The sequence below is a fragment of the Semicossyphus pulcher genome, unplaced genomic scaffold, assembly GCF_022749685.1.
Source record: "Semicossyphus pulcher isolate SPU_LCO1_2020_fin unplaced genomic scaffold, fSemPul1.0.p SCAF_6, whole genome shotgun sequence".
Classification (NCBI taxonomy): Eukaryota; Metazoa; Chordata; class Actinopteri; order Labriformes; family Labridae; genus Semicossyphus; species Semicossyphus pulcher.
The window spans coordinates 28,986,766-29,558,596 of record NW_027211737.1 but is presented as its reverse complement, the minus strand read 5'-3'; the positions used below and the strand labels follow the sequence as shown (position 1 = coordinate 29,558,596).

Genomic DNA, 571,831 nt, shown 5'->3' with positions numbered 1-571,831 from the left:
CTTGAACTGGCAGTGTAAAGAAGGCTGCCGTCTTGACTCACGACCTCCTTGTATAAACTACTCGTGCCACTCACAGTTAATGATCACATGAATAACAAAGGTTTTATCAACGCCAAAAAAAGCAGGCTCTTCAACGAGATGAACACATTCCACATCAGAGGCTAGACTGAAGCAGACGCTAGCACCTCAGTCCTCACAGCCTCTGCTTGTCACACCAGTCAGTGCAGAGTCAAGATTCGCACCTCCTCATTCACACAAAGTGTGTTGCTTCGCACAGTTTATTTTGGAGTGGAGCTATAACATCAGACCACTGTGCTGTGAATACAGCAGCTCCTTGTTCTAGCAGGGGAGCTCTCTGCAAAGAGAGGAAGCTTGGTTACCTTCGGTTCTCAAAAAGGTTTTCTACACCTCGGGTAGAGAAAACCTGGCTTAACAAGACGTCTCTCCCAAGACGATACTCGAAGTGAAACACCTGATTGAAAACACAGGCAGGTGTGTGGTTGCAGTTTAAAGGCTCTCCCAGAAGAGGTGATGGGGAGAAGAAAAACAACAAAGCAAAAACTCTGAACTGTGTGTGCGTGCGTGTGTGTGTGTGTGCGCGTGTGCAAGCTGATTAAAAAAGCCAACTCTATCTCTACTATTAGTTTCTTAGAATCCAGTATGAAAGACTCTGACGACCACTCACAGCGCTTCACACTACCTGCCACATTCACACAAATATTTACACTTGCCAAAGGACACTGTGGAGCGCAAACAGAAGGGATCAAACCTGTGTCAGAATAACACCTGTCCCCTCAGCTGTCTGTAACCCGCTCCCCCTTGTCAGACACATATCACTATGTCGTGACCTCATTGCCAGGCACCATCTCTAGTTACCTTCTCTATTCTTGCACCTGGCAGGAACGCACACTCTGTGTCTTAATGTGATTTGGCTTGTTTACATTTAAACCTGACAAATGTGCCTCCAGTTCGCGCACACATTTCCACATTTTATGTTGCTGTTGCTCGAGTGTTATTCAGTTACTCGAGAGGCGTGTTGATATCAGGTTTAAAGGGCTTGCTAGGAGCTGCAGACTGTTAGCTGGAGCCCTCTGATGTGCAGTGATGTGCCTTGCTGAGTAGCATAATGTCTGTAAAAGGGCGAAGGAAGCAAAGACACAGCTCACTCTGCTGGGGTCCAGGAAAAGGAAGGTTAGGTAGCAGGAGCTATGGAAGCCCACTGGGACAAACGGTCTTAACCTCCCACAGCGGTAAACACACACACATTCATACACACAGAAACATATAAACCACTGTGAGAAATATCAAGCTCGGTATTGGATTTACTACATGTCACATTCCCCCATTCACACACACATTCATACGCTGTCAATCAGTTATCACATTCATACCCGTTGGCTACGCCACCGGGAGCAACCTACAAGTACTTCAGTGGCAAACAGTATTTTATCATAAACTGATATTCACTATATTCTCTTGTGACAAGTGTGGAAGATTTCATTCAAAGTTTTATTTGATAATTTCTCAAAGGAACAGGCCGGTATATTTTACAGAAAACATCCTGCAGTGAGCTTATTCACTAAATCCTTAAAATGCACACTCTGTTTATACCCAGCAGGGAAGTTGAGCTTTATCAGACACTGACAGTAAAGACAGTATCCAATGACACAAGGTTAACCATTGTCCACAACTCAGATATGATCATGTGTCAAGATGGATATTCTTTTGTGTATGCATGTATATGTGTGCATACCAATAACTGTATGTAAAGATGGATGACGCGTCTCCATCTGCTCCCATTGTACGAAAGTGATGCCAAAATAGCCCCCATGATAGGCGCTACCATCTTGCGATGGTGACGTCATTTGGAGCCAGAGACTGCGCAGTAGAGATCTGGGGTTGGCGCCGCCGTAGCCGCTTCCGCTAACCAAAACACACAGCAAGGATCCCGCACGCCGGCGGGTTTAACAGCTTCTCTGTGTTGGTCTGAGGTTAACGTTCACAGGTATGGAAACTTCAATGACTGGAGTCATTGTTTCTCGCGGATCGTCCTCCACTCTGCTAATTAGGAACTGATCAGCTGCAGGAGCCGAATTTGTCAACAGAGCTGTCAATCATCATTTTGACAGCATCAAATAACTAATTAAAAATAAACTTGTCAGAAAAATTAACACTTGGACGTGAATCAGCATGATAATAACTAACTATAATGACAGAAACCATGTTTGAGAAAAATGTATAGGCCGTGTATTTTGATTTTATAGTTTGACTCATGTCCCATCTGTTAACATGGAGGAGGCGGGCTTTATGAGCTATACTGCAGCCAGTCAGCAGGGGGCGCCCGAAATGTTTTGGCTTCACTTTTAGGGAGCTGTCATGTCGTCCATCTTTTCATACAGTCTATAGTGCATACACAACACATGCAGAGAATGATCACCTGTTGAAACCCATCACACACACACACACACACACACACATACCAAAGTCCGTCTCCACGCAACATATCTATTCTCAGCACACATAAGCTTCTGTGATAAATTCCAGAGTCAGCTGACGTGAAACAACAAAAAGCAACATGACTCCATTGGAATCACAGTCAGCCTCACTTCAGAGCACAAGAACAAACCAAACCAAACTTTTGTCTCGCAGTGACATGAAATGTGTTTCATCAAAGAACAAACATTTGCAGGGAAAACAGGAGGTCACATTCAAAGCAACAAGAAAATGCAGGACATCTAAGAGACGTTACAGCTTCCTATAAAGCTTTCACTATCTGCCAACAAATATAAAGGTTATGTTTGGTGCAAAATGAGCTTTGGTTACCATTAACATAAATGGGCTATTAGCCCAAAAACAATGAGGTGATATACACCGATCAGCCATTATATTATGACCACTGACAGGTGACCTGAAAAACGTTGTTTATCTTGTTACAATGGCACCTGTCAGCGGGTGGGATATGTTAGGCAGCAAGGGAACACTTTGTCCTCAATGTTGACGTGTTGGAAGCAGGGAAAATGGGCAAGCGTGAGGATGTGAGCGACTTTGACAAGGAACAAATCGTGACGGCTAGACGATTGGGTCAGAGCATCTCCAAAACAACAGCTCTTGCGGGGTGTTTGCTGTCTGCTGTGGTCTGCACCAAAAGCAGTCCAAGCAAGAAAAACTGGTGGACCGGCGACAGCTTCATGGGCCGCCAAGGCTCAGTGATGCGTGTGGGGCGCGGAGGCCAGACCGTGTATTCCGATCCGACAGAAGAGCTACTGTAGTTTAAATTGCTGAAAAAAGTTAATGCTGGTTCTGATACAAAGGCGTCAGTGCATCAGATTGTTGCCCACGCTGAACCCTGTCCACCACCGAAAGCATAGGCCTGTGAGCATCAGAACTGCACCATGGAGCAATAGAAGAAGATGACCTGGTCCGATCAATAGTTTTCTTTCACATCACGTGGACGGCCGGGTGCATATGCGTCGCTTACCTGGGAACGACATGGGACCTGGATGCACTATGGGAAGAAGGCGAGCCGGTGGAGGCAGTGTTGCTTTGAGTCCTGCCAGTCATGTACTTTGACACATACCACCTACCTAAACATTGTTGTGCACCAAGCACACCCCTTCATGGAAACAGTGTTCCCTAATGGCAGTGGCCTCCTTCAGCATTATAATGCACCCTGCCACACTGCAAAAATAGTTCAGGAATAGTTTGAGGACACAACGAGTTCAAGGTGTTGACTCGGCCTCCAAATTCTCCAGATCTCAATCCAGTGGAGCGTCTGTGGGATGTGCTGGACAAACAAGTCCGCACCATGGAGGCCCCACCTCGCAGCTTACAGGACTGAAAGGATCTGCTGCTCACGTCTTGGTACCAAGACGTGAGCAGCAATCCTTCAGGGGTCTGGTGAAGTCCATGCCTTGACAGGTCAGGGCTGTTTTGGCAGCAAAAGGGGGACCTACACAATATTAGGCAGGTGGTCATAATTTTATGGCTGATTAGTGTAGATTGATGTTGTCTACTATGAGTGCAATACCTTCAAAATTACAAATCCAACCTCCCTGCGACACTTATTTCAGTGTTGTGTTTAGTGGGTGTGGGCTTTTTGGACGCTGACACAGACATTCACAGTATCTGATTGGTTATCAGTCACAACATTCTGTTCCATGATTTGTCGCACCCCTGTCATGTCGTGCTTTTTCACAAGAATTCAGCTTACGAAAAAATGTCACGTGATATGCATTTCAAGCCTGTTAGTGTGGATAGAGAAAAGTTCTGTAACTGTGCTTAAATCGTTTTCTTGACGGAAATTGTTTTAGTTTAAATAAGCTTTTTCAAAATATAAGTGTATTAGTGTGGACCAATGACTGTATATATAGATGGACGACGCGTCTCCATCTGCTCCCATTGTACGAAATTGATGCCAACATAGCCCCCCTGATAGGCGCTGCCATCTTGCGATGGTGACGTCATATGGAGCCAGAGACTGCGCAGTAGAGATCGGCGAGTGAAGCAGCCGTAGCCACTTCCGCTAACCCAAACACACACTTAACTTACCGAAAAAACAGCAAGGATCCCGCACGCCGGTGTGTTTAACAGCAGAACAGCTTCTCTGTGTCGGTCTGAGGTTAACGTTCACAGGTATGGAAACTTCAATGACTGTAGTGATTGTTTTAGTTACGATTCCACTCGCGGATCGTCCTCCGCTCTGCTCACCCGGAACTGATCGGCTGCAGGAGCTGAATTTGTCAACAGAGCTGTCAATCATCATTTTGACAGCATCAAATAACTAATTAAAAATAAACTTGTCAGAAAAATGAACACTTGGACGTGAATCAGCATGATAACAACTAGCTATAATGACAGAAACCATGTCCATGGGGCGTGTATTTACATTTTATAGTTTGACTCATGTCCCACCTGTTAACATGGAGGAGGCGGGCTTTATGACCTATACTGCAGCCGGTCAGCAGGGGGCAATAGAGAGGGTTTGGCTTCACTTTTAGGGAGCTGTCATGTCGTCCATCTTTTTATGCAGTCTAATGTGGACGTAGCCTTTGAGTAATAATGTATGCTCACAGTTGATTAGATTGCTTGACAGTGGCCTGGCAACAAAAGCAAACAAGCCACAGCTCTCATCAGGTGAATATATGTAGAAGTGAGTACCTTCTAATGTCCTTTCCATTTGGGATTTCTGAGCGGAGGTAATCAGATGAGATGCAAATAAGGGTAAATGTTGTATAACTATAAAAAAAGCTTTCTGCAGGGTTGGTGTAGGGGCAGAGAAGGAGAGGCAGCAGACCTACTCAGTATCATTGCATCGCCCCAAAAGAGTGATCCGAAGACAACAGGAGCATTATGCTTGATGTCATTAGAACATAGTTATCTGATTACTGTATAAACGAGACCTGCTCCCTCGGTGCCTCCTGCTCTGATACGATGATTTGGAGTCAGCGAGCTGGATAGGAAGATGGTCCTCGTCTGCTTGTACTCCTGCAAGTGAATTAGCTTATACAGTAATTGTTCCCGAGTGCAAATGGGTTTGTTAGTGGTTATGTTTCCTTATGAGGACTAACAGACATCTCCAGGATACAGTTAAAGAATGGCTTCACCGCCACGCTCAGCCTCAAACCATTTAAATACACTGCACCGGCATGTCATTGGTGTTACACATTCATCACTCGTTAATCAAGGCCGTGCAAATCAGAACAGCCGTGTGCCGTGTCCACAGTCTCGTAAAAGCTACAACCACAGCTGAAGTCAGTCAGAAAATGACCACATTCCTACAAAGCCAACTGCACAGCTTGTGTAGTGTTAACATAAAAAAAATGTAATTCACTGTTGTCTAACGGGTTAAAGGTTGGATTTCTCTCGTGGTCTTCACCAGAGAAGTGATGGACGGTCCTCAAAAGGATAGTAATACTTGTATTGCTACCTTTTTCAGTATTTGTGTTTTATATGTAAGTTTAAAGCAACAGCTTCCTCTAAAAGTATGGACAGGGGCTGTTAGCCACACAGAGAGGTTTAGTGACATGATTGTTTACTTGATTTGTCAGTGCAAGGTTTGTCACATTTAATTATACAGGCAAATGACAGGCCTATCATTGTATAACTCTAACAGTGGCGGCTGGCCAATAGAGGGCGCTAGGGCGCCGCCCTCCCTAGTGGAGAGTGTGTTTTTATTTTTATTTATTTTATTTTAAAAAACGAATATTTACAAAATTACTTATTTAAATATGTAATATATATATATATATATATATATATTTATATATGTGTATATATACAAAAAAATATATACAGTAATTAATGTTGATTGGAAACGTGGGAAACAAGCGTTTGGCGAGTAGCCAATCAGGGACTGTTCTTGGGGCAAGATAAGTGCATATCAACGTGAATTTGGCCAATCAGCGTCGTAGAAAATAATGATTCTGAAATCGCCCTTCGGGTATATTCGGTTAGTCTTGGTGGTTGAAGTCTGATCAGTCTATAAGTAATGGAAATGACAATGATGGACGCTGACACCGCAAACAACTCTGTACGCTCTCTTCTTCAAAATCCTTTCGAGAGGAGAAGTTTAAGTGAAAAATTACAGATTAAAGAAACTGGACCGGATCAGCCAGATGTTAAAATCAACCAACAAGCGAGTGAAAAGGTAAAACCTACACCAGAGGATTTTCTCGCAACTGGTACATCAGAAAGGCTTGGCTAGCTGGATGTAGCCGTGTAAATGCACTATTTTGCTTCCTGTGTTTACTTTTTAAAATTGTCGTAGTGGGATGGTTGTTAAAAAGTATGGCACAGCACAGCCCCACCTAGAATATTTTTCACCAGCCGCCACTGAACTCTAATATATAACATTTAAGAGAATGTACAAATCCATTAATGTGTCCAAGCCAAGGAGCAGAGTGGAAAGAGTACCATGAATGTAAACTCCAAAAACCCATCTTATAATTGCAGAATATGTTTTTTTATTTGACTGCCTGACAGGAGTTACCAACACCCCGTGTCTGTAGTATGTTCCCTCATCTGCCCCGTCACCGGACGGGTCAAGTGGAGCGAGTAAACGAGAGGCTGGGCCTTAAACGAATGCATAATCAACTTTGTTCAATGAGTGCTCCTTAAAATGAGCATATGGCAGTCTGTCTCTCTTTCTCTCTCTACCTCCTAACACAAACACACACACAAACACTCATGCTAAGACACACACTCACAGCCATAGCTGATGAGATCTGTTGCGATGGAGACAAAAGATGCCAGCTCGTTGCTGAGGAGAGGCGCTAAGCAGGCTACACAGCAGGGTGAATAGCCTCATCAGCACCAGCTCTTCCTGCGTTTCAATCCATCTCTCGCTCTCCAATCATGCTAATTGCAGCGGAGGAGTGTAGAGGGCAACCGGCTGAAAACACAGCAACACACACACACACACACATTTTTGTGCTTGCAGGTCTCATCATTAAAACGGGATGTAAATATTAAGATTAACAGCTATGACACAAGTGCATTGTTTGTGTATGTTTGTGTGCGTGAGTGTGTTGGTGTACTTATCTGCTGTGATGACCGAGGAAGAGTGTGACACACCAACATGTCCCTGCGTTCACTGATGCCTCCCTTACAGCGGACTTCATCGAGAAAAATGTGTAGGTGACATATAATGGTACAGGATGCTTCGTCCGGTGTTATCAACATGCATGGTTCAGTATATGGAGAAAAAGTACCCCGCAAATATATATATATATATATATACTGTTTGTTTTTTTTACACTGCAGTGAACAAGTGAACATCCCCTGCAATATATTATCATTGTAAAGGATTGTGTTGATTCAGGCTCAGTCGTGTTGCTTTGTGGATAATATCTTAATCTCTGGTTTCTTCATCTTAAACGAAGCTTTCTCGTCGTCTCTCTCTCTGTGCTTTTGAATGTAACATTTTGATCGTGAGCTTAAAAGAGAACTTGAAATCTGAAATTGAAATACATGTATCTGTGTTGTGCTGTATCGATAATTATTCCAAGGATAGATTTACTGTACAGTATCACAAGACGCAGAGCCGTGTTCGTCCTTGGAGGAGACGGATTGGGCTCGGAGGAAAGATGGCCGCCCTGTGCCATGAAAAGACTCACTGCATTACTAGTGCCTGTTCAAATACAAATTGTCATATACCTCCCGGTCACTATGCTGTTGGCAGGACCTGAAATCACTGTTTGAACTAAACCTGCCACATTCGCTTGTAAATGTAATCTTTTTATTTGTCTTTATGTTTGTGTGTTAACTTTGTAGTTTTGTAACTGTGTTTTGTATTTGTTGCTGCCTGTCTTGGCCAGGACTCCCTTGAAAAAGAGGTTCTTAATTTCAATGGGATTTCTCCTGCATAAATAAAGGTTAAATAAATAATTTAAAAAAAATTTTTTTAAAAGGGCCCGAGGCAGGCTGTGAAACACGAGGCGCACTGCACTGCCTTTTTTGTGGAAGTAACCACCCGATCAGACAGAGCGCGTTTTAGCAGCCAGGGGCCAACTGTTGTTAAGGCAACCACCGACTCATTAGCTGTCATCGACCTAACCGTTATATTGTAAACTGACAGAAGGCCCGCCTCTCCTTTCATCCGATTGGACAATGAGAAAAAAACGGCTATGACGTCGGGCACTTTTCTGCTTTGAGTTTTTTCAACTTGAGGCGCTCGGAGCGTTTCCTCAAAAACGTGAGCCGCAAAAAGCCTCTCATTGAAAACAATGACAAAAATGCCGCCAGCTGCTAAAACGCGTTCTGTCTGATCGGGCCCTGATCAGGCCCTAAGGGACATTCTTTAAAGGTAAGCCTCTTTCATTAGTTTCTTTGCATTCAAATAAACGAGCCTTACTTTACCTTAGTACTGTGGCATCTGGCAGAACATGAATACTTGAATACTCGAGCTCTCATGACATCTGTGTCCTGATTTTAATCTGATTTTGTGTCCGTACCTGTTACAATTTTGCTCTGGACCTGCTCTCCTGCGTATTCAGTTCTAAATAAAACTATAAGATAAAGGATGAGGCCAGCTAACAATTCTAAATGTGATAAATACACAGAAGTCACCTTACAGCCTAACATTGTTCCTGGAGGCTTACCAGTCACATGATGTCCCCTGTGTGCTGCTTTTTGATGTGACAGTCCAACTTTTTCTCTGGTAGGAAACTGTCATGGGCAAATATCAATTCTGAACGTTAAAAACAAATCAGAGACGTGGGTCACAATTCAGAGGTTAAAATCGAGGTCGATATTGTGCATCTATTTGACAATATAGGCCAAAAAAAATACAGAAAACCAGTTTCTTTGTATTCTTATATCAAAATCCGATCATTTTTTCTTCCGGTAAAACTAAATGTAAGCTAGCACTAAACAATTTCAACCAATCAATCTGCAACATTTAGCCGCAGAGCACCAAGAACGCTCGGTCAGTTAGCTAGCTACTGCGCTGTGGAGAACGTCTGTCTACGCCCACTTCTCAACAATCAAATCAAATCCCTCTAATGATATGTCCCGCCTGCACGTCCCGTTTCACTCGGAAATATGTCACAATACGGAAGCTGGATACTCTCGAAATGTCGTTTCAGCTCGACTTTAAGATCCAAAACCAGCAATGAATTAAAAAAAATACAATTTTTATTATTTACAAGATCTGAAGATTTTAAATAATACATCTGAGTGCCCCAGGATAAGGAAGTGAAAGTATTGCAAAAGGAAGTCATGCCTTAATGAATTTGGTCTCACCACCACATTATCCTCTCTGAATGGTGACTCACAGCTTTATTTGAGGGCGCTCACATCCATCAGTGGCGTCCAACTTGGAGCCCTTTGAGTACGTACTCCTCGAGGGTATAAGGCTTCGATTCCTGCTGTTACCCAAAGATTACTTTTTTAATTCATCAATACCCTTCAAGCTGAACGTCAGCACTTTACCCTCACAGTGAGTGTTTTCTGTTTAGTCCAATATGCTGGAGTATAAAACGTGCAGTGTGTTTCTAAAGATGTATGTTACTGAAGCATGTACATATTTCTAAGAGATATAATGAGGATATACTTGGTAGCTTTTTCCTGATGTAGCCATGTGAACCAGTCTAAATCCTATGCTGTATTGATGTTCAGCTTGTTTATGCTTCTTATCTTTTAACAGCTGTTTGTCTAATTCACCGCTTTAGCCATTAAACGGGGGAAAGTAGTTAACCTTGATGTTTCCTGCTGTAAGATGTGCTGTTGTGTGCCAAATGTATGTGCCACTTGTGGAGTCAAATATCTGTACAGTGTGTATTTTTATCCGTGCACTATATGGCAGCATCAATTAAAATATCTTCTATTAAAGAAAAAGAGTAATTACACCTTTGCTCACCATCAGGTGTGTGTTTATTCTAAGCAAACAAAGTTTTGAGTGTTTGGACTGTTTTTCCCTCCACATCAAACGACACTTGTGACTTAGAGAAGGAAACATCTGGCGCAGAGAGTGCCCTACAGCTCCAGTACAGTTCAGAGAGTGAAAAAAACAGAACCACAATTTACTTTGTAGATGCCCCGGCTCACTCTCTGCCCGTCCCTTTGAGTCCTGACCTGCTGTAGGGGTGCTCGCGGATAAGAGACGAAGCAGAAGCAGCGAGACAGGAGGCTCAGCGTGTGTGTGTGTGTGTGTGTGTGTGTGTGTGGTTTAAGAGGCAACAAACAACAACAGAGGGCGAGTGTGTCGTGAGTGTCAGATAAAAAGGTGTGCTGTACATGACCTCCAAATAGAATTGCACACAAACCAACACCTGAGCTGCCTTTGGGGCACGACAACAAAGTCAAAGATCACATTTTATATTGTTCCTTATATATTTCATTAGAAAATCAGCAGTTACATGATTACATGACCACCTGTAGATTATAAACCAATGTCAATGTTTCATTTGTCACACTGACCAAATAATATTATCAGTTAAGCTAACATTTTGCATTTTTATGTAGCGTGACACGAATCAGTGTCTCTGAAGGGTTAGAAAAGAGGATTGATAGCACTCTTGTACAACTTTTGGCACCACTCTTTGACACTGAACATGAAGCCGAAAGACACCTTAGCTTAGCATAAACACTGGAGGATGGTTATATTAGCTCGCCTGGCTCCAGTGGCGGCTGGCCAATAGAGGGTGCTAGGGCGCCGCACTCCCTAGTGGAGAGTGTGTTTTTATTTTTATTTATTGTATTTTAAAAAACTAATATTAACAAAATTACTTATTTAAATATGTAATATATATATATATATGTATATATACAAACAAATATATACATAAATTAATGTTGATTGGAAATGTGGGAAACAAGCGTTAGGCTACTCGTCTCTGCTTTAGGGGCGCTGGAAAAAGCGCCCGTGAAGCAGAGACGAGTAGCCAATCAGGGACTGTTGCTGGGGCAAGATACGCGCATAGCAACGTGAATTTGGCCAATCAGTGTCGTAGAAAATAAGAAAGGCTTGGCTAGCTGGATGTAGCCATGTAAATGCACTATTTTGCTTCCCGTGTTTACTTTTTAAAACTGTCGTAGTGGGATGGTTGTTAAAAACTCAGTATGGCACAGCACAGCCCCGCCTAGAATATTTTTCACCAGCCGCCTCTGCCTGGCTCTGTCCAAAGTCACTGCACCCGTGCACCTGTTTTATTTTTGTACATATTGTTTTGTACAGATTTAACAAACATAATACTGATGAGCTACATATGTTAATATTGGAGTTTTTGATGTGTTAGTAAGTGGACTTCTTACCTTTGGATAGATGAGGGCTGTCTGCTGGCTCTAGCTGTGCTCAATGTGATAATGATTTTCACATCTACTGTAATTCTTGGCAAGAAAGCCAATATGTCAGAAATATATATTTTTTTGCAAATCATTTTTTTAATAGTTCTGTGAAGCCTTTTACTTCTCAGTATAAAATATTAATAACTAGATCTGGACAGAGCCAGGCTTGCTGTTAAACAGTCTTTTTGCTAAACTTACCAGCTGTCGGCTTCAGCTAAAATTGAGTTCAGACCACCTTGGGACGGTAAATGTCTCCACTGAGAGCTCGCAGCTCAATAAAGCAATAACAGATGTTTCATTGTAGGAATAATGGACTGGAAAAATGGGCAGCCACAAAATACAGAAATACCGTCACCTCCAAGCCGACGAGGGATACCGCGCAGTAAATGTATGATTTCTGATAAAAGGTCATAATGAGGTCTGCTGTCAGCCGAGCCGTGCACTGCATCTGGCTCCAGTCATTTTCCAAACCAGTGGAGGCAGATTCAGCAAGCGAACGCCTGAAAGCTGTCAAAAGGAAGCACATCCTCCAGGTACCATCTGTGCTGCTTTTCATGTCATCCTTGGATTTTAAAACTCGGTAGGCTTGGGTTGTTGGGAGGACAGGTACAAAACTCAATGTGTGATTGTTTTACATCAAGGTTCTACGGTGGCCCTGAAGTGCAAATCACAACGGCAACACAGAGAACACAATAAGTGGTATAGCTAACGGATGGATGGACAGATTAGAGTTTGACAGGTTTCTTTTCTTCCAAGTGAGAAGTGTAAGCTCTGTGACCTCGACTGCATGAGGTAGCTGACGTGCCTCTCATAAATGACAATACTTAGACTCATCACAAAATACTGTACCATAGATTATGCATGCTTGTCCAGTGAAATAGGCCAACCTCAACTGAAATGGTGGAAGAAGTCTTTCAGTCTGACATTGAGAGTAAAAAGATAATGGCTAACTTTTTAATCGACTTACCTTTTAATTTATAAACACAATGCCGTCTCTGTTATTCAGTTATTTTGAGTTCTTTCATTGACTTAGATATTGATTAGCATTTAGGCTGAAACTCGATTGCTGTGCTGGGCTATCAGCCAGAGCAGCAGTAAGGGACAATGAAAGTATACAGGATTTAATAAAAGAAGAGCAGGAGGACAAGGTGAGTGCAGGAAACTGACTCAACCTATTAATGACAACATGAAAGTCTAAACTAGATTGAAGGACAAAGATCAGAACAGACGATGGAGGAGGAGATGTAAAGGAGCCTGGAAACGACTCAAGAAAAACAAAGGGAGGCAAATACAGCTGTTGCTGGGAGGGGACACAATTTCCAAGTTTGGGATCAATAAAGTCGATCCATCCATCCATCCGTCCATCTAAATGCTGCTGGGAGCTGGAGAGAAAAAGTGCCACAAAAGTGAGAATATTAGCTCAGAGAGCGAGGAGCAAATTCACAAACAACAGACTGCAGCCGCTGATATCACCATGATTTGTGTATATATTTCTGCAGCTATGTGCCTCTTGTTAAAAAGGGGATATTATGCTGTTTCACATTTTAAGATCAGATAAGATAATCCTTTATTGATCCCCAGGGGGGGGAAATTCGGGATGACATATGTTACAGTGTTGGAAATCTGTATGCAAACGTATGTTCGAGTAATCCCCTTCTTAAAAAGTCTCAGGCTGCTGTGAACTCTTGCATTTAGCCATCTCCAGATGCTTCACTTTGTGATGTCACAAAGTGGAGGAACTCTATAACTGGGCATCTGCCCGAGACACAGCAGAACTTCCCGCTCCTGGCACAATGCAAGACACGCCCACCCAGCAGCTCACTCTGCCTTGGAAATTTGTTTCACTCCACCGCTCCACTCAACGGCTCTGCTCGTCAAGTTGGTAACGAATGTCTTGGAAAGTGTTTCAAATCCAAAAAGTGAAGTTTACGCTTTGCCGACAACTCAGCCACAGGGTTAGGAGGCGTGCCTCAAACACTGAGTCCTGCCCCTGGGCAGGCTTCTGAGCAACACACCTGCCTGCAGGCGCACCGGGCTCTTAAAGGGCATGGCAGCTAACACTCTGATTGGTTTGATTCATGTTATGCTGAAAACACGCCACATGAACAGGAAGCGATTTGTAGGGAGGGGAGATACCACCCCTCTTGTTGGCAAAATGACCAAAAAGCATCCCTTTTGTTAAAGGGATAGTTTGGTTTGTTGGAAGTGGGGTTGTATGAGATACTTATCAATAGTAAGTGTACTACATACAGCGGATGCCGGTCAGCACGGCCCCGGTGTTTAGAAACTGGCTGGAGTGCCGGCACTGAAGCTGGGCTATGCGTAGCTGCAGATGGGGTCAATTCCACACGTAATTTATCCACTTATAAGGACGTTTCGCCTAAAAATGAGGCAAAACCAATGCCGAATGATCCATCCGGACTCTTGCTTGCTCTTCACAGTGGAGACTAGAGGATACTTTGATGAACCAGAGAACACAGAGGAGATACTTTTACAGATGAGACTGGGCGACAGAGAGACAGGGGAAACTGATGGTTCGGTACACTATTGCTTTTCAGCTGGATCATTCGGCATTCCTTTTGCATTAATCGTCTTCAGAAAAATGATGACGTGGGGCTGTCTCAGTGTTGCGCCTGGTGTGGTGAATGTTTACATTTAGCAGAGCAGCAGCCACCACTCTCTAACACCGTGATCACTCAGCAGAACTCGGTGTAATCCATAAAGTAATCAGGACGCTCGTTTGTTTCAACAGTGCGGGAATAAAACAATCAAGCACACACGGTGATATCTTCAGAAGAGTGAAGTTTGATTTTAGTCTGTGCCAGCCGCTGCACTTTCTGACTCAAACAGCTGACATATGGTATAAAACCCTTCACGACATGAGTTTTTTGACTTTACCTAACTTTCTCCTTCTGTTTTGAACAATGCTTATTGTGTGTCCTGCAACTTCAAATGCCCTGTTTGTAGAGAAACATAATAAACCTTGCCTGGACACACTCAGTCCACACTGCATAAACTTTAAAGGTGTATTTACTCATTACTTTAATACACAGTTAAAAAGACAATTGTAGTAACCTGAGAAGGAAGATAACTGGATAAAATGAAATTGTGGTTGAGGCGGCCTGCAACAATGTCCTTTGGGAGGTGTACATTTTGCGTGTGGGGGCAGGGGGTTTCTCCCATTGGACCGTCCCCCTTATTAAAAATCAACAGATCACCTACAGCCTGTGAATTATCCAGGGACTTAAGACAACCTTTTTGCACCTTGCGCTTCGGTTTGCACCTAGAGTGTGCGCCGTGGAACCAGCAAAAGTCAGTCGGATAGCATCATTATCCGTTCATCTTTCCACGCTGATGTTCATATGTGTAAGTACAGCCTCTCAGAGTCACTAGCATAGCTGCAGACTTTTTATTTACATGTCATTCATCAGCTGATTGCTAGGATCTGTCTGGTTCACGGTTATGCTTCAATTGCCTTACAGCTCATCAGACTGTGGTAGGTATTGTTACTTGCAGAAGTGCGTTAATATCCATGAGTGAGGGAGAATGGGGGATTGTGTGTTCTGTCTTGTGAAATGTGCGTGTGCATGATTGGAGTGAGTGTGATTGAGAGCGGAGGCAGGTGGTGGAGAGCTGAGCGGAGTCTTGAATCCTGGGAGGACACCCTCCAGAGACAAGCTAAAGGACTATCATTTCACTGTCATCAGCATTGCTGCCTCCACATCAAGGATATAATCAACAGCTAAGTGCCCCACCAACACTCCACACTCTCCAATCCTCTGTCTCGCACACACACACGCATTCAAACACTTAAACCCCTTTCCCACCCATATTAGCGCATTGACGCAGATTTTTCAGACCCGGGAAGACCCGCTTATAGATGCCGATTGTCTCTTTTCCCATTGCCAGTGAAGTATACTCCTGTTGGTCTCTTTTCTGCTGTGTCACCGTCTGACGTCACAAATGCGCCTGAAATAGTGAAGTAAACAGTGAAGCTGTTACGGTGGTTAGGTCTTTATTGTATCTATTACTCATTCAGTCTGTGTATCAAACTCAGCAGCGACAAATTTGGAACGATGTTCGAGCTCAGATGAAGGATTATTGTGCCGGAAAGGGAGCAGAGATTAGCGCGTCGACACGGGTTTCATGTTCCCATCAATGCCGATCGGAGCCGAGGCGATAATAACCCGGGTCTACTGTAGAGTCTTCTGACCCGAGTCTGAATGCCGATTGTAACTTGTCCCACTAAGCAAAAAAGGCGGCTGTTAGTGGGTTTTTTGACTAGTGGGAAAGAGCTTTACAGTCTCTGGTCAAAGCCTGGGAGGGTCACAATATATATATACTCAAATTTTGGTGCAGCTGTGGCAAAGTGGTTGAGTCGGTTGTCTCTCAGTCAGAATGTTGGGGGTACATCTCTATTAAGTTTCTCGTTACTCACCATTTTTGCTCTGAAGTCAGCTGATGAATTTTCTTTTCTAAAACCCAAAACCCAATTAACAGTGTTCGTGTAGTTCTGCGTGTGGTTTGTCTAAGTGGTGTTGCCGTACCTGTACCTTGCATGTCTCTGTGGTTGAACGTGGAGCAAACGCAGAGCAGACGCCACTCAGATCAGGCGGTTCATTTAGTGGTGGTAATAATGGCTACGGCTGACATTTTCCCAGGTCATCAGGTATTTTTGGTTGTTTCGATTATTATTTTGGAGCAAATGTGGAAATCTGTAGCATGTGAGTTTAAACATAAATAATGTTCTCTAAATAAACATAACATAGCAGAATGTGCACCCATGTATTCTTGACTGCGCTTTGAATACTTAAGTATTTTTTAAAGTTCTCCTGTACTGTAACATGTAATAATTAGAGCAACTTTCACTTGGAGTAATATTTGGAGGAGTATCTATACTTTGATTCAAGTAATGAGGTTTGACTGGATAATGTCAGGCAGACTTTTGTCCACCTGCAGGAGGTGTAGAATCTAAACTATACTCACCCGACACACTCCCTGCAGCTGCAACGTTCTTAAATGCTCAAGGTGTCACTTGGTGAAGACACCAACGATCATCAATCCATTTCAAAACGATCATCATTGCAAAGCCAGAGAGCTGCATCGCTCACACCCTAGATTTGCCTTTCCGGAATTAACAGATGTTATAGTCCAAGTCGACCTGTCAGATATGAAGCTGGATGTCAGATGTGCTATATGTTATGGATCCAGGTGTGATGGAGGCCGAGTGAACCCTCATCACAACATCCACGGACACAGATCGAGTATGTTATCCCTCCTTCGAGAGAGGTGTGAAAGGTTACTGTGGTGGTGAAGAGTGTCAGCACATGCATCAGACCTAATAGAGTCTCTTCAGGAGGGCTACTCTGGATGACTCTTTAAGAGAGAAGTGTTTGTCCTCCAGTGCACCGGCCTCACAGTGCATCCTCCCAGGAGATCACCAGAGATAGGGGGACTTTTAATAACATAACTGCCCTCGATGCTATCAGCCCGGAGTTCAGTACCACCATTTGGAATCTCAGAGCACATCTTCCCTCAAAATGATGCAGAAAAACTCGTCCATGCCTTTTCTACTTCTCGGTTGGATTATTGCCATTCCTTATTATCAGGCTGCTCTAATAAGTCTCTAAAGACTCTGCAGCCGGTCAGAAATGCTGTGGCCCGTGACTGAAAAGAGATCATATTTCTGCTAAATTAACTTCTGTGCTCTGCTCCCTGCAATCTAGAATAGAAGTCCAAAATCCTTCTTCTTAGGCAGCCGCGAAATGAGATGCAATGTAACTAAACGGGGCACCGCGTACACGCCAATATACAGCCACTAAAAGCGCTTGTTTTTGCTCCTGACAGGCTCAGATTGTTATAATAAGTGTCTGACAACACTGTGGCAGCCATGCTACTTTACCTTATGCTCTCTGTTGTTGTCTGTAACCAAGTCTCGCTCATGGAGAACTCTCGCGCGAGACCATAGTTGTTGCAGGAAGAAGGAGAGAGGAGTGAGAGAAGACGAAGAGGGACAGGGAGAGAGGATCTTCAGCCATGACAATCTTTTAAAGTCGAGGTGAAATGAAAAATGTAATTTTAATCCTTTTAGATCACATCCCCGGTGTCTGTAACCAAGTCTCTACACTAGTCACTTACTCACAAACACGTGGTGAAAATAGGGTCTAGGTTGAAAAAGCCAGAAGTTATCCTTTAAGTGTATTTGTCGTAAAGGCCCATTTTTAAAAAAGAGATTTGGCTGGGGATAGATCTCATTTTACCATACTAGACGAAAAAGCGAATGTACCCAAACAATAAGGTAGTTCATCATGTTCTGTTCAGCATTTTTAGCCGACCTTCATTTTATCTTTCAGTTTACTAACAAAAATAAACCGCAACAACAAAACAGAAAAAATACTTGTTCTAGAATGTTTTTATGGTTTTGACTGTTATATATCCTCGTAGTGCAACTGTTGTATCGTCTGATAAAACGTGTTATTTTTCATATTGTCAGACTCAAATAAATAATTGCGTCCTTTGTGTTTGGGCTTGCTGTATTCTTCTCCTCCTACAATTTCAACCTTCAGATTCAGCGTGATGCTGGGCGCACACTGCAACCCCTTCAGAGGAGCTTTTTCACACACACTGTAACACACTGCAATTTGTTTTACTTCATGGGTGTGAATTGATGCATACCTACTTATGGTTCAATATTCTGCACCACTACTTTGTACTGAACAGGCTCTTGCTTCATATGCCCCATTCATATATTGATGTCACCTGAATGAAGAACATTTGTCATCCTACCCAGAACCAGCATTGACATTCATCCTGAAAGGGACACAAACGCAAGCCATGAGAAGGTGCGACGCAAGAAGAGCGGGAAGATGGTCAGAAGGAAGGCAGACATGTCTGCTCATTCATCGAGGAACTCAGTGACTTCAAGTGGGACTAGAATGATCTTTCACACGCATGCACGCAACACAACCATCCACTGAGTTAATGTTTAAGGTCTAGATTTTGTTTGTGTTGCACTGGTGACATATTTTAATATTTGAAAAGGAACTGCACAATGAATATTGTCGCTGTCATTTCCCCATTCTTCTTATTAGTAGTAGTCATCTAAAATAAAATAAAAAATAAAATAAAGCAAGGAACTGTAAAAAACTTTGCAGGTGAAGCTGCTGCCTGTGAAAAGTTTCCCGTGTACGTTTTAGGTCAAAGATTTTAAATTTCATCTTTTAATTGTTACAATAAAGAATAATTTCAGCTCGACGTTTAGCTCAGAATTTCCAGGGGTGCAAGTCCCCCGGTGGTGTTGCTGGTTAAACTTCCATCTGTCACAGAAACCCTCCCTTTGCCACATTAACATGCTCTGTTAAGAAACAGTGGACTAATGTTCTGACAGGCTAACAGATTCATCACGATGTGAACTGGTGAAACCAAAAAAAGCAGACTCTCAAAATTACAGCCGCTCAGACCGACGACCACAAACTACCACACATACACACCGGCATTGCTTGGCCTGTTTTTCCAGCGTAAGGCTCAAAGGCTCGATGGAGACGCAAAACAAGAAGAAAAAAATAGCACAGCACAGCAGTACCAGCCATTCACAGCATAGTAGTAAATTAGGCAGAACTCTATTGGGAACAAAACATGGCTTAATTTATTTTGCATAATACCATGACAGTGATATTGTCTCATTTAACCCTTAGTAAGAAACTTGTTTCGTTATGCCAAACTTCTTTTAAATTCAGCTCTTGGCTTTTGCACTCTTATAATAATAATAATAACTTTATTTATATAGCACCTTTAAAAACAAGAGTTTACAAAGTGCTTTGACAGCCAAGCAAACAAAGTAAAGCAGATCATAAAACCAGCAATTCACACAACAAGCAAAGCACAAAACCCAATACCAAATAGGCAGCAGGAGAACCCACACAACCAAGACCAAGGTGACGCAGCAGGAAGAAGTAGAAAGAGTAAATAAAATGAAATAAAAGAAAATACCTAGACGAGATAAAAGAAAGGAAATAATGGAAAAGAAATAAAAGCTGTAAAAGCAATAGGAGAGATAGAAACCAGTAAAAGGCAATAAAAACAATAAAAGAGCTAAAAGCAATAGAAGCAATAAAAAGGAATCAAATCAGTAAAGCAACGAAAGCAATAAAAGCAATAAAGGAGATAAAGGATCAATAAAAACAATGAAAGAAGGAAAAGGTGAAATAACATTTTAAAAACATAAATAAGAGCCAATAAGAAGACGATAAGAAGACGACATCACATAAAAGCAAGTCTATAAAAGTGAGTTTAAGGAAGAGATTTGTTGATGCGAGGAGCACTGTACCTCCCAACGATCTGGTTATTACCCATAAAACCTTATTAAATACCTAATTTAGAAAACAACTGCCTACATTAAAGCATCAGTGATAACGGCTGGTAAAGAAACGAAGGAACAGCAGCTGCCCCCTTGATAAAATGATGAATTCATAAAAAGTGCAATGACTGAAGCCGAGCAAATTACGTTAATCAAAAGCTTTCAGTGGGTTTATGGAAATGCACCCCGCCTGCTGACAGTTACCTCTGTGACTAATGCGACACAGCACTTAACTGTGCTGCCTGAGAGGAGCCATCTCCTGCTGCTGTCACACGAAGACCGCGGGGTCTCATATTTTGGCAATGCTTTCATTTGCATTGTAATTCTAGGGATTACATGGTGCTTGATGGGCTGAGACTATTGCACAGGCTTGGGGTTGTAAAATCAATTGCAGATATAAGGCACTCTGTAGAAGCACCTCCTTAAGTATCAGGCCCTCTGATTGGCTTGTACACTTGTATGTGCTTGGGAGAGCAGTGGTACAGCAGGATGTAAAGGTCTGCTCTGCTGCTTTGCAATAGCGGCCCCGCTCATAAATGTATTTTGTGTAAAGATTAGAAGAGGGGAACACGATCTCTGAAGTGACGATGGCAGTATACAATGTAAAAACACTATCACAAGTAACAGTCCTGTTTTCATATATTAATGCAGCTGTCTGGTCGAGCAGATTCTGAGTTGAAAAAAAATCACTTGTAAATAACTGAAGCTCATGAATTATCTCTCGCACTCGGAAGCACTCATTTCAAGTATTTTGAGGACATTTCCAGGTGGAAGCCATCGGCACAAAATAACATGCATGGGGCCTGTTCATTGTGAAGTGGTCACAATATTATTTGTGCATTTTAGTTTAAAGGGTTTAATGAAGCAGAATAATGTCAATACATTTGTATTGGCATTATTGTCAGTGTGATGGATGAAATGTAGCTCGCTTATCAGGAAAATCCCATGTCATACAACTAATAGTGCTCGGGACAATTTACCAAAGCCAAATTTAAGCACCTGTAGGTTTGGAGTTATTTAAATGCTCAACTTCATGTCAGCAATAGTTTGTAGAATCGTCACGGTTTGGATTTTAAACAAGAAGGTTGAGGACCCAGATGCAGACTTTGATATGATTTAATAAACAAAAGGCAAAACAATGCAAAAACAAAATCTAAAATCCAACAAAAGACAAAAAAGGAAAATCAAAAGGCAGAGAAAAAAACTTACAACAAAACCAGGTAACAGGTAATCCAAGGGAACACGAGGAGTCAGGGGAAACACGAAGAATATCCAGGGTAGAAACACAAGGAACAAAGTACGGGTCACGGACGTAGACTAAACTCCACAGGAAGGACGACAATGAACTGGCACAGACGGGTAGGAACACAGAGACTAAATACACACAGGGTAATCAGGGACAGGTGAGACTAATTAACACAGGTGAACACAATCTGAAAGGCGGGAAACAGAACAAAGGAGGGAAGTAAGACAAGACATGACACACAAGGGGCAAGAACTACAAAATAAAACAGGAAACACTAGAAACCAAAGGCAGGACTACAAAATAAAACAGGAAATTCTCTAAATGAAAAGCAACTAAACCAAGACAGGAACACAATACACAAACTAAATAACAAGAACTCAAAACAACGAGAGACAAAGTGACCGAGGAAAACAGGAAATAATATCAAAACACCAAAATACAAATCAACAACAACACTAAACTAGAATGACTCATGACAAGAAGAGGATTTGTTTTATTAATCTTTGGAAAAGTTTATTTTATATGTACTTTCTTTACAGTACGAAGTAGAAAATAGTCCATTGAAGTAAAAGTCAACTGCCTCAAGTGCTGTAGCTGAATTACTTTCCCCAAGTGACTAATGTCACTGACTAACACCTTGTGAACACTGCAGTCTGAGCAGCAGGTGTGCGTTTCTGTCCGGCACATGATAACAGGTTAGACAGCCACATGGTGTGCCGCTCGGTCATATAATAGGGCCACTGCAGGTGAGGCGTACAGCTTGATTTTTTTCATCAGCCACTTGCAGTTCTTGGCAAAAATAGGCTGCGGAAAAGATCTTTGATACTTCACAGGTAATGTACTTTTTCCTACAGTATAATGTTATCTATATCTGAAGGACATGATGCCACTGACATGAAAAAGAACATTTCTACTTAAAGGTTTTTGCAACCGTTTCAGATTTATTTCTAAACTAAATATGAACACAACAATAAGATAATCTAAAATAAAAATTATAATCATTTAGATTCTTTTATTGCAACATAATGAAACTTCTGCTTCTTTGTGGTCAAACGTAGGTAACTGTAACGTGTCTGTGTGGATACACTGCAAACCTTTTACTCAGAGATTTCAGTATCTTCAGACTACACAGACTTCATGACGAGCATATAGAAAATAAGAGATACCTTCTGACGTATATCCACACTGATGAGGCGACTGAAAACACAGAAGCACACAGGTCTGTTTTTAGCCAATAATCTGTTGTTGGCAACAATATCAAGCATATATCTGACTTTCTAGCGATGCAGAAAATGTCATCTGTTCAGAGGAATAACTATCATTAGTTGGCTTATTTCCAAATAAAATTAGCATGCAATTTAATATTTTATTCACACTTTAGGGACGCTGTGCAAGTATCATTGCTATTTTCCACCGGACACAGTTGTCATTTTCACGCCCAGCGCCCACGTTGTGTAAAAAGCAAGTGATCTTGCGCCCACGTTACTATTTTGAATACTGTGCCATAGACCAACAAAAACATAGTCTAAAGTCTGTGGCGCAGTCTGCTGAAGGGCACATACATCGGCGAGTTCACAACACGCGAGTCTCTGCTTGTTACACACACAGGGACGCATCGCAGTGTTTCTGTTTCATTGTATTATTTCCAGCTTGACCTCTGAAATCACATGGACTCGTGACATCCACTTAAAGGATGAGAGGAAGGGGAAGGTTACCGCTGCACCTCCCTTATAGTATACATAGCATATTGAAAACTTTGGGACTGTGTGAGCTCTCATCAGATTGGCTGTTCCAATATCAAGTGGGCCGCGGCTGGCAGGTACATTTTTGGCCCACCTGTCTGGCCTTTGCCAGAATTGCCAGATCGCCAGTCCCCGCCTGTGTGCACTATGGAAAAGCTACATGAGTCTATGCAAGAGTGGTAATGCATCTGTAGATATCCAAGAAGAGCTTGTTCATTTTAACAGTTTAGTTACAACAGTAGCAGTTTAGTTAGCTAGCTAATTAACAACTATCCATATAAATGAGTAATTTATATAGACGACGAGCGTGACAAACGTTTGATCCTGTTCAGGGGCTCTAAGTCCCTGCTTTCTCACCCAAAAGATAATTGTGTGGTCTAACCGATCAGGGATGCACCGATTCTGCCCATCATGTATACAACATGTCCTGACATGTGTGAGCGGTGCTGCTATTCTTTTTCACTGTATTGAGTCCCTGGGATCTACAGGTGGTCTTTCACGTGGGTCCCAAATTATATACTTTGTGTTTTTTGACTATCTTTGTTAAACTAGTGTTTGTTACATATTTAGAATGATTCATTAGGAAATTAATTTATGTTAAAAACACATCATGGCCATTTGAGTTTATTGACCAAAGCCACGTTTGAAGTCTTGAGTGTTGAAATGATATCTGTAAAGTGAGGATCGGTGTTGTTGCAGCATCTCTTTTATGATGATGAGACTTTGAACCCTGCATCTCATTTGTGCTGGAGAGATGCACAGACACTGAGAGTCCAGTCTGATCCTTTTACAGCATTTATTTTGTGCATTTCTAACAAAGATTTGTTGTTCACAATGCATCATTATCAGGAACAAAACAGGGTACATCCCTTGGATGCATCAACAGTGAGTTAACTGTTTATATTACTATAAAGTTGAGTTATAAATCAGCTGCACCAGGCTGTATTTCAGAGTTTCCTTTGGTCGAAAGAGCAGACGGGCACAATGAAAGTGCAGGTCATTTACCATTACATTTACTTACATTACATGTACATGTACAATGCGTCAGAAATGCACCAAGTACTAGAATGCTTAAAATTGCACATCTACAGTCACAAAACTGTGTACATGCCAGTTTGTTATAGCATACACATTATAATATGTAAATAGCTGTATGTAACACCTTGTAAGTCATGCACATAAACGTCAGCAGCATGAACAGTGATGGTATAGATGCAGCTTGAAAGCAATCCAATGGAAAACATAAGAGCTATGGCTTTTTTATTATTAGCATTGTTTACATGGAGATAAATTCAATACCTAATCTAAATGTAACCTAACAGAGTACGTGTCAGTCCACTTGTATACTGACATAATTAACAAAGTTTAAATATAACTTAGAAGCTTTTCAAGGCACAAACAGAAAACAAAGGGAAGAATCAGATGGCCGGTGCTGCAAGCTAACTGTGGCAACGACAGCCTTTACTGATTCTCTGAACTATGATTTAGCTGTGTCACATTACTAAATCAAACGATGAGAATTGATGAGAAACAATAATTAAATGCTCCCAAATGGCCAGAGGTGGGAAAAAACACAAAGTAAAGATGCAAGATCCTGCAGTTTCTAACACACCCTGACTGGTATTGATAACCACCATCTGAATAACGACGTCTGAATAATAGAGGGGGAACTAAATTCTGTTTCCTCTGCACTCTGAAGACCGAGTCTAAGAATGGCTGAGATTTTGTCTACTTAAGTTACATCCGTCTGACTTCTCTATAATAGTCAGGTAAGGTCTTTGCATCAAGAGCCACTGGCCACGTGTTCTGCTTCGTCTGGTTAGCTTCTAGCAGGACCACGTCACCTGTCTTGACGTAGGTTGAATATCCTGGAGTAGCTTCCTGTACCCATGCTGACATTGGGCTCTTTGGGATCAGTGAGATGCGTTATGCAGCTCCTTGCAGACATCTGTAAAGTTAGTTCCACACTCGACAGATTTGCTGAGGACCTTGCAAAGCAAAGAATCATTATGTGTTTAAGGTCGCTCTTATACTGAGGAGAAGCATGAAGAAATGTAGGAATTATAAATTGAGTAAAAGTATGTAAAATATTTGAATTTTATATATACAGAATAAGTTAATATGTTAATTATATACTGTGGATTAAGTAAACATTTAATGGAACACAGTTGAAAAATAAGTCGGAGGGAGGAGTTTAAGAGTTTGATGGCCACAGACAGGAATGACTTCCTGTGCCGTTCCTTGGTGCATCTTGGGGGAATGAGTCTTTCGCTGAATGTGCTCCTCTGCTTAAGCAGCACATCATGGAGTGGGTGGAGGACATCGTCCAAGATAACGCCTAATTTGGACAGCATTCTCCTCTCAGACACCACCGTCGGAGAGTTCAGCTCAACCCCCAACAGGAAAGCGCAAGCCACCACAGACTCATCATCGTCCTGCAGATGTTAATGGACCTCGGCCTCCTCTGGCCCAGTCCAGTTTATTGTCTAAGTAGACTACCAAGTACTTATTGTCCTTCACAATGTTCACAATGTCCACAATGACCCCCTGGATGGAAACAGGGGTTCTGCTCACACCATGTGACAAATCAGGTGCCTGATTGGCAGCCCAGCCCAGACAATCCGGAACAGACTGCACGCAGCCAACCTCCGGTCTCATAGGGCTGCCAGGAGGCCTGCCATGACTGCCCTTCACCGTCAGGCCCGTTTGCACTGGTGTCGGCAACACGTGCGTTGGAACCTGAACATGTGGAGGAACGTTATGTTCAGCGATGAGTCCAGATTCTGCCTACGTCAGTTGGATCGTAGGGCGAAAGTATGGAGAAGACGCGGAGAAAACTATGCTGATTGCTGCACCGATAGAGTAACATCTTTTGGTGGAGGCAGTGTGATGGTGTGGGCGGCATCTCCCTCAATGGAAAAACGAGGCTTGTCATCATTGGAGGCTATCTCAATGCAGAAAGATATCGAGATGAGATTCTGCAACCAGTGGCAATCCCATATCTCCACAGTCTGGGAAGCAGGGGTTCTGCTCACACCATGTGACAAAGTTACCTACCACAGACACAGAGGGTGGGATTATCATCTTCTGTTCAGCAGTTCTCCCTCGCTTGTTTTTTTTTACATACAACACATTTGTGGAGAATACTGTTGATGCATTTGTTGGTCCCAATGATCCGCAGACACAGCTTTGGTGCTTGACCTTTTTGTGGTAATAAATCACAAAGCTGCAGCCAGGTATGATGAAAGGGAACTTTTCTCTTGTGTCTGGTGCCATCTACTCTCAAATTGCCCTCTTTACTCACCCAGCAAAGCACACGAAATCTTTGCTGTAAGTCTCCTTCTGCACACACCAGGTGATGAGTTTCTACCAGGGACAGTTCTTCTGCAGTTCCTCAATGCCAGCCCCTACGGATCTTGGCTTTGGTTGCACGTCTTTGGGACTGAACGATGTTCCATAGGGAGGTTTTGATGAGCACAAGGGACTTTTCAAAACCAACTAAGGAGCAGGCAGTGCAGGCAGGGAGCTGGCTGACTTGAAAAATGTCCTGAGCATGAGGAAAAAAAACTCTGGGAAAGCAGAGAGGCACACAGGACACCTGAACAAAGGAAAAACACAGCTAAGTACAAAATAGCAACTAGAAATCCACAGAAAGTACAGAGAGCACTACCGAGGAACATGGAATTATCTGGCAGAAGACCAGGCTTATATAGGCAGGTAGATGCCACTGCAGATCAAGGTGCATGATCCACTGGTTTCTTCCACTGGTGCAGACGTAGTGCCAACGCTCAGGTTTGGCAAACTTCCTTATCCGCTGTATTTTGTTTTAAACATACAAAAAAAAAGCAGCCAGTGGTCAAGTTTCACCTTTCACAGGACAAATCCTACTCGACACTCTCCGACACTGTTGATCACCTTAAGGTAAGCTACTGCGGTGAAAGAGTGGTAGCAGTGTATGTTATTGGTATCTTGAGCCTACGCAGGTCTCGTACGGAGTCTTTCCACATCCTCAACTCTGCTTTCCCCTCATGAGTTAGAGAGCAATCCCAGTCAAGGACCTCACTGCTAATGATTTCCTGCCCTGACAGATCATTAGTATGACAAGTCAGAGAGGTTCTGACATTAACATAAGTCAAGCCCTGCAAAGGGTTTGACATTCATGCTATTGCTCCATGATGTGCGGTGCCACATTTGGCTTTTGCCTTTGACAGGCTGTTGAAGAACAAAAGGACTTTCATCCTGTAATCAACAATCTCCTCGCCTCGTTTGTTTACCTTAGAACCAACGGAACCAAAGTTCAGAGTAGGCTGTTAAATCCAGGTCAGTGAGTAACATATGGTTTAGTGAGAGGCCTTGATGCTGAGCGTTGGAGTAAAAGAAAACTCTAACATTGTTTGGCTTTTGAGCGTTCCAAGGCACGTTCAGAGAAATCAAAGAATAAGGTGGCTGGAGGTGCAAACTCAACACGTGATCCTAGAGACTTGGCTGTTTCACATGGCTGACTCTCAGGTGTCAGAAAACCAGAACCCTCTGGTGCAGCCAGCAAGTGTCAATGCATTGAACACACTTGGGTACTTGGATAAAGCAAAAGTTTATGGTGAAGCCATTGTAGTTAAATTGGTTTCCTGAGGTAGATTTCCACTACCTGTCCCTTCCCTGCCAACATTACTCTGCTCCTTGAAGCTTTTATGAAATTACATCATTAACTTTGCGGTGTCTTCACCCCTTCTTTTTTTCCAACAGAGCAGTCTTGAAATTTAAGTGGTAGATGTTTGGCACTGAAGATGTCTGGCCACAGCCCCGCTTTACGACTTGGTGAGCTGCATTTGGTCGAGCCATTTCATTTGGGAAGCTTGGTCCTCTTTGAGGAGATAGTGGAGCAAAACAGTGCATCAGTGATTAAACGGGTGAGTAAAGCGACTCCCCTTCTATGATCTTGATAGTCTGCAATGGTAAAAACTTTCTTCTGAACAGTAATTTTTGCAGTCAGAAACCTGGAATGTACTAAACTGGTGAAGCATAAAGTTCCTCCAGTGGAATAATCCCTAAGGTAGCAGAACTATTGCAAGCTCCCACCATCACTGTATGAACAAGTCAAAGCCCATATTTAGATGCTATCGGACTGAGGTCTTGTGCCTCCAAGCTTTATAACATAGGCTTCTTCATTTATGGAATAACAGGGATATGTGTAGACTACAGTTTGCTAAGTGGCGAGACAAGGCATGATTCTTCTCCCCTGCCTTGAGGAGTTTTTGGATGCCTTAACAGGTGTTTAGTGATTTCAAGTTCAAGTGATGTCAACTTCCCATCGTGGAGACGAAGCAAAGACAGCTTTTTGTGCAGCCTTCGGATTTTTAACGTCAATTCCAATCGAATGTGTTTGGGCCACCTACTGCTCCTTGTACCATTTCAAAGTTTATGGAGCGGTTCTTTGTAGATCAGAGCTTTTTTTACTGTTTCTAGAAATTGTTGTCAAAAATAAGAATAATTCTGTACGTCTCCATCTCTCTCTCTCACTCTTTGTCTCTCCCTTTCTCTCTCTCACCCAATTTCTCTACCCAGCTGGTCTGGGCTGATCCCTCCTGATTCTGGTTCTGCTTTTAAAGAACGTTTTTTCTTGCCACTGTTGCCTCCTGCTTGGTGATTTGTGGATCGAGACTAACAATAATACAAGTATGTTCTCGACCTGCTCTATATGTAAACAATCATGATCACGAACTTTATTTGTTATATCTTTCTTTTCTTTTTAAACGTAGGATCCAACTTTTTTCTGCCTGTACTGTGCTAATCCACCTTTATGCCCGTGTGGACGTATTCTCAATTTGTGATAATGAGTGCAGTAATATTCTGCCTCTTGGACCCTATTGTTTCCCTAATGCGTGTGTTACTGTCCTGAAATATTCCACCAGCCTTTAAAGTACTTCCTGTGGATCTTTTATATAAAGTGATGGCAGCATTGTCATGAAATTGTTGCTGTGAGGCTTCGACGCCCCTGCTTTTTGTTCTTGACGTGTACCTGTGTACAGAGAGCCACATTGGGGAGTAACAATTAAATCCCTTTACACAGTTTGCACCTGCTAGCTGTCTTCTTCTTCCCTGCCTTTGTTGACATATTATAGCATTTCCCGGCATTTAACCACCATCTGTTGATGAGTTGTGATGATTCATTTCATTGTGTTGCAGAAGAAAGGAAGTTACAGACGTTTACAGAGTTCTCCCCAGTGAGTGACCTTTTTCATCCAAGCACATGAATGTTTAGCAGAGAAGCAACAGATATGCAATATTCAGCGCTATGACATGTGTTAATTTATGGAGTCATCCAGCCCTCCTGCTGCTACCAGCCGACCCTCTTTATGTACCCATGAGTAAGCTGAACATGGCCGAACCGTGAGAATCTAACATGAACAGAGATTGATTCCATGAAATGGCTGGGATTATTTCAATTGATTTTGAATTATATGTGAAGGTTGGTCTAATGTTGGGACCGCAGTAGCTGGAGACCAACGAGGATAGCAGTTTAAAAGGTGTTTCATTCTTTGTGCAGGCAAAAAAATTATCCAACAAAAAGTAAAAGTCCAAAAAAGGGCAAAACCAAAATGAGCCAGGTGGCAGCTGGAGGCTGGCTGACCACTGACGGCGGTGAGGCAAGAGCAGAGGCGCAAAAAGTGGGTATGCACTATATGCGGCGCATAGGGGCGCTGCGCTAGAGGGGGCGCCAAAGCGATGGGGGGGGAATTATTTCGAGTCGGCATTTTCTGTACATAACAGCTGCTTGTGCATGTGTTAATGATATGATCAATAACAGAGGCACGTCACTGATTAGGCGCCCGCTCCTTCACCTCCCCTCCTCTCGCTGTTGTGATGTATCTGATAAGTCTAATCGGATGCAGCGTCCAATCAGTAACTGATCACCTGCTGTGATATGTAACTTAAAATAAAGGTCTGTAATGAAAGTCGTATATTTTATAAGTCCATGAATAAATAAGATTTATACACGTAAACATTAAAAAACAAGAAAATAATCAGGCCGGGGGGGTGCGCCTGTAATGTGTCTGCATACCCCTCACAAAGTAGGTAGTTGCGCCCCTGGGCAAGAGGGCAGGTGATCAGAAGTCTGACGTGGCAGCAGGGCACACACACTGAAAAAACACAAAAGGGAAAAAAAGCTGTTAGCTACAGCAACAGTTAGGCCAAAAGCTAAAGCTAAAGGTAGCAGGAAGAAAACATAAACTGGCAAAAACACTGAAGAACTCTAGAAGCAAAGGTACATCAGCGTCAGCACTACCGAACGAGACAGAATTATCTGGCAGAGTGGTGGAGTCTCGGCCAGTCTTTTATGGAGCAGGTGATTGCTGGAAGATTGAGAACAGGTGTGCCTCTGCTGCAGCTCCAGAGGAGAGTGAATCAGCCATGCCTCCTGCCACACACACACACCGGGGGAAAAGGTAACAAAAGGAGGAGAGAAAAACAGAGCCACAAGAAAAAACAACACAAGAAAACTTCAGACCCAAACATTAAAGACAGTGTTCAATTCTAAATACAAGGAACTTCATTTGTGTAAAAGCATAAACAAAGACGCTCTCCACATGTCGCCCTCACAGCGCCACCTCGAGAAGTGATTTCCAGTCATTTTGCACACACGAGATACAAGCAAAGATTAGAAACCATCCTCTCACTGAGCTTACAAAACCATACGAGACAGCTGTAGTGTGACGGATGGATGGGCTGTTTCAAGTCTCACCCGCACCTCATCTTCTCTGCCAGGAAATCTATTCAATAGATTCAAGAATAGCAACTAATCAGTAGGTGTTAAGCAGCAATTTATTAAGACAATTAAAGTGTTTTCTGAAAAGGTATTGAGTGGCTTCTCTTCATTTGATGCCTGATTTTCATCATTTCAAACAATTAAATTATAGAAAAAATCTTTCCTCAGTCATAAACATTTTCATTAAGCTAAATGAGAAGTAAAGTTTTAGATGTGCAGCGAGGGAGGCATCTCCTCAACGTTGTCTTCTTCCAAGTTTGTCTCTGTGCATCATTACATGTATGTTTGTGTGACTGTGTGTCTCTTTCTTACATTCTGATAATCACAAACTCAACAAGCGACAAGCTGCAAACAAAGGACTGTTGCTCGTTTCCGCCCACTGCGGTTGTCATTTTCACGCCGTCATTTACTTGCGCCCACCTGTTCGCACAGGGGAGTGTTGAGGCAGCAGGAAGCGCCTGCACTATTCACCAACATAAACCTGGTCTAGGTTCATGGCACAGTATTTTCCTGTTATTTAAAGAACACATTATTAAGATAATAACATGCGCATACATAGGCGAGTTCACAGCGCATTTACTTATGCTTGGTGGACACACAGGGGTGCATACAGTCAAAGGGAGAATTTGAAGGGACTTGGAAATAGCAAGCTTTTCTTTCCCCAGTCTACTGGCTTCATTATTCTCCTTTCGGCATGAGGCCGATCTGGTGGTGCCAGAAGAAACTGACACTCTCCGCTTACTTCTCCCTCACCTGCTTCACCTCAGGGAGAGATTCCTGCTCCTGTGCATCAACGTTTTTTCCTGTGTGTATAATGCACGTTTAGGGGCTAAGGAAGCCCTGCTCCTTACTTATTGCCCAGATTGTGCTCTGTTTAACTAGCAAAGGTAGTCCGACATGCCCTCACAGACCTTGCACCCTGCTCTTTAGACTGTGCACGTTAGATATTTTGCCTTTTATAAATAATAAATCTATTAATTAATTTCACTTATAGCAAAAATCAATACATTAATATAAAATAAATGTATTAAGTTAGGAATGTAAATGCATATCACTTCACTTTGAGTGAAGAAGGCAGCGAGTTGGAGCGCACACAGAGCCTGATGAAGAGATCATGAGGTAACCATCATCATGATGGGAGCGAACGTGGGCTCAGGGGCGACACGTGCTGCAGTGTAATATATGGCCCTTATTGTTCAGTAATATATATGTATATAATAATGTATATGTATATGGTATGTATATATATGGAAAAATACTACTGTATAGCTTAAAATAAAGATGCAACAGAAGAGAGTTCATCAAGACAAGCCAAGAGTGGCTCTTGCTGATTGATCGTGACCTTTGTAAACTGAAAATGCCTCTAGAAGTTTGAAATTTCAACAGCCCCTGATGGCTTAATTAGTATTTCATTACAATGATTGCTGATTACAAAACCAGCCTGCTATCACACAAAAGTCTTCTCTGATTTCCTGTCAGACAGCTCGGCGTCATTTGTTCAATATCCTCCATGAAATTCTCAATGAACTCGCACATTAAGAGTCAGTTGACAGATTCAGCAGTTGAACACACTTGAAATCTTAAACAGCTTTACTCGTCAATCAAAGAAAGACCTTTTCATTGGCTGATATGGTATGTATGACGTTATTGTTCTCAAACTCTGAACTCTGTATGTAACTCAAACAAACATTATCACCATGTCCTAGACTTAATTGCCTTCAGAGGTCAGGAAGGACAGCAAGTTCCTGCTGATCACATAATCATCAGAATTATGCCAAGAAGAACAATAACAATATTGTTTTAGAGCCTCTTTGAAAAGGCCTGCTGTACACTTACATGTTAGTTTAGTCCATGTGATCCGCAAACAACTGTCCTGGTTTAAGATTAGTGAACTTTAGTCAGTCAATAAGAGATATGCAGAATATAAAATAATTTAAAAACTGAACCAGAATTTGTCCTCATGCGTGCAAGTGTCTGGGTAAAGAAGGTTGGCTGTAGTTCCCTCAACGGCCGACCGTGTCTCTAGGAATGAGGATTTATCTGAAAGTTACATACAGCACGTTTAATAATAACTTCACCAGGGAGTGTTGATACATTGACCTTAAAACAAACTACGATTACAAGTACTGAGCAACCATTCTCACACCCATCAGCTATTGTCTGATGACGGTTCAACATCTGAGAGCGTCTGCCGATATTTCAGGGATTCTGATGTAGCCACCAGATATCTGGATAACTGATAGAGGATGTCTGATCCACGACTCACCCTTTGTCAGAAGCCCATCACCGACAGTACGACAAACATCTTGGGACGCATCTATGACCGTTTTTTTTTTCTGCACTCGTGCACATATCTGATGACAGATAAATTAGATTCTGCAAAACAATCCCGAATCTGTTGGCGCAGGAGCAGATTTTAGTTTGTAGCATCTTAACAGACTTTACGTTATAACCGTGCTTGTGTGGACGGGGTTTAACTAATAGAACCAAGAGTATGGTCTAGACCTGCTCTCCATCTCTCCATGAGCAGGCACTTGGCAACTGTTGGAAGAAAAAACATCTTTTTGACAGGCAGAAACCTTGTAGACCCTGACTCATTGTGGAACAGCCATCTGCTGCGAGTGGATGGGCCAAAAGTGGGATTGAGGGAGAGACAGACAGAAATTTATAGAGACAAAAAAAACTGAATGAAAATAATAATATAATAGAAACTAGTGCTGTTGCCTCACAGCTAGAAGCTCACTGGTTCAAACCCTAGTTTGGACAAAGCTGGCCTTTCTGCGTGGAGTTTGCATGTTCTCCCCGTGCATGTGTGGGTTCTCTCCGGGGTCTCCGGCTTCCTCCCACAGTCCAAAGACATGCTTGTTAGGTTCATTGGTGACTCTAAATTGCCCAGCGCGAAAGGTAGTCCGTCTCTACGTGTCAGCCCTGTGATTGACTGGCGACCAGTCCAGGGTGTACCCTGCCTTTCGCCCAATGAGGATAGGCTCCAGCCCCCCGCGACCCTGAACAGGATAAGCCATAGATAATGGATGGATAATAGAAACGTATAGTAGTAATGCCAATAATAATAATAATAGCCTAAATGTGAATATTATTAATAATAATAACCATATTAAACATATATTAAACATATTTGTGTCAAGCAGGTCCGACAACGACAATGGGACCTGCGAGACGAGGTAGCACAAAAAATATGGGAAATGTGTGGAAAGAGGCGTTTTGTTCGATCACATAGCATGCTCTGTGTTGCATAAAATCAGTGAACAATTAAGGTACTTAATTTCATAACTATTCTGAGTTACATAATGCTAACCATGCCCCATATGGACGTGAACCTTTATTATTACATTACATTTTTTGCACGGTCACCGTGTAAGCCCTTGCCTGGTTGTAGCTGTTCTGCACCTTGCAAAACCTCAGCATTTGAACGTTTACATTTAGAACACGTATCGGAATGCTGAATGTCACCTCTCTAGAAATCCTGAGTCATCTAATGGCCGTCTAATTGCAATAACATCCTTGAGACCAACCAAAACTCCTTCTCCATAGCCACCAACAGGGCTGCAGCCCTCCTGGCCTCCATGATATCGCTTAAAACATAATCCTCCTGTTGACAATGAGCACTACAGATGACAGCGTTTTCGGTCCCGTCACTTCACCTGCACAAAACGCATCCAGGCACGAAAGCTAGCTCCGTTCCTCTTCCTGTCAGGAGAACGGTGGGCTCAGTGTCCTGTTAAGCTAGAATTTGTGCAACTGGCAGAAACTAAATAAATAACCATCATAAGAAAATGCAATGTTAGACTAGCGAAATAATGTCTACACAATATGATACGACCGCTCAGACTCACTACCACCTACTACTGCGCGCTGAGCTAAGGCAGAGTCGGACACCACGTGTTTTAGCAGCTTTACTGAAAACTTTTCCTCTAAATTTGTGCCCTTATGTCTTGTCAATCATATAAAATCAAGAATTAACTTTTCCACAGCCATTTTCAGACTTGATTGAGTATTAATGTGGTTTAAAAAAGCCAAGCCAATATGAAGTAGTTATATTTTGCTGGTCCAAACTCCATCATCCTCACCTACATTCCCCAACTTAACGGGAGTCCGCCTATGTGGGCATACTAGACACTTGTCCCCTCAGCTGTTGTGTTGTGCCCATGTGATAAGAGCACTACCTACTATGTTGAACCATCACCTTTAATACCTTGTACTCTCAGCCAGGAGGATCGTTGTGGACAAATTGAAAAGGTGTAATTTATCTTTGATTTATTAGGCCCAGTATCCTCTGCCAACCTCATTTCCTGGCAGTAGTGACCAACAGCTGCACTTTCATGATGAAATTCATGCAAATGTGCCACCGATCACCGCAAGGGCAAACAAGTGTGAAAGCAGAGCAGCTGTGAGCGGGGGGGGAGGGGGACAATGAGACTCGGTTTCATCATTGATATGAGTCCCATCCAGAGTGCATTCATGTGTCATATTTCTCCCACCTACCCATTCAAAATACACGTAACATTACCATATAATACGTAACAGTTACAAATCATCAGCCTCAGAGGAATAGCCAACTTAAGACAGGGCAGACCATGGGACATGAGCTCAAGATAAAAGCACGGCATTGAAAGAGGGGACGTTTGTGTATTACAAAAGATTTTAATCGTTATATATATTTAAGTGAATGACAAGAGATTTCATTGTAGCTATCTCTGCAGCCTGGGAACATGCTGACAGATCAGTAGAAGTCATTGAGCAGTACTGTGCTGATGAAATACAGCTTGAGAAAACATGTCTTTAACACTTTAGCGTCTTTGCAGTGTTCACGGTGCATGCTGCTACATCCAGTGAGCAACCTTAGAACCTTCCCCCGTTTCCTATTCACCTCCGTCTCTCCTGAGTCCTCCGTCTAAGAGACTATTAAACACTTGTTTTCTTCTCGTTTGCAGTCTGATTTTTTTTTTATGCCTGTACAGGTCATTTTCACTTCTTTCTCTCAGTTTACCTGGCACCATAGAAATTCTTTTTCTTCAATTCTCCACTTTTGGCTATAGGATCACTGTTTACATTATACCACCCACTGTCCATCACTCTACCAGTCCCATGTGTCCCAGACCTACTTCCTCCTTTTTTGTTTTCATTTGATCTGACGGAGAAATCTGTCTCTCTCTCATTTCAGTTAAAATAATGATGCTGTAAAAATGATGATTGACAGCTCTGTTGACAAATTCAGCTCCTGCAGCCGATCAGTTCCGGGTGAGCAGAGCGGAGGAAGATCCGCGAGTGGAAACGTAACTAAAACAATCACTACAGTCATTGAAGTTTTCATACCTGTGAACGTTAACCTCAGACCGACACAGAGAAGCTGTTCTGCTGTTAAACACGCCGGCGTGCTGTTTTTTCGGTAAGTTAAGTGTGTGTTTGGGTTAGCGGAAGTGGCTACGGCCGCTTCACTCACCGATCTCTACTGCGCAGTCTCTGGCTCCGTATGACGTCACCATCGCAAGATGGCAGCGCCTATCACAGGGGATATTTTGGCATCAATTTCGTACAATGGGAGCAGATGGAGACGCGTCGTCCATCTATAAATACAGTCATTGGTCTGGATCCGCAACTTTATTGAAAAGAAGAAGCACCACCTTGTCGTCTGGTACGCAACTCCTTAAAGCGTACATGACTGAGACCGACCTCCTGTAATCTAACAATGGCATATGACTTTAGTAACAGACACCATGGGGAATGTCTTACATCCATCTCCTCCCCATGGATCACGTTATAATGACCCTAGAAGTCCAGTGGTGTAACATTGTGTAGCAGCTAACAGAAAACCCAAACCTTGCCTCCGAGCTTACAGCCCTGCAGGACAGGTCACGTTTATTTAAACTCAGTTCTGCAGGGCAAAACAGCCTCTTTATTTCTCATCAGCGGTGAGGAAGAAAGCACCATGCTGTGACACACCGCATAACTAGCACCTGCAGCGATGTTACTATGGTGGGGTTTACTCGCTGTGGCATTGAATGCACTAGTCATTATGACTCCAAAGGGCTGCTAGTTAATGTATTATGGAGAGCATTGGACAGTGAGAGAGCACACGCAGACCCCCCCACCCACAGAGATGTCACCAAAGCGCTACCAGTCATTATCAGTCAGCATGCTGAAGTTAATTGTCACAGCTCTGCAGGCGTCTTCTTAATGAGAGGAGGCTCTGCGGGCCCACATGTAGAGCCAGGTCAGCTGACCCGGTGGAGGTGTCTCCATTTAAACACTGATGGGGACGACAGGGTGGTGGCTTGTGCCTTTTTTTACAGATACACTGTGCATGTTGCATTATTCACAGTGGCTCACAGACAACACTGACACAGCCGTGTGTTAGAATATTGCTTTGATATGTATTCCGTGTGTGTGTGCTCGGGAGGGAGATCATATGGGTGCAACCTGGGGCTTCGCTCTCATCACCGAGCATGGCATTTTATTCTAAGAGTGACTTGCTGCAATCTGGGGACCAGGCAGTTTGACAAAGCTGAAGAAATATATTAAGGTGAAACTGTACGTGGTCCGTATGGTTAACAGATGGAAGAGTGTGTGTGAATGAGAATGTTGCATGTTAAAAACGTCCGGTGGTTAGATATGACCACGTGATGGATCCTCTCTGAAAACGTATTGATTTTATTTTTTTTAAAGTCGAGGTGAAATGAAAAATGTCATTTTAATCCTTTTAGATCACATCCCCGGTAATATTGTGCATCTATTTGACAATATAGGCCAAAAAAAATACAGAAAATCCACTTCTTCGTATTCTTATATCAAAATTCGATCATTTTTTCTTCCGGTAAAACTAAATTTCACGCGTGCTTACGTAAGTTAGCACCAAACAATTTCAACCAATCAATCTGCAACATTTAGCCGCACAGCACCAAGAACGCTCGGTCAGTTAGCTAGCTACTGCGCTGTAGAGAACGTCTGTCTACGCCCACTTCTCAACGATCAAATCAAATCCCTCTCATGATATGTCCCGCCTGCACGTCCTGTTTCACTCGGAAATACGTCACGATACGGAAGCTAGATACTCTCGAAATGTCGTTTCAGCTCCACTTTAAAGAACTCTCTTAGGAGGAGATCAGTATAAGCTGATTTTCCACTCACAAACTACGTTTCATGTTCAAGGAATTCCTTCTGACTTTAAGAGTCAGTAAACGGGTTCCTCTGACCGTGTGACCGGCTCAGATTAAGATATCACTTCTCGTGGCTGAAGAGAAAAACAACAGGAAACAGAAAAGAGCTACAAATTGTTTTGATAAGATGACAACTGAAGTACATGAGAGAAAAACAACAAATATTTACTTCTTGCCATTTAGTGGGATTATTTGTACAAGAAAAGGAAGGTAAGGCGAGCTACACAACAACATTTTGAGTTTGACTTGCTGAAATCTTTAAGCTGGTTACAGGCATTTTGTGTGCTTGGGTGTCGCTTACAGAGCATTACACCTCGAGCGCTGTCTCTACAGTAACTTGGGGTTGTTTGTCTTGCGACTTGAATAATCTCCATTATTTACTCTTTTAGCCTTTTTTGGTCTCAACCACTTCCTGAGGCACAGCTCCAGGACCGTATCACTACACTGAATGAGGATGCTAGATAATTCAGGAAAACCTTCCTTTTATTAACGACAGCATGTTAGCATTGTCATTATGAGCCAGATATCATGTTGACATTAACATTTAGCTCAAAGCATGTTTTATTCATTTGGTTTGGTTGCATTTATGTTCAATTTCATCATTTTCCTCTTAGTATATATTGACATATTTCAGTTTAAAAACAAAATCATCTGTATTCACTTTTCATCTCATCAAGAGGTGCACACTGTTCAGTGCATTTCTCAAAAGGGGGTCGCATAGGCCATGAAATGAAGTGCTTGTTTGTAACATCTTGAGGTCGAGTGGCCAACGTGAGTGATGAAGAGTCAGACCAGGAGCTTATCCAAAAAACGGCAGAGAAATGCAGCAGCATAAAGCCTGACATCACCTGGGCCTTGTTGACTGGGGAGGGATTTGGTTGTCGAGTCTGTGGGTTGATACGATGTGCTGTGCATCCCTGCAAGTCATTTAGTGCAGTTCAAAGGAAACGGGATCAACGGTGGGACACAGAACTCAAAAAAAAGGAAACTGAAAGCCTTCTTACATGTGGGATTGTACTACATTTAAATGTAACAAAAGTATGTTGTTATGAGTTTAATCTAGTGTAATGTTCTTGTTACAAATACCTGAGGTGAAACACAGAGATCATGACATGAAAATGATTCTCACATCAGTCGGCATGATTCGAGCTGAAACGTACCTGATCGTCTGCTGCGTCTGTTCATGCTTATGTTTCATGTGTAGGACTGCCCCTGATCTGTACTTCCTGTAAAGTCACAAGACTGTCAATGAACTGGACTGATGGATCAATATTTTCTTTCTTGGACGTTGTTGCTTTGGGAGGAGCAGCACAAGGCTGTACTGCTGTCAAGGACAGATTCAACACAGTTAATTAAAACTTTACATCTACCCTTGTTCACTGGACGCACAATTACGCATGCCAAAGAACGGGTGAAATCAAATACTCTGGTCAAATTAGTTTTAGGGGTTTAACCGTCCATACAGCGATATCATGAGTTCTCATCATTTAATTTTGTATTTAGTTTATTCTGTGTTCAGGTCACAATTTAGTCTTGTTTAGTTTAGTATTTCACTTGTGTCTCTTTGGTTAGATAATTTCCTGTTTTACTTTTGCTGTGTCCGAAACTGCATACTAACGTACTGCCTACTAATGTACTGCCTACTACATACTCAAACAGTATGTGCTGCATACTGCCTACTAACCTGACTATTAGGATGCCGTTCACATCATACTCAGAGCCGTCTTCTCCGTATCACGTGACTTAATCGTTTACGTATGTCCGGTCTGATCTCCGGTCCATCTCTGCCATAGTAGAAGCTGAATAGCCGCAATGCATTTTGGGGCGGTTGAGTACAACCAGTGAGCTCCCGTCTCATACTCAAACATCCGGGCCGATCTAGTACACATCTGGGCATCTCTCGCATACACAAAATTGCATACTATGAGATGGGAACGCATGACATACTCAATTTTATGTCACGGTTAGTATGATTAGTGTGATAGTATGTGGTTTTGGACACACCGTTTGACACCTTGTCTCCTCCACTTCCCGCCTTTGTGTGTTTCCTGCTTGTTTGATTGTGTGCCCTGCCCGGATTGTTTTCACCTGCCCTTGATCGTCTCACCTGTGTCTGATTAGCCTCACCTCCTAAGTTTATCTAGTCTTTGTGCTCCCCTGTCTTCTATTTTGATCCCTGTGTTTGCCTGTGTATTATTTTGGACTTTGGATCACCCGGCTCCTTGTGTTTCCGCCTGTTCTTGTTGGATCTTCAGTTGGACTTTTGTTTAATTAAATCATATATATATATATATATATCTGAGTCTGCATCTGGGTCCTCACCTTTTTGTGAACAGTGAATCGTGAACGCTATGCTAGCTGCAAACAGCTATGTTAGCAACATTTGTATGAAAAATACATTTTGTCTTTCTTTCACTCAAACCAGATCATCGTTACCACATGAGGCAGGCTCAGGGGAACAAAGTCTTCTTTTGATTTTGTCCGCTGAGGCTCCCAGAATATACACAAAATGAAAGTTACTTCTGGATGCATTAAAAACACACTGTTCAGTTATTTCCATTTAATCACCGACACATATGAAATGAGCATCTCTCTGCAGTTTCTTGCAGGTTTTTACAGGATTTTTAATAGAATGTCGCACCAGATTATCTAAATAATCAATCGTCTATAGTAGATAAGCTTTAATGCTCTTGTAAGGATCAATGAACAAGTGTAGAGACACAATTATATGATGCTCCATCATACGAGACACAAGTCGGCTCCGTCATTTCATGGTGAGGGGCCAGTATCTCGCCTATTACTCAGTCAGAGGACGTGATGTGACTGCACACCAAAGACTTCCACAAAAAAATAACACTCTGACAGATTAAGGCAGTGAAATGCTCTCACGGTGTTAAGGAGAGGCTCTGTTACAAGGAAGGGGGGGAGACACCTTGATTGATAATGATTTTACCATCACAAAGCAAGTGTAAATGTCAAAAGGGAGGAGTGCAATAGTCTCCTATTAATAACAGGAGCACAATGTGTATCTGAAAAACACTGATAAATGAGAGCACACGAGCCCACGCAAAGCAGTCAAACACAAGGAGGATGAGGAAGAAGAAGAAGAAGAAGAAGAAGAAGGTAAGAAAATATCAACAATTCACAGTAATTCACAGTCAGACGTACTCAGAGGACTTTTTATTTCTTTTAAAGCACTTTTGCAGGGGGAGAGAGAGGATTAACACGTCTCACACCAGGGAGCTTTCAAGAGCAGCTCCACTGGAGCAACAAGGTAGTCCGTGCACCTTGGTTGCATTTTTAGCAGCAGCTGATGAGAAGAGGAGAGTGTCTGTGGTTCACTTCAGTCTCAGTCTATCGCTGCTCCACCATAAATCTTGACATGACATCTGTGCAGCATGTCCAGGAGACAATCCGCACTCCCCAGTGTGGCAAATGAAACGTGTTATTTGTAATGATACGACCTCATAATGTTTGCTCCAAAAACCAGTGGTCACTGCTTTTATGATGCAGCTTGATTATATTTTGTTTAGCAAAAGACTTTTCTTCCTTTTCAAAGGCATCAACAACATTTCAGAATTCTTATTACAACAGACTTTGGGGCTCTTCAAAGTCAGAGCTGTTTAATGCAGCATACTTATTACTCTTATCTGTGTCGAGTTTAAGAGAAAATCATGATTTGACTTTTACAGGTATTAACTTATTATTTCATGCACATTCCAGAAAGAGGCAGCTGGTCAGCTGGTCCCAGGTAAGTTGGTGCTCTGTTATCCGAGCCATGTCGCCACGTGTTTCCGTTTAAAGACGAATAAAAAAAAGTTAAAGGAGGATAAGGGCTTTCAAATATAGCTAGCGCTCCTCATTAACTACAGTATGCATTTAAATCAGTGATGTCAGGCACAGAGTAAGGATTCAACCGTGGAGACAGGTGATAGTTCCTAAATCGTGGTCTTTATTCTAGCTAGGTCCAATATACAAAAGTCAAGAAGCGAAGGCAAAGGTACAGAGATCTGACAGGCTAAAAACAGGAACGAGGTAAGGAAAAAACTGGTCAAACACGAGGGTCTTGGATAACTAATTAAGAGAGCTGGATGTATCTACTGCAAAGGCTAGTGATAATCTGGCAGGGAAGTGAGGGAACACCAGGGCTAAAGAAGGAAAAGGGCGTGAATGAAACAAGACACAGGTGCAACACATTAGGGAGGGACCTGGTGATCAACGGTGAGGGAGACAGCTTGACAGGAACTGAAAAAGATGATAGACAAGGGTTAACAAAATAAAACAGGAAATGCCGAAATAATAAATTAACTTGACAGGTCTGACAAGTGATGTTCTTTCGCAAAGCCTGATGAAGAGAAACAATATTAGTATTAGAGAACAAATTGCTCTAAAACACTTTTATTTCATGTGGACATGACTAAGGAAAAGTCAGCCTGTGTATCTGAAACATCATAGCATTATTAGCCTAAACGAGCCAGACGATGTGATACACAGATAAGATAAAAGGGCCTATCTGTTCTGCAAATCCTAATTTTCCATGGGAGACAACACGTAAAACATGCATTCTGTTTTATTGCTTTTTTTAAACACTGTAACAACCTCCTCTGACTGCCGACTTTTCACAGACAGCGCTTGACTTGGTTTGAGGCTCACTGCCCTCCTGAGCCTCCAACCCCGAAGGTAAGCTAACCATCCTGAACCAGCATGTTCACTGGATGCAACTGATATCATCCCTCTCTCCTATTCTTTGTAAAACAGCAAACACTCCAACCTCCCAAACATCCATAATCCAATCCATCCAATAATAGACAAAATATGAATGACTACTACTGCAATACAGTCTATGACATTGTTTATGAGAGCCGTGTCATACCCGTAATACAGCATACAAATATTCACACCTGCTTCCCACATTCTGACTCAGGTGTGAGGTAGAAAATGTGTCCTGTTTTAGGTTTTAGGAATCTTAGGAACAGGCAAGGGTTGACTTCTTATATATATCATCACTATCAGCACCAAAGTATTATTTTCTGTGAAATAGAGCACCAGATCTGTGCTGATTTTAAAAAAGAAACAGAAAAGGATTAAGCCTTGACCTTTGACCTCACTGCTGCAGATTTGCTTTAAATATTTAGGTGCACCTAACCTGACTGGCAGACAGTAAATCTGCTGCATTGTCTGGATGCCTGTTAAAATAACCTTCATCTGGTCCCTTGGTTATCCACTTAACAATATGTTACGAAGAGTTCTGCCCAAAAGGGAAATATAACAAAGATCATGCACTCACTGTTGTGACTCTTCTTGTCTCAGCAGCAGCGCTGTTCTGTTCTTGATTTCTTCATGATACTAGTGGGAGGGCCTGCTTGACAGGTCATGATGTTTTCATCTATTAATGAGCCTCACAATCAATGGGGAATGAATGATTGACACAAATTGCATCCTGATTCTAGCTGTCAGAACGAGAGATGCATAGCAATTTCCCTCCCATAGTTCATTCCCCAAATCCTTCACTTAGTCCTGCATGTAGCATAGTGTAATTATCAACCCTAGTTTAAACACAGAGCACATTCAGAGTGTGTGTTTTTATGAAAGAAGACCTGGGAGTCACTCATTACATCGGCTAGGATACAATGGATGTTCCATGAAAAGGAAACAATTAAACCGAGTGGGATGGCATTTAAATCTCTGACCTCCGACCCTGCATTAGTTTGAAACTATGAAATGGTTGGATGATAATTATAACTGATTGTTCAGAGCCCGTCGCAGACAGCAAACAACTCAGAACAGCATAATGATCTGTAAATATGTATGAAGCCGATCTTCAGCTGACAAATGACCTTCTGTTGACTGTTGTTCTCTTGATTTATGGAAGCTGAGATTTGCAAATACTGTCTGAGCCGAGTCTGGCTGCTGCAAGATCTGAGCTGAACATAATAACACACTTAACCAAATGTTCGCTTTTTGTGTCAATTTGAAAATGATTTGCTTGCATAGGAATGTTTATTTAAAAAATCTGTGCTCTAATCGTGTTCGTATCAAATTAAGTTTTACTACAGGACAACAGCTCCTGCCGTTCTCGTAGGAGGTAGGAATAGTTTTAGAAAATTCTTGCTGAGGGTTAAACAAGAAGATTGATTTCCACTTTCTATCCTGTAAATATTTATTTTTTGTAAACATATGTTTATTGGTTTTTGCATTGACAAATTATGTATAAAATGTTTTCAGGATATAAAATCAAATAACAAATCCATCTCTAACCGAACATATGACAGTGTACAAAAAAAACAAAAAACATAAATAAAATGAAAAAAAAATGCATATAAACACGCACATACTTGCAGATAAAACGTGTGCCTAAATTGAGAGGATATAGACGATTAAATTGGCTACAGGCATAATTTACAGTCTTCAATATGACTAAAAAATAATTACAAAATAATTAAAATAAAACATAAATATATAGACAACTTGACATTTTCTCACACTGACAAACTTGTTTATGTTAGCATCTTTTGTTTAGCCTCACAAAGCTTCCTCAATATCACCATTTTTGAGGAAGTCCAAAAATGTCTCCCAAATATTAGCAAACTCTGCGGGCTTCTTTCTCACTATATAGGTCCATTTTTCAAGAGCTAAACTTGCTGTTAATTCCTTCAACCAGCGGCCAAGAGAGGGGCCACATACTTTAGCTGGTTTTAATAGAAGGTTAGTGGATACCTGAGCAAAAAACTGGACACGGATGTATGCGAGAAGACCACTTACAGCTGAAGCAGGAATCCACCAAAGCTGAGACAGGATGGGAGGAGTTAGCGGCTAGTCCATCTTATGGATCACTAGAGCGACGCCTCAGTGCAAACAGCTCTAACATGATATCAGGAGACGTGTCCCTGTGTGTGTAACATCCCTGCTGGGTTCACAACAAGCTGCATGTCGTGAAAATACCAATTAAGCTACATTTTACTGTGTTAATGTTGTTCTCTTAACCTCATATGTGCAACTCTGTCTCCTCCTGATTCAGTGTGTGGGTGTGTATATGTGAGAATGTGTCAGTGGGCGTGTCTAGGTGGGATGCTGCGACAGGTGCTGATTTTCATTGGTCGGGGTTGAAGCGGCTGCTGCTGCGGGATTGGACAACCAGTTTTTAAATTCCAGCTGACTACAGCCTCCTGGGTCCTCGTCTCCTTCCATTCCCAACTGCCAGCATTAGCGGTGTTCTGAGCGACAAATTGTGTATATAGCCGTGAGAAGGCCTGTAATCTAGGTAGTGTGATTCTGATTGAGTGAGAAGCCCTTTTGATTTGTGCATTTTTATCTCATGTTTTATAGGTAGGAGTTCAGGTAAGCAACTTGTCCTTTGTTTTCTGTTGGGTAAGAGTAGGGCTAACTGAGCTGATTTGTGTTTGTCATGTTGGGCAATGCTCATTCTGAAGAAAATTAAACTGCTGTTAGAATTGTAATTGCTGTGCTGCTGGTATTTCTTGGGAATGGGAAGAGTGGGGGTCGCTCATCATGTTGTGTCTAGGTTTCCCCAAGACCGGGGACATAACAACTGTCTTAATAATTTCCCTTCATATAGTGGCAAAATACTGACCATTGTTGCTTAATTTGTTTATTAAATGTGGACAACTCCGAAGAATAGTAGGCATCATGTAGTACGATGTTCAAGTGATCAGATGTCCTGGTGTGAAGCCAAAGACTGCTGCAGTGCTGAATGCACTCTCACTTTTAACAGGGTTACTTGATTGCTGCATGGCAGTGCCTACAAATAAAGTGCACACACATATATGTTCTTTGCTATATGTTTTTCACATTTTCTGCAATCACTGACTGAAACTCACTGGTAAAGGCAGACTGCGACCACATGGCTTCAACACTTCCTGATACGCTCTTGTACTTCCCTGTACTGATTTATGGTCAGATGATAAGTGCATTACAAGCATTCACCGCACCTGATTGCCATCTTTGCTTCGCTGATTTACCTCATTTTATTTATTTTCATTTTACTCACATGGCTGTTGTCCCCTGTCACTCGCCCTCTCTTTCCTCTGCTTTTTCTCCGCTCTATCCTGCCTGCAGGAAAATGCCTGCCGTGTCTACCCTCCACAAAGGACAGAAGATTAGCAACCCACAACAATGAGGGGAAGAGCATCCTGAAAGATGCTGTCTCATCTGTACGATTTAATGCTCACTTGTCTTAATCAGCAGACCGTACAGTTTAATGGTGATGTGGTCAACAGGCCTAAATTAAAAGGACTGCACTGCAGGGATGCTTTTTTTTCTCCTCAGGGACAAATCACGTAGCAGAGACTAAATGGTAGACTGGTCCTAAACAGCCTCCTGTGGTGAGGGGCTGCACACAAACCCCTTGAGTTGCTATGTTTCCCTCTCCTCCCCTCCCTCCCTCTCTCTCTGCACCATTATGTCCAAGACAGATGCTCTTTATCTCCCTCTTTCCCCCTCTGATGTGAAAATGTAGGTGCATATCCCACGTACATGGAAGTGGGGTGGCTTTTATTCATCTTACCTTGTTGCCTGGGAACAAAAATTTCCCTGTTACTGGCTACATTGAGGGAACACCTTTATCACAGAACATATTTTTATTTAATTGATTTTATTTTATGCATGAGGCATTTTTATATATATCCTTTTTTTAATAAATAATAGGTAACTGCAAAAAACAGAACAAGCCTTTTTCCGTGGATAAAAAGCACAAGCACAGATGAAGGTATTCACTATTGTATATGTAGCATGTATTGTTGTCAAATACCTCTGAAAAAGACAAATGATATAATCAATATATTCCAGGTAACCTCGCAGATACCAAAAGTTTGACCACAGACATAGAAGCGTCACAGATTCTAACTGCATTCCTGTCAGAAAAATCAACAGTGCTTACAGGTGTTCCGTTTGATCTGCCATGAAGCATTCAATCTTGGGTTGACATTAAATGTGCTCACGTCAGTCTTGCTAATAAGAACCCCTTTACTAGATCGAGCAGGCAAATCAATGTTTGGATTGCCACCACCTGCTTTCCTGTTATGAGCCATTAGTATTCATGGCATCACTTTGGGGTTATTAAGGTGTAGGTGATGCGTCTGTATGGGGCCATCACAGAGTGTGACCAATTTATCTTCAACTTTCCCTCGGTGTAGAGCAAAACATTTTAAAGGATGTTGTTAGTGTGGCGGAAGTAATTTATTTTTTATGGATTAAGGCTGCTCCAAGTAAACACGATATGACAATATATTGCACATTGAGGGTTTGCTCGCATCTGTACTTTGTGTGTTCGTGTGCATGTGTCAGCGCACACCTGTCTGTTTCTGTGAGAGTGCATGCATGCAAGAGCGAGACAGAGAGACAGACATGTTGCATGAAGAAAAGGAATTTTCTCTATGACGCATGTTTCCATTACTCCAGGTCAATGAACCCTTCTCAGCTGGCCATTTTACAGTCCCAGCCCTGAGATGTTTCAGGTGAAAAGATGACAGACACGGCGGGTGGTGTGTGTGTGTGTGTGTGTGTGTGTGTGTCAGGGAATTACTGTAGCACCTCTCTCCAGCCAGCAGCTTTCCCAGGCGAATTAGCAGCCTCTTGGATAAGTACAATACACCACAACATTAGGAACCATCACAATAGGTGTGTACTTCAAAGACATCATGTGAAATTGTGTTTGCATTTAGTTTGTTAAAGACATCCTGTCATTATTAGACGTTGCCACTTGGAGAAGCAGAAACAGGTTGTGAACGCAACACTAACATTTTCATACATTTGGATTCATTTGTTTCTGGCAACCGTTTGAATATCTAATCTTCTATCTATCTATCTATCTATCTGGCTCTTCAGCTGCTAATACTACACAAGCTCGCCTTAAACCTCAAACGAGCAGGTAGCCGTCAGCTGCATAAAAAAATGTTTCATTCAGCCACTCTGGTTTGAGTGGCTTGTCGAATTAAATCCCACCTACCAGGGTATGAATATTTTAACTTCAATCTCAGAACCCAGCGGCTATTGTCTGACAACTATATAGCCTCTTGGAGCAATGGTCAATTTTTCCTAGCTTCCAGTGCAGCCTGCGGTTAGCAGTACTGTTCATTCTTTACAGCCGGACTAGCAATGAGAAAGTTGTAACTAAGAGACATCCCAGTGTGGCTTGCTCGCTGCACTTGCACCAATATGTGTGTTTATTAGGCATGTTAACGATGCTCAACTCATGATACAATTCACTGGGTTCGCAATACAAGCGTTTTTTTAAAGGAAAGAGGTTGAAGTCAAATTATGAATGAATATGATTCTTTAATTCAACTATCAGGTAAATATATTTTCTCTTTTCTCCATAAAATGAAGGAACCCTTTTTTATTTTGAGGTTGTGTACATTTTTTGTCATAAGTGAAGCTGAAAATAACATAAAAAAAATAATAATAACATTTTATAGAAATGTTAAATCAAATCAAATAAATGTGTCGTACAAATAAGGAAAATCTTGTTGAATAAACAAAGCTGCAGTCTGTGTTCCTGGCTTGGATTTTTATAGTATTTCTTTTAAAAGGAAAATCAACAGCACATCTGAGTTTTAACCCATTCAGTTCCCACAGAATGATGGTTTACCTGTGCCATGTGTGGAGGCTCACCTGCTAATGACGTAGCGTATCAACAGGATCCAAAACTAAGAGTTCAGAACAACATAATCACTAACCAGCTGCACAAAATAATTTAAACAGTGGCATAAAAAGGACCATATTTAACATGAGACACTGCACCCCGATCAAAACAAACAGGAGGGACATACCAGAGGACACCACTCTTACACACTCTTGTTACCTGCAGAGCAGGTGTGAAGACATTACGACAGGTACGCGAGGAGTAGAGTTAGATCATCCCCTAGTTTATCGATAGTGGATGGTGATCTTATCCAGATAAAAAAGAAAAAACGTGAACGTGAACATGAACGTGCCGGGCAGTAAGTGATAAACGACTTCCCGTCAAGAATTATTTTTGCGCGTGATCACCAATGGATTCCGGGATTGCATTATGCACGATTGCCTTCCACCTCTTTTGCTCTCCACATGGACTGTTTTCCTACATACAGGCAAAGCCCGCTGAAACACAAATGGAAATTGATGCCAAAATAGCCCCCATGATAGGCATTGCCATCTTACGATGGTGACGGCATTTGGAGCCAGAGTTGCACAGTAGAGATCGGCGGGTGGAACCGCCATTGTCACAAAACACACACTTAAATTACCAAGAAAAAAGACACGTTTTCCCAAAGATCAGAACAGCTTCTTGTGTTGGTCTAAAGCAGATGTTCACAGGTATGGAAACTTCAATGACTGTAGTGATTGTTTTAGTTATGTTTCCTCTCCCCGTTCCTCCTCTACTCTGCTAATCAAGAACAGATCGGCTGCAGGAGCCGTATTTGTCAACAGAGCTGTCAATCATCATTTTTACAGCATCAAATAACCAATTAAAAATAAACTTGTCAGAAAAATGAACACATGGACGTAAATCAGACTGATGAGAACTAACTAATGACAGAGAAAAAAAATTGTTGACGTGTATTTTGATTTTAAATTTGGACTCATGTCCCAACATGGAGTAGGCAGGTTTTAGGACCTATACTGCAGCAAGTCAGCAGGGGGCGCTCGAAATGTTTTGGCTTCACTTTAGGGAGCTGTCATGTCGTCCATCATTATACAGTCTATGGTGCAGAATCTGTAAATAGAGCGTAGGCAGAGTTTAACATTGTTTTCACAGTTTTTCTTTTGATGGCCTTTTGCTTGCTTCCATCAGCAGGCCCTTCTTGCACTGCATATTTTTTCAATGCCCTAAAAAGTGTCCAACTAACCATTTAGTGCATAAATTCTGTGTTGATACAGAGCAAGCCTGTGCTTGTGTGAAAAAGGAAATAAACTAAAATTAATAACAAGAGCAAGGTTAATTGTTTACAATAACTGCAGACAAGAAATTGTTGGGGGTTTTTTATCGAAAAGACAAGCTATGAATAAAGACAAGCTATGAATAAAGACAAGGGGAAAGGGCAGAGGGAGATTGAGTCACTAAATAATCTTCATCTCCCATCAATGTGCTAGACAGGGAAAATCTATCAAATGGATGATTAAATAAGCTGAGGTCGCTGCTAAAGAAATGAATGCTTTTCATTTGTGAGGCACTGCTGCATGTTGACATAAATATGTATCTACGTATGTGTGTGTGCGCGTGTTATGTTTATGTTAATGTGGTTTAGTGCATACAAATGTTACTCACGCATAGTCTCAATTTAAATAATTTATCTCACAGGCAGACATACATCTCTTTTGGTCTCACACACATGTCCACAGACAGACAGACACACACACACACACACACACACACACACACACACACACACACACACACACTGGAGGTTGACCTGTGTCATATGGTTAGAAGCATGACCAGGACTAAATACTACTAAATGTTCTACCATGTCAATTATAGATTTCGAAAATGCAAGGCATTTGTTTCTGCTCTTGCTGGTCAGAATGTATACACAGGATAGTTTACAATAGTGGCTGACAATATACAGTGTTAGGCTTTGTTTATAGTCCAACATATGCATATTTCCCAAGAGCTTCCAGAATAAATAGTCCAGTCGAAGGACGAAGAGGGCAGACAGTGTTTAAATTCCACACCACTGATATAGTAGAACACACTTTAACTTGCCAAAACTGGATCCTTATTTTTTACTGCCATCTAGTGACCAACATATTCCAGTAAACTGGGAGTTGTCAGCAGAAACATAAAACAGATGAAATAGGAGGTGATATATTTATTATTATACAAACATATCAACATTGTTCCACAGTCCATTATTTCATTCGATTGTGTCTCTAATTAACAAGACAAATTAGGGCTTTACACGTCATTATGGTCAGTAATCTTTTCCTTTTTTAAAATAGCTGAAATCTGAATGTATGTTGTTAGAGGAACAAGGAAATACTGGGACATTGGGTGACCCAGTGGTTAGGCGTAAATTATGTGTATGTATAAACACAAAACCTTGATACCTCAGTTTGACCTTTTTAAAATGACATTGATGGGCCAAAGGGGCACTCCAATGTTTGTTTATATGTCTGTGTTGACAGTTTTAGTTATTAAAGCAGGAATGATGCATGTGGAAGTGATACGCGTTTTGTTCTAATGCGATATCAACAGTTGCAAAAGTTACGAATCCATGAAAATGTATTGCAATTATACCTTTCAGCCATACCAATAAATGTACTGGGCTCTGTCTCTTCACGTCCTAGAAGTGGGCGTTATTTAACGTCATGACGTATGAGGGTAATACGTAAACCGTTCGGCGCAAAATTCAAACCCAACAGGGAAACTACAGCTGTATCGGCTGTATCTGTTTCTTGTATGCCATACTACAAACTATAACCAGTTGGGAGAAAGCCACATAGGATTTGAACCGCTTCAAGGTATGTTGAATGAAACAAGCAAGTTTTGTGGTATACTCGTGTATGCCTGTAAGCCTGTAAACAAAACAATGAGAACACGTTCATATTAGCCGATGCTATGCTGCTATGCTAACGTTAGGTTACACGTAAAGTTAGCGTAGGTACCCGCAACTTGAAATGGGGCAACATTTGTCTTTGGTTTTTAGCTTGGACAATATGCTGTGGTTTCAATTTCATTCTTTTAGCGTCAATCTCAGTCATTTTTATCAGACCTAAATTTCAGCTAACTTCCAGCTGTATTGCTTTTGTTTATATGCGAGTTTTCGTGCTAATTCCGACCAGAGGATCTACTTAAATGTGGGCTTCGCAGACCTTCGCAAACGGCACATATTCAAGCAAAAATGTTTTTAAGAGATGATTAGCATTACTTGGCATTTAATGTAAGTGGATTGGGGTTCAAGGCGACGTTATTCTTTCACGATAACTCTACAGTATAAGTCTGTATACACAGGCGGATACCAAAGGAAAACCGACATATCAATGTCACCATGGAAATGTATTCTTACGGTTTTTTAACAGTGTTTAGATGATGGAGGTGGGGGTTGCTGTTCAGCAAGCATGTCTAAAATCTGCTGTAAAGCCCATAGGAAATAATTAAAGCTACTGTTCGGAACTTTAATTTTCTGTTTACTTTTTATTGATGAACTGGATTGGTGAACATTCCCTCCAAGGGGACAAGTTGACCCAAACAAGTTAGCAAAACACAGCATATATAGACACACACACAAAGTTTACACTTTTGTAAGACTGGTGTTTCCTCACCATGTTATGTGCACATTCCAGATACTGTTCATTCTTCTTGTAAAAAATATTTCTTTCTAATTGCATGTTTAATTGTTAACATCACTTGAAATTCCGTATATTAAGAAATTTAATAGAGGCTTTAAGAGACTATAATTTCCTCAAGGAAATTTGTCTTGGACTTATATAGTATCTGCTGGTAATAAAAAAGAACACAAAATTTACATGGAGAATACACAGCACAAACAAATAGGCCTACTTTCGCTGATCCAATATGCAAACACTCCAAAGCACTCACAAGAAGAGCCATCAACCAACAAATTGCACACTGATTAATGTGACACACCAGTCAGTTTGAATAAGAAAAAAGGCTATTGAAGAAAATTGTAATGAACATTTAATCAGCTTTTTTTCATGTATAAGCATACGGTAAAAATAAATACAGCTTGTTAACATTCTGCTACCAACTTTGTTTTGATCATTCAAAACATAAAACATCATCCCAGCTATTATTTTAGGTGAATGTCCGAGCTGTCATGTAGCCTCTGTGATTGTATGTGTGTCTGTCTTCAGCAAAGATGAGTGCAGCCTCCACACCTGTCTCTCGGATACGTTCGGGATGGACGTCGTCCTCTTTGAAAAATAAGGGTCTCTCCCCCGCAGCCTGCAGCACCCCACTGCTGGCAGCCTTCCCCGGCAATGATGACGAGCAAGAACGACGTCAGCGCAGAAGGTCACGAGTCATTGACCTTCAAGCTGCAACTGACTCCTCCTTCAATGACTCTGCAACTCATAGGTAAGCTGTAGAGGAAAAGCTTTGGCAAACCATACTTATGCCTTTGTTTTGAGCATGACTTTCGTGACAGTCTGTCATGTTGAATTGAAATGTCCGTTGATTTTGATGTATTAAAACGTTTATCTCTTTTTTGTATGCAGTGCTGCAGGGACTCCTGCTGCCGTGCCCAAGTTGTCAAATGCACAGATCTCAGAACATTACTCGACCTGCATAAAACTCTCCACTGAAAATGTAAGTGTGTGCGCTGTGTGTATGCATATTTAGCGTCTGGATCACAGAGGCATCATTCAGTGCTTCGTACTATTGGGAATGTACAACAGCACAGTTAATGTAATGTTTTTCTTTTTGTCTCTTACATTATTTCTTGTGTTAAAGATCTATTACTTTTAAAATAGTGAGTGTTTAATGCTTCAAACACTAATGCTTTTTTCCTTTTATGGCAGAAAATCACCACCAAAAATGCCTTTGGTCTGCATCTGATTGATTACATGGCTGACATTCTCAAACAGAAGGATTCTGAGCTCACTAATTTCAAGGTGTGAGGTCTTTTTTTTTTATCTACTTTATGCTTTATATCTTTGAGCTACTGATCATTTTATTAAAGATGAATCAAACATAATTGTATTTTACCTGCTAATTTTCTTTGACCGAAGAAACAGTGATGCAAATGAATGGCCTGGCTGAAAAAAGTTGTTTCAGTTCAGTTGATTAAGCTTTCTAGGGTGGTGTATTGTCTGATGAGAAATCAGTCCACTCAACAGCACCCAGAGTAAAGCTAATGAAACACGTTGTTATAAATGTCTGAGGGATCGCTGTAATAATTTAAAATATATGAACCATGTTATTTGAGCTAATTGCCATGAAATAATTGGCAAAAGATTTACAAATTACAGACTTAAGTGATGCTTAATTTATTTAAGACACATGGCAATAACATGCATGAATTGATGCTGAATGTATCATATTGCACCTGTTGCTCACCATTAACAAAGGATCAAGATGCTGTGACTTTGTTTGATTAGTTCAGAGTTAACAGATGGTCTTCAAATAAATGCTTAGTAACAATTACGGTCCCTCATACATTAGTTATTATACTGAGCTCTTGACAAGCTAACAGTGTCAAAAAAATGTATGTAATTTTATTTTAGTTTATCTTTAATATATAATTGTTTATATCAGACAGGAAAACAAAGCTTCATTATTCACTGACAACAGATACCGTTCTGCTTTCAGAAAGGCTGAGCTAATGAGTCTGAAAAAATACAATTAATGCATAAAGTAAATATGAATTAAGCTTCCTTAAATTATGTTCTATTGACTATAAATGTTTTAAAAAGTCAAAGTATCTTGAATATTTGTTAAATTATTCATAGATTAAATCATCATGAGTCATGCTTTAGCTTACCGTTAATCTAGTATATGATTTGAACCCACTGTCTGATTATATCACATGCTTATTACACAAGCAGTGTGTATAATGTATCTGTTCCTTGTCTGTATTTGCTTGTCTAAAGGTGGCAGCTGGCACTTTGGATGCCAGTACAAAGATCTACGCTGTGAGGGTGGATGCTGTTCATGCTGATGCCTACAGGGTGCTGGGTGGCCTGGGGGCAGAGACCAAACCTGGAGAGGGTAACCAACGTGATTTTTTGTTAACTTTCATATGTCTTCATATAAATTTACAGTTAATTTAAAAACATTATCTGAGGTTTCCTGCTTTGAACTTTTTTTCTGCTTATACAGATCATGGTCTGAAAGACGAGGACGGGGATGAAGGAGTTGAAGTGGCTGCTAAGCAGCCAAAGAAAAAGAGGCCTCCAAAGAGGACAGTAGAGCAGAACTTGAGCAACATCAACAGCGCTGAGTCTGAGAGGAAGTGTGAGGTACTGTGCCATCCTTACATAGCGATATACACTGATCATAACATCATGACCACCTGTCCAATATTGTGTAGGTCCCCATTTTGCTGCCAAAACCCCGCAACCGTCGAGGTACGGACCCCACTAGATGTAGTGGTATCTGGTACTAAGGCGTTAGCAGATCCTTTAAGTCCTGTAAGATGCGTGGTGGGGCCTCTGTGGATCAGACTTGTTAGTCCAGCACATCCTACAGATGCTCGATCGTATTGAGATCTGGGGGGCCAAGTCAACACCTTGACCTTGTTGTCGTGTTCCTCAAACCATCCGTGAACCATGTTTGCAGTGTGGCAGGGCACATCATCCTGCTGAAAGAGGTCACTGCATTTAGGGAATACCGTTTCCATAAAGGTGTGTACTTGGGCTGCAACAATGTTTAGGTAGGTGGTAAGTGTCAACGTAGCATCCACATGAATGGCAGGACCCAAGGTTTCCCAGCACACTTTGCCCAAAGCATCACACTGCCTCCACCGGCTTACCTACTTTCCATAGTGCATCCTGGTGCCATGTCTCCCCAGGTCTGATGCTCACGGGCCCATTGAAGGCGCTTTCGGTGGTGCATAGGGGCGTATGCACCACTGATCAGCCCCGTATGCAACAAACCGCCATGCACTGTGTTCTGGCATGTTGCATCAGAGCCCGCCTTCACTCACCACACGCACCAGTAAGCCTTGGCCGCCCACGGCCCTTTTGCCACTTCACCAGTTTTCCTTCCTTGGGCCACTTTTGGTAGGTACAGACCACTGTAGACCGGGGACACCCCACAAGAGCTGCTGTTTTCAAGATGCTCTGACCCCGTCACCATTTTTCCTGCTTCCAACACATCAACATCGAGGATCACATCACAGTCAATGTTATTCACTTCACCTGTCAGTGGTGTCAGTAATGTAATGGCTTGAAGTTCAAATTGCATCCACCCAAGTTGTAAAAGAATGATAGTTAGGCTGTTGGACAGTAAGAAGACTTCTTCACGTAGTATTGCTATTTCATATCTTCTGGTTCTCGAGTAAAAACAGGTTTAATAGCTTTAAAGCTTCTCCATCCACATGAACCATTTGGACCAGTTACTATATTTAGTTCCTGTATGATGGTTCATTTCATCATAGTTACACGACGGGAATTGTCATCAACAACAGGATGACTCTGTTTCCCCTTTTAATCAACATTGAAGACGACAGCATCTTTCTTTAATCCATCATCAACCTCATTTGCCTAATTTCCACAGTTCTTCAGATGTGGAGACAAATAATGCATAAACAGGTTTCTGTAGATCCATCGGCCCTGGAGACCTTTTTTTTTTTTTTTAAGGTTGGAAAAAAAACAAAAGGGGTGCTTCTCTTGCTCATACACAGTTTTGAACTGTATCTATCTGTTTTATTGGTTGCTTGTAAATTTGGAGCCCTTAGAAATGTACTTATTCAATGCACTAAGTCTTATTGTCATCAACATAGTACATCACCCTGTCCTAACTGTTTAGCTCTACCAGTTGCATTGCAATTGAGTGTTTACTCAGTCAATGGTTACTTTGCCTGACTGAACAACTAAACTGGCATCACTGAATTTACTGCCTCTAAGATCTCATGAATGGACAGATTAAGGGAAAATTATAGCCCGTATTTTAGATGTCCTAGTCTGACCCCAATTAAGGTTGCTAAATGTATAAAATGAGGTTATATCTGTGTGTTGAAGTGTATATTTTTGTCATTTAATAACAATTACCTTTGTATTAATTAAATTCATTTTCATATTTTGTTTTTAAACATTTGATCTTAAGTATTTGTACTTTCTAGAATCTTTTAATTTATTTCTTACCATACCTGCAGATTTTTCCTGAGGCCCTATTTTTTCTTAGATTTATTTGCTCTTGTGTAAAAAAGTCATTTAACTTAAGGGAAAGCCAAAGTCATCATTTAATCATTGATTAAAACTTCATTATTACCTTCTACTGTATCAACCAAATGTCTGACAGATGACTGATCTTGTCCCAGAAGGAGCACTGGGATATTTTGGCAGATTTATTTCTGACTGTCACATTTCAATTCCTCTCTGACCCCTATGCTCCAATAGCAGTAAGACATTCATTACAAGAACATTTTAAGATTGTTTCAGTAAACTGCAAGTATTTCTTATCCAAGCTCTGTATTTATATGGCTGTGTACATGATCAACTCTTCTCTTTACCTCCCAGGTGGACCCCATGTTTCACAGAATGGCCGCATCCTTCGATGAGAGCAGCACAGCAGGCGTCTTCCTGTCAGTTCTCTTCAGTGAGAACAGTCGCTGCGAGCTGCTTTTCCCCTCCTACATGACCCTCCTGCAGTCCAGACCCTCTTATTCTCCTCCATCTCCCCAGGGAGTCTCTTCATCTCCATTCAAGGGTAAAAAAAAACATTTATCACGCCCAAAAAAGTGTTATGTTTCATTTACGTGAATAAAGAGGCAGCCATTAAACACTGTCTCAGTAAGTGATTTGCTCATCTTTTAAGCTGTTCCTCCGATGACATGCTAAACCACCATCTTTCTGTGCTGTGTTTTTGCAAGCCGGACTTCAGCGTTCCCAAGAGAAAAGCTCCATTTGCCCATCCCTGCAGGATTTCTCATTCACAAGCTGGAACCCTGAGCAGGTCAGAAAACCCATATAACCAATAAACCATGTATTGAGATAATTGATCCAGCCTTGGTCCGACCCCCTTTGGCTCTGTGTTCCAATAACAGTTGAACAAGCAGAGGAGCCATGGTCAACTTTCCCCTTTCTTGTTATACTCAGCCAAATGTGCTATATGGGGTCAAATTAGGTTTGCCTATGTTGAAAGGACCCACTTAGCTAAATGGAGCCAGCACTGTCATTGTTCCTTTTTGTCCAGCTACTCTGAACCACCAACAGTAACTAAGGAGAGTGGGATTGGGAAAGCCCGCTTTTAATGGGGTTGTTTTATGTTTCTTTGACTACATAGCAGTAGAACCAGGAATATAATCAATTTCTCTCAAATTACCACATTTAAAAGTTAATAACACAACCATCAAATATGCTGTTGCAAAGCATACTCTGTTAATGTTACAGTTCTCAGCAGTGTGTGACCATCTCAGTACTGACCTGGGGTCATATTGTGTGCAGTAGCAAGAAAATGTGCCACATGCAGGCGTAGTCAGCTTGTTGTCCCATGGTTTGGGGAATAGGAGAGTTGTTCTTGGACATAAAGGTTTAACGTTAGGGCACTTTACGTTTAAGTTCACCATGCACTCTGATGTGGTGACAGAGCCTTCATCCTGCGGGTCTGAATAAGCTATTTGTTACATCGGCTGTATTTTCAGATTTTGCTCTCCACTTAATGCTGAAGATGTTAAATAGAAATGTGAATTAAGTGATTTTACGCCTGTCTATTTGCACATCTTGAAAAGCAAATTGTTTCCCCAAAAAGGCCAGTGGTAGGCCAGAGTATAAAAATGCATCAACAAAAGTTTTTTTGCCCTTGACTGCCACATTTTGCATTTTGTGGAAGTGTTTTTGTTGCTACAGGGCGGGATTATGGTTTATGATATGGGTTGTAACCCTCATCCTCAGTTGATTTTATTTATTTTTTCTTCTTTTGAGAATTCTGGGGAAATACAGAGATCTTTACTCGCAGCCTAGTTCAACCAGTTCATTTGATCTCGTCTTAAGGACAATGTTGTAACTGTCCTGGCCGTAGAAACTTCTCTAACAGAATCAATGGGTCGTTTAATATCTTGTGTCAAACTGCGCACTGAGTCTTATTTATATGAGACTGTCAGATCCATCTGTCTGACCATGCAGCTTCTTTCAGACTATGAATCAGCTCTTGGAGAAGATGAAGCAGGGCGAACACGTGTTTGACGTGAACGCTGAGCCTGGGCCTGAAGAAGATGACTGCCCTGACTTTGATGCAGACTACGAGGAAGGAATAGGTGACTGTGAGGAGAGATCCAAGGAGCACAAGGAGGGCTGTGAAGCCTCTGGCTCTGGCAAAGGAAGGTAAGACGGTGGATAACACAGATCTTCTTTGACCTTTAACTTTTGTGCACTTTTAGGGGGGGCTTTACTAAGAATGGATTGCAGGTACAGATAGAACTAAACATTGCGGATCATTTGCCCCCGCTCTCTGCTCCATATCAAGGTCCGATTCACAAAGCAAATTGCGCTAATGATATTCAAGCAAAACGGGCCTATAAAGTTCTGAAGGTCTGTGCAGTTTGCTCTTATTTTGCATCTGATTGTTGAGAGAAGCCGTCTGCACCTCTGGTCTCTGCTGCGCTGAGCTGCATTCTCCTGCATTACCTGAGCTCCACACTGACGTAGCTCAGCTCTATCCACAGATCGATGATGAGCAGGGGAGAGGAGAGGGCAGTCCAGTCCAGACTTGTTTTACTATTTCTGTTTCACTTTCTGTAACTCAGCTTCATTTCTTGAGCGAGCCTGCGATGAGAAAGCTCGTCCAGATATAATAATCCCCTCCTGTTTAACAGCTCCAGACAGTTTTCACACATGTGGACCAGTTGATCTTCTGAATTTTTAATAATAATGGCAAATATTTACAGATTGTATTTACAGAAAATGCTTTTTTGGTCACACAAAAGGTGCAATTGTTGTCATGACCAGTGGAAAGTCCATTATAATACTGCAGCGTTTGTAAAATAAAACGTTTTTTGCCATGAGGTTCATTTGCATAGAAAGGGGCCAAACTGACCCATATTGTCTGCACAATGACTCATTTAAATACTCCTTAATGCCTCATTAAGCCTTAAGTGTGACATGCATTACTTACTGTAATTATTGTAATCATGTCTGTTAACTTAATGCATTGCCTCAGTGGAAATTTCATTCTTTTAAACACACTGAAAAAATCAAACTCTTCCAGGGATGTGATTCCCATCGGAGAGGGCGACATTGCCACCATGTGTCTGCAGCTGTCCTCACAGCCCCGGGAGTATTCATACTTCAGTCCCAGGACCATGGCCACGTGGGCCGGACCCGGCTACTGGCAGTTCAAGCCAAAGCACAAGTGTGAGTGAAAGTCTAAATGAATGTAATATAATGTACGCACTTCTTTGTGTCTTTTTGGAGAATATTTGAATAAATTAGCCTTCACGTTTTCTCTAACAGCAGAGACTATTTTGATTTGATTTATTGGTGACCGCCCTGCTAAATGTTTTTATGTGCTTTATATCCTATAGTGGACCATCTGCCTGACAAGGAGACACGTAAAAGGAAGCCCAAGAAAACCTTTGAAATAGACTTCAGTGACGATGTCAACTTTGATACCTACTTCCGCACCACAAGAGTAAGAACTCCCGTTTGGTTACTCTACAACATGTTCACTTTCGTCTGTTTCTATGCATTTATATGCCCATATTACTCATGGAGAAATATTTGCTCACATACCAAAAGGTAGAAGATAAAATTGATGTCTTTAAAGTAGATATTTAGCTTGAGCCAGTGGGCTTAGCTGAGGATAAAAACTGGGAACAGTTGACCTTTCCAAAAGTAACATGAGATTGGTACCAATCTTCTCATCTTAATCCCAAAATTATTTTTAAATATGATTTCATCTTGCGTATTGCGACATTTTTACCTTCAACATTTTGAATTGATCTGTCATGAACATGTCAGAACATAACAGCTGAATTTGCTGACAGGAACACAGGCCCTTGGGTCATACTTTTGCTCATATCTTCACGGTATAAAGGTCACAGAAACCTGACACAGAATCTGCAAATAATATCTTTAGATTAGAGGTGACATCAGTGCCTGTAGGGATTTTAGATCCTTACCAAGTCTTAGTATCTAGTTAAAATGAAGCTTGTAAGGAGAACATGTGTTGGAAACCTAATAATGTTAACTGGATCTGAACCTGTCTGCTTTCCCTTTTTAGGCTGCCACTACCACCAACAAGTCTGCTCTCAGTGCCAGCAATAAGAAAACAACTCTACCTGCTGACTTCCAGTTTCCCCCAGAGACGCTTTCCCAGCTCAACTTCAAACCTTCCAGTTCGGTGAGTTTTCACTGCTCCTGTCAGCTGATAGGGCTGCAGGAAGGAGCTAAATGTAGTGACCCACAAGCATGCTTTTTGTGAGTGAAATCAGAGCCTCAGTGGTCCATTACTCTGCAGACCAGTCGAACACTAAAGTTAGTTTGGGGTAATTGAATGCTTAATGATCATTTGCAAGTTAAATGTAGATATATGCGGTCAGCTTCTGGTATCAAAGAGTCAGTTTTTGGCTATGCAACATATAGTTCATTACCTTTTCTACTAAATGAGTTGTGCTACAGTTGCCTTATGATGTACTATGAGAAGACATTATTAAATAAGACAATTTGCTTTGAGATAAGAGAGCTGTATGTGTGTTTTTGTCCTGCAGTTGAGTAAAGAAGGCCAGAGGAGGCTGTCTGGAGAGCTTGGAGAAGGCATTGGTGACTATGACTACAACAACGCAAACGACACAGCCAACTTCTGTCCAGGTCTTCAGGTCTGAACCTCTCTGTCTCTTTGTTTGAATTTGATCTGACTGTATTTAAAGACATAATCTATATATGTATCTGAAGAGGCTTAACCCGAGATCTTTAACAACCTGAGCCACAATCTAGTGATTCTCCCGAGGAACCAGAGATACATGACGGTCACCAAACGTTAACAACACTGATCACGAGCAGCACCTCAAATTTGTTTATAAATCTTCCTTTTCAGGGTGGCGACAGTGATGATGATGTCGAAGGGTTCCCCATTTCAGAGGATACACAGCCTTCAAGTGACAGTATACCACCGCCCTCACAAGATCTAGAGGGCATCTCAACCTATGGGGAGGATGATCTGGTCCCTGAACCACACCGGGTGAGTAACATGAGATTTTCTCTATGCTTAAAAGTTGATGTAATAATTAAGACACATTAAACTACTTCACAAAGTAATGGCTGTGACTAAAACATTTTTATGACAGTTGAAATGTTCTTCCTAACAGTCTAAATCTTGTACCTGACATAAATTAGAAACGCTGGCTTTAGACACATTTTCACACAGAATCTACTCTCATTACTGGACAAATTATAGTTGATATTTTGGCTTTGCAGGTGAACAAGATTGAGATCAACTACGCTAAGATGGCAAAAAAAATGGACATGAAGAGACTCAAGAACAGCATGTGGACTCTTCTGACTGAAAGCCCAGAAAAACCCACAGAGGTGAGCTGGACTAAGAAAAGAGCAATGCATTAGCTTCTTTGTCTGCCGGTGTATACAACAGTAATTTAATGACTTTTAGGTTTTAAACTCTAGTCTTGTCATTGCTCAAATTAGCCTTGTAGCCAGTCACAAAATGTGAATTTCTGTTTGTAGTGTATTAAATGCATCATGGCTTAATCTTTCCCACAGGAGGTGGCAACTGTGGAGAAGCCAGAGGTGCCCGGGGAGAAAGTTTTCAGTCAGACCACAAAGACGTTGCTACAAAGGTACCAGCAGACCTCCTACCAAGCCTGCCATGGCTGTGCACGTATGAGGAATAATAATGACCAACCTGAGCATACCGACAGAGCATTTCATGCAAATGTATCTGTTTATATTTTGATATGGAGGTGTAGATTTAAACCCAGCGTCTTCTCAAACATGTTTTTATTCTTATGTGGAGCTGTGAGCTCATGTAGTAGCATGTGGACCCTGTCATGTCTGAACCAAAACACTTGCGTAGACGGGCTTGTTTTTGCCAGTTAGTCGGGCAGGTGGGCCTCATTTTCAGAACTGAAATCTACTGAAATCTGATTAATCATTGTCCTTATCTCTGTTTTTGTGGCGGTCTAGATTGCCCACCACAATGGCTCAGAACCTGTCCGTGCCCCTGGCATTTGTGGCTCTGCTTCATCTTGCCAATGAAAAGGTGAGTTTTCTTTTAACTTTTAAACATTACGGCTGGGTGTTTATCACCAACACAGGAAGTGCATGGTTGTATTGTTCAAAGACCTGTAAAAGTTTAGAGGACACAATACACAGAAACTTAGCAGGTTAATAGTTGGACATTTTGGGAATGACCTATAGGCCTATTCACTTTGTTATGGCTTTTTCTTCTTGTGGACACATCATCAAATACCTAAAAGTAACTGTGTAACTACAATAAGTTTGTAGCTGAGATTAGGAACCACTTTGGAAAGTTCTTATTTAGTGAATTCTTCTTTGTCTTTAACAGAACTTGGAGCTGGTGAAGGTCGATGACATGTCAGACATCATCATCAAACAAGGCCATTAAGGAGAAATGAATTACGGGTTGTTGTATGGAGAGTCGCTGCCACTTTTTTCTCTCCTTTTTTATCCCTTTATGTTGTATGATATCTGATGCATCTCTGTGACCCTCTGTTTGTTCCATTTTATGATGTTATACGTTTTCTGGCAAATACATTATGTCTTCAAGAAATGTTTCTCTTTTGTTTTTTGTTTTTTTCTTAAAATCACAACAGCTCTTTCCTTTTTACATGTTCTTATTGATGCTTGTCTTCTGTCTCAGCCATGAGAAAAATGTATATTGTCACAACAAATAAAAGCCTTTTTCTAAAACACGCTGTAGATGATAATTACCAAACACGCACACATATTATTTTAGCTCACTAGCTTGACAGGCACATGGACATAATGGTTTGAATTATTTTTAGTCGCTTGTGATTCAGAGCAGCCTGCAGCAATGGTCTGACATGACAGCCGGTAGAACCGGTTGGTCAGGGCTGGTGCTGCTGGCTAGGTGGGACTTGTTATGACATCAGTCATAAAGGAGCAGGGAGGAGCCACATGTTCAGCTGAGAAAGACGCCACAGTCTTTGGCAGACTTACATTTTACAGTGATTGATTTATTTTTAAAATTAATTGCACTGGCCAAGGGTAATTCCACAGCCTCACCACTACCAGCTCCTAATTTGGATACTTTTCTGGCACTCTGATACAACATCTACATCTGATCAAATGACATGGAACATTGCTGCTGATGTGGAGAAACGGAGTTATTATGTGAAGGAATTAGGTGCATGTGTCTATCTGCCATATTAGCCAGCTGCCATCAGCAATAAAGCTTAATCAATGAGTGGACTCTTCTAAAGTACATCAAGAAATTAGAGACGTTTGAATCGGTGGACAGAAACCTTTCAGCCTGAGGGTGCAGCACGAACCAAGTGGAAAGTTTCCCACTGCTGCTTGAAAGTAAGAAACGTACGCCCCATGTATAGAGGTTACAGTCCTTGACGCACTGATGGCAGGTTTAATGATAACTTTATTTTTTAATTTTATATAGCACCTTTAAAAACAAGAGTTTACAAAGTGCTTTGACAATGAAGCAAAGCAAAACAGGAAAACCAGCAGATCACAAGAACAAGCAAAGCACAGAGAACCAACAACTGGAGAACCCACACAGCACGGCCAGGCACGAGGCCGAGGGGACAAGCAGGAAGAAGTAGAAACAATAAATAGGAATAAAATAGCTGGCTTTGAGTCCCGGTGTGCTGATCATTTGGTGCATGTTATCCCCCACTCTCTACTCCCCACATATTCTGTCTCTCTTCAGCTGTCCTATATTATAAAGGCAATAACAAAAACAGTACAGTATGAGTTTAAACAGCGCCCTTGGAAAACATTGAACTCGCTGTTTGTAGGTGATTTCTGACAATATGGAAGAATTGATAAAGCATCATTGGTTTCCCTTAGAAACACTGAAACATACTAGGAAAACAAAACTGGTGTCTCGCAGGTATGGCAGTATAAAGAATCAGATGTTAACAAGTACACAGAGTCAACCCAGTCATTTATGAATTATTGCACTGAGCCGTGAGCTAGTTTCATACTGTAAGTGTAATTTCACATTCACTATTTATGTAAAATTGAGATCTTTAAATGAAACTGATATGCCATAGTAGAAAACATATCAAGTAGTTTAAAACATAATTACAATAAATACTTATTAGATGCTACTGTGACCAAAAGGCTGTCAATTCAACTGCAAGTGTATAAAATAAATTCCTTCCTGTAACCAATTTAATAACTACCTTTTTTATTCCATGATTATTGATATTGTGTATTTAAGTTTAATGTGTAATTAGCACCAAACAATACTAGGGATACACATATATAAGTGTAAATTGGTATGTTATTATTGAGCTTGCTTTCTTAGCAACCCTCCACCCCTTCCCTCGGTCCTTTGATTTGATCATAAAAACAAAAGGTGAAATAACACCTGGCTTGTGCTTCCGGGCTCTTCGTCCAGTCATGAACGATTCAAAATGTTACGAATGATTCTGTGATATGGTACCGTCTATGGTCATGTCATAATGGGAACACCTTGGTCTGACAACATCACTTGGATACAATGAGGAGAGCACGTCAAGTTGTGTATTACAGCCTACAACAAGAAACAAAATGGGCTTCAAAATAAAAGCACGTCACTATAAAGTAAATGTGCAAGGTGGAAAACAGATTCCTTAAAATCATCACATTTATCTTTTTGTTCAATCATTACATTTGAAGTGAGAATTATAAAGACTGGGCCTATAAATAATACAAATACACACGATAATAAAAACGTGTTGGATAAAATAAAAACATGTTTCTTTGCTTAATCAATATGTTTCAGAGGTGTCATTCATCAGACAATCTTTCGTTAAAATGCTTTTTGTCATTGATTTTTTTCCGATATATTTTGATGTGACTAACTATGTTTAGATATGGCTATAATGTGGGATAAATTCAGTACAACCTTTGTCTTTTAGAGTAAAATCTTCACTTCTGCATAACTAAGGTAACATCTGACCCATCACTTCTACGTTCTCTAAAAAAGAAAAGTTAGGATACGTGCTTCATTTTAAAACATGGTCAGGAAGTTGTGTTCGCGTTGAGGGCTACTTGACACCTGAGACGAAGGAATTCCGTTCGAAGGAAAAAAAACAACCAGGAAGTTAAACAGAAGGAAACGTATTGGCTTTGGCGGAGTATCAAACTGAAGTCTTTTACAGGTTTGGGAAAGTGTTTTAAACAACACCGTCACCTTAAACAAAGTTGATACATTGGGTTGCGGACAAAGGGAATTATCTCCAACAAGATGGACAATGATCCGGTAGGTGATTATGTTTGAAGCTTGTGTTTTTGTTGTATAAAAAAACCCTCTCCGCCGTCATCATGTTTAACGTCAGAACAATCATGCAACAGGTGATTTTAAGATAGAATAAGATACATTTGACTTTGATTTGACCAAGACTGAAAATGTGTTAAGGAAGCGTAAAAAGTCTCCCAAGTATTTTTGTTTGGAGTTTGGGCTCTTTGAAAAGAGCCGGATCTTATGGCTCCGTTTCTTTCCAAGGACCTCCTGGATCCTTTTCTCGGAAAGGACTTGAGCCATAACATCCGAGGTGAGAGAGTGGTCAGACTCGCGAACGTGCCTGCACGATGTTTCCACATGTCAAGACGCACGCTTTTAAAATGTAAAAGGAAAATAGCAGGATTACGAAGGAGCGGTTCCCGACGTTCCCACAAAAGAGCCGTTCAAAAGAGTCGGATCGTTCGCGAACGTCACACCACTACAAAGTATCCAAACAAAATGGCTCAACTACACCCGCTGCTGAAATCATACAGTCCAAGGTGGAACAGTGTTCCTACATAAACTTAAACTTTTTAAACAATTTATTTTTTAGATTTTTCACTCGTTTTCTTCAATTTAATTTAAGGTTTGAGGGATTTTCCATACCAGTCACAAACTAACGCAAACACATTTGTTTTCCGCATATTTGAAAATGTACTTCACTGTCGGCTGAGCCTTTACCTAAGCCAAACCTCATTTAAAAATGCAGCAAGTTCATGTTAACATACCTCGCCTCCTGATAGTGATAAAACCCCGGTGCTGTAGCACTCATGGCATTTCATAAGACCCACATTGTCTCTCATAAGACAGTCTAACGAACTCAACATAGATTTGATCTTTGCCTGCTGTGCAAGACTTCATTAAGTTCAACTTCTAAGTAAAAGCCTGAGCTCACTGCTTGCTAACATCTATTTTGTAAGACAGTTTGAGAGGCACACACATTTTGTCTTAGCATAACTGTGCAAAAGAGAGTCTTGTTATTGAATTAAGTCTTGTTCATGCACATACATAATCATAAAAAGAAGCAGGCTTCTAAAAGATATTTTATAAGATGGTTTAAAGTTGTTTACCTTTGTTGAGTTTGAACATTTTTGACATTTTATTTAACTCCTGTCTGACACAAATCGTCTCAGACAGACGTCAGTAAAAAGAACAAAATAAAGACTTGTACAGTGAGGGTCAGATTATTTCTTTGTGAGGCTATTACGCGTTGGTGAATAAGTTGTGCCGGCGAGAGCCTCTAAACCAACACACAATATTTTCCTGAGGCCTGCAGCATTTATGATGTCGCTTTTACATCAGAATTATGTTGCTTTGATAACAATAAAAATCGCATTGCCTCGCTGGTGTTTGCATGTGGTCTATTCAAACTTACACTTACAGATTAGTAATGTCGCATTTGACTAGATTAGGATGTAAGCAGGGACTATTTTATGTGTCCTATCAGGACAAATGAAATCCGTCTTTGCATTAACAGCCACACTCACACAGATTTTTAGTGTATTTTAAATGTACTATACAGAAAGCACTTCCTTATGAATCATCTTTATGTCTTATGTGTCAGCTGCATATTTACAAGTTGTCCGATCTGTGGGCCTTTTGTTTGAGATATCAAGTTTTACAGGAAGTCACTTTCCATGAAAGGCAGAGGAACACATTTCTGCATGAATGTCTGTACAAGGCTTGAATAATATTCTTATTGTAACTGTATGAACAAGATGTTTTTGTATGTTTCTGTCTCTCCTCTGGGAATGCTGTTACTTAATAGCTGTCAGCCATTTGGTGCGCCTCACTGAACAACAGAACACTGGTATGGGTAAAGGAGAGAGCATAAACCTGGCAAGTCGAGTTAAACAGGACTCGCCACAAAGGATGTGATGAGAATGTGAATATATATGGATATAATGGGGAGGTAAGGAACAGGAAAATGGTTTAAAAGAAGTGCAACAGTAACAAACGCATTGTACACAATTCAAAGCAGGTCTGTAGAGGTAATTAGAGCTCCAACGGAAGAAGAAGGAAGGAAGGAGTAATATTAAAAGAGCAAAGCAGAGAACAGTGAAGGAAGGGAGATGATGGGTCAAAAGAGAGAAAAAGAAGGAAGAAAGGGATAATGAAGAGAGAGAGAAGGAGGGCAGGCGGGAGAGAGGGCAGGCGGAAGGTGACGCAGCAAAACCTGCCCTTGTTTCCTAGACACGGTTTTGTTTACACTCTGGTGCTGGCTCACGGGACATGGAAGTCACTGTATGCAGATCTGCACATACATTCACCCCACCGCTTACAACATTTCTGCTTTGAAGTCGCACCATCAACTACGTAACTTATCGGCATGTTGTGGCAGGCGATGCCAGGGATGTGAGAAGGCTGCGCTGTTACATGCAGCAGCTCAAGGACTGAAAGGACTCTCAAAGCCACCGCCAGTTGTCATGCATGTTAAATCATATCGCTCCAGCCGTCCTGGGCATTAAAAGGTTTTTTTTTAAGTTCAAAAAGACATATTTGCTGGAGCCAGACCTTAAAGGGTCCCTGTGGCAATTCTGTATTCCACAGATTTAGGGAACTCATAAGAGATAAAGATAAATGCAAAGTATTAGAGCATAAATTATCCTCTTTTTTTTACTCAGTTACATTCCAAAAACACTAGATCTACATTTTCCAAAGTGCAACCTAGTAGCATTTTTAATTTGACCCTCCGTGCCGGTGTGTGTATGTGCAGATAAAGTTTAGACTTGGATTCCTGCAGACATGTGTAAAGTCACTTTCCCACTGGTCAAGAAACCCGCTAACACCCGGCCTTTTTGCTTAGTGGGACAGGCTACAATCTGCATTCAGACCCGGGTCAAAGGACTCTGCAGTAGACCCGGGTAATTATCGCCTCGGCTCCGATCGGCAATGATGGGAACACCACACACCACTATCATCTCAGCTACAAATTCAACCCGTCTCCGTCCGAGCAGCGCTCGAACATGGTTCCAACTTTGTCTGCGCCGAGTTCGATAAACAGACTGAATGAGTCATAGATACATAAAGACCTAACCACTGTAACATCTTCCCTGGTCTCCATGCTGCTTGCCAAAGAGTATAATGTAACTTCTTTGTGCGTACTATTGTTTACTAACCGTGTTTCTTGTGGGTTGTGACGTTAGATGGTGCCGCAGCAGAAAAGAGACCGAAATACTCCACTGGCAGTGGGAACAGAGACAATCTGTGTTTATTGGCAGGTCCTCCCGGGTCATCAGCGTGCTAACTTTGATGGGAGGGGGGTATGTTCTGTTTCAAGCTCATGTTCTTAAATTACCTTTCTCTGTCTTATCCCAGGAGCGGGGAGGTGTGGCGCCAGAGCCCGAGTCGCAGGATAAAGTGCAGACCTTGAGGGATCAGGTAGATGGAGTGAAAAACATCATGACACAGAATGTCGACCGGATCCTGGCCCGAGGAGAGAGACTGGATGAGCTCATGGACAAGTCAGAGGACCTGCAAGCAGGGGTCAGTCACACCACAGGAGCGTACCTTTTACTTTATATACTGTATGAATACTATGTATATGTGCCAAAGCATCTTTGGAGTGCTATGAATTTAGCGATATCGAAGAGGTTGGTAAGACTTCAGTGATAATCAAGTAACAAGAAGTCAGTAGAGGCCGACTCACAGACGAGGTGTGGCCTTTTCTTCTCCTTCTTTCCTGTGCAGGAAATGTTGTGTTTCATGGTATGATCACAGTAACTTAATTATGTGAAGCACATTAAACCTCCTACTGTTTCTCTAACAACAGACATTTTTACTTATCATTGCTCTATCTAATAGCATTAACAATGGCTCTGTTCCATTTAGCTGTGCCACTAAGCCAAGCCAGCAAAGCAACATGCATAATACCAGGCATGAACAAAGGCGCATTAATCAATGACACCTACCCAGACACAAAAAGTAGCCACTGTTGGGTTATGTGTGTATCTAATTTGTAAAGGAAGTGTTATTTAAGTCATGTATTTTGTTATGTGTATATATATTTAACTGCAAGCGTCACCCTTGCCTAGCAACAGTGTTCACACAACACTAAAGCGACCGCCTATCGGCAGTCTCGTCCACACACTTCAATGCTCGAGCAAGAGGAAAGCATTTAAACTCTTTGTGCACTGTGTTAGTATTTCTTGTCTATTTCCCCATCAACACTGATGCATATGATTGATACGTAAGTCTTTCAAATGTTTACACGTGACAACATGCCATGGGAAACAACACAAAGCCAGATCGTGAAATATTGAATTGCCCATTTCTATCTATATTTTATTTATTATATTCTCCCTTTATGAGGCATCATGCTCACATTTAATGTGCTCACTGTCAAAAACTCGAGTTGAGATGTAAATAAATACTTCTAGCAGTTCTGACCTTTAAGTTCCATACTTGCATTTCATTTCAAAATAATAATAATCTCATCCGTTAAGTTTGTACTGGTGTGAAACAGCTAATAGTTGCTGTGTTGGCAGGTAGACTTTGTTACATTTGGACTCGAGGTTCAGATTAATGGGCCAACTTATTTTCACAGAAAGGACATTTTACTAACTTTACTTTTATCTGCAGAACTGGAACTTCGAGGCTCCATGCAAGCGGCCTGGGTAATGTCATGTTACCCGTGTCATGTCAGGTTGTTTACTATCGAATGTTGTTCTTGTTGCATTAGACTAAAGATCACTGCTGCTCTGCAGGAAGCATGCTTTCTCTGCTCTGTGAGCAAGCGTGTTGGTCAAACCTGTGAGCCACAGAAAATATCTGTGTGCATGTGATTAACTCCTGATTATAATCTGGCACTCTTACTTCGTAGATTTTAATGAGACATGGAGAAGGCGGCTGCAGTGGCTCTCTTTATCCTAGTGCAGCAGTAAATGCACAACAGACTGAACTACGATATTCACCGTAGATTACATCAGAAATGATTCTTTTAAGTAAGTTATATCTGACCTGGTTTCAGTTTTATTCTCACCACAAACGTTATCACTCGAATACATAACACCATCAACTCTCTGTCTACTATAAAAGGCAGGCAGGCAGGGAGGAAAGAAACCATTAAATCGCTAGTGTATGTATCAATTTGGCGAGCTCTCTCACCCTGCCACACGAACTATCCATTCATGAAAGGGACTCGCACACTTTATGATACTCCTCAGTCCTCACCTCAAGATTATATAGGAATAGAACCTACAGTACGTTCGCAGCACGAATATCCAGGCGTAGTTTCGGGTGTTTGTTTTAAATGTTTCTGTGGGTTGGTCATAACAGGAAACATTAGAAACGGGACCTTTATTAACACACAGCGGGAACCTCACAGACCCTGACCTCATAATCAAAGATGGCTGCTCCGTGCATCAGCAGTAAATGAAAGCTGCAGTATTAAATGTTTGTCATTAAATCAGTCATACACACAGTACGGTCCAGTTTCTATCTGTGGACGTGTTGTGGACCTCATATTTGTTCTGTGGTTGTCTGTATCCAAGAGAGCAAGCACAATCACTGTTTTACTGGAGGGGTCTGTATCTTGTTTTTCTGACTTCTTGTACTGGAACGCGGACAACTCGGGTGTCACTACCGCAGCTTCCATGTCAAATGAATATGAATTCACTGGGATGGGTTCATCTCTTTATACTGTTCGGTTAGAGTAAATAATATAAGATCCCTCCTTACAAGGAATTCTGCACAAAGTGGCTTCAACAAGGAATTGAAAGAAAGCGGGATGTGTTGTTTGAATGGCTTGTCTCCTCTTCCTCCCTGCTCAGGCTCAGCACTTCAAGCAGACCTCTCAGAAGGTGGCTCGCACCTACTGGTGGAAGAACGTCAAGCTGATTGTGGTCATCGTGGTGGTCATCGTCATAATCGTCCTCATCATCATCCTGCTGGCAACCGGAGTGATTCCTGTCAGCGGCCCGTTGCCTCCCATAGTAAAACCCACCGACAAGCCATAAACACACACTAACAGATGCTGAACATATATAGATAATAATAAATGAAAAACAAACTGATTGCACATTATACAAAGTAAATTAAAAATCATTGCTGTCTGGGGAAACCTTTCTTACTTCATAGTTTCTACTGGTATCTTTCATGCTTACGATGTCGTTTAAGGACTTTTTGGTTTAAGTAACTTTAATAATGCAGAACTTCTTAAACACTTTAACAATGAGAGATGAAACAAAAACACTGTTACTGTTCTCCGAGGGCGCCTCGTGCCACCGCCATCAGTCCTTATTACTGACCTGCTTCACCAACGGTCATTTCATCCAGACAGACGGGAACTTGCTTTGTGCGCTTGGAACCGACGAACAGGGATTTCTCAGGCCTCATTCCGGATGTTTTTTGAGGGTCATCACTTATGTGCACCTTAACAAAGGACAGTCGGTGTTGTTTAAAAGACTAAAGTGCAGTTTCTTAAAGAAAATAGGCAACTTCAAATCTGTTACAAGTGAAGTTCCCGGTGTATTGAAGGACAGGCTCGGGTTTGTATGTTACCGTTTATGGGCTCATTCTTTTCAAAGTTCTTTCTGTGACTTTGTCGTTAGACCATAAAAGATGTATCCATCCCATTGATACTCAAATTTGAATTTGTCATGGATTTTTTTTTTTAGCACGTCTGTAGTTTCGTTGATCAAGCAGGGAGAGCCCCGCCCCCTTGAATGTCAAATCAAAAGTCCCCCAAAGTTACAGTTTCAAACTAAAAAAACTTTCTATATTTCTATGAAATTCAAGTCTGGTCCAAAGATGTTGTTTATTTCTCTCCCCACCTCTCTGATGTTACGGTACCAGATTAGCTTCACATAGTTAGGTCAAAGTAACTCCCATAATGAAGTGTAAATAGTTAACATATCCTCCCCTTTGTGTATATTTGCCGAAGCCTTTAATCGACGTGTTAATTAAATTATCTGTTCTTTTAGAGGCTATTTATTTAATGCTTTATATCATTCGTGTTCCGTCTGTTCATCACAAATGAAGCTCTTTGTGACGTCTGTATAAACAGGTAATCAAAGCTGATTATTTAGAAAAAGGTTTAATAACTCTGCTGATGATTATTGTCTACATGTATATACAATAAGGCTGTGCTGACACAGAGTCTCATACAGCTCTAGGGTTCTTTCTCCTGTTACTCTCATACTGACGCTCACGTCCCTCCACATACAGGCTCCAGCTACACGTCTGTCAGTGTGTTAAAGGACTTTTCCATCGTCTTGTCATGTTGCTCAAAACAGATGAAATGTGATGTATCTGAATGTTTGATTAGCAGTGTCTTATTCTACTGACTTATGGTATTCATTTGGTTTTAAAGGTCTGATATGAAATAAAAAGTATTTACAGCTGCTGTCATGTAATGGTTTTCCCTTCTCTGTTCAAGTGTCTAAAGTTAATCTGCATCTAGTTCTACCACCCTTTATTTAATTCCCCTCAGCCTGTCATATTGCAAACCAGCATAAATCACATGGAGGCCACTTGTAGAGCAGAGGGGACGTGGGACACGAGAGGAGGGGAAGTCGTGGAACATCTATTCTTGCTCGCCACCAGCCCAAACTATCATGGACTGACTGCCTGTTATAGGCTTTGCACCATGTGGAATAAATGCTCAATCAGCCGTCCATATGTTCTGTCAAAACCTTCTCATGTGGCTCAGTGGTAGAGTCGATCGTCTTTCAATCGGAAGGTCGGAGGTTCGATCCCCAGCTCCCTCAGGCTACATGTCGAAGTGTCCTTGGGCAAGACCGGTGATAACTGATTGACTTTACATAGCAGCCTCTGCCATCAGTGTGTGAATGTGACATGTAGTGTAAAAGCAGCTTTGAGTGGTCGCAAAGACTAGAAAAGCGCTGTTTAAGTACAGTCCATTTACTCTTCTCAGTAGTCCCCCGTGGTGGAACAAGCTACCAAACTCCATCCGGTCCGCAGAGTCACCTTTCAGAAGAAGCTAAACACCCAGCTCTTTCAGGAACACCTCTGACCTTAATGATATTGATGCTGTTGATGATTTGATGATGACGTAGAGGATGTTGTTTATGTTGATTAGGATATTCATGATGATGACGATGATGATGACTATATTAATCTTGTTGATGCTGATGCTGATGATGTTGACCGATCACAATTGAAGCCGTTTGTTGGCACTTAATGCTGACGATGTCTTCCACTGTCCATAGATGAAGATCACTTGAATGGATCTAAAACAAAGACGTCACAGCCCAAATTGTTTTTAGCAGTGGAGCTCATGACTGGTAAATGAGAGCAACTTTGTCAGCTCAGCTGGAATTTATCTTAATGTTATTGTTAAATATTGTCAGCTAGTTTTCTACTGAATTAAATGGTACAGCTTGAACTAGCATCTGAGTGAACATGCCACTGGCCTGAAGAAAGTCTTTATTAGTCCATTCAGCTGTATGAGTTATATCTCATTTTTGATGTACATACTGAACGATGATGCAGTCTCTTAGCTAGGGTGCAATGTGAATGAAGCTGCAAGGTGGTGGGTTAGTGCCGTTGCCTCACGGCTAAAAGGTTTCTGGTTTGTACCCGGTTCAGACGAAGTGGGCCTTTCTGTCTGGAGTGTGCATGTTCTCCTCGTGCATTCGTGGGTTCCCTCCAGGTACTCTGGCTTCCTCCCACAGTCCAAACAAATGTCCTCAATGTACTAAAACTACTCGTTATGCAGAATGGCCCTGGTCAGAGTGATATATCATTATAAAATGTTTAGTTAACATGTAAGCTGCGTGTAGACTGCTTTGAACACATGAGCTGACATGTTTTACTTCTCTAACACTTCAAACACTTGTGTCTGTCTGCTCTTCAGCTCACAGTTCGCCTGTTTCCAGCTCTGACTCAGGTTTGTTCAGCTAATGTGCATGTTTACATACAAACTGAAGTCATCTGCCTGGGGGGCTAACTAAAGTTTCAACAGCTTTCAGCTCTTACACTTCAGACTCTCAGTGCTCCAGCTTTTAAGTTACACATCAACTGCTTTTAGTGGTTTAACTTAAACTGATCATGTGACATCAGAGCGGCTGTGGCTCAGAGGTACAGTGGGTTGTCTTCCAGTCAGTAGTTGTTTCATCCCAGTCGAGGTTACCTTGGTAAGACACTGAACCCCTGAAAAGTTCTTTTCATGTTTCAACACAGAAAATATTTGTATTCACACCTTTCAAGTCAGGCCTTTGAACATGCACCTTGACAGCCTTGAATCCGTGTGGATCATTCTTGTTCAGCTTTTCGCAAGCGGTGCTGAAATTTTACCCCACTCTGAAAAACTGCTTCACCTTGGTCAGATTGCTAGGACATCGTAAATAAACAGCTTTTTTTCACACCTGTGGCTCAGTGGTCGAGTTGGTTGTCTTTCAATCGAAGGGCTGGCAGTTCGATACTCGACTGCTGCAGTCAACATGTCGAAGTGTGCTCGGGTAACCCAGCTAGCAGGGAACGTTCCCATAACATTTCCTAACATTACCTACAAGTTCTAATTACGTTTGAAAGAAAATGTTTAATCTAATATTGAAAGAACATTTTGAGGATGTTTATCATTTCAAATAAAGTTCTGGTAACGTTAAAACTAAGACAAAACTATCCGACTGCAACATTCTGAAGATATTTTCAGGATGTTATTGAGGCCTGGGACGTCAGAACGCCTTTTATAAAACATCTGCTCAATGTCACATAAAAACAAAGGTAGAACATGCTCACTGCAACATGCTGAGGATCTTTCAGGATGTTAGTACGGTCTGATCTATCACAACGGGATTTATAAATCGTTCCTGAAATGGGATTTGAACATTCTCACTGCAACTTTCTGAACATGTTTTCAGAGAACGTTCTCCTGTTATTAAAAGGAACATTCTGGGACCCTTCTTGCTCAAAACATTACCAGAACATCGCACTTAACATTCTCAGAAAGTTTTAGGACAAAACATTTCCAGCTGGGAGACACCAAACTCCAAATTGCTCCTGAAAGCACAGCCATGTGTGTGTGTGCGTGTGTGTGTGTGTGTGTGTGTGTGTGTGTGTGTGTGTGTGAGTGTGTGTGTGTGTGTGTGTGTGTGTGTGTGTGTGTGTGTGTGTGTGTGTGTGTGTGTGTGTGTGTGTGTGTGAGTGTGAGTGTGTGTGTGTGTGTGTGTGTGTGTGTGTGTGTGTGTGTGTGTGTGTGTGTGAGTGTGTGAGTGTGTGAATGGTTAGCATCTGTTTAAAGATTGGCACTTTGCATAGCAGCTTCTGCCATTAGTGTATAAATGTGTGTGTGAAAGGTTGAATGTAGCATGTAGTGTAAAAGCTCTTTGAGTGGTCGGATGAGTGCGATATAGATGTAAATGGACTGTATTTAAATAACGCTTTTCTAGTCTTGCGACCACTCAAAGCAGCTTTTACACTAAATGTCACATTTAGCCATTCACACACTGATGGCAGAGGCTGCTACGTGACGTGCCCAACTGTCAGTCAGTCATCACATTCATTCATCTCGGGGGAACTGTATCAGGCTCACCAGGCATAGTCTGTCCTCCTTTCTCAGTCTCCTCACCTGAGTCTGCGTCTCCCTGGTCATCCCTCTCATTCTCTCCGCTCACAACCTCACACTCTGGTTCCCCATCATCAACCTCAGCTGCAACAGCACCCTTATTCCACTCACTTAAAAGCATCAGACAGGTCACCTAGCGACTGGTCTTCTGCTTCCTGCTTTGCCTCAACCCCCTCAACTGCTTCCTTGGCTTGAGAACGAGCGACCACACAAGCAATGAAGACTTCAGGGAGCTCTATCTCCACCGGTTGATCATGCACCACTGGAGTAACTTTAACTCCAGCCACATGATCAGGTCTATGGATTTAGAGGGAAGATCTGGTGCCTCTGCCACGTTTACACATCCTGTCACTAACTCTGACCTCAAATACAGCTGATGTAGAGGCAGAATCTCGTAGCTTCCTCCTACTCCTTATACTAAACTGTCCTGTGAAACTGGAGCAAGGTAGTTCCACCACACCTTTCCTGATCAGGGTCTGCTTTGCATCAGTGTCTCTCAAGATAGTGACTGGCACACCTAAACCTTCACTGGAGTCAGACAGGGTTCCCCAAATCCCTCATAACCCTCCAGTTCATCCAAAGACTCCTGTTCCACTGACACAAGGCCTACTGACTGAGCAGGATGGCGCTTGTAAGCTAAGCTTGGGCACTGATTTTTCTTGAGGTCCAGTTTATGGCAACAATAACAGCCGAGTTCTGACTCCTGTTTGGAACCTGAGCTGGTCCTCCAGGGCGAGTTTGCCTCGGCGCAAATCTCTTCTCCGTCACAGGAGGGCGCCAGATCTCTGACAGCAATATTAACATCTCTTCCTGTAGTAAAAGGCGTGGAGAGTAAAGTAGGTTAACATTTCCATTGTTGTTGTTGTTGTTGTTTTTTTACTTTTGAATGAATGTAAGAATATTAATAATAAAGAGGTTGTTAAACCGGGTCCTCAGTGGTCTTTATCATCAGGTAAACTAGTACAAGGCTGTTAGAGCACACATGTACCTGACTACCTGTGGCCTCTCCCTTCCTCTGACCTGAACTTTGAAGTTCCAGCTGCAGCTTTTTTTGTTTGCGCTTCAATGCATCACTGCCCAGGATGTATTGCTCATCATAGTCTTCCTTTCTTCACTCCCGTTTTCTCATTACAGGAAATGTGTCTCTTTCTGTTAATTAAGGAACCATGTGACGATATGCAGAGCGCCTTCCTGCTGTTCACGGCTCACATTTTCAATCGTCGTAGCAGGAAAAGCAATGCTGTGATATAATAACAGTCAGTGGTATTCCCTTTAGCTGCACCAGCACCATGCACCAGTATGCATAGAGCAAGGAATGAATGGAATGCAGCAACTAGAAATGTTATCAGTTACCTGTGTTTGACAAATGACCCACGTGTTGATGCTTCTGTTGCTCTGTCAGAAGAGACAGAGCTGGTCTCAGTACATGTTATTCAGGTGTGGTTAGAGGACGGAGCTACAGATTTGTCAGGGATGCACAGGTAAGTTTGAAGTCTGTGTGTCAGAACTACACATCCTTTCATCTCCTTCCCTGCTCAGGCTCAGGACTTCTCAAAAACAACTCAGAGAGTGGCTCACTCTTACTGGTGGAAGACTGTAAAGCTGATGGTGGTCCTGATGGTGGCCATCCTCCTCCTCATCATCATTCTCATCATGTTCCTGCTGACCCACCGAGTCTTCCCCGTCAGTGCCCCCATGCCTCCTATTGTTTGTCCTGTCTCGGAGCTCACACTAACATCCACATAGAAAGAACTAAATGAACACACCACAGTACTTCAGGAGAGATTTCACAATATACATTTCAAGCATTTTAAGTTTACGGCCCCTGTCGTGGACCAAACAGTCAAGGCACAAAGGAACACAGGTTTGAAGCATAAAAATAAGGATTTTTTTTCAAAAAGGGGTTTAACAAAAACAATATTGCTTAAACACGCAAATTAAAAGAGGTCAACAGATCAAAACTCAACTGAAAAATAACTAAACTAGATGTGAACGCAACCAACAGACCTGACGAAATGAGACCTGAGGGGGACATTTATACAAGCTGACCAAACCAAGACTAAATGTGCAGGGGAGGACAACATACAAGATAACTAAACCTGAATACAACGAAACCCTATCCCCCCCATGCTGCTGCGCACTTGGTATGGTCCTCCTCCATAAAGCCGGACTCCACCCACAGACACATCTTTGGGCCAAACCAGGAAGGAGACCCAGCAGCCAGGTAACTCAAAGAAAGGAGAAATGAATTAGTTTAACTTAATCAAACCGATGACAAAGCTCTGTACATTTAGTGTTTACTTGATAAAGAAACCATGTACTATATAGAGTGCTATTAACTAAATTCTAAACCAAATAATTTGAGGGTGTTTTATGTGTAACTGACTGCAAATGAAAATAAAGATCAAGTTAACATGTGATAATGAAGTGCGTGTATGACAACCTTTCACTGTGGAGCTGTGGCCATCACAGCCCCAAAATGACTATTTAAGTCTTCTGAAAACTTAGTGTCAATGAAATACATATATACAAGTACAAATACAAATAAAATGCATACTCGGCACCTATACCAGGACAAATATGTTACAGGGGAAGTAGGCAAGCAGGTCCCTGTTGTACGAAGGAGTGTTAGGGCCACACTAAGGAAAAAAGAGAGTCAAGTCGAAATGTGGAGAATAAAGTCAACTCCTCGGGTCCATCAGATATCTGATAGCTAAGTTTTATTTCATGGGATCATCATGCTTGCATTAATGCGACGAAACTCTGGACATTGATTGATCAGGTTCATCAGATATCTGATGGATTTATTAGAGATTTCTGATGGATTTATTGGACTTTATTTTTTATTTTGACTTTAAAATGACTTTACAATCTCGTAATTTCATATTGAATTTTAATTTTAATTTCGAAATGCAAAAAAAAGAAAAAACTCCCTCCCCTTTTTTTCCCGTCGTACTCTTGAACAGTAATCTCACTGAGAACATGTGTCTCAGTGACCTGTCTAAATTAAGGTAAAATAAAATTGTGTAAAATATTTAAAGACTTTGAAATGAGTGTTTTTTAGATCACTGAATACTGTTCATTTAATGATCAAAGGGTCATATATATTTTTTGTCAGGTAGAAAAACATGAACAAAATGTTGATGTTACAATGAATGAAACATTGATTGTTTTGTACTATTGAAAATACAGAACACAGCCCAGCTTTGATCTCATCTGTCATCAGAAAGCAATCAGTTTTTATTGGTGCCACAATAACCAATATAATAAAAATGGAGTGCAGCAATAATGACCTTCTTGTATCGAGGTGTGACTTGTCATCGAGGTTTAAAGTCTCTTTTGCTGCCTGTACCAAGCATCACGATTGCATAGCTTCAGACATAATAATCTGGAAGGACACTGGAATGTTATTGAACACAACTACGTTCAGTATCCTGAAATATCCAGGAGAAAAACTGCATTTTCAGACTCCCTTCATTCAGCTCGGAGCGTTCCTGCAGCTGTGAGGTTTTTGTGAAGCAGCAGAGGTCACTCAAGAGTCAATTTGGGCCACTAGAAGAAAACAAGCACAGATCTCAGCACTTTAACATATGGCTTTGGTGCTTTGATTCAATAAACACACCAGCAGGGTCAGCTGTTACAGGTCGGTTTTCAGTCCCATGTCTGGTCGTACACTCGTGAGCAGCTGAGGGAGATCGCTTACAGCCCCTCCGTGGTTCCCCCTGCCAGGTCCATGTCAATGGATAGGCCCCCTACAGTCTGAGAAGTGGAGAGTTCAACTCCAAAACATTGTCATTTTTTCTGCAAATATCATACGTGTTACCCGCCACTTCTCCCTGCTCTTTCAGTTCAGCATCAAGAAGGTCTAAATACATCCCATTTGGACTGCTTCAACGCTTTATTCATGTGCTTTATTGGATAAATAAAAGCTTTGTATGATGTCTGAATAAACAGATAATTATTTTATTAATTTTTAAATGGTTCTGGAGCACAGTAGTTATCCACGCTCTGTGAAGCAAACATTGATTTGTGTTTGTGCCGGCTCGAGCTACAGCAGGGTTCAACAAAATTCACAAGGGTCTTTTTTATAAGATGTATGTTGATTTATTTTAATGCTCTGGTGTATATTTAATAGTAAAGCATGTTAGTCCTTGTTTGTTTGTTGAAAGCCACAACATGGTGACAGAGTCAGGCTGAGCTGAGCCTTAAGGAAGTAGATATAAGTGGCTTCCCCCGCAGTACGTCAGATAGTGGCTCAGATCAGCTCTTTATGGTTTCTGTTTAATCAAATTAAGGAAACATAAGTAAACATCAGGAAAAACCCAAAAAATATGTCTGGGGAGAATTTGAAATACTGTTTTCACCTCACTGAAAAAGACATTAAGCTTTGGAAAATATTAAAACGAAAGTGGGTCAAAGAAGTTTTTGTACTCAGAGAGAAAAAATGCGGAAAGAAAAAAACAGGAGGCAAAATACAAATCAGGCCCAGCTGGTTCGGCTAGTAGCCTGAATGCCTTCCCTGTTGCACATCTGTTTCCAAAACAACGAATATGAAACTGTAAGGTCTATTTACTGACATGTCTGTTCTGATCTTTTATCAAATATATCTTTTTGTAGTTTAAAGAGACTATGTGCCTTTGGGTAAGGGCAACAAAGGGACCAGAATGAAGGGAAATCATCCCTTTCATTTATTTTTTTCTGAATCTTTCAAGATCAAAAGTAAAAGACTCAAAATATTGTCACAAAACGATGTCGGATATGAACAACTGCATTAAAACCAACCAATCTGTGAAGAACTCCCAGGCAGGGCAAAACCAAAAATCTGGCAGACTGTTGAACAAGTCATTACAGGCCACCTTTCTGTTGAGTCAACAGTAGCTCACCTCAGTCCCAGAAGTTTTTATCCCTCTGACAAAATGCCTGATTAGTTTTGAGTACAACAGCCTCTTAGACGAGCACAAACAAAAAGAAATCACTGAAAGCCCATTTGTTACTGACGGGAAACCAGCCCGGACTCAGACAGTTTGTAGTCATGTGGATGTGAGTCTGCCATCTATGAATGAGTGTTGGACAATGATGTGGAGGGAGGGTGGTCAGCATGCTGAATACGGCCTTTGTGCTTGAGCTGCTTTTCACAGAAGAAGCCTTTTGTTGGCCCGGTCTCTGACCCCAACAGCTCTGACCTGACAAGATCTCATGTGCTGCCTCTGTTAGAAAAATGCTAAACACTCTGGTGTATCATGTGATCATGTTGATGATGCAACAGTACAATTATGTGGAGGTATTTTAGCGGCTGATGCACGTAGAGAAGGTAGAGTTTAATTCCCACCAATGCCTCTAGTTATTTCCCGTTTCCCTTCCCCGTATGTCATCTTTGCTCACCTTCCTGCCTGTCTGTGTTTGTGTTTGTCTGTGACGTGGGAGAGCGATCTGTCAGCTACCTGACTGCTGTGCATCCTACATCCTTCCTCTTGTGTTAGCTTTCTGTTGCCATCTCTTATGTTAACGGGTCGGTTTTGACCCGTGTCGTAAACCAGCTGTGAAATGCACTAAAAACAATTAGTTGTTTCTCATCTCTTGGTTACCTTGTTAGGCTTCCTTATCTATGAAAATATTGGTTTTAATACCTTTGGTGAGGCCCCTGGGCCTTTTTTTTCAGTATACCCCTCGATTTCAATTTTTAAAAAATGTTAAAATGAACCTCAAGAGAATCATTTAAAGGTTGTTGTGATACCTGACTATCACTGAGGGGTATTAGAACACATCTCTAAATACATTGTATGTTGGCTGACAGTGCACGTTTTGGCTCTAATTATTGCTTTATATTCTTATTATTATAACTGGGTCCCGACCCTAACAACACAAAGGTCATAATTTTAACCAGAGCGTTTTATAATTTAGTGAAATTTTTTTTTATCGTTTTATTTTCTTGAAATAGAGGATCCTGACAAAGTGAAAAAGCCTTGATGAAATAAACAAATGTATGTGTTTTTTTTATGCATTTAAAACCTAAAAACGTTGGTGCCGACCCGAACACAATAGGAAGGATATAGCAGTACGATTGTCTGTGTAGTGTGGTATAATGCAGTACTATCTGTACCTACAACTGTACTATACTTTATTATACTACTGTATGCTATGCTGTTGGACTATTACAAAAGTATAACCATATTATACATTCAACAAATATACGATTGTCCAATCATAAGATACTATAACACTAAAGTATTGTATCACATTATTCTTGTATGATATAACACAGTTTAGTAAACCTCTGCACAACATCTCACTACATTACCACACTATACCTGACTATGCCATATCATAAGTTGATTCTATTATGGTATAGATTGATTTAAGTATTCAACTAGACTACACTATGTAACACTACAGTGCTGCCATTTGAGTGCTATAGTGTACTAGTCTAACTAAAACATTAATACTTGATATGATAGAATGGAAACTTACTACAGACCTGCTTTGAAATGATATAACATTATTGGATTAAATATTGTACTCTACTATTTAACTGTACTAAAATCTGTTAGTAGAAGTATTGAAAGTGCACCGGCTCCTCAATATAGAGTAATGTACTGCAAAGTACACAATAGTAGCATTGCTTCGATGACACGCCACAGAAAACAAGTGAGGCCGCTCCAAACCAGAGCGACTTATGGAGTTTCTTTTAAATCACAACTGTGGCTCAGGCTCATACTATCAAATATAGAAGCAGCTACTAGACCGGGCTGCTTCCTGTTTTACCTTCAATGAAGAATGAACTGTAATTTTTTTCAGGCTTTTGTATTAATTTAAAAAACACAAACACTTTTAACCAAATAATTAAAGGGAAAATCCATCACACATCAGCATCACATAATTTTCCCGAGGCATTTGTCCTGTAACCATAGTTCTGCATTTAGTTTCACATCCCTACAGGGCTCTGTTCTCTGTGATTCCAGGGGCATGGCTGTGTTCTGGCTGATCACAGGGACTCCAGTTATTTGCTGCTCAGTATCTCAGAGCCCCATAAGGGGGAGAAGTTGTGCACATAAGCGGAGAGATGTTAATACGAGGATATTTGAGCCAATAATTCATATTTACAGGGCTTCAACAATAGACGCACATGAAACTACTATTTTAATTCAGCGAACTAAATTAAACTTAGGGGGTTTTAGACACAAATTTCAGATGAAGAAGAAAAATGTACCACATCAGGTTTTAGGAAGAAACGTGTGAATTACCCTACTTCCTGTTTCTGATATTTCACTTTCCAGCCTCTGTGACCTTTTGTAGCAATTTGTTCACGTCCTCTTTTTGATACAGGGTGTAATATCGTTGTTAGTTACTATCTAACTAGGTCTTGGTATCTCACTTATATGGACCTTATCTATAATGGTGGTAATGGGGCCTGTCTGATGTTGCTTTGTTTAACCTGTAACTGTCTCTGAATGAACTGAAGACTGTTTGAAAGAACTTTAATGAGTGGTATGAGTGACGCAGTTGAACTACAATGTAGTTGTGTTGTCTGCCTGTCAGCTCCTTATCAGAAGTGTAAAATTAACATCACACACACACACACACACACACACGCACGCACGCACGCACAGCTGCAGTCATGATTGAGAGCCTTTGTAGTCCCCAGTGCCACCCAGTTTTACATGCTGATGACGAACTGTTCTGCAGCCATCCTGCTTCAAAAAACCCACTTAAGTCCAAACTACCGTGTTTATGAGCTATAAAGAAGTGTGTTGCAAGACAAAGACAATAACTATTGTTTAGGAATACTCTACGATCTATATACTATAGGTAAACAATGGCATATGACATTATATGAAGTCCTATGGAAGGAAACAACTATAACGTGCAATAAGGTCAATATAAATGTTAGTCCCTGTGGGGATATCATATGAATATTACTCATATTTCTCATTATGGTGGACCAGCAGTCGCCCTCTTTAAACCTTGCACAGCCCTTAAGCAGGCGACACCCATCAAAGACCAAACAGAGCAAAGTGTTCTGTAGTGGGCTCGCCCTGACGAGGCCTGCCGGAAATGCCGGCCTGCTGGTTGAACATTTATGAAAGGGAGGACACTGCCAGTCTCTCACTTAACAGACGACAAAACAGGGTAAAAGCACATCAGCATGTTGATGGTATTGATGTTGTCGGTCTTCCTCTGAGAAGAAGTACAATGTGGCAGTCTGCAGAAAGGGAGCATTACTAATTCAACACTTGAGAGACATTTAGATTTGCTGTCAGCTATGGTTTGTAGCCATAGAAATGTTTGTTGATGAGCAAGCTGGTTGCCCTTTTTTGAACATTACACTTTTTGCTAAAAAATACTGTTATAGCTTATTAACAGATAGATGAGAGAAGTAGCAGCAACACATAGCTCCAAATCCTAAACAGTATCTTTCTGCATTGTAGCAGCAATCAAAGCAAACAAGGAGAACTCCGGCACTCAAAGATAAATACACTTCTTATATATTGTTGGCAAAAACAACCTATCTTCAGCATAGAACTGATTAGGCTGATTGGTTGTTTGTGCCACAGAGTGCTACATACTACATTTTTCCAAAAGCACTTGTCCTGATCCTGCCCCTTTGTGCCGAACAATAGCTTTAAAAAGAGTTTATTGGAGAGTATGCAGCAACTAGAGGTTCTCCTACACAGTTGAAAAAATGGAAGGGTTGGGTAACAGTTGTCAGTTGGTTCTGTTGGCAATGTGCAAACTTACCACTGGATTTCACTAAACCCTACACATTTCTTCTTTGAGTTCAAGAAGAAATGGCCTTTACACTTCACACATTGTTTCTGCTTGTTTTAGTCTGCTGGTTCTTTATGTGAAACTGATATGCTGCTGTCTTGGCCACGACTCACTTGTAAAAGAGATTTTGTATCTCAATGGGGTTATTCCTGTTAAATAACAGTTATTCAATAAATAACTAAAGTGTCTTGGTAAGCACGGTCCCCTCACAGTAAGAAGGTTCTTAATGTTCTAAGTGTATGCCCTGTATTTGACTGGCGACTACAGGGTGGCTCGCTCCAACCCCCTCTAAGGATATGAAGTATAAATGGGTTAATGGATAGCTGATTTTAAATATCATTGGATTATATAATATTATACATTTATATATGAGGATGAATTAACATTTAAGCAATATCTTTGTTGAGCCCAAATTTCCATCACTTCACATAGATGTACTGCTAAATGCTATCTATCTATCTATCTATCTATCTATCTATCTATCTATCTATCGAGTATATAGATTTACCACCGTTGTATTAGTGGACTAGCTATGTCAGTTAAAGATGTTCAGGTAGTGCCCACATTGTCTCTGTGAAGTACCAATAAAGCCACAATGAGTCACATCTTGATAAGTCCGGGACTTTACCGAGTCGGCATGTGGTCACATGACCAACTATGGTAATTTTAACTTTTCCTGCACTGCCATGAACGCATCATAAACAGACAGTACAAAGTCCAACGGCTAGATAAGACTGCTGCAGCTCGGGGGAAGTGAAAGCAACAGGGGAAAGCTCACATTAAAAAAAAGACACGAATCGAAAGTAAATCAAGAAAACCGCAAGACGTTGCCTAAGCTTCTTTCACTACGCAAGGTGACACACTTAGGTGGCTTTAAAACTCCAGAACTGGTTTGTTGTGTTTCCTGTTTCTGAAGTTGACTGGAGTCGCACTATAAATGCATTCGATCCGGTGACGGCTTCAACACAAACACTGCACGAGACGCGACAGAAATGGTAAGTCCATTTTAATCTTTCAGAGGTCAAATTACAAACGACTAACAGCTTTCACAAGAAGAGATGGAAGAGACAGGACTCTTCGTTTTGGCACACTGCTTTGGAAAGCTCAGTCCCTTTATATCATAGTTGGCAGATATGATACTGTAGTTCATGTCATACGTGACGTCTTCCATTTTAAACGTTTTATTCAGAAAACCACAAATGTTAAAATCAAAATAGGCTACTTTTTTAACGTAGTTAATTATTGTTGTATTATTAAGTAAATTTGACGTCAGGTCGAAATTCCTTTAGATGGATCTTAAATTGTGAATAAAGTTGAATTAATACAAAAATAATAGAACGATGTATATCTCTATAGTTAATATATTAAAGTGACCATATCCAGGTCGATAATCAAAATTAAAAGGCGCACCAGGTGTCATAAAAGATGATCTCTTGGTCAATTCATGAAGTCATGAATAAAGATGGGATTTTTTAGCAGTCAACAACACAAAAATAACCTTTCTGAGTGAATAAAACAAAAAAAACCTGAATGTACTTCGATAGGTTTATTGAAAACACAAGGTTGTTATTATCAGCTAAGAACACACAGGTTGTTTCGATTTAGAATAATGTTCCACACTAGCCGATTATGAACATGCTATAACATGCTGCAGGTTTTTCTCCCCTGGATAATGCCAGGTACATGAATGTAGGCAGGCAGGAGGGAGGGAGTGAGGAGAGGAAGGAAACAAGGAGGGGAACTGGAATGGGCAGCAGTTCCTGTGTAAAGACGTCGCCAGCTGAATTTTAAATACAGACTTTTGTTCAACTACTTTTTTTTCAACAATTAGATAACTGGGCCTTCTGGGCTTCCATTAATCATTTCCTCATTGATATAAAGTCTACCCTTCCTAGCCTACTGTGAACTCGTCTGCAGTATACAGTACGTTTAAACAGGAAGTGAGAATGAATTATGAGCCAGTTCAAGGTGCTGAGAGTGTACGTGTTTTGTTCTATCTGTTGGTTTCCTGTTCCTGTCAACATCTGAGATGGAGGCTTCCTATCATTACTCACAATCCACTTCTTCAAAGTTTTCTTCAGTATCTGGGAAATCCTCTCATACTTCATTTAAATTTCTTGGTTCATATCTTGCTCCTCTCTGTACTTATAGTTTGTCCGATAATATGCTTTTGATATAATTCTTTTATCTAAAAAGTTACACATGAATGTACTCTTGCTTCTGTCTGCTTGCAAAACCTGTCACAGCCTGACTTGAGTTAACATTCACTGCAGGTTTGTTGCTGTGTTTATAAAGCAAACACAAATCCAGTCTGATGTGTATCAAGCAGGCAGGTTGGTTTGTTTTAGATGTCAACCTGTCTGGACAACCAGATTTAAGATCGATATTTTACTTCCCATTTGGAAAAAGTGCAAATGTGCTTCAGGAATTATACATTTGAAACTGATGCACTGAAGTATTTAAAAAAGCACTTATGTTGACCACCTTTATTTTATTGGAAAGTGCAGACCTTAAGGGGACTCCCAAGAGACAGAAAATAATGGTTCACATCAAAGAAGCAGGGGCCAAGATATCAAAACTTTTCTGTCCTCAAGGTTATCCATTCATTTAATTTCCCCAATGCCCGTTTGTAACACAGATCTTCTGTTAAACATCTGCAGTCTACAGACCTAGGCTGAGGCAGCCAAGGTCGTTTTCTCAGACTCGACAAAACCCCCTTCAGAGCTGGAGAACTAGAACAGACTGACTGAGGGATTCTCCCTATGAGTTGGCTGAGCTTTATTCTTTAAATTGTTTAAAGTGGGCAGGAAACCTTTTCTAAAGCTCAGGAGGACCAAAATCTTGCTGCGTCATCACATCACATGCATTCCAAAGCGACCTACGATAAGTGCATTTTTAGTCAAAATGAGCTCGAGCGAGGTTGCAAGTTGTAATCAAACCCTTGGTTGGAAGTAACAGTTAGCATGGGGTATCTGATTCTGTGTCCAGTTATTTACTGAATGCCTCTATTCTGCATGTGGCACCGACAGTAAGGCACTTCCTCATATTTTGTTATTGACTTACCGTTTAACATGCTGAGTGCACACCTCTGGGTATTTCTGTACCACACAATTCCGACATTTTTTCCATGGTGGCATGCTAACTGTCCATGCTTATGGATGTCTTAATGTCTTCCAAAATGTACTGCATATACCATGGGAAAGTTCAATCACCATGCTGTGTGTGTTGATTGAACAGGAGAATGGGAAGAGCCGCCTGCAGAAGGCCCAGGACGATGTGGAGGAGGTGAAGGTCATCATGCTGGACAACCTGAACAAGGCTGATGAGAGATCTGGCAAACTAGAAGACCTGGAGGGTAGAGCAGATGACCTGCTGGAAAAGGTAGGGGGCTTAGAAAAGCTGTACAAGTAGAAAAATGAATTGTATGAATAAGGCGAATGACTTGAGAATATATCGTACACAGACTCCCTTTCCTTAGGCGCCTGGGGATAAAAACTAGGAAATGTCATATTGATGTCTAAAAATACACCTTAGGTGGAGCTGGAGAGGAAAACAAATGTACAATTTACATCCTGATTGTGTTTTATGGGGCTATTTTTAGAGAGGTATTTCCTATTGTTTCCTAAGATGAATGAAGCAAGCTAGTCTCCCTGGGTACGACAAAGTTAGTCCAGGACATGCCACGAGGCAAATGTCCATCCGGGGGTCAACAAGTAGGTCACAATATTCCCACATTGCCCTGTTTGCCTGAGTTACATCACACTGTGTTGACACATTTGGCTGTGTAATAAAAGGATTTAACCATAACTATTAGTTCCTTTTTATCTATTATGAGTGCCCCACAAAGCTCTTTCATAAGGCTACATGTTTTTATACTTAACGCTGGCACGCAGCAGACAAACACAGATGGCCGGACACTCAGTTGTTTTCAGCCGGCTACATTTTAGGTTACATTCCTGTCGTTTCTTACGATGTCATTTAACCTTATGATCTGCATCTGGATCTTGATTAGAGAAAAAAGCTGAGCTAGCGTTAGTAGCATCCGGCCTCACGGTCCTGGAAACATATAATAATTTTGACATTTTAAGATAATTTGGCTTCAGGTGGAAACTTCATTCACAATGATTAATTGTAAGAGTCACAGCCTCTTAGCTCTGCTTTACTTTGAGCTTTCTCCTGAGGCCAAAAATGAGGCTGATGAAAGAAGTGACTGATAAGACAGTAAATTGTAGTTTGAAAACGATAGGCTGAAAAAAGCTAAAACACTCGTGTGTTATGTGATAGTGTTCGTTAGTAGTGTTAATTTGTACCATAGACTGTATAAAAAGATGGACGACATGACAGCTCCCTAAAAGTGAAGCCAAAACATTTCGAGTGCCCCCAGCAGGCTGGCTGCCGTACTGGTATTTGATTCTGTAAAAATGATGATTGACAGCTTTGTTGACAAATACGGCTCCCAAACAGTTCCGGATTAGCAGAGTAGACGAATAATAGAGGAGGAAACGTAACTAAAACTATCACGACGGTCATTGTAGTTTCCATATCTGTTTTGGTAAGTGGAAGAGGCTCGACGTTATTACTGCGGCTCCACCCGCCAACCTCACCGGAGGTATTTTAGCTTCAGATAAGTACAATGAGAGGTGGTGGAGATGCCTCATCCATCTTTTTATACAGCCTATGATTTGCACAGCTTTAAGTCTTCTGAGAGGTACTCTTCTAGTGTGTTAGTTCCTCATCCATAACATCACAAAGTGTATCCAATTTCTGCTTGAACTTATTATTACTTAATATTTCAGTTGTCAGTTGTTTTTAGGTCTCTCTTCATCAGTGCCATGTAACACAAGCCGAGTGTGCAATGTGGGAACAGTGTGACCTTTTTGACCCCCAGGAAGACTGTAGTAGTCATGTGATCATGTTGACTTTAGCCTCTTTAAAAAATGGAAAGAAGGGGAACAACTGAAAAGTTAATGTCATATAGAGCTCCTGTAATGAAAACACACTCACAAAGAAGTCTATGAAATTCACTCTTGTTTATTACAGAAAATGATTGTCGATGTTGAGGGATGTAATTTATGAATGGGAAATGTTTTCTTAGAGGGACAATCTGACATTTAAAGAGTAGTTTGGTTACATAACAATATAATAAAACATCTTCTACTTGTGTGTCCCCCCGCCAGAGTAAAGCTTTTGAAAAGACGGCCAATCAGGTGAAGCAAAAGAAACGATGGGAAAACAAGAAGATGAAAGTGGTGTTCATCGGCATCGGAGTGACAGCCGCGCTCATTATTGTTGGACTTATAATCTTTGCCATTGTTGATGGCTCAGGGGGACAGTAACTCCTTGACGATGAAAACAAAATAAGCTGTCAGAACTGAGCGACGTGATGTGGGCGAAGGGAGGAGGTCCAGGACAGGAGGAGTACAAACTGTGGAACTGTCTGATCTGAACTGCTCAGTATGTGAAAGTTCTTTGTTTATAGCTATTTAGGGGAAGTATCATCCCCACTCTTCATTAGTGTGAGTCTTCAGTTGATATGGTACCATTGCTTGCTAGGCTGCTTTGCTGTATTATTCATGTCTTTGTTAGAAGACATTAGAAAGAGACACAACACATCATGAAGATCTCAATGAAAACCGCTCGGGTATTACCCCCACCCATTTAAGCAAATGAATGAATTGTAATATTTGTAACCAAAAATCACGAGGTTGCTACTTCTGTACTATTACAAGGTACATAGTGGTTCCTTATCAACAAACTCGCTCAGACTTTGCCATGACTTGTTGCAAAAATGAAGACAGAATCCATTTCACTGGTGATTCAGTTGATAATTTAGTAAGACTCAGCTGTCTCCAGTCCAAGACGACAGAGTGGATAACAGAAATCTCTGTGAATGTAAGCATCTTCAGAAAGGTTCACATTGGATCAAGAATCGAGTGATGTTCTGTCACGTCAATTCTTAATGTCTCAAAATGTGTACAAAATGTTCTGTATCATTAAAGTGTATTTAAAGCTGTGTTAAAGAGTCTATACGTGTCTATGTTCTTCACATCTGTACGTAAGATAATAAATGTCATAAAATGTTCATGCGCATGTTTGGTGGTGTTTTTGTCAAATGTCCAATCGAACACACGATGCATGAACATTTGGTTGAAACAAATTAGTACACAAACAACTAACAAATGTGTTTCAGTTAAGCTATAGGCACAATCCAATTACAGCTCGTAAATAGAGTCCAGACTTTTACAAAGGAATCCTTTCCATCACTTATAACCCCCGACGAGTTATTTCGCTGTGCAGGACAATTCAAGGTGTCAGACAGCACGAACATCTATGAATGTAAAGTGTTGTGGCTGTTGATGTGTGCTTTAAAGACCTTCAAACAATCAGAATATGTTCCTCAGATTAACTGCTTTCCTTCTGAAACTATAACTGCAAGTTATAACATTTCTATTTAATCGTAGTCAATCTGGATTTTGAATAAGAAATACACACAGTGCCCATTGCCACAAAGGTTATTACTACTTTTAAAATGAAATCAGCAGAGAGAGGAAACGTCTCAGCAAGAAGTTCTTTTGTATATTAAAAAGTTGATTTCTGTGCAATCACTTATTCAATCTGTTTAATAACCATGGGCACTTTATTGTGTTCATAAAGGTTGTAGAGCTGAATAAACCATTTACAGACTTCGTTTTCTTTTTGCCTTTGAATCATAACTTAGTTTATTTATTTATCTGAGATTTGGAAACAAAAATAACTCTTTTTGAACTTTTTTAGATAAGACATGCCTTATAAAATGTCAGGACACATTTTTTGATGGTTAAAAATAAAATGAAAATAAGACGGGTCAATAGTTTTTGTTAATGTCCACCTGGCAAAGCTTGCAGTGTAGTTTTATCATGAGAAGAATGAAGGAAGAGAACCTGTAAAGAAATAAAAATACCCATGAAAACGTCTTTGACATTTTCTGTGGAACAGGTTCTGGGTTCTTCTGCTCAGATAAGCTTTCACTTCCGTTTCACATCTGCTCTCATGAGGGCATTCCTGTATGTGCTTGTTGTGGTTCATCCATTAAGAATGGCAGCAGTGGATTTCTCCTCTGAGTTTGAGGTAATATGAAACATTTCACTCCCCACATACACACACGTGCATGTTTGTATAAACTCATTCTCCATAGGACAGGTGTAACCCTATGCTATATTCTGCCTCTGCTACTTCCATTCTTATGTCATGGTGCTTTGTCCTGCTTCGCCCTCAGCTGGTGGAGGACTGCTACAGCACCCTGAAAAAAGTAGAGCCTCTGCTTCGTCCACAGAGGGTCAATATTTTTATTAAAATAAAGGTGAGTTAATTATAAGTATGTAATAAAGCATTATTGATCAAAATAATCCACACATAGCCATATTTGGTTTGAGACTGGACAGCAACAGCTAGCTATACAACATAAATGTACATATAGCTTTATAACACAATATCCCAGTTTGAGATCAATGAAATCTGTCCATCTATCTATCTTTCCCCCATTTCATATTATAACCATACATATAAATCTTGATCAAGATCAAGAAATCTTTATTGTCCCCCAAGGGGCAAATTCTTGTGCAGCCGGCAGAAGTGCAACAATAAATACAAAAAAAAACAAAAAAAAACATCATAAATAAGTAATATTTTAAAATGAGTTTAAATCATTTAAATCTCTTAGTCCTACATTTTGGCTGAATGTATCTGTGACCCGAAGGAAGCAGACAGAACCCACTGTGGTGTGGCTGGCTCAGGTCTGGGCCTTCTTAAAAGACCTCACTTTATAGAAGTAAGGACGGTCCCTCAGTCCTACGCCAGTAATTTTGCTGCACACCTTAACAATAGGCTACCCAGCAGCCTGTTCTTATTTTTAAGGGACAGTGACCCAAACCAACAGACCAGGGAAAAGGTGAGCACTGACTCAATGTGCTGGTGGGCCTTTTTGCACACAGCGTCAGCATGAGACAAAATGTTCTTCTTATCATTACTGCTTAATATTAATATATGTTTCTAGTGCCTTTTTCTTACTCATAAAGTATTGGTCTTATTATAAAGTACTCCATCTATCTATCTATCTATCTATCTATCTATCTATCATCTTGAAAAACCTGAACAAAATTATGAATTTATGTTAAAAATAGGAATTGCCAGTATATTAAAGGAAAAGGAAATAGGTTACGCTACTCTTCTTTTGATCTTTTATGTCCCGTTGCTCCGAAAGTCAAAATTGTATCTGCAATCTATCCTGTAAACGATTTTTTACATAAAAGATTTAAATTTGATGTGGATCCTTGCATCTTCCATTGAACATCCATTTTTTTACTGTTCATATTGTTTTAGTCTAATGTCCATAGCTGGTTTAAGAATTGGTAACATACCCTGGTTTACATGTAATGATATTATATATTGTATGAATAATTTGAATACAAACATTTCTGATATTGTTAATTTTATAATTATTTTAGGAAAATATCATATTCACACAAATTGTAACCCCTCTTTTTCAGTGTTCTTAAATTATTTTGCCAACTACTGTACGTTTTAACCGTTTTCACCTTGCCCTTTTGTGCTCTCGCCTGTTTACCCCGATGTTGTTTTTGTTTTATGTCTTCTATGTTTTGTAATAGATATTTGTATTAATTAACACACTGTATACATTTGTGCTGATCGTCCCTAATTTGTTTTGTAAATTTCTGTGTTGTGTTTAATAAAAAAAATTAAAAAAAATTAAAAAAACAGGAAATAGGTGACGTAGCGGTTTTGACCCGGAACTGACACATGGGAAGTCTTTCCTGCAACAAGACCGGCAAGATGGCAGCGGACACGCAGGTTTGTGTGGCTGTTTTTTAAAAGTAGAGTACACGTTTATCGAAAGTAACACAAGTGCGGCACTAAACGAATTCGTGCTGTATCGAGTACAGCTTTACAAACACATTGATATGTGTTGGTATTCAACAAGAAACTGGTGCTAAAATAAAAAATAGCTACCGAGCAGGCTACTCGCTCAGTGCTACGTAGCCCCACTGTGACTTCATTACACTGAACTGCATCCGCAGCTAACGATAGCCACCATATACTGAAAAACACTGGGCTTTGGCCACAGTGGAGGCCGAGCTTTAGCTTCATTTGGCTAGTACCTACTTGTTTACCAAGTCATGTGAGGTTTTCACTTTGTCATTAGTAGCTCTGAACTCTGAGTTCAGCAGAAAATCAGTGTACGTGATGATGAGTTAAGCCACACCTTCCATGAGTAGTAAAAAGTCCTCCTTTAATTGTTATTAAATTAAATGCACAATATATAAATCACCGTGGTAGACGCAGACACAATTATAGTATTTCCTCAGCTGAGAATATCTTACTTATTGGGCATTAAATAAACAACAAACTGCTGTGCAAAGAAACAATTACATTTTCTTGATGTCGCTTTAAGATTATTTTTTCCCCAGTTGTATCAGAGCCAAATTAATAACCGTCACAACTACATGTAATCCATCCTCATATGATTAAAGTCCTGTAATGAAGATCCTAAAGATTATCAACAGGTATATAACTAGATCCCAAAACAGACAGAATAACAATATTCACATTCCCTGTCCGATATAATCGCAAGTATCTTGTGTTCCTTGACTGTACGCAGACTGAGAAGATTACTTTACTTCACTGAAGTAATTCAACCAATCCCGTTACTAAAGGTGGCTATTATTTCAGGTTTCAGACACACTGAAGAAGTTTGCTGTCAAGGTGACAACAGCCAGTGTGAAAGAGCGGAAGGAGATATTCAAAGAGCTCAAACAGTGTATTAAGGGCAAAGGTGAGTTTGTGTGATTTGATTTTATTCTCTATTTGTAAATATGTTTCGACAACCAACACTAATGTTTCTACATAAAACTGTGTTTCTCAGAGTTACCAGAGCCTGCCATCAAAGGACTATGCAAGCTCTTCTGTCTCACTCCACACAGATATCGGTGGGTACATGTAATGTCTTTAATGTTTCGGCAAGTTAAGTCTGGCAAGGAAATCTACTTTCATAATTTTCAGTTTTTGTTTAAACCATTTAGATTCAACTGTATGGTTTCATAGGCTGTAGTTCGTGCTGCTTTTGAACCGTGTTGTATTTTAAAGATAGCTGTTGCTGTTGTTGGTATAGATGGGGTCAATTAAGTCAAAGAAAGACCAGTGATTGTATATGTTTTTGTGTTTAAATCAGGGATGCTGCATCACGCAGAGAGCTCCTCTCTGTCATTGCCCAGCTGGCTGAGAGTCAGCCTAACATCCTGGTCACCAGCCTCCTCCACTGCCTTCTGAATAGTGGAGTCATCAGCAAAAGTGGCGAGCCAAGGTACTGCTCTGAACATCATGTTGCATCCTTTATCTTTATCTATTTTGATAAAGTTGTGTTGCTGCACAACTTAATAAATTCCTACATTTACAGATGCGATCCAATGCATCACCACAGCTTTGTCAATAAAGGACAATACATTTCCCGTTGTTTTACAGGCAGGGTGCTCGCAACACAATAAACTACATAAATACACTATAACAAGTTTGCGCTGTATATTATTAAATAAGTAATAGGTTTATTAATTGAAACAAATATATATGGTTGTATGAGTAACGTCTTAAGGTTGCATATCTTTCTGGTTTTCTTTGCTCCTCTTTAATGCTCGCTTTTATTGTGTATGCAGCAAAAGCGCAGGTTCCGCCGCCTTCATCGGCTTGTCTTGGACCTGTCTTTTAGTCCCCAGTGTTTTTTCTGCCCAAGAGAAAAGAGAAGGACCCGTCTGGAAGAAAATGGTCAGTGAATTGCTTTGTTTGAAATGAAAAATGTATTTAAATGTGATTCTGTAATCACAGTTTATACCTGGTCATACAGTTCTTACTGAGCTGTTCATGTGGTGCTGTCTTGGTTACCTGATGAAGGGGCAAACCAGGGCCAGTGTTTTACTTTGGATGTTGGTGTTATTATTGTGGTCTGTTATCCTCTCATCTGTAGGTAGAGATTCAGAGTCTTCTTGTGGCTGAAGTGGTAGGTGGAGCCAAGACCACCGCTCAGAAATCAAGCCTCAAGAATCTCAGTCACCTCTGGGTCGAAGTAAGTGCAGAACACTGTATGCCCTATACACTGGCAGTATCAGAATCGGGGATTATTTCCAAGTAGGTTTTGGTGCAGAACAATTAACACAGAACTAGAATAAAAATCAGTAAAAGACTTAAATTGAATAAGATAAAAAACAGGCAATAAGAATAAAAATATGAAAAGCAATATGTATAAAACAAAATATATACAACAGGTGTGATTAAAAACTGTACAGATGTGCAGGATATTAGTGAGTGCAAAAAGCTTACAGTACAAAATAAAAATAGCGCAGTGTACAGACAACATAAAAGTGCAGTGTAATGTAACGCACATCTGAATTAGAGTCTGAACCTTTGTGAAGTGTTGAGTGACTGAGGGGCTGGATGAGAGTCTGTGTCACGTGCGGGCCTTGTTGATGAGGGAGGCAGCAGAGAGGAAGAAACTGCTCCTCTGTCGGGAGGTTTTGGTCCTGATGGAGCGCAGCCTCCTGCCAGAGGGGAGGGACTGTAAAAGACACGTGTTGATCTTGACGGAAGGGATAATCTCAAGCAATGATGAGACTGTGTTGCCTTTTTTTAAACCACCGACTTATCACTAAACAAACCAAAGACAGAGTTTCAAGTAATCCCAAGTTATAAACAGTTTTTTGGGCAGATGTGCTATTCCTTTTGTCTAATCTGGGGATAGACATGACATGGAGTTGTATTTACTGTCACTGATGTTTATCAGCTATGTGCACAGTGTGACCAGTTAGTTAGAATTTTCAAGAATAAAGAATTTTGTTATTGTAATACCACACTTTAACATTGGGTAACATCATGCCCTGAAATGAAGGAGAAAATAAAGCCATGTACGACCAAGAGCCCACGAGCTTATTAAATGGGTTGTCGTGATGTTACGTCAATGCTGGTTTCTCTTATGTGTATCTTGAATGAATTTACTGTTGAATGCTGCAAGCCCTCAGTAAGAGAAACGTAAGACGTTTTGGAAATGTTCTTTTTTGTTAACAATTAAATTACAGTTTAACAAGTAATTATAGGTGAATAATAGTAGTGATAAATAGATTGAACCTGATAGAGACCACAAAGATTTGCTTCAAATGATTAGCTGTTACAGAACAGTTCTTGTAAGTCACCAGTGGCTTTAGTCATGGTAAAGGAGGGGAAGGCTGATGTTTGAAGAGCTCAGGTGGGATCAAAACTCATGAATGCTGTGGGTCTGTAAAATGTAATGAACCTAACTGTATGAGACACACGGATCCTGGATGCGACTGACATATTTTGTTGTGTTAAACAGAACCCTGGACTGGTTGATGAATACATCAGCACACTGTTGAGTTTGGAACAGAGCCCCACCACTCTGGCTATACTCGGGGTGTGTTTAGACTTCTGCACTGCCCAGAAAGACAGAGCTACAATAGAAAAGCACAAGGTAGATATTTTATTTTTTTGTTGTTAACCATGGATAAGATTGTGCTTTCATACTTTACACTCATATTTTCTTGGAATCTGAGATACAGAAACATGTCTTGTGTCTTTTTCAGAGTGCCCTGTTGGACCTGTACATAAAATCAGTCCTCATGAGCAAGACAAAACCACGACAGCACATTCTGGAAAAGAGCGTCTCTTTGCTGCGTCACGTGTCCCATTCAGAGTTCAAAGAGCTGCTCCTCCCGACGCTGCAGAAGACGATGCTCCGCAGCCCAGAGAACGCCATGCAGAGTGAGAAGCCTTCAGCTTCTTATGACAGCGTGTTGTCGACTTAGGCAGCTTTCATACAGTAAATTTGACTGCTCTCTCTTTTTTTAGCCGTTTCCTGCCTTCTGTCGGCCGTAACCCTGGACCTCAGTCAGTATGCCATGGATATCGGAAAAGCTATTGCGAGTAAGGCCTTAAGAGATGCTCATTTATTTAGCTGTCACTGTCAGACGGGTATGATTTGTCACGTGGAAAATAATAAGTGAAAGACAGGAAACTTATTTGTATTAAATTACTGCTGTGCGTTTCAGGCCAGCTGAAAGCCAATAATGCCCAGCTGATGGAGGAGGCGATCCAGGCCATGCACAACCTGGCTCAGCAGTGTAGCGACCCCACGTCTGTGCAGGACATTGTCACACACCTCTTTAAGATCCTCGGAGGTAAACTTGGCATCAACTTTTAGATTTAACATTCCCTTTGTTGTTTCTGCTCGTCTAATTGATGTCTTTGCAGGGTCTGAGGGAAAGCTCACAGTTGTGGCACAGAAGATGAGTGTGTTGTCAGGTAAGAGGCCTTTCACGCCTTTATTATCCATGAGCAGGAACCGCAAACAGACATTTTATTAACCTGAGAATGTTTATGTTCTTGTGGTAGGGATTTCAAGCTGCAGCCATCACGCTGTGTCAGGAACCTCCAGCCAGACTCTCAGCTCAGCAGTCACCGTGATGTTCATCCCTTATTTACAACAAGAAGGTATCGTTACTTTTCTTTGTCTCCTTCCTACTCCACAGATTATCAGATCTAACCTTTGGCAGCAGAGCAGTGATTGAGTCTGGTCCTTAATTTGCTTGTGTTTTGTTCAGTTCACGAGGGCACCTTGGTGCACGCGGTGTCCGTGCTCACCCAGTGGAGCAGTCGTCTCACAGTGGAAGTCCCAACTGCTCTGCTGGATTGGTTAAAGAAGGCTTTCACCCTCAAGACGTCCACCTCTCTGGTTCGACACGCCTACCTTCAGGCAATGCTGGGGGCCTTCAGAGGTCAGTCACACAAGAGATGAAATATACACGTCCCTAACTTCAATTTAATGCTTTGTAAATGGTAAATGGGCTGCACTTAGTCAGACTAGATATGTTGTTGCTCTCGTTGCCTGTCTCCATCCTGCATCCCCCTATATCCCATTTTTCGGCCCGTCCAGTTTTTCCTTGTTTTATCAATTGATTGGTAAAGTGCCAAGCTACCCCTCAGGAACCAATCTTATCTCATTCGCACACATTCATACACTGATTGATGTGCCGATGGAGCACTTGGATCAGTATCAAGCCTAAGGACATTTGACATGTGGACTGTAAGAGCCAGGAGTCAAACCCAACTTACCAATAGAAGATGACCCGTTCTCCCTCTGAGCCATAGCTGCCTCTCTCTTGTCTTGGTCCTTATTACCTTCTCCTTTTGTTTACAGGTGACACGCTGGCTCAAGCCTCAGACTTTATGCCCTTGCTCCTCCAAACAGTGGAGAAGGCAGTGGCACAAAACTCCCAGCATGCTCTTCTTGCAGAAGGTGTGTCAGCTTCTGTACTTTTGAGTCGACTGGCCATGTTGGAGACACAGTCAGGTGAGGCTGGCATTTCTTCATCCAAACGTATGAAGCCTGTAGAAGAACTCATAGCGTTGGTGCGTTGAAGGTGACGGTGGTTGTTTGTCTTTATGTCTCTGCAGAGGCAAAGTTTTCTGGCTTTTGGAACCTGATCCTGGATGAGAAGAAGCCACTTTTCACCACAGAGAAGTTCCTCTCCCAGGCCAACGATGAAAGTATGTCAATTCAGCCGACTGCCTTAAAAGCTTTTGAGCCTTTTACAGTATTGAAACATTAAATAATTGCTTGTTTGTTCTTTCTTTAGCTCTGCTCACGGTGCTCCTGCTCTGTGAAAGGCTCTTCTTGGACCATGCTCAAAGGCTTAACACCAGCAAATCACAGTAAATCAGTGCTTTTTACATGCAGAGAACTTTTGACCTTAGACCGCTTAAGTTAAACAATGCGCCAAGCAGCATTCAAGACGTGAGAGGCATTGTTTATATATTTTATACATCGTGTGTACCCTTGGGAATTCCAGAACACATCATTGCTGGCAAACACCAATATGTTCCTTGAACGTCAACTTAGCTAAACACTGTCTGCTGACTCGTGTGTAATGCATCATTTTATAACCTCCAAATCTTAGATCAAACACAGGGTATCCATTATGCACACGTAAAGTTGAAATATAAGTGGTGGCAGGGTTAAGCAGTAATACCTGGCGCTTGTTTTTTAGTGTATGAATGTTCTGTTGTCTGCGACTGTTCTGCAGGATGTATCATCAGGCTACTGTTGGGGTTCTGCTGTCTCGGAGCTGGCGTGTGAGGAAGCGGGCTAAGCAGACGGTCAGAAAGCTGCTCTCCTCTCTGGGTGGATCAAGTCTTGCCCATGGCCTTTTGGGAGAGCTGCATGTGGCCATCAACAAGCACACGGTAGGGACTGCTTATATCCCTAGACATCAAAAACGTAGAACTACCTGGGCCCTTTGCTGCATCAGCTGTAACTGTCAGATAAAGGCTAATGCCCCAATAAACTCTGCTATCTATCTATCTCTACCTCATTAATTACTGTGTGCTTAAAAACTTTTAGATTTTGCCACAAGACCTCCTGGTATCAGAGTCGGGAGAGCTGACTGAGCTGGGTCGCAGCTATGTTCCCCCTCGTGTCCTGCTGGATGCGCTGTGTGTCGTTTGCTCCTCTGCCAGCCAATGGGGCGATCCCGCCGAAGCAGAGAACTTGGCCATGGAGACCCTGATAGTCACACATCACCCTTCCATTGGTATGAGAATTGAGTTGCCCTGGACAGTGAATATGTTGCCCAGTCATTAACCACAGTAACTATTAGCTGTTATGGATGTCTTTTGGGGGTTGTGGGGATACTGTATCGGCGCCCCGTCTCCTCTTAGACATCTCTCGTCCACTCTCTTTCAGTCGAAGCTCGCCGCGGTCTCTGGCCTGTTCTGCTCCTCTCCATGAACCTAAAAGCTGAAGAATTTATCGAAAAAAATCTGGAGGCTATTCTGCCGCGTCTACTGGAGGTCGACGCTGACAACAAGGTCTGAAATAGACACACATCTCTTTAATCTGCAAATAAGAATACTGCACGTATGTGTACTAAACTGACTCCTGTGGAAAAAACAACAGTTTATAACATTCTGCATGTAGCAGGAAGATTTGTGTTCGACACTTATATATTTTACACGCTACCAGGATATTAAGAGGTCAAGTTTTTCTCCTCAGGCGGTGAAAAATGCGGTCGGTGCCCTGTGTGGCCTCTCCCCCAACAAGCTATTACCTCGGGTAATCATTCATATCACAGAGGGGCTCTCCAGACCCGCTCTCCTCCAGGTTACCAGGGAGGAATATGCCATCATGCTCACACCTGAAGGAGATCTGTACGACAACAGCATCATCCAAAGGTAACGCACAGCTCTCCTGTCACTTTGAATTTCTTATATCAACGCCAATCAGGAGGACTACTGTTGTGTAATCTGTCTTCCTTTGCTTGTTGTAGTGCCCAGAAGGAAAGCACCAAGAAAGCCAACATGAAGAGAGAGAACAAGGCCTACTCCTACAAGGAACAAATCATTGAACTGGAGTTACAAGAGGTAAAGTGCTCTTGCTCTCTCTTGCTTTAGATTTTTTTTTGGTGGTGTTACGTCTGAAACACATTCTTATTTGTTTTTATACGACAGGAGATAAAGAAGAAAAAAGGCATCAAAGAGGAACTGCAGCTGACCAGCAAACAGAAGGAAATGATGCAAAATCAGCTGGAAAAGGAGGCTGCTATTCGCAAGAGACTCCAAGAGGTATGGAGCCAAGTGACGAGAGTGATTTCTCTTAAACTTAGAATCTGAAATTTTTCCTTAATGAGCCAATTTCTAATTTTCCTTGTCATCAGCTGGATGTGGAGTTGCAGAGTGTGGTGGGATTACTGGAAGCCACGCTGAAAGAGGGACCAGCTCTGATCACCAGGGAGCTCCCTGCTGTCCTCCAGGTCTTAATGCCTCTGCTGCAGTCCCCTCTGGCTGCCCCGAGCATCCAGCAGGTCTTCTTGGACATAGGAGTGTGCCTCATGCCAAAACACCTTCATCATCTAGGTACATGGCTTATCTTTGCATTGTATTGTATTTACAGACATAACCACAGCCTCCGGAGACCATGTTACTTCTTTCCCTTCTAGCCATGCTCGTGGGACATGTGACGTTACGGTTGCTGAAGCCAGAGTGTGATCTGGACGAGGCTTGGGAACAGGAGAACCTGGACACAGCAGCCCAACGCACAGTACTGCTACTGCACAACCACACAGTCCCACAGAGAGATGCCAAGACTGCTGGTGAGCACAGCCACTGACACTTTTAAAGTTTTGAGACTGGAGATATAGAGTAATCGAAGCAGTAATCACTGTAGCAAGAAACTAAGTGAGTAAACTATTTTGTGTTGTTTTTTTTCTTCAGACGGGGCTCAGCTGTCCGCCCCTGCCTTCTCCTTTTGCTTCCCTCTTCTCAACGTTATGCTCAGGGACTCTTCTGGCAGCACTGAGGAGACGGAGAACTTGATGGCCAGAGCCTTACAAGTCATCACTGAACACTCCCAGCTTCGGGCTGCCACAGAAATGGATGACATTGCTATAGATGAGGTAGATAGATCTTCTTAGAAACATTCTTTGTTTGAAGAGCAAAAAGCAATCAGTGCAGACAACTTAAAATGAATGTTTATGCATGTATTTTCTCTCTAGTCGTACAGTGTCCTTTGTGCTTGAATGCAGTGTTCATAGTTGCTTTGCTGACAGAGCAATACGTTTGTTAAAATAAATGGCGTTGCAGTTTGAGAACACGTTTCATCGATCTGTCCTTACGTTGTTTTTTCTTGACTCAGAATGGCCCGGAGCTGCTGCCGCGTGTCAACATGCTGCTGCTGCTAACAAGAGTCATTTCCACAGCCACCCCACGACTGCAGGTAAACACAGGATTTAACAGAGTTTAATTCATTTTAGGTTAAATTCTGTTTTTTCTGAATCTGTCCACTGTTTGTTTTTAATTCTATGTGACGAGTCTGCTTTAGTTTTTTTTTGTTAAATTAAATTATTCTGTGTCCTGTTTAACAACCTTTTTTAATTGTAAGACAAAAGACAAGAAAGACAAGAAGCGCGTTATTTCTCCTTTTACATTTCGTATGGATTAATGTATGTTTGTTTTGACAGATGGATGGGTGTTTCTGTTTCTGTTTGTGCCTTTGTGTGTGTGTTTGTTTGGTTGTATCTTTGTTTGTGTCTGTTTGTTTGTCATTTGTGTGTTTATTTGCATCTTTGTTTGTTTGTTTGTTTGTTTGTTTATTTGCATATTTGTGTCTTGCCTCATTTGTTTAATTTTTAGCTGTTTGTCTTTATTTTGTGTTGTTGTGTGTCTGTTTGTGTCGCTCTTTTTTTTTATGTTGTATGTTATTTATTTATTTTCTTTGTGCCATTGTTTGTTTGTGTTTCACATGGCTTTGTTTGTTTGTGTCTTTGTTTGTTTTCTCTCTTTCTTTGTGTTTCTGAGTTTGTTCTGTTTTCCTTAGTTTTTTGTGTTATGGCTTATGTCTGTTTGTTTATTAATTGATTTGATTTAGTTTTTTTGTTTATTTATTTGTTTCTTATGTATTGCTTTTGTTTGTTTTTTGTCATGGCTTTAGGTCTGTTTGTTTATTCTTTTTGTCTGTTTTGTTGTAAGTTTATTTGTTTTTCTTTCTTTAGTTTCTTATAGTTTCAGTTGGAAATAAAATAACAGGATGCAATAGAGATAGTTTACCTGTCTAGGGTGTACCCCACCTTTTACCCAGTGTCAGGTGGGATTAGCGATCAGAGATCAGCTGGGATGATTGGTATGATTGGTTAATGTACCTCTTAACTAATAATAGTGCGTATGCTTTAGATACACTTGTGCCATGCACTTTGGACCATGAACTACAGATCATTTAAATAGAGCTACCCATCTGTGTTTCAGGTGTTGGCTGCTCAGTGCCTGACTGCGCTGTGTGCCAGTGCTGGAGGAGGAGATGGCTGCACTGTGGCGGAGCAGCCAGAGATAGATGTCCTGCTCAGCGCTCTGCTGTCACCCTGCTTCTCTGTCCGGGACGCTGCCCTCAGGGTGAGCTTTGCATTAGTTAGATATTTGATAAAGATTGGCCTATCCCCCGGTAGAGCAAACGGATGCGATGTAGATGATTTATATATGAAGTACTGCCTACTCAGATTTAGTGTTAATCTTGGTGAAGTGACAAATTATAAAGCCTCACGCGTGTCGCTGTTAGATAGGCTGTTAACACATTGTCTCTCTTTGCTCAGGGGTTGTTGGAGATGGAGTTCGCTCTGCCCACGGACAGTTCAGATATCACAGGGCTTAGTTTGCTGCGCAGGCTTTGGGTTGCCCGGTTTGATGTTGAGGAGGAGGGCCGAGCCTTGGCTGAAAAGTATGTATTATTCTTTTTCTATACACTATAACTTATTCTGGGTCCCTCCCTACAAAACAAGTTTAATATTTTCCAGCAGCAGTCTCTGTGTTTGAAATGTTTTTGCTTTCCACATTTAATTCCCGTCCCAATTCTGGGCTTGTCCTTCCTCCTCAGGCTCTGGGAGTCTCTCGATCTGGAGCTGGTACCTGAGATCTGCTCTCTGCTGATTGGAGACGTCACCCACCACGAAGAAGCTGTCCGTTCTGCCGCCGCCGAAGCTTTATCAAACGCTGTTTCCCAGTACAGAGACCAGTCTGCCACAGTACTCGGCCAGCTTACCGAGCTATACCATCAGAAACTCTATGTGAGACCCTGCCCCGTTATAAAAACAGGCTATTACTGTATCTAGTGGAACGATGGGAGTGTGATACATTTGTTCTTTATTGTTTTTAAAGAGACCCCCTCCTGTGCTCGATGCCCTGGGCAGAGTCATCTCTGAAGCTCCACCTGACCAGTGGGAGGCCAGGTAAAGCTTACATTCTGTTTTGTTTGAAGTTGTGTGCTTGGGAAATTGAAATTCTGTATTTTTCAGGCACCCAAGCACATGAACGCACGATTCAACACTCTAATATTTGCATTAGCTTCTGGAAGTTAAGGCAGAAACATTTGTTCCAACAGGAAGAGATAAGATACCAAACAGTAATGTTCATGACTGAATGTTCTGACAGATTATACCCTTTTCCGTAGTCTCGGAGGATTTCTCATTAATGTATTGCTGTGGTAGTTATATCTTAGATTTTAAGATAAAAGATAATCCCATTGTAACAGAGAGCTCTTGAATCAGTATGATCATAACTGCTTCGTGTCTTGCACTAACGGCTTTTGTCACACACACTCTTCTTTGTCAGGTGTGGAATCGCTCTGGCTCTGAACAAGCTGTCCCAGTATTTGGATGAATCTCAGGTCACCCCTCTCTTCCTCTTCTTCGTTCCCGACGCACTGAACGACCGCCACACTGAGGTGCGGCGCTGCATGCTGGATGCTGCTCTCTCGGCTCTGAACACTCATGGAAAGGTACTGCTAACAGCTTTTATTCTACATTACACAGCCCAAATCGAAGATGCTTTCAGTAGCCCTTTTGACACTGCCAGTTCAAGGCAGGATTATTAAGCCTCTGTTACGTTCCATCTTCTATGTGGGGCGAAGTCATTCCTCCTCTGAGCCAGCATCAGAGGGAGTAACAGAGGTGAAACAGCATAGCCAATTTAGAATGACAAAGGTGGCACGAGGACAGAGCTTCGTTACGGCGCTGAGGCAGAACCGCAGTGTAAAAGGGGCTAATTATGTATGTTTTATGTTTAATAATAATTTGACCCTTAACCCCTTGCACTGTGCCTTCTCTCTGTGACTCATCCAACAGGACAACGTGAGCTGCCTGCTACCAGTGTTTGAGGAGTTTCTAAAAAACGCCCCTCAGGACGCCAGCTATGACTCTGTCCGTCAGAGCGTGGTTATTCTCATGGGCTCCTTGGCAAAACATCTGGACAAGAACGACCCCAAGGTCAAACCCATCGTGGCCAAGCTCATCACTGCACTCTCTACACCTTCACAGCAGGTAAACATTCGCTTCTTTATTTTTGCTCACGTGTTGTTCAGCATCCTTAAATTACTGTAGTTAATTGTAGCCACACGCCCTTAAAATTCTCTCATGTGGTTTGTCATCCCTCATCAGGTCCAGGAGTCTGTGGCCAGCTGTTTGCCTCCTTTAGTCCCTGCCATCAAGGAAGATGCTGCAGGGATTGTAAGGAACCTGCTGCAGCTGCTGCTGGAGAGCGACAAATACGCAGAGAGGAAGGGAGCAGCGTACGGACTGGCCGGCCTGGTCAAAGGACTCGGGATCCTGGCACTCAAACAGCAGGAGATTATGACCACGCTGACCGACGCCATCCAGGACAAGAAAAACTTCAGACGGAGGGAAGGTCGGTGAAGTATCTAACCACTGAGCTGTTTGGTTTCTTTTCTGCAATCAAATGAAACACAAAAACACTCACCCGTGGTTTTTCTCTGTCTAGGAGCGCTGTTTGCATTTGAGATGCTGTGTAACATGTTGGGAAAGCTGTTTGAGCCGTATGTGGTCCATGTGCTGCCACACCTCCTGCTCTGCTTCGGAGACGGAAACCAGTATGTCAGAGAGGTGAGCAGGCCGATCATATCTCCAAGTCCTTCGTCTCTTGTGCATTAATATCTCACATTTGAGAAGTCTTGCAAGGTGTTACAATACTTGTTTTAGAAGCAGTTTCGTCAAACCTGTCCTGAATGTATCATGAAAATATCTTCCTATGAGTTATGATGTCTTTCCGTACCTTCCAAGGTAACATGTAATCAATATTTCTTTCACTTACTCAGACATTTGTGTATTGACCCCTGGTTTCTCTTGCACCAGGCTGCAGATGACTGTGCCAAAGCTGTGATGAGGAACCTGAGCGCCCATGGAGTGAAACTGGTCCTTCCCTCCCTGCTGGTGGCCCTGGAGGAGGAGTCCTGGAGAACTAAAGCAGGTGAGGAGGAGCCTCTGCATGCACTGGATGTCTTCAGAGGATGGGAAATTATTAGGCCAGTTTTTCACACACATTCCCTTTGATATAAACGTACATATGCACTGCCTTGTCACACATAATGAGGAACAGTTTTCACTTGTAGCCGTTTAGGTCATTATTATCGTTGAGTTCATGATCAGTGTGATGGTGTGTGAGTGCTCATTCAAAGAGTGCTCTTTGTGAACAACTTTCCTCTTTCCTCCAGGCTCTGTGGAGTTGCTTGGTGCCATGGCTTTCTGTGCACCCAAGCAGTTGTCCTCTTGCCTGCCCAGCATCGTGCCCAAGCTGACCGAGGTGCTGACTGACTCCCATGTGAAGGTGCAGAAGGCTGGGCAGCAGGCCCTCCGACAGATTGGCTCTGTAATCCGTAACCCTGAAATCCTGGGTAAGTGACGTAAACTTTAACACTTTTGATCATGCTCTAAACATAGACTGTGTTCTCTAGTTCACTGACCCGCTAGCTCAGGTCATCCGAAGCAAGCTCAAGAGATGCTAGGCGTTGGCCGTGGTCCTCCAGACCACCTGATGTAATAATATAAGAGAAGTAGGGGCGCTGGTGTAGCTCGGTTGGTAGAGCCCATGTCTGGAGGCCGTAGTCCTCGGCCCACTGATCGCAGGTTAGACTCCCAGTCCATCCATCCAGCTTAACCTGTTCAGGATTGCTGGGGGCTGGAGCCTATCCCAGCTGTCAGTGGGCAAAGGGCAGGGTACACCCTGGACTGGTCGCCAGCCAATCACAGGGCTGACACACACAGAGACAGACAACCTTTCGCATTCACACCTATGGGCAATTTAGAGTCACAAATTAATCATCACCACCCTATCTGCATTGGTTGCTGTGCAGGCATCAGTAGCAACTTCAGCTGGTTTGCAGCTTTTTTTTTGCTGGGTTACACACTTTAAAAGAAACATCTGTACAACTTCATGTAGGGCAGGAGAGAAGCCGCTTTAGCTGCTATATGCATTAAACAATGCATTCAGAAACAGTGCCAGTCAGAAAAATTAGTTTAGACATCCCCAGGCTTAAATTATGGTACAGAATATTATGGTCAATGCAATTTCGTAAGATTTATCAAACTAGTATTTTGATACCATGTCATCCGTCTTCTTTCAGCAATTACCCCCATCCTGCTGGACGCTCTCACTGACCCCTCCAGGAGAACCCAGACGTGTCTGCAGACGCTGCTTGACACAAAGTTTGTACACTTCATCGACGCCCCTTCCCTGGCCCTCATCATGCCGATTGTCCAGAGAGCCTTCCAGGATCGTTCCACTGACACTCGCAAGATGGCCGCTCAGATCATTGGCAACATGTACTCCCTCACTGACCAGAAGGTACGCAGTATTTACTTAATATTTTAATGAACTGAGTCCTTCCAAACCGCTGCACTGTAAAGTAAACTTGTGATGATGTGATACGTGTTCTTTGCAGGATCTGTCACCCTACCTGCCTAGTGTTATTCCTGGACTGAAGGCGTCTCTGTTGGACCCGGTGCCTGAGGTGAGTTTAGTTACAGAAACAGTGCTTCAGTAATACATGCTCCGTGTCTTCGAAGTTGTGACTGCAGCTACTCTTCTTCTTTTCCTCTCCAGGTGCGCACAGTCTCAGCCAAAGCCCTCGGTGCCATGGTGAAGGGGATGGGTGAATCCTGCTTTGACGACCTGTTGCCGTGGCTCATGGAGACACTGGCCTCTGAACAGAGCTCTGTAGATCGTTCTGGAGCGGCACAAGGTCGGTTCTTTTAAGCTCTGTCCCTTGTGTTTCTGAGTTTCTCTGTGTATCAATAATTGAATAACCTGACTGAGTGTTTGAATGTGTGTCGGTGTCTTTAGGTCTGGCTGAGGTGATGGCTGGACTGGGGGTGGAGAAGCTGGACAAGCTGATGCCAGATGTGGTGCAAACAGCCAGCAAGATAGACATCGCTTCCCATGTCAGAGACGGCTACATCATGATGTTCATCTACCTGCCGCTCACCTTCGGAGACAAGTTTACTCCCTACGTCGGGCCTATCATCCCCTGCATTCTGAAGGTATTTTAACAAATGTTTTAGTAAGTAATTGCCTAACAGAAGCTGACCCAGTTACATTACAGAAATGTAATGTCAATCATATAAGTGACGACAGTTCTGGGAGGCTTTAAGATTTATACATTTGAACAGTTTTTGTTGAGAGTTACAATATATTATATTATAGGCTATTCAGTCTCTGCTCTTCCCCTCTCTGTGTCGTCCAACAGGCTCTTGCTGATGAGAACGAATATGTCAGAGACACAGCGCTTCGTGCAGGCCAGCGGATAATCAGCATGTATGCTGAGACCGCCATCGCACTGCTGCTTCCTGAGCTGGAACAGGGCCTGTTCGATGACCTGTGGAGAATCAGGTCAAAATGAAATACACGTTAGAACGTCAGAGACTCAGTAAATGTGACTCTTTCATTGACCAGACGTGTGTACGTGTTGTTGTTCGTCTGCAGGTTCAGCTCTGTGCAACTACTTGGAGATCTGTTGTTCCATATCTCCGGAGTGACAGGAAAGATGACCACAGAGACGGCGTCAGAGGACGACAACTTTGGAACAGCTGCATCCAATAAAGTATGAGTACTGTACATTTCTACAAAATAAACCTTTACAGAGCTGCCCAGTTGATAAAGGGAGGAAAAGTGTTTATATTGCAAGTACAGCAGTGTGTTGTTCTCCTTTGTGTGAAGTATTTATACTTTATTTGTGGAGGAACTGACCTCTAACCTTTTCTGTCCCAGGCTATCATTGGGGCTCTGGGTGCTGAGCGTCGTAACCGTGTCCTGTCTGGTCTCTATATGGGCCGCTCAGACACTCAGCTGGTAGTTCGACAGGCTTCCCTCCACGTGTGGAAGATTGTGGTGTCCAACACCCCCAGAACCCTTCGAGAGATCCTCCCAACCCTTTTTACTCTCTTGCTTGGCTTCTTGGCTTCGACCTGTCCTGACAAGAGAACGGTATTTCTTGGCAACTATCTACCGTGTTGTTGTCTTTTTCCCTATCTCTGTGTAAGTCTTAAGAGCTCTGTGTGTTTCTTGGATTTAGATAGCGGCTCGGACGCTGGGTGACCTGGTCCGGAAGCTGGGAGAGAAGATTCTCCCTGAGATTATTCCTATACTGGAGGAGGGACTCCGGTCTGACAAGAGTGATGAGAGGCAGGGAGTCTGCATCGGCCTCAGTGAGATCATGAAGTCCACCAGCAAGGATGCGGTGAGTCGAGGAGATGTGACTCACAAATTCTCACTTCCCCACTCGTTTTATTGACCTGATTTTTAGCAGTTTTTCAATCATCAAAAGAAAACCCTTGAAAGGTACCTATTATATAAAGGTTTGTCACAAGGTCTCGAAGGTTAGAAGTTATAAGACGAGCTTGGTAAACCATCTCTGGTTTGAATCGGGAGAGCGACCTGTTGCGTGTCCATCTCTCCTTAGTGTCTCTAAGTTTTTCTTTACTGTCAATCAAAAGTGAAACTACAATAAAACATGAACCTGATGGTGTTGTGCTGTAGGTGCTCGTCTTCTCGGAGTCGCTGGTCCCCACCGTGAGGAAAGCTCTCTGTGATCCTCTGGAGGAGGTCCGAGAGGCTGCAGCCAAAACCTTTGAGCAGCTTCATGCAACCATCGGTCACCAGGCGCTGGACGACATCCTGCCCACCCTGCTCAAACAGCTGGTGAGGGAACACGAACATAGCTCAGGCAGCACAGAGTTTTTCATCTGGATTTAAAAACTTAACGCTCCGTGTCTTTTCTCAGGATGATGAGGACACCGCTGAGTTTGCTCTGGATGGCCTGAAGCAAGTTATGGCGGTGAAGAGTCGTTCTGTGCTACCTTACTTGGTTCCAAAGGTAAAGTGTCTCAGTCAAGATCTCCTTTTTTAGGCTTTATTATCGTCTTCATGTATCTGACTAAAGCGGATGTCCTTTCCGGCGATAACAGCTGACTGCTCCTCCTGTGAACACCCGTGTGTTGGCGTTCCTGTCCGCTGTGGCCGGTGATGCTCTGACTCGCCACCTGGGAGTCATCTTGCCTGCTATACTTTCCTCCCTCAAAGAAAAGCTAGGAGCAGAAGATGAAGCGCAGGTAACAATGGCGTATCTACTGCTGCTATTGTGTTAGAGCCTTTATTTCTTTGATAATTAACTAACCAGAATCCATAAATGTTTGTTTCCTACAGGAGCTGTGCAGCTGTCAAACAGTCATCCTCTCTGTGGAGGATGAAGTGGGCCAGCGGATCATCATAGAAGACCTGCTTGAGGCCACACGAGGCGCTGACCCCGGCCTCAGACAGGCGTCCGTCACCATCCTCCATGCCTACTTTGCCCGCACTCGCCTAGACTACAGTGCCCATACTCGCACCCTGCTGTCAGGGCTCATCCGCCTTCTCAATGACTCCAACCCAGAGGTCCTGTCTCAGAGCTGGGACACCATCAACTCCATAACCAAGGTGTGTGGATGACATGAATATAAAAGTGGTTTAGATCAGTACTGTAATCATTTTTTAACTGTTCTGATTGTGTTGTTCGCATGTATAGAAACTGGACGCAAGCAGCCAGCTGGCCCTGATTGATGACCTGCATCGAGACATTAGATCAGCAGCTGCAGACGTTAGGGGTCAGCACCTGCCTGGCTTCTGTCTGCCCAAGAAGGTAGGAAGGCTCCTTCTGACAAACCGAACAACTCCCACATCTGAAATTGAATTTAGGTGGTTTAATACTGCTGACTCTGCTTACAGGGTTTCTCATCAACACATCATATTTTCTCTCCGTGTCTCCTTCCGCAGGGTGTGACCTGTATCCTGCCCGTCCTCAGGGAAGGTGTCCTCACTGGGAGCCCTGAGCAGAAAGAAGAGGCTGCTAAAGCCTTGGGAGGGGTGATCAAACTGACCTCCCCTGAGGCACTGCGGCCCTCTGTTGTCAACATCACTGGACCACTTATTCGAATCTTGGGAGATAGATTTGCCTGGACGGTGAAGACGGCTCTGCTGGAGACTCTTACCTTGCTGCTGGCAAAGGTCTGTATGCGTTCCTGCTCATGGGAAACGGCCACAGATGATCAAGTACTTATTCTAACCACTGGACTGTATTCCTCCTCCAGGTGGGCATCGCCCTGAAGCCCTTCCTGCCTCAGCTGCAGACCACTTTCCTGAAGGCTCTGCAGGACTCGAGCCGTGCTGTGAGGCTGAGGGCTGCTGAGGCTCTAGGCCAACTGGTTTCCATCCACACTAAGGTGGACCCGCTCTTCACTGAGCAGCTTTCTGCCATCCGCAATGCTGAGGACTCAGGAGTCAGGTGAGCACCAATCTCGGACAACCGTGAACATGCCAAGCGTGTAGCCAGCAGTGGTGATAAACGACTTCCAGTCAAGACTTCCTTTCTGCGCGCTGCATTTCTTTCTTGTGATTTGCTGACGATGCAGGTTTGTAAAAAGTAAAAATGATGCTTTGTCAGGTGTGTCCTCAAAAGGAGAAGCAAACAACTTTAAAATGTTCGTTTGTTGAACGGCGGTCGGATCGATCATTTCTGATGCATTCAAAGAAGTCGGGAAATCTGAACACTGAACGGCTTTTTCGTGACACACAGTCGAGATAATTTATCTCAGAATTTTAGATCTAGAGCGGATTGTTAGCTGAACTTGCTGCAGATGTCTGTTTATAGAGATTAACAAGCTGTGAGATAGCCGCTGATGGGAGCCGGGTGTCATTACGGCGCATTACGTTCCACCTGCTTTTGCTCTCTTCGTGGACTGTTATTCCTGCATACGCCGCAGCCTGCTGATACGTGATTGGTCAATATTACTCGGACTACAAGCGTAGTACAAACGGAAACCAGAACACTTACCGTCCCTGAAATCCACGTCCCTGTAAATCGAGAATAGGTGAGCACTAATGCAGCAGATTAACACTTAAGTTGGAAGAGACTTAACCAGGTTGGTTGTCAGCTAAAGCTCTAATTGAACTATTTTTGGGAATAGATTGATTAAGAGAAATAATATCACAGGCGCCGAGAACACAGATTTAATTACATGTGGGATGTTTTTAGTTGTTACTTTAGTAAGACATCATGGTGGACGACTGAATCTTAAAATCAGAACACACTAATTGTTTCCATGTACAGAAATTATCGTGAACATTTTTCATTTCGCTGGAAATCCACGAGCCAATTAGACCCACGTTTCAGAATCAGCGGTCTGGGGGAGTTGGCCCCAAGATGATGACCGGAACAAGAAAGAAAAATCGATTTCCATTACTCAGATTTATTTAGTTATTTTTGAAACATTGTTTACAAGTGGAGCTCTTTGAAGAGGACATCTACTCTTTGGTGAAATTATAAAAACACAAAGAGTCAGTATTTGATAGCTAACAAGACATGTCCGCACAGAATTGCCAAAATATACTTTTTTGCTGTTATTTAAAAATAGTGTCACCATTACAATGTTTGTCCATCAGAGGGCACTGCTGAGTTCAACCAGGAATTGTCCCACGCAGTAGATATCTTTGTAGCAGTTTTTTAATCGCCAAATTTAAGGAACCAAACATGTTTTATTTTCATCTATTTTTATGTAAAGAGTTCTGTTGCTATCAGATTTCTTAAACATCAATATTTGTATTCCTTCAAAAGTCAGAATTGAGCCAGGGTGTAATCTCAAAGCTGGAGAAGTATTCACAAACTTTAAAAAATGAATGAAAACAAATTAACTTTGGATTTACCAGTGGTATGGTTCATGTCTTTAAAAAGTTTTTATATATTTACCATGCTCATTTTTTGTTCTAATTTCTCACAGAGAGACCATGCTCCAAGCCTTAAGGTTTGTCATCCAGGGGGCCGGGTCAAAGGTGGACCCAGCCATCCGCAAGAACATCACCACCACATTACTGGGCATGCTGGGGCATGATGAGGTATGACTGGAACCACAAATGTCCTCTAGCAGCAACTAGAGCTTATTTTAATCTGTGGCAGCATGTCTGTTTTTTCCAACCCAGGGTCCTAATTGCTGCTGATTGCATTAATAATGATCAATACATGCTAAAATATAAGCACAATGGAGGGATGTTACAGTGAGTTGTTCAGTGGTGTAGTTTCCTCTGTGATCACAGCAGAAAAACGGAAGCCAGGCTGAGAGGATGTGGTTTTTATAAAAGGGTTTTGAGCCTTCGTGTCTGTGTGAGAATAAATGACACTCTGTGTCTGTCTGGCTGTCTGAATGCGTGCGTGTAGGATGCAACACGTATGGCGTCAGCCGGCTGTGTCGGTGAGCTGTGTGCCTTCCTGTCAGAAGAGGAGCTGAAGACTTTGTTACTTCAGCACGTCTTGGGTTGGTATTAATATACAGTTATTGTCACATAACATATCACATTATGTTTATCATCTGGGGTTTATTTCATCAGTTAACTTGGTGCACATACTGATATGATTAAAGTGACTCACAGACATTGTTTTCTTGTAATACTCTGCTTTGACTGTGAGTAATGTTTTTTTCCCGCCCTTCAGCGGACGTGTCTGGTGTTGATTGGATGGTGCGTCACGGTCGAAGCTTGGCCCTGGCCATAGCCATCAAGTCTGCTCCTGAGAAGCTGAGTGAGAAAGAATACTGTGATACCGTGACGGAGACAATTCTGGCCAACGCCACAGCTGACAGGGTGAGGAGAAAGTCTGAGAAACACGGTTATTTAACCCTCTGATGCATGAATTATGAAAGCCTTGGTCAAGATTTTTCACTCAAGAAGTGTTTTCATTCTTCTCAGGACATGAAAAAAAACAATTCAACTTTTTTTTCCCAAAAATATGATTTTCATAAAGTTACAGACATGTCCAATCCAGTGGACTACATGCGCCTGAGCACTCAACATAAAACATTGTGACTCAATGTTCGGCCTGAATAAGAAAACCAATGACACTCATAGCTGTGAATCTTACACCTGAATGTGTCAAACCATCTCCGACAGGAGAAACATTATTGAGTCTCCACGGCTCTATAAGGATGCAGGACTGGTATTAGCATGCCCTTACACTAGCATGTTGTTTTCCCACATGGTTAATCTTAATTTTCTACATATTGGAAATAAAAATTTCAGATTCCAAACGGATAATATCAGAATACGGAAAATAACTTTTTAGTAGCTGTCCGGCTATCCAGAGGGTTAAAAATCTATATCTGTCATAAACATATAAACCTGGTTGTGATGAATATCCTGTGAAAGTCATTTATTTTGATATTTTGACTAATATGGTAATTATAGACTTGTGGTTTTGATTTTCTGACACCTGCTGTAACACTTGCTTGGTTGGGGTCTTGTTGTTACCACAAGACTGCCAGGCAGCATCCAGGAGACTCTTTTATTTTACTTCTACTACTAGCCGAGAAATAGTCTGGGTCAGGGGTGTCACACTCATATTAGGCAGGGGGCCGGATTTGTTCAGATGAGACCTCAAAGGTGCTGACATCACGATGTCTGAACACATGGATATATTGGCCAACACAGTTTTATCATTTGAAATCATTCAATAAGAGCCAACAGATGCTTTTACCAATCATTGAGCATTTCATGTTGTTGCATAAACAACAAAAAATGGAAGAAAGCATCGTGCGGTCCTCGCGACAAATTTGAATGTCTTTGTCATTCACTGATGATGCATTTGAAAGAATGTAGGTTACAGCTATAAAGCTCGCAAGTTGCATGTTAGTTCATGAAAATAATATTAGTACATAATGATACAGTACAGTCGAAGTATAATATCAAGTGATATAGGAAACTTTTTCCTATTTTCTAAACAACAGTCCATTTAGTGTTTAAATCTCTTTGTAGTTCATTAATTATTCATTTGAAATATTGACGGTTCAGGCTGTAAAACAGCCGCCTATTGTCCGGAAAGTCCGACCTGATGTCGGGGTTACACCAGCTGCGTTTGTGGCCGGTAGGTTGTGAAAGTGACGGTGGTCAGGGCCTGAGACTTTTTGCCTGTCTGTCGTAGTTTCAGAGCTGTGGGGATTTTCATTACGTCACTCAGATGTCCGTGCGTCAACCGACTGTGCTGTTTAGACTTCATCACTCATTTTAATACCTGCTCGCATAAATATGTTCGCATGAGTATGTCCCAATCATACAGACTATCTCTGATGCGAATGCTGTCTTTGATAAAGTAACGTCAAACGATCAGATGTAGTGCGTAATCCCTCTCCAGCTGAGTGAAGACAGTAAATCGACTTTTAAACTCGAGCATGAGCCGCTGCGTCTGCCACAGAACCAATTTCTTTTGTCGTAGTACTCTGTGACGAGTTTGTTGCGGCCCTGCATGTTAGCGTTCATCACATTCAAATGTTCTGTAATGCCCACTGAAAAATCAAGACCTGTAACCCTGTCTGGCTTATCTTACTCTGCCACTCGCTTTCCTCTCTGTGCCATGAACTGAGCGATCTCTGTGCGTAATTGAAAGAAGCGTTAGAGCACCGCTCCTCGGCTCAACCAGCGGACCTCAGTGTGAGGGCAGCCTGTGTGTAAGATCGTGATCAGATAAAGAGCGTCAAAGTGGCGGTCTCTCTCTCTCTATATATATCGATAAAAATCTCGTATAAATAGGTTTGTTTTTTTTTTCCTTCCTGTCCCCCAAAATGTCTCGCATCTTTTTGTTGACATGTTTTTACACTAATTAAACCAACGAAATACAAAGTGTTGCTGCTGAGCTTTAGAGTTACTGGCAGGCAATGTTTGGTTAGTGTACCATGCTCTGTCCAAAGGTATTTCCCTCATCAGGTCATGCTGTAGCTTCATTATCACAGCAGGCATGAAAGTTGACTCAACTTTCTTCCCCAAATTTTTCCTAACATGTAAAACTACTGATTTAAGTTGAAGATGAAGTTTCATCCATGACTGAACAAAGAAACAGACTGTAGCCTAGTTACATATTAACCTGTCTGTTTGAACACTCTGACGTTCAGCAAACTACTGCTGCACATGGCGAAAAAATCTCTTCTTTCAGTATTAAAAAGAACTTTATGTTACTTAATTAGTCTAGCTGTAAATCTTGTGTCCTCTTCTGTTTCCTGACTTACATTCTTGTTTCCTCGTATGAGTCGGCTGACATTGTGATTCTTCTCTCCCTACAGATTCCGATTGCAACCAGTGGGATCAGAGCGGTGGGATACCTGATGAGGCATCATCTCAGAACTGAGGGAGGCGGTAGTGTTTCCCAGCGCACCGTCACACAATTTGTCAAGGTAGAGTAGCAGGAACGGTTTCATTCAACTGATGAGCAAAGGCTGTTTACTTCCCTTCACTGTATTCTTATAAGTGAGGAAGCGGGTCCCCATAAGTGACTGAAAGGTTTTTCACCCTATTGGTTCTGGTTTTGTTTAAATTTTATAGTGTTGGAAAATTACTTACTATTTTCAATAGTTGTTTTTTAGATAAACAAATGACCGTATTTCTACTGCAGCCATTTTCTTATTTTGTGCCATATTTCAAGTTTAAACAGTTGTTACTTTAAAGTATGGCTTGATGTCCGTCCTGGTTTTCACTATCAATTGTCTTATTAGTTGCTCATCAGTCGAGAAGTGGTAAAATGATAACTATTACCATACACCCCACATTTATACCGCTTACAACCTGGAATGTACAACATTACAACAAGGTGGGAAGCTCAAATTCTGAGTGTGACAACAGGAAAATGACCCCTGTGTGAATGTGTAAGCTGTCGCTTGTAGTTAAAACCCTACAGATAAGTATCCCTCAACTCTGCAGTTCCCCTCATTGTTCTGGTTTTATAGACCCAAATTTGCTCCATGTTTGCTGGTCTTAAAAATGCCCTGCTTCCTCTTGCCTTGCCACAAAACATCCATGAATGCTGCTTTGAAATATATCTAATTTAATTCATTAAGTCATTGCCTAAGCATGACTTAATGTAGAACATCATTTTCTTTCTTTAATATTTTGCCAACTGTAATTTTCTCTTATTACAAGCCTAGTATTGATATTGTACTAGAAGTATGAAAAATTTTGAGTAGTCAACTAAAGAAGTGTAGAATTTAATACATTATGATTGTAATAAACTCCAGCTGCCAAGGCCAGTCCATTAAAGTAAGCTTAATCCATTTTTCTCTGAATACCAGGGAACTGAGTCTTTTATCATTTGTCAGAAATGATTCATATTATTTTACAAATTACTAAGTAACACACTGAAATCTCATAATGAAAGCTAATGCAAAAAATAGTATTAGGGCCATAACCGTGTTTGACATCTGTCGTCTGTTTGACCACGCAGTGTCTTCAGAATCAGTCCAGTGACATCAGACTGGTCACCGAGCGGGTGCTGTGGTGGGTTTTCAAAGATCCTGCAACACCCTCCATGGAGGCCAATCTCATCAAGCCCCTACTCAAGACTCTGCTGGACAACACCAAAGACAAGAACACCAGCGTCAGAGCTCAGAGTGAACACACCATCGTCAACCTGCTGCGACTCCGCCAGGGAGAAGAAACCATGCAGGTCAGACTGCTATAAACTAAACTAATACTATAAACAAATGTATATAACATGAGATAAAACTCTTATTTTGCTTTTCGCTATTTCTACTATTCAGAGTATTACTGCCATTCTGGACTCTGCAAGCAACGACCTGCTGTCAGAGTGTCATCGCCGGTCCTTGAAGAAAATCGCCAGCCAGCAAGACTCCAATGAAGAGATAGACGACACCATCCTAACATGATGGAGCAGGACTAAGAAATGAAATGACCTCTGTGTACAATCCCCAAAACACTCATCACACATGCCCATGTTGCCTTTAATGGACCAAGGGTGAGATGGGTTTTCCCGCATATTCCCCAACAAATACCTTTTTTTTCTTTCTTTCTTTGATTCAGTGTTTTAGAAGACTTTAAACCCAATTTAAACCTTTTATTTTTATTTGATCTCATAATGGCCAGGTTATACTCCTGTACCTAACTACATAAGGCCAATTCTGTTTTGATGTTTCAGTGTTTTCCTGCTCATCACCAAACAAGTTCAAATGTTTCAATTGCTGCTGTAATGAAAAAACACACCCCTTTTTTTTTTAACCCTTATTTGGACTTCTGTGTCAGAGTCATTTGGGGGAAATGCAACCTCTTATAAGAGAAACATCATTCTTATGTCTGTGATATGGTTGTAAAAAGGCAATACAAAATAAAAAACGATCTTGATTTCATGCTGTAGTGGTTGTAGTTGGTTGTCTCACCCAGCTTGTTTGGGGCTCATCAACAGGAATTAAAGAGAAAGTTCCAATTTTATTTTATTGTGCTTGGGTATAGTAAGCACTTTATGAGATGGCATTACTCAAATGTGTGTTAAAGGGATGGGGTGGATTAACTATATCCCATGGTGGTAATTAGTGTGTTTATAGTATGATTTATGTTGTCTAGACTAATTTTTAATAATTGAACAGAGACCACAAAAAAAGTGGAAAACGTTTTTTTATAACAGGTTAAGCTATAAACTCATTTCCATCTGTGGTCTCTGGGCAGGTGATTTATTTTAGATGTTGTGAATCAACGTGTTGGTACGGGTCTGCTGCCCTTCCTGTAGCATGAGTCTTGTGTTCATCAATGGGCTGGGACAGCTCTGGTGTAGCAGGAGCCTGCGCAGTAAGGCCGGGTTAGAGTTGGGTGCAGCTCCACCAGAGAAGGAAGCGGAGTTTCCGGCTGTTTGCAGCGGAGGGAGAGGATTGCTGACGCCGCGAAACCCCGAGATAAACGCCGCCGGCTCGGGGGGGCTAACTATTTCTAGTACTGTTAGTGGTCGTTTTCTTTCATACCGGGGGATTTGGGGGCCGGTGATTATTTTGCGAGTCAAAGGGGTCGGACAGCAAACCGAGCAAAGAAGCGGCACAAGGCGGGGGTGAGCCACCAGTTACCGGCATGGCCAGGGACTACGATTACCTCTTCAAGCTGCTCATCATCGGTGACAGCGGTAAGGCGACGCCGGGGATGCGGGACGGGAAGTGGGCCTTGTCGTGTTTTTTACAAGCAGAAGAAGAAGAAATATAGCTACGTGTTCGCAGTGTGGTTCTACAACGGGTTCTACTTGTGATTTTGTGTTTTATGCACGGAAATGGTTGGTGACTTGTACACATCCGCCATGTATTTGTGGCGTTGACAGGGCGGAGGTTGTGTGTCCGGGCTGTGCATGTCAGTCGATCAGGCCGGATATCGCCTCCAGATCTTCACGGTTTGTAACGGAAGAATTTCTGGTCTATTTGTATATTAGCTAATATGTTTATCTTAGCACTACAACAAAACACACCCTGTGACCCCTATAACTGCACAAGGGATCCCATACTCCTCTAATTTGGCCTAAGTTTGTATCTCCTGTTAGCTGTGTTAGCTAGTTGTAAATTAGCATTCTACTGTCAGGATTGCTTATGTAGCTACCTAACGTTTCATATTAGCGGAAGGTAGTTAGTAGCAGTTAAGGTCTGTTTACATGAGCCAAGGATATCTTCTTATGCTTGCTTCATGGAGGTAAGCCACCTGAGTGAAGTTATTGAAATGCATTCTGTTATTTAGCTGGATAGCATGACAGTGCTAGCTGCTAAATAGTGGAGGAATGCTGCACTGCAGTCTACTGTTTGCCTCCAGCTAGGCAAAGTATATTGACTTGGGATTAAGAAAATGGGTAGTATCGACTGTCAGTTATTAAGTGCATCTTTTCGCAAAGCCATTTAGGGTCAAACACTACTGCCTGCGTGGATACCTTGTTTTTGTTTTTGTTCTTTATAAAGTTGAAACCCATGGCAGACAATCAGTCACAGGTAGGTAATAGATGTAAAGTTGTGCACAACTGATAATAATAAGGGGTGGGAATCGCAAGGTAACTCACCATACAATAAGCGGCCCACGATATCGATAATATCACGATAAAGCGATTCTGCGATAATTGATATATTGCAAGACAATCATATCATGATACATCATAATCTGATTAACTGAACAATACAAAATGCACTCTAAAAAGGTGAAGGGAGATCTGTTTAGAGCACTAATTGTTTAAAATTAAAATATCGATATTTGGCACCAGCGATATGATAATTGTATCACACCAGCTGGACCGTCGATAGATTGTCCCACTCCTGACACCAACTCTTAATGCATCACTCCATCAAGAGGAAAGAATACCCTTTAAATGACGTCCCGCCCTCAGTAGTAGTATGTACTCCTCTCTTTGTAGGCAATGATCTTTTTATTGACAGCCCTGATACTGGTACTACACTATCAGATGGCTGCTCGCACTGAAGGGCAAGGCATCACAGCAGGCTCTTCACTGTTGCTCACACACAGTAGCCAGTGTCCCCTCGGCTGAAGCGTGGAAGTCCTGTACTGTCAGTCGTGCAACACAGAGATAATTTAGGAAAGATGCTCTGACATCTGCCCCTTCCCAGCTGCATGTGGCAAGATCTGCTGCTGAGAATAAGACAGTGTATAATAGATCCCTAAGGCACACTGAGGCTGAGTTTTAATATTCAGCTGCAGTTGTAGCACCTGGCCTGTCACAGTAGGACATGCACATGAGCATAGCGAGATCATAATTTGACTGAAGGCCAGTTGTTTAACATAAAATTCATTTATAAGGTCCAGGTCTGCAAACGTTAAGAATGGGAAAGTCATGGAAGGTTTTATCACTGACCCCTGGAGGAATATATATTAGTGAGATGGTGTTTTTTGTCCGGACAGCAGGAAGGCATAGACTATTAATTCTTCAAAAGTACCAAAAGATGATGATCTTCTCTTCTCCTTTGAAGCTTTAGTTAATGTTTGTCTGAACAAAAAAATCTGTAGCGTGGAGCCCAGAGGAACCTGAGAGCTTTCATGTTGGGACAAATCAGGCACGAGATGACAATAGCACAATAGAAAGTAACAGGGCTGTAGGTCGAGTCCCACCCCAGGCTGGGCAGCAGAGTCACTTCCTTACTTCAGCTGTAACCTGACAGCTGATCAGTTGAAGCCACCGTAGTGATCCCTCTCCTCTGTCTTCTTTTATCCTCTCACTCTACTTCCTCAGCTTTCTGTCACTTGGCTGTTATTTCTTCTTGAAACCTATTTATTATCAATGATAACTTTAGGAGCCCAGATATATTTGCTCTATTTTACCAGAGTAAAACGCCTCTGTAGCTTTAATGCAAGCCGTCACAACAGTTTGTTCTGCTGTTGTATTAAAGAAGCTTCTGTTGGAACAAGTGTCATGAAAATGCTTCAGATGTACGTGTGAGTAGGGTGCAGCCTTGCTTACCTACACTGTTTTACCCAGCACACTGCGTCTGTGTCCATGTAACTAAATCTTTAAGTACACAAAATGCTGTAATTACAACAACTGCTCTGGTTGATGTCTTTTTTTATTGTTCTGCAGCTCTTTCGTGGTGTTACTCTTTGGTAATTAGAGTAGGATGTGAAAAAGTAAAACTCTACAGAAAGTTGGCCTCTGGTGATGCACAAAACCTCCCACAAAATCACCATGTTTGAATGTTGGCTTTTAAACAAAGTACAATTGTCTGAGGACAAATACCATAAAGAATGTATTTTGTATATTGGAAACCTCTTGTATTGTTTATTTGCATCCCTGTTAGCTCCGACACAGCAACAGCTACTTTTCCCGGGGCCTTACTCTAAACTCTGTTCTTGTGTTTCCTCCTCAGGAGTGGGAAAGAGCAGTCTCCTCCTGCGATTTGCAGACAACACATTTTCAGGTGTGTGGTTCTACCTCAGACACTGCCGCATCATTTCAGGACTGTGTATTTTGTTGCTGTAGGTCGTGAACTTGATTGTGTATTTGTGCGTTTGCAGGTAGCTACATCACCACAATTGGTGTTGACTTTAAGATCCGAACAGTTGAGATCAACGGGGAGAAAGTGAAGCTACAGATCTGGGATACAGCAGGGCAGGAGCGCTTCCGCACAATCACCTCCACGTAAGTACATCCACACGCTCGCATGCTCACACGTTCTCCGGGCTTCCGGGTGAAGCGCTTCATTTTCATTACAGCTGTAGAATTTGAAACCAAGAAATGCTCTTTGTGGTCTTCAGATTAGTTATTATTTGGGGAAGCAGTTTGCAGACTACTAGAATGAGTTGGTCCTGCTCTATGAAACTGGGTGGAATTCCCCACAGAGTAATTACAGACGTGAGAGGGAGGCCCTTGGTCTCATACTGTAATGCTACATGGCTGCAAGGGCTGGGCGTCTTAACCTTCTTTAGCTTGCAGTGTGCCACACTGCTGTCCATCCATGTACCTCTTGGTTAAAAGTGGTGTAAAAAAGATTGATGACACGGGCACCATGATATATCTTTTTACTATCAACGGTTTACCTGCACGGGGATTTTGTATCTGCAAATAGTTTCGTCCGTACAGGTGAATTCTGAACACACATGATGAAGAACAAGGGGATCCCCACTTGTAGAATACGAGATGTCAAACATGAGTTCAAGGCAGTGACCGCAGTCTGACGACCAAGTTATTGTTTTACTATCTTGTTTTTTTCTTGAGCTGAGTCACAACACAAAGCAAGCACCTAACTGCTAACAGCTCCTGAAGGTAAACGCTTTTAAAACGCCAAAACACACAGCATCATTTGCCTTGACTCATCATCATGAGAGAGCTCATGAAAAAACTAGATTATAGCTCATTATTCTAAGGTTTCAACCGTCTACTACTACTAACAATAATATTACTATTAATATTACCTATAAATAGAGAAAGGTCAGAGAAGAGACGGTGTACTGAGAGTCATTTTTTAATTTCGTATTGAGTTTCATGACTGCCCTTCCCCTGCCCGTGCTTAGACTGTTCACTGAAATGGGACAAGTAAATGTGAGCCCCCCATGGCCATCAAGTGTTATCCCCATACTATCTTTTCTGTCCAACTTAATGCAGCCATTCAGCAGCTCTGTCAAAAATAAGCCAGACACGTTTCCAGTGGAGCACTGAGGACAGAGAAACGCACTGAGGCATATCTGGTGAAATCATAATCATTGACGGGAGTTTTCGCGATGAGCTCTTGTAATTGCATCGGAGCTGCAACACGTCTCGTATGTGTTTGGTGTTTAGCAGGTTGTTTACAGTTGATTTCAGCTTTATTCTGCTCGTGGTAACAGCACTTATGAGAGGAGTAAAAGTAAACCAGAAACAGTAATGTTTCTGGAAGTTAATCAAACATGGTCTTTTGGTCCATTTTTAATCTGAAAATATTTGTTTACTATCCGTTTCAAAGTAGTCTTTCTGTAAACAGCTAATAAGTATGATGTCTCCTGTGTCAGATGTCCTCTTACTGCAGTGTCCTTTACTGTGTCTGACAGCCAAGCACTCGTGTTCAGTGTCTGCTCTTACTGTATGATAAGACAGACAGCATCTGACTGGCTCTGGTAGGAACAGCCTTGATGTGCTCAAACTGCAGTCATCTTGCTTATGCAATCATTTCTGACTTTGACTGAAGGAAACATACGCTGCAGTTAAGAAATATTAAATGTCTCAGTCCAAACCAAGTGAGTTTTCCTCAACAAGCCCAGGAGAGCATGTTTGATAGTTGTTATCTACCAGCCCTGCTGCAGCAAGGACAGTCAGGACACCACATTCATCTAGGAAGCTTGAAACTCCCTGCAGGGCTGCAGCTTCAGCTCCTGTGGAGTATGACCATCGTACCTCAGAAGCATCGCTGCCAGTTGTTCTGCAGGAATCCCTCCACTGAGCCAGTGGCCTATTTAGGCTCATTGTTCACTGTGCTGAGGTAAAGTGGCGTGGTGCCTCATTAGGTCCTGAACACATTTCACTGTGGAGATGGATCATGGGCGGAGACACGGTTGGCCTGGTGGCAGCCATATGTCAATCTGTTGGTCTGTGTGCCCGAGGCTGACCCACCAAGGTCAGCCCAAATCAAGACTTTAAAATTCCAAGATAACATACAGCTTCCAAAACCTTTTAAAAGCACATTCATGCTTTTTACATGTACGTAATAAAAATTAGATGAAAGAGAGAAGGGCTTTGACACGCATATGTGTCCCCAGTATGACTCATACCAGGGGCTTGTGATCACATGGGTGGTGCCTTTAATCTCTAAGTTAGAGGTCTAAAGGTGAAGTCCTGTTAATCAAATTTTATGACCCTGTTTGTGCAGTTTGAATTGCTGTCTGGTGGCACTTTGCTGATAGGCATTGGAGACTATGGAGAGGACTATATAGGATTTTATAGCTGAAGAAAAACACTCGAGATGAGTCGAATGTTTCCAATTTGACTTTGAAATGCTGTGCAGCTCAATAATGTCCAAAATGATCTGTTATGTGTGCAGTGTATCTTATGGTTTATGAACAGAGTTTGTTTGAATGATTAATTTTCGATAGTTTTTTACTAAAGTGGATGTCCACTTATTAAAAGGTGATATCTGTGATGCAGTAAACAAACTGTAAAGTTAAGTAACTCCAGTATGTTGTAGCATTTTCAGCGTGCTTTGATGATGATGGAGATAATATTGTGAATCACAATTATTCTGGCACGGATGATCGTGACATGAATAGTCCCATGCCTTTTTGGGGACATGTTCAGTCAACACCAAATCCCCACATTGTCACGGGAGCACAAAACACTGACACACATACACACAAGTTCGCCTGACAGAAAGGCTCTTTGTGTCTGTTTGGCGAGTGCAGCTACACTGGGGATGCTCCCGCTCTGTAGGCCGAGTGCACCATTTGAAGGTTGGCTGCAGATTTACCGTCGAACTGTCCGGCTGTCCCGCTCCAGTTTACATGCTTGTGTGGGACAGACGCTGTTTTCAGTTGTGTGGGCTTCCCTTCTTTGCTCATGCAGTAACACACTCTGTCCTCATGTTATGTCACGTTATTTTAGTGCTCATTCAAAGCGATACTTCTGATTACACACACGAGAATACACACAAGGAGACATGCCTTTTTTAAATGACTAAAATACGTGTTTCTAAGGACTCATATTGTGCATAGCTTAGCTTCCATGGTGGTATTTCATAATACAGCATAGGGCCGGGCAATATATCACGATATAGGATTTTAATAATAGTTGTAAGTAAGGTTTTTGTTTACTTTTGTATTAAGTGTGTTGTAAAAAGCTGCGTCTCTCCCTTCTCAAAATCAATACCAGTTATTTTAAGCCTCGCTGATCCACATCTCATGTTCCAAGTGAGTTCATTTGTATCTATTTTAATATGGACATCATTTACCAATCGATGAATGACTTGAAGCTACCTGTTAGCCTTTATTCCATTACCTTTACCTAAACATTAACTATGTATCCATTCCTTTTTGCTGTTGCTATGGCAACAAATTAATATAGAAGTCCTCTCAGGGCTTTTTTCACTGAGAGCAGGTCTGTTGTTTTTATATGACGTACATTCCCAAAATTAAATCTTCATATTTCAATAAAGAGGTTTTTTTCCCACCGTATTGGATGTTATTTATTAAAACCTGCAGAGCTGTTCACTGTAGATTTAAATGCTTCAGCAGGTTTAGAGCCAGACTTGGCCGTAGCTTACCTTAACTTTCCTCTCCTTCCCAACAGGACGAACTATCACAAAAACACAACCCAGATTGGATAACTTTTTGTTTGCTGGGCTTGAGAGCACAGAGTCTATACTTTGATCTTAGGAGGTAGTCTTTGGGACATTATAGATATGGATCAAACCACGGCAGCTGCAGTTTTTATTCTGACAAAAAAAAGAGTCTGAAAGGCTTCAGAAAGAACAACCACTCTCCAGACCCTTTCAAACACACACTATTGTCCTGAACTTTAAAATCACCAGGAGGAGCTGCATGAGAGAAGGAAAATGTCTGAATAGCTTTAACCGGACGTTAAACAGACGTAACCCCCGGCAGCTCCTTAGCACAAATCTGTAGAACGTCTGACTGAGCTGACGTTTGAACCGAGCACTCTCAGTGACGTTGAAGTACAGGGGCTGGTCCTATTTCCTACTCTTGCTGCCCGCCTGTTTATTGCTTTCAGAGATTTAATGCAACAATAATCCTCCTTGTCCTGCTTGCTGACTGTGTCTCTCCCCATCTGCCTGTTCAGATACTACAGGGGAACGCATGGGGTGATCGTGGTATACGATGTCACGAGTGCAGAGTCCTTTGTCAACGTCAAACGATGGCTACATGAAATCAACCAGAACTGTGATGATGTGTGCCGAATATTAGGTGGGTATGCACATTTAAGCATGCTGGAACCATCCAGAGTTGCTGCTAGCTCTTCCTCCTGTCGACTCACCATCGCAACGTGTTCTGTTTTCAGTGGGAAACAAAAACGACGACCCCAACTCCAAGGTGGTCGAGACGACTGACGCGCAGAAGTTTGCTGAGCAGATGGGAATCAACCTGTTTGAGACGAGTGCAAAAGAGAACATCAATGTTGAAGAGGCAAGTTGTTAGCAGATTTATGAGTAACTTGCCTTGTATGCAGAACAGATCTATCTATCTTTGTGTGTCTCAGAGGCTTTTTGTACCAAACCCTCTCCACCGCTGAAAACAGGTTATTTGTAGTGTCGCCCTGTGCAAAGGCAAAAAAGCTGCCTAACGCCAAAGCTCTCTATGCTCCTGTTTCTCCTGTCTCATGAGCTGACAGGCCAGCACTGCGGAAGTTAGAAAGTCACTCCTCTTGACCAAGAAGAAGTCTGGCTCATAACCCTCAGTGAAACCTCAAATTGGATTTTGCGTGCATTTAACTGAAGACATAACTGAGTTATTAGCAAACTGTGGAGTTTGTTAATTGTCTCTCAGCTGTTTTATTTGCATTTGGACTTTTTTTTTACTCTCCCAGTTAAGGCTGAGCCAGTGGTTCTCAAACTTTTTCTGTCATGCCCCCCTTTGGAGAAAGGAAAGTTTCCAGGCTCCCCCGCCCCAACAAAATGTCACAAATGGGTCAAGTTTAACTTCTATTGAAAGAAAGTCAAGAAAAAAAAACTATTTGAATTGCTCCATCAGACTTTTTCGAATAGATATATAATAAAATGTGCAATAACTTTTTCAGAACAATAACAATAAAGTTCAATCTGTGCTAAGAAAAACAACAAACAGATTTTTGCTGCAGCTGCCAGACTTTTCAGACATAAAACACAGACAGGTCTCTCTTCATCTCCGACCACATTCGCTGTAAATCCAAGAGCAAGAAAAGCGTCGTCATATTCTCTTGACTTCTTGGATTTTGGCAGTTGGTCAGCTAAGGTCTGTTAACGTCGGCCGACGTCGTCTTGTTGGTATCTGACACGTCAGCTGTTTTTCGTTTCGCCCCTGTTATATATTTGTACATTGGCAATGCTAGACTTTTTCTCTCTGTGTGTGTCTGAATGTGAAATCTGTCATGGAAATCACCAGGGCAACGTGTTTGTGTACTGTGCCACCCGAAAATGAGTCCGGGTTGTCCGACGTCAAAACATAGTTCCGCCTGCTACATTTTCCAAACGAAAAAAAACACACAGGAGCGGTGACGCGCCCCCCCTGTCATGCCGCCGTGCGCGCCCCATAGTTTGAGAATCACTGGGCTAAGCTAAGCTAAATCACTGCTGGCTTTAGGTCTGTGTCCAACAGGCGCAGTATTGACCTGTTCATCCAACTCTCAGCAAGAATAAACATACTTCCATAATTGTCTAACTGTATTTGTGATGCTGTGGAAGTGTTGGAACAGTTTGACCCCTGATGTGAAAAATCCAAACCCTGACATATTTCAGCCACATTTGTTTTTCAAGCACTGAGGCGGTCCATTTCTTCAGTCTAAAACACGAATGTGATTCTTTTCATACACTGCTGTGTTGTTGATCGACGTGTTGGTTTGTGCCTCTCCTGCAGATGTTCAACTGCATCACAGAGCTAGTGCTAAGAGCCAAGAAGGAGGTGCTAGCCAAACAGCAGCAGCAGCAACAGAACGACGTGGTCAAACTCACCCGGAACAGTAAACGAAAGAAAAAGTGTTGCTAGCAAACTCCAAGCCATCCCTCGAAAGGCCAGTGGCGTCTTTTCTTCACACAAGAATACACACAAGATGGGACTCAGAGCATCTAAATTAAAGAGCAGATAAAGATTTAATAAATATACAGTGTAAGATAAAAATAAATGGAAAAAACGTCCCCTTTGGACGAGAAATCATGAAGACTTAAAAAAAATGTACAGATTTTATTAGACGTCAGATCAAGTTTTATTCGGAATTCAGCAGATGGGCACTATTGACCTGAGGTCCTCCTTTCTTAACGGATCTGCAAGCTGACAACCAACCGCCATAACGGTCCAATTTATATCCACATAATTCCCATATTGTCCCATCAGAATCTCATCTCTCCTTCTCATTCCACTGCACACGGGACATTCAGAGTTGAGTCAGACTCTGCGCCTGAGGAGAAGGAGGGCTCACCTTTTTCTGGATTTCTTTGTTTCTTTACTTTTTTGGGAGGGGGAGGGGGAGGGGGAGGTTTGGTTTGCAGGAGTTTTTGTTTTTTTTAAACCAATGTACGAGTGAAAGTGAGGTTTATACTACCTCTCCACAGCTCCGACATTTCAGACGCCTGTGTTACCACAGCTTATGCCAAGACATCATGAACTTTTAGGTTTTGTTTTATTTGACTTGACGGGGGGAAAAAATCACACAGATTCTGATGATGATGATGATTGGTAGACGACCTTTAACAACCGATGCGATGGACAGACCTGATGTTTTTCTTTGTATTTTTGCCAAGCTTTGCACCCTCTCCCTTCTAACCTCCAGTAGTGCTGAGCCACGTTAATTAATATTCCTCTTCTCTGTCTTTTTATTTTTTTAAGTGCATGAGGGCAGTCGAACCACTCCTGGAGCTCTGAAAGCACTGTTCACTGCAGTCTTACTTTCTTTTCAGAGTTTGCTTTTTAAATCTTTCCTCCTACTTTTTTTAAAATAATGACACTGCCAATATCCCCCCCACCCCCAGCCCCTGAAAAAATCAAGAGCTCAGTGGCGTATCTTATTGGACTGTTGCCATAGTGGCCCCAGATTCTCCGAGAGGCGGGGAGAATCAGGCTCTAATGGGACCCTGTTGAGTCCTCAGGAAGCGCTCAGGGCTGCTCTCCTTCTCCTCTCCCTGTTCCTCTGTATCTCCGCAGCCACTAGCCTTCTGTCCCCTCGATGCCCACATATCCGCACCTCTCATGGACTCGATGGACTCACCTTTTCGCGGCATCACACTCATTCGGTCCATCAAGGAGCACGAGGAGGCTCGCTCTAAAAGCTCATCTTTGCAGTGACCACCATAGCGGACTGTGGTGTCTGCCCTTGTTCTTGAGCATGTAGCACTGTGTGTGGAGGGGTGTGTACGGAGTCATGCTTGACATGCGTTTAAGAATTTCAAGGATTTACTGTAATTTCTCAGCCTGCAGAATCTTTGTAACAGTTAACTAACGTCTGATGTCATGTTACCTGTTGCTTCTCTGTGTTACGACCCCCCTGCATACCGGTCAGCTACAAGTGTTACTGGACGGTGTTTTTGGCATCCTTGATGAGAGTGCGGCAGACAGCGGGACGGTTAATTTAAGAACAAATGGGGATGAAGTACAACGCTGGATCCCAGTATTCAGGCCACAGCTCCTTTTCCTATCCATGTGCAGGGTTTGTCACAGATGCCGAAACATTGTACAATGTTTATTACTGACAGTTTATTTCTTTATGTTGAATTGGGAGAGTAATAAATGGAGGGAGCTGTAAGTGTCGGCGAAGCTTCTGTTGGAAACATTTCAGCCTCCTGACACACGACCTCCAGAGCCTAGGAATGGTATAAAATCTCACACATTATGATTTCTATTCATTACGTGTATGTATATATAAATATATTTGTGTGTTTATATTCAATATAGAACATGCACACATAATTAGCACACCAAACTGTGCATGTATGAACATGCCTGTGTGCTATGGTTGAAACACACCTGTCAGCTGTGGTTTGCTGTACACTGGAGAAAAAGAGATGTACTATTCATTTTCCCTACATGAATTTAATCAGTAATAAACATTTTAAAGGAATAAATATTTGACACATAACGACCTATCCCATGTGTCAGTGCTTTGAGGCTTGGTCTTAACTTTGTTTTAAACCTGTGTCTTTTAAGTTTTTTGATTTCTGTGAATAAAATTGTACGGGAGGAAGTGTGCACTGTCTTTAGTTTCACATAGAGAGGTGATCGTGCTTTATGAGAGGAAGTTAATTTATTTCAGCAGAGAGGGTTAAAAAGGAACTTTTCTTCTTTGCTATCATTTATTTACTATCAGGGGAGCAAATGCAGACTTATCACTTTTGATTTCATACGTGGTTTGTTAGTCGGGACCAGGGAAGGACAAAGCTTTTACACGGACCTGGACCAAAAAAAAATCCTTTTGAATCTCTAGTTTTGGCAGAATGAGCCTGCTGTGAGCGGGGGCTCATACGACCCAGGGGGAAAAAGTCTAGAGGCTCTGAGCTTGACATTTTGACATGTTAAACGCAGCCTGTGACTAACTGCATTTGTTCCTGCTTTGCATGGCAGCACAATATCAGTTCCACGTATGGTTTCCCTCCTTTGAAAAACCAAAACCAGAAGTATGTATGATCCCTTTTGGAACGAGAAAGAGACAATAGACAAAAGAAACCAGGCTTCACCGTGATGTTACTTCACCTATTGAAACTGCGCTTTGCTTCTTTTAGAAATATTTTTTATGCTTTTTGTTTTGTTCTCATGTTTTTCACAACTCAGACTTTAGACAGGTGTAAAGATAGAAACATTTCTTTGCATCATGAAGTATCCGGTCAAAACGATATGCAATAGCTAACTGATGTTGGATACGCAGCTGCTCTGAGTCTGAGGCCACAACGTTTCTGTGCTTGCAGCCCTTTGCTTTTAAAAAGAACATTATTAACACTAAGCTTCTACAGCCATGCCAGCAGCTGTGTTTGAAGTGAGTTATTGTCACCAGCACATAAACAATGCTGACAGTGACATGTACATGGTATTAAAGGGAAGTGGATCACAGAAGTGATTTTAATTCATCCTGCTGGTCATGTGAGTCTCTACACGGTAAATTAAACAACATTTGTCAACCTCATCGGGGGCTAAAAGAAAAGTGCAGGGATCATAAAGTCGTTCGGATTCATCTCCTGAAAATCATTTATTCCTTTATTAAATTCTAGCCAATCTATTGATCGATTGAGCACACTCATTTCACCCAAACAGATTTGTTTTTTGGAATGAATTCCTTCCGATTGCAGATAGACATCATGACAGGTTTGCCCACTGTGTGATATGACTGGCTTTAGTATTTACCTGAAACCGCTCACTCAGTTTGCTCTTGTTTTTGGTCCTCGTCGTGCAGGTGTGGACACGTTTTCTACTCCTATAAAAAGAAGTCGGGTCCTTTCCACTCGCTGTTTTGGAATCTTTGTAGATAACGCGTTTCAGCAGAAAGAAAGACAAGCTTAACCGTGACAACCACAGAGGAAAAGCATCTGTATTTTCAAGGCCACGTCATGGGAGACAAGCAGATTGTAAAGTTTTTATTTGTACAAAAAAATCCCCAAAATGCTAAGAAAATTGCATGATAAATATTTTGAATAGTTTGAAGCATTCTGTAACTAAAACAGTGCCGTTAGTCAGTGATGAATGGAAGCACTCACATGAAGCACAATGAGCCAACGGAAAGCACTAAATTCCAAAACAACATCCGACCAAGTGGAGACAAGCAACAGAACACATCCTCAATGACATGTCTGTCTGTCACTGCGACACGAACTGGACCCACAGCGGCAGCATCAGGATGTCGACCACGGAAACACGCAACATTTAAAAAGTCAGTACATACACAAATCATCTAGAAAAGAAACGTGGATATTTCAAACAAAAATCGGACATGATGTGAGACAAGTTGTTGTCTGGGTGTGGCAGAAGCAACTCGTATTTAATCCAAGCTTGCTGCAGGCAGCTGTGGTTCTTTCCCCCACTGTCTATCAGCAGGCGGAAGGGGAACCAAACACTTTGAAAGGTAACGTTTTGGAACCCAGCCACATTCACACTCCGCTTATTTCTGCTTGGCAGGTTGTGGTTGGACACGAGCAGTTACAGAACTTTCTGCTTCTGCATGTTTTTGATGGCTGTACTACTGATGGTAAACATCAGACACGTTTGCTTTGAACCGTTTGCAGTTAAATCTACTGTGTGTGTCACATTGTGATTTTAAATCATGGCCACAGAAACTGGACACTTCCCCTTCTGGCTGCTGATGTGTTGAGATTTTTAGAGTCTCGATGTGTTTGTCTCATTACTGAACTGTTTGAGATTGGTCTCAGTTATTCTACAATCATGACTTTGGTGTTGCTTAAAGGAGCCTTTTAGGTTTATTCCAGGACACCTGTATTGCATTTCAGTTCAATTATGATATGGACTATTTTATATTGTTACTATCAAATATATTCTTAACACATTTTGGGTTTCAAAGTTCTGAAAATCTATAAACTTTTGATTTGTGTTTGTTTCTCTTTTGCCAATCCATCGTTTGACCTCTGACCTTGTGAAAATGGGCTGCAGAGCATCCATCTATTATCTACACAGGGTCGCAGGGGGCTGGAGCCTATCCCAGCTGTCATTGGGCGAAGGGCGGGGTACACCCTGGACTGGAGACAGACAACCTTTCGCACTCACACCTATGGGCAATTTAGAGTCACCAATTAACCTTACAAGCATGTCTTTGGACTGTGGGAGGAAGCTGGAGACCCAGGAGGGAACCAACGCATGTACGAGGAGAACATGCAAACTCCGCACAGAAAGGCCCACCTTGCCCAAACCGGGGTTTGAACCAGTGACCTTCTAGCTGTGAGGCAACAGCGCTAACCACTGCACCACCGTGCAAATTATTAATGTATTTACAAATGTCTGCGGCAATCTTGGATTAATAACGTAAGAAGTATTCATGAATGTCATGCCAGCTTTGCGTCATGTCACACCCAAACAGTGAAATCAACTGAAGCGTGAGTGATGATGTCCAACACACCGGTGGGATTCCCTCTCTTATGAGGACACATGAAAAAACAACCTAGAATCAAAAACATACAGATATATTTCTGTCTAAAAAAAGATTTTCATTCAAAATGTATGCATTGGTTCTTATAAATATATCGATTTCATTCAAACCTATTTATAAAAAATCATTCTTTGGGTTGATCCTTCCCAACAACCAGCTGAGATGACAAGAAGACATCTGCATAGGTTCACACAGCTGCGTTAGACATGAGAACACAAACGGGACATGAGACATCACTGTGCCACACCGCAAGTCATTCATGCTTGGACATTCAGGTCAACACATACTGTATTACAAATGGAGTCACGGATATGTCACCTAATACGGAAGCCCGGCAGCTCAGAGATCCAAGTGCCCATGAAGTATCGTAGCGATGAAATGGAGGTAGACCTTTTCTGTTAGTGTTAAACCAAAGTAGCTCAGATGTTTCCACTACAGAGGAAGTTTAGTGTCTGAACACAGAAATGCCATTTAACGAAGGATCAGACGGCTATCGTTGAGCTGGATGATCGACTCGGAGCTTCTCAAGCTAATGTAAACATTGTAAAAGTTTGGTCAATTAGGAAGATGATTGACATCATGAGGACAATGTTGGACAGTGGCTTTTTTGATCAAATGGTTAAATACGCTGAAAATAGAAACGATGTCACTAACTTCTGTCACCCAAAGGTTTATTCAGATGTCAGAGATAAACATAAAGGCTCGTGTAGTTCACCGCAGACCGGCCCAACTCAAAAGTGCTGGTTTTCATACATTCACAATCCGCTTCATCTTCTTTGACTTTGATATGATTATTAGAACTTTAGTTATATCTACATAAACTCCATATCTATATTAATTTAAGGAACACTGATTGTTATTTGCGGGCGCGGTAGCTAAAAAGTAGCCGTAGCAAAGATTAGCAAACAATTGTTCTCATTTCTCGGAGCACTGTTCTTATCTCCGTCCGACTCCCGTGAGGAATGTCTGAATCTTCAGCTGCAAAATTTTCTTTTTCTCTTTTTTCTTCAGGCTCGCATAGTTTGAGCGTGTACAACTGGTTAATCAGAACTTTTTACTAAAGTCGCTGCAAGCTGCTGAAAACAGGGTTCATGAGATCAGCATCCTTTAAAAAGAAAGGCTAAAACGCTGCATAGAGCTGAGGGAACTTTCCAGGTAGGTGATACTTCTGTGGGTTTGATTATGAGTCACCCTTTTTACATTACTCATGTTATGAAAGTGCATTTTCAGTTCATGTGAAAAAGGTCTTGTTGTTTTTTTGATTGGGAGCGTGGGCCCGGGGCGGTGAACTATAAAACTGCAGTCAATAACAAAATAAGCACTCTTTCTCATATGTAGGCCATTCATACAGCACACTCGGGTCCTCATACATAAAGCTGTTGCCTCATGTTGTGAACATCCCCTGAACAAATGAATAAACCTGAGAGCTCACACGTGGGCTCGCTGCGGCTCTTTACCCGGAGGAGTCACCCTGCGATGTCTCCTCGTATTCTGGCACACAGCTCTGAGCTCGGTCCTAGCCTCATCGTTTCCCACAACCTTGCAATGTCCCGTAATCCACCTGGTTTCCCCAGACTCTTTGGCCTGATAACTGGGATGCATACAGTAACAGTTTGTACATAGCGTTCCCTCTCTACATTGTTGGCAGTGGGCTAGTAGAGACGGTTGTAGGCACTACAAGGAAACCTTCCTCTTTGGAGGTAAATTTTGTGACCCTGTTCATGTTCTGTAAGACCGATAGCTTTCTATAAGAGGAGCTGAAGCCAAAGCCTCTGGGGAAGTTCTTTTCTTATGTCTATCTCTCATTGTCAGCCATCACCGATTAATCGGCAAAAAGAAGAGTAATGGGACAGATAAAGTGCAATATGACCCCCCCGAACCTCAGTGTGTGTTTCACTGCCCGTCTTTGGCTGTGTTGTTACCCCTGTACTGTGTTGTCACTCCCTCCTTGTCCCTCGCCTCGTCTGTCTCCGTCTGTCTGCTGTGCTCAGGCCAGTCCAGTGGGGCTCAGCTCTTTTTGAAAAAAGAGAAAAGTCTCTTGTCTCGATCTGAGATGCGGTGAGCTCGCCTGGAGGACTGACCGCCAAGGGCCCTTGATGATGACCCTGACAGGGTAGAAGGGGCGGCGCGCCACTCGTCCTGGTACTTGTCCATCAACTGCTGGTCAATCACTCTGTGCATATCGTCCTAAAGCAAAGGACAAAGACGCAAATGAGAGAAAGACAGGAGGGGAATGTCACACAGTGAAGCTAGATGGTAAGGTCTAACAGGAGGTTCAGGAACAGGAAGCCCAGTCAGGCAGTTAAGTATATTATTGGCACTCAATATGATCACTACCAGATGAACTAACTGAGGCACACCAGGGCAAATGTTTTAGTTGCTAGGCCTGTTAATCTCTGCTCAGGCCATTATGATGTTCAGAAGTTAGTTTCCTTTGTGAGCACTTTAAATGAAGTGACATCTATTTATGGCTACGAGTTAGCCATCAAGTTATTTTTCCTATCAGACTTTCAGACAACTTTCAGAAGCCTGAGGAGATAACAGCATTTAGTCACTGTGTTTGGCCCCCTGCAAGTGAACCCAAATAGCACGAAACACCTCAAATTATAAACACACGTGTAAAGTTTCCAGGTTTGTTGTTGCCTGTTCTTGAGCGATACGGCCACCAGGGGGCTCCAGTGTTCAAGCTGCTGAATCAAGGTGCCAACAATTGTGATAAAAGTCTAAAAACTAGTTCTTAGTGTATGAATAAAGAGTTTTTGTTTGTGAACATTTTGATCTAAACTGATAAGGCTCAACTCTGAACAGGAAAGCTCACCAGTGGGCACATATTTTAAAAACATTTTGTACGAAATTACAGGCGTGTGAAGAGAGGAGACAGCACAGGTGGAGAGAGAGAGAGAGGGTGGCTGGGATGGGTCTCAGTGGTGGTTGATGGTTTTGGAGAGAGGGGGAGCTGCGATGGGCGTTTATCCTGAGTTCAGATAACAGAAGCATGGAATGGCTCAGCGTGGCGTTATCTGATTAGTGCAGGGTGAAACAGCGGGATGGCGCAGCTCGGGCTCACCTCTAAGGCAGGAGGGGGGGTACCACAGGGGAGAAAGGGTGGTACGGAAGCTGAGAAAGGCCACTAGATCAGAAACCACAAGAGCCAAACAGTAAAGAGCCCTGAGGAGGCAAACTGTGGGCAGGGAGAAGAGAGAGGAAAGAGCTGCTAGTTACAGATAAGGGAGGGGAGGGAGGGAATATACACGCATCCACACACACACAAACATATATAGACACACACAGTGTACTCAGGCTACATACAGAAAATGTATGACAAGCAACTGACATACACTGTAAAGTTAATTGAGTGGTTTAGTGTATTACAGGTTAAAATCGACAGGAAACAAATTATCAGTAAGGGAGGAAAATGGACAAACTGTACTAGAAGTTATTGTCATGCCCTTCTTGTCTTTCTTCAAGTTGTATGAAGACCATTAATCCAAAGCAGCTTTATTTAAAGTTTATAACAACCTTAGCTTTCCACATTACTATAAAAGGACTATTTGGCTTTTACTCATAGATCGCTTGTGACCTTTGACCAACCTGCCAAGCTTCCAGCTGCTGCGACAGGTTAAGCTTCTGCTGGATGGCGTCCAGGAGCTGGCTATTCAGAGACATGATGTCTATTTTACACTTGGCCAGCTCCATCTCCACCGCTTTCTTCCTGCAAGACACACATACGGGGTAAATAGTGAATTGACTTGAATTTATTTTCCTTGATAGAGACGATGCAATTTAAAATAGTCCCAGTACAGAGCACAAAACCGATATGAGCATTTGTAGCTCATTCAGCTCATTTCAACTCTTGTCCCGAGTTGGGCCTTTACATAAACAATGTGATCAGAAATAAAGCAGTCAGTATCATAAAACAGTACAGTTAAAAATATATGCCATACTATAACAACACACATCACTTATCTTATTAGTTCTGTACATATTTTTTAGGATACACTTGTTTACTTATTTTTATATGCCTTTTATTGTAATGTTGCACTATCCACTTTGCTGCTGTAACACTGTAAATTTCCCCGTTGTGGGACGAATAAAGCATGATCTTATCTTATCACACAAATACTATACAATGATACAAATAAGTCATTTAAAAAAGCTAAAAATTACTACAGCTCTGGTTCGCTTTGAGGCAGCATTTAACCTTTGTTGAGAAGGATTTTATATCGGGGATTAATTTGATGTCAATTGGTAATGTGTTCCAGAGTTGACGGCTCTTTGTGGAGACGGCTGATTGTCATAATTTAGATCTTCGAAGTTGTATTTTACCCTTTACCATTTATGCTCCTGTTTACTCTCTTACTGTCCTTTCTTTGGGTATGCCTGGTGAGAGGTTTAGCGGCCATATTGTTTATACATTTGAAAATTAATCTGAGGAAACGTAAATACATGACGCTCTCAAAGTGATACCCCGCTAGCATGACGAAGAAGCTTTGCTTCACCTTCGTAAAATAACTTACGTAAAATCACGACACAATAGTTCAGTATTTTTATAAATACCATTGTTCTATTTCTTGCAGACAGGTTGAATTGTTACCTCTTTTATATAAATATAAATATTAGATTACAGTCAGCAGCCAGTTAGCTGGAAACAGGTGAGAACAGTTAGCCTGGCTCTGTCTGTATAATAAGCCAACCGGACCCAATGAAATGCGGACTAATTAACGTTAAAGTCACAATAAGAAACAGAACAAAATACGTAAGTCACAAAAAGTTGTTCTGACTTTTTAAAGGAATGTAATAAATAAGACACGACATGTGAAAGAGTGGTCTGAAGCAGTGCGGGTAGATGTACTTTGTTACCTTTCTATAGAGTTTCCCATCTCGATGCTAAGCTAAGGTACCCAGGTGCTAACTAGCTAACTCTAAGCCAGAAAAGAAGCATATTAATCATAAAAGAAATATTCTTATAAGCAAGAGAGGGCATCACAGCAGGCGATCTATAATCTGTATTTATCTAATCCTCGATTAAAAGTGATGAAGTGGCTAATTTAAAGGAGAACTCTGGTTCATTACAACCCCTGTATTCGTTTTTTATATTCTTGTAGTTTTTGCAAGCATTTATATCAGTTATGAAAATACTATGCTAATAATCGTAAGTTATGATAACGCAGCAACATTCCTTTTAATGAAGTCAGACAGGACAAAACACGAAAGTGGTCAAAAGATTTGGCAGGTTGTAGAGACGCCAAAAGTTAAATCACATTAAATAAACCATTAGCAGGACACTTTGATGTTTACATCAACTTGGACAGTTTGGATGATTTTCCTTTGTTTTCTCTTACAAATAAGTTTGATAAACATTGAGGTTTACTTCAGTTAAAACTCATCTTATAACATGACGACATTACTAATAGAAATAATTGCCAAAACCATCAGAACAAGTGTTTTGATGGACTTGAATTAAACTTTTCACTTGACGTTAATGGTGAAGAAACTTCAGTTCCCTGCAATTTATACATCTGCACTTTCACGGAGAACCTACTTGGCTATGGCGTCGTCTCTGTCTCTGATAGCACTCTGGAGCTGCTCGTTTGGTTCTCGGATTTCAGCCATCGTCTTTATCCGCTCGTTCTCCTCCCGGAGAGAGCACGTTTCTACAGAGAGCAGCGCCATCTGCAGGTGACATGGGAAAACAACACGGATGCGTGAGACACAGGCCTCATAAATTCAACATTTCATCTTTCTCTAATGTCTGCGTTACACCAATGCTGTTTATGAATAAGAAATGTAATTAGGTGACAAAGTTCCACATGAAAATAACTGGTGTGTGTAGCTTATTTTGTGTAACTCAGGATGGCATATCATACTAGGAAAGTGAACGTCAAACTATCTAATTATTACAAACTATCGCCGACCACATCTGGAGCACAGGGTCATGTCATGAGCTTTATAAAATGTTATAGCAGCAAAGCCTCTTCCTGCTGCTGTTTCTCTTTGTATCACCTGATCTGATCTCCTGTGTTTGTGTGAGCACATGCCAGGACCTGATTGTGTAGCTGTAGGGTCTCCTCTTCGTTGCTGCGCGTTTTGTCCTGCTCGGCTTCGTACAGCTCCCTGACTTCCCTCAGCTCTTCTCCCAGCTTCCTCACCTGCTCCTCCAGAGCCTCCTCATCACTTCGCCTTGAGCCCTTTAAACATACAGCAAACATAATACAAAATTCAGTTTGTTCCAGGGAAAGTATGAGGAGCTACTGGCCCTAATAAGTCACCAGCGTGTTGTTTATTACCGTTGACTCGTTGCCATCCAGCAGATTCTGTGTTAACCTCCGTAGCTCTAGCAGGCTGGTGTGAAGGCTCCCAGTAGGCACATCCTTGGCTGAGGACGTCTCGGAGGACTCGTCCATGGAAGAGTCAGTTGACAGCGCCGAGTCTGTGACGTCGTTTCCCCGGAGATGGGAGCACAGCGATCGAACTTCACAGTAGGCTTCCCATAGCTGGAGCCGCATCTGAACGGACAAGCAGGGGGAAGAGTGTTTGCAGAAAGCCAGTTAAGTATTTGACAATGATCTCAGTGACCTTTACACGCAACACACTTAACGCAGCCTCGCTTCGACTACCTGCTCTCTCTCCTGTTCCTGCTCCTCCTGCTCCATGCTCTGTTCTATCTCACACAGCAGGCTGGACGGGTGTGGGGTGAGGCTTTGGAGGCTGTGTTCGTCTGTCAACTCCTCTAGCCGAGAAGTCAGCTGTCTGTGGGACACCTGCACCTCCTGGAGCTCCAGCTGGCTCTGCCTTAACTGAACTCAACAGAGAAGGTGATCTTAACAGTGCAAAGTATACAGTTGGTCCCTGTAGCGGTCAGAAGACTATTAGAAAAAAAGTTGGATGATTAAAAAGGCTTTGTAAAGTGTAATTTACTCACAGTATGTCCAGAAGTAGAAGCAATATCTGAAAGATTTGAGATTAAAAAGTCTGTACCTGTAGGTCCTTCTCGTGACACTGCCTCTCCAACACAAGCGTCCTCTCTCTGAGGTCGTCCACTGTATTCTGCAGCAGTTCGTTCTCCTCCAGCATGGCGTGCACCCGATGTTCTAGCTCCATCTTCCTCTCCGACAGCATCTTAATCTAACATGCCAAACAGCTTCAGTTAGTTACCGCGCTCTAGAAAACAGGTATTCATTGGAGGAACTGAGGATTGCTCAGCTTTAGTGGTCAGTAGCAGATAGATGGGCAGCTATGTACCTGATTAAAGGCTACATTTTGTTGTTTTCCTTTCCTTGAGGCAAGCTGAGCTCTTACACAAGATTAAAAAGTACTCCCACTGGCCTTAAGAATGTTCGTTGCCTAGCATTGGTGTAGGCGTTAGTTGCCACCCTCGTCTTGAGGAATGTCTTGGTGATATGCGAGTGTCTCCACAGAGCTTGACATCAACTTACTCTTTACCATGCATCTGTAACGGCCTTCTACTTGAGGCTAGCGTTGCTGCAATACCGCAAGTCATTTCCCCATGAATTATTTTCCCTTTCTACTGCCTGAGCAGCTTTACCCATTAAACAAACATTAGTTCATTTTTATCCCTCCTGCTTTTGACCTACATCTGGTAACCTACTTCACAGTGCAGGAGCTTACATGGTGAGCGGTTGTTTTTATACATATGAGCATCCACATCGCCCGGTTCTGGGTATTTTTGGGCTGCTACAGTCTCTGTTGGCAAAAAGCCATTAGTCATCAGCACATGTCACATAAAGGCAAAGCGTTGGAAAAGTGGGAGCACCCAGACATTGCAGTATCCTCAGCTAAATATAGAGCGGTAGCCTTTTCTCCCAATTATAGCACAGCCTCTGCAGTCTGGGTGTTTTCTGCCTGGCTTTGAAGAGAAGCTACAGGAACATCGTATTTGTTGATATGCTTTAGCAGCAGCTTTTTACGTTGCATATCTGCCTGATAGCATACATGACACAACGGACATCACAACACATCTCATGCTCCGATAACAAGGCATGTTTTTCATGCCCAGTCTCAGGAAACAGGGATTGCCATAAGGATGTGGAAATGTCAAATCGGGATTGTTTTGTATTTGTTAATCTAATAAATAAATATTGGTCTTAAATCCCTTTAATACTTGGTGCTGAGTTGCTTTCACATAGCACAATAATTACCGTATAATACTAAGGTATTAAGGTTGTATAAAGTCAGATTCAGTAATCTACTCTCTGGAACAATAGCACTTCGCCCTGTGATTAACCCATTTAGACATAAAGAAGCAACAGCAAATCCTCAGGTAAATAATAATGCAATCCTTGTTTCTTTAATTTTACAAGGCGTCACATGCAGCATGCAGTTTGGCTGACAGATAGCTCTCGGTGACCACTCACTTCTAGCCCTTGCTGCTCCAACCAAGAGGGAAGGAGAGTGTGAGATGAACGAGGAACGGGTGAGGACAGAGATAAAGATAGGAAACAGAGAAAGGAAGTTTGAGAGAATGTCCAATCCTCCACTGACAAACAGGACACTTGTTGAAATCAGTGTCTCAGCACAGCCTTTGCATTGGATTCATCGTACCAGAGACTCAACCTTTAAAACAGGACTGTGTGTTTTCTTAACCTGACTGAGAGCGAGTGGAGTGGGAACAAGGGCTGAACACTACGTTTTCTCTGGTACGCTGCATTTATATCTTGTTTTACCATTTGAATTTAATTGAATTTTTTTGAATTTTGAAAGTTTATTTTGAACCAAAAAAAAGAAAAGAAAACAACAACAACACAGACAACAAAAAGTTTGTTCAAAAGGGAGTGGGAAGAAGTCGAAACTTATCTAATCCCACCCCTTGTCCTTGCACGATGATTTATAAATCTATAAATCTATCCTTCCTTAGAAATATTAGTTATAAATAACTATTAACAACAACAACAACAACAACAATAATAATAATGAACATGATTTATACAAAATATACACCAATATATCATCTACATTTATAGAAAAAGACTAAGACAAAAGGACCTAACAATAACAAAACACAACATAAAAGAAAAGAACCGACTAATAATGACAAGTATAAAAAACAATAATTAAAGAAATAATAATCAATAACAGTATCCTGTGCACACCTAGTGACTGTCACACCCCCACTTCATCTCTGTATCCCGTGCAAACATTTTCTTTATATTTTGTTTTAAAACTGTTGCATGTTTGGACATTGCTTGATCTCCTCACCTATACTGTTCCACAGTCTCACCCCACAGAATGAAATGCAAAATCTTTTTCTATTTTTACGGATTTTGTTAATTTTGAAGTTGTATTTTCCTCTTAACTGATATCCCCCTTCTCGATTCTTAAATGTAAAATGCAAAAAGGTAAATCAACAGTAACACAAGTAGAGAAGAGTCATAAAGAAGCTAACTGACAGCGGGTCAGGTCAATAACAGACGCATCCAAGAGGATGCTACTGGCTTTGTTGAGTCAGGAGGAAGGGCCAACTTTGATTTGTTTTTGAAAATCAAAAGTAACAAGCTGTTTCTGATTTTTTTTACCCCTTTGTTTAGTTTTTTTCTTCTTTTAGGTTTTGCTGGGGGATTGCTGAAGCTCTTTGCACTCTAAAAAGAACAATTCAATTAACCGTACAGTTGGTATAAATAGATGTATAACGGTAAGATATTTCTGATAGCTGCTTACCTCAGCCTGTAGAGTCTCAAGCCGTGTCATGTGCTGGCTTGTAGACATACTCTTCTCCCTGAAGTCGTCCCGTAATGAATGGACCTGAGTGGACAGCTGCCTCTCCACCTCTGCAGCCTGGATGTAAACGGACAGACAAACAGGACAGAGAGAAAAATGGTTTGTCTTTAATTATTGTTCGTGGCAGTCTTGAGGTAACACATTGTTAAAGTTAGTTGTGTTCCCTTACTAAGGTACTGAGGTGACTTACTGGATCTGATTGCGAAGGTAAGCACGCACGCACGCTCGCTTGCTAACAAGCGAACGTTCACTAAGTAATGTCCATAGTCACCAAAATGTCACGGCCCTTTTTAAAAGCCTGAAACAGTCCTCTGCTCAGTATTTGTGCAGTCCACCCAGCAGAGTGCATCAGTCCAGCTAATTGAGCAGGTAGGATCAGGCCACAAAGAGCCCGGCTGGGCTTCATTAGCATAGAGCTGCACTCAGGAAGCTACCGTTAGCATTATCATTACTGCCATGGCAACAGCAGAGTCCTAAAAAAACGGCTCAGCTCACTGAGGAGACTAAAAATATGGTTAATGTGGCAAAAGCCACTTTAAGAACGGGAGCAACTGATCATCACACCTTTACATTTTAATTGTCCCTTTTATTTTCTGGTTTGTCTTTCAATCACTTGATGCTGCTGATAAATTGAGAAACTTTATGTCAATCTAAATTTCAGCCTCTAGGTGGCACTAAACACTGCTGCACCTTCTCAAGAAGCTCACAGAGACGTAAGGAGGCTTAAAAGCCGGTCATGTACAGTAGACGCATCAGCCCACTTGAGTTCACTTCTGTCCTAAGGCAACACGGGTGTTCTGTGTCTGTGTTCTGCTGGGAGTGTCTGGGAGCTGCCAGGATGGTTCTGTTTTAGCTCCGTCGTTCTGGGGCTCCTCTCTGAACAGTAGCTGAACTTGAAATGCTGCCCTCTGGAAGCAGTGACGTCTCTGTTGTAACCCTGTGTGATCTTTATAATACTAATAATAATAATATAATTGTGGTAACACTGAAATCATGGTATGTCAACAGGCATTCACAAAATCTGCTCCTCATATTAAATGTTTCTAAAACAAGGGTGTAATTAATGTATGTGCAACGTTTGGATGAATAAATCAGGTATCCACCTCCAAGAGCAATTTTATTCCAGAAAGACTATTCCTACACCTGATGTATTCCAGAGGAACAAAGCACTGAAACAAAACAAAAACATGTCAATAACATAATAATGTTATAATAATATTATATAACACACTGAAAAATTAAATCGGCTCTATGTCTACCCATCAGTTCAAACAACTTTCACTTTGAAATATTTGAAACATTTTGAACATTTGATGCGTGGAGTCATTATGAAGTTAAAAGAGGCAGCTCAGTGTGTACACCTGGTCGCTGAAGCAGGTTAAACAAAGGCTCAGGTATCACTGCTGTATGATGAATTATACTCATAGATGGGAATTATATGAACTTCCAGGACCTCCAGTTCACACATGGTCGGGAATTCTAAGTAGCCATAAAATAGATCCCATTTCAACAATGTTATGAGCCGCCAGGGAAACTTTGAGAAATGAGCAATAGATTGATATCGTTAAGTTTAGATTGACATGTATACTAATGTTAATGTAATAATGTAATAATAATAATGTTTACCATCTTTTGAGAGTTTAAGGAAAAAAATTTTGAAAGAAATTTATGAGACACAATGCTGATAATCATAAATAAAAGTTGATAAATGCACATTGAATGTATACTGTATACTGTAAGAATTAGAAGTCTATGAAAACTATAAAATCTATGTTTTATTTTTGCAACTTTTACATCTTGTTCCGTTTATATAATAATTGACTATACAGAATATGAATTCATGCAATTTTCTACAATTTTTCTCAGGCCTTAAATCCCCGTGTTATATTGCTATGAGCTAATGCCTCTAAGCCAGTGGTGTTCAGTTAGAGCAGCCAGATGTGGGTTACATGTGACTGCTACTATGTGCCTTCTTCCCTGTGTGGGAAACAGATGTGCGGTCAGTGGAGGCCAGTGGAGCAGCAGGTCACAGTAATGTGACCCACTGGCCTAACACACTGACAGATTGAGATCATGTTGAAAAACCACATAGCTGACGGCAGACCACCTGATTCGAGGTGGCTCACTTAATCTGCACAGAGATTCCTCAGACCCCAGATCAAGCACGACAGGACAAACAGGAAGTAGGGCTCAGCAGAGAAACGCGCTCATTTACCACCTCTTCACTCTGACATCAACCAGAGCCGATGCTTTACATTCATCTTCCATGGGAGGGTGGAATCATAAAGCATAGACACTGTTGTCCTCCTGTTGATTCAGCTGCTATCGGCTGCGGTGGGGCATGACGTAACAGGTATGACGGCAGGTCCGTTACAGGTCTTTGGTGACACAACCTAGCATCAAACTATCTGTACCCTTGTGCCTTTCTGTAGAGCACATTCCCATGGTAACAACACATGGGGCTTCAATTTGCATGTCAATCTGGTTGTCATAGCAACCTGGGAGAAGTGGGATTGGTGGAGCCGCGGCTCGTGGTCTAAATGCTTCTGGTATTTTCCTTAGTCACTTTCACAGAACGCTTCCTTGTCTAGACTTATGGAGGATGGGCAACCCCAACGTTCAAACGGTTACATAACCAATGCTCAGCGTGACAATACTCGCCAGTCAGAGAGCTGATCCCGAGAGCATCGGCTACCTCGGGCTGCTGGAGGGCAGGTGTTATGTGCTTCAGTGGCTGGATGGGATTGAACACACGGTGGCGTGTTCAATACAGGCTGGCGGTTGTGAAAGGAGGCGTGAAACTCTGTGCAGATCTGGATACACTGTATGTCCATATTATGTCCACATTGCATGTTAAATTGCTGTATATTTTGTTTTGGGAATTATTCCTTCCCTATATCCTGAAATAAACTGTTTGGATGAGTCACTGGCTGCTGTCAATATTTAATTAAGTACATTCTAGAGGTTGAGGGAAGCAGAATTGACTATTGCCATAAAACATGCTGACACTTATGCTGGAGTCACTGTATCCCCAGCCGTCTTTGAGCCTGTGTGTTAATGTAATTACAGAAAGGTTCTCTTCCTTCACTCTGATCAGATTAGGCCTGACGAGAAGGCTGTCCTCACATTCAAGACCCAAGCAGACAAGCACACACCTCATGGGCTCTACTCCTAGATCAATGAGGACCTATTATCTCTGGGTGTAAATAACATCATGCGTAGTTCTACCACTCGCACACGCACACACCCACACCTGAAAGAGGAATAGCCACAGGGGGTGTTTTGGTCAGCCCAGAATAAGATCTGATGGCAGCGCCGGAGACTAACTTTGAGACCTTCTTTGTCCAAATATCTACCTGCTGTTATTAATTAAGTAAAGTATGGACTGAAGTTGTTGTGGGTCCTGACTGAATGCATATGGCAAGGCTATTAGCTCGGATTATAGCCTAATCCCCTTAGTGCTGTATTTTACTCCATGGCTTACATCACTTCCTGTGGAGTGCCCTGCCTTCTCAAGGTCGTCCCACGGCAGCCAACTGAAGGACCTGTTAGGAACCGACTGCTTGGCTGTTAGTTGGGCCCTACACTGTTTTGGTTAATGTCATCTTTGACTACAAGGTTTGTTTTAGAAATGACGCTCTGAAATGCTTGCAGTTACGTGTCGAGGTTAAAAAGTCACGTACTCAATAAAAGAAGAAACAATAGCCGAATAAAACACATTTTGAACCAAAAAAAAATATTAAGGAATTATTTTATAAACAAATAAGATCTGAATTTGAAACAAGAAAAATTTAATAAATACAAAAAATGATGGGGATTAATTGTTAAGTATATATTTCTAATTAATTTCTGTATTTCTACAGTTCTACCTTTTTTTAATCTTTTAATGATGGTTCATTTAGTAATGTATTAATCCTTTCTACTTAGATATAGAAATGGCTGCCACAAGCTGGTCTGTCGGCTCCTCTTGTTTGTGCTTCATTTCACACCCAGCGGCTGTGAATGTGGTGGCTCTGTCAATTAGGGGCCTGGTTCTCAATAGATGTGTCTACTGTCCAGTCCCCACTCTCAGCAGGCACACCAACAACAGGCTCATAATCACCGGCCCAGTGCATATAGGAACATGTGCTACTCCACTGTTTTGTATCTAGATCATAATAAGACTGTTACCATTAAAGAGTTAACTATTATGAGAATCAGGGACAGCAGATGAAAATAGCAGGCCTCCAGTGGCCTCACTACTGCAGTTACCTCGGGGTAGTTTTACATTCCCTCCATTCACTCAGAGCTATAAACAGTTAACATTACTTAGTCACAGCCCATTGCTTTGTAATGAACACAGACAGAGAGAGAGGGAGGGAGGAAGAGAAGAAAGGAAGAAGGATGAAACCAGAGAGAAAGCAAGAACTAAGGCTGACCTTATTTATTATATTACACAGCAGGTCTCCCTCTGTCGGCCCGATTCCCTGAATCATGCGCTTTGGATCAATGCAGTCAATTACTTCTCATAAATTTCAATAAGTCACAAAGACCACCAGATATGCTCGCCCATAACATAATCCAGACCACTTTGAGTGAATATCTTTATAGATTCCCACACCAAGGTTTCAATTAAATTAAATGCAGTTTAATTATACTAAGTGCCGACTCCTGCTTCAATCCATAGCAACTGACCGGTCCAGATTAGAACAGTCCTTGATTGCAATGTGACAAGATGGGGCAAAAGGTTTAATCTGATCAAGATGAGAGGGAGAGCTCCTCTGCAGAGCAGCAGCCACACAGAGCCTCTCCTCCCTGAGCAGCATGTGCCTGGCAGCAGGTGATATCTTCTCCCAGGAAGGAAAACAACACACAAATGTGAGCGTTGCCATGGACAGAACTGCTGACGGGGGTTATCAAAGCATCTGCGCTGGCTTGTCAACCTCAGTATACAAAGCTCTAGGGCATTACATCTGGAAATGTAGCCTTGGCATCCACTGCCAGCCTACCTGGCAGCTGACATCGCTCTGATGCCTCTGTTTAGGGCCCTTTAGTTGTGGCAATTGTCTTAAAGGGGATTTTACTGTGAATCAACCTGATATGGTAGGCAACATGATGTAGTTTGGCTCTTCAAAAGCAAGCTCATTGCTGTAACACATCATGAGTGTTGCACTCAGTATGGAATTAATGTCAGGTAAACTTTAAAACCCTCCTGACTTTTCATCAGAAACTCCCATTCTCATTGCTCTCCCCAGTTTTCCTCTCGGCGGGGGTCTTAATTCTCCCACATTTCTTTAACTTCCTGTCAGTATCACAACATGTTTATGACACTGTACAGTGTGTCTCAGCCCACTGAGTCTAAGACATCTACAGTTTCCCACTGGACAAATATACAGCTACACCATTTCAAAATTCATTGATTCATTGAATACACATGACCCTGAGAGGAGCTGCTGGCACTTTGTTCTCAGTGAGTAAGAACCTGAGAGAGAGAGATGAAGAGTAATAATTTGTGTGTGGCACCAGAGGGCACTGAGGGGCAGGGGGGGAGAGAATGAATGGATGATAATTTTATACCAGGGATTCACACATGTTCACAGAGGGTTGAATTATTCTGTAAACTTCCCTGATATTTAAAAGGACCGAATGAGGACCCCACGCTTCCAATCTGCTTTTCAAATCTTCCAGATTTATGTGATATCAAGGTTGGTCAATAAGGACTGAGGTGTTGTCCTGAGCGCCTTAGCAGGGCTTAATTAGCTGTAGCGCTAAAGTCCATCTATCTGCATCTACTGCCAAATCAGTTTCTCCTGGCCTGGCATGTATACAGTACATTAGGTTAACAAGGACCTAGTTAGGAAGCCCTGTCAGCACACCAGGTGGAGTGTAGGACCCATGTATTAAGGTCCAGCCTGTGTGCTGTCATCTCTTCTCTCTACCTCACCTTTCTTGTTTTCTCTTCAGCTGGGCACAGCCTCAGTCCTCATAAGGGCTGCTCCAGGTATGTATGCATAATAGTGTGTATCTCCATCAACCATCTACATGCATCATACGAGACCTTTTTTCACTCTGTCTGTCGTAATAACTGAACTTAAATTATTTGTCAAAATGAAGAGTGCTATTGCATAAGTGTGCAGGCCAATCTTTCTAAATGATTTAACAGAAGATCAGGAAGCTTCACTTATATATTGATGAGTTAGCATAAATCAGGTGAAGATAGAAACAGGCTGAATGGAGGTAAGTCCCCCCTAGAGTATGATAAGTCCACACTAGGCTGAGATTCTTCTTTCGTTATGTCAGCCCGGCTGACTTGAACTGGAGTGGCACTGAGTCCAGGTCAGGGAGAAACAAGCTGTACACACAAGCAACATACAGACACACACACACACAGTGGTGTGTCCATGAAAAATGGTTCATTCTTGGTAGGAAGGGCGTTTAAAGCAGGGTTAAGATCATGTGCCACAATGACTCAATGCCTAGACTAATTAAATCTTTCATGCAGATTAGTTAAGCCCGCCTAAAGCAGTACAGCACATGAGTTCACACTCACACACACAAAGACACGACTCCTCACCCTACTGAGTTGCTCCAGCAGTCTATGATTCTGTTCAGAGAGTTCGCTGATGGCCTTCGTCTTGTCCCTGTCAGCGTCTCTCAACTGGACCTGGTGGCGCTCGAGTTCGCCCTGCAGCTGCTGGACGTCCGTCTCCAGCTCAGCGACGCGGCCCTCCCACTCCCCCTCTCGACTTTCTAGACGCCGACGCAACTCATGCTTCTCCTGCTCCAAGTGCTGGAAGAGGGGAGAGGAATATATGGTTAAACATGTATTTGCTTGGAATCTATGTCATTTACATTCTTAACTTTTGTCACTTATACGCAAAAGTTGGACTTATTTAAATTGTGTTGCTGATGATGCTGGACTGTGCCATGACATTTAGGATTAACATAAAAGAATTAGATGTCAGGAATAACGAAGGTTTGAGTATTGTGCTGTACACTAAACACTACAATATATGCAGTGTAGTGATTTTGAAGTCTACTTAACTCCTCGAGGGACAGTTCAGCTAACAGGAACCTTCATTCCATTCTCTAGATGGAAATGAACATTGGACAGATGCACTGCACCACCAGCGGCTGCCAGAGTTCTGATGGGGGTTGTTGTTATGGTTAAGTCAAAGGATGAAGCATCTGGCATCTATGTGCTGACTATTTTCATCTCTGAGTAATTGCCTGAACAAAAGGAGGGATCTAAGAGAATCACAAGCACATCACAAAACAACATAAACCACTGAGAGAAAATGATAACAGGGCCTGTCACAAAATCAGTATTGGGAGAAGTTTAATATAGAGAGGTGGCTTATTCCTCTGAGCTGCAACCTGGGATGAATATGTATCAAAGGGCTGAACAGATGTACAGTTGATACAGTAGGCCTGGACAGCTATAGAGGATTAGTCTTTGTGTTTTTTTCTCAGGCCACGTGTTGGCTTGCATGAAGGATTTTGAAAACAAGAACAAAAGCTCGGCTGTAAAACGTCCATTAAAAATATGATGGGTGAAATAACTCTGAGACTGTGCAACACCTTTTTTTTTATAGCTTGGCAATAAGCCATAGTACAACTCAATGTAGAACTCTTCAGTTTTGAATGACCACTCAGTTTTGTTTACCATTTGTATCGTTTTCCAGCTTACAGCAGATGATCTACAAAACCATATATTTTTGGCAGTTTATATGTAGAGCTGAGCTCTACAGGCAGCATTTGTTATGATCCTCTTGAGTTTGTTTACATTGCAAAGGCATAAACTTCACTACAGGATAATGGCATTTTGAGAGCAAACCAGAGAGAGAAACTAGAGCAGCATTAAAACGTGAACAAATTATATTTTCTGTTTGTAGTTTACCTCTAATTTCTCGTTGAGATCTTTGTGCATTTTCTCATATTGCTTGGTCAAGTCTTGGTTTCTCTCCAGCAGCGCTTTGCCGAGTTTAGCAGCTAAAACCAAGTCTTTTTCCTTTTGACGGAAGAGCGACAGCAAGTCTGCGTTATGCCCCACCGCAGGCGTCTCTAGATCCGACAGCTCCCCCTCGTCGTCCCTCTCCCCAGAAATCATTGCCAGTTCTTCCTCCAAGGCCATGCCGAGGCCTCCGGAGCCGGTGTGCCGCAGCGGTTGACCCTGAAAACCGCCGGGCTCCTGAGCGGAAGGGCTCGCCCGGGGTTCCATGCAGTCGCTGTCCAGCTCCAGTGGTGCTGAAACCACGGCAGTCGTCTGCAGGTCTAGGCAGAAAGCGGACATAACCGCCCGGCGGAGGCGAAGCCAACAGATGAGAGCCGACTGATTTTATTTCGGATGAACCCACCCTGCTCTGACAGGGTTGGGCTGACCGGACCGGCTTACAATCGACAATCCATCCATCATTCTCGCAATTCCGAGGTGGATCCAGTTAGATTGTAAACTACTGTCTTCCCAGTTTCCTCACGTTCCTCTCTCCTCGTTAACCTACCAGCCCCAACACTGGCTCAGATTGAATCCCAGCAAAGACCGCCTCCTCTGCAGCTCCCTGGCTGGCTGCTTGTTGTTGAACACACAATATGTTTTTATCCCGGAATAAACCGCCTCGAAGATCTCTGAGCAGCGGTCGGTCGGTCGGGATCCAACCCGTCTCGGGGTCCTGGGTCCCCCATAATGATCGGCCTGTTACACCGTAGGCATTTGCCAGCCAAACAGATGAGCGCGATCCCGATAGCTTCTCAACCTCTTTTCCCGTCTTGAATGCGCGTCCACGCTTAGTGACGCCAGCTGCGACCTGTTACAAACGAGAAGTCTATTGGCTGAAAATGATAGCGCCATATTTTGGTACTTCTCTCGGAAATCTGTGAGATCCAGTAAATGAGCACGTGAAGGGAAAAACCAGTAGATATTGTTATGATGTGAAATAGGCCTAAAACATTGGTTCTATGAAAAAATACCCTACTATGATTATGACACTGCACATATAAGGTAAATAATGATTTCACTCTATTCAAATGTGACGGTTAAATATCCAGAAAAGAGTAACAGACAAAAGACAAGCTGGTAACTGCAAATCACTGTTAACTTTTTTTAAAACAGCATTTAAAAAAAAATCCAAAATAGCATTTTAGCGCCAATGTAAGTAGGCCTATCAAAACCCTACGTTCAGTAAGGTTAAATACCACTTTGAGTAATATATAGTTGAATAATAATGTTTCTTTCGGGATATAGGTACATTGAACTTACTTGGTATACAACTTCTACCCAAAAATCATGCAATAGCCATGTAGCTCGTCCCAGGGCTAACTTATGCTAGCACACTATTACTAATGTTACCTGCTAAGAAGTAGGGTAATGGCTAAAACAACAGTTACCATTAAGCTAGCTAGCTCCAGTGTTCAGAAAATGCTGATGTTGAAGTATTACTGTCGGTTTAGCAGTTGAATTGATGGAAACAGGCTCCGAAAGTGAGTCAGCTTGTCTTCTTTTTTCTTTCTCAAAGCCAAGTTGTATTAACGTTGGGTCTTTGTAGGCTAATATCAAAAAGAGTAGGCCTACGTAATAGACCTGCACTTGTAAATTGTCTTGAGATAACTTTGCTTCTGATTTGGCGCTATAGCCCGCATAAAAATATTTATTGATTGATTGATGTGAGGCTGTCAATAAGCCCTATTGTAAATTTGATGTAAAATAGCTACATGCTTTCATTGTATACAAACTAGAGCAATACTTTATTGTTTTGTTACATTTTATTTTATTCCTTTCAATTAGCTTGTAAATATCCCCCTGAAACTTTACATTATTGTAAGTAAGTAGCCTTTGTTTTTTTCTTGCACTAGACAGTATTTCAATTTGTGCTGACTTTCCAGAGGGACATGTTGTACATTTTACTCAACTACAAGCCTACAGTCTTACCAGTTAGATTATAGTAAAGACATTACAATTTGTTTGACTTTCAACCTCAACCTTTAAATGCTGTTTAAAGTAAATATGTCTCATAAATAACAATCCAATGATAATATTCTGTATATAAATATAAATCTCCAAAAGGTGAGTAGTCTAATATGTAGCTGCCGTTTACTTTTAAAAGGTAGGCCTACTTTGGCCTACTAATTTTTTTTTTTTTAATGTTTTGATCAAAATTGATCAAATATGCTCAAATTTGCTAAAAACCGAAAGCTAAAATTTCTGCCCATCAGCAAGCACGAGGTCACTCATGAAATGTTGAGAATTCTAGGAACTAGACAATACATTAGATGTTACTGGAATGTCCTTTTCTTTTTCAATTAGTTGTTAAAAGGTTTCGATCTGAGGTTTTTAGTTATCATATTTTTCACAGAAGGGGGAAAAGTGAGGGGAAACATCCCAAACTGACAACTGCCTGAGAACTACTTCAAGAGGCTATTTTAGGGCCGGGCCGTAAATAACTACAAGGTTAAGATTACATGTAGGATTACAGTTGAGTTGAGAGTAAAAGGTTAGGAAATCAACCTACTCCATGAAAGCCTACGTGTTTGTATCTGTGTATATGAGTAGGGGATGGAGGGGTGGAGGTTAGGTTGATGCTGGGGGAGGGGCATTAGTGATGAATGATCACAAACAAAGCCTCGTGAGCTGATAAAGTGTAAAGAAGTGGGTCACAGCCTGCTGGGCTAGCTGAGGGGCTGTTGGGGCAACCCAGTAGATAATGATCGATTAAATACTAAGCAGCCCACATGATCTGTACTAGTGTTATTCTGCTGGTGTTGTGTTAACTAAATATACAGGGGGAAAACAACAACCATTTTTACAATGTTTAAACTAAGGTGGGCCACATTTAAATATGAGAACAAAAAATCCTACCAGACAGCTTAAAACGGCATAGTTAAAATGTTTCAACATGGCAACATGATTAGCAGGACGAGGATGTAACATGACATAACTATTGTTGGAGCATTAACAAATAGACATCAGTCTACTCCCATCGAGATAAACATTACAAATTTGCCCTCATAGTTGTTTATTATACTATGGCTCCCTCTGTAGGAAGAAAATTATATTACATTCACATTCCCCAAAATGATTGGTAAACAATCAACAGCCAACTTAAACAGCACAGCTTTAAAGAATTGAAGTATTTTGGGACACTAAGTTTAAACGATAAATGCTATTAAACTACTTTGTAATGATTTTATGATTACATCTAAAACCATCTACATCTAAAATAAGTGGGAATGATAGAAAACATTAGTAAATATTGCCCTTTTAACTATCAGCAGTAATAGAATTATAACTGTGTTTACAGAGCTCCAATATTTAACACCAATCACAATGACTTTTTTCCCCGCAGAGAATATATAGCCTTCTGTCTATCTGTCTTGTGATTGTTGTGTGACACTCCAGATGAGTCAGCAACATGAAATTCCCTCAAACAGTGAATTTAGCTCCATTAATAGTGGCAGATTATACCAATTACCTGGAGCAGCATCTTCCTAGTACTTACTGTTCTCTGCTTATGTAACATCAACCCTTAGTCATAGAGGCCTGACTCTGCCTTTTTTCAACTAGTGCAAGGTTTGGCTGCCTGTTATGTAACAGAACCAGGCTCTCCAAACCTCTAGATTGCAGTATTTCTCCCGGATAGTCCTAACTGCGTAGAACACACTTGTTTTGATTGTTCAATGTTTAACCAGTGGATGGCAGTGTTTTTACTCTGGCATGCCTAGATGACTGAAGATGTACTTCTGAGACCATTTAAGAGATGCCCTCTTGATGGTTTCTGCCATTGCTTTGCCGTATATACATAATAAACTTTTATTATTATGTAAACCCATGCCCCAGTGTTTTGCAGAAACAAAAAATAAAACTTCCAGAAATGTCCATGGTCTGCAGACTCTGAAGTGAGTCAGAAGTTGTTAATTACTTTACATTGCATACAGTGAAATCCAAGTGAAAACATACAGCTGAAATAGTTGTAATTTTCCATTGTTACATCTAATTTTAAGCGGGGATTTGACTTAGAGAAATACAATACCTTGTTGCTAGGTAACATCAGTATGATGCCTCTGCATCAATCCAAGACTCCTCACTGAAAATGCAACCCTTTCTCCTGACGAAAGCTATCAAATTACTTACTAATGATAATCACTATAATAAAAGATACTAAGTTAAGCTGTTTTTAATTTATTTGCTTTCATGTGTGACAAAAATAATCTTTCGGGTCATAAAACCGCATGTCTGGTTTTGTAGTAGCATTTACTATGATGCTCAATTTGAACAGTAGCTGAAAGGTTTTTTAAAAAGTGGCAAGTTTAAAAAAAGTCATACATAAACAACATGCAAAACTATGTAAAGGCACTAAAAGTAGGCTATTTCTATCAATCAGTACATTTTTTCTCAAGCATATTTAAGGAGACCTCTTTCTGAATTCTGCACTTTCCTCCTGTAAATATATTATATTGCATAGATGTCTTTTTGTACGTTTTCTGACAGATACACGTTGTTTCTTTGTCAGATTACAATTACAGATCTGCTTGTTTGAGTCAAAGAAGCCTGAAGCAGCTGAACTACAAACATGTAATCAACACATTAGATGCAAATGGCAAAGAGACAGTTCCAATCAGCAGGACGGATGTAGTGGAGATCCAGTCCAGGCCAGCATTTGGGGGTATTCTGACTCGGCCTCAGGTACAAAAACACTCTTTTGTTATGCAACCAAGTTTTTTTTACATGACCTTGTTCGTACTACAGTCATAAAAGTCTAATTAACAACCAGTGAGTAGCATGAGCGGCCCTTCATCTCTGTCTGCTGCTGATTACTTTTACACTCACTGATTGTACAGTACTGTGCTTTCACCTTCTAAGCATCTTGTCCCTTCTGTTGAGCTGATGTAGTACTGCTTGCCAGGTTAGGTTCTGCCATCTGTTACTGCGTGTGTAATCTGTCAATGTGTGTGTGAATGTGTGTGTGTGGGGGGGTACTTTGCAAGTCAGTATCACACTGACGTGTCACTTGGCCTGTATTAGCATAAAAACAAGAAAATTGAGGTGAGCTTGAACAAGCGTGTCAGACTCTGGGGACCTTGTTAGGTTGTGACATGACATGTACTGTATTACTGTTAACACTGGTGCAGGGGATATGCTTTGTAACAAGTATGCATTCTGTTACAGCTCCTGCGCTGTGTTACAGTTGCAAGTCACTGTTTAAAGCTTTTATTGCAAACATTACAGAAATGCAGAGTCAGGGATAGAAGGCTGCACGTGACATTTTGGCTGTACAGGATTATGATATATCTTTATATATATATATCACTCCTGTTCAGCCTTGCAGAGCTTTATGTTGAAGTCTAAAAGAAGAACAAATGCACTTTTTGTAAACATGCTATTGGAAGCAAAAATATGATATACGGTCATGTAAAAGTTTGACAGACTCATAGGTTCATTTTGTGGCTTTCACATTCTATGTATGAATCCTACTCAGAGGCCACTGCATGCTATAGAAATGTAACGTCAAATAATGCATTATAAAAATTAATGTTTTTGCACTGCTGTAACATTTAAAGGTGTCTCTTTTGCTAGAAACCCTGCAGTAATTGACTTTTTGTAAGTTTTTTAGAAGAATATACAATGCTAAAAAATTCTTAATGTTGCATTTATGACTTCTTTCTTCAAGCCAGAACCTGCAACTTTGTTTACCTGTTGTAGTTGTTGTGTATTTGAAGATCAAAGCAGAATCTTACTGTATAAACATCCTCGTCCTGCCACTTGTGAGGTCTCACTGCCTCTGCTCATTTAGTGAAGGTGTAATGATGCTCATGGTATGTTTGGTCACTAATGAGCTGAAGTTTAACGAGTCTGATGTTTACGTTGAGTATTTTGGAACTATCGGGAGCTGACTGTTAACACAGTGTTTCAAGCCGCATACATTAGTGTGATTAGTGACGGCTGCTGCAGTACAGGGAGTGGAAGAGGGAGTTGGAGGGTGGTAAGGGTGAGCGGTTAACAGAGAAGAGAGAGAGAGTGAGGGTGAGAGCTCCCTCTCACACTCTACTGTATGTGATCACTGGTCTGATGCATTACTCTACAATGCCATTTCTCTGTAGTTCTCCCTCCCTCCCTCTCCTCCGATCTAGCTCTCTGTGAGCAGTAATCTCCACACGCTCTTGCTGCCTCACAGCTCTCTGCACTGCCACAGCACATCTCTCTCTCCCCCCTCGGCTTCACTCTCTCCCCAGTGAGGATGACATCCCCGAATTTGATGAACCAGCGAAGCTCTCATTCTGGCTGGTGGCTTCCGAGGGAGACCCCACATGAACGGGCTTACTGGACGAGGTGGTGCCGCGTCTAAGGAGCTTCATCAGCTGGACCAGTCTTCGGGTAAGTGCATCACTATTTTATGATAGTACTGCTCCTTTCAAAGATAAGGAAGGATGATGTCTTGGAGGGAAAAGGAAACCACTCTCTTTGCTTTGTAGGTCCGAGCTGCTTCAGTGTGTGCTTATTTTCCCCTCCTCAGAATCTTGGAACTATTACCTGCCTGACTGATTGACTGACACTACAGTTAAGGATTTATAGAGTGATGAGATAGCACTGGTAGCAGCGGGATTATGCAGCAGCTGTATCAGGAGTGAGTGCTATTCTTGGTCACGACACTGAAATGCTGTGTCTTTGTTTGCCCATCTCTCTTCATCGCTCTGCTTACTGTAGCATACACTCGTACAGATGGCTATCACTCCCCGGGGTGGCGTTCAAACTCTGCACTGTTTGTATATGTTCATAACGAGACCGCTGCATGCTCTTTTTCAGTAATCTAATTAATCTCTAAGTTTTGACACAAAGTTCATCTGACTGTGTTTGGATCCTCCAAAGCTTCCAGTAAGGTGCTGTAACAGTTGGGGTTGAGCCCGGGAAGAAAGCAGAAATTACAAAGTCGGAAAAGTATGACAAGATAAAGATGGCTGGAGGAAAGTATCTCTATGGTAACAGCAGGGTTTGCCATGGCTAGAAGAGAGAGGTGAAGGAAACTTGCTTCTTTATGGCACTTGTTCATCTGGATCACGTGTTAAAGTACTGACAGGACTTTTCAGGCAGAACAAAACTGAATATTAATGAGGATGTTGAGGGAGAGATAGAGGGACTTATATAGACTGATGGACAAATAGATAGCAAACAGTAATACGATCTACAGCAAGCTTATAATGTCATTTATGCTTATATGGTAGAACATCTACTGTATTTATCATATTAATGGTTATATTAAGTTTGGCAGGAGTCCTGTGCAGTCACATCTGCAGGTGTTTATTCTAATCAGTTGTTACCTGTCTGTGTTGAGGGAGAGCAAATTCCTGGTAGGAGGAAATGAGAGACACCTGTGTGTATTCAAACTCTCCAGAACAGACCTGTCAGTGCCGGTGTGAGTTGTGCCGAGAGCAGCAGAGAGGGCTCTTCTGCTCCATATCCTCAAGTATCATTTTCCCCAAAGCCTCCTTGTGAAGCCCACACAGATCCTCTTTGTCATCTACATTTGTGATATAATGATGGACCGGATTTTTGAAGTGCTTTCCCCGAGTGCTCAGCATACTTTTGTAGATTGTGATATTCTGTCAACTCGACCAGTCGTGTTAACGCCAGAGCGTTCAGGTGCAGGTCTGTGGCTTTGGTGGCCACCGTGAAAAAAAGAGCTATTTTCAACCTACCTCGTTATGTAAGACGACCACAGAACATCAAGCTTGTCATTTGAGACTCGAGGGTTGATACCATGCAGCAAATTTGTAGTTGAAGGCTGAATATTTATACTCTCTGTATTCTAGCATCTAAAATCCTTCCTACAACTGGTTTGGGAACTGCACACGTAAAAGTGCAAAGGTAGGTTTGGTGCATTAACCATCAGGCCACAAGGATAAGAGTCACCACCTTCACTTGCAGCACCTTCATGCTGGTGTTTAACCTTTGCAGAATTTGCTCTTGAAATCTCAGATATTCACATGCAAGAGTTGTGGTAACCGATCAAAATCACTAGGACGATATATGGCATCTCCAAAAATGTATGTATGCTGTATGTTGTAATATTAAGCGTGGCTTCTATGGATGAGGCTGTGTTTAGGGACTGAGGCTGGGACTCACTAAAACTGTGGAGCTGGAAAACAATGTTTGAATCAGAGGACTGCTGCAATGGCAGAAGCGCTCAGTCTTTCCTGCATGATGGTGGTATCAATAATTGGTTGTTGTCATGACAATAAGCATAAAAGGTCTCTAAGTATATGTGGAGAGGACGGGCTGAAAGATCAAACTGGAGGGGAGTGGATGGCATGAGGACTGTGAGCGTGTTTCTAGAGAAGGATCTGTGCCACTACAGTGTTGCAACAGGTCTGTGATTCACCGCTGCCTACAGCCTATACAGTAGCCCTGGCCCATGGTCACCCTGCAGACTGAATGTAGAGCAACACCATGACTGGGATGCAACCTCTCTCCACTCTCCTCCTCTTCAACAACTCTGACTCACAGCCTAGCACACATTATTCAACCCACGAGAAAGAGCTCCTCAACAGAGTTGGAAGCCAATGTTCCTCACTGAACGTTACTGGTCAGTTGTTGATTAGCCCCAATAAAACAGCAGCTTGTGAAAAATGTCTGAGTACATTGCATGCACATGTTGTGGTTGTTTTGTGAACTGGAACAAGTAAAAGCTATTTTTTTAATAACAAGAATTCTGAAATGTTCAGCTGACACGGAGAGGCCAGCTCAGTGGTCGGACTGTCTTTCTTGTAGTTGTAATGAGCTGTTAAGAGTATAGTTATTAGTAATTGCTTTCAGGCAACTAATTATTGCAGAGGAGGAGCCCAGCTGCACAGTCTGTTAGCTCAGCTCATTATGGGCAGTCAGCTAGCACTTGGGTCTAAGAGGAAGACAGCCAAATCCGAGTCCCATCTGGTGCCTCATGTTCGGATGGCACCCTGTAACCACCAACTTTACCACCGGCTGGCTGTTAAGGAAGTTCTCTGCATTGTTAAGAAGTATACATCACTACATCATGCTGTGTTGTTATTGTGTCAGCATATAGAGATGTACGACATTCATTAGAAGGTTTGGAGCTCTGAGAGCCACCAGGAGACGTTAGCCAGGCCTCCTGCGTCTTAGTGTTAGAATCATTGGGGGATCACACCTGCAGGGTAAAAATAGTTTCTCCAACTGCTTTACCCGCTGGTTTCAGAGCAACATGCAGACAGCATGATGATATGTGCCAATGGTGTTACATGCTTACAGGCCAGAGATCAGAATGTGCAGGAGAACATTTGACCTCAGCTAACACTCTGCTCATGTCATCATCACTGTTGCAAGCCACCTGCTTCTGCATCATGTCTTGCCAACAAAACTTTAATATCAGACAGTAATCTGATGCAGCTACAGACACATACTATGCTGCCTGCTGTGTTACTGAACCCAAACTGGCCCTTTGGGCATAATTATTCTACCAGTCACATTTCTGGGAAAAATTAGCAATGACCAGAGTCGTATCTGGAGACCCATCGAGTTTGTTCATCTGCAGTGTGTGCATGCTTTAGTTTTTCCAACTCTGATGCCACTGCATGTGATCTGCAGGGCAGCAATCCAAGGGTTATGCACAGCTGGTGCCACACAGTATTGTAATTAACAGACAACGTAAGTGGTAAATTCACATGAACACAATCATGCAGCATTAAAAACACAGCAATCCACATATTAGCTTGTGTTGAGCATGTTACTGTAGGGAGGAGTGGGAGGAGAGGCTCTGCTTTTAATAGACATTCTCCCTCCGTCGCTCATTCTTCTGCCTGCCGCTTGATCACAAAAGCTGCCAAATATATCCAGTGGTGGTAAAAGAGGCTGTTGTGTGAACACGAGCAGGCTATTTATAGACGATGTGGAGCTAGAAATATGAGCGCATATTTGGGCAGCGCAGTATGGATCTCCTGTGGTATACTTAATACCTAAACTGTGAAGAAACTGTTAGTCATCTGTGTAATCATGTTTAAAAGGAGGAGTGTAACCGTGTGTCTAAAGCGTTGCTATCGTGGATGGACTGGGTCTCTCTGCTGTGTGAATTTGTCAAGGCTTTGATGCTTGTTGTTTGTTTATCGTCCTTGGTAATAGAACCAATATTTAATTCACAAAGGTATTTAAGAAGGGCAGACTTGCTCCTTTAGCTGTGTGTAATAAACATGTATATTTTCCTAGTTCTGACTGCATTTGATATCCCTTGTTACTCGTCCAATAGATTAACATTTAGATTCATAGTATACTAAATCGTTCCAAAGGACAGAATAAGAGTAGCCTTCTATATCTGTGTGATTATAAAAAGTAAGAGTTTTACATAAGAGCGCTGAGTCAGCCCTTCAGTTTGCAAGAGAGGTCGTCCATAAAGACTGTTTACTGTCATGTTGCTTTGCCTATTCCCGATCTTCCATCCTCCGCCTGCGGTCTCCTCTCTTACAGATTAGTGACGACATCCATCGGCTCTCCGGATACGACCGTCTCGTTTGGAAAAACTGCATTAAAAATCCCAAACTGCCAAACTTGCCGGACACATGTCACAGGTATTACTCTTCACATGGTAAGAGTTAGTTTCCAGAGTGAGCTAAATCAGCCATCTGTTTATCACTTTGCCTTCACAATGTGGCCGAGTGTGTGTGTGTGTGTGTGTGTGCGTGCATGTGTGTGTGTTTATGTATCTTAGTATGCCACGTCACCTATGTTTTGATGGGGCCGTCCTTCTGGTAGGAATCTGTTACAGTAAACACATCGAAACTTTGAGCTCTTGTTTAACACATGAGGTGAAATTAAAAGTGAAAGTAAGAGAACCGAATGAAGTATTGCGGTGCTTTAAAACGACTGATCTTCCCCATGGAAAACTATGACAAGAGATCAGACAAGGTTTCTATAGAGCTGCTGAATGTACTAATGCGTAGAATGTAGTTACTTCCTTTCTTATAAACCATCATTTACCAATATTATAGTCAGATAACCGTGTAAAATTATATTGAAAAGTATCAAATCATTGTCTGCAGCAAGGTTGGATTACAGTTCAATGTTGACCCGCTGCTTTATTGTGGCGGAGGATTGTTGTGAACATGTGTTTGCCTTCTGTTAGTGCTAGCATACTCTGAGTGCTGTGACTGTGTATCTGTGACTTTGATGCCAGACCTGCTCTTCCTCTGGTTGCCAATGCTCCTCGGGCCTCCTGTAATGCTGTAATGGCACAACTAATTGCAGTATCAATCGCTATAAATGTCATGTGCCAACAAGCATGTGCAGCCTTGCACAGTTGCACACTCAAACAAACAGAGATGTTAGTTTATTGTGATGATATTGTTGATATTTAACTGTAATACAATTCCATAACATAGCTACACGACCAAGAGACACTTAAAGGTTACTCACATAGATGGGCCTCAAAGATTCCTTCAACAATACTAAACTTAGAGATGTCGGGTCCATGCTTTGCTCTCGTTTCCAGGTTGAGCAGGAAATCTCACTTGTCCAGAGGAAGATGTCTGACCTCGAGTCAGTATTGCAGCAGAAGGACATAGAGCTGAAGGCCTCAGAAACCCAGAGGACCATCCTGGAACAGGACCTGGCTACCTATATCACAGAATGTAGTGTAAGTATTACTGTAGTCACTACACTGAACAGAACAAGGACCGTGCGATGTATGCAATGGGCTTTTAGGATTGCAGGATATTTAACTGTATTTATTGTAGCTGGTTGGACCACACACACTATTAATTGACGGAAGACATGCATTTCTTGGTTTCAGAGTCTAAAGCGCAGCTTGGAACAGGCTCGAATGGAGGTGTCACAGGAGGACGATAAAGCCCTGCAGCTCCTTCATGACATCCGGGAGCAGAGCAACAAGCTACAAGAGATAAAAGAACAGGTAGGTTGGCATTGTGGGTGTCGTTTTAGTAGGTCAGTGGATTGAGATATTTGCCATTTACTCCTAATGTTGTGGGCTCAGAACTGCATCGAGGCACAGGAAGCCAAATCACAGATCATCTAACATCACAATCACTTAGATATCATGCAAGATCATTGTACAAGTGTGGGTCTCTGTTTGGGTCTTCTTCAGTGGATAATTAGAGTTCTGAACTGTATGTAATTCATGAAGCAGGAACAAATGTCAGCCTGTCAACAGAAAAATGTCATGCAAGTGTTTAGTAATGGCTATCAGACTGACCAAGGCTGCATGTGGCGGGTGTGGGTGTTAATTAGAACATGATGTTGGAACCCAACTCCTTTCTATAGGGTTGCAGTGAGTACAACACCTAAAGCATGTAAGTTACAATACCCTGTACACGGGAATTATTGTCACCTTTTGTTCAATTCCTTAATCTAACAGCAGTGTACAGTTTGATGATGCAATATATCTACCGTTCTCCCTGAGCTTTGTTGTACGTGCAGCCCTTAATTACTGAAATCTAATGTGATGAGAGTGTGGCATGTTTTGGGTGTTTGTGTGTGTATATTTCTGCATGGGTGGCAGCACCGCTTGAGTGTTGCTAACAGTGCGAATTAAGCTGTTACAAGATTGACAGTTTAGGACAATAAATACGCAGCATGAAAAATCATCCTCCTGGCATCACGCACCATCGTTTTTGAAAGAAGGTAATAGAAAAGCAACCTGTTTTCCACAGCCTACACTAGTGCTGGTTACCAAGCACTGAATACATTGTGCAATGGTTGCTATGGTGACGAGAGCCATATACCTACGAGTGAAGAGAGCACTGATGCAGTGGGCAGGCTGTCGTGATGAGGTGCTGAGGCCTTGGTTCATACTGCACAACAAACAGGTTTTATGACCATCACTTGATATATGGAATTAGTCAGAGTGCGTTTAGGAGGAATGGGATGACTGATGGGCAGATTGACACTTTGCATAGCAGCATCAGTATGAATGAGTGTGTGACAGGATGAATGCTGACATGAAGCGCTCAGAGGCTTCGATGGTGTCGGACCTGTACACATGAAAATGTCTTAAACATGTTTATAAGATAGAGATCTTAAAAGTCAGATCCTGCTGTGATTGTTTTCTTGTGTGGACTTTACATCAGAGTAGCTCAGATAAACTTCATGTCTCCTTGATGCAACCAAACATGTAAACAGCTTCAGTAACAATCAAACTAGCCTAAAGTCATTGTTTTGTTTGGACTTTGTAGCCCAACATAAGAACTTACCGATCGCTTGTGCTGCTGCCCTCTTTTTCATCTCCACACCCCTGGCTATTTGCTAATGTGGCAGGGTGAGCTGGTGTTTAACCAACAACAAGGATCTCACTGACCAGACACCACCTGGGGGATTTCACCCCAGGAAATATGTATTGACACCTTAATCGTACAAAAGGTAAAAAAGGTTCAAACACTGAGGCAAGACAGAGACGTGGTTCCAAAAAGAAAAGCAGATTTTATAGTTACTAATTAATGACTGGACGTGTCTGCTAAGGGGAGGGAATCGGTTCGGTTTGTAATGAATTTCAATCCAATATTTTATGGAAAAGTATCTCAAGTTTATTACAATGATTGAGCTATTTTGTTTAAAACACTTCCACTAAAACATCAAAATTAACAAAAGGGGGAAAGTGAGTGGAGGCCAGCAATGGGGAGGCAATCTATCACTTAAGGGTGTGTTCCAGGAGTGCAACTTACCCACCGCTAGTGAACTCACTGCAATCCACAACCACAGCAAACATTTGACAATATCGTGTCCCCGTGCTCTTACTACAACCAGTGCAGGGAACCACCTTAAGTGCCTAGCCTCCACCACAAGCCGGCCGCCAACTTCACTGAAAGAGGAAAATAACACGTATCAAACAAAACAAACCAGCTGGTTCAATCTAAAATGTACAGCTTGGTATCGTCAGGCAATGATAATACAAACACTAGGTAAAACAGACTGATACTAGCAGCAACACAAGGAAGTACACTAGTGGCAACAACAGCTGAGGCCAAACAGCAGCCAATAAAGGCCTGACATACAAGAAAACACACATATTATAAGATGTTCAAAACATAGTAAGATGTACAATTATGTAATGTCTACATACCTCCTTACCAATAACTAAAATGACTCATACCTGGACATAAAGGTGACTTTACTAGGATGACTTGAGGGGATCATACACACTCCATAGAGAAGGAACACCAATACGACCAGGTAGAACGAGACCGGCAGACAGGAGACTATTCCAAACAAATTCACCTTAGTCACTAAGTAACTGCAAAATCACTTTGACCAATGTACAACACACATTTGAAACAATCTTCTGGCCGCATTACCTACCTCAGAGTCAGAGAGGGGACCATGTGGCAACCACCAGGCAGAGACAAAGGACAGAGGCAGCCATGATGCCACAGGTGCTTTAAATAAGCTCAGGCCAATTAAGGGGCTGGACCAGGGGAGGAGCTGACCTACTTCTACCAGGGTGCATTCAAAGCCAACAGGGGAGCAAAACAAACAGTTGGTACCCTTGTACCCTCAGTGTCTGTTGAGGAAAGTTGCAGAAAATGGCCACATGCAAGCCCGCCAATCGGAAAGGGGTTTCATCTCGTGTTACGCCTTGCATCTCATTTGAAGCATACTGAGGCGCTAAGGAAGCCCTCAGGAGGAGCTGCCAGATCCTTTTCCTCAAAGTGTGCTATGCTAATGTAAACTTAAGCATGTACGTCTGAGCCTGACAGACTGAGCATTAGTTATCATTCACCCTGACACTTCATTTCACAGCCTCACCGAGTGATCAGACTGACTAATGATATGAGATGCTAGTTTGGCATGTTTCATTCATTTACTCAGGCTGTGTCTCCTGTCCAGTAGTTTCCCTGATTAGTGTAAACATTTATTTGCCTGTACGTATTCATAGTTGTTGCATCTATTTTTATCACCTCCTTGTATTTACATAGTAATTCAATGTTTTATTTGACTTACAGGCTAAAAAATTACAGACCTGTTCCAAACAAATGTTGTATCAGTAAATGATTTAATTGGAGTGTAATTGAAGTCTGTTTCTGCTATTATACGAGGATAGTTTTCTGCTCATGCATATTTTCTGGCTCCGAGTTCCCAGCGGTGCTTCTCAGCAGGGCATTTACGCCAGCTAAATCCAGCATTTCATCTTGAAAAGCATCTGTCTCCCACGCTCTGTCATATGAATGCAGTGTTTATCATTCTCATGCAGAAGCCATGCGATGTTGGAACAACAAGCAGTAGATTGTAGACTGATTCATTTTCAGAGAAAGGCAGTCTGTGCCAAAGCGTGTGAGACCTGCAAACATATGCAAAGAGACATTTTACTGAAGAGACAAAAGCAGGGAAACGCTTGTGTTAGAGGACCTGATGCTTTCTGAGCATATAGTGTGTAAGATATATGTTGTTTATGTGATTAACAGGGTTGCACAATCCTTCATCATTATCGCATTGTGAACATGCACAATAGCCGCGTTGCAAAAGACAATTGCCTGAATTGTAACAATAAGAAAAAACATTTCATGTACACGTGTCATGCTCTTACACTCAGTGTGTGAACATTTGACCTGTCAGCCCTGGATACATGGACCAAGCATTCACACCATTTGGCAAATCGGATGAGGTGCCAGCTAATTGCAGCTACCCTCTGATTAATTGGAGGCAGTTTGGTGGCGACTGCCAGGTTAGCTAGCACGATGGAGGAAGGAGACAAGAGGGAGGAAACTAGTGTGTAAGACATCACAAATAGGACAAAGACAAAGAAAGTGTAACTCAGAGCTAATATGCACACTTTAATTTATATTTATCATGTCATATCCTCATAATATTGAACAATGTTATCGCACATTTTTGTCTCTGTTGTGCAGGCCTAGTGCATAATGAAAGGGCCAAGAAAAAAAAGCACTGTTGTAAAGCAGTCCGTATCAGTTGTCTTAAAAAGCAGACTGTCTTCTCACACTGTTATACTTACATTCAGAGTTTTTAACACACTGAATGGGTCCTTGAGGCCTCACATGCACATGTAAACATTTGCAAAGCTAAATGTGTTCACATCCACGTCTGTGAAGGTGCTCAGTCTTCCAGGTCATGTAATTCTAAGCTTAATCCAAAAGGCAACTGGACTTGGTTCTTGAAGACGTTTCACCTCTCATCTGAAAGACTTCTTCGGTTCTAAACCGACTGGTGGACGGAGTTAGAAATATAAGCCTGACTCTTGCTGTCTTCAGCTGTCTTGCAGATTGGCAAAGCTCATTGGGCTAACTTAGCTTTGTGATGAAAAGTCTGTCTTTGTCTGATTTTTTTCTTGTTGTTTCTCGCTGACTGGATTGAACTGGTTGAAGCCTGTAGAAGAAGACTATTAGATTTGTACATGTATAATATTGAGTTAACAAATGAGGGCAAAGGTGCATGTCTCAGGTAAAATACCTGCATCCTCACCAATGTGATCCACGCAGAAATGTACATGTATTACATTGTTCGTTTGTCTTTGGTTTGGATAAGGCCGAAAAATCTCTTTATGTGCTGAACATTCCTCTTTTAGCCAAATGCACATCACTGTGACACGTCATGCCTAGTTGTGGTTAGGCTAATAATACAGTTGAATAAAATTAGGTAGTAGAGACCGACTGCATAAGGAATTATCTGCTCTTTTGGGAGTGTTTTTAAAGCATCCTCCAAGGCTTAATTCATGTACCTTTGTTATACAATTGCTTTTTGTGCAACAGGTAGCTTCAGTGAGCGAAGGACATACTTTATTTTGAAAGCTGAATGTGCTTGTCTTACTTACTGAGTCGATGTTTTGCGTTCATGTTTTCCATGTATTGAACAGATGAAAGGCAGTTCCCAGGTGATCCAGTCAATTCTCATTGACCCACAATGATCAGTGATAAGTAGGCACTGGGTACTTACTCGGCACAACCAACCTCACTGTTGGTGTTTCTCCAAAGTGAGGTGGTTGTGCGCAGCATCGATCACAACCCTTTTCCCGTATGGGAGGAACAACAGCAGCTAACCTGATCTCTGAGTCGTTTCCCTCAGAGATCCGCGGTCACGCGTGTAACCTCCTGTTCCACTTCAGCTGAACTATTGTGAAATTGGCTTCACCGTGTCTGATGGTGTCAACTTCACTTGTTCTAATCTGTGTCGGTCGAGCATCAGTCTCACTAAATGCAGAGGAGTGCTACTTTCCATTAGCCTGACAGACGGGCCAGTGTGCCTTGCGAGCTGATGAGGTGGTTGAAATTAGATCTGAAAGGCGGTGACTAATTATCATTAAACAGACACGTGCATTAAATAACTTTGGCAGATTACATGTTTCTCCCAGCCTCTCTCTCTGTTGAGAGTTTTTTGTAGTGTGGTTATGTGCGACCACATTTGCAGTGGCTCTGCACACCATTTCTCCCAAAAATGGATGTATAATATTGATGCAAGCTATTTGTCTTCTCTGTGTTGGAATGGTTTCATCATGTGCTTCTGTTCCAGTGCAACTGAAAAAAAACATCTGTTATAAAAATATTTGTTCCTATAAATGATGCAGTGGCTTCTTGTTCAGGTCAGACAACATTTGGGCTGCTGAGGAGCTCTTTTCCATTTAAGACAGACGGTAATCACTCTGCCAATTTCCCCTAATTTGCTGCAGTGGTAGAAGGGCATATTTACTTGTGCATTTGTTCATTGCCTGAGTAGCAAGAAATGCTGAAAGACTGTCTCCCATTCTTTGTACTTTATGGAAGAGCTCTATTGAGTTTAATGTTTCCTATACTCATAATATTGGAAATGTCTTTTCTAAAGTTATTGGCAATTTTTCTTTGAAGAAACTTCTGCTAAATCCATGCTTATTGTGTGATGCTACGGCAATAAAAGTCTTAATAATTGCATCATGAACATCTTTAGGGTTCAATTATAAAGCTATATAAACACATTGCTAATAACAGCATATAAAACAAGGGCTGTCCTGTGGTCTGTGTGCAGGAGTATCATGCCCAGCTGGAGGAGATGCGAGTTTCCATCAGACAGCTGGAGGAGGATCTGTCTGCTGCTCGTCGCCGCAGCGACCTGTACGAGGCCGAGCTGAAGGAGTCTCGGCAGACCAGCGAGGAGCTGAAGAGGAAGACCGCTGACTACCAGCACAGGATGCAGAAGGTCTAAAACAAAGCTGTAAAGGATGCTGATCATTACATAGAGAGGAGTCATGGTTTATTTTACACGTACTGTACCAATGTTATATAGGAGTAGGACTCACAGTGTAACTTAAAGATGAAGTTCAACCTAACCCTTTGCTTGTTATAATCATTACTGGAAAGGAACTCAGGGTTTCTCTATCTTCCCAGGCAAAAGAGCAAGGCAAAGCAGAAGCAGAGGACCAGATGACCAAGTTGGAGAAGGTAGCTTATAAATTAAATTTTATTAAGATGTTGTTGTTGAAATATCCGTCTTCACGTATCATAATGGCTGTATCTTTCTCTTTTAGACCAGTGCTGAGCAGCAGATAAGGATCCAGGATCTTCAAGAGAAGCTTGCCAAGGTTGAATATTTCTACTGGGAAGATTAATGAATAATTTATATGAGCTTGTGCTCCAAATGGAAGAGATGTAACAGCATTTGACACTTTAGGATGATTGTGTAACTCCTTCTGCACCCTTTCTGACCTCTCCTTTTCTCTCCTTCTCTTTCTGAAGCTGTGGTCCACAGTCAGATTTGATCTATGGCCTGAGAACAATTATGCTGTCTTTTAAAACTTAGAGTTACTGCCTAATTAACAGCAATCAAACAGTTTTGCCTCATTGGTAAACATAATTTCATCCTCCTTGCCTTTTTTCTGGGAATGAATATTTAAAGGCTCATCCACTCTGCCAAGAGCACATGAGGTTCTGGTGCTGATATTCAAGCCTGACTGGCCCCACATTTGGGATGGATCCACTTTTAGCAAGCTAGATTATAAAATAATCAGAAGGGTAGAACTTTCTTTCCAAAAATGACATGATGAAGTTTGTTAAGGATTTCATATCAGCAATATGCATTAGTTTGTGAGCTGGTAGGCCAAGACCAGAGTATTTTAACCCAGTGTCACGTCATACTTATTATTCATTCTAAAGTGTCAGTGTGTATTAGAGATTTTGAAAATAACATGTCGCCCCTTTTGACTGATATTTCTATTTAACCCCCAGTCGTTAAAGGCCAGTGCCGAAGCGACTGACCTCCTTCAGAGTATGAAAATGGCCAAAGAGCGCTTGGAGCGAGATATGGAGAGGCTACAGAACAAAGAAGACTCCAGTGACAGCCTGCGTAGACGCCTTCGGGAGACTGAGGTACATACACTGCTCTGTTATCACAAGCACAGTGCACACAAACCACTAAGCATATCTGTGTTCTGGCCTCCTGCCTGTTTCTTCTTGTTATCCTGTGAAACATGTCATTTGCAACATCGCAAACCTCTTTGTTGAAAGTGTTGCATAAATAAATCTGCCTCGGGTGTCTGCTGAGCATTTAGAGCCCATATGTTCTGTCGTAAACATGTTGTTTTTGCACCTTCTGAGGAACGACATGATCTCATGTCACATAGTTTTAATATGTCCACTTTGGCTCTCAGGATATTTATATTTTCTGATTTGTAGCGCTGTCCTGTTTTGGCACACAGGGTCAATTAACTGCAACTTTGAATGCATGACACTGTGTAATGTACAAATATTACCACAAGCCCTGCTGTGTCTATTGTATGCAGACTTTTTGTGTTTTGAATGGAAATGTTGTTATTGATCTCGATAAAGCTAATCAGTCTGCTTGTGACCTCACTAATTGTTCTTCAGTGGCTCACTGCTTCTGCTTTCACATTTACAAACATTTGTAAATTGTTAGCACATTTGTCTGTCAAAAATAATGATCAGAAATAATAACAATATCATTTAAATTAATGAAGTGTTAAGGATCAGAACAATATCTACATTTAGTCCACCTTTGGGTAGCCATTGGAAGGAAAATACAGCCAACTGATGATATGCGTAGCGTCACCCCGTCCATTAACGGGATTGGCTCCTTAGGTTTGTGACATCACAAACCTGCCAATCTGAAAACGTGTTGTTCAGCCTGTCCTTGGTACACTGCAGGTTAAAAGCAGACAGGCCCAGCCATGGAGATGACTGCTCATGTTTGCCCTGATATGTCTTGTAGAACATGGAGAACACCACATGTAGATGGAGTGTAATATACAATATATGCATTTGTATGGACCATGTATTCATTCATGGTGTCAGTAGTTTCAAGTATACTTTACTTTTGCAGAGAAAGAAAGGTTGTTGTGAACATTTCACATTGCAATAAGCATGTCAATCTGGTGATCGGCATTGGTTAATTTGATCAAGAGGGTCAAAGGGAAGAGATTTCACATGTGGTCAAATTTCAACAGCTCCAAAGACTTCTCACAAAATCACAAATGAATGCAAATTGGCTCTTTGGAACCATTGTGAGGAGCTTGGGATAATGAGGTATAAACATTGCAGAGGTGCATCACTAACAAGCCAAATGGATGCAGCTGTTGCAGAATCTCATCAATTCTTCCCTGAAGTGGAAATCCTAAGTCTAATTAGCATTTCCAGGAAACGTGCAATTATGTTCTCATAGCAGAAAAGCTCTATTGACTGTGGCACTTTTGACCTGACGTTGCATTTTGCACGCTAAAAGAAGCGTTCTATGAGGCTCTGATTTAGTATGTTTGTGCGATACTTGTGCTGTGTGTGTGTGCAGGATGGGAGGAAGACTCTGGAGAACCAGGTGAAAAGGCTGGAGATTGTTGAGCGTCGGGAGACTAAGCTGAAGGATGAGATCCAGAGCAAAGCCCAGCAGATTCAGCAGATGGCAGATAAGATTCTGGTATTCCACCTTTCACCACTTTTGTCGAGCTAAAATAATCAGAGGAGGTGTGAGATAAACATAGCTCATTGTCATTGCTGCAGAGGAAGTGCTATTTTACATAATATGTTTTGAAAACTCAGATTTATGATCTTGTATCTTCATGTTTGATTAAAACTGTTACCTCAGTATACCAGGGGAATAAAGGAACCCTGTACAATAAATAGTTTCACATAATATTGTCTCACTTTAAATCTCCTACACAGCCATGGTACACCCACACAAGTGCTCTCAATTAGTTTACCTAATTAGCGTGGGCGTGTGCGGACTGTCTTTGAACAACATGTTTCTCACTCTCCTGTTAGCTCTGTGTTGCTTCTGTTAGGGTGGGACAAATTATATTATTTATTCAATTTATAATCAAACAAATTAGTTTTGTTATTAGTACATAACGTGTGTGTCAAGGTTTAGGTTTTAAACAAATGGTTGAGGACCCAGATGCAGACTGATGTAAGTAATTATTTAAACAAAAAGGCAGAAGGCGAAACAGAAGGCTTACTGATATGAGGAATCCAAGGGGGGCAGGCAAACAAAATCCAAAAAAGGTCCAACAAAACAGGCAATAAGTAATCCACTGAGATCACTGAGAATAACATGATGCATGGACTTGGACAGATGACAACGAACTAGCACCGGGACAAGGGAAGACAAATGCTGTGTCCGAAACGGCATACTAACGTACTGCCTACTACATACTCAAACAGTATGTGCTGCATACTGCCTACTAACCTGGCTATTAGGATGCCGTTGGCATCATACTCAGAGCCGTCTTCTCCGTATCACGTGACCTAATTGTTTACGTATGTCCGGTCTGATCTCCGGTCCATCTCCATCATAGTAGAAGCTGAATAGCCGCAATGCATTTTGGGGCGGTTGAGTACAACCAGTGAGCTCCCGTCTCATACTCAAACATCCGGGCCAATCTAGTATACATCCGGGCATTTCTCGCATACACAAAATTGCATACTATGAGATGGGAACGCATGACATACTCAATTTTACGTCACGGTTAGTATGATTAGTGTGATAGTATGTGGTTTCAAACACACCGAAAGACTAAATACACTGGGGAGGTGAAACTAATCGGGCACAGGTGAAACAATCAAGGGAGCAGGTGAAAACAATCAGGGCAGGGCACATAATCCAACAGGCGGGAAAACACACAAAGGCAGGAAGTAAAACAAGACAAAACAAACACAGGGCAAGAACTACAAAATAAAACAGGAAATACTAAAAACCAAACTCAGGACTGTGACAGCAGAGCTCAAGGAGAAAATCTCTAGACAATGAAACACAAATGAATTACATAACTAAACAAGACTAAATCAAGACAAGAACACAATATATTAAATACAAAATTAAACAATAAGAACTCATGACAGTGTGTTCACGTCGCTACACCCAGTGCGTACTGTTAATACACAATCCTCAACCCTACCTGAGCTTTATTCATTCAGAATAAGGGCAAAACAACAGGGGAGGTCTCATGTGATCGTTATAAGGTTATAAGATTTCCTGTGTTTCGCTGAGATGTGCCTGTCTCAGGGCTTGAGTGTTGTGTACTCGTTCCACCTTTGCTTTTCCTAACAAATGACAAAGATCCATAATGTGGCTCTAAGAGAACGGGTCGGGTTGACCAAACTGATATGGATGACATTGTTACTCATTCTTACTTAGACCAGATTTCTGAAGGCATCCATTTTGACAAAGACAAGGGACTGTAAATATCCAAGTAAAACTTGGATATTCAAAAGCCAGTCTTCTATGCATTAAATGACTCAACTCAACTTTATTTATAAAGCACTTTAAAACAACAGAGTTGGCCAAAGTGCTGTACACACACATAAAAACAGTTAAAACTATAGAAGACAACAATAAAAGCCAGGATCTCAAACTGAGTTAAAAGCCAAAAAGAAAAAATGTGTTTTAAGAGAGGATTTAAAAACAGGAAGTGAGTCGACAAGTCACCTAATGTGCAGGGGCAACTCATTCCAGAGTTTTAAGGCAGCACCTGAAAAGGCTCGGTCCCCTCTCGACTTCCTCTTTGTATGGCCGAAGCAGGTCAGACAGATACTGAGGGGCAAGACCATGAAAACATTTAAAAACAAAGAGAAGAATTTTAAAATCAATCGAGAAGGAACCAGGAGCCAATGAATAGATGCTAAAACCGGGGTGATGTGCTCTCGTTTTTTGGCACCAGTTAAAAGTCGAGCAGCAGCATTTTGAACCAGCTGTAGTCGAGTGAGTGACTTCTGGCTAAGACCAACATAAAGTGCATTGCAGTAATCTTAACTTTGGCCAAAAGCTGGACTTGACCACTGAATTGATCTGTGCGTCAAGTTTAAGATCACTGTCCAGTCTTACACCCAGGTAAATGATATGTAACAATGTATGTAACCATAAGTATGCAGTTGTTGTTGTTGATGTAACAAGAACATATGTTGTTGTTGCTCTGTCTGCCTGTCTCTACCCTGCATCTCCCTGTACCCCACTTTCGGCCCATCCAGTCGAGGCAGATGGCTGTTCACCATGAGCCCGGTTCTGCTCGAGGTTTCTGCCTGTTAAAAGGAAATTTGTATGGTCTAGACCTGTTCTTTCTGTAAATTGTCTTGAGATAATACTCTGCCTTGTCAAACATATTCTTCATGACAACAATGATTGCCTTTGGGTTGTGAAGGTGATTGAATATCTCACTGACAGAATCAAAACCTCCTAGAAGTAGAAGTTCATTTTTATTGCATCGTTCCAAAACACAATTACCAGCAGGTACCATCACTGTCACTCATCTTAAACGTGTCGCCTTTTCTCTGATAAAATGCATTGTACACTGCACTTATGCCAAATAGTATTAAGGAGGTTACTTTAAAATATGCACTGCATAATGTGGCTATTTTTGTGCAGGAACTGGAGGAGAATCTGCGAGAGACTCACACCACAGCCCAGCGGTTGGAGACTCATCTGAAGCAGAAGGAGAAGCTCTACGAAGACAAGATAAAGGTTGAATTTAACGGAACACATTAACACTGACACATATGCAGACTCTTTGGTGCTACGTAAAAGAACAGGCAGGTATATCCTGATGAACTGTACTTAGAGGAAGTGCTCTGAGCTATATCTGGTGGTCACACTATGCTGGTTGAGTTGTGGGTGTACTCTAAGCTTGTGAGATCTACAGTATGTCACCTTCACATTCTCTGTCCTGTTAAGTGATATCCTGGTTATGGTTCTGTGGGCTGCCTGGCATTGAGCAGGTGTTGGAGGCCCAGATGAAGGCGGACATGGCCGATAAGGAGATGCTGGAGTCCAGTCAAAGCAAGTTTGAGGAGGAGGTGCAGGAGAAATGCAGCATCATCAGTGAACAGAAGGCGGTAAGGGATGACCAGCTTGGCAGTGACACTACTTCAACATTTATCACACTGACATAGATTTGGTTACAGTAGAGCAAAACATAATGAACCTTAATCTGATCCCAGGTTGTGTGAAGGTCTAACTGATTGTTCAATAACACAACATACACTGTTCTTAATTTCTGTTCAGACCATAAATGCTATGGACTCTAAGATGAACAGCCTGGAGCAGAGAATTTCTGAGCTGTCTGAGGCCAACAAACTGGCAGCCAACAGCAGCATCTACACCCAGAAAAACATGTAAGTACTGATACACAGACATGGTGTTCTCTGATGATGACCTGGACGGTACCTTTAAGTCTCGGGAGTGTGTACACATCGTGGCACAAACCAGGTAGCGCTGCCTCCTGTGAAACTTTCTGCACTTCTGTGTGTGTGTGGTCCTGGTAGGAAAGCCCAGGAGGAGATGATCTCAGAGCTTCGCCAGCAGAAGTTCTACTTGGAGTCTCAGGCTGGGAAGTTGGAGGCCCAGAATGCCAAACTGGAGGAGCATCTAGAGAAAATGAGTCAGCAGGAGCAAAGCAATAAGAGCCGCGTGGTGGAGCTGGAAACGAGGCTCAGAGAGGTGAGGGTATATTGAGGGGGGATAGAACAGTGTATGGATGTAGGCTAAACTGTCGTTCCTTTTCATTCCTGTTCTCTCTTCATTTCTCTTCAGTCCTTATCTGTCCCTGTTGAGCCTTATTGTTCTATTTATTAAACAATAAAGAATCTGTGTATGCTAAAACACAAGAGGTAACAATTTTAACTGAATAAATAATGAATAAAAATAAACTAATCTGGATCCAAACAGACTAAACACTCACAGATATAGTTGCTTTCCTGACTGTATGTTGAGGAAATAATTACAGCATGGATATTGAAGGTGAGCGTGCAGCACCCCTAAAATTAGATACAATTAAAAACCATCAGCTAATAACATTATTTAAACTTAAGTTTGCACCTTTATATCGGGATATAGAGACGTGGTACACCTGCACATATGATAGTTTTTTATAGTCATGAGACTTGCAGCAGGTTGAAGCTTTTCCAGGGCTCGCGGGGACACAGTACAAAAGAAGAAGGTTAATTCAAGAATAGCTACATTTTTCTTCAGTAAATAGTTCCTGTACGCTGATGTTTCTGTAAAATATAGAGTTTTAGTCGATGATTCATTTAATAATTTTAAAACTGACTTCACAGAGAGAGAGGGAGGGAGAGAGAGAGAGAGAGAGAGGGAGGGAGAGAGCTCATAGGAGAGAGGGAGCGGTGGAGAACAAAAACGAAATCGAAATCAGTGAAGTTTGCAAACTGCAGTGCAGACCAGTAGCAGAGTGACGCGGCTCATATGAACAGCTCCAACGTGGCTTAGGTGTGCACTGCTGTCCGTGCATCTGCTGCGTCTCTTGTATGAAACAATGTGTATCCTCACTGCTTTATCTTTTTAATTAGCTACTCTATTATGAACTTGTGATAGGCCACATCTGTGTGAACTGTCTCACAGACCATAGACAACAAACTCCAACAACTAAGTGTGAAAGCAGCCGCAGCAAAACAACACAAAGCTGCCTCGTGAGCTTTGTGTTGTTTTGCTGCGGCTGCTTTCACACTTAGTTGTTTGAGTTTGTTGTCTATTGTCTGCCACAAATTTTGCAATATTGGAAATTTCTGGTATGAATACTTTAGATAATAAGATATCAATAATCCTGGAAATTTAGAATAATGCAAAAACTATGAATGTTGTGGTACACAGCAGGCGCAGCAGGCGCAGAATAAAACACTTGAATGCTAAAAAAGAGCATTTGTACTACAATACATCAATGATGGATTCAGTTGTGTCTTATCATCGCAGTGCAGTCATTTTGTAAAAGGCTTTTTAACAGTCTGAAATACTTTGTAAAGTAAGGTTTATGGGCTTAAGATCTCTACACCTATTGATCAACAATGTTATCGACTCTAATATTGTATTTGCAGAAAAAAAACACCTTCAAAAAGCTCACTAACTTGAATTCAGGTGTAATAGAACGGATCAATCCATTAACTTGAAGTTTCAGTGTCTCCTCCTTTGGGTGAATCACTTCCCTCGCTCACCCTGGACGGCCCCTTCCTCTCTCTCTTTGTAGATCGGGCTGGAGAATGAGGAGGAGAAGCTGGAGATCAAGCGTCAGGTGACGGAGCTGACCCTTTCACTGCAGGAGCGCGAATCCCAGATCAGCAACCTACAGGCAGCTCGCCATGCTGTGGAGAACCAACTACAGCAGGCTAAGACTGAGCTGGAGGACACCACTGCTGAGGCTGAGGAGGAGATCACTGTGCTCAGAGTGAGAGAAAGAAGAGGAGTACTGAGGATCGTGTCTGCTTTGATAATATATGATTTAGGCAGTAAACTCACCTGTCCCTCTGTCTCTTTTGTCACACCTGCTCACAGGCACACAGAGATGAAATACAACGCAAGTTTGATGCCTTGAGAGACAGCTGTGCGGTAAGCTGCTCACTTTTGTTTTTTCACTCTCCCCAGGAGTAGACAGCTCTTCTCACAGCCACTAACAGCTTAATCAGCATCATAACAAAAACTATTCACCTGAAGTAGCCATGATGTTTCAGTCCAGAAGAGTTTCTGACATATTTGGGAAAAAAAACATTTCTTTCCTATTTCTTTTAATAACAGTCGCAACCAACTGCCTAGATTTACATTATCTCTCTGCTTGTAAAAGTATGACCAGGGTCTACGTTAAAGCTTTCAGAGCTGTCCAGATTCATGTCCGATTTATGGGCTCATTCAGGATTCCCATGCACCTACCTGGCATCTGCGGTTTAATTAGCTAACACACCAAATTAGCCAGAAGGGTTTAATGTTTGGTAAAAAAAAACATTTTTTATTACATATGAGGATTTTTCTTTTCTCCTTCTTATACAGAACCACAGCGCAGTGTCAGCAGAGCTTCTGGTAATGAGGCATCATGTGAAGCCAGCCTGCTAATGATGCCGTGTGAAACTACTGCCTTTGAGCAAGGCAGTTGAAAGTATAACTTTCCTATGAGTAAATGTAGCAAACCAACAGTCATTTACAGGTTCATTTTAAGATAAGGTAATCCTGTATTGATCCCCAGGGGGGAAATTCAGGTGTTGCAGCAGCACAAAGACAAAATAGCAAGTAAGTAAATACAGCAAAAAATAAGAATAGATAGATAAATAGAAATAAAAGTACGAGATATATACAACTGTTATTCAAGTAGGAGTTAGTGACAAGATAAAGTGACAGTTATGGGATAAAGTGACATGGTATGTAGGATGAGATAATACAATATGGTATGAGGTCTAAGGTTTATGATATGGTACAATATAAGGTGCAGTATAAAAGTGCATGGCTGCACAGTGCCTCAAAGCTAGAAGGTCACCGGTTCAAACCCCAGTTTGGGCAAGGTGGGCCTTTCTGTGCGGAGTTTGCATGTTCTCCTCGTGCATGCGTGGGTTCCCTCCGGGGTCTCCGGCTTCCTCCCACAGTCCAAAGACATGCTCGTTAGGTTAATTGGTGACTCTAAATTGCCCACAGGTGTGAGTGCGAAAGGTTGTCTGTCTCTATGTGTCAGCCCTGTGATTGATTGGCGACCAGTCCAGGGTGTACCACGCCCTTCGCCCAATGACAGCTGGGATAGGCTCCGGCCCCCCGCGACCCTGAACAGGATAAGCGGTGTAGATAATGGATGGATGGATAAAAGTGCATAAGAAATATAAAGGTAAAAATTGCAATTATATAGAATAATATTGTATAGTAAATATAATATAGTATACAGTATGGTAGCAGTATGGCAAACAATACTGTACAATAAAAACATATACATATAAAATACTACAATATAGTACAATTACTATACTATACTATTACAATATAACAGTGACAAGTAATTATAATAGTATAAAATAGTGCAGTAAAATATGGAGGTCAGTAGTAAGTACAGTATATGAAGATATAACCACCTGATTTCATGCTGCTATACAGACAATGAGGGCCAAAGTTAAAGCATGTTATAACCCAGTTCAGACATATTGAAATACGTCCCCAGGACATTTTCTGTGTTATTCTTTATTATGTTATTGTTATATTATTTTTATTACAGTGGAGCCCTGGTGTTCCACTAACCGTGAGACAATAATGTATTGTGGATATGAGCACCTTCAAATTCATATACCTTAAGTAAACACTGATCATGGTCTTCCTTTATTCCATTGCCCTACTTTTGAGATCCTCCCACTCGCAAACTGTTCAGAAAGCAGTGGACATGGATTCATCTGGCCAGCATTCAGGCAAGCAGCAAGATTCTGTGACAAGCCGAGCTTGAAATGCCAAGAACGCTCTATTTTTTGCCTTGCTAAGAATACAATGTTAGTTCATCCACTCGTACATTTGTTCAACAATTTGGAACAAAGCACAAAGTGCAGACAAATTTAATTTAGTAGTGCAGCCCGAGTACCCTTGTAGCTCTCTGGGTAGAGCGTGCACTAAGGCTTAGACCTTACTGCAGCAGCCTGGGTTCAAGGTCAGCTCTTGCCCTTTTTTCATCCCTTTCTTGCTCAACTTTCCTGTCTCTGTATTTCCTTGAAATAAACTGTTCTGAGCCCTTTCCTGACCTCTCAGAGGATGAACCATTGGACATTTACATGAGAGACCCACAGAGCCATAAGGTCAAAATGTCACATTGATAAGACTGGCTAACACTGTCAGTATGTTCTTTGTTGAGTCACGTTATTTTATATTATTGGAGCAGTGTAGTCACTTCAGTGGGACTTGTGGGCAAGGGACAGTCGGGACACGTCCCTACCAATATGCAGAAGTTACTGAAGTGTCCCCACCAATAACTTCTTCAATAACTGTCCGATTATAAATACATGATATACACGTAACTGTTGCACTTTCAACCTGCGGAGGAGACAGCTGTCACTCTGTGTGCCACTGTAAACAAGGACTCTAGTCTACAGTTCAGTTCATTAACTTCACTCAACTGAAGTTTATACAGCAGAACAACATGTCTATATGCATGCTCTCTCTCTCTCTCTCTCTCTCTCTCTCTCTCTCTCTCTCTCCCTGGGCAAGTGCAGTTCTTGTAGATATTAATATTTACATGAATGTTTACAGTGAACTGAAAACACTTCATCATGACATGGTGTCATATCAAAAGTTACCATCTGCCCGGAGAGATTTTGTTATGATGCTTCTTCTTAGGGAGATAGCCTCTTTATAAGCTGGTTATATTTGACAGTTGTGAGCATCTATTGCAGTTTAATCCGTATCAGTCATACAGCTCCGGAAAAAATTTAGAGTCCACTGCAAAAAATATGTTTTTCTCTGGTTCTATTTATAGGTTTGTGTTGTAAAATAAACATTTGTTTTATTCTATACAACATTTCTCCTGCTTCCAAATAAAATATTCTCATTAAGGTCTTTAATTAAAGGAAAATAGCGACTGGTTAAAAAAATGCAAAAAAGATGTTTGTCAGACCTCAAATAATGCAAAGTTCATATTAATTTTTAAACAACAGAATACGAATGTTTTAACTCAGGAAGAGTTCACAAATCAGTATTTGGTGGAATAACCTGGTTTTTAGTAGGGATGCACGATATTGGATTTTTTGCCGATATCCGATATGCCGATATTTTACAACTCATTTAGCCGATTACCGATATTTTTTTCCCGCACACCTAATTGCAGAGATCATCAACTCTCTTCTGTATTGGAATTAGCGTACAGTATAATGGTGATACTCTTATCACATTTGTTACAACGGTCGGGGTGACGGGTCTTGAGATGGTTAATCAAGTTTGTAGTGTTGAAACACTTTGCCTTGGCTCCTCCTCGCATCACCGAAGCTGAGCAGTCATTGCAAACAGCAGTTTTCTATCTATTTCGGACACTTTGAAAAACTTCCACACCACGGACATTTTGGCTTCTAACTCTCTCATGCTGCAGGTAGACACACGTGACATCATCACGCTGCGCCGTGCAGGTCTTCTTTGCGCAGGGGACGTTGCGCCGAGGTCGGGCATTTAATCAAGTATGCAGCAGCCCATTATTTTATCGGTTAATTATATCGGCGGATATCGGCGTGTTGGCCGATATCGGATAGTTCATTTATAAGCCAATATCAGCCTATACCGATAACGTGCCGATAATATCGTGCATCCCTCGTTTTTAAATACAGCTTCCATGCGTCTTGGAAGACCTTCGCATTGCTGTTTGGTGACGTTAGGCCGAGCAGTCGGGCTTTGTCCGATGGCTTGTGACCATTTATCTTCCTCTCGATCACATTCAGGAGGTTCTCAATGGGGTACAGATCTGGATTGGGTTGGCCATGACATGTGAGAGAGAGTAGCTTATTTAAGAAACATTTGGAGTGGTCTCTTAATTTTTTCCGGAGCTGTATGTTGGTATCAGTGATTTCCCTTTAAAGTGCCTACATTTTAACATCTAGAGTAAACAAAGTTTGAGTGGATTCACTCTCCAAAGACATTCTGGCTCTAAATTTGTGTCATATAAACAGCAGATGTTCCTCTGTGTCATCAGTTTACAGTATATGTTAATTTTAGTCGAGGAAATGTGGGCCCTGATTTGCAGCCTCTTTAACTGGCTTATTATTTTTCTGAACACCCACAGCCTTCGCAAATAGTATTGAGCAATGTGCATTCAGCAGCGTTGAGGATGTAAAGCCCCGGATGTGATTTACTTGAGGACTGCGAGTTGCTCTATAGATGGGAACGACAGATGAGTCAAGTAAATACAGAGGCTTGCCAGATCACCGCTGTATCCATTCCAGCGTTGACTTCCCCGCCCCGCCTTGAGTATTAAGTTGCTGCTGTCAGTCCTCTGCCTCAGGGGAGCAGAAGCACTGAGTCAGTACAGAACAGACAGCTAATTTATGTACTTAAAAGCTTTGCCCCCCTCCCCCCCTCCCACAACCTGGAAGTTCTGCGTGGTACACATGATCCCATGAGAGCTGAGAATGAGGCCTCTCACCCTCAATCTCTACACTGTGCGCAGTAGTCACGACTGATTAGGGGACCAGACTGATGCTGATGAAATGATTAGCCTGCTGCTTGCTCTGAATGCTTCCTGACTTAAACAAGCAGCCATGTGACTGGCAAAGTGATTACTGCATTATATCACCAACCCAGATATCTGCATCATGTAATAATGCAGCAGTAGAATTTAGACTGTGTGGGGTGTTAGGCCAAGTTTTCCTGTGGATGAGCAATAACATGCACAATGCTAGGCTATAAGGTGTAATTGTATAACAGTGGAAGCAAGATATTGTTCTGCATTTATGTCGTAAATCAAATGTGCACTTATTGTGTGCATAAGAGTCCAGTAAAGACGCTTTTTCCAGACCCTTTTATGTAGGATGCCTGAAACCTGATGTGGGATTGGGTCAGCTGGATAAGAGGAGTCAATCCACCTTTCAAGAACTCTTTTGAAACTTGACTGCATAACAGTCGGAGTGACGCCTGCAAGCTGGTTCATGCAGGCAACTCGAGCTGCACTCATTTCAAACTTGACATGCGTCATTCTCCACAGTCACCGAAAGTCACTTCCTCCCGGTCTCTCCATCTGCTCCCTCTGTCATTGCCACCGCTGCCCTGCAGCAGTGCTGCACTCACACTTTCATCTCCACCACCACCCCAGCATCCACCTGCAGGCTCCAGCTAGGAGGGGGGTGGGGTGGGGGGTTAAGATATTATCTCATCACTCCTCAAATTTATGCATGTAAAAACACAAGCTGTGTTTTACAGCTGCAATAAACACTCAAACTATTGTGAGTTGTCTTACTGAAATAGGCTTACACATTACATCATTTTCTATAAATGTAAAAAACTAATGTGTCACTAATGCCAGGCTTCATTATTTTATTAGAGTCTATTGAGACAAAGTTAAATAAAGAAATTACTTTTCATTTTTTGACTGATATCTTTCTGGAGCTGAGTGGGTGCTCTGTAGATCTTCCTCTCCTCACACGTGCATACTGAGTGTCCTGTTTGCTCCCTGCAGGTGATCACAGATCTTGAGGAGCAGCTGACCACACTGACTCAGGAGAATGCAGAGCTGAACCGCCAGAACTTCTACCTGTCCAAGCAGCTGGACGAGGCCTCTGACGAGAGAGAGGACAGGCTCCATCTCAGCCAGGATGTAGACCGGCTGCGTCGGGAGGTGGCAGACCGTGAAATGCACCTTAACAACCAGAAACAGGTGGGCCTGCCTCTTGTTCTGCTTATGGGTATATGTGTCTGTGTGTATATGTTCTTTCCCAGTTGATATCCATCACAAATAAAAGCGAGTGACAAACCTGAGGCTGGTGAACAAGCCATGCTAAAGTATGCCATGGTGGCATGACGTGTTGATTTGTCAGTCATGAGATATGTTGAAACTCCAAACAGAATACATTTTGTTTCAATGTTTTCTAGTCTTACAACCACTGAAGGCGCTTTACACTTCATGTCAGCATCCACTTGTCATACATGTTCATACATTCACACACATCCATGCCTGATGCCTCGGGCTCAACTAACTTAAGTCTCTTGCCCAAGGCTACTTGACGTATAGATAGGAGGAGCTGGGATCAAACCGCCAACCTTCTGTTTGGGAGGGCAAGCCAGTCTTCCTATTAGCCACTGGGTATAAGAGACCCTGTATTAGCGTCTGTGGCTCAGTGGTAGAGGTCATCTCTCAATCGGAAGGCTGGAGACTCTGACGGCTACAGTCACATGCCGAAGTGTTCTTGGCCAGACACTGAACCCCTAATTGCTCCTGAAAACTAAATGGACTGTACTCATATAGCGCTGTTCTAGTCTTTGTGACCACTCAAACCGGGAGCAATTTGGGGTTCATGTCTTGCCCAAGGACACTTCGACACATAGCCTGAGGGAGGTGAACCTCCGACCTTCCGATTGAAACACGATAGCTACCCGTGTGTGAGCGTCAGTGTGACAGGGTGAATTTAACATCTAGTGTAAAAGGGCTTTGAGTGGTCGGAAGGCTAGAAAATAGCTACATGAGTACAGCCCATTTAGTTGGAGGAACCTATTAAGGAGTAAGGAGCTGGGTGGTTTGGGGCCATTAGTAGTGAAATGGCACACCGTAAACGTTGATGTTTTGGTGAGCAATAGTTAATTATATAACTTTTTAATCAGAAGGAAACTCATCTATCTCAAAGCTAAAGCTGACAGATTTCACATGCATTTCTCCGATCAGTACTGTTATAGTTTGTATTATTGTTATTGTCCCCTCTAGTTTGACTGTAGTTATATTTAAGGTCTGTTTCAGAGGAGTTTGTACTCTGATATGAGTCAAAATCACACAAGGAAACGCTGCAGTCACCCATTCAGTTCATAACACCTTGGATTAGTCTCCAGTCTATTGCCGAGTAAAATAAACAAATAAACAGCTGACTCTGACCCCGTTAGTCACAGTTCTTACCACTAAGCCAACATGCTGCCACTTTATTAAGGCAGCTTTTTAAATTTCTGCATGATGTTGTCACTAAATATAATCTGTCCTTAGTTGACAACTTAAAAAATAAAACATCAACACCAGTTTGTTAGACAATTGTACTCGTTCCTCGAGTTCAAGTTCCCTCCCCCTGCACGACTCCTACTCACAGCCAGTCAGACACCAGGTTTTCACTTACTCACATTATGTGATATCTCCACACTACCTTTGACAGGTGACCTAGACATCTCTCCAAGCTCTGTCAGTGTTAAGTGTAAATCAGGCAAGAGAAACCCTGGGAATATTTCAGTATTGTTATGTGCTGTATGCAGCAAGAGAGAGAGAGAGAGAGCGCGCAAGCGAGGAGGCTGTGTGATGTGTGCGCGGCCCCTGTGGGAGGATTTGTGTGTGGGTGTGCAGCAGCGCTCTCGGTCCTGCTGGTTGTGTAACCAGCGATGGAAGTCATAGACGAGGGATGGGGTGGTGTGTGGGAGGGATGTGTCATCCCCATCACTCCCAGGTCGTGTCAGCTGTGGAAGCGTTGGACTTCAGAGGGCCGTGGTGTTGCTGCAGCACCAGCACAGGCTATATTTGTCTGCAAATGCTTTGTCTAAAGCAAGACATGAAAAACAGCACTTTGTGTAGGCCCTTAGAATAACACTGAAAAATGTTCTGTGTGCAAACATGAGATTTAATGTTCCTCATAAGCCCCTGTGTCTGGATAGTAATTTATTTTAGGTGTGGTGCTATTTTAAGGGGCTAAGGCTGCTTAAATTCCATGTGTGACATGTAAGAAAAGATGTTCCTGTCAAGATACACTAGCTTTTAACCCGACAGCAAGGAATAATTTCATGTTGACACACTATAAAGTACAGTTTGATGATGACACTTGTATTTTGTGGTATTTTCACTCAAATGATCTTATAGTTTAATGTCAACTTATTTCATAATCTATGAAAAGTAATAGTTTATGAGTGTATTCAGGACTCCTCAATGTCATTTGGTGCTGTTGAAGAACATTGCTTTCTTTCTCTCTCCTTTATAAAATGTCCTTTTTTCTGAGATTGAACAACTTAAGATGATGAGTTTTGTCCTTGGCCCAGTTCGAGTATCAAACCGAGGTACTTCTCATCCAAATCCTGTTTTATAACAGAACCTTGAGACGCTGAAGACAACATGCACCATGCTGGAGGAGCAGGTTCTGGAGCTTGAGACCCTTAACGATGAGCTGCTGGAGAAGGAGAGACAGTGGGATGCCTGGAGGGCAACACTGGAAGAGGAGAAGAACCAGGCTGAGAGGAGGACCAGGGAGGTCCAGAGACTGCTCGACACAGAGAAACAAAACAGGTTACAACCACAACCACACACAGTGTTACAGTGTAACCCTTTAACACTGTTGACATGAATTGACTAAACTGACCCCTATGTTCATGTTTGCCTTGTAATTCTGTCTATTTAGTGTTTTCCTGTTAGTGAAGGCAACTCGACATGGTTACGACATGTTGAAATATGCTCCAGTTAACCTCCAGTTAAGATTAGTGCTGTCAAAATTGGCCAGAAATGACGTTCGATTATTCCTTCAAAAAAACACAAATGTTCGAACTATTCGAATATCTATTTTTGCACAATATGTCCATAAGAGGACATACCAACACAACGAGAGACGAACTTACTTGCAAAGATATATTGATTTAAACAGAAACGTGCCTTTTAAAAGATCCTACACCTTACAAAATAAACAAATTAAGTAATTAGCTTACGGTAAAACGGACATTCAGCGTTCCCAGCGAGCCGTGCTGTGACAGGTATATTTATTCAAACATTGCCTTTTAAAAAAATCAACATACTGACACCTTTCTGTTATGCTGGGGGTGAGAATCTCTCTGTCTGGTCGGGCCGGGATTTAAATTCTCCGATATCATTACCGCACGCAGCACGGTTGTTGTTTTAGCTCGTTTCAGCGAGACTATTATTAATGTATCATAGTGACGTTGTGATGCATTCAAGGATGCTCCGTAACCAAGAGTGCGCGTGAGGACATACGAGAACTTGCGAGCTCGCAAACAGCCGCGGTAGTGCTGATTTTTTTGTCACAACGAATATTGATTTTAATATTCGAATATCCGTTTTGTATTACAATTCGGTTATATATTCGAATTTAGAATATTCGTTGACAGCCCTAGTTAAGATTAACTGACTTAAAGGACACATGAGTTTTTCTCCTCATAGTGTTCGCATCAGTCCACGACAAAATTCAACCACAAGTAACATTTTTGGGAAAAGCTTAAGAGTTTCTTTTTTCCAGACTCGAGACGAACTCTCTCTCTGCTCAGAATGTTGCTGTTGCTGTCAGTGTTGGATCTGGCTCCCTCCACCTACACTCACTGAATGCAACAGGTTTAGGCATATTCTCTAGGGTTTGTCAATAGGTATTCTGGGAAATATATGATTTATTTTCTGAGTTGGTGTAGGCAGGGCGGGTGATGAAAACTGAGTACACAAAAAGCATATTCAAACGCAGATACTGTAGAAATGTTTTAAAGTTTTTCTCCTTTAAGCTTAAACCAAGTCCTTACCCTCAACTAACCTCTTGAAAGAACCGCAGACAAGCAGGCGCGACTTAGCAAAAGTGTTGAAGTAGAAGAAAATATACTCTGATACATTATAACATTTGATTTAAATAAGAAACTGTGCACAAAGCAGTACAAAAAGCCAGAACAATAATACAACTTCGATGGAAGAGGATGCATTTCCAGACTCAAAAATAACTGTGTTTGTTTCCTGTGTGCTCTAGGCTTCGTACAGAGCAGCGCTGCTCTGAGTCTCGCCAGGCCGTGGAACAGGCAGTTAAGGAGCACAAAGCTGAGATCCTTGCTCTGCAGCAGGCCCTCAAAGACCAAAAGCTCAAAGCGGAGAGCCTTGCTGACACTGTAAGGCTTTCCACACTGTTAAATGAGTATTTTACTATTTTTAGTGAGCAGATGTTACTGCAAATTCTTCCTGCTTTTTGTTCTCAGCTGAATGATCTGGAGAAGAAGCACGCCATGCTGGAGATGAACGCCCGCAGTTTGCAGCAAAAGCTGGAGAGTGAGAGGGATCTGAAGCAGAGGCTGCTGGAGGAGGTACATCCTGTATTTTCATACTTTTTTTGGGATACATTTTAGACGTTAAATTGTTTTTATGTCTTTTTTATTGCATGTCTTCCTGTTCGATTTCAGCTGCAAAACTGTTTTCAGACAAGAAAAATGAAATGTATTTACTTTTTGAAAACTATTCTGTCAATCTGTGCTGAAGGGTTTTGCTGGTGCTATCACAGGAAGAAATCAATGGTAGGAGTGCAAGGGGCAAAAACACAGCGTCCAGATGGTGATGTAAGAGATATTTTTACCTCCTCAGCAAGAGAAACTGCAGCAGCAGATGGATGCCCAGAAGACCCACATCTTCCGTCTGACCCAGGGGCTGCAAGACGCTCTCGATCAGACCGACCTGCTGAAGACCGAAAGGACTGACCTGGAATACCAGCTGGAGAACATCCAGGTGCTGCTACAGACACATTACTACTAATTTATTCCCACATAAAAGACATTATGATGTGGTTGAATTCCCAGTTAATTCAAGTGGACATTGCACACAATAAACTGCAGGACTGGGAGCAAATCTGTCATTTGCAGTCTTTGTTTCTCCCCCACTGTTTTGTCACTTTGTTTTAATAGTGTAAGACACAAACACATACTGCCCCCCCGAACATTGTTTTACCCCACAGCATACCTCCCCCTTCTCTGTGTCTCTCTGTCACCCTCTCTGTGTGAAGTGAAGTATTTGAGGAGAAATTCATGGCAGTAGTGATGTTCACTTAGCTCCACCTGCAGGCTGTGTACTCTCATGAGAAGGTGAAAATGGAGGGGACCATCACCCAGCAGACCAAGCTCATAGATTTCCTCCAGGCCCAGGCCCACGGTGGCTCCAAGAAGAAAAAGGTCAGATGTGATTATATATCTAATTTTATTGAATAGTTCTCTTATGTGTAAATCTTAACTAATGTTTTTGGAAATTAAAATATTTTGCCATCAGACAAAAAGGTTATGGTAAATGGACTGTACTTATATAGCACTTTTCTAGTCTTTGCGACCACTCAAAGCTGCTTTTACACTACATGTCACATTCACCCATTCACACACTGATGGCAGAGGCTGCTACGTAAAGTGCCCAACTGTCAACCAGTCATCACATTCACCAGGAGCAAATTGGGGGTCATTGTCTTGTCCTAGGACATTTCGACAAGTAGCGTGAGGGAGCTGGGGATCGAACCAGTGACCTTCCGATTGAAAGACGCAGCCGCCCGGTTGATAAAGACATTTTGTAATTTGAACAATTCGATCTTGTTGTTATTAGAATATCTTAAGGCAGGGGGCCAGGGACCCCTTATAGGGGAGAACATTTTCCAAGACCCCTCATAATCGTAACAATCGTAAAACTTTAACCTAAGTGTTTCAGACCTGTTACAAAGTGATAAACAGAAAAACATTGCAATTTGAATCATGTTAATACCACTTATATACTTTACAACAGAGGCTCATTTTATTCAACCTGCTTGTGGACTCGGGTTGACAGCATTTATATTTTTCAAGTAACTGATCTTTAAAGTTTTCAGAAAATTAACAGCAGTAAGACAGCCGCAGGAACGGTTCTCTGTGACCTGAGTGAGCTGAGTGATTGACAGATTGACCTGATGCGTCACAATCACATCAGTTTCTATTGGTCCAAAGCTAACGTGGGTGAGAGTAATGGACACAATATGCTTTTTTCATTGGCGCAAATGGTCCTCATCTGTACACATGCACTTTTAATGATACAACACAATTTTAAAATTTATTATTAATTTATTATAATTATTTCACGGACCTCCGAGCTATGGTTCCCAGGACCCCACTTAGAGAGCCACTGTCATAAAGTATATTGATGTGAAAATCTAAAATGATCTAAACTTGTAATTAACTTGATTGCATTTCTGGATATCCCAGATAGAAAGAAAATAAATTGATTTATTGGATGTTCCAAGAATATTTTTAGATATTTATAGGAAGGAAGAACCTTGAATTTATGGCCATGTAGAGATTGAGGGAATCAGCACTGGTTAAACAAGTGAACAAAATGTTGGCTCTTGTGTTTCAGGGTCTGTTTGGGCGACGCCGTGAGGATCTGTTGGCCGCCATGGCCGCTCAGGCCCAGGCCCAGGCTCAGGGTCAGAGTCAGGGCCCAGTTTCCCCTGTGCCCCCCATCCAGCCAGTGCCTCTGCAGTACAGCGACATGAAGTCAGCTCTGGATAAAGAACGTTCGCGCTGCTCCGAGTTGGAAGATGCTCTACAGAAAATGAGAGCAGAGCTGCGATCTCTGAGAGAGGAAGGTGAGGTGGATCCTCTACAGCAGCCAATACAAATGCTGTTCAATCACATGCACACATTTCATTATGTAAGTTTTAGCTAGATGGATAAAAGTTGCATCATCTTCTGTGAGAGGTTGAATACTGTTCACTCAGAATGATAAAACAATGTTGCATGGACATTCATTTCTTTCAACACCAGCGCTCCAGTATAAAGATCTTAGTAACGCCACCAACCCGGCCACAGCGCGGCAGCAGATGGTTATGTCTGCCATGGTGAAGTCTCCCGAGCACCAGCAGGGCCCAACCAGTCTGGCACCCTCCAACTCCGGACGCAGGAAGGAGACTGCAACACCGGAGGGTGAGTGAGAGGACCATGCTCGCTGTTCTCTCTAGCAGAGAGTTAAATGCAGGTCTGGAGCTTTAAACTTAAACACAAACTGGCCCTTACCTGCACACACATTGACACACACATATAATGTCACTGGCGAAGCTCTCACTATCCTTTCTCTTTCACACACCTTTCAGAGAGAAGGAGGGTCACTTTTGAAAGTAAGTTGTCCAAACATGTGGTTTCTGCAGTTTGGTCTCTTATCTCTCTTCTTCTTTTGCCTCATCCACATCTTTATCGGCCAGATTTTAAAAGCTCTGCACTTTAAAAAAAAACAAAAAAAAACAAAGGACCCACCAGGCTGGTCAGGTGAGGCTGAGAAACGGTTAATGTACCTTTATCAGTGCACAGCTTTAGAAATCTGAAGCATTTTATCTTGGTTGCTGAAGCTTAGCCTCTGCTCTTTAACTCACTGGAGTGCCACCTGAACTTCACATCATACACTAACCGAGATGTACTGTATGATAAACTCTGCAATGCAGAAAGCACTGTTTGAACCCACGCCCTGATACTAGAAGGTGTTATCCAGTCATCTTATCAAAGGTAACAACAGCTATCTTTGGCTGACAGAAGACGTTAAAGGAGAAAATAAGTAGAAAACAATACAAACATAGAAAGTCTTATGTAGCGCAAACACAATGTAATGTAATTATGTAACACATGTTGCCAACAACCACACACTTGGTAAACTATGATGGGAAAGAAAAGCTACAGAAACCCTAATGTCTGTTTGCTATGTTATGATAATTATCAATTATTAAATATTATTAATGTTTTCAAGATTTAAGACTCGTAACTTTGAGTATGCACAGTATAGGCTTTCCAAATGTTAACATCAACGGTGTGCAAATACAAAGAACGCTGGACACAGTGTGAAGCTGACTGGATAAAGCCTTTAAATTGCAACAGTGAGTGGGCACAAGCAACGGGATTGATCAAATCAATATTCTTTTTCAAGCATTTTGTCTTCAGAGTTTACTTGCTTATGCATTCTGCTAAACATCTTACAGTTCTTTTGGAAACCTTCTTGTGTTGAAGTGATTTCATAGCGGGTATGGCATGGTGCACTGAGGTTTTGAAGTGATGGATGCACCTGACACAGTAAGGCATACTGGAGCTGCCCGCCCCTCACTGTGTTCCCTGACTGTATTCAGAGTATAGCCGTCGTTTGAAGGACAGTCAGAGAGACAGAGAGAGGGAGAGAGAGAGGGTGGTGCACCACAACACCGCTCACCGCTTCACAGTGGGACTCAACATGAGAGCTGCCAAGTGTACTGTGTGCCTGGATACTGTGCACTTTGGTCGCCAAGCTGCTACCTGTCTCGGTGAGTTACAGATGCGTTCGAAAGGGCAGCACTGAACCAAATGATCCACAGTAGCTTTGTGTGAACTGGATATATTTAAATTTGTTGACACATTAATTCATGTAAAATTCAAATTTCAGCCATCCTATTATTGTTTTGTTCTGCAACTTCTGTTGTATAAATAGGAATTATAATAATACAGATAACAAATGGGAGTGTTACTTTGATGTGTGAAACAATGGTGACAGCTCATGCTGTTGCCTCTCACTCATTCCCATTGTTCTACCAAACCTTTATATAACATTTGATGTCAGAGATCTAAAATATCAAAAATGTTCAAGGAATCTCTTTTTCAAATTTTTTAATTTATTCTACGTTGGTCTTGAGATTTCTGTTTGTGAAATACAGACTGTAAATGTTTACTGTAGAGTAATTAATTAGGTTTATAAACTGCCTCTGAGCCTTTGCTAAGATGCCCCTCCCCACCTGTTATGGTCGATGGCGGCACAAAGGGGTGTTTAGAGGAGCCGCGAGTTTCAGTTACATTACTCTCTCTTTAACAATATTTTCTCTCCTCAGAATGTCACGCTCTGTGCCACCCAAAATGCTCCCCCTGCCTTCCAGCCACGTGTGGCATGTCGAGCGACTGCTCCCTGCATCTGTCTGACGGCCTGTGTCGGGACAAAAGCAGCTCCCCAGCACAACAGCTCAAAGAAGCCAGCGGACACATGCACCTGGAGGGCTGGATGAAGCAGCCAAGGTCAGCTGAGGACACACTTACACTGCTGTGTCATTGTTTAGCTTTTTTCACACTGTTCTGACACACTGTCCACGAGTTTTATTGGGTCTATTTAATCACATGGGTGCATCAAGACATGGTGCATAGGTACATGAGTGAAGTGCTGGTTTAAAAAGAAATAAACAAATGGAGAAACTTGCAGAGGCAGGTGCTTCCATGCAGAGCAGAGGACAGCTCACTACATGTGTTAAAACTGTGTGCTGCAGAAAGTAGTTAAATCTATGTCAACAAGCATCGTAGCTGTTCACAAAGCTCTCGTTAACCCCAGCATCATTCTAAAACACTTCAGGCAGTATATCTGTCATGTACTTCATGCCTATAAATCTTTTTGTCTCGAGCAATATGGTTGATCTTTCATGCTCCCTCATTGTGAGGCTGTGTCATCTCCACCCACTGTTCAGGCAGGCCGATGTTCCGAACACAAGTTCTCTCTGGCGCTCTCTGTTCTGCTCTCTCTGACAGAGTCCACCCATCTGCTGCTGAAACCAGTTTAAACACATCTGAGGAGTTTCCTGTGAAAGCTGTTTTACGCTTTGTAGTAATGGTGTTGCCTTGTGTGTTTGTAGGAACGGGAAGCGAGGCCAGGGGTGGGAAAGAAAATATGTGGTCCTGGATGGGACTAAAGTGTCCATCTACGAGATAGAGCCCCGAGAAGGTTGCCTTCCTTTACCCGTCTAACATATTACAATAATTCATAGTTCTATCAGAGTAAATAGCTTTTTCTCCTGACACTAGTTTCAGGCGTGCTTTTCTGTTTATGCTGTTCAGATTCAGTGAAGCCGCTGGAGGAGTTTGACCTGTGTTTGTCAGATGGAGAGGTGGTTGTTCATGGAGCAGTAGGGGCCTCTGAGCTGCCCAACACTGCCAAGTCAGGTACAATGTTAACAAACCCTCTTTATAGTATCTTTCATTTGTTTGTCTTGTTTAGATAACAGTCATATTCTACATTCGTTATTAACTGGAGGTCATTAAAAAGAGAATCAGTACTGAAGTCATGCCTTGTGTGTCAGATGTTCCCTACGTCCTGAAGCTGGAGTCCCGTTGTCACACCCCCTGCTGGCCCGGACAGGCAATTTACTTCATGGCGCCTAGCTTCCCAGACAAACAGCGCTGGGTGGCTGTCATGGAGTCTGTTGTGGCCGCAGGGCGAGCCTCACGGGAGAAAGCCGAGGCCGACGCAGTGAGTATTCTTGAGCAGGAGAGGGGGGGACTTGGGGCATATGGCTCTCTGTGTCCTCCATGTCTGCTGCCCCAAATCATAAACTGTGACGACCACAGTCACAGATAACAGACTTATAACAGAGTTATGTGTGACTGTGGTCTCAAACTTGCTGTTTTACTGTGTGGGCTATTCATGAGCAGGAGATATATGCTATATGATTTCATTGTAAGATGACATTCTTAGAGTTTGAATGGATAACCCCCAGTTCACTTATATGTGTCATTAATTGTCCCCTTCTTCTTTCTTCTTCTCTTTCCCTCCTCTCTCTCTCTTTGTCTTTCTCGCTGCTGTTTGTTGCTTTTTCATCATGCCACATTATATGTCCGGTATATGGGCATGTTTTGTTGATTTGCTTTATTCTGCCTATTCCACCGGGTTTCACTGCACACATAGGCTGCTGTGTCCAAAAGACAAATGGTTCTGTCTCCTCTGGTCCAGGTAAACAGTCACAAAGATAAAGACATTAAGACTTTGCAACAATCACACACACGGTCACCTGCATATCCTTCACGAGGCACGCAGTGGTGCATGTGTCTGTCATTGTGTTACCTGGTCATCCCTGCCCCTGTTCTCACTTCACCTGCTGTGACCAGTCCTCACTCTGAACTCTCCTCTGCTTCACTGTCACGTCCTGTACAATATCTGTGTTTGAATGTTGCTGAGATATTCTTCCCTTCCTTTGGTGTCCTGTTTTAACCGCGGTACACGACTTCTTACCAAGATGTTTGATCATCTTTGTGTTGATCCTCCTCAGTGGTCCCGTCTGGAGGACCCGGGATCAGACAGCGGGTTTTGACCTGCTGGTGTACTCATCTGTTTTTACCCTGCTGACCGCTGCACACTCTTTAGAGACTGGGACTCAAGTCATGTGACTCTGACTCATCGTAAAGATGCACGTCACAAACTGAGCGAAATAGATTTTACCTCACTTTGCAATTTGAAGGAGCTAGAGCCGACACTAGTGTGTTTTAAAATCTCTTGAAACTAATATTTTCTTTATCTTGTTTCCCAACTTTAAAACGACTAGAATAATTTCCCATGCTGCTGTTTGCCTGTTCAGCCGGTCATCAGGACAGTTCAGGTCAGGAAGTCAAGAGTGCAGTATCCCATGCTGTTATTGTAAGCTTAGTTTATTATGGGATACACAGTAACAAGACAACTTTATAAAGATTAATTATGTTAGTGAAATGATGAAGTTTTGGACCTATAAGTAATTATTAAAGGCTCTTCAGTTGCAGCTGCTCATGTTCATCTACTTCTATATAATATACAATATATAGATTTGTTTAACAGTTATAGATTTATATATAACCCAGCTGAGCACATGTTGAGTTGACCTCATTGATTTTGCTGGTAGAAAAACATTAGGCCCGAAACAATTCCCAGGTTGCACTGCAGTCGCTACCAGGAACATTACTCTCAGCATGTGGCCTGTTCACAGTGGATTTTCATTAGTTAGCATATTTTTCATGTAGTTTAGTTTTAGAGGGTTAAAGGATAACTTCTGGATTTTTCAACCTAGACCCTATGTTCCCACGTGTTTGTGTGTAAGTGACTAGTGGAGACAATTATTGAAATCGATCCAGTGTTCAGAGAGGAGTGAGAGAATACGAAGACAAAGAGGGAGAGAGGATCTTCAGTCATTACAATCTTTTAGTTAGCACTGAGCAACGCTTTCTGTACTCGCAACGGCACTACTCCCTCTTCGTCTCCTTCTTCCTGCAACAACTACGCTCTCGCGTGAGATTTCAGCGCGAGACTTCTCCGTGAGCGAGACTTGGTTACAGACAACACTAGAGAGCATAACGTCCCCTCCCTGAATACTGGATCAATTTCAATAGTTGTTGTCTCCACTAGTCACTTACACAAACACATGGGAACATAGGGTCTAGGTTGAAAAATCCCGAAGTTATCCTTTAACGTAAGAAAATGATGAAAGTGAATACCCCCCCAATCGCATTAACTTATATTTGTGGAACTAATTATATCAATATAATGTTGGACATTTCTTAGACGTTTTAAGAAAATACAGTCGCCATAGAAACCTCTCAGGGGGAAGTTCAGTCGGATCAGTTTGCAATTTGATTAAAGTTTGCTCAACATTTAGGTGAACAGGCTCGTATGACTTCTTGATATTTGTATATGAGCATTAGTTTAATGTTTAAAACACGACATGAAAGGGTTAACAACACGAGGAATCACGTTCTACCCGTCACTGGACGTGAGAGAAGCCGTGCTTGAAACATGAACCTAAAACCGGAGGATGACCTGTGACTTAGTCCCACCTCTGACACTTTTAACCTGCACACAGTCCTGCTCCTCCTGCTGCCTCCCCCCCCGAGGTCGAGCTGAGGTCGTGACCCTGCTGACCCCTCACCTCTCTTTGCTCTTACAGAAGCTGCTGGGAAACTCTCTCCTGAAGCTGGAGGGAGACGACAGGCTGGATATTAACTGCACCCTCCCCCTCACAGATCAGGTACAGATGCTGATCACATTTTACTGGAGAGTCCTGGCAGTGTTGTCTGTGCATGTACAACACACACACCTTTATCGATAGTAGCAGCTTTGTGCTCTTTGCTAAGAAATGTTGCTCCTGTGTAATCTATCCATGTCGCTGGAACAGTTGTGTTTTTCACTGTGTTTTATTGCAGATAGTTCTGGTGGGTTCTGAAGAGGGTCTCTATGCCCTGAATGTTATAAAGAACTCTCTGACACACATCCCTGGCCTGGGGTCAGTCTTTCAGATCCACGTCATCAAAGATCAGGAGAAGCTGCTGATGATTGTCGGTGAGATGTCAGGCTTTGTCATCGTCAATGACGACAGCAGGATTCGAGTCCTGCCTTTGAGTTTATTTAACTCAGGGCGCGGGTTTTGTTCATCGATCCAAACGCAAATATCTAATGCACGACTGTTCTAATCATTACACAGCACAATGAGCGCTGTGTAACATCTGTGTGTATGTGTGCTGCAGGCGATGAGAGGGCATTGTGTCTCGTGGAGATTAAGAGAGTGAAGCAGTCTCTCGCCCAGTCGCACCTACCCAGCCAGTCTGAACTGGCCCCCTACATCTTTGAGACCGTGAAGGGCTGCCATCTGTTTTCTGCTGGGAGAGTAGGTCTTCCTTTCCTCTACAAAATGTCCCCATGCTTTCTTTGTTGTCATGTTTGTGACGAACAGTAACTGTAAACGGAAACAGCTGACGTGTACGCTTTACAGATAGACAACGGGCCTTGTATATGTGCTGCGATGCCCAACAAGATCACCATTCTGCGCTACAACGATAATCTCAACAAATATTGCATTCGTAAGGTGCGTAATAACTGTTAGTTCCAACTGTTCCCAAGTTTTTTTATATTAAATTCACTGTCTTTATACAGAGCAAGGTTTTTACCGTCTCACACCGTCTCTACTTTTCATCTCTCAGGAGATTGAGACCCTGGAGCCGTGCAGCTGCATCCATCTGACCAGCTACAGCATCATCATCGGCACCAACAAGTTCTATGAGATTGAGATGAAGCAGTTTGTGCTCGAGGGTGAGGATCAGCACAAAGCTAAAAGAGTAGGATGAGAATTTCTCAGTGAAGCACTTGCTCTGCGAGACAGGCTCCTAGTTGTCAAGACCCTCAGGGTTGAGTAGAAGTTTTTAGAAATAGTGATCTTGTCATTTTTCCACCGTAGAGTTCCTGGACAAGAACGACGTGTCCCTGGCCTCGGCGGTGTTTGCAGCCTCGTCCCACAGCTTTCCCATCGCCATCATGCAGTTGGCCACCAACATGCAGAAGGAGGAATACCTGCTGTGCTTTCATGGTGTGTTTGGACTGAATGGCTGCTCTGCACACTGTTTTTCTATGTGGTAGTGTTTGGGTAGCGTTCTCGTCTCAGTTTGGTACCTGATACAAGAGAGGACCATTACCACCATGTGTTTGAGCTTTAACATAAATTCAAGTCTTACATTTGTATTTCTAAAAGAGTGACCCTGATCGTTAGACTCCTCCTCTCTTCAGGAGAGGCACACAGAGGTTTGTACAGTAAGCTTTGTTTGTGTGGCAGAGTTCGGAGTGTTTGTCGACATGTACGGGCGAAGGAGCCGCACTGACGACATCAAGTGGAGTCGTCTGCCTCTGTCCTTTGGTAAATACACTTTGTTGCTATGACTGCTTTATGCCACGTTAACACAGCAATCAGCAAAACAACTTCACATATGATTCTTCTGTGGTGCAGCCTACAGAGAGCCCTACCTGTTTGTCACCTACTTCAACTCGCTGGATGTCATCGAGGTTCAGGGACATGCCTCTCTTTGGTGAGACAGACCGGCTACATCCGACACCATTTTAAACATTTAGATTTTGGTTGTCAGCTATATTTTCCCACATGACTCTGTCTGTGCTTCCAGTCCCACAGTACTGGCCCACCTGGACATCCCCAACCCTCGCTACCTGGGCCCAGCCATCTCCTCCGGGGCCATTTACCTGGCCTCGTCATACCAGAACAAGCTTCGGGTTATCTGCTGTAAGGGGAGTCTGATCCGAGAGTCTGGAGAGCTGCAGAGGACCGGCTCCAGCAGAGGGTCAGCTATCTTCATAGTTTCAACAACAACAAAATACACTGCGCACAGAGAAGGAAAGAATACAGTGTTCAGATTATAATGCGTCGGCGGATTAAAAACAATAGAACACCTACAAAACACATTAATTGTGACCCATCGGTTCAAATCAGCAGCTAGAAAACACCAGTGGGATCAGGCATTGTTTTTACTGGAAAGGCCAACAGTGCCATCTGCTGTGGAGATACGGCGTCTTCCTCTCGTTTCTTAAAGACGCTTGGTAACATCTTCAGACACTGATCTGAGAACCGTCTGTTTACTGTGTTTCCTACAGTAGTCCCAGTAAGCGAGGACCGCCCACGTACACAGAGCACATCACCAAACGTTTGACCTCGGGCCCCGGCAGCCACGACGGCCTGCACCGGGAGCCCAGCACTCCGCATCGCTACCGCGAAGGCCGCACCGAGTTCAGACGGGACAAGTCTCCTGCCCGACCGCTGGACAGGGAGAAGTCGCCCGGCAGGGTGCTCGACAGTCGCAGGGAGAGGTCTCCTGGGAGATTTGGGGACAGCTCCCGACTCCATGCCGGGTCTGTCCGAACACAGCTTGCCCCTGTTAACAAGGTAGAGTAGAAGGCTTCTGATGGATGGGTTGTACAGTGAAATGACACAAAGGAGCTAACAAAGAAGCAACAAACACACACAACATACAAAGGTCCATGTGACAGTTAGGGATGTTGTCATGGGTAGTATGACTTAATTCTTGAGGAGATAAAACGCCTGAAAATTGATCTTGCATTTTGTGTTTTTTATTCTGTCCTATCTTGTTAATCAGCTCAAACTCCTCTGATTTATCTCGTTATCTTGTGAGCAGAGAGAAAATAAAACAAAAAAAACATTATAAAAATACTTAAAAATACTTCTAAATTCATGTGAGTGTGACCCTTTGTCCTTGTTGTCGTCTTGCAGGTGTGGGATCAGTCATCAGTGTGAGTCCAGGTCCAGGTCCCTCCTGACTGGAGGTTGAAGAGAAACTTTGGGAAACCCTTGATGTACTCTTGAGTGCAAGCACACACACATACGCACACACGTCCCTCAGGCTGTCCGTCCCATTGCCTGTACATAGTGCAGTCCCAGTTCCTCGTTAAACAACGCATTAACCTGCACTGGGAGACGTCTCTTGCGACAATCCTCTATTCTGACTTGTGCTTTCGTGGGAGAGATCCCGCAGTAGATTTGGTGGCAGGGAACCTTTGCAGATCTACAGATGAAGAGAATCTACTTTATAAGATATACACGACGTTGTAAATATTGCTGTGTGAGTTTTTATAGATAAAGGGAATAGTCGGCTGGTGAAGCCACGTCTATTTTTTTTAAAAATGAGTTTCTAAAGATGTTGCAGGGAGATTCACGATGACGTTGGTTTTAGAAATACAATATCAACATTTCATTAGAATCTGAACTAATCACGTCGGGTTTCTTCTCTGTGCAGAGAATCAAACCGACATATAACTACTCATATAAATTACGGTGAGAAAGGTGGACGGAGGCAACACTTTGCACATGAGATTGGATTTGAACAGGAGTTAAAAACTCGTTCTTGTTACACGACCAGTCTTCTTTCTTCGGATCAGATATGTGGTCCTCTTGACTAAATAGCCTTTGATATATAATTGCATATGATTGCTTTATTGACAGTCGTTGTCAGCCATAGTTTGTAACACAATTATTAAGCAATGTTTTGCTCCGAGTGTTCCTTGTGTTGTTTTTAGCAAAGATCAAAGAAACATGCAGCTCTGCCTCTGATGCTGGACGATGTGCGGTCAGGCTGACGCCGCCTCAGCTTGCTCTTAGTCCGCCGCCGCCGCTGCTAATTATGGTACAGATGTCCCGTTTCTGTGCAGTGATTATAAAGTCTAGTAATCGTCAGGGGTCGTTACTTTCTAGCATCGTTTCTTTAGAGCCGGTAAGACCACCTCCATTAGTCACATCAGTGAGCATGACTAACTTAGAGCAGCACTCGTCGCTTTTCGATCTTGATTCTCTCTATTGGTTGTTCTTTTCTGTCACGTATTTACTTGAATTTGCATTCGATAAGTAGACATTGATGTTAACAGTAACTTAAGATTTTCTTGATTTTTAGAGATGTATAACAGTACATGCATTAAACATGATTAAAGTGTCTGACTGTTTCCTTCTGTTTGTTTTAAGCTGCAGATATTCAATCAGCTGTAATCAGTGAGGAGCAGGTATCAGGTGCTGCTAGCAGACAACACAGTAGGTTTATCTAGTTTATTTCTCCTTTAATTCTACAACAATGTAATGCTCTTTAAAGTAAATCCAACAAAACAAAATATTCAGACTGAACAAGGAGCACTTGTCGTTACAGGAAATTGCTATGTACAGCTACACACTCCTCTGACAGACATGAGAAGGTTCAAAGTGCTTATCAAACAGAAGGGAAGAAGGAGGAAAATCAAACAAAAGCACGAGTGATCCCTTTGTGAGAGACCCGTAATAAATCTGCTTGGCACCAGTCTCCACCAAAAGAGACACACACACACACACACACACACACACACACACACAGTCACACAAACGCATTCACACGTACACACTCATGTCAAGTGATTACTGGGCCACTGCAGCGACGCCTCTGATGGAGCACGTCAGCGAAATACAACAAATGCAGACCGAGAGAAACTTGTCGGGAGGGGACAAAAAAAAAAAGCACAGCAAGGGATCATTCTGGCAACATGTGTGATAACTGATGACGCTGTTCACCGTGTTACCCAACCCTCCCGCACACAACCACCAACCATAATGCTTGTTACAATACTGAACAGCACAGCAAACTTTCAGCTTTATTTTGACGCACTCTGTGGCAGTGTCTACTTCATGTCATGTGCAAAAAACAGCCTAGTTTTTTTATTTTTTATTTTTCGACAATTCACATTCATGGATTGTTCAACAAGACGAGCTCGGTGCCCCGCATGCCTGTGGTGGTGGAAAAACAGAGAAAGGGTTCATACTGCCTTTCTGTCAGCGTTCCTGTGCGAGAGTGACAGAACCTCACTCTCAGAGCGGACCGATAAAGGGACCGTACACGTCTCGTACAGCCATCTTTTTCATCTCAGATCTTTTGTTGACATAAACGACCGGCTGTATTTAGGAGACAACTTCTGAAGTGTTGGCAGACAAAGTCTTTCAGCAGTAGGACACAAACATCGGGGAGGAGTGTGAAGCTTTTAAAGAGATTATCTGTGAATTTAGGAGCACTGATTTCTGATCACAGGACAGGTGTACATTATAATCAGTCTAATGTGTTAAATCACCATTCTGGTTGCACATCAGTTAGTCTTTGCAGAAAACGGAGAGATGAATTCTCGAGAGGCTGATCAGGGCTACGAACCAAATCAGAATTTGCTGCACATTTAATGCAGAGGTACCATCTTCAATAAACTCACAAAGAAACCGCTCCTGTTGTCGTGTCAACGCTCGCTCAAGTGTTTTTTTGTGAATATCAAATTGACCATAATGACAGCGTCTCATCTAACTGGGACAAACGAGTCAGAATTGTCCATTTCAGAGAGGGAAAGTGGAGCCGTTAAATTAAACACGTTCACCACTTCCACAGGAGGGCAGTGAAACAAACACTTGAAGCCTGTTGTTGTTCTGACCTCCGTAAAACAACGTGCACACTTCCATCGCCTGCTGATTGTAGCACCACGTTTAATCAAACAGAGGATGTCAGGAACAAGAGATCAGAGACACAGCTCCGGTGTGAGTGAGTAGTTTGTTGTAACACATTTCTTCTGATAGTCAAAACTTTGTCAGCCCTTGTTGCCTACGTAATGACGCACATGTGGGCCCTCTGCTTACACGACAAGCTGACTGATGAGAAATAAAAGAATGGCAGTAACAAAATTAAAGTCTGTCATCGTGTGCTGAACCTTTTCTTCTCCAGCTCATTGAGAAAACTTTTTAATAACAACAATAAAGGCCATTCTCGAATATGTGAGTCTGAAAAGAAAGAATTGCTCAGCAACTAGAAGCTCGCTGTGAATGTGTGTGTGTACATTGACAGGTGTGTTTGCAAAGTAGAGGTAGTGTTTGTCGATGAGTTTGAATGGAGTAATGTTTGTGTTGCGTGTGTGTGAGTTGTTTTGGGTTCAGACCGCTCTTGTCTCAGTGCACCTGCGTCTCATTGGCTACGGACAAACTTCACTCTGACTCGTGATCATCAGAGGCGTTACGGTGTTTGATGGCACCTCTGACTTAACCTCCGTCCCCCCTTTGTGAATCCTGACGTGATCAGCCGACACCAAAGAGAAGTGATGAGCGACAGTGCAGCCAAAGATCAGAACCATCTCTCATTTCCTGCCTCATCAACACTGATTATCCTGTGGCAATTGAATTGTCTGGAAGTTAAAACAGCAATTCAACAACAAAACCTTAATAAATTAAATTAATGATCGCATTTGAAAAGGGAAAACCACTGCAGCATCAGAACAGGACACCCTGCTTCTCTATTTAAAAAAAACACACCTGTCGTCTTCAACAGGTTGCAAAATATACGTTCTTTCTGCAATTAACATAAGAAAACAAATAAACTGGAAAAAAAACTTTTTGGTGACTAATTAAGTGAGCCACTATTCAAGGATTCTATACATTTTTCTTAAATGCTATATAGGTATCTGAATATATTATTTTATCAATTTATTTTACAAAAAAGTGTTTGTGTGTGCTCGGAGGTCATTGAATGGGTGCGAGGCAGAGTGGGCGTCTCAGTGAAGCTTCTCCGACATATTCCTGCTGAGGAGTTACGGACCTTTGAAAACGCACATAGCCCTTTCTGCTGCCACTGCTCTCCTCCATGTTTCAAGCATCAAAGTCAAGATCACAAGAGAGCTCGACTCTCCCCCTGTTCAATTAAATCAAAAAGTTTAAAAGTGTAAAATTTACTCGTCCACTTGTGATGTCCACTGGACTGAAAACTACATGAGATGTCCAGCTCCCAGTGCCTGCTGGGTAAATATAATAAAAGGGGCGTTGTGAGTGAAGGGCGTTAACGTATGGCCAACAGGAGAGATTACACTGTTTCGCAGTCAGTCAGTCCGTATCGGGCAGAAAAAAAAATCTTCAGCTCATCTGCTGTCTGACACAAAGTGACAACGCCACAGCACATCAGTTTGACCTTCCAGCAGACCAGTAACAACAGTATGTCGGTGTAAGTAAATCACCAACCAGGGGTCACTCTATTTCAAAACTAAAAGTTTAAAGTGTGGGCAAAAATGAGAATTCAGAAGTGCTGAACGTGAAGAAAAAACAAGCCCGATGTTTCAGAGTCCTGCATCCGCTGATTACACTCTGGGCTGAATGTCAATGCATGTTAAACACAAACTCTTCTCACGTCAATTAGCTGTGTACATTACGTATGCCCGCACGCACGCACGCACGCACTCTATACTGAATTGAGATTCAGCCCAGGCTTGTTAAAGGATCAGTTCACCCAAATAAGAAATTGGTGGATAAATAACAGGGAGGTTATTTACAGAAAGAAATGAGGCCATCGTGATTTTAAAGGGGCACTGCACTGACCGTAGACTTAAAGATCAGCTCAATCACTCAACAAACATTTAATTACCAATAGCTAACAGTAAATCAATCAAAATAAATAATTAATTCATGTCGCTGGTTCCAGCTTCTCCAATGTCATCATTGATCGTTACATTAAACATCTTGAGGTTCTGGATTGTTGGACAAAACAAGACATTTGAAAAGCTAAACGTGGGCTGGGAGACTTACAACAGCCACGTTTCACTATTTATTGATTAAAATAAATGTATTGATAATGACACTACTAGTTACAGCCATTAATCAATTCACCTCCATGGTGTTTAGTGGCAGCGTCTCACTGTTAGACACCACAAGAGGTCAGTGAGGATGTTGGGTGAACTGACCCTTGGACAACATTAGTGTGCATCAGCTGGCCAGTTTTTTCTAAAGCCGCGGGGCTGTCTAATGATTGCCGCAAGGACATTTTCCACGTCGTTACTGATCATAATCCTCCGGAGAAAAGAAAAGCCCAAAGTGTGATCTGGGAGATAATGGTACAAAGAGGTCTGATGAGAAGCGTGGATCAGCGGGGCAATGATTCAATGGACCAAAGCCCTCAGAGAGACTTCAGCGACACAGTGAGACGACCTCCTCTGCCTGCCTGATGTCCATTCTCACTCCTCTGGCCTCGGAGTGCAGTCCTGTCACTGCCAAAAACCCTCTGTGTGATGAGTGTGTGATTTCCTCTCACACAATCTCACACACTCCACCTCTACGCACACACACCGATCTGATGCACTGGCATCGCGCCGTTAATGTCCTCCGCAACGACATCCTCTCTATATACACTTTAAATTCCACATCTGAAGCACACACACACATAAAGTACATGGGACATTCCGTGTAGCTCCGGTGCTCCACTTCAGCAGTGCGCCTGTGTCAGCGGCTCGCGGCTCAGCCCAGTCCTCTGAAGCTCAGTTGGAGCTGGCTGTGATGGGTTTCTCCAGCTCCCGGTCCAGGGGTGCCGGGTTGAGCTGGAGGCTGCCGTAGCAGGTCTTACAAACGCGGCTGGGCTCGAACAGCTGCTGGCTTGGCACTGGGATCTTCTGGTCGCAACAGCTGGCACAGAACACGTTACCACAATTCCTGCAGGGAGACAGACGGGTCAGTGATGGACCCTCAGATACAGCATCCTCACATCAACAGCTATCATGCGACTCCTTGGCATACGATTCAATTACTATGATTACGTAGAGTTAGCCTGATTTAACAGTTGATAATTTCATGCAAGTCTGGATTTTGTACCCATTCAAAGCTGGCTTAAGGTTTATGTAAAAGTGAGGTCATCACAAACTTGCAGGAGTGCAGGCTCACTTCTCCTGATGAGGATTTTTCAGCACTCTTTATAATAAACCTCATTTTGAGACACACCTTCCACATGGCCTACAAACAATATTATGATTTTAGAAGGAAACATAAATAATTAATAAATCATCAAGATCTATTGGTGTAATTATCATTAATGAAGACTGGCATATATCCATCCATCCATTATCTATACCGCTTATCCTGTTCAGGGTCGCGGGGGGCTGGAGCCTATCCCAGCTGTGATTGGGCGAAGGGTGGGGTTACACCCTGGTCTGGTCGCCAGTCAATCACAGGGCTGACACACAGAGACAGACAACCTTTCGCACTCACACCTATGGGCAATTTAGAGTCACCAATGAGCCGAACGAGCATGTCTTTATACTGTGGGAGGAAGCCGGAGACCCCGGAGGGAACCCACGCATGCACGAGGAGAACATGCAAACTCCACACAGAAAGGCCCACCTTGCCCAAACCAGGGTTTGAACCGGTGACCTTCTAGAGACTAGCATATATAAATAATCACATTTTCATTAAAAGATCTGTTTAACTTAAAAACCATTTCAATACATGAAAACAAATATGAGAACAGCAAACACATCAAACTTTGAGTTTTAAATGTAATCACACCAATGGAACCTGAAAAAGTTTCTATTTTAGTTCATTTAAAGGCGATTTGTCTCGTTAACACTTGAGGGGATTATTGTTGTATCAGAGGGACAAACTGTGTCGTACAATTGGATTAAATCTATGTATTAATCATTCACCGTCATGGCCATTGTAAGTAAATCATTTGAAGAATGAAGTATGATTGCAAACTCAGGTTTTTGACATAATTAAATTTGTACAGTTTATTCTGGTTTAAGAAGGAAAATCTTAAAAGGGATTCAATTAAACTACTTTTTTTAAATTTATATTGCGACGGGCAGAGAAGGCAGGAAAGATGGAGAGACGGAGGGGATGACATTCGACAAGGCCCGGCAGGAATCAAACCCAAGTTGCTGCAGTAAGGACTTAGCCTTAGAATTAGGTATGCATTCAACCAGTTGAGCTACCAGTCAACTCTTGATTAGAAATGCACCATATTATCGGCACGTTATCGGTATCGGCCGATATTGGCTTAAAAATGAACGCCGATATCCGCCGATATAATTAACCGATAAAATAATGGGCTGCTGCATACTTGATTAAATGCCCGACCTCGGCGCAATGTCCCCGCCGCGAAGAAGACCTGCGCGGCGCAGCGTGATGACGTCACGTGTGTCTACCTGCAGCATGAGAGAGGTAGAAGCCAAAATGTCCGTGGTGTGGAAGTTTTTCAAAGTGTCCGAAATAGAAAGCAAAGCTGCTGTTTGCAATGACTGCTCAGCTTCGGTGATGCGAGGAGGAGCCAAGGCAAAGTCTTTCAACACTACAAACTTGATGAACCATCTCAAGACCCGTCACCCCGACCGTTAACAAATGTGATAAGAGCATCACCATTATACTGTACGCTAATTCCAATACAGAAGAGAGTTGATGATCTCTGCTATTAGGTGTGCGGGAAAAAAATATCGGTATCGGTAATCGGCTAAATGAGTTGTAAAATATCGGCATATCGAATATCGGCAAAAAATCCAATATCGTGCATCCCACTTTGATACATATTTTCAGTCGTTGCTTAGCTTACAGATAACAGCTGAGCTTAGTTAACAGATAAGGTAGTGATATTCCAAAACCAACAATTAGTTAGTCAGTCCACGTTGTGTGTAACAGCTCTGCAGCAGGTTTTTAACAATAGACACGAGAACGAAGCGTCTGTTTGGGACTTTGTTCTGTTGCAGATTCACCCACAACACAAGTCGGGTCATTGATGTGTTTTTAATAATGTTTGGGAAACAAAGAAGAGTAAAATGCAAGAACCAAACCTCTGATAGTGTTTAGAGTTAGCTAAATGACAACTAATGGGATCGGTTTACCTGGCTAACATCAGGTCAGGTTGGACTAGTTAATCCACATTTAAAGAACAGGATGCTGAAAATGTGTCTGCTGTGCAAAAACTGATATTTGTAGCTGTGTCTGATTTCAATCCAATCACCCGGGACAGATGATTTGGGAGGTTTGGGAGCGAAACCCTGTTTCTAGTTCACTTCAGCTGAAATGTTGCTCTACATGCCGGGTTAGAAAAGATGCTCTGTCACTCAGTGTTGCTAATTTCTTTACAAAGCCCATGAAAACATGTTATCATCATACTTTAGGCCCATGCTCTGATTCAGATGTAAGGTCATGCTCACACACTTACACACAGAGTTGTCCCTTCTACCTGCCTGTACTCACCCTGAGCGGAAATACAATAATAATGATGTGTAAATAAATAATTTACTCTTAGTCTGCAGCCTTTTACAACACCAGGTGTGAGTGCTCTCCAGTACCATGCTGTGCTGCTGGGCAGTGAGATGCAGAGGGCTGGTTTGGGGCAGCATGCTGCCAGGGAGTGTAACATGGGTGGTGGGAGGGAAGGTTGCGGATGTGGTGCTATGGCAGGAGGAGGATGGATACAGAGGACTATTTTTTTTTTTTTAGATGATGTTTTTTCTTTTGGAATTTTACAGGTGAAATAATCAGCCCGCAACCAATCCCATGGCTCCTACTGAGAGCACCGTGCACACAGTCACAGCAAATCATACACTGCTGAATGGAAACACACTGGTGCTGCAGGACGCACATTCAAGTCAATGCATCCCAGACATGAAGAGAGATTTCCCCTGACAACTACAACAGGATGGAGGAAATCAGATGCAGCCCGTGAGAAAGGGGAGGAGCAGGGTGGTTGGGGGGGGGTAAGGATTAGGAGGAGGAAGGTGTAGCAATGCCAGGTTAAAGGGGTGGGATGTTGATGGTAGGGTAGTGGGGGGGGGACAGGGGAGCCGGATCTCACCAGACCTCCTGGACAGGCTCCCTTCCACTGTAGAGAGGGGCAGACAATGGATGAGAACTGCCTGAGCAGTGGAGAACACTTAACACGCTTCTTTCTAAATATGTGTGTTGCATAGAGATAAACTCTGAGACGGATGATTGTGAAACGACTAAAAACTCTACACTTTCGTTTTGATGCCATGGGTGAAATAACTACAGATCATTGCATTCAATTCTGTTTGCAGCACAGACGTCGTGAGCGACTGGACATCCATCATAAATCCTTCACAAATCTGAAGCAGTTTACTTCATCAGACCGGCAACAGAGTGAAGGGAAGTAAACAGCAGAGGAAAAACCAGAATCTAATAGTTACATAGAATTGTTCATCTCGCCCTGAACACTTCAATCACTATCATATCCTGATACTTGTACAGACATTGTTCAATCAGGCCCGATATTTGAAATTATGATGTCTGGACACGTCAGTATAGGAAAGAAGTATATTCAACAAAAGAGCACTCTACCAGTTCACTCCAATGTTGTATAAAAAAAAACTGTTGTATAAAGTCTTCAAACAAGGGCCAGGTGATCTGGCCGTGTTTTTTATACCTCTTACTATCATCGATTTGATTCTGCTGACATCACCTGCTTTTTAGCAGGTGTTCTGTGTGACCCACAGAGCCACACACCTCTCCCACTGGTCTCTGTACCTCTGTGTGAGATCAATATCGATCAAATATTGCCGAAACTATACATTTGAATTACTTGATCAAATTGATTTATTGGCAAGCACCACGTTAAACCCCGATGACATCGTCACAATCGTGATGTCATTATTGTAACTTTGGCTTAGGCGTGTGTCACATACTGGAGCTGAGTTTCAAAACCACGGTCGTACACCAGGCAGAGAGTGAGAGAGAGAGTAGTGGCACTACGGGAAATGCAGGACTCAGTGTGAGACTTACTCGGGCACACTTTTTCAATGTGAGTCTCTTGCATGTCCCTTTAAGTGTAATACTAAATCATTGGAGTGGCCCTTTAATGAGGGAACAGAAGGGCCCTTTCAAACTCAGCACCAAAATACATTTTGCTTAATCGAATCATCGTTGAAGTTGAAGTACTGAAATCTTTTATACCATACAAATGATCAACTCCCGAGAGGAAAACGGTCAACAGCATGATTTTGACACAACACAAGTGACGTACGTGGAGAATATCTTATCAGATACGCTCACTCATGATGAATTTGAGTCTCATTAAGATGCTGAGTGTGAGCTGAGAGTTGCCGTGGCTTAAGTCAGAATTTATCCGGATCTAACTCTGAGATATATAAGATATATAAACCTCGTTACTCACCTGCAGTGATGCTTCCTGGCAGCGAGCCAGAACCTGCTCTCGCAGCCATAACACTGGGCTGCCAGATGGTCTGGGTACCAACGAGTCACCTGTAATTGGCAGGCTGAACTCAGTTCACAACTCCCATCTACAGAGTAGCACCATCAAACATAATGCAGTAGCATTTTTGTAGAGATCCTAAGTCATAAACACAAACAGCTACTGCTTTGATAGTGTTTCTTTTTTCTGTAGAGGGATCTTTACCTTAGCCAGGCTGCTCACCTCAGTGTCCTGCTTGTCCACCTGCTCCCAGCTGGCCTCAGAGAAGAGCTCTGTGCTGCAGCGTGACAAACAGTTGGGGTCCAGGTTGTACTCAGAGTCTGTCATCGAGGTCTGCATGGAAGGAGACACAGAACAACAAGATAATGCTAACAGGTGGGTATTGAACACGACACAAAGTCAACCCGGTCAGTATCTTACCACTTCGTCCCCCATGTCTCCATTGATCCTGTGGGAGCCAGCGTGCTGCTGGTTCTCCAGGCGGCTCCACAGCTCCTGCACCTGCTTCTTCAGAGTCTCCACCTCCATCTGATGTCCCGCCTCAATCTGCCTCAGTCTCTGCTGGATGACGTCCGTGTGTAGCGTCAGCCCGTCATCATCCAAATGGCTGCGGGACGGCTGCTCTGGGCTGATTGCGGCACGGCCCAGCAAGGCATGGCACCAGCGGTGCTGCGAGCAGCTGCCCCGCGGATGGAGGATCAGGGAATTACAGCTTGCTAGGGACACCTGTCGACTCAGAGGGGCCCTCTCCCCGTTTCCTTTGAGCCAGTGGGGTCCTCCACAGGGCTCCCCTTCTGAGTTGTCGCCATTAGAAAGTCCGTCCCTGCTGAGGTCACCACTAACAGACTGAAAGGCACTGACAGACGGACGCTTGCTGCCCCCGTTTAAAGTTCTGAAAAAGCCATGCTCGCCTGTCTCTTTCCTGGAGCAGGGAGGATAGCTCCTGCCTTCGCTGCAGGGCTGATGGTTCGGACAAACAGGAGGCGGTGCCGGCAGCTCCAACCTGCTGCAGGCCTCTTCAGTTAAAGTCTCTGTGGAGCTTTCCATAAGGGAGGCCCTCTTATCCACCTGCTCGACCTGCTCCAAATCACCACGGTCAGATTCAGCATGAGGACAGGTCTCCTTATCCTCAGCTTGCTCTTCAGGTGAGCTGTCCACATAGCCGTTTGTTAAAGTTCTATGGACCACAGGCTGCTCTGGCTCCCCTGAGCTGGACTCACTGGATCCATGTAAGAGCTTCTCCTGTACAGAAGAGTCCTCTGCATCTTGATCCTCTGCTGTGTGAGTCACCTCAGCAGCCTGTTGATCCAACTCCTCTGCTTCCTGTGCGGGTTGAGGGGGAGACTCATCCTCCTCAGCCTCCATTACTCCATTTTCTTGATGGTGACCATTAGCGAATGCTTCTATCTGAATCTTAGTCCCACTGGCCTCGGCACAGGGATCCTCCTCTTCAGCTTGTGCTTCTTTCCCCACCTCTGTGTCAACAGTGTTAATGACATTTGTGACAACAGCATTCTCCTCTGTCTGAACATCAGCTCCTGCCTCCTCCTTAGTGGCTTCTTGGAGGATGTTTTCCATCTGGCCCTCAGCTACACCCACCGCTACAGAGAGCTCTGCCTCCTCTGCTTCCTCGACTGTTTCTGCCTGGTTCCCAGAGACTCCCTGTCCTAGTTCAGCATGTGAGACCAGGGGCTGTGGGCTGTCGTCCAGTTCAGAGTCCCCTTCGTCTAGGTAAGGCCCCACTCCGTTAGGCCGCGCCTCCTGATCCGGATTCCCTCCTCCCTCTGGCCCCACTGCCATGTTGAGTTCCAGAGAGCGTCGGTGGTCCTGCCATTTCTCATTGAGACTTGGGTCACTGGAGCGGCGGTTAGGTGCCAGCGAGTTTCCCAGCTCACATGCGCTTGGCAAGTTGTCGAAGGAGCGAGTCTTCGTATGTCTGAAGAGGAAAAGAGATTATGTTACATAACAAGAGATCAGGGTGTTCAGATTCAACCTGTAGGTTCACATGGAACCATAAAATGTTTAAAAATGAAAGATTCAGATTTTGTCTCTTTAACGTAAATCTCTCTCTAACAAAAAGCTGAATGTCAACATGAAAATTAAACAACTTCACTCTTTCTCGATGATTTGAGGATCATGAGGCACACCGTAAGCACAGCATTAAACAGTATCTGTGGCTTCGAGAGCCTGAGCAGAGCAGAGCAGATTTTCTAAATCAGAAGAGTTGAAAAGTCGCGCCCTTCTGGCTGTGGGAATCCTCAACCTGTGTTTATCTTACATGAGGGAAGAAGAGAGGGGGGGGTCGGGTTCCAGCGTGCCAGGCTCACCTGGCCAGGGGCGTGTCCTCGGGGTTGCCACCGGGCACAGGGTAGGGGGCACAGGAGTCATCTGAGGGCGTGGTTGGGGAGGAGCTGGGCAGATAGACGGCAGTCCACAGCATCAGGTTGCGTACGTGACAAACAGGGTGAAGAACCTGAAACAACAGCTGCAACTTTACTCAGAATGTAAACAGAAGACGGAGGGAAATAAAACAACAGGAAACAAATCCTTACGTCTGAAACAAGAGGACAAATTAAACTAAACACTATGCAAACTCGAGTACAATTTGATGACGGTTTTGAGAACACAAACATGGTGTGTGGACAATATTTACGACCATGACACCCAAAAACAAAATCAACAGAAGCCACAAAAATGCATTTCTCAGAAGGGCGATGAAAAGACTCCTAAATCAAGTTTAAAAAATTAGAGCATAGTTGTTTGTAAAGACTTTTTCAATATGCTTCAAGTCTGTGAGTTTAGGTTATTGGGTTCATTATCTAAAAGGTAAATTAGATTTATTATAAAACCAGAACAACCTGGACCAGAAAGAGCCGAACTTTTGATCACAGACTTAACAGAGCAGTAGACAGTGGACGTACAGTCTCAGAGTGCGAGGAGTACAGCATGTTCTTCAGGGTGCGGTTGGCCGGTCTCAGCAGTGACCAGACGGAGCAAGTCCCCTCCTGAACATGGCGGTCCTCCCTCTCTTTGCCGCTGTTACACAGGAAGGTGCCAAACAGACAGGAGTAGGTGTGCTGAACTAGTTTCACCTGCATACACACATAAAAAAAAAAAGCATGTAGAGACTTGTGTACACAGCGCAGGTATGTTAAAACCAGAGATGACAGAAGATCCTCACAGGTGTTATGAACAAACACAGACTGTAACTGGAAACAGGTGTGAACACACTTTAAGAAGAGGAGTGCTATTTCCACTTGTCTACATGAAAACATCCTGAAGCACATAATCTTGAGATCTATGCAGAATCAGATTTCATACTTTTATCTGCACAGAACGAGTGTCACCTCCGGAAGAGCTTTCATTCGGCTCAACAGTTACGTGATATCTTATTAAGAGTAAAGTTAGGAGAGGAATGGAACGCAGATGGTTTCCAGGGGACAAGTTAAAAATGTGCTTATTCTTTGAGAAATGTGCAACACACACAAGTCCCCTGGTAACATGGCGAAAAGGCTTTTCACCGTTACATCTGTACATACCAGGAAGGCCTCATTAAACTCAAAGGAGCATGGGAACTGCCTCTGCAGCTGGTGGACGCAGTCTAGCCACTGCAGGAAGACAGGGCAGCGCTCGTTCAGGTCCTCCGAGTTCTCTCCATGACCACAGCGGTCCGCAAACTTGTGGCCAAAGTCCAGCCACTCTGTCTCCACCAGAACCTGGAAGCCCTGCATGAAGACAGACATGTTTCGGAGAGTTTTCAAGAGTATATTCCCCCAAAAGTGCAAAAACTGTCCCCGACAAAAAGTCAGGGATGGAGCAATGACTGTACCTCAATAGTGCGGTAGTAAGGGTCCAGCAGAAGCTTGGATAAAGCAACGATCTGAGGTGTGCGGTCCCAACCATCAGAGCAGTGCACCAGGACTGGCCTGTGGTCTCTGTCCACAGCATTGACCACCAGCAGTGCTGCCTTCAGCAGCAGGGAAAGGTGCTGCAGCCACTTTGTGCTCTCCAGCGCAGAAAGCCAGCTGCAGGCACACAGACAGCAGCAGAGCAAAAACATCAGAGGACCTCATCTGACTCAGACACGAAGTGATGGCACACATGTTTTATAAGGACAAGTGCATTGCATGGATCAGTTCCACATACCGCAGCATTTATAGCCTCAGCTAGTTTTCCAACCCCTTCAACCACTCCTCTGTGACTCCATAAAGCTGAGACCACAACCATGATGTAAATGTGTTTGCATAAGTTGTCAATGGATTAATTACTTACAAGTAAAACTCTCTGCTCTCCACTTAAACATGTACATAATCAACATGCTTGGTTTCTAACCTGAGAAAACTTTTTGTTTGGGCCACTAGGGGCAGCGAACGAACACTATTTTACACAACAACAAAATATTATCAACTTGTAAGTTTGTAAGCTATTTGATTAAACTAGCTCCATACAAAGAAAATTATGATAGAGTGGTGAGAGTTTTAGCCGTTTTAAGTAGCCATTTCAAGCTAACAAGCTCTGACAAGTCATTGCAAACAATCTGCTCAACATCAGAAGGCATACAAAGTCAGGAAAGCTGGTGAGCATGGTGGAGCATTTAGCAGCTAACGGGCTAAAGAGAATTCATTGTTTTAATCTTTTTCTAAAACAGCTTTAAGATTGAATTGATTTTGCCTGCTGGGATGATGGTTATGTAACATTTCAAAACTAGACCTGAGCAGTGGGAGACATGCATACACCTTGACCTACTTCTATTATGAGTAAATGTTTACCTTGTCTTATCTGGGTGGAGGAGGGGTGAGGGGGTTATAAGCACTGTGATGGTTTTTTATAATTGATAAACCTCAGACAGGCACGCCTCCATCAGCAATCACTCACTAACACAGACTCACAGAAGTAATTAGAAACTAGTGCAACCCGTATTTTTAGGGCAAAAGACTCCTTTTGTAAGAGTTATTTGAAGAAGCCAACAAACATGAAGCTCTACGGATATTAACTGTGTGATAAGCAGGGATCTATCGTTAGGAGGAATTGTTTAAGTCTTTTTTTTCTCCTTCTGATTTGATCTTCTAACCACTTTCATGTTTTCATGAGCCAGCGTGATTCAATTACATATTATTGTAGCATCGAGTCTGGGAGTCCAGATGGAAAGAGATCCTCCACGTGGGGTCGGGCCAAGATTTCTAAATCAGGCACAGATGTATAGCCAAGGCCAAAACACAGCTGTGATTACTAGTTACCTACAGTAACTACAGCAAAGCTTCAGAGCTTTGGGTTTGATTATTGTCTGAAGAGCTTTGGAGTTCTGACGAGGGAAAATCGGAGGTATTGCTGGAGGCATTAAACAACCTACTTGGCTGGGTCAGGCATCTGAGTGCACAGGAACCGCAGAGACTGGAAACTCTTGCGGATGGAGTGGATGTTGGCCATGCCCATAAAAACCACCTCGCAGTTGGGATAGTATTCTGGAATGGGAGGAAAACTGTGGTTAGGAAAAACAAAACAAAAACTGGTGGATGTTTTAATTTTAGTATGCACAACAATCGCATTTGCAGTTTGCTGAGCTCTTGCACACGTTGACCTAATTCTGCCTGTAACCGGGGACTGAGCTGAAAAGACCCACCTGGGCATTCGCAGCCTCCCCCCTTGGCCCTGTTAGCGACAGCAGCAGCGTAGGACCTGGCGTCTAAGATCAGTAGCTTATGGGGTTGGATGGCCAATGTCTCCACCTCTGAGCTGTTGGTCATTGAGGATTCTGATACAGACACAAACACAGCACAATTATCTCTCAGTAAAATAAAAGGAGTATTAAGATCATTACAATCTAGACACATCCCCAGAATATGTTTGTAGACATGACCTTTCCTGTGATCTGTGTGTTTGTGTGAGCCTTCTGTTTGAGACAAGCCCCGACAGGTCAGACTGCACAACAGTGTCTACCATTCATGCAGATAACAAGAGCTCTGCATGGGGATGTCTGTCCGTCTAGTGGTGGGTGTGTATTCAGATGTGTGTGGGTGTACACAGTATGTCATTGAGTGAGCGAGACTCACCGCCGAGTGTGAGCTCTTACCAAAGTCTGTATCAGGCAGGTCGGAGCCGTTGGTGTAGGCGCCGTTGGAAAGGTGCTTGCGGGAACTGCCGTCGACGGCGCAGGCCTTGGCGATCGACTGTACCAAGTGCTCGTCGTCAGCGTTCCTCCAGCCCCACCAGCTGACCTCTGGCTGGCCACAGCGAGCTATCACAGCCCCAGTGGTCTGGTGCCTATAGGAGTCGGGGCAACCGGGTAGATATAAGCAAGAACACAAGAACAAAGACACTGTCGTTCGCTTTAGTTCACCTGGCCTCTGACCATATTTAGAGAAAGTATAATTGGCTGCTGTGGGTTGTTTTGGATAAGAGACAGCCTTTACAATCTTGCTCTCTAGTATTTTCATTTTGGGAATGTTCAGTTCTGTTCTGTCATGTTGGGATGGCTTCCAGTGGCTTTAACATCAATCTGTGCATCGACATGTATGGTACAGAGATCTGTTTGTTTTGTGTGGGCAGGGGCACAGTGGAAGATAAGTTAGAAATGCGGTGATATCACTTAGACCGCGCGCCTTAGATCGTGCAAATCGGGCCCAATCGGTGCAGCAATTATGCACGCTCGCCAACAACTGGATATAAAAACCTTACTGAAAAATAAAGTATACCGCTCAGCACTAGTTCTGGTAGCCCAGGGCAACGTAACGCTGTGGTGCTGATATAAAGCTATGAAGATATTATCTGAGATGGTTTGATTCCTTTTACAAACAGAGAGGCCGATCACCATACAAGAAGCTTTTTTGTTTTTTTAAAGTTTGCCTTGAAAAAAACACACCAACCTGTAAACCACAGAAGGAAACCTCTTCCAGGATCGGAAGGCTGCCACATTTTCCAGCTCCTTGTCAGTGATCCAGGCTGGCACCAGCAGTTGCTGAGGATAGCTGGGGCAAAGCCTGGCAGAGCAGAGGGGCAAAGGGAGCAAAGATTAAACAAGGAGAGAACGAGGGAGGGGGGGGGATAGGGGTAGCTTTGATGGCTCAACAAAAGTCTCTGTCTACAGACAGCTAATCCTGGGCTGGGCACTCCACCGCCCAGGGTACAGCACCAGTGGAGTACAATAACACAACTACCCACTGTCTAACACACTCGCACACAAACTGAAAGCGAAGGACGTATCGACCCTCCAGCAGGAGGATACAGAAATCCACACAGCAGCAGAAAACGTGAATGAAAGCCATTATTACCTGAACTTGCTGTTGATGTCAGATATCCTCCAGGCATTCTGAGTGTCGAAGCCCATCCTCTCCACCTCGTTCTTGAACCAGGAAGTCACATGTTCACCTACAGACAGAGCAGAGATGTCTGATAAGCCCAGAGTTCAGAAAAGGTTCTGATGGGGCCACGTGAGCACATGTGAGAGACAGTGAGGTTACCTGGTCTGCACAGCTCGCCATGCTGCTCCTTCTCGCCAGCATACACGTCCATGCACCAGGCGTGGAAGGCAAAAGAGAACAGGTCCTCCAGACGAGCTGGAGGGCGAACCACCGTGTTCAGGCGCTTCAGCCATTCCTGACACTGTTCGAAAGTGGAGAACTGACACCTGGGGATCAAACAGAAGGGCCAACATCAGACCTCCTACAAACTATAATTAGCATTATTTAAGGCTTGTGCTCGACTCAAAGGGACTGCACTTTCATTACGCCTTTCTCGTCTTCCGACCTCTCACATTCTTATGCAGTGGTTCTCAAACTTTTTCTGTCATGCCCCCCTTTGGAGAAAGTAACATTTCCAGGCTCCCCCACCCCAACAAAATTGTCACAAATAGGTGAAATTAAACTTTTATTGAAAGAAAGTCAAGATCGTGACCATTCCTTTCACTTTTCTCTGAGTAATTTGCTGTGCAAAAAAAAAACCTATTTGAATTGCTCCCTCAGACTTTTCCAAATAGAAATATAATAAAATGTGCAATCACTTTTTCAGAACAATAACAATAAAGTTCAATCTGCGCTAAGAAAAACAACAAACAGATTTTTGCTGCAGCTGCCAGACTTTTCAGACATAAAACACAGACAGGTCTCTCTTCATCTCTGACCATAGTCGCTGTAAATCCAAGAGCAAGATAAGCGTCGTCATATTGTCTTGACTTCTTGGATTTGACTTGGGAGAGGTGAGGGAGAATAGTTTGGGAACCGATATATCAGCCAATTTATACATATCTTTAGTTTTACTTCATATTTGCAAGAATATATTGTTCATAATTCAAATTCCTGCAAGACATTAGTAGTACAACTGTCAAATCATTCTCTAAATGATTTCTGTGAGTTGATGTAGTTGTTACTGGTTATGTTAAATGGGTCGATAATATTGTGTCATATCGATCACAAGCCCCTGAATTGAATGATATCAAAACCGTGTGACTTCAGTGAACGTGCCCTGCTCATTCAGGTCATTCTGGGATTGTCTTGGTCTAAACTCTGTTATCTTTATTGTGTGTATCATGTGATTGTGTTGCCGTAGCAACCTTAACGGCATAGCATTGTGGTTTCCATAAATTGTAACACCTAGACCATCCTGAATCTGGAACTCCTTGTGAAAAATCAAAACAAATAGGAGTTCTCAGATGGCATTTTGTTTTCTGCATCTTCGAATGTCTTGCCCAGAGCATCACATATCATGCTCAAATATGATTCTAAATCACGTTTCCCATACCTTTAACAAAGAGGAGTGTATCACTGGTCTTACCTGATGACTTTGCAGTCCTTACAGGTGACATGAAGCTGGAACATATCCCGACACTCAGCACATTCTATGAGCTGAAGAGGAACCTACGGAGTGAAAGAGAAAGGACACCAACTTTAAACACAGTCAAACTTGAATGAAATTAATAACATATTGAGAGAGTTTAAAATGTACCAGCCAAATACGTGCAGTCAGTACGAGTAATGTGATAGACTGCAACTCATGCATTAATAACGTAACTGTTAATGGAATTCATTTTGCACATTAGTGGTAGTCTACGCAGTTAAATGCTCTTGTGCCAAGAAGAATCACCACATGGGCTGCGACATCACTTCCCCACACGGTGCTAAAACTATTGTAGTCACACAGATTACATATCTGAGCTCCATTAATATACTGAATTTTCTTAGCTTTCAGTATGGAAGAACAAAAACACTCGATACTCGATCCTGAATTGCTTGTATTTGGCTCAGAGCTACGGTCACATCTTTTATAGGCAAATAACATCCAAAGTACAGAACTGTCATGTGCTTATGACTTAAGAGCAAACTTTGAGTACTGCTGTGTTTGACCAAGCTAGCTAAGAGAATTTCAGCAGCACAGTGTCTTTATTTATAAATACTGTGGCTAAAGCTGCTGTTCTTCTCGCACAGTCCAGAGCCATGCAAGAACTGCCACAAGTCATTGCAAGGTCAAGCTCCCAGCACATTCCCAGTGTGGTAGAGGGGCACTGCCTGATGAAGATTCTGTTGGTTCATGAGTTTCATATGTTTTTCCCACATACATTTCTTCAGGACTACTTTATTCCATCAATTGGTGTTAAATGGGAGTCCTACATACACCAGTCAGTTCACAGACAGGCACACAAAATAATAAGTCTACCACTCCATGCCGTGCAGTGTTGCTGGGTACTTACTGACACCTCACAACAACAACTCTATCCAGAGAAAAACAGAGAGAACAATAATGACAGTGATGCATGTTGATTTGTTACCATCTCTGTCTGTGTGTTGCCATTGCCCCACATTCCGGATGTCAGAGCATCCTGCTGCCACAACTTAATTCCTGCCCTCTAATCTTCATCCCTAATCTGGCCATCATCAAAATTTCTGGGCTGCTTGTTAACAGAACTCCTTTGCGGCACCTCCCAGCCCTGATTTGTGAGCTTTGACAGCACAGCCATGTGATGCAGATGCCTCATCAACTCCAAATATGTGTGAGGAGCACGTTGGCTCTGATGGGAGCACAGAGAATCAGTGTGTGAGCCAAGAACCGGAGGCTCTTTGAGGTCCAATATACCCTGGCAACATGTGACGGGCAACCAGCCGAAAAAGGAAGCACTTGGATGGATGGATGGAGCCATCTCAATCACTGACGTTTTCACTGCTGCACACTGTTGGATTTAGCAGCATCGTTTTACAATTAGCAATGTAGGAAAGAAGTCATGGTTGGCTGTAAACTTCACAACCTCAGTCTCAGAGAAGCATGAGGGTAAGACCAGGCAGTGCAAATCAAGTCTGTTGGTTGCTTGATCGGTTAGTGAAGCCACTTTTGCTACCAGACAGTCGTAGCACTCAACCTGTGATTGCTTCTTCAGCTGTCAGTGCTGTCAGCAGCCTGCAGGATAGACACTATGATTTTTAACCCAATATGAGCAGGGCCCACGCTTTCACTTTCTCTGAGTGAGTACAAATTTCACAGACTCAAGAAGAAGGGCTTTAAAGTCGAGCTGAAACGGCATTTCGAGAGTATCTAGCTTCCGTATCGTGCCGTATTTCCGAGTGAAACAGGACGTGCAGGCGGGACATATCATTAGAGGGATTTGATTTGATGGTTGAGAAGTGGGCGTAGACAGACGTTCTCCACAGCGCAGTAGCTAGCTAACTGACCGAGCGTTCTTGGTGCTCTGCGGCTAAATGTTGCAGATTGATTGGTTGAAATTGTTTGGTGCTAACTTACGTAAGCACGCATGAAATTTAATTTTACCGGAAGAAAAAATGATAGGATTTTGATACAAGAATATGAAGAAATGGATTTTCTGTATTTGTTTTGGCCTATATTGTCAAATAGATGCACAGTATTACCGGGGATGTGATCTAAAAGGATTAAAATACAATTTTTAATTTCACCTCGACTTTAAAACGCGAGTCACAGGTAAACATTAGATTAGCGATGAACAGAAAAAACGAATGATGCACTGCAGAGCAATTATATACATTGGATTGATTTTAATATCTTTAATGTAGTGTTCACTGTTCTGCAGACATTATAACTTGATCAGATCTGTTGGTTTAGGTCTTTTCATGAGGTGTTAACCAAAAATAATACTGATAGAATATCACCATATGTGTACTTTAAAAATAAGGTAATGATGAATAGAAGTAAAACAAATAAAACCCATTATGTGTTATTGCACAACTTTTCTGCTCGTACGTTTTACTGCGAGAGCCACTCAAGGGGAGATGTCATGGTAAAATTGAAGGAAATACCAATAACTTTATTATTCTTGAATTAAAATTCATAAAATTAAAGATAGATAGATCATTAGAGACAGTATTTTTAATATTTTTAATATTATTATTATATTATATTTAATATTTTAATACAACATTCAAAAAGAGTATCTGGAAAAGTTAAGAAAAAATGAGGAAATGTCTGCAATGACGAATGAGGAAGGATGTTTTCAGAAAAGGACCACTGTTAGGTAACAAAGCTCGTTGCTCTTTCTTAACACGATGAAATAAACAGAGGGAGAGAGCGCGAGAGGGTGCGACTGTTATGCATCCCCTCTAGAACCTCTGCAACCAAGGGAACAGCAATTAAAGAGAGAACGTGGAGCGGACAGGCGAGTCTAGAAAGAGAGGCGATGAAGAGTCAAAAGGCAGTGCTGCCAGTGCAGATCAGCTCGGAGAGGCGCGGTCACCAAAGCTCTGACCATTCACGAAACATTATTGAACACTTCCACACAGCCTCCATACGATGGAGTGGCCATGAAGCTCATCTGTCACCTTTCAGGAATACTTACATTGACAACGGACTCTTTGAACTTGATGTGTAGGCGGTAGTTGGACGTTGCAATGATGGCATCCTCTGCTCTCCCTACATACTCTGTGAACTCCCCGTGCAGCTCAGGAAAGGGCACCTAGCAACAGCAGGAGATAAGACATTTCAAATAAACTGCAGAGCCATATAGAACACCAGTGATGATGATGATTGCACAGAGAGATGCAGTAACATTGATTCTTTCACTAGATAGAGTCACGACTGTTTTGCAACTTGCATCAACCTTTTTCCTAAAACAGTTAAGCAAATTAAATGTTAGTTAATCTATGGCTGAAAAGTAGAAACCTTTTAACCTCCCTTTATCACAATATTCTTTTTTCCATGACAACTGTAGTATCTGGGAACATTGTCACCTTTCCATCTTTTGCAAACAAGGTTCCTACGCTTTTTCTCGTTTAAAAATTCTACACTTTTAAAGACTCACATTTCCAGACGCTCACATTTTTAAGACCATGTTTAAGTTGAATTGGTTAAATAATTCAATTCCCCTGTCTATTGCATCCTCTATTATTCACTGTGTCAATGGAAATAATGGAAGTGCATCCATAAACGTATGTATGCGAGTTTCCTTTTCTGACAGCTACATCACAACATAACTAAAACGTTTAGACAACCTTAATATTTGGTTATATGTGAGGCTATGTATGTATACAAACAAAAAGCAGTTTTTATAGAGAGATTCCTCAACAGAGTTGTCAGGAAACTTGAACCTTTACACTGTATTTGTTTATATTGCTGTCCCAGTGTGAAATTTAACAGTGTTCAAGTGTAGCGGAGCAAGATATGAGTGACACGTGAACATACAGTACGAGCATCGGACACACTTCCTGTAGGCTCCCCTCTTTTACACAAATGGTGTTTCACCTCTATTACTGCCTACACTGCCGGCTTAATGGCGGAACAACTTTGACCCCCTGTAGCTTTTATGTAAACAGCTAGGCAAATAACAACATAGCATAGCTTGAAACGGCTGTTTAAGAGGGGCTAAACACATTGCCACATAGTCTTTAACTCTAATTTGGGTTGGATGTCTGAAACAGTTGTACGGCACTCGGGGGCAGAGTTGTGACGCAAGCTGTGACGTAAAGGCATAGAGGGTATGGAGGAGTGTACATTTAGTGCCACACCGTACTTCTTGCCTTTCTTTCATCAACATCAAGCTCTGAACCTCATTGTCTCATGCAGTAGGAAACATTTGTTGGGGCTTCAAACACAAGGGAAAAACACTCTGCTTGTAATTTTAGAAATCATCAATCTTACATTTTAGAAAATAAAGCAATATAATCAGGAACCGCGGATATTTTTCCATACTTTCTCTTTCTTTGTTTCACTCCTCAGAACAGCAGATCAAAGCTCATCATTATATTTTTCTTTTTTCCCTAATACGGACTATAAAATAACTTTTATTTTCAGATCACAGGTTTATAATTTGCCTTTTGAGACTTGGCTTCTGAGGCTGGTCAAACTGAAAGTAAGCTTAAGTGACATGTGACTTAACTGTGGTTGTGTCATGTGGTTATGTAACTGATTACAAAGAGTAGTTGCACCCACATATAAACAGATAATGGTCAGGTTAGCTGTCGTTTTTACAGCAGGAGATAGACAGACTGGGCAGCAGCTTCCTCACCTGCATGTTTTCCTCCTCCAGGACGGGGGACTTCTTGGGGAAGATCTGATTGGCCTGGATGCACTCCAAGCTCTTCTGCCCCTCCTCCTCCTGCAGAGAAGAGGCCTGTTAACTATTTACTGAACTATAATCAAATTTAACAACCACAACCTTCTTTCAAACACTCATGCACACTGACACATACACTGACAGCTTTCACCATTAAGCTGCTTAATTGTATGGAAAGTTAAAATCATCTCCGTCGTATTTTTGGGGTTATTGCATCACTTTTGCCTCCAGCACCATCCTGGCCATAGCACCATCTGATTGGCATTTAGAATATTTTGCAAAAGCTGAGTGTTAAAAAACAACTTGACAGTGCTGCATATAATTCTGCTTTGAGTGGCTGTCTTCTTCTTCCCAATCTCCGGCTAATTTACGACAATCAACCTTTGTCACAACAAGCTACGGGATAACAGCTGGCTGGAATATACTGCACACTGCTCTGAGATTTACAGAAAGAAAGAAAGACCCTGAAAGAAATGAGATATTAAATCAAAATGTTGTTACATAAATGTAATTATGGGCATTTCTTGTTTATAAAAAGCAGTCCGTGTGCTTTCCTGAGGGCTAAATCTCTGAGGTCACAGTAATCTTATGCAAAATGAACATATCTATCAGTGGGGAATGCATGGCATGGATATACAAGCAGAGTCAGGGATTTTTCCTCAAGGGCAAATTGGTGGAAATAAATGTCTGGCCTTGTAGAGATCGACGGGGGTCTATGGGCTGTGTTTGGGCAGGACCAGCGTTTAGTCCCGACAGCGTTCAAAGAAAGATTAAGGTGGTCAAAGAGATGGCAGGTCACGAGCAGCTACTGTGCAGCCTGTTGGATGCTGGCTCAGCACGAGCCTAATACACACACACAGTTGTCCGGGCTGGAGGAGCAGCGTGCTGAGGCCAACCAGGGGGCAGCAGGCACACAGCAGCATGCAAAGGTATACAAACACACACCGTTGAACGAGCAACGTATCCAATCCAGTGGTTATTAGGAGCAATATGACCTAAAACGTATATCCCTTATTTTTTTATTCTTTTTGCACTAAGAGTATTATATTGCAGTTTTACAAAATAAAAAGGGGAACTATACTCAAAACATGATTGTAGCTCATTTTGCTCTCATGTCAATGCAAAGGAAAACAAATGTGTTCATTGGTCAGGGCTGCACGATTCTGGATAAATGAGAATCACGATTTTCTTGCTTAGAATTGAGATCGCGATTCTCTCACGATTTTTTATTCTCAATATAAATGTTTATTGCACTGACTTGATACAAAAAGAAACGCAACAAAAAGTATAAAGGTGCCTCATATAGGACCGGCACATCGATTCTGGACAACAGAGCGGGAATGCTCCTGTTTTAAGTGCTTACGTTATAAGAACATGAAAACAAGAGAACAGAATAGAATAGATTTAGGGCTGCACGATATTGGAAGAAACATACGGCGATATATTATTGTTCTGCGATATGAATGCGATTTTAAAAAATACAGGAAATTATATCAGATAAACACAGTGTGTTTTATGTACATATAAACAATTAACAATCATACTTTTAAATAATAATAAAATTATAATAAAACAAAAACCTCTCCTACTTTTATCACTCTTGTTTCTGATTCTGACACCCGCATGAAACAGTAGAGAGTAGAGAGCTGGAGCGACACGTTCTTTATAAAACAAATACTAACAGACCTGTGGCTGCAGTTGTGTTATTAATGCGGTATGTCATCAAGCATTGCTAATGATGATCAAATGTGTGTTTGATAAGTGTGATCAGCCCAGTGACAGTTACTTTATGAAACAAAAAAAATCACGTCTCCTGTTTCCTGTCGTTCCTGTCGGCACACACAACCTGAGGCGGTGTGTGTGCTGTAGGTGTAACAGTAAACAGTACGTCTGCTCCGTGAACGGTCCGTTTATGTAGCCCCAGCGTTAACCAGCACCAGGACGAGGTGACGCTGTTAACGGGAATACTTTCACGTTATGCGGTGTGGTATTCCTGTTAACAGCTGCAACGAGAAACGGGACGAGTAGCTGCTAATAACGGCAATACACAAGCTGAAAAGCCACCTTGTGAACTGCCCGCCTGCCTCGAACATCCAACAGGCAAATCGGTGACAGAAGCAACATTGCGTGCATTTTTACAGTTTACAGGCGGTGACATACAGAGTCAGCATGCACAGCAGTCAGTTTGGTCTGTGCTCTGGTGAAGAGCTGCACTACTGTGATATCAGACGAACTTTTCCTGTTGTTCTATGTGTGGGAAACACTGTTATGGGTGTTACGTAGGTCATCAGTGTTGGGGAAAGTAAATCTCCCTCATGTGTGTACGAAAACTAAAACGTGTTTGTTTATCCCGGTAATGACCGTATTGCAAAATCCATGTCATGGCAGAACCACACACTGGTGACGGCATTAAAACTGGTATACCGCCCACCCCTAGTGGTTAAACCAGGATGTGAAAGCTGAAAGCTGCCCTGCTTAGACAGCAGCCTTTGAGGACCTTTGACACTGTTGGGGCTGATGTGAGAGTCTGCTTCCTGATAAACAGAGCTGATTAACAATGAAAATCAATGGAGAGTTTCTGATTCTGCAGCCAGCTCCCGGGCCACAGGAAGCACAGCAGTTATTCCCCATGAACTGAATGTACTTTACCATGGCCCCTGTGAAGGAGAGCAGGTCACCCAACGAGGAACTCCGGCCTGGACCTGTCTGTACATGGAAAACACAATAAGTCGATAAGTTATTTATATAAACCATTATCCTTAAAAACACAATGAAAGAAGACTTTTTTTTCTCATTATATGCATTTAGATCCCTATTAACAAGCTGTATGTAATGTACAACAATTAGGATATAAAAAACTAAATTCCTAACTAGATTGACAAGCACCTACAGCATAACTAAAATAACAGTTAATCATTTGATACAGCTCAAGGATGATACCACTAAAACAGCATCTCCTTCTCCCTACATGTGTTCTGATCATCTGATCATTGCATTACTCTGAATGTGACTACTACCTAGTAGAAAAAAAACAACTAATATCTTTTTCTATAATATGTTCCGCCTCTGTTGGCTTCATTTCAACAGCATATGGGCGGATTTTCAAGGACAAGAGGAAGCGATGCACGGATGGAATTTAAAGGCGGGAAAACTGCTGTCTTTTTGTATTTGCGACACTATAAGCAAGCGTCAGGATGTGAAACTACTTTCTAAATTAATGGGGCTAAGGCTAGCCAATGCACTCATTTGTAGCCTATCATAGACCAGGAGATTTTCAGCCTCATGTTAGGCAGTTATAAACGAAAAGTTCAACAGTAACACAATTCAACATGACATCAACAAGGGAAGGCTTGGCCAGCAATAGCAGGATTTAGGCCAGCAGTAAGCTTATATCAGTTGCATCAAATTAAGCAAAATATATAATAGACTTACCACAGACGATCAATAATGATGAGCAGTCCTGATGATACTGTTCGTAAACTCTCACAAGTAAGACATGGAAATCTGTGAAAACGAAGACAAACATGCACCTGAATAGTGAGCGAATGCTTTTTCTTACTAGCTTCTCTCTATTTAGTAAGCAGTAAACTTTCCCACTGAGACATTCAAGCTACAGAAGCTCCTTTGATTCCCTTTCAAATATAGCTGTACTGGTGGTCACTGTGGCTTGTATATGAGCTCAGAGATACCACTTAAACTCACTTGTGGAATGGAAAAAAAGACTACTGTGTGCTGAACCCAGAATGTAGACATGGATCAGTCATGTGAACTGGTTATCTTGTGTTTACCTTTAGAGTAGCCAAGAAAACTCATACACATAAACACAATTCATACATAACATCTTATTTAACCCTCACAATACTGAGGTAAATACAAAGTAATGGAAGGATTGTCAGATCTGCTAGCATAAAAGAAACATAATTTGTGTTTAAACTACCAACAATGGCTGGTCACCTGCCCTTATGGCTGGTTAAGCACACATACTTGTCGAGCCATAACAATTCTAAGCACTTGGCAAGTGGTTGGTCACAAGAACATAGATGCATATTTTTGTTCAGACCGTGTTATAAGATATCTGTCGGTATTGTCTGTAACATTACTTTCCAAAACGGCAACCTGTTAAGAATATCTTGGCATACAGGTCTACAAATAGTCGAAAGGTCAGTTACTCCTGCAGAGACTGAAATCTGATCTGAGAAGGTCAATGACTGAGCAGAACTCAACACACCTTCTATGTAACATTTAAGATGCTTCAGGGCAAAAAACTAAAAATCCCATTGCACCAGCGGTGGAGGAGGACCTCAGCGCCGCCTGGTCGTTCAGAGTGGTGTGTAGCAGCCAAGAGAGGTCATTACCTCACTCACTGTGGAGTCCAGCTTTTACTGCTGGTGCTACCCGATAAAGCATATCTGCCACACACACAGCGCTCTGTTTACTGCAGCAGGCTCATGACCTGTGGCTACGGCTCAGTCTGGTTCTGAGTTCAGAGTTACACAGGGGAGGCTAAGCCCCTTAGAGCCTTAACGTTACTCCTGTCCCGTGACTGGCCACCTAGCATCACAGGCTGCAACATTTTTAAGTAAATGGCGTCAATCTTCAACTGATAGTAGGAAGTTTAAAACAGAAGCACTGACTGTGGCAATGCCTAAAAGCAGTAAGCCCAAACAAGTCGACTTGCAGGTAACGATTTTGACCAGAATAGCGGGACTAAAAAGGATTAAGTCACATAGATGCTTACATGCCAGCTAACTTTTGAAGCGTCTAAAAGTAAAAGCAAATATTCTGGCAAAATTATCGTAATGATAACGTTATGGCTTCAATTTAATATTAAAACGTTGACAAAAACTAGCTAAAATGTGCACGCCATTTTAGGTTGGAGAGTGTTTGCTATGGATATAAATGTCATGTGGACAGTTGAAAAAAAGCTACTTTACAGTCATCCATAAAACTATAAAGTCAAAAACGTCTGGATTGAGTTAAAATTTAATCTTAAAGACTGCCAGTAAGTCCTACGCAACATAACGGATGGATAAACTATAATTTGCTAGGAAATAAAGTCAGTTGCTAACATTATTTATGCATCTTGGTCCAAACGACGGATAACTACCCATTTCAAAAGTCAAAAGTAACTGGCTAGCTAACAGCAATAGTAACTGAAGCTGCTCTTTATCTTTGAGTAAAATAAACGTTAAGCTAAATCTTCACCAACTTACCAGCTACCGTTAATCAAGATAACACGTCCGCAAAGTAATGCTAGCACGCTAACGCTAAATTAGTCCACAGTGGATATCTGGGCTGTAAGCCACATACTTTTGCATTAAATGGTAAACAGTGTGTTGTGTTGAAACCTCGTAGTACTTGGTGTTTGCCATTACTAGCTGTAACATACAGCAGCCAGTAAGCTGGCTAGCTAACATTAGCTTGCTGAGCTAGCGCAGCTCTGTTTTTGTTGTGAGATGGAGGGCGGAACCCAGATCGGAGGCCTCTGTCAAAACACACAGAGGAACGACCACAACCGGCGGACTCACCAGTGAAAGGAGTGATGAGATGTTTGAAGCCAAAGATTCATCCGAAGCCTGTGCAATTGTTAAGCAGCAAATAAACCTCGACCAAATAATCATTAGTCATATCCGAGCCGAGGCCAGCTTCACTGCGTCCCTTTCCAACACCGAGTCGTCGTCGCCATCGTCCCGAAGTCTCTAGCCCAACAACCTACGTGGGCGTGTGACGTCATCGCGTCAGAGTGATGCTCTGATCGGGGGAGGGGCTCAGAGACACCATGCGGTACGATCATGTAAACACTGGGCCTTTGACTCCCCAAATACCTGAATAGATGCACTTAATTTAACCTAAGAGTATAAGTGTTTGGGTAATAGACTGACTATTAATGAAGCAAACAATGTGTAAATGCATCGGTACTGTAAATAATTAATATGCTGTTTTAGTTTTATAATATAGTGGGCCTATTACAGTAAAGGGAAGGAGAGTGAGGTTTTATAGTACGTTTTTTACAGATGTAGGTTTGTGAAGTGTTCATGAACTTGTGTGCGTTAATTTGAACATCGGGTGGTTCTTCCTCACCATAAAGAAATGAAAACACAACACGGCAGGATCTTAAACAATTATGTATTGAATGATGGCTTACATATGCAAATTCAATTCCAAGACGCTTGGCATACCTTTGTCCATTCTTTGACATTTAATAGCCTGACATGTGAGGCATTAGACAGTAATATAAGCCTGCAGGACACTTCTCTTTACTGGCTCTCAGTTGACTTTCAAATGAAAAACTGTCCTTTTGACAAACCCTCAGTGTCAGAGTTGTTTCTATAGCCTACTGCCAACTCTGACCACAATCATTCAAATTTTGCAAACCAATTACCTTATTTAGTGACACGTGTCAATTATAAAATAAAACATCTAATGTGTAGGGCTCTTATTACAAAAAGCTTAGCTTTTTTTTGGAACTGTGTTACAATAAGCCCTACACCCCTCTAAAATCACACTTTTCCACAAGGCATTACTCATGTGAGGATAATGATATGGCACAAAATAATTTAAATAATTACCTGGGTTGTTATTCGGTTCTGATTTGACAGGAATCATAATGACTTTGTGAGAGCCAAATTTATCAGCTGCACCATGCATGGACTTCACTAATGTAAAAAGACGTCCAAGTGCTGATTCAATGTCCCTGTGCGAGAACAACATCAAAAAAACACAGTCTATCCCTTGTCATATGTCTAGAATGGATTCGCATGCAAAACAATGAGATGGGCTTTACATGAAGAGATAATGGTGTGGGTACATACATTTCTTTTTCAGTCATATGTCCATGTTACCATGAAAGAAAATGATATTTCCACATAAGAAATGTCACTTCTAATCATACAGTATATTATGCACAAAAAAGGTGGTATGAAAACCAGAGAAAAAAAACAGTATTTTAGATAGCAAAGTCTACTGATCTCAAAAATGCAACCCATTAGCTTCATCCTGGCAGTTCCGATTGACACTGTATTTTGACTCATCTGTGTAATGAATAACAAAACAGCTACAGCCCTCCAACAAACCCTCCACTGTCTGTGAAAGTTGCTTTCACCACTTACACACAACTTCCACAGTTCCACTGAATATATAACAGAGTCATTCTCTACACCACATTATGCTTACCATAGTCACCACCACTAATGAGAGCAACTGTTTCAGTAAAGCTTTAAAAAGCAAGACTACCCTGAGAGAAGGTCTAAAATGTGGGCAAGCTTGCCAGACCAGCACTGGCTTGAATGGGTTTGGTTTATTAAATCTGTACACTCTATTTCAATATAATCAGCACATTTTGTTCCAAGAATGTAAGATATCATTTTTTTTAGTAATCGTGTAATATATATCTCTACATAATACAATCCAAGTCCTCTGAACTATGTAGACATGTGCAAGTGTTTACTACCAACTTCAACGATACAGTAAAGGCAAAGACTTGTGGACACTAAGTTAGGATAATGTTGATACTTAAAATTTTCTTGAGTCCTCACAATTATCAAAATCTAAGTGCTGTAAGTAGTTCATACACGAGGTATTGAATATCTAGTTAATTGTTTTGAGTATAAAATAGAGGCAAAATACATAAAGAACATCTTGCAAGCATGACAAAAAAACGTCCACAGACACAATACATAAGTGGTCAAAGATAATATGAGGGGATACCTGTAACCTTTCGCGTCTTTGAAGGTAGCATACTTACAGATTGGATGTTTTTATGTTGATGAAAGGTCATACTGTATCATGCTTCCACATATTGTGAGCCGGCCCCACGGCAGATCGATACACAGCACTGTAGTTTTGCTCACATCCACCTTTTTTGTATCAACTCGCCCGGCAAAACAACAGCTCAGTGCGTAGAGGTTGAGTTGTTTGATCAAGTACAACATTATTCTATTTACAGTAAATGACCCATTTTGAGAAAGTGCACTCAATCAGGTGTTACCTCTGAGGAGGATCATAACACACTCATAGAAAGGAATTATTAGCTCCCTATCTCGTCAAACAGCAGCATATTCTTTGTAAAGGACCAATTCTGCTTAGTAAAACTTGCCATTTGCTTCGTGTATGATCTCTCTCTTGTCTGAGGTATGATACAGAGCACTTCCCCTCAATTAATTAAAACACGCGTGGGTCATGTTAATGTAGAAGAATGAATCGCATGGTCATAGCATGATGTGCATCAACATAATCTGAGGTAAACCAGGTGTCTTGTGTCTTGGCCTGTTACAGTCTGAGAACCAGTGCCTTAGAGGGTCAGAGAGGTAAGTCTGAAAGAAATCATGTAAACTGTGCTCATGAGTAGTGAATGTTTCACTTACTACCAAAAGCACAAGGGCCCTAAACTGTAAACCTCAAGGATTATTTAAAGAAAAAAAAACAGAACACTAAAAGTACTCTACTAATTAGATTTAACATCTCCTTTTTTGTTATTTTTTGCAGAGTTTTCAACTTTTTTTCTCTTGTTTTCGCTCAAGTATAATCACAGGTGACTAACTACAGAGGATAACAGGGTCAGGTGAGTACCATGCTACATCAGGTTTAGAGAAGGCTATTGCAGACAATTCTACAACATGTACAACCACATTTTATACGTGTGAGTTACAAATATTTCAAAACATATCACCAAGAAACTAAGTACATACAAGATGTTGAATATTTAGAGTCTTAAAGGACTATCCCTCAGTCAGTAATAGGATTTCATGTTACTTGACTTAAACTGTCCAGTCTTACAGACAAAATCTGAAAAATTGCTATTCAAAAAGTAGCAAATTTGGTCAATGTCTCTTTTCAAATAGTTATAGTGCTTTTAATGGCTTAAGACAGGGGTCTTTTTTTAATCTCACCCAGTGGCAATCTACAGAACTTCAGTGTACATTTTATGACACCATAGCTGCAAAAGTCTTCATGTCAAGTCCAATAGCTAAAACAACAGCTAGTGCTGTCACATATATTTAAAAGTAGTATGCATTATCAAAACAAAAATGCAATTATAAATTTATTTTTTTCCAACTCTTTAAGTTCTCGTCGGGAATTCAGCCCCATGTTTAGCTCTGCGTACCCATTTCCTATGAGTTATCAGTCTGAGAGGAAAGGCCTTCCAAAGCCAGGCTCTGTTCTAAGTATTCAGGAAGCTTCTAATCGGGACTCTCCTGTGTGCCGCGACGGTCCTCAGGACTAGATACAAGTAAAAAGTGAGTTAAAACTCCCATTCCAGTGTTTCTTCACGATTGGCTGCCCTCTCTAGCCTGTGGATGATGTTATTGAGGTTGGCCATTTTCTCATTGCGTCTCTGAGTGCTTCTGTTGAGTTTGGGGCTCTGAAAAGGAGGGAGCGGGTTAGGGTCCAGGTTGTGATTAGTGCTTGTTGAGGGCGGATTGGGCAGTGTGGGCGATATTGGGGCGGAGGAAGAGGGGACTGGGGAGACTGACATCATGAGGCCAGGGGAGGATGCAGCAGAGGGGGAGTTTAGGGAGACCTCCAAGCTGCTGCGACAAGGCTCTGATGACGCCTTGAAGCTGACCGGGTCGACTGGCGACTTTCTGGTGTCTTCCCCCTCATGCCTGGACTGGTTGGTTCTCTGGAGACCATCTATGGAGACTGAGACATGGTAGAGCCCCTGAGCCTGGCTGCTCATTCCCTCTTCCTGCCTCAGACTCTGGCCGGCCAAGTGCGGCTCGCGGCAGCCAGTGATAGAGTCCTCATGCTCGCTTTTTAACTGCGGGAACTGTGCTGCTGTGGAAAAACACTGAGCTCTTGACTGTTTCATGGAGCCCTCCCTCGCCTCATCCCTCTCCTCTTCCCTGTCTATTGCCTCCTGTTTGACATGAGGCTGTGCAGTGTTGGTGCTAAGAGGAAGGCTGGAGTGGATGTGTCCTGAGGGCTGCTGCAGCCTCCTCTCCTCTCCATCAGAGTTGGGGCTCCTTGTCATGGATGGGGAGTAGCTGTGGTGCTCAGCATCTGTGTCATTGTCTGGTAGGCCCTCCATCAGTACCTCCCGTCGCATCCTGGACCTGCACAAAAACACTGATGTTAGATAGTCACTTGAGGGGCAATAAGCATCAAGCTATCCAAGTTAAGTCTATAATTTACATTTCAGCTTTAAGTTTCTGTATAATACTAATGAAAGCTGCAGAGACAGACACTAGCAAATGTAACAAAGTTCATTGTACTGGCCTGTAGTTATGGAACCAGTTGATGACAGTGTTGGTTTTGAGTTTGAGCTGGGAGGCCAGTATCTCGATGGTGTTCTGAGAGGGGTAGGGCTCCAGGAGGTAGGCCTTCCTCAGTGCTTCTTTCTCCTCAGCTCCCAGCACCACTCGAGGCTTCTTCACCTGGCTGTAGGGGCACAAGTCCAGCGAGGCTAAGGCTGGACTCACACACTCGGAACGGGTGCTGGGGGAGTCGCTGTCCGAGCCGGTGCTCAGCAGCCCGTAGCGCCTTTTCAGATAGGCTGCGAGGAAAGATGATATTTAGCGTAAGGGTAGCAAATTCTCAAACTAGTCCTGAAATATATTGAATATACACTTCCCCACCTTTCTTCTCCATCTTCTTCATGGCCCTCAGCTTGTCTACATTGTGAGGATCATTGAGCCACAGCTGCATACGGACAAATGGCTCTCTGCCTTTCAGGCTGAGTTTGTGCCAAGGTTTGGGCCTGGAGAGCAGGTCAGACACCGAGCCTTGAGTCAAACCCAGGATGGTCTCCCCGAAAAGACGCTGGCCTGTGGGAAACAAACATACACAGTGAAGTAGGATTGTGTCTGCATTCACAGGAGCATTGGCTTAAACCCCACAGTGTGAACCTGGACCCACCTAGGTTGTTGTCTGTTAACACCTCCTTGACCTTCTTGGTAATGGCATATGTGTCTAGCTCCGGAGACATGGCCACCAGCTCCTGAATACCCAGAGGGTTTGTGGGCTGATGCAGAGCCATGAGGCTGGGAGTGGATTTCCCTCCCTCTGGGTGGGGGGACAATCCCAGGCCCAGGCTCTCAGGCTGCTGGTTTTCTTTGCTGCTCTCCAGGGACAGGCTGACAGGCTCCACCAGAGGACTTGGGTGGCTCTCTGCTGGGCTAGGAGGAGGGGAGGGCGAGGACTGGGCCGTCACTGGGCTTTTTTCTGGAGGGCAGAAGCATCAGAAAATCAGTAAACCAATAGTTTACACGTAGCCGATGCAGAAGTCCCACTGCATGAACATTTTTATCTTTGATATGTTGATAAAGCATCTCAATTCGAAAGTGATTCTTGCTTGTTCGTGTCCTTTGATGTGAGTGCTTGTATGTAGTGCAGTCTCACCCTGAGTGTGGCCCTGGTTCGGGGGCTGACTGAGACTCTGGCCTAACTGGTCCAGTAACCACAGCTGCATGCGGATGAAGGGCTCCCTGCCTTTCTGGGTCAGCTTGCTCCAGGGTTTCGGCCGAGACAGCATGTCGCTCACGCTGCCCTGAGAAAGACCCAGCACCTGTGCAGAAAAGTACTGGTTAATAATTACACCTGCTATCTGTAACAATCAGAAATACGTTTGCTTTTCTCTTCCGGCCAGAGTGATTCTCTTTCACCCAACAACCACTAGAGGGAAGCAAAACATCATAAATGTTATGTGGAGTCTGTTCAGATATTTTATCGTAGTTGCAGCACATTGCATGGAGAAATGAATAATCATGAATGTGTTAAAAATATTTCACAACATTTAAACTGACTGTAGTCGAGTATTTATAACTACCCCCACAGAAAGGCCCTGCATGGAGAATACGACTTCGACAATTGATTTCATCAACATCAAAACTGTACCATACTATATTTGTTTTCTACCCCAAGGAGGATGTAGGCCTATGTTCTTCTGCTCAACTGCCACCACAGTTTGAACTATCAGTATAGAGTCACGTCGGTACAACGTGAAGCCCGCCACTCAAAGCGAGAACTCATCCAGGAAGTCACAAAAGATCACAGCCAATGATAAGCAGCAAAGTTAAGGAGCAAAGTAAAATACTTATAACAAATTAGAATTGCAGTTTTTTGCTGCTAAAGTGACTGATTATATATTGTTAGATAATAAGGGCGCGAGTACCTTTTAACACTGATGATTTGAGTCATTTGTTCCTTCGATAAATTTAGTTTTTAGTTATATTACACTCGTCAATATTAAATGCATTATAAACATTTTAAAAATTCTGTGTTAAAAATATGCAATGAACTGGGAAACAGGAAGAGGGTAACTACGTCCACATGCTAACATATGTTAGCAGTGAGGCTGTCAGTATTTTTTAAAGTAGAAAGTCTGACCTTTTCACCAAAGATCCTTTGACAGATGCCATTCTTTGCCAGCTTCTCCTTCACCTGCCGGGTCAACTCAATGGTGTCCACCTCTCTGTACATGTACATTTCATACTGCTCCGGAGTCAGCGGCGGCACGGTGGGCTTTAGGGCGCGGGGGATGTACGATGGGTAGTAGGAAAGCCTCCCGGGACCAGGCCCCGGAGACTCTCCGCTCACTGATGTGTCTGACTCCACTTTCACCTCCACCGGTCGGCCCAGCCCCAGCTCGTCCTCGGCAGCAGATGCCTCCTCGCTGTTGGGGAGACACTCGCCGTTCTCGAGGCGGGGCCAGGGCCGGGGCAAAGCAGACGGCCCGGAGGATGAGGAAGACAAGGAGGGAGAGACTGAGTTGAAGGGTCGAGAGGTGCCTCCTACACCGAGCACCATTGACCCTCGTTCCTGAGACCAGTGCTGGTCGAAGTAAGTGCCAGCTTCACCAATCTCTGATTTGACTTTGCGTATGATGTTCTGGACGAAGGCAGCCGGGGAGAGGACACTGAGGGGGGTCTGGGGGCTACTGATGGGGTTGGCCATGCAGACGGTAACACAGCCTCCTTCCTCCTGCTTGATGGAGATGGGTAAAGGCAGCCCCCTAGAGCGCTCAGGGGGCCCGAGACGCTCTACCTGAACTCCTGAGCTGGCAGTCGGGGCCCTCCCGCAGGCCTCCATCTCCATCAGTGCATGCTGCTGGGCCTCCATCTCCCTCCTGGCCTGTTCTAGGATGCTCTTTATGGTGTCGTCAGAGCTGCTGCCTGCCCCGTTACTGCTTCTGCCTGATGAGCTGTTTAGAGACGACTTGCCGTCACCTAAACAAGAAAGACCCACTTTTGACACTGATGCAATCTCGAATCCACATTCCAATTCAGACGCAATAAAATTATGATAACAATTCAAGATAAAAACATCATTGTCAATTTCAAGAAACAATCAATATGGCTTTTAAGTCTGACTCATGACTCGCTGTTCCATCCTCACCTCCCCTCTGGGACTGGATCTCCTTCTTGGCCTGCTCCAGGATATTCCTAATGGCGTCGTCTGACCCAGTTTCAGGAGTTCGGATGCGCGGAGTGATGCTCCCTGCCACAGAGGGTAACAGAGAGAGATAGAGAGAGAGGAGGGGGGTGAGTGGGATGGTTGATCAGAGAGCAGTTCCAAGGCTTTGCTTTTGACTGGTAGATCAATGGCTGCCTTTGAGCGCGTGCTGTCTGAGGTTGCAGTATACGGGAAGCTCAACTTTCAAAAGCTGTGAATCTGGGGAGAAAACAAAGTTTAAAAGTAACACTACAAACATGGCAGAGGAAGCCGCGAAGAAGTCAAGGATGAGGTCCAAGTAGATTAGAAGGTTTAAAATGTACACAGGTCCAAAAGCTAAGCCACCAAAACAGGACGGCATAATTACATCTGCTTTAAAACTTATTGGAACATCGGAGCTTCTTGCACTCGCAAATCCCTTAAACACTCTCACATGAACTTTTTAAAACAACCTAGTTCCTCTTCTGGTAGCTTTGGCCATCTGCGTACGTGCTCAAGGAAAAACAAGTGAGACGCTTGATGTTGCCCAAACTATCTGCTGGTTCAACTTTGACCTACTCTACTTAAAGCGTCAGGCTGCTTTTATTCTTATTGCTATTACTGACAACGAATGCTATGAAAGACATAAACCGAGTCCCTTCATTCCCACTGATGAAATCAGAAGAAATCGTATAAAAGCAGAAAAAAATGGTGTCACAAAAATATACTTTCATTATTTAAAAACTTTTTTAATTTTGTAAATCAGCTGGGCACTGCAGTTTTATCACGTAACTATCATGTAAATTAGTCGAACTGTTAGTGTATGTGTTAAATCTGTCTTAACTCACCTCTCTGGCGGACCTGGATGGTCCTAAGAGCCAGTATGTTCTGTTCATCAGAGAGGAACTGCTTCATCTTAATGAACGGTTCTTTGCCTTTCACAGTCAGCTTCCTCCAGGGTTTGGGTCTTGCCAGGATCTCGCTGACTGAGCCCTGGGAAAGGCCCAGCACATAGTGGCCAAACACACGCTGGCCAATGTTATGCTTCAGCAGCTGCTCCTTTACCTGGAAGGCGATCTCTGCTGTGTCGAGTTGGTCCTCGTCTCCCGCGGTGGAGCTGCCGCTCTCCGACTGGTCGCTGGGTAAGCCAGCGTCAACGCTGCTTGCGCCCACAGACCCCTGGGTGGCTGACATGAGGGCGACTTTGGCTGCATAGAGGGCGGTGGGAAAAGCCATGAGACCCTCCTTTTTAAAGTGTGGGGAGAGGAGCTGCTTGTGAAGGATGTGGTCTCCTGACAGTCTGTCCCCGGAGCACGGCGACACAGAGAAGGGACGGGGTAGGTCGTGGCTGGAGAAGGAGCTGTCCAGGGTGGGTGGGCCGGGGCTAGGGGAGGCACGGCCGTCTGCCTGAGAAGAGGTTGAGTGGGAGCCTGGCAGCCTGCTTCTCTCCCTACCTGCATCCTCAGACTGGTCATCATCTAATGGCAGAAAATACATTCTCACCGACCTGGCGCATATACTATATGAAACATTATGTAATCAATCAACTGTCAACCTCACTTGCTCTTTAGCATTGGAAATCCAGACTACATCTTGCTGGCTCAGTTTATGCAAAGAGATTCAAGTCTGGAAACACTGGCTCTAAAACTGACCAATGAGTGCGAAGCAATCACAGAACGATGGTGAGATAAAACTCACTGCTTCTCGTCGGGACCTTTGGGTGAACTACTCAGTGTAGGTTTTAAAGACAGGAAATGAAACATGGTACACCTTTCTTACCGATGCTGTGCAAAATTCGGGTCTTATCCACCAGGTATTTGTGAGATGGAAGAAAGGCCTCTTTATCCAGCAAAAGAGCCTCTGCAGCCTTGGTGGAATCCTACACACACACACACACACACACACACACACACACACACACACAAAGCTGTTAATTTTCAATTAACTCCATTACAGTGGCTGTAGATTTCCTTATAATGGATGAAGATCAGTAAAGCATTCAATGGCACTGACATCAAGAGAACATGAAGAAGAAAACTAGTCTTCTTTAGAGAGAGAGGGCGTGTCAGTTTAACACTGCTGTGTAAACACAAAGGTGGTGCAGGCACGTACCTGGGACGAGCTGCCGTTTGCTGAAGCCAGCTTCATTACCTTTAGGATACTACGGACGTAAACAAACATGCGAACGATGTTAAAAATAATTTATATTCACATTGTTATGAATTGCACACTCAGTTTAAACTCAAATGATCACCTGAGTTCAGTTTTAATCTCTTCGTAGTCCATCTGGGATTGCAGTTTAGCTTCTAATCTCTGAGAAGGAAAAAGAGAAGCTGCGTGTTTTATTTCACATTCATAAGAATTCTGTTTTTCAGCCTTTCAGCACTCAGGAGGTGATCATCATGTTCTGTCACCTCTCACATTTCCTGGCCTCTCACCTCGATAGCTTCTGTTTTATAGGCCAGCTGGCGTTCCAGCTCTAGAATCTGATTGGCTGAAGTCTCTTGAACTTCCTGCAGTGTGAACTGCAGCCGCTGAACGTTTTCAAGGAGACGGAGGATTTCACGGTCTTTAGCCAGCACCGCAGCCTCCAGCTTGGAGGGCAACACCTCGCCCTTCGCGTTCTTCTCCTGACAGGGCGAGAGGGAAGCGAGACAAAACGTGTGAGGGAGATGAGAGAGGGGAACATGTAAAAGGCTATCTATTCATCCATCTCTGTGTCAAAGCCATGTGACAGCTCTCTGACACTGATTATGTAACCTGATGACTGGTTGAACACATCTGTATAAATTAATGCTTGTTGTTAAATTAAAATGATAAAGACTATGTTCATGTATTTAGTAAGGATTATCCAGGGCTTTTTGTCCTGGGTTTATGCTGTTAATAAGTTACATTATTTCATTTAGTTTTATACTTTTTTGCAGATGTAGAATCATGTCCACAGGGGTCATTAAAGGGTCATCGTAGGATACATCTGTATTTATAATAGGCTTTTACAAAAAGGTAGACCATCTACTTAAACTTTAGCGTATTTATCGGGAAATATTGTCACAATACCCCACTTTTTTTTGGCCGACAATTATCTTCTAGCAGTAAACAAAGCCACCAGGCTAACTATACTATGTTACTACTATATGCTACACACTATAAGACCCTGCGTCCTCATTCGGGGACATTACATTTTGGCTTCACAGCACCATGATATTTAATTCTGCGAAACTTAGACCCGTTGGTCTCATTCATGGACACTTTGTCCACCAACCTGTGGTCACAAATGACACTGATCAGTGTACATTCAAGATGGCCGTGATCCCGACCAAAATGTGTTACAGTCGGTCTCTACAGAAAACTCAACCAGGTACAAAACCTCTTCAGATTTTATGATTGAAACTTGTTTATTTAATACGTATTAACAGTTGTAGCTTGACAAATTTGACTGATTTTATTAATAGCAACAAGCTACAACACCGTCACACAAAAGGTACTCACATGAGGACATCGGGGACAAAGACAATTCTTAGGTTTCATACTTATTAGGTCCTATCAATCCCCAAAAGGTAGGTGAAATTAAAAATGCATACCAAACAAAAGCTCGGGTCTCAGGAGGCTAGACATTGCATAATATTTTGAAATTGACAACATGTTTTGTAGGCTAAATCGTTCTCATTTTAAAAATATTATTTTATTTTGATGAAGTAAAAAGTAGAAAAAACTTTCTCTGAAATGTGCTGGAGTAAAAGTAGCTACACAAGTCATCAAGTGAAGAGTAAGCATGTCAGAAAGAGTACATACTTGTGTACTTATGCGGCCTTATGTGGCCAAAAGACATGTTGCAAATGGAGACATATTATTCTTACCCTGCTAGTGCCCTCTGCTGGATGGCAGTTCTCTGTGTTAGCACTCTGGCCACTGGCTAACTGCTCCTTTAGCCTCTCCACTTCCCTCTGGGCCATTTCCGCTTTCTGCTCACAGACATGGTATCACAGCGTTACAGTTTTCATACACCAGCCACATCAATTGGCTAATGAGATGATCAAGGTGAGCGCATATACATAAATCAAAGGAGGCACCCTTGCTGTGAAATATTAGAGCCGAGTTAAAAACCTGAGCTAGGGCCCGAACAGACGAGTGCAGCCACCGCTTTATTCTGCTGAGGGGGCTGTTTAGTCAGCCCACTTTATTCCCCAAACTGTTTACCTGCTCTGTCACACCCGGCCTGCTAATTAATGATTCATTTTGAGAACATTTATCCAGGAGCTGCTGGCAGAGAGCAGCCGAGTGAGAAAAAGAGCATGAGAGAGGAGAGCAGAGGGGAGAAGAAAGGAGCAGAAGAAAAGAGGAATCACCAGGATAGGAAGCAATCAAGGCAGTGAGATAACTAAGAACCCCAGCGTTCAGTACTCCCGCATCAGTAGCGCTCGGCAGCCTCCTGTTCTCTGCTGAGTGGAGCCGTGCTGCCATAACGTGGCCACCGACGGGGGCTCAGGTTTACACTCGCTAATCACACACTCAGGGGAGGGGAGGTAGAAGTGGGAAGGGTGGGGGGGGCAGGACGGAGGGTGTCTAATTAAAGTCAAGGCTTGATTACAGGAATCATTACCTTAACGAAGGAGCACCTCAATCAGGGAAGCGCAGAGGAAGACAGGACTCACCTGGTTTGCTTTCTCAAGATTTGCCATGATGGCGTCGACCTCCTCTGCCCTGCGACACACAAACCCAAACAGAGAGCCACAGGATCACTGCAGAGACACTCTCACACAATGAACAGGAAACACACGCAAAAGAAAACCAACTGTTATAATTAACACATTTAGCTGATTATATAATCCTTTAAAAAAGCAAAGGCGTGACAGTCAGAGCTCACTGCTGAAGAGGCCTAAACTCCACAAGTTAGTTTCATTTTTATTTTCCATTTAAACCTTTTCAGAAATCTAAATCTGAATAGAGGTGAGCCTTGAACTAATAAATGATAATAACATTAGATGCTACGTGAAGTGCTTTTGGATTCATTATTTTTTTGGCTTTTTGCCTTTATTTATAGGACAGCTGAAGAGAGACAGGAAACGTGGGGAGCAGAGAGCGGGGGACGACATGCACCAAATGGATCGGCAGACCGGGAGTCGAACCTGCGATCAGTGCGACGAGGACTGTAGCCTCCGTACACGGGGCGCCTGCTCTACCAACCGAGCCACACCAGCGCCCCTGGATTCATTTTTATGCAGGATGGGGTTTTTTTTGTTTTACTGCTCTGCACAGTTTCTGCTCTTTGATTTCAGCGCCTCGGTCAACCAAAAACATACAAGGTGAGGTCGAAACGGAAACATTTACAACAGCACATTACATCATACAACAAAGGAAGCCTTCTAGAAACTTCAGAGCAGCTAACACCACAGTGAGAGTTTAAAAGTGAACAGTCTTTGATGACAGAGCAATGCGATATAGCGATACTGACAACTTTAAGTTATGTTACTCATTACACAAGTCTTCTTTTAATTCTCTCAACTAGACAAGCCATAACATCAGACATTAACACTCATTCAACTCATTTAAAGGTGTTCTGAATGTTAGAAACAATGAGGGAAGACTAAAGAACACATCGACAGCACCACAATCTAAATACTTTAAAACTATTATGTGGTTGAATTGACATCCCTCCACAGCATTTTCAACACAAACTGAACATTAAGATTGTTTATAGTCAGACATACTCCAAATGTTTCTTAAATAAGCTACTCTCTCTCACATGTCATGGCCGACCCAATCCAGATCTGCACCCCATTGAGAACCTCCTGACTGTGATCAAGAGGAAGGTAAATGGTCACAAGCCATCGAACAAAGCCCGACTTTTTGCACAAAGAGTGGCCCAACGTCACCAAATAGCAATAATACATTTTAATTTTAATAATAATAAATGTTACTTATAGAGCGCTTTTCAGGACTCAAAGACGCTGTACAATATTTTAAATCAATACTAAAAAAGAACATAGACAAATGTACATACTTCAAACAAGTCAAAACAAAGCGACAGTATAATCACAGATTAAACGCTAACCCAATTTGAAATTTGATGGGTCTGTGCAGGTTTGAATGTGACTGGGGAGTGAGTTCCAGAGGGTGGGGGCAGCTATGGAGAAGGCTCTGTCCCCCCAGGTTCTGTGCTTGGTTCTGTGAGGTGGGGACAGGAGGTTGGCATGTAAGGAACGTAGGTTACAGGAAGGAGTGTGATGGTGGAGGGGGTCAGTGAGGTAGGAAGGGGCCTGGTGGTGGAGGGCTTTGTATGTATGCGGTAGGGGACGGGGAGCCAATCAATGCGAACGTCTTCCAAGATGCATGGAAGCTGTATTTAAAAACCAGGTTATTCCACCAAATACTGATCCGTGAACTCTTCCTGAGCTAAAACATTTGTATCCTTTTGTTTAAAAATGGATATGAACTTGTGTTCTTTGCATTATTTGAGTTCTGACAAACATCTTTTTTGCATTTTTTTAACCAGTCGCCATTTTCCTTTTATTAAAGACCTTAATGAGAATATTTTATTTGGAAGTAGGAGAAATGTTGTATAGATAAAACAAATGTTTATTTTACAACACAAACCTATAAATAGAATAGGAATAAAGAACCAGAGAAAAACATATTTTTTGCAGTGGTCTCTTAATTTTTTCCAGAGCTGTATTTCTAGAGTAAAAGTTGCTTAGACATTTAGAAGCAGTGCCACTGACATGATCTCTGTGTCCTCGGTCGTAGCTACAGCCCTGCACACAAGTTGACGTCCACATTTCCTCAGAACTCTTCTGAGACTGAACTCCAACTTTCCTCCATACATCTAACAATCAGAGTCGTCTAATTTAAACATAAGCTCAGCAGGATTATTCATGAGGCTTGTTTGAAGTTGAGCCGTTTCGTTTCGCACACATGGGACCAGGTTTTTCAAAAGGTAGACAGAGATGAATTAACGAGGATGCTGTGATTGATTTAAATAAGCACATAGGTTTCTCAAGTTTCAGGACACAGTAGTCCTTGTAACCGAAGAAGAAAAAAGTTCAAAAGAACAAATTAGACTTCTGTAATCTACGTTAAACAAACTAAAGTCAGCCGAACCTTCCTTTTCTTTTATGTTTGTACTTAACAGCTCCTTCAGATCGCTGTCTCAGATCAGGCGGCATAATTACCTAAAATATTAGTAAGCAATAGAATCATAGTGTGATTTATTATATTTATTTATAGTTCATTCGAAGGGTAAAACAAACAGCTTCTCTTTTATCTTAAAAGTGAGATAAGAAGTCAGTCGGATATTCAGGCTAACACTGTTCTTAGCATTAATGGTCATCAGTGTTGCTCGGTGCAGCTCTGGTTCCAGAGGGTCCGTGGCCCCGTCCTATCAATAAGGCCAGGATAGATGGCGCCCTGTTGACAGCAAACACTAACAGGTGTCAGCTCCACATTTAATGAACTTGTGCAGTACGGAAAATGTTTTGTATTGATTACCTGCTCAGCTACTCAAACCGAAGCAGACAAATAGTCTTTCTTATCAACATTGAGGAAACAGTCAGTGAGAGTAATAGAGGCCGGCCCGTTGTTCGGAGGCTCGGGGGTCAGGGAGGGACAACTGCAGCTGGAGCTCTGGGTCAGTGCCGCTGTCGTCAGCCCGAAAGAATGTAACCAGGACAACGGTAAGACAGACCAGATAACAGAGATAGTCTTTCAAGCTGTATCTGCACGTGAAAGGTATGGGCAGAGTTGAAAATGTGTCCAGTCCAACAAAATGGATGGCAGTGGGTCTAGAAACATCAGTTCAATTGTGCCATGGATTAAGCCTGGGAGAAAATCCATTAGCAGCGGCTGACTGTGCTCTGGAGCACAACCCAAACAAAGGAGTGTTTACTTTGAATGTCTATCGACATCCTTCATACAAGCTCAGATTCATTTCAGGCGTGCGGTGGATACATTGCGCTCAAAGACCAGGACAAGGTAGAGTGTTTTCTGAAGCAATCTTTAAATGGAGCAATTCTTCTTGAGGGCTGTCAAGGCCCAGCTGCCAGTGCAGGCAAACACAGACCTCTCTCATCGACCTGCATTACTGGCTGAGTCACTCTCACTCCTGCCTTTACAATGGCATTCCTCCGCTCTACGCCGGACACAAGTTTACGTAGGCAAAATAAAGAAGAGCGGCTTCAGCACTTCACGGGGTACAATGAGGACCAGTGAGGAGAGCCACAGAGGTGGCAGCGTGTAACCACAACGACTCGAGGAGAGAGGGGGGTCTGAAATATTCGGCATAAAGTAAAGACGAAATGTTGAATCTCTTACTTGTTTGTCATCTCTTGGTTGTATTTACACCGCAGGTCCAGCAGCTCTGTCTGCGCTGTGCTCAAAGCTGGAAAGAGACGAACAGGGCAAGCAAGATATTAACTTAAAAAACACCTTAAACTTAAACTTAATTCAACTTGTGTGTCTACATATGTTTCGAAGACATTATTATAACTTACGTGCTTAAAATTAGTGAACTATTACACACGAAAATCCGATTTTATTCATACATTTGTTAGTTTGTTGGTCGAATTATATTTATGTTTACAAAGCAGCAGCCTATGTTTCAGCAGGGGGCACCATACAGCAATTATACCCTTATTTGTTCTTAAAAAGGTTGAAATTAAATGAAACAGCTCCAGTATGTCGCAGTGTTCAAAGCACTTACATGAATGCAGAACCTTGATCTTCTCCTCGGCCTCCGAGAGTCTGTCAGCAGAACTCACATTGGCGCTCTCCTCCTCCTCCCTGGGAGAAGAAACTCTGTCAGTAACTTCACCGCATCACGGCCACACGTTTAAAGCTGCAATGTGCAACTCTCTGCAGAAAATGTGTGTTACTTAAAGTTGAAAAAGCAGCAGATGTGCTCTGTATTTTCCGTGTGTTTGGGAATGTTTTTGATGCATATTCAGCATTATGTTAAAAAATCTTTCACTGTTGCCATAGTCGCCGACATCTCATCACAACCCAAAGTTACAGCAGGGTAAGCTGAATGGGAGCATTAGGCTTCTTTGTAAGAGGTCACGACCCTAAAATCTATTCTAATATCTTTATATCAAAATTGTTTCCTTATGGAGCACTAAAATGGATTGAGAGCATCTCTGCACAGGGTAGAAGTTGGGATCATTTAGGGGTTATTCTTGCCTAATTTTAAATACATGCCCTCTTTTATATCATACCTTAAATAATGAAACAAGTAGGAACTCTAGGAACTGGAACGCACAGGCAGCAAAAGATTCCCGGTCAGGGAACCACACCCCTACAATGTTTAATTCTTAGGTAAAGGGGGTGTTACGACTGTAATGTGTTTTTTCCTTTATTATCATTGTGAGTTATGTGTGCCTGTGTTTGTATGTGAGTGAGTATGCTAATAGGTGTGCGCAGGTCCCTTGAGCTGATTGGCTGACACCTCATCCTGCGTCCGAAGACGGCGGATAAAAGAAGGAACCGTGACGTCACCGCCTCGGCTTGGGGAACCCCGTCTCCTTCTCCTTCCAACCGGCCACGTTTCCTTTGTTTCAAGATTCCGTCTGTTTAATTTAGTACATCAATATGTCGGGGTGAATCTTCTTTATTTATGGTTGTTTTCTCCTGTTTATATTAGTTAGGGAGGTAAGTGGTTGAGTTGTTAGGTCAGATCATTTACCCTCTGAGTTAGAAATGTTTGTTTGTGATTTTGATTCACCCTGAAGTTCAGTTTAACATTTTTTTGGAATTGTTAAACTCATACTTTTTTTTGGTTATAAAATAAATCCGTCTTATTTTTCTTAAACGGTCACTTTTGTGTCTGTGGCTGCTTGGGACTTGAGGGAAATGGGACTCATTCATGGTATGCCTCGGCCACCCGTAGACGGGGCAGAACAGCTCAATTTGCCTCTTTTATCCAGGAAAAATGACCCGAAAGGAAACCTCTAAAGATTGTCATTCATTGGAGTGTTTACTGGTTCTCACCCTTGGCCTTCAGCTCGGTCCTGGTAGTTCTGCTGTGGGGAGCCGGCGGCTCCAGGAGCCGGTGTGGTGTTTGGGCTCATCAGGGAGGCTGGAGAAAGCGATTCTGGGGCCTTGTCTGTCACCTCTGCCCCTGAGACTGCTGGACCGTCCTCTGAGGGCTCTGTGCCGAAGGAAATCATTGAAAATGTGGGCATTCCTTGAATGATTCCTTGAGGTTAAAAAAAAGGATGGCATGGCATCTCCAACATCATCTGAGTGATCTCATATTAACTGTTAAATACGATAATTCATTTCCATTTAAAGTCAATTCAAGGGGAATTATTTGTAACATTTCACAGGCTTCCTATGAGCCGCACAGTCAGCAACATCGGTGCTGCGTAAAAAGAAATGAACGTTTAAGTGGGATTGATCCCAGCTAGGTAGATCCTTTTGGCCTGACCTGACTTTTCAAGGCACTCCAGGTGTTTCTTCCAGTGCCCGCTGATCTCTCGTACCAGGGCCTCGCTGTCTGGGGCTGAACTCTGAAGCTGCTGCAGCCTTCCCTCCAGGGTGTGTGAGGCCTCCAGCACGGGAGCGGGATCTGTGGAGACAGACACAAACAAATCTCTGTAGAAAGAGCTCAGAAAGATTCTCGTGTTATCCATACGCTTCTACTTTTCAAAAAAAGCAAAATAGCTGTTTTACTGAGCGTGCTGCCGGTAAAGCACATTACAGAGTTTTCTACATCGCAGTTTCAACAGAGGCAGACTATTCCACCGAGACTTCTTTCCAAAGAGTGACTCTGAGACTTTCCTCACTCAGACGCCTTTGAAAATATCACAGGCTGGACCTAATGACACAAGTGCTGTTCCGACCCTTCACATGTACAGGAATGGCGTCTAATGAGGTTTCTCACATGCTGATGAATGGCAGAGAAGACAAAAAGATTGCCATAAATATATGACAGAGTCTTCCAAGTTCCAAGTATACACCTAGGCAAAGTGTAGAAAAAGTCTGCTCCTGAAAAGGGGGTAAAAAAAAAAAAAAAGCAGGATTCTTTAGCACAACAGAGGAGCTGTTTTGCAATGCATGCGCGGCAGCACCGGGCCCATGGGGCCAACTAGGAGGCTGTTTCTCAGCTAACAAGTCTCCTCTGTATCATTTGATCATTTAAATTATTATGCCAGGAATTCTCAGGAGGCAGCTCGGCACTCCACATCACAGGGCTGTTTTTAATCTTCCCCTTCCCTTTCTTCCCCTCCCGAAAAGTTCAACAGCTCAGAGAGAGAGAGCTGCTCCTGTTGTGTACCTGCCTGCCGAACACCAAAGGAGGTGACTTCTAGTGCCAAAGCACAGAGAGGGAAGCTCAGGGGAGCTCCTTGACAAGGGGGGAGGCAAGATGTAGAGCCACGCGCACGCACACACGCACTCACGCACACACACCGCAGCTCTTCAAAACTCTAAAAGAGGAGGAAAATCGCTGCTTTGCTGCACAAACTTTTCTCCCACAGCTTTCATCCACTCATCTTAGACTTCTGTGAGGAACCCAATTGGATCCCTTCTTCAGTATGGGCACTGACTGAAGTGACTTTTCATAAGAAGTTGGAGCCACAGACGTTTAAACTTTGCCAGATGCCACAGAGAGAATGCAAACTCGGAGCCGGCAGGTCACAAAAATAAAATGCTCATCCGAGAGCCGAAACTTCTACAAAGTGCAATTTGTTGAAATCCTGGCCGCGCATTGCAGCTCGCCATATCTGCATTTTCATCAGACAAACATTTTGGGCCATTTAATTGATTGAGCTATTTTTCCCAGGACCGTTTACAGTCAAACATTGTCTGCATTCATTGTTACACCAACTGTGGAGATATTGCATCAGTCACGAGGGACATCGCTATTAAGAGCACAGCTCTTCTAAGACAAACAGGATGACTTAAAGCACTGCTATTCCATCGACCCACTGTCACAGAAATCACTTTATCAGCCTCTTTCCCATATATCCTTTCAACTTTTAATGATCAAAGGACAGAGATTATCGTAAGGGATCTCTCACACATGGACAAGCCGGGATTATCAATCAGTGGCAGGGGAGTAAAGTAAAGTCAAATTTAAAACGAGGGGATATAACTTAAGTCTGTATACAAAATTAACCCCCGTCAAAGTGGAGCAGCAGGGGTTCTCTCAGAGGGCCTGGGATCTACAGTTACTGAAGGAGAGACCAGGAAGACTGCTGATAACTTTAGAAAAATGGGGCTACTAATTGACATGGCTAATAGGAAGAATTGCAGCTGCTTTTTTAGAGCAGCTCTGATCATAAATCCACCAAATGAACCGGGAATTCAAAGCTAACTTCTGCTGCTCACATCAAGAAATCTAACAGCTGATGAGGCATTATCATCTTACTCTGAAACTGTTCGACTTTTCATTCATCTTTATCTTAATCTTAGATGACTGAACTCAACAACACTGGAGCTCTAGCAGTCTCAAGCTTTGGACTAAAGTGTATGCTAAATGAAATTGTAAAAGACACATAGAAAAGGTTGTAAACAATATGACATTTATTTCGTATTAAGTTATTATCTAGAATCTAGTTTGCACAAACAAAATGTACACACGACTACGGAACGCACAGTAGGACAAAATTGAACTACAAGATGATATTTCCCCTGTACTCGCCTCTCTCCACTGGCTTCCCCGTTATGTTCAGACTACATTTTAAAATGTTATTACTTGTTTTTAAGTCGCTCCATGGACCGGCCCCTTCTTACCTAGCAGACCTTTTAACCCCCTGTACCCCGTCACCAGCACTCAGGTCCTCTGAGCAGTCCCTGCTGTTGTATCTCTTGCACTGTTTTATCCGCCACTGTTCTGTAAAGCACTTTGGTCAGCTTACGTTGTTTTAAATGCGCTATATAAATACATTTGACTTTGACTTGACAGACGCTGTTCAGCTTTGTTTTCTGCTGCAAATAAAAAAGTTTTTACACACTGTCTCAGGTTTTTCGCTCCATCTGATCTCTGTTTTAGCTATATCACCAACACTAAGACATTGATGAGACAGTTATATGTGCTTATTAGGGATAGACCGATTATCGGCATCGGGCTTTTTTTTTTTTTTTAATCCGACGGCCGATAAGAGATCAATTTAAAACTGGGTTATTTTGGCTGTGATGCATATGCTTAAAGGCATTTAAACAAAGTTAAGTGTTGGAGTTTGACGCCAATATTTTCACTTTTAGTGCAAATGAATATCGGCTTCAAATATCGGTTATCGGCCTCCTTGACTACTAATAATCGGTATCTGTATCGGCCCTGAATAAACCATATCGGTCTATCTCTAGTGCTTATAGTACAAACTAAACATAAAACTCTGTGGGTTTGGTGTTATGGAGTACAGGGTATTCAACCTTTAAACATCAAATACTGTATTTGTTAAAGAACATTTCTTCTGTGTTAATGTTCACCTTCTCTGTTTTCTTCATTTATTGTGACACAATATTCTGTTTAGTAAAAAACATCTTTAAAAGATTCGGCAACAATGTTCTATGTCCTCCTACACGTCAGCGTTAAAGACTTTATATCAGGAGACTGGATGAAGACCAGGAAGGGAAAAGGTGCAGAGCACAGGAGGTGTTTCCGCTCTGATGGACCGGCAGTGAAGCTTAAAGTGCATCTTTCCGTCTCTAAGTTAGAAATTATAAAGTTACTCGTTACAATAAAGAGGAGGTGGCTCAAATATCCAACATTTTGGTAAACCCTGACTTGCTGATGGGCAACAAAAGTCGTCTTTGAATTGTTTTTTTTACATTCTCGGCTGCATTGATATCGTGTTTCATCACTTCGGCTGAGCGATAATGAGGCTGCCACCCCGTAGCTGCCTCCTTGTGGTCACTGGCTATGCGGTTTCTGTGCTATTGCACATCTCAAAGCAGGAGGCAGCTCGTGTATCTGGGTGAGGCTTCACACCAGGAGCCAGAGCCTGTCAGAAGCTGGACGGCTCAGCGGACTGCAGGTGGCACTGGGGAGGACGGTGCACAGGTTCAGGATGTGTGTTAAGGTGGGTGGGGGTGGACCAAGGTGGTGTGCGCCAAGACAAGCAGGTGTGTCGGGGCGGTCCGTCTTGGCCCTGTCAGCGATACACCATCATTAGGCGGTGTGGGCGCAGCAGGGTGCACCATTATGTCTCCCTGGGCCCTGTGTAATTACGCTCTGACATAATTAACCCAGCAAGCCCATTAGCCAAGCATTGGCTGGCTGAAGAGAGAAAAAAAACGCTATAATTATTTGTTGTGCGCATGTTAATGAGGCCAGCTGTGTTCCCATCATACAACACGAACAAATTAATTTACAAGGCTGTGCTCCAAGGTTTTTTCTTTTCATTCAAAACAGTCTTGTTTTTTTTCCTCTGAGTGGACTTCAAGGTCCATAAACACGCTCCGCCGCTGCTGCAACAAACAGCAACACTGCTGTAATATTGTTGTCAAGAACCAAAACTAGGTTGAGAGAACACTTAGTCTTTACTTTCACCTTCACTGACAATGTAAAGTGGTACGAGGTATGTAGGATAAATTGCCGCCTCTTTTCTTCTACCTGTCAAGGATTCGATTCCATTAGAAAAAAACACAAACTGTTTGCAACAAATTCATAAACATGACTTTTGTGTTTGTGGTGCATTTTGAACCAACGAGCATTTGATATTCAGATAGCAAACCGAAGTCTCACTTCACCTTGATGCAGAGAAGGAGGGAGAATATACTAAAATAAAAAGAGAGGTGGAATGAAATGATTGTGGGAAGCAGCGGCTTTTGTGCGTGAACAAAACAAAGCTGAAAGAGAAACTTCTTAACCTGTTCGTTTTCATAGCTGTTCCATGTCTTTGTCTGACAGACTGAAGGACGGCGAAGAAATGACATCAATACCAACACATTTTAAAGCTCAGAACGCAGAGCGGAGCCGGAGCTAGGTGGCGTTTAAAATTAACACGAGATGCTGCAGTGGGAACAGACGTGCCGCTGACATGCAAAACCTGACTTCAAGTCAAATGAAGCAAAAAAAATAAAACAACCCACTTCACGTTGTTATTTATGAGACATGTAAGACAAATCACAATGAATGAACCTCATCAAACACGCCAGACTTTTATCGTTACATTTTTGAATCCCATGGTTACATCTCATCTGCTCTCAGGCACCCACACGCATGCAGACATTCCTACACACACACACACACACACACACACACGTGCAGTCTTTTAAGAGCACACTCTCTCCTGGTCCCTCTGGGGTCTCCTACTCCACAGGGATCAGTTGGAGAGGCCCAGCTCTTTTATGAACATAATGCATTATTAAGCACCTCAAACATCTCCTGGGCCTTTGTTTATTACTGCTCTTATTAATCACTTGTGCATAATTTCGTCCCGCCCAGAGAGCTTTCATTTTCCATCAGCTTTTATATGTCGTTATTTTCCGGCAGACCGCCACAAACGCACACGGCACTCCTTCCTCGCTCTCATCCTGACTGTAGGTACTCAGCTGCAAAATTACAATAAAGCCAGCCTGCTGTGCCTCGCAGGCCTCTCTCCCTGGTGCTTGTTTATGTATATGAAGGGTTGAAGAAGGACAACTATTCTTCATGCATTTGAATGACTCTAAATTACTAAGGTCAGTGCATTCTGTTTTGATAATCTCATAGCCGAGGGAAACATCAAATGTGAATATGTAAGGCACTCATAACCGTCTCATAACACAAAAAGACATGCGACTTAATGTGACAAAAAGCTGCTCCTGCATGTGCTGCGCTCTGCAGTACCTGTGGTCACCACTAGCAAGCACTGTTGCCAAAACATTTCCACAACCGTGCACACAAATATATGGCAAGACACACACACACCTCAGACGTGCCGTAGGCACAGCGCACACACACACTTAGAGGGGTGTATTCAGATCAGAATCTTCACAAACTCTCAGTGAGCTCCCCGCTCAGATAAAAGGAGCTGTGTTCTAAAGGAGAGAGGGAGCGGGGTGGATCCTGAGGGATGAGTGTGTGTACTGAGAGGAGGCAAGGAAGAGCAAACACCTGGAGCGTCAGTCTCAGGGCTACGCCCCTGGCGACAGGGCCTCGCTGCTCTCACAGAGGTGGCAACAAACGCCGACGTTCAAACGCCACTCACACACACACACACACACACACACACACTCCAGGAGAGATGAGCAGAACGAGACGGTGAGGAGGAGACGTAGAAAATGAGAGAGGAAGTTAGGTGTATCTCTGGGAAACCAATGAATTTGGGCTGCCACTGTTTTTCAGTGTTCAGTGATCAGGACGTGTTTATCTGCACTGATCAAAACCGTGCGGAGGAGATATAAACATTGTTAGGGAAACACTGTTAACAGGCCTCTTTCAAGCCTCAGACTGGGTAGGAGTTACAGTGCACAGCATGGGGAGGTGTCACAGGCAAATCAAAATATAGAACGCTAATGAAAGACTCCAGTGGATTGACATTTCGGCTTAGGGGCCTCATAAAAGGCGAGAGAAGAGCGAATAAATCACTTCAATCACTCGCATCAAGAAGTTATTTCTGTTCTGAGTTTACTGTTGCTGTTACTAGTTGAACAGGAGCATTATCTTGCATTAACAAAGAACAATGTTATCAACACTCTCGCAAATGTAACGGATATGTTATTTGTATTCAATAGTGAGCCCAGCAAAGTGGATAACTGATATGTGACCAGATGTTAATGATAGCCAGATACAACAGGTCACATATTGAGCTGCTGCTGCGCATGCCCCTCCCCCCTCCTCTCCTCCTTCACCCCTTGCATTCATTAACTCTGCGGTTGGCCTGTTCTGATTGGACAGACGGCCTTAGTGTCGGGCACACAAATGAGCACGCGCGCACACACATCGAGAGAGAGGCACTTTCAAATGAAATAATAGGAGTGAAAAAACGTCCTGCAATGAATAGTAATAACTGCATTAAGATTAACGAGCACGGCGTGTAAAGAATAATTGCATCTGTCAAAAGATTAAAAATACATGAGCTGTAGCATTTGTTGGGGGGAACGGCGAGGAAGCTCGCTGTTGTGTTTGAGGGGCAGAGAGAAATGAAGTGGGGCCACGGCCAAATGACTGTCCTCCGGTGTACCTGGAGTCATCCATTCAGGCATGGGGTGGGCAGGGGAGGGGGGGAGTTGTGACCTTGGACACGAGCAGCAAGAAGCACAGTGACAAACAGGCACGGGATACTGTAGGCCCTCCTCACAGATGGCAGATACTGCAAGGGCCCAACACAGACATACTCTCCATGATCTGGCTTCAGTGTGCTGCTGCAGCGGCATGTGGCAGTGATTCTGTGACAGGACTAGCTTCATGTTTGTTGGGGCTGCCGATGACTTAAAGGTGTCCTGGTCGACGAGTCGTCGTTAATTGAAGCCGTTAGTCGTCTACTGGTTTTTGAAATTCATCACGTTTTTAAAGTATATATATTTTTTGGCATTGAAAACTGGCTGATCAGGACTTACTACAAAACACTAGAAATATGCACAAAATAAACTTTGAAGTGAGCTTGCATTTTTTTATTGTATCTGTTGTTATTCTGTTCGGACGTTTCTGTACCTGTAATATATCGTGAAACCCTAACTCACCTTAGTTTATTTTGTTCTTCAGTGGTCAACATTTACAGTTCAATCAAATATTATTAGCAAAATATTATTTCTATGCTCTTAACCTTTGACCTTTAGTTCCCCTGGGCCAGTTGCACACTTTGTGAACCATCCTCGACAGGCTAGCCTCGGCCAAAAGAAACGCAATACACCTTCCGCATGATGCGCCTTTTCAGCTGGCAAGTTTATATCAGCTAATTTTTTGGACAATCTGGTTTTGTTCAGGACGGACTTTCTAAACTCGATAATGTGGAGTCTCGAATCATGCAGCCACTTGTCCTTCAGGAGCGCACGATCCGATTCTGAAGTTGTTAGAAGAGACGGAAAGTAATGCACGACTGATGTAAATAAATTATCAAAATAGTGTTTTTAATTTCCCATTGAGTCGTCATTACAATATAACAGTAATGGTTTTTATTAATAAGTCATGAGGAATTGATTAGAAAGAATACAAGTGACTTCATTTTGTCCCACAGAGTGAAACAGACTCCCTTTGTAAAGGTGAGGTCACATGGAGGTAGGAGGCTGTTACGTCACCTGATGTAACCTGATCGAGGAAGTACTGTGTGGTGAATATAAAGACCATGCATGGACTGTGTGAAGATTCTGTCGTTTAAGAGCTGATGTTGGGACACACATTTCTTCTGTTTTAAAGTCTTTGCACTTAAACACAGAAAGTCTTCGTTGACTCATGACAAAATGTATCCCACAAGATGCTCCTGGGCTTAAATTAAGGCCTCCGTATAAAAGGTATAGGTCACAAAATCAAACTGAATAAATCTTCAAAGAACGATATTTCTTATCAAGGAAATAGCTCCATTCAAAGTGTGTGTGTGTGTGCGTGTGTGTGTGTGGTGTTGCAATATCAAGCAGAGGACTTCAAGGAAAAATGGAGACCTTTAAAAGTCAGTTGCTGCCGTCGCCATTTCTCTGACGCAGACTTTTATCTTGTATTCATTGAATCTGTAAACAGCATTCTCTACTCCTGCCACAAGTGTTCCTCTGATCTAGCCTGAGATTGGGCTGCGTTTTGCTGCCGTCTCCTGCAACAAAAAGCAATAAAGTACATGTGCCCTGGCATTGAAATAACAACTGAGTAAACACACAATACGTCTTTCCCGCTCTCTGACTTACTGTCTTTGCCCCCTCTCTCCCTTTTTCCCCCCATTGGCCTCATCAGGCCCGCGTTCCACAAGAAGCCAGACTTCAGTTGGGATTTTAATTGGCTCTCCACAATCAACAGCAGAGCTCCTCAAGGATGTGTTCGCTCCTCAGCCAGGCTACACTCAAGGACCAGTGCTGGGTTTTGAAGTGGCCTCACGCAGAGTTTTGGAAACCACTCTGAGAGCGCAGACTTTGAAAAATAGATAAGAGCCACAGGGTATAGAGTTTTATGTATCTTACATCCATGTGCGGTTGCGCCATATCTATCTACAGCAAGGAAATTACTTTTTGGGCGTGCATGTTGCTTCATATATACATGATATACCTCTGTGTGTATTCTTACAGGGCTGGTCCGGTGATAGCGGTAGAGGTTTGAAGAAAAACACATCTCAGGGGAGTGATGTCTCAAGGAGAAAAGATAATTCTAGAAGTATCGTGTGTGTGTGAGCGTGGCGCTTACACCGCTGCTGTTGTTTGTGAAGAGGCACATCTCTGGTCTTAGTGGGAGACTCACCTGGGGCCTCGATAAGCTGTTTGTAGATTCCCAGGAACGCCGACTCGGCCTCCTTACTGCGCTTGTTCAGAGCAACCACCTGCGGGGAAGAAGACGGCATTAAGGTAAACATCGGCTGATACAATCCTTGCATGTGTGCCAGCTGACAATGCACAGCACATTTACATTTCAGGCGTTACACTGATGCTTCTACACGCAGCAGAAAAAGCCTTAAAATCTTAAATTGCTAACAGTGAATCAATAGAAAGCAGAGCAAAGGTCAGCCTCGCAACATCCTTCCAATAAATGAAACTGACATTCCTGGATGCTCTGTTTCTGTATGAATAACTGAGACGTACTGTGCAGTGCCTAGCTAGTGCATGCAAACTCACAAAGCTGTTTACCCATAAGCTCCGACAACCAGGAACAAGGCGTAAACTATGTTGATATCCTCCCTGTTTAACTGCGAGCTGCTGCGTGTTGCGTGAGGTGACATTTGGCCTGTTAAACGTAGGTGCCGCTGTTTGTGTGAAGGCTCGCCAGTGACAGTGGCCTCCATCACCAGCAGCACTCGGCACCTGCTATCCTCAGCTCCGCGGGTGATGCAAACCAATTAACGATTCATTAGGAGGGACAAAGAAAGCGAATTAGCCGCCACCTGGCCCCATGGAGAGGGCACCTGCACTAGTGGGTATGTGGGTTACCCTGCTCCCAGCTCCCGCTAAGACCACAGGCCTGCTTGCAAGTGAGAGGACGCTGTAGCCGCCTCTCAACGTCCTCTGCTCAGCGACAGTAAATCATATCAGGCTCAACCAAATGACCCCCCGCTCATAGAGCAGACGGAATTCAAATTATTGTCATCTATTGTCGATGTTGTTTCTGTCACTGTTTACTACGGCCTCTGTTGGATCAGCACGATGCATTTAGAACAGAGGGTCGTGCGCGCGACACGGTTGAGCCCAGCAGTTCCTTATAAATACGACGACGCTTGAAAAAACATTCATTTCGCAAATGCTGAAAACACTTAGTGGCGGAGGTGGTGGTGGTGGTGTGTTGGGGCTGTTTAGTGGGGTTATAAATATGGTGTGTGGAAACAGCTAGGGACGGAGAGCCTTTGATTTACTGGAAATGGCTGGCGTCCTCCCTGGGGAGGCATAACGACAGCATCATGTTTAAAGAAATATCATAAAGATCAAGCAAATCCCCCCATCACTCCCACTCGAATCAGCTCAGAGGAGTTCATGGAAAATGGAAAAGGCTGGAGCTCAATCAATACAGATGCAATAGTCTGCAGCTCTCAGCCGGCTCGCTGCTACACTGGGCTGTTGTCTCACTCAGCTATACCCCAATTTAAACCCCCCACCACCAACCTCCGTCTAAACCACTACCCCACCTTTCTACCAGCCTCCCCTCCCTTCTCCTTCTCAGGACCTGACGTTCATGTTCATTCACAAACACAAACGTCTGAAGCCCTCAGGCCACATAAAGACAGTTTGCAGCTTTATACTTGGGTTAAAAGCATGTAAACAACTAGTGTTGGTTCGGTTCAGGTTTGCTTTATTCCCACTGATGAGAGACTGTTTTTATGTTTGCTTCGCTTTCACGATGAGCAATTTCATGACCCTGAATGTCACCGCTAGCCGACAACAAACCTGCACTCTTCGGCTCAACAGCGAGCAAAGCTCCCAAAGCACTTTGTGACATCCAGACAAACTGATATCAACCTGAGCTTACATTTGAACTGCATGTCCACTACAGCAGGGTGGCTGAACCCAGAGCAGATCATCAACTTTTCACTGACAGCCTGTGGCTGGCTGGGCTTCCTCTCAAGCATATACATCAAGTGAGGCTCCTAACCGCATGTGTTAAAAGGCTGCGATTCTGCGAAGGCAACAGCTCGGGCTCCTTATTCCAGAGACTCTCGGGGTCTCCTGGCCCTCCATCATCCTTTAACGAGAGAACACAGAGATTACCTCCACAATCACACCATTAACCTGCCTACAGACGCTAGCAGAGACATCAATCACACGCCTGCCTGATGCCTTCTCACGTTAGTGCCTGCTATGCGTATAGATACCCCCCACAACCCACCCATGCTATCATCAAAGCACTCTGAGGTGTTGTGCATAATATGGGCTGATCAGGGAGTCATCTTCATCTCCATGCTAATCCACCTCCAGCCAAGCACAGTGGATTTCAAAGCCAGGAGTCTCATACTAACAGATCCGAGCAGATAGGACTGTTTCGTGGAGAAGTATGGCTCGAGGAGGGACTACAACTGGTAAATCTCTCCTCTCTCTCCTCTGGATGCGAGATATGGCTCCGGCCCTGGCTTCGGCTCACAGCACATTCTTTGTTTTCACCCGTTTTGTGATAAAGGATAGGGCTACCAGGGGAATGGGCTTGGCCACAGGTTGATTTTACAAGCAGGAGTAAAGCCTGGGGCAGAGTAGCATGAGAGAGACAAAGGAAACCTGTTAGCGCTCCTCCATAACTCTTCACGCAGCAACAGAGTGGGCAGAACGCAGCCTCTGGGACACGGCTGCTGGGAAATACTTACTGATAAGCCTTTGAGAATACTTACAGTACCCGCGAGTGAGTCTCTGTGTGCGCGTCTGAGTTTGTGAGTGTGCGAGACAACAAGCTAGCATGTGTATCGGGGATAAATGACGAAGGAGAGAACAAATGTAGAATGAAGTAGAGTAAGCAGAGTGAAGGGCTACTGAGTGACATACAGAGAGAGACGAAGAGACAACGGAAAAGAGAGGTTCCCATAAAGAGCGCAATTAGCAATTATGCAGTCATCAATTACAATTATCACAACTGGTGATTATGCAATTATCACTCTAAATCATCGTTTTCCCCCTCTGCCTTACCAGTTTGCCACCCCCTGTGATTTGGTTGTTTGGGGATGGGTTGTGATGATGCAGGTGATTAGAGTGTGTGACGATGAGGGGGGTGTAGTGCGGGTGTCAAGGCCGATCCTACACCGTGCGTGTGCTCGGAGTATGCATCTGTGCCTGGGTGTACACAAAGCATGTGATTTCACTCTCTGTATTTTACATGTGTGTGTGTGTACGGAGTGTTCATGGACACGCTGCTCCAATCTCAAGGTGAGTGTGGTCGGTGCTGTGGGTGGTTTGGGGACAGCAAATGTATGGTTCCACAGTCCCTGAGGCCTCTAAATTACCTGTCATCTTCCCCATGATGCAAAGGTCAGTGCACAATCATAGGGAGTCCATCCTACTGTGCTGCTCACTGAGCGCCAGTCCAGCCCACAGGCTGACAGGATGTCACAACAACCCCGGTCCCGCTCCATGCTTATTAGAACAAAACAGTGGGAAGCCCACCACCACCGCAACACCACTTGTCACAACACCTTCCTGAAGAATTCACTGGCTTCCTGACAAACCTCGGTGTTAATATTGGTGTTGTCGATGCTCTACTATTATGCATTTTTTTATTGTTATTTTTATACATTTCAAACATCTGATTCATTTCTGCGTAAAAATTATAAAGATTTTTTACAATGAAAAATTAGCACTGGTCCTGGCGCTTCCAGGGTTCCTTGTAAAAGCTTTTTATTTTATTTGATCAAACATTTTAACCGTTACTCATCTTTTACTTGCGCAAATCTATCAGTGAAAAATGTAGGAATGAAGTGCCGCACCAATTCAGAGGGGCTTCATATCCAAGTAACTTCTGTAATGTCTCCAGGTAAAATAATCTATAAATAACAATTATTTTCTTTGTCCATAAATCCATCAGATGTTAGATATATTAATCTACAAATCAGTTAGCGTATAAAATGTCAGAAAATAGTGAAAAGGATGAACATCATATTCTAAGAGCCTCACGTGGTTTCTACAATCTGCTTTTCTTGGATTAAAGTTTATGTTCAATTTGTAATAGTGTCACTTTTGAGAGACTGGAACCTTCAAATCTTTAGCATGTTTTATTGACTGAAACACATTTAACCTCCTAAGACCCGAGCTTTTGTTTGGGATGCATTTTTAATTTCTCCTACCTTTTGGGGATTAATAGGACCTAATACGTAACAAACCTAAGAATTGTCTTTGTGTTACATTGAAAAAGTCCCAATGTCCTCATGTGAAAATTAGTCAAATGTGTCTGCCATATCAAGCTACAACTGTATTAAATAAACAAGTTTCAATCATAAACTCTGAAGAGGTTTTGTACCTGGTTGAGTTTTCTGTAGAGACCGACTGTAACACATTTTGGTCGGAATCACGGCCATCTTTTTTGTTTTTTGTTTTTTGTTTCTTAAGATTATTTTTTTGGCCTTTGGCTTTATTTATAGGACAGCTGAAGATAGACAGGAAATGTTGGGAGTACAGAGTGGGGGATGACATGCACTAAATGATCAGCAGACCGGGACTCGAACCTGCGATCAGTGCGACGAGGACTGTAGCCTCTGTACATGGGGCGCCTGCTCTACCAACTGAGCTAAACCAGCGCCCTGGGATCACAGCCATCTTGAATGTACACCGATCAGTGTCATTTGCTTTTGTGACCACAGGCTGGTGGACAAAGTGTCCATGAATGGTTTCGCAGAATTTAATATCATGGTGCTGTGAAGCCAAAATGTAACGTCCCCGTATGAGGACGCAGGGTCTCAGGAGGTTAAAATTGTTGTAAAATAAATTGTGTTGATCGATTACTTTCAGAAAGCCTCGTGACTTCCTGCACAAGTCAATATTTAGATTTTTAAAATCATACAAAAAAAATAAAGGTTGGAATTACTTCTACTCAACTGGTTTTTCAAGTCTCTGTAGTTCGTCTTTTTAATGGACAAAATGTTTTGCTTTATTGTTTTCTAATGTCCACTGAAGAGAAATAAGGGCAAAACTAAAGACTGACCTGATTGGAGGAAAATTAGGGATGCAACTTAATGGCTGTTTGGTCACTGAAACACAGTTTGTATAATCAATCAAGACAAAACCCTGCACTCCTGCAGTTATATACCCTTAGCTTCCTTTGTTTGAGATGTGTATGTTAAAAAGCCAAATGGAAAAGCACGCTTTCCCCCTCCGAAGCAGGAAAAGATCATATTTTTTTGCTGTGCCACCCAGCACTTTTGCAGCTGTCACTGCTGGCGTTTGCTTCGTGTTGAGTGTGGGTTCAGAGGACAGGCGGGAGGAGAGAGATGAGTCGGTGTGGAGTGACTGATGAGTGGGTGGAGGAGAGGGGCAGAGGTAAACACTTTTGCAATACAGTCTGGACGGACCCGTGTACACACGCACACCCACATGCACACACACACTTGAACTTGGGAGCATGCAAACACGCACACACACACACGTCAAGCCGCACTCACGCAGATGCAGACAACACACTGGCTGTGTTTGAGGGCAGATTTAATCATGGTGACACCCATCTCGGAGCGGTGGTAGCAGCATGGCGGTGGCTGTGGCCGTCTCTGGATGCCCGGCGAGATGAGCAGTCAGAGCACTGACACACATCTCGTCGCCACGTCAATTCCAATCAGTGGTGCCTGTCAGTCAACGCACCGTGCTTACAACGGACTGACGCCACCGCCGCTCTGCCACTGCAGAGCTGCTGTCTCAGCCAAGTAAAGAGCCAAAGCTGACCAATATTCTTTTGTACCGTTTATCTGCTCCTTGTGCGACTACATCCTGCGACGAGCAGTCGCAAATTCATTGTGAAAACATACGATGTTACATGGAAGCCTTGTGGCAGAGGCGCAACTGCATTTGAATGCTGTGAAGACGTTTATGGATAATCAGCTGAAAAATGTCAACGGAATCTCTGAGACGGGTTTCAAGGCTCTCCTTATGCACGGTGAAGACGGGAAGGATTAACATCTTACATTTTCTTGTTTTATAGCCGTCAATAAACAAGAACATGATTCTAAAGAAATGCTAACTGCATTGTTTCTTTCTGCAAAAGTGTGGTTAGTTCACTGTATATATTTATCTCTTAATGTACAGAGGTTTTTTTTCAATAGAACTCTGCTGATCCTGCCCTCCTGTCAAGGTTTCAACAGAAACAAAAAGGTGAGGACCCAGAAGCAGACTTAGATATACAGATTTAATTAAATAAAAGGCGAAAACTTATAAACAAAATCTAAACTCCAACAAAAGACAAAAAACTTACTAACAAAACCAGGAAACAGGTAGTCCAAGGGAACACGAGGAGCCACGAGGAAATCAGGGGAGGCACGAAGATAATCCAAAGTCGAACGAGGAACAAAATCACAGACATAGACTCAACTCCACAAGAAAGACGACAATGAACTGGCAACGAGACAGGGACAGCACAAAGACTAAATAAACTTAGGAGGTGAGGCTAATCAGACACAGGTGAAAACAATCGGGGCAGGGCACACAATCAAACAAGCAGGAAACACGAAGGCAGGAAGTGGACCAACACAAAAGACAAGGTGACAAAGTAAAACAGGAAATGATCTAATCAAAAAGACACTAGAAACTCATGACACTTCCTGAGCTAGCTTTGTCTATTACTACAGAGCCGTGATTGGCTAACACTCATTGCTTTAAAGCTCGTCCCTTTAACAACAATAACCACACACCTGGTTAGCTTTAGGCATCCACTCGGCTTTGTTAGGTTAAGGCAGAGATTATGGTTTGGGTTGAGTTTCCTCGCCACAGCAGAGGATAACAGGATGAGGCCTCAGTTGTCTGTATATTGTTTACCAATCGTGTGTTTGTGTTGTGGACGTGTCCTTATACGTGTTGCGGTGACATTAACCCAGAAACCATCAGAGAAAGCTCATCCCTCTCATGTGCGCTCAAACCCGAGTTTGCGCTGAAGTTTTGACCTCTGCAGACTTTCTTTCTTCTCCGTGCACCTTGGAAGTAGGCGAGGTTGTGCCAGAAAACCCTCCTGCAATCCATCTTACAGCTGCAGAGATGTTCTGAGGTACGGACCGAGCGACAGACCGACATTGCTATCCCCAGGAGCCGTGTCGCCGAATGAATAAAAAGGTACATCGAGATATATGACGTAGGTGTTTCAGTTGAAAATGACACAAGACACAATGGGCGAGACCTCAGGGAAATGTCCCACGGGAGAGTGGCAATAATGACCCCGGCTGAGAGGAGTGCACATCTCTATAGATCAAGGTGGAGCTGACGTAATCCCAGCAGACGTGGCACACGAAGCTGCACGAGAGAAAGAACATGGCACAGCATTAAACCCAGATCAAAGGGCCTTCTGTCTCCACCACGCAGCAGGTGCCTTCTGGGTGCCCCTCGCCATCAACAGGCGGCACGAGCGCTGCGTTACCCGCCCTCTCGACAAAACTCAAAAGCAACAGCCTCGGCACTTACATCTCAAAGTCACAGCAAAGTCAAAGTCAAGAGCCTGCGAGAGACAAACGGAGGGAAGAAAACAAATCTTTTCTGAATGTCTTTGTAGATCAAAAGACAGGAGTTGTCATTTTCTTTGAGCTCGCGCTTTCAAATGTTTGATGCAGCGAATGACCTAAACCTTGAGGAGAGTGCGTCTGCTGAAAATGTATCTATCATGGCGTGATGGGAGGGAGCGGGGGCGTGCAAGGCTAAGATGAAGGCACCGGTTGATGTGCTGAAAGGGAGGGATGTGAAAAGTAGTAATGAGTGCACCTGGACTAGATTTCAGAGCTGGGAGAACTGCTAAGAGGAGAGAAGAGAGGAGAAGTGTAGGTAAGGGCTAATTATAAAAATAAAGTGCCCCCATTATCCCGGTGCTGTACGGCCCTAGTGAACAAAGCTACAACAGATGGGGTGTCATGGGTAACTGTGCCAATGTGAGCCCAAGCCCTGGAGTGGCTGGACCCTGGCAGGGCGCTGGAGGAGCAGCCCTGGCAGAGGGGAGGCACAGCTGCATATCTCGCCCTCAGACACATGTTGACAGTGTTTCTCCAGCCCTGCCTACACTAGTCAAGGTGAGACAGCATGACACGAGGGGAGAGAGAGAGGGAGAGAGCGCTGCACTATGATGGATAGCGCTCTCCATCCACCTCTCCTCTCTCTCCCTCTTAGAAGGCTGGTGACTTTCCAGTGAGGCAATTATCATTGCGGAATGCATAATAGCCTAATTAATTACAGGTGTCAACGCTGCCTTTGTTTCAGCATGGAGGAACATCATGCCAGAGCCGCATCCGCTAAAAAGAGCAGCACTGATGAACGAGCCTTGAACCACGGCTAGAAGAGCGCAGCTGACGGAGGAACAGAGCGCCGCGGAGACGACTTGAAGTCTGCCAAACAATCCTGCGTCTGTTGCTAACAGAAGATGGATTGGAAACACATGGCGCAGAAATTAGCTCCATTATTTGCTTGATAAATCTGCTGTTGTGTCCGTTGCAGTGGAGGATCTCAGGTAGGCCCCCGCGTAGGACCGCTCTTGGGTAATTTGGTTCCAAAACAGCCGAGACTATTGCTGCGTCGGTGGCAGCGCTATCAACAACAAGACGGCCCCCTTACCCGGCGCTCCTGACAAACATGGCATATCATTTGTCCTGTCAGATTTGCCGATTTCATTCATTGTAGTGAGAAAGCAGGAAAGCAGACAATTGTCAGGGAGAGAGAAAAAAGACCTAACAGGACCTGCGAAGGAGAGGAGTGAATGATGGTGTGACTAGGGAGGAGAGACAGCGCAGAGATTCCTGTTATTCTGCTCCTCGGCTAAACATACGCATAGATTGGTGCGGAACTTAATAGATCGTCACATTTAGTGTGTCTAAATGTGTGTGCGCACTGTACAGCGTGTGTGTCTTTCTATGGGGGGTCGTGGCGGTAGGCTGATAATCCCTCCACGCCCCCAGGCAGTGGGGGCTCATTGTAGAGTACATTGAGTCTAATAGGAGCGGGCGCTGCAGTTGTGTGCAGCTTTCCCTGCTCCCACTGTGAGAAGAGTTTTACATAATTAATGACTGTTGATGTTTCCCAGGTAGTCGCCCGGCAAATTCACTCCAGACTCGGCTGCCACCGTCGTCGGTTCCACAGAGAATGAGCGACACCAGAACAGACAGCTTACATTACAGGCATAAATAAGGCAATTTTGTACAGTGTCTTCAGACATTACTGTGAGGGGGGTTCAGGGCCAATGATTCGACTTGCTTCAGAGAGACGCTCAGAAAGAGCTTTTCTATGTCTCGGAGTCTGCAGAGAATTTGCGCTTGATCCGAGTAAAACTGCTTCCTTTAGTGTTTTTTATGATTCTGTATGCTGTTAGAGACACACAGAGAGAAGCGCGCCGCCTCCTCCAGATAACAGTTGACGGCTCCAGACGGATGATCACTCACGTCTGCATGAATCAGTCTAATCTGAATGTCGATCTTAATACACGTGAGCCTGGCGGTCTGTATGTTCCAGACCACCGACAGTCTGGCGAGGCCTCAGGGCTCTGCACATATTGCTGGGAGGCAGTCCACATTTATATTGGAGCATGTTAAATTAAACATTTAAACACGACACCAAGGGAAGGCTATTTTTTACTGCTCTCGGCCCACTAGTCATTATTAATTTGTAATAACCTTTAAGGCTTTTTGATGTCATACATATTTTACAGAGAGATATCACTCCCAGCCAGAGTGGAGAGGGCCTGTCGATGACGGATCACCAGAGTGCCATCAAAATGTGCCTTCATCTGCTATAATTAGGAGCAGGTGAAGGTTAAGAGTGATCTTTGGACTGTGCGTGTATGCGTGTGCATTTGACTGTACACCAGCTCACACACTCATGCATCAGCGTCACGACATGTCAACACTCAAAGATTAAAAACTGTACAGTCCAAAAAGAGAGAGGAAAGAGGAAACTGAAACCGGACTGAACCATTATTTTTCTTTTTTGTGCAGTTGCCCGGCCGTCATTTTCAAGCTTTCAGGTATTTATATGTCCCGGCGTAAAGGAGTCAGCTGCATAAATCAGGTGATTTGTTCAAACTGAGGGGTAAGGGGGACACATTAACACCCCGCTCTCTCTCTCCGTCTCCTTCATATTCCTCTGTTAGAGGGCTGGCCAAGCCCCATCTTGCTCCCGCTCTGCTGGGAGGCCCTCCATGCCCGCTGGATGCCAGCCTAAAGCTCATGTACGCCGGTGCCAACACGCCACTAAAAGCTGTAAAACAAATGAGCTCTGTTTGGTTAATGTACACTGATTGACCTCTGCTGCCAGGCATTTGATGTCATGATTGTAACGACCAGCTTTCCTGCCTGATCGCTCATATACAATGTGACAGGCGCGAGGTGGCATTTCAATTTGACTGAATGAGGGCTAATCAGATGAGATCCCCACAACAGTGAGCTGATGTTTTGTTCAAACGCACATCTGTGAAAACACTGATGAAATCATTCGATCACAATTTATGTTTGTCAGTAATTCTAAGGGGTCAGTAAAAAAAGTATTTTGCTCAGTTTCTGGAGGTACACATTAAAGGGCCCGATCAGACAGGACGCGTTTTAGCAGCTGGGGGCTTTTTTGTCATTGTTTTCAATGAGAGGCTTTTCGCTGCTTTTGCGTTGCAGAGCGCCTCGCGTTTTTCCGCTCAGTGCGCCTCACGTTTTTGAGGAAACGCTCCGAGCGCCTCGAGTTGAAAAAACTTCAACTCAAAAGCAGAAAACCGCCCGAAGTCATGGTTTCTCATTGTCCAATCGGATGAAAGCAGAGACGGGCCTTCTGTCAGTTTACAATGTAACGGTTAGGTCGATGACAGCTAATGATTCGGTGGTTGCCTTAACAACAGAAGGAAAAAAAAGCCGCCCCCAGCTTCTAAAACGCACTCTGTCTGATCGGGTGTTTACTTCCACAAAAAAGGCAGTGCGGTGCGCCTCACGTTTTACAGCCTGCAAAGCGCGTTCTGTCTTATCGGGCCTTTAAGAGGTTTCTTCTATTAAAGTATAAAATAAGTATTCGAGAATAATTTAATTGAAAATTCAGTTTCGCAGTGGTTTCCAACTTTTGTGGCCTGTAAAAAGTATATTTTGCTTTTGCTAATTCATGACCACCAGCTGATGAGAATGACCTTCCACGAGTAGTATGTTTCTGTTTAGGGTGACGTCTGTAGAGAGTCTGAGCAACGGGGACATCGTTTCTAAAAAAACAAACAAATATAAAACATAAAAAAATATATATGTTTCGTGGCTGTGAGCACCACCAACAAAATCCATCAGCTGAGGATGTGGATGAAGATGTATTTCAAAACCTGGGCCAATCAGCATGGTTAGATACCAGAGGCGTGTTAGAAGCATCATTAGTCTGAACTGGCCCTTTAAAAGAATATCCACGTATGCCGTAGAAATATGTTCTTCTTTATGTGACTTCATTGTGAAGCAGACATCCAGGATCGCTAAATCAACCTCAGAAACAACTCTTCAGCAAGCTTTATATATAGCACCTGACTTTAGTGGTTATCTATTGGATACTGAGCGTTACATAACCCTCCATATGCTCAGAGTGTAGGACAATTCCGTACGGGTTATAAATAAAGAAACCTGACGCACGGCTGCAGCCACTGTGATTTGGGCAAGTTCTCACATGGGATGTCATAGTTCTGCAGTGCTAGCCCCACTGCTATTTCAGGCGCTGCCTCATTAGAACATCCGCCATGAGTGAACAAAAAGAAAAATAACAGCCTGTACAAAAGACATTTCATTAGGGAAAAGAGAGCATGAAGAGAACGTTCACCCTCACAGCCGCTGCGCGTTCTGGCCTAAAACATACAGCGCTACATTAGCGGTTTGCGAAGGCGTACCAGGTTGGCTACAGATCTGTGTCACATGATCAGGTCTGCAGAGCATGTTGACAAGAGCGCAAACACACAACTAACCACAGCGACTGCTATTTCCCCGCATCCACTGCCATCAGAGGGGTAGACGGTGTGTGCTCGTGTGCGAGGGGGAAAGTGAGGGATGGGACATGTGATTATGCATGTTAAGTGTGAGTTCTGGCATGAGAGAAGGGAGAGAGAAAAAAATACACATTATTGCGTGACTGTCTGAACCTGTCTCTCAGATTGTGTGACTCTGTGTGTGTGTGTGTCAGAGTGCCGTTGTGTGTGCCTGTGGAGGGCCTCTCACACCACAGCGGCTGGCTAATTTAGTTAGGGAATAGCTGGCTGTCCTTCAGGTGAATGGACAGAGATTGGTCTCAATATGAGATGTAATAAAACAAGCCCATCACTGGATCTCGCCGCACCTTCGGCTGTCCTTCACATGTCTCCCAAGAAGAAGACACACGCCCCCAAACACCCTCGCAACCATGCTGACACACACACACGCACACACACACACACACACACACACACACACACACACACACACACAGCCCAAGGAGGCCTCCATGGTTTTCTATCTCGGAGAAAAACATGAAACAAATATTACTTATCAGATATTTTAGATTTCCTATACTGTTTATATTTATCACTTACAATATCTAAAAATTCTTTCACTGCCAATACATAAAATTGCTTCCGTATCGTGACGTGTTTCCGAGTGAAACAGGACGTGCAGGCGGGACATATCATTAGAGGGATTTGATTTGATCGTTGAGAAGTGGGCGTAGACAGACGTTCTCCACAGCGCAGTAGCTAGCTAACTGACCGAGCGTTCTTGGTGCTCTGCGGCTAAATGTTGTAGATTGATTGGTTGAAATTGTTTGGTGCTAACTTACGTAAGCACGCGTGAAATTTAGTTTCACCGGAAGAAAAAATGATCGGATTTTGATATAAGAATACGAAGAAATGGATTTACTGTATTTTTTTTGGTCTATATTGTCAAGTAGATGCACAATATTACCGGGGATGTGATCTAAAAGGATTAAAATGACATTTTTCATTTCACCTCGACTTTAAATGTACAAAATAAATCTGTGCAATTAAAAGAATATTTGTATAAAAGGACGCTAATTATAATAATCCGACTGCACTAACCCGCAGAGGTTAAAGTAGCACACAGATCCGTTTCTGAAGCAAAAGTAGCAACACCAAAGTTTAAAACTACTCGCAAATATATATAAATTCTTTATTATCACATTAAGTTGGTCTAACTGCTGACCACTTTCAAACACACAAGATGTAGGGTTAATCACTGTGCCACAAACTAACTCTGACATGTCGTGAGGTCGTTAAAAGGTAATTAAAAGTTCTGCTTTCGTTGATGACATCATCTTTGCCTATTATGTGAAATATATAAAGAAACATAGGCATATCTTACTTTTAGGATTTATTAGCTTTTTCCTTAAAACAACTGAAGTCAAATAAAGTAAAAAGTAAATGTTCCTGGTCCTTGAAGTAAAGTACCTTAGAGCAGTAACCGTGCTCACTTTCTGCCACACTAACCGAGTGTTACACACTTCTTTGTACCTCCTCGCCTCCTGTATTCTCTCGGAGTCACAGGCCCTCTCTGTGAGGACTGATGCATGGTTGAGCTCCCTGATTCCACATGTCCTCCTGTCTGACTGCAGCTGACTCTTGCTCCGTCCCGCCAGCTGCTAGCATCCCCCGGCTGGGCGACCAGCAGCTTTTTTTTTTTCCTACTCCAGGCTGGGCACTTCACTCCAGAAGAAGAGTTGGAGCTCTCCCACTAAATCCACTGAGACCCAATTACAGGGACTGCAGGAGAAATCACAAGGAGATGCAAACTTACTTTGCTTTAATTGAGGATGCATTTAACACTTTCCTTAGGCCACCGTGGCCACTTTACGTCTCGGATGAAACACAGAGCCCTGCAGTGGGACTTTAAAACATATATCTGTTTGCGACAAAGGCAAAGAACACTCTGATCTGTAAGCTTAGATATTTAAGGGCGGTGGGTGTGATTTAGAGTGCAGTGTAAAACAGGAATAAAACAAGCCGATCTTTTTAAAGTGTAAAAAACACGTTTGATTTGTGGGGAAGAAGCAACACTTTAATGCAGGCTCTCCCTGTTAAAAGAGCTGCTCTCCTCCCTGGTAAGAGAGTTTCTCCACTTGCAGCTGCTTGCTTTAATAGAGCCACATGTTAATTAGTATTGTAGTTAATCCCATATTACAGAGACCCAAACTGTCAGGTCATATTATAAACAATCGGTCCTAATGTTCCTGCATGTGACATTTGGAGCTGCTATCTCTTCTAGCAAAAATGTTCCCTAGGTAATTGGCCTACTTTACGCTGTCTTTCTTGGAATTGCCAGTTTCTTTATCGTTTAGGATATTAGCCTTGACAAGCATCCTCCCATATACAACAGGCCCACTAGGAGTCGAGAGGGGGTGCATCTTATTTTGCAGGGGGACGGCAAGAATGAGAATAAATGATTTACACTAGCATGTAATACTTGGAGATCTACCTTCATGGGATATTAAATACAATCTGAAAGAAGAATAAAAGTTCAAACACACAGCCGGCAGCAAAGTGAGAGCAACTTTTTCTCTGCTTGCATTATTTAAGATAGGCTCCATCATTTTATCAATCTATCGATCTCTCGGCAGAAAGATGAAAATGGAAAAATAATGAGGCCGATGAATACTGTGTAAAGAACATCAATGTGCAAAATTTAATTATCTGTGCTGGAAAGAGAAGGAAAATGTGTCGGCTGTTTTCTAAAACAAAAAAAAAAAGTGAAAAAAGGAGCAGTTAATATTTTTCCCTCTCTGCATATTTTAATTACCAGATCAATCATAACTACGTACTGCAGTACTGCAGAGAAAAGAAAATTGCAAGTCTAAATGAAAAACAATAGATTTGCTTTAAAGTCTTCGCTCTTTTGAAGTCTAAATTAAAATTTCAGGTGCCTTTACAAGAGCCTTCTTCTGAAAGTTATGATATTTAATTAGCGTGTTTAGATTCTGCTGAAATTAAACTTCACAGCCGAGCATCATGTGATGTGAGGACTGGTATTCCCAGGCTTCAGCGGCGGCGGCGGCGGGGGGGGGAACACCACAGTTGAACAGAGGGAATTAAATCACTTCAGCACATGTGGGCTGTGTATCCTCTGACAGAAGCTCATGTTCTTTTGACTTGTGCTGCCACTGGCTTGATCTGAGGCTGGGTCTCGGTGCTCAATGGAGCGAAGAGACAACTTTGCTCTCCGACTGTGTCTGTGCAGCTCCGATTCTGCGCCTGAAATCAGAGAATCGCGCTGTGGAATTGGCGGAGAAGCTCTCCCGTTCCGCCTTTTCCTCCTCGCATGAGCTTTTCCTGGTTGTACGAGCGCTGATGTTTATTTCTCCTGGCATGTCCTCGCCGGCGCTGAGCCACCGATTTCACACATTTTTATTGGCTAATTTGACTGTGCTCTTGCCAGCAGCTGAGAGGGAGCCAGGAGCCAGAGAATCTCAGAGACAGTGCTGCTGCTACTGCTGCTCGTGATGCTGCTCTCTGGCTCAGGGTGCCTGGGGGGGGAGGAGGGAGGGAGGGAGGCTCTCACCTGTCTCATAACAAGTAGTTGACCATGTTAGACTGAGGCAAGCTAGGTCTTCGAATCTGCCTCCGAGATTAGTTACTGTCTGCTGCTGGTGAGTATCTGTTTGGTGAGGGGTCAGGAGGGGAATGTGATTGCCTGTCTCTTAAGGTGACAGGGGTTTAGAGGAGCGGCTGTACACCCAGTCAGACACCCAATAGGAGCGGTGCAGCCGGCACTGTGCGTGCGTCCATCCTCAAACATGGCTAACATTTGCACAGCAGCGGCAGTCAGGCGTGACGTCTCCGGGCTCTGAGGTTTGTGCTGTCAGGACGGTAGAAATTAAACCTGGCACTGCAGAGCAGAATGTGCTGAAACTCATCAATTCCACATGGCTAGAGAGCCAAGTGCCTATTTATAACCCCCCCCCCCCCTCTTCTTTACCTGGTGTGCATCCCTGGCTCTAAACACGCATCCATAATGATGAATACACCCAACTGGGACGCTCCGACAGGGCATCAGTCAGGACAGGAAAACAAACACGCCAACACACACACACACCATCAGATCACAGCACAGCAGAGGAGGGATAAGAGTGACACCGGGAAGGCTGATGGAAAGGTTGAGGCGTCTCAGCATAAAAACACCCAGCAGAATCGCAACAATCAGTCACCGCGTAGGGAACAAACAAGGGCAGTCAGATATATTAAACTTCTTCAAAAGGTCCAAACTGGAGCTGAAATATGGCTACTGGGGTTTTTATGTAGCCGTTTTGCAGGAATTCATAATATATACATTGATGTTAAGGTTGAAATATGTGTTCACTTTATTATGCAAACACAGGAGAAGATTTCCTGCATTTAAAGTTTTAAAGATTGCATGTAACCTTTAAAAAAACCTCTTACAGATCAAAAGTTCACCCTCAATGCGCTTCAGAGTTTAACTGCTTCAGCCATACCGGCTATAACTGACGGAGGCTAATTGTCGTGAGCTCATTCAATGACTCTTCACTGTTAAAGTGTTTTCATTTTTTATTTGTGATGTAAATGTGATTATTTTTTTTGTACCAGCTCTTTGCATTCACCATACGGGCAGTTGTGGCACCGCGCTGACCACTGTTCAGTAAAAAGTAGGGATGCACGATATTGGATTTTTTGCCGATATTCGATATGCTGCTATTTTATAACTCATTTAGCCGATTACCGATATTTTTTTCCCGCACACCTAATTGCAGAGATCATCAACTCTCTTCTGTATTGGAATTAGCGTACAGTATAATGGTGATACTCTTATCACATTTGTTACAACGGTCGGGGTGACGGGTCTTGAGATGGTTAATCAAGTTTGTAGTGTTGAAAGACTTTGCCTTGGCTCCTCCTCGCATCACCGAAGCTGAGCAGTCATTGCAAACAGCAGTTTTCTATCTATTTCGGACACTTTGAAAAACTTCCACACCGCGGACATTTTGGCTTCTAACTCTCTCATGCTGCAGGTAGACACACGTGACGTCATCACGCTGCGCCGAGCAGGTCTTCTTCGTGCCGGGGACATTGCGCCGAGGTCGGGCATTTAATCAAGTATGCAGCAGCCCATTATTTTATTGGTTAATTATATTCATTGTTCATTTTTAAGCCAATATCGGCCGATACTGATATCGTGCATCCCTATTAAAAAGCTTCATGGCATCACTTTTAAAGTGTTTAGAATAATAGCAATAAGCAGTTACAACAAGTGACGAAGTGGATATAAGAAAGGAGCGGCTTGTTAATGGTGTGCTGAAAAGTTTTGTGGTGTAAAATAAATCTGGGAAATGATACGAGCCTGCCTTCAAAGCGAGACCTAAAGAAACCTTTGACTGGGCAACTTGTACATTTGTCAACGACAGGACTTTAGATGAGATCAGAGGCAACATGGTCGCCTTACAATGTTTGATCTGATGTCCACATATAAGCTTGTCTGTCTCTGACTAATCAATAAAAGTAAAGTAATAAAGAGTGAAACCATAAATGAACAGAAGTGCATTAAGTTCAGGTCGGAGCAGCTTTTCTGCACTGATGTGGAGAACAGGCGAGGACAGTCACCCTCTGGAGATGCAGAGGACGTAAAAGGCTGGAGGAAGGTATTATCTAATGTCCAATTACACTGATGCCCCCCAACATCCCTTCCCCTCTGCTCTGTCTCTCCTCTCCCTACCTGCCTGCCTGCCTCCCACCATACTTCCCTCTCCTTAGCATGAAGAGGACACAAGTGATAAACCAGGAGCAGAGAGCCGCTGGTTTACATGGCCCTGGAGCCCATTATGTTCCCCACAATAGGCTGGAGGCCTGGACGTGCTTTGAATAGGTAATGGCCTGGAGATCCTGGGCCCGGCCTGCTGCTCAATGAGCCTGAGACAGCCGAGCAGGAGACGGGCATTAGAGATACCTCGTCAGCCCACTGTGGAGCAGTCTGGTCATAGCCGGGGGGGAGGCAGGGGAGGATGGGAGAGTGGGAGTGAGTGAGAGGAGTAGGAGGGTGTCGTAAATGCCCCTTACGTAAGGTAGGGCATGAATAATAACACAAAGGGAATATTCAGAGGTAACTGTGAGGCAGGGCTCTGGTTTATTGGCACAGAAATATGGGCCTATAATACACAATATACATAGAAATCAACAGTAACTTGATTGTAAAACTGTGTGTAGCCTGGAAGCAGCTTTCGCCTCACACTGTATGACTCTGCTGCTCGCTTATGCCGACCCCACCTTCCCAAGTTAACCATCCATTCAAGCAATCTGTACCTAATAACCGCAAGGTTTAGCCCATGATGAAGATCTGTCTTCATTGAGCTGGAAAAGCTGTAGCGTCGCCGAGCATTTTTCCTAACGGCGCAGTCCCTCATCTATGAAAGTGCCATAGAGCCCCTCAGACAATTAGGCAGGGAAAAGCTTTATGACCGTTAGACTCACTCAGTGAGCGGCACTCTCACCGCCAGCGCCGCCAGGAGCGCTGGCTCGTGCAGAAAGGTAATTACGGAGCCTCTCATAATGACACGGAGGAAGCTTGCGTCATAACACCCACAGCCTTTTATCATAGCGCTGTAATTAATTATTATCCTTTACTCTTTGATTCATTCCACTATTCATAACATATTCATACATTCAAGAGAAATTATCATTTCCTTCAGGAATTAATCAAAAGGAGGAAGAACTGGTCGTCTCTCGATGGATGATCAAAGACGGTGTTTGTCTACCTCGCTGCGTGGCGGGCCAGCTCAGGGCAAGGCGCTGTGGGCAAGGTCTCTGAAAACACCGAAACGCTCTGCTCTCCGGCTCCTCAACCCGGGACAAATCGGCAGCGAGAGCTTACACGCGACTGAGTTAGCGTGGAAAACACAGCTGCAGATGTTTCTGATAAATGAGGGTTCGGAGAATACGGCAGCCCGAACACAATGTGACGTTTGTTATGATCGCTGACATACGCTGTGACAAACATGTTGCATGATCGGCTCTGTAAAACAAGGGGATGTATAACTTGTAATTCCCTTTTGCATTGCCTTCTTTTTCCCTCTTCTGAACGTGAGGAGTCAGTCGAGCAGCCATTTTAAGATCCCTTGACTGAGTATCGTGGAGTTAAAAAGCTGCTGCATAGTCAGAATACCTCCCGTGCTCTCATAGAAAACAAGCAACAACAACATACATAAAAACATTGTCTTCCCCCACATCATCACTTCCCAACCTCAGGGGAAGAAATGGCACAGTTAGACTCATAAACAGGTGTCCACCGGCCCCCAGTTTGCAGCGCTTTAATAGCTGTTTGATGTTTTTGATGTCTAGTCAGCTCGATCGTACCTTGCTGCTTGATAATGAGGGCCAATAATGATTCCTGAGCTTGAGGGGTTAATGGTATGTAACCGGCAGAGCTGCTAATTACACGTTACAAACTATTTATCAGAATCTCCATCTGCGCAAGCACCACAACTCTCATTGTGCACGCTAAATTACTCTACGGATTATCATTGTAAAGCAAGTTTCAGTAATTAGGGACCCATACTGCTGTTTTCTTTCTCTGCGCGCACCAAACGACATCAAGAGGAGAGGAGAAAAATAGAATGACTGGTTAATTCGGGTCTGATATTCAGATTGGTTCAGGCCGGATGTGAGAAAGAATCTGCCTCTGCTACAAATATACACTGTTTTTTTTCTTTCCACCTCAGAAAGGTTTATCCTGAAGGGAGTTTACACTCCGAAGTGAGAGGCAGGTGTAAATTGCCTTGAAAAGCCCACATAGTCTTGGTGAGACTTGGTGAAGACTGCTTTCTGTGCGTTCAGACGGCGGCGCGAGCTGTCGAAGTTGCGTGAACAGTGTGGTCCAACGGGCCCGTCTCTCCAGCGATCGGTTATTTGAGAAATAACTGTCATATCCCTCAGCCCCAAAGGTGTGCCTGAGACCATGGAGACATGTACCATCTCCTCTTCCTTCGCCGTAAATTTTTATTAAAATTACCTTCATTATAAGACAGTGTTCATTATAAAACCAAAAACGCCGGTCTCCCAGGGCCCTGTGGATTAATAAGGACAGCGGTGTATTTTAAGCCGTAAACTCAGCTCCTCACTGTCCTTAATCTCCTTCCTACTTCACAAGGCCAAATTAACACCTCTCCTCAGCTCTGACGGGACCTCATTAGCAAACTTCCAGGGAAAGAAAGAGGAGAGCAGAACGAAAAAGAGGAGAAGAAGGAGGGAAGCGACCAATGACAGCCACCAGCTCTGGGATTAACCCTTTCTCCTCCTCCAGCTCCTCAGAAAAAAACTAGGTCGGCAACGTGTTTCTAATCAGTCGCCTGGTTAGCGATAATTAGAAGGCGAGATTGGACGGGAGAAGAGAGAGAAAGTGGGTGGGGAACATTGAAATGAAAAAGAAAAGAAAGAGAACCTGTCATGTCGCAAACACTTCAAAGGAGCCGACTTCTCCTTTAGAAGTGGCATGATGAGGGTCCAAATACCATGAGGCACTCCTCTGGGCCTCCGAATCGGGAGGAAGGAGGGGGGGCTGGAAGAAAGGACCCAGTTCTTTCTCAGATATATGCATCCTCACACACACACACACACACACTCTCTCCAAGACTTTTCTATATTTCACCACCTGTACAGTGCAGCTGCAGGGGAGCTTTAGTCTCCCCCAAACCACACAGCCAAACAAGCACATCCAACTCCACCTTCTCCTCGCAGTCTCCCCCTGCAGCAGCAGGTCGAGGTCCCACAGCTTACACTGAGGTCGTGAAGACTACCGCTGGGTAAAGTTCACAAGCCTCCGCAAGCTGTTTGACATTACCAATAAGGTCAAAGTGTATCAGAAAACACCAGAGGATTATATTATTATGGTGTGCAGAGTCGCTCGCTGCACCTCGAGATCAAAAAAATAGCCGAGGCTTTTTCCAAGGCAAGCTGGCTTACTTATCAATGTGCAGAACATAAGCCTGTGGAAGTTACACATGAGAGACCGAGAGGTACCCAGAGAGGCCTGCAGCTAACAAGAAAAAAAAATCATCGCTCATTATCAGCCATCTATTTTATCTACTATGAAACATCTCTAGACTCCCAGTTGGCAGACATCAATGGTGCTTAAATTAATCCTGTGGGCTGCTGTTTGCACAATAAAGACGTGGAAGGGTGCTTCTGATATTTGTGCGACTTTACAGTAGAGTAATTGAATTAGCACACAAATCAACCACGGAGCGTTGCGTAGTGCGGCGGTGAAGAATGTGATAGCTCCTGCCAGGGAACACGGTTGCTTGGGCATAGTCAATTATAAAGCATTAAAAAGAATCTGCCAATAATCACTTCCAAGAGAACTGAACAATCCATGCTGAGTGTTCTCATGTTTACCGACGATGGGGCTTTCAGGTTAGCGCTGAGCGGGAGTTTAGAGGGGAGAGCGAGACTGAAAACATATTTGTGGTATCATTTCCATAAGGCTCTGCTTTGCGGACCATAACGCAGCGCACAAATGTGATTTATGACCTTGGTTTAATGGCTGGAGCAGAGTCTTGGTAGGTATCAGATGACTTTTTCAATATGGCGACGTCAGAGGGGGCACGGTGAATGCACCATCACAACAGGAAATGAGGGCTTGTCTCGGGCCAAGAAAATATGAGAAGCCAGATATCTGATCATCTAATGGCAGATAGATGCTACTTCACTTTGACAGAAAAGGCATCAGTCAATAAGCGCCAGATGAGCAGTCAGAGGGAAAGTGTGCCGTGGATTCCTCGTGCTATCTATCAAATCATTCATTCCAGAGGCACCGTGATGTGCACTGGTCAATGTACACGTAACATCCAGCAGGAGCGTCTCTCGTTTCGCTGAATGTAACAATAAAAATGCTACAGATACCTCGCTGTTTACAGGCTTTTTATGTTGCATTCTGCAGAATGTGTAAAATACAAAGGCATGAGACTCACCTGGGCCTGGAAACTCTTGAGAACAGGTGCCACCATCTCTCGCACTTCCTGTGTACAGACAAAACAAGTAAACTCAGCCTCAGCATTTTTTATTTGCAGATGCTCGACCTGTTTAGGAAGCAGATTGGCCCCACTAAGGCACAACTGCTTCCATGTAATATATATATGTATATCCAGAGAGAGAGAGAGGGAGAGAGAGGGAGAGAGAGAGAGAGAGAGAGAGAGAGAGAGAGAGAGAGAGAGCACTGAAAATCATGTTACAGGATTCACTTTAATTTAAGTTCAATTCTTTATTGGCATACAGTACAATGTTGTTGATACCCTCCATAACACCTCTTGCACTCCTGTGTACGTGAGTGAGGTATGCCGTTATGGGGTATGTGGGTATTAGTGGTTAAACCTAAAGGGTTTGAGTGGGCATGTTTGAAAAGTGGGGCTTTCCAGTAGCTCGCGTTAAAGCTCAGAGATCCAGACTTGCGCGAGCTCCCACAGCCTCAGGTAAGGGGATTGTGCTGCCAGTGGTGACAGCCTGATCCTGTCTTAAACGCCTGTATTATACTGACAAGATTACAGCACTACACTACATACTCGGGCTGAGATAGGCAGGCAGCATAGCCACAGCAAATAGCCCGAGGCCTCATTTATAAAATATAAAAATATTCTCTTTGACTTCTGCTTACATGTCAATGGACGATCATTTCAAAGAGGATGGTAAAAAAAAGGACAAAATCATACCGGTATCATTCACAGGTTTCATGTATTCAGTTCAATACACCTTAATTGCTATTTTGCCTTACAGAGAGTAAGGTGGGGCGAGGCCGCGGCACATTTTTAACATGAAGTGAAGACGAGGAAGAACGCCACAGGGATGCAAAACGGCAAACAGAAAAGGACATCCCCAATGTTGTAATAACACCAAACACACAGACAGTTCTTTAGATTGTTACAGTGTTATTAAAAGTAATAACAATGAAACACATTTAAAAATAATGTATCATTTCCAGTTGCAGGTGTATGTTAAAAACTTCTCAGTTAAGTTCAGTATAAACTTTGGTGGTGAATCGTGCTCAGGGAGGTGGAGTACAAAAGGATAATACTCCAAGCAGCACCGTTTGCACGTCTACTTTCCCGTCTGATTTCCTTGTTTTATCTCAACATGTCATTTCTCTTGGATAAGATTTGCCATGCAACTTAAATCCCATTCTTTAAACTACAGTAAGTACGGCAGCTGCCTCACAAAGTACGTACTGGGACTGTTGGGACAGACCACTTCGTCATTCGTCCCCCAGCTCTTACAGCGTGTCAGTCTGTAGCACGTGGCTCTGCGCTTTACCGCAGCTCAGTCTGTACGAGGAATCTTCCTCTGTGCAGAGGGAAGTATGCAAAGCACGACGAGTGGTAACTGGTACGAATGTATTGTAGGACATCCTGGTATTTTTGTAATACTGAATTAAACAACCACGTACATACTGCACCTTTTTCTGCTACACTTAATAGTATTGAAGTATGGACATTGGAACACAGGCTGTGTTTGTGAATATTTGTATATTGCTCTTTGCTTACTACGTGGACGGGTATGAACAGGGGTATTGCAGAAGGTTCAAGATAAGATAAGATAAGTTACGAAACTTTATTGATCCCCAAAGGGGAAATTAACTCTTTCAAGGACAAGTTTACATTATTTCAAGCCTGACGGAAAACATTTAATCGCCAAATTGTACATCAAAAATTATTCTGATTGTTGTAAATAAAGCTGCAGTGATTTTGGAAAATATATACTTTTTTTTTCTCATATTCCCTGTTTTACAACATAATTGTTCTGAACTGTGTTTTACAAATCAGTACCAGTGTTTAATTATGTAGTGGATGAATTCAATTTTACACTTAATCAAGAAAATATTCTAAATCTCATGAATGTCACTGAATTTGATTTAAAATGGCTAATTTTTTTATCAAAGCATGTGCTTAAATTGTTATAGAACAAAATATTATTAGGGCGCTGGTTTTAGCTCAGCGGTTAAATCGGCGTCCCATACACAGAGGTGTATGGGACTCCCACCTTCGGCCCTCGGCCACGTGCCATCCCCCATTCTCTCTTCCCCTGCTTCCAACACTGTCCACTGTCCTCTTTATAAATAAAGGCATAAAAGATTGGGGGAAAAAAATCAGTTTGATTCTTTTGGACTCCTGATGTGTATTAATTGTTAAGGCATTCCTCTTCCCCTTTAAATGTAGCTGCTATTGTCTAATTCCTGCATTTTTTATTTATTCTGATCAGGTGACGAGGTTATGAGCCGAGTTGCAGGTTACGCCATCAGACTTATAAGAATGCTTTCAAATGTTAAAACGTACCTTCCTCCTCTGTATTTTCCTTTTATAAAACATTTTGCAAAAAGCTACGCTCGCAAAGTGATGCTGAAGGGCTGCTGCAGCGGGCTCGCCTTCATTAACATTCATCAGACTGCCAGGGAAGAGTCCTGTTTCTTACGCGTTTGGAGAGACACCTGCTCCTGTTACATCACAGGAATTTGGAGAAAGTCAATATCAGCTGCCAATTTTGACAGCAAGATAACTTTTTTATAAACCGGTGCTTTAGCTTTGGAGAGGAAAGTAAGCAGCAAAGTTGTGCTTACCTTTTATAAATGAGCCCCCTGGCCTCTCATCACACTCAGCCAGAGGCGAGCGTTACTGCAAGGCCTCAGCATTTAAATATTAACTGAGCTCCTGGAAGAGGAGGGGAAGGGGGGGCTAACCCTGACTTCTCACCAGTACTGTGCACCATTAATATACACTAATGCAGATTTTAAAATAAATAAATTGTACAAAAGGTATACGCGGGGGCTTGAGCAGTGGGAGACACACAGACAGTCAGTACCTGCTGAAGTGTAGATGAGGAAAATGACACAGGGTTGAGAGAATGAGGGGTGGGGGTGGCGGTGCTCAGACTCACCTCAGGGACATTTCTCTTGAACTCCCTGCTCAGCTCTACCAGGTGCTTGTGGGAATGTTCGCTCTCCTCTTGTCGACCAGCCAGCTCAGACGCCACAGAGTTTAGCTCCCTCTACAAACACACAAAAGAGAGAGAAACGGTGAGAGGAGGAAGAGTGGAGAGAGACGGCACTTTAGGGAGCCTGCCAACGCTCATCCAGTAAAGCTTAGAGTGTACATAAATAAAAATACACTGCTGAATATTAACAATGTAATCCTTCATGATCTCACAGCAGTAATACTTACAGCTAGCCCTGGCCCATAAATAATTAAGCCAAAATAAATCCAATGGCTACAGTAGCAGAAGGCCTTTTAGATAATCAGTATTTGAAATAATCAATAAGCTTGCAACGGCTATAGAGCGCCAGTGAGGGAGTGGGGAGGAGAGAGAGAGGGGGTAGAGAGAGAGTGAGCGAGAGAGTGAAAGAGGGGGGGGTGAGTCACGTGTAGAGGCCCAATAACCTGACAAACACCCTTGCAAACAAATAGAGCTTCTTCCTGAAATGAAAGGCTGTTTTTTAAGCCCGGCCAAGACCTGATTCAAACATACAAACGCCCCGCTTGCTGTCGTAATTACCACAGGTCAGATCTATTTTCAGCCTCTTTTCAATCTCTCTCCCATCGCCTGCTCCAATCTTTATACCGATCCAGCACAGATTTCCAATACATGACAGCAGCCTCCATAGCTTTAACCAAATTACCCTTTTGCTACAACAACAGGCCTAATCGCTATTCCATTAATGTCTCCGCACATCGCTTCTTTACATGTCTGTGTTATATGAAATGAGAGCTCCACCCCGGCAACATGTCTGATCCACTATTCAAAGCTGTCTGTGTAGCAGGCCCCTTCATCAGAACCATGCATTCATGCTGGACTCGGCTGCACCGCATGCCATCCGCAAATCCGATATTATCGATCAGTCATCCAATTCCCGGCTCTTTCAGCAAACAGGGGGAAAAAAAGAAAACAGATTCAGACTCTCCTCTCCTGTACTGAGCAGCGCTGCAACAGACAACTGTACGCTCACCTCCTCTTCATTTTGACTGCGATTCTCAGTAATTGATGAGGATCTTCTTTTGTAACTGCTGGGTTACAATAAAAAAAAAAAAAGTGGAGTAGGGGATTCAATTACCACTGCGAGTTTATATATGACGCCGGGAAATTAAATTGACTGTGTTTTAATTAATCTGCAGTCTTACTTAAAGGCAATTTAATAAATCATCGCACGAGGAGGAAAAAAAGAAGAGAGAAAATGGAAGGGTGAAACTTTAACAGTGACGGCCTCGTGGGATGGTGGCAGCCCGTCGGTCAGAGAAGTCGGCCGTTAATTGAAGGGCTGCTGGTTCAAGTCCCTGGATTGACGAGTTAGGAAGCGGCTGAAGAAGGACTCGATGTTCAGTCTGAGTTGGAGTTTTTGTTATCAACGACTATTCAAAGACAAAATCAATCAGAGTGATAAAATGTGTGAACACTTCCCCGAGTCCATCGGTTTCTACTGAGATGTTAATCTTTGTCACAAATATAAAGCCTCATACTGTTAAAGGCCTGGGTGCTTCAGGGTTTGAAAATGCATCACTTCAGGAATAGTCATTTGATAGGAAATATTTTCAACCATGGATTGAGATGAGTGCAATAGTGAGAGTTTCACTACCTGGACTGTGTCCGTGCAAAACTACAAGATGATCGAATCAACTCTCACGTTCAAATGCTAGATATTAAAGTACAGCCAGAAGGAAGTAGCTTAGCTTAGCTTAGCTTAGCTTAGCATAAAGAAAACTTGCAAAACCGTCTTGCAGAAGCTTGACTCTCTCCAAGGTTGAAAACCGACAAGTTCTTGTTTTACACAGATTAATCTGCCAAGGTAGCATTTTTTTAACCGGAAAGCGTACTGCCTGATCCCACCCTACTCTGCTGTGATGTCCCGTTTGAATGCAAGTGTCAATCTTACCTTGACGTCTCCTTTTATCCCTTACAAATCGTTCCTACATTAAATGAAGTAGTTTTACAGTATGTGGTAAAGGTTGTGAACCTGAGTCACGCGGTGGGTCCGAATCCGCATACTATCACACTAATCATACTAACTGTGACGTAAAATTGAGTATGTCATGCGTTCCCATCTCAATTTTGTGTATGCGAGAAATGCCCGGATGTGTACTAGATCGGCCCAGATATTTGAGTATGAGACGGGAGCTCACTGGTTGTACTCAACCGCCCCAAAATGCATTGCGGCTATTCAGCTTCTACTATGGCGGAGATGGACCGGAGATCAGACCGGACATACGTAAACGATTAAGTCACGTGATACGGAGAAGACGGCTCTGAGTCTAATAGTCAGGTTAGTAGGCAGTATGCAGTACATACTGTTTGAGTATGTAGTAGGCAGTACGTTAGTATGCGGTTACGGACACAGCAACAGTCTGGTTTAGGCACTACAGAGCTAAGTTCATGGGAAGGTCACGGTTTGGGTTGGGACAACAATTCAACGTTGAATTTTACAGAGGACCCAAACATGGCTCCTGTACTCTTTGGTGAAGAAGCTTCTAAAGCTGAAAGCATCAAGGCAACAATTTCCAGCCAATCACAGCACAGCAGGGCACGTCTACGCTGTACTCTGTACTCTATAAAATGCGGCCTGGTGCAGTGACCTAACTGAATAACAATAATAAGATAAATACAGTATGAGGCTTTGGCCACACAGGCAGTATTTAATGTAGGATCATACCGCCGTCGGTTTTGGTCTTTAAATGGGATTCATAGAAAATATAATAACATGAAACCCTTTTTTTTTTAAATCCTCTAAATGACTCAGAAGGTAGAGCGGGTTGTTCACTCGTTACAGGGTTAGCGGTTCGATCCCCAGCTCCTTTGTGAAACTATTCTTATGCGCTTTGCCTTTTACCAATGTTAGTGTTCTGTTGAGAAGAGATTGCATCATCCGTTTGTTCATAAACGCTGCTATACTCATTTAGAAATTCCCGCGCTTAGAAAGTATCCAAACATTACGGCTACATTGTGTCGCCGTGGAAACATGTTGTTCCCGGTGAACCATACTGTCGCTGAAAAGGCCGCGGCGGTAAAGGATAAGGCGACAGAACTTTATAAATTCCTGTTAGCCCTCACAGTCCATCTGGGATGAGCCTTCCTGGAGATTAGAGAGCGGGCTTTCAGAAGCCGGCCAACCTCCACTAGATTCAAATGGCCTCAGACCGGCTAATCTTGCCAAGAGAAAATTCCTCTAGAAGTGACTTTGAGTGGATTTCATAAGTACTTAAGATATAACAGTGTAGTGATTCTGAGTCTGCCGGTGCTTCAGTGGCCTCGGTGTTCACTTTTTATTGCAGCTCCTCTGATGAGAATGGTGAATACTCTTGCTGTATGCACGCCAAACACTGCTACTGTAATGGCACGGTTATTTTGAAAGCACCCCCACAGATTCTTAGACCATTACAAGGGAGGGGAGCCTGGGCAACAGCCCATCAAATGAAACCTACTGTCTGTCTTCCTGGAAAGAAGTGAAGCAGAACAGACTGTTTGCTACTTTGGTTGTCTTGCTCAGATTGATGATGGGAGGAACTGCACAATGTAGTGTTTCTCAATGGTATCTCAGGAGACAAAAGATTGTAAAGAAGATTTTTTTCCTCTGCTCCTCTAATCAGATGTGATCCATTTCAACCTACAACCAGGGCACGTTTAAGATCCCTGATAAAAGTCGCTAATCTGCCTCCATTATGTTGAGATTTATTCTTCATGAGATCATTTGCATTAACACGTTTCTGACGTCTTAAACGCTTGAAGAAAAGGGAAGATGCACGTTCAAATGTTTAATGACGAGTTTCTTGGTAATCATTTGACAGATTTTTTTCTTTTAAAATGATTGGGACCGAATCTTCAGTGTGTGGCAGTCGGGTCAATACAGGGCTCCTGTCATTAAGCCTCTGCCAGTCAAACATCCAGCCATAATTGATGAGTTTCCCTGAGGGAGGTTGGACCTGTCACTGGCGCTGGAGGGACAAGATAGAGGAAATCTGAGTATGGCAACCGTCCTGGTGAGCTCGGGGCAATATGTCAGGGGAAAGCAATCTTGGTGACTCGAAAAGTAAAACAAGGGAACAAGAAGTTTGTCGGCTTTTACAGGACGGACCTGCAGCACGTTGGCACTCAGTAAACGTACTGGAAGACAAGAGAAAAAAAAGGTGTGAAGCCATGACTCACATGCAGGCTCTGCCCCTTTGACACTGCCCCCAACATGGACCCTATCAGCATCCGTAGCGGCGCCCTCACATGATCTGACAGTCAGCCATTCAAACTGCATTAAGAGGTCTCAGTTTTTACGTGCGTGTGCGGCAGGAAAGACTGCAGGGAGTGGTCCTTTCAGACTCTGTCGGGTGAGGGATAAACAGGGTAAGAAAAATGAAAAGCCAGTGGTGGCAACAAATCTGTAAAAAGACAAAGCACTAAGGATTATGACATAAGCTGGTTGTCAAGTATGTTGTTATTTCGTGTAACTGATGGGAGGCAAGTTACGTCTATAAAAGGCATCTGCAGCAAAAACAGAGAATAAGTCAGGTAATCAAAACAGCAGAAAGAGCTCTCGACAAAAAAAGGACCGGAGAGATACTTTAACAATGAGAGCAACTGTGAATGTTTTAGCTAAAACGCGGAGCTCACTAATGTATTGTGTTAGAGAAGATGTGACTTTGATTCATTAAACCTAGCTCGTCTTGATTACATCTGTAGCGGTAAGCTATTTTCTGGCCTCTCACAAAGACAACCCATGGTGGAAAATGTTGACAACCGGGAAAAAAACTAGCAAGGTGCTGCAATGAGGTAGAGTGAGTCAAAATCACTATTGTGTGCAGTGGGCTTGGACAGCACAAATTAAAGAGGAAAAAATAGGGAGGAGGAGGAGAGAGGGGAAAATGCAGATGGGGTATTATTTTTCTTTTTGTATCCCATCTAATTGCAATCATAGGCAGATGTCTGAAAGTGTGACAGCATCAGCAGAATTGCTGCTGAGAGCACAGAATCTTTGTCTAAAAATAATCAGACATTCTGTGTGCTGCTGTTTGTTATAATGGTAATCGATGCTGGAGGCTTTGAATTCCATCAATTTATAGATCCACTCTGTTCTGCCTGGTGACTGTACTGCCTCACAACCCCCATCGCATACACACACCGACGCAGAAACGCACACACACTCGCACGCAAGGTCTCGCACAAAAGAGCGGGTGGACACACATGCGTGTGCAGAGACACATGTGCGCTGACATCCGCACATGGGTGCTGCGGCACGGCAGGCCAGCGTGTGATTATGATAAGTGTAGTTTCCTTTCATACATTCCTTGTCGCCTCCCCGTTCTCTGTGTGGCACAAGATTGTCCATAGCTGCCTCAGATTAGCCCCGCATCTCAGACGCCACATTTGAGAGGGGGACTGATCAATAAATCAAATCACCACAATCAATGGCCCCAATCACTGCAGTCTAGTCTGGCCCCAACATTATTACTGGCAATCCCTTCAGCCATTTAGGGAGGAGGGGGCCGTTCAGTGGAGGGGGGGGGGGGGAGAGCGCACATTGGCGCCTGTCCATATGAAAGATCCAACATGAACTCTTATCTGGCCTACTTGGGCTGAATATCAGTTAAGGGCAAATCAGAGTGTGTGTGTGTGTGTGTGTGTGTGTTGGATTGTCCAGACAGAGGGATCTGTGCGGGAGGAGCCTCTGACCTTCTTGACCCCCTGACAGGAAGCACTGTGGGGCGGCTATCACCTGGCATCTTCCTCCATCTGTTAACCACAGACCGCTTCTCCCCTCACTTTCGCTCTCCATCAGCTCCGACCACATCACCACTGGGTTAATTGCTATTTGCATTTCATTCTGAGTTTGTTTCAGCCTGCTAAGTGTCCCAGGTGTTGTTGTTTTTTTTTACCCATCAGCTAAAGATAAGGTCAGTTGTCAGGTATGTTCTCAATCGCAATGAAAACTATAACAATGATCTGATGTGTTAGCTTAGCTCAGCATGAAGACTGGACACAGATGGACACAGCTAACTCTGCACGTCGTGAGGAAAAGAGAAAAGACAGGCCAACGTGCACCATCCCAACTTCCTTATGAGAAAGTTAAATCCTGTCTGTTTGGTCGGTTAGGCTAACTTACACGCCGTCATCAGACGTGTTGTCATCTGTAAAAGGGGAAATCGCTGCTCCTGTGTAAGATACCGTACATAAGCACTTAAACCACTGTGAACCAGAAGTTGTTTGTTTTGTATGAAACAAGCGTATCATTTATTAATTAGTGAGCTAGCTAGATTGAAATCTATTCTATTGAAAGGACAGCTGGAGAGAGAGAGGAAATGTGGGGACGAGAGAGTGAGGGATGACATGCACCAAATGATGGACAGGCCGGGCGTCGAACCTGCGATTGTAGCCTCTATACATGGGGCGCCTGCTCTACCAACTGAGCTAAACTAGTGCCCCTTATTCACTCCAGTTCCGCCTCAGCGCCACAACGAAGCTCCGCCGTCATGCAGCCTTCGCCGATAGACTGTATAAAAAGATGGACGACATGACAGCTCCCTAAAAGTGAAGCCAAAACATTTCGGGTGCCCCCTGCTGACTGGCTGCAGTATAGGTCATAAAGCCCGCCTCCTCCATGTTAACAGATGAGACATGGGTCAAACTATAAAATCAAAATACACGTCAAATACATTTTTCTCAAACATGGTTTCTGTCATTATAGTTAGTTATTATCATGCTGATTTATGTCCAAGTGTTTTTAATTTGTTATTTGATGCTGTCAAAATGATGATTGACAGCTCTGTTGACAAATTCGGCTCCTGCAGCCGATCAGTTCCGGGTGAGCAGCCTGTGAACGTTAACCTCAGACCAACACAGAGAAGCAGTTCTGCTGTTAAACACGCCGGCGTGCGGGATCCTTGCTGTTTTTTCGGTAAGTTAAGTGTGTGTTTGGGTTAGCTGAAGTGGCTACGGCCGCTTCACTCGCTGATCTCTACTGCGCAGACGGCAGATGGCAGCGCCTATCCCAGGGGCTATTTTGGCATCAATTTCGTACAACGGGAGCAGATGGAGACGCGTTGTCCATCTATATATACAGTCATTGCTCCAGCACTGTGGAAGCAAAAAGTGCGCGAGGTGGTTTCGCCTCTGTTACTACCTCCGTCCTACCATTCACACACCATTTACACAGAAGACGAAAGGTAACAGAGGCGTAATAATCCTGCGGTGAATAAGCGGCTATTAAGTGAACGTCAGATGTAAAACTATTATACAGCAAAACTGAAAAGTATTTTTTTATTTCAATATTTTTTAAAGACTTGATGTAAAAAACACTTTTACCACCAGTACCAGTAACAAAGTGCCAAAAGAAAAAATTCAATAAATGTTTAGAAATATTAAAAAACATATTTACTATCCTGGTGACTGTTTATGCTACACCTTGTTGGGTCCCAGAGTCCAGGTGGGGTAACTCTATGGATCTATGGCTAACTTGTACATTATGTGACTGTCCACTCTGCAGCAGCAACACTAACTACTACACAGTGCAGAAATATGTAGGCAGTGTTTAGATCAGGAGGACTTACCAACGAGGAAAATCACATTTAATTTTGACACCTCTCTAAACTCTGGACTGGTAAGTCTGATAAATCATCCAAAATAATTAATCCCCAGTCAGTCAGCCTGTCTTCAAACGGCATGCTAAATCTTACAAAAGGAAGGAGAAGCGTGTGAGCGTTACAACCATCAGCAAAAGGTGTGACTGGTGTTGTCAGCCATTATTCGTCATACCCTGCTTCATTTAGAGAGTTTTTGGCGCCTGATGCACCAGAGCACAGCCTACTTGTCAACACTTCTCTCCCTTTAATTCCAACACGCACACTTGGACACACGCACACACGTCTCTAATTTCTCGCTGATATACCGGTAGCGCATCTCAGCTCGATCGGGGAGCCTGGTCCTATCAAAAATAGTATCAAGAAGTATCATGCAAACATCTTATTACAGCCCTTTCACTCAATCCTGTATGCACTCTCCAACGAACAACTTTAAATGTCCTCCAATTAGAAAATTCAAATTACAATCTCTGACTGAATGCTCCAAACGAAGGCCAATTACAACACCTTATTTATCATCATTAAGGCCGACCATTGTTCTGCTCCTTTCAAACTCTGTGGTTACAATCAGGGTGTCTATTGTCATTGTGTGGAACATGTAGGGTGACTAATTGCACAGTCCTATGATTCATTAGCAGACTAGTGGGTTGAAACCTGAGAGAAGACATGATAACCTCGGACGGCCAAATGATCGGCTCGAATAGAGATGTGAATATGTAAGCGCAACAGGGAGGTTCACAATAGCTGAGGACATGACAAACAGCCAGCGCTCCGAACACAGAGCCCTAAACTGGAGTTTTTGAGAGGACGCATAAAAGATGATGAGAGGAGGGATGGTGTCGAAGTTGAAAATTAGGGACAAGGTTTGTTTTGCCGTTTCAGAGCGGGAAAGAGGAGTGCACTGCGGGGGACTTGTGTCTGTGAAGCTCCACCATTGAGGTCAGTCAGTGGGAGAGGAGGAAGGCTCCAAAGATGCAGCCATCACCACAATGGCCCACTTTCACCTGAAACGACGAGCTGGAGCGATGCAACACAGATAACCTGCGATTGTTTATTCTCTCTTAAGAAATGTCAATCTGTTCACTCTCAGGTGTGCTGCTCTTCCTCTTGTTTTTGTTGTTTTCTCCCCCCTACTCCCTCCGTTTTCCCTTGTCGATTGCAGCGAGATCAAAGCGACGCCGCTGGAAGAATCTGAATATTTCAGGTGTGGAGAGAGGGCTGCGTTTCACACCACCTGTGTAGCGCTGAGAGACGGGTCCCTCCTCTTGCTCAGACTCAGTTAGCGGGGCCCCTGGGGCCCGGCGACATAAACCAGGGCCACCTGTCTGAGAGAGAGGGAGCACTCCTTTACCCTCCTTCTCTCCATCACACTTTCATTTTACAGCATTTGAACCAAAAATAAATGAATCTAAATAGAGCGGTGAGAGTGGGAATAAAACCAGAGCCGACAACAAGCAGCTGAGAGCTTTGAGCGCCGTCACAAAGGCTCGGAGATCTGGCAGACGAGTTCAGTTGCTGCAGAATGGGAGCAGCCACTTGAAAGGGCAGTTTATACATGAATCATTTTATAATTTGCCCGGATCTGCGGCAGAAGGTAGCGCCCGTATATTAAATGAAGACGACGGTCAAGAGAATCACCGGGATTATTTTCTGCCACGACACAGCACAGGGTGTGGAGCAGGGCTGCGAGATGATTCTCATCACATCATCAGGGCTGCCATTTCTGACCCAAAGCAAATAAAAAGCATCCCTGATGTCCGCACCAGCCTTAACAGTTTGATGTAGCTGCTCTCCTTGGAGGGCCGTGTGCCTTGACATGTGTGCATGTGTAAGCACTTGTGCAAACGCGTGTGTATGTATGTGCGAGTGGACGTGTGTTCAGGGGGGCGTGGAGCAGGTTCCACACTACCAGTTCCCAGCCATGTCTCTCAAAAGGGCCGTAAAGTCTTTACAGCAAATTCCTTACATTCATCTGTGTCAGAGCACTCGGCACACATTAGGCGTTTACACGGGAGGAAACACAATCTATTTGATGCTACACTGCCCACACGTCCAAAGCCCTCCTCCCCACACTAGAGATTCACAGTGTTTAACTTCCATTTCATATTCTGAACAGGCAGGCAGACAGGCAGGCAAGTGCGGGGAATGGACTCCATCTTGCTGTAAATCAGCATTTAAACAGGCGGCTAAATGTAATCTGGAAAGAGTCAACAAGAGGCCCTCGCATTACGCTGCTCAAGATATTTGTTTTTATTTATTCGGGAATGTGCAATTGATTTTTGTTGTTCCCTCTAATGATGTATGCAAACGGTGAACCGAAAAAAGTCACACTTCATTTTTTCTCCTGACTGCTGCTCCCCATCTTTTAATATCAGTGGTGCTTATGAGAACAAGTGGAGGTTAATCTAGGGAGCGGGTCACAGCCAGCCGGCTCTTTGTAAATGTCAGCTGGGAGATCCAGGCCTTTCTTATTACCACACTAAACCAACAAGGCTGACGGCCCCAAGACGGATGTGTGACTGGGAGCTGTCTTCCCCCCACTTCTCACTAGCATCACGGACCGGAGCCAGCACAGAAAACCTTATTAATCAATCGATTTATCGCCATAAATCAGGCCAGGCTTTGATTGTATCAGCAAGTCATGCAATCAATCAATTAGTCAGGACCTAGCGGCCCAATTTGCCTAAAGAAAGATGAATGCTCCCCCACATCATCCATTCGGTTGTCCGTTTACCCATCAAACACGGCTGCTGTTGACTCCCAAGCCCAACATGCATCCTTTTATCGATTTCTGCAGATTAAACTTGCAAAGGAATCAAAGGACACTTAGCTGACTGGGAATAATTCTGCCTCTCACATTTGTAGTGAAGTACGTTGTGCGCTCTCCTTTGATAGTGTTGCCTCATATCATCAAAACAACTACGTGTAAATATTAAAATCCAGAGTACAGAGCTCTGATGAGTGAGGCAATAACTACAGAGGGATAATGCTGCAAAGTAACTGGACTTGCTCTGAGAAAAAAAGGGGCTCAGTGGTACAAATCAGTATTTTATCAGTCAGCCTTACCCAGGTTGTTATGCCAAGGCAAGGGGGAACGAGGGGGACTGAGGAAGGAAACAGCTGGATGAACAAACTGTGGAAAACATATGTATAATGACATATTTGTTTCATATTTCATCCCAACTGTGAATTCCAATCCACGTTGTGACACCAGCTGGCTCGGTCCAATGCCTCCCATCTGCAACTCGGTGTCAGGGTGTCTCTGAGGACGGGCTGGGAAACTTTGGGGACGACAAAAAAACCGACAGGAGCAAGTAGAGCACGACAGAGTGGGCTGCTGGAGCCTCGGCGTGCTTCTCCCCCAGCGGCGGGTTGGAATGTGGCAGACTGCGGAGCTGCTGTGGAGAGGAAAGAACACCAGGGACTCCCCGGGGAGAAAGTCTGTGGTGGGATTAGAGCCCCACTAGACCTGGTTCTGCTTCACACCCCCAGACCCCGCTGTGCTACAGACATGGGGGGGGGGGCCCTGAGTTATCTGCGGGGGCTTTACAGTTCTGCCCAATCTCCCCAAGCCTCACCATGTAATTAGAGATAAAGACAGAGGGCTCAGCTACTCAACCTCAATTCTCCCAGCTTCACACAAGGCTGCCCACCCATAGCCCCCCAGAGGAACCCCTCAACACTGACACTGCACCAGCACCTGTGTAAGCTAGCTAGCTACAAAGCTAGCTACAAAGCTAGCTACAAAGCGTACACGGTATGGCACATGATCAGTATTGATTGCTGTTTGAGCTGAGTGTCCTAAAGTCGCCACCCCGTGGCTTTACATTGCTTTGACGCCAGATTCAAGACATGATGTGCGTCGAAGTGGCTTCATATCGTACAAACTCTCAGGTAAACAATAACCAGAGCAAATAAGTAATTTTTCTTCATCTCGCCCTCTTCTAAAACTTCATCCAGGCAACAGGGGGGAAATTTAGAGGAGAAGGCAGAGGAGGAACTCTCGACTATATTCAAGAAACACAAAATTATACTATGGAGGGATCCATTATTCATCTCAGATACATTTTTCATTTAAGAGTGGGCTGGATATGAGCAATGATGAATGCATCGCCCAGGATGCAATTTGTATGTAAAATAACAGAAGATTACAGAATATGTTTTAAGTGCAAATGCAGTTTGTTGCCATCTAAGTAGAAAATACATTCCTACAAAAAGGAATAAGACCTGAGCCCTGTGATGCTGCTTCATAAAATCACTTATCCCATAGCGAGACCCCTCCAGTCCTAATAAAGGGTCACAATGAGAGGATCAGGTGATGAATGAGCCGACCGGAGTAGATTTTCATTCATATTATATACACTACCTCTTGGCAGGCCATTTGGAAATGAGGGATAAGTAAACTGACGACGGCTAATTCAACTTGCATCCAGCTCAGCCGCACATTTCCGTGAAATCCGGCCCGTCGACGGTGGGAGCGCTCGCAGACGCACTTTTAGATACATGTCTACGCACAAGTGCACACAAACATACCACAGTGTTTCGCTGCCTGCCAGGCATCCACATGTTCCTCTCAGGACTCGCTCTCTCCTCATCAGCTTCACTCGGTGCACACCGTTTCAATTCAGTGCCTCTCAAAGACACACAAAGAGCCTTCCCCTCCATTCAAAGAACAAAGATTGAATACAGCCTCCTAACACAAGACATGCCCACCACAGAGCATGTAATACAACTCATTACAGGGCACACAGGGTGCAGGGGGCTGTGATGGGAGAGACAAGCACAACATCGAGAGAACAGGGGGCCCTTACACCAACATCTCCATCTTTCCTCACGACTAACAGAGCTCTAAAACCAGCCTTAATAACTAAAACAATCCGATTGATTTTCTGCAGGTTCTCTGAAATAAGAGTTATAACAGTGTTGGAATGGAGGGAAAACCAGAAATACTTTTAACACTGAAGAGAAACGTGCCCCGAGCCCACAGGCCCAGCTACATCCCTTCCTACATGACAGATAACACACGGAGGTTAATTCAGGTCTCACATGCGAATCCCCTCCTGCCTCTCTAAAACTGTGGTTGACCCACAACAAACTGTGGCCAATCACAAAGAGACGGGGGGGGACAGTGTATCTGGGTCATCCAAATTGATCTCAGCCATTCACTGCATGGCTCTGGGGTCAGGTTTTTGTTGGCTGACAAGGGGGCACTAGGTTTAGATTGGAGCACATGGAGGCAGATCTGCGAGGGCACGCTGGGTTTGTAAGGTAGGCAGGAGAAGGATGGTGAATTGGCTAATCCACTGCACACGGCCTCATGAACCTTCCCTAACCTCAGGGCAATCGCATGACCTGAGGCAAAGGATTACACACATTAAAAAGACATGAACTTCAGAGCACTGGCGTTTCGAGCACGCAATCAATGGGGCCACAGGTGCAAACATTTTCTGCACTGCCAGTGGAATGCCCTTCCTTTTTTTTTTTACCCCTCCTAGGAGTACAGTGGAACCTGTTTTTGCACCGTGTTCATGTTAATGTCAGCAATAATAAAGACCTGCAGCACGAGAAACAATAAAAAAAAACGAGCGCGAGCTGGAGACAGCTTTTGGAGGTGGGTTGGAAACAACGCGGGGAGTCAGGAGAGAGGGCAGGATGTGAGGAGTCTGTCAACTTCTCCCTGCCTGCTCCTGTGTTCGCTCGCATCAGACTGAGGGGAGCAAATGGGCCTAATTCACACTGGCTGTGTGTGAGTGTCTCTGCTGTCTAGCAGCGTGAGCGGGAATTAGATCTATGGTTTGTAGCCTTCATCCCTTCCCAGACAGACTTGTTCCGGCTCAGAGGCGCTGCCTAATCCGCACCTCTCTCCCGCTTGCACTCCCGGAAAATGACTTCACACAGCTGCCTCAAACGCCCAACGCAGCAATTCTCGTCTGACTGAACTCCCCCCCCCTACTACAAAAAAAAAATGCCTCAGCAGACCTCCCATAGCTCATTTAACATACCAATTCCTCCCCAAAGCCCACCCCGCCCCCCACCTAAGAGATGAAAACAACAAGGAAAACAACTACAGCCCCACTTGATAATTTAAGGGCCCTTTTCTCCAGAGAGCTGTCAGAATCAGCCGTACAGTAGAAAGAATTCAAGAAAGGAGCTACCCTGTCTGTGCAGTGCAGTTTTTAGGGTTTAAGGTATCTGTGTGTCCAACTAGTATTAACCAGGTAGGACATACATGTAGCTGCACCTGTGTTTACATCACCTGAAGGTCGGGGGTCGTGATTCCAATCAGTCTTAATTCTTTTTTAAACACTGATGTTGTATCTGAACACGATTCTTCCACTAATATTGTGAACACACAGCGCTGACCGCCGTGTGAACAGCCCTCTTTGTTTGGATATACCAAATAAGGCCTCACAAAATGTTGCATTCTGCAGTCAAGGCATGTGAGATGTTTAAGGAGCATTCTTTGGACGTATAAAGCCTCCAGCATGTTCGGAGCCTGCGTCTGAGTTTGGGCTTTTACAGCTGTTTTTGATACGTCGTCGTCTGGCACGTTTACAGTCAGCTACGCTGTGTCGTCTTTGACGTGTTTCTTTCCTGCTGACGTTCTGAAAGAGGCTAGTGGAGAGAAAGAAGACTGAGTATAACACGGATCCTGCTTTCAATTTTAATTATCAAAATTTTGATCATTTAAAATGGAGAGAATTTAAATCATCACACCCCTACCTGAGGGTGTCATCTGGACCCTGTCAGCTACTGTGTGCTACTATCCACTAGGGATAGTTTCATCACGATACGATATGATAAAGATTCTCTGAACAACGATATGATATTTGCTGATGTCACAAAGTCTGCCACGATACGATTTTGACTCGATTCGATTCAGGGGCCTGCGATCGTCATGACGATATGTAACACAATTTATTAAATTTATATTATCAACTCACAAAAAGCAACAAAAAACTGTCACGAGCAGAAAATGAAATTAAAAGTGGGAAGAGTGGGAAGCGCTGAGCTGCAGAAATGATAAAGCAGCGCTCCGGGAATTTCAAAATATAGGTGCGCCGAAGATGGTGGATCGCAATATGGAACAATATTTGCATTTTGCATCAATGCCGTTGTATCGATGGTCATTGAATCAATATTTCGCTCAAGGTTCACGTATGGTTACACCCCTACTATCCACACGGCTGACCGAGAACAACAGGGGAGTGATTTCACAGCGAGAACTCTGGGAACACAAAGCCCAGAGAGTTCTCACATTAAAATCCAGATCTTGGCCAGGTGGGTTCTTCTTCTGTTGTAAAGGACACAGTCACAGATAGACCAGGCAGTAAGAGGGCTGCTCCCAGGCACAGTGGCCTATTTGGGTCACGCAGGGTAACGGCAGATAATGGCCGAGCCACTCACACAAACACTCCTGCCTAGAGGACAGGAAACGAGGAGAGGTCCTTCTTATGAACCAAAGCCTACCTAATGGCTTTCATCTGTTTCATAAGCACCCCACATACCACACTGTGCCCGTCTGTCTTGCACTTCCTCACCCTCTTTTGTCCGTTATCAGAGTTGCTGCAGCTGCTAAGAAAGTTACTTTCAGATCTTTAAACGCCGCCTTGGATCCAGGGGAATGTTAAATTAAGTGTATTAGAGTATTTCAAGAGGGAAAACTTGTAAAAGTTAAAGGGGCAAACATTGTCTTTCATATGCTCAAATTGAAACATTTATAAGCAGTCAACTGATGCTGCGAGAAATGCAGTGTAGTTCTGAAGAAGTCCTTAGGCAGCCGTGAGAAACAAGTGATATTACAAGAAAGGGAGAATGATTAAAGCCTAATATGGCATAGTAGAGAGGGGAGAGGGGTGATTTATCCCTTCACGGCCTTTTGACACTAAATTAAACTGTTGAGTCCATTCCCCCGTGCCAGCTAGTTATCTTTCCAGGCTAATTTAACACTATAATTTACATTCCATATAAAATACATCCTGATGTGGTGCTGTCAAGGCCGTACATCATTTGCAGAGAGTGCTCCAGTTTCAGTGAAAAGGACAGAATTAGATCATATTCATGATGCAATTAAACACTTCAGTGGGAATCGATGTAAAACCGATGAGCCCTGAAAACAATGCATATGGCTGAGAACATTAGAACACATTACCTACCCTTGGATCCCTCGCTCCACAGACGCAATTTAAAATCCTCCACCACTCCACTCCGCGTCTCTCCAGATTCATAACGCACAGCGATAATAAATGAATTTTTCACAAAATTATTCAACTACTAAATTGCCCATGGTAACTGAGTATCAGATGAAAGTGATGTGAATTATTAAGTAGGGAAACTGTTTGTTCTCACCATGGGTGTAATAATCGGCCAAATGAGGAAGAGAAAGGGCGTAAGAGGGGCAGGTTACAGTAAAGGGAGATCTCATAATAAACACGAGTGTTGATGTAAAAATGTGAAAACTCCGTCTGCTGCCTGGGCCTCCAGCTGGGTTGATGGTATCGACCAATTTCCCTTGGGTGGTAGTGTGGGTTTTCTTATGGATACAGAGAGGAGAACATTACGAGGCACTGCTGCACATTCTCATGTAAAACTGGCAACAGGCCCTCTGGAGCTGGCAAACCACTGCAACAGCCAGCCAATGTTACACCATCTCACCACATTTTACATAATCAGACAGACAGCGCAGCAGACCACACACTCACACTGCTCCACTCCAGATCACATCAACTACCTGTCACACTCCTCTCCGCCGCCGTCGCACTCACTCTGATTGGCTCAGAGCCACGTGTAAAGAGGAAACTTTAACACTCACCGCAAAGCAAACTAAACGATCATTTTCTCAGCCCAATTTAAAGCCTTATTTCCCTTAACCACCATCTGCTTTTCCGTTTCTTCGCACCCAACACGTTTTTATTGTCGCAGCCGAAACTTGTTGATGGTATGAAAGTAGACAAATGTAATGAAATTCAGAATTTAAGAGCCATACAGAGGCCAGAGGTGCAGCAATTTGTAACCATTTCTGACAGGATGAGTTGGCCTCTCCAACTGAAACAGTAATTATGCTTAATGGTCCTTTAATCTGTCCATCAGGCAGGAGGTGAGCAGCCGGGTCAGCCTAAAGTGCTCCAGGCGTCACAGTGTGACAGGGTACAGTCAGAGGGGTGAAGTGCTCCACGAGGAGTGCCAGGAACGCTCGCTTCAGCACACAGCATCAGCAGGCGGCAGGACACAGGACTCCCTCCGACACACGCATTAGTTGACACGTCTTACAGCTACTGACCGTCTCCTGCAGGAAAACGCGTACGTCTGGACTTACAGAGCAGCGGTGAGATTGGAACATGCACCAAGTTTAAAGTGAGCGAATGTTAAGGGGGGGTGGGCATCTGACATATTTGAATTCATGACGTCCAGCTGGCTCTCTGCCATCATCTTTCATCTGAAAGGATTTCTTTAAGTGAGAAAGTGAGGTTGGACAAATCCCAGTTCTTGTCCTGTACATACCTTGACAGTCACGCATGTCTGAGCGCCCCTGTACACAGACAAAGCCAGAGAGCTTTCCAGCAAAGAGATGGCACGAGGTCAATCCCAGCAGTAATAGCAAAGACACAGGGTCCATACCAAAACAAGGGTGAACAAACAGTACCTTTGTACCCAGAGTCATTTGTACCCGGCTCAGGCGCTTGGCTATCTGGCAGATAGAGCTCCCAGTTCCAACTATGCATCTGCACTTGTGCTGTATTTGTTATCTTGGACAAGCATTCTGCCTCACCGTTTCAGTGGCCAAATAGAGAGGGGGGAGAAAACGAATCACTCCTAGACCTACTCCTGTTGTTCCCTCAGCTGTCAACACTTCTCACAGACTTCACCCCCGCCTAGCCACATCGATACAGAGAAGTGACTGCCGTTTGCTTTATGATTGCCTTGTTTTATTCTCTCGGCCGGGCTTTTTCTCAGCCCTCACAGCTCTAATCAGACCGCCTTGCCTGGACAACAGAGCCATTGTCTCTTTAAGTGAAAGAGGCAGTGGATCAGTGAATCCCTTTCCATTTTCCCGCTTTATTAGCCCAGCGGCACACTGCTGTTTATACTAGTGGGTATTCTGTGTTTGCTGAGAACAATTACAGTATGACAAATGATCCGTCAATGCCATCTATCAGGCCAGAGCTGACAGGAATCCTATAGACAGGGCAGCCATTCGTCCCCCGCTCCCCATCTCTGGGGTCCCATGCTTTAGTATCCATGACAACGTGCAAGCCACTTGCCACGCTTGCCACTTCACAGTGAGAGATGAGCGCCCGTGAGTGGCTTTGAAAATTAGCCTTTGACACCCCATGTTCCACTGCGCTCCCACCCTCCTAGCCTACAGTCCAGCCCCTTTGGGGGCCTCCAAACAGCCCCAACCCTTTTTCATAGCGAGGCTCACACAAACACAAAAGGCAGACACATAGCTAGACGCTCCCATAAACATGCCTCTCTAGGTCTCACGGTGTCAATTTTATTGTGCCTGAGCTATACGATTCTCAACATTAACCTCACAGCTACATTACCTGTCCAGCAATGGAAACGAGAGAGAAGCACCAACAGGGCCAACATCCATAAAATGGGTTTAAAAATAAAGCGGTTGAAATAGAAAGAGAAAGGTTGAGAAGTGCACGAATGCACATGAGCTGCCGGCACATCATCAGACAAAGAAAACTATCCGACCCCCCCTCCTCACATGTCATCGTGACTTTCTGGAAAAAATTATGTCTCTTAAGAAAACAGAAAATATTTAAAAGAGAAGAAGTGTTGGTGGTAATTGTAGTCAATTGAAGCCATTAATTCCTGTGTGCGTGCTACACTGACAGAGAAGGCTGAGTTCTTCATGTAGCCGTGCTCGCAGTGACTAAATGTACCGAGGCACAAGGTGCACTCCTGTCGTCATATTCTCTTGCAGAAATTCTGCTTTATATCTGATACCCCTTTCCTACAGACGTGGATTTTTCAGACCCGGGAAGACCCACTTATAGATGCCGATTGTCTCTTTTCCCATTGCCAGTGAAGTATACTCCTGTCGGTCTCTTTTCAGCTACGTCACCGCATGACATCACAAACGCACCCGACACAGGGTTAGTAAACAGTGACGATGTTACAGTGGTTAGGTCTTTATTGTATCTATTAATCATTCAGTCTGTGTATCAAACTCAGCGCTGACAAATTTGGAACGATGTTCGAGCGCTGCTCGGACGGAGACGGTTGGAATTTGTAGCTGAGACGACGAGGAGTCGCAGAAGTTACCGACGGAGCATCGCATCACGGCCGAGAGGGGTATGAGACTACCATGTCGACACAGGTTTTGTGTTCCCATCAATGCCGATCGGAGCCGAGGCGATAATTACCCGGGTCTACTGCAGAGTCATGTGACCCGGGTCTGAATGCGGATTGTAATCTTTCCCACTAAGAAAAAGAGACGGGTGTCGGAGGGTTTTTTGACCAGCGGGAAAGCGGCTTGAGCTCAATGTATCCTCGTCTATAATGTCCTCTGCACTTCATATTTTGGGATGTGATTTTTGTTGTTGGAAACATAGCCACTTTGCAAGTCAAGCTTAGGCCTGAAGATCCGAGCTAAAAAGGCCTGTTGTTCTTCTGGGCCACTACCTACATCAAATGATGGCGCTGTAGTTTTAAGCTGCACCATACTATGCCCCAGAAACACAGAGGCAGCAACCTGCAGACATTTTTCTGTCTATAAACCAAACCGGGATAAAAAAAAGAGATAATAATTTGGCAAACAACCTTATAAATGCTGGAAAGTAATTGTTTTCTAGCCAAGTTGCAGCAGTTAACCCTGCACAACCTTTTGACTTACAAGCCGAGGAAAGCTCCGTAAAGTAGAATAAAATGTAAACAGATCAGACTGAAAGTTCTCATGTTTGCAATATATTCAAGAACACCGGGGTTAACACTGAAACATGCATAAAACACTCAAATATAAATGCAAAAACACTTGCAGACCTGCTTAATGCCAAGTAAAGTCTGAGAGATGTTGTAGGCCAAGCTTTAATTCCCATTTGACTTCCAGACACACCTCTTTGGGGTTGTGTTTATGCCATAAACTACACTTGGCAGCTGAGGATCATATTACTACCGTGAAGGAAACAAACAAAGCTGTGCAAACGTGGTGCACTGTCAGAAGCAACGGTTTTATGGCTTGTGATTAATCATATTTGGAGAAACATTAAAGGGAAAGGAGGAAACTGGCTCCAGCACTAGGAGGTAAGGGTGTCAACTGATATAACCCACCACTGACATCAAGCAGAGCCAGCTCGCTCATTGATGTGGCAGCGTCTCATTTTCACCAGTTTGGAAGCAGACAGTTTTGCAGCGCCTTGCGGTTCTTAATTATCTTCCGACTTTGTCTAATTCAATCAACACAACTCAGATCTGGCTGCGAAATGGCACTCACATCCCCTCAAGCTCAGCAAGTCAAAAAACACTGAATAAGTGGAACAGTCAAACTGACAAAATGGCATAGCACATGAGAAATAACTGCTATTTTATCTCCCGGGCTGAGACCTCATCCGCAGCGCGGGGATGAGGGGAGGCTGAGGGAGCAGCCAATCAGCTTTTTGTTTTAAGTTACAAGGCTGCGTTCAGGGGGACACAGGAGCCGTGCGCTTTGATGACGCTGCAGATGCTGCCCTGCTGAGCTGTGTGAGGTCAATCTGTTAGCTGAGACTCTTGCTCTGATGCTTCCCGGCGAACCTAATATCCTGTTAACACAATGGCATCTAACTAAGATGTCAGGATGCTACACTATTTCACACTACTTCCTTACAGCTATTCATTTTCAATACAATGCGAGACAAACATGCCAGCATCTTTGTGGGCACATACACACACACACACACACACCCCTGCAGAGAGAATTTAAAAGGTCATTAGGGATTAAATTGTTTGCCAATTTGCTTGTCTAAAAAGTGAGCGACATAATGAGAGGAGGAGGGATGGCTAAGCCCATCCCGCCAAAATCCTTTTCCGCACCACCACTATTCCCACCCATTCACCTCCCATCTAATTCCGAGGGCCACAGCATTATTAGATTTTGACATTATTAGCTGAAATAGCAGAGAGGCCCTGCTGTCATTATAAAGCCTTTACTTTCGCGCTGACTGCCAAATCTGTTTTGCACTAGCTACAGACTGCCAAACCCAACAATGGCAGATTAGTGAAGCCCTTCTCCTGTTGCAGCAGAGGTTAATATAAAGTGACAGGGCTAAGTCCGCTCCGATTAAGTATGCTGAGAGATATTACAGCAGTTTGTTACATCAGATCGTTATTGGATTAAACAGCATGCACAACAATGAAAGTTTAATTTTAATTTTCAGCAGGAATATAAAACAGGCCCTGAGAGCGCTCCTGTCAGAACAAAGGCAGTATTACAATACCTTCTTGTTTTTGCTTCCCCTTTTGCCATAGCTGGAGTGGCAGACATGAGAAGAAAAAAAATATGGTAAGTGAGGATGTCAACCTCAAGATTTTTTTCTCCCTGAGGTTGATTCATTATTTATAAACCAACAAATTTCAGCTGCATTTTAAAAACCAACATTTGCTAACCTAAAACGCAAGTGCATACAGTATGCATCAAAAATTATAAGAGTGCATAAACACTGTTTGTCTGTGTCGTCACCTGCTGCTGTGCGGCGTGCTGCGAGGGCCTACTTGGCCTGTGCATTGTTAACTCTGCGAGAGGTCACTGCACCTGACCAATAAGCTGTTATTAATCCTTACAGAGTCGTCCATTAGCCTGTCCAATTTTTATGACCCTCTTCTTTATTAGATGAGCTATCAGCTGTCCATATCTGGCAGAAATATGGACTTCCTCATCTGGGCTCCGACACTCCCCATCTTCCCAGAAGGTGTCGGTGTGCTGGGCCAGGTAGAGTGAACCTAAAGACCAGCCAGGGGAGCGGGAGGAAGGGGGGGGCCTAAATCTGCCAGTCTCCTGGGGTATTCCCCACTGTCCCGTTACCTCCGATAAATCTCAGTGCTTTACGATTAGGTACATAAAATGAGTCATAGATCTGGACGGTAAATAAGAGCTTGTCAGTGGGGCTGACGCCAGGCCCAGCTCCTCCTCCTCCACCTCCTCCTCTGCCAGATAGTCCCTCTGTACCCCGGCCATCAGACTGCTGCTATTGAGCTGGGGCTAAAAAGGCTCCAATAAATAAGCCTGATATTTCCCTCTGGACGTCTACGGTGCCACCCTGAAGCATGCTTGCATACACTGAACAAACAAAAAAGCTCCAGCATCAGGAGCGGGGCCGTCTGGATACCAACAGAGTTTTATTTCCTGTTTTTCGAATCATCCTCAAAACGGTATTGCGCTCTTTGTTTCTAATTACTTCTCTTACATGGAAAAGCCAGGAAGACAATGGATCAATCCATTTCAAGCATAGTCAAACTATAAGCTGGACTCCAAGACACTGATGTCTTTTAATGGACCTTCAATCCATACTTGCAATTAAGCATGCAAAAATCTCCCATTAAGTAACTCCACTTACAGTGTATTTACTCTGGTGCTGTTTGGGTGTTTTTCAGAGTGCGTCTTCCGCGAGGCTGAGAGAGAGCGGCGGTGAGATGACCTCAGGGAGGAGGGATGGTCTCCAAATGCACTAACACAATGATGGACACTTCCTCTGCAGCGCCAGCTAATCATTGTTGCCGATTCGTTTACACTGGTCCAAAATGACTCCCTGAATGACCGCCTTTGCATATTAAACAGACAAACAGACAATAGGGACACACTGTTGGAGGACATGAGAGCAGCTAAACACTAGCAGACTCGTGATAGTCTGGGGAACAGTAGACTCAGTACTGTATGTACAAATGAATCCAGCGGCTGATTGATAGCATATTAAAACTGAATTGTGTTACTGCCTATCCGCTGCACATTTTGACAAGGCACCTGCAAAACTGTTTTCAACATACATCAGCACCTATTCAGCATAACTGCATATAAAGTGCACTGCATCTCCCTGTGCTAGAAAAAAAGGAGGCTATCAGGAGAGAGAGGTCTAAAGCAGGGGAAGTGCATGGCTACAGGCGTGCAATCAGCTAAGAATTCAGAAATCTTACAGTTCTATAATCAGAGAGCAAAGACAGAAAACAACGCCAATGGCACGGCAGCAAAAAGGTTCAAAACATTTTCATTAGTGAGCGAAAAATAAGAACTCTTTAGTGAACGCACGGCTTCTTTCTGCACAAGTTTGACATTTAAGGTGGAAGATTAGATGGAGGACAATGTTTTTTTATCAAGTCTGAGCCGTGCAAAAGCTTTCCTTAATAGTTACAAGATCTGATTCATGCTGCTGTTTCTCTCAGTTTTTAATCCATCGTCAGACTGAAACCAGAGCAGCACAAAAACATAACATTAATGAACTTATTAATTAGATATAAGGTAGCGTAAAGCCAAAATGTATACTTATTTTTTTTATTTATCAAAGATGTTTTTCAGGATGCGACCTGCTCAGTACAATACATAAAACATCAACAGCTTATCATGATGAGAAATATGTCCTGCAGAAGGGTGCATTTCAACAACAGAGGGAGAACTGGAACAAAATCACGCCGTCCTGCCAACATGTCAGTTATGACACACTAATGTCATCCCAGTGTCATCTGCCAATATGCTATTCTGTCAATATGCCAATGTGTCATTCAATATGTCACTGACCCTACCGTCAGTGTGGCAGTTACATTAACATATGAGAGAGGACAATAAAATCACCTTATGTTACAGTGATGTTGTTTTTTCCCGTGCTAGTTCAGTACATTTATCTCTACATGCACAGCGTGTACCAGTAGGATAAATCAATTACAAACCTCAATGCCAGCCTTCATAAATGATACGTAGTGACTGTTGGGCCGACTCTGACATGTGTGTTCATGTGCTGTAAATGGGATTTGTTCTTGTTGACTATTGTTTTTGTATCCTTGTAGCTGAAACCTCCTGTTTATTTCATTTCAGCTTTTCCATCACCGCCTCAGTGTCCTTCTGTTTTATTGATCTGTGTCATCTGCTCAGTCTTTTATCTTTCATGACTATGGAGTGCTCTGGAACTACAAAAAAAAGACTACATATCTACAATATTATACTATTATTATAGTCCTATTCAGGGATCCATGCAGAACAGTCTTTTTGCTCATTCTTCTTGCTCCACCATAAATTCAATCTTTTCAGGTTTTAAAGTTTCCCAACGCTCAGTTAGTAAAAATGGGCCGGATTAAACACAGTGAATCTAACCATTTTGGCCCACAGCTTCTTTAACTGTTAAACTGTTATAATATTTGAACTCAATGCTTTTAGTCACAGAAAATATTGTGCCACTAGTGACATGTTTGTAGCTAATTTCATTTTTACCATCATCCTTCTAATCCACTGCTTTGCAATCTCCAAATGTTCATGCATCATCTGCACGCTTCATTGACTTAGCATCATTTAAAGGCTTTGGTGACTACGTACCATCCCACTGCTCTCAGCCAATACATTTTAGATGTGGCATGTGTGTTGATGAAATCAGCACCTTCTCTGTGAATGGAAGTATTTAAGCTGACACACATACAAAGGTTGAGATTTGTGTCCCATCCAAAAGGGAGTGCAGAGGAACGGAATGACTCTGGTGAGATGGTTAACATTGATACTAAAATGTATTTAAAAGAGACTCATGACAGTGTTTGGTTCAAACACTTAATTAATGATTCACGCACAGAAATTATTTCAGTAAATTGTCCGTCAATATCAACCAGCTTACGTAGCCCTCTGACTGACATCCTCACCTCCACAAGCTCAGCTCAAACCTGCTGACAAAGATGCGCTTCCTCTCACTGCATCTGGCGCCAAACTCGTCTTTACCGCCTCTTCAAAGAAAGCATAACTGCTTTAGTAAAAACGGGAAATAAGAAGACGCTGATATTGTACGGCTACGGTAACATCACTATGTGTCCTCATTGCCAAATAGTGTCAAGCAAAATCAGATTTATTTTATACTTTGTCTGGTCATATATAATCTCTAAAAACAGGGACGTGGATTTTAGGGATGGAAAGTGTTCTGGTTTGTACTTCGCTTGTAGTCCGAGTAATATTAGCCAATCACGTATCAGCAGGCTCATCCCAGCTCCCATCAGCGTGATCTGACGCCTGTTTACCTTCTTATTTATCTCTGTAGACAAACATCTGCATGCTAACCGCTAACGATTTGTTCTAGATCTAAAAATTCAACTTGAGACAAATCTCCTTGACGCTGTGTCACGAAAGCTGTTCAGTGTTCAGATTTCCCGACTTCCTTCAATGCATCAGATCGATCTGACCTCTGTTAAAAGTTGTTTTTGAGGACAGACCTGACAAAGCTTCATTTTTACTTTTTACAAATCTGATCATGATGTTGAAATTAAACTTAAGACCTGTTAATTAAAGTGAATCACAAGAAAAACTTTTATTTTTCTGTAAACAATGCAGCAAAAAGGAAGTTTTGACTGGAAGTCGTTTATCGCTAACCGCCTGGCATGTTCACCACTGTCCCCAGAGGCTATATCGTCGTCAGACTGAAGCCGATGGGATCCGAGATTGGGTCATATACATCGGCAATGCGCTCCCACATTACCCAATTACCTTCTCTAAGACTCAGTCCTAAATTTTGTAAACTTTTGAATGTACACAGCACTTAGAATTAATGTCCACAACACAATAATATACTTATCTGAATCGAGAGTTTCAGCTAATACTTGAGGCACAATGGAACTAGAGCTGTAGTCGATTAAAGAAAACCAATCCCCAATTATTTTGATCACTTAATCGTTCACCGTTCGTCACTTTTCGAACAAAAACATTTTCTGGTTCCAGCTCCTGAAACGTAAAGCTCTGCTGTTTTCTTTGTCCCTTATCAAAGTAAATGAACAGTCTTTGTGTTTTGGACTGTTGGTTATAAAAAGGAGAAGTGTGAATATGTTTGGGCTCCTGTAAATTGTGATGAGCGTTAGATTAATGATTAATCAAGTCATGATAAAAATAATCAGCATATAAATCAATGTTTTGTCATTTTTATGATGCACGTCGAGAGAAAGGATTGGCTTTAAAACGGAAAAAAGTTGCACTATTTATGAACCTCTCTCTGATCTCTGCGTCGTTTCAGTCACATGACGTTCTGTGGTTTCTGAGATTAGTCAGAAAACACCTTCACGTTGTGTTATGGTCATTATATCTGTGTCACATGTACAGCACGACTCAGCTGTTCTCTCACTGCAAGTCTTATTTTCAGGTGACGGGTGACATTGAAATATTTTTAAGCATTATTTCATATGCGCACTTTTAATCATCTTCATGTTGTCATATTATTGATTAACCTTTCTGAGTTAGATATATTGATTGAACCCCATCTGGACAGAACAGTATTGATTTTACACCATATTGCACATTTGACCTTGTTTACTGAAACATTTCACTGTTTAAAAAGGACGATGTGCAGGAAAGTCTCGTGTTTTTTCTCATTTATCCATCTAAAAGTTCTTCACTCTGCTCCTTAAACACTGACGAGCATTTGAAGCAACAACAGATATTTTAGTTTGGCGTATTTAAGAACCAGATGTGCAGAAATGAGGAGCACTCCAAGAAGGATTATCTCCTCATAATTCTGCCTACGTATCGAGTCATAACGAGACGTCGTCAGCAGTTGCGGAGAGGTTCTGAACATTAAGTTTATGGGCTTCTCATTATTTAACATGTTAGGGTCTCCCCGTAGCCCAATGAAATTTTGATGGCAGTATAACAGCTAGTTTGTCGGCTCTTCACTCCTACTCACTACTTATGCAAATGTTCTAAGAGAAGTCTCTTTGGACAGAACCGCGCTCATACAGGAGGAGACGTTAGAGCAATCCACCTCTCTGCTCTGATGTACTCACAACTGATCTTCCAAAGGGGAAGATCAGAGAGCGTGGTACTGCTGCAGCCTTTGGTAGTGGTGTTGTTGTTGCAGATATGCATGATGAGGCCAGACCCCTGCGTGGACAGACCGGGGACTGCAGTGGTGCAGTGGTCTGAGCGAGCCGTTTCCTGCCTCTACATCTGCATACAGTAAAAAACAAACATTCCTGTAAATAAAGACGGCTGTCCAGCAACTGTCTTCCCAGCGACAATGGTATTGACCGTAGTCAGATGCTCCGCTGATTAAAAATTGATCCATTTTGAAAAATCTAATCAACTGAATAGGATTCTTTCATATGCGGGGTGGGGTTGGGTGCGTTTGCAGGGGGTTGAGCAGCTGCTGACACAGAGAGGCAGACCTGTTATTAACCCCTGCACCTCCACGCAGCCCCCTGCACCCTGCTCCCCAGTTCACTTCCCTCCGCGCCCCGGGACTAGACACGGCCCAGACGGTCTGAATTATTCAGCAGTCTGAGAGAGGCTCCGGCCACTTGGCCTATTAATGCCTGCCAGTAGAGGCTAGTGGCTCTAATGGCCAGTCCAGAGGAGCCCCGGCTCCCAGCGGACGGGAGAAGGGCTGCTAACGCCGGGCTGCAGGGGATGTGAGAGCGAATTCATCAGGGGCTGAGGTCGCAGCAGGTTAATGATGCCGCACGTCTAGACGGACGCTGGACTCACACCCTGCCCAAAAGGCAGTGGGGGATGGTGTTGAGATGCAATAATATTTTTATCTTTGAAGGTGAACCAGCTCGGCAATATTAAGTCTCGGGGCTTTTTTATGAAAGCATTGTTGACTTTTACCGTGATCCACATTTGACCTGAGGTTCCCCCCTCAATGAGCATCCTCTAACTCGCTGATGTGGCCATGCGATATTGTTATAGTCCAACTTTTATTGAAGGCTAAATGAAAAGGAAGTGCAGTAAGTCACATTTATCAGAAATGGATCAAATGTTCTGACATAGCTGAGCAACATTCATAACAGAGAGATTAAAAGATTGTCTACACAACCCAACTCTGATTACTCACAACCCCTTATCATCATTGCACAAACAATCCCAACAGCTGGAGAGGGCCCTCCACTCCAGCGCAAAGTCACTCAGTAATCAGGGCATCTCCCCCAGAGAGAACGGGGGATGAGGCCCGGGGTAGCGACTCATTTGGGAGTGGCTTGGGTTGCCATGAGGTCTATCACCTTGGTGATCATGTGCATCCGCGCGGTGTCTCTGAGGATGTAAACACAATAGTGAACACGCGCACGAGAAAAAAAATGACCCCCTGGGTGCCGCACAGATCAACCAGACAACAACAGCAGAACACGCGATCTGCATGGCACCTACCTGGAGGATTCCTCATAAAGAAAGCTCTCAGACAAAAGGTAATCATTGTTGCACCAGAACACTCAGTCATCACTGTGAGGACAAATACATTACAAAGTCCAGGCAGAGAGGCAGAGGAAGGCATTCTTATTATCATCCGCTGGAGATTTATGCACTTGAAGGTTGAGTTCTTTGAGTGAGTGGGCTCGATAAGTCTGATGAAGCGGAATGAGTTTAGCCTTCAGTAGGTACTATCTGTACCGGACTGCACCGCGACAACGCCCGCTCTCCCCTTATCCACGATCTAATGCCAAGCACATTTACTGTTGAGGTCAACATCGCTGCCATGATTGAGCCACACCAAGGGCGTCCCACGGAAGGCTACAGAGGGGACACGGACACACCCCGCGCCCATTTACACAAATGTAATTTCCCCCAGCTCCCCTCACTCAAGGTGACCAAGCACATCATTCAGAGATACATGTGAAATTATCCTGACGGCCTCATCGCTGCAGAGACTCTCCCACATTCAAAACAAGCATGCGGCAAGAAGTGCTCTGTCAAATGTACAACACATCCATTCAGACGTTCAAGCAGTAACAGAGGATATGTGTGGGCCAAGCTGCACATGCATGGCTAATTATTTTGCTTGGCTGCAGCTAAAAATGATATGCTTGCTTATCATAAAGAAACACTGTATCACAGTCTAAATATTGGTTGTGCATTAATAGTCAAGGAGATAATATTCATATAGCACCAAGCTGTGAGGTCTGCACGGATCCCCCGCAGGAGAACCCAGAAGACTGTCCACTCCGCATACATGTCCCCGTGTTTGTCATACAAGTTGATGCTTCCACCTCCACCAACTTTTTGTACCTCAGGCGTACTCCTCCTCCTGCTGCATACAGCAGAAGCCTGGAGCAATGTTTAGCTAAACCTGCTGGCCTACGTAGGCAGGGAGAGTCCCCAGAGGGCTGAACAATCAGACAATTTCAAGATCATGAAGCATTAAACCAATCCCGGCAGGGTACACTAATTAAACAGCCGAGCCCGGCACAGCCAACCAATCCCCACAGAGCAATTAAATCCATCCCCTCTAAAACACTGTGGAACCTGTCTGGGGAAAACTGCCGAGGAGTGAGAGAGAGGAGCGAAAGCGGGAGCGATGAAGAGGGGAGGGGAGGAAAATATCATAAAATTCATCTGGAAAAAAAAAACCCAGAAAAAAAACTATAGGGGGAATGCAGCAGGAGGCTAACAAGGGAAATTGAAAAAGGAGCGACTCAATTCAGTTCTTTGTTCTTTCCTCCCTTTTTGCATTAAGATTCAAAATGTCTGCCTCTTTTCTCAGCTGGTGGGGGTCTGTGACCATGTTTAAATGCAGAAATAGTGACCCTGTTGCGATCAGAAGTTGCATATTTAATTAAGATTACAAGGTCTGGAAAGCACTCGTGAGACTGAACGGAAAGACAGAATAGCCTCAGGGCCTATATTACACACCGGCAGAGCTGCTAACACAGTTGCAAAGCCTAATCAATACCCCGATGCCCTCCGCCACGAAAGTAAATGAACAGGTGACAATGGAGGCATGACATCACGGGGCTTTTGAGGGAACAACAAAACCAGATAGACTGAGAGGAGGCAGGCGGTGGAGGGATGCCACGACGCGACGCTGTACCTCCTACACAGCAGCACATACATCGCATGTGTACCATTGAGGTCATTAATAATGGATAGTAATGAATAGGGCAATATTTTTCCCCAAACCTTATGGTTAGATTGGCAAATGTTCAGTTGTTCCCTGAAGAGGCTCCCACAAAGTGCACGTGTGTCAAAGAGCAGCCGAGAACACCAGAGGGGGTCACGTTTGAGCAGGAGCCACTGTAAACCAGAGGTGTGGACAAGGAGATAGACTTGCTCTTTTCTTCCCCCGACTGAGGCGCTTTATAAATCACAGAGCCCAGCTTCATGTCTCCACTTCCTGTTCCTCTCCATTAAAAATGATAAACTGTACCTCTTGAAGCCACTCGCTCGCTTTAGGGTCCCAGTCTGCACCTTCCCGGTGAAGAAGCGAGAGCGCGCGGCTCAGATTTATTCTATCCCCTCCCATTGTTGGGGATGAATAAGAGAGTAATTAACTGTGTGGGGGTAGCAGCTGCACAAAGACAAGACCCGCTAACACAACAAGCCCTATCCATCTGCTTTTGCCATAACACACCTTTTGTATTATTTTGACAAATAAGAGCACATCTGCTTAGTAATAACAAACGCTGCTTTAATACTCAAAAGACCACCAAGAGGCCGTCTTTCCCGGGTCCTCTCTTTTCCCACTTAAATGAGAACAAATGGGCCTTACAAATGGGTGGCCTGCAAAAGACTACTATTCCTCCAGTCTGGTAAACACACTCTGAGCAGTGGCACATAATGAGAGCGCCTGAGATCCCCAAAGACAACCTGGAGAAGGTTAGTGAAGCATTGATCTCATGAGTGTGCCGGGCCCAGGAGCACCCTTCACACCATGCTAACTCACGCTACATGACAACCGACGTCAGAACACACTGCGTACGAAAGCCGGGCACGTTTGGGAAAAAGGTGTGCTTTTTTTTTAACTCATGAAGGACAGAATGGACAAGAAATACAGTAAGTGAAACCCTGCCACACAAAGCTGAGGCATGTAAGGCAGAGCGATGGAGAGACACGCGGGGAGAGAGCGAGGGAGGGCAGTGGGATTCACTGAAAGTCCAGTAAAATGAACAAGAAAAGACGGGTGCTCAATACGTCTGCAGTGGCGTCAGACGGTCAAAACAAATAAAGCCAAGGCCACGGTGGAGAAACGCAGCTCAATATGGACTTGCTGGGCCTGGGACTGGCTGTCAGCAGGGAGAGAGGACACAGCTTTATACCCATGCCGATGAGCCATTACCTCTCCCCTCCTGATGCTTCCGCCTGCCTCACTGCGAGGGAAGAAGAGGCTGCCCTACCGCCATGGAGCCGTCCTCCAGCAGACTAATGTGTCCCTGAAGTTTTGTTAAAGCTGGTTATTTACTCCTGCAAAGCAATTGCTCCAGCCTAGGGGCAGCAGAACGGAGAACGCACTGCTATGAAAAATCTGGCGTCTCTCGCTATGAAGCACTGTCAACCACCAAGGGGGCGCTCCCGCTGAAACATCGGGGTACTGCTTTTTTTGGCACAAAGGCTTCATAAGAAGAGACATTAAACAGCGAGGCCTCCATGAACAGCAACATTCAGGCAGGTAGCATTGTAAGAGACAAGACCAAAACATGAGGATCAATACTATGAAATCTTATGTCCACATAATAATCATTTTAGCTGCTCTAAGTCAACAGGAGACGTAAAAGGGTCCGATCACCAACATGGAAATAAAACAAACACTTTCTCACTTCTAGGATCTATTTTTATTTTTGCTTTGGTTTTCTCAGGCATCAGATTTTTTTCTCGAGCCAAATGAATTTTAAGGGAGCGTGAAATTTTGTCTGAGGTGCTCACAGCATTGAAAACGTTCTGTTCATGAGGTAAAAACTAGTTCCAACTCAAACTGTCCGGCTCCTGCTGTGGATTCGAATCCCGTTCATTACGTGTGTAGATGTCCACCTTTCAGCATCTAAGCGACTGCTCAAATTGTTTAACAGCAAGAAACATTAAAAACGTAATCTTGAGGCTTCATGTTTGGTTGAAAGAAACCGTCGACGTGTTTATATGCGTTCACTCTTTGATTTTACATGTTTGTATTGATAGAAATTAGGGATGCACGATATTGGATTTTTTGCCGATATCCGATATGCCGATATTTTACAACTCATTTAGCCAATTACCGATATTTTTTTCCCGCACACCTAATAGCAGAGATCATCAACTCTCTTCTGTATTGGAATTAGCGTACAGTATAATGGTGATACTCTTATCACTTTTGTTACAACGGTCGGGGTGACGGGTCTTGAGATGGTTAATCAAGTTTGTAGTGTTGAAAGACTTTGCCTTGGCTCCTCCTCGCATCACCGAAGCTGAGCAGTCGTTGCAAACAGCAGTTTTCTATCTATTTCGGACACTTTGAAAAACTTCCACACCACGGACATTTTGGCTTCTAACTCTCTCATGCTGCAGGTAGACACACGTGACGTCATCACGCTGCGCCGCGCAGGTCTTCTTCGCGCCGGGGACATTGCGCCGAGGTCGGGCATTTAATCAAGAATGCAGCAGCCCATTATTTTATTGGTTAATTATATCGGCGGATATCGGCGTGTTGGCCGATATCCGATAGTTCATTTTTAAGCCAATATCCGACGATACCGATAACGTGCCGATAATATCGTGCATCCCTAATAGAAATGGAAGAAATCTGTCTCGGTTAGAGTAAATTATATGTCCTTTCTTCCACAAAGTTTCTTTTTCAACTCTCTTCCTGTTTTATGCAGCAGTCATGCACTGAAATGTTAGGTTTCCAGGACACATGTATGCAGAGCAGTGATACATAGCATGATGCTGCATCGGGGCTACGGATTGTGTTTTCTTAAAACATTTTTTAAAGCTGTGGACAGCAGACAGAACATAGTCTTCACCGCCGTTGCATTGGTGTGGAAGCAGAGATTTCAGAGACACATTTGTCAAAACCTGGAAGAAAAAAACAGCAGTGCCGAGTGCATGGCAGGATGCCACTAATAGAAAGTGAGAAAATCTTTTTTATGTAGTTTGCATGAACCAATCCTTTAATATCACAGCTTTCAGGATATTTCAAGCACACAATCGCTGATACAGACAGTAACATCATCACACTCCGGCTTATCAAACAGCAGCACATAGAGCAGTCTGCAAACAGGAGCACAAGCAAAGCAAAATGATTGGATAGGTATGGAAATCTACTTGAAGGAAGGTCAAAGTGATTAAGCTGACATTAATGACAGGCCTAGTCTTCCTGTGAGAATGCTCACCGTAGCTGTCTCTAAACCCATTTGTCATTCTGCTTCCAACGCTGAAGCATCTGCTTTGAAGTCTCTACCACTAATGCTACACAGAGAGGTTAAACAGCTTAATGCTGAAGTCTGTTTCACTCCTCTCGCTCTCTAATGTTCCCTGCGTTTTATGCACCGGGGTTACAGCTCCAGGATTTCACATCTCAATTTGCCCCAGATAGTCCTGTAAAAGCTCCCCTCTTTCTTATTTGCTTTGTTGTCCCTGTCAAAGAGAATACAAGGCCCAACCCGAGGACGGGGGACCGCGACAGACATGCCCCACCCATTGATTCACAGAAGTGGTTATAATGAAGGCATGTTGAGAAATGTTTATATGGGAGGCATACGCAGCTCACACCGGTGCTGGTTATGATGATGTGGTAGCTTTTACATTTAAACGCAGCACTCAATCTGCCGAGGACCTGACAAAAGAAGTCCTGAAAAATGAGCTACTGAGGACATATAGCTCCAACTGTGGAGGTCAGCTTAAAGCCTTTTACATGTCGCACAGCATATGAATAAAATGAAACAGTCATTGTGATAAATAAAACGCGCTGGACTCACTTACTCTTCAATACAATGCGATTATGCTGATGCTTTTGACATTAACAATATCAGCAAACAAATATATGAAAGCATGAATGAAAGGGAGACAGAGACCGATTTTCACAGCCAATTTGAGATTGCAGGGTTGGTGTGTGTGTGTGTGTGTGAGTGTATGTGTGTGTGGGGGAGCTACTGGCAAACAGCACACAGAGCAGGCTGGCAGCGGAGGCAGCCAGGCTCACAGGCTGCAAAGCAATTTCACTGTTTGGCAATACTGTTGTCTCTGTGTGCGGATTAGAGCTGACACCAGAGCAACTGAGTCATGCTAAATGTAGTACAATCACAAGCTTTTGTTCCTGATCTAAAACCCCACTGCCTCTTAGATTCATGGAAGAGAGAGCAGAAACAAGGCTAAAAAATGGTAACAAATAAGCAGGGAATTATTTCGCCGTATGAGCGCAGCATTGCAACATCGCTTAAAACAACAGAGGGATAAAAGTAACGGGTAGAGGAGGCATGCAGCCCAAGTTTTCCAAAGTAAAACCAAATAAAAGTCCTTTCGGTCTGCTTTGATGATATCCTCGCAAATCCCTGTTTCTGAAGGCAATTAGGGCAATTAAAGGTAATAATGTGTGTGATAAATTAATGATAGAAAGAGAATATAATTAAAGAAAACCAGGACTGTATTCACGCAGCATTTCCACCGGGTCTGACCACACATTCTCATCACCTGGCTCTGCAGAGTCTTTCTACAGGCCCAGTACTCCCTCTCTATCTCTCTCTCTCTCTCTCCAGGTACTGTATTGGCCCAGAGTTGTTTTTGGGCCTGGCAGGACCTGGCAGGACAGACCCTGACCCGTCCTTTTCATGCTCGCCCACGGAAATGCCATCTGGCTGGTGTGAATGATTACCACAGCAACGGCCGGGTGACCTGCAGCCAGCAGGAACCAAGGTCACTCCACCTCAGCGCTTCGCACTTTCCCTGCCCTCTTTTCATCTGCCTGCAGGTGAATTATTCATCCTGTACAACTCAGAGGCACAAATCTACTGCACAAACACTAAAAAACTGCACACTCAGTTTACTGATATAATATCTTGTAATGAGAAAATAAATGTTCCAGCGTGAACTGCTAAAATAAATAGCTGGTAGATGTCCGCAGATAGAGCAAGAATACTGTTCTATACGGGCTGCAGGGATTTTACACTGAAGCTAGCTTTAGCCACGACTGAGAAATACGAGGATTAATTGATTTCTGACACATGTAGCCTCGTCACATTTAAGCTACAGGCATGTTTGAAACCAGATGCTTGTAAGAATATTTATCAGAGCCGCTGACAATAAGATAATGTGATCAAACACATGCTCGAGCTGCGAGATATTAAAGGTTTCAGCATTACAGGAACACAAATTCAGAAGGTAATGCAATTATTTCTCAGCACAACCACCACTTTCAACACATGCATGTGCAGCAACACATTTTTGTCAACCGCCCGATGATTTTTACCACCCTGGCAAACTTTGCATGATTTACAACCCGGCTGAAAAGAATCGGAAAAGGGAACTTCACTGAACACAGACGACAAAGTCAACGCGCGCTTATCATACTTGCTATACAGACAATTTCTATGTACATGTGCGTTTTGGATTAACTTAACTTAGAGACTACATAGATATATTTCTGCAAGACAGCAGATTTACAAAATAACCTCTTTGTACAATGATCCAGGCAAAGTTTTAGGTACGCTTCACCTGGACTGGAAGTATAAACCAAAGAGCAGAGATTCTGCAGAGGTAAACAACCTAATTCATTTCATTCACCTACCACCTATTCCTCTTTGCTGGAATTATTTGGCCGCCTTTCTAAACTGAGAATAATCCGACAGCTGTAGATTTAGGTATTACTATTTCAGAGGAAGCTGAATCAAATCGTTTTACATGACGATAAGGTCATTCGAGGGAACACGAGCATGAATGAATTTAATTTTTTGCAGGTATCGTGATTTTTTCTTTATATTAGTGGCTGTATGCCTTATGATGATCACTGACTGGAGGCTACCCTTTTTATTATATACCACATCACTGCTCATGACACAAGGTAATGGCTTGGGCATCCTTAAGGGGCAGTTCAGATTTAGCTCCTAGACTACTCAGTCACATTTAATGAAAAACCTTGAATGTATACATCTATCATAAATGTTACACGGTCCTCTGGAGCCGGGGTGAGCCAGGATGAGAGCATGCGGAGAGGACGCTACATGAAGCCGCAACAACAATAGCTCCCTCGCCCCTCTGGATCCCAGCCTGGATGAGAGAGAGGTCCAGCGGCTGGGAGCTGGAATAACACTCGACCAACACAAGATAACCGAGAGCCACCAGATCTGATTTCTCCTCCTCGGTTGGCTTTTCCGAGGGACCCGGACTGCCATGCTCCTGTCATTTCTCATGTTACAGAACATCAGTCAAACGGCACAGACGTTGCCCTTGCGCCGGCCGAGGCTGATTTACAAACATTAGCGGGGAATACAATTACACAGCCCCCCCGGCCGAGCAGCCCTATGCGGCTTCAGGAGAGAGGAGAGGAGGGGGGAGTGGACACTGAAACAGCGTTTAGCTTTCTCAACCTTATTTCAACGTTTGCTTTCAGGATTACAAGCGTATAACCTGTCAGCATTGTGGTTTATACATTCAACTTTCAGCGCAGTGGGTTAGGCAAGAGGCTACGGAGCTGACATGCTATTTAATGGGACTGTATAGGTACATGTTACGGCTGTGATACGAACAAACTGCTCACCTGCCACATTCTCCACGCTATTAATTACAAACATTGTTGCCAGCGACAGAACAGCCCAGCGCTTCAGCGTTAAGAGACTTAAAAGCTAAAACCTCGCCTGGTTGTATGTTGCACTACCTGTGACGTTTCCAAATGTACAGTATACACAAACGGAAAATATATTTTCATTAATCGCCCGACCAGAATGTCTAATGTGCACAAAATAAACTTTCCCGATCACAAATAAAACTTCCCAACATGCAAATTCTTCATCATACAAAAATGTAAAATTGCAAGAATTGTACTATAGCCTACTGAAAGATGCAGCAGCAACGAAACGGCCGTCGACACAAACCGCATAAAACATTAAGCTGGGTGAAAAAGTTACAGCCTACGTCCAAGAACAGGGATTCGGGGGCGCATTAAAAGTTTCCGTACATGTAAGTACGGCGGTGCTTGTCGCGTACAATAAAGAGTAAAAAAGCAGAAAAGCTAATGCATGTAAACATCAGTGCTGTCCGCGGTGCTGATCCCAGATCGGTGTGGCTAACACAGAGGCTGTGCTGCTCCACGGTCGCTCCACCGCTGATCAATGATTGAACTGAACAAAGGCAGAAGAGGGATCAATTTCTAATAACTATCAATGCAAACGCCGCCAGCTTTCGCCTTACATTCACCCAAAATAAGATAACACACAGCAGAGTATAGTATAAAGACATACCGCTGGAAAAATAAGCCGAGAAAGGTGAAAATAGCACTAACCTGAAGCCGCCGTAGATCAAATTTCTTCCAATATTGAAACATCGATCCTACATCGGCGGCCATCTTGGGGGATATTGAGGAGATTTTTTTCAGCGGCTGCAATAAATATGTGGGCTGGATTCCCCCTCGTTAAACAACGTTTACGATCACAGGTCCCACTTTAAAAAAAAACATAACCAACAGACTTTACACGAGACTCCGCCGATATGTTTGACAAGTCCTCCAACATGTTTTTGTGGAAAAAAATAAGGACAAAAAAGTAGAGGATATTTTTGGCGAACTGCCCAAGTCTTTGAAAAGTAAAGCGCAAGTGTATCCGTTCCTCCGTCCCCAACATTAACTGGACAATTGCACTTGATTTTGCTTTGGCAAAGTTATCAATACTGACGTAAAGCCCCGGGTTGATCAATACCGTCTGGAAAAGGGAAGGAGATGATGTGTAGATTAGCGGAGTTCAGGGAATTTAGCCAAGCCTACTTTTAACCGTGTTTATTAAGGGAGCACACGGGACAGTCAAATTAGAGGAAGTGTTGGAAATTTAAATAAGCTGCATTATCGACATACACAATCTAAGCATTAGGAGAATGTAACTTAGTGCTCGCGTCGTTATAGCGTTATGCAAATAAGACAAAATAACCGAGTATAAAACTGTATGTACACATTTAAGAGGGAAATATAAACACTTTAAATAAATTGTCATGTTACATTAATGTAAAGTTTCACTAGTGTAGCCTAATTTAATGTCTTATACATAAAAAATGATAAAGTTGTCTTATTTTAAAACTCATTCATTATTTCTATGCTAAAGAGATTTTTACTGGTAAAGTTTAAACCACCTCTTGACAACATTTCAGAAGGTGTGATGATGTTATTTACTATATTTGGATTTTCTGGCCCTATTTGAAGTCTTGATTGATGATTGTCTTTAAATGTGCATTCATATTTTGATGTAAAGAATGAAAAGGTTTGCATGCAGTTACATCCCAAAAAATTATTTTAGATTGACCAAAAATTATAGTTGTGAAATTGCCTTTTTTTTTTTTTAAATAAGTTACTGACACCAACATTCAAAGCAGTTGTGAACTGTTGCATACTTTACTTAGTCTGACTTAATAAAGCACGAAGGTGCTTTTTATCTATACTTCAAATAACTAATTCCTCTGGTCAGGGAGCACACAAGCTGCTCAAGTGTTTCAGCACTGGTGCCAGGTGCTCCCCCTGCTGACACCACACCGTTAGAAGCAAGGTTATGTGCAGATGAGCATTGTGTGCTTTTCCATTAATTTTACCTTTAACACTGACTAAAGGTATTTCCAAAACCAATGGTTTAATCTATCCCTCTTTACTGTGAACAGACCGCTCAGTGTACAGAAGCTTCTGTTTTATATCCCTTATGAAAATCAGTCCCAGGTAGAAAATCTTATTTTCATGGATCATATTTTTAGCTCCTCGGGGGACAATGACATATTCTCCTGCCATTGACAAACACCTACAGGGGAAGTAAAGGGAGATTATTAAAAGTTCTGCTTATTGTATTTTATGTGTGGCTCTAGGGTGAAGCTAAAATGCAGGATTCAAATATGGGAGGACGATAGTCATGTGTCAGAAGATCAGAATTCACAATTGAGGAATAAAAGACAGTTTTTAATTTTTACAACTCGTTAAGTTGCGGACAAAGATGATTAGCAATATTTAGTCAATTTGAAATCCTGTTTCCGTATCTAGTTTTGAATGTCTGTTAATTCATGTTGAGGAGAGAATCTGATCATCTGTAATTGATTAATTAGTTGTTTCCTCACGTGCAATAACTCTGAGACGCTTCGACAGGGGGCTGATGAGTGCGAGGTCAGCTGGAACCGGAACAGGCTGAAGCTCTGGTCTTGGACACCTCCGTGAGTGAGGACGTACAGTTTGTTCTGTTTTCTCAGTTGAATCATTGACCTCGTCTTCCTGTCCAATTGAACATCCTGCTCACACCAAAACTCTTTTTTTTTTTTGACCAGCAGATCAGGAAAGTGTTTGCAATCACAGACATTTCAGATGCCAGAGAGGAACACTTTGTTCTGGCTCAACAGGAGCGCAGAACTCCCCGGCTCTGTAGAGCTCTGCAGGGACCCAGGTGGGATCTAAACCCGCAATCTCCACTTCCAGAGGCCGGTCCTTCAGCCTGTCTGCCAGCCTCTCAATCCACATTTTTATGAATATTGCTGAATCACACGGACTCAATCAGTTCTGAATATAATCTTGACCTCACATTCCCTGTCACCAACAAAGCACAGCGGGCCCTCTTCCAGTAACCTCGTCACCCCATTCTAATTAATACATTATTCTGAAAAAGCTTAATCTAAAAAGTAATGCATGGTTACTTCAAATGAGGACTGTGGGCACAGGAGGGAAATTATCCAAGGCTGTGAGAATCATTGTTCTGATGAGGTCACAGAACGAGGGTTTCACATTACTGTTATTCTTAAAGTGCTGACGGTATATCTGAATGAAATGGCATATCGTTGATGAGGCAGGGACAGCTGCTTTTTAACTGTTGTACAGCCAACTGTCCCAAGCCTTTTTCATTTCACACTGCAGGTTTCTAACGCTACTACAAGACCCCTTGACCCTTGTTGTCCTGTAAGCTGTATACTGATCATGAACGGGCCTACAGCGCACAGACCCAGTAGGTCACAAAATTCCCTTAACGGTCAGAACTCCAAGTCTTTCTTCATTGTGGGAGAGTTGTGGGCCTTTTAGTTCCCCGTGTCCTTGTCTCATAATTTGCTTATGGCTCTTAGACTCACTAGCCATCAGAAGGAGGTTCATTTCTGAAGACGTGACAACATGTTAGCCATTACAAAGACCTTATGAACCTGAGTCTGGTAGGCTCGGTGTGATCAAATCCTTCAAGTTTGACTGTGTAATGTTTAATCATTTTCAGGAATGTTTTCAGTAATTATTAATAGGGATGCACAATATTGGATTTTTTGCCGATATCCGATATTTTACGACTCATTTAGCCGATTACCGATACCGATATTTTTTCCCCGCACACCTTATTGCAGAGATCATCAACTCTCTTCTGTATTGGAATTAGCGTACAGTATAATGGTGATACTCTTATCACATTTGTTACAACGGTCACTTTGAAAAACTTCCACACCACAGACATTTTGGCTTCTAACTCTCTCATGCTGCAGGTAGACAACGTGATGTCATCACGCTGCGCCGCACAGGTCTTCTTCGCGCCGGGGACATTGCGCAGAGGTTGGGCATTTAATCAAGTATGCAGCAGCCCATTATTTTATCGGTTAATTATATATATATAATAAACATATATATATATTTGCCGATATCCGATAGTTCAATATCGGCCGATAACGTGCCGATAATATCGTGCATCCCTAATTATTAATATATCTGCTTTTATTCAAACAAGTGGATTAAACCACACGGAGTAAAGACGCGCCAAAACATGAAAGTCTACCTTGACGGAGCCGATACACATGCAACATTATATTAGAGCTCTTTGCAGGAAGCTTTTAAACCATGTTCCCTTAATGTGGTAAAAGTATGACATACAGTTTGTACCTCTCCAGAAAGGCCCCCCCTCTTTTATACATCCTCAACAACAGCAGAGGTAAAAGTCTTGCCGAGAATCATACCACAGTTTATAAATACCTTTTACAATCGTCCCGTCTTGCTGAACCAATCAACACAAGGACCGGCTCGTACTGATGGAGGTAACTACGCATCTGCACTTTGGCTGTATTAGAAGTAATATGTTGCTGGGTTGGTGATTAGTGGATCATATGAAAGTTAATTCAAATATTCATTAGAAAATGTGATAATGTCTTGCATTTTTTATGAATAGAAATGATATCAACATAATTAAATACCTCATTTGGGTGAACATTCAGTTTAATTCCAAAGCGATCTAATTGGAACTTACTTAAACACACTAAGCACGGACGAACAACTAAAGTAAGAGTTTGAAATCAGATGGAACAATAAATGTCACAACATCAGTCGGTTGCTTTCGTGCTGCTGAGAATGAGTTGATCAGATCTCAGCTGTAGTTTCGTGTTGAATGCTGTGGGGTGCTAGCGCTACCCACTGGACAAGAGAGGGAAATGAAATTTACAAGAAAGCAAGGAGCCTGAAGTGTGGACTAATCCACATGTACTAAATGTATAATTGTCATATCTAGAATATGATATGTTAAATGTTATTATGCTTCTGTGAAACCTGTCACTTTTTACCAGTTGTGAAATTGTGAACATTTAAAATGTTTACCTCAGTTTCTGCTGGGTTGCCTGTGTGACACATGAAGACACTTGTCCAAGCAGGAACACACAGATGGAAGTAACGCCCTGAACCACGTAGGTGTCGCAGTCAGAGCCGTTATGCACATAGCAGGACCCTGCAACAGGAACATCCAATCAGAAAGAGGTTTTAATTAAGGTCATTAATCACACCTGGGCTTTTCATGCTACGACATGTTGAAATATCTGCTGTCAGGCAGGTGTATATTAGTCACAGAAAGACAAATAATCACTTGTAAATGTCATTTTTGGGGAAATATTGGACAAATATCAACTGAGAAGTAAACAGGTGAGAGGTGAGAATAAAACAGAATTTAAATGACCATAAAAGCTAAATTTAACTACATCTCCATTCAAGTGTTCCAGAGCAGTGTTTGTCCACCGTCCTCACAAGGTCAGGGCACGAAAAATATCATATCATATCTTACTTTTTATTCAAACCCTAGTCTGCTCTAGTGAAGTTTACAGTTTAAAGTCGAGGTGAAATGAAAAATGTCATTTTAATCCTTTTAGATCACATCCCCAGTAATGTTGTGCATCTATTTGACAATATAGGCCAAAAAAAATACAGAAAATCCATTTCTTCGTATTCTTATATCAAAATCTGATCATTTTTTTTCCCGGTAAAACTAAATTTCACGCGTGCTTACGTAAGTTAGCACCAAACAATTTCAACCAATCAATCTGCAACATTTAGCCGCAGAGCACCAAGAACGCTCGGTCAGTTAGCTAGCTGCTGCGCTGTGGAGAACGTCTGTCTACGCCCACTTCTCAGCGATCAAATCAAATCTCTCTAATGATATGTCCCGCCTGCACGTCCTGTTTCACTTGGAAATGCGTCACGGAAGCTAGATACTCTCGAAATGCCGTTTCAGCTCGACTTTAAGCATTGAAGATTCAAACTGGGGATGTTTGAGGAGGCATAAAGTCACTTTGTGAAATTTTGAATTTTCTCTGGACATTCTTTAACCCGTTTTTTAGTCATATCTGTCTGGTGTGGTTACTCAAAAAACATGATATTGATATTACATTTACGTATATATTCTTTCACCATGACTGAAACATCCGGAATATATGACGATGCAAATAATCTTCATTTCAAATCTTGCTGCTGGACAGGAAGTCTCTTTCATCACTGAAAAGTCTTCTCTTAGTGACTGTGCTTTTGTGGTTTGAATTTCACACACTTGTTTCCGCTACACACTGAACCACAAGTGTTTCTTTAGCAGATCAATGTAAAAAAAAAAGCCTATTATGGTGTCAACTCTGCACACACATCACTCTGCACACTGAAGTTCTCTTTTTGACTGAAGGGAGACTTTAACATGTTCAGAGTGTTGCTTCAGTCATGTTATGTTATGTTAAATTTCACTCTATTGAAAGGTATTTTTGTTTATGTTGGATTTACTGTAAATGCTACATAAAAGGAAAAAGTACAGCAACTTACAAAACAAAGCTAATATTGAGGGTCACACTCATTCTATATACCTGCACTGCAGGAAACATGTTGTAACTGATGAGACACACCAGGTTCTGCAGATGGATACATAAAAACCTTGTCAGAAGAAAAATCTACTCAACATTATTACTGATGCACATTATATGGACAATGATTTCCACAGACTATCATGACTCGGCTGCACAGTGCTGCAGCGGGTAGCGCTATCGCCTCACAGCTAAAAGATTCTTAGCTCGGACAAAGTGGTCCTCCTGTTTGGAGGTTGCATGTTCTCCTTGTGCGTGGGTTCCCCCTGGTAAGACATGCTTGTTAGGTTAATTGGTGAGCACGGTCCAAATTGCCCGTAGGTGTGGGTGTGAGCGTGAAAGGTTGTCTGTCTCTATGTGTCAGCCCTGTGATTGACTGGCGATCAGTCCAGGATGTACCCTGCCTCTCGCCCAATGACAGCTGGCATAGGCTCCAGCCCTCCTGTGACCCTGAACAGGATAAGCGGTATAGATAATGGATGGATTCCATTCCAAAAGTTCAGCCAACAGTTCAGTTTAGTGTGCTAACGCGAAACACCAGCCATCGCATAGTTTTGGTCCCTGTGGAACACCAACAGGACAGCTGGGTGATGTATCCCATCAAGTACAACTTTGAGTTCTGTGTGTCTTTCTTGGGCCTCAGTGATGGGTATAATTGTTTGCCTATTATCCCTAAATCTCATGAACCCTGTGGGGTCACGGTGGTTGTGGGGGGAATTGTCTTCTTTACCCGGGTCATGGAGGTCATGTAGTATTTACAGCTCATAAGCATTTACCATTATGGAGGGAAGAGGGCTCTGTATATCTACCTCTTGTGTTGTGTGCTGCTACATCATAAGGCAGCAAGGATATGGCACAGTCCTCCAGCTGAAACATGGTGAGTGGACACAGTTTTCATTGTGACTGGATTTCATCCTGTTTAGCATCAGACTAAAAAGACACATCCTGTTGATGCTGCATGGTTCATCTGTTTAATGCCACATATATACAGTCATGGCATGTTTTCATTTATGTATTATACATCTTGCTGTACCCACACCAATGATATTGAATCAATGTTTCCATGTCAATATGCGTATGGGTATTAAATACAAATCAACAAAAAAAAAACATCAATAAGAAAGCACTCCAGTTTTCTGATTGATGACTTATTGATTCATGATGCTCAAATGAAAGAAACAGTTTGGTTGTATAATTGTGGCATGCAGGGGAGAGGAAACAGGAGATCAGAGGAAAGGAAACATGGAGAGGAAAGGACAGGACAGACAAGGAGAGAAGAGGATAAGAAAAGGAGGAGCGATGACGAGAGAACAGTAAATGGAGGAAAGGAGAGGAGAGTAAAAATGAGACAAAAGACAGAAGAGGAAACAAGAAGAGGGGAGGAGGAGGAGGCAGTGGGAGAGGAGAGGAAGGAGCAAGAGAGAGAATAAAGGGAGAAAGAGAGGAGCAACAGGTAGGGTCTACAAACAGGTCAAGAATAATTGCATGTAATATTCTTATGAAAGACGTTTGCTTTGCTTCTCTGCTGTTTGCACAGGGCAGCATCTAGAAACAGCACATTCCCCCTCATGCTCCACGACTGCACGAATCCTCTTAAAACAAAATAAAGAAATAACTGATGCCGAGTGCCAGAGGTCCCGTCCATGAGATACGCAAGTGCTCGAGAGCTAATCCACAACAAGGGTTAGACGGCAGCTGTCGAGAGGCCCGTGAATCCGAGCAATATGATGTCATCGCCCTGCATCCCCTTACGCTGTTTTCCACAGTTCCTTGGCAGTCATGTAAATAGCTCGACTTAATCCTTGTCTCCGGGGTACTTTTGATCAAACAGGGCTGAGTGTACCATCCTGTCATCACCCGGGCCCTATAGAATAATCCCTCATGTGATCCCGGGACTGTGCTGGTGGGGGCAGCGGACCACACCCTCCCCTGGCTTAGTCTGCATTCTCACAAAATTGGAGGCTTGAGTAAATATTTCCATGACAAACTGACAGTGTTTGTAATCCCCTCTAATGAAATGCATGCCCCAGTATAAACCTTGCCTGTTGTGCAATTAATGCCCCCCTACACTTGCACAGTTTGCTGATCATTGGCTCGTTATCATAAGCCCATGTGTCACAGTAAAACCAATAATGAGTGAAGCTGAAGCAGAGAGCAGGTGATGATTGTGTCATTACTATTGGATCTAATTAGAGTGTCATTGTCAAACCCTGCAGGCACCCAAGAAAGCAAAGAAGAGAGGAGAGGGAGTCGGCTCTCCGTGTTTGAACAGGACCAGATGCAGGAGTTCAGAGAAGTCAGCAAAATGTTTCTTTTACAATGTGAGCAGTTTAGTCTGCGGTGACTGCCTACAGTGCATTAATGTGGAGACAGCATGTAGCTATGAAACCTCTGCAGGCTTTAACTATCACGGACTGAAACTAATATTGTTTCCTTCACAAGCTTGACCTGAGCCTCGCTGCCTCTTTAGGTAGGACCACCTGTGTCTGCTTGTGTGATAAAGTGCTTATTCATCCCACAACATCCTCTAGACCAGACAAAAAACATCAGTTCATCCTGAAATGAACCGTCAGATTAATCAATAATGAAAATAGTAGTTAGTTGAAGCTTGAAACTCTATTCCAACTTATCTGCCATCTTTCTCCGGGGCACTCAAAAGTCAAACAGGAAGTGACTGATGAGATGCTGAAAGAGGCCCATTTTTTTCTCACTATGTTTGGAGGGAAACTAAAAGGTGTGAGGATGTTACCTTTGTTTTCATTTCCCATCGAGTCAGAGCTGCAAGTGTTTGTCTTCAGGTGTCGACCCGGAGAAAAGCATCATCAATGCTTTCAAAGTTCTTGATCCTGAGGGAAAAGGAAGGTTAAAAAAGATTTGTGAGTAACAGTCAACTTTTGGTGAAGATGAGGTGAATAAATATCTGCTGACCATCGCTGCTTCTCTTCACAGTGTGAAAGAGACAGGTTCTCTCCTGAAGAGGTAAGAGCTTCGACAAACGTTAGCACGACATTGATGAGTTTTGATAAGAGATATTCTTACTTAGTTTTAAACTTCTGGCTCCTAGGTGGAGCAGATGTTCGTGGGCATTCCCAGCACATGTCACAGGAAACCCAGAGGACAACAAAAGAGAAAGAATGGATTTATCATCCCTGAGGTCCATGTGGACGTTTAAACTGAGATATGTGCCTGATCCTACAGGCTGCAGCACAAATATAAAGCTACAAATAACATTTAACTTTTAAACTTCATTTTTCTTTTAAATGAATGGTAAATGTATTAGTATGTAAATGTATGTCTGTTACTTCACTACATACATGTAACCTCTTAAAATGTAATATGTGAAATTAAATGTAACCACAGAAAAAATGAAAAACAGGGTGTTTATATATTTTTGATAATACACGCTTTTAACGAATAAGGGAAGCAGCAGCACTAAAGATGATATTTGCAAAGATTTGCGTAACCGTTTTGATGGTGTAGGAAATTTCCAGTGGTCAGGAGGTTAAACATGCAAGCCTGGGGGAAGTTCGGCTAATCCCAGAGTGAGACACAACAATTACTCTTTTGCGTTTGGCTCCGGGGAGATAGGTTTGTGTGCTGCTTTAAATTACACTGTTGCATCAGAAAAAGCTGTTTAAGTAGTGATATTTAATTAGCTGTATATGGTCATTTGAGGTTGAGTTCAGTGTCTTTTAGGGATGAACTCTTTCTTTCACTAAGTGTTAAAGTTCTTCCCATGAAATCAACCCTGAAAGATGTGCAATAATACCTTCAATATCTAGCTATATGTTAACTATGTACAACAATACTTTTCTGGACATATCTATATTCATATTCATGTTGATATTTATAAAATGCATAATTATGTGCATGGTACTAATACTATTAGTTCCATGTGCAGTATCGGGAGCAATATAATCTTTTTATTCAAAATGTATAATCTTGCGCTGTAGAAGTTTTTAGCACATTATAACCGTCAATACAACTGTCACCATTACCAGGGTTCCCACTCTTTTTCCAACTCTCCAGGACCTTTCCAGTATTTTTTCTTGAAAATACAGGACAGCACTTGCTCTCAAACGGTCATATAATTTACCGGCAGGCCTAGTACTGACACATTTAACCCTAGTTTTATTCCTCCTCTTTTTATGATGCAGGGATCATGATGAAGTGTCTCAAGGGATTATTACACCACTGCTATGTTCCGCCTTCTGTGTAAAATGCATGGAGGCGGAATGGCGGGGCGAAGTCGTTCATTAGGCCTACATCTATCCAAGTTACACCTGAAAGAACATAGCAATATATTGGGGAAAAAAGATAGTAATATTCAAGTGTCATACTTTTCTACCATCTTTCAGTTGGTTTGAAAGTGTCAAGGCGGCAATCTTATTTCGCTTGCAGGACTTGATTGCGAACAATGACTGTATATGATTGCGAACGTGATAGCTGTGGGAGCCTGGACTGGAATTGAGGCGGCAAACTTGTGCTACCGGCTAGCTGACATTAGAATATGTCATCAAGAAATTTTAAATCAAACGATCCGGTGTTTTAGTTGCGCACTACCGGAAATTAGCATCGCGATCGCGATAATGTTATCAAAACAATCAATTTTACTTCACATGCTTAATATAAAATGATATGTGTACTCATACTTACAGGAGTATAACTATTAGCTGCTCACTTTAAATTGCGAACAATCTGCTGCTTCAATACTGCACACTAACCAGGTACAGCAACCTCAAAGGGTCAAAACTCAGAAACGCAATGAGTTTAAAAATACAGCCACCACTAGGAGGAGACATTGCGTGCCAGACAGGTGAGGGCAAACCTTGGGGCAAACCTGTCATACCGCACAGCTTATCGTACCAACAGTCATGTTTAAAAAAAAAAATAAAGAAATACACACCTAGGTTTACGTAGGCGATCTAAGTGCGGGGCAATCTGAGTGCTATTTTCTGAGTGCGAAAATTAAAATTTTCCATGACAATATAAATTATTTCCAGGATATCTGGTCATTTTAATCAATTTCCAGGTGTTTCAATGACTGGAAAACTAGTCTCTATATTAACAGGTTTTCCAGGACGCGTGGGAACCCTGCATTACTTCTGCAAATAACTATTGTATTGTTTTTCTTTTAGGCACTGTCTCTTTTGCATTAACCTATACACTTTATATTTTATATTTTCACTGAAATTTGAGGGTTTTTTTGTTTTTTTTGCATTTCTCTTATTTGTACTGTATTCTTCGGAGCTATCGGACACTATAATTTCCTACGGGATAAATAAAAATGTATCTTATCTTATGTTAATAAATTTTAGAAAGCTAGTGCACTTTAAAAATAAAGGCTATTTTTCTCAAATAGCTTCCTTCATACTAATGTAACTATAGTGCTTCAGAAACGTGCCATACCCGTATTATTCTGACATTTCTTAGGGTTAAATAGTCATCAAAACATAGCCATCCCTTGACAGTCAAGTATGTGAGCATGTAAGGAGGGGATTTCTGTGACTGGTTTTGGAAGCCGATGCTCGAAACATCCAGTAAATTAAAACTAGTTAATAGTCAAGATGATGTGTTGATTTTTTTCTTCACTCTCACATGAGAATTCTTTCTCCATCCAGGCCAGCAGGGGGCAGCAGCGGAGCAGCTACCACCAGCCTCCTTGAAGCTGCTGGCTGGCTGTACAAGGTGCGGCAGAGAAAAACAGAGAAGGCGACACCATCATCGCTAGCTAACGGCTAGTGTGGTGAACATATTTTTTTTTAGTCCTTGTTTCTTAGCAAAACTCAAGATTGGATGTAGATTTTTTTTAAGTTAGGTGTCTATGTAGCGTATTAGATAGTCAAAAGTGGAAACGAGCAGCTATAAAGAAGCACGCCAGGCCAATATCTTTACCCTCTTTAGCCGAACATCTACGAAGCTACGTAGCTAATGCCAGGACAGCTAGCGGGCTAGCTTTCGCAAGTGTGTTAACGCCAAGACCTAGATTAGACTGAATCGATTTTCCTAACGCCAACGTTACAATGGCTGATGTTGACAAGCTCAACATAGACAGTATCATCCAGCGTCTTTTAGAAGGTAAGTAAATGCTAAAATATAACCTTTAAAACATCACTTTAGTTATCTGCATGACGCTATGACAAATCTTGACAGCACACAGGCGGCTACCTTTAGCGAATGTTTATCAACACCAAACACTAGTCACATTCGCTATCTAACCCCAATGTGTCATTCTTTATGGGTAAGCGCCAATGTACAGCTAATTTGTATCTGTGTTGGGAATGTAAGTGGTCCTGAAGGGCACGAGATGACATTTACTTCCTTTGCATACTGTATGTCTCACTCTAACATTGCGCGGTACGTGTGTTCACCATCTGTCCCGCACAGCCTCAGCACAGAGATGTTGTGCCAGGCATCGCCAACTCTGCTGGAACCGTGCTCATCTATTGTTTTTGCTGACCTTTTGTTTATGTTTTCTTGCTGCAGTCAGAGGGGCAAAGCCTGGCAAGAATGTGCAGCTGCAGGAGAATGAGATTCGTGGATTGTGCCTCAAATCCAGGGAGATCTTTCTCAGTCAGCCCATTCTTCTGGAGCTGGAGGCACCTCTCAAGATTTGTGGTTAGTTATTATCATTATTATTATTTAATAAATATATGTCTAAAAAGCATTAATGTCTTTTCACATTAAGTTTTTACTCTAAGTATTTAGTTTGCTCTTGTAAGATAATTGATTATCCCTTGTCCTTTAGGTGACATCCACGGGCAATACTATGACCTGCTGAGGCTTTTTGAGTATGGGGGCTTCCCTCCAGAAAGCAACTACCTGTTTCTGGGTGACTATGTGGACAGGGGGAAGCAGTCTCTGGAAACCATCTGTCTTCTGCTGGCCTACAAAATCAAATACCCAGAGAACTTCTTCCTGCTAAGGGGAAACCATGAGTGTGCTTCAATCAACAGAATATATGGTTTCTATGATGAGTGTGAGTTTTGAACTTCAATAATTTAAAGAATCAAATTTTAAGTAAAAGGCGCCTAATCATAACAAAAGTTATCTCATGAAACTTCATATATAGAGCAGGTCTATAGAGCACAGACTCTTTGTAATGACATTTACAACTTTATAAACATTAGAGCAAACACTTGACCACAGGAGCAAGAAAAAACTTTATTTTAACGCACAGATATTTCAAGCGGAACCAGACCCATAGGCGGACAGCCATTTGCCACAATCGATTAGGTTGAGTGAAAGAGAGTCAGATGCACAGACGACTATGAAATAATGATTATTACAATAATAGAGGTAGAACTTATAATAACAATAACTACAATAATAAAATAGTTATGACTGATGATAATAAAAATAGTACAAAAAAAAAACATTAGTGGGAACCAAGCAGACCCATGGCGTCATGTGATCCACAACAATGATCGAAAGGTACCTGTAAGATGAGATAGAGAGCACAAAAACACAGGGGAAAATAGAAAGTCAGTAACGGGCATTAATGTAAAATGATGTATACAGATGGAGAGAGAGGAGCTCAGACTATCAAGTCCCCCATCAGTCTAAGCCTAGCAGGGCCTAGGGGCTTCTCTAAGGCAAGCCAGCTCCAACCACAAGCTTTATCAAAAAAAAAAGTTGTAAGCTATCTATGTCAATTAGAAATGGTATCTGCCTCCGAGACCCAAACTAGAAGATATATCCACAGGAGAGAGGCCCGATTATTAAAGGCCCTGCCTCCCATACGACTCCTGGAGACTTTAGGTACCACAAGTAACCCAGCAATCTGCAAGCCCATTGTCCTAGACGGGTAATAGGGAGCTGTGATCTCGTCAAAATATAATGGTGCCTTGCTATTAAGGGCTTTGTAGATGAGAACATAGATTTCAACTATTCTAGGAAGCTAATGCAGAGAAATCAATATGGGAGTTATATGATCTCTTTTCCTAGATCTTGTCAGCACATGTGCAGCAGCATTTTGGACCACCAAAAGCAATGATCCAACTTAAAGTAACAAATCCATGGACTTTTCTGCATCTGTGCAGCAATTACAAAAAGATCACAATTTATAGTTTCGGGCATTTCTTTTTAACCGCCTTCTGTATCGTAAAAGTGGTTTAATTCTGGTTTTGTATGCATGTATTACTGTGTGGCTTAAGTGCACAAAAAAACCTTACTCGTGTTTTCAGCCTTCACATTGAATATACGGTAGAGCTTTGTAATAGCGCTGCAGCAGTAGAAGTGTGTTTATTGTTACTAATACTTAATTGAGAGATTTTTTTTTTCTTGACATTTTTAGGTAAACGAAGGTACAACATCAAGCTCTGGAAGACTTTCACAGATTGTTTTAACTGCCTTCCTATTGCTGCCATTGTTGATGAGAAGATCTTTTGCTGCCACGGAGGTGAGTTTTGAGTAAAAACAATATTTTCGTCTAAAAATTGCTTTTCTTTTTTTGCACATATTTCCTTTAATTCTGAAGAACATTAGGTTATAATTTTATCTAGAAGAAAAGCAGTCTACTTAGCATGTCATCTACCCCCCTTTTGCCTTCAGTAATGCTGCCTGTGCAGTTTGTCAACTGACGTCAGACTCACCCATGTGTAATAGGTATTGGCCTCAATATCAGTGAGTTAATTTGTACCTTTCCTTCTGTTCTTTTAGGACTGTCACCTGACCTCCAGTCCATGGAGCAGATCAGACGCATCATGCGTCCCACTGACGTCCCTGACCAGGGTCTGCTGTGCGATTTGCTCTGGTCTGATCCAGACAAGGATGTTTTGGGCTGGGGGGAGAACGACAGGGGTGTATCATTTACCTTCGGCTCAGAGGTGGTGGCCAAGTTCCTGCACAAGCATGACCTGGATCTGATCTGTCGTGCCCATCAGGTAATCACGATCACCTCTGCCATTATGAACAGGATAACAAAGGTCACAGGACATGCTGAAACAGTTGATACAAGGGTTGCAGCACGTTGCATACTGTGCAAAGAACTGACTGTGTACACTGAACAGTTTTTCCCAACATTTTTGGCTTGTGACTCCTCAAAAACAAAAGCAATGTCCACTTCTGAATCCTGTTGACCCCAATAACTGGTTGTGTACGTGTGGTGGTTGTAACCGGTTCAATTAAAGAATTTTATGTTCTATTTGAAAGAATAATTTAGAAACCTGAAAGGATATAATTATCAAGTAATTGACGGCGACAGTCTGGAAAAATAACAGGATTTTGTGTGACAGAATTTGTTTCTGCTTTCTTCTTGTGTTAATCTTGTGTTGTCATCCATTCAATGAGTTTTTGTAAGTGTTAAAGCCTGTTTCTTTTTTTATTCTTATCTCACATGCAGGTTGTTGAGGATGGCTATGAATTTTTCGCAAAGAGGCAGCTTGTCACTTTGTTCTCGGCGCCTAACTATTGTGGGGAGTTTGATAATGCTGGTGCCATGATGAGCGTGGATGAGACCCTCATGTGCTCTTTTCAGGTAAGTTGCCTTTAAATCATTGTGTAATGTTGACAAAGCTACATTACAGTCGTAGGTAAATTGTTCAGAAAGAACTGCTACAAGAACTAATACCAAATTGTAGAATTTGGAGACAAAATGCCAGTAATTCTATGGTGTTTATTTTTCTACTTTACGTATCCCTTTAATTATTTTTACATTGGAGTAATAAATATCAATACACAAATGTACAACATATTTTCTTGGAATCAGAAATTGTGTTGGGTCACCATTTGTTCACCTGCAAAAGGAAGGCTTCATCATTAGAGTGTTTGACACTAATGTGATGCTATCTTATCCAATATTTCAAACTTTCTATTTCTTTTGTAGATTTTGAAACCAGCTGAAAAGAAGAAGCCCAACGGCAGCCGTCCCGTTACTCCACCCCGCAACATGGTCACCAAGCAAGCCAAGAAATGAGATTGGGGACAAATGGCCGGAGTCTTACTCCTCTGTTCTGCTTTCGTCTTCTGCATTTGAAGGATTGGTTTTCCTTCATGCTGCCAATACTGAAAAGATATTCACTCCTACCCGATGAAAGCAAAATATTTTGTTGTTTTGTCCACAGGGGTAAATTGATATGTCACCATGAAAACCTCAGGTGTTTTGCACTCCATTTTGCAGCTAGTCTTTGCCACATATGACTGTTCAATCAGGAAAATGTAACAATATGGCTACTTATGCACAGGAATGCCTTGTTTGAAGCTGTGCACAATTTTTCAATTTTCTTTTATGTATTATTCATTTGTCATCTTTTTCTCACTGTCGGTAAAGGGTAATAATGGCTATAAAACCAATGGAGAAGAGTCACAAACACCTGTTTACTTATGTAAAACATTATTTACAGTTTATTTCTGTCAGTGTCTTAGGATATTGACTTTACACTGCATCATCACATTTTTAAACAAGTGTTGTGCTAAATTAAATGAATAAACAAGCACTCTTGTAATGTCTAAATCTTTCTAATAAACTTTGAGTGTATTTTAGGGGGAGATGGTATCTGAATGTCATTTATTCCTTTGCTTTTGGTTTTTTGCTTTCTAAAAACCACAATACAAACAAAAAAAAAGTGAACCGCTATGCTGGATATTGCTAAAGAACTCCTCTTCAACAAATCTATCAGAAAACACCCACAAGGGGGAGACAAAATATTGTGCAGAATGTATCCTCTGATTGCTGCCCAGACCCGTATTTCGTTTGTGTCATGTAAAATCTTGTGCCTCCAATATCTTTTTGAAGTTAGCTTTTCCAAAAAGCACGAATGTTCCTGTTCTGTGACTTTCTACTCCTAATTGTATTTTTTAAGATAAGATAAGAGCTGACTGGGAGTTGTATTTCCTTATTAGGAAACGTAGGTTGCGTAATGATGTCTGACGTCAGAGCAGCAGTCACAAGACCTTGCTAGCGGAGCGGAGTGTGTGGGGCCACAGGGGCATCTCGTTCACAGCTTGTGTTATGTAGTGTCTAGGAGGCAGAACTGGCACCATGGCCACGAAGAACCAACACTTACCGTTCCTTTGGAGGGAAAGAGGCGACTGTTTTCTGTGAATTTCTCCGAAGTTTTCTCGTCGCATGACTTAAGCCCTGCGAGGTTGTACCTATATCAGCGGAAGGCATTGTGTATGCGTGCGTGGCGGCTGTTGTTATCGGCGGCGGCAGTGTCTGGCTAGCTCAGCCGCACATCTCCAGCCTCGTTAGCAAGTTAGCAAGTCAACATTGTGTGCTTACATCGACGCTGAGCTAGCAGGGCTGCTAGCTTGGCTGGTTTGTTTGGTAGGAGCTGGTGTGTAGGTGATGTTGTCCGTGCTGTCGTACGGTAGACTGGTAGCCAGAGCTGTCATCGGCGGACTTTCTCAGACAGACAGCCGTGACTACAGCCTGGTGACAGCAAGCTGCGGCTTCGGCAAGGATTTCCGCAAAGGTATCCTGAAGAAAGGGATGTGCTATGGGGACGACGCGTGCTTCATCGCCCGACATAGATCCGCTGATGTTTTGGGTGAGTGTCTGCTTTGTTTGCTGTAGAAACGTTAACCAATTAGTGCTATATCCATTTTCTATTACGTGAATGAGAGGTCAAAGGTCGCATAATTTATTAGCATTACACAAAGGTTGGATTTCACGTGCGACCAAATGTTTCAATATAAGACAGCTCAGAAGGCTAAAGCAAGTGCTGTCACGTTGGCTTATCCACCGCTGACATCACATCATTGTACTTCAGTGCTTTCTTCTGTGTTGACTACCTGCTACATCGTGCTGTTTGTTCTGTATACAAAGAAGGCTAACATCTGAACCTGAACACTGGCTTCACATTGCGTGGTGAATTCCTTCAACAAAATATCAATGTCTCAAGTAAACCCAAAATCATTTCAGGCTGTACTGTATTGCATAATTAATTAATCAATTGTTATTGTTATTGTTATAATCTGTCGTAATAAGGATTGATTAAAGGGACTACACAGCCTAAATTTGATCAGTTGTAAAGTTGTGTGTGCGTCTGCTGTTGGCAAGCCTGTTTCTGTGTTCTGGCAGAGGCTGAGGAGACGCTGTTTGCCATCCTTGTATGGTCAGTCCTGGGACTAACAAGTCTGAAGTTTCCTTTCTAGGAAAATCTTAAATGCGCTTAGGGAACAAGCGTTCCTATCAACCAACAAAGCAAAGCATGCATCTGTAAAAGGATTAGTAAATGCTTGCAATGACAAGGTTCATAATAGGTGCTGATAAATACATCACCTGTGGGCATAAAATGCACTGAGCTTTTAGCAACCTGTTATTATTTGGGACTTTTCACTATTAGGAAAAACTAACCATGACAGGTGAAAGATGAACTCTCAGGCTGCATTCTGTGACATGTCCTTGATTTCTTGGACAGTCTTGTTTACTGTACTGGATGTTCCTTTGAATCTTGGTGAAAGTGTTCATTGTTTGTCTTAATTGTGCAGCTGCGTGGTATTGTTCTCGTTACTCACAAGACCCTCACTAGTCTGATGTCTGTGAAATCTAAACTATATGTAAACAAACAGTTCCCTCATGTGGGGTTTGAATGCAGCATTATGCACAATATAGAATACCATAAATGCAAAGGTAAAGGGTTTTGTTCCCTTGTAATTAAAGTGAAAAGTATTCTACACAACCATTAAATGAACACCTGTCTGTTTTTAGGTGTAGCAGATGGAGTAGGTGGCTGGCGTGACTATGGAGTGGACCCATCTCAGTTTTCAGGTACACTGATGAAGACATGTGAGAGGCTGGTGAAGGAGGGACGCTTCATCCCCAGCAACCCCGTGGGAGTCCTCACGACCAGTTACTACGAGCTGCTGCAGAACAAAGTGCCACTGCTGGGTGAGTAAAGCCACTGGACACACAGGGTCACCTGTGAAAAGCCACTGTGTGCTCAGTTTATGTACACCAGGTGCATGCATACAGTCTGCTGCTGCTCTCTGGAGGTCAATGCTTCATTCATTCATTCCTGTACAAATGATTTAATTATTCAAATAACAGAAGAAGACTCCCCAGGATCCTCTCTATGACTCGTTTGTATTAAACATGTAGGACTGCACACTGCCAGTTTCCCTCCTCCGTGCCTCTCACCTTGTTTAAAAGCTCACTAAACAAATCAAGAGCCATCCCATGCATGGTATCGGACTGCACAGTTCATCCTATACTGTGTCGAGCCAAACTCTGCTTGCCAATGAAATATTTTCCGTGTGGTTTGGATCCGAGTACGCAGCCACATGATAGGTTGTTTGTTTCTGTCCGTTCAGTTCAGTGGAAGCTGGATTGAGATTTTTGCATCATGAGTCAGAACAGCCAGATCCCATTAAGAAGTCCTGGGAATGTCCCGAGTCCCGACCTGCCCTGTGCAGTTCACTTCCAGAATCCCTTTCCTCCTTCTTGTGCTTCCTGAAAACAAAGCGTGTACAAACATGTAACATCAGGAACAAATGTTTCAGGAACAGATCTTTGTCTCTGCGAGAGTCAGTACTTTTCCACCCCTTCATCACATGTGCACCAGGGGAAACAACACTGTATTGTGCCGTTCTTCACGGCAGTGGGAATGTTCTTGAGACCGGCAGTGTGTAATTGTACTGCTGGAGAGAAAACAGAGGAGAAAGGGAGTGAGTCAGAGTGCATGAGGGGTTTTGAAGGTTGGTCCCAAAGAGCATATTTTGGTGTGCCAGATGAATCACCAGCAGGGTGTGGCTGCACGCTGTCCGCCTGCTCCACCAGCTCATGTTTCCTATTCAGCATCTCCCAGATGGTGGAAAGGAACAACAAAAAATTCTTACAACTGCTACACTGATCGTGTTACGTCAGGCTTTTGTATTTAGACTCACCTCATTAATCAGTCTGCAAATGCCTTTAGATGGGTATCTTCCATAAAAGTAGAGATATTTCCTAATCTGTGCAGCTGTTGTAGTTTTTTATTCTCTGTTTCATCAAAGCATTTTAAGGAAGCATTTCAAGGTATGTCTTTATTATAGTATATATATTTCACAGTATGCTTTTTGACATATCACAGATTTACAAAAATTAAAGTCGAGCTGAAACGGCATTTCGAGAGTATCTAGCTTCCGTATCGTGACGTATTTCCGAGTGAAACAGGACGTGCAGGCGGGACATATCATTAGAGGGATTTGATTGACAGACGTTCTCCACAGTGCAGTAGCTAGCTAACTGACCGAGCGTTCTTGGTGCTCTGCGGCTAAATGTTGCAGATTGATTGGTTGAAATTGTTTGGTGCTAACTTACGTAAGCACGCGTGAAATTTAGTTTCACCGGAAGAAAAAATGATCTGATTTTGATATAAGAATACGAAGAAATGGATTTTCTGTATTTTTTTTTGTATGCAATATGCAGTAACATTGAATTACGATAAATAAACATGTCAACCCATGTCTTTGCTCTGCTTTGCATATTTTAGTCTGTACATATGTTTGTGATTTTTTTTCTTAAAGCAGAATAAATTTCTTTTTCAACACAAGGTCTTAATTAACCCCCGTTGTGCTCGCTAACCATGCAGTTGTCAAATTGGCATCGATTAATCTGAGTGTAGCCACTAGCTGGGACTTCATCTGATTGGCCAAATTGTATGAATGTATTTGGGCATGCTGGATGTGAATGCATGGGGTGTGTGTGTTACACAAGTTGAATTCATTTTAAAAGAGACACTCAATAGCCCCCCCCAAGAAAGATAGTTATTGAAATGGCCTCTGTATCGGCAGTTCCTTGTTGCAGCACCTTGATGTGGTCGTAGCTGGCAGTGACACAAAATAATCTTAAAGCTCATAAACTGTCTTTAAATACTCTTAGTTTTGTCACGACTGCTCTGTGATATTGTTGCTACATTAGACCCAGCTGATGTTGAAGAGCACATTCAAACATCTGAAATTTAAAGTGTACATGAAATGAAGTGTTTGTGTGTGTCTGTGCTTGTCTGCAGGTAGCAGCACAGCCTGCATTGTGGTTTTGGACCGGCAGAGTCACCGGCTGCACACAGCCAACCTGGGAGACTCGGGCTTCCTGGTCGTCCGGGGAGGGGAAGTGGTCCACCGCTCAGACGAGCAGCAGCACTACTTCAACACGCCCTTCCAGCTCTCCATTGCTCCACCGGGGGCTGAAGGAGCCGTCCTCAGTGACAGGTGAGACACTCAACAGGCAGCACCTCAACATGCCTGCTGCACACCAGTAAAGAAGGGTTTTGAACGTAACTTTATAGTAAATAGTTTCTCGTTTCAAATCCTACATAACAAAGGCCAGTAAAGGAAACAAACAACCATGCAGTAGTGCAGGATTAGCTCAGCTGTTAGAGCAGGCCCCCATTCACAGACAAACTCTTCTCCGCATTGGCCCCTGGTTGGACTCCAACCCTCTGCCATTCGGTGCATGTTAACCCCACTCTCTCCTCCATATGTTTCCTCTTTCTCCTCAGCTGTCCTATCTTATTTTAAAAAAGCCCTGAAGAACATTTTATTGTGCTACGCCCTCCACATGCTGCAGTATTTTGTGAATGTAGCGACTGCACGGTGTTGAGCTGTAGCATAACAGTGTGTCAGAGGCCACGTGCTGCTGTTTCTCGTTGCTGCAGCGTGCCAAGAAGCAGCACAGTAGACGTCAGTAGAGTGCAGGGCAGGCGCTGGGCGTTTGCCAAGCTTTCCCTCTCACCCAGGTCAAAGTCTGTGTGGGCCGAAGAGTCCACAGCCAATCCCGCGCCAGCAGACTGAGCCACCTTTTCACTCGCTCAGTCTTGAACCAGGCAGATTATTTTGAGCCTCTTAAAAGCATTTCTGGAAAACAGACTGAAGATGAATCTTAACTACACCAGTCTTACATAATGACAGTGTTTTGCCTTCATTATAATGAAGCAGAATTCAGTCCCAACCAACCTGTTGTCACCTTGAGTAGTTGAGTATTTAATGTGCTGCTTGAAATGACACTTTCTTTTTAATTAGTGCACTTAGTCATTTAGTGGGAAGGATTTACTCTGAGTAATTTACACTGAGTGCAACAGCAGATTAGTCCTCAGATCCTAGATCACTTGCATAGCAACCAATAGAGAAGAGTGCAAGGGTCAAATCTAAAGTGCACCAACTACAAGAAAAAGACAAGAAAAAGGTTTAGAGTATGATGATCTGTGAAGGGAGACAGTTCCCAGTATTTTCAACATGCAGCTGAACATGTATTTTAATGCTGAGTGTGCACTTTGCACGTTGCAACATGTGAGTTTGTTTACATATGTTTGTGTATAAGTTGTCCTCCAGCATGGGGATCAGACATGAGGTGAACATTGCGTTCTCATAACATGGTTTTATAGCTATAAGCCAGGACATTTTGCCTGTGGATTATCTTTATAATTAGAATTGAAGATATGATGTTTCACTGTATAATTATGGAAAGTGTCTGTTCTTGGTGGCATTTGAGAAATGGCTTTGACTCATGGAGGTGTTAAACAATAGATGATGCATGCAAACAAGACAGTCAGTTCATTTGAATGAAAGCTTTGCGCCGAATGCACACACAGAAGACTCTTATATTTCCATTTCTCTTTTCCAAACTTGCATACGGGTCTTTAATAATGTCTCTATTTCTTTATTTGTCCCTTTAAGTTGTTGAAAAGTTGTTTTTTAATTAGAACTGCATTTTCAGTGACATCAGAATCGCAGCAGAGGACAGGCTGTTCCTGGGAGCTTTGGCTCAGTGTCATGATGCAGTCCAGACAGTTTGTAATGAATAACATTGGCGACTGGCAGGGAGAGTGTGCAGCAGTGAAAGGGCATCTTCTAAGAAGTGAAACTGACACTTGCCTTGCCTTGTTCCTGCCTTTATGTATTTGTAGCACCCATCGTTAAAACGGCAGCATCTCTCCAAAAACCCTGTGATGACTCCTTGAATTTATCATCATCCTATAACATGCTCAAGTTTGGAGCCGCGCTGAAAGCTTAGCTGTCATAATATTTGTTCATTATATTGTGCTGTTATCACTGAGTATCTCTCGAGTAGAGGAGACGTGGGGTTAGAGGTTGAGATTAATCTATCAGCTTCGACAGGACAGATTTCCTGTACGTGGGTGTAAGGTTCAAGAGAAAGCGTAAACAGGATGAATAAACACGGTCACAACCTTGTTGATGTTAGTTTTACTGTTAGACAAAACACCTTTTAAATCCTGCTTCAGTTAAATGACCATAATGATTGCATGCTGTGCTCTGTCTCCCGTAGCCCTGACGCTGCAGACAGCTCGTCCTTTGACGTACAGCTGGGTGACATCATCCTCACCGCCACCGATGGGCTCTTCGACAACATGCCCGACTACATGATCCTGCAAGAGTTGAAGAAACTCAAGGTAAGTCGCACAAAGGCCAAAACAGGTTTGCTTGTGGAAGTGGAATCTGAAATATTTCTGGAAAACAAACGTCATGCTTTGTTTTTGTTGCTAAGAATGCAAACTATGAGAGCATCCAGCAGACTGCGCGGAGCATCGCAGAGCAGGCCCACGTGCTGGCGTATGACCCCAACTACATGTCGCCTTTTGCACAGTTTGCCTGTGACAACGGACTGAATGTAAGAGGTAAGGTTCTCAGTTCTGCTTCATCAAAATATGACGGACAATGGCACCTAATGTGAGTATTGTCTAGACTGAAATTTTAGTACCGACCTCACAGAAAGCTGTACTTCTTTTCTGTCCAGGAGGAAAGCCTGATGACATCACAGTGCTGCTGTCCATCGTGGCAGAATACACCGACTAGAGTCTGTGTGGAGCTGTGAAAGGGCTGCTTCTACGTCTGCAGGTGGTGGACTACTTTGATTCCTGCTGGCCAGGATGAAGGACTTATGTCACATGCTTACCCCCGCATGTCTGATTCTACTCCGCCTCTACAGCTGACCACCAATCCCTTCTACTCCCAAACAAACTCCTACATGCCCATTCCTCTCTGATTGTGTACATCAGAGAGTGGATACATAAAGAGGGCTGGAGGCCTGAAGCATCCTCCTGGCCAGGCTGGCATCTTTGCAGTTTTCCAGAGCTCACTGGATAATCCTATTGCCTTGGGATAAGCAGTTCGAGATGCTGGAGATGAGGATCCTGTCTGATGCGGATAAGCCATCTTTCTCTGATGGGTGGTATGGGCAGAGAGGAAGTTGAGGCAGATGTAGCTGGACGCTGGGTGTTAAACTCTGCTGGAAGGGAAAGATACAGTCCACCAATCATGTCAAGAAGGGAACTGCACAGGAAATGACAGCATTAGGGCTCAATAAACGGCCTGTCTGGTGTAAGCGGATGTTCCCGAGGACACAATGGTAGTTCAAACACCTTTGTCAAAGGGCCTGGAACCTCGTATGTTGGTGCAGGGAGAATATGTTTAGTAGTAGGGTATGACCAACGTGCTGTTGTGGGGAGTTTTCTTAAATGTTTGCAAAAAATGTGTGTACCGGAGTGTGACATCAATGCATCAGCGGTTACTTTCTCGACAGGGTGATCTAAAAATATTTCCTGAAGAAGAGCGGCAGCTGCCTTTTCCAAACCAGTGCGACTCATTTCTTGCACACCACTTGTTGCTTCATTACTGGGATGAGAATTTTATAGTTAAGAACCCTGTCGAACTGATGCCCTCCCTTTAATCTCACGGCTGCTGCTGATGTCTTGATTGTGATTACATGTGACGTCTCTATGAACTCGTGTGTGTGCGCGCGTGTAAGATGAATGCACTTGTGCTCGTCAACGTGTCAACTGAAATGTTCAATTAGCGTGTAGAAAAAGGATGTGAAGGCTACAGACTTCTGCAAATCCACTGGGCTGATTTTAGTCTTGCAGCCTTAAACGCACAAAGCTTAAGAAGCATATCTGAAAATGCTCGACGCGGTGGAAGTTGGTCACGTGACCAAATGTATTTTTGTAACTTCTTTGTTCAGTGGCATTGTTGAATTCTTTAGACTGATCATCACATCAGAGTAGCTTTAGAACCTGTTGTTGTCAATCAGCTTTTCCTTCTCTTCACTCTCCTGTCTGCTGTAGAGCTCCAACGGCACATTCATTAGTCGGGTCACTGCAGGTTTCATGTAAAAAATAATTAGTCATTGTGTTTCCATTGCATCACTACAGATTTGCACTCTGCATTTGCCGCAACCTAATCCTCAATTGAAATATTTCTTTGGAAAAAAAATGTTTTGTGGAGCGTTACAATGATGTGCCTTGTATCGAGCTGTCGTTGATACTGGCAAATGTCCGTAATTCCTTAAACCCTCAGCTATGTGCCAGGCACGGAGCACAGAGTCTGAAACTGTAAAGTAGCCATATAAGTTAGAACAGCTTTCCCATCATGCCCTGCTGTCTTAACACCCACTCTTTGTCCAACCTTTTTTTTTTTTCTTCTTAAATCTGCTTCGCTGGGCTCGGTCAGGAGCTTAGGAATAGTTATCAAGCCATCACATGCCTAGAAAATCCTCCCTGTGGATCTTCGGATGCATATTTACAATCTGCACTATCTAACGGACTGTTTCCCTCCTTAATCTGAGAAGTTCACACTGGAGTCAGCTGCAGTGTCAGGCGTCATTTTTGAAATGCGGCTGATGGGCGTGGCAGAGCGGCGACTGGCCAAAATGTGACGTTTTAAGTGTTAAAGCACTGAGGACAATCTAAGCAGCCTTAAATATATTACATAGCAATTCTCCCAGTCGGATGGTTCCGCCACTGTTAGCTTTGTGGTTCTGCTTCCTGACTCATACCTGCCCTGACACTCTTCCCTGATGTCTCTCATCCTCCTCTTCCAAACACTTTGTTACAACCAGAGCATGTGGCTATATATATTTTGGGTGTACAGTTCAATGCAGATGTTAGCTCTGCACAACAATTTTCAAATCTGTACAATATTTAAATAAAGAGTATAGTATTTATTATCCTGTTGTGTTTGATGACTCTCTCTGGCACGCTTGATCTCACAGAAAATACACTGCAGAAGCATTTTCCTCGCTGGGGCAGGTTTTATACCTTCAGGGCTGTTTCAGCACTCAGACATAATCTCATTTGGCTCCGCATCCAGTCAATGTGTTTACCTCACTGAACTCAGGCTGCTGAGCACACTGGAAGAAGAGAATGCTTCAGAACGCCTTGTACAAATTGTGTGCGTGTACTCCCACATTCCTCAGGTGTCGGGAACACAAAGAGATACTATCACAGGCGGGTGTGGCCTCTTCAAGTGGCAGTCATGTTTTCACAGACGAGAGCAATTATGCAATTACAAACGACACACTTTAATTGCCAAGACAAATTAATTTATATAGATAAATATCTATTGTAAATTCATACTCCGGAAATTTCTAACTGCGAGAAAACAAACAAAACAACATTTGGAATTTCAGCATGCTTTAAAAGGAATACAAATGCCAAGTTCATGAAATATAAATTCATTTGAATCCTACGATTGAACTTCGTGGCCTACAGCAACACAAAAAGTCGTGTGTAACAGCCTCAGAGTGTCGGGCTTCTTGTGTACTCTTCCTCTTCATCACTGTAACATGCCAGGACAGGCAGCGTGGCAGCACAACCATCATTGTCCTGCTCTGAGGACAAGGCCCTGAACAGGAGGGAGCAGATCTGCAGAGAAAAAGACAAAACCCACGTCAGTGCACAATTGTGGAAGAAAAATAAGACGCTATTTAAATGCTTCAGAAATTAGATGTTTTTATTTTATTGGAAAACTTTTTTTCGCTGGTGAATAAAAAAAGGGACCTGTAAATAATAAATAAAACCCTAAATGCAACAAAAAGAATAGAAACCGGGAAAGGAACAAAAAGATAAACATTCCCTTAAGATTCACCACATTTCACATGTTAGAACAAAACATGGTCCCAGCCAGAAAGTGCTGGTGAGACACGATGGATTTATTTCCAGCAGACCTCAAAGTTATACACATTGGCCCCACGGAACAAGCAGAGGCCATATGCAAACTCAATAAAACAACTGGAAAATCTTGTTACTGTGGACGAGGCAGGAGTTGTGGTGGCACTGGCGCAGTCCTCCTCGGGCGCACACAGTCCGTCAGTCTGTGGCAGAAGCAGCATCAGAGCAGGTGGGTCGATAATAGGGCTGCCCTGGCTGGATGCTATCAGATCAGTCATAGCAGGAATATCCTGAGGCTCCCCGATGTCCTCACATGAACCCACAGGTAGAACAGCAGCAGCTGCACACCTGGGAACACACACACACACACACACACACACACACACACACACACACAACACGCTTACTGCAGCAAGCAAAAATCACGAGATAATGATCAGCCCCTGGGCTGGCAAAGATAGTTGTGATACTGAGTGCAGTGTAATTGTGGTGCACACTTCCAAGCTAACAATTTAGCCTGTATGCAGGTAATAAATTGATGTTACAGCATGTCAGTGAAACCTGACTCCTAAGCTTATGAAAGGTGTACGTTATACTGACATGTCTGAAGGAGGGAGTTGAAATAAGGTGAATGTTGCAAAATAAACAACAGGAAGAAAAAAGAAGAGAGGTATGCAAGGGACAGAGAGGAAGAACAACTCTGACAGTGAGTACATTGAATAATTAAGTTATAACATTTTTTCTTTTTTTCCCTTCACATTAAAACAGAGTGCATTGCCCATGACTTTAATGTTAAAATAGTCCTTGGATCACATGCAGTTTGTCTATGAGGGGGTGTCTAAAGAACATTCAATTATCAAGACATAAGGGTGCATTCTCAGACTAAAACTAGCAAAAGTGTAAATACTGTAAAACTCATCTCAGAAACTAGTTTAGTCACATTAGCAAGAACACCCATCAACAGGACTCTGTTACTGAAGGCGCCTTAAGCACAGTTGAACAAACAACAACACAACCGTGTGCATGAAACCACACTACATGTCATTAACCTCAGAAACGAAACCAGACCAGAATAACAAAGACGAACACAGCAGGAAGAAGTAAAGAGAGCAAGCTGGTTTTTAAATTGTCTCCAGACAACCTGAGGCCCTGTCAGGCACGTTTTCTTACAAGCATGCCACAAATGTCAAAAATATACTGCATGCTCTCAGAAACAGTCTGAACGATCATTGTTTAAGAAGTGCAGGTTGTAGTTGAAGTGTGTCCTCTACAGACTCCCTGCAGTGCTTACAAACAAACCAAGCTATAGTGATCTAGATGTCCAAAGGAAAGCAGGGCTGGTGCTGCAGGAACCACCCAGATAAATAAAGCACAGTATGACAAAGAGAGAGAGAGAGAGAGAGAGAGCGAGAGCAGAACAGCCAAGCAGGCTAGCAAAGCAGAGATGAGGGGATTACAGACTGTGACACTGACAGGCTTCTTACCTCACCCTACATGTTCACGGCTTGCCCTATTTATCTCTGTTACAGACACAAGGCTGGCTGCTGTAACACTACGCCCTCTCAGGAATCTAAAAACAGCCAATGAGGGCAAACTGCCTCGACTGAGTGCCATGAGAGCAGCTCAGGTAGAGCCCTGTGGGAAGATTCGACTATACTCTGGTTTACAGGACGCTGTCTGGCCAAATATAAAGATTAGATCTGTCTGTGCAACACTGCTCAAGGTACACCAGATCCCAATCATTGTACACATGGTTGACGTAGCCAGATTTGTTACCTGGGTGTGGTCTGGGCTGGGGCCTCTGTAGGCTGAGCGGGGTCCCGGCTTTCAGAGTCAGTCAGAGTAGCCAGCACCACAGTGGCTTCCACTACCATGTCCTCCACAGAGAAGCACACAGGCCTAATAACAACATTATGAGCACTCTGATAGATATGACAGTGACAGCAAGCTTAGTACATTCTCTCTTCTTTCTGGCGTTGGTCTTTGTAACATGGGATCTGAACGCTACTCAAGCTAATCACGATGACAAAGAGACTTACTGTCCTGCAGCGCCACAGTAGACCGACACTGGAAGGCAATGTGTCTCTGCAAAGGACAACAAACCCTGGAAAACAGAACAGCAGATGTTCCTTTGTACCATTACTATTGGCTTTGTAAGCACAATTATTATCTGTTGTTGTTGATGTGAAATGAACTATGTTGCTCTGTCTGCCCGTCTCTATCCTGCATCTCCCTCTATCTCACTGTTCGGCCCCTCCAGTCGAGGCAGACGGCTGTTCAACAGGAGTCTGGTTCTGCTCGAGGTTTCTGCCTGTTAAAAGGAAGTTGTTCCTCCTGTGGCAAATGTTGTTAAGAGCTGCTCATGGTGGATTCATGTTGAGTCTCTCTTTAAATAAGATAAAAAGGAGCACGGTCTAGACCTGCTCTTTTTGTAAACATTGATATTTAACAGCTGATTGTTTAGAGAACAGTGTCATTGCATGTTTACAATGATCAGGCAAAAGAGAAATAACAACACTCAACTAACTTGAGGCTGACTGAAACTTAAAGCCCGGCTTCTTCTAATCCATCCAAACCAGATTTTCTAAAACGGACAGGAACTAGAAGACTAGGCTGTCTAATGAGGAGCTTCACAGCAGGGTTTCCAAGACACATTCCAAGACATTAGAGACAAGACTTGTGGTTAGTAATGCAGGTCAAGTCTCACTGGTCCAACACAAGAACTGTGTGAACTCGAACGAACGTTTGCAAATGGTCCAGTAACTAAAATTAGGTTTATGTAAACACTGTAACAAACTATTCCTGACATGGCATTATAGTTCTCTAAGATCCAATGCTTTAATGTTACTCAAAACACAAATGGTTTAAGATCGACTTCGAGCCAGCCCTTTAAATACAAACACATTCCTAATTGGCCTCAGAGTTATCTTATAATGAACCCTGCAATGCGTGGCCTAAAATGACTGTAATTCATAGCTTTAATTACTTTTCCTAAGCATGAGTGTCATATGCGTCACTTCTGTTACACTATCTTTTGCTATAAAGATGAGTCACGGCGCTGAGCGGAAAGTTCTCATGGAAAGGATACAGAGTAACGTGTACAGAGGCTTCAGTGTCCATGTTATAGGACTGGAAATATGACCTCTTTGACATGAAATACTGCCGGTGACCCCGTCTCACACACACACATACTCTCTGTATATACACACCAAGATACACACATATAATATTCTCATGTGACACGATAAAGGGAGCCTCCAAAAATAACCCTGTTACCCTCAACTCCTTCAGACAGAAGGTTATATCCGAGTCCACTCCGACCTGAAAGTAGTCAAACTCGTCTGGGTGTAAGGACATCTCAGTGTACATCATCTTCATGTGATCTGTGACACAAGTGCATCCAAGTCAAACAGTATCCGCACAAAGAAACTCAGTGTTTGTATTGATGTGGCTTATGAGTTACAGGTGTTTTTATTTGCATTATCAGTCTGCTGTGAAACGTCAATCTCAAAGCAGGGAAAATAGCGTCAAAACGTCCGTCAAAAAACAAAACCCAGTGTATTACAAGCTCACCGTTTCCCACCTCATAGTAGTTTCTGAGACTGACTCTCAGGGGAGTTATGGACAGAGTGATTTCCTCCTGGGACGCTGGGAAATGCATCACCATATCACCAAGAAGCCTGCAAAGGTGGAGCAACATGCAAACCAACACAGAAGCACTGAGCAAAGAGTCTTAAGTCAATGCTTTTCTATCAGTGAATGCATTTTCTATTTAGTTTACAATCTATATAATTTGGGTATTTATTTAAATCTATTTGTAAATCTGGTTGACTCCATTGCATTGCTTTGTGCCAGCAAGAGTCATCTTAAAGTAAAACATATTGTGAACATCCCCTCTCTTTGTTTTTAATAGACTGGACGGCTGAATTCAGCAGACAGCTACCATATGACTTATTTATTTCACAGTAAATACACGTGTCATGAAAAGGAGTTTAAGATAGTTTTAGAAGAAGGGAACTATTTAGTTTGCATAAAAAAAGGGTTAATCAAACATATAAAATATGCTCAGTATTTCAAAGAAAGTTGAGGTTCAAACTTGATAACATATTAGTGAGCTGCTAACCTGGAAGGAGCCTTTAGCACATTGGGACAGAGGTGTGAGGCAAACACTGCCTGCAGAGCCTCACTCTCCTGGAAACGTAGGTTGTGGGTTTTAGTGATGCCTATCACAAGAGCAGAGAGGATATTTGGAGCACACTGCCACCAAGTGCTGAAGAAGTGCAAAGCAGTGTTTACTGCGTAGTGTTAAAAGAGGTCACTTTAAACATCATGAAAGAAAACATTTAAGGTAAAGAAAAGCTGAAAATGTTAAATAGAATATGCCTGTGAAAACCCTGACTCTGTCCTTTATCCACAACTAGCTTATAATGAAAGATGTAATGTTTCCTACCATGCCTGCAGAAGAACTGGATCATCAGTCGGTCATTAGGTTGGCCGATTGATATCTGACATCGTTCCACATTTCGCTCAATAGAAGTCAAACACCGGAAAAGAGGCAGAACAGACTAAAAAACAAGTAAACATGATTCACTGTTTTTTCTTTTACTTGGTTTAATTACGTTTTGCCTGCTTGGTTATACTTTACTAATAAAATAAAACAAAAAAAATATGATTCAGTGTTTCAACATTTCAATCATAGTCCTAAAGGGAGAGAAAAATCACGTTTTGTTTTTGCATTAGTTTGTTTCTGGGTTGACTTCTCCACTTCTGTGTCCTGTATCCTGAGAAGAATCATGGTGTGATGCCACCTGGAGATTTATGCACATGGATTATCAGCATGACTGACGTACCTTCATGACAAGTTTGCATTTAATTGTTTCACTGCCCTGCTCTGATACTGATCCCAGGCTGTACTGCTGGAAGAACAGCGGTGAGAAGAGGAAGCAGGCATATGCAGAATGAGCAGAATTTACGGATCTCAGTGCAAGCTTTGAGACAGAGAGAGAGAGAGATTCAGTCAAGATGCTCCTTGCTGTCATGAACTGTAACATCAGGTAAAACAGTGGTCCAACCCCTGCGGGCCTATGTAGGCGTCATGTTAAACGTTGATTGAGTTGGAAAAAAATATAGATTGTAGGTTGCAAGTATTACAACTATTCTTTTAGGTGAGTTAAAATTTCTGTCTCCTCTTCTGCAAACACATGCCGAAACTCAACTATGCCGTTTAGTTGGTGCTGCTCACCCCTTTGATCATGGGATCCAACCACAGTTCATCTCCGATCCGTGACAGGGCATGAATAGCCTTTCCAAATGCTGCAACACAAGGTGCCAACAGTGTTAAAGGTTAGCAACATACTAAAGTTATGTTACTGAACCTATGAGGTCACTGAAATTGAGGCTAACTAAGCTATACTAACAAGTTAAGGTAACCGTAAATTAAGCTAGCATCATCTTTTATTAATAGTTCATGTTTAGCAAGTCTCATGTTAGCTGCAACAACTGGGTTTGAAATTAATTCATATTAACTTGAAAAGATTAACTTGGTCATATTTTACTAGTGTTGCTTCTACCTTTTACACAATTTCCTTCGAGTAGACAGTTCATATTTGCTGATGACATATGTAGTTCCACTCACGAGCTCATTAAAGTACACGGCAGTTTGCGCGCGCGCGCAGCTGAGGCTAACCTGGAATAATGCTGTGATACATGCTAATAAGCTGAACGAAATGATTACTAAGGTTGATGATTCAGTGAAGAAAATGGTCCCAATCTTAAAATTATTATAAACTCTTTATTTATTGGTGATTACATTTATTGAAATAATTGATCAGCATGCAAAGAAATAATACAAATAGAATGTTAATTAAAGAAAATTAATAACCCCACTAGATAATGGAATGGAAACAAATATATATGTCTCAAGTTCTGCAACAATTGTTTTTTTGTTTTTTATAATTGAAAAAGCAAATAACAGATGTGTAATTAGAGAGGTATACATATTAAATGCTACAACTCTGTATGGAGACTATACTAAATAATGTAAATTAGCCTATATAAACTACAAGAATACAGGTGCTCTATTTGACAAATAATATATCTATACATTCAGCAAACAGAACAACACTTAAATATGAGTGTGATAAGTGTAGGTGTGTTAAACTATGATATCACTAAATTGTTGGTTAGGGTCATATAGAGTTACTGCATTTAAAAACTTGTGCAATGACGATCAGCTGTCGTTACAAAATTCAGCATCAAGGTTGTGAAATCCTTCAAAACAGTGAAAGCATCATGTCTGTCATTTGTTGACTATTTTTGGAAGTATGACATCAGAATAAACTGTGCTGCTGGCGCCTTTACTTTGCTCTTTGGGCTTTGCCCTAACGACATCCTTCTCCACATCCTTTGTGAACCTGCTATTTTGTGTTTGCTGATGATCCCCGTACCTCCTTCTACAGGTAGGATCCTGACCTAGGAGATACAAAACACTAAATGAGACGGATGGAAGTTGTTAAAGTTGATGTTTGAAATGTATGGATACACACCTGGTGGGATGCATGTGTGCAGAACATTGAGATAGTGCCGCTTCATCTGCTGCTTCATGTGCTCTGTACTGTATACATTTGCTATACTGCAAAGGTAGCGTCTCTGTCCAGCTGTAAGGGCTGGATGCTGAGACGAAAACAAGAACTGATATGATTATACTTAACAGACTGACAGTGACCTTGTTACAGGAGAGGAATATCATAATTATCTCATTCAAAGCATCTTAAAGGCCTTGAAATTAAAAATAACAATATGAAAACTAACTTCACAATATGTTTCAGTGTAATGTGATGACCTGTAAGAAGGGTGCAGACATCAAAGTTTTGGGGATGTGTATTGTCTTCATGTGACGGCTGCTCGCAGACATATTGCTGTGTGTTCCTCTATATGTCTGCCTCCCTTGTTGACTTGGTAGAGATTCAAAGCCTGCCAGAGGCAACATGTTACACAACATCGTATTTCAGATCATTAAGACTGAGCTGCAATCTAAGCAGCATATTTTAAGCATAACAGTCTTTAATTTAAAAAAAATAAAATTATATTCAGGGTATTAAAGCCAACAACATTGAACTGATTAATGCAAGTTTAGATTTCATCTGTTGAATGTTTAAAATTAAATATCTTAAAAGTGTGAGCTTTATGCTTCTGTGATGTAAATTCACTACAAAAACATTCAGTAACAGTAAATGTAAGAACTGTGCTAAGCTTTCAGTAGTTTGCTTATGCTTCTTTCTCAATTTTTGCTCATTTATATGTTAAATATGAGTCTTACCTCAGAGGTAAATACACTTTGTATTCCACATATATTTGACAGATATAGTTACAAGATACCTTTCACAATAATTCTAACATGCTTCTAAAATATGTTTTTAATAACTATTAACAGCATATAGGTGGTTTAAATAATTTAAATAATTTATAAATGTTAATATATCTTAATTACAATTTAGTAATTTAATATACAACAAACCATTTTCTTTCAGCTTTTTACTCAAAAACAAACAATAAAAAAAAGGCAATTATTTTGAATGTTAAAAATATATTTTTAGTAAGTAAAAGATCCAAACACTTATTTCAACACCAGAAATAACATAAGACTTTCACTCTGAGATAGAGGGACACATATTTACAATTACATTTTAGACAGTTTAATCGACAAATTTTTAACTCAATTATGACAATTATTTCTGGTCAGCATTTAAATGATTATTTGACTCACCATCTGTGTTTCTCTTGTCAGACTCTGCAGACCTAAACATCAAGCATGTTAGTTTGAAAAGAAAGGAATCCTTCGTCTACATTCATCCATTAAAGGTGTTAAAGCTCACACTGTGGCCTTACCTCATTATAATGTGACCACTTGCATTTTTTAACAAGTTTTCTTTCTTCAGCTGCTCAACAAATGTAACCCGCTTCCTCATCCTTATTTAAGATCAAAATATTTCCTGTGGATATATCAGAGAGCTTTCCAGCATATTCATTAGCTCAGTATATGTTGCAGCCAGCACAGCCTGTTCGTGTGAAATGAAGCCAGCTCTGAAATCTGACACTATTCCCAGGGTTCCAATTACAGAGCAGAGGTCTAATGTACTTGAACCCGGAGCGTGTTCTCATCTAAAATGTAAAACACAAACTGAATTACAAGCCAGTCTGTTTACACACTTTATTGAGCATCATGTCCAATATACATTGCATTGACACAAAATGAAAAAAAACAAAAACAAAAAACAAATAATGGCGTTAGGGTGGGTTACCTGGACACACCATTTCAGGGCGTATTGCTTAATGACATTTTCAAACGCACCGAATCTGTGCAAATACAGTGAACACCGGTCAGAGGAGGTCATGGTAGGTTAGAAAATTCTGACTTAAAAAGGTAATGTCAACAGCAGTTATGTGATCATCAAGTCTACAGAAATCTACTAACTGTACACATCACATCCATCCAGAATGTACTAACAATGGTATCATATTTAAACATACCCAACCCCTTCAAACCTGATTGCATGCGCCAATAGATGGTTAGCTAGTTCAATGTCACAGATCAATCATGTATAACATAATTCGGAAATAGATTTCATCATGGCTTTATATTTTCAGCAACACCATCACTACAAGTGAGCAGAAGCCAGTGGTTTCCAGACTCCACCCAAGCAAGACTGTGTGTAAAAATAAAACCTAAGTGCAGAAGGCTTCATGTCCCATCAGAGCACTTATTTATAGTTTACTAAGTGGTGGATTAACTTCAAGTCTCTATCAAGAATCAAAACCCAAATTCAGTGATTAAGTAAATGTGATAAATATTTGCAGAATATGCACCAATCAGAACTCAAGATGCTGATAGAATTAAAGAGCGTTACTGAACTATCTTCAGAGTCTAAGTTAATGTGACTTACACGTCAGTATTTACCCACATGTTGATCAGAAGCCAGATGTGCCACAACAAACTAAGTATGAATGACTCACCTAATTCTACTATGGAGCCCCTTAAGTCCCCCATGTTAATAGATTAAAAACTCAAACAACCATAGTCCTCGTCAAATTTGTTATCCTTTCAAATTGAGGTAAGCTTGGGTGTTAACCAGTACACGTGCTGAATCAGCACAGCTTAGGCTTTTTACACAGACTGTATTTGGTTGTCCATGATTTATTATATCGTTGTGTAAAGACATTAGACTAAGTGATAATAAACGGATTACTTCACTGACCATGTGTTAAGGGAAAGGGTCAAGAATAATAAGGTTTATTTTACCAATTGCTAATCTAGACCCCAATGAAGTTTGCTCCTGAGAAGTTGGTGAAAACCTTCTGTTACCACAAGCTATGCTCGTGTCAGTCAATACATAATAAAACCATAACTCTCAAATCACTGAGTAAGCCATTCCATTTACATCTACAGCTAGAAACAATACATAACAGAGCTGCTGAGGGGATCATGCAGGTTTGAGAGTCATGGTTTTATACCTGCATACACCAGGATAACTAACATGCTAACAGGAGGTCTTTCTCAGAAAAATAAAGGCTGTATGAAAACTCAAGTCCCTCCAAAGGTTCTCAACCAGATCCTCTAAACAAGAAGCAGACTGTGAGGAAGTGAAGCCAACACAAGGCAGCAGTGATTCTATGACAGTGTAGAAAAAAAAAATCACATCGATTGACAGAAAGTGGTAGGGCCAACATTAATCTGGTGGCAAGTATTCAGTAGGAAGGACAAGTGATGACCTAATGGAAACGAGTTTTTACGTTTTGTTTTACACAATCTTGACCACTAAATTGCATAAGAAACCTGGTATAAAGTAGAAACTGTTCAGCAGCAGATAAAAAAGCAAGTTAATTTACAGTAGTGACATATCTTACATCATTAATTTTTCAAAATAAATAACATTAAATATACAATTCCAGGTAGGAAACAGGTTAATTTCGCTGGTAGGGTTCTCAAATTGGCTCATCTTGCGGAAAAAGACAACCGTTCACAGAAACGTGGTTGAGGCCAACCAATTCCTTTGACTGGCAAAACAAGGGGTGCAAAAGCCTTTTGCTGAAATTTTCCCTCTGAAGGCATTTCCTTAACTGAAAAATAAGATCCCAGATTGTAATTAGTATTACTTCCACAGGCAAGGTTACATGTGACCATTACTTAGCTGAAATATTCAACGTACTTACCCTGGAATTTACAGTTGACTCCTAATCAAATGCCATCTCTTGACTTTTTCTTACACAGCGGGCCACCTTCCTCTTGAATTCACCATTGGGGTCCTCCCTCCACTCTTTCTGTTGGAGCAACACCAGATTAATTTAATGAAACTAACCTGGTGTACATGAAATATTCAATAAGGGAAATTAAAAAGGCGTTTCCAGGGGTAGGAGAGTGGGATAAGTGGTGTAAACTCACCGCAGCATCAACATTAGCCGGTGAGTCGCTGTTGGGGTCTGCCAGCATGGAGATAACACTAATCATGATTGTCTCTACTGTGTGGATTGGAAGCCAGCGCTCCTCAGGCTTTTCATAACCAAACTTATCTTCTCCTGGCTCATGCAGAATTGAGATGCAAACGTCGCCGTTCTTAGCAACTGTGGAGCAAAGGAGCGTCAATTTAATATCAGCCTTCATTACAATAAACCTCAAAGCCTGTTTTCATTTTTGCTGAATATTGTAGCAAAAAAATGTTTTATGTCAGCGAGGAGTTAAAGTAAGTAAACACTGAAGAGTCTGCTAATGTGTTTACCATTTGGGTGCCAGATTTCAGTGATGAACTTCATCTTTGGAGGTCGTAGTGGATAATCATAAGGAAAGGTTAGGTACGCTTTGAAGAACCCTCCTTCACTGCAAAACAAAAAAACAGAACAGATGCAAAGACGAAATCATTAATTTCAACAATATGGTTTTGTTTCTCAATCTAAGGTGTCTCTGTGTAAACATTTCACACTTACAAAAGGGTATCTTGTGGACCGATGATCACAACTTCCCATTTATATATGTCATCATCATCTATCAGACCAGCTGAAAAGCCCTCTACTGGGTTCTTGTTGAGCTCTGGAAAGAGAGGCAAAGAGGATTGTTGAGTACAACGGAATAGAATTGAAACACAGCGACAGCAAGTTCACAAAGGTCTTCATTTTTGAGCACGTCATTAATCAGGGAAGGATTGATGGGTATTACCTCGTCAACATTTAGTTGCTTTTTGTTACATTGACTATTTTCTGGCAAAAGACAGAATTAGGAGGGGCACTGATTAAAGTGGTCAAACAAAATAATTGGTACAGTCAATTAGCACAAAATGTTTCATTCAAACCTGTTCATAGGGGGTGTCCAAAACTTAGTAAGAAACTAAAGTATAGACATAAAGGATTTGGTAAATGTAAAAATAGAACTTTAGAACATTTCTTTAATCAGTACAGGGCATATTACATTTTAAGTGTTTGGTATCATATCATTATATATACTGAAATAACACAGTAAGAATACTTTTTGTGTCTCTCCATTTAACCTCACTCAGTAAATATAAAGTTTGGCTGGTGTTCAATGAATCAAATCGTGGTTTCCAAAAATATACATATCACTGCTGAACTGAATCATCAACTTGAAAATCTGAATTGAATTAACCACTGTGAAGACAGTGATTCACATCCCCACGCACAGAGAAAACAAAATGAGCACACACAAACAGTACAATATGCTCGATCAATCATAGAAAGCGATGATGGCGTGCCTCGTTTCTTGAATCAGTGGATGCAGTGCTGGATGGTTGATCTCTTTTAAGCACCACAAGAAAACTTGAATCCACTGTCAGCTAATATGGCAAGCTACAGAACATTATCACAGTACGCCTTACTTTATCAAAATAGGTCACTTCAGCTACAGTGCTCAGCTGGGAAATATACTAAAACAATATTAGTGCCGTGATGAATTGATAAATCGTCTGGGAGGTTGACCCCCATTATATTGTGTCATATCTCAAGCAGCTGCCCTGCCTCTTTCTGCTTATCAGTATATGAAATTATTTCAGAGGCCACCCCTTGTTAAAATTAATTCTTACATAACATCACCATAGATAAATAAAATGTGCTTTATGCTAACAGCTTGAACATTCAGTACCACTTCAGTGTATTTGCACATTAACATCTTTGTAAACTATAATGGCACATTAACAACCTATACACTGTAATTGCACATTTACAACTCTGAAGACTGTATGGTACATTAACATATCTACCTCCCTGTAATGTTTGTTTACATTTAAGATATGTCATTTCATGTTTTAGATTTACTTGAGTAGGTTAACTTTTAAGATATATGTTAGTTTATATTTTAGATTAATATAGTTGAGGTTATTATATTATTTTTACTGTGTATTTATTTTCTCCTGTGCTGTATTTGCTTTGATAACCTGCTGCTGTAACGCTACTATTTCCGAGCTTGGGTTCAGTAAAGTCCGTCCATCCATCCATCCATCTATTTACATGGCATTTATAATGAGGAGTTGAGTAAAAAAAACTTCTGTATTTAACTAGACTATCCACAATATTAAATTATATTAGGCCCAGCTTCTTCTCCAGTGGTGTAAAATATGACATCATATAAAATGAGTTTAAAAAAGACAAGTGGGCTGTCAGTCAAATGGTAACCAGACTACATCAGGGGGATTATATCTCAGTGTCAAGGTCCATGTTTCTGGCATTAATAGGAAAATATACACCGGTGCCATCATCTATACGTATATTGTTAAATATTCCCAAATCACAGAAGCCAACAGAAGAAGAGTAAGTTAAGTTGTATATAACTATGGGATTTAACAGTGAGATGCGTATCCTTATTAAAAGCCGCTGACCAACCAGCGTTACAGTCTGAGCCAGATTTGACATGAGAAACATTAGATTGTCTTTATAGCTAGGTGTCGTGTTCGTAATTTCAATCAAGCTGCTTTTCTTAAAGTAGTTTATTTGTCTATTAAAGACTTAGAATCTTAAAAATCTATTAGAATCAAAGCTAAAGTCATCAGATCAGATGAGTGCCTGGATTGATTATTCCTTTGTTCCGTCAGCTAACTAATGTCGAACTTGCTAGCCCGCTAGCAAGGTTAGCGCTGCGATTCAGTGGTGGCTCAGATATAAATCAGTTCTAACCACGTATACTTAAAACATGTGTCTTTATTTATACCAGCAACCAGATAAGCCAGGTAGCATATCAACATATTGTACGGCAGTGATAAAGGAACCCTTAGTGCTGCTTGGTTAGCTGTGTGAGCTTACTCCTATGGCGTAAACATAGCTGTGCGTAGCTAAAAAAGGCTAACGTTAGCTGCTAAGTCGGATGCCCTCATAACGGGTGAATTTGCTTAGAATGTTGTGTTTTTATTACCTGCCAGTTGTTTTCGAAGAAGTAATGCTGATTGTTCGGTCATGGTACGCGGACGTTAATGAAAAACACTTTGTGCCGACAAATACTTCCCAAAAAAAGAGATAAAGCTGAAATTGAGATGAGATCTTGCGCTGCCTGCTGCTGATTTCCCTCTGTGTTTTGACACAACGTTCAGCTGCTGGCTTTGACTCTGCGCATGCGCGTATGCAGTTGACAATGTTTATGTGTTTTTGTGTTTAAAGCGACGTTTTTTGATAAATCAACAGGCAGTACCCTGGTCACGTTCTTTCCAGCCCAACTAAGCATTTGTCCTGACATAAAAGACTCCTGGTTGATATGTTCTTACATCTTTATTTCATTAAAGGTCATTTTATAAATAAATTGTGATTCCATCTGGGACATCAAAATACTGCACCTCTCAAGTCTGAGCAAAGGTACCTCAGACATCAGTGCTTAGCTGTCCTTTGACAATACCAGACCACTTGATCTTTAAGATCATGCTACTGACTGACAGAACAATTGGTTTATTTCATGGTATTTTATTATAATTAGGTTGTTTGTATATGTTTTTTAAAGCTTGTATAGCTTTTTATTATTATGTTGTTCTTGCAGACGTAAGTAAACCAATTCCTAAATCCTCCCCTCCTCAAGTTTTTCAATTGTCCGCCATTATCATTGTCATTATCTAATTTTAAGAACATTTGTTGATGATATCCTTGCTGAAATCAGTTGAAAATGATATATACTTTGTGCTATAAAACAAAGAGGCAACATATTTGTATTAGATTGCAACTATTTCATTAATTATAATTGAATACAGCTATTTATAATCATTTTACCGTTGTAAAGCTTCAATGTATTTTTACCTATGCATTTTAATATTTTTGTCGATTAACGTTTTATAGTAAAACACTTCAATCCTGACTATTCTACCATTTCCAGGGGTTTTAAATATCCTCTTTTATCAAAGCAATTTTGTCACTACAGTGTATATTTGGCCATTTTCAGGCATAAATAACACAAAAAGGTTTCTTTGATGCTGTTGTGGGGCATAATATATGAATGAAACAATTTATTCCACCGATGACTAGTCTACTCTCACGTCTTTTTGGCTTAGTTTCTGTCTTTCAGGGCATGTTTTACGACATAAAATTCCTGGGTGATTTTCACGTAGATATTATTTACGATACTTCATCAGATAGCTGCTAATGTATAAATGGACATAATAGATTATCATAATATTGACTCATACGTTTGGGACACCATAACCAAACCTAATGAAAAAGCATCTAGAAATTAGGAAGTATTTTATCTAAAGATTATATTTCTGTCACAAGTAGCTACTCGAAGAGTTGGAATAAGCAATTTTGTCCCAAAAGCGAATCATTTTCCAACCCTAAATATTGCTTTTGCAAATACATCACACAAGCTACGTTCAAAACTGTCGAAAATATGGGCCACCTGCGACCTAACTTAATCTATTAAAGAGGCGTATATGCAGGTTTCACTTATTTGTTAAACTTTAGTTATCACTTAACACATTTTAATTAAAAATTAAATTCCTAGAATAAGTGTTAAATATATAAACACTTGATTTGCTTGTTAAGTCGCATATTAGAATAACAAACTTTGAAGCATAGCTATTGAAAGAACGAGCTTGTGAAGAGTTCCTTAAGGCAGCAATATGCGGAAGGAAGGTAGTGCGGCGCCATATTTGATACATTAGAAGCTAGCTAACGTTAGCTGTTTACAAGCCCAAACTTTTAACTTGAGAAGGAAACGTGAATCAAGCCCTAAAATTAATCGAAAATGAATGTTATAGATCATGTCCGGGATATGGCGGCCGCTGGCCTGCACTCTAATGTCCGGATATTGAGCAGTTTGTTGCTGACGATGAGTAATAACAATCCGTAAGTAATGTCAGCCCGGGGTCCGTCTATTTCCCGAAGAATGCCTCTCAGACTAGCGTTTTATGTTGTCAGTCCATAACAGTTATAGCCCAAAGCTAACTGGTCAACAGCAGCTAACATTAACGGATGAAACCGTAAAACACCCCGGGGTGGTTCTATGTTAACAGAAACAGAAGCATGCACAATATCCAGCCCATTCCTTAAGAGTGTAATGCATGTATTTGGTTTATTTAAAGTTCTATGCGGGACATAAAGTACGTTTTCCTCCAGGAAATAGCTGTTTGCAGGTGCTCCTACAGTACCCTGTGCTTGCAATCAGTAGTATCAAGTATTGTGACTTTAAACCGATCAACGTACATGAGGACTTGTCATTTGCGTTAATAACTTGCTTTTTTCCAAAATGTACAGTATGGTATCATTGATTTTTAAACCAGTAACGCTGTAACAGTTGTGTTTTGGTTAGGAGACAGTTGTAGCAGGATGGCCCTACTCTCCATACAAACTGTGCTTGGGATCATTGCTTGCTGTGTTGTATTCGTATGAACATGTCCGTATCTCTTTTAAATTCTCTGTTTGCCAGTGTGACCATTTCAGTCTTTGTGGTGCTTTTTGCATTACAAATAACACAATGATTCATCCCGTGCAATTCAAAGCACATTTTCAAGGTTATCTCTGCTCTAATCCCCCCTTTTATTAAAATATTTTTTTCCAGAGAGCTGTTCTCGCCAGCTCAGAAGTACCAGTTGTTGGTTTACCATGCCGATGCCATCTTCCATGATAAGGAATATCGTAATGCTGCCTGCAAATACAGTATGGCATTGCAACAGAAGAAGGTGCTCAGCAAAACGTCTAAAGTTCGTACTTCGACTGGTGGAGCAGCATCAAACATACAGGCGCAGGTGTGTTAGAAAATGCTTAGATATTTTGTGATTGAAGCAGCTACACAACTAAAAAGAAGATGTACTACAGATGAATTTTACAATGCATTAATATTTAATTTATTTGCTTTATTGATGAACTGTGTCAAAGCAACTCTCCTTGTTGATAGAAAGTGTTTAATGTGCAGAAGAAAATTGCCTCCTCCATCCATATCACTGATTTGGTCAGTTTGCATTAAAGGTCTTGAACACTGAATGTTGTCTTTCAGAGCTTGCCATCAGAAATCGAGGTAAAATACAAGATAGCTGAATGCTACACCATTTTGAAACTAGATAAAGATGCCATTGCAGTGCTTGATGGGATTCCATCCCGACAGAGGACTCCAAAGGTAGGCTGCTACTCTCAGTTATTTAACACACATTCTTCATGCTTTATTTTATTTATAATTCATGCCTTTAATCAAATAACTCAGTGGTGTCAATCACAAGATTTCAGTGTGCAGTGTGCACACACAAAAGCAAAATGAAAATTAGGGGTGACAGGCAGGGCAAGCAGAGTTTCCACGTCTTGATCTGAAGTTGGACCCTTGTTTGCATCATGTAAACAAACCTATGTCTGCTATTTTTTTGATGGAGCTAAAGCTGTGGGTGCTATTGGACTGAATATGAAACAAACAAAATTGCTGGTTTTCATTTTAGCATTTATTTTTTTCAATTTTGTTTTGTGTCTGTTAGCATTTTAGAACCCTGTGATAAAATGGATGTTTTTCTTTCTTGCCTCAGATCAACATGATGCTAGCTAACCTGTACAGGAAAGCTGGTCAGGAGCGTTCTGCGGTGACGAGCTACAAAGAGGTCCTGAGACAGTGTCCTCTTGCCCTGGATGCAATCATTGGTATGCATCATCACACAGACACTTTTCAATCGCCAACAAAGTTTCAGCTGCTAAGGCGTGTCTGTCTACACAATTATACTCTTGTATGGATTCACACACTCGCTCACAAAAGCTCTGCTGGGACTTTGCTTCTTTCCCTTTTAGGTCTTCTCTCTTTATCTGTCAAAGGAGCTGAAGTGGCGTCCATGACTATGGACGTGATCCAGAGTATCCCCAACCTGGACTGGCTCTCTGTTTGGGTCAAAGCGTATGCCTTCATACATGCAGGGGACAATCAAAGAGCAATTAACACTATTTGGTAAGCAGAGCAGGATTGCTCTATACCGAGTGACTGATATATTATAATTCCTTGTAATGTTGGGAGATAGTTTATTTGATTTGTGTCGTCTCTCCGTTTCGTCTCAGCTCTCTTGAGAAGAAGTCTTTGTTGCGAGATAACGTGGACCTCCTGGTGAGCCTGGCTGATGTCTACTTCAGGGCTGGGGACACCAAGAATGCCATCCTTAAATTTGAACAGGCCCAGATGCTGGATCCATACCTCATCAAAGGTATGCGGCAGGAAGAGTCAAGCTTTAATATATTGATTTATTAATCTACCATAAACCAAGAACTTTTATTTTGAAGGTAAATATGTTTTATCTTCATGGTTTGTCTGACGATCATTATCTGGGCTCAGGCTGCTTCATAAAGTCCAAGTAACCCTTGATAAGACATGAAAAGGTGGAACTTTTTGCTGTCCATGTAAGTGTTACTTCTCTTGCAGGAATGGATGTTTATGGCTACCTGATGGCTCGCGAAGGACACCTGGAGGACGTGGAAGTCCTGGGTGGACGATTATTTAACATCTCCGACCAGCATGCAGAACCCTGGGTGATCTCTGGGTGAGTTTCAGATTACTATGTTGCTGATATATTTACGGTTATGTTATGTTTACTTCTCCTACATCAAATATCATTGACTGTTGACGTTTTTGTAATCTATGAATTTGTTTGTTATTTAGTTGTCACAGCTTTTACAGCAAGCGTTACTCAAGAGCCCTCTACCTTGGAGCCAAGGCCATTCAGCTCAACAGCAACAGTGTGCAGGCTCTCCTCCTGAAGGGGGCAGCGTTGAGGAATATGGGTCGCGTTCAAGAAGCTATCATCCATTTCCGAGAGGCCATGCGCCTGGCACCCTGCCGACTCGACTGCTACGAAGGCATGTTTAGCTGTTTTATTCTGTGTGGTCTCCGTCTCTTCAAATGTCGTAAATTTGTACTCTGCTTGTTTTGACTTTTTAGTAATAAAACTGTCCCGTAACAGGTCTGATTGACTGTTATCTGGCATCCAATGGAATTCGAGAGGCCATGGGGATGGCCAATAACATCTATAAGACCTTGGGTGCCAATGCACAGACTCTGACCATCCTTGCCACTGTGTGCCTGGAAGACCCTGTAACTCAGGAGAAAGCCAAAACCCTGCTGGACAAAGCGCTGGCCCAGAGACCGGACTACACCAAGGCAGTGGTCAAAAAGGCTGAGCTGCTAAGTACGCACAAAGACTTCCAGTTTTCCAGAAATCCAAATCTATTCAGTGACATTTAGAAAATAAATGTGGAAATGAAAATGTCCTTTTTTCTTGTGAAGGCCGGGAGCAGAAATATGACGAAGGGATCGCTCTCCTCAGGAACGCCCTGGCCAATCAGAGCGACTGTGTCCTGCACAGAATGCTGGGAGATTTCCTGGTGGCTGTGAATGATTACCAAGAAGCCATGGATCAGTACAGCATAGCGCTAAGGTAACTAGAGATTGCTTAACTTCTATACTGGTGTTGCTTTTAAATGATATTTTAGCCACTTCATGATAAGATCATCACAAAGCATGTGATTCTTTTTTTCCCTCCCTGAAGCCTGGATCCCAATGACCAGAAGTCTTTAGAAGGCATGCAGAAGATGGAGAAGGAGGAAAGTCCCACAGATGCCACGGTGGAGCTGGACGGTGACGACATGGAGGGCAGCGGAGAAGACGGAGATCTGGAGGGCAGTGACAGTGAAGCAGCGCAGTGGGCTGATCAGGAACAATGGTTCGGTATGCAGTGACCCCGGCCGCTGTAGGACACACAGTCAGTTCCATCTTCTCACTCACTGCAGCCCGTGAGAAGCTCTCCGCCATCAGGGTTATCAAGCAGGACTAAGAAGATACAATTTACCAGTCTAATCAGCGACTTCACTGTGGAGCTAATTGAGGCTAGCTTGCTCGTCTCTACAGCTGTCCAATCAGTGGACACTCAACCCAAGAGAAAACAAGTCCTCCTTATCTGCTCAGTGTTTGTAAAAACTAACTTGTATCTCTGATGCTACTTTGGCTCTTTGTTCTGCACTTCTTTTCTACATTTTTTTGGCAGTCTGTGGTTATATGCATTCATGCATCACTGTTCCTGGTAGTTAAAATTTCAGCTGACGCTTTTACAATAGGTGTTTAGTGCACTGGTGACCTGTGCCCAGGCTAGATGTATACCAGGAAATGAAGAATGCTGTGATGGGAAATTAAGTTTAGAACACAAATGGCTGGAGTGATTCTTCATGTTACAGGAGAGACTGTCAAAGATTTGTTTTTTGTTTAAGCCTGACTGACTCGTGTTTGCTGTCCTAGTGTCATAACAAAGTTTGAGAATTCCCCACAACTGTGTGTCTCTGACTAGCAAACAGGGCTGTAAAAATGTGACTATGTACTATATCTCTCTTTTCAAATGTGTCATGTTACGTTTTTCTTCTGTCATGTAAGAACGTGTCATAATGTAAATGCTTATCGTTTTTCTGTGGGTCTGTTTAGTCTCCGTTCACATATGAAAAAATAACCTTATGCCTGACTCCCTTATTCGAAAAGTGGAACATAACCATTACAGGACAAATGTTTATAGTATTTTGTACATATTTTTAAAGTGTATAATAAATTCATTAAACACTCTTGACATTAATGTTGTATTCTAGTTTCTCTTGAATCACCAGTGAAAGGCAGCACCTTTGGACGAAGCAAGGAGAGCCATTCCCCTGTTTCTGGTCTTTTCGCTAAGCTAAGCTAAGCTAACCACCTGCTGGATATAGCTTCATACATAGGACACAGATATGGAAGTCATATTAATTTTACTAAGTATTGTTTAAATGAAACGTGATGAAGCGAGTGAGTAAACTCTTCACATATGTTTTATTTACCTGAAACCCAAGTTCATGTGATACATTGTACAATCATCTCTGAAAATACAGTACAGCAGTTTGGCAAAAAATGCCAGTGGAAGGACAGCCCACTGCTCTCATGGTTAACCTGTGCATCGCTGCACAGCCGCAAGTCTGCCTCCCCAGGTATGACAAAATCTGCTCCAAACATGTTGCACATCTCAGTGCAAAGAAACAGAATAAAATAAAAGTTGTTTGGTTTTTAAATATCCCATAAAAGTTTTTCCTTAGGAAAGATGAACTGTTTTTGAGCTTATTTAACATTTGTACTATCTGACGAATGTCTATTCTATTTACCAATACTATACATTGTCTATTACACAAGTCTGGTTAAACAGATGGCTGATTCAGCAGACATGCACCATGAAATATAGTACAAGTTACTGTACACGGTACTAAGATCTTTGTCTAAAAAGATGTAATTGTATTGTAATCTAAGGCTCTTCATGCAGGAGGATGGAAGGACTGATGAGGTGGGATTGGCTAGTTTTCATCGGACATTTATTTATGGCTAGTCTATAAAAAGAATGAATAAACTTATGAGCCTCTGTCCCTATATTACTTAACTGACATGCAGCTTTTGTAAGATGTGCTGCCCAAAACACACATGCACAACACAAAAAACCCCAAAAGTTTCTGACAGGAATTTAGAGTAGAGGTGGGCTTACTTGGCCTTTGCTGTAAAGAAAAGGAAGAGAGGAAAAAATCAAATCAGTAGATGCAAGAATCACAGGCCAAAGTAAGAGCATCTGAGCAGCAAATAACTTAAATCCATCAGTACTTCCTGTCATGAAAGGAGCAAATATATTAAGGCCATGCTATCGGCAAGCAGAGGATTAGGCCAAAAGACATATGCAATTAAAAAAGACAAATAATAAAACAAATGTCCTGTAAGGGTGCGAGGGCACTTAAATGTCAGTGTCTATGCCAGTTGCCAAAACATGCTGCCAGGCTACAGTCAAAAATAACCGGCACTAGTGACATGGTGCCAGTTTTAAATGCAAAAGGCTCCTATTTGTACTCTGTGGTACCTGGCACTTGGTGACATTGAAGGCAAACAAACTCTCCAACACCTTTATTTCCCCCCCTCTTACTCTTGTACCATTCAAAGTATATTATAAAAAAAAACTGCTAGTCATATCAAAAAATATGCAGAGCGGTCGTTCATCCTCATACGAGACATGACGGACGGCAAAGCAAACCGCGAAAAACATGGGCGAGCACTAGCTGGCATGCAGGTCAAAGTGTACTCACTCTGCAGGTAAACAGGTGGAAGGCATTGGAAGAAACAACAGTTAGTTTTAAATCTAATCAACTCAAAGCACTCACTGGCCTGGGATTATTGGAGCAGGCATGCAGAAAGGCTACGACCACAATCAAGTAAACTATTGTAAGTGTATGGAGCATTTTGACAGCAACAACATAAAAAAAACCTATACAGAGATTCTACTTTGAGTGCTATGTACAGATATACAGACTCTTCCAATGACCAGTCGTCCATGTTGTGCTCAGTTGATAAGACTAACAGCTTCTTGGTGCCTTTTTACATATTCAAGTACAGTATGTGCACATTATACATATATAAGAAAGATTACTGTAATCAAGATTAAAAAAAAAATTAAGACTGAAAGTCGAGACTGGGTCTCAAAAAAAAGCAAACTTAAAAAATAAAATCAAAACAAATGTGTTTGTTTTTTTTCAAGTAAACCAACTTAGCAACAGGCTTTATCAAAAATTGCTCTGAATCAAACTGGTGACACATCGTTGTCCTCTCGTCCCTCCGATGACACAGAAAAGACAAATATATAAAAACGTGTGCGAGGGTTTCGTCTCTACTGCAAAAGAAATTGGTGCTTACCTCAACAATTTAAATGATAATTTATGAAATGGTCATTCAGACAAATGTGTATGTAATGGTCACAAAACAGCATTGAGGTAGCTGTGCTCTGCCTACTGCAGAAAATCATGAATGAATATGCATGGAGCTCAAAAGTAACTATAGAGATTCATGCCAGGGCAAATGTACGTCTTTGCCCCTAAATTAGTATTTTACTACACTGTCCTTAGAGTTATATCCCCTTCATACCCAGCAGTGTTGTGCCCACAGCCTTTCCAAAAATTACAAAATATTAATTATTATAAAATAGTTTAAATTCTCTGTACAGCTCGGCACACAGCTAAGACATGGTGGGCATCTCTGACTGTTTAAAACAGGGGGCCGAAAGAAGAAAGCGTGATGGTTAAATAAAACACGTGGACATAATGTCAGTCGAAGTCATTAGAATATGACTAAACCCTCCCCCCGCCCCCACCAACAAAAAATAAATCTGTGAAAATGTTCTAAATAGAAAAGATCTGACAGACTGTCAGAGCAGGTGCAAGTGTTGACTGTGAGTTGTTGTAACCGAGTTAATGTAACTGTGTTAGATGTGTGTGTTAATGTCCACTTCACACTGGTGCACAGGGAGGGTAGTGTACTGGAGTCAGTCAGGGCCACAGCATGGCGGACACGTTAGTGTCGGTGCTGTAGATCCACAGCACCAGGGGCAGGGAGATGGCCACGAAGGGCCAGGAGATGCCCTCGGCACATGCAGACAGAGAGCAGCCTTTTCTGGTCGGCTTCTCCAGCTGTTTACCGAAGTCCAAGTAGTTCCGGGCCATAAACTTAAGCAACTCGTCCAGCAGGATGACGGGCAGGGAGATCTTCAGCACCATCATCCACTGGGTCGTATCCAGAGGGGTGATCTGGAAGATGACCTGGGGAACACCATCACAACATTCAACATGACAGCTTCTTTTTACCAGCAGAATTTTACATGATTACATAGGAGTGTTCATGCCATCAGCATGGGCAATGCTCCTGTGGGAGATACCCATTCTAATGTCATATTCTACCTTACATTACCAATGATAAGAAGGAGCTTATAGGCCAGTGGTACTGGGCTCTGGTGGTTATATTAGCACCTCTAAAGCTCCTTAACTGACCTCTTATACCTAAGTGCAAAATTGTGGGGCAATGTCTTTTTTTGCTAAATCATTGACTTCCTGGAGTTTAAAGTGGTTGCCTTGCAACAAGACTCAAGGAAGCCACAGCGTATTGCAAAGACAAACACAAAGACCTCTGTTTCAAGTCTTCACACAAAGCTAAGCTAGTTTTATGGGAAAGTATTGCCATAAACGCAATATACCACTATCATATTTAAGAATATGTTTTTATTGGTATAATCACCTGAAAATCAAAAAGCGTTTCACATGTTCCCCAGATGTGCAGGCTCTTCTACATGCCTGGTATAGGGGTGTTAGGGTAGAGGAGTTGTATGTTGGTTGAAATCTGCAACCTCACCGCTGCATGCCACTACATCCTACACACTGGGGCTGTGTTCTATGTACTACATACTACATACTACATACTATATACTACGTACTATATACTGCATACTGCGTTCAGTGGTAGTATGTAGTATGGAGGAGCTTTTCAAATTCATTTTGCAGTATGCTACGTCAGGCGGAAGTAAACAATAACCGCAGCTTCTTTAGCTAAAGCGCCCCCTTCTGCTGGAATGCTGCTGCTGTCCGTCATTTCAGCTGTGACGTTCCAGCGCTTTGCATTGTGGGATACAGTAGGCGAGGTAGACTGGTCAGATGCATACTGGAGATTTTTTCTAAATCAGTACAACATCCGGGCATTTTTGGCAAACTGCACATTTTGCTTTTCTTTGTATACTGCATACTAAATACTGCTAGTGTAGTATGGCATTTCGAACACAGCAAATGACTTGTAAACACTGGCAAAAGGAAGCCCATCAGGTTCCATTACACGTGTGTAATGAAGCCATACAACCACAAGGGGGAGTGAAGAGCTCTTTAAATTCAACCTGTGTCCTTTAGTTGTTATCTGCACCACCAAGCAGCCAGCTCACCTCCCTTTAAATGAGTGCCACGAAGTGATTATTGAATAAACAGGTTTTGCAAAAACTCACAGGTAGAGGCTCCACATAGAGGATGAGGAAGTGGAGGGACATGGAGAGGCAGATGGCCCCCAGGAGCCAAATGTTCTCCCAGGGAGGCATCCGCAGCAGGGACTGGTTCTCTGACAGACTGGAGGAAAGAGAAACGTATACAGTTTGCCCTTCATTTTCTGAGTGCAAATATTCCTTAGGTGAGACGTTTGTGAGAGGCTCTTAATTACCTGTTGAGAGCATTGCACATCTCAATGGTGACGAGCACAGAGAGGGCCATTGTCATCGGGTAGGGCGACTCGAACACGTGGCAGTCCAGGCCGTCAAACTCGGGGTTGTCTGGGGCACACTGGAGGAAGTGGCTCTGAGGAGAGGAAGGCAGAGGAGTGAGGAGGAGGCAAGGACCTAAGGGGAGCTGGAGAAGGAGCATTCAGACGGGTGGACTTACCAGCTGGTACAGAGTGATCTGAGGCCCATCTTCAGAGACGGTGAACCACCAGGCAGCAGCTCCCACTGTGGCTGCACCCACATAGCCTAATAACACCATCACACACATATCAGTAATTAATCAAACAGCACTTAGGCAGATTAAAATTCTTTAGATATAATGAATGATAATAGACCAACATCCAATGGCCAGGTATCTGAAGAAGAGCCAGCCGGAGATGAGGGGCTCCTTAGCGTTACGAGGAGGTTTCTCCATGATGTCCAGATCCGGAGGGTTGAAGCCCAGGGCGGTGGCAGGGAGGCCGTCAGTCACCAGGTTGACCCAGAGAAGCTGAACGGGAATCAGAGCCTCTGGGAAGCCCAGCGCCGCAGTGAGGAAGATGCTAACAGGAGAATCAACCAGAGTTAGCAACTAAAGCTGAAGAAAATGATTACAATTCTACATTTCTTTGCTTCTGAGACTCACCAGACCACCTCCCCCACGTTAGAGGAGATAAGGTATCTGATAAACTGCTTCATGTTGTTGTAAATAGCTCTGCCTTCTTCAACAGCGGCCACGATGGAGGAAAAGTTGTCATCAGCGAGGACCATCTCAGAGGCTGACTTGGCCACGGCAGTGCCAGAGCCCATGGCGATGCCGATCTCTGCCTTCTTTAGGGCAGGGGCATCGTTCACTCCATCACCTGTCTGTGGAGAAAGGAAGAAGACATTTGACTTGGTGTTGAGGTTTCTAAAATAAAAGAAAGGAGCAGCAGCAACAACCACAATAAATAAACAATCACTGAATATTTCTGATGCAATGTGTAAGAATTAGCTTTCAGACTCCATACCATAGCTGTGATCTCGTCAAATCCCTGCAGGAACTCGACGATCTTGGACTTGTGGGAGGGCTCAACACGGGCAAAGCATCGAGCGTGAGTCACAGCCTCGCGTTGAGTGTAGGGCGAGAGTTCATCAAACTCCCGTCCGGTAAAGGCCATGTGCTCCACGTCGTCTTCCTCGGTCAGGATGCCAATGCGGCGGCAGATAGCCACAGCTGTGCCTTTGTTGTCCCCGGTGATCATGATGACGCGGATGCCGGCCTGGCGGCACAGCAGGATGGAAGCAGCCACCTCCTGTCTGGGAGGGTCGAGCATGCCGACACAGCCGACGAAGGTCAGGTCAGACTGGACACAGAGAGAGACGGGGACTTGAATGTTAGGTACTGAAAAGAATACAAGCGTCAAATGCAACAAAACATTCAAGCAATTGTACCAGAAATTAAATGAAAACTCACCTCATACTCAGCAAATTTGGCGGTGTCGGCCAGTATCATGTCCTCCATCTTGGGTGGGCTGTCTCGTGTGGCCAGAGCCAGGCATCTCAGGGTGTCACGACCTGTGCCGTACTCACGGATCACAGACATGATCTTCTCCTTAATACCTTTGCTGAGAGGAACTTTATTGTTGCCCACTCTGACATGAGTGCACCTCTCAATAACTCCCTCCGGGGCCCCCTGTGTGGTAGAGCAGAGGAATAAATCATTTTAGACATGGCAGAAGGTTGTAGGGATCAACAAGTCCTCAGTACATGTTCCTCTCATATACCTTTACGAACATCTTGCCCATGGAAGAACGAGACTTGTTTGGGGTGCAGTAGACAGACATGGATTTCCTGTCTCTGGAGAACTCCAGGGTAAACTCCTTTTTCATCAGCTGCTTGATCACCTGATCGGAAAATAGGACAGAAAGGGTGAGAAAAAACCTGCTGAGTGGAAGCAGTTGAAAAACTGCAGCACGTGCAGGTGAGGGAGCTCGTGTCACTCACCGAGTTGCAGGCGTTGGCTCTGTCAATCTTGGACAGGCTTTGGACTTCAGTGTCGAAAACGTTCATCTTTTCCACCAGACAGGTCAGCGCAGTTTCTGTGGCCTCGCCAACCTTCTCATACACACCCTTCACCTGAAACACCAACAACATTCTTGTTAATATTTTTATATCACCAAAAAACCTTTGGGGACAGATCTAGAATCAACATCTCGATCCCTGGTGTTCCAGTAGGGACAGTTTGGGGGGATGTGATGGCTCTTCATCTGTGTAAAAACGCCGGGTGTTCACCTTTTAGCTCAGGACGTAAATAATTTGAGCTGCAGCAACTTCTGCGAAAAACCTCCAAAACCTGCATTAATCCTGCAATATTTCTTTCACTGTTCGATAGTGTGTATCAGTATTTCAGTAATGATGCGAAATGAAACTGTAAGATTGTAATGAAACCATAAAAGACAAAACTGCTGACTGTACTGTTGGCAGCGAGTAAGAAATGTGTCACGAGGAAATGGTTAAAAGTGGAACCTCCCACCATTGATGAATGGAATGAAATTGTCTGTGAGATTTATGTTATGGAGAAGATTTCTTTTTCCCTCAAAGTTGAGAAAGAAAAATTTTATAAGATCTGGACCAAATGGACTGAGTATGTATAACTAGGGATGCACGATATTATCGGCACGTTATCGGTATCGGCCGATATTGGCTTAAAAATGAACTATCGGATATCGGCCAACACGCCGATATCCGCCGATATAATTGACCGATAAAATAATGGGCTGCTGCATACTTGATTAAATGCCCGACCTCAACGCAATGTCCCCGGCATGAAGAAGACCTGCGCGGCGCAGCGTGATGATGTCACGTGTGTCTACCTGCAGCATGAGAGAGGTAGAAGCCAAAATGTCCGTGGTGTGGAAGTTTTTTTAACGTGTACGAAATAGATAGAAAAACTGCTGTTTGCAATGACTGCTCAGCTTCGGTGATGCGAGGAGGAGCCAAGGCAAAGTCTTTCAACGCTACAAACTTGATTAACCATCTCAAGACCCGTCACCCCGACCGTTGTAACAAATGTGATAAGAGTATCACCATTATACTGTACGCTAATTCCAACACAGAAGAGAGTTGATGATCTCTGCAATTAGGTGTGCGGGAAAAAAATATCGGTATCAGTAATCGGCTAAATGAGTTGTAAAATATCAGCATATCGGATATCGGCAAAAAATCCAATATCGTGCATCCCTAGTAAAACCAATCACATCTGATTTCATTTGACTATACTGGTGCTTTGGATGAACCTACCCTCTTTATTTTATGTGATGTACTGATTGTATGTACGTGTGCGCTCCCCGGTTCTGTTCCTTTTTGTTATTGTTCCCACCTGGAATAATTTAGGCCCGTGTAAGAAAACTCCAGAAGGGCAGTATGAACAATATCACCCAAACTTTCTACATCCATCCTCTCCTACGTCCTTGACAAACTAAGGCTGTAATTAATGTATGTGATGGAAATGTGCCTTTCTAAATAAAAAGAGAATTAAAAAAAAAAAAAAAAGATTGTAATGAAAATAAAAACAGCTAAAACAATGACGCCTAAATTACAAACTGTAGTCTGTGAGCTGCGGTGAACCAGATCTAGTTGTTGACATTTCACTAAGGCATCAAAACAATATTAAACATATTCTATATACAGACAGTGAACCAGATCATCTTACTGTGTTTTACTGAGAACAACGCACTTTGCATGGGGGAAAATACTTTGCATATATGCCTGTATTTTTACTGTGTTCTCATTATCCTCACTGAGATGTTGGCATCTGCATCCCCCTCACCATCACACCGCTCTGTCCTCTGACTGCATGTTTTTCTTCGGAGTGCAGAGGTCAAATCTCAATCAGGATAATGAGAAAGCATTAAAAAATACAGTTATAACCCCGAGGCTAGAGTGGGTGGTTTGTTATTTTGGATACAGATCCCATTTTAATACGAGATTTAAAATGGACTGAATGCCGCAGCACATTTACGCCGTGCATTAACGTGCGGGTATATCTTGATAACATGTCAAGACACAGATCAGAGTTTTCCTATTACAGATCCACTGCGTACTGGAGCACAGTGGATTTGTTTTACAGTATAATATATGCAATAAAAATCCCACAAAACAAAATCAATATACAGTCGACACATTTGACGTTAAAGAAGATGCAGGCAGAGTTCAGACCTCGTTGAAGTCCAAAGAGGAGTCGTTGCACAAGGCACAGATGGTAGCCAGTTCAACCAGGGCGTCAAACTGGGAGCTTTTCACTGGTTTACTATCCTGGAATCTGAGGACAAGTACAGTGTTTATATTAACCTTTGTGTGTTTAGTTTAAATACCTATATTTAACCACACACCCTTAACCTACATTTCACCTGCGTATACAGTCAATCAATGACATGCTCTCCCTTTTACAGTAGGTATGCCAGTGAGGGTGTCATCAGTAGAGTACTCACACTTCTCCCTCAGGTGCGTAGGTAGACCCTGTGATGGTGAACTCCGACAGCGAGCAGCCATCACCTTCAGCTTTGTTGACGACAAACATCTGGAGAACGAAAGAGGTGGGACAAAAACAAATATGAGTTTTCAAAGCAGACACATTTTTTAGTTTTAACCAACTGTCAGTTTCCTTTCTGACACAGCAGGTGGCAGCAGAAACACAGAAGACTCGAGGCTCCTTTTTGGAAAGCAGATTAGCCTGCAGTGTTACCGAGTGTGTCTCTGTGAGGGCCAAGACGGGTGGCCCGCTGACTAATGTGAGAAAATGGTGTTTAGTTTCTCTCAATAAGTAAACAGAGGAGACTGCCAGCAAGCCAGAGTTAAGAGAGAGACGCTGCGCCCGAGAGGAAGAAGCCGCAGTGCCAGGTCTGCTCCGGCAGGAAGCTTTCATCCTTTATCTCTCTATCTCTCTCTCTCACACACACACACACACACTGGATTATAGCACCCTAATGAGTAGAGAGAACGGGGATTCCATCAAAACATTTTGAGGAGCAACTTTTGATGTGTTAAAATAAGATTGAGGTGAGATTGGGCCGCTGGTTTCCCTACATATACAGAGGCCACAGTCCTCGACAAACCGATCGCAGGTTCGACTTCCGGTCTGCCAATCATTTGGCGCATGTCATCCCTCTCTCTCTCTACTGCCCACATTTCCTGTCTCTCTTCAGCTGTCCTGTCAAATAAGATTAAATAAGATTGATTGATTGATTTAGGATCGATATATGAAAGTTCAAGTAACTTCTTAGTACACGATATGAGTATAAATTAATTTAGCAGAGCTCTTTAAAGGCTTTTGTCTCCATGTCCTTTTTATAACACGTCTCTCTGTGCTGTCTTCCAGTGGTGTGTAGTGATTTACAATTTGCAGAATCTCAAGGCTATTTAATGATTGCAAGTACAACATGTGGTCCAAACAATACAGACGTCTAAACAACTGTAAATGTGTGCCACAAGTCTAATACAGACTGTGCCAAAGTTCTGAGTGAGCACTTAGAAGGGCAACAAAAGAGGATTAGACTTCGGTTAATGCTGCAATGTCTTCTTCATGTGGGGCCGAGCAGTGCTTGGGCGCATCTCAGAGAAAAAGAAAGAGAGAAAGAGAGAGAGAGAGAGAGAGAGAGAGAGGAACTAGAGGCTGTCTGCTTTGCAGCTTGGTGACGCAAGGTCAGTTATGCAACAGCAGCACTGCAAGTCATCCAACAGCTCAATGTAGATGAGAGGAGCGGCAGCATGTTGCCTTCTTTTTAAAATAACCTGAATACCTGATCACAAGGAACACTCCTCTCTCTCTGTTTGCACAGGCAGTATTAGCATTTTAGCTGACAGACGTATTTAAAGCGACGGAGAGAGAGTCACAGTTTACTTAACTGCCTTCAACTTATTCCAACTCCAGACAGGCGAAAGACAACAAAGATGACGAAGCACAAAGGACCAAAGTGCTCAACAATGCACAATGACAAAGTGCTTGTGTGTGTGTGTGTGCGTGTGACTCACTCTGCACACAGACATCTGGTTGGTGGTCAGGGTCCCTGTCTTGTCAGAGCAGATGACAGAGGTGCAACCAAGGGTCTCCACCGATGGCAGGCTTCGGACGATGGCGTTTTTCTTAGCCATGCGGCGAGTGCCCAGAGCGAGGCAGGTAGTGATGACGGCAGGAAGTCCCTCGGGGATGGCTGCCACGGCCAGCGCCACGGCAATCTTAAAGTAGTACACGGCCCCGCGGATCCAGGAGCCTCCGTGGACGGGGTCATTGAAGTGCCCGATGTTGATGATCCACACGGCGATGCAGATGAGGGAGATCACTTTGGACAGCTGCTCACCGAACTCATCCAGCTTCTGTTGCAGGGGCGTCTTCTCCTGCTCAGTGGCTGCCATCTCGTCCCGGATCTTACCGATCTCCGTATTAACACCGGTGGACACGGCCACACCCACAGCCTTCCCAGCAGCAATGTTAGTGCCCTGAAATAACAAACGATACACATGTTGGCTCAAGTGCACCTGATAACATCTCACACATTCTGAAATAACAAGGGGAGCAAGTTTTTCCAGGAAGTTAACAGAAACTAAACAAACTCAAAGCAGGAGGACGTCAACAGGATGTGTGATAATGTGCACAGCTGAGCTTACAGAGAAGAGCATGTTCTTCTTGTCTTGATTGACAGCTCGGGGGTCGGGAACAGGGTCGGTGTGTTTGATCACGGAGACAGATTCACCTACAAAGACATCACAGGGAGGCAGGTTACATCATTTCAAATTTGTCTCTGCAGGATGATACTGGAACAAAGCACAACCAATTACACCTACAGAGAGATCTACAGCGCCGATCTGTCACATGCTCATGAGCGTTTCATCTCAGAGGCAAACTTGCTAATTTGAAATTGTGTCATGATAGATCTCTCAGCTCATTGTGCAGCCGGCTCAAATGATTGCTTCCCGTGTCATCCAGCTGTTCTCGTTCTTCAAACGCAGGTGGAGGACTGACCCATTAATCCTGGATAAGGTTATCTGGGAAAATTCTTGTTTTGAAGTAAAACAGAGCATCAGTGGAGAGTCTGAAGGTCATTGTAAGCTTAAGTTTATCCGAAACATAACTTTCAAATGAAACCCGACTGTAACCATGAGCATACTGAAGTCAGTGTGTGGCAGTTATTATTGTTCTGTAAGCCATTTTTCAATTTAGGAAGGGAGTGCCGTATTATAGTCACTCATAAAGTAGTTAAAGATCGAAGTGGTGATGTTTCAGCTTTCGGTATCTTCATATTTCAGCAACAAATATAACGCAAGGTAGATTTAAAGCTCAGCTAAAGACTTGCACGGCAGCTATCTCTTCTACTAAATGTAATGGGAAAATATTAAAGGGGAAGTCTTAAAGCTGAACCTAAAGGTCAGCACACCCTATGTAACATGACAATAAAATAATGTTAAAATACAATAGTGTATATTAGCTGGTGTGCAGGTGAAGTTTGTAGTAAAATCATATAATAACAGTTATCAGGTTTGGATGATATTAACAACATGCCTTACCGGTCAGAATGGACTGGTCTACCCTCAGAGTTGTTGATTTGATTGAACAGATACGGATGTCTGCAGGGACCTTATCTCCAACTGAAAGCAAAGAAACACACAATTAGAGAAAATACACAAACAAGAATACATCAAGGAGCATGAATGAACAAAGGAAAATATATTAAAGAGCCCCTCCACGGAACATCAAGTTTCTAACCTTGTAAACATCTCTGTGTGGTGTTTTTCACGTGCTACACGACAAATCAGGGACAACATGAGCAGTCATCTCGATGCTCGTCTGCTTTTAAACTGCAGTGTACCAAGGACAGGCTGAACAACATGTTTTCAGATTGGCAGGTTTGAGACGTCACAAACCTAAGGAGCCAATCCCGCTACGCATATCATTATGTGCAACCTATGGCAACCACTCTGACGATGCGCGAGCCAGCTACAACCATCGTAATTTTTGCAAACTCACTACTGACTACTGACGCTAACGTTACTGCTACTAATTACTACATTTCAAGCTAGCTAAGTTTCAATAAGTTGCCACTAAACGATGGCAGAGACGTTTTTTGTTTTCGCAACGGTGGGTACGGTTGGAAATGTGCATAGTGGGCGGGGCCTATGCAGATTTGGGAATTTTTAATGAGGAGGATTTTTACAAGGTAATTTAACGTATTTTGCAGAAAAAACATATCAGACACAATTTATGATTTCAAGCAATTTTTTTTTTTACAAATTTGGGTTTCAAAATGACTCATAGGAACAAAAACTTTTGGCATCAGTCCAGTAGATGTCCTCCACCATAGCCGCGATACAGCCGCAATGGCTGCAACATAATCCCCTGGGACAATTGTTTCCCCGATCAACGTACGTCCACTAGACGTGCTTGATTTTGCCGCTGACAGGCTCAGAGTGTTACTCCAGGTGTCCGACAACATTATGGAAATGATCCCTACAAAGATCGTCCTTTTTTTAAAGGAGTAAGATCCTTTCTGTGTAACTAGAAACAAGTCTCACTCGAGACAAGTCTCTTGGTAGAGACTGTTGGTGTACGAAAGCGTAGGTAAGTGTATTTGTTCTCTCTCTCTCCTCGTTCTCTCTTCAATTTCTATGACCTCTTCGACCGTATACTCTGGCTCAAATAAATAGGGACGGCCACTGAAATCAAATGCCTCATCTTCATTGTCGAAATCAGGTAAATATTCAGCCGTGGCTTTTGAAATATATTCTTGCTGGCAGTCCTCCACGTAAACGAATCCTCTCCGCGGGATTTCAGAGCGAGACTTCTCCTTGAGCGAGACTTCTGTTTCTGGCTACACAAAAAAGGATCTTACTCTTTTAAAAAAGGACGATCTTTGTAGGGATCATTTCCATAATGTTGTTGGACACCTGGGGTAACACTCTGAGCCTGTCAGCGGCAAAAACAAACACTTCTAGTGGATGTACGTTGATCGGGCCAAAGGGAATTATGTTGCAGCCATTGCAATTGGGCCCCAGGTTTAAAAATACCGAACTGGTCTTGAAAAGAAATAAAAAATAAAACAAAACAAAAGTTAAATAAAATAACTGACACTAGAAGTTCAAGCAACTGATCTGGTGCAGAATAAAAAATAAAACTGTCAAAGCTTTTCGACCACATGAACAGCACTCTGCTATCAATGGAGGCCTGATTTCCACCGACTCCAGCCACGCACTCCCGCTGCATGTGCGTACAGGCTAAATGAAGATTTAACAGATGAGATGTTGTCTATTTTCTGCAGGCAGTAACTCAGCGTTAGTGTAAACTAAACTGACGAAACACAGCTCATTACAGGGAGGTTGCTGTGCCACACAGCAACAGAGCAGAGCTGCCATCACTGCAGGGAAAGAGAAGGAGAGCCAAAGAAAGAGGAGGAAATGAAGGACCTGTGAGCCATAAAAGGCCCGTCTCAAAGGAAAAGGCCAATTTGGGTACATCGGAATTGCAGTGACCCAATTCAGCTTCCTAATGGTACATAAAGGCAATGGAAACTGGGGAAATGGTTCAGGCTATGGCACAGTTCTGTGGGTGTTACCTTCATATAGGCCTACTTAGTTAAATATGCAAATTGTGTCAGATGATTACAAAAGACTCCAACCTAGAACACGATGTGGTGAGAATACAGAAATGCACACGGCTTGCCAAATATCAAAAACACAGCGACAGAGCTTAAATAAAAAACTGTAAACAAACAAAAAGGTTTGATCAAATGTATTCAAGTCCAAGTTCCCATTTGAGGAAGACAAGTAACGTGATCCCCGCCGCCCACCCCACGACCTTGAGTGAAGGGAGGGGAGAATAGCAATGGGACCAACGATGCATGCAGCCAAAGATGGGAAAAGCATTTGAATATATTCCCCAATGAAGCGATCAGGTTTATATGTGGCCTTATACCGGCAGCTGTTTCCTCATAGCTGCCACAGCACAGAAAGGATACAAAGACACATGTAATACAAGTCATCATAAAACGAATGAATGAAAAGAACGTCTACATTTTGACACAATTCCAACTTGACATACAAACATGGCGTCTCGTTTTGAGGCATGACCCCGTGAAGAGCTGGATGGTCGTCAGCGTATAAGATGTCCTAACAGCAGTGCCAGAAACCCTGAAGTACAAGCAGGCGTCGGCCAATCAGGCGGACCGTAATAGCTCTTCTGAGAAGGACTAATATCGAGCTCAGTGGATCTTTGAAACATTGTAACCTTAAAACAATGGGTGCATTGGACACAAGGAATAAAATTAGCACCTGCTATCGTCCAAATACAGGGAGAAGTGTAGGTCCCCTGCTAACGTGACATACGTTCTTCTTATAAATATTAATTATGATGGATTAATGATATGATATAGAGTGTTTCTCCTGCCTCAGGTGCATTTCTAAATCATTCTACGTAGATTTAATTGCTGGTAGAACCTGAATGTAAACGTCCTTTTTCAGAGGATAACACACTCCCGCTCAGAGATGGAGGATTGCCATATTTGCAGCTTTCACACTAAGACTGCAGTTCACTTCCTTGATCAGGGTTCCCACTCTTTTTTTTTACGAAATTATTTTCCAGGAGTTTTTCCTGACAATACGGGACAGCACTTGCTCTCAAATATATAATTTACCGGTAGTCATAGTACTGACACATTTAACCCCCGTTTTATTCCTCCTTTTTTTGATGATGCAGGGTTCACGATGAAGTGTCTCAAGTCCCTTTTACACTGCCAGTTCAAGGTGGGATTATTACACCTGTCATGTTCTGTCTTCTGTGTAAAACGCACGGAGGCACAATGATGGAGCGAAGTCGTTCATTACGCCTTCATCTATCCAAGTTACACCTGAAAGGACATAGCAATGTATTGAAAAAAAAAAAGGTGATAAAATTTAAGTGTCGTACTTTTCTATCGTCTTTCAGTCGGTTAGAAAGCGTCTAAAGGCGGCGATCTTACGTCGCTCGCAGGACTCGATTTTGAATGTGACAGCTCTGGGAGCCCCGACCGGGGTTGAGGCGGCAAACTTGTGCTGAGCGTGGGGCTAAATTAAATTTAAATTTTCCAGGACAACATGAAATTATTTTCAGGATATTTGGTCATTTTAAACAATTTCCAGGTGTTTCCAGGACTGGAAAACTAGTCTCTAAATTTCCAGATTTTCCAGGTTTTCCAGGACGCGTGGGAACCCTGTTGATGGAACAATATTCTAATTGAACAGTGGAAGACATTTCAAAGCTACATTTTTAACTTTTCTACAAGAATTGTTCCGCTCCTTGGAAGAGGATGAAAGGATTACCCATAACTGCGCTACAGGAACAAAACATGACATGTTTTTCTATGTCGCCAAAAAGCTTAACAATCACATCCTAGATGATTGTGTAACACATCCTGTGCTAAGGCATTACTTTTGAGGAAATACTGACACCTTCTTAGAGAGTGCTGAGCCAGAAAACATGGCGAGGGACTTCTCACAATGGGGCTTACTGGTGTTCTCATAAAAAGAAATCAGTGAGTGTTAAGACTGTGTGACATTGTGTGACACTGGAATTATCCCGAGGCCGTGTTACACTGCAGACCTGCTCTGATGAAGTGTGTGTGTATATCATCTGTCCCTTTGTGTCAACATCCTACTTGGTAGCAGTCCAAGCATCTCCTCAGGCATGGCCATACTTTCACCTCTACGCTTAACACCAGGTTATAATCCACAATACGGTGACAAAAGCTCAGAACTGGTGACTCATGCCACCTGATATAACTCCCAGAGGTGCCCGTTTTAAACAGACCTTTCAACAGAGGACAGGTCAGCACCTGAACTGAAGCTGCCAGCTTTGACTGGCACCTGCCTCCGCCGTGTGTTAGGGGACAGCGTGTTGGTTCGGGCAGGCCAGGTTTCCTCTGGGCCGGCCAGGAGGCTACATGTGCTGATGGCAGCTGAACAAAAGGCTGACCTTCTGTCATGTTGAGTGGGTCATTTTAGAGCGCTCGACAGCTGAAGCATCCTGCAGCTTTCCAACACAGCTTTGCTCACAAACCACATGTACGTGTGTACCATAATGCTTATATTTGTCCAAATGCATATGTTATAAAAATGTGTCTCCAATAGGTCAAAAAATAACCTGTCATTGTTTCATGCAGCCAGGTGCGCTGGATAAGCTTGCTACCAGCACAGTCATTAAAAGGAAATGCAGCGCATGACAATCTTGTTTTTGCAAATGTGTCATTTACATGGGTGCTACCTTACATTTACTTAACTGCTTTGCAAGTGCAATTTGGTGTGCAGCACTCTCTCACACTTTTTGCTCTGTAAGCACGTGGCCAAAGTGACGAGAAACTATTTTGTAGGAAAACAAGAAGCAGAGTTTGTAACGTTGTATTGCAGGCAGTCCGTTGGCAGGATAGCTGACGAGTTACTCGACTTTACTGCAGTTACATCTTCACAGATGGAAACACGTGTCCGCTGACTTTGGAGATGATCCTCAACTGCGACCTCGGTTATGCAAGCACTCAGTCTCCACACTTTCTCCGAGGTCTCTGCTTTGCTTCTGTTGGGAATGAATCTTAAAGCAGCCGGCTAGGCCTACGCGGAGCATGCGACCGATTCTGTTGCTATAGTAACCAAACATGTCCCAGTACTGGGAGCACTAAAACTTCTGTCAAAATGAACCGGGGGGGTTTATTAGACCCGGTTAGAAATTCAGTTACATAATTGATTCTGTGAATCATATCGCAGTCAAATATCCTGGTCCTTGTCACAGCAGAAAGTCAAGGGTCCAGAGAAAAACATTATTAAAGCAGGGAGGTAGTATAGAAAAAATATAAGCAGACTGAATATGATATACATCTGGTCTTCTCAGGCAGATCAGACATTAAAATGTTAATGTTGTTAAGACAATTATCAGTTGAAGTACAAGTTTTACAGTTTAACAACATGTCTGAAGTGTACTTTGTTTTGTTTTAAAGTCGAGGTGAAATGAAAAATGTCATTTTAATCCTTTTAGATCTCATCCCCGGTAATATTGTGCATCTATTTGACAATATAGGCCAAAAAAAATACAGGAAATCCATTTCTTCGTATTCTTATATCAAAATCTGATCATTTTTTCTTCCCGTAAAACTAAATTTCACACGTGCTTACGTAAGTTAGCACCAAACAATTTCAACCAATCAATCTGCAGCATTTAGCCGCACAGCACCAAGAACGCTCGGTCAGTTAGCTAGCTGCTGCGCTGTGGAGAACGTCTGTCTACGCCCACTTCTCAACCATCAAATCAAATCCCTCCAATGATATGTCCCGCCTGCACGTCCTGTTTCACTCGGAAATACGTCACGATACGGAAGCTAGATACTCTCGAAATGCCGTTTCAGCTCGACTTTAAGGTCAACACTTCAGCAGAGCCCCTCATTAGAGACTTTCAGGGGTAAAAGTCTGACCTCTCACTTTACCATCTAACATAGCATACATTTCCTGCGCTCAGGTTAACAAGCTTACTATGTAATAGAATACAGCTTTAAAATGCAAAAGTGCAGCTGCAATAGGTGCTCAAGATATACCAACAGACATTGTGGTTGATATGTTTAAAGACACATCTTTACAAGCATACCTCAATCCAACTTTCTCATCAACACAGCTCTGTGCCGACTTATTTCAACTATTTGAGCCTTAAACCGTTCTGGTTAAATTAAAACCCCTTTATCAGGTGATTCTAAAGCCTGTCAGGAAATGAGGCCATTTCTCTCTCTTGCTTAGAAGTCAGGAACCTTTGCCAAAAGACGGCCCCTTAGTGACAAAGGATGCTTGCCAGACCACATTAAATGCCACATACTATCCATGGTGTCTGGAATCTTAGTGGGGGATGCGGGCGCTGATGGGTAGGGTCACTGTGCATTGAGCGCGGTGGGGTGGGATGGTTATCCACAAAGCGCTTCCCTATAAGGTCATCTCTCTCCAGCACAATAGGAGCAGATGAGAGATCCTCCCTCCTACACTGCCCCGCGAGCCCCCGTCACTACCAGGCTCCAAAACTTCACAGGCAGCAGAGAACAAACCCACTGAGTGCTACTGTTGGAGAAAAGGCCAACATCCAAAGAGGCGAGTCCTAAACACCAAACTGTAAACTGGCAGCATACAGTTAGTGGTGTGTTTCGAAAAGGACAACTAACATCTCTATCAGCTAACATGATTTCTCTGAGGGGTTAGTAAAGTTAGGCAAGGTAATCCAGTTATCCTGTATCAGGTTATGACTTTTGGCACTCTTAAATTTAGTGGAAATTTAGATTATTATTTCATTTTTACTGATTTTACAGCCAAGCCCTTGGATCACGTGAGAGTCTGAGCTGTTGCTCTTTGAAGCTTTTTACAGAAACAATGCAGAAAGCGATGCTCGAGGGGGATTTAGAAATGTTGTCATCAAGTAGTTTGGCCAGCATAGCATGCTCTGCCTCCATTGTTTGCCATACCATCAGCAATATCTGCACATATGTAGCAGAGCAGACATTGCATTTGCATGTGACTGAAGAATCGGTGCACAATGAACAGTTCTTTTTACATTCCAGCTAAAAAAAATACTATATCAACCACCATATTGATTATAGTTAAAGTTTTTCATCATCCTTACAACAGCAGTCAGAAAACGGGACTACACAGCACATTAGACACATAAGAGCAGCACACGCAGGACAGAAGCCCTCAGTTCTTCAGCAGCTACATTAAACCAAACGTAACGTAATCCAGATTAAATAAAAGCCGGAGGAACGCTTTAAACAGAATGTTATTTTCAGGACATTAAAAACAATTTCAGCGAGCATGCGGCGGGGAGGCTGATGAGCGATGAGGTGTGAGTAGGAGGCAGCGTTCAAACCCACAGCAGCAGCCTGACAGAGAGCAGCACAGATTGGCTGCAGGCTATTCTTCTCACGGCTGAGGCAGCCACAGAGGGCTCGTCTCAGTGTCCTCTAGCTCGGCTCGGCAGCCGGCCGGGGCACAGCATCTGCGTCATCACAATCCTCCTCTGCATGGCAGGGGTCACCTTTGGAGCTTCGGGAAAATATTATTCATGAAAAACGGAGCTTGACAGGAACTATTGTGAAAGATGTTTTGAATTCGGGAGGTAAATTGAGCTGATGGGCTTCTTCTGACGGCAGGATAAAACATCCTCAGTTGCTGCCTGCTGGGCTGCATTTTTGACTAAGTCTCAAGCTGCTGACAGCAAAGCCTCCAGCTAGCTTCATCAGGAGTTTTCAATAACACACTCTGATATGCAAGAGGAGAGCGCAACTGACTCCCAAGTTCCTTCTTTCTTTAAACCAAATAATTAAGCTTTCCAAACGGTCATGATAAGCTCCATGTACCAAATGACACACTATACTGTATAACACCAGAAAAATCCCTCATTAGAATTCCCTCTACACTTTTACTCCATTTGTCCTTGTCAAGGTTACTCCGGAGTCCCGCACAACGCTTTCCAACATCCCCCACAGTAGCAGCGTTCCCCAGAGCCGGATGGGAGGGGCTTGCACCGGGTGGGACCAGACACCTGTCATCTTCATGACTGTCACTGCCTCTATAAATACAGCATTCCATAATCTCACCGGCCTATGACGGCTAAAAATACAACCTACCACCATGCACAGAAAAACTATGCATCACTTCAGCGGCTTGGGGTTAAACAGAGTATCAAGATAACGCTACCGTTTCAAGGACGGAAGCATTCCTCAACACATCCTTCTGTTCATCCCTGAGAGTTGAACATATATGTGTGTGCTGCGGGGGAAACGGCACTGAATTAAAGTTTACATCCGGAGGATTTTAGCCACTGAAATATGCTGACTGGACGTCAGCAGCATGAATCACTCCAGCACTTCACATTCTTCACGGGCGAGGGTGGGGGTTAGGGGGGGTTGAGTTAGGACAAGCTGTGAGGAAGCAATGGCAGTGTTCTCCAACTCGATGTGTGTCGGCAAATACATACGCGCACAAAGTATAGTTGGTATTAATAGCATTTGTGCCCGACCCTTTGAGACAATGGGTTAATAAGAGTTTCTCAAAATACATCACTCTTGCAGGGTGAGTCACCTCCACAGCTCCACATGGGGATGGGGGGAGGCTCGAACTCAGGCATGCGCTAAATATGATCCATGACCACACCTGGACTCATTGATCTGTCCACAGTGGGCTTTACCTGAGGCAGAGCCAAACCACAGCGACGGACAGAGAATTACCATCTCGAGGTCGCATGCCTCCGTCTACCAGACAAGTTGAAGGTCATGTCAATGTGTGTTCTACAGAGTGACTGTAACTTTAGCTGAGAAAGGAGACGAGGGAATTATTTCTATATCGACAATATTTGAATACATTAGCCTTAAAAAAAAAAAAACACCGCATGAGGGCAGACAGAACGCGTTTTAGCAGCTGGGGTTTTTTTGTAGCTGCTTTTTGCGCGCTGCTTTTGCGCTGAAAAAACTTGCAGAAAAGCGCCCGACGTCATTGGTGTTTTTTCTCATTGTCCAATCGGATGAATGGAGAGGCGGGCCTTCTGTCAAATAACAGTTAGGTAAATGACAGTTAACGATTCTGTGGTTGCCTTAACAACAGCAAAAAAAAAAAAAAAAAAAAAAAAAAAAGCAGCCTGAAAAACACGCTCTGTCTGATCGGGACCTACGTCTGGCTACATTATACAGGACAAGTCGCACAACAAACATTTATAGGAAGGAAATATAAGCAGAGAATGTTTATCTCTCATTTTTCTGTGCAGAGCACGTGACTGTCAGCGGGCTCTTCTTGCGACTGCAGAAAAAAAACAGGTAAGCCCGGTGTAGAGCAAGAGAGGTTTGGTCCTTCTCTCAGATAAAAATCTGAGTCTGATAAAGTTCCGACCTGAACTCTGACATTAGACTACAAAAATCTAATCAGTTCCATCTTAATTCAAGCAGACATTCGAGCCAATTTTGAAGAAATTCCTTCCAGTTATTTGTGAGATCTCGCATTCACAAGAATAAGACGGACGTGCATACAGACTGACAACCCAAAAACACAATGCCTCCGACCGCGGCACTCTGTTGCTGGCACAAAGGCTGATAGAAGCTGCAGTGGCATTGAACTGCCAATATTCTGCCTTTCAAGGTTCAAGTAACATCCAGATGTTTCATTTCAGAAGTGCACAAGTCAAACCAATAATTAAAAGTTTCACAACACTTAAAAAATGCAACACAAGCAACACAATATAACAGTAAAATACCAACCAATATCAATAAAGCAATGACCGAGCAGGCCAACCTACCAGCAACCTCCACGATGTCACCGGGCACGATGTCTCTGGCCTTGATCCTCTGCACCGTCTTCCTGTCCTGGCGGTACACTTTCCCCATCTCGGGCTCGTACTCCTTAAGTGCCTCAATCGCATCTTCGGCATTACGTTCCTTATGAGGAGAAAATCAGATCAAAGCCGAAGATTTAAACTGATTATATCACATAAACTAATGCACGTCTGTTCTGTGACTCGACTGTGTGAGAGGCTTTCCCTCTGAGGCGGCACTGATCATCCTGAGCTGGATGTTTATTTTATCAGGTCTTGGTTTGGGGACATTTAGATGTTACATGCATGAAAAAAGGAAGATTAATCACATCACTTCCTGCCTCTTGAAAATATCCCAATTTTACCCTTCACCAGCGAGGGCATCCTCATTGCTCGGAGGAGACTGCCCACATCATTTTTAAATAAACAGATAAGCCTCCCTGTCATACAGCATCATACAGACGGACTGTTCTGTTTCTAAAGGAAGCCTTCTTTGAGATCTCAAGAGACAAAATTACGTTTCAGTTCAGTGTTGATCTACAGCGATAGAAGCCGAGTATAACAAAACATCTCTGTTCACCTGCGTAATCTTACAATATCCAAATACAAAAGTCTTCCTGTTGAAACTGCAAGAAATAATACTGCATTGGATGCATGATCAACATCCTACTACTGCTTATTTACTAACAAGCAGTAGTTTATAATTCCAAACTAACTGCATCTGTTTCTAAGGTATTAAAAAATAAAAATACTGGCTTATTAATTTAAGATGTCCTTTAGTGTCAACTTGTTCTGGTGTAATTAACAAAGCTGCAGAAACGCATTTCACAGAGCATAATGCAATTCTAATTATTTATACCTGTTTTAAAAACAGACTTGGTGGTATTTAAATATGATGACTTTCAAAAGGGTCTGAAATAGTGATGCACGATATTATCGGCACGTTATCGGTATCGGCCGATATTGGCTTAAAAATGACCAAGGGCCAACACGCCGATATCCGCCGATATAATTAACCGATAAATTAATGGGCTGCTGCATACTTGATTAAATGCCCGACCTCGGCGCAATGTCCCCGATGCGAAGAAGACCTGCGCGGCGCAGCGTGATGATGTCACGTGTGTCTACCTGCAGCATGACAGAGTTAGAAGCCAAAATGTCCGTGGTGTGGAAGTTTTTCAAAGTGTCCGAAATAGATAGAAAACTGCTGTTTGTAATGACTGCTCAGCTTCGGTGATGCGAGGAGGAGCCAAGGCAAAGTCTTTCAACACTACAAACTTGATTAACCATCTCAAGACGCGTCACCCCGACCGTTGTAACACATGTGATAAGAGCATCACCATTATACTGTACGCTAATTCCAATACAGAAGAGAGTTGATGATCTCTGCAATTAGGTGTGCGGGAAAAAAAATATCGGTATCGGTAATCGGCTAAATGAGTTGTAAAATATCGGCATATCGGATATCGGCAAAAAAATCCAATATTGTGCATCCCTAGTGTCAACTTGTTCTGGTGTAATTAACAAAGCTGTGAACACCTGTTTTAAAAACAGACTTGGATGGTATTTAAATATGATGACTTTCAAAAGGGTCTGAAAGTTTCTCACCTGCCAAACACCGACGATGGCGTTGGCTATAAGAATGAGTAAAATTACAAAAGGCTCCACAAAGGCTGTGATAGTTTCTTCTCCCTCCTCAAACCAGGCCAGGACCTGAAAACAGAACAAGAAGAAGATAGAAGAAGAAGAACATAGCATTATTTATTAGATACATTTCATGGAACAAGCACGTTTCTGCTTACTGTTACAAGAATGAGGGGAAGAAATCAAGAAAATCTGGATAGTACAAACAAGTTCTCCATAAGTGATGTAGTACTAAACACCCTCTGACAACTGGACAGGCTTTTCTCTCTTTTAGAGCTTATCCCTTTAAAAGAGAGCTTTTTGTTGCAGCAGCAATAATGTGAGGATTTAGCTGTCTTTCAATTGCTAGAAGCTTGACATCAAAGCCAGAGATGCTAAATAGCTGAGGATCGTCCCACACATTTCTTATATAAAACTTCATGTGCTGAGGAAAAAAAAAAAACATCCAACAGCAGCTGAACACCCAAACTCAACACATTCAGTGCTTTAGTTAAAATCTGGAAACAAAGGAGCCTTATTGGTCTGAACATGAGTCTACAGCTGGCGATGTATTTATCTGTTTAAGTGTACCATTGTTTCTATCGTCCTCTGGATACTTGTAGTTATTGATTTTTTTAACTGCCAACACTGCACTGGCCTTTTAAACTGTGTAGGAATGCAAGTCCTTCATAGGCATTTGATTATAAGATACATATGAGAACCTGTTATGGCCAGAAAGGAAATACTCTGACCTTGAGTCTCATTTGGTTTGTTGTTCTTTAAAAAATTTAGCCTGTGTGTCATCAGCAATTAGTTAATGTCCCCTGATGATTAAAGCAATCAAACTTAGTAGGAGGTTGAAGAACTGCTTAGCTGTGGCAGACCTTTTAAATGGCATAACTTAAATGTCAAGAATAACTCTTAATAGCCGTGTCAATAAAGAAGCACAGGGCTCGACAGCGCTCCACTTAACAAGTCACAACATGACCAAGCTATTTACATCTCTCCGCCTTTTCTACAGCAAAAACATATCTTTATACATGCTGGGGCTGTAACTGACTTTTTTAAATAAACAATTAGTTTGAAGACTGTCCATCAGTTCCCACAGAGCCCAAGGTGAGTTGTTCATGATTTGTTTTATCTGACAGAAGTTCAAAAATAATATTTTCATTCTACAATACAAACAGACAAAAGCAGCTTATCGTCACATTTGAGAAGGTGAGCAAAGATTCACATTTTAGCTGATGACTGATGAGGACTAAGACGTTGCCATACTATTTGTTTCAGCCCTAATATACAGTGTCTGCAAACATCCAAATGATAAACACGTTTATAACACTAAACCTCATGAAATAGGCCTAATAAACGATAAATAACTTTTGTTTCAACACGCCAACAGAACTGAGTTAGTTTAGATATTCAGTTTTGAGAAACTAAATATCTTCAGTCAGTCAGTGAACAGTTTGAGATAATCTAATTTGCTTCCAAACTGTACACAAAAACGATGGGAGTTATTTATCTTATGTTCAGTCGGGCTCGTGCGTTTGTCCGATGAGAGTCCTCCCACTGAGGGGTGAGGGCCCAAATTTGGTCTTGAGTGGTGCTCTGTTCCCCTGTCAGACAGCAGCCACTGACACCTCTGTATCACCTGACTGGACACTGTACATACCAGCTAACACACACACACACACACACACACACACACAAACAGTGGCCCTCCCTTATCAAAATGTTCTTCGGCCATCTGTTATTCTACTGTGCAATCGATGCAGTGAATGTGCATAAAGTTAACTTTCTAAAATGAATCACGGTTTGCACAATGACAAAGTCCAGACTTTGATCCAGCACAGATGGCCATAACGTATCCATAAAAACTTTTCTTTTGATTCCACTTGACATCCAAACAATAAGAAGTAATACGATGTGTAAATGTTTGCTTGATTAAGCTTTGAAAAAGGCACGCTGAGGATACCGTTACATAATAGCAGTTGACTATTAAACATTTATCTATCTAGCACTCAAAGTCAGAAGCCCGAGGGAGACCAGGGTAAGTCCTTACACAGCAGCTATGCTTGACAACTCAAATGTCTTACTTGGCGCGTGTTGATAGCAACTCAATGCTGCTACTGCTGTTGTCACCATTCCTCAGATGGGTCGCAAGCCTTCTCAGCTGTTTAGCCGTCTAATATGCGAGCGTAACCTCAGAAGGGTTACACAAACTCAAGACATTTACACTTCGACACCATGCGCGGCATCAACCGTCCCCTGCCATTCTACACGTAGGCGTTAATTATAATCCCATCTGCAGTTTTGACTGTATATAAACACTCTTTCAGCCTGAGGTGGAAATGAGAAGCCATTTGTAGGATGTAGTGGCTTGTCCTGAGATTCCCTGAACCTCTTAAGATTATCTCGTTTTTACTGGAATGCTTAAAGAGTAAGCTGACTTGAACCTAACACATCTCACGCACAGGAGATGCTGCAGAATGCCTCGTTCAATTTAATTGTAAGAGTAAAGAATGAGATAAGTTGAAGAAATAGTCACCCTTAACAAGACAACGTTTTATCAAACGGTGCAGGACAACGTAGTGATATACTTACAAAAGATATACACGCAGCCAGCAGAAGAATTCGAACAAGTAAATCTTCAAATTGTTCAAGGACAAGTTCCCACAAAGACTTCCCTGCAGAGAGGAGAGTTTGATCAAATAATACATTTTCAGAAGCTTGTTATAAAATGATAATGTAACAGCATCAGCGACAGGAAGTCATTACCTTCTTCTGCTGGTAACTCTGTGTGTGTGGAGATGTGGGAGTCAGTCCGGGAGCGCCCAGGCAACAGGCAAAAAAAAACAGAAAAGGAAAAGGAAGGTAAGTGCATTATAAATACTTTTAAAAAAGTGTGTGCCAGATGGAGCCGTGCCCGTTTGTGTTTCTTAATGTGGAACTGACTCCTGGAACAAGAGGAGGTTAGTACATGTTCGGTGAGGAGTTTCAGCCTATTTTGAGAGTGCTAAATCTCAAACACAATGTCAAAACCACCCACATAATCCAAGTTTCACTTAGCACACATAAGTGGGAGAGTTTTGTTCTGAAACCTCACATGTCCGTGAGGGAATGGATCTATTGAATCCATTTAAAAACAATAATATAGCACAATTTAATTTGCCCGAACACCTGTAACTACAGCATACAAGTACTCCCAAAGTCATTCTTACACAATAGGAAAAAAAATGAAGACTCTAATCAAGGTGAAAGTGTTCAAAGGGGAGAGGGATATACCCTCCATGACCTCGCAGGTGATATTAATATAAAACACCTGTTTAAGGCTGGAACAAAAGAGATTAGCTCTGAAGGACAACGTTACTCCAGTGATCCTGTGGCCACCGTTCAGTGTCAAATGCCTGCCAGTTCCCTTGGCACATGGGCCGGTGTGTTGCAGCTTTGCTCTGAGAGACATGCGGCAAGGTTACTCAGTCACAATGTCGCCATACTTTAAAACTACTGTACACAATGGCATCATGAGGTTTTGTTTAACAATGTTATCACGGTAAACAGTGTTACCATGATACAATGCTACACTCCGGAACCATGTTCATTAGAGCTCCTGAGAGGAACTTTTGGGTTGGGTTGATTTTGGTGACCCCTGTGGACAAAGTGGTACCTCTTATCTCTTTGTCGATCTTGTCCTTTACATGTGTAAGTAGTGTTTTTTAACAATAAATCTCATCCTGCTTTCTTTGAACAGTCAAATGGATCACTTGCGGTCAATCTTTGCAATAGAAAATATAGTAAAAAGGCTGATTAATGTTAATCCCCTCATCTGACACCTAGCTCCCGGCATTGGCAATAGGCATTCAAAATAACTATAAAGATATAATCAATCTTGTTGCTCATACAGAGCTGTATTAATTTCAGTCTGTTTCATAACCAGCTAAAAACTCCTCACAGGAGCTTTAACATTATAATAACAGTAAGTTATCAATCAACTAACCTATATTCAACAACGTAACAAAGACCTCTTAGTAATGATAAATAAAATGTAAGCGACGGGAACCCCTCGAGGTGACCTGTGATGACGTCAGCCGAATCACCGGGTAACACTGGCCGGCCGATGATGTTGCTGACTTTTACCCCATATCCTGAATACTGTTCTCACACTGCACACGTTACTATGTCAAGACACGGTCTTAACCGTTTCTCATTCACAGCAGAGGCTTTTGTGGTCAACAGAGTAAATTGTCGTACCGTTTAGGCCCCATTTCTCCTTCTGACGTTTCACCTCATCCAGGGAAAGTCCTGTGCTTTCATTGACGCAGAAATAACTGTAAACTTCTTCCACACTCTTCGTGTGAGCGTTCTCCATGGCGGACGGAGGCTCTTTCGCACACAGCTTTACAGAAAATACTGCCGTATGGCACCTTCGGGATCTTTAAACTGTCTATACTTTCGGAATAAGGAGTTTACCAACTGAGAGCTGAGCATTCACACTCGGATAGCTATCGACAGCTTCTGCCCGCGGTCTAACGTGCTCCCCTGGCCCCTGTTAAGATTTTCTTCCCTCGAAAAAAATATTGTTGTCCAATTCCTCTTCACTGTGTGGATGAGAATTACTCTATGCGTCCTCTCCTCTCCGAAAATGGTGGAAGAGTGTCTGCAGCAGTGTCCTGTATTGAAGACTGCATTCACCCGGTCCAGTCTTTGGTGCTACCGTGCCGTGCCCTGCCTCACCGTGGCGCAGCTCTCTGTGGCTCCACACCGCGCTGATAGTCTGGTTTTATCAAATAGCGTTGTGACGTTCGCGAACGATCCGATTCTTTTGAACGGCTCTTTGGTGCGAAAGACTGGAACCGGGACGTAGTTGAGAGCCGTTCTTCTTATAGTTGTGCCTAAATTTCAGTAATCACCCTAGATCCACTCCCCTTTATGCCGAATTACCACAGGCAGCTTTTTTCAACTGCAACGCCGCTATACTTGGTCACATGCAGCAGAATCATGTCACCACAACATAGTGTTGACAGTGAGCAACACTCTAAGCCTCCGCCAAGTTTGTTTGGGTTTTTTTTGTTGACATCGCTGTAGTCATACAGAGTTTTATCATAAATTATTGGCAAATAATGATGTTGATTAATTGTCCCTACATTATTCTGCTGTTTCCTTTTAAATTTTAGAAGTGTGGAATTTTAAATACGTGTGTGTGTGTGTGTGCGTGTGTGTGTGTGTGTGTGTTGACACGGGAGTCCGACCACTCTCTCACCTCAGGTCTTATGGCTCCATTCCTTTCCGGTGGCCGTTCAGGAACGGAGCCATAAGCTCCAGCTCCCTTCAAAGAGCCTAAATTCCCAACACTATTATCAAAGTGCCTCACTGCTGCCCCTCTTCCCTGCGCTGCATGTGGACTAATATCATTGGACGAACAGTGTCAGCTACGTTCAAACCAGGGAGACATGAAAAAACACAGGAAGCAACCAGGAAATAGCCAACTGGAATACTAACTCGAATATCCCATTCAAACCTGTGGTTTTCGTTGTATGTAAACCAGAGAGCTAGGGGCAATTTGCATTCATTTGAGTGTTCGCGTTGCCTGCCTCGTCGACTTCAGGGTAGATTGTTTGTGACACAGCCAATATGTGACTGTGTTTAGGAAAGCCCGAATAGTGAGAAACTCTGTCAAAATAATGACCCAGTATACCTAAATAATGGAAATTAAGCATTACCAACATAATGAATTGGTATTCATAAATAATAATTGTATATTAATTTTCTTTTTCACAATATTGAGAAACTTTCTTGGTATCTTAAAAGAATGTAATAATACGTTTCTAAATGCGGTATTAAATCATTATTTTGCAGTACTAACTTATTATTTTGAGAGACTGACATAATAACAACTTGCAGGAGCTTTTGTTCACCACATAAGCAGAAATAGGCTTCCACACCTTCCCCATTATATTTTATTTTTTTAAATGATGATGCGCTGTCCTTTTCTTTCCTCCTCACTTCTGTAAATTAATTCTATTTAACAAGTGTTCCAATAAACTAAGATGTAATTCAAAGAGAAGTACAAGTCACCTCTTCCACATAGAAACCATTGTTGGTTTTCGCAAGCTTACAACCTGTTTGTACAGATTCAGAATCAACTTTACACAATTCCCTCAGACTAAAGGCAGGCATCCCATAACAGAAGCCCCTTGTCTTATTGTATTACTACCTCATTTACACTTGACTAGCATCCCCATGTATTCCCTTTGGCAGGGATGAGTTAAGCTCAGAGTAGAGAACAAAAAGACCAGCCACAGATCAATGTCTCAGGCATGTCACGAGCTGTTTGACAAAGGATTTACAGTGGCTAAAGACAAAAACTGGGAAGCACTTCGACACAAAACGTCTCTTCATGAATACAAAATACTTTTTTTATTTGCTAGGCATAAAGGCAGACTGTGCCTAATTAATCAACTACATCTGCATACCAATTGTAAAGGCCGCCAATCCGTGGAAAGAGGTGTGAGGGCACTGGGTCAAGCCCCCATTCCTCACTGTGTTCCTTAGGGTGTATCATCGTCAGATGTTTTACAGGACTGGCGAGCAACGTCTGTTAACACATCTTAACAAAGCCCAGAGAAGCACAAGTTGCTGTAACAATAATAACATGGCACTGCCCAGTTGGATATCAAGCTGCCATTTACAATGCACTTGATCTGTTTGGCACAAGAGCCAACAACATCGGCTGTCAGCAGCAGATTAAGTTTCTGTGGGAGGGAGGGTGGCACTCTGAAAAATCCACTAAGACATTTGTTGGGAACAACATGAGGCGCTTGAACCGTCGTCTCTGTGGGCAGAAGCGTGTGGCACAGACGCTGTTAAAAAAGTAATTGAACTTTATTTATTAAACGATATAAAGGCAAAATAATAATTTGTAAAAGTCTAGTTTAAAACAGCAAACATAAGGCTTTAAATCTGTGTACTTCATAAATAAATTGTGCTTTCTATAACATTATGCTCACCTCACAACATTTAAATACATTTACTAATCATTAATTACAACTTTATGAATGAAATACTTTAACAGTTTCCTTATAGATGACAATTATAATAAAACATTAGTCAAAATATTTCAAGAATATGTTTTAATAGATATCCAGACAACTTAATATCTTAAGATATAATAATATAAAGTCAAATATTGAAATGAGGAACTACCATATGAAAATAGCTTATGTTATAGAAACAAGCAGAATACAGAGACTTTGTCATCCGCCCTGTCCAAAGCAAAGGGTGGTCCCAGAGAGTTCCAAAATTGGCTGGACACCCTGGCCAAGGTCATGGCAGTCATTGCCAAAAATAGGTGACAGCAGCTCCATCCTAAGTGCAGCACTTTGTACGCTGTTATCTTTCAACACTCTGAATGAACAAGTATTCTTAAAGATGTGGCAAAATGAAGTCTCCAGGGGCTAATAAGAGAGAAAACCTGAGCCCTGTAACGCCTCTGGTTATACGTGTTCTTCAAGTTGTTAAAATGATCTTAAACTGCGTCCTCACCAAGATCGTACTGGTCTGAATTAAGAAGATAAACTATCAAGTGACACAGAAAATGGAGGGAAATATAAACCATGAAAAATAACTGACTTCATACCTGTTTTTTTTTAAGTACAATAGTGTCAAATACCAGATGAAATATAACAACTATATTGTAAAAAAAATGTAGATATATTGCAGGAATTAAATATGAACTCTGTGTGCTGCATGTGCTGTAAGTGACCCATAGATGACCCTGCCAAGACGTGTCCTCACAGCACCAGCCTATCCTCTCCTCCCTCCTGGATGACTTGACCGATTGATGCCTGGCTCTGAGCTCTTATGAAGCACTGTCTCTTGCACTCCATCAGCTGCTCCAAGTCCCGCCACATTGTCATCTGCTCCATGTTGGCAGCGTGGCCCTCCCTCACGATCTTCTGCTTCTCACGTAGCTTCTAAAGGCCAAAAAGGAAAAGGGTGATTAGTGAGAATCCAGCATGACTTCTTGTCCTCCGTGTCTGTCCTCAGACAATGTTCCTGACAGAACAAAGTCACACTTTCTCACCTTGCCAAGCAACTCCTGTTCTGAAATGTTCTTCATGTACACTTCCCTACAAAGAAGGCAGCATATAATTATAATAGGCAGGATACAATTAAAATTCAAGGCATTCACATGTTGATCTGACTCAGTGTTTTTAAATAAAGGCGTGGTGCATCAGCAAATACAGTACTTTTTGCTATCACAAGGTGTGGTCGTGAGTTTCTGACATCTCCCTGTGCTGTACGGTGGAACAAACTGACAGCAGTGTAACTGACTGGGCTGTAATAAGAGCTCCTTGAGGTAAAAAGGGTATTTGTCTTGCAAACAGCTTGCTGGCCCGGCTCCGCACGCTCACCTGATGGCCTTCTTCCTCTCTTGCGGATCAGAGGACACATAAGCCTTCATCTCTTCAGCTGCCCGCTGTATTTGCATCTCAATGATCTGTAAAGGACAGAGCCAGATCGAGTTTATTGTCTCAGTGAGTGAGAGGGGGCAGGTCTCATGCAAAATGCTGCAACATTAGTTTCTCTCCTGCCGAGTCCCAGCAAGTCAATGAGTATGAATTATAACTTTACATTTATATATAGTTCTTATAAACTTGCCTCTGACATGGAGTTGATATAATGATATCTATTTTCCTCCTGTGCTGTCTCCTCTCTCAATGCTTTCACTTCCTGTGAATAAAAAACAAAGACATACTGTAAGATGCTAGATTAAGGGCATAAGATATTAAACAACAATACACTGTATAAACGTATATAAACATGTTTAAATGGTCGACTATGTTCCATTAGAGTCGGATAATAACGATACCTGCTCCAGTTTAGATCTGTTGCTCTCCAAACCGGCAGTACAACTCTCATATTGCTCCTTCTTCTGCTCATGTTCCTGGCTTAGCTCCTGGGAAGATGGGAAGTCAAACGGTCATGCACAGGAACTGAGCGACAGACGATTTAGAATGCTGTAGGCTGTGTAAGAGTTGTGACAAATACATAGAATACACTCTTATCAAAACCGCTGTCACACTCTCAGCGCTGTTTCGCATCAACATAGCATCACAGCTGGGATTTTAGCAGTTAAACTTACACTAGGCTCTTACACAGTCTATTTATGTCTTCCTGTTGCAGCTCTTCATTAGCAGACATTACCCAGTAAAATGGAAGAGCGATTCTGGGAACACGTGTAGGAAAATCTAATCCTCTGCTTTAGCTCAGCGATGTGGGGGGCTTTCCTATTGTGCGTTTTATTTATAGACTACGTAAATTATTCTTAATGGACCCTCTGAATGACACAAAAATACAATACAAGTTAACCCTAACTGGATGCAGTCACTTAGCAAAGATCCCACCATTTGTTTTTTTAACTTTGGACAGATTCTTGAAAAAAATCATGTTTGTGTTTTGGCTTTGTAGATACAATTTTAGTCATTTGTGATGAATGAAAGGTTTATTTTGCCCTGCCATACACTCATACAATATCATTTATATTGTGTTTATTATAGCAGTTAGGTATGTATTAGTTATATTCCTTTTATATTAAGTTAGTGACCCACAGGCCGTGTTGAGAACAATTCAAACATCTGTACCAACTTCTTTTCTGGATTATTTCATTCCCAAGTTGTGTGTGAAAATGGGATATTAATGTTTTGTCAGGCCTGTTAAAGATCATTATGTAATTGTAGAAAGGTATCAGTTCTTGTTACAAACATGTATTGATAAGTTGTAAGGATTTCTGGTTATAGATGTATGCCATGTTCTGCTGAGATGCTCACCTGACACCCTTGTCTCAGCGACCTCAGTTCTTTTATGATTGGCGCTAGAGCTGACTTCTTCTCCACTATCATTAAGTTTAATTTCTTCACCTGTAAAAAATGAAGCCAAAAGCACACACTTTATTAAAACTTAAAAAAACAACATGAACTTTACAAATAATGCAATGTAAATAAAAAGGAAAACAGCAATCCACGTGCCAGGTAGCAGGTCTTATATGTTTGATTCTACGAGTAGGAGTTTGCAGATAACTCTAATGACATACAAGCTGCCAAACTAATCAACAAACTCACTACAGTTTTGATCTTGGCCTAATCAGCTACAATTGCTGCCCTCTAGGCACCGTCAAAAGGATATCAGGTTAATGAAAAAAAGATAGAGGCTGTGAGTTAAGCTGGGATAATGTCAACTATGTACCTTGTATTTGACAAATAAAAAGAGCAATGAAAATAAATGCTTATTTGCAGAGAATGCATCAACTTTAAATCAAATGTTATAAATAAAACGCCCTGCACATCCCCATAGGTGTTTCCCCCTTACTCATTTAGACTTCTCCAAAAACTGAAGTGGATAGGAGTTATGTTTACGAGTTTCACACCAAACGCCATGTGGTTATAGCTCTCTTTCACAGCCGACATTCTCACTTGTCAAAGCGGGGATAGCACAGGTGTTACTTATAACTATGACGATGGCTCTGTGCTATTCAAGTGTTCCAGTAAGACGTGGCTGTGCGACAGTGCATGCACAATACCAGGACCCTGAAACTGAAGTACAGATATTGATCATTCTTCCAACGTGGGCGAGTTCATGAGCTTAAGTCGTAACAATGAAGATGTTTTGTATTTCATTACTTAGACTGTGTTGTAAGCCCCTTTAAAGCCCCATGACTTTGTATCTTGTTGCTGCTCTATTATACCCTTACAAATTACATGCAATGTATATGCATTACATGAGTTTATAACAAGCTTCCTCAAATCGACCACACATTAAATTTTCCTTTCCTCCATGTTGCGACTAATTCTATCATATCTCTTTTATATGTGTCCATGATCGTCATCTACAATATGACTGATGAAGCTGTTTGCATGATCCACAAACTTACTGGACACAGAGAGACGTCTGCTGGTACGTCCCTCCTGTCAATTGAGGTGTGACAGCTACTGTTAAATGTGGACCTTCTTAGTGTGTTTTAAAAGATTTTAAGTGCACCTGTGTAGTGTTTGGGTCTTTCTCAAACCACTCTCTGCACCCTCTCCTCACACACTTCCACTTCCTTTGTGCACTCGCATAAAGGGTCTTCCACATGGAGTGTGGTCCCAAACCTCTCAGTGTGGAGTAGGATTGGGTTGTTAAACCCTCCGCCAGCGAGCCTGCACAGATGCTGACTTACTGACTAGGTGCAATGCTGTGTTATGTGAGGCGGAAATTTAAGTTCTGTGTTATTACCTGTACAAACGAAACAGCTTTAAATAAGATAAACATTAAATAATATACTAACGTTCACGTCCAAAAGTTAATTCAGGATCTAATTAACCATTTGCTTGTCTAGAAACAATACGAGTATTTTATATTAACAGGGACGGTTGTAAAAACTCACTAAGTCACCAAGTCCCAAGGAAGCTTGGGAAGTGTTTTCCTTATATATCCGTATATGACTCTTCCTCACTGGTATTTAAGTAGCTTTTATTATTTGTATGACATGAAATCATAGTTACACACATTTCCTGTCTCTGCCGGAGTGAGGGGAGTTCATCTAAAAGCTTGGTGTTTAATCCTTAACGAAGGATGCTCCATTCAGCTGTGAATGTGACATCAAACAGAGTTCACTCTGCGACAGAGTGCGAGTGGGGTGCGTCCGGTTTGAGAAAGGCGCTCTGTGTCATTTCGTCTGTTTTGATCGTTACGACATGCAACGCAACAACTAGCCTCCTTCACGTGCTGCTGTGAGATATGGGTGAAGAATTCAAACATGAGTTGTGTTATCAGCAGAGCAGACACATATAGGGAGAGAGAACAGAAAGAGGCGGGGAGGGAGAAGCAGCTATGTGCAGTTACAGCAGAGGTGTCGGTGTGTGGGGAACAAGAACTCACAAGAAGAGGACTGAGCAGATTAAAGTAGCTTTTAAAACTCGCTATTTTCGTTTCACTGTTGTGCTGCTGTGAACCAGATTATTTTGTAGTCTTTATAAATGGAAGAATCTCAAGTCTCTTTTTCCTGATCAGGAGGGCAGTACTATAAAAATAAGGTACACATTTCAGACTTGGTTCTTCAGGTTTAGAATCAGAATCAGTTTTTTTTGGCCAAGTATGTGGACACAATCTGCCTCCGGTTAGTGTTTATACTTGTTTTCTAACCTACAGTAATTTGGATGTTTTAGGTGGATTTGGCAATGTTACCATTTCAGACATGTCATCCAGTGTGCGGCCCTTCTTCTCATCCAGCTCACTCTTGATGGCCGACACTCTCTCCAGTTCCTCCTGAGTGTTACTGTAGCCAGAGATGCCCTTCTCCGCTTCCAAAGTTTGCTTGAAAAACACAACAGACACACATGGTAACTCATTCATACATTGGAACAAATGGGACATTCAACAAGACGCACTCTGGCTCCACATAAAGCTGAGGTTATCTACTGATGCTGTGACATGAAACACTTTGGGAACTGCTTAAAAACATTTTTTAATGTGTTACAATACAGGTGACACGAGGACAGCTACTTTCTGGTTCAGTAGCAGAGCCACTTCCTCATCACCTCAGTCATTTGACTTTCTCTCTCTGATTAAAGCATGCATGAACTACTGCTGTGCTGATTAATCCAGCTCACACATAAAGAACAAACACATCGCCAGCTTAACATGTGATGAGAAGGAAAACTTTCATTGCTTTTACAAGTCCTAGTGTGGAATGCAGACATCAGAAATAGCAGCTCAGTCTGCGTCAGACAGTTTATCAACAGGTCAGGTGCTGGAACCACAGACAGGCGTGAAGCCATTTCCAGGAAGCTTCTATCACTTCTCTGCTAACACAGATGGTGTGAATGGGGAGATCAAGTGAAAACAGCAAATTTGGAATGGCAGCATGAGTTCAGGGGGAGGGGTGGATCGGATTCAGTATTAGTGCAAGGGGGAACAGAGGGCTTTAAGAGCACTTATGATTACTCATGATCACTGCAACATTTCTGATACTCTTTCTGGGTCGTACTGTAGCATCAAAAAGGATTTCAAATTAGTAACGTACATATTTGTTCAGTATATTTGTCTTACATGAACGTTTAAAAAGCGCTCGTATGATTGTTACCAGTTTCTGTTGGACAGTCTCGTGTCTCTGCTTGAGAATCTCCTCCGTACGCTGCAGGACGCCATATTCTGCGATGAGCTCAGCCATTTCCTGACGTTTCTTCTTGTACACTGTTCCCTTGCTGCGCAATTTCACCACCACACGTTTCAGCTGTGGAGAAAAAAGAAAGAAAGAAACTTTTCAACTTTTGCTTCTTCAACAAAGCTAAAATTCTGTAGTTTCTTTGCTCTGGCTTTTAAATGACTTCAAACCTGCATTAGCCAGTTGTAAACTGTCACTCTGTAAATTTCCCCATCGTGGGATCAGTAAAGGTTTTCTTATTCTTATAACAAAACAAAGGCATATATTTAGCTGAGTTTACATATGTATCCCGAAGTGGTTAGCAAACAGTTAGTGCTGTATTTACACATTCAGAAGTTACACGGGAATATTAGGATTCCTTTCAAGTTGTGACCTGACAAATGTAAGTCCAATATTTACTCTCAGGCTCAGGTTTGGTCTCCACCATCTCCTGAGAAAAATATTTGGCTCTGAAGCTGCTAAATGCTCATCTCATCACACAACACTAATATATAATAAAGAGAACAGTTATTCTGAAGCGAAGACAGAAAAGTTTCAGGTGGCAAAAACAAAACAGGCTGAAAGAAGCTAAAATGCTTTGTAAAGTTGAAGCTGACAATTATCTGTAGGTTATTCTGTGCATACATGTAGTCAATTGATTCATTGTTAATATAAAAGTATCTATTATAGCAGCTCTAAAGCAAACCTAACCAAGCAGCATGTTTAATGTTGGCTTATTGAAATCAAAGTTAGTCTCCTTGCTATTAACAAGAATACGTAAATGCTTCTTTAGATATGCAAGAGGCATAAATGTACAGTTTAAACTTGACAACCAGTGTCCAGCACAGCTGAGATGCTATGAAAGGCCACAGGAGAAGACAAAGGGTTGAGCCAGGGGAGGGAAGGGATTAGAGAACAGCAGTGACAGCGGGCCATGCCATGATCTGGAACAGTCACTCGATCCTTTCAGATTCACAGCCAGCTATGTACAGCAAACAGCTTCATCTGGCAGAAGCACTGCTTCTAGTGGATTCAGTCACTCCCCACCCCGACTGTCTGCTGGGACACAATGAAACTCCTCCACAATGAAGAGCAGCTATAAATGAACATGGACACGGGAGAACAGCCCCAGAAATAATAGAATGTGCTTCATGTCCTTTGGGGATCCACGAGGCTTCGTGTGTGCGTGAGTGAGTTTGTGTGAGTGCGGATGGGTATGTGTGTACATTTATTCTTTGTATATTTTGGGACATCAAGGGCAGACATGGCTGAGAGAGGAATTAGCACAGCAGAATAATACTGCATAGTGTTCCTGACAGAGAAACAACTGCTGTAAAACTGGCCGACAGCACAGTCAAAACACCACTTGTCTCAGACATACAGGGCATTCACACTTACAGTCAATAGAAACATGAATGGCGCAGCAGATACTCCAAATAACTATGTATAGAACACAGTGTGCAGTAGCAGAGTATCCCTTTTAATAAAACTTAAAGCTAAAAGCCAGTAAAGATTACTAGAGTAATTCAGTCACTTGACTGCAGTTGGACTTAATTTAACTAGTGTGATGAGGCTGGGTGACAAAGTGGGTTCATGTAACCGGCCAACCAATGATGCGCAGATGTAGTCATCCCTCTCACAGAGACCCTGCAGTTGGTGGGTGGCATGTGATGACACGTAACCAGCAGAATGGAAAATACCTCTGATAAAGTGATCATCTCCACCGTGGCTGATGGCCTGAAACTACGGAGGAGTGTGATAAGCTGTGTTTGACAAAACATTTTCCATTAACTTCATTCATGTATAGTCTTAAGGGCCCTCTTTGTCTCTCCAAACAGCTCCCTCTTATGCTTTCAGTCGGATTTAAAGGTATGCCAGTCAGTCAAATTAATTGTAATAAATTGGTATAATTAATGATGATCAAGGGAAGTGGTATTTTTACTCTTTCCAATCCTGCTTATATCTGGGGCTGCATCAATACATGTGTATGTACCTTAAGTATATATTTTTTCATGTATTTGATTTAATACTTTTTTATTTACATACATGTTTTTTTATATTTTAATGTTATTTAGCATTATTGTTTTCATTTAGCATTACTGTTACTGAGTTCATGTAACATTATCATGTGTATCTTTTGGCCGTTGCCATGTTTTTATATACACGTGTATTTTTCATTTCTTGGCTTTGAAATCTGTTGTGAAATGCAAAACAGGAAATGTCTATATATTTTATATATTGCAATAGTATTGTTAAATCAATATTGCATATAGAACTAATTCTAACAAAAAACTAAATACATGTGAGCTTCTGTCATTCAACACAGAAGATTAAACATGTGGGAAGTATATTTCACTTCCTCTGTCGTTTGTGCCTGAATCGTTAAAATAACGATAATAAAAAGTTTTGCTTCTGCTGCAAAAACCTGACCCTCTCAGCAACTAATTAGTAGAAACCATGAGATGCAGTGTGGAGGCCAGAAAAGGATGTCAATACTTATTTTAAATAATTCTCTTTATGTCTCAAAGTATTTAAGCAATAATGTATTGAAGCTACTTTTAAAATTGGAATGTTTGCGATTGAGATTACAGAGGAGGAAATTAATTACATTTTTTTCACCCCACACAGGCAGGGCAGAGGTCAGGGTCAGCATCAATGGAACAAATCCCACGTGCCCCATGCACACTGAGTGTTGGCAGCCCAGCAGGACAAAAGGGGAGGAGGAGAAAAAGATCTGTCGCAATTTGTGACATGCTGCGACTCTTCTGCCTCGGCTGCCTCATTGACATCGATGTGCGTCAAACACCAGGCTATAAAAATACTCATCCGCACAGTGCATACGGTTGCAGCAAAATACCTATCTACCAGCGTCCCTCTGCTAAAACAGAAATTTTTAAAGGCAGCATGCATTTCAACATGACAGCCCAGAGTAGCCCATGCCATGTGTCTAAAGGGGGCGTACATCCCCGTCATGGGAAATAAATAAAGACAAAGGTTTTGTCCCAAGTCCAAAGAATATGTCCAGCTGACTTAAATTAGGAGATTGATTACACTAAAGACTCGGGGGAAAGGCAAACTTTTAGGCACTTTGTCGTGCACAGTTCCTTGTTCTGGATATTCTCTGTTGTGTTCTATTTATGGCCCTGCATGGGAATGTGGGGGAGAGTAAGTGAAAAGGGATAAGTAACATTAGACAGTGAGCCTGTCTGTGTTTGGATAAGAGCAGAAATAGCCTCTTGTGTTTTCTGTGGTTTGCAAATCTACTGGTGTGCACTTAGATAAAGTTGAGTTTCAGTTCCTGATGTTAGCGGGGACTTCGGGCACAAAGAAGAATATCTTGCATGAACGTTTTCTCTTGTTGGCTAGCGGCAGTCTCAGAAAGAAAGTGAGACGTCCAGCTAATAAGATCACAACACAGAAATTTGCTGATATATAGATTGCGTGATGTTGTGACTGTGAGAAACACTTTCGACAGAGTACCTCATCACCCCGGATAACCTCTTCCCCATCCGGGCCTTGTGCCTGGCTGTTCCTCTGCCTCAGCTCCCTTTCTGCTGCGGCCAGCTCCTCCCTTGCTTCCTGAAGCTCCTCTGCCTTCGACTCCTTCTTTCGAATGATGATGGAGGCCTGCAAATGTCCAGATACATTGGATATACACACATGAGGAAAGTACTTGTGCTTAGTGACTGTGAAAAAGGGTAAGCCAGTAAAGCTTTGCATTAAAACAAAATCTTTAAAGCCCCCATCCTTCCATCAATCCATCCATTTATCTATACCGCGTATCGGCTGCAGGGGGCTGGAGCCTATCCCAGCTGTCATTGGGCAAGAGGCGGGGTACACCCTGGACTGACAGACAACCTTTCATGCTTACACTCACACCTACGGACAATTCAGAGTCACCAATTAACCTAACTGTCGACTGTGGGAGGAAGCCGCAGCATCTGGGGGGAACCCACGCATGCACGAGGACAACATGCAAGCTTCACACATTGGGCCCTTTTTGTCCGAACTGGGACTCAAAAAAGGAACCTTCCCGCTGTGAGGTAACAGCGCTAACCTCAGCACCACCATGCAGCTCTTAAAAAAAACCCTTATACTCAAAAATGTGGTTTGCTGATTCTTACTTTACGTTGGTGTTTGAGTTTTACTCTTGGACACCAGAAGGCTGTTTTCCCAATCAACTGGTGAAGCATTAAGCATTAAATCTGGCTTTACGCTGAGTTTGTGACATCACAGCTTTGAAGGTAGTGCATTTCACTGCAAGCACATATACTGAAATTGTCCTTGTCGGTGCAGTATGCAACGATTCATCAGTTAAAGTTTGAAAGTTAAAAATATTTGATTACTTAAAGAGTAAATTTTAAATTTCTCAGTGAGGTACAAAGATTAGATGTGAACTGTTCAAAATGAGAAACAATCCCAATAATTAATCACAAAATTATTCTATTATAAATAGGTTTTTTGGACAAATCAAAACATCTCTACAGGTTTTTAGATTATTTCAATTTACATTTGAGCAAAGAGTTTAAAAAAACAAAACTGTTTTCATTGAATAAAAGATTTGATCTGCATAAAAAGGACATAAAATGCTGTTTAAGTACCATAGAGTTATAGTTAACTACTTTAACCACAAGGTCTTCGTTGGCACTAAACAGTACACATATTATATATTTACAGTTTTGTACCATTTAATCATATTTTCTGTCTTCTACAAGCACACAAGCATCCCTCCCTCACAGGAAGATGATCTTTAGCAAGGCCCTTCATCCTTAAAGCTTCCCTTGTTTGTTTTGAGTCTGTCCCTGTTTTGTTTACCTTACACATGTAACATGGAACATGTGATGCAATGTGCAAACAAAGGCAGGGAGGAAGGAGACGCTTTGTAAGTTCACATAAATGTAAACAATGACGACGATGACAATGATTTCAAATACTTAAATAAATCCTCTTTTCAATTGTTTTATGAGGAAGGAAATGCATTCAAAACATTTGTTAGAGCTCAAAGACACACATTGTGTTTTGGTTAGTAACACTTAATCTAAACAGAACTTTGTTTGTTTACAAGTTAACTCCACAGGGCACCTTTAACATCACACAACATCAGGGTCAGCACCCACAGCGCCCAGTTACCACAACACGAATCAGACAAAAAGATGAAAGATTCAAAGACATCAAATAAAGTCCAGACCTGTTGCCTGTTCAGAGTCAGTTTGTCATCCATGGGGTCGTTCCTCATCATCCTCTTCTCAATCAGCTGGTTGATCTGAGAATCAGCTCCTTTGATCTGTGGAAATGATTGAATATTCAGAGACTGAAACATCAGGATTTTGCATTTCATACAGGTATGCAGACGTATCACCATATCCTGGTCCTGACCTTGTCCTCCAGCTCCTGGAGATCAGCCTGGCCCATGGCTGGCTCTGAAGCTATTTTCTGCAAGTACTGCACCGTGCGCCTCATACCCTCCAGCTCTTTGGGTAGTTTCTCAGAGACCATGTAGGAGTTGATTTTGATCTCCTCTTCAAGCCTCTTCATTAAGCCTGAAAGAGACAGAGAATTTAATTAAGCGTTTTAGGCTTAATGCGTCTGAATCCCTATCAGGCTTTCAGCAGCTCTGATTACTTAGGAAACACTGAATATCACTTATACATGCAAATCCATTCAGATAGTTAAAAGAACACCACTAATAACTTACGGATACTGAAACTGTCTTTAAAATGCTGTTGAAACTTACAAAGATGATTAGAACCTGATTAAAATTCAAAGCTCTCTCTTGCACATTGTATTTGTGATAAGTGACTTTAATTGTGCCGCTGTAAGCCTGCACTGAGCGGGTCATTTTAAGAACTGCAAATGTGTAAATCTCTCCTCGGGCTGAAGAAGCCAATACCAGATGAGAACAAAAGAAGTTAATTTCAACATCACATAAGCTCTATTATTGCACTTCAAAGATCTGTACAATTAGAGGGTCTCAACAGATGAAAGCCTATTAGCTGAGAGACCCCCTAATGATCTGCTTTGTCCTTGAACTTCCCATCCAGCTGTGTCCTGCAGAGACAGCAGCACGGACATGCGGACTCACTCTCTGGGTTGGCATCTGCCGCAGCCTGTCGCAAATCCTTCAACTGCTGCTTGGATCTCTGCAGTCTCTGCTCAGCCTGGAACAGCTGAACACACAGACATGATTACTAATACAGGTGATGTAGGAGCATCAGCGCCCGCTAATAATAAGTTCGTTCAACAGTCCAGCCGCTATTAGTGACTCATTTACTCAGTGATTAATCGTCTTGATTATTTCCGAAGGCAAAAATTATTCTTATTTCAAAACCGTAATTGTGAACAGATATGCACACAGACACTTTAAACACACGTTCTATATGTGCAACTTTTAAAATGATTGTACGGTGTATTTTCTATTTTTATTTTTTTGTGTGTAATTTTTAAAAGCTTAAATACATTATAACGTATGAGAATGCAACTTAAGTATGTGCTCTAGTTAAAGATGACTTGTACTGACCTTTTAGTAGAAATGCCTAACCAGGGACAGGGGTTGCAAATTAGCCTCGGCTAGAAACCCTATATGCAATACATATGTCTCATGTTACTGTAACCTGTCACAATGTCTTTGCATTGTCCCTGACAAATAAACTAATAATAATAAATAATGATTACTGTATTACCACCTTGACTAACATTTAAAGTTCATGTTTGGAATGTAAAAACATAATCGACTGTTGGTAAATAAAATATAAAAATAGAACACATCATGTTTTCCCGTCTTCAAAATCACATTTGTAAGTTGCTTGTTTTGTCCTGAGGGTGTTTTCTTTCTTATTATATGAAACTAAGAACCAGAACATTTCAGAAACAAACGTCTTGTTTAGTCTGACCAACAGTAGAAAAAACAATCAAATCCTCTCATTTGAAACTAAAATGTTTTGGCATTTTTTCACTGTTTGTGCTTTAAGAATTTAACAACTATCAAAAGAATAACAGCTTATATTTTTCTCTTGACGGACTATTGGATTATTTGGCGGATTGTTTCAGGCCTATCAAAAAGAAAGAAGGACTCAAGGATCTTAGAGAGTGAGGTGTTGAAAATGTCTAGGGAATAACAGTAAGCATAAATACTGAGACAGCTAGAACACCTGAGACGGCTCTTTCTCTGGATATGTAATTGTGAATGTGCATTTACTTGGTTCTTCTGTTCTTGCTTCTGATGACTCAGTGACTCCTCTCTCTCTTTCTCCACTCGCAGCTGCCTCGCCTGTTCCAGCATCCGTTGATGGTTGGACACTGACTCCACCTAGTGGAGATGAACATGATGATGTCAGACAGCCGGCTGTCACATGGTCAGCAGAAATAACCAAGCACCTCTAACAGAGTCAGCTTTCACCTTTTGGCAGGGCAAACAAGTGAGAGCCATTAAATCAGCACCTCATTACTTCACAGCCTTGTTAAGACAGCCTTACAGCTTGTCAGATCCCTGTCAGGTCTGAACGAGAAGCTGATAATATATGTCTGGGGTCATGTTTTCATTCCTCAGTGAGGCCTAAAGCCATCCAAGCATTAGAGGACTGATGGGGCCTCTTGGAACAGTCTGCCTTACCCTCTTCTTCAGCCTCTCCACACGTTTGATTAGTTGGTCTTTCTCCTCCTCCATCGCACTAATGTCCTGTTGTTGGAGAGGAAATACTTAAGCTCAAAAGGAAATATTTTAGCTTATGATATTAATTTATATCAGAGGGTTTATTATTTTCACATTATAGATAAAATGGAATGTAAACACAGTAATTGCAAGGGGTCATTAAGTCATTTATACCTTTCTAATTTCTGCTGTGGAAAAGCCTGAAGTCCTCAGCTGCTCACACTCCCTGTGATATGTCTTAAACCCTTCCACCAGCTCTTCATACTGAAAACACACATTCATGCAAAGCCTATTTAGCCTTTTAGAACATAATCAATTTAAAAAACTAGGCAATTAAATATGTATCTTTAAAATATTAACAACCTGGTGATACGTGTCATTGATAACATCATCCTGCAGAAACTCTGCAGGCACATCCAGTTTGACTAGAAAACGAGCCAAATAAGCCCTTTTCTTCAGTTCAGGGACCTTCTGTAGCAGCCAGTGGAGGATAGGGTGAACCACGGGCTTACTGCCAGTCACCAAACCTTGTCTAAAACTGCTCCTGCATTAAAGAAGGACAGCATATAATGAAAATATCGGTAAGACAAGTCATAAACAAGTGCTTCACTAAATGAGGTGTGGGCTTTTAAAAGTATAGTCGAGTATAATTACTTACACATCAGAGAGGTTGCCAGGAGGTTTGTATTTCAGCATACCCAGTAGAGAACACATTCTCTTTATTGTCTGTTCAGGCATTTCCTCACGGATGTCTATAGCTTGCTAAAGAAAAGAATAGCATTAAAGTAGTCTAATTAATTAAACAATTCCCCTTTACAGGCTGAGAATATACAACATGAAGTTTGTACAGTCTTTGATGCTAGTGGCCCACCTTTGGATCTATTTCAGCCAGGACATCATTTAAAATCTGCAGCAGCTGCATCGGTTCGAGGGAGTCAAATGTGATGAGGTTAAAGTTTTTCTTGAACGGGTCTTTGTTAAGTTGTTCAACGATGAATTTTAGCTGTTCACTCATGTTTAATGATATTATCCTTGCTTGTTGTATGTGAATGAGTCTTCTTTGCCTTATTAGCTAACTAACGTTTTGCTAACACGTTAGCCTATGTCGTCGTCTAACAGCCAATCCAACCTGTGAACAAACCGTTTCATTCGACTTGCGGGTGACGCTAGAAAAAACACGTATTACAATTATGATTATAAAGGCGAATGTCTATTAGATCTGTTGGTTCGCCTTGAAAATTCGCCAACTTGCTAGTAAGCGAACAGGAGAGCTGCTGTTGTTGTCAAGAGCCCCATGGAAACCAAGAAGGCTTTAGTTGCTAACAGGAAGTAGCTTTGACGTATCTTTAAGAGAGTTATGTTGCTCGAAGTGTGCGCATATTGCTTATCGCTTAGTTCAACAGATACAAGAGAATAAAATTGATGAAAAACATCAGAGACAAAAAAATGTTGTTAGAGTTATTATAGTTTTAGATTTTCACTAGTTTTTATTTTTATGTAGTCTTTCATTTTGGTTTTTGATTTCAGTTTAGTTTTAGTTCATAAGTAGTTTTAATTTTATTTTTATTTTCAGGAATTGACTTGGTTTAGTTAACTTTTTTATTTAGTTTTCGTGTTAGTTTAGTTTTTCAGGTATTAAGATAATAACGCCCTGATTTAAAGAAGCTGAAAATGGTAGGATGAAAGAATGCATGGTATCAAATATGATTTTCATTAGTATTACCTGCAATTTCATTTAGTTTTAGTTCGTGTTGCATTGTTCATTGTAGTTTTTTGTTTTTGTTTTAGGTTTACGAAATATTTTTTTCACTGCTAGTTTTAGTTTTCATTAACCATAATAACCCTGTTTTACACAATAACGTAATTAAATAGTCAAATGGCACTTACATGATGAGATTCACTGAATTATAACATTTAAAGATAATATAAAATCACTTACTTATTGTGTAATTAATAGATTTACTCTTCACCTTGAATGCGAGGTTAAAAGCACGATGCCTACAATGGCATTTAAGTCGAGAAACGTTAACTTGTACAGTTAATACGAAAATGTGGAAATGCTGCTTTCCCTGCATAGGAAAGGTTACAATTTATTGAGCAGATGCACCACTTTGTACGTGAACGCAGCCCTCTGTCAGTCTGAAATTTTAACTCTCCTACCCCAGTCAGCAATGTTCCCTCCTGGTTGTTCCCTCGACCGAAAATAGACCTAAATATAAAAGATTTAAAGAGAGCATGGAAAGAGTGGGAGAAAGGTTATCTAGCAAGCCAGTACTTAAGAAACAAATATTATTATAAATATTATATTATAAAAATATAATATAATATATATAAATAAATAAAATAAATCAATAATATATATATATATAAATAATATAAATTATTTATACAGATGGGTCTAAAGATGAAAAAGATCAAATTGGCATAGGAATTTATATACCCTTAATAAAAGTTAGAATAGGGAAAAGAATACCTGATTAGATGTCAGTTTATACAGCAGAAATGATGGCTGTCATTTTAGGCTTACAATGGGTTCAGGAAGTAAGACCAGCAAGAGCGGTGTGCTGTGTTGATTCTATAGCAGTTATATTAATATTTAAGGTTATAATTATTTTTAAAGAATTATTATTATAAAACAATTTATCTGATGTAAAGTAATTCTCAGACAACTTCCATGCTACATACTCCGGTACAGTAGGTGGCGGTATGCGCCTAAGACGTAATGGTTGCAACCCGCCATTAAACTAAAAGAAGAAGAAGAAGAACAAGTCTGAACTTTTGAACCGTCAGGTGGCGATGTTTTCACAAGGTACGGCATCAGGTTGCAACACATGAACTTTGGTAGGATTACCCAGAGTGTTAAAACCCGAACTGAAAAGACAAGTGTTCTGTTTCAGAAAGAGACATGTCTAATTTACATCTTAAGTTGAATATGTGGTAAATTTCAAGAATATGTGGTCAAATTCAAATTTCAAGAGCCACGAACAAAGGACAGTTGTTTTGAAAATCGGGACCTCGTTGTATTTCTCAGTACGGGACTGTAACAACCTCAAGACAACACCTTTCTGGACATCAACGTTTCGTTCATCACGCGGTGAGACGTTTCTTTGGCTTAAAAGTGTCAGTTTATCTCCCTGATCGCATTTGTCCTAACGTTTTTTCAACATTTTCTCGGGAAGGAAATTGTGCTCTTGTCGTAATCAGCTTTACCTGGAAACTGTTTTGGATCAGAAACAACATTTTGATTATTTATTTTTTTCTGTATTCGGAGTGTAAGCCTAAATCACATCCGTGTAGCCCCTCCTCTTTCTGCTGACACCGCTGACGAAGAGCCAAAACACCAGAGAGCTGCGAGTCAGTCTGACACCACACACAGAGGAAGACAGAGGATCTCCAGAGAATAGACGAGATCAAGAAAGGATCAAGAGCGAGAATAAGGATAAACATCATCTTTCTTGGGTTATGTCAAAAGGAGTTGACCACGGATTTTGCCTCTGAAGGATTTTATCTTGAGTTTGTGAGTAAAGACTGTAAACTTAACAGGTTTTCTTTCCTGAGAAGTGAATACTTATTTCTGTGGACACTTCTATACTATAGCACTATGGGAGCTTTCAGTTGTAAGCAGTTAAGTCTCGTTCATGCTTTAGAAATGCATGTTTGTGTTGTTAGTTTCGATTGATTATTAGTTTTTCAGAGTAATAACAATGGTCGAGCCGGTGGGGTTTGTGGAGGCATGGAGAGCCCAGTTCCCCGAGTCTGACCCCCCTTGCATGGAGCTGAGCTCAATGGGGAACATTGAACAAGAGCTGGACAAATGCAAGACGTCTATCAGGCACTTGGAGAAGGAAGTAAACAAAGAGCGCTTTCGGATGATCTACTTGCAGACTCTCCTTGCAAAAGAGAAGAAGTCCTATGATGGGCAGCGATGGGGATTTAAAAAGACTCCTAAGGTGAGTGATGGAGATGTGCCCAGTGGCGGGGACTGCCAAAAGTCCCCCACTGATGAGACCCCAGTGGAGGAGCAGCAGCTGAGAAGGCCTGACAGGTCATTAAGATGTAAACCACATCCAGAAGGAGAGGTGGATGGTGTATCCCCAGCCACACATAAAGGTGGGATATCACCAGTTCGCCAGGAGTCTGAGATTCACGATTTCCCACTGGGCACAGGCTCAGTGGCAGCTCTCAGATCCAACTTTGAGCGCATCCGGAGAGCAAACAGTCACACAGCTGGAGATTGCAGAGGGTTGTCTGTAATGGGTGGCCAGGAGAAACCTTTCTATGCGAACATGGAGTACCATCACGAGCGAGGGCTGGTCAAAGTCAACAACAAGGAGGTGTCGGACAAGATCAGCACCCTGGGAAGTCAGGCCATGCAGATGGAGCGTAAGAGGTCCCCGCACTCCCTTCCAGGGAACCTGTCAGCCGCCACGGGGGACATCAGCAAAACTGTTCACAGAGGAAGATCCATTGAGGGGAACTGTAGCTACAACGGGTCATGTGATGATGTCGAGGTCAACCCTCACTTCCTGAAAGACAGTGTGATCCGATCCACGGGGGGAAAGTCTGAGCGGCAACCAGCAGAGTGCCAGCCTTACACCAGTGTCTATGTGGGGGGAATGATGGCTGACGGGGACACTCGAGTCATCCACATTAAGGACCACAGCATCGAGGAGGATGCACACCTCACCTGGCCCAGACGCTCCTACTCTCCCGGAAGCTTTGATGATGTAGGAGGAGGCTACACGCCAGACTGCAGCTCCAACGAAAACTTAACTTCCAGTGAGGAGGACTTCTCCTCGGGCCAGTCCAGCCACGTGTCCCCCAGCCCCACCACCTATCAGATGTATAGGAACAAAAGCCGCTCACCCTCCCAGCACTCGCAGCAATCCTTTGACAGCAGCAGCCCACCCACATCCCTGTCTCAGAACCGTCTGAAGCAGCAGGTGATGGTGTCCGAGGCCGCCATTATTGGGGTCCGGAAAACAGGCCAGATCTGGCCCAGCGATGGGGATTCCACAACATCCAGCAGGACTTCTCAGGACAACAGTATTCAAGGAGATCTGGGTAGGTCTGCAAGACACACTGCACAATAAAGACGCTCCACAAGCCTTTTAATTTTCAGGATTAAAAAGAGGAACGTTGCCTAATGTTTACACATGATAACACATTATAGGCCCCTCTAATCACTGTCTGCAGACGTCTGTGCTTACCCAGGCTGCTTTTGATCCCCATAAGTCACTAATTTTGACAAATGCACCTGCAATCTTTTAGAAGAAATCCAATGACTTCATTAACTGAACACAAAGCTTTAATTTCTTTCTGGATTTACTTGAGGAAACCGGAGCTTTATTATGATATAAAGTGGCCTACAAAAAAGTAGGCCGTGTGATACAGTTAATCAAAATTCATTCTCGTGCTGTTAATGAGAATATAATTTTATCTCCTCGTGCACTTTATGCATATTAAGTGTGTCAGGAATGTAAAGCTATTCCAGTTAAGCATGAGTAGCCCCAAAGGCTGAGCAGCTTTTCACCTGCGTGTGAAAAGTAAATCTGCTAGGATAGGGTTTACAGGGTGGCCTTTAGATACACTGGTGTTTCACTGTGCAGTTCTTTCAGTTGTGTTTTCTTTCCCCTTTGTAAGCAGGCCTGTCCTCTCTTTTTGTCCCCTTCTGCTCTTTGCCCAGTGAGTGCTGCAGCACTCTCCCAGAGATGCTCTGCCCGAGACAGTGGCTGCCCCCAGGCTTTCCCAGTCTCTCGGCCCTGTCCACCCTGAGTGTTTTCGTGTCAGCACACATCAGTGTTGTTGTCCTTGGTGCGGAGTAATTAACTTAAAGGGGTTTGTCTAGCGTGATAAATTTAGGGAGGCTCTTTGTTACAGGAGGCGGGTAGGAAAAAGCCCTGACAACTCACTCAAAAAAGAGGATCGAGGAGCTTAAAGTGTGTCATGCGGCTTCCAATCAAAGCGCCTGCCATCAGTGTTTCCTGTTGTTATGTGTGAACACAATAGGAGAATCGCTCATTGAGCACGAGTATTGACATGTTAACAATATAACAATGTTAAGTGGGATAAGGAGAGGGGTCCGGGCAACTTTGTAAGGCCAAGGACAGAAGGAGAAGCGGGAGTGAGTTTTCCTTTGCCGGAACGTTTGTCAAATGAAGTGACACACGAGGACACATATTGTTGCTGGCTGGGGCCAAAGAGGGATTGGGATACAGTGCATGTATTAGGATTGGAGCTGGGAGACTGTCTGCTTCTGCCCAAAAAGGAGTGTTATCCACTGTGGGTGAGATTAAGCAGATGAGCAGAATAGTGTGTTGTTATATAAGGTGATCCAGTCCAAAGCTCTTTGACACAAAGCATGTGACAAACAAGCAGATAGTCTGTGATATAATCGGCGTGAAGCGAAAGCTAGCATGATGCTCGGATGACTGACGGTCCAAATCAATTTCCAACTGCGATTTGCCGCTCAGTACAGCGGAGCTATTGTCAGGACGTTTTGTTTTTCACACTCTCTTCTTCTGTTTGTTCAGCAGAAAACAAAGAAGTGGGCAGAAGCACACGAAGTTTCTGTTTCTTTAAACCATAAAACATTATTGAGTAACAGCTCGTAAAACACAAGACGAGCTTCAGTACTTTATTGTTGCTCATCCCCGAAGTTTGGAGGCTTGAGAAAGAAAACCAGGTGATCCTTAATTTCCAAAATGCAGCCCCTATCACGGTTCCTTTACTTCGGGAGTGCCTACATCTTTCACACTTTGTACCCCCAGATTTTAAGCGCTCTGATGAATGTATAGGGGGATTTTTCTATTAAGACATGATGCATTTTTACAAATAAGTTAACTTAAAGTTGTCATTGAGATGGAGGCTGTGAGATAGTTAGTGGACCTCGATTTTTAAACACTTATTTCCGACGTTTTTGCTCATTACACAGCCGAGTAGTCGCCTACTTCTCGTGGCCAGCAAACGGCCCCCTCACATGTGAAATCTGCAGAGTTCCCCCTTTTAATGCACCCTGTCCAGTGTGACACAGTCTGCTTAAATGTACCGTGCTGCAGGGCCTGACGAGGTGCTGCTTGCGCCCTGAGGACACTTGTTGTTGACATAATGGCGCAGCTGCCCCATGTGGACCTTGCTTTGTGGATTACCACAAGTCTGGATTTATTTTCTGATGCTGTAACAACATTATTGTGCACGTTGCTGGATTAGGGCCTCGGGCAGGGAGCCGGTTTGAGGCGAGCTTTTCCAATAAAATGCTCTTTGTTGTGGTGAGAGAATTTTATGGAGCTTTTGGAACGTTTCTTTGTTGTATTTGTTATAAAGCATTTACTCAAATCTATTAAATCTGCCTAATAAATCTGATTTAATCTCACAGTTGTAAAGACTCTTTGTGCTCTGCTTTGCTAAGCGTTGAGCAACTGTTTGAGTAAAAGACACATGTCAGCAGGTCATGTTCTCACTCTGTCATGGAATCTGTGATCACTGCAGCAGAGATCTGACGTGGTCCCTGCTGCTGTTGTGACAGTGTCTTAGCGTCTGGCACGGTGGCGGTCTGTCTCGGCCTGGGAAAAAAAAGACTGACTTACTATTAGAAACGCCTACAAACAAACCCATAACTGTCCTGCTGCACACTCGGCTGCATCACTGTGTGAAATCTCAGTGTGACTAAAAGCGACACATCTCCGGGGACTTTTTTTTCTCCGAATAGAAGAATAAGTGTTGTCTCCTGGTTTGCGGTTATGTAGGCCAATTGTCAAGCCTGGCTGTGAATAGAGCTGCTGATTAGCTGTGGGCATTAAAGGAGGCCAACTCTCTGATGGCTCTATTTTGCCATAATTAATTATCATCATGACACTGACATGCTCGTGGCCACAGCTTTCTGCGGTGGCTGAGGAAGAGTCTGAGTGTCTCATAGTTAATGTATTACAGTGAGAGGGTGCAGAGGAAGAGGCTGGCCAAAAGGGACATAATAAATCTCCATTAGTTTAATCATAATCACTGTACAAAATCAGGATCGTCATTCAGCTGAGCCTGCCTCTGACAGGATATTAAACCGATTTTGAAGGCAGACGGGTCTCACTTGGATTGATGTCACATTAGGGTCTGTCTGAAAGGTGATGAAGTCCGTCTGAATGTCTTTACCTCGGTGCAGGGTCGGCCCCGACTTGCTGCCTCAGCAAGAGTCGCACCGGGTGCTCGTCTACACTCCCGGTTAATTGCAGACTCGTGAATATTTTAGGTCCCCCGAGGAAGCCCCAGACAGGCCTATCATTGTACCTGGATACCAACATCTGAGGTTTAGTGGTCAAGGAAGTGGAAGAATTCAGCCTCACCCTTTCCGAGAGTAAATGTAGGCCTACAGGAGGAAGTACTGGCAGCTCTCGAGGGCGGCAAAGTTTGCCCCTGTGAGTGTGTGTGTGTGTGTAAGTAAGACACCTGTTCTTCTGTGCAGTGTACGAGGTAAAGTGGTCAAAAGCTGGCAGGCCATCAGTACACCAGGCCAGGCATCGCCAGCTGCTCTTGCAGTAAAAGCCATGAATAGCCTTTTTGTTCCTCCATATGAGAAAACTGAAGTAAACATTTGTTTAGAAACTATGCACGGCCTCTCACAATACGTATTCCTGTTAGCTCTTCCATCCACATCCTTAAACTAAGGTTTCCATAGAAAAACCTTAATAGAAAAAAAATGTTTGGCATGTTTATGAGCCTGCGGGCCTCCCCCGGCTCGGTGATCCTCCCTCGTGCTAAGCCTCAGCCCTCCGGTCCTGCAGTCTCAGCTCCCCTCCCTGGTCCCTCTCAAAGGGCCCTCTGTGCTGCTGGCTGGCAGGCCAAGTGTTTATGGAATGTCTCAGCTGCTTGTGGGGTGTGGGGGGAAACGGCTAATGAAATGTTAAGTGTTGTATGAGTTCACCTCTCTCACTACTGACTGACCCATGGAGCTTGTTGTGTCACTGGTCAGAGACTAAATGTTCTCTGGTGGAGTCAGGCGGGGCTGTCAGAATGAATGAGAGGAGAGCACTTTAACATGAGGGAATTTAAACACATCCAATTACCTGTATTCGGCCATTAAAGGGGTGGTCGAGTTATTTATAGTTGCACTTCGGTATAATAAGGAAACACACCTGATATTGTTAAGAATTAAGGCTCTTTGACGGGAGCCAGATCTTATGGCTCCGTTCCTTTCCGAGAGGCGTTCTTTCGAGGTGAGAGAGAAACAGCAGAATAATGTGGGAACAATTAATCAACGTCATTGATTTGCCAATCATTTATGATGCAACTCTGTATGACTACAGAGATGTCAACAAAAAAAGCTTCATGTGGTAATTCTGCGTAAAGGGGAGTGGATCGAGGGCAAGCAGTGAAATTTGGGCTGTAACTATAAAAAGAACGGCTCTCGCCTACGACTCGGTTCCCGTCGTTCGCACAAAAGAGCCGTTCAAAAGAATTGGATCGTTCGCGAACGTCACAACATTAACCCCCGAGACAGATTAAAGCAGCAGAGCCTGAGACTAAAGGTCCCACTCCAAAAAGCCAGCGTCCTGCATTTCCAATAATGCACCTCAGTAGTTTCTGCCGTTAGATCCTCACTGATGCCCGAAAGTTGTCCTTTTAGAAGCCTGATTTCTCCAAGCTCGAGCCAGGAACACCTTGCTGACATCACTATGACATAACCAGGGGTCACTCTCTCTGATTTTACAGCCTGACAAAATAAAAGGTCTACTCAAACTCCGTGTTCCCGATTAATAACACACATTTTCTATTTAAAATTTGTTGGGTCTAAGCCCACGTAACCTTGATGACATCATCAGGGGACATTTTCTCACACTTAATAAAGCACTCCAAGAGCTGTAGCTACTTTTTAAAACTTTTAAAACTTTTTCAAGTCAGCGAAGTGAAACAAATGGTTTCTAATTGATGATTTAGTTAATTCCACTCACACAGTTAGCTTCAAGCTACGTGTTAAAGTCGAGCTGAAACAGCATTTCGAGAGTATCTAGCTTCCGTATCGTAACGTATTTCCAAGTGAAACAGGACGTGCAGGCGGGACATATCATTAGAGGGATTTGATTTGATCGTTGAGAAGTGGGCGTAGACCGACGTTCTCCACAGCGCAGTAGCTAGCTAACTGACCGAGCGTTCTTGGTGCTCTGCGGCTAAATGTTGCAGATTGATTGGTTGAAATTGTTTGGTGCTAACTTACGTAAGCACGCGTGAAATTTAGTTTTACCAGAAGAAAAAATGATCGAATTTTGATATAAGAATACGAAGAAATTGATTTTCTGTATTTTTTTTTGGCGACTTTAAGTCCAAGTGTCTGCTGTTACCAGGCAGATTATGACCAGGCCAAGTGCACCGAAGCACATTAGTTGAGGTCTGTTCACTAATATTTAATTCTATTCAGACATGCAAATGAATATTTGATTATACCTGGAGGTCACTGTCATTTTTTATGTCTGATGACATTTCTTGTGTGTTCATCGTCTGCCCATAATAAGCCGAGTCAGCAGCTGTGTTTGTGCTACAAAGCACAAAGGTAAGACTGTGAAGGTCACGCTCCTGTATGACTTTTAGGTTTATAAATTCAAGCAAGAACAAAATAATTCCCTAATAAAACTTCCAGCTATGACTTAATGACTCCTGCACCACATTACAAGTTCTTTTCTTCCCTTCTGCGTCATCAGACCTGATCTGTGTGTAACCAGTCCGTGCGTGTGCACCATTGTCTATGTTTGTTTTCACAGACTGGAACAATTATTGCACTTTGATTCTCTCCGTTAGGCAGCACATTACACGCAGTAGCCTGACCACCCTGAGCTATTTCAACACGCGCTGATTAGTAGGTGTGCTGGGCTGGGCGGCCCAGTTCTGACCGACACTGCTCAATGACTGGCACTAATTTTAGACTGCCCCCGCGACAGATCAGAGGCGAGTGTTGGTGGGCCTCACCGCCTCCACCGGCCCCCGTGGTTTCGAGGGCCTCCCCACCCAGCAGACACTTCAGATGGCTCACGCTGTAATGACGATGTGTTGGCTAACATTTTTGCCAAAACACACAACTGGTGTCGGCGTTTCAAAAACATATGCCTCACTTACAGCATATGTAAAGGGGCATTCCATCAATTTACGACTCGCAGGGAGCACAACAGCCTGTGAGGCCTGTTTGTTTAATGTTCTGTGGCTCTGTTGAGGCTTTGTCAAGTCTTAAATTACACTTAAGCTACATCATGCGAGTAATCTTCTTGGATTTGGGACGGACTGGATGATAATGTCAGTCTGTTGGTGGGTCTGATAATCCACCCTTTCAGTTCAAAGAGAACTGTCTCAGCCAAAATGTTGGTTTACAGACGTGTGTTCCCCAGAGGATGAATGCTTCTGAGCATGGTGACCTGAGGTCATGAGGTTGGTTTTTAAGAGGAATGTCTCAGCAACTGTCAGACTGATTGCCATGAAATTTAGTGCAAGCATTTGTGTCCCGTTCAAGATGTTTTTTATTTAATTACGATGTTCCCGTGACTTTTCATCTGGCACCAACATTTGTATTTGTTTAACGATTTAGCCTATGAGTAAATGCCTCCATCACTAAAGACATTTCCATCAGTCTCAGCTTTACTTTGTGTTAGGTAGTATTAGCAAATGTTAGCAACATGCTAAACTAAGAGTGTGAACAAGTTAAGAGCTGCAACGGAGGGGGCGCTGGTTTAGCTCAGTTGGTAGAGCAGGCGCCCCATATGCAGAGGCACACTGACGCGCTGATCGCAGGTTCGACTCCCGGCCTGCCGATCCGTTTGGTGCATGTCAACCCCCACTCTCTACTCCCCACATTTCCTGTCTCACCTCATGTAAAAGCCAAAAAAATAATCTTAAGCTTGAGCTGCACAGATAGAATATCAGTTCCAATCGACTGAAGGGCAGAATTAACCGGCGATTCCCAAAAATACCGAACAAAGAGTGAATAGGACTATTGATTCATTACAGAAAGAGCTGGACCTAGAATAGAAGCATCCATAATCCCCCCATTTCACAACCGGGCAGAGGCACTGTGCTGCCCAGCTCGGCGCATTGACTGATCACTGATCGGTGTGTTTTAACAGCTCAAAGGGGACAAACTGCTGCCTGCAATGCTCTGAAAAAGATAGAGACAGAACCAGAGCCCACTTAGAGCTCCCCACTGTGAACATATTGACCATCCACACAAAGAGTCAGCTGATTTTAGGCTCCTGAAAATTAACACCACGCAGCAAATGCCGTCATTGATCCACCTCAGAAATGCTGGAAATGAGATCTATAATTTATCATAGAGCAAAAAAGGTAGAATGAAGGACAGCCTTTCCGTCGCCTCTCTGGTGGCTGTATAGATCTGGAGAGAAAGTTACACCTTTGGGGGAAAAAAAAGCAGCAGAAGATGCCAAAGTGAGATGTTGTTAAAAGCTTAGCACCACTTTATGGCTCCAGCAAATGGATTCTCCTCCAGACTGTGCGGTCGCCGGGGAAACAAAGCGGTGACAGGGAGAGCAGAGAGAGGGGAACGGGCTGAAGGGTGACGGCTGTACGTGGTGACCCCGGCCTGCGGCACGACGATGACAAGTGAAAAAAATCTTTATATATTCATCTGTAATTCATCTGTATTTTAGTGACATGTACAACTTCATACTACAGAGTAGAGATAGACCGATATGGTTTTTTCAGGGCCGATACCGATTATTAGTAGTCAAGGAGGCCGATAACCGATATTTGCAGCCGATATTCATTTGCAGTAAAAGTGAAAATATTGGCGTCAAAATTTTGAATAATACAAACTCCAACACTTAACTTTGTTTAAATGCCTTTAAGCATATGTTTATTAAACAAACAAACAAAAAGCGCAGGGAGTTCCCAGGGTCAGCAGCATCTCTTATAAAGTTAACTGAAAATTTAAATAAATAACTTCCTAAAGTTTTATAAAGTAAATAAAACAAAGTTAAATAAAATTAGCAAAGAAATGAACTTTTTCTCCTCTCCGCCGTGTGTGCGAGCACTCTGCATGCACAGCTTTCACTGCTGATTGGCTGTTACCTGTGCCATGGCTCTGCGTGTAACCAATCAGTGCTGTGGGTGGGACAATGCTGGAGACAGAGTAGTGACTGCAGACAGAGAGGCGCGGCTGCATCAGAGCCAAAATAACCCAGTTTTAAATTTGTCTTATCGGCCGTCGGATTAAAAAAAAAGGCCGATGCCGATATGCATCAAAATATCGGCGGCCGAGTAAAACGTCTGGCTTGACTTGAAAAGGTTTTCTGTCATTCATAAACCAAGCATGAGCTTTCAGTCTCAACATAAAACCAGACATAGTCATAAAATAGAAGAGAAAGCTCCTTCTTCTGTGGGTGCTGTGTGATGCTGTGGTGTAGTGACTACATGATTATCTCTGTGAGAGTGAATCACTGATGCTGTCTCAGCTGCACATCTGTCGCTCTCGCTCTGCCTGTTTATCGTAGTTCATCTCTATGGATTAGGATTAGGGCTGGGAATGTGTCTTTGCTTAGTCATCAATAGGACATCCAACCTGACCGCTGTATTAAACTGCTGTGGTTGTCTTCTGAACATGGCTCTTGTTTACATGCTAGAGGAAGGGAAAATGTTTCATGGTGATTATTCTCCAGGCCTGGAGAGTAAGGAACCAGTTGTTTGGCAGAGTCCTCGTATATCCTTATGTTCTATTTTTAGCCGTGTGGTTGTGTGGGAGAGCAGAGGCAATGTGTGTTTGGTATTAAAAGGTGATTCCAGCTGAAATCTTTCTGTTTTTTCTCTCCCACTGATGTGCAGTAATCTGACATCTGTGAGACCACGGCTGCTGGAAATACAGTCAAATGAAATTCTTGAAAAACGCAGATTTACGGAGATCAGACACAGTCCTAAACCAAATCAGCTTCTCTCTCTGATCCCCGGCTCTGCACAGCTCACGACTGCAGCTGTCGGACTCAGCGATCTTATGTAATGTCATTAGAGTGTATTTGTTACAGCTCTGTTGCACGGTTGAAACCATTTTAAGCTGCAGCGAGTTGGGTTCAGGACATGGAGGAGATACTGTAGAAGTGCCACCCTCCATCCTACTGTGTGATGTCTTATTGGGCAGGTGTGGATTGTTAAAAAGGAAGTAGCATCATTTCTTCATGTGATCTCTAACGTTTAGCGTCTATGCACTCTGTTCTGGAGCATTATTTCTCTTTAACCTCACCCTAACCCAAGGACACGTCAACAGGGCAAATAACATCAGCCAAATCTGGTTTATCAAACATATATTTCTGTCAGCACATGTGTTAGTCAACAAGTAATCATTGTGGTACAGATATGCCATTTCAAAAGGAATTTTCGATTGCAGTTTAATCCGCTTACAAAGCTGTAGCTACCATTGAGGACACAAGGTCGTGTCCTCAGCGGGAAAAAATCGATACACGTGAGGAACGCAGTATTATTTTGATTCTTATAAACACTGTATCAACTTTTAATTAATAGTTAACATGTAAAGATTTAAATTATTTTTCTCAAACTGCACATAAAGTAGTGCTACAGTGTTGGATATTACAGGGGATGTTTGAATACGGATGCAGACTCTTCTTCTGACTGCATCAAGAAGTAAAACATGTGTTTACTCAGGGCGCCGGTTTGGCTCAGTGGTTGAATCGGCGATCATATATAGAGGCTATAGTCCTTGATGCGGCGGCCCCGGGTTCAACTCCTGCCCTCGGCCCTTTGCCGCGTGTCATCCCCACTCTCCCCACTCTCTTCCCCCATTTCGGCCACTATCCACTCTCCTCCCTCTGAAATTAAGGCATAAAAAGTCTACAAAAACTGTTAAAACAGTTTAAAGAATGCAATATATCACATTGCTTACAGTATTGCTATAACATCCCAACATATTGAATCGTAACCTTTGTATCCTGCTACGCATGGTTTCCCTAGATTCTCGTTAATACGCGGTCCTCGTCCTCAGTCATACACCTTTGAAAATGGGGGATTTAATGACAGTTTACAAGACGGTTATACATTCCAGCTTTTGAGGCCTTTTAATGTAGCGGGGATACATTGCTTTTGCAGGTAGCAGAGCCGTTGCAGGGGAGGTGCGAGGCCCGGTGCGGACTTGACGTGCAAGGCTCTGCTCATTGACATGCATGCGCATAAAACAAGCACATAGATATTCCCATCCTAGCTCTGCTGCACGTGTAATCTCGGTGCGCTACATTTTTAGCAAGTAGAATAATGCAGCATCATCATGCTGGAAGTTTTTTCTCAGCACCTGACTCGTGTTTACGAAATCTGTTGCGCTCTCGTGCGGCCGATGGAGCATGCACTACGTAATCTGAAAAAAACCGGAGAAATTTGTTAAAATATTATTTCTAGTAAAAGAACAAAGGAGGGTGCGAATCCAGGGTTGCCAGGTCTGCGGTTTTCCCGCAGTATTGGGCAACTATAGAAGTGTTGCTATAGACACTGTGCGAGGCCCTTTAGAGGCGCAAGGCCCTTTGCTGTTGCACACTTCGCACAGCTCATGCGACAGTTCTGGCAAGTAGTTTGAGGACTTTTAAGAACAGTCTCTGCTTCACTGTATTTGTTAAGACTGTTTCACAATCAGGACAAACAAAGGACATGAAAACAGTTTACACGGACAAACAAGCCCTGTGGGGAAAAACACAAGGGTCTTTACTAAAACAGATTGCATTTTGGGTAACAATAGCTTAAAAGAAATGGTAAAAATCAGTTTCTGGAGGTGGAAGTTTGGCTGAAATGAAAATATGATGAGCAGAGATGAACGTGTGTGTGTACGGAGTGGGCGAGGGAGCTGTTTGTGAAAAGATGACCTTGTGCTGAAAGCCTGTTTCCGCTCTGAAGCCGATGAATAGCTGAATTTTCCGGACAGACCTGCCTAGACACTTCCTCAGTAGCGCTTGTGATCACTAGAACAACGCTGGACACTGAAGAACCTTTATGAAGTCTCTGTTTTTATAACTATAGAGAGGCTAAACCAGCCCTGTCCCTTTAAAACACCTTTAAGAAACCCTCCTGTTATCCGTCTTTATAATGTTTGTCCAAACTGTTTTTCCCTGGAAGCAGATAGTCGGTGGTTCGGAGGCCGCTGCCTGAGAGAGGATGTGTTATTCACCCAGTGTCGCGGCTGATCTATAATCTCTCTAGAACACAGAGTGGCCTTTCACATGGACTTCCCCTGTGCTCTGAAGCTGTTTGGCCTGCAGTATTCTCTTCCTAGAGCAGTCAATACAGCTCACTGCCTCTCTGCCGGGCCCAGCGTGTTTGTTTGAGCCCTTTGTCACGGCCTCTGTGGATGTCATCCTGTCAGTCTGCCTGTGTTTCCAGGCCTCTCCAGGGTGACTCGGCTTTATCCACCCCCTGGTTTCCGGAATCCTCTCTTTCCTGTTTTCAAGCTGAGAGGAACCAGTTTTGGAGCCTCCTCTTATCATACTTTTTTCCATATCGCTAGACATGTCTGCTGTTCGAGATCTCTATCCTGCTTCTGCCAGCCGTCACATCCTTGCCGCCGATAATGATGATAATAATGACGATAAGTGTTGTTGAGTCAGGGGCAGCTGACAGTAATTACAGCTTACAGAGCTTGTTGATCCTCATCTTCAGGTTGTCATAAGAGTCTGAAATCACAGGGATGACGAGCACAACATATATGTCTGACTTGTTAGGTGTTACTCTTGTTACAGGTATGTGGTCGCTGTTAGCAGGGTGTGAAACATTTGAGCTTCTAGTCCCAGACTGAGCCTGAAGCAGTCTTTTGATCAGTAGACTCATAAAGTGAGTATGATAGCAGGTTACAGTAGTGCCCTTCACATCGCCCATGATCCTTAGCTGAAGAGACCCTCTGAACAACAAGGCTGGCATCAGCAGTGAGTGCATTTTCTCCAGCTTATCCAATCGCCTGGCAAGAGCCGTCTGTGGCTGGCGCAGGCACTGTGGTAGATTTGTGACAGGTTTATGGAGGTAACAAGAGGTTTGATATTAAGAGAGGTGCTTGTTAGAGACCGCACGCTAACGGTGTGTCAGCTTATAACAACATTTTACTGGTTTTAGCAGGAAAAAAGAGCCATCATATCAACAACGCACTGATGGAGATACTTACCCTGAACTAAACCTGACATTATATAACTGCTTACTCCTTGTTTTTCTGCATAATGACACATTATTGATGTGTGTAGCGGTATATGAAAGTCACATTAACTTATCTTGTGTTAAAACATTAAAACACAGAGGTAGGTAGTAAAACAACAACATAGAGGAGTATTGGACCCTCAGTATTCGGCCTTTTGTTAGACATGAAAGTCCTTTTTCAAGTTAGCTGGCTTGATGTGCAGAGGATGGAAGAAATGACAGCATTATCTTACAATATAGTAACATCGGTCATTGTCAGATTAACCCTGGAGCAAGATGAACAAGGGGCCCCTACTTACCCCTCACTTTTACACTATTGCCCTCAAGATGTCATCATGTTAAGTCCAACAGCAGACCACAGAGAGCAGCTTCCTGATAAACTGTGCGTCACATTAGGGTAATGAATAAATAAATCACCTTTTTATTTAGGAATATGCACCATGTAATCATAATGTAAACTACAATGATTAGCATATTGTAACATTATAAAGTTGTTTAATTCACCGAAACATAAGCATTGATTTGGAGTATTTTTTGTCCTCCTGATGAATGTAAGTCCAGGACTATTCCTGTTCAGCTTTTGGTCTAAACAAGCTGCTGAGGGAAACATAGGGCTCATCAGCTGCCAAATGCTCCACTATGTTCACCAGTTAGTTCAGTGTAGTTGGCTGCTGTGCTGGTAGTATACAGGGGTTTACCTACTGCTGCGTGCTGCGTATGGATTCATGTGACAGCTGCCTTCGGGGGTGTCACTATGAGTGACACGTAATCACTGAAATATTGTTCATTTGAAAAATATCGATCAGTGCAGCTTTAAGGCCTCGATCGTTTCAGTTCATATCGTCATTTATTGGTGCAAATACCCAAAGCAAAATGTTGCAGCTTCAGAGCTGCTGAAAACATTTGGAAATCCATCCTTGAATCCAGCATGTGAGCAGGTAGCAAGTTAAAATGAACACCTCTGAGCACAAGAGGTCCCAGAGGGAGTCATCCCAAAGGGATCAATAAAGTTGAGTCTAAGTCTAAGTCTAAGTCTAAGGTCTCAAAATTCATCCTCTATCCAATAAGTATGTATGACCAGGTTATTATTATAAATGTTACTATATTGTGAATGAGTTTCTGTTTTTGTCCTGAGCTTAAAATGCATGATTACATCATCACTTCTGAGGTTGTAGTGAACTGTGAAACGCTGTGGCGTCTTAACCACCTTCAGATATCAGTTCCTAAATAGCTTTTCAGCCGCACATGCTTTAATCTCAATTGGCCCAGTGTTAGAATAAAACCAGAGAAGGATATTTCATTTTGCTGCTTGATGTTTCTCCATGTTTAATTCAACTTTACAGTTTCATGACCAATAAAGTGACTTTTGTTTCTCACAGAGGCTCCCTACAACGAGACCTCTTCGTCTTACGGCTATGACCTGGAGCCCTCAGACGAGCACCAGCCCGGCCACGACTCTCTGTCCTTCACGGGGTCTCCGTCCTCATCGCCCAGACTCCGCTCCAAGAGCCGGAGCAGCCGCGACACCCAGTCCTCAGGCTCTCTGGAGTCCACGCTGTCGGTAATGTAACCTGGTTAACCCCCACCAACACGTCTGATAACTTGTGTTCGCAGTGCTGCCTCCATCTTTCTCTGGCTCCTCCGGCTGCTGTTCCCCGTCTACTGCACTGTCCTCACTCCACGCGCCATTACAGTGCCGGGCTTTGCTTCTCCTACTGTCTGTGTGTTGGTGTAAAAGTGCCAAATCAATCCCAAAAATCTTCCTAATTGATAAAACAAAGGAAGTGCATTTGTTAAAGCCCACAGTTTACTTTGAGGTCGTGTTACTTTCATCAATTTATATAAATATTTCTTGCATTTGCACCAAAATCGATTTGAAGTCGATCCAAAGAAACTTGTCGCCTCTTTTGCGTTTTAGACGGAGTGCAAGTGTTCCACTAGATTACACCAACATTTCCTACAAACATCATTCTTCCTGTTGCAAAGAGGATATTGCGTCTTGTTATTCCACTCCTGTGCTGCTGCATGTGCATAAAAGTTCTGCAGACACCCTGATAAGCTTAAATCTGTGTGTAAGTGGGTTTACACAGCTTCCCCTTCATGTTCTGTGCAAACAAAAACACCACTACAGAAATCTGACTGGAGGCAGAAATATAACATGCCATGCACAGGCTCCTAGTCTTCTCAGCAGTTGTTTAGATTGTGAAGTGATTAAAATAATCTGTCATTATTAATATTGTGTGACAGTCCTCAGACATCTGCCGAGATGGCAAACTTACCAGGTATATAATGCACAGAGGGGCGCTCCAGTGATTTGATTTTTCACTCTGCAAAGATGGAGGACTTGTGAGAGACAGATTTAAGAACAATGGTCAACAGAAGCCACAGAGGACAGAGCTTCACTTTGACTCTTTGACCTAGTAAGGGCCAAGCTTCAAAAACACTTGATCCCACATTTCCTACAATACAACTTCTAAGAGTCTGTTGCTAGACTTCCCGGCGTTGTGTTAAACAGGCTTTCTTTTATATATTACTGCCTACCACCACAGTCAGAGCTAATCGATGTCATGGAAGGCATCACGGTTATTTCTTCAGATATTTGAAAGCTGCTCCACACATGGAGGACTTTATTTACCAGTTATAGTCGGTAGAGTTATGGCCTCTTTGACGAGTAAACTTTGGAATCAGAATCAGCTTTATTGGCTGAGTATGTTGGCTCATACAACGAGTTTGACTCTGAGTTTTCTTTGCTCTCAAGTTCAGACACGCATATTAAACAGACATACTAGACTTCAAAACAAGGACCGGTTAGACAAGGTAACACAGACGCTTAGATACTAGAAACAAAATCTTAAACTACTAGATATGGATACAAAAATATTTTATTAATTATTAATATATATATGTATATATATACATTATTTAAGGTAAACACAACAACACTTATAGACAATAGAGAGTGCAAAGGTGCAGAGCTAAATATGGTTGTGAATCAGGTTGTTATGTACGTAAGAGGTAGACGGTTGTAGTATTTACATTATTACCAGAGAATGTGGATTGACCTTCGATGTAGTGATAATATATACAGCTCCGGAAAATAATAAGAGACCCCTCCAAATGTTCCTTAAACCAGCATCTCTCTCTACATGTCACGGCCAGCCTGATCCAGATTTGACCCCATTGAAAACCTCCTGAATGTGATCAAGAGGAAGGTGGATGGTCACAAGTCATCGAACAAAGACGAGCTGCTCCAAGAGCGGCCTAACGTCAGCCAACAGCACTGTGACAGACTGGAGGAGAGCATGCAGAGATGCATGAGAGCTGAGATTAAAAACCAGGTTATTCCACCAGATAAAACATGAACATGAACTTGTTTTCTTTGCATTATTCCAACGTTTGAAAAACAAGTTTTTGTTTTCTTAACCAGTCGTCATTTTCTGTGAATAAAGAGCTAAATGAGAATTTGATTTTGAAGTCGGAGAAATGTTGTTTTCAATAAAACACAGGCTCATTTTACACAAACCTATAAATAGTAGAACCAGTGGTCTATGCAGTGGTCTCTTAATCTTTTCCAGAGCTGTACATGATAAGACTTCACTGTATGTGTTAAAACAGTGGCGTCCCCTTTTAGAAAACTAAAGAAGTGCCCTTCAGCCAGGCATTCTACCCCAGCTGAAGCATCCAGAAGCCTACAGTGAAATACACACCAGGGAGCGCCTCTCAGAATGAAGCAGGGCATTGCTGAGAACCACCATACAGCATGCTGTGGGCAAACAGATGTTAGAAAGAGTCCCCTCCCCCTCTGCTCTGTTCCCATCCTATCTGTGGTATTCTTATCCTCTGATGTGTACTCTTAAAGATCCTCAAAGCCTACTCAGATGAGTGGGTGGGGGGGCACAGCCTAAAAAACAATCCAGCTAATATAACGGCCGGCTGATACGGCCATTCTCAGGACTCCAGTGAGTGTTTTACTGACATGATAGGCAGCAGCAGGATGACTGATGGCTTTGACCTGTTTAGAATAATAAGACCTTGACTAGAAACACATTTTTCATCCTTACGGTGCTAGGAGGCTCCGCTGCAGGCCTCGAGGAATGTAAAACTCCTACAGTTTTTAATCAAATGGTTTTGTCAGTAATCCCACAGCAACCGTTTTTGCAGAGGTGTGTGGGTGGTTTATTCAAGACCAAGCCCTTTTTAGAGGTTACATGTCATATCTTGAATCATCGTGAGCCTCTCGTGTCGGAAGGAGCCGTGATTTTATTTTTACCGACTCTTTTCTCTCTTGCCATGTTTGGATCAGGTGGAGTTGGATCAGGAGAAGGGGCTGGAGATGAGGAAGTGGGTTCTGTCAGGAATCTTGGCCAGCGAAGAGACCTACCTCAGCCACCTGGAGGCCCTACTGATAGTACGTGCAACTTGTAACACACACATAAACATCATTATTTCCATGGCCTGGTTGAACTCAAGTTATAGTTGCTAATGTGTGCTAATCTAGTTAGCAAACACCTGCTAGATATTCCTACTTTAACCAGTAGTTTAATTGATTTTAAATCAGAAATAATATTAAGTTAAATAAATAATAAGTTCTTACTTTTACAAAACAAAATCTTGAATTCATAAATAATCTGGATAGAAAATACTCATGTTAGCTTTCATTAGCATATACATTTTATAGATATTTATAGATATCTTATCTATTTATATAGATATTTTATAGAGTCCCAGATTTCTCTCTGTTAGTGTTACTGCTACATTTTAACATTCCCAACTTTCTTCAGTAAAAAAACTAAATTTCACGCGTGCTTACGTAAGTTAGCACCAAACAATTTCAACCAATCAATCAGCAACATTTAGCCACAGAGCACCAAGAACGCTCGGTCAGTTAGCTAGCTACTGCGCTGTGGAGAACGTCTGTCTACGCCCACTTCTCAACCATCAAATCAAATCCCTCTAATGATATGTCCCGCCTGCACGTCCTGTTTCACTCGGAGATACGTCACGATACGGAAGCTACATACTCTCGAAATGCCGTTTCAGCTCGACTTTAAATACTTTAAAACAGAGGTTCATTTTATTCAAACTGCTTGTGGACTCAGGTTGACAGCATTTATACTTTTCACGTACTTGATCTTAAAAGCTTTTAGAAAATTAACAGCAACAAGACAGCCGCAGGAACAGTTCGTTGTGAGCTGAGTGATTGACAGATTGACTTGATGTGTCAGAATCACATCAGTTTCTATTGGTCCAAAGCTAACGTGGGTGGGAGTGATGGATATGCTTGTTTAATTGGCACAACATGGTCCTCATCTGTAGACATGCACTTTTAAATGATACAGCACAATTTTATAATTTATTATTCATTTATTATAATTATTTCACGGACCCCCAGGCTATGGTTCGCGGACCCCCAGGGGTCTTAGGACCCCACTTTGAGAACCACTGGTGTATAGTATAATCAGTACGTGAAGTGTATCACGCTTTGAGTGGTCAGAGGACTAGAAAAGCATGAGTGCAGTCCACTTACCATTTATAGAATTGGATTTTAATTATAAATGCATTAATGTGTTCATCTTTTTAGTGTTGAATCTGGTAAATGTTGAACTGCTGGTAATTTTAACTACTTTTTATATCGCCTGTCTTAATCGGTTAATATTCATCCTGTTTTAATCACTATAGTTTGTATGAAAGATATAGATACATACAGTTCTTGAACTTAGTTACTCTCCACCCCTGATGACTTTTTGGTTGTTTTCTCATCCAGTATCTGTTTACTAAAAATGGATTTTGATTATTCATTCAGCCCATGAAACCTCTGAGGGCGGCAGCCACAACATCCCAACCGATGCTGACCATCCATCAGATAGAAACCATCTTCTTCAAAGTGCCAGAGCTTCATGAGATCCACAAAGACTTCTACGATGCTCTGCTGCCCCGAGTCCAGGACTGGGGCCCCCAGCAGTGTGTGGGCGACCTCTTCCAGAAACTGGTAGGTTGGACGATGTTTTTACGAGCTTTGGTTGGACAAAGTCATATTGTGGCTGCAAGTTAAATATGTATAGTTTTGTCTATGTTTTCTCCAACCTGCTTTCATTAATATTTATGTAAACACTAGCATACCAGGTGACCCATTAATATGCACGTCATGTAAATAAATATAGTGAACTATACCTCAGGAGTCAGAATTCTCACATTTTCTTTTATGGTTTAGTTAATTCGAGAAAAAACTTTGCAGGAAATGTTTCAGAGCAAGAACAACATAAACCTGTTTTTCCACTTCTTTTGACTTAACTGGAACGCCGCAGGAAATCGTCCGGCGACAGTGTAAACAAGGAAGTCTGAGAGCAGTGGAATACAATGTATGAGTTAGAAGTGCTTCAAATCAAACACTCACTGATGTTTGTAACACTTGTTCGCTGCAGTTTAAGTGTTAAATTACCATACAAAGTTTAGTAAAGTGTGCCACTGCCTTCAGATGATTTAAACACTCCTTTGGATAATAAAACCAAGCGTCAAATAACATGAAAGCTCACAGCATTAAATTGTATGTTACCTCTTCATCAAACAGACCGCCGTTTGACAAGTCGGTAACTTTCAGAAAATAATTATAGCACTCCTTAAATGCCATGCCTTTATTATTAATGGTAGTTAAAAGAGAGGAGACTTTCAGGTTGACAAAAAGGTTGGAGTCTTCGGCTGTTAGTAATGTTCAAGGGATCTTACAGTGCACACGTGAGCAGACTGCCTGGAGTCATCTCCCGGCCAGATAAAAGCCTCACTCCACCACATTACAGGCAGTAAAGGAGAACAAAACGCTCTATAGGAGGTCGCTGAATAAGAGCTGGCTCAGTCTTTGTTGCTGCATGAATAAGATGAAAACACACGGATTAATATATAAACACGTGAGCAAAGATTGAATCACTGATTCCTCCTGTAATACCGCAATGCCAGCTCACGTCTAAGCACAGCGTTCAGTGGCAACGCAAAGTACCAGCAATCATTTCTTAAACCTCTCATCTGTTATGAAATAAATCTAATCTGCACTCTTTTTGTGCCCCGTAGGCCAGCCAGCTCGGAGTGTACCGGGCATTTGTGGATAACTATAAGGTTGCTGTGGAGACGGCGGACAAGTGCTGCCAGGCAAACGCTCAGTTTGCACAGATATCTGAGGTATGTAATCACGCTACGCACAGCGGGACGGAGGCAGCCAAGTGTTTGATGTCGTACAGCTGCCCGGGACAAGTGATGACAGGGCAGTTTTCAGCAGTCCTCGCGGTGTAGAGAGCCACGCAGCTCTTTACAGAGGTGCTGATTGTTTTTAATTGCACTGTAGGGGAAGTCGCTGTGATTTAATGAGGGTATTTTTTTCTCACTAATCCCTCTGGTGTTATCTTCCTGCCAGAATCTGAAGGTCAAAAGCACAAAGGACTGCAAAGACCAGTCGGCTAAAAATTCCCTGGAAAGTGAGTACGGAGTGGAATGAATGGCCATCCTCCACATTAATCAATATTGCTATAAGTAGTTGAGCTGTGACTCTGCCTGTTGCGCTGACTCTCCCTCCTCCACAGCTCTTCTCTACAAACCTGTGGACAGAGTGACGCGCAGCACGCTCGTTTTACATGTAAGTCAGTCCGCCTGACACAACACTGGAGCAACATTTAGTCTTTTAAGAAGAGAGTTTTTATTCAGCTTCTCCTTGTTTTTATATTTTAGGACCTCCTGAAGCACACGCCCTCCAGCCACCCGGACTACCCGCTGTTACAGGACGCCCTCCGCATCTCTCAGAACTTCCTGTCCAGCATTAATGAGGAGATCACCCCGCGTAGGCAGTCCATGACAATTAAGAAGGGAGAGGTCAGTGTGGAAAACTGAGTCACTACATCACCTCAGGGTCGTACTAACGTATTTTTGAGCACGTACCAATACATTTGGTCAGGCCTGCAGACAACCAAATTAAATGTCGCAATGTTTTTGCTGTATAAAAATACTTCAGTAGTTGTTATAATTTAGACAGAAACTTTATTGACTCTGGATTTGATGGTTATTCACCAAAATATGTCCTCTTACTGAATGTCTCTCTTTGACTGAATGTGGCCCAGTTTGTTGTCGTTAATATTCAACAAGGGCCCGGACAGAGGAAAAGGACAAGAGTAGTTGGGCCTCGTTCCCTTTGTGAAGCTCTTGTTCCCTTTGCCAAGGACAAATTCAGTGGTTTGAATGGTGTGGTGGCGCAGCAACGAGGCCAGGCCCCACCCTGCTTTTATATGGTTTTATATTTGTGCAGTATCCTGGACACTTCACTAACTACCAGACATTTGTGGTGGTGTGCTCACTCTCGGTTGTCAGAGTGTTCTGAAATACAAACAGCATTTGTTTTTCAGACCTTTTTAAATACAAATATCTGGAACACACAAAACACAAGGCTAAAGTCTGCGGCCACACTAGCAGTTCTGTGAGGCTGTATTTTTTAAAGCAATGCTAATGTCATATTGTAAGCATGCTCACAGTGCTAACATGCTGGTAAGCATGGTAAATGGTAAATGGACTGTACTTATATAGCCTTTTCTAGTCTTTGCGACCACTCAAAGCTGCTTTTACACTACATGTCAAATTCACCCATTCACACACTGATGGCAGAGGCTGCTACCTGAAGTGCCCAACTGTCAATCAAACTGTTATCATACAATTTGAATAACAGAGCAATTTGGGGTTCAGTGTCTCACCCAAGGACACTTCGACATGTAGCCTGAGGAAGCTGGGGATCGAACCTCCGACCTTCCGATTGAAAGACGACCGATTCTACCACTGAGCCGCAGCCGCTAACATGCTAACATCTTAGCTGAGGATGATAAGAAAGTCATTGGTTTGCAGGCGTGTAAAGTGCTGGACAAATAAACCACATGTATATTTATACAGATAGATTTCCATTCATACAGCCACGCTGCTAGTGCTCAACGAAACTGGGCTACTTGGTATATTCTAATATGTTACTAAAGTTCTTGATTCATACAGCTCTTCATTATTTGGGCTTGAGCTTTAATTTGTCCAGAAAATGAACATGCTGTTCAGTTCTGTGGAACATGTTCACTGATTTGATTTCCTCAGTGAAACGGCAGCATAGATGAATTCAGTATTATATCTGCCCCCGTATATTGCGTCACATCTTGGCTGTTGACAGTAAAAAGCTCGGAGCACAAGGTGTCTGGAAGTTGCCATAAAACCAGAGTGTGAGTCAGGTTGCTGCTGACTCATCTCAGCCATGTCTGCATAAGCTGCGAGGGAAGTGGAGCGCAGAGGAAGCTCGTGACAAAGCAGCGCAAACACTGGAGGCAAGGGGTCTCTTTGCTGCAAACCAGGAAAACCCGTTGGTTACCCCTTCGTTCACTCCCATCCTTCCCTGCTGCAGGATCAACCGTGCTTCCCAGAAATGACCCACAGCTCTTCTAATAAACGTTACTGTCTAACCAGCCTCCTGCACTGGGTGTGTACCAGCTTAATCTTGCTTCCTGACTTCTTCGCCCCCCACCACACCGTGTATCTCAGGGCTCTGATTCAGATGACCTGACCAAGAACTTCCTCTGTTTTTTCCTGGGAATAGACCTTGCCCACCATGGTGGGATATTAATTCAAGGAAAGTTCTGAGTAATGCTATTCTGGGTATTGTCTTGGAAGTCTGAAATCCTGTAAGGAGATTTAAAGATAAAAAGACAGCACATGACCATCAGATTAAATACTAGTTGTTGTTGTACGTGACAAGCTCTTATCTAAGTTTGCACCCATTGTTGCTGTGTGTACTGTGGCTGCCTGTAATGACTATGAGCATTTAAACCATTGCTTTGGTTTAGATTCAACTCTTGTACATGGCTCACCGCTCAGCAGCTCATTATAGTGCATTAAATGAAAAAGAGATCCCACTGTCAGGAGGCTGTGAGCAGTGTGCAGCTACAGCTCTTGTTTTTCCATTGGATTATTGACTGTTTGTGGTCACGCTTGTGTCACAAAACAATAAGCGGATATCGCCCTGCTGCCTCTTTTTGAAACCAGGACAGTTCTAAACATGTCTCAAGGCCTTACTGACATGTCTGTATGCAGCCAGCGCTGAGCTGGATTGGCAGAAAACAGAGAAGGAAAACCATGCCGCAGTGATTTCCTTGTTTTTGCAGAATTGCGGTTGGTGTGGGATGGCAAAGTCTCAAACGGGGCAGTGTCACTGTAAACAGCCTCAGTCCAGAGGTCAAAAGGCAGAGGGGGAGTGTAGATGCACGCTGCTGCAGGAAGAGCTCATGTCCAGTGAATGTGCTTCTAACCTCAGGCTGAAGGATCAATGAGGCTCAGAGGAAGCTCTGAAATTAGGATTCGTTATCAAAACAAGAAACAGGACTGATTGTTCACAGTTTGTCCTACATACTAATTGTTATCAGTTACAGCATACAGGACACAAAAGTAAACGCATACAATTTTATCCTAACAGGAAATGGTACAGCACGTGAGACGCAGGCTGTCAATGAAACTGCAATTTAGCAACATCTCTCTATAAAAGTAAACTTCTCAAATCCACAACTCAAACAAACGTTTTTGTTTTAAAAGATCTTTCTGCCCCTGTCTCACCATCAGCTCTGAACAGCTCTTATATTTCCTCTCTTTATTTTGTGCACTGTCTCGTTTGATTGATTAAAAACACCACATACTCAACAGCCATTTAGAATCAGTATGGCATTGGGAAACCAGTTTACAGCTATGCTAGCATCTGTGTTAGGCTGCACTTATTCACGTGAGCGAAATGCTAACATTAGCGAAATGCTAACATTAGCATGCATCAACATTTTCAAAATGATAATGCTAGAATGATGTTTATAATAATAATAATAATATATTAATAATAATATATTTATATAGCACCAAAACAGATGTTTACAAAGTGCTTTGACAGACAAAGCAAAAACAGGAAGTAGGAAGATAACTAGTCAACAGCCGGGCCAAACAGAGAGTAGTCTAGAAAAGTTCAACACAATGCCAATCCAAAGGTCAACAAGACAAAATGCAAATAAAAACAATAAAAGCGATAAGACAGGTTGACCTAGGAAACGCACTTAAAGCAATAAAGTAATACAAAAAGATAAATAAAAGAATTAAAGCAATAAAAGATGATGAAAAGATTATTAGAAAAAGTTTCACATAAACAGTAGCATTACTACCATTTAAGTAGCATGTAAGCATACAAACTTTAATGCTGCTATTAATGTTGGTCTATAGTAAAGGTACAGCTGATGTCTTAATATCCGATCATCAGAGCATTATATGATAAAACTGGATGCTATTAAAATGCTTCATTCCATCAGCGAGTGCTCTGCTGGTGGTTAAAAATATACTGCATACACTAACTGTCTTCATTGGTCACAAAATAAATGATTTATTGTTTTGGTTGAACGTTTACTTCCACTATGAGGATGTACAATCATTGTACACCACAGGCTGTGCAATAATTACAAGCGTGTACATACATCAGCACATGGGCATCGTTTGAGGAACCCGAATGAAACCACCTTAACCAAACCTTAAATAAGATATTGTACTCTCAGCATCTGTTCTGCTTTTAGTGCTATTAGATTAAAGCATGTTAATAGTGAATCAGTTGTATTTCTCGTTTCCTGTTGGCAGAACCGTCAGCTGCTCCGGGATCGCTTCATGGTGGAGCTGGTCGAAGGTTCCAGGAAGCTCCGTCACGTCTTCCTCTTCACGGACCTCCTGCTCTGCACCAAGCTGAAGAAACAGGCTGCAGGGTGAGTCTGGGTCACTGTCCAGCACCGAGGGTCAGGGATACAGGACCTGAAAGATCCACTAATTTAAATCCCTGTTGGGGAGACGGGGTCAGCCCGCCTGGACAGACATTAATTCTGCCTTAAATGGGACCTTTTCATTGTGACCAACAATTGGTTACAGACGGGGATAATGGTTATAATTCCTACGTTTTGTGTTGCTGGTCATACCGCATGTTTGACATTCCGATCAATGTGATGACTATTGTCTAAAGATAAAATCTTTTCATTACACAAAACATCTTGTTCTTCAACAGAAAAGGGCAACAGTATGACTGCAAGTCGTACATCCCATTGGCTGACCTGACGTTCCAGACCATCGAGGACTGCGAGTCGACCTCCATCCCTCTGGTCCAGGACGAGGAGATCGATGCGATGAAGATCAAAATCTCCCAAATCAAGAACGAGATCCAAAGAGAGAAGGTGAGGTTAACACACAGAGAAACTTAAACTCCACCAACACAAAATGCAAAGTAAACGATGCAAAATTCAACATGCACTTTGTTGGTAGTCGAGGACTTGTAGGAACTACACTGCAACAACAAGAATTTGGTCAAAACAATCTGCAGACGAACTAAAATAGAATGAGGAACTTAAAAATTAGCACACGAGAACTGAATAAATGTCTAGACAGCTTCTCATGTGTGACATTAACTCTGTTACTGTTTATCTGTAGAGAACCACCAAAGGACTCAAGGTGATCGAGCGACTGAAGAAAAAGTTATCAGAGCAAGAGTCTCTGCTGCTTCTCATGTCCCCGAACATGGCTTTCAGAGTGGCCAACAAAAATGGAAAGGTGAGTCAGGGGCGCTGAAGAAGGTTCTGAAATGGGTGATATAAAAAAAAAATGTATAAAAGTCAGTGTGCTTTGTACAATGGGAGATGTTTTCTAGGTTCCCTGATGATTTTTAATGCAAATCATTGCTGGGAATATTTTTATATCTGATCTCTGCTGCCCTCTGCTGTCCGCAGCTGCAACATTACAGCATGAGAGTGCAGTATGATGCATTCTTGTCTCTCTTTAAATTCTTCTAGGGTTTCACATTTCTCATCTCTTCTGACTACGAACGTGCCGAATGGAGGGAAATCATTCGTGAGCAGCAGAAGAAGTGTGAGTAACCCTTGCCCTTTCTATATGAGAGCGTGCGTCTTAACAGTTGTTAACAACAACTTGTGTTCACCTTTGACTGTGTCCTGCAGGTTTTAAAAGCTTCTCTCTGACCTCTCTGGAGCTGCAGATGCTCACTAACTCATGTGTGAAGCTCCAGACCGTTCACACGATCCCAATGACCATGAATAAAGAAGGTACGTTTGACTTTTGTAAGGTTTAATGTATATTTAAATATGTGTGTAGTCTTTTTGATCTTAATCTGTAATCTGAACTGTACTCTCCACAGATGATGAATCCCCCGGTTTATACGGCTTCCTAAATGTCATTGTGCACTCTGCATCGGGGCTGAAAAACAGCTTAAGTAAGTAGCTTATTCTCCTGTTTTGGGCTAGAAATCCTTCCTGATAAATCCAGAGGTTGCACGGGGAGTCACGTCATCCTGTGTGTTAGTCCGAGCTGATCCGCTGTACCCGCCCCCTCTCTCTCTCTGCGGCTGTCATCTGTGAGGGCAGCTGCAGGGTAACAAGTGGGATTAGCCAGGAACACTGTGTACAAGCAGCCTCAAATATGCCTTTCTCCAATCACTGCCTACTCAAACTCTCCTGTGCACTTTGTCACAAAAGATAGTCCGGCAATAGTCAGTGGCAGGAGAGAGTCCACTCTTTACTAAGACAGTAAAAGTGTAATGACACCAGAGAGAGAGTTCTGGTAGGGCAGCATGCTAATGAGACAACAAAGGCCTGATGCATAACATCTTAAGGATGTCTCAACCAGATGACTGTTTCATTCTGATTCAACAATTAAAGCGACTTCTGCTTATACCCACTAGACCTTTACTGCTCCCTTGAGGTGGATTCCTTTGGCTACTTTGTCAACAAAGCCAAAACACGTGTGTACCGAGACTCTACAGAGCCCAACTGGAACGAGGTGAGAGTGCAGATCAGAGGAGATAGTGAATTAGTGAGATCCTTGACACTAACGTGTGGCTCTAAGACATCCTGTTAAGACTTAACTGTTTAGAATACAATTATTTCATCCATGCATGCAAAGAAGAAGTGCTCACATGTAAAATAAAAGCACATTTTTATGCAGCTGGCTGATCCCTACAGTAACCTGTCTTTGTGCTCTTTCCATGCCAGGAGTTTGAGATTGAGCTGGAGGGCTCTCAGACTGTGAGGCTGCTCTGCTATGACAAATGCTTCAACAAAACCAAGCAGAACAAAGAGGACGGCGAGATCACGGATAAGATCATGGCCAAAGGACAAATAAAGGTACGGATAAACCAGGGCCAGTCCTTATGTTTCTATATTCTGACAGCAGCCTAACACTTAATAATAATACACTTATTCCACAGCATCTCAGAACATTTATTTTATGCCCAAAACAGAAAAGTAAACCACGTCTCTGGAGAACAGTGGACATTTTATTCATCGTACTGTTTCCCAGATGGCATCAAAGCTGGAAAATTAATCAATGTTTACAGACTCAGTTTGACCCCAAGTCCGCACTGATCCACTGATAGGAAAACAATCCTAGCCTATGTGGTGGGACCTCGTTTCCCTCCGTTGACTGCAGGACCCTCACAGCGGTGACTTATCTGAACTGCTGACTGACCACAGGGTCTGTTTTGGCTAATCCTGCCCCGTGGGGCCCTTTGCTGTTGAAAAAGAAATGAGCCATTTGGTTGCCGGCGGGTCACTTCAGCTTGACCCAGGGTAGTGTGCTGTGACAGAGGGCGGATTAGACTTCGGGTCGGCCAAATGTAGCCGTTGGCACGGCTCCAGAATATGACAGAGGGACACAGATACAGAGAGCTCTTTGATCAGCCAGTGAAGGGAGTCATCTGCTGGGATCCTCGGTCGATACTAGCCGTGTTATAGAAGAGCTAACAGCCTGTCACGTACTTAAGCACTTTCATGACCTGTGTTGTTATGTTGGCCCGTTCGGCTTGCATTTTAATGTCTTCATCAGCGGTGTGGAGACTGTTTTTATCTTTCAAACAAAAGTGAGTGGACCAAACGACACATGGATCAAGTATTAGGCAAGGCAAGGCAAGTTTATTTATATAGCAAATTTCAGCAACAAGACAATTCAAAGTGCTTTACACAGAACAACAAAAGCAAAGAAACGCATCATAAACAAGACATTAAAAAGCAAAGTGAAGATAAACTAAAAACAGCTAAAATAGAAGCGAAAATGTAAAAATAAAATAAAATAAAAAATAAGGGTAAAAGCTACAGTGCAGATATAAATAATTAGAATAGTTATTAAAATAAATGTATTAAAATAGTTAATAAAAAGCAGCCGTGAACAGGTGAGTCTTCAGGCTTGATTTAAAAGAAGTGTTTCAGCAGACCTGCATGTTTCTGGGAGAAAAAACTGAATGCTGCTTCTCCATGTTTGGTTCTGACTCTGGGGACAGAAAGCAGACCTGTCCCTGACGACCTGAGGGGTCTGGATGGTTCCTACTGTGTCAGTAGATCACAAATATATTTTAGGCCTTGACCGTTCAGCGCTTTGTAAACCAGCAGTAGTACTTTGAAGTCTATTCTCTGACTTACAGGGAGCCAGTGTAAAGACCTCAGAGCTGGAGTGATGTGATCTACTTTCTTGGTCTTAGTGAGGACTCGAGCAGCAGCGTTCTGAATCAGCTGCAGTTGTCTTTAATGATTTGAATTTTGATGGTGTTTAATGTTTAAAAATAAGATTAGAAAAAGGCTTGCACACAGAAAGCACTGCAGGATGAGAGCTGATGACAACTGCAGGATGAACATGAAATGTATATATTTATAATGATAATTTATTATATGATAGTTTTAAAAAGAAAAAAGAAATAAAAACAAAGAAAAAAATTAATAGTAACATTAAATAAATGTAAAAAAAAATAATTTATTATAATATTTGTAAAAAAGTGTTTAGCTAATGTTGCCCATTTTAGATATCGATTTGCCTTTTTCATATCAAAGAAACAAATTAAAAAGCTGGAAAATCCATAATACAAAACCCTGAAATAACCTGTATTAACCTGTATTAATAACCTGTATTAACCTGTATTAATAGCCTGTATTAACCTGTATTAATAACCTGTATTAAGTCTCACACAAAAGATAATTAGATTGTATCAGCTCAGGCAGGACCGGATCTGCTCTGTGGGAACAGAAGAGCTACTTTTAAAAGAAAGAGGAGCCTGTGCTAAATGTAGCTTTTCATATAAAGTAAAGGTCATATCACGGATGTGTTTACTGAATATTGTTTCAGATATGGTGAAGACAAGCCTGGCGTTAAAGGTTGCTAGCACTGCTCAGTTGTTGCCCTGTTTAGTCTACCTTAGGTGCTCGACAGCTCTCCTGGCTGTGGCAGGCGTGAGCACGTTGGTAATGAGGGTAGGAGGGGATTCTCAGGAGTTAATCCCCCAAATCCATCGGAGAAGTAGAACAACAGAGAGGCAAGCGTGCACGGCAACCTGCGTGGCTTTGTTCCTTTCCCCGGATCCCGTTGGAATTAAAAGGATATGGACACTGACGATGCCGAGACATTCATGTGAGACAGAAAGTTTTTGAAAGATAGTGCTGTAAGATCATCAAGATTCTTCAAGGCGTCTGATCGATGTCTGGCTGTCCAGGAAAGAAGGACCTGCCGCTCTTGTTAGAGCCGTGGTCGAGACAATAATCTGTGGAACGACGTTGTTTTTTAGATATTCAGTACAGGAAACATTTAAAAAATCAGAGGAGCTCATGCCTGAGAGAATGAGTGAGAGTTATCTTCTTGAGGAGGAGAGTGTGGATCAGGCTGGTAGCGGTCCAGAGGAAGAGGGAGACACTGCTTCGAGGAAAACCCCGAGCACAGGGGCCCGTCTGTGGGAGCGAGTCCGCAGCAGTCTGCTCAGGCCCAAGGTAAAGATATAGAGAGTCGGCTAAGGACGGAAGTACAAGGAATGTTGTGTTAAAGGAAGCTTTGGGAACCTGCACTGGAAAACAACTTGAATTTTTATTGTGGCCCATGTTCTGTTGATTTATAAACCCTGTTTCAGTTATACAGTGTGTTGTATTTCTCTTTTGAGATTCAGAAGCCAGCGTTGTCGCACCCATTAGAGAGTGTGTTTGTTTGTTTTCCCTGAACAAAGGATTACCTAAAAGAGATTTGATGGTTTCTTGGAGTGAAAGAAAGTCTGCCATGTTGGACAGGCACGATGCTTAGCTTTAAGGGCTTGATGTTATCACATTACTCATGCCTGATCACTGTAAATACAGGCTGGCAGCCCGGTATTAGCCAGACGACCAAAATAGATCAGTGACACGAGACAGCGCTGCCTGGCCGTACGGATTTTACTGTATGTGAGGCTGAGTGTAGTGAACGAGCAGGTAACACTTATATTTACCTTCATTTATTTACCTATATAGACAGTAAACTGAACTCATTAAATGAATACAGTGCTCACCTGTGGTGTCTGGTTAGAATCAAAGTGTTCATCTCATTTTGAAGCTCAAAAAGCAAAATGTTTCCTGGTTTAAAAATAATCTGAATCGAAATTAATTAATACAGAACGGACTTCTGAAATGAAATGTTTTCTTATTTATTTCCAGCTGGATCCTCAGGCACTGCAGAATAAAGACTGGCAGAGGACAGTCATCGCCATGAATGGGGTAAGTGTTTTAACAGATTAACTACGATACTGAAGTTACTTCTGGTTCCTTGCTTTGGATCCTGAGAGGAAGAGTAAAGTTAAGGGAAAGCTAATGGATGACTTAAAGCATCTGATTTCAGGTTTTAAAGCCTTAAAGTTTGTTGATTTGTGAATTCAGCAGCCAAACATATCCACCTTTTCATCGTGCTCTTACAGAATTCAGCCCCCAGATTCATTAATTGGACAAAAATGTCTTGAATTACAATTTTATAACCCACCTGTAAGGCTGCTTAAAGTCGAGGTGAAATGAAAATTGTAATTTTAATCCTTTTAGATCACATCCCCGGTAATATTGTGCATCTATTTGACAATATAGGCCAAAAAAAAATACAGAAAATCCATTTCTTCGTATTCTTATATCAAAATCCGATCATTTTTTCTTCCGGTAAAACTAAATTTCACGCGTGCTTACGTAAGTTAGCACCAAACAATTTCAACCAATCAATCTGCAACATTTAGCCGCAGAGCACCAAGAACGCTCGGTCAGTTAGCTAGCTACTGCGCTGTGAAGAACGTCTGTCTACGCCCACTTCTCGACGATCAAATCAAATCCCTCTAATGATATGTCCCGCCTGCACGTCCTGTTTCACTCGGAAACACGTCACGATACGGAAGCTAGATACTCTCGAAATGCCGCTTCAGCTGGACTTTAATGCCCCACTCCCAGATTTAAAAACTTTTATTTACAATTCATCTTATTTTCTGTGTTCAGACCTCATTAGAACAAGTTGAGGTCAAAACCCAGATTTTTTTAAACCCCAACTTGTTCAGCAAGTAGACTTCAGAGGTTGTTAAAAACACAGTCTCAGATTTGTGCACCAGTCAAACTTGGATGATAAACTTGGAGATTGTTGAAAGTATTTAAAACAGATTTTTGTTCACTCTGCACTTTTTCCATGGAATATGTTGCAGAAAGACTGGAAACTAACTGAGTTAATCTCATTGAGCGCTTTTAAATCCGGACTGAGAGTTCTTGAAGCCAACTCCAAAACATGCACTTGTTTTTAAATTTAATCTTTTTATTTGTCTTTTTGTTTGTGTTTTAACTTTGTAATTTTGTAACTGTGTTTTGTATTTGCTGCTGCCGATCTCGGCCAGGACTCCCTTGAAAAAGAAGTTCTTAATCTCAATGCGATTTCTCCTGGTTAAATAAAGGTTAAATAAAATTAAGACCAGGCCAGGACCCAGACCAAAAACACTTACATTGGGACTAATTCAGAATAGACACCAGAGGCTTTTGAAAGTCAGTTAGCTGTCTCTGCTGCTCTCCACTTTACCGACGGGTAAGGTAGAATGTTTTATGAGCCAGAGCTGTTTGGATGAGCAAAATAAAGGTTTCGCAGCTGACTTACTTACTGCTTTTTTCACAACTACAAGTGGTGCAAAAAAAGACAAATGATAAAATGAAAAGCACCCTTTTTAAATCAGGTTCGTTGGATACAGTCGGGAGTTTTTCCACTGGTATGTTTGATATTACCATGAAATGTCTCTGCTGGACTTGTTCTGTTGGTAACCATACCAGTGTGCTGTTCAGAAGACGTTACTATGCTAGTTTAACCGTCAGAAACACACAGTCATCAAAAAAAGGTTGACTTTCCCTGTTTTAAATAACATGACAATTCTTGTTGAAACCCTTAAACCAGATATTGGACAGCTATCATCGTTAACGTGGACCTCCACTATGAATGTTTTCTAGTCTTCATGTTGTGTTGACGTGTAGATTATCATCACTCATGAGCTAATGTGCCTAAATATTACTGTGTCAACCACAGTTATTACTAGATGCAGCTTCGTTTTTTAGATAGTTCTTTAACAACGACTGCATTTGGGCTGTGTTTCAGATTGAGGTGAAACTTTCGATGAAGTTTGCCAGCAGAGAGTTCAGTCTGAAGCGGATGCCGTCGCGGAAACAGTCCGGTGTCTTTGGAGTGAAGATAAACGTCGTAACAAAGTGAGTTGATGACATTAATTTTGTGTGTGCGTCATGCCCCTGCTGTTTTCAGTTCTGATATTTTATGCAGCCCAATGACTCAATATCAGCGTGTGCTCATTGCTACATTTACTTTTGTTATTTTCAGTTTTAGTGCCAGAATTTAGATTGTTTATGATGCAACATTTTAAATATTCATAGTTGGAAAAGCCCAGGTAATACTTCACACATTATCCATATCAAGTGTTACGGTAAACCCTGACAGTGTGACAGTGAGGCCGCATGCACAATGTCAGGATCCTGAAATTGAAGCAGATTAATGGAATTCAGCCTTTATTCATTTTATTCTTTACACATTAGTTGTTCCTGCTGTGACGTGTTAAAATGTCTTCTTTGTAAGAGGCATATTGACCAGTGCTCCTTAAACGATTATTGACCAATATGTATGAAGATATAAAGACATACACAGATATCATCTGGCTCTAAAGAGCATTTGGAATTGTACAAATATGTCAAATTCTTTAGTAAAACCTGGTCTATTAAACACAAACATGGAACAAATGGGTTTGTGGTCTTTCTTTTGTGAAGCACGAGCACCAACAACACCCCGGTGATGACGGAGGACAGGCTACGCTTATTTCAGCTTTGGTTTCTCGTGCTTACAACCTTCATAAGATGTGTTCATTTGTAACTGTGCCCTTTAAAGCTTGTGTCTGTGTGACTCTGTCCTCACTAGGAGAGAGCGCTCAAAGGTTCCCCTCATTGTGAGACAGTGTGTGGAGGAGATAGAGCGACGAGGGATGGAGGAGGTGGGAATCTACAGAGTTTCTGGCGTCGCGACTGACATCCAGACGCTGAAGGCTGCTTTCGATTCAAGTGAGTCCCGTCTAAATTAGACTTCTTCTGAAAATTTGATTTAAGAAATGCGGAAAACAAACAGCTGAGGAAGAAGTGACGATTTACAATTAGAGGAAAACTAAAGAATAACTCTGGAGGGTTTTTTTAATCCTCATTGTGCACCTTATTCTTAAGTCTTTAGTGACTGTTGTCTCATCTTCCCCTCAGACAACAAAGACGTGTCCGTCATGATGAGGGAGATGGACGTAAATGCCATTGCTGGAACACTGAAGCTGTATTTCCGTGAGCTGCCGGAGCCTGTTTTCACGGATGAGCTGTACCCCAACTTCGCTGGAGGCATCGGTCAGTCACAGATGTTGTTTTTGCATTTTTTTAGTGGTCGAGAGGGCATGAATGGGTTTGCGGTTTGAGACACAACCACATTCATGTGTGCTTTTTCCTCGCAGCTCTCTCTGACAGTGTGGCTAAGGAGAGCTGCATGCTCAACCTGTTGCTGTCTCTACCAGAGGCCAACCTGGTGACCTTCCTCTTCCTGCTTGACCATCTTAAAAGGTGAAAGAACGCACAATTAATACATCATTTCTATCAGTTGGTCATTTGTTTTTGTCATCTTTTTAAAGTTTCATGATATGTGAGACTTTAATTTGTCATTGTAGACATAGCTGAATCAAGCAGAATAATATTGGTTGTGACACTAGCTGTGAAGTATGTAACCTTTAGGGTATCAAACAGCACATTATTCCAGCTATAGGTGAGAAGGTTAATTGCTGTGCAATGCATTTCAGCCTGCCTCACTATAATATAATTTTGCTAGGGATCGACCGATTATCGGCGCCGATATTTGGCATTTTGACGCATATCGGCATCGGCCTTTAAAAAAAAATTATATATATATTATTATTTATTTTTTATTTTTTATTTTTATCCGATGGCCGATAAGAGTGCAGAGTGCTCACACACACGGCGGAGAGGAGAAAAAAAAATTTCTTTGCAAATTTTATTTAACTTTGTTTTATTTACTTAATAAACTCCAGGAAGTTATTTATTTATTTAATTTTTTTTAAAAGGCATATAAACAAAGTTAAGTGTTGGAGTTTGTATTATTCAAAATTTTGACGCCAATATTTTCACTTTTACTGCAAATGAATATCGGCTCCAAATATCGGTTATCGGCCTCCTTGACTACTAATAATCGGTATCGGTATCGGCCCAGAAAAAAACATATCGGTCTATCTCTAAATTTTGCTGCTAAAAACAGACTTTAGGATTATAGTAGCTAATGTTAGCTAACGTTAGCTGATGTTACCAAACTAAAGATGCACTCCTTTTAATTGTCATATAGTGATTGCTGATCATCTAAAATTACACAAGCTAGCTTTAAAGTTTGTAAGCTGTTAAAACAAATTAATTTAACATTACATGTCTCTTTTGGTTGCCTCAGACTGAGGCAATGACGTTTGACATTTTTCACTTTGCTCTTGCAGGGTTGCTGAAAATGAGTGTGTCAACAAAATGTCTCTGCACAATCTGGCCACAGTTTTTGGTCCCACTTTGCTCCGGCCCTCTGAAAAAGACAGCAAAATCTCAAGCAGCTCACAGCCAATCTCCATGAACGACAGCTGGTCTCTAGAGGTCATGGCTCAGGTAAAACCTCTGCCAACATATTAATGAGTTAGACATTTCATTCACGTTTGTGCTTCTGATCACATCTTCTGTGTGTTTGCAGGTGCAAGTCCTTCTCTACTTCCTACAGCTGGACGGCATTCCGACGCCTGACAGCAAACGTCAAAGCCTTCTCTTCTCAACTGAAGTATAGCACTTAAAGATCCACAATCTGTTCAGAGGCAGAATGTCAGCTGTTCAATGTTGTGGCTGGTCTGCTCTGAAGATACTTAACGTAGCCACGAGGTGGAACCATTAACACATTGTAAACTGGAAACAGCCACCATGACTCCAACCGTTTCTGAGGAGATGTGATGATCATGTGTGTCCTGTTTTTAAAAAAAGACAACCTTATTAATGTTTGGCCAAATTACATCATTCCTTTTTTAATTTAATTAAAATTCCAAGAATAATTACCAAAATATTCTCCTCTGCCCCGTTCCGTCACTGTGCACATTAGCTCCATATTCACAGCCTGGATTTCTGCTGTATTTGGATTTTTCTACGTTGTTCTTTCTGTGGATGGATGATGGATGAATGGTTGGATGAATGGGCGTATTTTTCACGTCTATATATGTTTTATTGTTTGTTCCAGAAATGTTTGACTCGGTTGAAAGCTTGCCTGTGCCAATGTTTCCCTGCTGATGACCAGTAGAACATTTCAGTTACCCTAATGTTTACATACTTAATACTTAATTTTGTACAGAATTTAAAGTATGAGACTGAAAACTGTAGTTAACACACAGCAACGTGCTGGCATGTTGACCCAACCATTTGAAGTGTTCGCTATCTGTCCTATACAATTTGTATAGTGACCTTTTTCAGTTACTAGTTCGTCTGACGGTGTCCGAGCCAACATTGATGTAGATATGAGGTTTCTTTTTCGGTGGGGGGAAAAAGTGAAACGCAAATCATTCCAGGAAAAGGCGAGACCTGATTCTAGCAGGGAATGTATACTGTGCTGTGTGTAATTGTAATTTCACAGTTGTCTTTTGTCCATATCTCATATGTTTCCTGTCCACGTTGTTTTTAAGTTTCTGTTGGATTTGATTTATTCAGTTGAAGTTATATACTAGTTTATGTGTTGCTTTCTGCATTCCTTCCCTGTACTCTACCTATATAGGACAAAACCACACTGCTGTAGAAATAAAAGCACCTGGAGATGATCTTTAATACCAAATGTTTCCAAGTAAGCCACTTGAAGCTCAGTGATTCACTCATATCCAAGATGATTTATTAACGTCATCCTGTTCCTAGTGTTATTTTCAGAACTATGTGAACATACACTGCGTGCTTGCATTATGTTTTTTTTCCAAATCACTACAAGTATTCAAACACTTGTTAGCACAAACTCTGAAGGTGTGTGAAATACGTAAATAAAATAAGTGTAAAATAAGCAATAACTTTTTTGATTCTTGGAGGCAGAAATAACGAGTGTATGATTTATGTAAATAAAAACTTGGTAACTTAATCTTGCAATGTGTCATTTTTCCACATGGGATAAAACATATTCACACATTACAAACTGGGACACAACTCTGTTTGACTATCCAGGCTCTTCAATGTTTCAGTCCTCCTCTGTAAATGTGAGGTAAACCAGTACTGTTGTTCTACTAGGTGGTCATGCGCACTGGTCTATCTATCTACCTGGTCTAGCGCGTATTTTCTACTACAAATGTTATGCAAATTTTTCAGTGTAGGACTGTTGAAGATAGAGATGAGCATTCAAATTGAAAACTCAATACATATGTACTTGTGTCTGGGCTTTGATGGACCAGGGTCCTCAGGTATGTGCCTTTCATGACCTGTTTATCTACACATTGTCACTTATGTAATGGTGCAATGAAGAGCAAATGTACCTTCTGTTGGTAATCATTGTATAGCAAGCAACCCTGGAAACAAAACATATTCACACACCTAAAAAGATGTATGCTTACTTTTTCTCCTGACATAATATATCCAGGTAATTTGACAGTCTTATAATTAAAGTTCTAAATGATGTGAAAGGTTTATCTTAACCTTGAAAGATATAATTGCGAATCCACATATAGATCATAATTATTCTGTAATTTTGACAATATGCGCCAGTTTCCCTGCTCTGATTGAAGGTGTATGAAGAGGGTGTAGGCTTTGTTGAAGAGTTGCTCTGCAGACTTTTGGCTCAGCTCCAGGAGTAAATCGGAGAATACTACTACTACTACTACTACTACTAATAATAATTATATAATAATAAATGAATTTATTATATATTTATTTATTTAAATATCCTGAAGGCAGTTAACTGCCCCCCACCCCCGTTCCAAGGGTGATGCTGAGATGATGCAACTAGAGGAGGGGGCAGAGGATCATCCGGCTGCTGCCAACAGAGAGGGGCTGACATCCGAAACCGATGCTGCCTGAAGTCTGAAGTTGTGAATTAGCGAAATGTTTGCGACCGCAAATGAACATTAATCGGACATGTATCAACCCATCAAACAGAACCATTAGAAGAACCTCAGGTATGAATATCTCATCACTTTACAGAAAGAGTGCTGTCTTTTTGCCGGTTATGCTAACATTGTTAGCCTATCAGTAGCCTTGTTAGCAACCTTAGCTTTTCCATTGTTTACTGCCAGTTAAGGGCAAATTAACTGACTGAAAAGAAACACACAAACCTACTCTAAAGTCACGCTAATTACGAACAATCACTTTGTTCATTTAGTTTGTATTAAATAACATGACAATTCTTGTTTGAACCTTTAAACCAGATATTGGACAGCTATCAAGCTAACAAAAATAACTTAGCTCTCTACTATGAAGGATTTCAAAATAAGTCTTCATGATGTAGTGTTGTGTAGCCACAATCAAAATTCATAATCGATAGTGAATTAATATTACCGTGTTAAGCACAATTAATGTTTAATGTAGCTTTGTTTCCTAATTAAACGAAATTAGGGACATTTAGGGAAATGTTTTATTGTTGTCTTCGGTGGTTTTAATACAGTACTGTAACAACACTTGCATTTGAGCATACTTGGAGTTTTATGTGTACCCTGCACGTCATACACTATCTCTACATATTTCAAAATATAATTTTGTAACGCTAGGTATTAAGTGCTTTTGACTTTGTATAGTAACTTTAATTTTGATTTGATAATTCCAGTTTCAGTGTGACTTGATGTCGGGCTGTGCTTACGTGTCTAGCGGTGCCTTTGTTTTGAAATCCTGTAGTAAAACAGGAAGTGAAATTACTGACATTCTCTGCGTACCTGACATTTTAGCTAACTGGCTAGCTGGGTTGTCTCTGTGTTTTTAAGTTGCCAGTTGGTTTCTAACGGTCTCGTACCGACACTGGCTTATTCTGTTAAGTCGGTTAGTTGTCTTTACCTGAAATGTTTGGTTGGTAAAGTGTGTGTTTGTGTCGTTGAATAACACTAATAGGGCTAACATTAGCCGTGCTGCTGCTAATGTGGGTGTAGCCAAGAACAATGTAAATTTGCCATCCCCCCGAGAAGAGTCAACAGTGAACTGATATTGCAGCTTGTCAGTGCCTTTTACGTGACCCAAACGACATACTATTACAGATCTGGGCCTCTGTGTGTGTCTTTCTAAATGCTTCCCGCCCTCACATATTCATGTTCATTAAAAATACATTTTTTAACTGACCGCAGAAGTTTCCTAACTTTCCTGGAACAGCTTAGGAAGAGCAATATTTCTCAGCCCACTCTTAAAATCATTGTCCAGGAGATATGACTTATGAGATATTCCTCCTTGCCTTTGCCTCATCTTTGCTTTGCTTTTGGAAGAACATTTTCCAAGACTACAAAAAGTATAGTCTTGGTAACTTTACCCTTAAGTGACATTGATCAAGGGGACAGATAGAAATGTGTTTACAAGACATACTGACAGATCAGGAGGACCATAACAATGCTCTGTTTGATTTACATTAATGATTCCGTTTTTCGTCCTCACACCTTTATGATGGATTGTCTTGCATTTGCAGTGGGGGTTAATGCTAATGAGGTCAAATGTACAAAAGGGTCAAACATGGTATTTTAGTTACTGATTCCTTAATTTGACTGAAAGCGACATAATAATAATAAAAAATTGCAACCCAGGCTTCTCTATAAATAGTTGGGCACATTTTGGCGAATGAATTTGAAGGTTTGACAGCGTCCGTACTGTATCGAGAGCACTGGTGCCCCCTTGTCCTTGTTCACAGAGTCACCTTTGTAGGGTTTACTCTTTTTCTTTTTTTTACTGGAGACTCCACTACAGGAAGCTGATGTTATGGCAAGGAAGTGCCTCTGTGCAGTTAAAGCATGAATAGGGAAGGAGAGCAGGGAAGGGGTATTAACGAGTTACTACCACCCCCTACTCCCTCTTTTTTTTTCCCAGACTCAACTCGTCAATGTCTTCAGTGTCCTCAGTCTCATGCTTTGTTCTGCCTTCTGTACAGAAACACTATCTCCGCTTGTTTCTTTGGTTAGCCTTGGATCGGATCCATTGAATTCATTAACACTGTAATCAAATACTGTCACTCTATTTAATTTAGTGTTATTGGCACCTGACTTAGTGAAAGTGCTACATGGCTTTGTGTATTTGAGGTGTTTTGCACATGTTGACAACCTCCTTTCTCTCATAGCATCATCTTAGTGATATATTGGTATGGACGTGTTAACAAAAATGATGGACTACGTTCTTTAATTTGATATAATTTAAGCCATGTGGTTGGTTTATGTAATAATATGTACTTTATGATGTTTTGTAGACTCTGATATCAGCCCAACAATCACTCTTTCTCCTCTGAAGATTGAAGCAGTGAATCCCTTGACCTGATGCCCAAAATAATATCTGCTCGTGGCAGATAGACCTGATGGAATCTGGCCTTCTAATTTCAGCTTTGTTTTGTCAGCCCAATGATTTGGAGTCACTAAAAAATGTTTTTCAGCATCACAGAAACAACATTGTTTTTAAAGCAGCATGATTCTTCACAGATGTTGGTTTTATCTTCAGGAGTGCAAGAGGAGAAGCTCATTGATGCTGCGTTTCCATAACTTAACCAAGTGATTCTATTTGCAATAGATGTGCAGCATGAGAGGATAAAAGGAAATGCAGCTGCCTGTGCCCCACTTAGCTGCACTTTTGGTCCCCAGCCTGCGATCCCATGTCTATTCACGTCCAAATGAAAAGCACTGTGCTCTAGCTAGCAGCTCTCTGTTTCAGAAATCTGCTTTGACACACATTCAGCTATGCAGTGATTGGGCGTGTTGTTCAGTGCATATGTCAGTACTCATGGAATCCGCCCTTCCACACATATGTGTTGTGGATAAATACATGCAAACACAGGAAGCATAGAGTTGGGTGTGCTGATAAGGTCTAGAAGATAATCCTTTATTGATTCCCAGAGGCCAAATTCTGCAATTCAGGACTAAAGGTAATCCATAAAGAGGTCATGACATGTCCTATCAAGATGAGTCGTATTGATTGTTCTGTGTCTTCAGCTGGAGAAGTTATCTCCTTGGTGGCATATTGTATGAGTTTCAGGGGGTGTATTAAGATACACGCTTAAGTTCCCAGCAGGACTGTTGGAGTTGTGGCACAGACAGACTGAAAGGCAACCTTTCCAGACAACCATTTATAGCTTTACTACATAAGTGATTTAAGATGACTTGTCAACATATAATGTCTGGATCTGGTTAACATGTAGTGAAAACTCTACATACATGGGGAAGTGCTTGTTCTCAAAGTATGGCCATAACGTAAAGCTTCCAAATAAGGCAAGGCCTGGGGGATGTAGCTGACGTAGCCTAGCATTGACTAGGGAACGACTGGGGAAAGTTTATCTTAAAATGCGTATGATGTAAAGAAAATATACGTCAAAATATACTTTAAAACAATACATTATGTCGTCACAATGAGGTTGCTGTACGTGTGTGTTTAAAATGAATAAAACCTCCGTCACAGAAGCTACAGGGCTGCACCGTCTAAACAGCTGAGACACATTATAAGCCATTTCCTCTGCATGAGGCAGGGAAGATTGTTTGTTTTGTTTGCTTGCGGCTCTTTGTAAACTCACACATAACTGTCTGTGGTCTGATGGTATGTGACACAAACTTTCTGGCCGTAAACAGAAAACAACTGTTTTTGTAGGCAATTTATTTTTAGCTGAGATTTTTATGTCCTGCATCTTGAAAAATGCACATTTTTATCTTTAGGGTCTCATCAAATTCCTCTTGCTTTAGGCTGAGGCTGTGTGCGTTTGTGGCTTGGTCATATAACGTAGGTGTAGTTAAAGACTTCTCAGTATCTATGGCACTGAAGTCCAAGGATAGGAATAATAAGCTGAATAGATATTATCTGGTCGGAAAAAAATGAATCACTTTGACTCTGTGTGCGGGAAATGGACGATTTGGTGAGGGAAGACAGCAACACCTGTACCAAGGAAACGCAGCTGAAATGTATTAGAAAAGTATTTGTTTTTGAATAACTTGCAGTTGTGGTTTAGCAGCAGGTTATTTTAGATTCTCTGGGAGCATCAGGAGAGAGAGAGAGAGTTGAGGATATGTGAGTCAGATGTGAGTATTGAGTGCAGATGAGATGCCTCCCTGCTTTTAGATTCCAAATATTGATGCATTTTTGTCGTGTGTATTTATTTAGCGTAGATTCAAAGACAATATTCAGTCAGTGAATTGTCTAAACATTTGTTCCCCGGCTTCGGCACGCTGGCAAGCTTCTCACAGCGTTCGACTGGAAGTCCTTTTTACAGCTGATATTTAATTATATTTATTTTCACATCCAAACAACAAACTTCTACTCAGGAAAACAACGGAGCACTCAGACTCTGAGATAGATTGGAGCTGGATTTCCTGTGAGCAATAAAAACTTCAGCTCACTTTTTCCTCTTAAGAGCCTCAGTGCAAAAATACAACTCCAAGACGTCCAAGTCTGTGCTAAAGTACTTACTCTCTGTCTCCAGCTGCGTCCCAAATCGCTTTTCTTCCTATCATGGCATCAAGTCAGGATCTCTGCAGACCTGAACGTAACATGTGAGCTGTATTGTAGAAAGCCTTCTGTGATTGATACGAGCTTTTGTTGTTTGGACGCAGCCCGTTTCAGCACCTTGGTCAATGCCAAATGAATGCAGTTTATTGGCAAAATCGCAACAGATAACTCATACGCAGTAATAGGGGCTTCATTTGAAACAGCTTGAGCGAATACTTTTATATCACCTGTTAGTAATTTAACCCACATTTGGCACGCAGCTCACCCAATTATGCTCAAGAATTTACCCCCATTAAATTGTTATTAGGAATCTTTTCTGGGTTGTGAAGTTGTTTGAGCTTAGCATGTTAATTGTGAACTTGTTCAAAAACATCTCACACGAACACGACGCTGAAGGAGTTCTTGGCAGTGATAAAATCCAGTGTGTCAGACTGGCTCCTCAGTAACAGACTAACAGACATCAGCAGTTTGTTACAGCTAGTGTTGGTCCGAGCCTTCACTTTGATCTGTGAAGCTTGTGATGCTTGAAATACCCTGTCCTATATTTGTGCTGCTTGAGAGAAGATTTTAAGACTTCATTATTCCACTATACAGATAGCATGTCTTCATGAGTGTCCACATCGTAGCCACTGGCGGCCAAATGAAACTCTGTCCCGACTGAACTGTCACAAACACACGAGAGCCATCTAGTGGAGGTATCGGTCGGCCTTTGAACGCCTCTATTCCAGTGTTTATCTTACATTCCTGTGTCCTGGGTGGTCTCCCACAGCTGACTTAACTGCCACCAAAAGTAACTGCATTGGAGACTAACTGAAAGTACCCCTGTATAATGACATAAATATAAATAAACATTTTTATAATGCATGATCTAAATGAACTAAAAGAGCAAAGTTACCTCTCAAACACAAACCGTCTAAGCTTCAAACCACAGAGACGTTTTCCAGACGTGCTCAGTTACTCAGTATGGTCTCAGTGTTAAGAGGATTATCGCTGTGAGAAGAATTCCCCTTTCATTGGAAAACCGGAGCGATCGCTCTCCGCACTACCATATATTACCTCTGTCCGTCCTCCTGTGTGCGCAGATTGAGCTGTCAATGCATCGGCATCAGAGAGCTCAGCATGAAGAAGTCGGTCCGACCAGCGGTGAGTAAGGGGAGTGGAGATCGAGGGAAGGCAGATGCCGCAGGGACAACGGGAAAGTCTGCAGCGAAGACCTGCACCACTGCACCTCTGTCTAAGGTAAGATGTGATTGTTGTAATCGACCAATTACATATGGTTTCCTTTAAATGTTTCGTAATTTAATTTTTGTATTTTTTCTTTGCTTTCAGGTTAAAAGCAATGATGATCTTTTAGCAGCGATGGCTGGAGGGAATCCTGCATCAAGTAATGCTGTCACCAAGACCAAGAGGACCACCTCAGTTGGGACTAATGCTAGCAACCTAGACAGCAAGCCAAAGACAACATCAGGTTTGTCCATTATTATGCCTAAATATTCATGTATCTTTTGCGATGGTGTTTTAATGGAAATGTAAGGATAACCTTTTTCTCTCTTGCCAGGTACTTCATCCAAGCGTACAACAACTTTGATTTCCAAGGAGCCAAATTCATCACGAGACCGGCTTCGGACGTCCCGGACCTCAGCCAATAAGAAGCAGGTGGTGTCCGGGACTGTAGCGGGGGATGTGGCCTCGGGGAAGCGCTCTCGCAGCCAGATCCTTGCAGAGTCTGAGGGCCGTATGAGCAAATCTAAATCAGATGGTCAGATAAGTGATAAGGTGGCGCTTGAGGCCAAAGTGAAGGACCTGTTGGGTCTTGCTAAAAGCAAAGATGTGGAGATTCTCCACCTCCGCGGTGAGCTGAGGGATATGAGGGCCCAGCTCGGCTTGGGAGGAAAGGAAGAACCCCCTGAGGAAGGAGCTGCGGAGGAAGAGAAGCCCCATGTTTCAGCCATCACAGCAGCCGATGTTGAGTCCACTCTGATACTCTTACAAGAGCAGAACCAGGCCATCAGAGAGGAGCTCAACCTGCTGAAGAGTGAGAACCGAATGCTAAAAGATCGTCTCAATGCCCTGGGCTTCTCTCTGGAGCAGAGGCTGGACGCTTCTGACAAGCTCTTCAATTATGCCTCCCTGAGTCCTGACCTGGCAGTCGGCAGCGGGCAGAGTGACGGTGGAGGAACGGGTACGCTGACCTCCTCAGTGGAAGGCTCTGCCCCCGGCTCTTTGGAGGATCTGCTCACAGGACACCAGCATGGAGGTTCAGTCGACAACCTCGACAGTGAATCTAGCGAGGTCTACCAGGCTGTCACCTCCAGCGACGATGCTCTGGACGCCCCCTCCGGAGCCTCCTCATCATCCGAGTCTGAGTGCGCACCCAGCAGAGATCGCTCACGGAGGGGCAGCAGTGGCAATGCTAGTGAGGTTTCAGTGGCTTGTCTCACCGAGCGCATCCATCAGATGGAAGAGAACCAGCACAGCACGGCTGAGGAGCTCCAGGCGACACTACAGGAGCTAGCTGACCTGCAGCAGATCACCCAGGAGCTCAACGGAGAGAACGAGCGGCTGGGCGAAGAGAAGGTGATCCTCATGGACTCTTTGTGTCAGCAGAGTGACAAGCTGGAGCTGTATGGCAGACAGATTGAGTACCTGCGCTCTATGCTGGACGAGCATCACATATCTTATGTACTAGAGGAAGACATCAAGAGTGGGCGCTACATGGAGCTGGAGCAGCGCTATGCAGACCTGGCAGATAATGCCCGCTTCGAGAGAGAGCAGCTCCTGGGGGTTCAACAACACCTGTCCAACACACTGAAGATGGCTGAACAGGACAACGCTGAGGCCCAGGAGATGATCGGAGCGCTGAAGGAGAGGAACCACCAGATGGAGCGCATCATGGAGTCAGAGAGACAAGGCCGAGCCGCCATGGGAGCTGCGCTGGAAGAGTACAAGGCAGCAGTGAGCAGCGATCAGGCAGAGCTGAGCCGCTGCAGAGCCCAACTGGACCAGGAGCGGCAAAGGGTGGCCGAGCTGTATTCTCTTCACACTGCGGGGGACAAAAACGACATCTGCCAGCTGCTGGAAGGAGTCCGTCTGGGGAAGGAAGAGGCGGAGGCCAAGGCGGCGAAACTGCAGGAGGAGCTGGAACAAGCCCACAGTGATCTCACGCGGCTGCAGGAGGCTTTCAGTAAGGTTAGTTTAAACTAAAGAAGTTTTCAGATAAACTATCGAGACAGCGGAGCCAGATTCAAGCTTGTTTGAGCTGTCCTGATAAGACATAAAGCAAGGAGCAGTACATTTGTTTGTTCCTTACCAACATAACATAACACAGAGGATAACTGTACATACTTGTACTTAAGATGCACAGGAACAGGATGAAATTAATTCTGATTACTCTATATGAGCTACAAAAGCAAACCAGACTATCAGCGACCAGATTGGATGTTTCTAATAGTTATTTTTAATTCCTGAAAGTGCTGGCGGGGTTCCTCACAGGAGCTTTAATGATGTGAAGGTTCCTCTATTCTTGTGTGTGCAGCTGGACAGGGAATACAGAGACTTCCAGGAGCAGGCGCAGCAGCAGATCGCCGAGCAGGCACGCGCTCTGGAGAAGCAGCGTATGGAGCTGCAGGAGAAAGACACTGAGATCGCAGACATGAAGGAAACCATCTTTGAGCTCGAGGATGAGGTGGAGCAGCACCGAGCCCTGAAGCTACACGACAACCTCATCATCACCGACCTCGAGAGTAAGTGGGCTAGTAAGTAATGTTGACTCGAGGAGGCGGCCAAGGATCAGTTAGCGATCCTGTTGTGTGGAACAAAACGACAGAGCTGTTCAGGAACAATTGGATTTTCTCTCTTTCTCTCTCTGCTGCAAGTCTGCCTCAGTTTTTTATCACCGTCTACGTTATTTTAAAAGGCTATAGAAGGTGAATGAGGCTACGTGGTTGATTGCATTGTGAGACCGAGGGGCTGCATGGTGGTGTTTTGTGCTGTCACCTGCTGTCACCTTTGAAAGCTAGAAGGCTCCTGGTTCGGACCCCAGTTCGGAGGGGGGGCCTTTCTGTGTGGAGTTTGCATGTTCTCCCCATGCATGCCTGGATTCCCTCCAGGTACTCCAGCTTCCTCCCACAGTCCAAAGACGTGCTCGTTAGGTTAATTGATTTCTCTTAAATTGCCCATAGGTATGAATGTGAGCGTGAAAGACTCTGTCCTGTGATTGATAGCGATTAGTCCAAGTGGAACCCGCATCTTCATACCAGGTGTGAACGAGACTGGTATTAACTGGTATGTATTTTACTTCTGTTTCAGACTCGGTGAAGAAGCTGCAGGACCAGAAGCATGACATGGAGAGAGAGATTAAGATTCTTCACCGCAGACTGAGGGTAAGACTGCTGGATGAGTGACAGTGTGAGAGGTAAGAGCTGCTGCTTGTGATGACAAACTAACAGAGAATCATCACCTGACACTGCAGCTCCCTCAGCTCTACAGGGGTTTTGGCATCTTTCAGATCATTTCACTAAAGTCACTGTTAGTATAGTGAATCTAATGTTTCAGTCTTTGCTGCTGTTGTCTCACTGTTGCTGTATGTTTGTGTGTGTGTGCGTGCAGGAGGAGTCGATGGAGTGGCGTCAGTTCCAGGCTGATCTGCAGACAGCCGTTGTCATCGCTAATGACATCAAGTCGGAAGCTCAGGAAGAGATCGGAGATCTCCGGCGCCGGCTGCAGGAAGCCCAGGAGAAGAACGATAAGCTGGGCAAAGAACTGGACGAGGTCAAGAGCCGCAAGTAAGTCCTGCAAAGACGCTCGTGGAAGAGCTCCAGCGGTCATGCTGACATTGTCTGTCTGATGTTTGTAAACAAAACCAGGGAAGATTAAAGTTTGTGTCATTATGAATCTGGATGCTCGGCAGCAGGGTTTGCATTCATCCATCTTTGATTGCCTCTACAGACCCACATGACATCATGATGTTAATGAAATAACAGCCATTCTTGAAACATATTGCCAGCATGCGCCTTCTGAGTGGAGTACTGTATGTTTCCCAGGCAGGACGAGGAGAGAGGCAGAGTGTATAACTACATGAATGCGGTGGAGAGGGACCTGGCTGCTCTCAGACAGGGGATGGGACTCAGCCGGCGATCCTCCACCTCCTCAGAACCCTCACCCACTGTCAAAACACTCATCAAGAGCTTTGACAGTGCCTCTCAAGGTACCACACATAAGTCATAAGATGCTCCACTTTCCTTTACTTTTATATGTATAGTTTAATGCTGGAACCTTGTTCCTGAGTTTCTTTCATTGATTTAACATTTGTTTGACAATGTAACATAATTGTTTTATATTTCCCATTGCTGTAAGTGTTGTCTCATGTCAAGATTCTTTTTGATTAAAGTCTGGATCACTATTTAACTAGAAATTGATTTTGATTGAAGCTCAGCCATCAGCTGTAGTGTTGATTGTTTTCCACTCTTATGTTAGGTCCGCCTACCACTGCTACGAATGGTGCCACTGTGGCTCCAACAGCCACAGCCTCCCCGATGCCACGTACCCCCCTCAGCCCCAGTCCCATGAAGACGCCCCCAGCAGCTGCTGTTTCACCCATACAGGTACAGGAGGAAAGGCTTCGTATGAATGCTTCTCTTTCATGTGTTACCGTAATCAGGGACTTTTTTTTCCCACAATATTGCAAGTATACTTTGGATTCTCAGCAATATAAAACTTTGACAAACAGGTGGATCAATTTTTTTCAGATTATTTGTTCTTTATTTTGCCAGTGATTTAGCAGTTCAGGATACCTTTGTATTCCCCTCTCACCTGTGCTATGTAGTCTAGTCCAGGGGTTCCCAAACTTTTCCATGCCAAGGCCCCCCAAACAGCATTAGCTTCTGGCCGGGGACCCCCAGACCCACAGACAACAGAGAGTGGGACAGCGTCGATTTTTTTGGCAGCATCCTGTCTTTGGTAGCTGGTAGAATCAAATCCTCTCCAATTGTGTGAGGTTTTTTAGCACGAGCAATGTGGTATGAGGCTAAAAATGATGCCTTCAGGGCCCGCTCGGCACGGTAGCTTGCTGTGTGAATGCAGCAGATTGCCTGACCAAATGCTCTTCTTTACGTCTGAAGAAGTCTACTGTTTTATCGGCCTCTGCCGGATGTTTTTGCATCAAGTGACGCTGAAGTTTCGAAGGCTTTAAACACTCGTTTGAGAGGGTCTCCAGACAGAGGACGCATTTCGGGCAATCATGGCCATTTTTCTGTATTGCTGAATTTGGGAATCCGAGATTACGGCAGTTTACGCGTTGTTAGGTTCAGGACAAATGGTTATTAAAAAAAAAAATTTTTTTTGCATTTTTCTTTTTTTTTTCCTCCTATTTTCTGAGGCCCCCCTAGCGCCCCCTGGTGGCCCCCACTTTGAAAACCACTGGTCTAGTCTATAATCTTATTTATTAATTATTTTACAAGATAAATAAGTCATCTCACGTTGTTTTAAATGTGCTATAGAAATAAATGTAACTTTTGGACTTGTAGCAGGAGGGGGGGAGGATGCAGGGTGAGAGAGGGGGAGGATGCTGGGAGAGAGGGGGGAGGATGCAGGGTGAGAGAGAGGGGGAAGAGGGGGGAGGATGCAGGGTGAGAGAGGGGGAAAGAAGGGGAGGATGCCCTGGGAGAGAGGGGGAGGATGCAGGGTGAGAGAGGGGGAGGATGCAGGGTGAGAGAGGGGGAGAGAGGGGGAGAGAGGGGGAGGAGGGGGAGGATGCAGGGTGAGAGAGGGGGAGGAGGGGGAGGATGCAGGGTGAGAGGGGAAGGAGGGGGAGGATGCATGGTGAGAGAGGGGAAGGAGGGGGAGGATGCAGGGTGAGAGAGGGTGAGAGAAGGGGAGGATGCAGGGAGAGAGAGGGGGAGGAGGGGGAGTATGCAGTGTGAAAGAGGGGGAGGATGCAGGGACTTGATTGGATTTACAGTTGAGAGAATAAAGAGAAGCCAGACTGGGGGGAACATTACTAGAACTTGTGCAACTTGTGTCCACTTTTAATTTCCCAGGTGAATCAGAGATGACACGTTGGCTATTTTTATATTAAAATGCAAAATCACGTAACCTAATCTTAGGACGGCAAGTTTTGTTACCTGAAATTGTTGCATCATTGATCCTGACTTTGACCACTCGCAGCATTTGTAACGTTATTCTTTGTTGTTTCAGAGACACTCTATAAGTGGGTCAATGTCGGCTGCCAAGCCGCTTTCCTCTCTGAGTGATAAAAGGCCCAGCTACACAGACATCAGCATGCCAGGTGAGGCAGCCGTCACGTGATGGTTTAAATACACTCACACTGACAGTGATTTTATTTTGTACCTTTTACTTTCAGAAATGTGTTGATAAATCTGCATATAGAAAGAATAATGTATTGTTAAATATGGGTCACACACACATAGAGTCCTCACAGTAACTATGGTAACGATAAACAGGAATGGACTGTCCCCTTTCTCATGAGAAATAATGCTACAGTTTTTCCCAGAGGCCTGGCGTTCGGAAAACAGGTTTACTGTATGTCGACTCCATGTTTAGTTAATCAAAACACCAGAGCGGATGATAAGAGTGGAATAATGAGCCACCAGATACTGCAGAAATCATTCTCACCAGTAGCGAGTTCAAGTGTTTCATGCGAACGTGCAGACTCGACCATAGCCTCGAATGTTCCGTCCATTTTTCACTGATTTATTGTTTCTTGCTAAGTGAGGGAGCCTCGTTTGTCGGTGTTCCCTGAACTCAGAGGGGCTGGAATGTGGCTCTCTTTTTGACCCTGTTACATCTCATTGCAAAGGAAGTCCCTTATGAAAACACTCTGTATGTGATGTAAATACTGTGATGTGTCCACAGCTGAGCACCTTCTCAGGGGAGCCTCGGCGAGCCGGCCTCCGTCTGCCCTCCAAAGGGTTTCCAACATGGACTCCACCAAGACAATCTCAGGTTCGAGATGCTGGTTACGTTATAATATCAATACTGCACAAATCTATTTTAGTCAGTGGAAGGTTTAGTGAGAAATCTATAATGGTCTCCTCTGTCGCCGAGCAGTTTCCCGCAGAAGCAGCGAGGAGATAAAGAGGGACATGGCAGCGTCAGATGGGACGTCATCAACTTCCCTGATGGCTCTGAGTGCTGCCTCCTCCCCGCTCTCCCTGTCCTCGTCCTCCCCCACCGCCTCCATCACACCCACAGCACGCAGTCGCCTAAGGTACCACCTGCTGGGACGCTGACTGAATGTCCTGAATGTTATACTTATTACTAGAAGTGGGCTGCGTTTTTTATTACTTTCCCGAAACCGTGCTCACACTGGATATTTGAATCACTTTATTTAATCAGTTGCCTTTGTATCATCCCCTCTTCATACTGTGACACTGTCATGACTGGTAACCTGATAACATAACATGCAGCATGTTATGACTTTCCTGGATTACTAATCAAACATGCTCATACATGACAGTATACCTTCGGCAGGTGGTTTGCTTACGTGTCTGTGTGTGTGTCTCTTACAGAGAAGAGAGAAAGGACCCGCTGTCAGCACTGGCCCGAGAGTACGGAGGCTCTAAGAGAAATGCTCTGCTAAAGTGGTGCCAGAAGAAGACTGAGGGTTATCAGGTAGGTTCCTGATCTGACTCTGCATGATCCAAAGTGCTGTTCTTCAGTGGCCGAGGCTGAAACTAATGCTTAATAACAAAGTAAAAGGGCTTAGTGGATATGGCTAAGCATATGTGCAGGTAACAGCAAGAACAGTTTAATACTATAGTTCCTATGGACTAATCCATAGACCAATTTGTGTGTAGCCAACATTACTGCGTTGGCAACTTGTCTGCTGCTGACTGCCACAGCAGCAAAGTAAAGATGTTAGACAGCTGCCTTCAGTTACTGATGAAGGTACCTTAATCAGGTGATCTTATTTAGATCTTACGTATTAGACATCGGTTACAACAACAGCCTGATTACATAATGTGGAAATAGAGAAAAAACTTGACCATCCGCCACATACATGATGAAGTGCTGTGTGATAGCTACTAGTTAGCTTAACCACCTAACAGCTGCATTAACAGGGCCTAAGCTACTGTAATAATTATAATATTCTTGATCCACTTCTGAAGAATAACATTTGCGCAGCCAGTGAATTAATTTAGAGCGTCCGGTCTCATGCAGGGGGACTCTTCATGACGTAAAGGCTAATGTATCGTGCACGTTTTATTCTAAAATTAAAGTTTGTCACAATTGTTTAGAGCAGCCGATGACTCCACTGGCTCTTCCTGATGTCCTTTATATTGGTCAAAAGCAAATATACATAGACAGTAACAGTAAAAGTAGAAAATTGTTCATTTCATTGGACAGCTAGCATTGAAACACGCAGATATTGTAGGGAGACGCCACCACAGTAATGACTGCTTGTCAACTTGTGGTAGTTCCTCAGATCAGTGTGTAACTGTGGAGGCAGAAGAAGTGACAAAGTGGTCTGAAGCATAACAAGAAGTGCAAACTCACATTGTTTTAATACAGAAGTCAGAAGAGAGAGGCCTTTTTCCTGCATTTCACAAGCAACCTCAGCCTGATCACATCTTATTTGCTGACTACTGCAATGTTTAAAACTGCTGCGAAGAGATGCAGAAGCTTGTTTTGTTAACGCACGTTTGTAGTTTCCTGCTGAATGCTTTAAAGCTGCCGTAGGTAAGATGGAGAAGAGAGCGGGCTTTGCTTCAAAATTTGAAAGATTACAACCTCCAGGTCCCTCTCTCTCTCTCTCTGCGGCGCTCAGTCCTGCCTCCCCGCAGAGGAGGCTGTCATGCGCGCGCAGGCTAGTAACCGAAGCAACTGAAGAAGCCAGATATACAACATGGCGAACATGAAATGACAGCAACCGCAGCCGTAGTTGGCAATGGAGGGATGGGCAGTTTTTTCATCCTCGGTGGTTGTTTTTCAGCCCGTGTGGACACAAACACTGAAGAAGTTGAGCTTGACCGTGTGAGCATGCACGGAGGAGTGGTGCTGCACAGCGTGTGATTGACAGCAGCCTGACAGACTGCTCGGCTCTGATTGTTGTTGTTGGACTGTGACGGTAGATTTTTTTTGCAAGTGCCATTTGGAGCAGTAGGAGGAGCCAGAGGAACATGATTTTTTTCACAGATTATCTCTCTCATGTTCTACTGCATGGATAAAGTGACAGTTTGAACAAATAATAATGTTACCTACTGAACCTTTAATTAAAGAGTAACACCAGGGGGAATGTTGGGTTTGTTTTAGCAGTAACTTGGCACAGCTGTCCTATGGAGACAAGATGTTAACACATTAAATGGCCTTTAGGGGAAAAAAGGCTGACTACAAGTAGTATGAAAAACTTTTTGAAGATTGTAACTCTTGAGTTGACTCAGTTTCCTTATCTTGTCTTCTGTTTCAGTCTAGTGTGATGGTGTTGTAGATGTGGATGCATATTATCCCAGTGTCTGCTTGTTGGTCGTAGTTGTTGATTGCTGTTTAGCGTCTTCACTGAAACAACTGACACAAGTGAAAGAACCACCGTCTAACTATGTGCAGAGAAGGTTAACATCCAAGCATTGACCTTTGAATGATAGAAGCTCAAATGACAAACAAGAGGTGCTGAATAGTCACTCTGCCAAACTGAGGTGCTGTTTACCACTTTGTCGGTCATGGTTACCATGGCACCTAAGGTCTTCTCCAGGAAGTGTGCATCATTTAACACATCCTGTGAGTTATATACCTGGGACGAGGCTTTCTCTGAAACATTTCAGACGATCTTGATAATCATTTTGACACTGAGACCAGAGCGTGTAGTTTCATAAAACTGTAGTGGTTGTTTCAGATCACAGATTTACTGCCTCTGCAAAGGTCGATATGGATGAGTTGTGATTGTACTTCATATAAAATCCAAGTTGTTTTTGTGGTTAAATCATTTTAAGTAGGTCCATGACGACTTAATGTATTCTGACCATAATATGGTTGAAAGCTTGTTATGTACGGTGGCTGGGAATGACATAAAATGTTGTACCCTCTTAGCTAAGATAAGGCCCAAAAATGTTCAATTTAGTCCTGGACTGTTAATGTGCTGCTGAGTTGAATCAAAGTTCAATTGCATTATTGCCTTGTTTTGCAGAACATTGATATTACAAACTTCAGCAGCAGCTGGAATGATGGCCTGGCCTTCTGTGCTGTGCTCCACACGTACCTGCCTGCTCACATCCCCTACCAGGAGCTCACCAGCCAGGAGAAGGCAAGTGGAGCTCCCAGGAAAGCCCAGAGCTTTAAGCAATCACGACTGTATGATAAGCATTGTGAGACATTTGTATGTATTTCAGTGTGTGTGACTTTGACTCGCTTTTCTTTTTTCAGAGGAGAAACTTCACGTTAGCTTTCCAGGCTGCAGAGAGCGTGGGCATCAAATGCACTTTGGTAAGCTTTTTTAAAATAAGTGATTAAAAACGTTTAAAGATCACACAACTTTGGTTGTGGTTGAAATGCCTTATTCGGACATTGAATGTGCCCGTAGGAATGTGTACAGAAACACTTACATAATTCTCTTTGCCCTTTTTAGGAAGCATGTTGACTCGCTTTAGTGTTTCGTGTCCCATATGCTGGATTTCTTACTTAATTCAGTCATGTACAGTATTCCCACATAACTCATTATGTAAATACATTTCAAACCACTGACATTGCTCATTGTAATTCTTAACCAGAGCAGATCTACAGTTTGTTGTCTTTAGTTTTGCTTTTGACCTCATAAACCTTCCTGTAATGCTCATGTGTGAGCCATCAGAAAAAACAAACTGGCTTTTGACAAGCTTTGACAAAGACCTGGAAGATTAAAGTTGATTTGAACAACCTTAAATCTGCATAGCCTGATGGTCTTTTAGACACTTTCGTGAGAAGATTGAACCCACTCTCATGTCTGTACGGTGAATCTGAAGCGGGAACCTGGAGAAGCTTAGCTTAGCTTAGCATAAAGACTTGAAATGGGGGGAAAAAGCAAGCATGGTTCTCTCCAAAGCATAACAAAATCCTCCTGAACAAAATAGTACGGAAACTGGCGCTGCAAATTCCTGATGCCTCCCCTGGTTGCCTGGCAACTGCAGGACTGCAGGAAGTCGTTACAATAAATCAGCCGTTACTTAGTTGTTATTCAGCTAAGAAATAATCCAGCAATTCTGAACAAGTCACTTTTACTAAATGTTTTTGTATTGCTTGAATAAATGCAATTAAACATGATGATTAGAGAACTTCAGATGTGCTGGCAGGCAGATTTCTTTCTCTTTTAGGCAGAAACAGGCTAGCTGTTTTTCTCCCTGTTTCCAGGTGTTATGCTAAGCTAGGGCTACCAGCCTCTCACTGTTGCTTCATCAGTACTGTAAAGACATGAGTCAAGTATTAATGTTCTCATGTTCTCAGCAAGAAATAAACATTTTCCCAAACTGTCAAACTTTTCCTTCAAGTGGAAATAAAAAGGAAATACAAATGTTATGGGGTTGAATCAGTAAACATCATACAGACTAGCCTGCAATCATGTTGCATCTTTTTTTTTATTTCTGAAGCAGATAAATTGGTTCATTAAATATGAAGGTGGTTCTATTATGATGAATTCATATTGTCTTGTTTTCTTCATCTAAAATATGTTTGTTTTTTTTTCTCACCTGTGTCTTTCTCTGCTCCAGGACATAAATGAGATGGTGCACACAGAGAGGCCTGACTGGCAAAGTGTCATGACTTATGTCACAGCCATCTACAAGTACTTTGAGACCTGACTGCAGCGTCTCAGCCGCCATGCTCCTGCAGCACAATCAAAGCCGCACTGGCCCTCCTGAGCCCTCCACAGTCAACTGTTATACCTCACCCTCCCTCATACCAAACCACCACCCTGTTACCCAAGCTGCATGTTGGTCCCCGGTATTTATCAACACTAAAGGCAGACCACAACATACAGCTACTCCATCCTCCCAGCAGTGTAGAGGGCGCTTTGTATAGAGTTGTAGTCTTAAGGGCTTGCCTGTGCATCTACTGTTGGTTCATTAGGCCTTCAACAGAGTTACAAAGAATGAACTGACATTTGAAGAAGCAGCAAGAAAAAGAAACCAAGTCTCAGTGCCTTCTACTTGGCTTTCCTGTCTAATAATATTCCATCACAGTTAGCTCATTTTACGAGTGTTACGGGGGAATTCCTGCTAAACTGACTTCCAGTGCGCTACTTTGCAAGAGGAGTGATTTCCACGAACACGTTCTTCTTCTGTTTGGTTCTGAATATGTTTTGGAAATAAGCAGCATCTACTCAGTGTCATATCAAAAGTCATCGACTGTTGGAAAATCCACTCTGAAAGGAATTCAGCCTTTATGCACCAAGTCTTCCAGATGTTACACTACGATACAGATGCCTCTCTTTCAATGGATAAAGTGCCTGTGTGAGTTTTGATGCGGGAGACCAGGATCTGAGCTCTCCCTGTCGGCCAATCTTTGCAGAGGCAGTGTCTTTTTTTTCGCTACAGTTTGTGAAGCTGAACATTTTAGGAGTTAGTGCCAAATATGTTTCAGAGCCTTTGATTGTTGATTTCTGGCCTGTTGGTCGTAGTACGGACCGACGCTGCAGACAGCTACGACATCGACATCTTATCATGCACAGAAATATGCTATGTTCTATTACACTAGTACACATTTGTTAAGCAGCACTAACACTGTCACGATGGGGTTTCACTTTAAGAGTTGTAAAGGTGGACTAATATTCATTTGATGTGTATGGGGTATAACGCTAAACAGTATACTGTGAGTGTTTGCATTTGCCATCTTGCACTTCTTTCATTGGGCACATACAGTACACACAGCATCGTTTCTTCACAACAGGAATATGAGTGAGTAGCATTTAGTTATCAGACTACAAACAAAGTGTCTCACACGTGGACTTCATGTTAAAAACATATGGCTCAGTATTCTGAAACCAGCTGAGCAACATTAATATATGGAGACACACTCTTGAAGGTCAATGCAGCATGTCATTAAAGAAATAGTTCAACTTTGGGAAATATACTTAAAATTTAAACTAGAAGATTCATCATAATGCAGGAAATATGAAGCTAAAACTTAGCTTAGCTTAGCATAAAGTGCAGAAACGGGAGGAAACAGCCTGGTGCTGTAAGGCTGCAAATATTACAGGTTTTAAACTTTGGCTGCAAATTAAAAAAACGCAACATGTTGATGAGTAAGCTACAGACTTGCAGGTACGCAGATTTGCTATCTTCTGACAGAGCCAGCTGTTTTTCACTTTTTCACGTCTTAATGCTAAGCTAAGCTAATCCCTTGCTGGCTCTTACTTAATATTTATTGCACATCTTCAACCACAAAGAAAGAAAGTGAACAAAGACTTTTCCAACTAGTCGAACTATTCCTTTTAAAATCAGCAAATGTTGCAAAGCTATTTATTTGGCTCGTTAATGACACAACCTTAACAAGTAATTGGATGATTGATTGTGCCATCGACTTATTTTGTGTTTTGATACTGTCGTGTTTAAGACAAGTAGTTTTTTGAAATTCCAAGTGTGACAAACTGTTACTATGGAGATGCTTTGTATCATTCAATGTTGTTTCATTCGTCAGATTTCAGTCAGCAACTTTATCGTTGCAGGTTACACTTTAAGTCCCCCTTGTTAGGTATTAATAAGCTGCAAGTAAACACTGAATAAATGGTTTATAACACACTAAAATAGTTGTAAAGTATACTTGTATAAGGACACTCTTAAGTGGTAAATGACAATTAGCAATTTTTATATATCGCCTTATGTGATTACAACATATAAAAGTGTCCTATAAGCCATTTATTAAATGTTTATATACTGCTAAAACAATCTCATTCTGGGGGCCTTAGAGCTGTGTGTTTATGTGCCTCAACATACCAAGTTCACTGTTAATTTGCATGGTTTCTAATCATTGTAGTGAGGTCATTGCTTTATTCGTGTGTCTGAAGTCTATATGAACACAGACATGAAGTAGCTGCACTGAGATAAGCTTTTTGTATCCCTCACTAACTTCCTGCCTTGGCGGTTTAGCAGCGGCTTCTGCAAGTGAAACTGTGACATTTGAAACTGCAGCAAGATTTCTTCTAAAGCGAGTTTTGCGTAAGGGCGCGATGCTCATAAACCAGTTTGGGGAAAATGGTCGGTTGAGGTGACTACACACTGTTTTGATTTTGGATAAGATGAAGCTGCCAGAATTTATCAATGGCTACATCACAAAGAAGATTTTAGTCTATATAGAGAAGCACATCCTGCCGTGCTGTTTGCCAAGCCACGTCAGCACAATGTGTACAGATGCATTAGACATTCAGTGATTTAAAGTTAGCACAATGCTTTATTTTCTTTTTGTGTAAAGAGAGCGTGAGTGAGTTTAAAGACATTTGAAAGCATTGGCTCTCTGTTAATATGCGTGTGATGCCATGATGCTGAGGACGATTATCAGCCAACAGTTTTATTGTGTTCTGCTCGATCTCTCCACTGGCCCGCATGTTTTATGGCTTTTGACAGAAATGTGTGAGAGCTACAGAAAGCTCCTCCATCCTGGAAGCAGAATGTGTTTTGATCACGCTTTAGTGATCCTGGGACGTTACGAGGTCCAGCGCGTGCTAATGTGGAGCGATTGAACACTGAACCTGCTTAGGAGAGACCAGACAGCTGGCATCAGCATGGGAAGCACATTCCACCGCCGCATGATGCAGCCGTGACGGACATGTTACACTGTTTGGGAACTGAAGTGATGACCTTAACCGCAACAAGCAAAGCAAATGTGAACAGTGCATTAACTCTTCCTTGGGTCCACTTCGCCATGCTACGTTTATGTTTCCTCTTGTTTACTTGAAAATGCTCTGAGAATTCCACTGAACCTGCTTTTGTGTTTTGTTTCCATGTTGCCTTTTTTTCACCCCATGCCACTTGTTGTTTTTGGTGTGAAATATGTTTTTCTCTTATCACACACTCATACATGCAGTGCTGAAATGGTCCCTGAGCAAAGTTAAAGCTGAATGAAAATATGTGTGTGAATGTGCGTGTGTGTCTAAAGGGACTAAGCTACAGTATTAAGTTCACACTATGATGATAATCAGTTGTAAGATGCTGTCTGGTTTTATGTTGCTTTATTTTTTTGACAATAGTATTAAAAGACAGTCGAAACAGCCGTGATTGTAGTCATAATTGTCTTGAACAGGTGGTTTTAACCCCAAAAGTATTTTAACAGTGATGATTAAATGTTGCTTTATATTTTAACAGTAATTACACCATGAGAGGGCTCTGACTCTGACTTATAGAAGTATGTTTGTTCTCTTGCGTGAGAATTTGTCCAGATAATCTGGATTAAGTTACTAGCCAACACAGATACACTAAATAAATGTGTCAGTAACAGTCATGTAGACACAACAGGCTTTTAAACTGACTCACCCCTGGAGAGGAAACGGACACAATCAGGCTCGATATGTTTTATGGGGGAGGTGTGTGTGTGTTTAGGGAGGGAGGAAAACGCGTTGCATCTGTCTGCAAATGTTCTGTAAGAGAGCAGTTTTATTTCTCCAAATGCGGGCAGGAGGAACTGGTCAGACTTTCAATGTGCTTTTATTTCCTGGACACAAGGCAGAAGTGAAAATCTCATCTGGTAGGCTATTTTAATCAGTTTAACGAGTGAATAGGAGAGGTTTTACACTTGTACACACACAAGTCGCTCAGTGGGAGGTGAAGACGTGGTTTCTGTGACTTCACTTCCCGAAGTGGTCATGCAATCAGTTTTAAGTGGTAGCCTGTTTAATCGTCTTTTTTTCCTCGGTAATCTACATTGACTGACGGACATCAAGAGAAAAGGGTGAGTCATTTAATTTTTAAAAGTGTTAATTAAAACCTGAATAATTAATGTTTGCATTCACCATACTTTAAAGGCTATATTTTTGAATCCGTAATTCTTTATTGTAAGCCTAAGTGTGCATATGCTACCATGATTTATATATGGTGATTTTACGGTATGCTAACCGCGTGAGTTTCATGTGAAGCATTTGAAAGCACGTGGGAAATGTGAGAGGAACGCTGTAAAGAGATGTTTGGCACAAGGTGTCCCACACTGGGTGTTTAGTTTCCTCACCTGTGGGAACAAAAGCAAGCAGCAGGAAACCTGAAGAGAATTTCCTCACGTCTTTCCCGTAGGCATTAGTACGGAAGAGGATTAGGGCCACTGGAAAAAAAAAAATTAAGCTCCAATACATTTTTTTTTTTTAATTTCTGAGATTAAAGCCAGAATTCTGAGATTAAAGTCAGAATTCCGAGAAAAAAAAGTCAGAATTCCATAAGGAAAAGTTGTTCTCTGTGGGTTCCTACAAGACAAACTCCTAATAATTAAAATGATCAACTTGATTTTGGCCTAAGGCAACTCTAAAACAAAGGACTAAAGATGATGGAACGTTAATGCAGTAATGATGCACTCAACTGCATCCTTATGTTCAAGCTTATATTCAACTAGAATATGTGGTTAAGGCTAATTCTGACCTTCTGGGGGTCACAGACCATTTCATCATTATGTTGAAGTGGTAGGCTGGCTTGTAAATGGTAGTTTAATCCTTAATTCGCTTAGCAATCAAATAAAATATTTCAATCATGTAAAAAGTTTTTCTTACATTTCAATTTCTGTGCAGGCTAATGTGAAGTGAAGATACTGAACATATCAGAGTCCTCAGTTGTTTTATTTCACTGTAAGTCCCTGGAGGTTCTCAGATGTGTTTCATGCTTCCATCTCAGGACAGCTTGTTATTGTAAGCTTTGTGAGCATGGGAGAATCACTGTCATTCTTTTCATAGATTCATTATTTCCTTTTTTTGTCCTCTGGGATTTTCGTTTTGGATCCACCGCTGCTGCATGAAACATTATAAGCCACCGCAATGTAACACCAAACGTCTCAGACAAATAAATACACTGAGCTTACAGGAAACGGACCAACAAAAGCTTAATTTGTGAGTCAAATAGATTGAACTATAAAAACATTCTGATAACTATCATCCTTGAAACAACAAGTCTTTGGTATTAATGAAAAGGTCTCATCCAACCCAAAGGGAAAACCGTGACTCTGAGAGCAAAGACCCGGCGTTCCAGCACAGCTGCTTTCTCTGAAAACTCAGCGTAACCTCAAGAAACATCCCTCTGAGGGATCGCACCATGAAAACAGATTTCTGTTCGGTGAGCCTTTTATGGCCTGTGGCTCAAAGATAACTTCAGTGTGAATTATTAATTGTGAATAGACATGGGGTCATATTTAACTTATTGGAATTATAATCAGAAATCCCCTGAAGGCCAACATCTTGCATTAGTACACTTCAACGTTCAACTGGAGGATGAGTGGAGGGCCAACTCTATCTACTGAGCCACAGCTATCACAGCTGAAAGACAATTCATGAGCAAGGACCACACCATCAATCAGATATATTTAAACATTTTATTATTATGATGAAATGTGAAATGATTTGAATATGAGGATATTAATGATGAATAAAGGTGGCTGCGGTGTGGGGAAGGCTTCGTTGAGGATCAGCAGCAGCTCCCGGGCTGGCGGACCCCTAAGGAGAGAGAAAAAGATGGATAGGCAGAAGGGAAGGGGGGGTGGGGCACGAGAAACGAGAACAGACAAGTGAGAAGGGCGGTGCAACTTATATAGGCACATGACAGGAAATGGGTGATTGAGGTGTGGTCCTGCTCCTGAACTTCAGCTAAACTTTATCTCCAACACACGTCCGAAAGTTGGTGGGCTGCTCTGCTGCTTGTTGAGTGTAGGGTGTACTCCCGCTCCATAGACCAGCATACAGAATTAGGAATGAGTGTGCACAATGCAAAGCCCCTAAAGACATGGAGAGACGAGTTTGATGTGGAGGAGCTCCACTACATCTACAGAGCTCTTACCCAACCCAATAAACACCTTGGGGAGACAGCAGACTGCAGGCCAGTCCTTATTGTCCGACACCATTGGCTGACCTCTTTTGGATGAACGGGATACATTTCAAACAGACAAATTCCAAATTCTTGTGGAATGCCTTCCCAGAAGAGAAGCGGGGCGGCAGCGGTAGATTGGAGGCTCTGTCCCCAGCTCCTGCAGTCCACATGAAGTGTCCTTGGGCAGGACAATGAACCAAAGATTGCTCGCCATCAGTGAGTGAATGTGTTAATGTGATTAGATCGTACCTGATGACAGCCTCTGCCATCAGTGTATGAATGTTTGTGTACATTTAAGGCACAGAGGCGGTTCCGACCGATTATTAATGCTTACTGTGAAAGGAATTAGATGTCAACGAGAGCATATCACTGAATCAATCTGTTTTTATTTACATAGTGCAAAATCATAATAAAGGGCAGGACACTTTACAAATAGAGCAGGTGTATTATTTAGAGAGACCCAACAACAATCCACCATGAACAGCACTTTCCAACAGTGGTAGGAAAAAACAAACCAACCAGACTCATTGGTCAACAGCCATCTGCCTCTACTGGATGGGCAGAGAAAGCATTTAAGTTTGATAGTCAAATATCCACAAGAAACTGATCATCTCAAAGTTGCAACAAATCTCGTTTCTCGTTATATTATCACCTCAGTGGGTAAAAGGAGACTTGCTAGCCAGCAGTGGCTTATGACAGAGAGCAACATTTAAAAGTCATTCAGTCGATCTTAACTTCCTTTAATTTCTCTCAAAAGGGAAATATCTGTTCAGCTTTGAAATGCTAACCACGTTACAGAGATTGTGGTAAATGGTAAATGGACTGGACTTATTCAACGCTTTTCTAGCCTTCCAACCACTCAAAGCGCTTTTACACTACACACTGTACACACTAATGGCAAAGGCCTAAGTGCCAATCTCCAGTGAGATCTATGCACATTCATGCCCGATGGCTATGCCTTTGGGAGCAATTTGGGGTACAGTGTCTTGCCCACAAAGACACTTTGACATGTGACTGTAGAAGTCAGGGATCGAACCACCAACCTTCCCATTGAGAGACGATCGAATCTGCCACTGAGCCACAGCCGCCCTGTGCATTATGTATATAAGACCTGGGGGAGAGAAACTATAAACAATACAAATCAGTCCATAAAAAGTATCATGCATGTAGTCATCTGTCATAAAAACAAGCTCTTTAAGATTGTAGCTTAAGATGGAAACTGAAACCTGCCTCATCAAAATTGTGGATGTGGTTCAGTCTATTTTGACAGACAGTGAGGGCCAAATAAACAAACATCCCAACAGCTTCCAGCACATTCTGATCCTAACTGGTGAACAGATGCATGTGAAACGACTGCATTTGAGCGCTGCATTTTAATATAGTGAGAAAAGCATAAATGCATAAAGAACCAAAAAGTTTAATCTTTTACCCAAACCAAAAACACGACAACATGTAACATTTGATCATTAGATTATCGATCATTTGTGCAGGTTACACTCATTTAATCCATTTTATTTCAGAAGACACTCAGTATATTTATTACAAACTCCCTTGAAGCATCCTCCGTGTTTCCTGCAAATGACCGCTCCTCCACCGAAGCACTGGGAGCTCTGCTACGTGTGCGTTTGACGCTGATGAAGTCTACACAAACCGCTCTCCCATCGCTCCTCTGCAGGGTCAAGAGGGGCTGTTTATAGAAGACAGTCCAAAGTCCCACAAAAGTGCACACTCACATAAACATTATTGTAGACTATGACGGTCATCAGACATCATTTGACCGTTAGAACGCCAAAGAGAAAGTATGAATTATTGTGGCTCTGAAAAGTGTTTTACCACATTTAATTTAATTAAAAATTAACAACAAGACACATAAAATACATTTTCAGGTTTACATATAATATCAGTGTCAAGCTGATATTCTTGCAAATATATGAAGTGTTTGGGGAAAGTTAGACAGCTTTTCTTTCACAGTGTTGCAACACGTCGTGCTACATCTAACCATATCTGATGCAAGTGGGAGTGTTGCAATTAACTTCCTTTATTAATAAAGCGTTTCCTCCTTTTCACTTCTGCTCTTCTTTATCTCCAGCGACTTCACGTTCCAGTGATGTGCGTTGCTGGCACCATCTCAGCCACTCAAGACGCTCATGGGAAAAGCTGCTGAGGGGAAGGACCTGAGGGGAGAGGACAGCAGAGGAGCTTTGCACCAGGAGAGAATGGAGGCGAATGTGTCCTGTGCATGGAGCTCGAGTGATGACAGCTCCATCTGAAGTTGAATAAACCTTTTTCCAGCTGTTAGAGTCGAGCAGGTGCGAGGGAGTTTGGCACAGCCGTCAGGGGATCCCAGTGGATGTGTCTCGGAGTGTTGGAGGAGAGGAGGCTGAGCTCAGCGGGTGCCAGGCTGCAGCGATGGTTGTTGAGGCGAGCTTTCCTCCCTCCTCATCAGTGATCCCGCTGTTTGTCTCACCATGTCGGACTTAACTGCTGCCGCCATCTTCTACATCGTCCTGGAGCTGCTGATTGCTGTGTTCTCCGTGCTGGGCAACGTGCTGGTCTGCTGGGCCGTGTGCCTCAACAGCAACCTGCAGACCATCACCAACTTCTTCGTGGTGTCGCTGGCCGTGGCCGACATCGCCGTGGGCGTCCTGGCCATTCCCTTCTCCATCCTCATCAGCATCGGCTTCTGCTCCAATTTCTACGGCTGCCTGTTCATCGCCTGCTTCGTGCTGGTCCTCACCCAGAGCTCCATCTTCAGCCTGCTGGCCATCGCTATAGACCGCTACATCGCCATCAAGCTGCCGCTCAGGTCAGTGGCCCAGAGGACTAAAATGTGGGGAGGTCTTAGTGGTTACAAATGTTGCTATGGATACAAGAGTAGTAATCTTAATAGTTAATTTATAAGCTTTTGATTGGAGCTCTTTCCCTGTTTCATTCATCAATGGTTTAAAGGATACCCTACCAAAAGTTCAGAGGGGAAGAGGAAAGATTAGCTTTAACAAATTCAGCACCTGAAATGAATACTTAAATATAACAGAGACTAAAATGTGCAATCACGCCTTTTCCCTTTCTTTCTGTTCAGTGGAGCTCTCACAATAAAACTTTACATTTTATCTCAGGCTGTCAGTAAATACTTCACATTTGAACCAGAAAATCTTGGCTGAATGACTGTGTCCAGAAATGGCATCTCCCACGAGGCTGCGTCCCCCCGGAGCAATCAAACGAATGTTCTTCTAATTGCTTACACAGACGACATGAACCCCTTGCAACCCCTGTGTAATCTCACGTTATTACTTTACGACTGAAGAAAACAGCACTCAGACTATTTATGTTTAAGTGTCAGCTTGAATAAAGCATTTAGATCAGCTAAGGATGACATGTACAGGCATTGATCCTGTTGCCTAGTGCATGGCTGATCAACAGTGACGCTGCAGCTCAAGCTATGACATCATCATGCTAACATAACTGCAGAGCCACTTCCAACTCGGCCTTCCTGTTTTCGGGACTCAACACGACCTTGTCTTTCTGCTGACGATACGTGAGATTTCCTCTGCATGTTTTTTTGGTCATCTCTGATCTGGAGGGATTGTTTTTGCAGCATTAACCTTTGAACTTTAACATCTCAAGAATGTGATAGAAATAAGCAAAATATGTCAGCTGCTCTCCCACACTGCGCTACAGGCGCACTCAAAATAGACGCTTCCTTTGAGGAACCCTGAAAGACTTTGTTTGTTTATCCTTTCTCTTTTAGTTCCGGGGTGAGAAGTGCTTCCAGAGAGCCATCAGCTGAGCCAATTATACAGTTTACAAAAGATGAAAAATTACAGTGCTTCTTGTGCACTACATGAAATAGACATTTTAGTGTGGCTGTTCTTTGGGACTAACTTTCACAGAGTTTTGAGCTGACAGACATTTCTGCTGTTTGAAGTATGTGCTCATCCTTTTCCAGGTACAACAGCTTGGTGACAGGCGAGCGGGCTCGAGGCATCATCGCCATCTGCTGGGTTTTCTCCATCATCATCGGTCTGACTCCCATGATGGGCTGGAACAACCTGCACAATGTTAACTACACCGACTGCCCACCTAACCTGATGCAATGCCTGTTTGAGAAGGTGGTGGACATGGAGTATATGGTCTACTTCAACTTTTTTACCTGTGTGCTGATTCCTCTGATGCTGATGCTGGCCATTTACCTGTGCATCTTCATGGCTGCTCGCCACCAGCTCAAGCTGATGGAGGTGAAAGCGCTTAATGGAGAGAAGTCCCGTTCCACGCTGCAGAAGGAGGTCCAGGCTGCCAAGTCTCTGGCCATCATTGTCGGCCTGTTTGCGGTCTGCTGGCTGCCTTTACACATCATCAACTGCTTCACCCTCTTCTGTCCGGGGTGTGACCGTCCTCCGCTCTGGATCATGAATGTGGCCATTATTCTCTCACACACAAACTCTGTGATTAACCCCTTCATCTACGCCTATCGCATTCGTGAGTTCCGACAAACCTTCCGGAAGATTATCCGGCGCCACATCCTGGGCCAGCAGGAGCTGTTTGAAAGTCGGAGAAGGGTGGGCAACTCCACTCACAACAGCATCACCGACTCCATCAGACTCAAGGCAAACAGCCTCAGCATTGACCTTTTTACTGAGCACAGCAGCAGTAGCAGTGAAAGCTCCTATCGCTGCACTGCTCATGTCTCTCCTGTAGGCGGCGGGCTGGTGGCAGTATGCCACCCCCCTCTGTCAGTCGTCATTTCACATTGTCCAAAGATGGGCCCCTGTCCACTGCAAGCCCTCAGACAGGCTCAGACTCCCATCGGTAATGATCTACAGTATGCAGAGCAGCAGCATGACTGTGCTGGACCTGAAGATATAGAGGATAAGGACAAAGAGAACTTTGGCTCCGCCCATGTCGCATCAATGCTCAACAAGCAAACCAGGAAGAGTTGCTACAGTGAGCTGGCGAAGGCGTCCTGACGCATGCACAGGAAGGATCATTAACTTATATTCAGTAGCCCTTCCAAAGCCAACGTGAGTTCTGCAGAAGCCTGCAAAGGATTGGGATAACACTGTAAACTTATCACTGACAATATCACTGAATCTTCTCGACACTTGGAACTGTCTTAACTAATTAATAACACCTTTTAATTTAAATTTAGACTGAAAGCTATTTTAACATCCCACATGATCTGGTGCAGTTTAAATGGAGTGGCTGACACTTCTGTCTGTGACGTGCAGGCGCTCCACACATCAGAAAAGGACCTGCTTTGGTTTCAACCAACAAGAGCTCTGAATGCTCTGCTTCCTGCCTTGTTAATAAAGGTTCATACAAAATCACTGAATCAGTGAAATTGTATGATCCACCAAAGCTGAACGGGTACGGTGTCAAGTGAGGGCATAGAACCATCACTTTGTTACTCACAGTGTGTGAGTGCATTCTGTCATTTCTGGTTCCAGCATCACAAACTTGTTATTAAATTATTGATGGACTTTTTTCAGGGATGTTGGTTTAAATGCACTGTGTTGGATTTCACCTTATAGCATTACCATGAGTCATGGTTAGAGGATTATTTCTTCAATGGTAAATGGACTGTACTTATACAGCGCTTTTCTAGTCTTTGCAACCACTCAAAGCTGCCTTTACACTACATGTCACATTCACCCATTCACACACACACTCATACACTGATGGCAGACGCTGCTACGTAAAGTATGTAAAGGACACTTCGACATGTAGTCTGAGGAAGCTGGGGATCGAACCTCCGGCCTTCAGATTGAAGGACGACTGACTCTACCACTGAGCCACAGCCGCCCCAAAGTCGAGGTCAAATGAAAAATGTCATTTTAATCCTTTTAGATCACATCCCCGGTAATATTGTGCATCTATTTGGCAATATAGGCCCAAAAAAATACAGGAAATCCATTTCTTCATATTCTTATATCAAAATCTGATCATTTTTTCTTCCCGTAAAACTAAATTTCCCGCGTGCTTACGTAAGTTAGCACCAAACAATTTCAACCAATCAATCTGCAACATTTAGCCGCAGAGCACCAAGAACGCTCGGTCAGTTAGCTAGCTACTGCGCTGTGGAGAACGTCTGTCTACGCCCACTTCTCAACCATCAAATCAAATCCCTCTAATGATATGTCCCGCCTGCACGTCCTGTTTCACTCTGGAATACGTCACGATACGGAAGCTAGATACTCTCGAAATGCAGCTCGACTTTAAGCCGTACTGCAGTCATTTGCAGCATTAAAATTAAGCCCGAGGACCTGCAGTACACAGACAGCGCTAACCTTCTAAGCATACATCACACTTATTCTTTTTCCCCTTTGGCCAATTCTTTTCTCTTGCTCTGTATTTCAGCTTTATGGCAGTAATTTTTTTACATTGCAACATAAAACTGGTGGCCTCTGATTTATTTAACGCACCCATTGCTCCCTGTGGGCCTCGTGCTGTTTTTATGAGACTGAAATAAAAAGACGAAAACTTTCACCAAAGACAAGTTCACACTGTGTCAATAATAATAAACAAATGACCCAGAGTTTAAACATGTGGATGCAGAAATGTAATCTTGTGTTGACTTTTTTGTGTGCTTATACATGTGTAAATGTAGACTTTGAGATCGCTGGATGATGAATTGGTTTAAAGAGAATTGTGAACGATATTTTAAAACTTTATTTTGAAGTTGTCCAGTGCAGATGTTTCCTTTTGTCCTTTTAAAAGCACAAAGTTCTGACTTTAAATCCTTTTTACTGTATTTCACAAAATGTTTCGAGACATTTTTCAGTCGCTGTAAGGAACAGCTCCACTTTCCAACTGGCTTTGAATCAGGCAGGGTCGTGTTCATATCAGAACAGGAAGTCTGTAGAACAGAGTGAAAGATCTGCTTTGCTCATTCTGGGAAATAGTTAGTTACGCAGTGAAACTATCTTTGGAGTTCTTTATTTTCCCAGCTTTTATCTTAATTCCCCTGTGCGTTCAGGTTACAGGGCGCAGGACTTCTTTTTAAAGCTTCCCCAGAGGTCTGTAGTGCTGCATAAAAACCTCTGCAGAGACCTCCTGAGTGCTCGTGCTCGGTCTGCTGTCCTGTGTGGCAACATGTCTCATCGTCTCGGTCGTATCACGGTCCTGATTCAAACCTTCATGGTTATTACAGCTCAACTGGAGATCTTGTTATAGAAGCGGTTTTGTCATTGCAAAAGAAGCGTGTCGAATTGCTTACAATCATTTCACTGTAATCAATATTTTCTGTGAAAGGAAAAGCTGCATTTTGCGAAATGGTCTTCTTTCATGAGATGATGTATACAAATCACATTTATGTACAGTCAGAAGCTTGTTAGCTTAGCATAAGGCTGAAAACAGGAAGACAGTTGGCCTGCCTCTGACCAAAGCAAAAATACAACAACTCACTAATAAAAAGTTACTTCCTGTTGAATTAATCTGTCGACCAATGACAAGTGGTAGTTTTACAGTCTATGCACAATATCGACACGTTATCGGTATCGATATTTTCTGCCAACGCTTTCATGTTGCCTAACTGCTCGATCCTTCCCTAATAAAGCCTGACGCAATGCTACGACATTAACTCAGCGCGAGTAACGCCTGCACCACGCGTCTTCCGTCAAGTGTGAAGAAGGTTGCAAGATGTCTGCAGTATGGCAGTTTGTGGCCACTACAATAAGAGTAGGCTTTAATCAATTCCACTACAGGGGAGACTTGATGTTCTCTGCAACTAGGTGGAAAAAAAACGTGTAATCTATCAGCAGCGAAATTGGCAATCGGCAAAAAGGGTTGGAAAATATTGCCATATTGCTTATTGGCAAAAAATCCTACATCGTGCATCCCTAGTTAAACTTTTGCCGCATCAACCTGCAGGTTTAAATCTCCATTTACTGAAGGGTTAAGGGTTTGGAGAAGCGTGCCTGTAAACCCTACACTGATATATTAACACCTTAAAAACAAGGTTTGATCACAACATTGACTTATAATCATAATCAAGTTGCTTCTGAGCAGCATTGGCAGTCATTTTGAGTTGTGTTGAGTGCACTAAAGCTGCTCTTTAGCTGCTAAACGCTCCACTATGTTCACTCTAACTGTGTGTGTCTGCTGTTGTGCTGAGCAGGTGTAGTGGGCAGTATCTATTATATCTTGTTGACTGATCACGGCTGCATCCTGTGACCACAAATGACGTGATGTTAGTGAACCATAAAACATAAAGTTGCAGCCAAATTAAAACACATTATCACCATATTGTCATTTTGAGGTTTGTGGTTCTGACACATTTAAGTTAGATCACAGAGCACCCACATTGCTCTTGATTTAGCCCTGTAATGTGTCACTATACATTTATAACAAATAGTAGTCATCATAGTCTACTTTTTTTTGTGAATTAAATTTGAAATGTTGGAAGTATCCTGTAGCTTCTGCTCAAAGAGTAAAACTGGATTAAAACTCTTCTTCTCACAGTATCACAGTAAGAAACAGTCGTTCCCTTTTCTCGTCTTAGTTCCAATCTGTGGCGGGAAACTGTAAAAAATGTCTTGACATCACGAACATCTATAAAGTCAGAGTGCCAGTCTGTCTGTGTGTTGAGACTCCATGGATACAAACAACAGCAGCCCCTTGTCCGCTCATTTAAAGGCTTCAGCTTTGGAAAAAAGAGGATGCTGGTGCAAAGGAGGTGTGTGTGTGTGTGTGTGTATTTACCATCTCTACATTACGCAGGCCTGTTCATGCAGTCTCCCCCTTAGAGCTGAGTCTTTGTCACAGAGTGTCGACCACCACATGGATTTAACAGCCTCCATTGTTGCACTTTGTGCCCAGTCCAGCTCGCCGGGCTTTAAAGCACTGCTGGTGGCACTGCAGTCAGGACCAGAACATGTTTGTCACCATCCTGTTTGGAGGTAAAATTACTTTTTCCATGCTTTAATGTAGTTCACATTGAAACCAGTAACACTGTTGATTTAAAGCAGGATTAAAGACTTTGCAGCATGTCTTCACTGTGGAGGTAAATGTGCCAGAGTACAGGATGTCCGAGTATAAAGATGTTATTTTTCTTGACAGACAGCAGGATGGAAATGTTCAATCTCAACTGTAAGCTGATAAACTTCATCCATCATTTGAAGGAGAAGTGCGGCCTGGACTTTAGAGGTATTTAACAGCGGTATTAAGAGCAGGAATCATCCATTACTGGAGCTCAATTTTCCATCAAATGTCTTTATTTGTCTTTTTAAAAACAGAGAGCGATGTCAGTATATTAGTCTCTTCTAGCATTTACTTGAATAGGTCTGAGAACAGATCATCTGTTGACTGACACCAAAACTATTTTCAGAATTTCAGTTCTTTCACCTGCTTTTGGTTGTAAGTACAGACATTATATGTGAAGTGTTCCTTCCTGCAGAGTGTGTGGATTTGTTGGACAGCAGTGGCAGAGTGATGAACTTGGAGGGGAAGCAGCACAGTCTGGCTCTGGCCAGCAGCGTGCTGGTGGAGAGACAATTCTACGTCCTTCTGCGAGTTTGCCGTGAGTCCATCAAAGTTTCTGAGCATCACCGAGTTAAAACTGTCCTGCCTCAATAGTTTGGTTATAAGTTTAGATATATGATGTTTGGAAAATGTCTGACATGATGAATCAAAGTTCATGACTTTACTTCCTTTCAGGAGATCCTGACGCTGGAGGGCGGAAATATGTGTCTCTTCTAAACGACTTCAGCCAGAGTCACCCCGAGTTAACAGGTAAAACCCCCTCACTACGGAGAATGAAACTTCAGGGCTGAAACAGTACAGTGGCGACCAACCCGCCGACTTCTGTGGCCCTCTGAGGCCTCCTGCTGGTCAAACAAATCTTTACAGTTTAAAATCAACTCTTCAGTTCTTTTCTCTTCTTCAGAGCTGCTGAGGAAACTGTCAAACCCCGACAAGGAGCGAGACAGAAAGATGAGAGGGCGGACACAAAGGAGCAGCCAGGCCGGCCTCTCCAGAAGCAAAAACTCTGCAAATAACAAGAGCCACAAAAGGACGTAGTTTTTATTAAAGTCATGACAGAAGTAACAGCATAAAGGTAACACATAACCCGATCAATTAACACATTAATATATGAACTTTATCCTCTATCTATGCAGATTAACTGAGTTGTGAGTTTTTGTGCAATAGAAGATGATTGAGACCCTCTACAGTATTGTGTGAATGATTTGAATAAAGATGCTGTGTCATGTTTCATTTTGATAATTCTATTCAACTTACTTTTGCACAAACAATGAACAGCAGACTGCTCTGACAGCCACCCAAAAACCACCTTCAGGCTCTTTACATGTTACAAGTTGGGTTTTATTACACTATTTTATTTGGTATGTAACTTCAAGCATGATATAAGAAATATCACTTTCCTAAGATTGACCAAATAGAGCAACATAAAGTGAACTAGTTCTGCATCATATTTACCAATTACCAGAAAACCAATACAAAGTTTGTACGAAGTAAAAGCCCTGCATTTTAGAGATTTAAACTAGAAGTAAACATTCTCATAATAAAAAAGGACTTTACTTTGTATGTATTGTTTTGAATATAATATATAATAATATTAATTTAGAAATGTAAAAATTATTTTAGTGGTACAGGTGGTGGGGTTAAGGGACTATTTCTTCTGGAGATACATGTTGAGCCTTCTGAAACAAGAAAGATCATGTCATTTGTAATGAAACCAAAATATCCTACGATGGTATTATCAGGTATGTGGTTATTCATGGACATATTGTAACCTATGCCCCACAGGAAAAAGCCTACATTTCAAAACTAAAGTGGAAGTTGTAGTTATTGATCAATTAAATTTTCTTTCAATTCAATTCAGTAAACTTTATTGGCATGAATGTAACAGCTAAAATACTGCAAATCTCTTTATCTCTGCAGAAAACTTATTGTCACAGAAGGAAAGGTAGCCGATATACCTTACTTTAGACACGACGTCTTACACAATGATTTTTAAAAATTTAACTCATGAAGTTTTTAGCAGTTGTCAGCAAGTGATGGAAATAAAAAAGGAACCAGTAAGCCAAAATTACACTTGTTGTTGCTCTGTTGCTACGTAGCTACAGTACTTGGCTAAACTTTCTCTAGGCTAGCTAGCTAGGCTACAGTGATTCAGCTGCTGCTTCTGCCTCTCTCTGCCTCTGTCTCTCGCTTTCTCTCTTTCTGTCTCTCTCTCTCTCTGTGTGTGCGTTGTAACCAATGACTGTATGGTTGCTGACATACAGCTATTGCACGCAAGTGGAGAGGCTGGGTGCACATACGGTTAATTAATGACACAAACGCCCCTGAACAGCCGCTGGACGTATGATAGTAGCTCGTCTTCCCAAAATCCAGAATTGCGTAAGACTACGTGAAAACCGGATTATATAACGAGTGTACTAGCCTAATATACAACTTGCACACAGTCCGTTTCCGCAGACTGCCAGAGAGTCTGAGCTGAACTGTGTACAACAACAACAAACGTGAAGAAACCGCAGAAATGTCCGCGTGCGAGTTCGAGTCGCTGGAGAAATCTCTGGAGAGTCATCTGCCCGAGGCCGAGCTCAGGGAGGTGAAACGCATTTTGTTCGGGAAGGAGACAGAGTGAGAACTTGTTTAACTGTTTTCAACTTTTTCCAATAATCGTGCTTTTTCTTTTCAATTTGTTCCTGGTCAATTATTGTTCTGCGGTTTGGACTTCGGTCAGGTCAGAGCTGCAGTGTACAGCACACAACCTTTAGCCTGTCCAAAGAGAAAAAAATCAAAATGTGTATTTGCAACACTCTTAAAACATATAATTGTGATGGTGATATTGCAGAAATGCACATTATGTAGCCTATAGCCTACATAAATGTATTCTCTTATACTCAGAATAATGCTCTGAAAAATAAGGAAAACACAAATTAAAGCTCCGACTGAAATTAAAAATTATTTAATGGATTCATCTATTTTTTTCTTTCTATTATAATCACACTCAATCTTACAGGAAGTTGGACCTCCCTGCCTCTGCTGTGGAGGCTGCCTCTAAGCGTTGCTTTGAGCTGAAGGGTTTCAGGTTTGAATCTGCACAAGAACAACTGAGGCCACCTCGGAGGATCCGTGTGGGACTCATTCAGCACCACATTGTTCTGCCCACTGATGCCCCCATCCTGGACCAGGTCAGGACTTAGTGTTTACCAACAATACTTTCACCTGTTGTGGCATAGACAGGATGAAGCTGTTCAGATCAAGAAGTGACAACTATAAATCCCGAGTTGTCTGTCTCCACAGATTAACGCCATGCATAGCCGTGTTGGTGAAATAGTGGAGGTAGCAGCCATGTGCGGTGTGAACATTGTCTGCTTTCAGGAAACCTGGAGTGAGTTCTTTCATGAGTTAGATCTACAAGAATTAAAATCATAATTATAATATAAGTTTTCATCTATCAGTCATCACAAGATAATAAGGTGACTGACCTCCTGTCCACAGCCATGCCCTTTGCTTTCTGCACACGGGAGAAAGATCCATGGACAGAGTTCGCAGAGTCTGCTGAAGAAGGAAGCACCACACGCTTCTGCCAAGAGGTGAGATTACAGCGGTCTGACACAGTGCCATGACATGCTTTACTAAAGAACACAAGCCTAATAATGTCTGTCATTCTGTCATTAGCTGGCCAAGAAATACAACATGGTAGTGGTGTCTCCAATTCTGGAAAGAGAGGAGCTACACAGCACCCTGTGGAACACAGCAGTGGTGATCTCCAACTCTGGAGACGTGCTGGGAAAGAGCAGGAAGAACCATATTCCCAGGATCGGGGACTTTAATGAGGTGACTCTCTGATCCACTGTTCCTGTATGAAATAAACCAAACGGCTTTTGTTTACTATGTTTTTTTGTACTCTAGTCTACATATTACATGGAGGGTGACTCTGGACACACGGTGTTCCAGACACAGTTTGGGAAGATAGCTGTGAACATCTGCTACGGGCGCCATCACCCTCTCAACTGGTTCATGTACAGTATGAACGGAGCTGAGATCATCTTCAACCCCTCAGCGACGGTTGGAGCTCTCAGGTGAGGCACACAATTGAAGAAGTGCAACTACTGGAATGATTAAAAAAATAAAGGGGGCAAATGAGGATTATCTTATCTTATCAATGATATTTCTTGTACAAATCTAATCATAATGAAATAAATAAATAAACAAATAAATAAGTAAGAATAATTATACATATTAATATTGTCCCTAAAAAAATCCACTTTTTATAAAGTGGATAAATAAGGAAGGTCTGGGGGGGATTGTTGCTACATCCACTGGTGGCCAGGTGGACTCGGGACACAGCCGGAGAGCTCCACGGCGGGCGACAAGGACTATTAGTCACGACCAACCAGATTATTTTTCAGTTCAAGTTATTGATTTTGTAAACAAAGGGTTTGACACGACCCCAGATCCACCTCCCAAAACTATATGTCCCTACCAATGTTTAGGTAAAAAGCGCGCCCTTGCCTTTTGCTGACCTGTACTAAAGTTATTGTGTTATTTCCTCTCTGCAGTGAGCCCATGTGGCCTATAGAAGCCAGGAATGCAGCCATAGCTAACCACTGTTACACTTGTGCAATCAATCGTGTTGGAACGGTAAGTCAAGTCTCTGTAACTGCAATAATAACATTAGACTGATGAATAACAGCTAATTAAAGCCCATGGAATTGTACATTTGAGTTTAGTGACAATTTAACATTAACATTGCAATAGGTTGTAAAAGCTTGCTTGCAGCTTTGGCCGTTGGCAGCATGTGTGACCTTACGTGTATTATTGTTCTTCACACAGGAACATTTCAAAAGTGAATTTACATCTGGTGATGGAAAAAAGGGTATGAGATTTTTGTTTGTTTTCCACTTCTTCAACTTGTATTGTTAAAGAGCAGCTCCAGTCATGTTTTAAGACTTATATAATGCTCTGCTTGAAATAATAAATTGTGTCTGATATGTTTTTTTTCTGCAAAATAAGTTAATTACCTTTTAAAAATCCTCCCAAGGCATCTCCTCCCTCTCCCTCATTAAAAATTCCAGAATATGCATAGGCCCCGCCCACTATGCAAATGTTCAACCACCCCCTCTCGTCTTGAAACAAAACGTGTCTCTGCCACCGTTCAGAGGCAACTCGTAGAAACTTAGCTAGCTTGAAATGTGGTAAATAGTAGTCGTAATGTTAGTGCCAGTGGTGAGTTTGCAAAAATTACAATGACGGTTACAGCTGGCTCACGCATCGCTGAAGTGGTTGCCATAGGTTACACATAATGATACACATAGCGTCACCCTGTCCATTAACGGGATTGGCTCCTTAGGTTTGTGACGTCTCAAACCTGCCAACCTGTAAACATGTTGTTCAGCCTGTCCTTGGTACACTGCAGTTTAAAAGCAGACAGGCCCAGCCATGGAGATGACTGCTGATGTTGTCCCTGACATGACATGTAGCACATGAAGAACACCACATGAAGATGTTTACAAGGTTAAACACTTGATTTTCCCTGGAGGGGGTCTTTTACAGACTGTTGCTGAATTAAAATCTGCCATATTTTAAAGCCCTTTTCATTCATTGTCAGTTCCACATATTATAAGTAGTTGCACTAGTAGGGTGATTTATTTCAGCACCAGATTCAAACTGCTCTCCTGACTTTTGCAGCTCACCATGACTTTGGACACTTCTATGGATCCAGTTATGTGGCTGCTCCTGATGGCAGCCGCACCCCGGGACTCTCCAGAACCAGTGACGGACTCCTGGTGGTCGAAATGGATCTCAACCTGAACAGACAAATCAGCGACAAATGGAGTTTTAAGGTAAGTCTAACTTTGTTTAGTGTGAGCAGCCTCTCTGTGTGTCCCATTATATTTACTTTAAGATGGATTGTGTTCGTTTGATCCTGCAGTGATCGGACGATTATGTCTTGGACATACTTTTTTCCAAAACTTTGTAGTAATGTTAAAAAATGTTAGAAAAACCAGAATGTTTAAAAAAGACTAAAAGTCTTTTCTCCTGGATGAATGTAATCTAGCTGTTCTCTTTGCCTTTGTTTGCAGATGACTGGACGTTATGCAGAGTACGCTGAGGAACTTACTAAGGCGGTCAGACCTGACTTCAGTCCTAAAATAGTGAAGGAGTAGATGATATTTCACTGTAGTCAATCTTATCTGTTTTTCTAATTGTCGGTCGATAAGATGGTTCCACTATCAGTTTATCAAAGAAAAATAAATAAAGCTAAACCAGGGCACTGGACACTTGAGTCTGGACTTTTTCCACTTATTAAACTAACAGTGGCCACTGCAGCCACTTGTGACAAGAATGGCATAATGCTGATTGTGCTGGGAGACACAGTAGTACAGGTCAGTCAATCAATGAATTTGTATTTTTATATCGCTCAAAAAGAGCAGGTCTAGACCGCACGTAACTTTCTTTTAACAGGCAGAAACCTCGAGCAGAACCAGGCTCATGTTGAACAGCCGTCTGCCTTGACTGGATGGGCCGACATGTGGGATAGAGGGAGATGCAGGATAGAGACAGGCAGTCAGAGCAACAACAACTTATGTTCTTGCTGCAATCACAACAGATAATACAGAATAGAATGTTTTAATTTTAAACATTTGTACCATTATTATTGGTATTGTAACCAAGAGTATGTATTATCTGTTGTTTGCCTGTCTCTATCCTGCATTTCCTTTTATCCCACTTTTCAGCCCATCCAGACAGGCGGATGTTCAACATGAGCTCGAGTTTTCTGCCTGTTAATTTTTTCCTGCCACTGTTAACAAATGTTGCTAAGTGCTGCTTGTGGTGGATTCATGTTGGGTCTCTCTCTAAATAATATTAAAATAAAGTAGACCTGCTCCTTTTGTAAAGTGTCTTGACAAAACTTTGCCGCGTGATATGCCCACTCTCTCTTCTAACACTATCCACTGTCCCCCTCCCCCAAAGAATCAAGGTAGCTATTTGAGAATAAAGAGGATTGTGCAAGCTGGCTAACATCATTTGTTACACCCTAAATCCCCGGCAAAATTATGTAATGAGGTTACTGATATAATTGCCTCATTGAAGATTCGGGCATCACAAAAAAATAACTGAAGACTGAAGCATTTGTTCAAATTCTTTAATCAGAACATATAATTAACACAGCTCTATGTTTAATAAAAAATAAAGTTTGCGGTTTAAAATGTGCTCTTTATTCTCCTCCGAAAGCACAACCAGTAAGAAATCACTTTTCATTAAATTCAGAGAAGTCATTTCATGGTACAATGTTGAATTTAAATAACATACAATTATGCCTGGTGTGAAAAAATGTAGTGCAAATACATAATACCAAAATTAAAAGTTACATAAAAGTGACGATAAGGAATTTACCAGCTTATAACTGAGGACGTGATCAAGCAAAAATGACTCCTTTGTTCTGCAACATGATCAAAACAACTACGCAAGTTATCCATCTATCCAGCATGTTGCCACGACAACAAAGCACAAGATGTTGAGCTGCTTTCTTTCTGGTAAAGTAAATGAAACTGGTGAGTTCATATTTTAGGATGTGGATCCCCCGTCTCTGTTCTTCTGCAGACAGAAGAGACAATCCATAGACAAACTTGGGGGTACTGCATTGATCTTGTTTTGTCATTTGATGTGCATGTCACACTTTAGGGCATTAATTACCTGAGACTCTCAAAACACAACTACTTCCTGTTTTCCCTGTTGATAGAATCATCAGAATAAAAAGGTGATAGACAGGTGAGTTAGGAGGATTTTTAAAGGCAGGTGAAGGTGAGGCTGGTGGTTGCTGATGATTTTCTTAAGATGTCAACACCAAAAAGGAACAAATAAACTGAATCTTCATGTTTTCATCTCCAATCATGTGAACACTATTTCCCAAAATTCTGTGTTATGTCATGATTCCCAAATTTCATCCACTGTAGTTTTGCAGATCTTAAATATTACCGTCTCAGTGTGAGACTTCAAAGGATCCGATATATGAGCAACCACAGTCATTAAAATGCGTCAAAGACACGATAAAATTCATAAAAGAGAAAATAAACAAAATACTTCAACTGAAATTCTTGAACATCCCAGCTGTTCATCCTTCATGGGTTTAGTATTATTGAATGTTTAAGAGGGAGTAAGAGCGGTGATGCTGCAGCGTGTGTGCCTTCCATGTGAGTGGTTGGGCTTATTAGCACCAGACAGGACGATGGCCCAGGCAACAACTGACCACAGGAGGGGCCACCAGTCCGACACTGTGGACCCGCAGCATCATAGTACTATGATGGTGAGGGGATATCCAAGTCCAACTTCGCTATCAATCAACTCTCCTTAAAGATGAACAGGATATCCTCATCTGTCCCGTAGCTCCGTCGAGCCTCTTCAAAATTATTGATGCTGGTGCAGCACACCCCTGAAATAAACACGAACACACAAACACTGTTAATACATCTAAGGTGCATGCTAATGTTAGCATGCTACTACAAAGAATAAATAACATAATAAGTGTTAATAATAATTAAGAAATTAGAAAATAAAATAATCATTATACTTCTAAGCTATGCTAATGTTAGCTGCTGAACATGGTGAAAGTTATACCTGAGAAAAGGCAGCAGGTTTGCGCTGCCCTTTTGTTTTTTTAAGTCGAAATGAAAAATGTCATTTTAATCCTTTTAGATCACATCCCCGATAATATTGTGCCTCTATTTGACAATATAGGCCAATATAGGCGCTGTGGAGAACGTCTGTCTACGCCCACTTCTCAAAGATCAAATCAAATCCCTCTAATGACATGTCCCGCCTGCACGTCCTGTTTCACTCGGAAATACGTCACGATACGGAAGCTAGATACTCTCGAAATGCCGTTTCAGCTCGACTTTGAGATGATGATTTTGGCCTTTTGTCTTTATTTAATAGGACAGTGGATTGAGTCAGAAATACTGGTTGAGAGAGTGGGGATGGCATGCTGCAAAGGCACAAGGATGGAGTCGAGCCCGAGGGCGCTGAGACGAGGACTGAGCCTCTACATGGGATGGGCAATTTAACCACTGAGCTAAACCGCGCCATGTAAACATGTGAGCATCCTGCAATTACCTGAGTATCAAAAGATATTTTTGTCTTTTCCATCAACAGATGTTTCAGCACTACTATAATCTTAAAATGTTTGAAATGGTCAACGAAAACGATGCAAGACTGCTTTGAGAAAAGCAGTTTTCCCCTGTAACCTATTAATACTGTAAATGTTTGTAAATATTCTGCTTGTGCTTCGGACATATGAGATTACTCACGGTCAAAATAGGCAGGGTTGTTGTAGAAAATAAAGCCAGCAGTCCTGTTGAAGCCGCACACTACCACAAAGTGACCCTGGTACTCCGGCTTCCTGCAGAAACACTTCTGGCCGACAGGCAGGAAGCAGCAGTATTTGACAGGCGAGGAGCAGAGTTCACAGGTCAAAACGAAAGCGTTGACCAGCACTATGGCAACATGGCCCTGCTCCAAGTGAGACTGGATTTCTTGAACCGTTGCAGAACTGTGAGAGGAAGATACAAACACATATCAGGGGGAATATTTGCTTTGTCTACGGGCAAAAGCAGGTGGCTTGTCCAAATGATTAATAATTAACAGAGCACTCACCACTTCTTCACAACCACACCTTTGCTATCTGCTTTGAGGAAGAGCTCATTCACTCTGTCTTCTTCAGTATCAAAATGTTTCTTATAGAAGGACTGCAAACAATATCAAAAGACAACGAAGACACTGTCACTCACACAGAATCAGTCAGTTCAAATCTACTTAGGACAGTACTGATTAGTTTGCTCGCCAAGTACCTGATTCCTAAAGCCCTTATCAACGCCAAGAGTCTGCGTACAAAAGCAGTGTTTGATCCCTAAATGGCACATGAGGTAGGCCAGGTCAATAGTCCACACACTCTCTGTCAGCTTCAGATCAGAGCATGCTCTCTGAAAATCCTCCTCACTGACAGGATGGAGGTACCTGGAAGATTTAGAGACGGTCAGTTCTCCTGGGTTAACTGTGGTGCACCTGTGTTATATTATACATGTTAAGCAGTTCTGTTATACTAGGTAGCACAATGTCAGCATCATTTGCATGGGAGTGATATGCAGTCATGCAGTCTTTAATAACAAAAGTTGACAACTTTACAGTGCACTTACTTGAGGACCATCCTGGAGCAGGCTAACCCACAGTCCCAGTGATACAGTTGCTGAATGACAGGTACATTCAGCAAGACAACATCATCTGAGAAAACCCGAAGTATTATTATTTCACTTTGTAATATTCCTCTAATGCAAATTGAAGGCGATATCAGATGCAAAGCATTTTTAGCACAATTCGTATACAGCTCAAATCGTGACACTCACCTGTCATTCTGCAGTACTCTTTCTAGGACAAGCTGCCGACTAGCTAACTCAAGACAAGCTGGTCAGTCTTGTTTACAGCATTTAAGCCGGGGTTGGGTTTCCTCATCGATGCTAACTTTGAGAAACCAGCTGCCCACCCAAGTTTAGCTGTCCGGCTAACACTAATAACTCCTCTGGTCGGGGCTTCCCAGCTATACAGCGAGGCAGCTCGACGAAGACCACTGCTAGACATATAATTATCACGTAACCAAAGAAATAGTAGAAACAAGTTCAAAAAAATCTATTTTAACAAGTTTTTCTGCCGACGCCTCTCCCTAAAATACCTCCCTGCTACACTGCTCTGTTGTTTGTTAGCATACTGAGAAGCTTCTTGTGTTTGGTTGCGTTCCCACTCAAAGTGCTGCTGCCCCCGTGCGGTGCGGAGGATTCATTTATAATTTTACACCGAAAAAGGTACACATAGATATTTAGATTTATACGTTTAACCAGTTTTATTGTCTTTTTTAAATTATCTATTTTGAAGAATTCAAATTATTCCGAAGATATCTATTCATGGCCATTTTTAAGTAAAGATTCATCTGCAGACAAATGTTCCCATGTTGGGTTCCCTATGTGATGCCTATTGATATTTGTGTAATAAAAATAAAAATAAACATATTAACTATGGGGTAAAGGTTCTTCATGAAAAAATAAATGTTCTATTCAAGATTAATTACTACTGGCATTAAAGCTCCTGTGATGAGTTTTTATCTGGTTATGAAACAGTCTGAAATTAATTCTGATTACTCGATATGACCTACAAAAGCAAACAAGACCATCAGCAACAAGACTGATTATTTCCTTATAGTAGTATAGTATAGTTTTTAATGCTTGAAAACTGTTGGCTGGGGGTAGGTGTCAGACAAAGTGATTAACTGCATGCTACCTTTGATTATATTTTCCAGGCACATTTTTTTTAAAGTGGGTGATACATATGACTGTGAAAGAAAGCAGGATGAGAATTTTTGTTAAAAACCACCACTCAAGCATGTACAGGACAAAATCAGCAAAGAGATAAGAGGTACCACTTTGTCCACCGGGGGCGCCAAAATCAACACAAACCAAAAGTTCCTCACAGTAGCTTTAAACTGAGAAAGGAAGGCCTACTTTTATACACAGATATTTATTTATTTATTTATTTTTTACAGATTCATCTGCAGAAAACTGTTCCCATGTTGATGTGACCATGTTACTGGGTTCCGTATGTGGTGCCCATTGACATCTGTGAAATAAAAATATAGAGAAACAGATTAACTGTGGACTGTATACGGTACTCCATAAAAAAATATTCAAAACTAATTTCTGCTGGCATTACGGGATGTAAAATGTGAAACTGCAAGATCAGTCACTTACTGATTCAGCATCGTCATCCTCATTCAGATATGAGACTTTATGTCTCTCGTAAAGACGTCTTTTCCCCATGCATGTCAACATAAAAATGTCAGCAAAAATGGGAACCTGCAGGAAAATTCCATGTGTCATTTTATTTTCTTCTAAAAATACTTTTTATAAGTCATAATTCAAAAGGACTTCAAATATCTCACCAAAGTAAGGAAAGACAATGCTGCACCCAAGCTCACTATGGTTGGTACAATTCCAAATTTCCCTGCCTGCAAGATAAAAGAACAAGGTATTAATGCTGTTGTCAAAGCAAAGAGAGCAGCCACATGTTGCTGATGAAGTTATTTGAAGTTATTTTGTTCAGGCCTCACGGTTCCGAACACAATGATATCGAACCGGATCCCATATGCTTTGATTAAGGTTCTAGCTTCCTCTCCATCAGGGGTCTTGTAGTATTTTGCAAACCTAAAAAGAGGTGTCTTGTTTTAGTTTAATCCATTTTATAATAAATGCATATATTGCTTGTTGTTTATGGCTATCACCTGAAGTTGTATCCAGGGGCCACATCATTGTCAGGATTTTTGTTGTCCAGCCTGCGGAAGCTGTACTTGGGTAAACACTCCCCTGCCCACCAGTCCAGGTCACAGCTCCAGTCAATAATAATACCGAGGATACCACCCTTTGTAAACATGGAAATACACTTTAAATTTAAGTTACACAATTTTTCAAATTAATATGGTGTTGTTGTACCTTCGCAGCCATGTCTTCAAATTCCTCTCCAGCCTCTGAAACCATGTGTTTCAGGCGGAATATGGGGCAGTCAAGATCTGTAGTACGATTGAATTCACACCTCTTCAGGTATGAGGAGTTAATACGGGGCAGTATGTTTCTCCTGGGAATGAAGAAGAACCTTCACGTGATATCATGGCTCATAATAAAACAGTTTGTTCTCATATACTTTACCAACCTGTGGAACTTGAACTTGGGGTATGTAACGCTGTTTTTGATCAACACAGTGAAGTTCTCTGCCGCAGCCAGCAGTGGACGTCTGTGCAACAGAGAAACAACATGTCACACCAAATCTTTTAACTACTGATAAATCACAACACTGTCTTAATGCTTACTCAGGCAGCTTAGTGTCAACTTCAAGAGGGCACCATGAAATCACTTCACAGGTTCGGGCAGTCGTGGAATAATTCTCACACAGCCCTGTCCGTATACCTGAGTGAAACATAGGTGTAAGGATGTGTGTGTTCTGTACGATATTTTTCCATTTACAGACGATAAAATATCACATGTGAATCAAATGTTGAGGAAGGCCTACCATTGCCTCTAGGATCACTGTATCCCTCGATACAGTCACAGTCATCCATACAAGTAGTTGACGGGCCTGGATGCTGGAGGAGAATCACAGGTGTAATCTGTCAACTAATGAGACCTGTTACCATGACGACAGTGCGCACACACAACAGACGTCATGCCTTTTTAGTGAAGTTATTGCCAGGAGCAGGTTTGTGTTCATGCAAGCTAAATGACAATGAATCTGAATAATGTGCATTTTCATGACGGTCCCGACCTTGAAAATAACTTGACCAACAAAGGGTAAAGCTATTAGCACTATTAGCACTACAAAGATATTAAGATGATTGATTGATTTGCATTGTTGAAACTGACAGATTAATTAGTAAAAGAAATAAGCATTGGTAACAAATCAATGTGTAATTATTTAACCTCTAATGATCTGTTGTGAGTCAATAAACAATGTATCTGACCAGGTGTCATAATATTAGATAAGATAATCCTGTATTGATCCCCAGGGGGGAAATGTGGGTGTTGCAGCAGTACAAAGACAAAATAGCAAGTAAGTAAATACTAGGGATGCACGATATTATTGGCACATTATCGGTATCGGCCGATATTGGCTTAAAAATGAACTATCGGATATCAGCCAACACGCCGATATCCGCCAACATAATTAACCGATAAAATAATGGGCTGCTGAATACTTGATTAAAGGCCCGACCTCGGCGCAATGTCCCCGGCGTGAAGAAGATCTGCAGCGTGATGACGTCACGTGTGTCTACCTGCAGCATGAGAGAGTTAGAAGCCAAAATGTCCATGGTGTGGAAGTTTTTCAAAGTGTCCGAAATAGATAGAAAACTGCTGTTTGCAACGACTGCTCAGCTTCGGTGATGCGAGGAGGAGCCAAGGCAAAGTCTTTCAACACTACAAACTTGATTAACCATCTCAAGACCCGTCACCCCGACCGTTGTAACAAATGTGATAAGAGTATCACCATTATACTGTACGCTAATTCCAATACAGAAGAGAGTTGATGATCTCTGCAATTAGGCGTGCGGGAAAAAAATATCGGTATCGGTAATCGGTTAAATGAGTTGTAAAATATCGGCATATCGGATATCGGCAAAAAATCCAATATCGTGCATCCCTAGTAAATACAGCATAAAAATAAGAGTAGATAGAAAAATAAAAATACAAGGTATATACAACTGTTATACAAGTAAGTAAGGAGTATGTGACAAGATGAAGTGACATGGTATGCAGCGTGAGGTGACACAGTATGGTGTGAGGTCTAAGCTTTATGATATGGTACAATATAAGGTGCAGTATAAAGTAATATAACGGTAAAAAATGCAATTATATAGAATAATTTTGTATAGTGTAATATAATGTAGTATACAATATGGTAACAATATTGTAATAATGTACATTAAGAACATATACATATAGAATACAACAGTATAAAACACTATATAATATACTATAATATGTAGTATCAGTGACTCACCTCAAGACAACGTGACTGAGTTTGATCAGGGGTAGCGACCATATTTGTTAGCACGAAAAATGAATTAACACCCTGTTATGTTACACAGAAGAGAAGCACAGATATCAAGACAATGAAGTCGTCTTAGTCAAAGTCATTGTAGAGCAAACAATCAGTTTAGCACAGTCCATAGTATACCCCATGATTAATATGTAAAGGTGGGGCGTGACCATTAAGTCTGTGTGTGATTTTATTATGAGTATACCTGAGGTGGGATAACATAATCTGCTACGTCCCAAAATTTAGGCGTCATGTTGGAAACGTTGGTGAAGGCGAAACCCTTCACTTTGGTGGTGACGGTGCTCATGACAGAGTCTGTCTGCTGGTAGGCCTTCTGCACCACGAACACATACCTGCAGGTTTAACAGTGTGACATTTTAACAATGGGATCCAATCACGACGAATCACCAAAACGCCCATTACAGCAGAATTTCATTGATATCTTTCTTCATTTTTTATCCATATTTTACAATGTTGCACTCGTAACCCTCTGTTCTCCCTACAAAGCTTAATGTGACTTACCCCACCGCATACAGCAGCACCAATAGCTGGGTGAACCTGAAGAAACATCCTACTCCCAAGCTTGGAACAACCAGTGTTTTGGTTGTTTCATAATCAAACACAAAATGCAGTAAGCTCTTGCAGCAGCCTCTAGTCTTGCTCATCGCTGCACCACATGCCACTGATGGACTGATGATGAGTGGACAGAGCTGCCCTTATTCAAATCATTGTATTCAAATTATATTCACTGCATAGACACATATTTGGACTCAGTTTTTACACCAAGAGGGCCTGTGGTAGCTTTTAACAAACCATATACAGTTTAGGTTGGTTGGTCTTCATATTTTCTGAACGTATTAAATGTGGTGAGCTGATGAGTCAGTGCAAATATAAGTTTACATTAAGCGGGTCAGTTTCACAGTCCCACAGTGAAAGAAAAGGTGGAAAATATTCTTAGTGCAGCAAATATTATCTGTAAATACTTTAAATGGGAGTGTTGGAACACAGTTAGGATTGTTTTTGTGTTTTGTTTGTGAGTAAATTCCTGTAGCTTGTACTTAACTTTAAGTCGTGATGTATTTTGTATTTTTAAATTCAGCCATTCAGCTCATTTTCTTTCCTATTTGTGAAAAAATGCTGCTAGAAAACCTCAATCACAGACTGAATATCAAACTTTACTTAACATTTGGTACTTTTAAAGGCTTCCATTGATATGTGTTGTGTAATAGTCTGAACAAAAACATACAGATTATACCATAATGATAAATAAATTAAACTTTCACATCTGGAATTAATTTGAATACTTTAGGTGTATCAGGACGTACATGACAGCATATTTTCATTAGATGTGAACAACACGAAACTAAGCAAATATTGTGGATACCACTTATTACTGTATATTAAACTAATAAATGCATAACTAATTTTACAACATATGTGTAGTGTCTTTCATATTACACAACAAAGGAACGCATGTTTCAGTAGTAGTCCTGTCCATTCCTTAGCTAACAGAGTCATAGCTCATAGTTTAGCGTTTCCTACCACAACAAAATTGAATGCTTTCGTTTTTGGAAATTTGTATGCCATGTTGGAAGTGTCACTTCCACCTGCAGAAAATGCCCCGCTCTGCACTCCTCGGTAATGTATTCACTGCTGTGAAGATACTGAGACAATATACTGCAGCAAACTCAATGAAACATTGTTCTGACAACTCATCAGTCATTTACATGCCCCTTTCAGATACTGCAAACTTTAACGGATTAGCTTAGCCTGCACGCTGTGGAAGGTTGTAACTGATAGTCACACGAGCGCTACGTAAGAAGATTTAAAGACTCAATTTTGTCAAATTTATCACTTCATTGGAATTTTCTTTAACATTTATTTTCCACACAATTTCACAACAGGAATGCAGTATTTACATTATGGATATGCAACTGTATATTTCCATAAATATTAAACTCTTGTGTGCATGAATGGTGGAGATAAATGTGTTACAATAACAACATCTGTATAACACTTTGATAAAAGAGTCAGCTGTAACACACTGACCTTCATGAACATAGGACAGATATTATGTCACTTTGGTCGAGTAGTACCTCAGATATAAAGTCTGTATAAAAACCTCTCAGTTCATAGACACTTTGGCATCCCAGTTTTCACTGGTGTAGCTTGCCTTAAAAAGAATATCCTCCAACCCAACCGCTTTCAAGTTTCTTTTAGTTATAAAGTCCATATTCACTTAGTTAGAAACAAAGGCTACAGTAGACTGTATACATAATATACAAATGAATATTTATTCATATATTGAATATATATTCAGTTTGCAATGGACAACATTGACACAAAGACATGTTAATTCAATATAAAACTATTGACGTACACTCCTTATGTTTCAGTGCTGAATATTCAAGTACAATGTGAAGGCATCTACAATGTATTGTAGGACAAAAAAATTAAGATAGTCCACAGTAATGAAGCTACAGTGAAATGTGGATCAGGAAAACATCTTTCATGTTTATGTTCTCCAGTTAAACCCATCAGGATGAGACCGAGACACCAGCCGTCATGTCCGCCCATCGACCCATCTTTAAAAATGCAATCATTGGCTTCTTACACAAGGAATAACAGTCTCTGTGCTCCAGCTTCGTATAAACAGTTTCTAGAACTGCTCATTTAAAGGAAACTAATGGAGTAATGTGTCTGCATCATGCCCATTTAAATAACTGAAGGCATCCACACAAAGCTACTCAAAAAGATTTGATATTCTGCCAAAGTCAAAGTCAACCCCTCCATCATGCAGGTTGCCTTCGTTGGCATTGTCAAAGCTGTTCTTTCCGTGGATCTGTTTGAGGTGCTTACGGAGAACCGGTTTGTAAGCAAAAACCATGTCACAGTAGTTGCAGCGGTGAGGCTTGTCCCCACTGTGCAGGTTAGTGTGATCCAGCTAAAAACGTTTTTGGGTGATGGTTTTACCGCAGATTTTGCTCTGGAAAGGCTTGATGCCGGCATGGATCTGCACGTGTCGGTGCAGGTTGCCTTTCTGGAAGGTCTTGCCACAAAGGAGGCACATGAACAGTTTGTGCATCTTGAAGTGGTTGGCGTAGTTTTCCAGCTGGCGGAAGACACGGGCGCACTCGGGGCACTGGTGGTACCACCGGAGAGGTTTGTCGTAGTTTCTCTGGTGCCCGCTGTGTTTCTCTGCAGGAGGGAAAGAAGGAGGGGGGCTGGGCAAGTATCCAGACACACCTTGTGGAACTGCCATCTTACTGCCATGACTGTCCACAGTGGAGTTAATGAGGGAGTGCTGGGGCTCAGGAGAGTGGATAGCAGCAGGTGGGCTGGTGCAGAACCAAGTGATCCTGCAGTTTCACTTCGCTACATCTGCCAAAGTCAAAGTCAACCCCTCCATCATGCAGGTTGCCTTCGTTTGCATTGTCAAAGCTGTTCTTTCCGTGGATCTGTTTGAGGTGCTTACGGAGAACCGGTTTGTGAGCAAAAACCATGTCACAGTAGTTGCAGCGGTGTGGCTTGTCCCCACTGTGCAGGTTAAGGTGATCCAGCAAAGAACATTTTTGGGTGAAGGTTTTACCGCAGATTTTGCACTGGAAAGGCTTGATGCCGGCATGGACGCGCATGTGTCGGTGCAGGTTGCCTTTCTGCGTGAAGGTCTTGCCACAAAGGAGGCACATGAACAGTTTGTGCATCTTGAGATGGTTGGCGTAGTTCTCCAGCTGGCGGAAGACACGGGAGCACTTGGGGCACTGGTGGTACCACTGGAGAGGTTTGTCGTAGTTTCTCTGGTGCCCGCTGTGTTTCTCTGCAGGAGGGAAAGAAGGAGGGGGGCTGCCCGGGTATCCAGACACACCTGCTGGAACTGCCATCTCACTGCCACGACTGTCCACAGTGGAATTAATGAGGGAGTGCTGGGGCTCAGGAGAGTGGAGAGCAGCAGGTGGGCTGGTGGGGAAGTGACCAGTGATGGAGTTATCTGCTACATCAGACACAGACTCAACTTTTACTATAGTGATGTCACTCTCCATGATGCCCTGCTTTGGACGTCTGCATAAAATCTGTGGGGGAGAATTAGGCTGGATGATTACATCATCATCATCATCATCATTGTAGTCGTCGTCGTCGTCGTCAACATTGCTGTCATTCTCCACCTGCTCCACCTCCTCGTCCTTCTGAAGGACAGTCCGCACCTGCGTACGCTCTTGCTCTCTCTGGGCCTGGGATAATAAAACCTCCTCCTTCTTGTCCCGCTTTATATCCACTTCTAACTGTCGTGCAGATTGAGGCTTGATGAACTTGCTGAGAGCTTGAGTGCACTGCTCCACAATGTGGCCCATTTGGAGGAAGCTGGCCACTGTCAGGTAATGCACCAACTCCAGCTCAGGAAACTCCAGCTGACCTGTGTAGCAGGACAGCAGGAGCTGCCGGCCAACCTCAGCCTCCTGGATCATGGAGATCTGCACCTCCCTGGAGTCCTGCTTAAGGATGAACTGGTCCCTCAGGAAAGAGGAGCCGGCAGCAAACACCACCTTGTGACCAGGAACCTCTAGCTGGTTAATGCGCACAGTGACATCACAGAAGCGTCTCTGGTGACGTAGGAGGTTCATTTTCTGCAACATGGAGTCCCCAAATGTGGCAAAGCGGAACTGCAGGATCACCTGGTTCTGGGCCATAGTGAACTGAAGACAGCAGCAGAGCACCTGTTTAGGACAAATAAAGTTATTGTATAATTTCTCATGGTCTTGCAGTTTTCCCTGCATGCATATCTTTAAATGATTTTGCCAAGAATACACAACTGTAGTCTTCCTCACACTAAACTTAAAATCATAGTCAAGGAATTCAATCATGTTCCATATTAACAGACACTTACCACATCTTAATTAAAGACAAAGTGCTAATTAAGTACCACCACCTGCGTAAGTCGCAATCATCACCATAGCACCACAATCTTCAAACAAGGCGCGTGCTGCTCTCACACAGGTGAGAATGAGCACACAGAACGAGACAACTACCAAATTAACACCAGCAAGCATTTAAAGTAGTTAACTAGTAAGTAAATGAACTAATGAAATGTTTAAATGTATTTTCGAAAACACTGTCCACTTTTCAGTTTGGCGTTTATCCATTCAAAAAAGTGGTACAACAAAAATATATAGTTGTATCAACTTTTACAGCTAGGTGTGTAGCTGACCGTTTTACCTAGCTCTATCTGATAGTGCTATCCCTACGACTAAGAGTCGAATTACATTAAATTGTATAAGGCGTTTTAAACGCCTTGCTAGCCAAAGTTTTTCTAAAGTTTGTCGATAAACAACACACTAATTTAACATTGTCTGAGAGGAAAGAAGCAGTTGGTTGACTGGACCTCTATGGCCAATGTTAGCTTAGCCGTTAGCGCTAAAGTTCTTGCTTTTTTGAGAGGAAAATAGATAGCCTGGATATAGATGTTTGGGTTACAGCAGGAAAAGAAAGTAAAATCGTCTTATATGAGTCGCCTTGCGTAACATTAGTAGAAGCTATGTGCAAACCAAAAGCGCCTCTATGTTTCCCATTGGCCTAATCCCCCTCTCTTTAGCTGACAACTCGGACTGTCTGGTAACATAGTGTAACATTATAGCACATTTTGTAGCTTTATTTCTATTATATACCTGAGTTGGCACAGCGGGAAGTGTTTCTTTTTAACCCTTGTAAACAAATCCGTTGAAGGTGGGTTGACGTCGGTGGGACACTGGCCTGTGTTTGTCCGGGTTTATGATTGAGCTGCTCCGGATGCAAAAGCTATTTAAAGGGCCAGTACACGTCAAATACTGCTCACCCTCTCTCTTAGAATTCTATTAATCCAAATTTAGTGCTATTATATTAAATCTTCACAAGTAATCATATCAACATAACGAGGTCTGTAGAGCTTTACATTATTTTATTTTAAAAGGCCATCACTAGCTAGATATTATTTAATTTTAAGTGGCCACAAATCAAAAAGATTTGAAACTCTAGCTTAATAAACAAAGTAATTTCAAACATGATTTCTTCTAGTTCTAAGTATTCACATCTATTACTCATTCAGTACACATCCAAAAGTTACAGAAAATGGGTTTATTATAATTATTTACAAAATGTACAGGTATGAAGAAAAAAAAATGTAATTAAATTTGCCATAATGAAAATATGCTAATAAAAAATGTAGAACAGGGGTGTCATGTCTTCTTAAAGAACCTGGAAAAGAAGACAGAGGGAAACCCGGTCAGTAAATTACAATTATAAATACATACATAAATATTTTTTTGATGAAAAAACTGTTCAAAATCTGAAATATCTCCAGTAATCATGTTTTACATTCTTGGAAATTCTATAAATAAATTTAGACAGTAAACATTTGAGTGGATGAATTAAGTAATAGATTAATGTTGTTTCACAGATGAAATGACATCAACAGGATGGGTAATGTTCTGTGTTTTTCTGTGTCCCATACCAGATGAAAATGTATCCTCCCAAAAAGATCATGGGAACGAGTCCTACTGCTGAAGCAGCAGAGGACACCTTCAGAACATAGGATATACCTGGAATAAGAAAATGCTGTGTGTAAGTACATTCAATTATACCTTTCAACATTTCAGCGTTCAACGTTTCACATTTTACATTTTATTTTAAAATACTTTCTGTTGCGTTATTTCAAAATGTAGTTCCAAGGTAAAATGTCATTTTCAACATAAAAGCGTTTGAGTGTTATTTCCTGGTTAATTACCTCCTACTTTAGCCCACAGGACACAGGTACTTTTTGAAACCTAGGAGGGAAAACATTCAAGTACTTTAATAAGCAAACTGTAAAGTCTGATACAGTTCTTTCTACATATGTATATGAGCTGCACCCACCGTTTTCCACTGACTGACAGCTCGTAAGATGATATAATAGTCTCTGCCCTTCTCCAGTGGTGCATTAAAGAAGCCTCCATAGTGGAGTCCATCTCCTACAGTGAAGTTCATCTCCGTCCCGACATGTCTGACATCTATCTGCGCTGTGATGTATTCTGTTGAGGACTTCATTTTGCTTGATGGGTGTAAGCTCGCAGGAGAGGAACAGTCAAACATCATAATCCCCTCCAGAGGAAGCACAAACACCTGGTACAAACTGTGAAATAAATAACAGGAGAAATTGTTTCTTTGAAGATGCATCCTCCATATTTTTTTAATATGCTCTTTTTTCAGATACACCACTTGTGCCGCCTCTTGCCCTCTGGGTTTTTACCTTATGGGGTCCAGTGCGTTACGTGACCTTCGTAGCCTCAATGTTGGTACAGGAGTCTCAAATTCTTTGTAGTAGACACCAGGTGCTGGAGGCGCTGTCAAATGTGAATAGATTTAGTGTGCAAAACATTTCGTCAGAGTAGAATTAACTCAGGCATTGGGTGTAATGATACCTGGCAAACTGGTGTTAGTGGTGATGGTGGCTGTGAATCCAGCAGACACTGCAGTGATTAAGATGCTGTAGTTTGTGAACGGGAGCAGGTTCAGACAGAGTTCCAGCTGGTCAGCCTTGGATGTCAGAAATGTATTCCTTTTATCATGAAAGGACCTCTGGTAGTCTCTGGATCCCACGTATGTCACCTGGAATGATTAGATCAGAAGTGGGATCAACAGGGTCACAAAGAAAATCATAAAAGTTTAAAAAAGGGAACTTTATGGTAGTTGCATGGTAAATGCTAAACTGTCAATACACATAAAATATAACCTGAGAAAAAGCCCCTAACTCTAAATGAATGGCATCTCCTGTTACCTTATAAACCTCTGTGTCCTCCTCGTACTTCCCAGCTTTCCAATGCAGACACTTTTCATTGATGACAAAAAGGTGATTGATAGGCGGCTTTATTTCTGTAAGAGATATGAGAATGAAAAGACTGTCATTGCACAATAAATCTTCACTTTTTATTTATCATTACAGTGTATGATAAATCACTTTAACACTAGAACCGCCAGGGGTCACAATATGCCTAAAACCGCCAGTGGGTAAAATTTACCTTCTATTAGAGTGTATTGATTTTCAATGTACGAGTTTAATTTATTTATCATTTTACAACACAACGTTGTATAATGAAATGCTAGATGTGGTGTCTTTTATGCAGCTTACAAAATGACAACATGACAATGAAATATATAACAATAAACTTTATTTGCAAAGCACTTTCTGAGGCGCTTCGCAGAAAAAAACCCAAAGAACAGCACGCAGTCCAGAGACCTCCCCACCGTCAGACTCACCTTCACTCGAGGCACTGAGTAAATCTAATGCCTGATTTACATTCACGCATCTCTTCCTCTTATCCATGCTGAATTGGAGTTCATGACCTGATGAGCAGCTTAAAGACACGCAGTAGTAGAAAAAAGGCGTTGCTATAGCAACATACAATGTATCAATCTAGACGTGCAAAATGAATAGCGCGAAAATGACGCCGTTCTATAGAATTGACGAGCTTTGATCCGGCCATTTTTAAAAGCTGCCTTTATGTTGACATTTTTTAACAATAGGGGGCGCTACCGAACACACTTTTGGGAAAAGTCAAAGACTGGGGGGCTTGAATATTTCCAGGAAAAAAAGTTACACACAATCAAAATCCCGTTGGCGGTTCTAGTGTTAAAATATGTTCACTGTGCAAATCAGTAACATCAAGCATCTGTACGCTTCTACTCTGTAGGCGTGATGAATATTGCAACCTCCAGATGTTCCTGTTGGGTATGAATGATAACTTACTACATTCTTACTCACCTATGCATTTCATTTGAGCTTCCTCCCACAACCCAGAGCTGCCACACACAGAGACGTTGCTGCCCCTCCAGCTGTGATATCCATCCACACAGCGGTGGATCACAACACTTCTGTTATGCCACACCACCTCTGAGTTGGCAAGGAGGGGCACCGGGCCGCATTTAGCTAGGTGATGAAATGATGAAAACAACACTAATTGGTAACTGATTGGTATCACATGATTGTGGGGCTTAAAAGCAACTGTTAAAAACTGTCTTTGTTTGAGTTCCCAATGCCTTCCACTGGTATAGTAGTCTATGGTAAAAGCAGTTCCTTAGTGGAGTCAAATAAGTTGGAAACATTTTCTTTTTCCTCAACTTCATCCAGCAGTGGATGGACCCATAGATATAAATTTACAAGCATATTTTGGGTTAATTGTAATTGTTTTGAGAGTTACAAAACAACATTATTCACCTCAATTTACATCAATCCCTGCAAAAAACATAGAATCCATGCACACATATGCAAGGATATACAAAGAAGGCTTAAACCACCTGCAGCTGAGCAGTGACTTCATTCATCTACAAAACATCAAACTCATGAAGAATCGCAAATCATGACTCTTCCATTGGTTAATATAAGCATTACCATGCATAGAAATGATCATTGTACCTTTGCACTTCATAGATACTTTCCCCCACTCTCCTGATAGTGAACACGTTGAATTATTATTTCCACTCTCCTGGTAAAATCCAACCATACACTCATACAGCACCACACTGCCCAGTCTACTGGTGCCGTCCCACAGGAGGTTAGTATGGGGGAGGTTTAGTGGGGGACCACAGCTTATATCTGCACAGACATTAATTAGCACAACCTTTGTGTTATTTACATCGCATACAGCACTGTTTAAACATGACAGTAACAAGAGTTAGGAAGGGCACAGGGCCGCATTTAGCTAGGTGATGAAATGATGAAAACAACACTAATTGGTAACTGATTGGTGTCCCATGATTGTGGGGCTTAAAAGCAACTGTTAAAAACTGTCTTTGTTTGAGTTCCCAATGCCTTCCACTGGTATAGTAGTCTATGGTAAAAGCAGTTCCTTAGTGGAGTCAAATAAGTTGGAAACATTTTCTTTTTCCTCAACTTCATCCAGCAGTGGATGGACCCATAGATATAAATTTACAAGCATATTTTGGGTTAATTGTAATTGTTTTGAGAGTTACAAAACAACATTATTCACCTCAATTTACATCAATCCCTGCAAAAAACATAGAATCCATGCACACATATGCAAGGATATACAAAGAAGGCTTAAACCACCTGCAGCTGAGCAGTGACTTCATTCATCTACAAAACATCAAACTCATGAAGAATTGCAAATCATGACTCTTCTATTGGTTAATATAAGCATTACCATGCATAGAAATGATCATTGTACCTTTGCACTTCATAGATACTTTCCCCCACTCTCCTGATAGTGAACACGTTGAATTATTATTTCCACTCTCCTGGTAAAATCCAACCATACACTCATACAGCACCACACTGCCCAGTCTACTGGTGCCGTCCCACAGGAGGTTAGTATGGGGGAGGTTTAGTGGGGGACCACAGCTTATATCTGCACAGACATTAATTAGCACAACCTTTGTGTTATTTACATCGCATACAGCACTGTTTAAACATGACAGTAACAAGAGTTAGGAAGGGCACAGGGCCGCATTTAGCTAGGTGATGAAATGATGAAAACAACACTAATTGGTAACTGATTGGTGTCCCATGATTGTGGGGCTTAAAAGCAACTGTTAAAAACTGTCTTTGTTTGAGTTCCCAATGCCTTCCACTGGTATAGTAGTCTATGGTAAAAGCAGTTCCTTAGTGGAGTCAAATAAGTTGGAAACATTTTCTTTTTCCTCAACTTCATCCAGCAGTGGATGGACCCATAGATATAAATTTACAAGCATATTTTGGGTTAATTGTAATTGTTTTGAGAGTTACAAAACAACATTATTCACCTCAATTTACATCAATCCCTGCAAAAAACATAGAATCCATGCACACATATGCAAGGATATACAAAGAAGGCTTAAACCACCTGCAGCTGAGCAGTGACTTCATTCATCTACAAAACATCAAACTCATGAAGAATTGCAAATCATGACTCTTCTATTGGTTAATATAAGCATTACCATGCATAGAAATGATCATTGTACCTTTGCACTTCATAGATACTTTCCCCCACTCTCCTGATAGTAAACACGTTGAATTATTATTTCCACTCTCCTGGTAAAATCCACCCATACACTCATACAGCACCACACTGCCCAGTCTACTGGTGCCGTCCCACAGGAGGTTAGTATGGGGGAGGTTTAGTGGGGGACCACAGCTTATATCTGCACAGACATTAATTAGCACAACCTTTGTGTTATTTACATCGCATACAGCACTGTTTAAACATGACATGAACAAGAGTTTGATGTTTGGAAAATCCACTTATTTGCTTTCTTACCTGGAGAAGCAGAAACTATGAAAGTGCAGCCAGCGGCTTAACTCAGCTAAGCAAAGACTGGAATGGAAAACGGCAAAAATGGCTCTTTCCAGAGGAAGGCAATGTACTATTTCATGTCCAGTTACAGTGACTGGAGTCTTATTGTCACTGTAAGTTTGGCTTGAGAAAGTTACTGTGTTAGGCCAACAAAATGTCTAGCACAAACAGGGATATCAAAATATAGGGGGTTAATTTTTGAGCTCTTAAGGCACTGGTCGGTGGATTTTGTTACTGTTGAACAGAACCATGCAACCTTTTTCTTTGTTTATTTTTTAAGTAAAGTGAAGCTCACTGCTCACAACGGACATACGCCGATCAGCCATAACATTATGACCACTGACAGGTAAAGTGAATAACATTGATTATCTCGCTACGATGGTCAGTGGGTGGGATATGTTCGGCAGCGAGTGAACCCTTTGTCCTCGAAGTTTATGTGTTGGAAGCAGGAAAAATGGGCAAGGTTTTTTATGTGACTTTGACATGGGCCAAATTGTGATGGCTAGACTTGGTCAGAGCATCTTGAAAACAGCAGCTCTTGTGAGGTGTTCCCGGTCTGCAGTGATCAGTATCTACCAAAAGTAGTCTAAGGAAGGAAAAACGCTGGACCGGCGGCAGGTTCATGGGCGGCCAGGGCTCAATGATGCGCGTGGGGAGTGAAGGATGGCCCATGTGCTCAGATCCAACAGTAGAGCTACTGAAGCTCAAATAGCTGAAAATGTAAATGCTGATTCTGATAGAAAGGTGTCAGAACACACAGTGCATTGCAGTTTGGTGTGTACGGGGCTGTGTAGCCGCAGACCGGTCAGGGTGACCATGCTGACCCCTGTCCATCGCTGAAAGTGCCTACAATGGGCACTCGAGCGTCAGAACTGGACCATGGAGCGATGGAAGAAGGTGGCCTGGTCTGATCATGTTTTCTTTTACATCATGTGGATGGGTTGGGATGTGTGCACTGCTTACCTGGGGAAGACATGGCAGCAGGATGCACTATGGGAAGAAGGCAAGCCGGTGGAGGCAGTGTGATGCTTTGGGCAATGTTGTGCTGGGAAACCTTGGGTCCTTCCATTCATGTGGATGTTCCTTTGACACTTATCACCTACCTACACATAGTTGCAGCCCAAGTGCACACCTTCATGGAAACGGTATTCCCTAAATGGAGCAGCCTCTTTCAGCAGGATGATGTGCCCTGCCGCACTGCAAAAATGGCAACGAGTTCAAGGTGTTGACTTGGCCTCCAAATTCCCCGGATCTCAATCCAACCGAGCATCTGTGGGATGTGCTTGACAAACAAGCCCGATCCACCTTGTAACTCACATGGCTTAAAGGATCTGCTGCTAACATCTTGGCACCAGAGCACACCTTCAGAGGTCTATAGTGGAGTCCATGCCTCGACGGGTCACGGCTGTTTTGGATTAGGCAGGTGGTCATAATGTTATGGCATATATCAGTGTATATCATAGTGGTCTCCATTTTTTCCATCTAACTCTCGGTGAAATAAGTACATTAGTATTTCTTGTTGCAACAGATATTTAGAAACATCAGTTCTTTAAACACTGCACCTTCACACCGTAGACCAATCTCCTCCCACAGTCCGTTCTCTCCACACTTTGAGTAGTTTCTCTGGCTCCTGGTGTAATATCCTTCCTCACATTGGTAATACACCACACTGCCAAGACGTGACGTGCCATCCCAAAGCATTTTAGCATTAGGTTTAAAAACAGGCCTCAGACAATTGATTTCTAGAAGAAAAAACACAGCACGTCTTTAAAAGTCCTTTGAATGATGCCAGTAACAATCATAGTGTTAAATTACAGCTTTTAAATGATGATGTATAGAGAACATTTTATTATTTATTTTATTCAAGACAGGTAACCCAATACTGTGGTCTGTAGACTCATGTCATAATCACCTTGACAGCGCAGAGAGGCTCCATCCCATTCTCCACTGGCAGTGCATACTGATACATTTCCTCCTCCCACATTGTAATATCCAGATTTACACTGATAAACCACCTGAGAGCCCATAGTGGCGATATTATCCCACAGCATGACTGAATCAGGGACGGGTCGGGGGACACCGCAGTCAACTTCTACAAGGATGGAAACTGTATTATTGAATTGTTTGAAGAAAAGTTATAAATGACCGATTGTTGAAAATCATTACCTTTGCATGAGATATTTGGCTTTGTCCAGTAGCCATTATTTGTGCAGACTGATATATTACTTCCTTCATTGTGATAAAATCCTGTTTTACAGAAGTAAGTCACTGTGCTTCCAGGGGTGGAGCTGCCATTCCACACTTGCCCAGTGTGATGCAGTATTGGTGGATCCCCACATAATATCTCTGTGACAGGAAATGATACACACAGGTGTTTATAAAGAATCTCAAAAATGTGAGAAACAAACATTTTGAGTGCATAAAAAACACGTTTTATTCTAATGTGTTCTTGGCAATTAAACAAGAGTGGTAGTTCTGCACACCCGCTCTAGGCTACAGTCACACCGGGGATTTCATTTGTGTCGACCCCCTCCTCTCAGGACATGCACAGACTAATCAGCCTGTAAAGTGCAGTGCCATTTTTTGGACATCCATCCATTATCTATGCCGCTTATCCTGTTCAGGGTCGTTGGGGGCTGGAGCCTATCCCAGCTGTCATTGGGCGAAGGGCCAGTCACCAGTCAATCACAGGGCCGACATATAGAGACAAACAACCTTTCGCACTCACACCCACACCTATGGGCAATTTAGAGTCACCAATTAACCTTACACCTGTGGGAGGAAGCCAGAGACCCCGGAGGGAACCCACGCCTGCACGAGGAGAACATGCAAACTCCGCACAGAAAGGCCCACCTTGCCCAAACCGGGATTTGAACTGGTGAGTTTTTTATTTTTTAAAAGAAAACCATTTCATACATTTTATTCAAAGTTGCATTTACCTTGGCATGATAGAGTTGGGCGTGTCCATTGACCATTTTCACTACAGATCGATACATCATGTCCTCCTTTCTTATAAAAGCCCTCTTTACATAAATACAGCACGGTGCTGCCAGGGGCCGCATTATTGTTCCACACCTGCTCAGTGGATTCAATTATCGCAGGAATTCCACACAGTGTCTCTACAAGGAATAACATAAACCACAACAATGCAACATGTAGAGCAGGATTCCCTTTCAGTTTACACATGAACGTAAAAGATATTTTTCTCTCTGAAAGGATTTGTTAAAACAGTGACTGTACCTTGACAGAGCAAAGACGGCCTCTCCCACGCTCCATCAGCGGTGCAGACGGAAACACTGCCATTTCCAACATTATGATATCCAGAGTTACACTGATAAAGCGCCACAGTGCCCAACCTTGAGCTTTTATTCCACATAATATAAGAGTGAGGCAGGGCAGGGGGAGAGCCACAGTCAACATCTAAGAGCCAAAGCAGTGACATGCTGGAGTAAATCTTGTTTATGGGTAAATCTCCAGGAACTCTGTCCAACCAATTAGCTTCATGATCTTTGTGCACCTGGTTAAAAACTCTGCAATAAGCCTGTACTGTGCTTTTTAGCCGCTGAACGCAATGGGAATGCCGTGGCAGATATTTGGTCATTAATGAGAGTAATGGAAACAGTTTGACCAGATGATGGAGATAGATGAATGTTAGTGGATAATTCAAATAATCCTAGTTCATCCTTGGGGGAAAATAAACCAAATTTCATGGCAATCTACCATTATAGTTGTCAGGTATATATTGGAGGACCAGATGGAAAAGATATCCCATATAAAGACTGAGCTGACACAGGTAAGATCTTCTAAAAAACAACACAATAAATGAGCACAACTTTCTATATTGTGAATTAGGGATGCACGATATTATCAGCATGTTATTGGTATCGGCCGATATTGGCTTAAAAATGATTGCCAACACGCCGATATCCTCCGATATAATTAACCGATAAAATAATGGGCTGCTGCATACTTGATTAAATGCCCGACCTCGGCGCAATGTCCCTGGCGCGAAGAAGACCTGCGCGGCGTAGCGTGATGACGTCGCGTATGTCTACCTGCAGCATGAGAGAGGTAGAAGCCAAAATGTCCGTGGTGTGGAAGTTTTTTTAAAGTGTACGAAATAGATAGCAAAACTGCTGTTTGCAATGACTGCTCAGCTTCGGTGATGCGAGGAGGAGCCAAGGCAAAGTCTTTCAACACTACAAACTTGATTAACCATCTCCAGACCCGTCACCCTGACCGTTAACAAATGTGATAAGAGTATCACCATTATACTGTACGCTAATTCCAATACAGAAGAGGGTTGATGATCTCAGCTATTAAGTGTGCGGGAAAAAAATATCGGTAATTGGCTAAATGAGTTATATCGGCAAAAAATCCAATATCGTGCATCCCTATTGTGAATGTTATCATCATACTAATGAAGCTTAAGGAGAGCTGTGTAGGGAGGCTGACATCTTTCTGCAAGCATGTTGTTACCTTCACAGTCGGCGGTCGGTCCTTTCCACAGCCCATCAGCTCCACACACAGAGCTGTTGTCTCCACTCCTCCATACAAAGCCTTCAGCACAGCCAAATATGGCCACACTGCCATAAGTGGTCCGTGAGACTGACAGCAGCACCATGTCCTGCACTGAGGCAGGCTGGCCACAGTCAACCACTGAGTGGGACAAGAAGAAACAAAACTGAAGTCTACATCCAGCTTTTCACCCGCTGACCTCAAACGCATAGATTTCACATTCATGAGGCAACATAAAGCCAGCCAGGACAAAACTGAGGGCCACACATACTGTCATCTAAAATGGGGAACAGGATGTTCACACTTCTTTGGAGTGAAATATTTGTGGAGTGTAGTGTCTCTAAAGGGTTTGAAAAGTCAATCTAGCATTCTGTCGCTTCCTTGACTTTCTGGAGCCTGAAATCCATACTACACACTAATCCTTAGCGGGTGTATTTATATTTAAACTGGCAAAGGGAAAAAATATGATACACTGAAAAATGCTTATGCTAATTGTATTACTCCAATTTTACCTTTGCAGAAAGCTTTGTTTGTGTGAGGGTTGAAGGGCTCTGGTCCGTTGTGGATTTGGTATCCCAGCTGGCAACTGCAGTCGAAACTGCCTTCAAGATTCCTGCACAGAGCTCTGTCTCCACACACGCCTGTGGTGCTGCACTCGTCAATGTCTGCACATACAGGTAAAAGAGCATAATGTAATATCCCATAGAGTTCAAACTATATTTCAGCCTGCGTTCTTCATTCTGTGCACATTGCGTTGGTCTAATTTAGTCTAAAACAACTTAAACTCACCCTGGCAGTGGGTTCCATCATTCGGGATGAAGACGTTAATGTTGTTCGTAGGCCTGTAGCCTGACAGGCAGGTACAGTAGTAGCTGCCGTATGTGTTGTGACAGGTGGTGTGTGGCCCACAGATCCTATGGGCTCCAATCTGACACTCGTCTTTATCTGGACGACAAAAATATTTATTACGCTTAAAAAAACAATGAAAATTACATCGAATCCTTAATGTTACTTCGACCTGGGCTTTCCTGCTGCACACAGTCAAAATGTCTTCTGAGTCAGGTGTATGGGATGAGTTTCCATGAAATATTATGCAAACAATCATCGTCCCCAGAGAACAAATCCTTCTGGCTTTAGTGATCCCATGACTTTTTTTTTAATGCTTTCATTTGTTTTGTTAAACTGCTAAACTAATTACATTCCCATCACCTCATATGTACTCTGTTTAGTGCTAAAGTAATTAATAAATGTTAGCATGCTAACATGCAAAACTAACATACTGACCACGGCAATGCAGGCTTAAAAATAGCATGCTAACATTGTCATTGTGAATAGCTTTGACCCGGTCAAACTGCTGTGACACAGCGTTGCATTAGCATGAGTTGTGTTTGATATATTTGTGCCACCTGATGATCTGCTATCTGGGGCTGAGAAGGTTGGGTACTATATGTGTACTAAATATGGAGAGATTTCTCTTAAGACACCAAAGAAACTGCGGTGCCAAATAATAATCCATTGGGTTTGTTACTAGAGCTACATCTTCCACATTACACACGTCATTTGACCCATTGATGCTCAACTATTTATTAGAGGCAGTTTATTCATTCACAAACAAATCAAGGTTCAGTTAAAAAAAGTTTTTTCCTACCTTGACAAAAAGTTCTTCCATTTCCAACATACCCATAGTTGCAGTTGCAAACTTTGCCGGAGCCGTCCAACTTGTTTTCACAGGTGGCGTTAGCGTGGCAGCTCGCACATACATCCAGAGTCTGGCCTTCTGCTAGCTTTGCTAATGGCACAGAAGGAAAATCCATCAGTCAATATCTTGAAAGACTTTCCTCCCCTTCTCCAACTGTCAGTGTTAGATAAAGATTTGAAAATACAAATGATAATGTGAGTGTTTAGTATATAATATAAACACCCACCTGCAGAGACACAGAGCAGAAGAACAAGGATCATTGCTCTGTTTGTCTCGTCCATCCTCTCTGACAGTCGCCTGTTGCTCTCTTCACTTCACCAGAAACTCAGCCTCCTCATCCACCATCTTCCTTTTTTTCATTTCTTCTTCCGTCTTGTGGACGATGAGCCGTTTGATAACCAGGATTGAGAGGATGCTGCGAGTGGGTGAGCTGAGGTCACTCTCAGGAATAGCTCCTCTTCTGAATTCTTACGGCTGGTGGTTTTGTGGCTTCATCTGTCATCCTCTGACACTTTCAGTTACGCTCCACATGTTGATGATACGCTCACTGCTGACGCTGGTGATCTGCACACTCATGCTGCGGTGTAGATAACAGCTATATTTGGCTAACGAACCTGCTGGATGGCCTCTTAAATACATTGTGCTATTTTGTAACAAAAAATGTGTCCTCTAGAACTTCATCATCATTGTGTGGCAAAAACACATTCATATTAATGACTGGCAGAACAAACTTTTCATCGGTTTGGTTTCAGGAATCAGAACAGTAAGTAACTGCCAATATGAGAGAAGAGAGTGATAAGGTTCCGGTCTTGGAAGTCAAGAGCAGTTTTTATTGACTTGTCCAAGTCATATGATTCTGTTGATCATTGCATTTTATGGCAGGGATTTGCCTTTATTGGATAGGACAGCTGAAGAGAGAGGATGTTTGGGGGTAACATGAACCAAAGCCAAGGACTCAGCCTCTGTATATTTGGCGCACACTCTACCAACCGGGTTGAACCACCACCCCTCTTCAGCTCTCTTAAAGTCACAGGGTTCAGAGTTAGGACTCACCCTTTTCACTGTTTGCCTAAATGATGTGGCTCTTACATTAATGCTTGTGTACATCTTTATGCAGATGAAATCATTGTATATTGTTGTGCAAGCACTGTTGGGCTGTCAGTTGAACGCCTGCAATACGCATTTGACACTATTCAGTCACACCCACAGACTGTATAAAAAGATGGACGACATGAAAGCCCGCCTCCTCCATGTTAACAGGTGGGACATGAGTCAAACTATAAAATCAAAACACACGTCAAATATATTGAGGTTTCTGTCATTATAGTTAGTTCTTATCATGCTGATTTATGTCCAAGTGTTCATTTTTCTGACAAGTTTGTTTTTAATTAGTTATTTGATGCTGTAAAAATGATGATTGACAGCTCTGTTGACAAATACAGCTCCTGCAGCCAATCTGTTCCTGATTAGCAAAGATCGGCGAGAGGAGACGTAACTAAAACAATCACTACAGTCATTGAAGTTTCCATACCTGTGAACGTTAACCTCAGACCAACACAAGAAGCTGTTCTGCTGTTAAACACGCCGGCGTGCGGGATCCTTGCTGTTTTTTTCGGTAAGTTAAGTGTGTGTTTTGGTTAGTGGAAGTGGCTACGGCCGCTCCACCCGCAGTATCTGGCTCCAAATGGCGTCACCAAGATGGCAGCGTCTATCACAGGGGGCTGTTTAGGCATGACTTTCGTACAATGGGAGCAGATGGAGTTGTGTCGTCCATCTATATATACAGTCATTGGGCACACCTGTCCCACCTCAGATGTGCTAACCAGGGGTCGACAGTAACGAAGTAAATGTACTTAAGTACATTTTTTGAGTATCTGTTCTTAACTTGAGTTTTATTTTTTGGGGAAATTTTTTACTTTGACTCCACTACATCTCAATGAAGTTTCTAGTTACTCACCATTTTTGCTCTGAAGTCAGCTGATGAATTTTCTTTTCTTTTCTAAAATCAGAAACACACTAAACTGTGTTTGTGTAGTTCTGCCTGTGGTTTGTCTAAGTGGTGTTGCCGTACCTGTACCTCGCATGTCTCTGTGGTTGAACATGGAGCAAACGCAGAGCAGACGTCACTCAGATCAGGCGTCATTTTGGTAAAAGGGCCTTCTCCTGCTCTGCCCCCTCGCCCTGCAGCAGCCAGGGACTGAAACCGTTGATTCCTCTGAGGGATTTCACAGTATTGTTACAAAAGCTGGAGGAAGAATCGGTGTGGGTTTGATACATAACATTTCAAAATCCACCACCACTTGCCACTTTTGCTCTTCTAGTTTTAATGATTTATGTTCTACTTACTTTACTTACTTTATTTAATGTCCTGTCAGTCTGTAACTTTGAGATCTCTTGAATGAGACCGCGTGTCTCATTGAAATCACCGGTCGAAATAATGGCTAAATTATAAAACAAACAATATCATGGTAACACTTTTTTTCATAGTATTTAAAGTAGTTATTAACCGTATTAAGGTAGCTTAATTAATCCTTTGCATTAGAATCTTAACATTTTTATAACTGGAGTCAAGTCAGAAGGAAATCGCATCAGTCCTCATCCTACCACAGGATCTGTCATGGGTGCTTGGGGGATGTCAGTTGGCCTGATGTGGGAGGGGGAGATAAGTCTGATGAGCTGCTATCTTTCTGCCCAGCACAGCCCGTAGAGGGGTCTCTCTGCTAATAACCCCTCCCACCAGTGCCTGCTGGAGTGGGCTGATTAACCCCAGTGGGTCCCTCAGACATGACAGCCCCCAAAACTGACAGAACAATGTGTCTTTGTGTGGGCCATCGCACTGGAAAAGTTTTTAACAACCATTTTAAGCCAGTTTCAGCAAAGCTTCCGCCATCTTTTTTATAATCTTTGTCTCTTAGGGTCAACATGAACGCCTGTGGTAATTCTGCAAAGACCGTACAATTGATCACTGATTGGTGAAACAGTGTTGTCATGGTGAGCTTCTGTTCCGCTGTATTTACTTTGACTCTTGGTGTCTATTGCTGCAGAAGTACTCAAGTACTAATCAACAATTATTCTGCTGGAAAAACTAATCATTATTTTGATTCAGTTATGTTTACCAACTCTATAGTTGCCAGGTTAAAATGGCCACACTGCATACCTCACCTGCATGAATTGAGTCAGGTGTTACTAGTCAGCCTGGAGCCACACGTTTGTGAATATGAATGAAAAAGCTGATGTCAGTAAGTCAGTGTAAGCATGATTCAGTTTTGGGGCTCTTCCTAAACTAACCAAATGCAGAAAACACATTACTATCACTTATTATGACGTGAAAGTGTACCTCAAAGCAAAGTCATCCGGTGAGTAACAGGAGTGGGTCACCTCCCATTGGCTGCCTGGTAGGGTTTAGTGATGTCACTAGCCTACAGAGTACAGCAGAATAAGATGGCACGGATAGTTCAGTCACTGCTTTCAGAAGTAGATGTAAAGCTTCAGACAGATTTTGTTTGGGATTTACTGAAAGGCTCTCTGTTGGGTTTCTTGTGGGAAAAGTTCTATTGTCATTCAGCGTTACTCACCTGAACACTTCATTGTTAAAGGATAATTCGGGATTTTGCAACCTACACCCTATGTTCCCATGTGTTTGTGTGTAAGTGACTAGTGGAGACAACAACTATTGAAATCGATCCAGTATTCAGGGAGGGAGCACCGGCCGGCAGCCGCCAAATGAGATACGGTGTAACTAAACGGGGCACCGCACATACGTCAATATACAGCCACTAAAAGCGCTTGTTGTTGCTACTGACAGGCTCAGATCGTTATAATAAGTGTCTGACAACACTGTGGCAGCCATGCTACTTTACCTTATGCTCTCTGTTGTTGTCTGTGACCAAGTCTCGCTCATGGAGAAGTCTCACGCTGAAATCTCGCTTTTGCATTCTTATCACTGTTTTTTTTGCACCGATATGGTTTTTTCAGGGCCAATACCGATACCGATTATTAGTAGTCAAGGAGGCCAATAACCGATATTTGGAGCCGATATTCATTTGCAGTAAAAGAAAATATTGGCGTCAAAATTTTGAATAATACAAACTCCAACACTAAACTTTGTTTAAATGCCTTTAAGCAAATGTTTATTAAACAAACAAACAAAAAGCGCAGGGAGTTCCCAGGGTCAGCAGCATCTGTTATAAAGTTAACTGAAAATTTAAATAAATAAATAACTTCCTGAAGTTTTATAAAGTAAATAAAACAAAGTTAAATAAAATTTGCAAAGAAATGAACTTTTTCTGCTCTCCGCCGTGTGTGTGAGCACTCTGCATGCACAGCTTTCACTGCTGATTGGCTGTTACCTGTGCCATGGCTCTGCGTGTAACCAATCAGTTCTGTGGGTGGGACAATGCTGCAGACGGAGTAGTGACTGCAGACAGAGAGGCGCGGCTGCATCAGAGCCAAAATAACCCAGTTTTAAATTGATCTCTTATCGGCCGTCGGATTAAAAAAAAAGGCCGATGCCGATATGTGTCAAAATGCCGAATATCGGCGCCGATAATCAGTCTATCCCTACTCTTGTAGTTGTGGTTAATTCTCAGCTTATTCCAAAAGGCAGCTGGACTTGGTTGAAGTTCTCAAAGATGTTTCACCTCTCATCCGAAAAAGAAACTCACCCTTGATTAATCAAGGGTGAGTCACACATCTATTAGCGTGCTAATGACCTACAGAGGCGTATATTTCTAGCTCCGTCCACCAGTCAGTTTAGAACTGAAGAAGCCTTTTGGATTAAGCTTAGAACTACCATGACCTGGATGACCAGCGGCCCATCGCCAATCAAAGTTACACACTGACACAACATTTTGTTAATGAAGATATCTTTATTTATCGTTAGCACCTGATCTTTCTAGACCTGCTGTGTAGTTATTACAAAGTCACTGAGGTCAAATACAACAGGAACATGCATTTTTATAGTATCAAAATGTTATAACAGACTTCAGAGATATTTTGGTTAAACTTAAAAAGGGTTACGCTCTTTAAAGATAAGTCAAACAGAAAGCATTAAACCTCTCAGCAATCACACATTATATAGTTATGTAAAATAGGACTCCTCACAAAAAAGCATTAGTGGCTGACATTTGAAAGAACACAAAAATGTTTTGCTGGTGGAGAGATTTTAATGTCCAGTAAAGTTAACCAGAAACCTAAAGAAAGTCAGCACACCTATAAATGTGCTCTGCGCTTCAGCAGGAACGTAAATATAAGTCGAGTATTTAGTTTTTCCAGAGCTTCAAAATCATGAACACAAACTGCTGCATGCCTTTAAAGCTATGATCTTTCCTGGTCATAAAACAGTGCAAGAACAGCAGCGTTTCCTTTCATGCTCAGTCTTCACTTCCTCGGGTGGAGGCGCCTCTGGAGCCGGGGGTTCCTCCTTATACTCAGACACTGAGCCACTGGAGGTGGACAACAGCCTCCCACACACCAGTTCAGCTGCTTTTCCACCCATGATAGACAAGTCTGTCACAGTTTTCTCTCTTAGCGACATGTCTCCGTCATCGTCATCATCTATCAGCACAAACTCCTTGAGGTAAACCATCCCCATCCCGTGGAGGCTGTGGTTCTCTGCTGAATCCTCCATGGTGTGGGCATCCACAAAGGTCAGAGTTGAAGTCTCTGTCAGGGTCTCATGTGGGTCTGTGGAGTTGTCCTCTGGGCCTGAGTAGGCCTGGCTGCTGGAATCCATCACCCACGAGGAGTTTCTATGAACGCCCTCGTCCTTCATGCTGTACCTGTGCTCCTGGCTGTGAGAGATGATGTCCGGTACACAGGTCATCTTGCCCGTACCGTCTCGGCCCGTGACCTGGTCTCTCCTGGCGTGAGAACCGTTTTCTGTAGCATGACCATTCTCGGGGTATATCTTGAAAGCCACCTTCTGGTATTCATGGTAGACCTGCACACTGCTGCTCCCTGGTGGTGAAGAGAGGGGGATGCTGGCAGTGTTGCCTTTTCCTTGCTTCTTCATGTGTTTTCCTTTGCTGCACTGAGATGAAAAAAGAAAATTGTTTACTTTTCACGTTATAAAGTGACACTGACCCTTTTTGACCTTCTAAGACCTGCACACGACTCTATAATTTCCAAAAGGGTTGAATAATATGATAATACTAATACTTAGATTTGTCTAATGGTAGTGATAAACTATACTATTTTAAACCTGAGTAGCTCTCCCTTGTATTTTATGCTTAAATATTTTTTATTAGGCCTTTGCCTTCATTGAATAGGACAGTGGATAGAGTCGGAGATGTGTAGAGAGAGTAAGGATGACATGCAGCAGGCTGTGAATCTATACATGGGGTGCGTGCTTTAACTGCTGAAGCAGGACTGCTTTATTGCTTTATTGGATTAACAGGACTTGGATCAGTCTGATGAAGTGCATTCAAATTTAAGGTGGTTAGCATACACCATACTAACATGCGGATTTTGAGCAGACACTGTGACTGTGTACCACGGCCTTCTTGTTTTAGCATGTTAGCAAGGCAATTAGCGCTAAACACAATGTACAAGGTTGATGGAGTGTTTTGTAGGTTTGAACAAATGAAATCTTATCAAATGGAATCTTATCTGTCCAATTCATCAAATGGAGGTCAAAACATCTCACCCCAAACCACATGAACCTTGTGTTAGGACTAGAGGAAATGTTCATCACCAAAGTAATCATGACTTATCCTAATAAATCTCTCTCTAGATTTAATTTCAAGCCCTGAGACAGAAGTTTAAAATATTCTAGTCTGGACAAACATCCCATGTTCGGCCCATCCAGTCGAGGCAGACGGCTGTTCAACATGAGTCTGGTTCTGCTCGAGGTTTCTGCCTGTTGAAAGGAAGTTTTTCCTCGCCAATGTGCCGAATGTTGCTAAGAGCCACTCATGGTGTTTCATGTTGGGCCTCTCTTTAAATAACATAAAGAGTCGGTCTAGACCTGCTCTTTTTGTAAAGTGTCTCGAGATAACTCTGGTTAGGATTTGGTGCTTGATTTGATTTGAAACATGGCGGACCAACCAACCCAGCGGTCAGCATTGCCACACATCACGCCAAAATACATCACATCAGGATAGGTCCATCACTTCCCCGACGCATTACTGTAAAGTGTTCAGCCGTTATGACCTCTAGAAAAGCTTTAACGCTCCGGGCAGTGTTTCCACTGGGGCCGGGATGAGCACAAATCATAGGCGCTCATTTTGAGACCTGGTGACAGTGAATGTTCAAGCTGAAGATCCAGATTCTTTTAATTTTTCTCTGTTTCTTTCACAATACAATAACTGGGGCAGGGACAGGTAATAGTAGGTGCAGTGGAGTTGTTTCACGAACAACAGTTACAGAGAACAAGCTGTCATTTAGCACTGACCTCCCGAATAAATAAATGAAGCTGGTACTTTTAAAAGAAGCAAAAATAACTTAAATTCCCCGAGGGTCGGCTCTTTGAAGGAGGAGACAGATGAGCTCCTCTAAAGTGCTCTAACCAAGGATGGTGTGTGTGTGTGTGTGTGTGTGTGTGTGTTTCATCTCTCTCAAACACTCACACACTCCCCTTCTCCACAGAAACAACATGTGAGATGAAGTTATGATTGCATCACCCTGAGCGTCTTCAGTTGAAGGCAGAATGTCAGGTGTGTTAAAGGTGTATATAGTAGAAAGTCGAAACCTACAGTACTACAGTGCTCCTGCTACAGTATCAGATGGCAGCGTTTCTAAACAAATGTTTAATTGTTACAGATAAATTACAAAAAGATGAATGCGACATATACATTAACTACAAGGTTAAAGAGAGGAGGAGTGTTTCCTGTTTATGCCTCCTCATGCTAAAGACGATACACTGTACAGGAGCTAAACAGGCTGACCCTGTTACACTTGACTAGCTCATATGCATGACAGAATCGGGACTCTATAAATGAATAATAACAGCAATGTACATGTTAGCGCGAGCTCCGGCGTGCTGCACTCCAGCTGCTGATGGTGACAAGTAACAATAGATGAAAAATAGAGTGGGTTTAAACTCAGGCGTCGCACACCGCTTCAGTTTCACCTGGTTTTCTGTCACCGCAGTGACGACCAGAAGGGTGGAAAAACAGCCTTAAATGTGGCAGAGGGACTGTGTACTGGCACAGCAAGAATACAGTACAAAATAAACCCATCTTAAGTAGTCATAGTCTGCTTTCACGCTCTCAAAAAGACAACATATAGGTCATCTAAATATAATGTCCTGAATTAAGACCAAAGAGTTTTCTATCTATGAATACGTGCCCACCATAAGTTAAAGCTTTTAATCCACATTTCCTGTTAAAGAGAGACAGAAAGAGTCACTAGAGTAATATTTAACAAGCCTCTTTTTGAAACACTGTTAAATCAGTCTCACAGCAAACAGTACAGCAGTTACACAACATACTCATTAATCTCCTTTACACTAATTACACTATTAGACTACATGTCCCTCACACAAATGAAATAACAATCTACAGCAGCATGCATGCAGAGATCATACGTTGCACAAAAATCCACTTACAGTCAAACATTTAAGAAATAGTTTTACCTTAAACCTTCCACGGTTGAACTCTTCCCGGAGTTGCTGTAATGAAAATCACATGGCAGGGGTGGGATGACCCAGCGTGTGTCCCTCTGATCTGTAGTACAGCTGGTGAAACTGATTTCTCCTCCTTCTGCACGTCTATAAACAGAGACTCTTCACACACACACACACGCCCTCCCCCATCTTACAAACTACAACTGCACCGTGAGCAGGGAGGCGGTCGCAGGATGCTTCACCGACTGCTGATTTAGTTATTTGGGCTTTTTGCTGAATTTGTGTTTTTCTCCAAAGTAGAGTGACCTTCACTTTCATTCAGCTGCACACATTCACACCTGGAAACAATCAGTGACCTCTGAAAATAAGATGAGACATTCATCTGTAGGATACCTGTTCTCTTATAGAGAAGGACAAGCAGTGTAACAATAAGGCAACACACCGTGAAATACTAGGTACTTTCAAACACAAGACAGAGGGTACCGACCATCCATCTATCCTGTTCAGGGTCACGGGGGGCTGGAGCCTATCCCAGCTGTCATTGGGCGAGGGCGGGGTACACCCTGGACTGATCGCCAGTCAATCACAGGGCTGACACACAGAGACAGACAACCTCTCACGCTCACATTCACAACTATGGATAATTTTAGAGTCACCAATAAACCAAACGAGCATGTGTTTCGACTGTGGGAGGAAGCCGGAGTACCCGGAGGGAACTCACACATGCACGAGGAGAACATGCAAACTCCACACAGAAAGGCCCACTGCATCTGAACTGGGATTCCAACGAGGAACCTCTTAGCTGTGCGGTGACAGTGCTAACCACTGCACCACCGTGCAGCCCATAAATTACCCACTATACCAAAACTTTTACCTGCTTTACTTTACTGAGAAAAAGAAATTGTAGAACATTTTGGGAGATCTGCTTATACTGAGAGTTAGATGGGAAATAAGAAGCTAACACAAGCAGCCAGTTAGCTTAGCACAAAGACAAGAACAAGCTAGCAAATTTCTGCCTTCTAGCACCTGTAAATCTCGAACTTATTATAACATATCTCTTTTGTTAAATCCATACAAAAACTGTTGTAAAAAAGTTACTCTGAGACTTAGAGGTGCTGGCAGGAAAAGACAACAGAACCAGCCTCCTGCTGTATGGGAGTGGTAGCAATGTTCTTATATAATAACTCTTGGCAAGAAAGCAAATTTGTGTATTTTTCACAAAATGTTAAACTTTAATTTAGTTTTCATTGGACTCTAAAATCTAGAAGAGGCTGCTTGTTTCTCCTAAGTTGCCTCCTCCCGCTTTAAAATCACCACCTGAAGGTTTAATGCTGTTTTCGTCATTTTAAAGGTAATGAACCGGTGATGGTACATTTAAATAAACCTTTAATAAACCTGACCTCCAATCCACTTCTGATGAATGTCAAAAGTCCGTTGTTTTCTTCGGTCTTTCCCCTCTTGAACGTGAGAAATCAAGCTGGAAACCACCTCCTTTATTCCATTATGAAATGTTGCAGCGGTGCATGAAAAGCCACTTCTCTCAGTCCCATGCACTGAATGTGTTTCACTGAATAATACAGGAGGACAGACCTTCACATACATGAAAGCTGCAAACAGGAATTTCAGAGGAATCAAATATTGAAAAGTCTTCAGTCCCTGTGGGGAGGATGACTGCATTAGCCCAGTATTGTCAACCAGTAGACATGTCATCTTACAAACTGCTGGTGTACTGAAGATCTATGAAACCTACAGCACAAAGCCCGGTCCATAGAACTAAACAGAAAGCTGACAAGAACACAGTGATGTCAGTAGGATGAGTGTGGTTTAATGCACTGATACACCTGAATGTAATGAAGCCATCATTTCAGGAATAGTTTGACTTTTTGGGATCAGAAATCAATACGTCTTTCTTTTTCACTAAACATGGAACAATAGCCTGCCTCAGGCGGGAGCTCAGTCAGGCATAGAGACTCAAAGGCAGGCTTTGTGGACTTACACTGCTCACATATGAGACGACCTGTATTTATATCAGTGAGGTGTGGTGACTTTTCAGATCGTCATAAAGACCCATAAGTTTGACACCAGACACTGCTGTGTTAGCTGAGCTTGAAGTCCTGAAGTCAATTTTTTTTCTCAGCATCACTTGAAATTGTTGAACTATTCTTTTTAAAAATAAAATATATTCCTTTGCTTTCCCAGCTATGTAAGTCTGCTGTAAATAAGGTCTGTATCCAAAATGACTTTCTACTAAAGTATTAAATCAATCCACACGTCCTCTGATTGGACACGTGGAGAGTTTTACCATAAGTTTTCTCTGCGTAGATTGTTGATCACACACAGATTTAACAACATGCTCTCTGTTAGAAACCGGACTAAATTAACGCGCATCACCAACACTGCTGCAAAAATCATTGGTTTACCTACACCCAACCTCACAGACTGCAATAACAGGGCCATTACACGCATTGCAAACACAATAGAACAGGACTTTACACATCCACTGCACGACCACCTCACCCCGCTGCCCTCAAGGACCAGGTACCGGACTTTAAGGTGCGGGAAAGCTCGGTTTGGGAAAAGCCTGATTCCTGCAGTGTTAGCGGCCCTGAACAACAGGCCCGCTGAGAGCGTCATGTCTTGTTTTTGTTTTGCACAGTGGTTGTATATTTTGTCAATGTTTATTTGGAGTCTATTAATGTTTGTACAGTCTGTGAAAAAGAATTTCTCCTCTGGGATAATAAAGTTTAGAGTTAAAGTTAGATTGCAGGTGGCTTTTTAGATTGATGCATACAGGTAATTATGAAAGACTTATTAGAAATTAATAGAAAATTAATTGATTCCGATTGCACATAAACAGACATATTTTTATTTTATAATGTCAATTTTTACAATGTAGTCTTAGACCTTTAAATATTGTCTAATATTGTCACATTATCAAAAACTCAAACATTATCATATCAATAAATCTGAGAGCATCTTTTACAGTAGAAGATGTTGATCAGAGGCAGGTGCTGTTACACTCATGAGAAAATGGGCAATCTAATTTAAACTTGAAAAAGACTTAAATGTTTAATTCGAATCAGCTGATTGTCAGGACCAGCCATGTTGCTTTTAATTTATTATGCAGTGGTAAAAATTGAAACAGGGCAAAGCGCGTATCAGCACTGTATTTTGTTTTGACATGACAACAAATTTCCACCTTCAACGTTAATCACGACCTAGAAATAGATCCCATCATGTGAGATATGTTGCTTCCATGTTGCTGCATATGAAAGCTGAGGCCTCGGGCAGAGGACAGACCCACGTCTTTGGTCGTCTCCCAGAACTTGATCGTAACTCTGCCTGGTACCGACAGAGTCTCCTGAAACTGGGCAGTGATGTTGACAGGAGCTGTGATGACTTCAACACCTGATGAGACAAAAGAGCAATAAGAAGGTTTCACTGAAAACAAAACACAACAACAACACAACAATAAATTTATTTACGGACATTTTGACTTTCCGTAGCAGGGAAATAAAAACACATGAAAGGAAAAATTTAAATTATTAAAGCTTTCTTTAAATGGCTGCAAAGTGAATGACATAAATGTGACAGAAATTTACCAAGTTTGGTTTTCTTATAAGGTATTACCTTTATGCTTTTCTATTTCGGCCAAGCACACAGACAGCATCCAGAGACTGGTTGAAGTCTTTGATCTGAAGCCAAAGAGCCTGGCCGATAGAGAGAGGAGCCGATAGGGGGAGAAGTCAGAGAAGGACCATTCCCACTGAAGGCCAGCGGTCCTTGGAACTCGTAGCTCTACCTGCTTCAGATTGTCAGGGACGGGCTCATCGGCTCGGCCTGTCAGAACAAGGAAACAAAACAAGAAAGAGTTTGAATCTGCACCCATGTATGTTATGGTGATTGTATGAGCCTCTATTCTCTCAGCAAAGTGAGTTCTAGGTAAAGAGGAAGACATTCTTTTATGTTCCAAACATTCTGAGCAGAAATCATAGCACTGCTTACTCTGGTTTTCATTGTTGTGTAAACATCTGGTGGCTTTGTTTTTGGACAGCAGTGTCAGGACACTCTCCCACACCAGACATCCTGTACGAGCAGTGGCACACAGACAAATGTCCACCTCCACCCCAGCATCGATTTGCCGATACTCCAGTACTCGAACCTCCAGCATGAATGGACCCTTCTTCAGTTCATCAACTGGCTGAAGGGTTTTCAAACTCTGATGGACACGAACCAGACCTGCACAGAATGATCATCACATATCACCATTGGGGTAATTGGATACAGATACTAAAATTAAAGGGGGGAAATTCACTTATTCCAGATATGGCGATGGCTGTAGAGGACTTTTTTTGCTGTACTGGAAACAGACATTTTCTTTGTAAATTAAGCCTCAATATGAATAATAGAAGAAGGCTGCTTTAGACAAATACATAAAATTATACAACATAATTATGCAGGTATCCAGTTTTAGTGCAGACCACCGTCTGCTCAGCTACCTGATGCAGACATTGCCAGAAGAATCTAAATCAGTGGAGTTGTAGCGCTCGCTGATTGACAAAGTTTTCATTTCTAAATCATCGCAAGCATCTTTTCTTTCCATTATGTTCTGTTCAACAACTTTCATATCGGCACATATCTGGAAAATATTTCCGAAACCGATATGTTTGCCAGAAAATGTATTGGTAACCTCTCATTTTATCATTAGCAAACTATGGGAATCGGGGCAGTGGGAATAAACAAAAGTTTAAGTTCTCGTTTTAAACGTTCTTACCTGCAGGGCTGAGCCTGAAGTTTCCGTCAGTAAACACCATCAGCAGAAGTCTGCGACAGAGAAACTCTGGGAAGCACAGTGGGATGTCTCTGTACTCGGTGTCTGGATAATCCCAACCATAACCTGCAGCACTACAGAACCTTCTCAACAGGGGAGTCTCCAGCCTTAGAAAGAAAAATGCACTAACTCAAGTTGAACTTTGCCAGCTGTTACTCTTTCAGTCAGTGGAAGTGACACTGCAATTACCTGCAATTGATGACCGTGTAAACAACTTCACACTTTTTGGTAGTTTCTGTGTACAAGTGGCCTGTCCTCCGAGTGAGAGCTTTGATCATATACTTGATGTAAAGATACACGAAACTCGGAAGCCTCTTGTTGTCGATCACATTTGTTTTCAGCGCCGTATGTGAAGAGTAAATGTGAACATAAAATAAATAAACAGAACATACAGTGAACGAAGCCACAATCCAACTTTGCGCAGCCCCCATTGTTGATTTATCAATTAATCATAACAATCCGAGACGAGGAGATTAACAAAGTTATTTGCACTCCGTATCACACCTACACAACTCGCAATTGTCAAGCGAACAGTTCAACTGGGCTGTGACGCGGGCTAAGTACGGAGTGCGAACTGGGACATACAAAACACCTTCGACTTTGTCAGGATATGAACGCACACAGTTGGTCATTTCAGTTTTCAAATCAAACATGTCAGCTTCTTTGCGACGTTACATTTTCTCAGAAAAACGTAAAAACATTTGTTTTCATATTAACATTTTATTTAAGGCAAATTAAGTTCCAACTGTCCAATTTAATGTGCTATTCGAATGATGAAGGAAAATAACCTTTCTAATTAGCTAAATGTACTTGTTTTGAATGAATGTGTGGTATAAAACAGGCCTTAACAAAAAGGTATTGTATAGATAAACATATTAACATTATACAGAAACATCAAATGAAGAAATTCATAGTCCGGTTGACAGTACAAAACATTTGTGTGTCAAGAAATAAAATGTTTCTGCAGAAGGGTTCCTCGGGTGATGGTATGTTTTCCCGATTGCAGATTGCCGGTTTGTCCCATCCTCAGGCTGCCTACTTTTCGTCAACCAAATAGAAGCAGCAGAACAATGCAGACGGAATTGACTGCAATCAACGGTACTGTAAAGTAAAACACACAGAAGATTACATGATCGGTTTTCTCTTTGTCTCCCAACCTTAAACTAAGGGAACGTGTCTATGTGTGTACTAAAGTTACCACCCACCTCTCATCACTGTCCGCACAGAGCGGATAAGGTTCATTATCTGCACTTTGACGCCTGGTTCATCACCAAAACCTCCAACACTTTGGTCCACTCCCCAGCCAACTAAGAAAGACAGAGATAGATTCACAAGTGACTCAATTGTAAAATCACTTTGCCTGAGTACTATTTCTTAAATAAAAGTCTTCCATTATAGTTGTTAAAATAACAGCATCACAATTCCCATCCTTAATATAACTATGTATTTCTTATGCACAAGGTGTTAATTAAGTTGTTTAAAAAGCTGTCAAAAGTAGGAAACTGTAATAAATATTCCTAAGATTTAAATGGTGGGCAACCCCTATTAGACAATTCGTTAAGTAGATGGCATTTTTAAAAACGTCTTTCAACTGTTCGTGCTGTTAACTTACAAGCTAGGTAGTTAGCATTAGCTATTCTCTTTCGAATTTCAAATGACATCTATGGACGTATAAACAATATAACTACAGCCACTTACTTTTGCTCAGAAATCTTTCTTCATGTAATACAGCGACGGCATTGACGCACAAGATTGCAGCTTGAATGAGAGAATACAAAGTAAAAGACATGTTTCTTAACAAGAAGCTAGCTGTTAGTTAGCTGACTGTATTTACTACTGACGTTGCCTACGGTGGCTGGGGCAGGACAAACTTAATCTCAGCTTGTTGAGACATTGAGACATAAACAATAAATTCGGAGGAATATTCTGGCAATAAATGGCAATACGTCCGTATAAAGATAATGTGTAATGAGTTGCAATTGTTATCCAAGTGCTTAATTATTATCAGCAGAATGTAACGGAAGTATCAACACAAGCATTTGTTAGGCAGAAATGGTCTTGCTGGTGTTATAGTGTTTAGCCATTATTCCTGACATATTACTATGTAAAAAGTTATTTCATGTTGTAGTTGCTTTAAATATTTTGGATCAGTAAATTTATAACAATGTATTGCATAATTTACATGACAATTAGAAACACTCAAGTAGAGTAGGCTACAAGAACCTTGAAATTGTACTTAAGGGAAAAAAGTACCGTCTACACTAAGTAAGTTCTTTCTTACATTTTAGCATTATTCATCACCGACTTGAAATAGCCTTTACTAAAGTAGAATAACACAAACATATTAACTTTTAGTTTTATACTATGGTACAATTACCACTATTTGTTCAATAAGCATTACCTGCAAAATATACAGTATCAAAAGTACTTATTTTGTATAACAATCCTTGTATTGTGTAACTTTTTTATTCATAGGTGAAGCAAATAAGATTTTTCTAAATACTATTTATCGTTTAAGAAATAGCATAGGGTCATAATGTTTTCTTGTGTGAAAACCCATTAAGGAAATTATGACAGATTAATGTAATAGAGAAAATTTGAAAAGGTTTGCCTGTTCAATGTAGTGAAGTAGTAATATTAAGTAAAATACAACAAAAATATATGTTGTAGTTTGTAGTTAAGTAATGAACTTCAGTAAATGTACTGTAGTCACTTTCCTCCACTGCTGATATTGTCAGCAAACATTAATAAATGTTCTGCTTAGCAAACATTTAAATAGTATACAAGAGGGTTATGTTGAAAGGTGTAATAAGTTAAACCAGGAGGAAAATGTGTCCGAGAAGCTGCCCATGTTCAACAGTTTAATACTGATAATAGTTGAGCAATAACTGTAGACTTTATCTTCAGTTATGTTCTAAGTGACACATATCTCTAACATTTACAAAGCACACCCAACACACAAAATCATGAGAATAAAAATCTTTATTAGTGTTTTATGAAGTCTGCATAATATGCCACACGCCTGAGAAGCTTATGGTCAGAAAAAAAAAAAAAAAGAACTGCTCTATCAATACCGCCCTCTACTGGTAAAACAACTGCGACATCTACTGTACTGACTGCTTTGCAAAAAGATTACTGTTAAATACACACATACTGTACTACTGTTATGTATATGTACGTCTGGTCCACGTCAGTTTTTGTAATGTATTTTTTCACATTCATATGTTGTAGGCCAAAGATAAAAACAATGTAACACTGGACCCTAACACATGGTTCATTTCCCCAAATCCAAACTTCACTAGGTGCACTTAAAGTACAATCACTAGTGCCAGAAGGTAAACACATTTACATCAAGAGAAAAGGAGTGGGGGAAACATGTTAAACTCGCAACAGCCACATAATGACAATAATGGCAGAGTTTAAGCTAATAAGTCTTGTTGTACATACTGTATTTTATAGACAGAACAAATACAATACACACATTAACACAGAATGTCCCAGTGTGCAGGCACATTCGCTCTTCTTTTCACATGGAAGGAAATGGTTCTGTCTCCCATGTTTCTGTAACATTTTAAAAGCCAATTATATCTGGTTGACCTTAACCCGCTTGACTGAGCACCAAAAGGCTACAAGAGGTCACGTGTGTTTTTTCAAAAAGTGAAGAGATGAATGGATGAACGGCCATTACAAAGTTTTACATGCCTCTGGAATCATTTAAACCATTACAAGAAGGTAGATTAAGTCTTGGGCGAACCTGTTGTTATGTGTACTTTAAATGCACCAGATTTCTTTGGAAAAACAAAGGATAGAAACAGGTTAATTATCATGTGGGGCAGTGAGTTTTTTTTTCTTTTACGAAGACTAAGAGCTGGAATTGGAAATGTACTTGAACAGAACCTTTTGGGTAAAACGAAGGAATGATCCATGCCCTCCATGTCACTTTAGAAACAGCTGTGGTCTTGAAAATATTACTTTAATAAAAAGTGAACGACAGAAAATTTTAAGTATATTTATATATAAAAATACATGAGAATACAAAAAAGTAGCAAAACAATGGGGATATAGGCTAAAAACAGAATGAATTCATTGATACCTTCAATTTCTCCTGGTGAGACGTTCAAGGCTTCACCTTGGAGAGCCCCAGGGCTCCCAGTGTCGTGTCAAAAGAGAAAAAAGCTTTCAATAACAGCTGATATTCTCTGGTCCCTGCCCAGTGCACCTTGCAAAGCCTGGTCAACATATCATTAGCTTCCACGCCAGGCTGTTCAGTGGGGATGTAAATTGACTAAACCAAGGACACATAGAGTGCCATATAATGACAAAGAAATAAACTACAGCCAGATCAGGCTCGCAGTTGCTTGGGGTTCTTTAATTATTATTTTTCAACTAACATTCCTATTTGTCCATTAAGAGGCGCGTCTTATAAAGACACACGTCAAGAGTTATAAAAGTCAATTCAATCAAATTTCATAAACACTCTGTGGCGTTTCCTTCAGAGGAGAACTGCCACCAAGGCCATCGTTTCTTCACCAAGCCACCCTGACGAAAGATGGGGCCAAGTTTCCCACACAAAAGTAAACTTAGGTTCAGAACAATGGTTGGGGCGGGCTGGAACAGAAATCATTTTAGCATTCAAGCTTATGTTACTCATACCAGCAATCTTCAATACTGAGAAACTATTCACAGATATTTTTGGTATTTCCCCTACTTCCTGGACTAAAAACCAATATACATTTTATTTGTACCACAAATAGATCTAATATTAAGGATTTGGGGGAAAGCAATTTAACAAGGTGCATGACATAGATGGGTAACAAAGTGCCAAATTCTTTTCTGAAGTCTGTATATATGTGTGTGTGTGTGTGTGTGTGTGTAATAATTCTTGTGTGTGTGTGTGTGTGTGTGTGTATGATATATCTTGTGTGTATGTGAGTGTAAAGTTAAAACAGGGATGTGGAACTGGGCCACAAATACTATGAAGAATGGTACAGAAAGTTCATTCTGTGGGGTTTCCATTTTTTTATGAAAGGACTTACAAGTTTAGAATTTAATGATCATGTAATGGGGCTGCATTTTTGGGAGGCGTTTCCTTAGCTGTTTAGGACATACTGGAGCAGCGGGCAGACGGGGAACCCATCTGGGTCAGCACCTTGTCCAGCCACTGTAGGGGTCCGTTCAAATGCAGCTCGATCCAGCAAGGAGTGCTTGTGACAGTCTGCCGCCTGGAAAACAGAGACATACATTTAAATGTGTGCGCCGTGCTGACGTTTCCTTTCAGTCCTTACAGTATGTGACTTGTCATGCTTCAGGCTGTGCTTTTATCACGGACAGAATGTATTACTGCGGGTTTGTGGTTTGTTTGATGTTTGTAAAAAAAACCTGCAATGACGACTCCTGAACCAAACAAAAACAGAAGACATTCCTGTGTTGGATTTAGCCATTTAAGTCAAGTGACTCGGTATGATATGATTATCCTGGGGGAAATAATTGTGTTGTTTGCCGTTATCCTGACTGTGAAATATGCTTAAGAAGTTAACAAAAGATACTGCATGACTTTAACCTATATATATATATATATATATATATGGATCAGGGATCAACTATGTTATGTTAAACCTTCTCAATAAGAACAATCAAAAGCTGCTTCTTCTGGGAAAGTAAAAGCTGACTTAATGAAGGATTCAGTCTAAGACTATAATCTATAACAAAGTCAGATAAGGTTGAGTTTGTGAGGCATCAGCCAGAATCATTTCTAACTGAACCTCTCTGATCTATTTCCTTTAGTTATGACTGATTAACTCTGGCAGCAAAAAGGAAACATTTCCTTGTTAAGAATAATTTTTATTCAGACTTGAGAAGATATTGACCATGTTTAAATACAGCATCGTGCAGTGCTCACCTGTACTCGGCCCCCCAGCCTTTGACAAAGCTCATGCGGATGGTGCACATCCTGGTGAGTTGGTAGACGGCCTCAAAGCCCTGATTGACTGATTGAGCCAGCAGGGCTGCAAATTCCTGGTTGTTGAAGATTTTTAGATTACATCCTAAAAAGACAAAAAGTGCCAGCAGTTAATTTGTATTTCCCTCCGTTCATTCGGTAATAAAACTGCAGGACGTGGACAAACCAAGCCGATATTTGGCCATACGTTTACAGCAGTCTCTTAACTTTAGCAGTTTTTGACATGAGCTAGCAAATGATAACAGTTTTGAACACAAATCCAGGGTGGAGAAGTGGAATGTGTTGCAGAAGAGGTTAAAAAGGTTTTCATAGCCAATGTGATACTTTTGAAAAAGTCTTTTTGACGACCACTTTGGAGTATTCGCAACCGACATGAATCCAAGCGGAGTAGAGCTGCTTTCCATGTATGGTCTTCTTCACAATCATCCGCATGTAAAGAAGCTGTACAGTCCATAAGATCAATGGGTTCCTAACTGTCAATTTCAGCACACTTTCCCTGATTGCAACATTAGGGGCACCTTCAGCATCTCACCTGGAGGAATTTTACACACTGTTGCGGGATGCCAGCCATACCGCTGGTTGCAGTTTGGACTCTGGACAAAGATGGCGCTATCACTCAGGCACTCAGCAAATACTTCCCCTCCAATGTAGTAGAGTCGAACTCCTCTTCCTGTAAACACAGTATAAAGAACAATAAGCACGAGAATCATCTTGAAGAAGACATGTCAAATAAGATTTTCTACAGGTTGTTCCATACCTATGTGCCTTCGGGTCATCTCCACAGTGGCGTTCCTGTTTACATTAGACAGCAGACCCAGGCAGAAACGCTCAGAGTTTGATGGATCTGTGAATCCATCCACTGTCAGCGAGGGCTGAGAGGCGTGGAACGTCTCCCCTACACGCTGGTTCAGCTCGTAGTAGGCTATTGAGCACCAGAAGGCTGGCTCCGAGTAAGTCACCGGCTGCAGGTCTAGAGAAAGGGGGTCACGTCACTAACACGTGTCCCAGTATTCTCCTTCTGATCAAAGGCTGCTCATGTGCTGATGGAAAGATTTATATCTATTCATAAACAACATGCTCGTTTGTTTAGCATTGTTTTGGACGGGAAGGATTTTCATCTTACCCATGCTGTGATTGACAGGAGACAGAGTGCTGGGAGATAGCTCTGCTGGAGAACCTGCCAAACAAAACAGGGAGTCATCGATATGGATGGGCTCAAAGGAGACCATAACATGGAGAACTGGTGGATCAGACCAAAGACTTATGAGGAAACTGGTGGCCTCTTTGCAAATGTCAAATAATGCTCTAACACTAAGCGTGTGCATTAGAGTGATGAACAGATGAAATGTATGGCTGTCTGGACATCCTGCTTCTTCTTCGATGGTGGTTGGTTTAGATAATAAAGTTTGAAATGTTATTTAGCACACAGAGCAAAATGGATGCTGTATAAAACAATGAGTAGCTTTCTGCTATGGTTATTATTAACTGCACATTGAGGATGGAATGCTACAACAGGGTAGACAGGGTATATGTGCAAGGGGATTTCATGAACTAGAGACTAGAGAGTATGTACCAACCTTTCCAACTCTCTTATGTCTTTTACAAAGAGACAATGTTTAACATACACCTGCCAAACGCATGTTTAACAGTAGCATTGGCGTGGATACGTTGTGGAGTAAAAACCTCTTCAGGATTCATCACTGATTTTACTGTTTGAGACGGCTCCTCCAGTTGTGTCGCTGACTGTTTATCACTTGTGCGCCTTAAACAGTTTAATTCCATGAAAACATACATTTGACTTTGGCGTGGCCGAGAAGGTGAGGAGATCACAAGGAAAGGAGAGGGAGTTGCTAGTCTAGGGTACCTGTGTCCATACTTTGATTCATCTGTTGATCGCTGGCCTCCCCATCCTCACTGATGTAGCCCGGTGGAGGCGTTTCTGATGAAAAGATGCAGAGAGAAATTGGCATGAACTGTGACGTTCTCATAATTTAATATGGAAGTCAAGCCCAATGAAACTGAGGAAACATACGGTTACTTATATCACTTTTAAAGTAGAGGAAATTCACAGCTAAAATCAGGATCAATACAATATCAGTGTGAAGAACAACAACTTAAAACAGACACTGTGTAATACAGTGCAAACAGTAACCTAGATTAACAGTTTATTCATTGTGTACATTTGCTTTAAGTTTACAGATAAACTCACCTGGTATATAGTTATTTGGAGGTTCAATTCCTGCAGGAAAGTTTGTGTTCTCAGGTATGGAATGAGTGTAGTCATCCAGAGGTGGCAGCTCTGGCAGGATATCCGAGTGTCTTGGCACAAGAACAGGAGGCAGCACTACGGGGTTTGGTAAAAGGGTCAAAGGAGATGAGTTAGACATGCATCAGTTATATGCTTTTACAAAATTACCGTCAGTTGAGATCTCTAACGCCAGAATATTCCTCATTAGTATCATAAGTAACAATTATGGAGCACAGAAAAAATATTTGCTTCTAGACGTTTCGGTGGGAGCAGACAGATTTACACAAACAATCATGCAGACCACACAGCCATCAGGCTTTACAATAACTCGGCCAATAGCAGGCACTCATGACCTGGGCTGTGCTCTCTCCTCTCTGCCCTCTCTCTAGTGTTTATTTTCACACATTCATTTATTTATTTTTATTTATAGGACTCTGTTCTTGTACATTTTTAGCTAATATAGATTGTGTGTGCTACAGGACAGCTTTGCGTCCCCAATGGCTAAATGAAGTATCTCTCTCTCTATCATCCATCCATCCATCCATCAACATGTGCATGCTTTAGGCAACAAATGTCCTCTCACCTGGGGTCTCCACCCTCTGGTAGTGGTAGGGGTTGATGCAGACCTCATCCTTCTTTAGGTGGAAGGCATACTCACAGGCCTCGATGGCGCGCAGCTCGTGGTGGCTGTGAAGGTCGGGCCACCGCCACAAGCGGCAGTAGATAACGTGGGGAAGCCCCTTCCTGTGGGAGACCTGCAGGCGGCCGTCCAGTGATCTGGTTAAACAGCAAACGGGAGATGGTGGTGAGATGGGTAGAAGATACAGGGCGAAGGGGGGTGACAAATAATATGGCCAGGTAGGGGAGGGATATGGAGATGATAGGATTGAGTGGTGCATGAACGAGAAACAAAGATGTTCTAGAAGTCCGTCACCTCAAACATTGTAATAACAACTCTCCCACATCAAAGTTGTATGAAATACCATACAATAGTTGAGGATAGTCACCTGGTTTGGTCAGGGTAGCTGTATAGGCCTGATGTATCCCACTGTTCTATCGTATTTGGTGTACTCAGTCCCCATATTTCAGAGCAATTGCTGTGCACAGAGAAAACAACAAAACAAAAACAAAAAACAAATGATAAACATGGGACATGGCTCATTCAGAAATATCAGTAATGGTAATGTGAACATTAAAAGGCCTCTTTTATTGGAATCTCATGGAAAAATAAAGACATTAAGTGTATTTTAAGTGGTGGAAATGAAGGATGGGAACTTCAAATAAGAGAAGCCTTTTTGACAGAATTAAGGAAAAACTACTACATGTAATCTGCTAACACACAATGAGTGAGACAAAGAGCATTCTTTAACAGTGTGGCATTGCATCGAACACTGAAAAAAAACGTATCTGAAGACATTCAAACAAACACTGAAGACAGACAATGGCACAAAGACGGGGGAAATGGAGGAGGCTTCCTCGAGAGAAAAAAAAAAAATTCAAACATTCTCAAAACATTCACAAGAAAATGGTCAGAAACTGAGAAATTAAAATCTTGGAATGAAGATAAATGAGAGAAGTTGCTTCTGAATAACAGGACAATACATTTCTACATTTTAAATGCTGCACATACACAACAACATGTTTTAGACTCGATGACTTTAGTGGGATCCCAACTAACACTGAATATTGCAATTGTTTTGTTCATGACAGGGCAGTAAACAAATGTTTGTCCACGATCTGTGGCAACTTGTAGATGCTAAAATGTAACAGCTTTTTCTGCAAGACGGTTGGTATTTAGAGATGAAGCTGAATTAGTGGAAAACTGGGTATGACGCTCCCCAAATACATTCAGAAACTATTACTCCAAGTATGGCTGGTAGGTTAGGACAGATATCCTCTGTTTGTCCAGTTCACTACAAGGAATAATTTTATTCACATAGAGCCAGCCAATGGATTTCTAAAAACATAACAGTGTGCCTTAGAACAATTCTCAGGCGATAACAGCCCCTCTGCTATCTATAGGTATACAAACATTTGACGTGGTACTTTGCAGCACATCTTGTTCCCACTAAACGTGAGTCTGGGCCATCAAGGCTGGCTAGCTGATAAAGAGAACATCTTTTCTCACCCTTTTAAATGTCTCTCATCATTAGAGTAATACAAACTGTCTGACTGCGAGTACAGTTGTCAACAAACAGTGAAAATGTAACATATTCAACTCTAACTGTAGGTTATTATGAAATCATACTTATAAAATTTTAAGATCAGCATCTGCTAACAACCGACAACAACCGGTCGTATGGTTTTATACCACACTGATGTGTCAACTAAGCACACCTGCAAAGATAAGAAACGTATACAGCAATCTTGAGTGGGGCAGTATACCTGGGGATGGTGACACACTTGGTGTTGCAGTTCTGTGTGGTGATAGCTTTCTCCAGCTCGTCTAGCTGGCCTGTCTTCTTTAGCTTCTTCACTAAACTCTTCACAGCCTTCTCGCACCATTTCTCCTCTTGCCCGTTCTGCTCTCCACCGCCTGCTCCGCCAGGGCCACTGGTTGACTTCTTCCAGCCCAACAGCCTCTTCACCACAGGAGGGGTGAATGGCAAGATGGAGGACATCTTAGGTGGACAAGCTGGGGGTCTCCAGAGGACTCAATACAAGCTCTCACACACACAGAAAAGAGGGGACCTAGAGCTACAGTTTGGGCCCTTGCTCTGATGGGGCCCCTCTTGTGACCAAATAGTCACAGTGTGGAAGCCAGTGCTAGCAGGGTATATTCAAATGAGGTGGGCACCTTGGGAGAAAGTCACATACAAAGTCCATTATTACAAACAAAACATGAATTAGAAAAATATCCAAATCTAGTCTAGTCAAAACAATAAAAGGCATTTAAAATAATACTTAATTAAACTTATGAATAACGAATAGTGGCTAAATCATGAGGTTGTTTTGGCTGCAGCATTGCTAACGTTACATAACTGCCTGTTTTGTATAGTTCAGCATTTGGTGAGTGGAACAAGCAGAGATGTCCACTTGACGTTAGCCTGTCACAAACACTGCTCGACATCCAAGCTAGCTAGCTGGAAAAACTTATGAAGTTAACACACGGGGTGTGCCTTATATTTTCTAATTCCGTGAACAGAAGCAACAGCGACCGGCTACGACTGTACACAATGATTAACAGAGTGAACGCCAATAAATGAATGTGAATAAGGAGAGTATTTTGTGACAGGCCCCCCCAGTGCTAACACCAACTGGCTCGGGAAGGCCGGCTGCTAGCTGCCTGGTGGGGGGGCCTGCTGGACACAAATCACAACAATAAGTTCATTAGCGTTATCTTTAACAATATAATGCAGAAATAGCTAAAAACAAAGAGCGAAACACTATATGTAACGTAACTATTCAGATTGGAGTCAATTCGGGGACAGGTCTCCATCTAGCTAGTTAAGCTAACGTTAGCTTCACTGAGCTAGCTGCCAGCTTGTTATCAAAAATCCTTTTGTTGTGATCCACGAAAAAACCTCCGATGCGCAACAGTCAAGTCGCGCTACTTTGCTACCTATCGTCGGTCTGTCAAATAAACCCTGGCTATAATGAATCTAATAACACAATGACAAGTCACGAACCTAGACGTTTTAATGTTTTATTTTCACTAAGCTAAAAAATGTTTGTGACTTTTACTAAAATGTAGACACCGCACCAAAATGAGTTAGCATCTTGGACGAACTCTTCAAACTGAGCTCCCGCTGCTAACGGACCTACAGCTCCCACACAAAACAACATGCTTCAAAGTCGAGAAAACAGCTTTAAGCATTTCAATAGTTACCCCAGTTTTGAATTCCAAAGCTTTGCTTTTAAAATAAAGGGAGTGCACAGCCCTCTAAACACCTTGCTGGCATAAAAATGCCTGAACTGTTTTTCACCGCAGCTAATTTTGACAAGGCTTGTAGGCTCCTCTCAAGTTGCTACCAGTGCTACTGGTAGTGTTGTGACGTTAGCGAACGATCCGATTCTTTTAAACGGCTCTTTTGTGCGAACGATGGGAACCGAGTCGTAGGTCAGAGAAGTTCTTTTTGTAGTTGTTCCCAAATTTCACTGCCCGCCCTAGAACCACTCCTCTTTATGCCGAATTACCACATGCAGCTTTTTTCAACTGCAACTCCGCTATACTAAGTCACGTGCAGCAGAATCATGTCACCACAACATAGTGCCGACGGTGAGCAACATTCTAAGCCTCCGCCAAGTTTGTTGTTGTTTTTGTTGACATCTCTGTAGTCATACAGAGTTGTATCACAAATTATTGCAAATCAATGATTTTGATTAATAGTTCGTACATTATTCTGCTGTTTCCTTTTAAACTTTAAAAGTGTGGAATTTTAAATATACGTGTGTTGACAAGGGAGAATAGAGTGTAGGCATGTTTGCGAGTCCGACCACTCTCTCACCTCGGATCTTATGGCTCTGGTCAATGAACGGCTCTCGGGATCCGGCTCCTTTCAAAGAGCCTAAATTCCCAACACTAGCTACTGGAGCTAGTTTGCTAGGTTAGGTAGACCTGAACAACAACACAAACGTGATGGCTACGTCAGAGCTCTTAATCCCTCCTATTCAATAAATGATTGGAGGATTTATTAGAAGACGTTTTCTGAATACTGGTTGATGCCTTTGACAGCCGTTATTGTTTATTTGACAGCAACAAATTATATCTGTCATCCAGAGAGCTTAGAGTTTTTATACAGCATGTATAAAGCACTTTAACTAATTATTTAAACAGTAGATCAAAAGCACAAAAACAAATCAGTTGTAAATTAGTTGAAGCTATTTCTTATTTGAGGAGGTCCATTATGATTTTTTCAGTTTTCACTCGTGTGAATGTATGATAAAATATCAACAAAAGTATATAAAAAATAAATAAATATATAGGCTATATATACATATATATGATATAGAGACTTAGACTTAGACTCAACTTTGGCACAATATGGCACGAAGCAGTAGCTCCTCCCCTCCCCAGGTGTTCAAATCAGGCTGTATTGTTCTCACCTGGAACCATTATAAATGCTACACTAGTACTTAGCACAGTTTGATCCGTCTTATTTTATCTCTGGCGATGGATGGACGTTTGTTTCTTTGTGCAGTCTTATTACAGTCGTTATTGTCATTGCAGGGTGAGCTAGATGTACAAAAACTGCTTTTACACCATCAAAAAAAATCCAAAATATATAGCTACCATATATTTGTTCCAAGTAATGTTTCTCAGCAATGAAGGAGGGAGGGATTCATTATTCGCTATAATTCTCACTTTACCCATGTTTCAGCCGGAAGGAGTCCTTTGAAGTGTGGCCTGAGTTCTAAACTGTGCAAGGATGGGTCAGCTTGTGTCCTCTTCCGCCATGTGTGTGATGGAGAGCCTGACTGCAGGGATGGCTCGGATGAAGAGGACTGTGCATCCGGATGCAATGAAGGTACGGAGCTGTTCTCACAAATAATGCATGGTAAAGTCAAATACTACATGCCTTTACTGTCGGAGGTGCGTTTTGACCAACCCAATCGGATGGATGGTGTTTGCTGAAAGTTCTGACTGTCACTCAAAATACGTCATAAATCAGATTCGAAAATAATTAGAATTATAACATTGCATGATAAATTGCTAAATAAAATTTCTGGTATGATAATGATTTAAACAAACCAAAAGACATTTAGCAAAAGGGCTAATAAGACTACAGGGATTGACTTGAGATCGTGCTGATTTAGCTACTCTAAAATTTGACATGACAACACAGCATTTTTTTTGCAAAGTTTTTCAACTTTTGCATCTGAAAAACTCTGGTTAATGAGAGTGAAGGTACATGAATTAGACTGCATTAGTTAAAACTGGGTACATAATATGGCAACAAAGAACATATCATGTGCCACTAAGTCATTGTTTTACAACTTCAATATTCTGTTTGGTATCTGGACAAACACGATGCTCATTAAAATATCCTAAAATATACTGTTATTAAAAATCATAACCTTTGACTTGATATCAAATGCCTGTATCTATTCAGACCAGTTCCAGTGTGCCCATGGGAAGATGTGTATAGAGAAGGACGAGGTGTGTGATGGTATATCGCAGTGTCAGGACCGTTCCGATGAACTGCAGTGCAAAAAGCAAACTGAGGGCTGTGTTCACCACTGTGACAACGACAGTCGCTGCTTGCCGGCAAACTTCCTCTGCGATGGAGAGAGAGACTGTGTGGATGGCACAGATGAGGCAAACTGTGGTAGGTTGTCATTGATGTGAGAGTAAAAGTCTTTTCACAAGATTTAATCCCTTTAGTATCTCTCAAAGTCTTTAATCATAATGTTTATTTTATTTTGGCGTTGTCTTCAGAAGAGGAAGATGGACATGAGCAGGAAAAAGTGACCAGTCCAACTTCTGTGCCGGCTACAAGTGCTGGCTCATCGACTCCCATCAAATGTTCTTTGGGCTTTAAACCCTGCAAGGATAATTTAGAGTGTATACTCTACAACCATGTGTGTGATGGAGAAGCAGACTGTAAGGATGGCTCAGATGAGGAAGACTGCGCATCAGCATGTGAAACGGGTAATCTGGGCGCTTCTTCTCTTCAACATGGATTAAGACTATGACTTTAATGCCCTCTAGTGGCCAAGCGTAACTCTAATTAGATGTTTTGGGGTATATTCACATGATTTTTCGTGGTGGGCTGTGAAATTCACTAAAGCTGGGAACACAGTTATAACTCCAGTTCTTCCAGCGTCCTGATCGTGCCATGTTTGTGTTCTCTGCAGGCCAGTTCCAGTGCGCCCATGGAAAGAAGTGCATCGAGCAGAGCCAAGTGTGCGACGGTGTGCCTCAGTGTCAGGACCGCTCTGATGAGCTGGAGTGTGCCAAGCAGATGGAGGGCTGCTCTCACCAATGTGATAATAAGAGCAGCTGCATTCCCAGCAGCTTCCTCTGTGACGGAGAGAGGGACTGTGCAGACGGCAGTGACGAGACAAACTGTGGTATGTAGTTGTTAAATTAGGAAATCTATTAACTGTATTATTCAGCTCTGCTTGTCTAGGACACCTCGGTGATCTTTGTACCAATTTACCTCTCCTTAGTTGATGAGGGCTGCAGCGCCACAGAGTATAAGTGCACCAGTGGGCAGTGCGTGTCGGCCACAATGCGTTGCGATGGTCACCCAGACTGTTGGGACCGTTCAGATGAGGAGAGCTGCACCAATGCACCCACCTGCACCACAAAACACCGCTGCCCCCAGAGCAAGGAGTGTCTGGTGCAGGAGTGGATCTGTGATGGAGACCCGGACTGCAAAGATGGCACAGACGAGAAGGTGAATTTGAGAGGGAAAAAGAAAGTAAAAGGAGAAATTATTTTTGAAGCTCTTTGAAGGAGCCAAGTGAATACACGTTTTAATGTATCGTATGTGGAAAAATAAAGCTGTATATCCACACTGATGACTGTAGTTTAGGCACATCTTGAAGACGTAAAGGTCAAAGGTCGGAAGAACTCGTGGAGCTACAAGGATTTTTGTGTATTGCATAAAAGAAGTTTTCAAGTCAACAGTTTGAACTCCTAAGTACGAGTTTAGATGACAGTAAAATAATCTGTTTTCCTCTTTAGGATTGTCCCGTGGTTCCACTGAACTGCGGAGAGTTTCAGTGGTCTTGCAAGTCTAAGACGAAATGTATCCCTACAGCCTGGAGGTGTGACGGCATGAAGGACTGTGATGATGGCAGTGACGAGGCCGACTGTGAGTAGTTGCGCATTATAACACGGAAAGACAGTGAGTTGTTTGTCGAATGTGAAAAGAAGTTAAACAATGCTTGATGGTAAGTGAAGTCATGGTTTCATTGGATTGAGACAAAAGCCAGAAATGTAGGAAGAGAAGCAAAAATAAATGTAACCAGTAATGGGACTGTTATGTACATAAAAAATGTGTATTTGATACCAGGTGGGGTTGTGACATGCCCCTCTCACCAGTTCCACTGTGGCAGTCAGGAGTGCCTGGATCCAGTCCTGGTGTGCAACGGCATAACCAACTGTGCAGACGGCTCTGACGAGGGAGGCAGCTGCCAGATAAACTGTGCAGAGGCAGATATCAGCCGCTGCTCCCACAGCTGCTACAGCACGCCACAGGGAACAGTAAGGACCCTCCAACTTGTGAGAAGTTTACTAATAAATTCAAGTCAAAGTCTGTCCTGCAAAATGGTGGCTTGACATACAGTAGAACGTGAACTGTGAATGCAGCAGAGCAACCTGAAGTTGTATTCAAAGGATCAGTCTGGAAACGAGTGTTTGCTTGATCCAGTAAAATGTCTAAGCTGAGTAAATTATGTCTTAAGTGTCAGCTCCTCTGACTTTTGCGTGGTTCTTTCTGCGCAGCGTTGTCGCTGTGCTGAAGGATTCAGGCTCGTGGAGGACGGGCTGACCTGTGCTGATATTGACGAGTGTGAAGGCCGGAGCTCTGGCGCGTGCAGTCATCTGTGCATCAACACTCCAGGCTCATATCAGTGCAAATGTCACCGGGGATACGTGATGGAGGCAGACGGACGGCACTGCAAGATCACTGGTAAAGTCTTTATGTGGACATTAACCATTAGAAAAAGACCAGTTTGGTGAGGCCCATTATAGATACAAAGTGGGGTAACAATATTGCAACTTAAGCATTTCATACAATTAACTCTCTGCCAAGATGGGGAGCTCGGTTCCACTCGCATGTCTGTCTGTTAAATATGAAGCTACAGCCCCGAGATGGTTTGGTTACCTTAGCATTAAGATTGTAAGCAAGGGGTAACAGAAGATGCGGAAATCAACCAACCAGTTCCCAGCCTCTGGCTGTACCTTTCCATATTTGGTAAACACAAGTGAAAGTTGTATTGATCTTTATTTTCTTTTTCTTAAACTTTTTAATAAATTTCCAAAATAGTCAGTTTCCTTTTTAAAAAGTGTGTTTTGAACAATTGGCCCTCAATCTGCATGTTGGCACTCCTTTTGAGAGAAATTTACTAATAAAATAAATAAAATGTATTTGACATGAAACCATAATTTAGTAACACTTTGCACTATGGTTTAAAAAGTACACCTAGTTAGTTAGAACATCCTTCTGTTAATCATCATCATCATCATTGGCATGTTGGGTCAGTAATGACTATTTCCACCCCGTTTCTCCTCAGGTGAACCCCTCCTGCTGTCGTCGGTCCAAACGGACCTCTTTTTGTTTGGCTTGCGCAGTGGCAGCCTCGATGTGTTGTCGTCCTCTGCCAGGCGGGCCATCCTGTCCCTGGACTACGACTGGAAGGAGCAGAGGGTGTTCTGGGTGGGGCTGGACTCTGAGAGCATTCGGTGGTCCTCGCTGGACCAGAAGACCACAGGAACTTTGATAAAAGGTTTGTGCAACACAAGTGGGTTTGGGTATCGTAGGAAGACGCCTGACATGACAAAAGATGCCATGTCTTGTGACAGGTGTGCGCGCTGATTCTGTAGCTGTAGACTGGCTGGGGAGGAACCTGTACTGGATCGATGGCGTAAACAGTCAGATTGTTGCCATCAGACTGGCCAAAGCCACTGTGAGTACACTGGACCACAGCATCATCCTGGATGAAGACCTGGACCAGCCTCGCTCTTTGGCACTGATGCCACAAAAAGGGTTCGCATGACTTTATTCACCATCACACTATCCTAAAACGTATATGGAAACTTAAGACTAGTAATCAGACTCTTTCATTTTCTTACAGGCTGATGTTCTGGACAGAGATTGGTAATATAGTGAAGATAGAGCGTGCTGGGATGGATGGATCAGACAGGAGGGCAGTGGTGAACTCCAGTCTGGGCTGGCCGGGAGGCGTGGCTGTGGACACCATCTCTGACAGAGTCTACTGGACAGATGAGAGGCTGAGGTTGATTGGGTCTGCAACACTGGATGGAGATGATATTCAGGTAAAGGTTTTGGTTTTTTTTAAAGCTTTTAAACTTTCAGTTTTTATATATTTCTTAAGAAAGCTGACTCATTTAAACCTTTCAACTCAACACTAACCAGAAAATGGTCACCTGCCCTTATAACTACTAATAGTACCTCACAGGTGGTTCCTCGTGGCAGGCTTCTTTTTTCTACAAACAGAAGAAAAGTAACAACAAACTGGAATGCCTAAATAATAACTGTGCTATGTCAGATTCTACAGATGAAGGAGACCACCAACCCGTTCTCCCTGGCAGTGTTCGATGACATGCTCTACTGGACTGATGCCAAGAAGCGAGTGGTGCGAGTAGCTCACAAGATCTCAGGCAAAAAACATCAAGTTCTCCTGAAAAGACCGAGACAACCTTTTGGTGTGAAGGTGAATAAAATGTAAAGTTTGTTTGAGTGATCCAAATTAACTCAGCGTCTCTATTATACAATACCAGCCCCGTTTCCAGCTGTGCTCAAAGTGTTTTAAGTGCTCGTTGCAGTTTGCTGGATGCCCACGCACAGCTCTGACATTGTATGTTGGAAGTTTTCCACTTAAAAGGAATCTATTTACGGAAATGATAAAAATCTTGGGGTCACTGATAGAAAAAATAGCAGGATTGGTATTGGAGATATAAAGTCTAGCATTTGGTGCATTTATATAATATTTTATTCAGTTTTTATAATCACAATAAAAGCCATTATATAAATAATTTTGATGGTAATAAGATTAAAAAAGACATTACTGTTCCCTGCTTGGATTGCAGATTGTCCACCCATTGCTCCAGGTGAGCACTGAGAGCCCCTGTGAAAAGATGCAGTGTTCCCACATGTGTGTGTTGGCCCCGGGACCCAAGGCAGTGTGCAAGTGTCCCTCTGGTCTCTCACTGTCTGAGGATGGCTTCAACTGCTCCCGGCTGATCGACTCGTCGTTCCTGCTGCTGCTGTCTCCCTCCACTGTCACCCAGGTTTTGTTATATCCCATCCTAAATTGTGTAAACTGAATGGATCTAAAGGAAGAGGAGGGCATTTTGGGCAGTGCATAACTCTCATGCACTGTTGAGATGAAGCTGCTGCAGCTGGTTAGCGTAGCTTAGCCAAATACAGCAAACTAGGAGAAAATGCTAGCCTTTCAGCCTTTGAATTAATCTGGTTACTTGCACAAAAAGCTTTTAAAGCCCACCATCAGGACCTCAATTACGTTTATGTACAGAAAAGACAAACGCATAAATTAAGTAACAAAAAAATCCTTGGCTTGGTGGAGAGTTGTGTGATGTGCTATAGCCTAGCAAGGAGAAGTTGCTCTTACTGGTACAAATGGGAATGGTAGAAACCCCGGGTACAAAAAACGAATTGTCAAGACACTTTAACTGCAGACTTAAAGTCGAGGTGAAATGAAAAATGTAATTTTAATCCTTTTAGATCACATCCGCGGTAATATTGTGCATCTATTTGACATTTTTTCTTCCGGTAAAACTAAATTTCACACGTGTATACGTAAGCTAGGACCAATCAATCTGCAACATTTAGCCGCAGAGCACCAAGAACGCTCGGTCCGTTAGCTAGCTACTGCGCTGTGGAGAACGTCTGTCTACGCCCACTTCTCAACGATCAAATCAAATCCCTCTAATGATATGTCCCGCCTGCACGTCCTGTTGCACTCGGAAACACGTCACGATACGGAAGCTAGATACTCTCGAAATGCTGTTTCAGCTCGACTTTAAACAAAACAAACAAGATATGGTGTAACATGTCAGTCAGTGAACTGTGCTCACAGACAATTTAATTGTCTGACAATTAATTTACTTTGAAAACAGCAGCAAACAGCTAGCCTGGTTCTGTCCAGTCACGATAAACTAACTACCAGCTGCAGGTTCCAGTTACTTATTTAAGCAGACATACCAAAGTGTTGTCCAGTTCCCTGAATAAAAGGTGGGGGGAAAAATCAGTAACTCTTCAGCATATTGTATATCAAGTGGTCTGAGAACTAGAATTCTACACCTCTTATCCTGAACACACTTCTTTTGCTAATCTTAGGTTGTTTAAGAGTGAGTGTACTTTTGGCTGTCATCTAAAAATAGTTGTAAACAGTATTATTCGATTTCTAACATGTGCACGTGTCCTCATTTAGGCTTAAGATGTGGTAACAAGGCAGTCCCACGTGCCACACGTAGAACTGCAAATTAATTTACTAGCTTTATTTTATCAATAATACCACCAACCATCTGGTGCATAGAATGATCATAAAACATCACATCAACTCCCAATTTATCAGACATCAGTGAATTTAGTATACATCTTTTTTTTGTTCAATGACTATAATTTAAATACTGTGATCTCTGTAGATCTACTTGCAGTCCCGACACACAGCAGCAGAGCTGAAGGGCTGGCCCGAACACCTGGCCCTGCAGGTGCCCAGCATCAGTGAGGCAGCCATCATGGACTACAGCCTCGGTGACCACACCTTGTTCTTAACAGACGACGGCACGACTTCGCTCAGCTCCTTCAAGCTGAAGGACTCAGCCTTGTCCTCTCAGGGTCAGCTTCTAAAACTCATGGGTGACACCATCACCGCCATGGCCCTGGACTGGGTGACGCTTAACATCTACTGGAGCAGCAACAAACAGCCCCGCCTGCAGGTCACCTCCACTACGGCAGCGCACACTGCCGTTCTCATAAAGGAAGGTATTGGTAGACTTGAATCCATCGCCCTCCACCCTCCCAGTGGAAGAGTTTGTTTCATCAACCTGGGTCTGCAGGGAACGGGTAGTGTGGCTACTGTAGAGTGTGCCAACATGGACGGTGCGGAGCGTGTTGTGAGGAAGGAGGCTGTCCAGTCCACGTCTCTGGCCTTCTCCAGTAATGGGGATACAATTTATTGGGCTGACAAAGGCAAGACTTGTTACAAATTTTAAGTGTACTTAGTAGTATATTTCATGCATTGAAAGCCTTATAATGCTGTGGGATTCCGGTGAATTATGCTGAAGGAAAATAATAACACTGCTTGGATTCTCTCCCAGGTTCAGGGACCATCTGCTCGGTCCAGCTTGATGGATCTGGATACAGGGAGTTCAAGACTGGTGAAGGCCTGGCTGCTGTGGCTTTGAGTGATGATGCATTGCTCTGGATGACTGTAAATGGTAATGGCTCATATAGTATGTCCTAAATGATGTAATGCCATGTACGATACCAGTTACAATGGGCTGATGCAGATAAACATCCCAACTTGCCCGTAATTGTTTCTGTACTGGCTGTTTTTCTTAAACCGCAGGCTTTTTGAGACCATTTGGATGGTTGTATTTGACTCAGTTGGTGAAGACGAATGATTTGGGCATCACAGTGTCATTGTGTTTCTAAAATTGCCAGCTGCAAGCATGCGACTGTTTCCTAATGTAGTGATATTACTTTGTGTGTTTGCCTATTCTTTAAGAAAAAACCAGGCTCTGGTTCCGAGATGAGCAGCAGCAAAACAAGTTATGGTTTGAGGTCGGCACAGAAGTGGTCAGTTTGAAGGCGTTCAGCCAGTCAAGTCAGACTGGTACGTAAGAAAAAGCCACACCATAACCGTTTGGCATTTTACAGCGTCCTCCAACTACTAAGCTAGTAAACTGTAACTGACAGTCTAGCACTTATTTTCACAGGTTCAAACCAGTGCACAGAAAACAATGGCAACTGCCAGCACCTATGCCTCGCCACCCCACGAGGACGGACGTGCAAGTGTGCCCATGACCACGTCCTTGTGAACAGCACCCACTGCATCCCGGAGCAGCACTGCCCAGCCGGCAGCAGGCCCTGTCTGGATCATCTCCTGTGCAAGCCTGCTGAGAAGTTCTGTGACGGGCATGTTGACTGCAACGACCACTCGGATGAGAACTGCGAGTCTCCATACCCGTTTTAAACAAAAGCAATAAAAATGGGAATTCTATAATTCTATAACTATGAAATAACAATGTGGTTTTTCCTAAAATCTTTTCAGGCTTTGGTCTGAAGCAGGGATCAGGCGCCAAGGTCCCGGCTCCAACGAAGTTCTTCGGCTCCTCTTCTCCTCCCTTGCCCCCCCCTCGTCTCTCTGAAGACGTCAGCTTGAACGCCACCCTGAATGTGAGCGGTCAGCTGAGGAACCTGGAGGCCCAGCAGTGCAGCCAGAGACTTTGCAGTGGCAACGGCCGCTGTGTGGAGAACAAAGGAAACACTGCCTGCGTGTGCTCTTTGGGCTACAGCGGTGATTCCTGCCAAGACCATCTCCTGACGAGCATGCAGGGTCCCTTAGTGTACGGGGCTGCAGGTCTCTGCGCAGGAGCGGTGGTCATTGCAGTGATGGCAGTGGTGGTTAAGAGGAGGAAAAGTGCCAACACGAGGTTTGTCGGATTACTAATTTAATGGAAACCTTCTTGTCACAACATTAAACGTAGATGTCTGAAATTTTCTTTACAAGATGTTCACCTTTTTAAAACGAAGTGTCTACAGCCATGCTAGCCATGCTAGTCATGCTAAATGAAGACATGCACATGGTGACAATGCTAGCATGAGTAGTTTCCAGGTTTGAAGTTTACATATTAGTAAATTTAATATTTCCTGTAGGAGCCAATTAGCACTCCGGAGCTTATAAATGGGAAACACTGTTTGTCTGGTCAGGTGTTCCGCCCGTAAGCTAAACAGTTTTTGACCACACACACAGACACACACACGCTGCAGTAACTGGTGGCAGCAGTTACTCGTGTTGGATGTTTGTTGCTGGTATTTGTATGTTCAAGTTTAATGGACACTAAAAGGAAGAGAAAATAAACGGACAAGTGTTCCAAGGAAAAGTTTCTCTTGGACTTTAATTCAACGGACATGCATCAGACCCGGGTAAGGTGCGTCAATTAAGTAACCCGTGGTGTAGCATCTCAGTGGCTTAAAGCGTTGGCTTTGCCTCCTATATTTCCATTTAAAATCAACATATTTTGGAAATATAAATGTGACCTAATAATGTAGTTTAATAGTCGAGGGACAAACAAAGCTTTTACAACAAATCCTGATGAGACTGGCTGAATTCAACTGCTTAGCGCTTGCTAAAAATTACTTTAACTGTATGGGGCCCTAAATGAAAGTAAGAGGATTAACAAAGTTGGTTATTTGATCCTCTGGAAACTATGAATATCTGAACTATTGGATTGTACAGATATGTAAGTGTTGATGCTGATAAACTGTGGTTAAAAAAAACTGAGCTTTAGATTTGTGTATGGCATCAAATGTACTTTCCCCTAAGCTACTAAAAACTGCCAAAAACTTTATCAGAAGGTTGTTGTGAACATTGAGTGTCTCCACATTTGATGTTTGTGCTGACAGGGTTAAATATAATTTCAATATTTGCTTTGTTAGGACTATCTCTTTGTTTTTTCCTCCCAGCAGACGGGCTAACCCATCTGCAGTTAAGGAAACGAGTATGACCGATCTGGAGAACAAAGCTGAGTCCGCCCCCACGACACAAGCTGCCACATCTGACGCGGAGAAACCAGAGGTGGATCTCTCAAACACTTCGTAAACAGGTTCCCAGATTATCTCTCTGTGCTTGTGGTAGAGACAGTCTGACTATTTCTTCCTTTCTCTGCAGGAAGCGGTATCCTCTGTGGACTGAGGCTGATTCATGGGCAAGCAGTGTTTTAAATAAACAATTTGCATTTTCCACTGTTTCCTGTGAAGTTATTTTAGCATTGTTTACTGCCAGTTAGACCAACGATGATGAATTGTTGTACAACAATATCCTCGGTGATGGGTCTGAAAAGAACACTTGTGAAACCATTTTCATAAAGGTAGATGTTGAGCCGTGCCAGAGGTTGACCATTAGTTGGACCTTTTGTAAATCGTCTTTAAGTTGCAAAGGGGACAGGGGATGTTGGACGACAAAGCGCAATGAGGATCAGGTGATGAAAAGAGAAGCCTTAAGCACTGATAGGCTTGTGTTGTAACGTATTGGGCTGGTTTCACAGGCTTTGATTAAGCCAGGACTAGGCTAGGCTTTATCGTGGGGGCTGCACGGTGGTGCAGTGGTTACCGCTGTTGCCTCACAACAGTTGGTCACCGGTTCAAACCCTGGTTTGGGCAGGGTGGGCCTTTCTGTGCGGAGTTTGCATGTTCTCCTCGTGCATGCGTGGGTTCCCTCCGGGCTCTCCGGCTTCCTCCCACAGTCCAAAGACATGCTTGTTGGGCTCATTGGTGACTCTAAGTTGCCCATAGGTGTGAGTGCGAATGGTTGTCTGTCTCTATGTGTCAGCCCTGTGATTGACTGGCGACCAGTCCAGGGTGTACTCCAGCCCCCCATGACCCTGAACAGGATAAGCGGTATAGATAATGGATGGATGGATAGGCCTTAACGTTTACTAGATACCAGGAAATTTAAGTGGCTTTCATGGACGTGGCCTAAGTTTAGCTTAGTTAGTCGGTGACTATGGAGTCCTGGAGTAAGGTAAGCCTAAAAGAACACCAGAATTAGGTGAAGTATGAGCACATGCTGTTGGTCTAATGGTGCTCATAAAACCCCGGAATGGAATGGAAAAACGCTGTGACTGGTGTGAATCTGGAGATAAAATGGCAGAGGCTAAGAGAATTTGTTCAAAATACTTCAGTGAGTCTGAAGAAAACTCTGCCAAAACAAAACTGTGAAACAATCCAGTAACTGAAAGTAAAGACTGCTTTCACTGAGCAAGAGAAAAAGAGTGGTTGGGCTGCAATTTGCAGTAAATTCAACACAAATGAAAATATGACAAAAGTTCAGCACAGATTTTAGAATATCTGCCTTTATTTATTCTGTGGAAGAACCGTAACTGGTGTAAAAACAGAGAATGCAGAGATCAGAGGAGAGACATTTAATACTGGTGAATTGTACACCACATGATGACCTTTGGACAGTTCAGTTGAAGATCTGCGCACACATGATAAATATTACAAATAAATTAGTTTCTGTTTATGGCAAATATATTCCACTGTCTGTGTCAATCTTTATTCTTCTTTCATACTGAGGACCAAATGAGTTTGTTGCTTCTAATGGAGGTTTTAAATCAAATTTTGCTGCACACTATTACATGTTTTAAAAGGCAAAAATAATGAAGACATTTCATATTTAAATGCATCTCATGGTTGTGCTTCAATGTAAAAGCATCTCTGTCTGTAAGTCCTTGTTGGTCATTGCTGGCCTCAGCTATGGGCACATCTGCCTGATCCTGATTTTCCATCGGAGGATCAGGACAGCAGCGCTGCTTCAGGTAGCTGTGCAGCACTCAAGTGCTCGCCTGGCCGGCCTCTGTAGTGCATGTTGGTCTTCATTTAGATATTCCAAATAGTCCATGCTTCTTCACAAACAGTACTAAGCAGAAGTTAAACCTGCCTCTTTGAAGGATTAGTTTAAGCTTTAATTCAGTCCTAGAGTAGCTCTAACCTTCCCTCTTAGTTTGATCCAGAACAAGTCTTTTAGTCTGGGACTAGGCTTAAGCCTTCTCTTTGAAACTGGCCCATTGTTTTTGTTGTAACATACACACAGAGATGCCAATCACCTGGCCACTACTTTAGTCCAACTTACAAATCTCAAACTATTTGAGTGTTTGTACCCAATTTTATGGCAAAGAAATAATTGAACTGCAATAAATTAAGTCAGCCTTTAGTTTTTCCTGTAGACCAGTTTGTCAAACTTTGGTTTATGAGCAATTTCCGCTGTAGCTTCAGCTGAACTGAATGTTTATTGCGAATACAATTTGGTATAACAAGCTAACCTAAGAGGATGATCATGGCAAACATCTCACATGCAAACCATCAGCTTGTAAGCATGTAGCTCAAAGTGTTGTGCTAAAGTACAGCCTTACAGAGCTGCTATTGTAGCTTGAGACTGAAGTCTTGTTTTACTACAGCTGTTGCTAAAGAGCGTTGGCTTGGGTGAAATGCAGTTAAGTTCATTAAACAATTAGATTCAGCTTTGAGGTAAATGGGAATTAACTTTTCAACCTTTCATTTATTGAATTAAGTATATAAATATTCCTTTTTTCCCCTCGGACTATAAATTAAATCCCAAATAATCTCAAGATCTACTTGCAGTCCCGACACACAGCAGCACAGCCGAAGGGCTGGCATGAACACCTGGCCCTGCAGGTGCCCAACATCAACGAGGCAGCCGTCATGGCCTTGGTGACCACACCTTGTTCATGACAGATGACGGCACAACTTCACTCAGCTCCTTCAAGCTCAAGGACTCAGCCTTTACCTCTCAGGGTCAGCTTCTAAAACTCATGGGTGACACCATCACTGCCATGGCTCTGGACTGGGTAACACTTAACGTCTACTGGAGCAGCAACAAACAGCCCCGCCTGCAGGTCACCTCCACTACAGCAGCACACACTGCCGTTCTCATAAAGGAAGGTATTGGTAGACTTGAATCCATCGCCCTCCACCCTCCCAGTGGAAGAGTTTGTTTCATCAACCGGGGTCTGCAGGGAACGGGTAGTGTGGCTACTGTGGAGTGTGCCAACATGGACGGTGCGGAGCGTGTTGTGAGGAAGGAGGCTGTCCACTAAACTTCAGGGGGAAGTTTGTTAGTTTGGTAGAAGATGAACATCAGCACACTCTGTAGTATTAAAAGCTTAACTCATGTAAAGACCTACATTTTTGTCTACACAGGTTTTGTCAACTTTTTAGCAGACTCGAGCACTGTGGGTGTTTTCTGGCTGTGCTCGACTGACATCTCCCTCCGCTCACCTTAGTGACCTTTTTTCATCTTTTAAAGCAACATCACTGGACACTTTTCTAATTAGCACATGAACCCAAGCAGAAAAGTAACACTTTAGTTGTGTGAGGTCATTAAGTAATGAGTCGCTAAACTCATGCTCACATTTCTGGAAAGATTTTTCTTGACTGTTTTCTGACCATGGCAGCTGGTGTGACGTAAGGGGGCGAGGTTGTTTCCATGGAAGTCAATATATTTGTGTTTCTGTGCACAAAGGTTATATTTATTGATTGCTCGATCAAAAAGCATCAGAATCAGTGGATACTGTGGAAGATTGAGGATATTAAAATACATCTTTTCTCAATTTATGCAGCTTGTTGCAGTCAGTGTTCTGAGCATGTATAATGATCATAACCAAGATATTCATACGACATGTATTTAAAGTATAAACCAGATTCTTCCCATTGTTTACACCCAAACCACAAAACACTTGTTTACTGTTCATATGAATAGACACTTTGTGCGAACATGTACTCTCATTATCTCTAAAGAATTTTTAGCTCTGTCTAATTTCACTGTGTCTGGAGAGTTTAATGATTTAGTTGAATTATGCGAGTCATAAGAACATGCAGCAGATGATGATTTACTGGTTTCCTGTAACCACACCTATCAGCAGCTATATAAAGAGATGTCCGATGCAGGACTTAGAAGAAATGAGCATTCATTGATTTGCTCTTGTCAGAGTTGAGTCTTTTACAAGATTTGGTCAGCTGTACATCTTCTGGGTGCAGGGATAACATCAACACATCAGGTAAGTCTTACAGCCGGACTGCTACATCCAGAATACTAACACTGAAATATTCTACCATCTATTCATTTACTTTGATGCTTTTTGCAGCTCATTTTCCTGCCAAAGATACTCTGTAAGTGATGTTCTCATTTCTCTAATACATACTTTATTTTGGAGTTAAAAACTATTCAATTGAATCAAGTGGTTATTTACAGATCCGTTACAACAACGGAAAGTTAATATCAGAGCAGTAAAAATACTTAAATGAACTTGTTTTGAAAATGTACTTGAAATGAGTGCCTCTGTCTTGAAACCTAAAGGGATGAAGTTGCAGCCACAGAATTTTGAAAAAGATCGTTTTAGAAAATTATTGGAAATATGTGATGTGTATTGAAAATGTGTCGAAATGTTTAAATGGTCATTTGTAATTTTAAATAGGGAAACAACATTTCTAGGAGTCAATTGCAGTTTACAATCATTTCAAATGAGAAAGTTTTTACGCTGAATGCTTGTTCATGATGCTAATGTTTATGTTTATGATGCTAACGTTTATTTTTTTGTTCCAGCGAATACAAGAAAGAAATGGCGCTTCTGAGGCTCACACTTTGTGCTGCTTTAATGGTGACTGTAGCATTGTCTAAACCAGTGAGTGGCTCTTTGATTCTGATTCAACAAAATAAAAAACGATCTCAGAGGAAGTGTGAGTAACGTAACAAACGCTCCTTATTATAAAAACAGGTTGCTCAGAGCGAGGGGGAGGAGTCATCCAATGAGTCCGTTGAGTCAAATTCATCAGAGGAGACCATCCCCCATGTTGAGCCTCAACAAGACTCCCTGCATCCAGTGGCTAAAGACATTGCTCTTTCCGTAGAGGAGACTGAGCCCCCTAGTACTGCAGAATTGCTTCCCTCCGTAGACGCAAGCCTCTCTCCAACTACATTTTATACTTCAGCCTTGCCAAACCAAATGGACCCGCAGACCTCCACCGACATGAACACTGTTCAGCCCATACCAGATGACCCTTCACAAACTCCTCAGGGTACAGACATTTTTCAGGACGTGCCTGTCACTGATGCTACACAGACCTCAGTTATTGGTGACACTGTGCATGTTCCACTCGATTCAGAGGTCCCTCTCAACACAGAGCTTACTCATGATGGCACAAACCAACCACAACTCCCCACCACTACATACCAAGGACTCCTCCCGGCTGCCACATCCCTCTCTCCTGCACACATCATCAAACCGTCAGCTCAACCCGTCTCAACAGCCCCACCCCTGCCAATCACCATTGGAGTCGCCGGGACCGCTGTTCCTGTTTGTTTCACTTTCCAGTTTACCACCTCAGAGCCAGATCCACCCAGAGGAGACAGCATGTGATGGAGAAAGTTAGCCATTTAAGGTTACGGGTTCAGTCTGTTATTGTTTAATATTTTACTCAGTGTACTTTTGATAAGTCAGCACTGTATTATCAAGTATCCTTGTATTTTATGCCTTCATGAGTTATTTTGTTGGCTGATGGCGGTGTTGTGATGACTGCTATATAAATACAATTGAAACCTTTGTACTCTTGTAGCAGTAAAACTGTCCTGCTCTTGATTTGTAAAATCGATATTCACTGACAACACCTCAAATGCATTCATGCGAGCAGCTGACAATAAAATTGTGACGCGTTTAATGTTCTTATGTCTTATTCAGTGGTTAAAAAGACGACACTGTTCAATCATCTTTAGTAAAATTCTGTTGTTTATTAGGAGTTGGATTACTTTCATTGTAAAGGAACCCAAACTTTGAATCTGCAAGTAACAAAGACACGAAAAGCAAATGGTGATGGAAACACGGGCCTCGTCTTAGCAGCTATATTAGCAGTGTTGTTCTGACATGTCTATCCAACACATTTTCAAATCCAGCGGAGAGGAGCTGCACAGGTACAGTACTGTATGTGCGACGCGCCCTTGTTCACACGTCTTACAAAAAAAGTTTTAACATTTGTAGCATGTATGGCACAATCCTTCAACTGAACGGAAAACAATCACAGTTAGTCTCCGTCTGTACACCCTCCACCAGCACTTCCTTAAGTGGTAAACCAGCTACATTTTTTTTGTCATGGTACCACGCGGTGGCTCAGTTGTTAGACTACATCCCCCCAAGCAAGACCTTCCTTGGTGGTCAGAGTGACTATGACTTCCTGTAGTCTAGGTGTTTATGTGTGTGTGTGAACTGTGTGTTAGTCCTGTGAATGACTGGGAGCCGTTCTGATGTCTATTCTTCATCTCACCCACTGGGATACGTCCCAGCCCTGAAGGGGATAATCAGGTACAGAAAATAGATTCTTTTTTTGTAATATGTACAATCTAAGAACAAAGGTCCAGTCTATGGTTAAACTCAATGCAACCTATTACAAGTGAGTGCGCTAGACAAATGTCTCAAGTAAAAACATTCGACATTGTGGTTGGACGTAAATCTAATGTGGTGTAGGGGGCTGCGGTTGATCTGGCTGCTCTGGCTCGGTGTCTGTTTCCGCCTCGTTCGCTGTGTCTGGCTGCTCGGGCTGCTGCTGCTGAGGCTGCTGGATGAGTCCTCCGTCTTGTGCCGTGTTATACGAGCCACAGCCGCTGCACTTCATACCCAGCACGTGGAAAGGCACCGTGCAGTGAGCTTGGCAATCGTTACATATAATCTATAATGAGGGAAAAAAATGTCATATTACATTTAAAAATTGTAAACATTGGGCATCCTATGTTTAAAAAAAATTACAACCTTCTTTTAACTAAACAAAAATGTTACATTTGCGTTATGTGTTATTATTAGGATCTCACTTTGACAGTAGCACCCTGGTATTCAGTGGGCATCGGTGACTGGGAGATCTCTTTGTCCATCTGATCCCACTGGTCCTCCATGTTCCAGGCAGAGTGCATACACAGAGGGCAGCGATACGCTCTAAAACAGATGAGACACAATTACATTTAGTGGACAGCCTCACTCAGCTCCTCTCTGTGCACTTAAGTAACAAAGTTACCTCCGGTTAAGAGGGTAATCGGAGCAGGCACATTAGTGGCCTGCGTATACATGCAGCAGAGGTTTAAGCAGATTTAACACCTACCCCAGACCATAGTCTGAACCACGGCTCACTTACTTTAACTGCAAAGATAGAAGACGCTGACTTTGTTTTATGTGTGTGTTTGTGTGTGCTTTGACACAGACTGACAGTGAGAGGAGGACAGCAGACCGACCGAGCAGGCGTGTCACGGTTTAAACATTAGTGTAATGTTCAGTGGGGAAATTAACTACTTGTTTAAGTATTAGTTTGGATGACATCCCTCCATTTACTGATTTCTCTTTTTATCCATCCTTCTGTATTACCGTTCCTGTCTGCAGTGGTTTGTCATGCACATGCGTACTCCGTAAAAAGACTATTAGAAACCTGGTTTCCTGTAAATATGGCAGAGGAATCAATATTCTCCAGGAGAAATCTACCTGAGGAAACAGGATTCCCTAATCCCCTCCGCCTATAAACTACACGAAAATCAGCTTCTTAGTTCACATGACGTTTAAGAAATCAGCTTACTGGAGAAGACCCACTGTAAGTCTGTTTCTTAATTGCATGCCAACGTACTGATGGAAGCAGGGCTAAATTGATTCAGCATGAAATATGTGTAAACCAGACAAACAGACATTAACCTGGAAAAATACAATGTTTACTCAACTAAACAATTACCAGGTTAAAAGACATACCCCGTTCTGACCATGTCGTCAAAGCAGGTCCTGCAGAGAATGTGGACAAACATGTAAACTGTTATCCTTAAGTCGTAGTATATCTTGAACTATGAGAATTAAACAAACATAAGGAACAACAATTGCATAACTACAATAGAGAGCTTGAAAATTAAACTCTTTTTTTATTTGTCTAAATCCCCAACAGTATTTAAATACCTGTTCAATTCTCTTCATCTTTGTAATTAAATCCTATTTCTATCTTAATTAAGAGATACTTCTAAAACATAGTATATAAATAAATCTGTTCAGCAATCACTAAGACAATTGATTGAAGTAAAATAAAATAAAAGTTGGGATAAATACAAATGGAAAAATATGCACAATTCATTTTCAGACTCCATCTTGAGCAACTAGTATTTAGAGAACAATGAGTCTTACTTGTGTAAAAGATGACCGCATGGAAGAACATGAGCCATAATTCTGGATGTGTGAATATCCTGTAATTGGAAGAAAATGTTTCATCAAGCTGTAGGTAAAAGAAAAAGAATAAATTCAAAGCTAATGTCCCTCTTATACCACCCCTTCATGTCATAAATGTCTCATTACCTCCATACACACTGGACAGTTCTGCCTCGATACATTTTCAACACACTGAAACATAAAAGATGACAGCAGTAAGGATTTGCTCATCAAACATAATACATATCATGTGTGTGGACCAGAAACAGATGAAGGATAATAATCACCTTATGATTTCCTCGTAGATTCTGGGCTAAACACAGATTGCACTTCTCGCAATGGAAATACTTCTCCCTAGGCCCAATCCTGTTTGGGTTACAACAGGACAGTGTCACTGACTGACGGATGTTAGAGGTCGTCATACTAACACTAAGTTTTAAGTGACTTAAATGTAATGAAACAAAGAATCTGTCAGCAGCAAAGTATTTATTTTGTGTAACGTTATTGGCAGTTTCTTACATTACAACCCTTACATTGAATAAGGCCATGAAATAACACCAATGAGTAAGTATAAACACACACACTTGTGACCAGTGGTGTCACAATACTTAGGATATATTAACACTATTATTGCTCACCTGCATATTCCACAAGGCTGACAGTGGTACTGTTTCTTATCCTTGTCGAACAAATGGCAAATGTCGCAGTAGTACTCCCCAAACTGCACATGACACTCCTGGCAAGTTTGTTGTGCCTAAAAGAGTGATATGATGATAGATTAATAAAGTTGAACTAACCTCTACATGCGCAAATAAAGCATATAACCAATGGAAACTAAGAGACAGTCATGATTAGCAATAATTAATTGTTCCTGCGACAGCTCACAGTGGAAACCACAATACCTGCAGTGTTTTTTTTCCTCTTACCTGCTGCACTGTGTGACACTCAGAGCACTGCACCTCTTTGACTTTGAATCGATCCATTTGGTGGGTCTCCTCTGCATCATGGCACAGCCGACACACATACAGTTTACCACAGCAAGGAGCCTAAAGAACATAGAAACATGTGATGACACGGTGCAAGGGGAAGTGAATGATGGGTAAGTCAATCAAAAGTATTTATGGCTGCTTCAAAACTCGAAGGTTTAGGCAAAGTAAAATTGAAGTTTTCTAATGTCATGCAGGGAACACAAGAGTAACATATAAGACAAAATGGTATTTCATTACGATATGCTGCATAACCGTGTAACCAGCTAGCTGTGAGTTGGTGCTACTAGAGCTATACATACCACTAGTAGCTATAGCAGCGTTACAGTGAGGTATATTAAAAATGTATACGACTCTACTTCGCATGTAAGGCAAATATTTACGAAATATTTTAAAAAGTTAACTCACTTTCAATAAGCAGCTGCGTACATAATGCTCACAACCAGCAGGGGAAGCCATGATTCCTCCAAAATTTGGTTCTTCTTCGAGGGCGATGACAAGCCGCCCGCTTTTCTTCTTCTTCGTTTTTGACAGTCAAGACGCAGCAACACTGCCACCCTCCGTTCGAGAATCAAGCGGCAACCTCCGGTGTTGAAAAATGAAGCCAATGTGGAAGTGCAAAATATGCAGTGCCTCGAGTGGCCGCTTGAGGCTGGCTCCAAGAGCCAAGAAAAAAACACCGGGGCCCTTACTTAAAGCAAAAATAAACATGTTTACAGTTTCATAGTATACATTATTATTACCATACCATACTGTATATTATATTATATTACACTATACTAAAATATACTATATAATTGCAACTTTTACCATTATATTACGGAATGTATCTTGCAACAATTATCGGTTATATATAGCCAATTTCTCTATTCCTAAGAACTGTACGGGGGTGAATTTTTATACAACTCACCTTTTAAACTATATTAAGCTTAAAACTATAGGGGCGGGGTCACTTGAGTGACAGGTGGATACCCCTGGCTGTCTGCTAGACATCAACACTGCCACACAGTCAATAACCTTAGGCCTACTGGTAACTTCTTATAACTTGTTTCATGCAAGAATTTGAGAAATGATCTGGTTTGCTGTATGTTTTATGGAACTATCATGCCGTCATTTACACAGTTGAGAAATCAGTGGGTGGCGTCAAGGTGGCTACATCCATTATTTATACAGTCTATGTTAAGAATCCTCTTCTTTTTTAATGGCGGGTGGCAACTAGCATTAAAGGTGCATTATTGCCACCCAATATGCTGGATTGTGGTCCAGGTTTTACCTATTTCTATTAGGAATAGAAAAATACCTTATAAGAGTTAAAATAAATTGAATTCTCTTCATTAAACCGGTTGCATTAAAAACTCAAACAAAGATTTATTCTGCCCTTCCTCAATGCTTAATTGTTTTTAAGATTCAGTACTTCCACCCCGCATCTTGTCACTTCCCTTTTAAGCTTTTCTCTATTTATCTTATATTTCTGATCGTCACAGGTAACAGGTTTCACTTTTTCTAGTTCTGGTCACATTCACACAGGTCTGATGGATGTTTTCTTAGTGATTGCATCGATTTATTTAAACCTGTGTTTTGTAATCTTAATCTTGTTTTCTCCTATTGCATTAATTCCTCCAGTTTTTTGATGGATATCATATAAATGACATCCTTTGTTTCTGTCATCCCAAAGTGTTTCCCTGGGAGTCATGATTTTACTTGGAACTAGTGCTTTACCCTCAGCTTTCTTAAAGGCTACCTGTATAACATAAATGGTCAGCCATTTCCTTCCTCCCAATATGATAACTGTATGTAGCTTATGTAGTCTGAATAGTGTTTCATATAGTGTATTTCATATATTAAATCTGGTCTACTTTGGGGTGGCAAGAAGTTTTTAAATATATTTTGTCCTAACTATTGTAATGCCAACTTTTCAACGGTGTATAGGCCTGCTGCTAAATGATCTGGTCTTTAACTTCAAGTCTGGGATGACAAAGGCAAATCCTCTCTTGAATCTTTTCTTATCTTTACTTGTTTATTTCTTGTTGTTGCTGTTACTATCTTACTATTATTGTTTGTAAATACTATTTATCAGTTTTTCTGAGCTGTTGTAACAAGTTAATCTCTCCCAATGGGAGATGAATAAAGATTATCCCATCATATTTTATGCATTTTCATTTCACCATTGCAGTAGGATTCCTTGATTTATTTTGCCTCATATGTCATTCAAGACAAGCGCCGCTGGTGTAGTGGTATCATGCAAGATTCCCATTCTTGCGACCCGGGTTCGATTCCCGGGCGGCGCACGTATTTTGTACCATCAACAATAAGTAAACATGAAGATTATAACGTTTGACAGTATTTCTAAATATTGAAATGCAGCAATGCATAATGCTAGTACATTCATCGAAGTTACGTTACACAAAATGTTCTGGTTTGTGATTTCATTATATGTATTTCGCAGATGTTTTCAGCTTTCATTTCCTCGAACGTTTTTGCACTTTGGTCGATTAAAGCTATGACAACGAATAACGAAAAGACAAAATGTGCACGGTTATAAAAAGACGCAAACCGCGCTATGTTTGCAGCATAAACCATACAGATGTTTGGGCACGCGCCTGTGTGTGGGAGAAAGAGCGCTTGATTTTGGCTTCATTTCAGCGCGCAGGTTGACGCTGCTGACGCCGCTCCTCCGCCATCTTCACTTCCTATTGTTTGCATCAGACTGAGGCTGTCTGCGGTGTGTGTGTGAGTGCAGAATCGGCCACCGATTTATCATTGAATTGTAGATATAGCCATTACGTTTTCGGCCATTCAAGTTCAGCACAAACCATTTGTATGTCATTGGATTAAAGGCCTTTCAGGACGCGACCACTAAACCTTGATGATGGAGGAAGATCAACCCAGAACCTTGTGAGTATCAGCGGCCCTGTCTATGTCCTGGAATGAGAAGGCTCCGTGTAACTGTGGCCGAAATGTTTCCACGTTGTTGTTTCAATTAAAAACGATAAAACCATATAAATTGTCCACAATTTGACTTTTCATCCGCATCATCATTTCGTCAACAATAGCAACGTTAGTAAATGTAATTGGACACAAAGTAGTTTCGATATGTTCGTGAAGTTCTGTTTGATTTTGTCTCATAAATGGACGGAGCAGCAACTAGCCTGAAAATGAAACCGAGGGGCTAGCTGATGCTAGATATCATTAGCTACAGATGCTAACACATCTAGCCAGTCAATTCTTCTAAATTGGACACGTCTATCTTGAAGGAGGACTTTATTCAAAGAGACAGTTTTGTTTTTTTCGATAGGTCTCAGCTGGACTTTGGAATAAGGGATTTAATTTTATGAAGTGCCGTTAGTTGCCAAACCACCGAGCATTAGGCCCCTTTGAACCGGCTAGCGTGATCTGTAGCTAGCTGGCAGACAAGCCACGTCAACGCTCGGAGACACGGCCCGGGACAGTTTCAGTAAGGGGGAGACCATACTTGGGTTGTTTGTGTTTAATTGAGACTGCGTCTTATAACATTGTGTTCATTGGAACTGATTTTTTTTGTTGCAAATATAAGGAATTGTTGTGGGTTGTAGCTAGCCCGGTGAACTAGCCTTTGTTTGCATGCTACTTCCTGTTTGACAAAGGCTCATTTCTCCCTTCTCTCATGTTGTTTGCAGGTATGTGGGGAATCTGTCCAGGGATGTCACCGAGCCCCTCATTCTGCAGGTCTTCACACAAATAGGACCCTGCAAGAGCTGTAAAATGATAGTTGATGTGAGTGTTATTCCCTCTGGTATATATTGTTTAATATAGGAAATGGCATTCAACACTGGCCTGCTTATAAAGGTCTTTTTCTTCATATGTTCTCGATATTGAGTCTTTCTGTTTATTATATGGTGCATCATAATCCAAACAATGATAGGTGACTCTTGTCATCTGCGGTGACTCAATTTTAACCTTCTTGAGGACTTAATATAAGTGTATTTTCCCGTTGACAGACGGCTGGAAATGATCCATACTGCTTTGTGGAGTTCTATGACCACAGGCATGCTGCTGCCTCATTGGCAGCAATGAATGGAAGGAAAATAATGGGTAAGGTAAGCTATCGTGTCTAAAGGGTGAGTTGGAATAGGTGGGCTGCGGGTGTGGGGGGTCATAGGTCGTGTCCTTAAAAAACTTAAACGTATGTATAGTGGACTGCAACCATTTATATTCTTTTAATCACATAGGATTTTCCAACAGAAAGCTGCTTGACACAGAGTCCAGATCAGATCGTAAACCTTTAAGGGCATTACTCCCGCCAGAAAGTTAACTCTAGGGTTGTAAAATTGTTTCCTGTAAGCCCTCCCAAACCAAAAGGGCATGAAACAAATAAACTTGTGGTGTTAAATGTGTGGAATTTTTTTCCCGTATGTGAATCAACGTAAGCAAACTGAAGTATATGAAGAGGAAAAAAGGACAAAAACAAATCTGGAATATTGTCCCTAAATATTCAAGACCTTGTAAACTAGATTGAAATTAAAGTCTGGGAGGAACTGCATAATACCAGTTTATCTAGGAGACATGAGCGAACATAAAGTTTTTATTTACATTTCAAAAAATATCAGAGTGGTGCTGGATGGTGTTTTAATAAGTCAAGTTTAGTGACTCAGTGCTAGGACCTGAACTAGACAAATTAAAGACGTTGGACACTTCTTGACGAACTAACACAATTTTTTTTACTCTAAAAATAATAATGTTTCAATATTATATTGATCCCGTCTTTGTATCATATTCTGCTTTTTGCAAGGAAACCCCCAAACTTACTTATGAAACTGTGAGTCAATAACACTAGGCCAACTGCAGGTTATTTTGATTTGATAGAAAACACATTTTGTTGCATTATGTCACTTAACACACCGGCCTTAAGTGAATAAGCCATGTCGTGATTATAATAATTATTATTGCTGTTAGTGATTTAACATTTAAACATTTAAAGGATCGTTTAAGGTTGATTTTTAATTTTTTTTTAGCACTACGTCAGCATTTAAACAATACTCTGGTTTAGAGGAGGTTCGCAGGTTTCATTGTAAATGATGTAAACATACCCCACCTTGCCTGTTTTTTCTCTGCCCTTCTCTGCAGGAGGTCAAAGTCAATTGGGCCACGACACCAACCAGCCAGAAAAAAGACACAAGTAGTAAGTACACGTTCTTGTAGACTGAAAATCACAGGAAAATATGTTCATTGCATGTTTGCTTACTTTTTTTTGTAATGTACCGATCATTCAACTGTTGAATGTGTTTTTTCCCCTTTTTTATTCCTATTAAACTGATGAAAACCTGCAATTCAAGACAGGAATCCACAATTTTTTACAAGTGTATGAAAGCTAAACATTTCCAAACCGTGTTTCCCCCCTACAGATCACTTTCATGTCTTTGTTGGAGACCTCAGCCCAGAAATAACTACAGAAGACGTCAAAGCTGCCTTTGGTCCGTTTGGTAGGATATCGTGAGTATCAGGCTTACCATCCCTCACAAAGATCATTCAATCAAGAAAACGGGCGGGGAACTGTTATCCCCTAACATGATTTTATATCTAATAATTGGAGCCTCCCATAAGAATAAGAACTTCTTACAGTTGTAGTTGTATAAACGGAGTGATGATAAACTTCTTCAATCTTGAAATGTGCTACAAGAACTGAAAAAAACTGCAGAAACTTGTACATTTATAGGATTACCCCAGGAAATTTGATTAATATTTAAATCTGAGTTTCCACAAGAAGACTAAATAATTCTTGTTTACACTTTTCAGATCTGTCGGGCATTGTTGTGTGTGTTTTTGATGTTCTCCTGTTGGTGTGTTTGTTCACAGAGATGCTCGTGTTGTGAAAGATATGGCTACAGGGAAATCTAAAGGCTATGGCTTTGTGTCTTTCTTCAACAAATGGGTAAGACTTCAAGAAATCATTAACCTCAGAGAAATGTGATATGTTCTTTGTTACTGATGGTGTTCGTATGGCTTTACCATAAACCTGCTAAAAAACATTTATTTCTGAAAATGTAGGAAGGTAAATATCTCTGTGTGCTTCTAAAGAAATGTATTATTGACCTCATTAGACCCCAGCTCCATGGAATAACCAGATTCTTTCCTTTGCAGGACGCAGAGAACGCCATTCAGCAGATGGGAGGTCAGTGGTTAGGAGGCAGACAGATTCGAACTAACTGGGCCACGAGAAAGCCCCCTGCCCCGAAGACCACCTATGAAAGTGCGTTGTTATATATATACATATATGTACGTTTTGCTTGTTTGCACAGGATGCTGTATTCACGTAAAACCATTAACAATTTCTCTGTCTGTTCCTGGCAGGTAACTCCAAGCACCTATCCTTTGATGAAGTAGTCAGTCAGTCCAGCCCCAGTAACTGCACTGTGTACTGTGGCGGAGTCAGCACAGGACTGACAGGTAATAAATATAATATATATAATACTATTTGTACTATATGTCTGTGAAGGTTCTCAGTCATCCAGGTCATGGTACCTGCAGAGGCTTATATTTCTAGCTCCGTCCACTGAAGAAGCCTTTCAGATGAGGTGTGAAATGTCTTCAGGAACTTCAACCAAGTCCAGTTGCCTTTTGGATTAAGCTTAGAATGTTTGTACGATAGCTACTCGGGATGCACAAAATTATCGTCAGGTTATCGGCATCGGCAGATGTGTCATTTTTCTGCCGATAAAACAAAGCTTTAATTCTGCCTTAATGCTCGATGATTCCCTAAAAAAGCTTGACGTAATGCTACGACATTAACTCGGCACGAGTGTGCGCACGCTCTGCCTGCGCAAAGTTATCAACGATATACAAATAAAGACTAAAAAGTCTCAGAAACTCGAGCCAAAATAGAAGTTAAACAACTTTCTCAACTCTTAACTAGCTCACATTCTCGTCATTTTACCGGACTTAACAACATCAAACATGCCGAAAATACACTCGCGACCAAAGCCAACGCTAACAGAGTGTAACATAAACATCAGTGCAAAACTAACATACATATTCATGGATGCACAGACGATAAAAAGAGTCAGCCGGCGATCACTGATGTCGCCGTAGCAGGTGCAGTAAACAAGTCTTGTCTCCTTCACTGCTGTGTTTCGTCTGCAGTAAACAAGTCATGTCTTCCTCACTCCTGTGATTCGGGGGGGGGGGGATGCTGCATTCAGGCGCGCTCAGAAACGTGAGTGATCAGACACGTGACCTTTTGTACAAGGCCTCTTCTGTCAAGTGTGAAGAGGGGTGCAAGATGTCTGCGGTATGGCAGTTTTTGGTCACTACTGTAAGAGTAGGCATGATATGAATTCCACGACAGGGGAGACCTTATGTTCTCTGCAGTTACGTGGAAAGAAAACATCTGCCTAATATATCGGTATCGCAATCGGCTGAAGGGTTGGAAAATATCAGCATATCAGATATCGGCAAAAAATCCAATACCGTGCATCCCTAATAGCTACCATCAGTATTATAAAGGTACTGGCAGTTAAGGTAGGAAGTAAATATGGCAAAAGTTAGATCCAATAAATATACAGAAATAAGCCATTTACAGACGAGAGCACCCTGTTGGGGTTGATTTTCACCCTAATGACCTGCCCGCTGTACATTACCTCTTACCTGTGTAAGAGATAACGTCCAGATCCTCTTGCCTCAGGCGGTTCAGGCGTTGCTGCAGCAGCACCGCAAATCTACAGAAAAGGAGGCTCGCCTATTTTTTCCATCAGCTACACACACGTCTCTGCAAAAATAGACCATGAATAATCTGTGGATGGAAATTCTGACTTCATATCTGCAATATTAGACGTTTCAGTGTCTAAATCTGTTGACTACGTGACGGACATTGATTAGACTTGACTTAAAACTGAGTCCAAACTAAATTTTAGTTGAAAAAAAAAAAAAAGATTTTTGGCCTTCTTCAGAGGTAAAGTTGGTGTTCAGAGATGTGCCAGGCCGGAGCAGCTGACACAGTGCTTGTGGACACTGCCACAGCAGTTAAGCAAGGCAGCCAGAGTTCTGTTGCATGTAAACTCTTAACTATACCAAGCTGTGGCTACTCAGACAATACTTGGTAGCAATGAATTCATTCGGTAGGTTTGCTCTCTTTACGATGAAAAGACTAAGTAATGGCCGCATTATGTGTTTATAATTCATTATAAACCTTACTCTTCCCGTAGAGGTCGTTCTAACGCCCTCTGCTGTTATCAGCAAAATGTTGTTAATTAGATTTAGAGCCACCCAGAGACTCTTACCTGAGGATGTAACGTTTCTCATGCGGTGTTTTGTTAATGAGGCAATCATAAAAATGATGCGTAATGTTCCCCCTGTTTGGTTTTCAGAGCAACTGATGAGACAGACCTTCTCTCCCTTTGGACAAATCATGGAGATCCGGGTTTTCCCTGACAAAGGCTATTCGTTTGTGAGGTGTGTGGAAGTTTCCTGTTAAAGTTTAATGTGTTTCTAATATCATTCAGTACACGACAGGAGCGAGAACCTGCAAAGCTCTAAACGCTGAGGACGTTGAATGAGAAACACATGCATGGATGGAGTTTATACACACAGGTTTTCTGTCAGGGTTAATTTCACTGACTACAAAGAAGCAGTTCATTCAGTACCAGGTATTCGATCATGCATTGTAGAATTAATTAAAAAACAGAACAGGTCTCCAGTTGTGCTGTCGTCACTGTTGATGAGTAAATATGTATAAAATGAGGTTCAGCATGTCCCCTCTCTCTCCCTCCCTCCCTCCCTCCCTCTGGTTTTGTCCAGGTTCAACTCCCATGAGTCAGCAGCCCATGCCATTGTGTCAGTGAATGGCACCTCAATAGAGGGCCACATAGTCAAATGCTACTGGGGTAAAGAGACCCCAGACATGATGAACCCCATGCAGCAGGTGCCTATTCCCCAGGTAAGGACACATGTACTGTGTAAAGAAAAACACTGTTGCTGTCTTCTTATCTGAAGCACAAATGACATCTGCATGTTGGTGCTCTCCTGTGCATCGTGAGTCTGAATAACTCATAACATCAGTCTGTTTGATCCGTAACTCAGGAAGTGTTGAACATCACATTGTAGGAAGGAATAGAACAACCATTTCCCCTTTTTATTGAATTTGTACCACATAATTTGGCATTAAAGAGGAACATAAAATTAAATTTCATTGTGGCTTTAAGAGCTTTAAGAGCTGAGCTCTCCAGACATACTCGGGGAAATGGAACCCCTTTGCTCTGGCTGAAGTGGTGCTTTTAAAAAACAAATCTTGTGTCACATGTTGACATAATGTTCCTTAACTATGTAGAAGTTTTGCAAGCTTCCAGCAGAGCGAAATGCACATTACCCTGTATGGAAAAAAACCTGAATTACGCAGTACTGCTGCAAAACCAACAATACAGAAGAAGTCGACAGGCTGCTTGTATTTGAGCTGTTCTTTTTTGGCTTATCATTTTGTGTTTTATAGCAAATTTGCGTATATTGTTAAATAACATTATACAGAATCGCTGTGTTAAAACTTGTTGTACTCTTCCTGCAGCAGAACAAGATGAGCTTCCCTGCTGCCCAGCCCTACGGCCAGTGGGGCCAGTGGTACGGCAACGGGCCCCAGATCAGCCAGTACGTCCCAAATGGGTGGCAGGTCCCCACCTACGGCGTCTACGGCCAGGCCTGGAACCAGCAGGGCTTCAAGTAAGTAGCATGGTGTGCACAGGGCTCCCCTTCACCGCCTCCTTCTACTCCAGCACCACCAGGGACCCGGGGCAGCGAGAGCCAGCTCTGGCCACAGGAGGGAGCCATGAACTCCCTCCCCAACCCCCCCCCACCCCCCACATCCTCCCTCCTCCTCCCCTCGCCAGCCCCCCTCCTCGTTCATCT

The 571,831-nt window shown here is 42.3% G+C and overlaps 31 protein-coding genes and 1 non-coding gene across 44 annotated transcripts in view; 17 read left to right on the top strand and 15 right to left on the bottom strand.

The window, feature by feature from the left end:
* The first annotated feature begins 53,585 nt into the window (after positions 1–53,585).
* On the top strand, positions 53,586–63,547 carry ncaph (non-SMC condensin I complex, subunit H). The gene is made up of 15 exons (XM_069683453.1): positions 53,586–53,641; positions 54,620–54,737; positions 54,849–54,988; positions 57,209–57,398; positions 57,562–57,644; positions 58,824–59,011; positions 59,895–60,040; positions 60,211–60,317; positions 60,909–61,028; positions 61,396–61,503; positions 61,722–61,865; positions 62,102–62,212; positions 62,402–62,478; positions 62,825–62,900; positions 63,207–63,547. Exons 1-15 carry the CDS (start codon positions 53,594–53,596, stop codon positions 63,264–63,266), a joined length of 1,716 nt encoding a protein of 571 aa, XP_069539554.1. The 5' UTR covers positions 53,586–53,593; the 3' UTR covers positions 63,267–63,547.
* Positions 63,548–65,942: 2,395 nt separating this feature from the next.
* vamp8 (vesicle-associated membrane protein 8 (endobrevin)) lies at positions 65,943–73,473 on the top strand. Its single transcript, XM_069683837.1, has 3 exons — positions 65,943–66,107; positions 69,447–69,614; positions 71,900–73,473. Exons 1-3 carry the CDS (start codon positions 66,093–66,095, stop codon positions 72,083–72,085), a joined length of 369 nt encoding a protein of 122 aa, XP_069539938.1. The 5' UTR covers positions 65,943–66,092; the 3' UTR covers positions 72,086–73,473.
* A 12,665-nt stretch (positions 73,474–86,138) lies between these two features.
* vamp5 (vesicle-associated membrane protein 5) lies at positions 86,139–91,504 on the top strand. 2 transcript variants are annotated; one of them, XM_069683841.1, is made up of 3 exons: positions 86,139–86,417; positions 88,660–88,803; positions 90,600–91,504. In XM_069683841.1, exons 1-3 carry the CDS (start codon positions 86,415–86,417, stop codon positions 90,756–90,758), a joined length of 306 nt encoding a protein of 101 aa, XP_069539942.1. In that variant the 5' UTR covers positions 86,139–86,414; the 3' UTR covers positions 90,759–91,504. The 2 variants fall into 2 exon arrangements, with proteins under 2 accessions (XP_069539942.1, XP_069539941.1); XM_069683840.1 differs by lacking the exon at positions 86,139–86,417 and having other exon boundaries at positions 88,636–88,803.
* A 2,732-nt stretch (positions 91,505–94,236) lies between these two features.
* Positions 94,237–119,507, top strand: gcn1 (GCN1 activator of EIF2AK4). The gene is made up of 57 exons (XM_069682973.1): positions 94,237–94,269; positions 95,149–95,251; positions 95,342–95,405; positions 95,648–95,779; positions 96,126–96,234; positions 96,434–96,532; positions 97,814–97,948; positions 98,061–98,238; positions 98,326–98,400; positions 98,526–98,654; positions 98,728–98,778; positions 98,869–98,967; positions 99,078–99,251; positions 99,674–99,826; positions 99,931–100,023; positions 100,113–100,188; positions 100,560–100,719; positions 100,877–101,066; positions 101,219–101,343; positions 101,528–101,706; positions 101,802–101,895; positions 101,983–102,096; positions 102,189–102,387; positions 102,471–102,623; positions 102,745–102,926; positions 103,166–103,246; positions 104,272–104,415; positions 104,613–104,737; positions 104,894–105,083; positions 105,175–105,245; positions 105,628–105,793; positions 106,140–106,334; positions 106,452–106,698; positions 106,792–106,913; positions 107,163–107,277; positions 107,522–107,701; positions 108,431–108,651; positions 108,749–108,817; positions 108,910–109,048; positions 109,150–109,346; positions 109,553–109,695; positions 109,789–109,906; positions 110,074–110,289; positions 110,378–110,542; positions 110,842–111,003; positions 111,086–111,178; positions 111,270–111,413; positions 111,508–111,777; positions 111,866–111,979; positions 112,114–112,344; positions 112,428–112,621; positions 114,114–114,228; positions 114,548–114,644; positions 114,821–114,969; positions 117,435–117,545; positions 118,589–118,810; positions 118,905–119,507. Exons 1-57 carry the CDS (start codon positions 94,252–94,254, stop codon positions 119,028–119,030), a joined length of 8,016 nt encoding a protein of 2,671 aa, XP_069539074.1. The 5' UTR covers positions 94,237–94,251; the 3' UTR covers positions 119,031–119,507.
* A 457-nt stretch (positions 119,508–119,964) lies between these two features.
* Positions 119,965–131,463, top strand: rab35b (RAB35, member RAS oncogene family b). 2 transcript variants are annotated; one of them, XM_069682662.1, is made up of 6 exons: positions 119,965–120,268; positions 122,988–123,038; positions 123,136–123,259; positions 127,382–127,506; positions 127,601–127,725; positions 129,151–131,463. In XM_069682662.1, the coding sequence occupies exons 1-6, from the start codon at positions 120,217–120,219 to the stop codon at positions 129,277–129,279; spliced, it is 606 nt and encodes a 201-aa protein (XP_069538763.1). In that variant the 5' UTR covers positions 119,965–120,216; the 3' UTR covers positions 129,280–131,463. The 2 variants fall into 2 exon arrangements, with proteins under 2 accessions (XP_069538763.1, XP_069538764.1); XM_069682663.1 differs by lacking the exon at positions 127,601–127,725.
* Positions 131,464–134,487: 3,024 nt separating this feature from the next.
* On the bottom strand, positions 134,488–152,375 carry LOC138609653 (BICD family-like cargo adapter 1). Its single transcript, XM_069682285.1, has 11 exons — positions 151,983–152,375; positions 150,657–150,872; positions 144,044–144,160; positions 142,744–142,755; positions 141,347–141,493; positions 140,986–141,165; positions 140,656–140,874; positions 140,413–140,556; positions 139,911–140,041; positions 137,960–138,080; positions 134,488–136,555 (listed from the first exon to the last, which is right to left on the bottom strand). Exons 1-11 carry the CDS (start codon positions 152,373–152,375, stop codon positions 136,376–136,378), a joined length of 1,860 nt encoding a protein of 619 aa, XP_069538386.1. The 3' UTR covers positions 134,488–136,375.
* A 5,776-nt stretch (positions 152,376–158,151) lies between these two features.
* Positions 158,152–201,652, top strand: LOC138610385 (citron Rho-interacting kinase). The gene is made up of 41 exons (XM_069683128.1): positions 158,152–158,447; positions 162,548–162,660; positions 163,564–163,707; positions 163,864–163,983; positions 170,034–170,204; positions 170,393–170,446; positions 170,533–170,586; positions 171,230–171,370; positions 172,803–172,928; positions 175,869–175,964; positions 176,219–176,335; positions 176,505–176,614; positions 176,765–176,939; positions 178,477–178,674; positions 178,782–178,835; positions 184,393–184,590; positions 186,983–187,176; positions 188,624–188,759; positions 188,847–188,951; positions 189,226–189,366; positions 189,687–189,806; positions 191,002–191,233; positions 191,412–191,570; positions 191,738–191,761; positions 192,755–192,925; positions 193,484–193,664; positions 194,270–194,358; positions 194,472–194,576; positions 194,714–194,883; positions 195,319–195,363; positions 197,321–197,401; positions 197,577–197,712; positions 197,898–198,037; positions 198,143–198,235; positions 198,351–198,459; positions 198,605–198,733; positions 198,977–199,057; positions 199,148–199,226; positions 199,320–199,493; positions 199,804–200,092; positions 200,438–201,652. The coding sequence occupies exons 1-41, from the start codon at positions 158,381–158,383 to the stop codon at positions 200,459–200,461; spliced, it is 5,145 nt and encodes a 1,714-aa protein (XP_069539229.1). The 5' UTR covers positions 158,152–158,380; the 3' UTR covers positions 200,462–201,652.
* Positions 201,653–201,746: 94 nt separating this feature from the next.
* mtmr3 (myotubularin related protein 3) lies at positions 201,747–229,863 on the bottom strand. 6 transcript variants are annotated; one of them, XM_069683122.1, is made up of 21 exons: positions 229,713–229,863; positions 227,617–227,688; positions 226,834–226,890; positions 224,137–224,226; positions 222,472–222,588; positions 219,450–219,532; positions 218,141–218,307; positions 217,952–218,048; positions 217,547–217,660; positions 216,754–216,944; positions 216,304–216,435; positions 216,034–216,145; positions 214,513–214,708; positions 214,223–214,408; positions 213,605–213,775; positions 213,011–213,156; positions 211,104–212,619; positions 210,888–211,016; positions 210,645–210,733; positions 209,310–209,336; positions 201,747–206,173 (listed from the first exon to the last, which is right to left on the bottom strand). In XM_069683122.1, exons 3-21 carry the CDS (start codon positions 226,834–226,836, stop codon positions 206,002–206,004), a joined length of 3,738 nt encoding a protein of 1,245 aa, XP_069539223.1. In that variant the 5' UTR covers positions 226,837–226,890; positions 227,617–227,688; positions 229,713–229,863; the 3' UTR covers positions 201,747–206,001. The 6 variants fall into 6 exon arrangements, with proteins under 6 accessions (XP_069539223.1, XP_069539224.1, XP_069539225.1 ...); XM_069683123.1 differs by having other exon boundaries at positions 210,906–211,016; XM_069683124.1 differs by lacking the exon at positions 209,310–209,336.
* A 2,477-nt stretch (positions 229,864–232,340) lies between these two features.
* On the bottom strand, positions 232,341–318,707 carry cux2b (cut-like homeobox 2b). The gene is made up of 22 exons (XM_069682795.1): positions 318,570–318,707; positions 281,579–281,689; positions 278,629–278,676; positions 256,853–256,931; positions 247,973–248,113; positions 247,534–247,693; positions 246,251–246,330; positions 245,863–245,929; positions 242,208–242,256; positions 241,413–241,517; positions 239,994–240,185; positions 239,810–239,868; positions 239,668–239,716; positions 239,335–239,434; positions 238,404–239,033; positions 237,520–237,621; positions 236,512–237,350; positions 235,525–235,690; positions 235,042–235,347; positions 234,762–234,950; positions 234,403–234,679; positions 232,341–234,239 (listed from the first exon to the last, which is right to left on the bottom strand). The coding sequence occupies exons 1-22, from the start codon at positions 318,630–318,632 to the stop codon at positions 233,426–233,428; spliced, it is 4,626 nt and encodes a 1,541-aa protein (XP_069538896.1). The 5' UTR covers positions 318,633–318,707; the 3' UTR covers positions 232,341–233,425.
* An 11,349-nt stretch (positions 318,708–330,056) lies between these two features.
* Positions 330,057–334,855, top strand: ppp1cc (protein phosphatase 1, catalytic subunit, gamma isozyme). The gene is made up of 7 exons (XM_069682775.1): positions 330,057–330,445; positions 330,854–330,985; positions 331,116–331,346; positions 332,664–332,768; positions 333,029–333,252; positions 333,711–333,845; positions 334,194–334,855. Exons 1-7 carry the CDS (start codon positions 330,391–330,393, stop codon positions 334,281–334,283), a joined length of 972 nt encoding a protein of 323 aa, XP_069538876.1. The 5' UTR covers positions 330,057–330,390; the 3' UTR covers positions 334,284–334,855.
* Positions 334,856–335,305: 450 nt separating this feature from the next.
* pptc7a (protein phosphatase targeting COQ7 a) lies at positions 335,306–344,249 on the top strand. Its single transcript, XM_069682882.1, has 6 exons — positions 335,306–335,859; positions 337,023–337,202; positions 339,304–339,502; positions 341,577–341,700; positions 341,796–341,925; positions 342,045–344,249. The coding sequence occupies exons 1-6, from the start codon at positions 335,658–335,660 to the stop codon at positions 342,101–342,103; spliced, it is 894 nt and encodes a 297-aa protein (XP_069538983.1). The 5' UTR covers positions 335,306–335,657; the 3' UTR covers positions 342,104–344,249.
* A 421-nt stretch (positions 344,250–344,670) lies between these two features.
* rad9b (RAD9 checkpoint clamp component B) lies at positions 344,671–350,799 on the bottom strand. Its single transcript, XM_069683658.1, has 11 exons — positions 350,766–350,799; positions 350,438–350,508; positions 350,046–350,183; positions 349,646–349,760; positions 349,319–349,418; positions 348,769–348,875; positions 348,472–348,578; positions 347,235–347,299; positions 346,972–347,094; positions 345,333–345,543; positions 344,671–344,949 (listed from the first exon to the last, which is right to left on the bottom strand). Exons 1-11 carry the CDS (start codon positions 350,797–350,799, stop codon positions 344,824–344,826), a joined length of 1,197 nt encoding a protein of 398 aa, XP_069539759.1. The 3' UTR covers positions 344,671–344,823.
* Positions 350,800–353,390: 2,591 nt separating this feature from the next.
* LOC138609987 (ubiquitin-conjugating enzyme E2 G1-like) lies at positions 353,391–358,747 on the bottom strand. 2 transcript variants are annotated; one of them, XR_011309509.1, is made up of 6 exons: positions 358,601–358,747; positions 356,173–356,275; positions 355,968–356,065; positions 355,634–355,812; positions 355,405–355,550; positions 353,391–355,311 (listed from the first exon to the last, which is right to left on the bottom strand). XR_011309509.1 is itself a non-coding variant. In XM_069682679.1 (6 exons), the coding sequence occupies exons 1-5, from the start codon at positions 358,641–358,643 to the stop codon at positions 355,426–355,428; spliced, it is 510 nt and encodes a 169-aa protein (XP_069538780.1). In that variant the 5' UTR covers positions 358,644–358,747; the 3' UTR covers positions 353,391–355,311; positions 355,405–355,425. The 2 variants fall into 2 exon arrangements, 1 of the variants encoding a protein (XP_069538780.1); XM_069682679.1 differs by having other exon boundaries at positions 355,405–355,512.
* A 1,581-nt stretch (positions 358,748–360,328) lies between these two features.
* Positions 360,329–365,226, top strand: anapc7 (anaphase promoting complex subunit 7). The gene is made up of 11 exons (XM_069682929.1): positions 360,329–360,510; positions 361,223–361,409; positions 361,658–361,777; positions 362,172–362,283; positions 362,428–362,581; positions 362,689–362,831; positions 363,047–363,164; positions 363,284–363,480; positions 363,585–363,809; positions 363,908–364,058; positions 364,170–365,226. Exons 1-11 carry the CDS (start codon positions 360,410–360,412, stop codon positions 364,357–364,359), a joined length of 1,698 nt encoding a protein of 565 aa, XP_069539030.1. The 5' UTR covers positions 360,329–360,409; the 3' UTR covers positions 364,360–365,226.
* Positions 365,227–365,445: 219 nt separating this feature from the next.
* atp2a2a (ATPase sarcoplasmic/endoplasmic reticulum Ca2+ transporting 2a) lies at positions 365,446–393,388 on the bottom strand. Of its 2 annotated transcripts, none has more exons than XM_069682276.1 (21): positions 392,911–393,388; positions 391,438–391,455; positions 391,264–391,346; positions 388,648–388,752; positions 387,025–387,163; positions 377,262–377,342; positions 376,365–376,450; positions 375,732–376,196; positions 374,192–374,280; positions 373,920–374,022; positions 371,706–371,837; positions 371,486–371,605; positions 371,176–371,394; positions 370,730–371,065; positions 370,366–370,586; positions 370,080–370,282; positions 369,901–369,986; positions 369,683–369,816; positions 369,474–369,591; positions 366,748–368,250; positions 365,446–366,171 (listed from the first exon to the last, which is right to left on the bottom strand). In XM_069682276.1, the coding sequence occupies exons 1-20, from the start codon at positions 393,026–393,028 to the stop codon at positions 367,981–367,983; spliced, it is 3,126 nt and encodes a 1,041-aa protein (XP_069538377.1). In that variant the 5' UTR covers positions 393,029–393,388; the 3' UTR covers positions 365,446–366,171; positions 366,748–367,980. The 2 variants fall into 2 exon arrangements, with proteins under 2 accessions (XP_069538377.1, XP_069538378.1); XM_069682277.1 differs by having other exon boundaries at positions 368,130–368,250.
* Positions 393,389–395,807: 2,419 nt separating this feature from the next.
* On the bottom strand, positions 395,808–410,589 carry ift81 (intraflagellar transport 81 homolog). The gene is made up of 18 exons (XM_069683184.1): positions 410,362–410,589; positions 410,149–410,252; positions 409,854–410,034; positions 409,665–409,754; positions 409,452–409,517; positions 409,038–409,148; positions 407,925–408,009; positions 407,219–407,382; positions 407,031–407,126; positions 405,323–405,469; positions 401,783–401,932; positions 400,885–401,013; positions 398,490–398,579; positions 397,532–397,618; positions 397,321–397,392; positions 397,074–397,159; positions 396,743–396,788; positions 395,808–396,632 (listed from the first exon to the last, which is right to left on the bottom strand). The coding sequence occupies exons 1-18, from the start codon at positions 410,503–410,505 to the stop codon at positions 396,450–396,452; spliced, it is 2,031 nt and encodes a 676-aa protein (XP_069539285.1). The 5' UTR covers positions 410,506–410,589; the 3' UTR covers positions 395,808–396,449.
* A 1,950-nt stretch (positions 410,590–412,539) lies between these two features.
* LOC138609865 (breakpoint cluster region protein) lies at positions 412,540–450,159 on the top strand. Of its 2 annotated transcripts, XM_069682535.1 has the most exons (23): positions 412,540–414,554; positions 428,021–428,202; positions 430,945–431,049; positions 432,445–432,630; positions 433,704–433,811; positions 434,044–434,104; positions 434,210–434,262; positions 434,355–434,495; positions 438,300–438,421; positions 438,715–438,880; positions 439,134–439,253; positions 439,493–439,568; positions 439,658–439,762; positions 439,855–439,929; positions 440,398–440,495; positions 440,708–440,839; positions 444,152–444,211; positions 446,094–446,203; positions 446,919–447,058; positions 447,248–447,382; positions 447,487–447,592; positions 448,525–448,684; positions 448,767–450,159. In XM_069682535.1, the coding sequence occupies exons 1-23, from the start codon at positions 413,195–413,197 to the stop codon at positions 448,854–448,856; spliced, it is 3,891 nt and encodes a 1,296-aa protein (XP_069538636.1). In that variant the 5' UTR covers positions 412,540–413,194; the 3' UTR covers positions 448,857–450,159. The 2 variants fall into 2 exon arrangements, with proteins under 2 accessions (XP_069538636.1, XP_069538637.1); XM_069682536.1 differs by lacking the exons at positions 412,540–414,554; positions 428,021–428,202; positions 430,945–431,049; ... (11 more) ...; positions 440,398–440,495; positions 440,708–440,839 and adding an exon at positions 440,952–443,461.
* A 943-nt stretch (positions 450,160–451,102) lies between these two features.
* specc1la (sperm antigen with calponin homology and coiled-coil domains 1-like a) lies at positions 451,103–471,838 on the top strand. Its single transcript, XM_069683720.1, has 16 exons — positions 451,103–451,200; positions 456,769–456,925; positions 457,016–457,154; positions 457,245–458,875; positions 459,222–459,429; positions 459,995–460,068; positions 460,295–460,470; positions 460,729–460,892; positions 461,162–461,289; positions 462,881–462,971; positions 463,559–463,648; positions 463,754–463,913; positions 464,215–464,317; positions 466,827–466,943; positions 467,063–467,122; positions 468,379–471,838. Exons 2-16 carry the CDS (start codon positions 456,806–456,808, stop codon positions 468,466–468,468), a joined length of 3,351 nt encoding a protein of 1,116 aa, XP_069539821.1. The 5' UTR covers positions 451,103–451,200; positions 456,769–456,805; the 3' UTR covers positions 468,469–471,838.
* A 647-nt stretch (positions 471,839–472,485) lies between these two features.
* Positions 472,486–481,280, top strand: adora2aa (adenosine A2a receptor a). The gene is made up of 3 exons (XM_069682904.1): positions 472,486–472,549; positions 476,744–477,460; positions 478,601–481,280. The coding sequence occupies exons 2-3, from the start codon at positions 477,123–477,125 to the stop codon at positions 479,616–479,618; spliced, it is 1,356 nt and encodes a 451-aa protein (XP_069539005.1). The 5' UTR covers positions 472,486–472,549; positions 476,744–477,122; the 3' UTR covers positions 479,619–481,280.
* A 2,243-nt stretch (positions 481,281–483,523) lies between these two features.
* On the top strand, positions 483,524–484,668 carry LOC138610034 (uncharacterized protein C22orf15). Its single transcript, XM_069682731.1, has 5 exons — positions 483,524–483,548; positions 483,709–483,795; positions 484,046–484,168; positions 484,306–484,380; positions 484,535–484,668. Exons 1-5 carry the CDS (start codon positions 483,524–483,526, stop codon positions 484,666–484,668), a joined length of 444 nt encoding a protein of 147 aa, XP_069538832.1.
* Positions 484,669–486,045: 1,377 nt separating this feature from the next.
* upb1 (ureidopropionase, beta) lies at positions 486,046–489,887 on the top strand. Its single transcript, XM_069683509.1, has 10 exons — positions 486,046–486,252; positions 486,635–486,806; positions 486,919–487,006; positions 487,117–487,211; positions 487,297–487,455; positions 487,531–487,700; positions 488,181–488,262; positions 488,455–488,497; positions 489,310–489,464; positions 489,705–489,887. Exons 1-10 carry the CDS (start codon positions 486,149–486,151, stop codon positions 489,786–489,788), a joined length of 1,152 nt encoding a protein of 383 aa, XP_069539610.1. The 5' UTR covers positions 486,046–486,148; the 3' UTR covers positions 489,789–489,887.
* Positions 489,888–490,760: 873 nt separating this feature from the next.
* Positions 490,761–494,356, bottom strand: gucd1 (guanylyl cyclase domain containing 1). The gene is made up of 6 exons (XM_069683118.1): positions 494,022–494,356; positions 493,815–493,899; positions 493,470–493,635; positions 493,276–493,367; positions 492,930–493,171; positions 490,761–492,055 (listed from the first exon to the last, which is right to left on the bottom strand). Exons 1-6 carry the CDS (start codon positions 494,026–494,028, stop codon positions 491,964–491,966), a joined length of 684 nt encoding a protein of 227 aa, XP_069539219.1. The 5' UTR covers positions 494,029–494,356; the 3' UTR covers positions 490,761–491,963.
* Positions 494,357–495,182: 826 nt separating this feature from the next.
* Positions 495,183–498,578, bottom strand: p2rx4b (purinergic receptor P2X, ligand-gated ion channel, 4b). The gene is made up of 11 exons (XM_069683302.1): positions 498,455–498,578; positions 498,211–498,282; positions 496,726–496,798; positions 496,526–496,622; positions 496,369–496,449; positions 496,152–496,293; positions 495,944–496,080; positions 495,773–495,866; positions 495,605–495,670; positions 495,414–495,518; positions 495,183–495,282 (listed from the first exon to the last, which is right to left on the bottom strand). The coding sequence occupies exons 1-11, from the start codon at positions 498,554–498,556 to the stop codon at positions 495,250–495,252; spliced, it is 1,002 nt and encodes a 333-aa protein (XP_069539403.1). The 5' UTR covers positions 498,557–498,578; the 3' UTR covers positions 495,183–495,249.
* Positions 498,579–500,142: 1,564 nt separating this feature from the next.
* On the bottom strand, positions 500,143–502,955 carry zbtb26 (zinc finger and BTB domain containing 26). Of its 2 annotated transcripts, XM_069683348.1 has the most exons (2): positions 502,395–502,934; positions 500,143–502,295 (listed from the first exon to the last, which is right to left on the bottom strand). In XM_069683348.1, the coding sequence occupies exons 1-2, from the start codon at positions 502,932–502,934 to the stop codon at positions 501,561–501,563; spliced, it is 1,275 nt and encodes a 424-aa protein (XP_069539449.1). In that variant the 3' UTR covers positions 500,143–501,560. The 2 variants fall into 2 exon arrangements, with proteins under 2 accessions (XP_069539449.1, XP_069539450.1); XM_069683349.1 differs by having other exon boundaries at positions 500,143–502,955.
* Positions 502,956–504,358: 1,403 nt separating this feature from the next.
* On the bottom strand, positions 504,359–516,248 carry susd1 (sushi domain containing 1). Its single transcript, XM_069682260.1, has 16 exons — positions 515,987–516,248; positions 515,710–515,850; positions 514,851–515,006; positions 514,574–514,726; positions 514,023–514,202; positions 511,710–511,889; positions 511,456–511,635; positions 511,106–511,285; positions 507,017–507,181; positions 506,033–506,127; positions 505,677–505,863; positions 505,505–505,598; positions 505,132–505,387; positions 505,004–505,043; positions 504,731–504,818; positions 504,359–504,474 (listed from the first exon to the last, which is right to left on the bottom strand). The coding sequence occupies exons 1-16, from the start codon at positions 516,039–516,041 to the stop codon at positions 504,456–504,458; spliced, it is 2,169 nt and encodes a 722-aa protein (XP_069538361.1). The 5' UTR covers positions 516,042–516,248; the 3' UTR covers positions 504,359–504,455.
* An 11,009-nt stretch (positions 516,249–527,257) lies between these two features.
* Positions 527,258–529,145, bottom strand: LOC138610962 (uncharacterized). The gene is made up of 4 exons (XM_069683852.1): positions 529,101–529,145; positions 528,332–528,565; positions 527,957–528,166; positions 527,258–527,734 (listed from the first exon to the last, which is right to left on the bottom strand). The coding sequence occupies exons 1-4, from the start codon at positions 529,138–529,140 to the stop codon at positions 527,538–527,540; spliced, it is 681 nt and encodes a 226-aa protein (XP_069539953.1). The 5' UTR covers positions 529,141–529,145; the 3' UTR covers positions 527,258–527,537.
* A 726-nt stretch (positions 529,146–529,871) lies between these two features.
* LOC138610793 (immediate early response 3-interacting protein 1) lies at positions 529,872–531,003 on the bottom strand. The gene is made up of 3 exons (XM_069683619.1): positions 530,856–531,003; positions 530,363–530,464; positions 529,872–530,258 (listed from the first exon to the last, which is right to left on the bottom strand). The coding sequence occupies exons 1-3, from the start codon at positions 530,944–530,946 to the stop codon at positions 530,203–530,205; spliced, it is 249 nt and encodes an 82-aa protein (XP_069539720.1). The 5' UTR covers positions 530,947–531,003; the 3' UTR covers positions 529,872–530,202.
* Positions 531,004–532,121: 1,118 nt separating this feature from the next.
* On the bottom strand, positions 532,122–541,323 carry LOC138609837 (mothers against decapentaplegic homolog 2). 2 transcript variants are annotated; one of them, XM_069682497.1, is made up of 11 exons: positions 541,194–541,323; positions 539,750–540,161; positions 538,372–538,461; positions 537,948–538,141; positions 537,326–537,460; positions 536,981–537,055; positions 536,240–536,293; positions 535,874–536,086; positions 535,649–535,786; positions 535,057–535,201; positions 532,122–534,379 (listed from the first exon to the last, which is right to left on the bottom strand). In XM_069682497.1, exons 2-11 carry the CDS (start codon positions 539,983–539,985, stop codon positions 534,256–534,258), a joined length of 1,404 nt encoding a protein of 467 aa, XP_069538598.1. In that variant the 5' UTR covers positions 539,986–540,161; positions 541,194–541,323; the 3' UTR covers positions 532,122–534,255. The 2 variants fall into 2 exon arrangements, with proteins under 2 accessions (XP_069538598.1, XP_069538599.1); XM_069682498.1 differs by having other exon boundaries at positions 536,993–537,055.
* Positions 541,324–541,406: 83 nt separating this feature from the next.
* lrp13 (low-density lipoprotein receptor related-protein 13) lies at positions 541,407–552,940 on the top strand. Its single transcript, XM_069682730.1, has 21 exons — positions 541,407–541,420; positions 542,636–542,832; positions 543,418–543,633; positions 543,744–543,956; positions 544,163–544,378; positions 544,478–544,707; positions 544,998–545,127; positions 545,329–545,519; positions 545,760–545,946; positions 546,551–546,763; positions 546,840–547,023; positions 547,112–547,313; positions 547,547–547,711; positions 548,088–548,288; positions 549,666–550,212; positions 550,341–550,460; positions 550,751–550,858; positions 550,962–551,195; positions 551,297–551,678; positions 552,715–552,823; positions 552,917–552,940. Exons 1-21 carry the CDS (start codon positions 541,407–541,409, stop codon positions 552,938–552,940), a joined length of 4,083 nt encoding a protein of 1,360 aa, XP_069538831.1.
* A 5,608-nt stretch (positions 552,941–558,548) lies between these two features.
* rchy1 (ring finger and CHY zinc finger domain containing 1) lies at positions 558,549–562,439 on the bottom strand. Its single transcript, XM_069683277.1, has 9 exons — positions 562,373–562,439; positions 561,905–562,024; positions 561,617–561,732; positions 561,266–561,344; positions 561,126–561,170; positions 560,958–561,016; positions 560,538–560,567; positions 559,622–559,742; positions 558,549–559,482 (listed from the first exon to the last, which is right to left on the bottom strand). Exons 1-9 carry the CDS (start codon positions 562,421–562,423, stop codon positions 559,267–559,269), a joined length of 837 nt encoding a protein of 278 aa, XP_069539378.1. The 5' UTR covers positions 562,424–562,439; the 3' UTR covers positions 558,549–559,266.
* Positions 562,440–564,181: 1,742 nt separating this feature from the next.
* Positions 564,182–564,252, top strand: trnag-ccc (transfer RNA glycine (anticodon CCC)). The gene has a single exon. It is a non-coding gene; the product is annotated as a tRNA-Gly (tRNA).
* Positions 564,253–564,665: 413 nt separating this feature from the next.
* The window catches only part of LOC138609893 (cytotoxic granule associated RNA binding protein TIA1-like), a 9,927-nt gene continuing 2,761 nt past the window's right edge, over positions 564,666–571,831 (top strand). Inside the window, exons 1-11 of the mRNA XM_069682568.1 lie at positions 564,666–564,859; positions 565,621–565,717; positions 565,942–566,040; positions 567,068–567,122; positions 567,346–567,433; positions 567,797–567,872; positions 568,082–568,190; positions 568,292–568,387; positions 570,304–570,388; positions 570,734–570,872; positions 571,494–571,645. Of these exons, the coding sequence (XP_069538669.1) occupies positions 564,831–564,859; positions 565,621–565,717; positions 565,942–566,040; positions 567,068–567,122; positions 567,346–567,433; positions 567,797–567,872; positions 568,082–568,190; positions 568,292–568,387; positions 570,304–570,388; positions 570,734–570,872; positions 571,494–571,645 (1,025 nt within the window). The 5' untranslated portion in view covers positions 564,666–564,830. The remainder of the gene's footprint in view (positions 564,860–565,620; positions 565,718–565,941; positions 566,041–567,067; positions 567,123–567,345; positions 567,434–567,796; positions 567,873–568,081; positions 568,191–568,291; positions 568,388–570,303; positions 570,389–570,733; positions 570,873–571,493; positions 571,646–571,831) is intronic.

What these genes read in the sequence shown, in the direction of transcription:
- gcn1 (XM_069682973.1), top strand. An exon ending in AATGCTGGGGGCCTTCAGAG is followed by an intron (nt 99,252 to 99,673) that starts GTCAGTCACACA and finishes TTTTGTTTACAG; the next exon opens with GTGACACGCTGGCTCAAGCC. An exon ending in AAACTTCAGACGGAGGGAAG is followed by an intron (nt 106,699 to 106,791) that starts GTCGGTGAAGTA and finishes TTCTCTGTCTAG; the next exon opens with GAGCGCTGTTTGCATTTGAG.
- zbtb26 (XM_069683349.1), bottom strand. Translation starts at nt 502,934, where the DNA reads ATGGCCCAGAACCAGGTGATCCTGCAGTTCCGCTTTGCCACATTTGGG.
- cux2b (XM_069682795.1), bottom strand. Translation starts at nt 318,632, where the DNA reads ATGGCCGCCGATGTAGGATCGATGTTTCAATATTGGAAGAAATTTGAT. An exon ending in CAGCAGAGGGCACTAGCAGG is followed by an intron (nt 240,186 to 241,412) that starts GTAAGAATAATA and finishes TCGCCCTGTCAG; the next exon opens with GAGAAGAACGCGAAGGGCGA. An exon ending in CAAACGGCAGCTCGTCCCAG is followed by an intron (nt 239,435 to 239,667) that starts GTACGTGCCTGC and finishes GTGTGTGTGTAG; the next exon opens with GATTCCACCAAGGCTGCAGA.
- rad9b (XM_069683658.1), bottom strand. Translation starts at nt 350,799, where the DNA reads ATGAACTGTCTACTCGAAGGAAATTGTGTAAAAG. An exon ending in TGGATCCCATGATCAAAGGG is followed by an intron (nt 350,184 to 350,437) that starts GTGAGCAGCACC and finishes TCTGTCTCAAAG; the next exon opens with CTTGCACTGAGATCCGTAAA. An exon ending in GTGCTAAAGGCTCCTTCCAG is followed by an intron (nt 348,876 to 349,318) that starts GTTAGCAGCTCA and finishes CCACCTTTGCAG; the next exon opens with GCTTCTTGGTGATATGGTGA.
- LOC138610385 (XM_069683128.1), top strand. Translation starts at nt 158,381, where the DNA reads ATGAACGGGCTTACTGGACGAGGTGGTGCCGCGTCTAAGGAGCTTCAT. An exon ending in AGATGACCAAGTTGGAGAAG is followed by an intron (nt 170,447 to 170,532) that starts GTAGCTTATAAA and finishes TTTCTCTTTTAG; the next exon opens with ACCAGTGCTGAGCAGCAGAT. An exon ending in GCGATCTCTGAGAGAGGAAG is followed by an intron (nt 191,234 to 191,411) that starts GTGAGGTGGATC and finishes TTTCAACACCAG; the next exon opens with CGCTCCAGTATAAAGATCTT.
- LOC138609653 (XM_069682285.1), bottom strand. Translation starts at nt 152,375, where the DNA reads ATGTCCGCTTTCTGCCTAGACCTGCAGACGACTGCCGTGGTTTCAGCA. An exon ending in AGGAACAGGAGAGAGAGCAG is followed by an intron (nt 140,875 to 140,985) that starts GTAGTCGAAGCG and finishes TTGTCCGTTCAG; the next exon opens with ATGCGGCTCCAGCTATGGGA. An exon ending in AGAGACGACGCCATAGCCAA is followed by an intron (nt 138,081 to 139,910) that starts GTAGGTTCTCCG and finishes TGTGTCTTGCAG; the next exon opens with GAAGAAAGCGGTGGAGATGG.
- LOC138609987 (XM_069682679.1), bottom strand. Translation starts at nt 358,643, where the DNA reads ATGACCGAACAATCAGCATTACTTCTTCGAAAACAACTGGCAG. An exon ending in TCTTCGAAAACAACTGGCAG is followed by an intron (nt 356,276 to 358,600) that starts GTAATAAAAACA and finishes CTCTCTTTCCAG; the next exon opens with AGCTCAACAAGAACCCAGTA. An exon ending in TGAAATCTGGCACCCAAATG is followed by an intron (nt 355,813 to 355,967) that starts GTAAACACATTA and finishes TTTGCTCCACAG; the next exon opens with TTGCTAAGAACGGCGACGTT.
- LOC138609837 (XM_069682497.1), bottom strand. Translation starts at nt 539,985, where the DNA reads ATGTCCTCCATCTTGCCATTCACCCCTCCTGTGGTGAAGAGGCTGTTG. An exon ending in TCCAAATAACTATATACCAG is followed by an intron (nt 537,056 to 537,325) that starts GTGAGTTTATCT and finishes TCTTTTCATCAG; the next exon opens with AAACGCCTCCACCGGGCTAC. An exon ending in TCCTGTCAATCACAGCATGG is followed by an intron (nt 536,087 to 536,239) that starts GTAAGATGAAAA and finishes CCCTTTCTCTAG; the next exon opens with ACCTGCAGCCGGTGACTTAC.
- vamp8 (XM_069683837.1), top strand. An exon ending in CAGAGGACCTGCAAGCAGGG is followed by an intron (nt 69,615 to 71,899) that starts GTCAGTCACACC and finishes CTCCCTGCTCAG; the next exon opens with GCTCAGCACTTCAAGCAGAC.
- lrp13 (XM_069682730.1), top strand. An exon ending in TGCATCCGGATGCAATGAAG is followed by an intron (nt 542,833 to 543,417) that starts GTACGGAGCTGT and finishes GTATCTATTCAG; the next exon opens with ACCAGTTCCAGTGTGCCCAT. An exon ending in CTCCCTCCACTGTCACCCAG is followed by an intron (nt 548,289 to 549,665) that starts GTTTTGTTATAT and finishes TGATCTCTGTAG; the next exon opens with ATCTACTTGCAGTCCCGACA.
- p2rx4b (XM_069683302.1), bottom strand. Translation starts at nt 498,556, where the DNA reads ATGAGCACCGTCACCACCAAAGTGAAGGGTTTCGCCTTCACCAACGTT. An exon ending in ATTATGTTATCCCACCTCAG is followed by an intron (nt 498,283 to 498,454) that starts GTATACTCATAA and finishes GTAACATAACAG; the next exon opens with GGTGTTAATTCATTTTTCGT. An exon ending in CCCAAGTTCAAGTTCCACAG is followed by an intron (nt 496,294 to 496,368) that starts GTTGGTAAAGTA and finishes CTTCATTCCCAG; the next exon opens with GAGAAACATACTGCCCCGTA.
- LOC138610962 (XM_069683852.1), bottom strand. Translation starts at nt 529,140, where the DNA reads ATGGTGTTTACTGACGGAAACTTCAGGCTCAGCCCTGCAG. An exon ending in CTTCAGGCTCAGCCCTGCAG is followed by an intron (nt 528,566 to 529,100) that starts GTAAGAACGTTT and finishes CATTCTGTGCAG; the next exon opens with GTCTGGTTCGTGTCCATCAG. An exon ending in ACACAACAATGAAAACCAGA is followed by an intron (nt 528,167 to 528,331) that starts GTAAGCAGTGCT and finishes TTGTTCTGACAG; the next exon opens with GCCGAGCCGATGAGCCCGTC.
- upb1 (XM_069683509.1), top strand. Translation starts at nt 486,149, where the DNA reads ATGTCCGCGTGCGAGTTCGAGTCGCTGGAGAAATCTCTGGAGAGTCAT. An exon ending in TTGTTCGGGAAGGAGACAGA is followed by an intron (nt 486,253 to 486,634) that starts GTGAGAACTTGT and finishes TCAATCTTACAG; the next exon opens with GAAGTTGGACCTCCCTGCCT. An exon ending in ATGCCCCCATCCTGGACCAG is followed by an intron (nt 486,807 to 486,918) that starts GTCAGGACTTAG and finishes CTGTCTCCACAG; the next exon opens with ATTAACGCCATGCATAGCCG.
- LOC138610793 (XM_069683619.1), bottom strand. Translation starts at nt 530,946, where the DNA reads ATGTCTTTTACTTTGTATTCTCTCATTCAAGCTGCAATCTTGTGCGTC. An exon ending in AGAAAGATTTCTGAGCAAAA is followed by an intron (nt 530,465 to 530,855) that starts GTAAGTGGCTGT and finishes TGTCTTTCTTAG; the next exon opens with TTGGCTGGGGAGTGGACCAA. An exon ending in TGTGCGGACAGTGATGAGAG is followed by an intron (nt 530,259 to 530,362) that starts GTGGGTGGTAAC and finishes TTTACTTTACAG; the next exon opens with TACCGTTGATTGCAGTCAAT.
- anapc7 (XM_069682929.1), top strand. Translation starts at nt 360,410, where the DNA reads ATGAATGTTATAGATCATGTCCGGGATATGGCGGCCGCTGGCCTGCAC. An exon ending in CATCAAACATACAGGCGCAG is followed by an intron (nt 361,410 to 361,657) that starts GTGTGTTAGAAA and finishes GTTGTCTTTCAG; the next exon opens with AGCTTGCCATCAGAAATCGA. An exon ending in TGCCCTGGATGCAATCATTG is followed by an intron (nt 362,284 to 362,427) that starts GTATGCATCATC and finishes TTTCCCTTTTAG; the next exon opens with GTCTTCTCTCTTTATCTGTC.
- ppp1cc (XM_069682775.1), top strand. Translation starts at nt 330,391, where the DNA reads ATGGCTGATGTTGACAAGCTCAACATAGACAGTATCATCCAGCGTCTT. An exon ending in ATATGGTTTCTATGATGAGT is followed by an intron (nt 331,347 to 332,663) that starts GTGAGTTTTGAA and finishes TGACATTTTTAG; the next exon opens with GTAAACGAAGGTACAACATC. An exon ending in GATCTTTTGCTGCCACGGAG is followed by an intron (nt 332,769 to 333,028) that starts GTGAGTTTTGAG and finishes CTGTTCTTTTAG; the next exon opens with GACTGTCACCTGACCTCCAG.
- adora2aa (XM_069682904.1), top strand. Translation starts at nt 477,123, where the DNA reads ATGTCGGACTTAACTGCTGCCGCCATCTTCTACATCGTCCTGGAGCTG. An exon ending in GCCATCAAGCTGCCGCTCAG is followed by an intron (nt 477,461 to 478,600) that starts GTCAGTGGCCCA and finishes ATCCTTTTCCAG; the next exon opens with GTACAACAGCTTGGTGACAG.
- rchy1 (XM_069683277.1), bottom strand. Translation starts at nt 562,423, where the DNA reads ATGGCTTCCCCTGCTGGTTGTGAGCATTATGTACGCAGCTGCTTATTG. An exon ending in AGTGTCACACAGTGCAGCAG is followed by an intron (nt 561,733 to 561,904) that starts GTAAGAGGAAAA and finishes TCACTCTTTTAG; the next exon opens with GCACAACAAACTTGCCAGGA. An exon ending in GACGACATGGTCAGAACGGG is followed by an intron (nt 559,743 to 560,537) that starts GTATGTCTTTTA and finishes CATCTGTTTTAG; the next exon opens with AGCGTATCGCTGCCCTCTGT.
- ift81 (XM_069683184.1), bottom strand. Translation starts at nt 410,505, where the DNA reads ATGAGTGAACAGCTAAAATTCATCGTTGAACAACTTAACAAAGACCCG. An exon ending in ACAGATCTAAACTGGAGCAG is followed by an intron (nt 397,393 to 397,531) that starts GTATCGTTATTA and finishes TTTTATTCACAG; the next exon opens with GAAGTGAAAGCATTGAGAGA. An exon ending in GAGAGGAAGAAGGCCATCAG is followed by an intron (nt 396,789 to 397,073) that starts GTGAGCGTGCGG and finishes CCTTCTTTGTAG; the next exon opens with GGAAGTGTACATGAAGAACA.
- specc1la (XM_069683720.1), top strand. Translation starts at nt 456,806, where the DNA reads ATGAAGAAGTCGGTCCGACCAGCGGTGAGTAAGGGGAGTGGAGATCGA. An exon ending in CAAGCCAAAGACAACATCAG is followed by an intron (nt 457,155 to 457,244) that starts GTTTGTCCATTA and finishes CTCTCTTGCCAG; the next exon opens with GTACTTCATCCAAGCGTACA. An exon ending in AGAAGACTGAGGGTTATCAG is followed by an intron (nt 464,318 to 466,826) that starts GTAGGTTCCTGA and finishes CTTGTTTTGCAG; the next exon opens with AACATTGATATTACAAACTT.
- mtmr3 (XM_069683122.1), bottom strand. An exon ending in ACTCCTCGCACTCTGAGACT is followed by an intron (nt 213,157 to 213,604) that starts GTACGTCCACTG and finishes CTGTTGTTTCAG; the next exon opens with GTTCTTCACCCTGTTTGTCA. An exon ending in GAGACATGGGGGACGAAGTG is followed by an intron (nt 211,017 to 211,103) that starts GTAAGATACTGA and finishes CCTTCCATGCAG; the next exon opens with ACCTCGATGACAGACTCTGA.
- gucd1 (XM_069683118.1), bottom strand. An exon ending in ATAAGGGCTTTAGGAATCAG is followed by an intron (nt 493,368 to 493,469) that starts GTACTTGGCGAG and finishes TATTGTTTGCAG; the next exon opens with TCCTTCTATAAGAAACATTT. An exon ending in GGTGTGGTTGTGAAGAAGTG is followed by an intron (nt 493,172 to 493,275) that starts GTGAGTGCTCTG and finishes TTCCTCTCACAG; the next exon opens with TTCTGCAACGGTTCAAGAAA.
- vamp5 (XM_069683840.1), top strand. Translation starts at nt 88,636, where the DNA reads ATGCTGTGTGTGTTGATTGAACAGGAGAATGGGAAGAGCCGCCTGCAG. An exon ending in CAGATGACCTGCTGGAAAAG is followed by an intron (nt 88,804 to 90,599) that starts GTAGGGGGCTTA and finishes TCCCCCCGCCAG; the next exon opens with AGTAAAGCTTTTGAAAAGAC.
- pptc7a (XM_069682882.1), top strand. Translation starts at nt 335,658, where the DNA reads ATGTTGTCCGTGCTGTCGTACGGTAGACTGGTAGCCAGAGCTGTCATC. An exon ending in TAGATCCGCTGATGTTTTGG is followed by an intron (nt 335,860 to 337,022) that starts GTGAGTGTCTGC and finishes GTCTGTTTTTAG; the next exon opens with GTGTAGCAGATGGAGTAGGT. An exon ending in GAACAAAGTGCCACTGCTGG is followed by an intron (nt 337,203 to 339,303) that starts GTGAGTAAAGCC and finishes GCTTGTCTGCAG; the next exon opens with GTAGCAGCACAGCCTGCATT.
- rab35b (XM_069682662.1), top strand. Translation starts at nt 120,217, where the DNA reads ATGGCCAGGGACTACGATTACCTCTTCAAGCTGCTCATCATCGGTGAC. An exon ending in TGCAGACAACACATTTTCAG is followed by an intron (nt 123,039 to 123,135) that starts GTGTGTGGTTCT and finishes GTGCGTTTGCAG; the next exon opens with GTAGCTACATCACCACAATT. An exon ending in TTCCGCACAATCACCTCCAC is followed by an intron (nt 123,260 to 127,381) that starts GTAAGTACATCC and finishes CTGCCTGTTCAG; the next exon opens with ATACTACAGGGGAACGCATG.
- susd1 (XM_069682260.1), bottom strand. Translation starts at nt 516,041, where the DNA reads ATGGACGAGACAAACAGAGCAATGATCCTTGTTCTTCTGCTCTGTGTC. An exon ending in GATTGGTCTACGGTGTGAAG is followed by an intron (nt 507,182 to 511,105) that starts GTGCAGTGTTTA and finishes TTCATCACCTAG; the next exon opens with CTAAATGCGGCCCGGTGCCC. An exon ending in CACTAACACCAGTTTGCCAG is followed by an intron (nt 505,599 to 505,676) that starts GTATCATTACAC and finishes CACATTTGACAG; the next exon opens with CGCCTCCAGCACCTGGTGTC.
- LOC138610034 (XM_069682731.1), top strand. Translation starts at nt 483,524, where the DNA reads ATGTTTGTCACCATCCTGTTTGGAG. An exon ending in TGTCACCATCCTGTTTGGAG is followed by an intron (nt 483,549 to 483,708) that starts GTAAAATTACTT and finishes TTTTCTTGACAG; the next exon opens with ACAGCAGGATGGAAATGTTC. An exon ending in GTGCGGCCTGGACTTTAGAG is followed by an intron (nt 483,796 to 484,045) that starts GTATTTAACAGC and finishes TCCTTCCTGCAG; the next exon opens with AGTGTGTGGATTTGTTGGAC.
- atp2a2a (XM_069682276.1), bottom strand. Translation starts at nt 393,028, where the DNA reads ATGGAGAACGCTCACACGAAGAGTGTGGAAGAAGTTTACAGTTATTTC. An exon ending in TACGCACCTGAGGGAGAAGT is followed by an intron (nt 374,023 to 374,191) that starts GTGAGTACTCTA and finishes ACTTGTCCTCAG; the next exon opens with ATTCCAGGATAGTAAACCAG. An exon ending in TGGGCAAGATGTTCGTAAAG is followed by an intron (nt 371,395 to 371,485) that starts GTATATGAGAGG and finishes TCTACCACACAG; the next exon opens with GGGGCCCCGGAGGGAGTTAT.
- LOC138609865 (XM_069682535.1), top strand. Translation starts at nt 413,195, where the DNA reads ATGGTCGAGCCGGTGGGGTTTGTGGAGGCATGGAGAGCCCAGTTCCCC. An exon ending in ACGAGATCCAAAGAGAGAAG is followed by an intron (nt 438,881 to 439,133) that starts GTGAGGTTAACA and finishes GTTTATCTGTAG; the next exon opens with AGAACCACCAAAGGACTCAA. An exon ending in GGGGCTGAAAAACAGCTTAA is followed by an intron (nt 439,930 to 440,397) that starts GTAAGTAGCTTA and finishes TATACCCACTAG; the next exon opens with ACCTTTACTGCTCCCTTGAG.
- ncaph (XM_069683453.1), top strand. Translation starts at nt 53,594, where the DNA reads ATGGCTGACATTCTCAAACAGAAGGATTCTGAGCTCACTAATTTCAAG. An exon ending in AGTCTGAGAGGAAGTGTGAG is followed by an intron (nt 54,989 to 57,208) that starts GTACTGTGCCAT and finishes TTTACCTCCCAG; the next exon opens with GTGGACCCCATGTTTCACAG. An exon ending in CAAGCTGGAACCCTGAGCAG is followed by an intron (nt 57,645 to 58,823) that starts GTCAGAAAACCC and finishes AGCTTCTTTCAG; the next exon opens with ACTATGAATCAGCTCTTGGA.